The sequence below is a fragment of the Saimiri boliviensis genome, chromosome 17 (genome assembly GCF_048565385.1).
Source record: "Saimiri boliviensis isolate mSaiBol1 chromosome 17, mSaiBol1.pri, whole genome shotgun sequence".
Classification (NCBI taxonomy): Eukaryota; Metazoa; Chordata; class Mammalia; order Primates; family Cebidae; genus Saimiri; species Saimiri boliviensis.
This window is the reverse complement of record NC_133465.1, coordinates 11876425-12453140: the sequence shown is the minus strand read 5'-3', so window position 1 is coordinate 12453140 and position 576716 is coordinate 11876425. Positions and strand designations below refer to the sequence as shown.

Below are 576716 nucleotides of genomic sequence, written 5' to 3'. Positions count from 1 at the left end.
CAGGCTGAAGTTCCACTGACCAAAGGCACCCCCTTCCGTTTCCAGGCATTTTTTTTAAGGAAAAAGTAACTTCTGGTTCATGCCAGAAAACCCCCTGCCACTGATGCAGGGCAAGCGAGCTCCAAACTGGGGCTTAGCCCAGGAGAGTTCTTGGCTTCACTCAGGAAAAATTGAAGAGTGAGCCATTGGTAGAAGCATTATTGAGGTAGTGGTGTTACAGCTCCTGGAGTGCTCTTGCATAGGCAGTGTGTGGGGTTAGCAGCTCAGAGGCAGCTCTGCAGCCATTATTTTTTTCTTTTTTTGTGGCAGAGTCTCACTCTGTCACCCAAGCTGAGGTGCAATGGCGTGATCTCTGCTCACTGCAACCTCCACCTCCCGGGTTCAAGCAATCCTCCTGCCTCAGCCTCCCAAGTAGCTGGGATTACAGGCACCTGCCACCACGCCCGGCTAATTTTTGTGTTTTTAATAGAGACAGGGTTTCACCATGTTGGCCAGGCTAGTTTCAAACTCCTGACCTCAAGTGATCCACCTGCCTCAGGCTCCCAAAGTGCTGGGATTACAGGCGTGAGCCACTGCACCTGACCTGCAATCGTATTTATATTCACCTTTAGCTATATACAAATTCAAAGGTGGATTATGGAGAAATTTGTAGAAAAGGTGGTAACTTCAGGCCATCAGGTTGTTGCCCTAGAAAGGGGCAGTAACTTTCAAGCATTACCATGGCAACAGTAAACTGTCCTAGTACACTGGTGGGTGTGTCTTCTGGAAAGGTGCTTCTGCCCTGTCCCTGTTTTAGCTAGTCCTCAGTTTGATCCAGTTTCCAAGCTCCACCTCCAGAATCAGGTTCCACCTCCTGAGTTGAGCCCTGCCTCCTACCTCACTATCATCATTCACACTTGAGGAGGATGGAAGCCTCACGGTACTCTAGGGAGGAGACACTCGAGCAAAATCTTGAATGACAGTGTAGACAGACATCAACACAGGGTCAATTTCAGCAGGTGCTCCAAAAGAGCAAACACAGGCTTTCCCTTTGCCCAACTCTGCGGAACTTACAAAGGAATTAATAGAATCATTATGTGGCCCATAGCCCACCTTGACCTACCCAAAAGCTGAAGAGTTAAAGTTGGAAATTAGGGAGAAATTGTCTTTGAGATGGGGTGGTGAGGTCCCTCGTTGGAGGGATATTTTCTCCTCACCTAAGCCTAGTATGACTTCAAGGCACCCTCCAGGGTGCTTCCCTTGCATCCTGGAGTTTGGCTACCACAATGGACTGTACTCAGGAACTATTGATGCCTCTGTCTAAATAGAAGAAGCCAGAAGAGGTAGACATGTCCACCCCCATCAGCAGCACAGATGCACAACTGTTTCTAATGGATCAGGTGCGGGCCATAGCAGAGAGTGGGCATTTGTAGAAACACTCAAATACTGCCCCTGAGATCTGCCTGGGGAAGAATGAAGACCCCAACCTGGAGTGGAACGCTAGACCTGGATTCCTAAGAACAGCAGCAGAAAACAGAAATGGCATATACTATAAGAAACTTTGTCAAATATTCCCAGTGCAGACCCCAAAGAGCCCACAAATGTACTCCAACAAATGGAGTCAGCTTTGCTTCTACTAACTTGCTGTGGTCAGAAGCAGTCAACTCACAATTATGTAAATACCAATTGTGCTAGACTTCTCCTGGCCCTCACCCATCCCCCATTCCCCCACCTCCATTCTGACCTGAAAGGTCAGAAACCTCAGCTAATAAGCTGGTGGCAGGGCAGGAAAAAGAAAAGCACAAGATGGGAAACAGAAAAGAAGCTTTCCACTTGCTCCCGACTCCCCATCTGACCCAATGCAGACATGCATACACACACTCACACACCATACACACACATACATCGACACACACGTGCATGCACATTTGTACACACATGTACACATGTACACACATAGACACGTGCACATGCACACACATAGTATACACATGCATGCACACATACACACACACACACCTACACACGCACACATACGCATAAATGCACACATACATATGCACATGCATGCACACACATGCACACAGAAGCACACACATACACATGCATGCACACATATCGGCTCACAAACACACACATACACCTACACATGCACACATACACATACATATGCATACACACACATACACACCTACATATACATATCCAGGCATACACACCTACATATATACACCTATGTGCACACATATACACATAGATGCATACACATATACACACATCCACACACACTATGACTTTGACAACAGGCATAGCTGGGGTGAAAAAGGGAACAAACATTTTAACCTTGAATACAGTTGGGTGCCTTTCTTTCTTAAACATTGCCTTCGGCTGGATATATTAATTACTAAAATAAGTATTGCATGGTAAAAAAAATGACTGGAGGACTTTTTAGTTCCGAAGAATGAGCTGGCAGATTCAACCACCCACCATTTCATCAAAATATAGAGGATGCATTAACCCCAGAAAGCTGAGGAGGAAAGAATAGCACTGTTCAAATAGTCGTTTTTTTGATATGTAAGAGGCAGGGAAGGACATTCCCGGCCTTGGCAATGGGAATACACAAAGGTCTAAGGTGTGAGCGTGTGAAGGAAGAACAGGCAGGCTGACATGGCCAAAGCTGTGTGTGGAGGGGCATGGTGACAGACAGCATGGAGAAGGTGGATGGGGCCAGCTCACAGAGAAGACAGGAGATGCTTCTAAGTGACTTCTTTTGTTTTATTTTATTTTATTTCCATAGCAGGTGATATTTGGTTATACGAGTAAGTTCTTTAGTGTAATTTGTGAGATTTTGGTGCATTCATCATCCAAGCAGTATACACTATACAAATACACCAAGCAGTATTTGTAGTCTTTTATCCCTCCTTTCCTTCCCATCCTTTTCTCCCGAGTCCCCAAAGTCCATTGTGTCATTCTTATGCCTTCGCATCCTCATAGCTTAGCTCCCACTTATGAGTGAGAACATACGATGTTTGGTTTTCCATTCCAGAGTTGCTTCGGTTTGGATAACAGTCTCCAATCCCCATCCAGGCTGCTGCAAATGCCATTAATCCATTCCTTTTTACGGCTGAGTAGTATTCCTTCATATTTATACACCATGGTTTATTTAGCCATTCATTGATTGATGGGCATTTGGATTGGTTCCATATTTTTGCAATTGCAAGTTGTGCTGCTATAAACATGCGTGTGCAAGTATCTAAGCGAGTTCTTGATTCTGCCTGAGAGAGAAGGCCTCTAAGGGGGCAAGAGATGGGCTGTGTTGATGCTCTCAGAAGATAAACCAGTGATGGTGTAGACAGAGACTAACCTTTGGAGGTCATCACAATACACAATAATACAGTGAAAAACAATGGCATGGGGTTAGAACAGCTGCAGCTGACTTGGAAGATGGATCTGGGGACCTCTCTGGAAGAAGAATTAATGGGAACCAGCCACTCTTTGGATGGGAGAAGAAGCGGAATGGGGGAAGTCAAAGATAGCAATTTCTTGGAGTTTGCCCAACAGGGAACTGAGTGATGCTAATAACCTGGATATGAAATTGAGAAGATCTTGCATTGGTGCATTGCATGAAAAAAAAGATAAAATCAAGAAGAAGAAGTTTGGAAGGAAAAATAATGAGTTCAGTTTCTAATGTTGAGTTTGAGGTGCCATTGGCAGGACAGTCTTGGGAAGGTATTTGAGAAGCAGCTGGACTTTCAGGTCTTGAATGTCCATGGAGATCACAGTTGGTGACCTGAAGTTCTGTTCTCCCAGCTCAGTGTCGTCCCCACGCGGTAACTCTAGTATAAGGCATGCATCCACACTTGGAAAACTGTCTCAATTATTTTTAGCACATCTTAGAGGTAGAAGAGAAAAATGGATCTCCTTTGACATTTTCATTACATTCATTCTAAAATTATACTCTCCTGATTTCGAAGGACTTCCAGTGCCCCGTGTTGATATATAACCACATAACTTTACTCTCTGTGTATAATGCTGAATTACTTACTCCTCTTCCAGAGCTCAGTTCTGACATGGGATGTCAAACAGAAATAGAACATGCATCTCCCGCATCTGGGGGTAAAACCTTACAGAGAATTCTATGGGCTGCAATAAATAATTCCTGATCTTCCTGGAAAGGAGCTCTGTGAGCAGACAGGGTAGGGTCACTGCAGATTTATGACTCCATCCTTGAGGCAGCAGGCTACTCACAGCCTGGGGCAGAAGCCTGCAGATAGGTGGGAGGTCCAAGGAAGCCATGCTGCAAAAGGACAGCTGGCCCTAGGGCTGTGACACCTGACACCTCAAGAACCATGTGACAGATGTTTTCATCGTCTAGCTTTTGTTACTGCTACTTTCACCATCAGAAAAAGAACCTGAGGTTTATTGAAATGTGCGTGTGTTTTCTGACAGTCATTCAAGCCTGCTACCAAGGACATTGAGAAAAGCTTCTATTATGGTGAATACAACTTCTGGCTACTCAGCATGCCCGGAAGTTGGCCTCAGATGAACTACTTCCTGAGGGGAGCCTGCCTCCCCATCTCCCTTCTCACTCATTTTTCTCATTTTCCATTGCATTCATCTGCCTCTTGGCTTTGTTACTCTCCCTTTCTTTTCCTTTTCCTCTCTTCCCCTGCCTAATTTTGCTATGAAAACCTCCTTCTTCTTCATAGTCTTGGGTAAATTACCTTACTTCTGAGGCTCTTAGTTTTCTTACCTGCAAAGTAAAGGTGTTAGACCAAGTGTTTCTCAAACTTCAATGTCTAAATGATTCAGCTGAAGATGTTAAAATATAGATTCTGATGGAGTAGGCCTGGGCTAGGTCCCTATATTCTGCTCTCCTAAAAAGAAAATTCCCAGGTGATTGCAATGTGGTCCACACTTTAGGAAAAATAATTAGGGACGGCAAAGAATCCTGACCTGCAGCACCATCTCCGACAGCACTGGGAGTACCAGGATGCATTTGACCTCAGTGCGGGGAAAATGATTGTGGACAATGCATTCAAAACGAGCACATTAAATATGTGCCCTCAATGGAATAAATAATCTCTGAGCATGCTTACAATTCAGTGCTCTGAAACATCTGTGGTTTTCTTCAACCAGGGTTATATCTCAAAATTTGTCCATGTACAAAAGAGTCTGATGACCTCATTGACTGTGTGTTAATGATGGACTATAGTTGAAAACCTTAATTTTAAAAAAAAAAGGAGAACAGAAATAATAAAGGTGAAGGTCAACAAGACATATGACAAGGAAAATTACAGATAACTAACAAAACAAGAAGTTGGTTTACAGAAAAGGCTTATAAAGATAAAACTTTGGAAAGAATGGTCAAAGGACAAAAAAAAAGGTTCAAATAAACACAATAGAGAATATAAATGGAGAAATAACTATAGATATGTGATGTTTTAATAATTTAAAGGAATAATATGAACAAGCAAACACCAACAAATGCCAAAATCCAGAAGCAATGGATGAATAATTTTATAGGTACAAAATGCAAAAAAAAAATAATAATACAAAGGAATAGAAAATATATTTATACCCGTAATGCTTATGAAATTTAGAAGGTAATAAAAAGACTTCTCTCTCTAAACCTCATGCCCACACAAAGCCAGGTCCAGGTTTTACAGGTTTGCCACCAAACTTTCAAATAAAAACTGATCTTTATGTTAAACAAGTTGTGCCATGTACACACACACAAAGAAAATAAAAAAAGAAGGAAAGATGTCTTTCCTGTGTGAAAAAAAAAAGTATAACTTTGATAGCAAAACCATACAGAGGCAAATCAAAGAAAGAGGATTATAGGCCAATTTTACTTATGAATATAAATGAAAATCCTAAATAAAATATTGACTACTAAAATCCAACATATATTTTAAAATAAGCTATCATAATCAGACTTTTTCCAGATTTTAGAGGATGATTCAATATTAGAACATCTATACATCTTATTCACAAGGATAAAGTAACACAGAAAACTCAAATTATCTTAGTTGATAATGGAAATCATTTTTATAAGTCAATAAATTCTCACTTAAAACTCTTGTAAAACAGGAATATAAAGGAGATTCCTAAATTGATAAAGCTTACCTATAAAAACCCTATAGCAAACACACATAATGGAGCCACCTTGGAAGGTAGAAAACAAAGCAAATACACTGGCTGTAATCACTACTTTTGCCAAGCTTTGAAAGTCCTTGTCTAATTCATTCAAATAAAAAAAAAAGAAAAAGAAAAAGACTGAAAAAAGTAAGAAAACTTGCAATTATTTAAAGACTTTTAAAAAATTGTTTGAAAATCTCAGCTTTCAGAAGACAGAATTATTTTTTTTCATTTTTCTTTGTTGAGACAGGGTCTCTCTCTTTCGCCCAGGCTGGAGTGCAGTGGTATGATCTCGGCTCACTGCAACCTCTGCCTTCTAGGTTCATGGGATTCTAAGGCCTCAGCCTCCCAAGTAGCTGGAATTACAGGCATGTATCACCATACCTAGCTAATTTTTTATATTTTTAGTAGACATAGGTTTCTCCATGTGGGCCATGCTGGTCTTGAACTCCTGGCGTCAAGTGATCTGCCCACCCTGGCCTCCCAAAGTGCTGGGATTATAGTCATGAGCCACCGTGACTGGCCCAGAATTATTTTAAAAGTTGCAATTCTTTGAGCTCATTTACCTAGAAATCTCAAAGCAATCAAACTCATGAATGTTTGTTGAATTAATGTGAAAATGAATGAATGAATGAATGAGATAATATAGCAATATTTCCTGACATAAGATCAGCACATAAACACAATAGCACTCAAGAAGCACTCCAGAACAGCAATCTGAGAAACTCCACATGACCTCTTCCCAATGAAACAACCACAGTGGGTGAAATTTCTAAACCAACCAACTAAAGTCTCCAGAAATAATACTAAAAACAAATGAAGAAACATTTTTTTAGAAGAAATCTACTAAATATCAGTAAAACAGTGAGAATCTGTGGTATTTTAGCTGCAAGTCAACTCCTTAGAGGCCACCCTCCCTGCAACTCAGTGTGACAAAAGCTCAACTCTGGGCAGATGCCACCAGGAACAGTGCTCTTTCTCCCCCAGCTCTCAGTCCAGGGGTACAGTTCCCCACTGGGAGGAGCATATTGCCAGCAGTTCTTATCCCTCTCCCCAACCTCTATGTTTTGGAAACACAGAGGATAATACCCAGAGATCTGGGGCTCCCTTCCTCCACCCAACCCACATTTATAGGGTGAAAGCTAGGCACAGCAAGTCAAAAATGCTTGGTTCAGATCACCCTTACTCTAGTTCACTTATGGAATGAAGAGTCTATAGTGAAAGAGATAAGCCAGCTGGGCACTGTGGCTCACACCTGCAATCCCAGCACTTTGGGAGACTGAGGCAGGTGGATCACTTGGGGTCAGGAGTTCAAGACCAGCCTGACCAACATGGCAAAACCCTATCTCTACTAAAAATACAAAAATTATCTGGGCATGGTGGTGGGCGCCTGTAATCCCACCTACCCGAGAGGCTGAGGCAGGAGAATCACATTAACCTGGGAGGTGGAGGTTGCAATGAACCAAGATCGCACCACTGCACTCCAGCGTGGGCAACAGAGCAAGACTCTGTCTCAAAAAAAAAAAAAAAAAGACAGAGATTACCACCCATGCCCAGAGCTCTGCTCACAAAGCAGAGATATCTCATCAAGAGAAGTGGACCATTGCCCTGCTATGGTTTGACAGTATCCCCCAGAATTTATGTGCTAGAAACTTCATCCCCAGTGCAACAGTGTTGGGAGGTGGGCCTTATATGAGGTATTTAAGTCATGAGGACTTTGCTCCAATGAGTGGATTAATATCATATAAAAAGGGCTTGTGGGTGTAGATTCTCTCCTTTCTCTCTTCTACTCTTCTGCCATGTGAGGAACAGCAATCCTCTCCTCTAGAGGATGCAGTGATCAATGTGCCGTCTTGGAAGCAAAACCTGGATCATCATCTGACACCCAACCTGCCGGTGCCTTGATTTTGGACTTCCCAGCTTTCAGAACTGTGAAATAAATTTCTGTTCATTATAAATTGCCCAGTCTTTGGTATTCTGTTATAGCAGCACAAACAGACTAAGATGATCCTCAACCCCAGCTCCAGAGCAATGATGCAAAGGTTCTGCCCAGTGGGTAACATGAGACATAAGAACAGAGAGCTGAACTCCATACCTCTGTCAGAGGAGATTTGTTTCATCTGTAGCAGAGGGAATGAAAGTTCAGGCAGAAGGGCACTCGCATTATTAATAAGAAGGATTTTGTTGGTAAGCAATTAGAGGAAGCTGGTATCTCCAGGATAGCAATAAATAAGTTTAGCAGAGAGAACCAGGGAAGACAGAGAGGCACCTAAAATGGCCATCATGGGGGTAAAACAAGCCTCAAAGATGGGCCTCAAAAACTCATCCCTGCAGAGCTTGATCTTAATTGGATCAGACTGTAGAGCAATGTATGCCCGGGGCATTGTTGAAAACAATAGAACGATGAGCTAGCAATCAGTAGAGAGCAACAGAAGCAGACCAGCCAGAAACTTATAGGATTATCAGTAAAAGAGAAAGTCAAGGAGAGCCTAAAAATCACTGTCATCCCTAAAAATGAGAGTGCACAAGTCTGTGCCATTTGAGGAAAAACATTAAAGGTTTCACACTGCATGAAAAAGAAACTTCACTGAAACAGTTCAACAAAGTCACTAAACAAAAGAACAATTAAATAACACCACCACAAAGCCTTTCCTGAGGTGGTGGGTGGGGGTAGACAGGAAATTCAGAGTTGCTATAATATATTATCTGAAATGCCTGGTTTTCAAAAAATAAATAAATAAATAAAAAGATTTTCAAAGATGTAAGAAAGTGCAATTTATACACAGGAATAAAAGCAGACAACAAAAACTTCCTTTAAGTGGGGGTCCCAAAGTTGACTTGGTAGATGTGGATTTTAAAGGAACTACTATAAATATGTTCCGATAACTAAATGAAACAGTACTTAAATGATTAAAAGAAGATATAATAGCAATGTCACATAAAATCAAAATAGCAATTAAGGTAGAAATTATTTAATAAAAAACAAAATAGAAATTTCAGAATTGAAAACTAGAGAAACCAAAATGAAAAATTCACTAGAGACTCTCAGCTGTAGATTTCAGCTGTCACAAGAAAGAATCAAATCAACAGAGAGAAAAAGAGGCTAGGGAAAAATAAACAGAGCTTCATCAAAAATATGAGACGTTTAGTACATCAACGTATGCCTAGTGATAGTACTAGAAAGAAAGAAAACCGTAAGCGATCCAGAAAAAATATTTGAAGAAATAATAGCTGAAAACTTCCCAAATACGATCTTTTAAATTAATATATACATACAAGAAGCTTACCAAACTCCAAATGGGATAAACACAAAGATACATAATAGTCAACATGATCAAAGACAAAGAGAAAATCCTTAAAGTTGCAAGAGAAAAATAATTGTTTGCATACAAAGGAATTCCAACAAGATTATTAGCTGATTTCTATCAGAAACAACAGAGACTAGAAGGCAGTGAGCTGGCCATATTCAAAGTACTAAAAATAGAAAGTATTATATCCAGTAAAACTATGTTTCGAAAGCAAGAGAGAGATTAAGGCATTCCAAGATAAATAAATGAATGACCCAAAATAATAATTCAAATTCATGAGAGAAAACAAAAAACTCTGCTGAAGGTAATTATGCAGGCAAATGTAAAATACGGTATATGTGTATATTTATTCTTTCTTATTCTTTTAACTGGCTTAAAAACAATTGCAACATCTTGTTCACATGTCTATGTATCCATGCGTGTGCATATTTGTATCGTTGGGCCTATAACATAGAAATATAATATATCTGACAATAACAGTACAAAGGAGATGGTGATTATAAAGTTGTATTATAGTAAGGAAACAGCACTGTATAGTAAGTTGAATTCACAGGGAAAATGAAAAGAATCAGAAATTTAAATAAGAAGACTAATATAATAAACTTTGTAAACAAACACTTGCTCTTTTCTGTTCTCTCAGCCTCTCTATAATATATACTTTATTTAAAAAATCATAACTATAACAATGTATTGATAAGTTTGTAGCATATATAAACATAATATATGTAACAATAGCACCAAATAGTGAGTAGGGAATAGGGACTAGAACTTTACAGGTGTGATATTTCTATATCATGCTGGAATTAAGAGAGCAGAAATCTGAAGTAGGTTTAGATAATTTAAGATTTATATTGTAGCACTAGAGCAAGCATTAAGAAAATATCTTAAAAATATAGATACAAAATATAGAAAGTGTCTTAAAAACAGAGATTAAAAATCAGCTAAAATTAACATTGCAATAGAAGAAATTCACTCAATTAACAAAAAAAAACAGTAAAAAATAAACAAGAAAAAATACATGAGGCATATGGAACACAAAATATCAGACACAGTTAATGGGTATGAAAAATAGAGAGAAAGAATAAATAAAGCCTAGCATTTGCTAGCACAACAAGGTGACTATAGTCAAAATTAATTTACGTGTACATATTTAGTAATTAAAGGAGTATAACTGGATTGTTTATAATACAAGAAATAAATGTTTAAGGTAATGGATACCCCATTTACCCTGATGTGATTATTATGCATTGTTTGCCTGCATCAAAATGTCTCATGTAACTCCTAGATAGACCTACTATGTATCCACAAAAATAGAAAATAAAAATAAGGCCAGGTGCAGTGGCTCACAGTTCTATTTCCACCACTTCGGGAGGCCAAGGTGGGCAGATTATTTGAGTTCAGGAGTTTGAGACCAGCCTGGGCAACACAGTGCAACCCTGTCTCTACAAAACAATACAAAAATTACTCATGTGTGGTGGCATGCATCTGTAGTTCCAGCTTCGGGGGCTGAGGCAGGAGGATCACTTGAGCCTGGGAAGTCAAGGCTGCAGTAAGCCAAGACTTCACCACAGCACCCCAGCATGGGCGACAAAGTGAGACTCTGTCTCAAAAGAAATAAAAATAGGAAAAATATCAGGCATAAATTAAATTATATTAAAAAGTATATCATCATAAAATGGATTAAACAATTCAACCAAAAGACAGAGATTGCCAGACTAGATTTTTAAAAAACAAGATCTAACTACACGATCCAACTACAGGAGACATGCTTTAGATTTAAAGATACAAATAGTTTACAAAAGAATGAAAAAATATATACCACATAATAGCAACCATGAGAGAGCTGGACCAGCCACATAATAACAGATAAACTAGGTCTTTAAACAAAAATATGTTACTAGAGATAAAACAAGATATTTTACAAGATAAATGCATCCATCCAAGAGGAAAATATAACCATTATAAACATATAATGCACCTAACAGGGCACCAAAACACACAAAGGAAAACCTGTCAACTAGGCCTATTAGACATCTATAAAACTCTCCTTCATTCAGTACCAGCAGAATACATATTCTTCACAAATGCACATAGAACATTATCCAGAATAGACCATATGGTAGCCCATAAAACACGCTTCAGTAAATATAAGAAAATTGAAACCATATAAAACATGTTTTCTGAACACAATGAAATAAAATTAGACATCAATAACATAAGGAGGCAGAATCTGCATAAGTACAGGGAAAATAAACAACACTATTAAATAGCTAATGAGTCAAAGGAGAGACCATGCAAAGTAGAAAATAGTTCAGGGTGAAAAAAAAACAAAAACATGACATACCAAAACTTACGTGACATAACTAAAGCCAGGCTTAGGGGGAAATTGTAAATGTAAACGTCTATATTAATAAGGAAGAAAAATCTCGGATCAATAACCTAAGCCTCTACCTTAAAAGTAAAAAAAGATCAAACCAAACTCAAAGCAAGCAGATAGGAAGATATAATAAGTATTAGAGCCCAATCAAATAAAATGAAGATGAAAAACAGTAGAGAAAAATCAATGAGACCAAAAGTTTGCCCTTTAGAAGTTCAACAAAATTGACAAATCTGTAATTAGACTGACTTTTAAAAAGGAGAAAAGACTTGAATTAGTTGAGTCAGGAATAAAAGAAGCAACATTCCCACTGACATTATCAAAATAAAATGGATTACAGGTGAATATTATGAACAATGTATGCCAATAAATTAGATCATTTCGATAAGATAGACAAACTCCTAGAAAGATACAAGCTATAAAAACTGATACAAGAAGAAATGGTAAATATGAGTAGACCTATAACAGGTAAGAAGATAGAATCAGTAATTTTAAAAAGTTATCAAAAAGAAAAGTTCATGACAAGGTTATTTCACTGGTGACTTCAACCAAATAATTAAAGAATTAATATCAATACAGTTTTATTATCACCCATCTCCCTTGTACTGTTGTCAAATATATAATATTTCTATATGTTTTAGACCCAACAATATAAATACACACACACACATACACACTTTTCAAAAAAATAAGAGTAGAAAACACTTTCCAACGCATTCAATAAGATCAGTGTTATTCTGATACCAAAATAGGACAAAGGTGTGACAGGAAAAGAAAGCAGTCTATCAACATACCTTATAAAGAGCAATACAAAAATCTCCCTCCCAAAAAGTATTATCAAATTAAACCTAGCAATGTATAAAAATTATTATACACCATGATCAAGTGAGATTTATCCCCACAATGCAGGTTGGCATAGCATCCAATTTCAATTAGGATAATACATCGTATTAATAAAATATAGGACACAAGCACATGGTTATCTCAATAGATACATATGACATTGTGATATAAGACAGAATGCCTATTTGGTCTTCATCTCCTGTTCCTGGCACAGAGCTCCTAAAATCCTTGGAATTTTTTTAGTGACAGAAGTTAAAAAAAAAAAAAAAAAAAAAAAGTTTTGCTATTTATAAGGCCTTTTCAACTATACCTGAACTGATGTTAATGAGGAGACCCTCAGAGAAGCGGGGCTCGTTGCTAGAGGAATCAACTATGTGATTAGAGGGCTGGAACTTTTAGCCCCAACTGTAGCCTCTGTGGAGAAAAGTGGGGGTGAAAATTTGACTTACTCACCAGTGGCCAATAATTAATCAATCATGCCTACATCATGAAGCCTCCATAAAAACTTTAAACAGGCCAGGGGCCATGGCTCACACCTGTAATCCCAGCACTTTGGGAGGCTGAGGTGGATGGATCACCTGTGGTCAGGAGTTGGAGACCAGCCTGGCCAACATGTCGAAACCCCATCTCTACTAAAAATACAAAAATTAGCTGGGCGTGGTGGCACGCACCTGTAATCCCAGCTACTCAGGAGGCTGAGGCAGGAGAATCGCTTGAACCCGAGAGTAGAGGTTGCAGTGAGCCAAGATCCCACCACTGCACTCCAGCCTGGGTGACAGAGTGAGACTCTGTCTCAAAAACAAACAAACTCTAAATGATGAAGTTTGGAAAGCTTGCGGGTGAGGGAGCACAGGAAGGCAGTGGGATGGTGGCCTTCCCAAAGAGGGCGCAGCGACTCCACACTCCTTCCCACAAACCTCACTCTCTGCATGTCTTCCATCTGGCTATTCCTGAGTTGTAGCCTTTCTAGTAAACCAGTAAACATAAGTGAAGCACCCTCCCTAGTTCTGTGAGCCATTTTATCAAAATTATTAAACATGAGGATGGGATTGTGGGAACTCAATTTCTAGCTCATTGGGATGTCTGAGTGACAACCGGGGCTTGAGTCTGGCATCTGAATTGGGGACAGTCTTGTGGAGACGATCCCTTAACCTGTAGGGTCTGTGCTAACTTTGAGTAATCAGTGTCATCACTGAATTGCAGGACACCAGTTGGTATCTGGAGAGTTGGAAAATTGCTTAGTGTAGGAAAAACCACATTTAGTGTCAGAAACGTGAGTGTAGAAGAAAGTTTTTTCTTTTAACACAGAAAACACATACGACAAAATCAAACACTTTCATGATAAAAAAAAAAAAAAACACTAAATAAACTAGGTACAGAAGAAAACTTCTTCAATCTAATAAAAGGCATCTAAAAACCCACAGCTCTAGGCCGAGTGCGGTGGCTCATTCTTGTAATCTCAGCACTTTGGGAGTCCAAGTCAGGCAGATCACCTGACGTAAGGAGTTCAAGACCAGCCTGACCAACATGATGAAAGCCCGTCTCTATTTAAAAAACACAAAAATTAGCCAAGCTTGATGGCGCACACCTGTAATCTCAGCTACTGGGGAGACTAAGGCAGGGAGAACTTTTTGAACCCGGGAGGCAGAGTTGCATGAGCTGAGATTGCACCACTGCACTCCAGCCTGGGTGACAGAGCAAGACTCTATCTCAAAAAACAAAAACAAAACAAAACAAAACAAACCCCAGAGCTCTTACAGTTAGTGGTGAAAGACTAAATGCATTCCCCCCAAGAACAAGACAGGGATGCCCACTCTAGCCATTTCTACTTAATATTTTGCCAGAAGTTCTAGCCAAGGCAACTAGACAAGAAAAGAAATACACGCATCACAAGGCAATGTTTCGGTCAACACCATGTGTAAGAGGCCCACATCCTGGCTCATAGACGGTCATCGTCCTGCCGTGTCCTAACACAGCAGAAGGGGCCAGGGATCTTCCCAAGGTCTCTTTGATAAGGCCCCTGATCCTATTACGAGGGCTCCATTCTTATGACCTAATTTCCTATTAAAGCCTCTACTTAGTCATATTATCTTGGAGATGAGAATTTTAACATCTGAAGTTGGGGAAGACACAAACATTCAGACTATAGCAGCTTCCATTGCAGGCTTTTGAGCAGGAGCCTGCCTGATAACTATGAGGACTTTTAACAGCGTCACTTGGCACCACTTGGCAGGGAAGGCAAGGTTCGATGGAGGAGACCAATTAAGAGGCTGTTGGAATAACCAGCGTAAGATGGTGGCGGGGGTGACGGAGGCAGCAAGAAGTCGGTGGATCCTGGATTTATTTTGAATCTAGAGCCAGCATGTTGATGCTGAATGTAATGTGGAGTACGAGAGAAAGCAGAGGTTTGAGGGAAACGCAAAGGTTTTGGCTGAGTACATGGATAACAGAGTTGCCATTACCTGAAATGGGAAAATCTGTTGGAGGAACAAGCACGAGAGAAGAGAGGAACCTGGCTTTAAATATCGAGAACATGAGATGGTCGAAAGCTTCCAAGTGGAAATGCTGCATGAGGAGTTAGATAAATAAGCCAGAAGTTCAGGGGAGCGATCCAGGTTGACAACATAAATTTGAGAATTATCCTCTTACAACACCACTGAAAGCTTTGGAATTGAATGTGATCATTAACAGAGAGAGAGAGGGAGAGAGGGAGAGAGAGAGAGAGAGAGAGAGAGAGAGAGAGAGAGAGAGAGACCTTATTTCGGTGTTTAAGTTTCTTGAAAATAATCACTGTTTGCCTGTGTTTCAGAAGAACAGTGTATACATCAAGGCAATAAATATCATGATATGTATTACCCAGATCTCGTTAAGCACAGACCTCAACAAAGTAAAAAGCACAACACAAGTTCATCGGCAGAGAATTTGAGAACGGTAGGATTATTTTAAACTCTCACACACAGCAAAGAGACCAAGTTTCGATGTGCTTGAAACCTTACACTTGATTTTTATTAAGCAATTTGTCAATGAATTGGGAAAGGCGAACTCTAGCCTTCACACTACCAGTTACTTGTATGACTGCAAACGAATCATTTCTGCTCTCTGAACCTTTATTTCTTCGTAAGAAAAAGAAAGGGAGTGGAATTAGATGACCCTTAACTCTCTCCCTCTCTTAATAGCAACTAAAATCTTTTCTAAAATCAACCGTTCCTGAAACTTATTTGTTTTACAGCTATATGGCTCCCCCAAGTGGCCAATGAAATAAATGTAACCGGAATGAATGCCTTGTGTTTTATGCAGTGGTTATCAATGAGTTCATTTATTGATCATTCATCATATGTCAGACACTGTAGTAAGCATTTGGGGTGCATTTTCTTATTAAATTCTCGCCGAAACACTATAAGACAGTTACCGTTTATACTGTCATCTTACAGATGAGGAAATTGAGACATAGGATTCCACATAGCAGCAGGAAATGATGATCCAGGATTCAAACCCAGGCAGTCTAAATCCAGAGTCTGAACTCTTAACAACTAAGCTCTCCAGTGTAAGTCACTGTTCAGGGGTAAGAACGGATGAACAGCCAAGGCTGGAGAAGCTTTTGGGGTGTTGGCCCTTGACTTGGAGAGGTTATAAATGGCTATCTGCCTGTGGAGAGACTTGGCTGGCTCTCTTCTCACTTCCGGAGGTCAGAAAGGATTTCAGAAGCCAACCGAGGTCCCGTTGAAAAACCATTGCTATCTATGCTCTCCAGGCCCCCAGTGCTATCGGAAAGAAGGCAGGCTTCTAAGATCCATCAGGACTGCAAGAAGCATCTTGCAGAGTCTGACCCTGTCGCCAGGCTGGAGTGCAGTGGTGCGATGTCAGCTCACTGCAACGTCCACCTCCCGGGTTCAAGCGATTCCCCTGCCTCAGCTTCCTGAGCAGCTGGGACTACAGACTCTCACCACCACTCCCAGCTGATTTTTTTTTTTTTTTTTAATTTTAGTAGAGACGGGGTTTCACCATGTTGGCCAGGATGGTCTCAATCTCCTGACCTCGAGATGCGCCTACCTAGGCCTCCCAAAGTGCTGGGATTACAGGTGTGAGCCACTACACCAGGCCTTCATTTTTAATTCCTTATAACATTTAATTCCTTATAACATCCTTATATGTATATATGTCTATATATAATCATAAATTTGTTAATATTCTACAGTATCGGTAAAATTATACACTTGTATATACTTATTTAGTATATGTATAATTATACACTTGCCAAGTTATACATCCATTCCACTGTTCATAGACATTTTAGCATTTCTGGGTTTTGTTTTTATAAGCAATATAGACATTGGTTCATACTTTTTATGTACATTGGCAAGAGTTTCTCTGGCATACATACTTAGGGCAGGTCTCTGGGTCATCAAGTATTATTATTCTCAAACTTATTAGATTACAACATTTCTCCCCAAATTATTTATATCAGTTAATGCTCCCAACAGTAGGATATGAGAATTCTCACAATTCTATATCCTTCCCAACTTTGGTTTGGTCCAGCTTTTAATATATTTTCATATAGCTCAGTATAAAAATGGTATCTATAATTTGAATACCAATTAAGAACAAGTATCTTTTCATATGCTGTTAGTCTCCTGTTAAAATGCCTATAAATGGGCCTGGCACCATGGCTCATGCTTGTAATCCCAGCAAAGCCGAGGCAGGCAGATCACTCCTGAGGTCAGGAGTTTGAGGCCAGCCTGGCTAACGTGGTAAAACCCCGTCTCTCCTAAAAATACAAAAATTCGCCAGGTGTGGTGGCACATGCCTGTAATTCCAGCAGGAGAATCACTTGAACCTAGGAGGTGGAAGTTGCGGTGAGCTGAGATCATGCCACTGCACTCCAGTCTGGGTGACAGCAAGATTCTGTCTCAAAGAAAGGCAAAAAATGCCTATACACGATTTTACACATTTTTTTTTTTACTCATTTGTGCTTCACTTATTGATTCACAGGAGTTTTTAAATATATTTTAGATGCCCCAAGCCTTCAAGATATTATTTTCTATTGTATTCTGAAGTTTCAAAATGTTGCCATTCACATTTTCATTCTAAATGTATATGTAATTGATATTTGTGTATGCTATAAAATTGGTCTGTAAGATCACTTTTTTCCATTTGAAAGACATTGTCTCAGAACTGTTCATTTACCTTTCTCCACAGAGAATTTCCACTCTGCCAAAAATCAAGTTTTTTATGAATGCATGAATTTCTTTTTGTGGCTCTATTGAATTTCTTAAAAAAAAAAGAAAGAAAGAAAAAGAAAAAAGAAAAGGTCACAGAATGTCCCCTTTTATTCTATTCTCTGGAAAATTTGGGAAACTTTGAAGCTATCTGTTTCATTATATTTGGTAGAATTACTATGAAAAACAAGCATTAAGCTATGGTATTTTAAAAATATTTTTAAATTATGTTTCATTGACTAATAATTATAGAACTAATGTTTTCTATTTCTTTTTGAATACGTTTTGGCAAGCTATAGTTCTCTATTGATTTTTTTTTTAATTTCCACTAAGTTTACAAGTTTATCAGTGTACATTTTTTCCTAACATTCCAATGTTTAATCTCTGCAAGTCTAGTTACAGGCCCCTATTCAATCCTAATGTGGTTTGCATCTTTTCTTTCTTTATATAGAAATAGAAATCTTGCCAATGATTTATCCTTTTATCGCCCCTCCAGATAAATCTATTTTTGTCTTGATTGATGCTCCCTATTAAAATTTATCATTGGATTCTCCCTCATTTATTTCTGCCATTCATAATTTTCTTCTATTTTCTTTTACTTTTTATTCATTCATTTATTTTAAAATATTTATCTATTAGCTGGGCGTGGTGGTGTGTGCCTGTAATCTCAGCTACTCAGGAGGCTGAGGCAGGAAAATCGCTTGAACCTGGAAGGCAGAGGTTGCAGTGAGCCCAGATCACGCCACTGCACTCCAGCCTGGGGAACAGAGCGAGACTTCATTTCAAAAAAAAAAAAAAATTATTAAGAACCTATTCTTTCAATATAGGTCAGTGCTATGAAGAAAGTGTACACAGTGAGATGAGAGGGCCTACTTATTAACAGATGCAGTTATGTCAGGGAATCACCTTTCCTCTGAAACAGTGATGTTCCCTTGTCTCCAACAAGATCGAAACTATAATATCCTTCTTTTCAAGTCTACAAAACGAATTTCGTTGCAATGCATAAAGCATAAATTGAAGAGTGAATCTGCTTATTACAATTAATTTCTTTTCAACTTTTGTTTTAGAAGCAGGGGTACGTGTCCAGGCTTGGTACATGGGTATTTTGTGTCGTGCAAGGTTTGGGATATGACTGAAGCCTTCATCCAGGAAGTGAGCATGGTACCCATTAGAGACTTTTTCAGTCTTACTGCTACTTCTTTTCCCGTTCTAGAAGTTTCTGTGGTCTATTGGTTCCCATATTTATGTCCATATGTACCCCACATTTAGCTTCCACTTACAAGTGAGAACATGAAATATTTGATTTTGTTTCTGTGTTAGTTCACTTAGGATAATGTTGCTGCAAAAGACATAATTTTGTTCTTTTTTATGGATCTAGGACTATAAACCTACAGCAATAAAACGGATTAGAAAGGAATACCAATTAATGATTATATGCCAAAAAATGAAATAACTTGGAATACATTCCCAGGAAGACACAAAATTCCAAGATTGATTCAAGAAGCAATAAACAATCTGAATAGATCTATAACAAATAAAGGTACTGAATTAGTAGTTTAAAAATTACTCACAAAGTAAATACCAGGTCCAGAGGGCTTCACCTATAAATTCTATCAAAATAAGAATTATTACCAATTCTTTATTTCACAAACTCCTCCAAAAATTGAAGAGGAAAAAACACTTCCCAAATTATTTTAGAAGACATTAATACCCTGATGACAAAACCAGACAGATATCACAAGAAACTAAAACTACATATCTCTTAAGAATACTTACACAACTTCTTCCTGGTTTAGTCCTGGGAGGTTGTAAGTGTCCAGGAATTTATCCATTTCTTCTAGATTTACTGGTTTATATGCATAGAGGTGTTTGTAGTAATCTCTGATGGTAGTTTGTATTTCTGTGGAATCAGTGGTGATGTCCCCTTTATCATTTTTTGTTGCATATATTCAATTCTTCTCTCTTTTCTTTTTTATTAGTTTGGCTAGTGGTCTATCCGTTTTGTTCATCTTTTCAAAAAACCAGCTCCTGGATTTATTGATTTTTTTGAAGGTTTTTTTGTGTCTCTATCTTCAGTTCTGCTCTAATCTTAGTTATTTCTTGTCTTCTGCTAGCTTTTGAATTTGTTTGATCTTGCTTCTCAAGTTCTTTTAATCGTGACTTGAGGGTGTCAATTTTAGATCTTTCCTTACTTCTCGTATGGGTGTATAGTGCTATAAATTTCCCTCTAGACACTGCCTTAAATGTGTCCTAGAGATTCTGGTATGTTGCGTCTTCATTCTCATTGGTTTTAAAGAACATCTTTATTTCTGCCTCCGTTTCATTATTTATCCAGTAGTCATTCAGGAGCAGGTTGTTCAGTTTCCATGCAGTTGTGCAGTTTTGAGTGAGTTTCTTAATCCTGAGTTCTAATTTGATTGCACTGTGGTCTGAGAGATTGTCTGTTATTATTTCCACTCTTTTGCATTTGCTGAGGAGTGATTTACTTCCAATTATGTGGTCGATTTTAGAGTAAGTGCAATGTGGTGCTGAGAAGAATGTATATTCTGTGGATTTAGGGTGGAGGTTCTGAAAATGTCTATTAGGCCCACTTGGTCCAGATCTGAGTTCAAGTCCTGGTTGTCCTTTTTAATTTTTTGTCTTGTTGATCTGTCTAACACTGACAGTGGAGTGTTAAAGTCTCCCACTATTATTGCATGGAAATCTAAGTCTCTTTGTAGGTCATTAAGAACTTGCTTTATGTATCTGGGTGCTCCTGTATTGGGTGCATATATATTGAGAATGGTTAGCTCTTCTTGTTGCATTGATCCCTTTACCATTAGGTAATGTCCTTCTTTGTCTCTTCTGATCTTTGTTGGTTTAAAGTTTGTTTTATTAAAGACTAGGATTGCAACCCCTGCTCGCTCTCTCTCTCTCTCTCTCTCTCTCTCTCTCTCTCTCTCCCTCTCTCTCTCTCTCTCTCTCTCCCTCTCCATTTGCTTGGCAAATATTCCTCCCTCACTTTATTTTGAATTCCTGAATAGACCAATAACAAGATCTGAAGTTGAGGCAGCAATTAATAGCCTACCAACTCAAAAAAGCCAGGACCAGATGGGTTCACAGCTGAATTCTACCAGACATACAAAGAGGAGCTGGTACCATTCCTTCTGAAACCATTCCAAGCAATACAAAAAGAAGGAATCCTCCCTAACTCATTTTATGAGACCAACATCATCCTGATACCAAAACCTGCAGAGACACAACTAGAAAAGAAAATGTCAAGCCAACATCCATGATGAACATTGATGTGAAAATCCTCAACAACATACTGGCAAACTGAATCCAACAGCACATCAAAAAGCTTATCCATCATGATCAAGTTGGCTTCATCCCTAGGATGCAAGGCTGGTTCAACATATGCAAGTCTATAAATGTAATCCACCACATAAACAGAACCAAAGACAAAAACCACATGATCATCTCAATAGAAGCAGAGAAGGCCTTTGATAAAATTCAACAATGCTTTATGCTAAAAACTCTCAATAAACTAGGTATCCATGGAATGTATCTCAAAATAAGAAAAGCTATTTATGACAAACCCACAGCCAATATCATACTAAATGGGCAAAAACTGGAAGCATTCCCTTTGAAAACTGGCACAAGACAAGGATGCCTTCTCTCACCACTCCTATTTAACATAGCATTGGAAGTTCTGACCAGTGCAATCGGACAAGAAAAAGAGATAAAGGGTACTCAACTAGAAAAAGAGAAAGCCAAATTGTCTCTGTTTACAGATGACATGATTGTATATTTAGAAGACCACATCATCTCAGTCCCAAATCTCCTTAAGCTGATAAGCAACTTCAGCAAAGTAACAGGATACAAAATCAATGTGTGAAAATCACAAGCATTCCTATACATCAATAACAGACAGAGAGTCAAATCATGAGTGAACTCCCATTCACAAATGCTACAAAGAGAATAAAATACCTAGGAATACAACTAACAAGGGATGTGAAGGACCTCTTCAAGGAGAACTACAAACCACTGCTCAAGGAAATAAGAGAGGACACAAACAGATGGAAAAACATTCCATGCTCACGGTTAGGAAGAATCAATATTGTGAAAATGGCCATACTGCCAAAAGTAATTTATAGATTCAATGGTATCCCCATCAAGCTACCATTGACTTTCTTCACAGAATTGGAAAAAAACACCTTAAACTTCATATGGAACTGAAAGAGAGCCCACATAGCCAAGACAATCCTAAGCAAAAAATAAAAATAAAAAAATAAAAAAGTGAAGCTGGAGGCATCATGCTACCTGATTTCAAACTGTACTACAAGGCTGCAGTAATCAAAACACCATGGTACTGGTACCAAAACAGAGATATAGAACAGAACAGAGGCCTCAGAAGCAATGCCACACATCTACAACCATCTGATGGTTGACAAACCGGACAAAAACATGCAATGGGGAAAAGACTTCCTATTTAATAAATGATGTTGGGAAAACTGGCTAGCCATATGCAGAAAGCTGAAAGTGGATCCCTTCCTTACACTTCATACAAAAATTAACTCCAGGTAGATTAAAGATTTAAACACAAGACCTAAGAAAACCTAAGCAACACCATTCAGGACATAGGCATAGGCAAGGACTTCATGACTAAAACACCAAAAGCAAAGGCAACAAAAGCCAAAATACACAAATGGGATCTAATTAAACTTAAGAGTTTCTGTACAGCAAAAGAAACTATCATTAGAGTGAATCAGCAATCAACAGAATGGAAAAAATTTTTGCAATCTACCCATCTGACAAAGGGCTAATAACCAGAATCTACAAAGAACTTAAACAAATTTACAAGAAAAAAAATAAACCCATTCAAAAAGTGGGCAAAGGATATGAACAGACACTTTTCAAGAGAAGACATTCATGCAGCCAACAAACATATGAAAAAAAATGGTCATCATCACTGGTTATCAGAGAAATGCAAATCAAAACCACATTGAGATACCATCTCATACCAGTTAGAATGGTGTTTATTTAAAAATCCAGAGACGAGTTCGATCGGTAGCGGGAGCGGAGAGCGGACCCCAGAGAGCCCTGAGCAGCCCCACCGCTGCCGCCGGCCTAGTTACCATCATATCCCGGGAGGAGCCGTAGCTGCCGCAGCCGGCCCCAGTCACCATCACTGCAACCATGAGCAGCGAGGCCGAGACCCAGCAGCCGCCCCCTGCCCTCAGCGCCGCCGACACCAAGCCCGGCACTCCGGGCAGCGGCGCAGGGAGCGGTGGCCCGGGCGGCCTCACATCGGCGGCGCCTGCCGGCGGGGACAAGAAGGTCATCGCAACGAAGGTTTTGGGAACAGTAAAACGGTTCAATGTAAGGAACGGATATGGTTTCATCAACAGGAATGACACCAACGAAGATGTATTTGTACACCCGACTGCCATAAAGAAGAAGAACCCCAGGAAGTACCTTCGCAGTGTAGGAGATGGAGAGACTGTGGAGTTTGATGTTGTTTAAGGAGAAAAGGGTGCGGAGGCAGCAAATGTTACAGGTCCTGGCGGCCTTCCAGTTCCAGGCAGTCAATATGCAGCAGACCGTAACCATTATAGACGCTATCCACGTCGTAGGGGTCCTCCACGCAATTACCCGCAAAATTACCAGAGTAGTGAGAGTGGGGAAAGGAAGGAGGGATCAGAGAGCGCTCCCGAAGGCCAGGCCCAGCAACGCCGGCCCTGCCGCAGGCGCAGGTTCCCAGCTGACTGCGTGCGGAGACCCTGCGGGCGTCGACCACAATATTCCAACCCTCCTGTGCAGGGAGAAGTGATGGAGGGTGCTGACAACCAGGGTGCAGGAGAACAAGGTAGACCAGTGAGGCAGAATATGTATCGGGGATACAGACCACGATTCCGCAGGGGCCCTCCTCGCCAAAGACAGCCTAGAGAGGACGGCGGTGAAGAGGAGAAAGAACATCAAGGAGATGAGACCCAAGGTCAGCAGCCACCTCAACGTCGGTACTGCCTCAATTACCAACGCAGACGCCCAGAAAACCCTAAACCACAAGATGGCAAAGAGACAAAAGCAGCCGATCCACCAGCTGAGAACCAGCTGAGAGTTCGTTCTCTCCCGAGGCTGAGCAGGGCGGGGTTGAGTAAATGCCGGCTTACCATCTCTACCATCATCCGGTTTAGTCATCCAACAAGAAGAAATAAGACATTCCAGCAATAAGAAATGAACAAAAGATTGGAGCTGAAGACCTTAAGTGCTTGCTTTTGCCCGTTGACCAGATAAATAGAACTATCTGCATTATCTATGCAGCATGGGGTTTTTATTATTTTTACCTAAAGATGTCTCTTTTTGGTAATAACAAACATGTTGTTGTTTTTTTTTTCTTTTCTTTTCTTTTCTTTTTTTTTTTTTTTTTTTTTTTGAGACGGAGTTTCGCTCTTGTTTCCCAGGCTGGAGTGCAATGGCGTGATCTCGGCTCACCGCAACCTCCGCCTCCTGGGTTCAGGCAATTCTCCTGCCTCAGCCTCCTGAGTAGCTGGGATTACAGGCACGCGCCACCACGCCCAGCTAATTTTTTGTATTTTTAGTAGAGACGGGGTTTCACCATGTTGACCAGGATGGTCTCGATCTCTCGACCTCGTGATCCACCCGCCTCAGCCTCCCAAAGTGCTGGGATTACAGGCGTGAGCCACCGCGCCCGGCCACAAACATGTTTTTTAAAAAAGCCTGGTTTTTCTCAATACGCCTTTAAAGGTTTTTAAATTGTTTCATATCTGGTCAAGTTGAGATTTTTAAGAACTTCATTTTTAATTTGTAATAAAAGTTTACAACTTGATTTTTTCAAAAAAGTCAACAAACTGCAAGCACCTGTTTATAAAGGTCTTAAATAATTAAAAAAATAATAAAATAAAAAATAAAAAATAAATAAAAATCCAGAGACAACAGATGCTAGAGAGGATATGGAGAACAGTGTAATGTTAGGGTTTGGGGATTCAGGGGAAGCCCTCAATTCCCCTGAGAGGACATTCCTCCAGGTTCTTGGTCTATCACACCCTCAAGAATGGGAGAGGAGATCATGGCACAGTGCACAGTAAATGCCAGACTCAAAAGTTGTTTGTAGAAAGTGTTTATTTAGGTAGAGAGAAAGAAAGTAACAGCTAACTCTCACACTGAGTGAGAGAATCCAGAAAGATGGAATCCAGGAGAGGAAAGCAGCTTCCACACTGAGTAGAAGGGAACAGAGAGAGATGGAGTTTAGGAGGGGAAGACAGGCTTCCACGAGAGAGTGTGAGAGTGTGGAAGGGGACTCCAGAGGGGAAATCCAAGAGAGAAAAATGGCTTCCACAAAGGGAGTATTTGTGGAAGGGGACACAAACATGGAGTCCAAAGGAGTGTGGAAGAAGGGGACTTTTAACCTGGGAGGAACCCCCACCTTCTCCTAGACCTCTGGCCAATGAAAGGAGTTCCTTAGAACTTCTGCTGGAGTGATTGACTTTTGACCCTTCCCACATCTGTGAAAGTTAAAACAGAAACCGTTAAATCTTCCGGAAGGAGAGAGATGGGAGGAGGGCATGGTGCTGGGGAGTTCTTGCCCTTAAAACTACACCCCCTTGTGGACCCGGAAAGAGAAGATTTCCCTCAATAGGAAGGCTTTTACACTGTGGTTGGAGTGTAAATTAGTTCAACTATTGTGGAAGACAGTGTGGCAACTCCTTCAAGTATCTAGAAACAGAAATACCATTTGACCCAGCAATCCCATTACTGGTTATATGCCAAGAGGATTATAATATATTCTATTATAAAGACACATGCACACGTATGTTTATTGCAGCACTGTTTACAATAGCAAAGATTTGGAATCAACTCAAATGCCCATCAAAGATAGACTGGATAAGAAAAATGTCGCACATATACACCACAGAATACTATGCAGCCATAAAAAAGAATGAGTTCATGTCCTTTGCAGGGACATGGATGAAGCGGGAAAGCATCATTCTCAGCAAACTGACACAAGAGCAGAAAACCAAACACCGCATGTTCTCACTCATAAGTGGGAGTTGAACAATGAGAATAGATGGACACAGAGAGAGGAACATCACACACTGAGGCCTGTCAGAGCAAGGGGTAGTGGGGCTAGGGGAGTGATAGTAGGGGGTGGGGGGATTTGGGAGGGATAACATTGGAAGAAATACCTAATGTAGATGACCAGGGGGATGGAGGCAGCAAACCACCAAGGCACGTGTATACCTATGCAACAAACCTGCACATTCTGCACATGTACCCCAAAACTTAAAGTATAATAGAAAATAAAAATAAAAAATAAATAAAATACATGAAAAGTTTAAAAAAAGAATACTTACACAAAAAATGACAGAATACTAACAAATCAAATCCAGCAACACATAAGAATTATACACCATGATTAACTAGGATTTATCCCAGGAATGTAAGTTATTTCAATATCTGAAAATCAGTTAATGTCATACATATCAATAGAACTAATAAAAATCACACAATCATGCCAATGGATACACAGAAAGCATTTAACAAAATCCGGCATGCCTTTATGGTATTAAACAACACACACACACACACACACACACACACACACACACACACACACACGAGAAACTAGGAATAGTTTCTTCAACCTGAAAAAGAGAGTCTATGAAAACCCACAGCAAACATCATACTTAATGATGATATGCTGAACGTTTTATCCCTTAAACCCCCAAGAAAAGGATGGCCACTCATCATTTTTGTTCAACATTTACCAGAGATTTTATCCAGAGAAATTTGGCAAGAAAAAGATATAAAAGACATCCAAATAGGAAAGGAAGGCCAGATGCAGTGACTCATGACTATAATCCTAGCACTTTGGAAGGCCAAGGTAGGCAGATAACTTGAGGTTGGCAGTTTAAGAACAGCCTGGCTGGTATCGTGAAACCCCCTCTCTACCAAAAAATACAAAAATTAGCTGGGTGGGGCCGGGCATGTGTGTAGTCCCAGCTACTCAGGAGGCTGAGGTGGGAGAATCACTTGAACCCAGGCAGCGGAGATTGAATTAAGCCAAGATGGCACCAATGCACTACAGTCTGGGTGACAGAGCTACACTTTATCTCAAAAAAAAAAAAAAAAAAAAGGAAAGGAAGAAGTAAAACTATCTTTATTTGCAGATAATATGATCTTGTATATAGAAAATATGAAGTAATCTACTTTTTTAAAAAAGTATTAGAATTAATAAACAAACTCAGCAAGTTTGCAAGATATAGTATCTATATAAAAATCAATTTTATTTCTATACATTTGCAGTGAACATCTGAAAATGAAATTAAGAAAACAGTTCTAGGCCAGGCACATTGGCTCACACCTATAATCCCAGCACTTTGGGAGGCCAAGGAAGGAGAATCACTTGAGGCCAGGAGTTCGAGGCCAGGAGTTCAAGACCAGCCTGGGCAACATGGCAAAACCCCATCTCTACAAGAAACAAAAAAAGAAAAAAGAAAAAACTAGGTGTGGTGGTGCATGCCTATAGTCCCAGCTACTCAGGAGGCTGAGGCGGGAGGAGCTGTTGATCCCAGGTAAGTCAAGGCTGCAGTGAGCTGATTGTGCCAGGGCACTCCAGCATGGGTGACAGTGATACTGTGAGAAAGGAAGGAAGGAAAAAGAAGGAGGGAACGAAGGAAGGAAGGAAAGAAGGAAGGAAGTAAATAATTTAGTTTTGACTTTACAGGCTCATAGACAAAAGAAATTTGACTGAGTCTCAGATGAGACTTTGGACTTCGGACTTTTGAGTGAGTTGATGCTAGAATGAGTTATGATTTTGAAGAACTTTGGGGAAGGCATGATTGTATTTTCCAATGTGAAAAGGATGTGAGATTTGCGGGGAGCAGGAGAAAATGATATGGTTTGGATGTGTGCCTCCTCCAAGCTTCATGTTGAAGTGTGATCTCTAATGTTGGAGGTGGGGCCTGGTGGATGGTATTGGATCATGGGGGCGGATCCTTCATGAATGGCATGGCAACATCCTCTTTGTGGTAAGTGAGCTCTTGCTCTGAGTTCACATGAGATCTGGCTATTTTTAAAAGTCTGAGACTTTCCTTCTCCCTTTGTCCCTTGTTCTTCTCTTGCCATGGGACATGCTGGCTCCCTGTCACCTTCTGCCAAGATTATAAGCTTCTAAAAGCCTCACCAGAAGCAGATGCTGGCACTATGCTTCCTTTATGTTCAGCCTGCAGAACCTTGAGCCAATTAAACCTCTTTTCTTTATAAATTACCCAGCTTCAAGTATCTCTTTATAGCAACATAAAATGGCCTAATACACTAAATAATCCTGAAAAATAACAAAGGAGAATGACTCACACTTCCCAGTTTCAAAACCTACTGCAAAACACTGATAATCAAGAAAATGTGATACTAGTACGAGGACTAACACATCAATAAATGGAGTAAATTTGAGAGTCTAGAAATAAATTATACATCTATGGCCTACTGATTTTCAGCAAAAGTGCCAAGACTGTTCAGCAGAGAAAGAATAACTGGATAGCTATATACAAAGAATGAAGTTGGTCTCTTTTTTTTTTTTTACACCAAATACAAAGTTAACTCAAAATGAGTCAAAGATATAAGCATAAGAGTTTTGCTCTTTATACTTTTAGAATATAAAACTCTTTTAGGGAGAACAAAAAAAAAAGGAAAGAAATCAAAATTCTTTAGAATTTTGATTCTAAAGAATTCATAGACTGCTACTGAGAATGTGCAATGGTACAGCTGCTTTAGAAAACAGTCTGCCAGCCGCTCACATGGTGGCACATAGTGTTAACATATGGCCCAGAAAATCCACTTCTAGGAATATTTGTAAGAAATGAATACATATGTCCACAACCTGCACATGAATATTCATAGCAGCATTACTCATAATAGCCAAAAGGTGGAAACACCACCACAAATGTTAAGCAACAAATAAATGGATTTTAAAATGTGGTATATTCATATAATGGAATATTATTTAGTCATATTCATAGTCATACAATGGAATATTATGTAGTCATAAAAAGAAATAAAGTACTAATATATGGTACTTACATGAACTCTAAAAATCCATTAAGAAGCCAACTGTGTCGGGCGCAGTGGCTCAAGCCTGTAATCCCAGCACTTTGGGAGGCCGAGGCAGGTGGATCACAAGGTCAAGAGATCGAGACCATGGAATGCTGGGAAGATGGTCACCTAAGAACAGCTCAGGACTTCAGCTCCCAGTGAAAGTGCAGAGGGCGAGTGGACGCCGCATTTCCAGACGAATTTTTATTGCCCACAGACCAGGAGATACCCAGGCAGAGGGGTCGCCAGCGCCGCAGTCCCAGCCGGTGCGGCTGCTTTGGCCCTCGTGGGGCTGATTCCGCCCGCGCGGCTGCTGTGACCACTCCCTGGTGCTGCGGTTCTCCGAACAAAAGCCACTGGTCTGGGAGCCCTCTTAGCTGGCGAGCAGAGCCCTGAGACGGCAGAGTTGCCCATTCATCTGAAATAGCGAGTCAGGCCAGGAGATTCCTAGGCAAAAAATCCGCCAGGAGCCGGCGCCGCAGTTTGAGCCGACTCCGTGAGTCGCAGCACGGGAGATCCCGGCGCCTTTTCAACAAGCGACTGGAACATGGGGTCGTTCAACTTAAAAGCCTCTGAGTCAGGGAGCCAGGTGATCAGGCTTAGTTGGTCCCAGCCTCCCACCCCCAACAACAATGAAAACAAAAACAGTAATTGGAAACCCTCTGGGTTGAGCCCTTCAAACCAAGCACAGCTGAACCCAGGACGGTCCGGCTCAGTGGGGGAGGGGCTTCCACCATTACTGAGGCTCTCCACCGCTACGAAGGCAGGCTGCCGTTGCCGAGGCAACCCGCCATTGCCAAGGCAACCTGCCACAACAGAGAGAGTCCACCATAACAGAGGCGGGGCCACCGTTGCCGAGACAGTTCTAACTATGCCCATATAAACAGGACAGCAGAAAAGAGCACAGGGCAGCTGGGTGGAGCCCACAGCAGCCAGCAAAGCCTCTGCGGGCAGGCAGTGGGTAGGCGTGCTGCTAGCTGGGCGGGTCAGACCTGAAAGAAAAATCAAAAAAGGCAGTAGTGCAACGGAAACTCATAAAGCTCCAACTCTCTGGGACAGAGCACCTGGGAACAAAAAGTGCTTTATGAGTTCAGCTGCAGCAGACCTAAATGTACCTGCCCAGCACTCTGAACGAACAACGGAGCTCACAACTCAGGACTTAAGCCCCAATAAAAGATAGACTGTCTCCTCAAGTAGCTCCCTGACCCCCGTAGATCCAAAGACTCGCCTCATAAAGGAGAGAACGGACTGACAGTAGGCGAGCATCCTTCTGGGACAAAGCGGAAGAGGAAACTGGCAGCAATCTGCAGCTGCTGCAGGTGATTCCCAGGCAAGCAGGGCCCGGAGAGGACCTCAGCAGTCCTACAGCAGAGAGCCAGACTGTTAGAAGGAAAGCTTAAAAAAAAAAAAAAAAAAAAAAAAAGAAGAAGAAGAAGAAGAAGAAGAAGTAACTTCAGCATCCACGAACTAGAAGCTCACTCAGAGACCCAATCTGAAAGACAGTAACTACAAAGACAACAGGTGGATAAACCCACAAAAATGGGAAGAAACCAGCGCAAAAAGGATGAAAACTCCCGAAACCAGAACACCTCTCCTCCTAAAAGGGATCACAACTCCTCACCAGCAAGGGAACCAGACCAGATGGAGAAGGAGGGTGATGAAATGACAGAATCAGACTTCAGAAGGTGGGTATAAGAAACTACAGTGAGCTAAAAGAACATGTTCTAACCCAACGCAAAGAAACTAGGAACGTTGAAAAAAGATTGGACGAAATGCTAACGAGAATGGACAGCATAGAGAGGATTATAAGTGAATTGATGGAGCTGAAAAACACAACACGAGAACTTCGTGAAGCATGCACAAGTTTCAACAGCCGAATTGACCAAGCAGAAGAAAGGATATCAGAGGTCGAAGATCAACTCAATGAAATAAAAAGAGAAGGCAAGAACAGAGAAAAAAGTGCAAAAAGGAATGAACAAAATCTTCAAGAAATGTGGGACTATGTGAAAAGACCTAATCTACGTCTGATAGGTGTACCTGAATGTGATGAAGAGAATGAATCCAAGCTGGAAAAAACTCTTCAGGATATTATTCAGGAAAACTTCCCCAACCTAGCAAGGCAGACCAATATTCAAATACAGGAAATACAGAGGACACCACAAATATATTCCTCAAGAAGAGCAACCCCAAGGCACATAATCATCAGATTCACCAGGGTTGAAATGAAAGAGAAAATGCTAAGGGCAGCCAGAGAGAAAGGACAGGTTACCCACAAAGGGAAGCCCATTAGACTCACAGCAGATCTCTCAGCAGAAACCCTACAAGCCAGAAGAGATTGGGGGCCAATATTCAACATCCTTAAAGAAAAGAACTTTCAACCCAGAATTTCCTATCCAGCCAAACTAAGCTTCATAAGTGAAGGAAAAATAAAATCCTTTGTGAACAAGCAAGCACTCAGAGATTTCATCACCACCAAACCTGCTCTACAAGAACTCCTAAAAGAGGCTCTACATATATAAAGGAACAACCAGTACCAGCCACTCCAAAAACACACCAAATGGTAAAAGGGCATCAACACAATCAAGAATCTGCATCAACTAACCAACAAAACAGCCAGGTAGCATCAAAATGACAGTATCAAATTCACACATAACAAAACTATCCCTAAATGTCAATGGACTAAATGCCCCAATCAAAAGACACAGACTGGCAAATTGGATAAAAAGTCAAAATCCATCAGTGTGCTGTATCCGGGAAACCCATCTTACATGCAAGGATACACAAAGGCTCAAAATAAAGGGATGGAGGAAGATCTACCAAGCAAATGGAGAGCAAAAAAAAGCAGGAGTTGCAATTCTCATCTCTGATAAAATAGACTTTAAAGCAACAAAGATCAAAAGAGACAAAGAAGGACATTACATAATGGTAAAAGGATCACTGCAACAAGAAGAGCTAATGATCCTAAATATATACGCACCCAATACAGGAGCACCCAGATACATAAGGCAAGTTCTTAAGGACTTACAAAGAGACTTAGACTCCCACACAATAATAGTGGGGGACTTTAACACCCCATTGTCAATATTAGACAGATCAACCAGACAGAAAATCAACAAGGATATCCAGGACCTGAACTCAGACCTGGAACAAGCAAACCTAATAGGCATTTACAGAACTCTCCACCCCAAATCCACAGATTATACATTATTCTCAGCACCACATCACACCTACTCTAAAATTGACCACATAATTGGCAATAAATCACTCCTCAGCAAATGCAAAAGAATGGAAATCATAACAAAGTCTCTCAGACCACAGTGCAATCGAGTTAGAACTCAGAATGCAGAAACTAACTCAGAACCGCACAGCTTCATGGAAACTGAACAACTTGCTCTTGAATGTTGACTGGATAAACAATGAAATGAAGGCAGAAATAAAGATGTTCTTTGAAACCAATGAGAACGAAGACACAACATACCAGAATCTCTGGGACACATTTAAAGCAGTCTCTAGAGGAAAATATATAGCAATGAGTGCCCACATGAGAAGAAAGGAGAGATCTAAAATTGACACCCTATCATCAAAATTGAAAGAGCTAGAGGAGCAAGATAAAAAAAACTCAAAACCTAGCAGAAGACAGGAAATAACTAAAATCAAAGCAGAACTGAAGGAAATAGAGACACAAAAAAACTCTTCAAAAAATCAATAAATCCAGGAGCTGGTTTTTCGAAAAGATCAACAAAATAGACAGACCACTAGCCAGATTAATAAAAAAGAAAAGAGAGAATAACCAAATTGATGCAATAAAAAATGATAAAGGGGATATCACCACAGATTCCACAGAAATCCAAACCATCATCAGAAATTATTACAAACAACTCTATGCACATAAACTAGTAAACCTGTGTGGGGAACACTCTCGTGTGAGACCCCTAAAAGGCGTGAGTCTCACTATACGGTGAGTTTGATCCCAAACACAGTTTCCTACTGGAGGCAGTCGAGCTATCTGGAATATAGGAACTGAAAGATGAATGATCAGTTTCTATTATCAACCACAATATCGTTTGGGCCTAAAATTATGCGTTGCTGCTAGACCAAGTAACCCCCTACCAGCAACCGGTTCCTGCTATGACCTTTCTATGACTTTAAGAATAAGTTTTAACCTTTACTTACCTAACTGCCTTGTACCCTAGATAATGGTTTAACTGTTGATATCTGCAAAGAAAAATGCCACCATAAGGGATGGCTTGGATTCCTGACTCAGAGATTCCTGAACAATGTTTTGATATAAACAAGTCTCCTGAATAATGTTTTGATATAAACAAGTCTCCTGAATAATGTTTTGATATAAACAAACTTTGTGATTGTAGAAAATTTTGTTACTTTTTACAACCATTGATCGCATATCTGACTTCTCTATTGTATAGGCCATGTGAGGCATACATTTACATTCCTCTTACTATGACGTAGATCAAAGCCAAGAAAGTGTATTTATTCCTGGCATTTGAAAAATAAAATTTGCTGTTTAGGCACAGCCTATCAGCCCTCCAGACGCCTCGCTTTCTCTCTCTCTGTCTTTATTATTTTCTCAGGCGCATTTCCTCTTCCAGGTATTGGGACCCTCTTGCAGGTCAAGAGACCCCCGGGCAGACGTGCCTACCCGTCCAGACGGTCCACGACAAACCTGGAAGAAATGGATAAATTCCTGGACACCTGCATCCTCCCAAGCCTAAACCCGGAAGAAGCCGAAACCCTGAATAGACCAATAACATGGTCTGAAGTTGAGGCAGCAATAAAGAGCCTACCACGCAAAAAAAGCCCAGGTCCAGATGGGTTCACATCCGAATTCTACCAGAGATACAAAGAGGAGCTGATACCATTCCTTCTGAAACTATTCCAGACAATCCAAAAAGACGGAATCCTTCCCAAATCATTTTATGAGACAAACATCATCCTGATACCAAAACCCGGCAGAGACTCAACAAGAAAAGAAAATTTCAGGCCAATATCCATGATGAACATAGATGCAAAAATCTTCAATAAAATACTGGCAAACTGATTGCAGCAGCATATCAAAAAGCTCATCCACCATGATCAAGTAGGATTCATCCCAGGGATGCAAGGCTGGTTCAACATACGCAAGTCCATAAATGTAATTCACCACATAAACAGAATCAAAGACAAAAACCACATGATTATCTCAATTGATGCAGAGAAGGCTTTTTGACAAAATTCAACAGCCCTTTATGCTAAAAACCCTCAATAAACTAGGTATTGATGGAACGTATCTCAAAACAATAAAAGCTATTTACAACAAACCAACAGCCAATATCATACTGAATGGGCAAAAACTGGAAGCATTCCCTTTGAAATCTGGCACCAGACAAGGATGCCCTCTCTTACCACTCCTATTCAATATAGTACTGGAAATTCTAGCCAGAGCAATCAGGCAAGAAAAAGAAAGAAAGCGTATCCAAATTGGAAAGGAGGAAATCAAATTATCTCTATTTGCAGATGACATGATTGTATATCTAGAAGACCCCATCATCTCAGCCCAAAATCTCCTGAAACTGATAAACAACTTCAGCAAAGTCTCAGGATACAAAATCAACGTGCAAAAATCACAAGCATTCCTATACACCAGTAATAGCCTTAAAGAGAGCCAAATCAAGAATGAACTGCCATTCACAATTGCCACAAAGAGAATAAAATACCTAGGAATACAACTAACAAGGAACGTAAAGGACCTCTTCAAGGAGAACTACAAGCCATTGTTCAATGAAATAAGAGAGGACACAAACAGATGGAGAAACATTCCATGTTCATGGTTAGGAAGAATCAACATCGTGAAAATGGCCATACTGCCCAAAGTAATTTACAGATTCAACGCTATTCCCATCAAGCTACCAACGACCTTCTTCACAGAACTGGAAAAAAACACCTTAAACTTCATATGGAACCAAAAGAGAGCCCGCATAGCCAAGTCAATTCTAAGCAAAAAGAACAAAGCAGGAGGCATCACACTACTGGACTTCAAACTATACTACAAGGCTACAGTAATCAAAACAGCATGGTACTGGTACCAGAACAGAGATATAGACCAATGGAACAGAACAGAGGCCGCAGAGGAAATACAACATACCCACAACCATCTGATCTTCGACAAACCTGACAAAAACAAGCAATGGGGAAAGGATTCCCTGTTTAATAAATGGTGTTGGGAAAACTGGCTAGCCATGTGCAGAAAGCAGAAACAGGACCCCTTTCTGACACCTTACACCAAAATTAACTCCAGATGGATTAAAGACTTAAACATCAGACCTAACACTATAAAAACCCTAGAAGAAAATCTAGGCAAAACCATTCAGGACATAGGCGTAGGCAAGGACTTCATGACCAAAACGCCAAAAGCAGTGGCAACAAAAGCCAAAATAGACAAATGGGACCTAATCAAACTCCACAGCTTCTGCACGGCAAAAGAAACAGTCAGTAGAGTGAATCGGCAACCAACAGAATGGGAAAAAATTTTTGCAGTCTACCCATCTGACAAGCTGATATCCAGAATTTACAAAGAACTAAAACAGATCTACAAGAAAAAAACAAACAAACCCATTCAAAAATGGGCAAAGGATATGAACAGATATTTTACAAAAGAATACATACAGGATGCCAACAAACATATGAAAAAATGCTCATCATCACTGGTCATTAGAGAAATGCAAATCAAAACCACATTGAGATACCATCTCACACCAGTTAGAATGGCGATCATTAAAAAATCTGGAAACAACAGATGCTGGAGAGGATGTGGAGAAATAGGAACACTTTTATACTGTTGGTGGGAATGTAAATTAATTCAACCATTTTGGAAGACAGTGTGGCGATTCCTCAAGGACCTAAAAATAGAAATCCCATTTGACCCAGCAATCCCATTACTGGGTATATATCCAAAGGATTATGAATCATTCTACTATAAGGACACGTGCACACGAATGTTCATTGCACCACTGTTTACAATAGCGAAGACCTGGAACCAACCAAAATGCCCATCAATGATAGACTGGATAGGGAAAATGTGGTACATATACACCATGGAATATTACGCAGCCATCAAAAACGATGAGTTCACGTCCTTTGTAGGGACATGGATGAAACTGGAAACCATCATTCTCAGCAAACTGACACAAGAGCAGAAAATCAAACACCACATATTCTCACTCATAGGTGGGTGTTGAACAATGAGAACACATGGACACAGGGAGGGGAGCACTACACACTGGGGTCCGTTGGGGGGAAGTGGGGGAGGGATGGGGAGGTGGGGAGGTGGGAAGAGATAGCATGGGGAGAAATGACAGATACAAGTGAGGGGACAGAAGGCAGCAAACCACACTGCCATGTGTGTACCTATGCAACAATCTTGCATGTTCTTCACATGTACCCCAAAACCTAAAATGCAATTAAAAAAAAATTAAAAAAAAAAAAAGAGATCGAGACCATCTGGTCAATATGGTGAAACCGCATCTTTACTAAAAATACAAAAAATTAGCTGGGCATGGTGGTGCGTGCCTGTAATCCCAGCTACTCAGGAGGCTGAGGCAGGAGAATTGCCTGAACTCAGGAGGCGGAGGTTGCGGTGAGCTGAGATTGCGCCATTGCACTCCAGCCTGGGTAACAAGAGCAAAACTCCGTCTCAAAAAAAAAAAAGAAGCCAACCGTAAAAGTCCACATATTTCTGCGGAAGTCCAGAGCAGGGAATTCTATAGAGAGAAAGTGGATTAGTGGTTACTTAGGGTTGGGCAGGGTTAGAGTAAGAGAGTTTGTCAGGGAATGGGGTTTTTTTTTATTGTTGTTTTTGAGGTACTTAAAATTGATTGTGGCAATGGTGGCACATATTGTTGAATATACTAGAAACTATTCAATTATACACATTAAATAGCTGAATTATTTGATTAGAGTTCAATAAAGCTATTTTTAAAATACATATGAAAGAAAAGGGTGTCAAGAATAACCAAGATACCTGATAAGAAGAGCAGAGAGAGGATCAGATATTAGGATTTTATTTATTTATTTATTTATTTATTTATTTATTTATTTATTTATTTTTGAGATGGAGTTTTGCTCTTGTTGCCCAGGATGGGATGCAATGGCACAATCTCAGCTCACTGCAACCTCCGCCTCCCAGGATTTATTATGGAGCTGTAATAAAAACAGTGTAGTATTAGTTCAGGGGTAAATAAATTGGCCAATGAAATAAAACTGAGAGCCTAAAAATCCACGCACGTTAGGAATATTTTCATATGATAAATATGGACTTCATGATCAGTATGAAAAGGAGATGTTGACGGTTTAATAAATTGAGCTAGAAAATGATTATCACATGGAAAAAAATGAAATTGAATTCCTACCACAGACCATCTACAAAAATCAATTCCAAGTGGATTGAGGACTTAAACTCAGGAATAACAGTTTAAAACTCTTAGTATAAAATACAGGGTAAATAGGAAAGGATGGCTAACCCAGAAATAAAGCCATACACCTACAGCCATCTGACTTTCAAGGAAGTCAACAAAAATAAGAAATGGGGAAAGGACTCCCTATTCAATAAATGGTGCTGAGACAACTGGCTAGCCATATGCAAAAAAATAAAACTGAACGCCTACTTTTCACCATATACAAAAATTAACTCAAGGTGGATTAAAGATTTAAATATAAGACCTCAAACTAAGAATGCCAGAAGAAAACCTAGGATATACCACGCTGGACATCAGCCATGGGAAAGAATTTATAACTGAGTCCTCGAAAACAATTGAGACAAAAATAAAAATTCACAAGTGGGACCTAATTAAACTAAGAAGTTTCTGGACAGCAAAATAAACTATCAAGAGACTAAATAGACAACCTACAGAGCAGGAGAATACCTCCACATACTATGCATCTGAGAAAGGTCTAATATCCAGACTCTATAAAGAACTTAAACAATTCAACAAGTAAATAACAAATAATCCCATTTAAAAGTGGGCAAAAGACATAAACAGACACTTCTACAGAAAAGACAGACAAGTAAGTGGCCAGAAAACATGAAAAGATGCCCAACATCACTATCATCAGAGAAATGCAATCAAAATCACAATGAGATATCATTTCACATGAGTCAGCATGGTTATTATTAAAAAGTCAAAAAATAACAGATGGTGATGAAGCTGTGGAGGAAAGGAAACGTTTCTTCACTGTTGGTGGGAATTAGTTAGTTCAGCCACTTTAAAAAGCAGTTTAGGCCAGGCACGGTGGCTCACGCCTGTAATCCCAGCACTTTGGGAGGATGAGGTGGGTAGATCACTTGAGGTCAGGAGTTCGAGATCAGCCTAGCGGACATGGTGAAAGCCCATCTCTTTATTAAAAAAAAAAAAAAAAAAAAAGCAATTTGGCCAGAGGTTCTTCCCTGAGAGTCCCTGCAGTTTCCTGCTTCAACAGTGCTTGGACTTAACCGGCTCTCGTTCCCCACCCTGGCCGGCCGCCCACAGCCAGCCCTCCATCACCTGCACACTGCGCCCTCGGACTGCCCCAAGGGCCCCTCTGCACCTCCAGCGCCCGCAGCCACCGCCGCCGCCTCTCCTTAGCCGGGCCAGGACTGCTGCCTCCTGCTCGCAGGTGTGCCAGAACTACCACCGGGACTCACAGGCCGCCATCAACTGCCAGATCAACCTGGAGCTCTGTGCCTCCTGTGTTTACCTCTCCATGTCTTACTACTTTGACCCCGATGATGTGGCTTTGAAGAACTTTGCCAAGTACTTTCTTCACTATTCTCATGAGGAGAGGGAGCATGCTGAGAAACTGAGGAAGCTGCAGAACCAAGGAGATGGCCACATCTTCCTTCGGGATATCCAGAAACCAGACCATGATGACCGGGAGAGCGGGCTGAATGCCATGGAGTGTGCGTTACATTTGGAAAAAAATGTGAATCAGTCGCTACTGGAACTGCACAAACTGGCCACTGACAAAAATGACCCCCATTTGTGTGACTTCATTGAGACATATTACCTGAATGAGCAGGTGAAATCCATCAAAGAATTGGGTGACCACGTCACCAACTTGCACAAGATGGGAGCACCCCAATCTGGCTTGGCAGAATATCTCTTTGACAAGCATATCCTGGGAGACAGTGATAATGAAAGGTAAGCCTTAGGCTAATTTCCCGATTGCCCCGGGGTGACTTTCCTGGTCACCAAGGCAGTGCATGCATATTGGGGTTTCCTTTACCTTTTCTATAAGTTGTACCAAAACATCCACTTAACTTCTTTGTACTATTCCTTCAAATAAAGAAATATGGTACCCCCCCCCAAAAAAAAAAATGCAGTTTGGCAATATCTCAAAGAATTTAAAACAACTACCATTCAACACAGCAATCCCATTATTGGGTGTATACTCAAAGGAAAATAAACCTTTCTACCAAAACGACTTATGCACTTGTATGTTCATTGCAGTATTATTCACAGTAGCAAAGACATGGAATCAAACTAAGTGCCCATCAAGGGTGGATTGGAGAGAGGAAATGTGGTACAAATGACACCATGAAATACTACATAGCCATAAAAATAATAAAATCAGGTAATTTGTAAGAACATAGAAGCAGCTGGAGGACATTATCCTAAGCAAATTAATGCAGGAACGAAAGCTGAGCATTGAGTACACATGGACATAAAGATGGGGACGGTGGGCAGAGAACTAATGGTGAGGGCAAGGGCTGAAAAACTACCTATTGGGTACAGGGCTCACTACATGGGTTATAGGACCATTTGTACCCCAAATCTCAGTGTCACCCAATGTACCCATGTAACAAATGTGCACATATACCCCTTAGATCTAAAATAAAAGTTGAAATTTTAAAAATGTAAAACAAATAAATAAAATATGGGGTAAATATTTTTAAATCCTGGTATTAAATCTTATCTTTTAATAAGATACAAGATCTGTTAATTTTTAAAAGTACTATTGTCTGAATAATTGGTGTTCATAACTATTGTTCTGAAGAGGAAGACCCAGGCATCTCAGCTCAACTTCCCCTTTTCATTCCTAAGACTGTAAACCAAAGCCCTTTTCATATGTAATTCCTGAGACTGTAAACTGAAACCATTTTCATATGTAATCCCTAAGACGGTAAACTGAAACCCTTTTCATATGTAATTCCCAAGAATGTAAACTTAGATCCTTTTCATATGTTAAGCTATAAACCTAAGATTCTTCCGCGTGTAACATCTAAAGCATAAGCCTATATAAAGAAGGAACCTTCCTTTGTTAGGGGAGCTTGACTGTTAGGCAACTAAGCCACCTTGCTCCTGGCTGAATAAACTCCTTCCTCCTGTATTTGGTGTCCAAGAGATCCATTTCCCGTGGCTGCTCCTGCTACAGTTCCTCAAAACATATCTTCAAAAAAATGAAAAGATAAGTCACTATGAGAAGGTATTTTCAATAACATCCATTAATAATTTGGATTAATAATAAGTGAATGACAACAACAAACCACTAAGCGAAGGATAAGTAACCTAATGGGAAGATGAGCAGAAACCTGAGTGAGGAAACATATCTGGCCAATACCCATACATAGGCTGCTCACCATTGTTGATCAGGGAAAGTCATATCAAAATCACAATGCAATACTATTTTAAATGTTGTCAACTGGGAAGAACTTAAAAGTCTGAGATACGAAATGTTGGGGAAGATCTGGAGAATAAATTGGTGCAACCAGTTGGGAAAGAGTTTGGCATTACCTTTTAAAGTTGAACATTCACATGCTGTATGATCCAGCAATTTGACTATATAGCAGCAGAGTTCCCTATATCAAAAGAAACTCTGACACTTGTAAAACAGGACACATATACAAGAACGTTCATAGTAGTATCATTCACTAGAGAAAAATCTGGAAATAACCAAAATATTCATCAATGGGAAAGTAGATTTTTTTAAAAAGATCATGTAATGAAAGATTATGCATTTATAAAAAGCAATATGAAGCTTAGCAAAAGATTATTAAGGGGAAAAATCCCAAAATATTATAGATATGGCTTTTTCAGAAAATATAAAAATAGAACCTAAACTCAAATACATATCACTTTATAGGAATCAAAAAACAAAAACTGTATGATTATTTCATTTGATGCTGAAAAAGTGATAAAATTCAACATTCCTTCATGACAAAAATATGCAACAAACTGGGTATATAAAAGGGACATACCTCAAAACAGTAAAAGTCATATATGAAAAATCCATAGTTAATATAACACTGAATGGGGGAAAATTAAAAGGCTTTCTTTTAAGGTCTGGAACATGACAATGATGCCCACTTCCACCACTTTTACTCAACATAATATTGGAAATCCTAGACAGGGCAATTAGGCAAGTGAAAGAAATGAGGCACATCCTAATTGGAAAGGAAGAAGTCAAATCATCTTCCATTGCAGACAACGTGATCCTATATTTAGAAAAACCTAAACTAAAAAACCGTTATAGCTGACAGAGTAATTCATACAAAATCAATATACAAAAGTTAGTAGCATTTCTATATACCAACAGTGAACAATCTTAAAAAAAAAATAATGGCTGGGCACGGTGGCTGATGCCTGTAATCCCAGCACTTTGGGAAGCCAAGGCAGGCAGATTGCTTGAGGTCAGGAGTTTGAGACCAGCTTACCTTTTATTTTAACATATTAAACATTCATTTCATATTCTGCATCTGACAATTCAAGTAACTCTTACTGCTTATTTGCTCTGCTAATTTTCACTCATGGTATCTTGTGCATTTGTAATTTTTTTCAACTTTTAAGTTCATGGGTACATGTGCAGTATGTGAAGGTTTGTTACATGGTAAACATACGCCATGGTGGTCTGCTTCACAGATTATCCATCAACCTAGGTATTAATTCCAGCATCCATTAGCTATTCTTCCTCATGCTCTCCCTCCCCACATCCCACCCTTGACAGCCCCAATGTGTGTTGTTCCCCTGATACGTCCATGTGTTTTCATCATTCAGCTCCTACATATAAGTGAGAACATGTGGTGTTTGGTTTTCTGTCCCTGCATTAGTTTGCTACGGATAACAGCCTCCAGCTCCATCTATGTCCCTGCAAAGGACATGGTCTTCTTTCTTTTTAAGGCTGCATAGTATTTCATGTTGTATATGTATCACACTTTCTTTATCCAGTCTATGGTCATTTTTGCCTCTAGGTTTTTGAGGAATCACCGCACTATCTTCCACAATGGTTAATCTGCTGGGGTTTTTTTTTTTTTCTTTTTTTTTTTTTTGACTTTTTAATAATTGCCATTTTGAGTGGTGTGAGATAGTGTCTCATTATGGTTTTGATTTGCATTTCTGTAATGATCAACAATGTTGAACTTTTTTTCATGTTTGGTAGCCACATGTATGTCTTCTTTTGAAAAGTGCCTGTTCGTGTCTTTTACCCACTTTTTACGAGTTGTTTCTTTTCCTATAAATTTGTTTAAGTTACATGTAGACTCTGGATATTAAACCTTTGTCAGATGGATAGATTGCAAAAATTTTCTTCTATCCTGTAGGTTATCTTTTTAGTCTGAGGATAGTTTATTTTGCTGGGCAGCAGCTCTTTAGTTTAATAACTTGACCATAACTCAACATGATCAAATGTAACATAAATAGATGTAGAAATACATATTCTGTTCTCTTGAGCTCAAAGAAAAGAATTGGGAAAGCCTTCCTGAAGTGTCTGACATTTAACCTAGGTCTTAAAAGATGAATATGTGCTTTCAAAAGGCAAGGTTAAAAAAAAAATTCCAGACAAAAGGAACCAGTTTATGCAACAAGAAGGCATAAAAGAGCAAAACAGATCTGGTAAGCCATGAAAGATTATGCATGGTGCAACAGATGGTATGAAACAACCCAAACCACTCAAACCAGAAAACATTATTCCAGGCCCCTTTACCCCGCACTTTTGATTGGGAACTGATAAAGTATCTCGTGAAATTCTCTTTTCTCCCTTCCCAGTTCTACCATTTTACCTCTCTTAACTTTTTGCTTTTTTTTTTTTCGTTTTTGCCTGGAATATTACAAGTTTCCTAATTGGCATCCAAGTCTCCCCACTTTCATTTTAGGCTACAGGGTCACTGAAATGAATTGTCTAAAATACAAATCAGATCAAACAATCTCCTTGCTTAAAGTCCCATATGGTTCTCCAGCACTTAAAGTTCAACATTATTGGCACAATGCACAATTTCCTATATGACTCTATCTACCTTTTTCAGACTGATGCCCTATTTTCTTTTTTTCCACAATTAACGAATTTTTTTTATTTCAATAGGTTTTTGGGAAACAGGTGGTGTTTGGTTACATGAATAAGTTATTTAGTGGTGATATGTGGGATTCTGGCGCACTCATCACCAGAGCAGTGTACACTTTACCTAGTGTGTGGTTTTTTAACCCCCACCCCACTCCCATCATTTCCCCTTTCCTCTGAGTCCTCAAAGTCCATTTTATCATTCTTATGCCTTTGCATCCTCATAGCTTAGCTCCCACTTATGAGTGAGAATATATGATGTTTGGTTTTCCATTCCTAAGTAACTTCACTTAGAATAACCTCCAATTCCATCCAGGTTGCTGCAAATGCCATTACTTCATTCCTTTTTATGACTGAGTATGTAAGAAAAAAGCCTTTGCTTTTAAACCTTGTAATTCATCACCTTGTCAAACAGGAAGCACAGTTTCATAAGAACCCTATTAAGACAGGTGTGGTGGCTCACGCCTGTAATCCCATCACTTTGGGAGGACAAGGCAAGTGGATCACTTGAGGTCAGGAGTTCGAGATCAGCCTGACCAACGTGATGAAACCCCATGTCTATTAAAAACACAAAAAATTAGCCAGGTGTGCTGGTGGGTGCCTATAATCCCAGCTATTCAGGAGGCTGAGGCAGGAGAATTGCTTGAACCCGAGAGGCAGAGGCTGCAGTGAGCAGAGATCACACCACTACACTCCAGCCTGAGCAACAGAGTGAGACCCTGTCACAAAAAAGAAAAAAGAAAAAATCCTAACAAGCCATCAAGAGACCTGGGCTCTATATACCCTCTTGATGTATTAACTTAGGAAAATTATCTAATTATTTAATACTGTTACCCATGTGTAGGACTGAAGCAACAAAATGCTCTCCCTATCTACCTTAAAGAGTGGTGTTCACATTAAATCTGTATAAGTACTAGGAAACATTGGAAGTCTTAATACACGGTTCTTTAGCAAAATGCCTATGTAGATAGAAATTTCAAATGCAGACAAAAATTTGACTCATTTTGCATTACAATTACTGAATTGTGACTATGTGCTATATGGGTTAACAAGTTTTCAACAGCAGGATTACATTTTACATTTAAGATGTATAAATGCATTTTGGCATATCAGAAAAACAAAAAAAAACAGTATCAAAAGCAGATACCAAACCACATCCTTATGATTTCAAGGTTTGAGATGAGAATTTCTGGACATTTATTTATCAAAGATGGGAAGAACCAAAAAATAAAGATAACTCCATTCAGTAGTAAATTCACGGAGGACAAGCGGTTTCCCATTCTACAGGTGTTTTATATGATGTCGTCTAGTATCCATTTTCCATGACACGTGGTTCTTAAGTTCATCCTAAGAGTTATTACTGCTGATTACATTTTCCCTCAACCACTTAATGAGGTATTTAAAAGCAAGCCAGTAATTTTAAGACCAAGTCTTCAAATTCTCTGTCCCTCAAATCCCAAGCAGTAAGCCCAGGTACAATAGATGTGACTGGTGCACAGCATACAGCCCTGGACAAGAGATGGAGTCATATAATCACTACACACTACCAAGACAGGTAACCAGTGTCCCAAGGGTACTTTCAAGGCTTTATGTGTCCTTTCTCCATCCTCTTGAGCTAAGACGGTTGGATTGAATCAATAAATGAAAGGGCGGCTGGGCGTGGTGGCTCCCACCTATAATCCCAGCACTTTGGGAGGCTGAGGCGGGCAGATCACCTGAGGTCAGGAGTTTGAGACCAGCCTGCCAACATGGCAAAACCCCATTTCTGCTAAAAATACAATAATAATAATAATAATAATGGCTGGGGGTAGTGACAGGCACCTGTAATCCCAGCCACTTGAGAAGCTGAGGCAGAATTGCTTGAACCCAGGAGGCACAGGTGCAGTGAGCCCAGATCGCGCCATTGCACTCCAGCCTGGGCAACAAGAGTGAAATGCCATCTCAAAAAATAAAAATAAAATATATAAATAAACCAAGGGGCACTTTACTCATTCTCAGTGATTGCCACATAATGTTATCAAGCTAATGGTGACATTCAGTCCATGACACTGAATTCTCAGGTGTCACACTTAGGAATTACAACCTAGAGTTCCTCTAGTTAATTCTAAGGTAATTACACAGCTGCCTTTGGATCACTAAGCCCCACTGTGGCCCCCAGAACCTCTGCTTCAACTCATTTCCAAAACAACAAAGCAGGCCCTAGTCAGGTTTAGGAACAGAATATCCCCAACTATATTCATTCTACTTCTCAACTCCACAACACTTCTTTAATAGCAGTGTTTTTAAATTACTGTAACTTCTTAGGCAATGTGTTACAGCCTTGAATTTGAATGTCAGCTCTCTGCTCCCTACTGTTATTTGGGCCAGAACTTCATTTCTCTGGACCTTGGTTTTCTTATATCTAAAAGGGGATACAGCCACCTGATTTTAGTAGAATGCATTTGGGATCAAATGAAATGAACAAATACAAGGTAGTGTCCTACGAAACATGCAGTGTGTAGTCTCTCTCATGCCACTCAGTCATGAAACCCAATGGGTACCCTTTCCCTTAGCAGCTGAGGCTTAGCTGGAGAGGCCAGAATTCCTGCTTTCATGCCCCTCTCAGGGAAATGTCTGATACCACATCTGGCTCTCTAATAGTATCTGAGATTCAGTTAGGAGCAGGCACCAGAAAAGTGAAGTGCTGAATTACCATATGATCAATGAGTCTCTTATCAGTCACAGGTAGGTGGTAGACTACAGCAGATATATTTAGTGCTGGAGCTACAAAATGCTTTTCTCCAACAGTTTCCAGGTTCCCATGGCTCTTTGTTCACTTCCATTGTCCTCTCATCCGTAAACCTCCCAGGTCTGACCCCCAGAGGTCTTTTACCCACAATCCTTCCTACCCTTCTAAGGTAACAGTGATTGATTCCAAACTGCTATCTAACCTGACATCTAATGTTTACCTGGCAGCTGCAGCACCAAGAGCAGAGAGCATGGCTGGAAACCACGTGCGGGACCCAGATAGACTTAGAAGTTGTACCTCTCCAGCACGACACAGGTTGAAGAGCTGTACCCACTTCCTTCAGCATTAAGAAAGCTGGGGCAGGTCAGGACATCGAACAAAGAAACTCAGAGACTGTATTACACCTGTTAAAGCTGAGCTATGCTTCACATATACATCTGTGGTTTCAAGAAGGCTAAGCAAAAAGGGTAGCCAGGGGAAGGAAGAAAGAGAAAGCAGCCATAACACACTTTCAAAAGGAGGTAATTTTCCCCAGGGTGAAATGCAGATAATTTAATGTAATTTACTTGATTTTCCCCTCTCAGGGTCTGATTTCAGAAAATCAAATTACAAAGTCATCATCACATCCTAGATTTATTACAACTGACCTGCAGGCAAAAGGATAGAACTATTACATAAACACTTCGATTCCATGTATATATCTTAAATAGAGGAGGAATTCAAACAAGAATACAGGATAAAATATTCCAAAGCTCCAAGAAGCAGTTATGTTACTGAGCTCCATTTTTTACAGACAAATAAGGCAATATCCCTGCACATTAGCTTTTTGATAATTTTTATACATTTTTCTATGGTACAAGAGAAAAATAACCAGAGCTCACAATGTACAGTTCTTACACTATTTTCACAGTTTGTGAACACTATACACCCTTTTAATAAAGATACATTGTAATAAACTCCTTGCCCTTAAGTTTATAGTTTATAATAATCTATGATTAATACACTAAAATTGCCTTTTTATGTGGTCATCCACACAACAGAACGGTCAGATTAGCTCCTGGACAGTCAGAATTGCTTTTATCTCCATTTGCATAATGGCAAAGTGACCCTATGCTGAGCCAGACGGGAAGTTGACAGCAGAGAAACAGATTCCTCTTGAGTCCCTGGGAGCAATGGAGGATGATGGCTTGCTGTGGTCAAAGGGAGACATCAAGCAATGTCTCCTTTCAAAACAGTGGGAAGTCTAAAGTTTAGGATGCCGTGGGGGGAGAAGATAGGGAAATGAGGCAAGTAGACCAAAGAGATAATCACTTCCAAATTCTGCAATTTACAGGGATGTGACTTTAAACAGCACCATTCTCCCTTTATTGTTTTCTAGTATTTTATGACTGTCATTCTGAGAGGAGACACGGCAATACTTGCCACGATTTGGTTCTGCAATGGCGTCACCTGCATCTCAGACCATGGCTGTTTTACATTCCAGTGTGCTTGAACCACTCAGTGCTGCCTCACTGTCGTACAAAGCCTAAGGTTCAGTGCCAGGGAGGCCCGAGCAAAACCTAATGGGAACCTGGCTAATGGGGAACTGAAGAAGCACACGATACTTCAATGGCCTCTTTGAACAGTGCTGAGGGTTTTGTTTTGCTTTTTGTATTTTTTTCCAGTAGAATTCTAATGCCAAGAAATGGTGGTGAACTACGAGAGGTTCTAGCAGGTGATGAACATAAAGACTGCCATTTCAGATCCTCATCTGGTCCAATGTGTCTCTAGAAAAGATGTCTCTTTATCACCTACCGCATAGGCTGGGCCCCACTATTCTTAGCCTTTTAAACATTAGCGCATATGAGAGATTTGGGGCTAAAAATCCTTGGTAAGGAACATCCCTGGTAATTATAAAGTTTTTTGATATAGAGAAAAAAGGCAAAATATTGGATTAAGCAAAAGTCACATAGCGACAATAGACCATAGGGGAAGGGAAAGAGATTCGGAAACTGAAGACCTGGACCAGTGATGGCAAGAGGCAAACAACTGAGATTTGGTCTTTTGCTGCCTACTAGAAATCTTTATCTAATCAATCAAGGCACATTGCTACTAGCTACTTCTCCCTGTTAGTGAGTTATGATGGCTAAAGTATCAGGCTTGGGACCAAGGGGAAATATATAGCTGCTACAAGTTGTTCCAGATAAAATACTAGAATTAAAAACATCTGTAAACTTTGCCTTCTGTACTTTTTTCTTCTTTCAGTCCCGGTGGTTTGTGGCAGGTGGAACATCAAGTTGGCAGCACACCGAATTCTGAGAATGAAAAATTCTTAGGATCAGCACCTTCTTTGACAAGTGGCAGACTCCTGAGTCTTCCCAATGAAAAGTAGAAGGACTGGTAAAGGAGAAAAGAACACATTCTGCCCTGTCTCAATATTTTAATGTTCACCTCTTTGAACGCAACATGGTTTTTGGTAAAGATAAATTCATTCTAATTTAACATGATATTTCAAACAGGAAATTTGGCTGAGCACATCGATCCCCAAACATCGACTGTAACTGTAAAGCAACAGAATATCACATCAGTAAATCTATTGCACTTGGTGAAGAAAGTAAATTCCTCCTTTGTCTCCCAGCTCCAGAAGGCAATGTGTCTCGTTGGCTGTGCAAGCTCTTCTCACTCAAGCCCGAGTCTCTATATTCAGACATAGTACATCCATCACCGTGTCCTTCCAGGATTTGGAAGTCTGACAAAACACCATTCCAGTAGCTGCGTCTCCAGGTTTTGAGTCTAGAAATGAATTTAAGATGTGATCTAATCACAGTCAACAACTTGATCGTACTGACTTCCACATGTCATGAATATGTTCATCACAAAAGAGCAGGATGAGGTCTCTCTGACCAGCACTAACACTGTGTGATCAATCAGGTATTACAAGGATGCACGTTCTAGGTGACAGGAGTATACAGACATGATGGAAACGAACACCAATCTTATTGCACATGGTGTCTGAGCGAGCAATAAAAACACTGTGATACGGGATGAAAATTCTTTACGTCTTGCTTCCTCTCAGCCCTTTTTTCTAGAGTCTGATGTAGCAGCGATATCAATCGACATACATGGGAGAGCTGGGAGTAGCTGGCATTTGATCCAGGATTTTACAAACATAGCATGCGACCTCAACGGTACGTTCTTCATACATCAGAATAAAGGGATGTTTCTGCAAGAAAATTGAAAAAAAAAAAAAAAAAAAAAAAGTCAGAAGTTTGTATGACAGCCCACTCTGAACATTTTCCAATTTCTGCGGAACACAGAACTCCAGGTTCCCAATCACAAATGGCTGTGATGAAATACTGCAACACCACAAATTCAGAGAGGCAAGTACAGCCCTTATTCCACTCAGATATGCTAATGGGCATGATGAGCATGCCTAGAGAGGATACGTGGTCATGATCTGGAGATGCCACTTTGGCAGTAAGGTCTGGAGGCTTATCTGTATACCAGGGATTGTTTGTTGAGGAAGACAGCCAAGTTGTTACTCAGCACAAAACATAGCTGGAGCCTCCACCACACCATCTGGGAGCTAAGAAGAATGACGTGAATACTCTCAGTCACTATTCCTCTTGGGACACCAGTATAAATCTCAACTTCCATTTCCCCCACATGTGACAGGAGAACCTTTTTACAAAGAGGTTGTAATCGTTTTGACCTCTTCTCCAAAAGAAGCCCAAGAGAAATTTGCCCTAGAAGCCTCTTCCCTTTACTCTCCAGAACCAGGGCCCCAGTATCTGCTTCACTGAACCACCTTTTAAAACTCCATTTCTATCAACAGTTTTCTTTTACAGCCTCTCAAAGTATACTAACAGTCATTGCTGGACTATGATATCATAAGTTTGACACAATTTTTGGAGAGCTAGTTGCTAAATATGACAAATAAATGGATCTTTTCTTAAAATATTCCCACATTATTAGGTCACAATACAATCTCCACCACCCAGACCAATGCCACACCCAGTACACTGCTTAAAACACCCAGTTTCCATGAGATGAATAAGAACTTTCAAAGAAATGGGAATAGGCTGTATGATGTAAATTTTCATGCAAGTTTTTATAAAGGCAGAATAAACACAAACTTTTCACTAACTTTTTTCTTATGGATGCATCACATATACATAGACTATGCAGTGGAAAATGGCTTCTTAAAGTGAAAGAATTCTTGGGGGGTAATTTTTATTACATGTTAAGATGAAAATTTTCCATGAGAATTTAGCTAGTATTAGTAGAAAAATAACTACAAATTTGTTGTTTCCAAATCGTTGTTTAAAAACATTAACAACAACAACAAAAAAAACCATGCAATAAAGTTGAGATGTTTGTTTATGACAGAGAGGCCCACTGCTTGCTTAGTGAACCAGCATGTTAAGAGAGTTCCGGGGTGAGGATGCATCTACAATCCCCACAGTCCCACACTCACCAGAAGCTCTTTATACTTTGGCCTTTTGGATTCATCCTTCGTAAGGCTAAAATAATGTAAAAATAACATTATTAAAATGTAGATTCATTTGCCCAATTATTTTTCTTTTAGCAGATGAAATATTACAATGAATGCAATAGTTTTTCCTTCAGATCCCAAGTAACAAACAACGTAGAAAGCTTTCTAAACATAGTAAAGCACATACACAAAATTATGACAATCTATAATCTGAAGATTTATTTCTAGGATAGTCAGTGTAGGATGATTAGTTAAAAATTAGAAAAAATATTAATTGTTGAAAATTGACTAAATTATGGCATGGCTACACAGAATACTACAGTTAAATATATGAAATTGTAAGTATAAAACTGTTTGTATACATATATGCTTTTCTAAATGTGAATAAATAAGTAGACAGATATTTATGCAGTGACTACCCAAGAGAAACCAGCAATTAAATAATTCTGGGAGGTACATTATATATGTATTTTTATTAATTTATCCTTACGTTTTTAAAAAATGTATACTCTGTATCTCAATGATACCTTCTTTGGTCCAGAAGTTGAAAACAATATAACCTCACTAAAGACTATGTCAGTATATAAAAATCTCTGCCCTGCTGACGTTTTCTCCTTGAATTCTATCTTGCCTAATTAAAGTTCCCAAAAGTATTTTCATTTTGTTTATATTTACTTCATCTATCTTGGCCAATATCTTAATCACCATTCCCTTTCAACTTCAATTAATATTTTACTATCAAACATTAATATGGGTAACACAGTTCACCTCTTTCTAAACTCATTGCTGTTTTCCGTATCCCACATCTTCTGTAATGGATCCTGCAATGTGCTATTGTAGATTCCCTCTTCAAGAAGGAAGGATGTTTTCTTCCATTGTGGGGCATGCTGCCAGAGTGGCAGGCTGCCATCAGACAATGCTTTACTATTGGCCTCTTCAGGATTACCACAGCTAAAGAGAGCCACTTTAGCCCTCCTGGGGTGATCTACAAAAGTGTATAAAAATCCAAGACCTTCATTCCAAGGTGGGTCAACACTAAAGACCTCACAGATTCCCACAGAGGTGGCTGAGGACCTCATTGAGAATGCTGCAATTCAACTTCTTCTGCCCAATCTTGTTTCCTTCTTATCTCTAGTGCTGATTCCAAGATCACTATCTAGTCAACTTCCTACACACTTATCTCTGTCTCAAAAGCCTGCTTTCCAGGGATGCAATCTGTGGCATCCTTCTGGGTTAACTTTTCTTCTTAGGTAAGTGCAGCTGGCCCTTGAACAACACAGATTTGAACTGTGCAAATCCATTTATATGTGGGTTTTTCTTCAGTCTCTGCCATCCGAGACAACAAGACCAACCCCTCCTCTTCCTCAGTCTATTCAATGTGAAAATAAAAATGATGATCTTTACTATGACCCACTTCTACTTAATGAATAATATATTTTCTCTTCCTTATGATTTTCTTAATAACATTTTCTTTTCTCTAGCTTACTTCACTGTAATAATACAGTATGTAATACATATACAAAATATATGTTAATTGACTATGTTATCAGTAAGCCTTCTGGTCAACAGTAGGCTATTTGTTGGTAGTCAAATTTTGGGGGAATCAAGTTATATGCGAATTTTTCACTGCACAGGGGGTCAGCATCCCTAACCTCCACACCATTCAAGGATCAAAACAGTCTATGAATGGTAAACTCTTAGGCTTTCCATTCCTTAAAATACTTATATTTCTTCCTTATTGTAAATATTTGAGTGCCTGAGTGTAAAACTTTAAGACCAGGTTGACAGTTATTTTCCCTTAGCACTCTGGTGCTGTGTCTCCACTTTTTCCTGCAACTATTCTGGCTGGGAACAAATTTGCCGTCAGTCTAACTATCAATCCTTAACAGATAATCTGTTTTCTCTTCCTGCTGATTTTTGATATTGTTCTGTAATTTTGCTTCAATGCATAAATGATAAACAAAGGCATAAATTTACGTTTTAAATTTATACATTTACCTTTAAATTTGTACTTTTATCATTTATGCACTGAAGCAACACTGCAGAACAGCATCAATTAAAACATACCTTTTAAATTTCATTTAAATTTACCTTTAAATGTATACCTTTGTTTATTCTACATGACAGAGACTTCACTTTCAATCTAAAAACCTATCCTCGATCAGTTCTCAAATGTTTTCTTTTCCCTATGATATCTGTAAATATTGCTTCTCTACTTTCAGAGTTGCCTTCTCTATTTCCATTACATGCATCTTAGAACTTCTTACTCTGTATTATATTCTCTCTGATTCTTTACTGCTTTTCATAAATCTGTGTCATGCCGGGGGAACTTCTCAGCTCCATTTTCTATCTCCTTAATTTTGTCTTCAATTATTTCCAGTCTAGAGTACATCAAGTCTGTTGTGTCTTTTATATCAACAACTAAGATTTTTCCTTTCCAAGATTTCTATTTCCAACTGCTTCATTACTCCTTCATTTATTTTAGTTCTCCCTCAGTTTTAGTTGAATTTATACTTTATTTCCTTGAGCATCCTAAATATATTGTTTTTCTTTTATAGCATATTTCAGACTATTTAATAAATCTATTTCAACTTAAAGTAAGTGTCTGTTCCATTTTGTTAGATGCTTTCTTAGCATTACACTTCAGTATTTAGGAATTTTGATTTGCAGACTCATTCTGAAATAACATGGTTACCCTCCATGCATATCCATTCATTTGTTCAAGAAATGTCTGAGTGCCTAATCACAAATACAGAGCAGTTTTACAGATGCCTCTATTGTACAGGGCCACCAGTATAGAACAAGGTCCTATAATGGACCTTTCAAGCTCCATTCCTGTGTTGGTATTAGGACAATTACAGTTCCAGTCCTCTGGTTGCAAAACCAGCATCTAAATCCTTGTCACTGTGTAGTACCACAGCTTGCTTAAAGCTGTGGCCCAGGAAGTAACTGGTATCATTTTTTTCATTCTCCAGAATGAAAAGTGAGCTGCAATATAGCAAGCCCATGGCTTCAGATCTACACAACATTTTGTAAGTATTTTTGTTGCATTTTTCACCCACACAAATGTTTGCTTTCTTTGTAAAGCTGCTATAGCTTTCTGGTTTTGTGTTTTTCTATTTCATCTACTGGAGCAGAAAATTATGTCAGTGTATAAACTCATTATGCTATTTGGGTGGAAATCTTAAACTACTGTCTTATGTTTTTGAATTACAGCTGACATTAATAATCTGTTATCAATAATTATATTAGATCTTCTTAAGACTATCTAATAAGGTAGCCATTAGCCAAATTAATTCCAATTAAAAAAATGTACTTCCGTAGTTACATTAGTCACATTTCAAGTGCTAGTAGCTACCAAACTAAGACAGAGCAGATTATAGAATATTTCCATCATCTCAAAAAGTTCTACTGAAAGAGCTTCAGATCTATATCTGGGTTCATTAATCTCTCTTCAATTATATCTAATCTGTTTAATCCAGCTATTAAGTGTTTAAGTTTACACTTTTTATTTCTAGAAGGTCTATTTGGTTCTTTATAAATCTGTCCCGATTATATTTCCAAGCTACTTCTTTTTCTTTAAACTTTTTCTTTAAACTTTTCTTTAAATTTTTTGTTTCCTTTCATTCCAATATTTGAAGTCTTTGCAGATCTATTCCTACTATCCATTGTTTCTGATTCTCATTTGTTGAAATTTTTTTGTGGACTACATATTCCACTTAATTTTATCTTTCATTATTATTTAGTCCTAGGCTGAATGATTCGCTTTTGCTTCTGCCCATCAACTGGGGACAAGGGTATCTTTCCAACCAGGGACTTTTAAAAAACAATTTTTTTTAAAATTAAATTCTCTAAGTATTTTATACCATATACAATATAAATTTAGACAGCAAATCTACATTTGCTTGGGTTATCATTTTTTAATTTGCTTTGACTCTTCCTTCTCTCCCTGAATTTCACTCAATTTCATAGCTCCATGGATTCCTCTGTCTTGCACCAACTCTTTAACATTTTAAAAGGCACTTGAGGCAGGACACAGTGGCTCACGCCTGTAATCCCAGAACTTTGGGAGGCTGAGGGAGGTGGATCACCTGGGGTCAGGAGTTTGAGACCAGCCTGGCCAACGTGGCAAAACACTCTACTAATCATTTATCATGACCTACCTAGCTAATGTGGTCCAAATTACTCTCAAACTTTAAGGTCCATAAATACCCCTAAGGAAAAATCCACTGTGGCACTCCCAGCACCCCACTGCACTCTTCTGCAACACTCTTTCTTTCTAATAAACTTTCCTTTTTCAAACCTATACTGTTGTTGGTAAATTCTTTTTATCAACCAATGAGTCGACCATTTCCCATTGCTGGGGGCTCAGGCACCTCAGCTGGCATGATCTTCCTTTTAAACTATAAATCTTATCCTTTTTGTTCTTTTTTTTTTTTTTTGAGACGGAGTTTCGCTCTTGTTACCCAGGCTGGAGTGCAATGGCGCGATCTCGGCTCACCGCAACCTCCGCCTCCTGGGTTCAGGCAATTCTCCTGCCTCAGCCTCCTGAGTAGCTGGGATTACAGGCACGCGCCACCATGCCCAGCTAATTTTTTTTTGTATCTTTAGTAGAGACGGGGTTTCACCATGTTGACCAGGATGGTCTCGATCTCTTGACCTCGTGATCCACCCGCCTCAGCCTCCCAAAGTGTTGGGATTACAGGCTTGAGCCACCGCGCCCGGCGCTCCTTTTTGTTCTTAAGAAAACTTTTAATTGAAACAGACATACAGAAAATACAACTACATGTAGAACTACAAAAAAAGTAACAATATTCTGACTTCCAATACCTTATATTGTTTGCTTTTAATATTCATATATAAATAGAACCATACATACTGCTTTATGTCTTACTTTTTTCAGTCAATATCATTTGTGAGATTTACTGAAGTTGTTAACTGAAGCAATGGTACTATCTTCTCTGATGCTATATACGGTTGTATACATAATGCTACAATTTATTATGTTCTACTGCTGATAGATTTTCTAATTGTAGGTTATAAATGTGCTTTTCTAGACAGTCTTATATATGTCTTTTAGTGTACTTATGTCTACACTTTTGTTGGATATATGGTTAAAACTTGAATTGCTGAACCATGGTATATACATCAACCATATTAGATCAGCTATACCAGATACTGCCTGTTTTTCAAAGGAACTGTATTAATTTATACTCCTACAAGTTAAATATGAGACTTCCAGTTGCTTCGGATCCTCACCAATCCTTGTTATGTCAGTATTTTAAACCATGCTACTGCATTCCAGCCTGGGCAACAGAGCAAGACTCTGTCTCAAAAAAAAAAAAAAAAAAAAAGAAAGAAAGAAAAGAAAAGAAAAAGAAAAAAGTGGCCAGAGCAATAACTAAGTCCAGATCACAACAGGTTTTGAAAGTCTAAATTAATGACTATTATAAGGGCAAGAGGAAGTCTGTAGAATAGTATTTGTCAGTATTTTTTTCATTGTTTATCCCCTCCATCATGAACTTCAAATATCATAGCCATAGTGCATATCTGTTTAAATTCTATGGCCCTTTGGAGGACAAACCACCACAAGATCTTCATTTCTCCAAAATCAGTTTTGCCTCCTTAGGGTCACTATCACCCTGTTAAGAATGCATGCCTTAGACAGAGAAGTAATATGATCAGATATACATCATAAAAAATACAACTCTAATAAAAAAGAGAATGATGTGGAATAAGGCAATATTGGTTTACAAGAAAATCAGTATTCGATTAAGAGAAATCTAGGTTAGAGATTATATGATCTAGGTTAGAGATTATAGGCAATGTCCACAACAAAGAGTAGCAGAAAGAATGGACAAATATGGAGAGGTAATATGAGCATATTATAAACATAAATATCCTTCAATGTAGACCAGAATGATTTGCAATGACTACGAATGTACTCAGGGAAAACAATGGGACGCTAATGTCTACAACTGTTACTGTATTATGGCATCAAGGGAAACAGAAATAAAAATGCACAAGTACCACACATATACAGAACAAAACCAATAAAGAGATCAAAGAATTAAAAACAAAGCAACCCTGATGGAAGGCTCACAGGTGATCGTTTTAGATATTATACTCTATGACTTAGATACTTTTAAGCAAATACGTCATAAAAATGAAATACAGAAAATGATCACATTTATGCAATTACATAAACTATTCATTTTGTGTGGAAATTAATAAAAAAATTGATTGTTTTTTAAAAGGAGGAAGCAGCTAATGTGAGGTCCTCCTTCTGCCTAGAAAATCTGGAGGTATTCCTCTGCCCTCTGAAAAACCAACACAAAAGTAGAATTTGGTTATAGAAGATCAAAGAGATTTGAAAACTATAGCCAAACAAATATTTTTTAAAATTTCATACAGAGGAGGACAATGTTAGACCCTGATATACACTTATAAGCCACAAAAAGAGCAGAGAGAAAGAGTATTCTTGGCAGGAAAAAATTAAGAGAAACAAAGTATTTTCAGGAGTAAACAGAGATATACAAAATGCTCTGAGGTTTTTTGTTCATAACTATGTCTTACATTTAAATCATGTGGAATAGACAAAATAAATGTCAAAAATATTCAAATGACAACACAAAAAGTTCTTATTTAAAATAGAGACTAAAACAGTATGAAGCATGATTATATTACTGCCGTATCTGCATATAATTATTCTTAGGTGCCATACATACATAAACACACAAAAAACCTATTAAAAAGGTGGACAAACAACTACAGGTGTGGGGTTCACACCTTCCTTGGAATAAGATTTCAAAGTGCAAAAATATATAGTTCTACCAACTACGCTTTGGGTATGGATGTGATCCTACTACATACACCCAACTGTTTTCTATGTTAGTCAGAACAAAGACCCAACCCTGAATGTCTGATCTGGCAAGGTACTTGATTCACTAGATTGAGTAAATGCTTCCAGGTGATTCTGGTGTAACTGCATTGTGAGAACCACATTAGAGTAAGATGATCAGTCTCACCTAGAAGTTTAACCTGGTATTTCTTGTACCAGGTACTGGAAGCCTGGAGACAGCAGCTTCTCCACCACTCATGGCTGTTTTTCACCAATACCTGAGTAGCAGAATAAGAAGGTGATGCCTCTCCCAGCTAGGTGTAACCTTCCATACAGCCATAGTGATCCAGAGTCCCAGCTTGAAAAGTAGGGTGACGTGACAAAGGGTCCCCTTCCTCCATGTGAAGTATCAATGCTGCTAAGACCAAGTAAACCTTGCTATTCTCACCATGCATGTTCGAGCATTCATAAATCAGGTACTCACCACAAGTTGACAAAGTTGATGAAACTTGGGGAGAATTCCCTTTCCTCAGAATTACTCAGCTGCGGAGGATCTCCTTTCACGACTTGTGTTAGTTGATCAAATACACTATTCCACTTTGGATAAGGAAATCGGCCCGTGGCCAACTCATACTAAAGAGAACAAAGAGGAAAGAGCAAAATATGCCAGGCATTATTTACTACTCCCCAGCGGAATGGCCATTAAAAAAAAATCTAAACTACAAGCAAAACTCTTGTAAAGCCGTGAATCAAACACAGGTTAGTTTGGGGAAGAAGCTTCAGAATCATAAAGGCTAAGTAAAAGTTATATTTAAAAATCAAGATAATATAGAGAACTCTGAATCAACCAAATTCAAGGACCTGAAACAAATGGGAACACAAAACTTAAGGCTAGACAATGTCCCTACACATGCTCCAGGATAGCCTCTGATTCTGACTTCTTTATAAGAAAGTCTGGAAGACTGGTTTTAGAACTCTTTTAGTATAGAATACATACAATTTGTAGGCACCTTAGTGGAAGGCCCTGGTCCAGAACAGTGGTTACATTCCTTTTTAAGGCAAAAGAATATCCAACAAACAAAAGCCCAATCTGAGCTTGGAGGAATCAATGTGCAAATCCTCCTCTACAGCTATTCAGTAGTTACTACAGTTTCAACCACAACCAGATTTTACAAGTAGTGAATAAATCAAGTCAGGGTCAAACCCTGCACCCTGAAGCCCCAATAAAGGGCTCAGGACAGTACCTCTAAGCCACACCAGAAGACATGTGAAGAGTCTTACATACGTAGGTCCCAATCCCATTAAGGGTCAAAAATATTATCTAATAACCAGTGAATCGTGTTCTCATCTATCTCCCATTCTGTTCTGAAAAATAATGAAAACCTACAAATTTTGCTTTTTCCAAGAAACGTATCTAAATCTGCACCCAGGCATAATAAATCCCATTTTACGTGCACTGACAGGTGACGGATACGTGAGGATGAGGCTCCAAACATACTACAGAGGAAGACGGCATACAGGAAGAGAGCATGTTACTCAGAAGACTGATTCAGTTTCCTCCCTAAAAGATGCCTCTGTCAGCTCACTGTTGTTTCTAATTACAAACATATGTGCACAAAAAGTAAGCAGGCATGAATGCGTACACACACAGAAAAATGTATTCCTTTAGCTAAGGTTTCTTTTAATTAAAATTATAAATGCTTTTAAAGACATAAACCTTCCTGGTTATTCACAGAATTAGGAGTAAGTTCATTAGATTCCTCCTTGTGTTTTAATAATAGAAGGAAAAGCTGGCTGCACATCATAAAAGACTTAGAATCCCAGAAATTAATTTCATGCATTTCATAATTTTAGTAAGATTATCCCTATGAAGAATAAATTGTGAACCAATTGTAAGTACAGAATACCTTTTAAACAACAAGCAACAAGATTTAGCTAAAAGAACTTAAACTTGCTAAAAAATTTTCTTAGGTTAAAAGCTTTCACAAATCAAAATTTTCTTTCTGTAAGGAAGTACATACTTGCTTTTTAGAAAAGTAATTGTTTAGTCAGGGATAGCTATTTCTGAATCATAAATATCCCGTATATGCAAATAGTTGCCTCAGCTGGAAGCTCTAGGTCTTCCTGCAGTCTTTGGGACCAGTTGCCAAACCTAAAAGATGCCCCAAATCCGTGTTCTCTCCTGCCTAAAGAAGAAAGAATCCCTTCTTTAGCTGGTTGGCTTCACAGTGAGAAAAGATTCCAGAAGGTACTTCCTATATTTGGTCACAAAGTTAAGTAAATTAAGTCCTCTGCAGAGGTGAGCTGTTAGCCTTCAATTCTCTATACAAAAAAATCTCTAGGCCTGGCAATGTGACTCATTAAGAATGACTATCGATAAAGGGTATGTGATTCTGATCACAGAGAAGATCCTAGGAACATACAATATCAAGAAACATGAACAAAGAATGTTCATTTAATAAGCTACAAATGAACAAATAAATGAACAAATAAATTTATTTAATAAGCTACCAAAAAAGCTCATTGCTCTGAACCTATGTATTTCTGGGCTGCAGAGTGTTAGGTAGCAAAAACTGAAAATGGGAGAATATGAAAGAAGAGGATTGGCCTGCCTACCTAACAGGACAGCCTCATCTAGGTATAGAAAATTGACATTCAATGTAGAAGCAGCTAGCGAAGCTATCCCAAATCAGAAAAACCCAGGAAGTCCTGGTAGAACAGCAAGCACAAGAAAATAAACCTAAGACTTCGAAACAAAATTTGGTAAAAAGTAAATGAGCAAATAAAGATACTGCTAGAGACTGAATGTGTATCCCCACCCCACAACAAATTCGTAGGTTGAAACCTAATTCCTAATGTGATTAGGGATTGATCTTTGGGGAAGTGATGGGGTCACAAGGATGGAGACCTCATGAATCTAATTAGTGCCCTTGTAAGAAAGACCCCAGACAGCTCTCTTGCCCCTTCTGCCATGGGAGATCACAACAAGAAGATGTGTAAGAATCAGGAAGCAAGCCCTCACTAGGTACCAAATCTGTCAGCACCTAATACAGGCACTTTAAATGAAACCAAAATTCCAATACAGTCCATAGGTAAGAAAGAAGAATTTATATAGTTGTGCTTGCTTGTTGTAAATTAAGCAGCTTTCTTATTATTCTTTCTCAGTGTTATTCTAAGGTAGAACTTTCATTTAGAATTATCACCTAGATAGTTCCTGTCTGACATGGTTTGGCTCTGTGTCCATGCCCAAATTTCATGTCGAATTGTAACCCCTACGTGTTGAAGGAGCGGCCTGGTGGGAGGTGACTGGATCATGAGGGTGGTTGCTAATGTACCATCCCCCTAGTGCTGCCTCATGATAGAGTTCTCATGAGACCTGGCTGTTTAAGTGTCTGACACCTTCCCCTTTGCTCTCTCTCTCTTCTGCTCCTGTATGGCCTGCAGAACTGTGAGTCAATTAAACCTCTCTCCTTCATGAATTATCCAGTCTCAGGTAGTTCTTTATAGCAGTGTGAGAATGGACTAATATACTGTCCCTCAAAAACTGAATTCCTTTCAGCTCATTCACTTGTGATTTTTCTATTAAGTGAATAGAAAATTCTAAGAAGACTATTTTCCATATACAAAAATATGTATACTTAATATACACACTATATACAATATTACTGGACATACTACACCTTGCCTGAGATGGGAGATGCCTATATGTCCTCATCAATTAATTGATTGCAGGCAAGCTGGTTTCTCCTGTTCCCATTCTTAGTGCAGTTGCAGATAATAGTTCACTCCTATTATCTGTGGCCAAGAGATCCAACTAAAACATTAAAGGGCTCTAGATACTTCACATAATATCAAGGGAAATAAGTCTGATTTGATTTTTAAAGTATATACATACATACTTTTCTTTCAACAACTTAAAACCATTGTGTCTGTGATTATAGCTATGGCAGAAAAAAAATAAGTGAACAAAATCAAAGACTAAAAAAGTAGTTCTTAATGAGGGGGTGAAAGTATGATTTTCTTTCACTTCTAAATTTCTCATTGTTACACTACTGTGGCAAGGTTGAATCAACATAAACATACCAATGTGATCCCCAAACTCCAGACATCAGAGCGGACATCATATCCTTGTCGTGATGCACTTGGGTCTATTCTTTCAGGCTGTAACATACAGATAAGTGTAAGTTATTAATTGCCTCATTCTCAAGGAATAAGCAAATGAAAGCAACAGCTGGGTAGACAGCCAAAATGCCAGTATATTCCTAGAGGAATCCATGTCTAGGGTCAAACTGGAAGTAATAGGAAGCCATTATTACCATAAAAACAAACAACAAAAAACTTAATGGCTACTTCCATAAAGAGAACACCAAGCAACTCGTTTAACTATTCCCCGCAAAGACTCAAAAGCATTTACAAAGCTGAAGCTGACAGAGAGAAAGGAAGAAAACTGGAAAAAATAAAGGATTACAAGGTCAAATTTGTGGCCATTAGTGGCAAACAAAAAAGACTGTCTTCTGATTTTAAAAGACTTTGTTCAGTGGATAAGGCCATACCACAACATATTTGAGACACAAAAGCAAAACAAGAGCTAAATTTATTACAATTATTCCATCCATACTTCACAATAAAGCTAAATTTATCATTACACATTTGCGTAAAGATATGTTAGTGATTTGTAGCCAAATTAAAGCACTGCCAAGACAGTAATATATTATCCTATTATATGTACAGCAGAAATCATTTTTAGTAATTTCTGTGAAGGGAACATCTTTATATTTCCTTGAAATTAAGGACCACAATTTATTTATATGGTATATCAGGGAAAGAGAAGAAAGAGAGAGGGTCTTGGTGGCACAGAGTTGACAATGGATCCTTTGCTAAGTCTGAGAGTAACTGCTATTGAAAGAAATGTCCAGAGAAGCCTAATAGTTGAGTTCATACTACATTCTCTGCCTGTGAGCACTAACTACTTTGGAGACCTCTGTATCTTGCTTTGAGCATGAGTACTGCACTGCATAAAATTCACTGTAAGCTACTGTTTTGTTGTTGTTATTGTTGGAAATATATGTAGTTGTCTGATAAGGTACACATTAAAATCCCAGATATTCAACCAAGAGAAAAAATATTCTATCCAACAACATCAAGATCAACATTTTCCCCAAACCAGCATGGAACATTCATTATTCTGGGGCATAAAACACACCTTGTTTTAAAAAAATGGAAAGCATGCAAAGCATGCTCTCAGATCATAAAATAAACAAACTAGAAATCAGTAACAGGAAGATATCTGCAAAGTCCTCAAATATTTGGAGATTTAACAACACACTTCTAAATGACACATAAATCAAAAAAGTCTCAAGAAATAGTTTAAAAATTGAACTAAATGAAAATGAATTATAACTTGTCAAAATTTGTGGGACAAAGCAGAAGTTGTGCTCAGAAGGAAATTTATAGTGTAAAACACATACATTAGAAAAGAAGACACCTCAAATCAAACCACTTTATAGCTTAAAGAGATAGAAAAAAAGAACAAACAAAACCCAAAGCAAGCAGGAGGAAGAATGTAACAAAAGTGAAGACAAATAAAACAGGAATAGAAAAACAGTAGAGAAAAGTCTAGAAAACCAAAAGAATACGCTGGAAAGATCAATAAAATTGACACACCTATGGCTATTCTGACCCACAGAAAAAGAAAAGATTCAAATAACTAAAATCAGATTGAAAGAGGGGGCATTACTACTGTTCTTACAGAAACAGATAAACAGATAAATATTCTTCAAAAATGAAAACTACCAAAAGTAATACGAAAGTGTGAATAACCTTCAAATTATGTTACTCAATAAATGTTATTAAAAACCTGCCCCGAAAGAAAAGTCTAGACCCAGATGGGCTCACTGGTGAACTCTTCTCAAATATGCAAGAAAGAAGTAACACTAGTCTTACACAAATTTTTGTCTTCAAAAAAGTGAAAGAGGGTATGCTTCGCAATTCATTTCATGGGGCCAGCATAATCATTTTTGAAAACCTGACAAAGTCATTACAAGATGATTAATACCCCTTGTACACAAAGACACAAAAATTACAAAATATGAGCAAATCTTACCCAGGAACAAATGAAGAGGTGATATATAATAACCAAGTAGAGTTTATCTCCAGAATGCAATACTAGCTTAATACTTGAAAATCAATGCAATGCACCATTATTTACAGAATAATGGAAGACAATCATGTGATCATCTCAATAAATGTAGAATTAGCATCTGACAAAATTTAAAAACCACTAATAACAACAGCAATAACAACAACACACTAAGAGAAGAAAACATCGTCATTTCCATGAAGGGCACCTAAAATAACCAAGAGTTAACATCATACTTACTGGTGAAATACAGAACACTTCCTTTTTAATAAATATTGGGAATAAGGCAAACATGCCTACTATCACTATACCTATTCAGCATTATACTGGAGGATAATGCCTCCAGTATAGAAAGGCAAGTGAGAGAAACGCATTACCTTTATTCACAGACACAGAAAATTCCTACTGAAACTAAGAGTAAAACTAAACTAATAAGGTCACAGGATCCAATGTTAACATATGCAAAGGAGCTGTATTTCTATATATAATAATAGCAAGATATTTGAAAATATTTTTAATTCCATTCCTAGTAACAGTATTCTAAGACAAAAAGAAATCTGAGACAGTTCTCAATCAATTTAGAAGTTTATTTTGGCAAGGTTAAGGACATGCCTGAGACGGAAGTTTGCTCCTTTCTCCAAAGATGATTTTGAGGGCTTCAGTATTTAAAGGGAAAAAGTAGGCAGCATGGGGGAGATGGAGGGTAGCTACTCTGTTCACCTTATCTTATTTAAAGTGCTGATTTACTGAGGATGAGAGAAACACATAATCGACTATTCCCCTACCTGCTCCTTTTCTTTTCTCTTACACAAACAGATCAGTGAGGAAAAAAACAAATAATCCCATCCAAAAGTAGGGAAAAGACAGGAATAGACAATTCTCAAAAGACACAAAAATGGCCAACAAATATATAAAATGCTCAATGTCAGTAATAATTAGGCAAATGCAAATTAAAACCATGAGATACCTACCACCTTACCTCCTGCAAGAATGGTCACAATTTAAAAATCAAAAAATAATAGATGTTTGCAGGAATATGGTGAAAAGGGAACACTTTTACACTGCTGGTGGGAATGTAAATTAGTACAACCACTATGGAAAACAGTATGGAGATTTCTTAAAGAACTAAATGGAGAAATAGCATTCCATCCAGCAATTCCAATCCTGGGCATCTACCCAAAGGAAAAGAAGTCATATAAAAAATACACATGCACACGCAAGTTAACAGCAGCACAATTCACAACTGCAAAAATATGGAACCAAACTAAATGCCCATCAACCAACAAATGGAAAAAGAAAATGTGATATATATACGTCATGGAATATCACTCAGTCATAAAATGGAATAATAATGGCCTCTGCTGCAACATGGATGGTGGTGAAGGCCATTATCCTAAGCGAAGTACCTCAGGAAAGGAAAAACAAATATTATATGATCTCACCTACAAGTGGGAGCTAACCTATGAGGTAGCAAAGGGATAAGAATGATAAAATGGACTCTGGGGACTACAGGGGAAGGATGAGGAAGAGGTGAGGGATAAAAGACTACATATTGGGTATAGTGTACACTGCTCAGGTGATAGGTGCACCAAAATCTCAGAAATCACCACTAAAAAACTCATCCATGTAATCAAAAGTCACCTGTACCCCAAAAACTACTGGAATAAAATATAAATTAAAAAAATGCAAAAAAAAAAACTATAAGAAAATATTAGAGAACAGAGTACCTAACATTAACAAAAACCAGATGCTCTTACGTCAAAAGTATGCAGTTGTATAGTTTACAATACACAACCCAAATTAGTTTGTATTGAAATATATGAAATAAAAGCCAAGTAAAAGGAAAAATTGACAATCCCAATGTTTAATAAATTTTGAACAAATTTGCCTCAATATTTTTGAATTAAAAAGGAAAAAAACTGTTGAATAAATATAACTAACAACAACACAGATGTTTTCCATATTTCTTTCTTTCTTATTCTTTTTAGAGACAGGGTCTCATCTGTCACCCAGCTTAGAGTGCAGTGGTGCCATCACAGCTCACTGCTGCCTCAAACTCTCCAGCTCAAGTGAACCCCCCATCTAAGCCCCTTGAGTAGACAGACTCTAGGCACATGCCACCATGGCCTGCCAATGCTCTTTATTTTTATTTTGTAAAGACAAGATTTTGCTATGTTGCCTAGGCTGGTCTCAATTCTTGGCTTCAAGCAGTCCTCCAACCTCAGCCTTCCAAAACAATGGAATTACAGGCTGATATGGCTTGGCTGTGTCCCTACCCAAATCTCATCTTGAATTGTAACTCCCACAATTCCCACATTTCATGGGAGTAACCCAGTGGGAGATAACTGAATCACGGGGAGGGTCTTTTCCACACTGTTCTTGTGATAGTAACTAAGTATCATGAGATCTGATGTTTTTAAAAAACGGGGGTTTCCCTGCACAAGCTCTCTCTCTTTGCCTGCTGCCATCCATGTAAGACATGACTTGTTCTTCCTTGCCTTCTGCCATGATTGTGAGGCCTCCCCAGCCATATGGAACTGTAAGTCAATTAAACCTTTCTCTTGCAAATTGCCCAGTCTCAGATATGTCTTTATTAGCAATGTGAAAATGGACAAATACACAGGCATAACACACTGTGCTCAGCCAACATATATGAATTAATAAGGACTGGCCGGGCACGGTGGCTCAGGCCTGTAATCCCAGCACTTTGGGAGGCCGAGGCGGGTGGATCACGAGGTCAAGAGATCGAGACCATCCTGGTCAATATGGTGAAACCCCGTCTCTACTAAAAATACAAAAAATTAGCTGGGCATGGTGGCTCGTGCCTGTAATCCCAGCTACTCAGGAGGCTGAGGCAGGAGAACTGCCTGAACCCAGGAGGCAGAGGTTGCGGTGAGCCGAGATTGCGCCATTGCACTCCAGCCTGGGTAACAAGAGCGAAACTCCATCTCAAAAAAAAAAAAAAAAAGAAGTTTGTTCTGTTACATTTGTGGTCCACTGGTTCACTTTGCTGTGTTGATAAGTGTTACCACCAAACAATTTTTATAGCTTCTTTTACAATTTGCTTACTTCATCAATAACAAAAGCAGTCTCCTCCGAAGCCTGGTAATCTTCCTTATCTTCTCTGGCACGTCGCTTTTCTACCTCCTTTACACCATATTTATACCGTACCTTTTCTATATTTAGATACACAAATAGTTACTGCTGTGATAAAATTACCTAGAGCATTTAGTATAGTTACATGCTGTATAGGCTTGTAGCCTAGGAGCAATAGATTATACCATATATCCTATGTGTGTAGTGGGCTATACCACCTAGGTTTGTCTAAGTACATTCTATGATTTTGCACAACAACAAAATCACCTAACAACACATTTCTCAGAACATATTCCCATGGTTAAGCAATATATAACTGAATACCTATATGAGGGTGTAGAGTTGGGAAAATGTTTACAGGAAATTAGTTTATGGAAAAATTTATGTGTAAACTCTGTATTTTATATACTTTTTTGATGTTGCACAATCTAATGAGTAATCCTAAGTCCTGTAGATTAGACAATTCTAAATCTCAAATAGAATGATACACCTCTGATATGTTTTGTCAATATACAAAGAAAAGTCAAACCACTTGAATTAACATTGATTGAGTTCTTGTCTATCAAAATAGGCCTTGAAAGATGAGAATGGACAGAAGAATTTCATTTGGTTCAGTAAAGATTAGAGGCAGAGAGTTTATCAGCCTTTGTGTTCCACAGATGAAGGCCAGCAGGAAAACAGAAGTCTTACATCTCCTGGGTCTGCAAAGCATATCTCTGCACAAGAATAAGAAAGTCTGTTTTAAAGAAAGTCTGCATCTTTCTTTAAAAGCTGAATTCAAAATATTCTACTTTATCTGAGCTGCAACTGCATTTTTAAAGCCTGCTTACATCAAATATAATTCTTAGCCAGTGTCACACAACAAAAACATTTAGTAACTGTTAGTACTGGGACAAGCCTTAAAACTGCAGATAACAATTTCAGTTCATTCTCAGGATATCCTTAATAAATGTGTAAATCACATCACTTTCCAAATGTTCCATGTCTAATTATTTTTATTTCTTGCCTTTGAAACTATTGTGCCATTTATCCCTAGTTATCATGATAAACACATAACAGACACATTCAGTCTTCCAACTGAATCAAGAATCTGCCCGGCCAGTCAATATGCATAAAACCAAAAGTTTAAAAGAAGGTCGTAACACACAGGTTAGGTGTCTACAAACACACATACACCTTTTACATTTTCATCTGAATAAAAGGTGATACAGAAAGATATAACAAAACCAAAAGAGGTATTAAAAAATGCAATGTGATAAATTTTAGTAGCACTAAGCCTATCCACTCATATACAATATAGAACACCTGTACTATCTAGCCTGTGATTCTTATTTTTATATTATTTATAGCATTAGGTTTGAAAGCATATATATCAAGAGGAAACTAACAAGTAAAAAAAGAGAAAAACTGTATTCAATTCTAAGTTATCTTTAGTTTAAAAGAGTCTACAAAGACAGAAAGAAATGCTGCTGGCAGGAAGGCCTCAAGAAATAAACACAACACCTTATGTGTCACATTTAGAACGGTGTGCTGGTCCCCAAAGAACATGGTAACACTGAAGAAAGACATCAACACCTAGGGGAATGTTTAAAATACAGACACTAAATTCCCATTAAAATACAGATCAAAATCCAGGCTGCAGGAACACTGTATACAAATTTACTAGGGTAAGATGAGTGTGGTATCTATGGATAGACAGTGTACATCTGTCTCTTTGCAGGAAAAGAGGCTTCAGGTCGCAAAATACTGAAAGCCTCCACCTTTGCGTTTGTTGGTGTGCTTCATCTACCCCTGAAAAAGGGACTAACAATATTAAAACATATAGCTTCAGACTGTTACACAGTGAATTCTGCTATGAACTCAAGGCTTCCCATTTGTCTCACTAAGGGATGCTGGGAACTTTCTGAGAAGTTACCAACTGTTTGATGAGTTGAATTGAATAAAATGAAAAAACAATAATCAGAAAAGACCGCAACTACTAAATACCAAGTAAGAGAAATAAAGCAAGACCATGAAAACAGGAGCTGAGTGGGATAATGTAGCAAAGTTTCGTGGAGATGGTAGGACCCGGGCTTGGGCCTTAGAGTAAGGGAAATATTCTAGCAGTTTCATTGTAAAACCACGACTAATGGCAGATTCCTTAGGATTACAGCACGAAAGAGCACAGGCCCTCTGTGCAACGATTATCAGGCAAGAAGGCCTAGACTTAACACTTACTGCCATGTATGGCCGACAGCCAGCATCTCTTGTCTTGGCAATAGAGTCCACAAGCTGTCCACTGATGCCAAAATCACAGAGCTTAATATTTCCACTTCTGTCCAGAAGAATATTGGAAGGTTTGATATCTACAAGAGACAGATGCCATTCAGTATATAATTAATATCGTCCTAAGTTACATAAGGCTTCACTTTAAGCAAAAATATTGAAAAACCTTAGGCAACATAAGTGGCCAACTTTTTAAATTCAGATATATAAGAAGTAAAACATCTTCATTTGTCACATACAATAATTATTCATGTTTTAAACATGTAGTTTTAATAACTATAATTATGCAAATATAACAGCAAAAGTCATTTAACATCTTATTAATCCATAAGATATACATGTGGATTGATTTTTCTCTTAACATCTTCATATTTATAAAAAACAGACAAAACGATGGTTTTCTTCTACTGAAAACGAGAAAGAAAAACAATTTTCTGAATGCCAGTGCTTAAAAACTAAATATAAAAAAAAAAGTTTCACAAGAAATTTAGGCATTAAATTGTTTTCATCAAGAGGCTTACAAATTCATTTACTTAGTTCAGGTTCACTGCATAACAGTCAAAATATAAGGAATGCCAAATCCCTTTCATTCACTGACAATCAAGTCACTACCAGTACATACCAACTAATTCTCTATCCATATCTCAGTTGTTCCATCCATGTCCTTGTCACTATCCTGGCTCAATGAATAAAAAATATGGTTTTAAAATATAGGATGCAGAAAACATCTAAATGTAACTCAGAAGGTGACCCATAAAAAACTTCGGTAAAGATCTCTTACTATCATTAAAACAGCTGTCGGCCTATCAAACATCCATTCCTAACCATCTATACTTTTTTTTTTTTTTTTTTTGAGACAGAATCTCATTCTTTTTCGCTCAGGCTGGAGTACAGTTGTTCAACTTCTATTCACTGCAACCTCCGCCTTCTGGGTTCAATCAATTCTCCTGCCTCAGCCTCCCAAGTAGCTGGGATTACAGGCATGTGCCACCATGCCAGTCTAATTTTTGTATTTTTAGTAGAGATGAGGTTTCACCATGTTGGCTAGGCTGGTCTTGAACTTCTGCCCTCAAGTGATCCACCTGCCATGGCCTCTCAAAGTGCTGGGGTTACAGGCATGAGCCAGCATGCCCAGCCCCATCCATACTTTCTAATGGAACCTGTGTTTTATTGAGGTTATCTCTTCTCCTCAACATCCACACCTCCAAAACCTAGCTGTTGGCTGATATAAGTTTTATAAGGTTCGTCTCATGTTCCTTGATGGTAGCTGGTTTAAGGTTTAAGGGCACGAGACACTTCTAGTGAATGAGCCAAGAAAAGGTATTAGAGATGTGGGGAAAGTTTCCATACTCCCAATATAGCTGCACAGGTTCTGAAAAGGCAGTCACATCTAGATATGATAGTGGGAACTGCTCTAGTTATTACTACCCTGAGGACAGAGTCAACACATGAAGGACAAAAGCAAAAGGAGCGAGCTTGACTCCTAGTCATATCGTGCTTTGAACCACCCCATCTTTGGACTTACTACGACAGATAATGAATTTCCTTGAAGTTTAAAGAGAGTTATTGGGATTTTTATTACTTGTAATCAAAAATACCGACTCCAACAAAAAAGCTAACTGATCCTAACTGATAAAAGACAGCTATAAATTCATCATTTTATTTAGGAAAAGAAAAACAAAGTTACTTCTGAAGACTTTTTATTCAACCACTCCCCAGGCAGTACCCTTGGTGCTTTACTGCAATCAGTAAGTATCCCTAAGGTAACTAACAAATGCCCAAAAGGTGCCACTCTCATAATTATAAAACACAGCTAATGAAGAAGGAAAAAAAAAAAAAATCAAGACAAGAATGAGAAGAACTACAAGAGAAACAAAGAATTTTGTTTAGGAACCTAATTGTACATAATTTTAGGCCAAAAGAGAAAATGTTATTTCTAACAAGTATTAAGCCAAACAAATTAAAATATACTGATGTTCAAGATGAACTAATTTCATTGGCCTAGTGTCAACCACAAACTAAAAGAACTTAAATAAAGAGCCCAGTTACTAATTTCTTTAACCACTAGAAATTGTTTCCCAGGATTAGAAATGCTTTACTTCTCTTGATTTTGACCTTTTACTTTTCTTCCTATTTATTGTCAGGCTAAATCACACACTGCCATGTACTCTCTTAGGCTTTTCCATTACGAATTTGCTAAAGGGTAGTGAGACCTGGTGTGTTTCCTCAAAGCCAGAACCTTATTACCCTGAGTCTAACACAGGAGTAAGTAGAACAAGTACTTCATCTATTTGCTGGATTAAATTCCAGATTCCCACAGCGTTACTGCTTTTCTAGGTCTGGCCTTCAACTACATCCAATGTTTAAATTGTGTGTCTAATAAGGGCAAGATCACTGTTTACACAAATACAACATGCTTTCGAGAAATTTCAATTTATAATACTAATTAAAAGATTTCTCTCAATTTAGAAACATTTTCTAATGTGAAGAAGAAACACTAAACAGGGATAGTAGCGTGCCTTAAAAATGACTGAGGGTACTATTCCTCGGATTATTCTCTGAACATCCACGAGACCATCTCGATGCCTTACGTGTATGTAGTAAAACATTAATTATCTATCAGGCAAATGAATAATTATTTTACAACTAACAGTAATAACAACTTGCAGCAAAATCTATTTCAATTTGTAAGTCCAACTAAGTTAGAGTAAAATTTATTGAATCCCCCCAAAAATAGTAATAACAGTTTTAGAGTACATAAAGTATTTTTGCTAAAAATAGCAATATTTTAGGAAAGCTCATACAGTGACACTGTAATTTTGAATAACTGTTTTACCAATTAGGAGAAAAAGGTTCATTTCTATTTGAAAAAAAATACCAATCCATACCCACCTCTGTGAATAATTTTCAAGTTTTCTTTTAAGTGGTTTAGTGCTTTCACAGTCTAGGGAGAAAAAGAAGAGATGGGATAAACAATTTGTTTCTTTTTTTTCAAACAGCACAACAGTTTATTACAAGTAACATCCCATGTAGTCTTTTGCATACATTTTAAGCTTAATATTTCAATATTCTGTCATTTCTTGTTAACTAAAGATACTGATTAAGTTTAGATCTAAAAACTTAGTTGCCTTTGTATGATGTTCCCAGACAGCTAAAACAAACAAAAAAACCCAGTAACTTTTAGAGGTATAATTTGTTTAATAATTCACTTAAAATTTTATCTTTGTTTTGTATCTTCAACCGAAAACTTCCTGTCTTTGTTTTTCCTTTTTGTTTTGAAATTGGGTCTTGCTCCCACCTCAACCTCCCAAACACCACCATGCCTGGCTAACTTTTTTAATTTTTAGTAGAGACAAGGTTCTCGCTATGCTGCCCAGGCTGGTCTCAAATTCCTGGGTTCAAACGATCCTCCTGCCGTGGCCTCTCAATCTGTGAGGATTACAGGCATGAACCATTGTGCCTGGCCTCTGAAATGTTCAAAATGAAAAAACAGGACAACAAAGATCACTGAATTGGTTCCATTTCAACTAGGAGTACTAAAAACTTAAAGCAAAAACTATTTCAATTTCTAAGTCCAGTAGCAAATAAAAAGTTTCCTAAATTCTCAGTTCCTCACAATCATTCACCCTCACTGGGTGCTAAGTCTTCAAGGTGATTTTCGAAGAGCTAGTGTATCTCTGTTCATCATGTGGGAATTTATCCAGAATTTATCCTGTTGCTTGGTCACTGATCATGATCGGAAAATTATGCATTTCTTCAGGAAGGCAAGGAACAGAGACACACCTCAAACTAAGGTAGAACTACACAACAGACCAACCATGTGCTGTAAGGTCAAGTCTTTGCTGACATCAAGCTGCTAGGTACGATAAATGTAGAACACATAAATTTGTTGTTGAATAGCTATGCTTTTGTGTTTGCTGGTTTATTGATTACAAAGAAGAAACTAAACACAAACTGTACATGTGTGCTTAATACATATACGAGGTGATGACCAAGTCTTAACTTAGGTAAATATGGAATAAATCATTTTTTACAGTATATATTCTTTGTATTGCAATTCTAATTTCATGGCCACCATGTCATACAGTGGTTAAGAACAGGGTTCTGCCTGGATTTAAATCATTTACCACTTATAACTGCATACACTTCAAAGCAAGTTAATTATTTAATCTGTTCATGCTTCAGGTTTATCATCCATAAAAATGAGGTAACACTATTTACCACAGAGTTGCTATGAAGATTAAATGTCACCAATAGTTTGGTGCAAATAAGCATTTATAACCATTAGCTATTATCATTTTTTCTACTGTTATAATTATGAATAGTAACAAGTTTCAAGATAATACTGGTTTAATATATTGGAAGTGATGGCTAAACTAATAACTGTAAAATATCATATACCCAGCTAAATAATGAATAAGTTTCTAGTCTAAGTTAGCTACTTTTTATACAATTATTTTTATAAAATTTAAAAATAAAATGACTTGATAAAATATTTTTATGACATTATTTGAAAGAGTATATATCTTGGTGAACTACGTTGGAGGGCGAGTATGCTGTTAAGGAAGAGCTAGGAAATTACCTGCAACCGAAGTATCTATCTTACAACTTCCTATATGATTTAGTTTATATATCAACTAACCCAGAACATGCTAGCTCAGATTCTCAGGAGTTTCCAAGAATCTTATAAATTTTGCTCTATAAAAAGTAAATTATCTTTTTTCTTTAGAAAAAAAATGTATAAACATTTGCCAACTTAAAGATTCAGAGCAAGAAACAAATTGATCAACGAATTCACTTTCAAAACTATAAACACATATGTAAAAGAGTACCCTTTTTCTTTTTTGGTACTCTGGTAAAAGTGAATTAACCAAATTTAGTAGTAAGCCTGGTCCCTAAAACCGCTAGTCAGTATTTTAAATAGTTTAGACTGAATAACCAAAATCTTAAATCACAGTAAACATACTCTGTCCAAGGACTTCAATTATGGGGTTTCAAGGAGACTGCTATGATTCTGATTAATTTCAGGGTAAGTGTAGTAATATAACCAATTTAAAAATAGTTAAAGCAACAGGAAAAAATGAACAGAAAATTGCTTTTTCTAGTCTTATTTAAAGAAAAGTCTGTTACGATTCATTGAGATTCAAAGGAAAAGAGCATTGGTGGTATTTATCTAGACCATTATGATCTATTGTATTAAGTACCCCACAGAAGTGACTGTGTCTCTGGTTATCAACTATAAATTATTTTCAGGAAGGTACTGTGAGTGACACTCAGATACGTGCATTCAAAACTCCAGCAGCATCTCTATATAACTATATATACAATGAATAATTTAAAGACCAGGTACTTACTGCTAAAGTGATTTTGCCTAAAATTTCTTCTGGAATAACATCATCTAATACACTATATACATATTTGTAAAACTTATCAAACGAGGTAGACATGAGTTCCATACAGATCCAACAGTCACCCTATAAAATAACAAATATCTGTTATTCTTATATATCTTATATATCACCATGCCTTTACTTAAAATGGAAATACAATAGAAAGGAACAATTTTCTTGTTTATTTCGAATCTCAAACTAGTAATAATTTTTGTTTTCTTACTAAAGCCCTTAACGGAATATTCTACTCAGGTTTAAACACAATGTAATTAAAGCCAATTTTCCCCACTCTTTAATTGTATGGACAAGGACAGCTTTATATTGAAAACTTTTATGCTTTTACATACATTTCAAATTTTGCCAAAATTGAAAAAAACAAACAAAAAAACAGGAAATATGTGGAAAACCATTCATTCCTACTAATAAAAATAGATAACCGTAATCTTAAGAGACTATATAAACTTCTTAAATTAGCCAAAAAAAGGAAAAAGACAAAAATACATAAAGTAAATTCTATGCCTCGCCTCAAGACCCTGTTCAAATGCCACTTTCTCAGTGAGGCCCATTTTAACTGACATAAAGTGCAAGTCATCCCACCAGGCATTCCCTTACCCTGTTCTGTTCTGTTCTGTAAAGCTCTCAACATCCTCTAATATAAAGTGTAATTTACTTATTATGTTTGTCTTATATGTTCCCTATTAGAATGTAACCTCTGCCAGAGCAAGGACTCAATAAATACTTGTTAAATGACTGGATGCTGGCTATAATTAAACTGAATCATTAAAACATTACTTGCATTATAGATTGTTTTAAACCAATTTGAAAGCAATTTGGCAATAAAATAGAAATAAATGTGTTGATACCATTTTACAGAATCATCCTATGACTGGGAATGTAACTTAAGCAACTATTTCATAAATTACAAAAAGAAAAAACAAAACTAGAAACTGATAAACTATCTTATAAAAGGGAATAGTATAATATTAAAGAGATTATCTAAAATCAATTTTTTTTGGAAACAGTACAGTTCATGAGAAGTATGCGTGAGTCGTGAAAAAATAAAGACTATAAGCAAATACCATGATTATAGCTGTAAAAGTATAGAATACACAGATGAACAAGAACTACAAAGCACCTTACAAAAGCGAAAATACTATCAAAATAATTTTTTAAAAATTATCTTAAATAGTCCTGTGTTGTTACTTATAAAGACAGCTGTTATCATCAAAGATTTTCTACCCACTAATCTCCTATTCTTCAATTATATAATAATTATATAATCCATCCTATCCTTGGATTATCTAAGAGATTAATGCTTATTAAAAGTAAAATTACTTGTCCAGAAAAATACACTACCCATGAACAGAATCCAGTGTCCCTAATGCTTTTCTTCCATCAACGTTTACAATGCACTCTTACAACAGGACCACTTTCTAGAACAATCATGTAGCTAAATGGCTATACATAATATGTTTTTGTAAAGCATATCTGACATGGTGAACTTTTACATTTTCTGCATTTAATCTTTCTTCTCTCTGTAAACCTCTTTTTCTTTAGAGTGCACTGTGAAAATGGCTCTCATGGAAGATCGAGTAACACCCTCCACCCAAAACAGATACAGCTTTATTTTAGAGACACTACCTAAACAGGTAGTGTCTAAAAGTTACTAAAAATTTTCATTAGAGACGAATATTTACCTCATCCACTTATAAAAATAGCAGATAGAAACAACCTCTATAATACAGCAAATTGAAAACACAGACACACACACACACACACACACACACACACACACACACACAGAGATGTTAGCAGTCTGAAAGGCCCGATATTATCTAAGCTCTCCTACTTTCTACTTACATAAGCTTGGGCCTCCTCATGTCATCTATGAAATGAGACTGTCCCACCATCCTCAGTGGACTGTGACAAACATCAAATGAGTTAACATAGGCAAAGCACAAACTAAACTGAGTGGCAGGTGCTAAAAACTATCGTTACCAAATGGAAGGGGAAAGGAAGGGAAATATGGACAAACAAAAGAGAAAGCTGGATATGAGAGTGGGAGAATAAAGGTAAGAAGTAAACTGAGAACTGAAGATGAGAAGCGGGGAGAGAAAAGAGCAATGAGCTCCAGAGCGACAAGTCTTTGTAATTTTTAAGGAACATAACCTAATGTAACTTTCTTATCTCTCTGACAGTTCCTTTTGGTCATACAGAGAAGAAGACAATAGCAATGAGCTGCGTTTTAAAAAATGAAATTCTGGGGTCTGTCGGGGGGAAATAGGGGAGGGACAGCAGGGGGTGGGGAGTTGGGGAGAGAGAGCATGGGGAGAAATGCCAGATATAGGTGAAGGAGAGGAAGGCAGCAAATCATGCTGCCATGTGTGTACTTATGCAACAATCTTGCATGTTCTTCACATGTACCCCAAAACCTAAAATGCAATTTCAAAAAAATGAAATGCTGTGAGCTGCCTGAAAAAGTAGTGACAGCAGCATGACTGTCGTGCTCAAGGGGAAAACAATATGACCACAGGTCTGAAATACAGAAAAAGTTAATAAATGTGGGTTTATTGGGTTTAAAAAAAAAAAAAAAGGCTGGAGAATAATGAAAATCTGAACTACAAAGGTAACATAATAGTTCCTAAAGATCCACATATAACCAATAACATATACTAATAATAACCAATTTAAAAATACAGTAAAAAAGATGTCATTCTCGATAAAGATACCAACTACGTCACCAAGGAATGTATATAATAAAATAGGCAGAACCTTTATGAAAACAAATATAAAATGTTACTAAAGGACGTAACAATAACCTGAACAGAGTGGCAGACCATGATTACAAATGTGAAGCTCATAAGCATGTCAAATTCTCCCAAATTAATCTAAGAATTCAAGAACCTGAACAAGCTGACCCTAAAGCTTATATAAAGTGGAGCCAAGAATAACTTAGATAATTGTAAAGAAATACTGACCTACCATATAAAGACTTTTTATAAAACCATCACAAATAAAAGATAAAATACACCAAAGAAACAGATGCAAAAGTTCATGCAGATACAGAAGTCTGACAAATGACAGAAGTAACAAAGCAAATCGTGGCAAAAGAATGCATTATTCAATGAATGCTGCTGGGACCACTGGCCTTCCATATAGAAAAAAATTAAATTCTGGCATCAAATCATTGACAAATATATAAGCAAAAACTTCCAAATGGATTTTGTAAAAGCAAACATTTAAAACCTTTTTTGTAAGAGTTCTCCATGACTCTTATGTCAGAAAAATTTTTTTCCCAGGAACACACATAAAAACAACAAATCCCAAAAGATAAGACCTGTTAAATTTATCTCCATTATAATGAATACCTCTGTATAAACAAGGACAACGTACCAAAAGTTTAAAAATAAGACAAAAACATCTATTTAGACGTAAAGAATCAAAAGATCAATACCACTGATATAAAGTGCATTTGTACTGACATAAAGTGCAAGTCATCCCACCAGGCATTCCCTTACCCTGCTCTGTTCTGTGAAGCCCTCACCATCCTCTAATATAAAGTATAATTTACTTACTTATTATGATCGTCATATATATTCCCTACTAGAATGTAACCTGTGCCAGAGCAAGGACTCAAAGAATACTTGTTAAACAACTGGATGCTGGCTATAATTAAATGGTATTATTCAAATATTACTTGCATTATAGATTGTTTTATATTCCTGAATAATAGTTACACTAAATTAATTAGGAAAAAACAAAACAGTAGAATAACATCAAAGGCAATTTTTTTAAAAACCTAAATACGTGTCAAAAAAATCTGTATCTCACCAATCAAGGAAATGCAATTTTAAAAGTGAGATACCATTTCAAACTGTCAAAAATTAAATGTTTATTATCAAATGTTAGTACAGACCAGGAAAAAAAAGACCTGTGACAGTAAATGCTGATGGCATACTCAATAAACATTCCCCCTTTCCTCTGTACAATGTACCTAGATCAAATCTACATTTCCCAGTCTTTAAATGTAAAGCAAGGCAACCAAAGCGGTATCAACACAAAACCATTGGTTCATGACTCCAGGAAAATCCTCTTAGTTCTTCCGTTTTTTTCTTCCTTCACATGGACATGATAGCTGAACTCTTAGAGCCAATGTGGACCATGAAGTAATCTTAACAACTGAAACTATAAACTAAGCTAGCTATTACAACAGTCAGGAATGACTGACACCAAATATCTTTTCTTTTTTTTGAGACTCGCTCTGTCACCCAGGCTGCAGTGCAGTGGTGTGATCTCAGCTCACTGCAACCTCCACCTCCCGGTTTCAAGTGATTCTCCTGCCTCAGCCTCTTGAGTAGCTATTACAGGCATGCACCACCATTCCCAGCTAATTTTTGTATTTTTAGTAGAGACGGAATTTCACCATGTTGGCCAGGCTGGTATCGACATGATAGCTAAACTCTAGGAGCCAACCTCGACCATGAGGTAACCCTAACAATTGAAACTATAAACTAAGCAAACTACTAATAGTCAGGAATAACTAATATCAAATACAATTCTTGATACAGAAATTCTGGCGGAAATGTAAGTCAGTACTCAAGTTGGAGACATTTGTATCATTATATATAGCAATTATATTTCCATGGACATATGCTAAATAATCTGTAACCTAAATTGTCAAGAAGAGATGCAAAACAATTGGTCATTTTTGTACTGTTTATAATTATAAAAAATTAGAAGCAATCTACATTAGGATTTCTAAAAATAAAATAAAATAGGGTATATTTAATCATTAGAATACTACATAGTAGTTAAAATAAATTAACTAAGTCTATATATTACAAATCTGTATTTACATAAACCTTGAAAACTATGTTGAATAAAACTATGCCAAACAAAATGTACAATAGAGAATGCACATAGGATTCCATTTACTTAAACTGAAAATACAGAAAGCAATATAACGTAAAATGTAGGGGGAAATGCACGTGTGGAAAACCTAAACAAGCAAACAAATTGAAGGAAACATTCAGGGTAGTGTTTAGATCTGTAAACGGAAATGTGATCAGGGCTTTAATTGTATTTATAATATTTAAAGACAGATAAAGAATAAATATGCCAATATAAGATTTGGGTAGTTGTTTCTCTTCTGTAATTTAGTCTATGTTTAAAATGTTTCACAGTATAAAAAGAGCATGGACCACCTTAAGAAACAAAAGAAAAGCAAATTAAGCAAAAAGAAAATGTGGCACATATAATACTACACAGCCATGAAAAACGATGAGTTCATGTCCTTTGTAGGGACTTGGATGAATCTGGAAACCATCATTCTCAGCAAACTGACACAAGAACAGAAAGCCAAACACCATATCTTCTCACTCATAGGTGGGTGTTGAACAACGAGAACATGTGGACTCAGGAGAGGAGCATCACCCACTGGGGACAGTTGAGGTGGGGTAGGGGAGAGACAGCAAGAGGTGGGGAGGGAGAGGAGGGTGGGAAGGGATAGCATGGGGAGAAATGCCAAATACAGTATGCACCTAAAGTAAAATAAATAATAAATAAATAAATAAAGGAAGGAACCACAATCAGAATGACCCCCCCATCAAAAAATAATAACAGAAAAGCAACACAGATAATCATATAACTAAGGCCGGGTGCAATGGCTCATGCCTGTAATTCCAGTGATTTAGGGGGCCAAGGTGGGAGGATGGCTTGAGGCCAGGAGTTTGAGACTAGCCTAGGCAACAAAGCAAGACCCCAACTAAATACACATAAAAATAATAATTTAATTAGCCAGGTGGTGGTAGTGCATGCCTATAGTCCCAGCTACTCAGGAGTCTGATGTGGGAAGATCCCTAGAGCCCAAGAATTCAAGGTTGTGTTGAGCTAGGATGACGCCACTGTACTCCAGCCTGGGTCACAGAGCTAGACCCTAACTCTTTTAAAAAAAGAGAGAGAGAGAAAGATAAGAAAATCATTTAACTGAGAGCTAGCTGGTTCATACAGATGGTTAGTAAAATTGATAAACCTCTAGCTGGACTAATTGGGAAGAAAAAAAGACATAAATTACCAGTATCAGAAACAAGTAGGAGGGAGGGAAGGAGGGACAGGGAAGACAAAAGTAATACACTACAGACTCTACCAATATTAATAGAAAAGGAATATTATGAATAATTTTATTCCAGTAAGTTTGATAATTTAGATAAAAGGGATACATTTCTTGAAAGAAACAAATACCAAAGATCACTCAACAAGAAACACATAACTTGAACAGAACTCTATCTTTGAAAGAAATTGGATACTCAGTCAAAAATCTTCTCACAAAGAAATCTCCAAGTTCAAGTGGCTTCATTGGTAAATTCTATCAAATATTTACAGAAGAAATAATACCAATTCTATATAAATTCTTCTAGAAAATTCAGGAAGAGGAAATATTTCCCAACTCATCCTATGAAGCTAGCATTACACTGATACAAGTCAGAGAGAAATAAGAAAACCATACATCAATGCATCTTAAAGATACAAAAATTTTTAATGAATTTTAGCAAATTATCTAAATTTTAGTAATTTAGCAAACTGAATCCAATGATAGACCAAAAAAAAAAAAAAAAAAGTCATAACCAAGTGGATTGCTCCCAGAAATAAATGTTATGTTTAATATCTGTTATCAATCCATATAACTTACCATTATTAAAACAATAAACAAATCATGTATCTCAAAAACACATCAAAGATGTGGAAAAAGAATATGACAAAAATCTAACATCCATTCCTGACAAAATCTCTCAGCAAACTAGGAGTAAAAGGAAACTTTCTCAACCAATTACAAAAAAAAAAATCAAAAGCCCATAGCTAATATTATATTTAATGATGAAAACATGAATGCTTTTCTTCTAAAATCAGAAAAGAGAAAACAAGGATGCCTACTCTCACCGCATCTATTCAACAGCATACTGAAGGTTCTAGCCAGTGCAATAAGGCAAGACAAAAAGAGATAAAGGCACTAATTGAGAAAGAAGGAAGTAACTCTCTTTATTAACAGACAAAATGATTATCTATGTAGTAAATCTGAAAGAACCTGAAAAAGCTACTAGAATATATGTTTAACAAGGTTGCTGCACACAAGATCAATATAAAAAAATCAAATGATATTTCTGCATATTAGTCACAAGAGAAAATTAAATTTAAAAATATATATTATAGCATTAAAAATACTAAACACTTAAAGGCAACTCTAGTAAGAACATGAAAGAGTTACACAGTGAAACTATAAAATATTGCTGAGAAAAATTAAAGATGTAAAATAATGGAGTGAGATGCCACATTAAAGGGTCAATAGACTTATTATTGTAAGGTATCAATGTTTCCCCAGTAGACATACAAATTTAGCAAAATCCCAATCAAAAATCCCAGCAGGCTGTTTTTTGTTGTTGCTGTTTGCATCTTTTTTTTTTTTTTTTTTGAGACGGAGTTTTGCTCTTGTTACCCAGGCTGGAGTGCAATGCGCGATCTCGGCTCACCGCAACCTCCGCCTCCTGGGTTCAGGCAATTCTCCTGCCTCAGCCTCCTGAGTAGCTGGGATTACAGGCACACGCCACCATGCCCAGCTAATTTTTTGTATTTTTAGTAGAGACAGGGTTTCACCATGTTGACCAGGCTGGTCTCGATCTCTTGACCTCGTGATCCACCCGCCTCGGCCTCCCAAAGTGCTGGGATTACAGGCTTGAGCCACCGCGCCCGGCCTGTTTGCATCTTTTTTTAGTAGAAATTGACAAGTGGATTCTAAAATCCACATGAAAATGGAGGATATGAAACAGCCAAAACAACTTTTAAAAGAACAAAGTTTAAGGATCAACACTCTTAAATCTGAAGACTTTCTATTAAGCTGTAGTAGTCCAAAACCATGTGAGATTAGTGTAAAGACAGAAAACAGATGAACGGAACAGAGCAGATAGTCCAGAAATAGACCCACCTCTCTATGGACAACTGATATCTGATAAAGGGGCAAAGGATATCCATATGCAAAAAAAAAAAATCATCAATAAATAACTCTCAATATATATAAAAACTAACTCCAAATGGATGATAAGTATGTGATACCTAAAACTATAAAACTGCTAGGAGAAAACGTAAGAGAGTTAGACAAGAGCTCTTATAAACAACATCAAAAGCACAATACATGAATTTAAAAATTGGCCTATATCAACATTAAAAACTTTTGCTCTCCAAAAACACTGTTAAAAATATAACAAAATAAGCACAGATAGAAGATAGTATCTGCAAATTGTAGGTTTGATGATAAACTTGTATTCAAAACATATTTTTTAAAACTTCTCAAAACTGAGTAATAAATATCCCAATTTAAATAAAAATGTAGAACAGATATTAACTAACTTCATCAAAGAAGATATAAAGTTGGTAAAGAAGCACATGAAAAGACATTCAACACTGTAAGTCATTAAAAACTTACAGATTAAAAATACAGAGACTGCACCACACATTTACTAGAATGGCTAAAGATTAACACAAAAGATCATACTAAGTGTTAGAAAAGACATGGAAGAGGCTGGGCGTGGTGGCTCACCTGTAATCCCAGCACTTTGGGAGGCCAAGGTGGGTGGATCATCTGAGGTCGGGAGTTTGAGACCAGCCTGACCAACATGGAGAAATCCCATCTCTACTAAAAATACAAAAAATTAGCTGGGTGTGGTGGCGCATGCCTGTAATCCCAGCTACTCAGGAGGCTGAGGAAGGAGAATCACTTCAACCTGGGAGGCAGAGGTTGCAGTGAGCTGAGATCACACCATTGCACTCCAACCTGGGCAACAAGAGCGAGACTCCATCTCAAAAAAAAAAAAAAAAAGACATGGAAGAAACAGAACTCTCAAATGCTACTGGCAAAAGTATAAAATGATATAACTACCTTAGAAAAAGGCTTGCACATTTTTTAAAAAGTTAAACACACACCTACAGTATGATCTAGCTATTCCACCCCCATGTAATTACCCCAGAAAAATAAAAGCTTGTCTATACAATTAGACATAAATGCTCAAAGCAACTTTATTTGTAATAGACAAAAACGGAAAACGATCCAAATGGCCATCAACAGGTAAATGAGTAACAAACTGATATATCTGCACAATGTAACATCACAGATAGTACTTGGCAATTAAAAGAAATAAACTACTGATAAATGCAAAAACAATTATATCGAGTGAAAGACAACAAACTGAAAAGTATACACTGTAAGATTTCATTTATATAAAAATCTAGAAAATACAAATAAATCTATAGTGGCATAAAGCAGATCAGTGCTTATCTGAGGATGGGGACAACAGAGAGGTGGCAGGTATTACCTATGTGGCAGAAGGAAACTCGTGACTGATGGGTACATTCATTATCTTGATTTTGGTGATAATTCTACAGGTATATACATTTATTCAAGCATATCAAACTGTACATTTTACATATGGGAAGTTTATCAGTCAATTTTACCTCCATAAGCTGCATTTAAAACTTGCATGGAGAAATAAAAGGGACAGGAGAAGGGGGGGGACATAAGGACAGAAAAGGGGAAGTCAGGATAGAAAAGGCTCACTTCAGCCAGCATCACTGCCTCTATAGTCAGATGAATTTCTACATTTACAAGTTACTAAGAACAGTGCTTTCTCAACTAGAATTTATTTCCCAACCTCCAAAGAGGTTTAAAATAAGAGTTTACCTGCTATGAAATTCTCAAGTTTCATATATTAGAAGACATTAGTTTCATTTTTGAGGAATTTCATATATTCCATACAAATTTAATTTTGCTACTTAAAATGTATAGTGTGCTAGCAATAGTTATTTCATAAGCAAAGGATTTTTAAGTGAAAGAAAGGATTTTTAAGTGATACTAAGTTTCAGTATTGTTAAGATTAAGTGGTAGGTCTTTTTTGTAAAATATAGGCTAAAAGTTACTTCCATTATTCTACTATTATCAAGCTCTTTTCCCACCTACCTACAAACCCTGAAAAATGACTTTTAGAAACCTGTGCAATTGAGCGATCTAGTAACTTATCTAAACCAAATCCAAGCTGTACTTTGGACTTTTGAGTCCAGTTCCATCCTAGGAAGAAGTATGCATGGTTGAAGACAATGGCAATAAAGAAGTTACTAACTTCAATATTAAGTATTATTCACTGCTCTGAATAAGTTACAGAACTTTCAGATGCTCAATACTACCCAACAGCAAGATAATCTCTAAGTCAGGTGTCCCCAAACTTTTTAAACAGGGGGCCAGTTCACTGTCCCTCATACCGCTGGAGGGCTGCCACATACTGTCCTCCTCTCACTGACCACCAATGAAAGAGGTGCCCCCCTTCCTGAAGTGAGGCAGGGGGGAGGGGGGGCATGGATAAATGGCCTCAGGGGGCCGCATGCGGCCCACAGTTTGGGGACGCCTGCTCTAAGTAGTGGAACTACCATTTGATCTAGCAATCCTACTACTGGGTATCTACCCAAATAAAAATAAATCATTATATCAAAAAGATAACCTGCACTGTTATGCTTACTGCAGCACTATGTATAATAACAAAGTCATGGAATCAACCTAAATGTCCACATTTTTAAAAACATGGCATATATGCAAAACAGAATACTATTCAGCCTTTAAAAAAATTATTTTTTATAGCAACACAGATACACTGAAGGCCATTATCTTTAGTGAAACAGCTCACAAACAGAAAGATAAATAGTGCATGCTCTTGCTTATAAGTGGGAGCTAAATCATGTACACACATGGACACAGTACAGAACTGGAGATCCTGGAGACATAGAAGGGTGGGAGGAGTTGAGAAGGTGGATGATGAAAAATTGCTTGATGGGTACAATGTATATTGTTCGCGTGATGGATACACTAAAAACCCACACTGCACCACTACTCAACATATCCATGTAACAAAGTTGCACTTGTACCCCTTAAATTTAAATAACATTTAAATTTAAATAAATATATAGTAGCTGCAAGAATAAGAAAAATAACATCTCAGAAGCTCCTTGATGGATGGCTGACTGAACCAAAACATGAGCTGAAGTCTAGTGGTTGTACAAATTAGGTGAAATGAATCCCTGGAGGGTGTCTCACAATAACAGGAATTGAAAGCACTCTCTCTCATACACAATGATGGTAAGGTAAAGTAAAAAGTCCTGACTATGTACATTCATTTCTATCATTTCCTTTCATGAATTCAGATTTTGTGTTCTATTACTGGAACTGAAGGTCACGTTACCAAAAAAAGATGCATGTAAATTATCTACTGCAAAAGAAAAACGTTTCTTTAAACTCTTACTAAGTCTGTTCATTATTTTAGTATTTTTAACCCTTTGTAACTTCGGGAAATACACTTTTACTATTCACTCATTAAAGGTAAATAATAAAAGTAACACTTTCACTATTGTAAAAGTTGTACTTTCTGCTTTTTTTCTTTTTGAGACGGAGTCTTGCTCTGTTGCCCAAGCTGGAGTGCAGTGGCTCGATCTCAGCTCACTGCAACCTCCGCCTGCTGGGTTCAAGCAATTCTCCTGCCTCAACCTCCCAAGTAGCTGGGACTACAAGTACACACCACCATGCCCAGCTAATTTTTTGTATTTTCAGTAGAAACACAGTTTCACCATGCTGGCTAGGCCGCTCTCTAACTCCTCTTCTTGTGATCCGCCTGCCTTGGCCTCCCCAAGTGCTGGGATTACAGGTGTGAGTCACCATGCCCAGCCCTACTTTCTGCTTTTTTAAAATTTAATCTTTTATTATTGAGAAAGTACCTATTACAGATTCCATTCTAATTTGGGGGGAAAGCTCGTGTTTCATCTACTTAGGCATTTTGTGTTTTTCTACAACCTAACTGTGTAGTTCCTTCATCTCATCTTAGTGTGAAGTAACCTTCATCTTATCATACATCTTATATCAAAATTCTTATTTAAAAAGCATATATATCTTCATCTCTGGGCCACTTCTAATAAAACAGAAAGAACAGTGAGATTTCTGTCTCTGGAATCCCATCTCTGCCACTTGTTGGCTATGTAACTTTTGTCAAAAACACTAAATTTCATTTCCCTATCTGGAAATAGGGGATAATACCACCAAATCCCAAAGATTACAATATATGTGAAAACTATAAAGCATATATGGGAAGACAATATATGTGAAAACTGTAAAGCATTCAACAGATGTCAGTGTTTACAGCTGCATATGCCAACTCCCTTCAACTTTTCCGAGACATAAAATCAAATTTACTCAGCTGTCCATAAGAAAACCATCAGAATATTGTTCAGGTACTACTCTAAGCTTCTGTGCTTTGTTTCCACACTTTTATCAATCATGGATATGACTTACTCGGCTTTCTTTTCATACAATCAGACTAGCACACTATCTAGCCCAAGGCTAGGTATGTAAACGGTACTTAAATGAATGACTAAATAAGTGAACAAGTGAAATAAATTGGTATATTCCAGCACTATGGAGGCGATTTAGGGTTCAGATAGAGCTGGGGAAAGTCTATAGCGAAAATGAATACAGCAATGAAAAAGCTGATCAGAGAATCTGGTTAGGAGAGAAAACCTAGTTCAATCCCTAATTAACTATTGTTCTGCATACAGTGTGATGATTTAATGATTGTGAAGAAAAGTTCACAGTTTGGGAATAGGCAGAGGAGGAGATGGAAAGATTCTTGTGCAACATGAAGAAAGTCCCAAACATTTAGAATAATATTATGTAATATTTAGGTCCAAGATATAGTCATACACATGAATATATGACTGTATACTGATTTAATATAATGCTGATGTGAAATGATGGAAGAAAATTAATAAATTCAGTATATCTGGTCATAAAAATGAATAAAAAGTACCAAGACAGGAATAAAAAGAAACTACATGAGTCCAGAATTAACAATTAGTGACTCAACAAAGAAATGGGCTCTGTCATGAAGTAGAATGCATTGTTACTAGTTACCTAGTTAAGTGCACAGAAAAACAAATAAAAATTTCAGAATTAGGTTTAGAATTAACTAACCTCTAACATATTTTCCAATTATAAGATTTCATATATTTCTATTCAGTACCACATTCAACCCTGTTTAAAAATATCTATTCATGGCCGGGCACGGTGGCTCACGCCTATAATCCCAGCACTTTGGGAGGCCGAGGTGGGTGGATCACGAGGTCAAGAGATCGAGACCATCCTGGTCAACATGGTGAAACCCCGTCTCTACTAAAAATACAAAAAAAAATTAGCTGGGCATGGTGGCACGTGCCTGTAATCCCAGCTACTCAGGAGGCTGAGGCAGGAGAATTGCCTGAACCCAGGAGGCAGAGGTTGCGATGAGCCGAGATCACGCCATTGCACTCCAGCCTGGGTAACGAGAGCGAAACTCCGCCTCAAAAAAAAAAAATGTATTCATTTTAAAGCCATTAACAGCAAAAACCCCAAGGCTACACTCTATGATCCCATCCCAAAAAGAAGAGAGGAGTGGGAGGCTTTTTCTTACCAGTTTATTATAACCCAGCTATTCATCCTAACATTTTCAAAATGAGAAAGGTATTTTTTTAAAGAGTATTTGCAATGCTTAGCAGTTCAGTTCAAGTCCTACTCAACTAAGTATCACAATTTTTGATGATAGTCTAGGATACCATAATGCACTGACTCATTTACAGCTCCAGCTCTGCTCCTAGCCCAAACTCAATTCCACACTACAGGCAGCTGCATGACCGGAAATGAGTAAGTGGACTGACAGCTGGAGGCAGAAATGATAATCCAAGTTAGGATACAGAATAACCAGAGGCCAAAAGAAGAAACATGGTTATAAGACCAAGAAATTAGAGCTTTAGTTTCTACACAAAAATCTGGATAAGAGAATCAGAAAAAAATAATTTCTATTGTAACTGCTAATTTCCATGTCTGTTGGGTATACTTCAGGATTATGGGCAGAGACAGACAAAGGTTTATACTAAATGCAGACATACACTTGATGACAGATGAGTAAATTTAAAAAAGCAAAGTTGGGGGAGGCACTGCTGAAGGCCCAATGAAAATCTAAACCTACAGCAAAAGCACTGATATTTAGAAGTCAGTTGATTTGGCAGGTTCTTAAAGAAAATATTTGTAAATAAAAAAAGGAAATATGAGATTTACAAATGATAGCCACAAATACTAAAATACACACACACACACACACACACACACAAAATATATGTGATTCACCCCTTACCCACTACCTCGAAAAGAGCATCAGAAGTTACTGTGTAGATTATCATGGTTACATACTAAGATACAGAGATATTAACTTATGACTAACGTATGGCATTTAAGATTAGAATCTAATCCTGCCATCGTCATCTGAACCAATTAGATACTCATTCATCAGCTAAAACCCAGTTTATTCCTACCTCTCTGAAGAGTGCACCATAAAACTGAACAATGTATGGGCAATCGCTACTCCGCATTACTACGTCCAAATCCATAAGAAGTTGTTTTTGTTCTTTTTCATCCACTGTTGACCGAATTCTCTGGAAAAGAATGACAAAAGATGTCAAAAATAATAATAATAATAATAATTTTGTCAAAAAATAATAATAATTTTTAGTCTTGTGGTGGAGAAAAACCTCTACCACAAGACTAAAAATTACCAAGTAAACTTGACAAATATTAACTAGATATGAAAATTATCATCTTTTCTTATGCTTTACAAGAATAATTTTTACCACAGAAAGTTTAACAAACAGCACTTAGAAATCCTTTAAAGGAGACAGGGCAATTTAACCACAAGCATTTACTAATAATGTTGGGAGTTACACAACAAAGTTCTTAGGCAGGAAAAATTAACCTCCAAATGCAAATATAGAGAAAATGATAATGAGTTGTAACAGTTTCATATGAATAATTATAGGTAGCTTTATACATACTTTTAATCACCATTTCAAAATGGTATGGAGTCTAGGCATTCAATGCAAGAACATCCCTCTTCACTCACTAGCATCACCATACCACAATGTCCTCATTCACAAAGATGGGAAATAGTCCAGAACTGGATAAAGTGAATACTAGTACAGAAGCAGTGCACAGACAAGAATCCGGGTCCCCAAAATCCCAGACTGGGACTCTGTCCTTTAACTGTACTTTCTATACACTAAAAACAAAATGCAGGGCAGCATAAACCTGTGGAAGAAAACCTAAAAATGAGAAAACAGAGGACTCTTTTGTCTATTCCTAAACTAACAAAGCCCTCCTCCATATATTCCTAACCAAGCTGTACCAGGGATATATTCCTAACCAAGGTGTACAACAATTTTTTGCACATTTCTAAGAGAATGCCAGAAAACATTAAGTACCCCACCTCCCACCTCTTATTCAAGAACAGCATAGAACACAGAGGTATTTGGAGGGACAATGCCCACTGCACTGGAGACAGAGGAGAGAATCATGTTCAGAAATTATAAAACATTAATAATGAAATTATAGTTTAACATCAAAGCATGCAAACAACTTCTGTTCTCATAAAAAAAAGTTCACAGTATCACACCACGCCACTGTGTACAATACATAGTACATACCTACAAGGCAAGTTAGTATCAAAAAATACACAAGGTGGCATTTTGTCTTCCAAAGACTTCGAGGTATCTGTCAATGTTCTTGAAAGGGATGAAGGCAGTCAATTAAATTCTTGAGCCCATTTTACAGAAAAGAAGCCAGAGGCACAAAGAGATACAAAAGATGTATTTCATGTGACATGAGAAGAAGCAGTTTTTTAAGGAATAGAAGTAGGTTCTCTCAGTTTCGTTTTTGAGAAATTCCGTAGATTCCAAACAAATTTAACTTTGCTACTTAAAATGTACAGCTTGCTAGCTACAGTATTTTATAAGCAAATAAAATTTATTAACTGGCATCTATGTTATATATGCAGATTTACCTGTAACTTTTATATTAAATATCAATGCTCAGATAAACAAGGACTAAAATAAGAATGAAAAATGGAAACAAAGTAACACTAGTTCTGTTAATGTTAAGGAAAGTTTCCCTTTCTCATTTTGCTATTTTCATAGTTTACGGATTACTAATTTTACTTTTAAATCGACTTCAGCATGTTTGCTCAGAAATGATATTTTTAAAAAGCCAAAATAGCCCAGAGATGTGATGTGAATTTGTTCACAGCATGATTTGATAATTTTTGTTAATATTTTGGCTACATTTATACCTTTAAAAAAGAAAAACTCTAGAAGTGTGGCTGTGAAAATGCCAATTCAGGTAAGTATTTATAAAGGAATCTTAATAATCCTGTATATCTAAATTTAAAATAAAGAGTTATTAATTAGAGACAAGCAGGGAAGAAAAATCCAATAACCCTTTGGTTACATATCAAATAACCCTTTGGTTGGGGGAAGATTTCCACCTACTAGTTAAAGTACTTTCACTGTTACAAGGTGTTAAAAAATGTTTTTTTTTTTCCAATTTTTACTAGTATGAATATATTGGCAAATGGAAATACACTAACACATATACAATACATAAAAGGTATACTCTTTATTAGTTTATTTTTTCACAAAACTAGTTGTGTGGTATGCTAAATATACAATTGTACAAATACTAATATTTCAACTAGAAAGCATATTATAGTAAAAACCTCAAAAGTTATCATCAGCAACTGACTTTTGGGAGCCAGTGTCCAAAAACCCTACTGTAGCTACAGAAAGGATATATGGACTACATGATCTAAAGGCCTAACTGAAGTTTCAACATCTGACTGATACTTAATACTGAGACAATCTCTGACAGAACTGTTATTAACCAGACTGTAGAGAGTTCCCAGCACAGCTCTAACCTTTGAGATCATCAGCACTGGCAGCAAAATCTATTCATCTGTAAGTATTCTTTAATGTCACTTCTAGTACAAAACAGAACACCGAGCAGTTGAATGGCCTACTAGCCTAAAATAAAATTGTTTGTGCTTTTCAACAGATCAGCACCTCCCCACACTCTCCGAACATTTTGTCTAAGTATCTGGCAGTGGGTAGAAAAGTAGCTGCTGGTATCGCACCTGAATTGTTTGGAATTAAGCAAGTACAGCTAACTCTTAATTATTCTAACGTTTCAGGGTTGAACTGTAACATTTATCACATGTGAGCAATTAACAAACTATTTCAAAAGACCTAAAGGACCCCAAATGGGGATTAACTATAAGCACATGCCTACAAAAGCAGTAACTTCAAATTAGTGGTTTTAATAACTCAATAAATAATTCAAGTAGAATACTTAGTGACAATCAATGATTCAAATAAGAGAATACTTAGAGACAAAAGCTACTACCAAGAAAGTTTTTCTAACGGACCATCAAAACAATATCTATGGAAAAGACTTCTACATTTTAAACAAGTGAGTCTAGCGTCTTGTTAAAGGAGCACACCTAAAAATTTAACATATCAAAAAGAACAAACTTCTCTTCCCTTTATAAAGCTGTCCTTAAGGGCACAGAAAAATGCAAATACAAAGGTGATGCCAATTATATGACTTGAAATTCTCACAGTCACAATGTTCAGAAGTAACAGCCATTGATTAAAAAACCTTGACTAGCAGGACAATTTCATTTATTTATATAAATTTAAAAGTTATATAAGGCTGATGTTTACTTGAGCTCAGCAAACCCTTTTTCTCTATCAGTAAAGGGCAGAATCAAAACTACAGGAAACCATAACATACTTAAGAAAATCAACTCAAGAACATTAAGTTTTTTATTTTATTTTCATCTAAATATCAGAAGTCATCAAAATCATTCTTTTTTATTATGGGGTTACTGAGCTCTTTTTACTTAATACTACTTTATTAACTTAGCTTAAGTTATTACATGCCCCAGGACAAATTAAATTGTGTTTCTTGAAAAAAAAATTCCACATCTCTTTTCCCAATAATAAAGTATTTTCAGATCATTTCAAGTTTCACTTTATTTGAAATATAACATAAAGAAAAAATTTGAAATCAAAAATTAAATTGAAATATAACAGAAAAAGTTAATTTTTTTAAATTGGTGTCCAAATCTGTATTCAAGGTTGAGTATAAACCCAATAAAAAACAGCAGGTAGATACAGGTCAGAAATGCCAACCTCACTCCAATTCAGAGTCACTTAGAGACACAGGAAAAAAGATTACATTCCCAGTTCTCTGGCTTTAAGACTATTAATATAATACATGGTTCCTGTCCAACTAAAAAAAAAATCCAAAGAGTGTAATTTTTCTAAAACTATCAGTCCACCTCATGCCACTGGTTGGATCAGCCACAAGTTGAGTTGTTGGGAGTTCTGTATGGATTAGGCTGAAGTAATAGAAAGTTAACAAGTCCTACAGGACAAGCTAAAAATTTTCAGTTAAAAATCCCTTGCCCTCTGCTCCACCTCATCACAAAACACAACATTCACTTAGTGAACAGCCCCAATCATACAGAAATGGCTCAAATCCCAAGTTGTTGAAAGGGTGTTTTCCTTCTTTTTGTACAACATGGCATCAGAAGTCATTGGTAGATTTAAATGTTGACAGCTTATAACATCAATTGATAAAAACCTTGAATAATATTTAGCCTCATGTGCAACGTCTCCATTTTTGACAACTTGAATTTAAAGTATAAATAACCCTTTTACCAATACTGAAGAACTATGTAAATGTGGTGTTGTTCTAGATGTCCTCTAATTTTACACTGAGATCTCCAGGGGGGCCCTCTTTTCACACTGACACAATTCTCCAGCCTTGTATCCAAACCCTATAAAATCCATCTCTCACATACAATTTGTTGGTGTTCATCAGGGATGAATGACTAGCAATAAAACATCGGTAAGTATGAAAAACTTTCAAGCAGATTATGGCACACTGTTATAATGAAAAGGGATTAGAGGAACTAATAAAACTCAATTCACTTAAGGACTGGAGTGGAAGAGCAAAGAAAAAGCAGCAAAAAAAGAGGATGGATAGAAACAGGCAGTATATACCATGAAGGAAAACTAATTTACCCCTTCTTACTGAGATATTATGCCTTAATCCCATCATAATGGTGACTTTTTGTTTGTTTGTTTCTTTCTTTGTTTCCCTTCCTTTTCTAAATTTGTTTGCAGGGGTGAGAAGAGAGAGGGAGAAGGGGTAGTGGAAATGAGCATGATGATGAAATGATCACTATTACAGGGGTAAGGTTAGGAAGACATAAATGTGGCAGAGGAAGGCAGGCAGGCTGACAACGTAATGGCTAAGGGTGGAATTGCAGAGGAAGCAAAATAAAGGCTCACATTGTAAGTCCTAAGAAGCAGGTCACCAAATAGCATTGTGCCTAGGTGCTCAATAAATACCTGGCTGATTCTGATAGTGGTCCTTGGCAATCACCTGGATTCAGAGTTAACCCTAACAGCTCCATGTTAGGGTGCTCAAAAATACCTCAAAGCACAAGGGCCTGCCTTGAAATGACCGTTCTGTAACTGCCTGTGTACTGATGTGACAACTACTGATTATCCCAGATCAACCCAGTTTTTCTTCCTATCAAGTCAAGCTATAGAAAGAAAGTTGTCAGAAAGAAAACAAATGCTGTCTCTTAAACAATGTGTGTAAGAGGCACTCTGGGTTACCTGATCCCATTCCTGCTTGGAGAAAGGGAAAACAGGTCATCATTGGATGACAAGTCATATATGCACTTCATTAAAACAGAAGTTCCACAGAGGCCATTACAGGTGTCAATTCCTAGGATCTGAACATTCTAGGCAAAAAGGATATGAGTCATCAGCAAACATGTAAGGAATCAAGAACTCAGGAGTCCAGAAAACAAGTTTAGAAAGCAGTGGTGCCATAGACACACTTAAAAGAAGCGATACAATCAAATAAACTTACAAAATGGCTATTAATTCTAACTGATGCTATTTTTGTTTTGTTTTGAAATAGAGACAACACATGAAGGAATGAGATGCGAGGAGCCTAAGAAATGGGAAAACTGATGTGGAAGGGCATGATCATCTATCCTGACGGATCTCTAAATTCTCACATGACAAATTCTTGTCAGGTGATTGTATGGCTCAGCTGAGGGTCCAGAGGGCAGTATAAAAAGACAGTAAGAGCACAACAGGAGACACAGCTCCCTGCCACACAGGTACACGTGTAGCTACTTAGAGAAGTTAGGAATAGGCAGATGCGAGTATTCCAAAGTAAAATACAGGTGAGTTCCTGGATAAGAAAATAGAACGCAGACATAATGAAACTCAGCAAGGTGATGAATTCAATCATCATTAGAGAAAATCAGTAAAAGGGTATGGAGATTATTCCAGACACCAATTAAAACAAATTGACACAAGACAAAATAACGCAAGCTACTAGTAATCTGGCCATCAGGAAGGAAAAGCATCATTTTTGACCAGCAACCAAAATCAGAATACCAGAAGGTATTTACTCTTCAGCAATCTATACGGAATCTCCTATAACTAAGTTAGCTAAAGGCCACACTTCAGTGCAGGGGCTCATTCTGCAACATAAGTACCTACTGTCATCTAAGGTTACCAAAGAATCTGTATTCCATATTTCAAGTAATTGCCAATTGTCCTGTCAAATTAATATGACGGCTAAAACCATGACACCCAAAACAAGAACCAAACTGAAAGCTCCCTATTATGACAGCTGCCTACCTTTTGTATCAGGTAGACATTAGTAAACATTTTATCACCCATGCAGAAATCCTAGAACTAGTACATGAGCAAACACAGCATATGGGACCTCTTCTCCACAGAAAATGATGACTGATATAGCAAAGGTTCAGCATTAAAAATCAAAAGATGAAAAGAAGAAAGATTATCTTAATTAATGTAGTTATAATCATATTTTGAAAATGTATCCAGTTTCTGTGATCTACACACACCAATACTGCTATGCCATAAACATACCCTTCCTTGTTCATCAAGCAATACTTGCTAAAGATCCCTCTTAAGGCTACTGTCTACGAATAAAATGTGAAGGGGAGTCCACTGCTGGTCAATGATTGACACCAGATCAACCAAAGTCAGTGATGTAGAGGATAGGAGAGCAAGGATCACAGTCCTACAGAATCCCCACTATTCTGATCCCTACAAATATGCTGCCTTCCCAGTAGAAATGTCCAGAGTTCAGTTGTAATACAAAGTTGGAAAATCCTAGAAACCATAGCAGCACATCAATATCCTATCACCTTCCTCTGGGCTGCAGGAAATCATGAGTAATCTTATTTTCCTAGTTTGCAGTATGAGTTCCTCCTTATCAGCTAGCGTCTTCTGAAAAGATCATCACACACACAAATGGGCATGATATCTCAGAATGCCATCATTAATAAGGTAAAAGCAGATGGCGACATTAACCAAAACAAACAGTAAAAGAAGCAAACAAGTTATCTGGAATGCTGATCACAGACGTAAATTTTGCTTTCCTGTGAAAAAATAAGTGTCTGTTAAGTCAATTGTTTTAAATTATGAAAGCACATATGGTTTTCCACAGTTCTGCTACATTCCTGGAATGTGGAAGAATGCTAATTAATAATTGCAAAAACCATCCAAGTCTTTTAAAATCAACTTAAACTCCCAGTTGCATCTTACTTAGCCTCATTAATTAATTAATAGTAATACCCCATTCTTCTCACTGGGGATACTGAGATCCACTTAATTCCTTTTACATTACCTTCTGCTATGTATTATTAAAGCACTTGGGAGATCATTTCCAAAAGCACATGTTATATTATGTCGTGGGAAGCGCTGCCCTGAGGACAAAGTTAACGGAACAAATTTGACGTGCCTTGGTACAAGTGGTATCATCTTCCTCTTTACTAACTACATCATCCACATTTAAAGAAACAATGTCAATCTTAGCACTGAAAATTTAAAGGGTCTAAAGACCATAAATGACAGATCATCACTTCAGTACTTACGACATAAAGTGAGATAACAGTAGAAATCTGATATAACAACAAATTTCAGAGGTATGGCCATAAAATGACAAAGAATGATAGAAAATATGCACGAAATATATCAAATACTGGTTCAAATGACACCATGCAGAATGAACTGTGGTAAGACAGGTTTTTGGCTCGGCATGGTGGCTCACATCTGTTCCCAGCACTTTGGGAGGATGAGGCGGGCAGATAACCTGAGGTCAGGAGTTCAAGACCAGCCTAGGCAAGATAGCGAAACCCCACCTCTACTAATAACGCAAAATTTAGCCGAGCGTGGTGATGCGTGCCTTTAGTCCCAGCTACTTGGGAGGTTGAGGCAGGAGAATCACTTGAATCCAAGAAGCAGAGGTTGCAGTGAGCTGAGACAGTGCCACTGCACTCCAGCCTGGGTGATGGAGTGAAACTGTGTCTTAAAAAAAAAAAAAAAAACAAAAACAGATTTTTCTCCAAATAACTATATAAGCTGGGATTTAGTCCAAAGTCAAAATTCATTTAGGTTAACCAAGTGATGGTAAGTTTCAGAAACCAGATCTCTAGAATGTTAAAAAATACGTAATGCTTGACTAAAATTCACCTAGAGCAACCATTTCCAAACTGTCTTAATTGTGTACCCCTATTACTTCCTCAGAGCTAGTGTGCCAAGGACTTCCAAGAAGGCTGTAGGCAGAGTCTCTACTTCCCACCCTCATATGACCCCGAACAATACTAATTTTGGTTATTTCTTGGGTTGCACATACAATTCTGTTAGTGGAACAAACTCACAGTCTGAAAAACACTAACTTGGAATGACAGCAAAACAAACACACATGAATACTGGGAGTTCCAACCCCATCTACATAAGGTACCTGAGTTCAAAATCAAGGCTGACTAGAGGACAGCCCTGCCACATCCCTGGAATGTGCCCACTCCTGGAAATGCTCTGCTTACACTTTTCATATGAACATCACAGCTTTTAAGCAACATTAGGAAGCACAAAAGAACATGGCTCCGTCAGTCACAGATGCCTTAATTAAGTCACATAGTCTGACCAAACAACAGTGTAAGATATTAGACTCCAGTCTCAATTCTAAACAAAAGAGCCTTGACATCTGCATCCCACAGGTGATCTGGATAATCAAATATGATCACTTTGGCCTGCTGGAAGTGAATAAAATGGCCTAACAAAGCACTCTATGCCATTAAAAAGGAACTTTTCCAATTTGAGGCCACCCCAATATCATTCTAGTGCTTTCAGAACATGCAAAACCAACGTTTAAACACTAAAATGAACCTCCTCAAATCATTATTTATCATCATAATCTTCACTGAAATCATTCGGTAATCGAACTTTTGACAGAAGTGGCATGGTCTCTCCAGTGGCAGGAAAACAAGCCAAGCCATACTTTTCTGATACCCGACTTCCCATACTTCCATACTATCTTACACCAGCGAGGCCTATCCAACCAGCAGATTAAGGTTCCATTCTGCTCAGCAAACAGCTGAGCTGTGGGCTGCTGATACTGTCAGCGGAGGGCTCTATTCCTTCCCATCAAGCATCAGGATTAGGCTGTATCTCAATTCCAGGTCAAGGACATTAAAGTCAAAATGCAAATACCAAGGAGAGGCAGGAATGCAGGAATCAAAATCAGGTTAACAGGGCAGGATCATCAAGATTCAAATCAATAAAATAGTTGTGCTGAAAGAGTAGAGATGAGGTTTAAAAGAACAACACAAGTTAGGCAGATCACCAACAGAAAGAAAACACTTGAAATTCTTGCATACCAGGTCACATTGCTAACTCAGTCTGGTCTATACACCTACCCTCAAACAACAGATCTGTTTTTCCTGATTAACCCAGATAATTTCTCAAGCAGAAGACTGAAAAGTCATCGTAATGATCGACCATGACAAATTTAGCATGACACCTTCTTATTCCCACCTACCTGCTCAATATTATTCATTCTTCAATGAGATGACAGTTTTATTACAGCATTAACCTTTCCTACAACAATTCAGATTCCGCTTTAGTGACAGGAACTTCATTCCCTTGTGTTCCCTCTCATTTTCACTCTTAATTTTCCATATTTCTTTGGTTTCTCACACATACTGTACAAACATGAAAAGGGCATGCATACCTTCAAGAAGTCAACATGGACATGAGTCTGCTAGAAAACAGCAGGGAAGCTGGTACTCTAGGTATGCAGGATTTTTTATACTGCACGCAGGGTCAGGTGGAGAACATACTGCCAAGAATTGGAGGCTTACAGACAGTCATTCTTCCCTCTGGCAGTCATCTCAGCTTGTAAGTCCATGCTCTAAGCTGTGACATTTCATTTACTCTTTTTCTTTTCTCCTGTGTGCCTAGATTTTTTGCGGTATCATTGTGATTCTGATCAATGATGCTGGGTGTTTCTCCCAGATCTGAATTTCTCTAACCCTAGCTCAGAAACCTAATCTTAATTTCATCTTCAAACATTTGCTCTGAACTCTGGGCTTTACCCCACTACATTTAACCCTGCCAGAGAGCCGAGAAGACACCTACTTTACATAGAGGATGGTGACTATTCACGTCTAATGTTTTCATTCAGTGGTTACCCCACGACCATGCAAAACAGGACACTAAATAAATGTTATTTGTAAAGGATATTGATCACAGTCAAAAGCAAATACCCAGTAAGTATTGAAGGTTGTCCTCCCTGAGCTTTAAGAAACCCCAGAGGCAACAACGGCTTTGCCCTAGGCAGCCCTAAGACTAGTCATTCAGGCACAAGTATATAAAATTACTCTCACTCACAGGAGACCAAGACCCATTCCTCAGGCATGTGCAATTAAAACTAAAGGGTAAAAAATGTTCACATCTTAGGTCTCAACACGGAAACTCACTGACAGCTTGGGAGACTATCCTTGTTTTTAGTATAACTCTTACAATGTTACCTCACTAAATCTGATTATACTATAACTGATTTTTAGATTAAGTTTTTGTGGTAATTATTTCTAGTTACTAAGAAGTCACCTTTTTCAAATACTTCTTATATGTGGTAAAATAAATTTGGAGAAGTAGTTCTTCAAAACTAAAAATGAGGAATAATGCAAAGAAAAAAAATCAAGCTAATACCACAGTTCACTTTTCTACAATTATTGCAAATAAATCTTAAGGATTATTTCCAGCTTAACATCTAATGAAGCAATCCTTCTTTATTCCCAAAATGCATATTAAGATGCTGGCACAGTACTACTTCAACTGTGTTTCTCATTTCACCAACGGCAATGGAAAGCCCTCAGCCATGTGAACCACTGTCTCATGCTTCCTTTAACTATAAACTCTCAAATCAAACTTCTCCTTAGTCATACACTGATTCTGTGTATCTGTGCCTGTCAATCCGGTCAATGTACCTAGGTAAGGAATGAACAAACTCTCTCAAGTGTGATCAAAGACTATGCTTCTTTGAAGAAACCGACAAGAAATACATTTTTTAATTCAGAGATGGCATACATCAGTCACCAATTGGTATCAAATGTGAATGCATATTAATGCAAAAACACTTGTACTTCCAGTATTAATAAAGTCATGGAATCCAAAGGTATTCCTCAGCTATACGTTCATTGATGTGTTGTACTGCCATCTTCTCCCATCCCCAACTGCTATGCTTGTTCAAGAATTCAAGATGGTAAACAAAGATAGATAGTACCATGTGGTAGGTACAGATGTGACAGCAACCAGTTTGGAGGTCTCATGACTGCCTTGAAAGTTCTTCAAGTACAGTTGGGATTTTTAATAGCATCCCAACTGGAACTGTAGCCATTGATAAGTTCAAATTATGAATGGTGGACAACAATTTCCTATTTTCATTCTTGAATTCCTTCAAAACTTGAGTATTATACAACTGAAAATGTTATCAAATTAATCACTGAGAAAAACTTTTAAATGTCAAAATGAAGTACCTTCTTTACCTTAATGACCTTTTTAACAATGGCTAAAATCAATCCATATTACTAAAACAGTTTATAATGTTCATCAACAAAGTTGAAGCACATATAACAGCAGGAAATAATTTTTTAAAACTACTTTCCCTAATAACTGAAAGAAAAGTTTACAACTTTAACTATACAGGAAACCTTTCCCTTAAGATCTAGCCAACTAAAACTGGATGTCACACACAGATAGCACATAAGGACAACACAACACTCATCCAGGGATCTAAATAAATGACTCTTTCCACTTACACTGCAGTGGCACAAAACAGGAATACAGAAATCATTTCACATTCCAAGAGAACACTTTATGTTAACACATAATAAACAGTTCTTAACCTGTGCGTCTTTAGAGGTCTATGGTTTATATGTAAAATGTTGTGTCTATATACATCTGCCTATGAAAAGTCTGCAGTTCTCACTGCATTAAAAAATACAGCCAAAAACAATGTTAAGAACCCATGGAGAGAATCATAAAGCTTTTCCCCACCACTAATTTAACATTACTTTCATATGACCCAGCAAAAAGAAAAGCTCAACAACGGAGGAGACTAAAATAGTTACAGTAAGTTTGGCTCACAACAAACAGAAAGCACTTTATTTTAATATGATATAAATTCATTCTCAAATGTCAAGAAAAAACTAAGGACTCTCATCAAGCTACTCTGACAAACTCAAAACAGGACACTAATAGGAAGATGATTAGCTTAAACTATATGTAAACCCACTCTCAATTCCTATAAACAAACATTATTTGTTCCCATAGGAATTTTAAGCTCAGTGAGGGTGTGGCCATAGCTAGCTTTTTTTCCTTTGTTTTTATAAGTTGTTCCCCCTTTTGCTGATTTTCCCGAAATAGCTTACATACAGCAAAGATTTATTAAACATCTAAACAAACAAATGAATAAATCACAACTACGTGAAACCACTAGGAATCAGATGGAAACCACCAGTTCATAATAGGTACCAGCATAAGCTTGCCAGGTATTATCTATGGATCAAATCTCCATTTCTGGCAATTTTTTTTAATGAATATATTAAGTGGCATGACACTCACAATAAGGACAAAATGTGACAACATTATCACAAGGTATGCATTTCAGTACAACTTTAAAACCAGGGAACAGGGCAGTACTGAGTAGAGATGAAATAAACAAACAGAAGCCGAGCCGGTCAGGACCGAGTAAGGTTGAGGTTAGTGGCAACAGCATGTGCATGGTTTCCAGGAAACCTTCAGTAAGACTGCTGTTAGCCCTAGCCCCGCACCTTGCCCAACCCAGTGTGCTGCCTCTTCTTCCAGCTCCCGCCTGGCTCAGTGCAGCACTGCCCTGCTCCCAGGGGTGCGGCCGCCCAGCCTGAACTCACCTTGGCAGTAGAAGGGCCTGAAGTTTAAAACATGTTAATGCATCATGCCAAAAATGCAATAAACATGCACACTTCATACACTCATGTTTCCATAGAGAAAATGTGCCATCAATAAGACAACCTCTCCACAAAACACCCTCAAAGGAGTTGGAGAAACAATTTTTTAAACGCCCACATTTACCACAAAAGTAGGAACAGAACAATAGTGGTATTACTGCACCATGAAATTTCACCTAATGGATTAAAGTACCAAAAATAATCATGGCATCACCTACTTTAACTGCCATTATTTGCCCACTTGGTTTGTGGACCATTTTGTTGACAGAACCATAAGCTCCTCGTCCAATTTCTCCAAGGTCTTTCAAGTCCTCTGCAGTGAAATCCCAGTGTTGTTCAGGGGAGATCTTCAGTTTTCCTGATGACTCAATGCTGTGTGTTCTCAGTCTCTCTCTGTTAAAATATTGGGAAGCAATTTTTCCACATTTTAAATAGGTTTTAACTTTTTTCTTTTAGTACTGATTAATGTGTGGGAAAAATGTTTTCTAAATTACTAAAATAGTCTGACCTCCAGGTTTTTGAAGTTTTCGTTTGTGTCATCCTGGTTTTTTACACACTGGATGGAGAATGATCTAGACTTAGGGAGTCAACAGATATACCTTCAATGGGATTCATAAAAACAAATTCCCAAGAAGATTTTTTAAAATTCCCATTTATTGATTAAACTAATTCTGTAGATCAGTCTTTATTTTTAAATATAAGATCTTATTTAAACTTGGTCAAATAGCATTTGGTCAAATAGCATCAAATAGCATCAAGTGAGAATCCCAAGAGCTGCAAACCTCACTGCAAAAAAAGCTCTTATTGTGTCTTACCCAACATTCATTATTCCAGTGCCTCAATCTTCAGTTAGTACAACTATTCCCAAAGTTTACTGGACCTTACAATCACCTGGGGGAGATTTTAAACATCTCAATGCTCAGGTATCATCCCATGACAATTAAATCTGAATTATCCAGGGACAGAAGTCTGAAAACAGTACTTTTAAAGACCCCCAGATGATTCCAGTAATGTTTAGATAGTGCCTTAGTATACCGTCCTGTTCTTTATACCATGCTGAAGTGGGGGAACAGTTAAATGAATAGCCAGCTAGCTCTAAGAGAAAAACTGCCATGTGCTATTCAAAATTAAAATTTTTGGCCCTTGTTCAATAAAGCAATGGGATGAAAAATGAGTGGCTCGTAGACAAAAGAGCTCACTCATTACATATTTCCATTAAATAAAAAATCATCTCCAAAATCTCAACCTGGAGATCAAAGTATTAGCTTCTAACCATGCTTTGTAAAATAGCAAATCCAATGAAAAATGTAAAATCAATCTGTTTCTCGCTCTTGCTCTCTCTCAATCTCACACACACCAAACCCCAATATGTAGGAACAAACTCTATCAACCATACACTTAAAGAAAAAAAATTCATTAAATATTAACTATATTTTTCAGTTTCATACTAAATCATCAGTATCTCTTTTAAATTCTGATCCCATGATACAAACAAGGAAAGTTATGTGCTTGGTCATTTATTTTTCTTATTCCAAAATTTAGGAATGTTTTCTCCAATTAGAATGGTTTTCTGTAGCAACTTTTAAGGTTCCCAAAAAACTTAGCACTTTAAAATCCACCCCTACCCCGAGAATAATCATAGGTACTAAAATTAAGGTCCAAAGTTACACTTCAAAGATTCATACTTTCGGTCTAAATAACAATTTACTAAATCAGTGTTACAAACAGCAGACTTTCAAATCATACTAGGTCATAACTCCAGCTTTCATTCATACAAGTGCTTTTCAGTTCAAAATCCTTTCACCCATATTATTTGATACTCTAGCACCCAGAGTCACAAGAAGCCCAGAAATCAGTGGCATAAGTGACCATTTAGGTGAGGATGAAGCCAGAACTGATCTTTTAAGATGGAAATCAGATATAGGCAAAAATAGAAAACCTTTCTTGGTCATCATTTTCATGAAGTAGACAGAGTAAGCCTGAAAAAAAACTAACATGAAGAAAAGTTCCATGTATAATGATTATTGTTCTATAATCTTTGGCAAATACCATCTCAATGGCACAGTTTAATCACTGGTGAAACATACAGTACCAACCTATCACTGAGGGAAGCTGAAAAAAAAAGTTAAAGCTACTTATAAATCAAAAGCAAAAATTTTAAGTGTTCACTAATTTAAGGGCTGTGGCAGACAGGCTCCAGGAAGTCCTCATGATCCCCACCTTCTCAGAGTTCATATTTTTGTGTAAGCACTTTTCTCTGAGTGTGAGTGGGACCTGTGACTTACATCTAACCAAGAGAATATGGTAAACATGAGATAATATGACTCTCATGACTACATTGCTATATAATACTTATTGCTAGCATTCTTGAGTACTGAAATGAAAGATATTTCATTACTACATAGAAATTACAGAATGAAAATAGTTACAATATTATCTCTATTACTTTAAAGATCAAATTTCAGTGTTGTGGAATATCTCTACTAATAGCTTAGCTCACTATAGCTTTTTGTATAGTTTCTGGATAAAGTCCTTTTTTACTTTTTAAAAATGAATAGGTTGAAAGCTAAGTGATACAGGGTATCTATTTGGGCTAATATCCAAAAATTAAATAAGGTGTCAGATGCAAAATTCTGTAAATACACTAAAAGCAACTGAACTACACACTTTAAATGTGTATATTGCAGAATATGTGAATTATATCTCAGTAAAACTGTTAAAAGAGCAGAATGTGATTCCTGCCCAGAGTTCCAAGTTTCTCATTTAGAAAGAAAAAGTGCTGTAAAAACCACAGAAAAATATGCCACAGTTACAACATCACCAAGGCATGTTCATACAGTTGTCTTTATACTGGGCCAGCAATCTTTCCAGTAAAACTGAGTCCATTTCACAGCAATTGCTTCAATAGTTGCTACAACCACAGAAGTCAGTACTTCCACGGAAGGACTACACACAGATACAGCACTGGACTGACTAGATCCATGAACTGGGCCAGAACCTTACCATTAAACTCTGTAGTCAATCAATTTCTGTCCTAAACTACGTAAGAGGCCTAGGAAAGAAAGAACATAAACAGTAGAAAACACGCCCAATGAGAAGACTGGTGAAAAATAAAAACCAATGAAGATGCAAAGTTGCCCTTATTTGTTGATACATATTTGCCTACAATTATACTCTTAAAGAAAAAAAAAGTTCCCTGACTTTTTCTTGGAATATCACTTTCTTGAGAACGGGGATTATATTTTATCAAAAATAATTCCTAATATAATTGCATTCTTCATACCACAAAGGGTAAGTGCTTGAGGGGATGGATATCCAATTTCCCAATGTGATTATTAGGCACTGCATGCCTATGTCAAAACATCTCATGTACTCCATAAATATATATACCTATGTAACCTAAAAAATAATAATTCCTAAATATCCCTCATCTTTCCCTTCCTGATTTTCTGTGCATTATTTCATACAGATCACCCTTACCTGCCTCCAGTGAACACTCCAGAAGGTTCCAACCCCAAGGTCCTCCTTACCAACCTGGAAAACTCAGCCAACAGCCACTGTGGCAGTAACTGTTACCTGTTACCTAATATCCAATCTCCTCTTCATTCTCCCTAACAGAATCCTCTTTTACTTGAGGCAGCAATACACCCACCTAAAAGGCTACATTTCCCAACTTCTATAAACTGAACTGTGTTCCCTCTCAGAATCCACATATTAAGGCCCTAACCCCAAATGTGACTGTACTGAAGACAGGGCCTTGAAGGTTCAGTGAAGGTTAATGAAGGGTGGGGCCCTAATGCAATGGGATTAGTATCCTTATAAGAAGAGAGACTACAGCGCTCACTCTCTTCTTATATGCACAAGACATCATTTGAGCTTACAGTGAGAGACGGCCACCTGTAAACCAAGGGAGGAAGCCTCATGTTAAAACCCACTTTGCCAGCACCTTAATCTTGGACTCTCTAGCCTCTGAAATTGTGAGAAATAAATTATGTTGTTTAAGCTACCTAGTGTATGGTATTTTGCAGCCCAATCTAAGTTACCAACATTCCTTGCAGTTAGAGGTGGAAAATAGAAACATAGGTTCTATTTTCTATTAAAAAGAGCTAACTCGCCAGGCACGGTGGCTCACACCTGTAATCCTAGCACTTTGGGAGGCCGAGGCGGGTGGATCATGAGGTCAGGAGTTCGAGACCAGCCTGGCCAAGATGTTGAAACCTCATCTCTACTAAAAATACAAAAATTAGCTGGGCGCAGTGGCATAAGCCTGTAATCCCAGCTACTCAGGAGGGTGAGGCAGGAGAATTGCTTGAACCTAGGAGGTGGAGGTTGCAGTGAGCCGAGATCGCACCATTGCACTCTAGCCTGGGTGACAGAGTGAGACTCTGTCTCAAAAAAAAAAAAAAAAATTTTTTTTTGAATATAAAAAAGAGCTAACTCATTTGAAAAAAAAACACTTTCTTTTCCTCCAATCTCCTTCTTGTTGCCTGGAATGTAGGTAATGACTAGAGCTCCAGTCATCTGCAAAAATAATGAAGCCACTACACCAGCCCTAGTTTTCCTATCTCCAGACTTATCTATGGAAAAGGGAAATAAATTATCTGGTTTAAGCTACTATTTGTTCCTATCCTTGTTGTTGTTTAGATGCAAACAAACTTACTTTTAATTAATACAGCCTAGCATTATTTTATTTCCCACTAACTCTCAAAGGAGGTAATGCCCGGACACCTCCATCAGCAGCAGCAGTTTGGTCATGACAATCAAAGTGCAATTAGCATTTAGTGGCTGGGGACCAATGATGCTATCTTCAAATTCACAGAGCAGTTCCAGACAACAGGCCAAAAATATTTCCTTAAATAGTATACTTGACTCTAAGACTATACTTTCAGGGGGTCATTTCTATAGTTCATTACTAGAGAAGTTTCTCTGAATGTGAAGAGCATCTAAGATGTTCCTGTTCCTCTGTGAATTTTAACCTGAACTCATTCCTGAAGCTTGATACCCTGGTTGAAAACAATTCAGCAAAGCATCCTGCCTCAGAATGACTTTCCTATCATCCTTCATGTGTCACTCCAAGGTTTCTTCATGAATCATTCCAAGTTTTCTAGTCCATACCACAGAAACCTGCAAAAAACACCATATGAATAAAGCAATACAATTTGATTAACATACACACACAAACACAAACACACAAACACACACACACACACACACACACACACACACACAAATCCTTAACTCTGGCGTCCCTGATTTCAGAGCCTTACTATTCCACATCTAATAATTCTTGGTTCCCAGAGATCTAGCATTTCCATATTCTAGAGAAAACACACACACACCCAGAAAAACTGCCACAGATGTTACAGACATTCAAAATAAGTGAAATATGAATGGTCCCAACTTTTGCAAAACATGCAAGGTAACAGTTAATATGGGGCATGAATTCATATAATACAGGCCTTATTAAAAGTATAATGTACAGAAACTGTATTTTGGTATCAGATTTAACTTGTTAGAAAAAATTCAGTAATTTGTATGCTGTCAAATCAATAACTGCCTTTACATTCTCTTCTTTTGCTGTCATGCAGTATCATTTATATTCACAACTGCATGCAAAAGGGATTTTACTCTACCACTGCATTTTCAGGTCCCTAGCTATGTCTTTTCCTCATCTGTCACCCTTTTCTATAATCTTGTTGCCTATCCATCGAATCTGTTCTCTCCTCGAGATTTTCCAATCCATTTTTATAAATGGCAAGACTTCTTTCACTGTATTAAGAATGTCAGTCACTACTGTAAGAAAAACTATTTTGAATCTTGCAAAATATCTTATTTGGAGATGCTCTTTCTCAACGTCAAGATAGTATTCCCGAGTTCCACAATTCCTGTTCCCATCTCACATGTGGCACCTCCACTTGTCCTACTATGAAGTATCAGGAGAGAGACTTACCCTTATACCTAAAACAACGGAAAAAAACAGAATGTATGAGGCAATCTGGAAGACACTGGAAGTCCTCCGGAAACAAAAGGCAGCAGACCCTGAAAAAATGGGAAATACATAAGGTGAGCCCTACAACTGTAGGGCTTGAAGAGTTCACCAACTGTGATACAGGGAGGGGGATCCAGGCAGACCCTGGCAGTACCGTTATGTTGAGAACAAGGATCTGGGAATCTGGGGAGACCAAGCCAGCCAGAGTTCACAAGTCAGAGTGCAGGATAAGAGACAGCTACACAGAAAGAGAACCCCACAGATACGCAGAGGGCCCTCCCTGATCAGTGCTTCTTGTGAGGAACTTACAGAAGCCTGAAGAAGGAGCCACCTAAAAGGATTAAGAGGGAATGATACTCAGGCTCATTCAAGGCAGCTCCTATTCCTATTCATTGGAGTGGAAAACTTCCTAACTGGACTTCAATCAAGTACTTAGAAAGATTTTACCTTACTAGTAAGACAAAATTAGCTCTAGAGTAATCACACCTGTCAAAGCTAAAAAGCAAGACCTGAAAGAATCAAAGTACCTCCAAGTAACTTAAGAACAAAATTCAAAAACATTTATGAAAATACAAAATCAGCCATCACACCATAATCTCCAGCATGCAATCCAAAATTACTACAGTACACAAAAAAGCAGAAAAACATGACCTGTAATGAAGAGAAAAACATCAACCAATTGAAACTGACCCAGAAATACTAGAATTAGTAGACAAAGACAATGAAACACATATTTCATATCTTAAAAAAAAAAACAAAGGATGGATAAAGTATGTTAAATATAGATATGGAAAATAGAAAAAAAATAACCAAATCAAATGCCTAAACATAAAAACTACAATGAGAAGGAAGAAATTCTAGGAATGATAGCTATGTTAACTTGACTATGGTAATGGCATCACAGATGTACACATGTAAAAACCTAGCAAATCATATACACTTTAAATATGTACAGTTTATTCTATGCCAATTATACACCTCAATAAAACTGCTGAGAGAAGGAGAGAAAGAAAAAGATAGATTATCCTTGGGCCGAACTCTACTTGTCTGATAGGGATTTGCCCATTACATGCCTATGGTTCAAAGGCAGATTTGAGATCTCTAAGGCTTAGTATATTACCAATTAGAGCTCACTGCTCCCATGATAAATTCGCCTCTCTCAAATTGCCTTGGTCTCTAATACTGTATTCTGAACTGACAACAGCAATATAAAAATACAATCCTAAGTCTATACTGGGTAGCACTTTACTATTATTACAATCCTTCTCTACTTCCACCTAGAACACCTTACTCATAATGACCACACTTTCCAGATAAAATTCATCAGCCTCCATTTCTCCTCCCTCTTCCCATCCCTCCCCAGTTTTTTTCTGGTAGTTACCAGTGTGGGCAGGAAGAGGAAGGAGCATGAAAAGGGATGGGATGAAGTCTCTGCTATAAAACAAACCTTGGGTAAAAATTTTCCTTAATCTGGCTGTGTTACTATTAGTATCTATTATTAGATCCAACAGGGAGTTAAGTCACCTTAATTTTCAATGTTTCATATTTTCATCATTGTTTCTTAATAAATATTTTAGCAGGACACGGCTACTCATATATTGTTTTGTACTATAAACTTCAAATTGCTTTTATGAAGTCAGAAATTTAGTTCCTGAAGCAATTAAGAACCAAGAGTCTTAGCTACTTTTCATTTGTGATCTGTTAGCGAATTCTTTTTTTTTTTTTTTTTTTTTTTTTTTTTTGAGACGGAGTTTCGCTCTTGTTACCCAGGCTGGAGTGCAATGGCGCAATCTCGGCTCACCGCAACCTCCGCCTCCTGGGTTCAGGCAATTCTCCTGCCTCAGCCTCCTGAGTAGCTGGGATTACAGGCATGCGCCACGATGCCCAGCTAATTTTTTGTAATTTTAGTAGCAACGGGGTTTCACCATGTTGACCAGGATGGTCTCGATCTCTTGACCTCGTGATCCGCCCGCCTCAGCCTCCCAAAGTGCTGGGATTACAGGCTTGAGCCACCGCGCCCGGCTGCGAATTCTTAATACTATTACTATGTGAGTTGTGTTTTGAACACCTAATTATCAAATATTCTCAAATTTACTTTTATCGTTTTTGAGACATTTATCTAAACATGTCAATGAGAAAAGAAAAACAATTTTATAGAAATAAATTTTATGTATAGACACATTTAGGAACACATGTATTTACATCATATAAAGACTTAAAATCTAGGGTATTTATGAGTATCTTATACTCCTTACATTTTTAGCCTGTACATATGAACTATGATCAACCAGCATAATTTAATACCAATCTATGCTTTAAACCTTATTTCATTCTATTTCCTTTTGATATTTTTATCATATAGTCATGATATTAACAGAAAAACTAAAAGTTAAAGTCTAACTGTAGTTGGATTGAAGGGAATTTGAATCTTTCTATGAAGCTATTTAGGCTTAAGCATACAATTCAATTCAATGTTTTGTTAAAGGAAGAAAACAGAAAACTTTCATTCCCATGGCTTCCCAAAGTCTCAATTTGGTGTACAGAATATACATAGTCACAGACTAACAGAATTTGATTAGAAAGAAAATGCAGACTTCAGTTTTATCCTTCTACGAAACTTCTTGAAAATACTGGATTGGGCTTCATGTTCCTCCTCTGTACCCAAGAATGTTGAAATCTCTAAGATATACCTAGTCTGTTCCAAACTCCAGATCCACAGTCCTAGTAACACTTTCAAAAAGGTGTATTAGGCTAGTTTGGTACTGCTTACTTACTCTTAGTGAACCCTAATTTGGATTAACCATTTCTGTTTAATTCCTCTGATGATTATCTCCATAAAGTCTGTATCAGAAGCTTCATTTCAAAGTGCGCACATGAGATATAGGCAATATTAGGTGAGTTTTCTCTGCAGCTCCAGCTGCATCGGAATCCCTTGCCTACTATTTGATTCTTCACCATGTAAATTCATCACTTTTTAAACATTTCAGAATATACCCAAATATGCTAAATGAGATTTCTGGAGAATGCAAAGATAGATATCTATCACTGTTACTATGGTTTACAAATATGCCCATATGATAAAAAAAAAAAAAGAAAGTATCACAGACCTCTCCTACCTAGGCCACTATTTTGTACCCTGTCAAGAAAAGTCAAGTTTCAGGTTCACTGGTCTATACATTGGTGTGTACTTTCTACACTGCCACTCCTCCACTTGCTTATTAAGTCTACTTCTTTTGAATCATATACATACATACATATATAGATATATATAGATATATATAGATATATATATATATATTTCCCAGTGCCATAATTTAGCCATGAGTCTCATCCCTCAAAACTGATTTTTGGTTTTGTGCCAACTATTCTTCATTAAAATTTCAAATTCACTTTGTTGTTTTTTGGAGGTGGGAGTTATGTGGAGAAAGATATGAAGACACAAGAAGAGAATAATACAAAGCATCAGGCACTGGTCTTTGTCAGTTTCCTGTGAATTTTCTAGTACTCCCTTTACTGCTTATATTTGTATCACAGGGGCTATCTTCTATGATTTCAACTATGCTTCGATCACCTTGCCTTTGAAAAGTGAGTTTAATATCTTCTCCAGCAGGTCAAAGGAAACAATAAGAACTGGCTATCTTTAATACACAATGTGACTTAAGAAGTCATTACTCAGTTCTTCAACACCACCTGCAGTAAGATGAACTATACACCACCCATCACACACAAAAAAGAATGTCCATCCAGAATCTCAGAAAGTAACTTTATCTTCACAGATCAAATTAAATATCTCAAAAAAGAGATCCTGGATTAGGTGGGCACTAAATAAAATAACTGTCCTTATACAAGACCAAACAAACAAAAGGAGAAGACAGAGACACCAAGACAGACACAAGGAAGAAGGCTGTAGAGATTATAGTTATGCTGCCACAAGTCAAGGAAGAGCAGCAGTACCAGAAACAGGAAGAAAAGAAGGATCCTCCCTAGAACCTTAGGGAGAAGCATGGCCCTCTCAACACCTTGATCTCAGATTTCTGGCCTCTAGAACTGTGAGAGAATAAATTTCTGTTGTTTTAAGCCACTAATTTCATGGTAATCTCACAGCAGCCTTGAAAAATCCAGTACACTATCTAAATCACGAGTCACAAACTTTTTCTATAAAGAACCAGATAGCAAATATGTTAGGCTTTGTGAGCCAGGAGTCTCTCTTGCAACTATGCAGCCAGATGAGTGTAGCTATGTTCCAATAAAACTTTACTTACAAAAACAAGCACACAGGATGGATTTGGCTGATGAGCTATAGTTTATTGATTACATGATATAAATGACACCTAAATGGTATCTAGCAATCTAAACTGCATCTATCATTTAAGTAATCTAAATCATATTTTCTATATCCTTTTTCTCGTTTAAATTTATAATTATGATGTATATGATAAGCACCTTCAATTATGTGCCCAAATTCTGTAGTTTTGTTCCCAGAATTTAATCTCAAGACACATTTCAGAATTTTTCTTGAAAATCCCCCACCAATCAACAGAGAGTGGAATTACGGGCAGAAACCCTTCTAGGATTCTCTCATCACTTAGGGAAGTACATTAAGATGGCAGCAAACCTCCTTGTTTAATGTCTTGGGCATCTCTCATATCTACGTATCTTTCAGCAAGTAATAGCTAATTATCTTAACAGATTTCTTCTTCCTGGACATGAGAACTTGATTCCTCAAACTTTCCAATGTCTACTATTTTCCTTCAATAAATAAATATCTTCCTGTGCCTAGAACCCCTATCCGTAAGAACCTTCTATTATTTAAATTAGTTTGAAGTATGTTTTCTCCTCTTATTTCACTATCACATTCTTCTACCTCGATCATCTATCTGATCTTGATTTCTTCCCAATGCTATCAAACATACCTTCTTTCCCAAATCATTTTTTCCTTCTTTTTCCTAAGCAACTTTGACTCTACCAAGCCAGCATATATTAAAATGCCCCAAGCTGTTTTGCTCTCTCCTCGGCATATATATATATATATAGATAGATAGATAGATGACTAATCTTCCTTAGACAGGAAAATAAAGGTAACACATACCCTGCACACCACTGCAACTGTTCTTCTGTGTCCGTACTGTTACAATCTCTAGATGAATACTGCTTTATGCATCCTTCTGCAATGCAGCTCTGTTAATTCCGGAAATTTCCACAGTAAACTCGGTCTGTCAGTTACCATGGAAACTGCCTGCTTCCTGGCACTACTAACAAATGAGTATTTTTGCTGTGATCTAAGATGAGGCAAAAGGAAAAACTGAAAAATGAAATGTCCAGAAGAATGGCTCAAACATTCTAAACAGAAAATTTCAAATTCTGATATTGACATTTAGTGGACAGGATGTATTAGACAAATTAGATAAGTTTGCAGTATTCTGAAGCAGTACTGATTTATAAAACACACAAAAAATGTTTTTATCACCATGGAAAAGAGAAATATTAAAGAGGACAAGACAAACATTCATGTTTGCATCATGCTGCTGCTATTGACTGTTTCCTAAGACCTGATCCTGTGTCAGCTGTACTCAAAGTTTACCATTAGAATAGTTTTTCTGGGCTGTGCTTCTTCAAGAAAAGGTAAAGAAAGCTGCCCTAAACCTATAGGTTACATGTTTTCATAAGATGCTTTCCCTGTTTAGGCCCCAATTTCCAGTGGCAGCTGAAACCTCTTCCCAAGTATGTAAGAAATTAAGAGTCATTTAGAGTGTGTCTCAGGATATTTACATACTCTAAAAACGGGTTGTTTTTACCAACAAGGCTTTACTAGTATTCTCAGAACATTAGACGCAGCCAACCGTAATTCCTTCCCACCTGCACTTTGAAACAATGCTAGATTTCTATAACATCACACACTACCAGTTTGCTTTCTAATTCTCAAGTATCTTTTAGTTTATTCCTGTCCCTCCTCTTCTATCCAACCTCTAAATATTAGATTTCCTCAGGACTTAGCCCTGGACCAAATTTTCTCATCAAAATCATTCTCACTCTCTTCCTAGGCAACCCTATCATCTATACGCCAGCAATTCTCAACTTTTTACCTCTAATCTACAACTTCACCTCTGGCACTAGATTCCTATTTTCAACACCAGAGTATGCAACATATACACATAAGCACAAACACACATATAATACATATACATACATATATGTACACACACACTATATACGTTTTTATATCTCTAATAAAATACGTGACAACTCAAACGTAACATATCTAAAACTCAACTCTTGCCCTTTTATGACCCCTATCTACAGATGCTCCATACCCAGTTGCCTCCATCACAGTAATAGCAACTGAACCCATTAATTCAAGCCAGAATTCTACAAGTCACTATGCACACCTTCCTCTTTGTCACCTCCTACATTCAAATTATTACCAATATTTATTACTTATCTCCAAAATCTCTTCACAGTCTCTCTACCTCTACTGTCATCAATTTAATATTATTAAAGCCATTACAAGTGATCACTGTTTTAGCTGTATTACCATAACTTTATCAGGTCTCCCTAATTCTATTTTACCTGCTTCAACACATACTCTACATGGCAGCCAGAATAATTACTTTAGCCTGTAAATAATCAGCTGAGATTGTAAATCACTCACCTGCTTATAACCTTTCCATAGCTCCCCACTGCACTTTGGATGTCATCCAGCTCTTTATCTGCAAGGCCCTACATTACATGGCCCATCTCTCCACACCTATCTCTCCACATTAATTTAAAGCCACTTTACCTTTCCCATTCAGTCATCTTCCGTGCAAACTGTCATTCCTTCCATTCCATGGCAAGTTGAATATTTCCCACTTTGGCAATGTCAAATACATGCTATTCCTTCCACTTGGAACACTCATCAATCCCGCCCCCAAATCTAGTAAAACTCACCCAAGTTTAGAAACCTTCATTGACTACCTTTTCACCACCCTCATTCTAAATTAGGCCTGTATTTCTCTCCTATCACCCGGTTCTTTTCCTTTAATAGCATATAGGTGACTATAATGTTAAACACACACACACACGCACACCTGTGTCTACCTCTAAATCTCAATCTTCATGAAGTAATAATCACATCTCTTTTTTCAAAATGAAATACCCATGCCCACACCACAGTAACTAGCAGATGGTAGACATTCAACAAACATTTGCTAAATGTATGAAAGAACACACACGGATTGCTTTGGTTTCTGGCAACTATGAGTTGCTCCGAAAGCTCTGATGTTCTCCCAGGACTCTATGAGATATCCCTATACCCATTCCCCAAATTCCCCTTTCTGACATCCATTCAAACCCCAAGATAAGGAATACATCTCTTATATCTGACCTCTGCAGCTCCTCAGTCAGGAAAAAGATTCATCTATATAAACCTGCAGTGCTCTCTGTAACAGTGGTCCTAAGAAGGAGCAAACTTGCACCCCAAGGGTTATTCGGTAATGTCTGAAGACATTTTTGGCTGTCATAGCTAGTAGGCAGCAGGTGTTACTGACACCTAGTGGGATGCCAGTAAACATTCTACCATGCACAGGACAACAGCCTCCCATAACAAAGAATTTTCCAGTCTAGTATCTCTGTAGTAACAAGGTTGAGAAGACACAGCTACTTCCAATTTCGTTATCAATCTATGAACAATTAAACACTGGTTAATTTTTAAAAGTATGTTTCACCAGCACAAAGTTGTTCTTTAAAACATTGTTTTTAATTATACGATGAAAATAATCTAAATAGCTATTAATAAGAAACTAGTTAAATACAGAATACACCTACACAATGTAATAAATGCTATATAACCAAGAATAGAGTATGTGGGTAGGGCGCAGTGGCTCACCCCTATGCACTTTGGGAGGCCGAGGTGGGTGGATCACTTGGGACAGGAATTCAAGACCAGCCTGGCCAACAGATAAAACCCCATCTCCACCAAAAAATACAAAAATTAGCCAGGTGTGGTAGTGCACACCTGTAACCCAGTTTCTTGGGAGGCTGAAGCACAAGAATCACTTGAACCCAGGAGGCAGAGACTGTGGTAAGCTGACATCACACCACTGCACTTCAGCCTGGGCAACACAGTGAGACCATCTCCAAAAGAAAAAAGGAGGAGAAAGAAGAATGAAGAAAGGAGGAGAAGGAGGAGAAAAGAAAAGGCTATGTGTTAATTCAGAAATATTTTCAAGATGTACTAAGTTACTAAGTGAAAAAAATCAAGCTACAAAAACTACAGAACAAAACTGGTATTGTGTATAAATATTCTTTAAGGATTTATATAAATTATTATATATTCTGATCTATAATAAGCTTTTCTGCAGAGCATATTACATTTAATAGTGTTATCTCTATTAACCCTATTATAAATAGGGTTTGTAACATTTATCTATGGAGATAAATATTAAGGGCACGAAGCTTATTTTTTTTTTATAACTTTCTGCACCAACTGAATTATCTTACCAGAAGCAGGTACTACTGATTTTTTAAAGAGTAACATGAACTACCTGGATGATAAGATAATGGGCCATTTTGGCTTTCTTCTTTATACTTTTTCTGTATTAAAAAAAGAGAAAAAAACAATAGTAAATTTTTAAAGCACACCAAAAACAAGTCTCCACACACTTTTTAGGGGACTTTAACTACTTATGGGTACACCATACCTGATGTGGCGCAACAGATATTAAAAATTTAACTCTAGCGTTCTTTCACAAACATCACAAAAAGGGAAACCAAATGGGCAGAAATAAAATTTATCGCAATATTGTTCCACAGGCATAAAAGCTGAATTTAATAAAAACACAGGGTTTATATATTTATCGAGTCATCTCAATTGTTGAAATATACAGATGCTTTGAGAACAAGGAGAAAACCACAAATACTGTTCAGTCAGAGGAAAAAAAAAATCTATCAATATAATTTTTATTGTTACTGGCCAGGCACAGTGGCTCATTCCTGTAATCCTAGCAATTTGGGAGGCCAAGGCTGGTGAATCCAAGGTCAGGAGATCAAGACTATCCTGGGTAACACAGTGAAACCCTGACTCTATTAAAAATACAAAAAATTAGCCGGGTGCGGTGGCTCAAGCCTGTAATCCCAGTACTTTGGGAGGCTGAGGCGGGTGGATCATGAGGTCAAGAGATCGAGACCATCCTGGTCAACATGGTGAAACCCCGTCTCTGCTAAAAATACAAAAAATTAGCTGGGCATGGTGGCGCGTGCCTGTAATCCCAGCTACTCAGGAGGCTGAGGCAGGAGAATTGCCTGAACTCAGGAGGCGGAGGTTGCGGTGAGCCGAGATCGGGCCATTGCACTCCAGCCTGGGTAACAAGAGCGAAACTCCACGTCAAAAAAAAAAAAAAAATTAGGCGGGCGTAGCAGTGGGTACCCGTAATCTCAGCTACTCAGGACGCTGAGGCAGGAGAATCACTTGAACCCAGGAGGCAGAGGTTGCAGTGAGCTGAGATCACATCACTGCACTCCAACCTGGGTGACACAGCAAGACTCCGCCTAAAAAAATAATAATAATAATATATGTATACATAATTGTTATTGTTCTGCATTGCTTTTAAAATTGAGGTATCATTTACATATAGTGAGATACACAAATCATAAGCATACATGGTTCGATGCGCTTTGACAAAAGCCGACACCTTTCTATCTCACAAAATACAGCAAGATAGAGAACATTCCATCACCCCAGAAAATTTCCTGGTTCCTTAATGCCATTCTTGTCAATCTCCTCCAGAGGCAAGCATTGCTCTGATTTCAATCACCACAGATGCTTTCTGCCTACTCTAGATTTCATAGAGATAGAATCAGTGTGTTTGTGTCTGGCTTCTTCTGCTCAGCATTTTCAGAGATCCATCAATATGGCTGCAGTTATTAGTATTTTCTCCACTTTACTGAGGAAGAGTATTTTATTGAATAATATACCATAATTTGTTTATTCATTTTTCCATTACTGAACACTATGGGTTTCTAATTCAGAGGCTATTACAAATAAAGTTTCTATGCACATTCACTTAAAAATATTTGAGGTTATTTTCATTTTAGGTAAATAACAAAGAGTAAAACAGCTGGGTCATGAGGCAGATGCTTATTTCATTCTATAAAACACCTAGCCAACAGTTTTCTAAAGTGGTTGGACCATTTTCTACTTCCTCAACAATACAGGAGAATTCTGCTCACACCACGATTTGCCAAGATACTGCCTGGTCTTTTAAATTCTACTTCAGGTGGAGCTGTAGTGGTTATCACCTTCTGTTTTAGTCTGCATTTCTCTGATCACTAATGTTCTTATGGATGTTTCTCGCATACTTATCATCTATTCCAATACCTTCTTTGTGAAGTGTCTATCAGAGTCTTTAAACCATTTTTTAAACTGGGTCCTTTGGGCTAGCCCCAGCGGCTCAATGTCTGTAATCCCAGCACTTTGGGAGGCAGAGGCAGGAAGATCACTTAAGGAGAGTTCAAAACCCCGCTGGGCAACATAGCAAGATCCCATCTATACAAAACAAATTTTTTTAATGAGTCAGGATTGATGGAATGTGCCTGTAGTCCCAGCTACTCTGGAGGCTGAGGTGGGAGGACCGCTGGAACCCATGAGTTCAACGTTACAGTAAGCTATGATGCACTCCAGCTTTCGTGACAGAGCAAGATTCTGTCTCAAAAACAAAAAAGTAAACTGAGTTGTTTTGAGTTGTAGTTCATTACACATACAAAAGTTCTCTGTCAAAAGTATACATTGTGAATGTTTTCTTCTAATATGTAATTTGCCTTTTTTTTTTTTCCTTGTTGTTTTTTCATTCTTGTCACCCAGGCTAGAGTGCAGTGGTGCAACCTCGGCTACTGCAACCTCCGCCTCCTGGGTTCAAGTGATTCTCCCACCTCAGCCTCCCAAATTGCTAGGATTACAGGCATGCAGCACCATTCCAAGCTAAGAGATGTGGTTTCACCCTGTTGGTCAGGCTGGTCTCAAACTCCTGACGTCAAGTGACTTGCCCGCCTCAGCCTCCCAAATTACAGGCATGAGCCACCACACCTGGCCTTGCCTATTTATTTTCTTAAAAAAACTTTTGATGAACAGAAATTTTTAATTTTGATAAAATCCAATTTATTTTTTTTTTTTTAGTGGTTTGTCTTATCAAAGAAATTTCTGCCTATGTGCGATAAATATATTTTGAATATCTTCTTTTAGAAGCTTTATAGAGTTTTTGCTTTTACTTTTAGGTCTATGATCCATCTTGAGGTAATTTTTGCATGTGGTGTGAAGTAGAAATTAAGATTTATCCTTTCAAACCTTTTTCCAGTTTGTTCCATCACTATGAAAAGCCTATCCCTTTTCTCACTGAACTGTATAAGCACCATAGTCAAAAATAAATGGACTATACATGTGTATTTGTCTACTGGACTTTCTATTATATTCTATTGTTCTATTTGTTTATCCTTAATATCCTTCCACCAAGCTTTAATTACTGTAGCTTGTAGTAGTTGAAATCAGGTAGTTTAAGTCTTCCAACTTACTGTTTTACAAAATTGTTTTTGGCTATTCTAGGTAGTTTGCATTTTCACACATATTTTGGAATCAAAATGTCACATTGTATGTATTTTAAAAGTCTGATGAGATTTCACTGAATCAATACATCAACATAAAAAGAAAAGACATCCCAGATGAATAACAGAATAAAAAACTGTCTTTCCTAGAATGAAAGAGTGGTTTCTAGATTGAAAGAGTCGACTGAGAGCAAACTAGAAGGAAAAAGAAAGGTAAGGGGAGGAGGGAAAGGAGGGAAAAGACTCGGAAAAGGGAAGAGGGGAGGGGAGGGGGATGAAGAATGCAAATATAGTGAGATTTCAGACACTGGGGAAAAAGAAGAATCCCCACAATAAATCACAAAAGGAAAAAAAAAGGTCACATACCAAGGTTCAGGATCAAAATTACATCTAACCTTTTAAAGTAACCATGTAAAACAGAAAACGCTGATGAAATACAAACATAATTCCGGGAAAAAAATTTCTAACCCAGAATTCTATATCCAATAAAACTACTAATCTATTATTAGGGTTAATTATTTAAAGACATTTTCAAGGCCAGGCAGTGATTCACGCCTGTAATTCCAGCACTTTGGGAGGCCGAGGCAGGAGGATAGCTTGAGTTCAAGACCATCCTGAGCAACAAAGCAAGACCCTGTCCTCTACAAAAAAATTTAACAATGAGCCAGGCATGGTGGCATATGCCTGTAGTGCCAGCTGCTCAAAAGGGTAAGGTAGGAGAATCACTTTGAGTCCAGCTGTTCAAGACTGCAGTGAGCTATGACAGCACCATTCACTCCCAGCCAGGGCAACAGCAAAGACCCTGTCTCAAAAAAGAAAAAGGCATTTTCAGGCACAGAAAGACCCAAAAAGCTTAAGAAATAATTAAAAACTACTAAGACAGAACTCTTATCTCAGGAAGACTTAGTATACTGTACCAAAATGAGAGTATATTTTGGTAGAGTATATATTCTAAGTCTTCCTGAGATAAGAATATATCTCTACTCTCATTTTGGTAGAGTGGAAATGGAAAAAATAAAACAAAAAGATGAAATCCCAGAAACAGAGAATCAGAATCAGACCTTCACAAAACAGTGGGAACAGCAGTGTGAAGCAGGCCTCAAGTACAACCACTCCAGAAAACAGCAAGAGTATGGATGGGTAGCTAACTCAACAAAAAAAGAGGGGAAAAGGGGAGAACTGAGTGGTTAACTGAAATATTTACTTAGGTTCAGAGAAGATTCATGGTGAACCATAAATGAGGCAATTAAGGCTGGGGAAAACAAATTTGCTTAAGAATAATAATATAATCATGTTAGTTGTAGATAATTAAAAAAAAAAACAACACTGAAAAAAATGTTACCTTTATATAGTAAATTTCCCAAATAATAGATAGAAGTTTCCAGAAACATACATACTACAAAGGCAAAAGGCCTCATAATATTCTGAACAAAATCAGAACTCAAAAACACAAATGCCTGCTTAGAAGTGGTTGGAAAACTCATCAACAGCTAAGAAGTCACATGTATCTTCAAAGAGCAGCACTTGAGAGTACTGTGAGTTAAAAAACCAGGGCTATCTTCTAACGTCTGCCTCAGTCTCCGATTCAAGAATAAAGATGATTTATAACATCAAAAGCACACAACTCAACAGCATGAATCACTAATCCATGCAAATATATATTCCAGAATTAGCATTCACCACCTCAGCTATAAACATCCAGCTTCAAGGGAATGTGACTCTCAAGGGGGTAGGGGCCCAAAAAGAGAAATCAGTTCTATCACTCCTATTACCACTGCCACCTCTGCCGAGAATTACTTCTCCAATGAATTGCTGATTTAAGGAAGTGTACCACACCCTCAGGTACTCTGAGGTAGAATGTGGGACTAAAGACTGAATATCCCTGAACTGTAACTTTAAGAAGCATAATGATCTAACCTTTAAAGATTATCCCAAACACAGCATCATTATTTACTAGAGCCAAAACGTAGAAGCAACTCAAATGTCCAACAACAGATGAATGGCTAAACAAAATGCTGCATACACATAACAATAAAATAATATTTATTCTCCTTTAAAAAGAAGGGTGTAGAAAGACACATTGTACAATATGAACAAACCTTGAAGACATTATTTTGAATGAGATAAGGTAGACACAAAATAAATATTGTTATAATTCCACTTATAAGAGGTACCTAAAGTAGATTCAGAGACAGAAAGTAGAATGGTAGGTGAAACGGCTGGAAGAGTGTGAGAATAGGGAGTTATCACTTAATGGGTACAGAAGTTCAATTTGAGAAGATAAAAAAGTTCTAGAGATGGATGATGGTGACAGATGCGCAACAATGTGAACATAATGCCAATGAACTGTATACTTGAAATGGTTAAAAAATGGTTAAGATAAAAAATTTTTATGTTATGTATATTTACTACAGTAAGAAAAAAGAGATTTGCAGCAGTAGGCCCAAACCAGCCACACACACCCACACACACAGAGAGGCACACACACATGCACACTCACTATCACTCTCTTATCCCATGGTATTTAACACATTTGAGATTAAACATCATCTACTAATACATACCCATAAACACTTCTATCATTACTGCTATTTTGTAAAAGCGTTCCACCACAGAAATGTAGCAATTTCACAGTATCATGATTGCTTCAAAAAAATTCAGAGATAGAAAAAAACTTCCAAGTTCAGGTAGATTAAAGGTATCCACACTTAGAAATTCACCAGAGATGTCCTGGGACTATTCTGGGGAATGAAGGCAGATAATGCTACAAAGTCCTCTCCCACCTCACAAACACTTCAGTCAGAGCAGTTCCTTTTTTTATCTCTTTAGCCTATCAATCTTGTACATGAGACTTTATTTAAAGGAAGTAGTGCAAAGCTGGCTTAATTCTCTCCCCAACTCATTAAATAAAATAGTGAAATGTCGCTATTCTAATTCAATGCCTAAACTGAAATCAGAATTAAGTGATACAGCCAAGGTCACCGAGATTAGGACAATGCAAGAATAGAAATAAAGGCTCCTAAATTTCTACCCATTATTATTTCTTTTTAAAAACAACTTATTTTAGTTTTTAATAGAGACAGGGTCTCACTGTTACACAGGCTAGAGAGCAGTGGCCCAAACACGGCTCATTGTAGCCTCAATCTCTAGGGCTAAATTGATCCTCCCACTTCAGACTCCCAAGTAGCTGTGACCACAGGCACACGCCATCACGCAAGGCTAATTTTTTCTATTTTTGTAGAAATGGGGTTTCGCCATGTTGCCCCAGCTGGTCTCGAACTTCTGGGCTCAAGCAATCCTCCTGTCTCGGACTCCCAAAATGCTGAATTGCAGGCATGAGCAACTGTGCCCAGCCTTAACTCTAAGACAGCAAGGTTTAAAAGACAAAGTTTCCGCAATTTAACGAACAGAAGAAGAAATTCTAAGTTTTAAGATAAAGTTCTACTGAGACGGCTCATCAAGAAATATAAGGAATATTAGTGATTAACTAGGGACTTTGAAACCTCTTTAAACTACTTATATATGTTCTATAGCACAACTGAGTCTCTGTCTGTTCCAATGTAATAAACAAAGATAAGGGAGATCCTAGGGATCCTCTTGGTCTAAAAAGAGAGCCCTTTAAACTTAAAACATGTGGTTCCAAAATGCTTAAGCCCCAGAATGTTATCTGAATTTATCACTATTTATTTTCAGTGTTAACTTTTAAGCTAGTGTCTCTTCTTGCTTGACAACTGTGATATGTTATGAAGATAAAAGGGCTGTTCTCTCAGAGTAACAATTGTACCGAATACATTCGAAATGATCCAGTACACTGACAGCTCTCAACCGTAACTCACCATTATAAATACACAGAATGTTTAAGAGTAGAATATCTACTTATGTTTGTCAAATTCATATACACAACATGATTTTAACATAAACTGGCCATATTTATAAGAATATCTGTAGAGTATCAAAAAGACTTACAGTGTCTAGTATAATCCAAACCTAATGAAAATTTAAATGGTAGCCACATATTTTTCCTTTGAAATATGAGGATCTTTCTTTGTACTCTTTGGCTAACCAGTTTAATCTTTTATTTAAAAGTCAAAGGGCAAATGTTAGTGGGTACAAGAGTCTCCATTATAATATGCATTTTCTGTTACAAATATTTATAATTTTAACCAATGATAAATAAAAATCAAAGTTTCCTGTTCAGGTTGTCTACTCATCCTCCTAGAATCCTCAAAAAATCCTTAAAAAAAAAAAAAAAAAGAGCCGGGCGCGGTGGCTCAAGCCTGTAATCCCAGCACTTTGGGAGGCCGAGGCAGGTGGATCACGAGGTCGAGAGATGGAGACCATCCTGGTCAACATGGTGAAACCCCGTCTCTACTAAAAATACAAAAAACTAGCTGGGCGTGGTGGTGCGTGCCTGTAATCCCAGCTACTTAGGAGGCTGAGGCAGGAGAATTGCCTGAGCCCAGGAGGCGGAGGTTGCGGTGAGCCGAGATCGCGCCATTGCACTCCAGCCTGGGTAACAAGAGTGAAACTCCGTCTCAAAAAAAAAAAAAAAAAAAAAAAAAAAATCAAAAAGAACAAATTCAAAGAATTAAGCAAATTTCTGAATGCCTTAGAGTAGATAAAAATGTATGACAAACAAAAACTAATCAATTTCAAGAGAAGAAACTCTAGTTTAAAGACTTATCAGCTAACTGCATAGAACGTAGGACCTTGTGTAGACTTGACTTCAAACTGGAAAAAAAAAACCTAATGAGGTCATTTGATTATTTGATGATACTAAATAATTATTTATTTTACTAGATGTAGCAATAGTACTGTGATTATGTCTTTAAAAAGCAGCTCTTATCTTTTAGAAATGCATACTAAAATATTTATACATGTTATATGACATTATAAATGTCATATAACATTTGAGGTTTGGTTAAAACAGAGGGGTTGGAGGAATAGATAAAACAATATTGGCCATGGTATTAACTGCTGAAGCTGATAAAGCTGATTGACAGTAAAGAGAGATTACATCTACCACTTTACTTTTGGGTAGGTATGCAATTTTCCCTAATAAAAGTTTAAAAATAGAAAAAACTATAACCTATAACAAATGGTAGGAGTAGGGAATGCAGTAAATATGAGAGATAAATCATGGTTACAATAGAACCCTGGATCAGAGAGGATTCATGGTCAAGTCCTAGAAACCAGAGTTAATTAAACTTGTTTCTATAAGAAAGGTCTAGGCCAGGTGTTGGTAGCTCATGCCTTACAATCCCAACACTTTGGGAGGCTGAGGTGGGAGGATCCTTTGAGTCCAGGAGTTCAAGACCATCCTAGGCAATATAGTGAGACCCTGTCACTAAAAAACAAAGAAAGGTCTGTCAGTTCCACTTTTCCTCTTTACTCTTCCCCTAAAATAAAAAGGTGGCACATCTTTAAAGAAAACAAACATATCTGGAGAGAACCAGGCTTACTAAGGTAAATGTTGGCTCTACCAATTCTAGCATTTGTAATACTCCTGGCCTAAGAGAGCTAGCTCTGAAAATGCTCACAGAAATGTAAAGCCAAGCCCACCAGGTGATGATCCATAACCAAAGCTTCCATTCAAGGGACAATCAAGAACAAGAAAAAAATTATAAGAGGTGGGGAAAAAAACTAACATAAAGAAGAAAGACAGAGGTAAAAGAAAAACTGACCCTTGAGGAAATCGATAATTTGAACAACAGAAAAGAATCTTTAAATTCCCCATTTGTATTCATAAATTAAAAATAGAATATTAAGAAAGTGCCATGATCAACACTTGGAAATTAAAATTGATTGCTAAGATTCCATAGAGGGGTTGGAAAATAAAGAAAATCTCCCAGAATATAGAGTAAGAAAACAAGGAGATGGAAAACGTTTTTTTAAAGTCCAAGATAGAGGGGCTACAGGCAGTCCAACATCCTAGTAACACAAGTTTCAGGAGGAGATGATGGGAAAAACATGAAGGAGTGTATCAAAAGGAAAGCAGCAGCAATTTTCCCAGAAAAAGAGATAACATGAATCTTTAAAAGGGTTAATCTAATACATAGGAAGAGGATGCAATTTGAGGCTTATCCTCATATAATTACAGAATATCAAGAATAAAGAAAAAAAATGCTAAAAGCTTCCAATGAGAGACAGAAATAGGTAATTATAAATAACACGTCTGCTACAATTAAACAAATCTACACATGGTTCTCAAAACTTCTCTTGTACTTATGCCCACCAGAATGCCATTGTGCCTTGTCTTCACTTACCCTTCCCTGCCTGTCTTTCAAAATCCAGTTAAATCTTGTTCTTTTGGGAAACATTTCATCAGTTAGGTTATCTAAAATGATTTACCCCTCCTGCACCTCTCATTTGACATTCAATCCATTATTACCTTATGCCTAACTAAAATCACCATAGCCAACTGTCATTTCTTGGAATTTTATTTAAACTGTTGGTTTTGAGAAAAAAAGAACACTGTCTTACAATTTTTAAAAAATCTTTTAAAGGATCCTGCATCCAGGAGATCTGAAACCAGTTCCTGTGACATATCTTAACATCATTAGGTTGCATATTTCATCTTATATTTTCCTAAATCCATGAACCAGTTTTATATTCACATCCGTAAGTATTAAAATTCAAGGAAATTGTAGGAGAAAAAACATACAAATGGTAAGAGACACCTTATTTCAAAACCCCCACAGACTACAAGTTATGTTTTTCAGTTCCAAATACTCATCCTAAACAGAAACCAACAACGGTTTTTAGTCGCTGATGGCAAACAACTCGGAGGAAAAGTACAAAAGGATACCTCTTGGAAGGGGCTGGGAAGGCAGAGGAAATAATGCTGTTCTAAGTAATAAAACAATTATCTCTGACTAGTATCAATGCTAGTAGTTACCTATTCCTAATCTACAACAGTTGATCTGGACAATAATGAACTCCCAACAAAATCTGGGTCTAAAATTTTTACATACCGGAATCAAGCTCTAAAGATTCTATTATAGCCAGGCGCGGTGGCTCAAGCCTGTAATCCCAGCACTTTGGGAGGCTGAGGTGGGTGGATCACGAGGTCAAGAGATCGAGACCATCCTGGTCAACATGGTGAAACCCCGTCTCTACTAAAATTACAAAAAATTAGCTGGGCATGGTAGCGAGTGCCTGTACTCCCAGCTACTCAGGAGGCTGAGGCAGGAGAATTGCCTGAACCCAGGGGGCGGAGGTTGTGGTGAGCCGAGATCGCGCCATTGCACTCCAGCCTGGGTAACAAGAGCGAAACTCCGTCTCAAAAAATAAATAAATAAATAAATAAATAAATAAAATAAAGATTCTACTATAAGGTAAAAATACCCATTACCCATTACCATGTCCTTTCAAATTGTAAATACCTGCTGGGAAGAAACAAACCAAGAGAAACCAAGCTGCCTATAGGTTTATTACAAAGCATTAGCTAAAAACAAAACAAAAAATAAAACCAGAACTCAACCTTTGGAAGAAAGTTTTTTTCCACCCTGTGTTTACTTGTTTTTAAACAATTTTTCTCCATGAATTCCACATACATAAAGAAACTCCAGAGGGAAAACAGTACAAACAGATGAATGTTTTTCCAGTTCTATTTTAAGTCAGGTTGTCTTTCTCCTTGTCCAAAAAGGCTTTTAAAAAAGAAAGATCTGATAAGTTTGGTGATTACTGCTATATCCTTTTCTTCTTAAACTTCAAACATATGGTTCAGCTAGTAAGTAACCAAGGTAACAGAAATGGGCTACGTTAAAGAATTAGTTTTGTACTAGCTTTCACTACGAATTCTAAGAAATAAGGAAGGAGGTTCTTTTAAGAATTGTTTCCTTGCTGCTGAAATTCAGAATAATTAATAAGTACTAAGTTTCCTTCCTCAAGATAGCCCCTACTTGATATTTCAGACAAGGTAAAAAGGGTGGGACTCTAGACTGAGCTCTGACAAGAAGTCTAATTATCAACACCAGTCTAATAAAACTGATAGCATTCTCGGAAAAATAATTATAAAATGAAAATATCTTTCATTCCCTCGATTGGAAAAATTTATAAAATACAGTAACTTTAACACCTTTGCTTCAGTTGAGCCTTTTATTTGATTACCAAGAATACTCACATGTGTGGGTTTTGAACTCCTGTAGGATTGGGATTCAGAGTAAACCTTGCTGTAGATTTGAAAGGTGGATTTGCAAAATTCAACTTCAGTGCTTTGCGTTTACCTGAGAAATAACAAATAAAAAGTAAAAGTTTCAAGTACTACAAAACAGGTACTATTCTGAGGGCATAAGAAAGTCACACCAAAAGGCAGGAGAACTTGCTTTAACAGATAATATAGGACAATATTTTGAAAGGCAACAAGGAATTTCTCAGAACTAAGAAAAAATAAAATTATCTAAAATTATTACTAACTACAAATCATTCACTAGGTTATGATACTATAGATAAAAATGCTTATCACTTCCAAGTTTCCATTGTGCAGGAAAGTTAATACTTTTGCAAATGAAAATACTACTATATAAATCATTTATTTCAGTAGATATACTGAAAAATTCTAAAAATATTACCATCTATCCAGTGTATATTTAATGCCCTCAGTTTAATAAGTATCATCTTCCCTCATTTTAATTAACATAAGCAACACAGTGAAGAATTTAAAAAATTCCCCAACCATAATAAGCTAAAAACATCATGGTAGAGTAAACTTCAAGTCAGTAACACAAGTATTCTAAACCATTATTTCTGTGAAGCAGTTTCTCTAGGGTAGGAAGGAAATGGGTACCAATATTTTGTATTACCCAAGTGAAACATCCATTATAGAAGAGCAGAAAATGGAAAAAAAGATAAAACATATTAAAGATCTTATATATACATCTACATAATACCTAGGGTTAAAATTTTACATAAACTTATCAATCCAAGTACCTCAAAATAATCAGTTTACTTTCTACTGCAGACTTTTTTCTATACATAGATATGGACATGTATTTTTTTTCACTACAAATAAAATCAGACCATGAAACTGCTTTGTAAAATGCTTTACTCACTGACATTTCTTTCTATATCAATAAGTCTTATGGAATCATTTATTTAGGACTTATATGGATACTTTGTAACAGAACTGAATTTTTTAAGCATTTGCAGCAAATCTTGGTTCCACATTTACCTTAGGAACACTTTTACCTGCACTCACTCTCGAGTTTATTATACATTTATCTAACTACTCAAAAAATATCTCTGCAATCCAAACACTTCCTGACCTCAGTGGATGAGGATTTAATAGAGGGTTCAAACTGTAAACGTGAGATCTGAAATTCTGACAGAGCCACCCGATGAAGAAAATGGCAAAGAGACAAGAGCACTGAGCTCCTTGCCATGTCTCCTAGATCGGCTTTCAAAGATGACCCTCCTTCCTACCAGATCATGTGAATTCCCTCAAAGACTAGACACATCCATTTTCAGAAATAAGGATAGTACAATATGACTTTTCCATACAATGTAGAGGAAAGACATTCAAACAATATGTGCAAAGGGTACACTAGGAAAAATTGCAGATATGACTGTATTTTTTTAAAAAAACCCTCAGTATATTATCAAAAAACAAAATTATTTTTTAAAAAAATTAAAACTTGGGAAAATTCTTGCAATACCAAAATCAGTAGCTCTAAATATATAAAGACATCACACAAATCAAGAATAGAAAAAAAAATGTGGCAAGAATATGAGCAATAAAGACATATTAAGAGAAAAAATATAAAAAAACCCTACCAAAAACATTTTAAATGTTGTTCATGTGAAAGTGGCAAAGTTTGAAGGTTTTATATTATATATACATAAAGATAACATGATGATGAGAATGGCTAGGTAAAAGAATCACTAATTAAATAAATTGCTGACAGAAAAATAAATTGATACAACTTTCTATGAGAGATTCAGCAATATAGAAAAAAGTTATTTTTAGTAAATATGCTCTTTTACCTCTTGAAAATTTGTCTTAGAAAATATTTAAAGACAGAGGATTATTCCCAGTCTTGAAACCAAAAGGAATTTTCCCTGCTGGATTTTGAAATTGCTTGGGATTACTGATCCCCTCCTTCCATTTTCTCCCTTTTCAAATTGTAATGTCTATAACTGTTATCCAATGCCTATCCCACCATGGTGTTTTGGAAGCAGATAACTTGTCTTCTAGTTTCTAGGTCCATAAATAGAGGAGAATTATGTGCCAGAATGGATAATACGAGTTTCACCCATACCTGATTTAAATGATTTTGATAATAAAGGTTTGGGATTTTTGAGCTGATAATATTTAGGTGAGATTTACATTTGAGTAGATACTAAAATTAGTCAAAATTTTGGAGACGCTGGGTAGGGTAAATGTATTCTGCACATGGGAAGGATATGAATATTTGGGGGCCAGAAGGCAGACTGTAGTAGGTTGAATGGGCGGTCCCCAAAGATATTACGCTCCTAATCTCTAGAACATGAACGTACGAATTATCTTAATATGGCAAATCGTTTCCAGAAAAGATTAAGTTAAGGAACTTTGCTATCATAATTTGAACAAACTCAATCTTTACAAACTCCCCAAATCAAAAACTGAGCATATGTCATGTAGTTCGTGTTTGAAACAATCTGGCACATCATGCATTATCTCCATGTGGAGAAAAATGAATATAAGACTAAGATAAAATGCAAGACAAGGACAGAACAAAGAACTATTGTAAAAACCATTCAAAAAAAAAAAGACCAAAATTAGCCCTTTCTTCAAAAGCCCAATTTAACAGAATAGCAGCTAACTTTACCAGATAAACAATAAAATATATTACAATTAAAGCTTAAACTGTTTTCTTAAGCATAAATATTCATACACAGAGAGACTCTTTTTCAGCATGGCATTCACATTTAAATAAAAACTAAATTGAAAGCTTTAAAGGCTATTAACTTCGTAAATGTACACCATGATTAACAGAATGTAACTTAAGTTACATAAATCAGATTTTAAAACACTCTACATTTCAGAGACATCTGCAATTATCTTGAAAAAGCCCAAAAGTATATTCTGATCATTTACTAACAAAATACACTAAATAATTCTGAAAGTTTCAAAGTCTTTCCAAGCCAAGATCACTCCGAGCCTAAAACCAGTGACTAATCCAGAAGTTTAGCATATGATCAAGTTACATTGCTGGGTGTCATCTGTGTACCCCACCTCTTCAAATGATCAGTTTAAGATGAACCTGAAAGGCACTTTTGAGGAAGAAAAGGAAGGCCCCAAAATGTCAATTGAAGGTGAGATTCAAGAAAAGTAGAAAACAGCTCTTATAATACTCAAGAGAGGCTGTTTCTGCCTATCTGGAGGCATGAGCTTTTTTTAAAAAAGAAAAGAAAAAAGCATCTTCTCCTCTCCCATTCACTTTCTCTAAGTACCAGAGCCTCTACTGGGGCTGGGTCCTTCTCTCCTTTACTTCCTTCTCAAGGGTCCCTCAAAAAAAAATCAAAACTGAAAAGCAATCTGTCACCATGTATTCAGATATTTTTAATTACAAAAAATTACAAATACAATATAAATTTTTTTCAAAAGCCTAAAACAACTTTCACAAGGAGAAAGGAGGGAAGTGATACTATAATGGCCTATGAATATTTTTAGATGCTAACAAAGATTAAAGTATTCATACAAGGTTTAAAATAACTGATCAAAAAGATTATGAATTTGTGATTATAATTATCCCTTTGGTGGGCCTGTCATATAATCAGTTTCTAACCAGTCAACACAGATAAACATCGTCCCTTTAAGTATAACAGGAGAGAAATGAGGCATCAAGCATCCTAAAATATTTATACAGAAGCAGTTTCCTGTGAGAGATTATTTGTATACCTAAAATCTTAGATCTGTGCCTGATACAGAAAACACTTTCAAATGTTTATTGATTTGAGAATAAAGTTGACATGGACAGCCCCAGACAACTGAAGTCTATAGGGTTATTGGCTGGAGTAAATCTTTGTTGTTTGCAACCAAGAACTGTGACTTAGGAAAATGGTACCTGTTCTCATGACACTTCCAAAGCACTGTTCTACCCCTCAGGGCAATACTACCTACCTTTTTTCATGCCATGACTTGTTTAGAAAATGAGAATATTTTTTCAACACACTGGAAAAATTTGAAGTGCCTCTGGCCCAGGGGCTGGCCTAGGCATTGAGCAGTCCTGTCCCTAACTCAGTCACTCCAAGACTGTGGGGAACAATCTGTCAGAATCATCCTCGAAATTCTGGTTTCAAAACTCTGCCTTAACAGCCAGCACCATTCAAACCAGCTTTTCACAGCTTCTGCATACAGTGTCTTCCTCAAACTTCTCATGAGAAAAGCACTCCCAAGCATGGAATCATCAAGAATATTAAGAACTAGGCCGGGAGCAGTGGCTCACGCCTGTAATCTCAGCACTTTGGGAGGCCGAGACGGGTGGATCACGAGGTCAAGAGATCGAGACCATCCTGATGGTCAACATGGTGAAACCCTGCCTCTACTAAAAATACAAAAATTAGCTGGGCATGGTGGTGCACGCCTGTAGTCCCAGATACTCAGGAGGCTGAGGCAGGAGAACTGCTTGAATCCAGGAGACAGAGGTTGCGGTGAGCCGAGACCGTACCATTGCACTCCAGCCTGGGTAACAAGAGCGAAACTCCGTCTCAAAAAAAAAAAAAAAGAATATTAAGAACTATAATTCTGAAGACAGGGATTTGGTCAAGTGTATCCACATTCATTGAGGCCTGGGAACATCCTTTGTCTAATTGTAAGCAATTCACTGATTCACAGAATATTGAAGTTGGAGAGAAAACACCTTCCAGCTTTATTTAGCTTTAAAAACAAGATGATAAAGAGCCCTGAATACTCTCCCTCCACTAACTTATCAACTAATACAAACCTTTAACATCACTTTCCACAACCAGCTAAGCTGAGCACCTAGTTTCGTTCAATGTTAGCCAAAAACCCCAACAGGGGCAGCTGAGAGTCCACCCCTCAATACAAAATCTATGGAACTTCTGCAATCTAGGTTACCAAAAGCATCTCTCCTTCACCTTCTACAGATGAGCAAAAGGTGTCAGTTCCTCTATTAAGAGCCAGCATTACTTAGTTTCCAAAAACATCAGTCTTTCCTTCAGAAACACTGTTTACACTGGGCTCATTTTACCATCCATCCTCTCTCATCCTCAAGTCTGTTCCCATTAAACGATTTTCTGCTTTAAATTTTTAACTATCTTGATTTACCTCTGAGCTCTGCAAATCACCTATAACAACAGTACCTCAGACAAAATAGCAGTTCAACAAATATTTACTGAATTAGAATTATTAGATTGTTTTTCTTATCAATATTTCACTGCCCCCCGACCCCCGCCCAAATCTAATGGGCTTGTTTTGTTTCATTATATCATAGGAAAGCAAGATTCTGTTACCTGTGTGGTCAGAAACAGAGAACTAGAAGAACTAGAATCCTCCAACCCAGCCTGTATGAATGGAGACCATCTCTAAAACATTTTAGCCAGTCCCGGCATCTTCATCACTGATATCATCATATTCGGTAGCCCTTCTTTAACATCTGCTGTAGTAACAGCAAAGCACTTTATCGTCCATGGCAATAAAGATCAGTGAAAAATCTATACTAGCTGCCCCTAATGTATAGCTTTTTTGATATAATGCTGAGTTCACTGGTTATTTCGTACACTGTTAGAAAAATAACCACCAAGGAATCATAGCTCCCTGAGTCCATACCCAGCTGCAAAGGGACTTTGCTGCTCCTTCCTAAATAAGTGAAGTCTATTTCCCTACCTTTAGAATTTGGGCTGGCCTTCTGGCTTAATTTAAGCACAATACTATTGCAGAAGGAATATTGTACGACTTCCAAATCTAAGCCCTTTATGAGGCCTTGCAGCTTCCACTCTCAACCTCCTGGAAAGCCACCCTGAGTTTAAATGTGAAGCAGCTCAGTCTAGCCTCCCTGATGAAAGACCACACGGAACAAAAGGCCCAGCAGTCCCCGTTATCCTAACAGACCTACTAAATACACATAAGCAAGCTCAGGTGAGACAGAACTACCATACAACTAATGAAAGGAATCATGAAAATTAAATAGCTGCTCTTTTAAGCCACTACTCACCTGCGAAAGAAGCCAGGAAGAAATTATCAAAATACAATCTGAAGCAATCCCTTTTAGGGAACACCCACCCACTGACACCACAGTGTATTCCCTAGAACCAATGACACAAAAAAGAGAAAACTGGAATTCCAGTATACAAGTCATTTATAGAATACCTTTAAAGATATTGGCATTTGACCTACAAGTATTCAGAACATTCCACTGCACAGAGGGGAACTGTCATTTAAATTCTCATTTCTCCCTTGGCTCTCATTGTTAGTACCTCATTTTCAAAACAAGAGAGATTATCTAGAATAACTTTTTAATGATCTGTAATCACTAGTTGTGAAATGAGTTAACACGAAATTCCCACTGTACAACTTTATAGTCAAACAATTTCAGAAATGAGGAAATAAAGTGGTAGAAAATAACTTTCATTCTCTTTCCTCCCTAAATTACCACAGTAATGAGAGGCCTAATATTTCAGAAGCTCAAAAGAAAGAGATAATAGGCAGGACATGGTGGCTCATGCCTGTAATCCCAGCACTTTGGGAGGCCAAGGTGGGTGGATCACTTGAGGTCAGGAATTTGAGACCAGCCTGGCCAACATGGTGAAACCCCATCTCTACTAAAAATACAAAAATTAGCTGGGCATGGTGGCAGACGCCTATAATCCCAACTACTTGGGAAGCTGAGGCAGTAGAATCGCTTGAACCCAGGAGGCAGAGGTTGCAGAGAGCTGAGATCACACCACTGTACTCCAGCCTGAATGACAAGAGCGAAACCGCATCTCAAAAAAGAAATAGAGATGTTAGCCTTGCAATACCAGATGTTCCATATATCCATGTATTACATGAGATGCTATCAACTAATATTATATTGCCCCTGTCTCCTCCTGGCAACCTTTGATACGTAAGAGTGAGCAATTACTAAAAAATTCATAAAACCTCACTCAGAACGTTGAACTCTCATCAATAAAGCACTGCTATTCATCCACACAGCTAAGCATTTTAGAAACTGGATAGTTCTGCATTTAAGAAATCAAGTAAATATCCAATTAGCCAGGTGCAGTGGTGGGTGCCTATAATCCCAGCTACTCGGGAGGCTGAGGCAGGAGAATTGTTTGAATCTAGGAGACGGAGGTTGCAGTGAGCAGAGATCGCACCACTGCACTCTAGGCTAGGCGACAGAGCAAGACTCTGTCTCAAAAGATAAAAAAAAGAAATAAAGTAAATATCCCAACAGCAACTTTTAGCACATTTTACACTTTTATATGTAAAATGGATTTTTAGAAAGCCCAATGTAATACTTTACACAACCACAAGTACGGAAACACCACAATTACAAACAAGTGACTATGCCAGGCAGTGGAGACGAACGATAGATAAGGTAGCTGACCCCTCCACAAAGACTGTTTTGTTGGGCACTCTGCCAAAAAAATAAAAAGAAATGTGAGGCCAGACATGGTGACTCACACCTGTAATCCCAGCACCTTGGGAGGCTGAGGCAAAAGGATCGTTTGAGCCTAGGAGTTCGAAAACAGCCTGGGCAACATAGTGAGACAGTCTCAAAAAAAAAAGAAAGAAAGAAAAAAGAAAAACAAAGAAATGTAATTCAAGGATGTTAAAGGGTAAGGATAGGAAAAATATTCTTTTGCTAGATGGCGAATGATCACCACTGAAATACTAATAAAGATAAAAACAGGAATATTTCTGTGGTCTAGTATACTACACAGCACTGTTGTAATAAAAATTATTATATCTTAAATATGCTATAAGATTTAGCAAACAGTAGACATGAAAAGTGGTAACTACTATGATATTAGTTATAAGTACATATTAAAACCTAATTGAGAAAGTAATTAAGTTCTCTAGAGAAGTAGAGAATGTTTGCCTAATAGCATTTAAACCACCAAAATACATTAGCAACAAAGAATTCATCTTGCTTTGTAGATTTGTTTAAAACCACTTTCCCATAAAAATCCTATTCCTATCCTAAGCCAGGATCCTTCCTAATTGTACTAAATTAGAAACCGAAAAAAGCAATGTAGACTAGTAGTGCCAATCGGCCTAGTTTTGAAACTCAACTCTGCTACTTACTAGCTATAGAACATCTCTTGGGTAAATGACTTCACCTCTGTGTTTCAGTACCGTATCTGCCAAATGGGATTATTATTACCTTCCCGAGAAGTGCACTGTGAGGAGTAAAGGCATTACTATGCATAACAGAGTGAGCTAGTCACTCATTTCTTCGAAGCTTTATTAACAATTATGATAACTGTCTACATTTATGATGGCAAAGTCCTAAACTAGGATGAAAGTAGATTGCTAACAGCCATGCTTCCTAAATAGTAAACATTTTCCCCATCTGACACACTTGGGCCTCAGAGGCTCTGATGCCAAGGAAAAAACAAAATAGTTCACCCTCAGCATTTCTGACCTCTGGCAAAAGATTCATGGTCCCTTCCTTGGATAGGAAAAAAAAAATTTTAACCCAGAATACCAAGGATTGTGTTATTCCTCTTATCAGTTAGTGAAAGGGTACTGCTTTAGACAACAAAAGGCTTAACAGCTCCTATGAGATTCTTAGAATACTAAACAAAGGCAAAAGAAAACTACTTCTTACTATGAGGTCCTTGTTTCCTTAACAAGTCTTCAGGGAGAGTTTGAAGGATTAAAAGCCTCAAACTTGCTCCCAAGGTGTTCATCCAACAAGGAAAAAAAAAAATTAACTCATTTCAGTTAAAATAAGGGGTTTATGGAGTTTCACAAAACACCCTAAATTCCTTTTAAATCAATGATAATTGATTCATCATTCACTGATTCAACTAACTACCAATGCCATTGATTATAATAGCCCCTCTCTGATCTCCAGTTATTTCACATCAGTTACGCACAGTGCCATTATTACGGCACAGCCAGCCACACCTTTAAGCTATCACTTAAAGCCAGTAACAGCATCACCTTCTATCAGACTCTGAGCCAGACATCTACTACCAACAGGCAAATATGTAATTCCACAGGCTACACTGAAAATCTCTCTGGCCAAGTCATTATTAGTCCAACACCATAAAAATTACCCCAGGAAGCCGGGCGCGGTGGCTCAAGCCTGTAATCCCAGCACTTTGGGAGGCCGAGGCGGGTGGATCACGAGGTCGAGAGATCGAGACCGTCCTAGTCAATATGGTGAAACCCTGTCTCTACTAAAAATACAAAAAAAAAGTAGCTGGGCATGGTGGCACATGCCTGTAATCTGAGCTACTTAGGAGGCTGAGACAGGAGAATTGCCTGAACCCAGGAGGCGGAGGTTGCGGTGAGCCGAGATCGCAGCATTGCACTCCAGCCTGGGTAACAAGAGCGAAACTCCGTCTCAAAAAAAAAAAAAAAAAAAAAAAAATTACCCCAGGAGCCAGCTAATCCAAGAAGGCCCAACTGTAGTTTAAAATGTTGCTAAATTTTAATCGCCAACAAAATATGAGAAGCTTATCCAAAATAACACCCAACCCCCAATTCTATGTTCCATTGATTTTGCAAGTAGAGTTCATGGGAACCGAAGGGTTGGAATTCCACAATTACACACCAACCTGAGACAGTTCCAAATGGATACTCAAAAAGAAACAGCCATTACTGTTAACTCATCTCCACCTTTGGTTCAGGGCAGAAGAGAATGTGTTAATAGTTTTCTGAATCCTTAATTTGTCCCTAACTCATTTAAAGAGTTCTCTTATACCATCATCTTTCACAGTCCTTAATAAAAACAGCCTGATCTGCTATACACCTGCATTAATTCCATTCACATAGAAGCACTATTGCTATACACAGTGCTCAGAGTTCTAGCCAGGAAGAGGTAACATTTATAGCATAGCAAGAGTCAGTAAAGGTACTCAGCATTTTATCCAGGTGCTCAGACCACTTTAAATCTATGTGATGCCTAAAACTGGCATATCCACACGGCATTTGTGTTTTTAAGCCTCAAACTTGTGAACATATCAACAGAAATCCCACACAAACTCAAACTGATCAACCCCAACAAAATTTTCTATGTAGAAGAGTCAACAGTGTTCTCTTACTTCATAATATATAGGCATTTTCATAACCTCTGCCTCCTCATCAAACTCAATATTCTAATTAAGTTCCTCATGAGCACCCTAAAGTTTTAAGTCACTGTCTCACAACGTACCAAGAACAAGATAGTTGGATTTCTGGAAAACCATCCACATAACTGATGTGTTTTTTTTGGTAATGATGCAAACTTACGAAAGCTATGTCAAGAAAAGTCAAAAGGCTTGTTCTGATTTCCATGTATATCCCAGAGCCCACAGAGTGGTTTCTAGTCTGACTTCACTGTAGAGACAGAGGCACATATCAGATACTCTCTGAAGAACAGCTTGCTTGAATCCTAGCAAGGAACCAAGTGCCCACAGGTCTTACATCACATTTATTTTTCCTGCTTGGTAAATGCCACAACATCCTATCACCACACTGTTTTAACAACTTTTCACCACCCATAAGTGAAACAAAAACTCGTATTTTACAACTATAACATCAATATTTTTTCAATCACTGCTTCCAAACCTTTTTTACATATGTATGATACGATGGGAAAAAAAAGTGTACAACACAATGAAAGAAATACAAGGCTGTTCTTGACTCGAGGACAATGACACAGCCAGGTGCAGTGGCTCACACCTGTAATCCCAGCACTTTGGGAGGCTGAGGCGGGTGGATCACCGAAGGTCAGGAGTTTGAGACCAACCTGGCCAACATGGTGAAACCCCATCTCTATTAAAAATACAAAAATTACCCAGGCATGGTGGCACATGCCTGTAATCCCAGCTACTTGGGAAGCTGAAGCAGGAGAATTGCCTGAACCCAGGAGGCGGGAGGTTGCAGTAAGCCGAAGTCACACCATAGCATTCCAGCCTGGGTGACAAGAGTGAAACTGAGTCTTTAAAAAAAAAAAAAAAAAAAAAAAAGGTTGAGTTTTTTCCTTATATCAAAACAATCAGGTCTGACTTCTCCTTCTTGGCGATATTTTATATTTTAAGTAATAATGATATTAACTATGGCCAGACTGGTCATAAGTCATAAGTAATTAACTCTTCTGTACTTCAATTCTATATGAACTTCATTAGCAAGTAGATTAGAATAAAGAAAGCTATAAGACACAGACAACCTCACAGCATGAGTACAGGCATTCGTTCCCAGGGAACATACCACGTTCATCCTTTAAACAACAGAAAAGTCAGCCATCCAGTAGATAAAACATTATTGGGTTCCCACTCCTTTCCAGATAAAGCTGTGGGCCAATTGTGTGCAAGGTACTTTTGCTACAGAAGTGCCTATAGTGTAATGAAAAACATTATTGGATTTTGCCTTTGTCCCAGGTTTGGGACACAGAGATCCTAAAACCCTTAGCATTTCCCGAGTGATAGGAGTGTCTTTTGTTAACGATAATGTGGCAATTTCAACCATACCTGAGTTTGTGCAAGAGTCTGGTAACTCTCAGAAGGCCCCTATATAACTTCAGGATAGGGTCTGGTCACCAGAAAAAAAAACAAGTGATTAGAGGGTTAAACCTTTCAGCTACCACACCCCCATACACACAACTCCAGGAAGGGGAAAAGGACTAGAGACTGAGTTCAATCCACAATGGCCAATGGTACAATCAATCATGCCTACCTAATAAAACCTCCATAAAAACCCCTGAACAACAGAGTTTGAGGAGCTTCCAGACTGGCAAACGAATCAAGGACAGTGTGCCTAGAGAGGTCACAGAACCTCTGTGCTACCTCACTGTCCCCTCACTCCTAATTCCTTGCCCTATGCAAGGTCCTATCTCTTTCGTTTTGGCTGTTCATGAGCTGTGACCTTTATAATAAGCCAGTAACTGCAAGTAAAGTTCTTTCCTGAGTTCTGTAAGACATTCTAGCAAATTACCAAACTTGATGGAGGGTATGGTCAAGTTTGATAACGGGAACCCCCAAATTTGTAGTCATCCAAGCAGGAGTACGAGTATCCTGAATACTCCATTTGTGACTAGCATCTTAAGTGGGGAGAATCTTGAAGCACTGAGTCCTTTAACTTGTGGGATCTGAAGCTAACTACAGGTACATAGTGTCAGAAATGAATTCAATTGTTGAATACACAGTTGTTTTCAGAGAATTGGAGAACTGCCTGGTGTCAGAAAACACCCCAAGGTGTCAATATTGGAAATACGAAATAAAAATTTCTTTATTTCCATTAATATTTGTAATTGATTTTTGTAAGACCCAAATACATAAACAAGCCTAAGAACAATTAAAATAATTCTAAGTGAATTAGGGATAAAATAGGAAAATATGGTTTATGAATATATTTTTCTCCATCATATATCAAAGTTGATTTACAAACTGACGTGAAAATACTAGCAAGGATTATCAAGCCAGATGTCCTTCAAATACCTAGCAGACTCCTTTCAAGAACATCCTCTTAAAGCAAAGAAGGAGCATGTATGTCCATATTATCCTAGCTTAGTAAAGTCAGACAGAGAGTCTCCCTTCCTTCCTTTAGACTCCACAATGAATCACAGTTTTTTGTCTGTTTGTTTTTTGACACAAGGTCTCACTCTGTTGCCCAGGCTAGAGTGCAGTGGCATGATCACGTCTCATTGCATCTTCCACCTCCAGAGCTTAAGCGATACTCCCACCTCAGCCTCCTGGGTAACTGGGATTACCAGCCACATACATGCCTAGCTAATTTCTGTATTTTTTGTAGAGGAAAAGTTTCACCATGTTGCCCAGGTTCACAGTTAATTTTTTATTCCAAGCTGACTTCTCTTCACTCTCCAGGGCACACCTGACTACCTTATCTAACTGACCAATTACTTTATTCTCAAAGCAAACAATTCACCACTTTATACTTTACCTGTAATAACTCTGTTTTTCACTATGACATGTCCTTTGGAATCCAGAAAGACAAAATAATACTTAAGTCATACACATAATTTTGTTTATATTTTAATTAAGACCATTTAGATAGCCTTCAGATAACCTGTTACTACTACATGGTGCTTTTTTTTTTTTTTTTTTGAGACAGAGTTTTGTTCTTGTTGCCCAGGCTAGAGTGCAACGGCACAATCTCAGCTCACTGCAACCTCCACCTCCCAGGTTCAAGCAGTTCTCCTGCCTCAGTCTCCCAAGTAGCAGGGACTATAGGCGCCTGCCACCACACCTGGCTAATTTTTGAATTTTTAGTAGAGACAGGGTTTCGCCATGTTGCCCAGGCTGGTCTCAAACTCCTGACCTCAAGTGACCCGTCTGCCTCAGTCTCCCGAAGTGCTGGGATTACAGGCACGAGCCACTGTGCCCAGACTCAATCTGCATGACTTCTGACTACTGGAAATAAGATAAAACACTCCAGTGAATCTGACAACTCAGTTCTTTTCATAATAGCACCTGTCATCTAATAGGAACTCAAATATTTCTTCAATAAATAAGGAATCAAAGTTCAAGTTTTTGATTTAACATCTTTCAGACAAATAGTTTCACTAAGAGACACAATAGGGTGTTTTATCTGTATTTCCTGATGGGTCCAGTTTGGTTTTTTTTCCTTACTAATCAAAATATGTATAACTGGATGTTATGTAGGTTCTCTGAAAAAGTTACCAGAAGCTTTTAATAGAAAAATGCTCCTAAGAGCCAGGCACAGTGGTTCACACCTGTAATCCCAGCACTTTGGAAGGCCAAAGTGAGAGGATCACCTGAAGTCAGGAGTTCGAGACCAGCCTAGCCAACATGGCAAAACCCCGTCTCTACTAAAAACACAAAAAAATCAGCCAGGCATGGTGGCAGGCAGCTGTAATCCCAGCTACTCTGGAGACTGAGACAGGAGAATCGCTTGAACCCAGGAGGCAGAGGTTGCAGTGAGCCAAGATTGCACCACTGCACTCCTGTCTGGGTGACAGAGTGAGACTGTCTCAAAAAAAAAAGAAAAAAAAAAAGAAAAATGTTCCTAACAATAGAACTTCATGACACAAAAATTAGTCAGGTTATCTTCTGGCTTTGAAAAAGATATGTGGCATTTTTAACTGCCATGAGTCATAAGACATGTGGTGATCTTTTGTATACTCCACCGACTTTCCATTTCAATGCTACATTACACTATATAATCACTTTTAAGAAATGTTAGGTAACAATTCACAGTGAAATTTAAATTAAAATCCAACTATGCCACCACAAAAGCAAATAAGTGAGGTAGAAAATGAGCAGGCATCTTCCACACAAAGGTAATACTATAGTAACTAGCATTATTATACTCCTCTTCCCATCCGAATGGCTTCTTTTGACCTCATTAAATGATGACTCCCAATTTCAAAAACATTAGCCTGTGAATAACACTTTTATTCCCTAGTGGACACTATTAAAAACTACTTGCTGCCCACAAATGTATTCTACAAACTGAAAGTTTTAAAAGGTTGGACTAAATTAAAAATAATCAAGAGAGTGAATGGCATTCACAGAAGATAGGTTGTATTCTATCTACTTCACATGTATAAAGTGCATGAGAGAATCCTGACTAAAATGTTCTAATTTGTTACTTACAAAGACCCAAAAAGAAAATCAAAAGAGCAAATCAGTTGTAGAACATTATGAGAGAGAGACTTTAATTATTTAGTTAGTTAGATGATGGAATAGGAATAGGAAAAAAGGAAAGCTGGTTAAGAAATTATTACTGCTAAACCGTGAATGACACCAACTGGACAACAATATTTGGTCACTAAAAAGGTGACCATTAATTGGAACACAAGTAGGTCATCAGATTTTTATTATTAAATCTTGGATAAGAACTTTTATTCACTTCTAATCCTCACCAAACTGACTTTTGATGTATAAATCTGATTTCCAAGTACTGGGAAGGCAATGCCCTGCAGGATCTGAGCATTCTAAGCACTGAATACAAATGTTAAAAGCTGGACTCTCGTGTGGGATTGATCTTCATTTGGCAGGACTAACTTGTCTAACCACTGGCTCCTCAACTTCACCCAAGAATGTCTTATTACTTGACATGGCATTTGATTATCTGCAAAGATTAACAGGCCCTAATGAATGGGTCAACTCATGTTCCAAGGTACAAAGGACAGGTATTCAGTTTTTATTCTATCAAAATACCGAACATCCTAATAAATGTTTATATATCGTAAGTGTGTATATAAGTATAGTTTCATATCCTTCAGTACTGGCATAGTTAAGTTAAAGATGACCAAGGCTTAACTACAATTTGCTTTCAGTGGTATTCCCCAAACACAAACTTTGTTTCTTTTGGCTGGACACAACTACTATCTCCAAAGCCCACAAATGTCTGAAAATGAGAGGTAATCTATTCATAAGGAAATAATTAATGTAGACAAATTTAATGGGCCAAAACTACCACATGAAAGGCTGATGGAGAACTTTACACTACATGGATCACATTGGCAGCACCTAAGCCCACTGGTTGATCTTAACAAGAGCTACAATAAGTAATCACATGCCTCCTGATGTGATACAACAGGAAGCACACAACACCGTCTATGAAGTAAGTGTTCTCACCAAAAATCTAATCAAGTTTCTACAAACCAGTTAAAGGTAAATAACAGGGCATGAAGAAACATGTTAAACACTAAAAGGATACAATCAGCCAAATTCAAAATGTATAAAATGCTACAAAATATAAATTAATTATTTTTTTAAAAAACAATTAAATGGTAAGGGAAAGAGAGAAGAGGGAACTACCATAGAGTTAAAGAAACTTAAGAGACACATCAACCAAACACAATGTGTGCATAGACTTTGCTGAGGTCTTGACTTGAAGAAATTAACTGTAAATAAAGTATTTACAAGGCTTTTGGGGAAATGTGAACATTGAGTAGCTATCTAGTAATATTGTTTTGTTCATTTAATGGTAAGAATTGTATCGAGGTCATGTATTTAAGAGTCCTCATTACTTAGAAGACACGTAACTGACATTTATGTGGATAAAACAATGATACTCAGAATTTGCTTTAAAATATTTCAGTAAAGATAGGTGGAGGGAGGAGGAGTAAGACTGGCCAAATGTTAATAATTACTGATGCTATATAATGGGTACATGGGGGTTCATTATGCTACTCTATTTTTGAATATGCTTGAAATTTTCTACTATCAGACGTTTTCACACCTTCAGTATTTTTTCTTCTAACGCTGCCAAAAACAAAGTGGGGTAGGGATGCATAAAAACTTTGCTAAAAGCATCAGTTGGTTCTTAAGACAGTCTGTACTCACAGAGCTCATGGCTGTGCCACCTTGTCCACTAACTTCACAGTCTCCTAACCTACTAATCTTCTTCAGCTACATACAGGCACACAAGTCATCTGAGAATCCTAGAGCAATTTATTCCTTGCATCTGTCTAGGCCAGTAGAGTTTTGGGTTTTCACTAAACATGTTTTCCCTAGTGGTAAATCCCCTGTGTTCCTAGCTTCATAGCAACACAAATCTTTCTACTTTAGTATTCAGTTAAGGCTTACTGGATAACCTTGATAAGCCTTATAAATGGCTTACAAAGATATAAATGGTAGGTCCAGATCTCATAACCTAGTGCAAATGAAGACTCCTTAAAAGCCATTTCATTTAGAAAATCATTCCTGTAAGTGCCAACTACTTTCAAGAATTAGCAAAACATTACGGTTTACAACATGTAAACTGTGACCAGACCAAAGTAACACGGTTCTGCCACTCATTAGCTGTATGATTTTGGAAATTTTATTTAGCCTATGCTTCAGTTTCCTCATCTATACTCTTATACCTACTTCATAAGGTTGTTGTGAGAATTAAAGGAGTTAATATAAAGTGCTTAGAGCAGGGTTGGACACACACTAAAAGTTACTTATTATTTCTACCACATAGCTCCTATACATGCTCAATCTCTCAAGGAACATATACTTCTTCAGACTAGGCTCTAGATTTAATTCATCTTTAAGGATCCCATTGCTTATCACTGGTAATATCTTTATCTATCTAAGGTATATATACAGATACAGATTTGTTAACTGTTACATTTGTGCCTCTGTTTCCTTCTCCTTGTAAGATAAAGGGGAGTGAATATGTTTGTATGCACTTGATTTTCCTTCCTGATTAATGTTCGTTTGGCAGTTCTACCCAGAGAAAATGAACATCAAGATGAAAGTCAAAAGACTTTTTTAGTGCATCTTAATAACTGGACATTTTTGCCTAGATCTGCAACTCATGAAACCATGTAGTGACAATCCAAATATTTACTACACCTTATTAGAAAACCATCACCCTAAATGCATGAGCTAAATTGAAAACCACTTTAGTTGGTGATTCCGTTGGGAATAGTCTCTGGAAACCTTCCATATCATTTCTACTCTGTATCTGTTCAACTATGAAAGTTCTGTCAACATCCCTTTGTTGCTAGTAGTAAAGTTCAAGTGGCATGTAAATGGAAACTTTCTGCAATGTGGGAAAGTCACTATTTAATTATTTTCTTATCAAAAATGTCACACATTAAGCATCCCCAAATTATTTTAAGGCACAATGGCTGTTAGAAATCTTTTTTCTCCTAGCAACAAAAAGCACTTTCAGGACAAATTCATGTTCCCACCATTTCCAAGGTCAAAGACAATTAAGCAACATTCCCTTCGGAATGGTATAAGGTATAAGAGGAATAGGTGAATCCTCATTCTGCCAACATATCACTTTTACAATTCCTGGGCTTTAACCAGTATAAAAACTTTTTTCCAAGCAGATGGACTTCCCATTGACAATTTATCATGATCTCCACAAACAGTGATGAATATTGGATGTTAGTCTGACTTATGGGTAATCCTACAAAAGTCTCATTTTTCAACTAACTTCATTACCTATATATATATATACAAACTTATATAAACTGTATAAACCTCCAAGAGCAGTAAATGACATTTTTGTTTCTTAGAATTGCTGACAGACTCAGTTGAATTTAGTAAATTTCAAATAATATAATTTTTGTCACTGGCTGCAGACTTTTGCTCCATAAAATGGGGAATCAGAAATTTAACCAGCTGAATTTTCTAAGTTCTTAGTTTTAAATGAAGAATGACTTAACCTTCCCTCCACTCCTTACTTTCCCTGTTTTTCTATATTCCACTCCAATAGTCAAAACATCATCATTTACAGATACTTCTTGAAAAATCAGTAAACTTAGTATCTTTCCCAAATTTCTGAGAAGATTCACAAAACATCCTTCTTCCTCTTCATAGTTTCCTTTTATTATCAATTTAAAAAACAATTAGGGTTACTTATAAAAATCAGTCTCCAAGATGCCTCATTTTTTTCCTCCAAACATACTGATGTGCAGTGCCACCAAAACCCACCACCACCTGTACTCTAATCCAGCATAACAGCTCTGGAGCATCTAATCTTCTAAATAAATATCCTGTCGCTATGCAAGCATTTCCAACATGAGCAATTTTTTAGATGTGAAGAAGGTTTTTAAGGCCACCAAAAAGGTAAAAGACAAACCTACAGAAACTTACCACTACCCAAAATATTTAGAGCTCCAGAACTCTTCAGCCATGAACTGATAATATATTGTAGTTTAAAAAAAAAAAAAAAAAGTGGGGGAGCTAAAAGTGCCTTTATGTGAAAAATAAATTATTAAAAGAGTATTTGCCAAACTCCTAACTACTATCACTCTGATTAGCACACAATTCGGTTACACATTTTTTGAGGAAAAATCCTATGCCCAAGGGCCCTTAATGGGTCATGATTCTCATCTAAAAAAAAAAAAAAATTAGAATGCTGACATTAAGGTAAATTCAACTTTATAAAAACATGTTTCTTTCTTTTTTCTCTTTTTCTTTTTTCTTTAAGATGGAGTTTCGCTTCACTCTTGTTGCCCAGGCTCCTGGAGTACAATGGTGCGATCTCCGCTCACCGAAACCTCCACCTCCCAAGTTCAAGCAATTTTCCCGCCTGAGCCTCTGGAGTAGCTGGGATTACAGGCATGCGCCACCACACCCAGCTAATTTTGTATTTTTAGTAGAGACAATTTCTCTATGTTTGTCAGACTGGTCTCCAACTCCTGACCTCAGATGATCCACCCACCTCAGCCTCCCAAAGTGCTAGGATTACAGGCATAAGCCACTGCGCTCAGCCTCAAAAACTATGTTTCTAAAAAAGGGGGCTTCTGTCATGAGTGGTACATACTCAATTGCTCTTCATGAGGAATCAACATCAGGAGATTTTGGAAGAATGATTTTTGGTGGAGTTGGGCAGATCATGAAAAAAAGTTAACAGGCAAATCATCTCTCCTCAAAAAAAATGAAAAACTGGTTTTATAAAGCAGTTTTTCTAAACAACTATGTTCAAGGTTAGCTCATTAAAGCCAGTGAGATATGATCATCAACTATATAAATACCTTTACATGTACAAAAACATTATCTCCAAATGGTAACTGATAAATTAATCAACCTCCTAAAGCAGGAGCTCTACGCTTACAACTCTACATTTGCAAATGTAAAAATATTTTTTCCCTAAAGTAGCCTTACATTCAGACTTCAGAAAAATTCAGTGATGCAACAGTATTAAAAGCAGCATGACGCTATGGTCTTAAATATAACTTGAATTTTATTTTATCTAAAACATATTATTTATAAAATAAACTGAAGAGTAGATAAACGCATAAACCATAATCTATAAAAGGAAGACTGTGAGGAACAAAGTGTTATTGATTTTCTACAGAAATCTGGTTCCCAAATTAAATATGTGATCTGTTTGTGCATGTAAATACATACACACACATCTCCAATAAAATTTCACTGACTTGTAACAGGCAACCATAATAAAGTGATTAAAAGAGTGATGCAGCAATATAAAGAGCAGAAACTACGTGAAAGTCAAACAATGAAAAAAATTAATCCTTCAGAGCTTCCATTAGTCATCAGAATCACCTTACAATAAATCTTTATTTGTGATACAGAATTGGGCATCTGAAGCAGCCAGTACTCATACGTATCAGACTTGAATGATTACCTAATTGTGTGCTCTTTGCCCTATACCCTCCTACAACTACTGTATGATATATAATTTTTTAATAAATTAAGCATAAGTTTATCTGATAATTCTGAAATACCCTTAGAATAAAGGTGGAGACTCTAGAACTACAATGTGCCCCTGCAGAGAAATCAGTCCTTTGATGATTTCTAACCTTTAAAGAAATTAGTTACCACTTTAACCATAAAGTTAACGTCTGTATTCCAGAGCAAAGCAGCAGATTGTCTACAAACATTACGAATTTGCACTTCTAATTTTTTTAAGTCATGCAAATCACAGGACCGGACTTAAAAGCATTAGTGTGCCGGGCGCGGTGGCTCAAGCCTGTAATCCCAGCACTTTGGGAGGCCGAGGCGGGTGGATCACAAGGTTGAGAGATCGAGACCAACCTGGTCAACATGGTGAAACCCCGTCTCTACTAAAAATACTAAAAATTAGCTGGGCATGGTGGCGTGTGCCTGTAATCCCAGCTACTCAGGAGGCTGAGGCAGGAGAATTGCCTGAACCCAGGAGGAGGAGGTTGCGGTGAGCCGAGATCGCGCCATTGCACTCCAGCCTGGGCAACAAGAGCGAAACTCCGTCTCAAAAAAAAAAAAAAGCATTAGTGTAAGCAACTGAAACCTTGCACTAACATATAGGTACTGATAGTACAAAAATAAATACTATCAACTTACAGCTAGCCATCTCTACCATGTGTCCAGCTCCCCTCCCTGATGTGTGCACTCCTGCTCCCTGAGTCTTTCACTGAGGTCTGAGCCAGCAGGGACAGATCTGCTTAACCCCAAAGTAGGATAGGCCCATTGCTGGATCCCTAAGACATGGTGTCCAATCAAGAAAGCAGGTATTATGAGACTCACAGCACCCTTTATGCTCATTCCCTCTCTTGGGAGAACAGCAGGAGCAAAGGTGCCCAGGACAGATCAGCTACTGCACCATCCTCACCATGGTTCCAACTAAAAATCAATCATTATGTAACATCGGTGGTTTAACACTTATGTAATCAATGAAGGATCAACTCTAGTCCACCACACTATGAGCTTGCTAAGGGCAGAGGCCTATTCCATTCATTTCTGTACCAAGAATCTTGCTTACTGTATGGTTTCTAAGTGCCAATATGTGATTCATGAATGAATGTATATAAATAACTGTGTTGAATCCCAAAAGCTAGAAAATAAAGAGGAGGAGCCTCCCAACGGGAAGAGATAGAAATGAAAAGAGAGATGTGAAAAGCCAGGAGAAAATAGCCCCAGTGTAAAGAGACAGTGAGGGCAATGAAGGTAAATATCGAAGTGGGGAAAAAATATGCCCCTCCCACCACATCATTAAGTGATAATAGGTTCTGCTATCCCAAGCCTCCATTGTTAAATTCTTCCATAGGCATCAAAGCAGGTCACACTGCAAACCTATCATTCTATAAAGAGAAAAAACAGAACCATTTAAAGATTCAAAGGCATTTTTAATCCATATACAAAGCTACTTATAGACACTGTACACTGTATATACAATCTTACTATACTTAATGTTTCTCTTGTTTTATATCTTCAATAAAATTAAGTTAGATAAAAGAACAATAATGTGAATACAACTTAAAATTTTTAAAAAGTCAGGCCAGGTGTAGCGGCTCATGACTGTAAACTCAGCACTCTGGGATGCCAAAGTGCGAGTGTCGAAAGCCAGGAGTTCGAGACCAGCCTGGGCAATGCAGCGAGACCCCACCTCACCCCGATTTCTACAAAAAAAAAAATTTAATGAGCTGGGCATGGTAGTGTGCACCTGTAGTCCCAGCTACTTTAGAGGCTGGGATGGGAAGATCACTTAAGCCCAGGAATCGGAGACTGGGCTCCAACTTGGGAAACACAGTGAGACCCTGTCTCGAAAATGAAGAAAAATACAAGACAGGCTTTTTTTTTCCCCATAAATTAGATTTTAGGTCAAAATACAAATAAAAGCTAAACACTGTCATGCTAAATATTAAGGAGATGTTTTTAAAAGTGAAAGCTAAAAATTATCACAGTGAATATGTCAAAATTAAAAGTACAAAATAGAAGTTGTAACTTTATTATATATAGATATATATCATATATAAAGGTTCACTATAAGCAGGAAATCATGTATTATTTTTAGCTAGTTATTTAAGGCAAGGGAAGAGTAACAGTAATGAACCAAATAAAAAATTTTTTCCTAGGGTCTAGGTGCTTGATCTCTTATTTATATTAAATTACATCGTCGGTGAACCATTCAAGAAATAAATTTTTGCTAACTACATTTCAAAGAAGTCACAACAGTCAACCAGTGGAAATTAAGCATTCTCATCCAAAAAAAAGTTTAAACATAGCAGAAATGTTTTTTCCAGGTTAGATGTTTTTTGCCTTTGAATCAATTTACCTAAGAATGATACATATCAAAGCATCATTCTTCTCCAGTTCATGAATAAAGAAGCAAATGCTGAAACAGCCTATATCACATTCTGGGATATCTTTATGTTAACTGGAGAGTAATCTCCTTGAGATGAGATTTTTTTATACAGATGACTTTATACAGATGACATTTAAACTTAAAGGTTTTTTTTTTTTTTTTTTTTTTTTTGGCTGGGTGCAGTGTCTCACACCTGTAATCCTGGCATTTTGGGAGACCAAAAAAGGAGGATCTCTTGAGCCCAGGAGTTCAAGACTAGCCTAGGCAACAAAGCGAGACCCTGTCTCTATAAAAAAGTTTCAAGTTAGTCAGGCATGGAGGCATGCACCTGTATAGTTACTTAGGAGGCTTAGACAGGAGGATCCCTTGAGGGAGGTCAAGGCTGCAGTGAGCTATGATTGTAACACTGCACTCCAGCATGGACAACAGAGTGGGACCCTGTCTCAAAAAAATAAAATAAAATGCAAGGTTTATAACTTTGTTTTTAATATAGAAAGTCTATTCTGAAGGGCTGGGCGCGGTGGCTCAAGCCTGTAATCCCAGCACTTTGGGAGGCCGAGGCGGGTGGATCACAAGGTCGAGAGATCGAGACCAACCTGGTCAACATGGTGAAACCCCGTCTCTACTAAAAATACAAAAAATTAGCTGGGCATGGTGGCGCGTGCCTATAATCCCAGCTACTCAGGAGGCTGAGGCAGGAGAATTGCCTGAACCCAGGAGGCGGAGGTTGCGGTGAGCCGAGATCGTGCCATTGCACTCCAGCCTGGGTAACAAGAGCGAAACTCCGTCTCAAAAAAAAAAAAAAAAAAAAAAAAAAAAAAGTCTATTCTGTATTATATGAAGACTAATGTCCTAATACAGAATAAGGATGGTGAGGGAGACAGGAGAAAAACACTGTTTTGTTTAAAAGAAAAAAAGTAAAAATATATTCAATGTATGGTTTATAATAATTCAATTTTAAAGCATAAGATCTCTGAATATAATTCTATACTTTCTGCACCACAATCTTAAAAGTGAACTCTCTTTAAATTTTAATTTAAATTATGGTTAAGTCTGAATACCTATATATACTTTTCTATACCTAAATACATATTTCCATATTATATACATCTAAATATCTATATATATTTTGCCATTTCAATTTCAAGTGAGAAAAGAACAATTTACAATCAAGAATACCATTTTTTTTCATATTTGAAAGAAGAATGAAAAATGGAAGCTCTTTGAATGTAAAATTGCCATGGTCGGTTAGCTGAAACAATAGTGGACACACATTCCCAAAACCAAGATGGATATGAAAAAAAATAAATAGCATAATATCATAAAATTTGTAGCTTACTTTGTGCCTTTTCATAGAAGTTTATCTGAAACCCTAAAGTAAAAAAGATAAGTTCCAGTTCATTTACTGTAAATCAAACAAACCAAAATTGGAACATGACATTGCATTTTTATATTACGTTTTGAATAAAATGAATTCAAGAATAAACAGATCAAATCACATTACACCCCCCAGAGACAAGGATAACACATGAGCTTTCTTTAAAAACTTAGCTATTTCACAGGTAGATGTACTGTATTACATAGCACTGAAATCAAGTTTAAACTGTACTGTACTGTCTGAATCTTTATTTTTCATATTTAATAAAGAATAGCTATAAGCCCTTAGAAGTTAACAGTAACCTTTAAGATAGTTATGCCCATTTTTTCAATATTTTCAACCTACAAATACAAAATATGAGTTACTTAACTAGCTTAAATTACTGATTTAGAGTTACCCATGATTAATTACCATTTATGATTCCAAAGTTTTAGCGGTTCATAAATTGTGAAACTTACACACACATAAAACATTTCCTAGTAAATTAGCTAACTTCAAACAGTAAGACAAAGAACTGCTGAAGAGCGGCTGAAATTCTTCTAAAATAGGCATGAAAAAAGGTACTATCCCTAGGAATGAGAAAGCCAAGTACTTCAGAAGTTATAGGAAGAAAACTTGTGACTTCCCCCTAGAAACCTAAACACATTTTCCAAACCCAGTTGGATCTGGTTATACCTTACGTATACATTGTATACAGATATAAGTTTTCATAAGATGCACCCAGTAAAATAAGCCATTTAAAACAAAAGCCTTCACAAAATATTCTTTCACTCCTAGTTTAGTGAGTAGATTATCTGGTTAGCGGTCTATCTATGCTTGTGTTTATTATTGTTTTGGGGAACAAAATGGGGGAAGTAATCTTATAACTTTGTGTTTAAACAAATTCAAAACCTGCAGAAAAAAGAGCCAGGACTGAAGGAAGGATAGTTAGTCTTTCCTATCAGGTTATCAAAATTCTTAGGATTCTAAAATATCATCTATAAAGCAAAAAAAGCTGAAAAATGCTAATGTAGCTACTTTGACTTGAAAGTGTCTTTGGTGCACCACCAAAGTAATCCACTGCTGACTACCTAATCACACAAATGACAATGCAGGAAGAAGTAAGAATGGAGACTTCATGGCAAAGAAACAGCAGGGCAAACCTACAAAGTCTGGCCCTGGTCTCGCTACCACTGAAGGTCAATATGCTGCCCCACCAAACGTTCAGTGGGAACAGAACTCAGACAGAAAAACAGAGGTTTATGGGTCTTCTAAGCCTAAACAACTAAAAGCCCCCTCCTAACACGCAAAATGAGCTGAGTACATTCAGGAAGAAAAGGGTTCTCTGGAAGTAGCAGACAAGTCTTCCCCGAATCTCATGGAAAAGGGAAGGTGAAACTCACCTTTTACAACTGGAGAGGAGGCTGGAGAAACAGCTTTAAAGCAGTAATTACTCTTTTCTTTGTAGCTCTAAATACAGAGATTGATTGTAACTAGGTAGCGAAAAGGTGAGAGAAGAGGTGAACAAAATAGTAAAGGGGATGCTGAAAGGAGCAAGAAAACAAATTTGTAAGGTAGATGAAATGCGTATGTAAGGTTGTGTTAAAAAAAAGTTACAGTGTTTAATCAGTGTATACTATGTTAAAAATGTTAAGATGTATGTGACTGAGAAGGACAGAATGTCACCAATGACTGCTCTAACACATTAGAAGCTAAGCCCCAGTTTAAGTGCTAAAAAATTCTCAAAACCTGAAGTTCTGTCACAGTATAGAGTCTATATAAGTAGCTAAAAAGGAGGTGGGAAGGGGATTAAAATTTTCAAAGCATAAGTACAGACTTGCTCTTTGTATCTAATTACGGAGGAAGTGACCAGGTGAATGAATTCTGGAGTCTCATCCAAACATCCATCTCTCCGCATTATTTCTCACTAAGAAAATACTAGGTAACTAGCCCAGAGTCTACTGACAAGCAAGGGTTAAATAAACTGGAACACACTGGCTCAACTTTTCTATAGTATTCAATAACTTTCTTAACATTATCAATTAAATTAGGTAAGAAGCTTTTTTTAGCTAAACTGTCTAAACCTCTAAGACCTGCAAAAGTCAGAAAGTTAGTGCTTCTAGTAGATGAGGGAAAGTATCAAATAGCTCCACTAGCTCGTACTCAAGGAGCAAGGGTAGACATAGGGGACAACCAACAACCTTGTACAAGAAAAGATGGTGGGAAGGAAAATTGAGGAAAATTCCCAATATCCTCAACTTTACAAAATGCAAGTTCACAGTTATGCTTTAATATTCATTAATATTCACTCACTTATGTTAAATTTTTTCTTTTCCTTTTTTTTAGAATGAGGGTCTTGCCTCCCATGCTGGAGTGCGGTGGCATGATCACAGCTCACTGCAGCCTCAAACTCCTGGGCCCAAGCAATCCTCTCATCTCAGCAGGTACAAGACACTATGTCCAGCTAATTTTTGTATTTTTTTGTTGTAGAGATGAAGTCCCAACATGTTGCCCAGGCTAGTCTCAAACAATCCTCCTGCCTCGGCCTCCCAAAGTGATGGGAGTATAGGCATGAGCCATCTCACCTGGCCCATATGTTCAATTTTTGGTCTCCCATGACTCCGAAATTCTGACTTCCTATCCACCTACTTTAAGTCCTACATCTCTGGAAGTACTAGATAATCAGCTGAACCTGTTGACAGTAACTGGTTTAAAAGTCTTGTGTGCCTCAGTTTTTTTATATCTGGGTGAACTATCTGTACCCTGGGGCTTAATTTGACATGATCCTCCACTTACATTTTCCCCATTGCAAGCAAGGGTAAATTTGAGTCTTTTTCATTTTTCCTGGCCCCAGGCAAGATTAAGTAAATCTTAGAATAAATATCAAAAATAATATTTGGACTGGCGCGGTGGCTCAAGCCTGTAATCCCAGCACTTTGGAAGGCCAAGGCGGGTGGATCACGAGGTCAAGAGATCGAGACCATCCTGGTCAACATGGTGAAACCCCATCTCTACTAAAAATACAAAAAATCAGCTGGGCATGGTGGCATGTGCCTGTAATCCCAGCTACTCAGGAGGCTGAGGCAGGAGAATTGCCTGAACCCAGGAGGCGGAGGTTGCGATGAGCCGAGATCGCGCCATTGCACTCCAGTCTGGGTAACAAGAGCGAAACTCTGTCTCAAAAAAAAAAATAAAAAATAAAATAAAATAATAATATTTAAGAATTTAAATTCTTAATTCTTGGCATTGATATTTAAGAATCAATATCAAAATGCATAGGACAGAATGCTAGTAAGCCTATAAAAGAAATAAAGCTACATGGGGTTTTTTCCTCCTCCTCTTTCTCTCTGGGTCACTCCTACCCTCATTTCCACATTTGCCCCTCATTCTCACCCTCTTACCTCAATTTTAAGATCTTTCATGTGGCCATAACTTGAAACCCACAATTTACTTTCTTACCAAATACAGTGAGGTAAGAGACTGTTTAGGATGTAAGTGCTTATAAAAACACAAAGCAAATAGTATTTGATGACATAAAAAAAAAATGAAGCGTATTAGGAGACCAGAGTTCTAGTTCCAACTGTGAAACTGAAGTCATTTCACTTGAGCCCTAGTTTTGTCATTTTTAAATAAAGATTATTATCTTAAGAGTTTGGAAACAGTGTGCTTAAATCTAATTTTGCTTGTGTAGTTTTGTAGTTATCTCCATTCCCATTCCTCCAGGTTGATGATATAATCAGAGAGGGTCCGGGGCGGGGCATAAGCGGTTTCCTACCTCCTCAGTAGGACACTCTAGACTTTTCCGCTGCTGAAAGTGCATTATGAACTACAATATGAACCCACACTAATGTAAAGAAAATCAGAGCTGCCTTACTGGGTCAGGCTCATAGACCATGCCACAGTCTTTCTTCCGTCACAAGCATGAAGGGTCTAGTTGTCTGACACCTTCAAACTTCCAGCCTCAAAATTATGTCGTGTGCCTTAAACCACAGCTACCCATAGTTTATCATTACGGCTCTACTATCTAAGGTATTACCTAAACTTACCCTAAACTTGTATTTTCATTGTGCTTAGAGCAAGTTCCATAAGATTTATTTCCTGCTGGTTTATTTCTTTCAGATTTTCTTAGTTGAGCTTTCTCAAACTTTATCAAAAGGAAGCCACCCTAAATTGGCAATTCCAGGTTGTTTGCATCATGGAAAACCAGTCAGGATTTGATAAAATACTAATCAAATCCCTTCCACACTTTTAAAATTCAAGATCTTGTCCTCCTCATAATGCCAGCTCTTTTTCTTCCTTTCAGCAATGACCAACTTATTTATTTATTCTTTGACCACAAAACTAAATTTTTTGTTTTTTTTTTGCCACATTACCTTCTCAAGCCCATTCAATGAAGCACAGTATTCTGAGACAGTAACTTACAATTATGTTCCTTTGGGCAAGGATCTAACTTCTAAGAGCCTTAATTTCCTCATCTGTGAAAAAGAAAATAATATCCAAAAGAGCTTTGATGATTAAATGGGAAAATATATCTAAAATGTCCAACCAAGAGCCTGGACTAAAGCAGGTTATCATCATCACAGGCATTATTATTCCTGTTCTCTCCCTTATGGGAGCAATAATAGCACCTTCCCTATCTTTCTGTGGCTCATCAGACCAGCTTCACCTACACAAAACCAGTCTTTCTCCTTTCTTTCCCAGTCACCTTGAGAGAATTAAAGGGGAAGGACTCCAAACAGCCCTGGGGATCCCCAACCCACACTCTATACTTCTACCACAACCCTTCCTAGGCACAGCCTGGTATCCTGAGGACTCTAACAACCCCAAAAAGATGGATATTTCCCCAAGACAGGCATATAACCAGATCCCTGGAAAACTGCCGAAAGCATCAGGGGAGCCACTTAACATCACTTATTTCTTTTTCTTTTTTTTTTTTTTTTTTTTTTGAGACGGAGTTTTGCTCTTGTTACCCAGGCTGGAGTGCAATGGCGCGATCTCGGCTCACCACAACCTCCGCCTCCTGGGTTCAGGCAATTCTCCTGCCTCAGCCTCCTGAGTACCTGGGATTACAGGCACATGCCACCATGCTCAGCTAATTTTCTGTATTTTTAGTAGAGACAGGGTTTCACTATGTTGACCAGGATGGTCTCGATCTCTTGACCTCGTGATCCACCCGCCTCAGCCTCCCAAAGTGCTGGGATTACAGGTTTGAGCCACCACGCCTGGCCTACTTATTTCTTTAGTAAAGCCAGGCAATCAATAAACAGAGGCAAGTCATATATATATATATATATATATATATATATATATATACACACATTACAGTCAAAGACAAGTTATATATATAAATATATGTCTGGCAACACTTTTCTTGATTCCTCTTTTATAAATGTTTGAGCAATTTTGAGTAAGATGAAATATAATACAGCTTTAAAAAGCTGCTGTGTTAGCTGGGCATGGTGGCTCGTGCCTGTAATCCCAGCTACTCAGGAGGCTGAGGCAGGAGAATTGCCTGAACCCAGGAGGCGGAGGTTGCGGTGAGCCGAGATCGCGCCATTGCACTCCAGCCTGGGTAACAAGAGCGAAACTCCGTCTCAAAAAAAAAAAAAAAAAAAAAAAAAAAAAAAAAAAAAAAAAGCTGCTGTGATGTCCACTTTAATCTTCTTTCTCCATGAGGGGGAATAACGTGTTGCTCTTAAAGAAACAAGATGCATATGATGTAATTGTTTTCTTGATTGAAAAGGCCCACCTTGACTTGTGTAAACTACCGGCTCATCTCCCTTTCACTGTGTAGCCACAAGCTAGGACAATCTTATGACTCCTTGTACTTGAATACCTTCCATTAATATAAGCATACATTAAACTCCCAACCTTACCAAGAGTATGAAGAAGATTTTCTGGAGTTAGGAGGAAACGGCTAGAAGCTAACCCATTAGCAAAAACAGTAAGTTGCCCAGATTACAAATTTAGCCAGAACGCCAAAATTTGTTAAATTCTATGCCAAATGAGTTTCTTATATATATAGTGTTAAGAGGATTCCATTACCTTTCAAATCTGCACTGGTTTCCTGTAATTAAAGTCTTCTACTTACATGGAGATTCCCAATCAAAATGTCTCCAGATTCAAAATGACACTGTAAACCCTCCAGCAAGTTTAGAACACTGTAACATAAAGTGCACCATTCTTGGAGCACCAAGGCTCCAAAATCATCTCGAAAGGTGACTGGTTGCTTGGAGCTTCCGCCCCCTGACTGAAATCTAAAATAATCTCTCTCTTCTATTCCTGAATCTGCATCACTTCTGGCAAAGATTCTTCCTTCAGACCTGAATGGCCAAAATGACTTAAAGAGAGCTCAGAGAACCATGTAGTAAAGTACTAAGAGGAGCAAAGGCTACCAGTCACGCAGGTGGTTAAAACCCACCCTTACTGGAACAAATAAATGTCTATCTCCAAATCTATGAAAGGGACTATGCCCACCTACCCTTACAGATGGTTGTGAGCATCAAACTAGGTAAGAACAGTGAAAAAAAGAGTTGTGTTTGTTAACAGTTTCTTTTTTAAGCCTCAATTAAAGTTTCTCAGGTTGTATCATTTGCGCCCTCTCCATGTCCTAGAGACTACAAAGGAGACTGACCTGGATTATGTAGAATGGAGTTAGGATTACGATATCCAGACCCCTAAAAATAAGGAACCGGTCGGCTCACATCAATCCAGCTTCTCAAATTCATGAAAGAAGAAAAATTGCCGGGCGTGGTGGCTCAAGCCTGTAATCCCAGCACTTTGGGAGGCCGAGGCGGGTGGATCACGAGGTCAAGAGATCGAGACCATCCTGGTCAGCATGGTGAAACCCTGTCTCTACTAAAGGTGCAAAAAATTAGCTGGGCATGGCGGCGCGTGCCTGTAATCCCAGCTACTCGGGAGGCTGAGGCCGGAGAATTGCCTGAACCCAGGAGGCGGAGGTTGCGGTGAGCCGAGATCGCGCCATTGCACTCCAGCCTGGGTAACAAGAGCGAAACTCCGTCTCAAAAAAAAAAAAAAAAAAAAAAAAAAGAAAAATTTACTAAAAAAGAAAATAACTCAAAATACAGGGTTAACTAATATCCCATCTTCAGGTTTCAGCATACATTCACTCTAGTAAGGTATATTAGAGGAAATGTGAAAAAATATGTATTCTAAAAGTGAAGAAAGATGTTTTTCCATTTTTTTACTTTAATACTAGGATTGCTCTAATGTTTAAGGGAACATAAAAAGAAATGCAATCTGTGCTTTCAGGGGGTACTAACTTGCTGAGGTGAACTTGTATGAGGTTAGGTTAAACAGTAAAAGGAATGTTATGCAACACACTGGGAAGAGCAAGCAGTTCTGGGGTTTGAAACTTCACTGTCTGCACAATTTAGTTCTTTAAAATTAAGATAAAGTTCTCCCATGGTTCTCGAAAACCAGACTAATTGGTAAAAACAGATAAACAGAATCAAAAGGACATTTCATATCATTTTATATTTAAATACTACTGGGAGAAATAACTACATTTATTTTAAATCTTCTTTAACTTTTTCTTAACAGATATACCTCATTACATTCTAAAGTATTGGTGTGTTTTCTAAAGCAGAATAAACCTATCATCTTTTTACTTAAATTAATATATAGAAATGCTCAGCTAAGGGTAAATAGCTAAGGACTGGATGAGTCCCAAAGTTTTCTGTTATATACTTATATTTAAGACCTGAGAAGAAGAAAAAAAAAAAAAACTGCCTGGATTAGCACTTTAAGAAAATCACATCCCAGCACTTTGGGAGGCCCAGGCGGGTGGATCACGAGGTCAAGAGATTGAGACCAGCCTGGTCAACATGGTGAAACCCCATCTCTACTAAAAATACAAAAAATTAGCTGGGCATGGTGGCGAGTGCCTGTAATCCCAGCTACTCAGGAGGCTGAGGCAGGAGAATTGCCTGAACCCAGGAGGCGGAGGTTGCGGTGAGCCAAGATCGCGCCATTGCACTCCAGCCTGGGTAACAAGAGCGAAACTCCATCTCAAAAAAAAAAAAAAAAAAAAAAAAAAAAAAAATCACAAGTACCTACAACATATACTTTGTAACTATTACTTGTAACAAGCATTTTACAGGCTCAGTGTTTTTCCGAATCAATTACAGATTCTATTCTAACCATTTTAGGAAAACATCTATTGAAAACTGACATTTCTCAGGCAAGAGATCTTTAAAATCTATTGCATTTTAAATGACTAGTAACTATAGCAGGCAAATAATCATGTCTAATAACAATCTGTATATACTTACAAATATTTTATAATAATCAAAGCATTTTCACATGCATTAATAACATGATTCTTAAAACAGCCCTACAGGTTAAGCATTAACCCTATTTTAACAGATGAGAAATTTCTGAACAGAGAGTTCAGAAAAGTTAGGTAATTTCCCTAAAGTCACAGTGTTTGTAAAAAGCAGAGCAGTTACCTTAACCATGGTTTTCTGGGTCTAAGACCAGTGGTCTTTCCACTTCAACATCCTTTTGTTTCTTAAACATTACTGCATGCTATGGGAAAGCTAGCTGCTACAGCTACTAGTGCAGAAGGAATGATTCTGCCTATGCAAGTTCATTAGAGAAGCTGCTGAATTCCCAACTAACTGGCAAGCTCAGTTAATCAGAATACGCTATTCTCTAACATGCCAACCATGATACTATCTAATAGTATTTGCTATCCATATCTCAGATAATTACCTGGTATGACAGGATCTTCTCTATATAGGATTCACACTAACCTAGTTAAAGTCACTAGGCTTTAGATTTGTCACAAGAGAAAACTCAAGCCATGGCTAGGAAGCTTCTTGAATGTTACAAGTCAATTCCATACTTTAAGTTGACTACAATTTCTTGGGCTAAAGAATCATACTTTTCCACAGAATGAGGCCTTAGTACGCAAGAAATGTCCCTATTAAATCTATCTAAATTAACAAATTATTGATGAAACATTAGGAATAAAAACATTTCTCAGAGTAGCTCATTTGAGTATTGTTTCCTCTCTCAAACGCAAACTCATCCTAATGTCAAATATACTTTTATAAAACCATTTATCTAACTTGGCAAACAGCTTTACATTTTGTTAGTTTTAGTCACCAAGGAGCCAAAGCATAAGAACTACTCAACTTATAAAGGTTGGGTGTGTTTGTGAATGGATATGAGAAAAAAATGAGTCCGAAAGAGTGAAAACACTCAAATCTATGAGTAATAAAATTAGCGGCTATTCCCTATTATCTGAGGGACAGTGGTAAAACGGTCAGATTAGAAGCCACAACTGTTAAACATGCAACCAAAACTAGATCTGTTGACTACTGTTATAAAGTCAAATTCACTATGAATCCATTCCAACCATCTAGCCATCCCCTATGAAAAAAAAAAGAGTACAGCAAATTGATAGCTAGATTTCTTTTATCTTATTATTATTATTATTTATTCTGAGATGGAGTCTTGCTCTGTTACCCAGGCTGGAGTGAAGTGGCGCCATCTCAGCTCACTGCAACCTCTACCTCCCAGCTTCAAGCGATTCTCCTGCCTCAGCCTCCCGAGTAGCTGGGACTACAGGCATGCACCACCACACCCGGCTAATTTTTGTTTGGTTTGGTTTTTTTAATAGAGACCGGGTTTCACCATATTGGACAGGCTGGTCTCGAACTCCTGACCTCATGATCCACCCACCTCGGCCTCCCAAAGTGCTGGGATTACAGACATGAGCCACGGCGCCCGGCCTGATAGCTAGATTTCTGTTTCATATTGTTCACATTATAATTATTTTGAGAATCATCAGATCCAGAAAAAAAACAGATTTGGAGTTCGAAGCAGAATACAATCTCCTCTAGGATACTCTGAAAAGACTGCTCAATAATGAAAAGTGGGGAAATCAACAGGCTAGAGAAAAGGATGGGACCCAGTAATATGAAGCTTAAGAAATTGTATGGTAACTAGTGAGAGGTTAGGGACTCATTTACTAATAACAAAAGGGACCATTAAAGAGACTATAACAGTATCGTAGCTACTAACAATGATGGCTAATGTGTATTGCATCCTTACTACATGCCAGGTCCCAGGCTTACTTACAAGCATTCTCAAGGCCACCTGTGAGGTACCCATCATTTCTGCTTTCCAAGTGAGAAACTAAAGGTTAAGTACACTGCCCTTGGTCACAAAACGCAAACCTAAACCCTGGCCAAGGGATTCAAACCCAGAACTCCAGAGCTCTGACTCTTACGCAGCATATTAAGAAAACAACATTGCCCAGCCTGGACAACTCTTGGGCCACAAACGTCAAGCCACGAAAAAGTACCCAAGGTTATCCAGTGCCCACCACAGTCCTTATCACGTAAGAGGATGTCCAGTGTCTACTGCATGAAACACTCCTTACGTCCCACAACTGAATCTTGCTGTTTCAAAGAGCATGGTCATTAACAACTCCCAGAAAGGAAGTTTTCTGAGTGACAAGTAGAACCAGATTGGGGAAGAAGGAATGGAAGCACATCAAACATCTTCTAAGACCCACTCTGTAAAGTTTGATCTAAAGGAAAAGAAAATCCTTGGTAGATGAAGTATGGTACGGGAGGTATGACTCTTAACTGAACAAAACAAAAAGGAAGATCCTAAATTGCTGCTTAAGATCAATCTTTATAACTTAGACTGTGCTAGACAAGATTCTGAGAATTTCAAGCACTTCTCTTCATTCTGACAAATCAAGAGTTTCAAAAACAAAATATAACAAATTCCTGAATCAATTAAGACTAGACACAATATTGATACAAAAAAAATTCAGCAATAATTCAAAGAGAGGTCTTAGGTCCTTTTCCCATCTAAAATGGGTTCTGCTTATTAGAAAGTTTAGTTTACTGGGTATCAACATACAAGGGTTGAGGAGAATGGAGAGCATCAGAAAAATTCCTAACCACAGGACTTAAGAGTTCCTAGAACACTCGAGGGCTTCCCTGCTTTGGAACCTTCATACACACTGTTCCCTCTGTCTAGAATTGTCTTCCAGTAAAAGACAGTTCGCTTTCCAGACAAGCCTTCTCTGACCATCTTATCAAACGGACTGCCCTCTATTATCTTCTATCGCAAAACCCAGCTTGTTACCTTTATTACTTTCCCAACTAGGAATTTTTCATGTTTAGCTAAATAGCCTTCCCTCCCCGATCTTCACAGGAGGATTACCTCCATCAGGGAAGAAACTATCCAATTCTCTATAAACTCAGCATGAGAGTTCTTTGCAGATGTTCAATAAATATTTTTTGAACAAAAAAAAAAAAAAATTGTACCCAGTTATTTCAAACTGTCAGCTTCCCCACCAATAAAACAAACAAACCACCTTCTTTTTATAAGTTGGTTAAGTCACCCATCTGGCACAAGAAATACAATCCTAAATTGTCATTTTGCCACTTCATTTCCCCCCACTATCACCTAGATGGTAAACCTGTCCCGTCAGGAAGCCAATCGTATTCTTCATCAGTATAATGTGCTGTACAACACAGTGGGCATCCAATAACTAATTCAATTTGAATGAATTCTCTTAGGCCAGCACAGAAAGTGTCCTCTAAGCTCTGACATCATCCTGCCTATATATCTATCACTGGTTTTTATGTATATTAAAATTATCTCACGGCGAGGGTGACAGGGATGTAAAGATAAATAAAATCCTGTCTCTTCTTCCTGAATTAAGGCATGCTCTATAAACATGAAATAGTCAATAAATGTCTGTTGAATCTAACTAAATACAAGAAGCCCTTTAAGAAGAATGCCATCAAAAAGTAACCATGGTCACACTGACTACCAAAGGTACCCCGACCCTTATTCTGTTACCAATTCAACATAAGCAGTTTGCTAAAGTTGTCAAGAGATTTCTGAGATTCCCTGTCTTAAAAATAGCATCACTACTCAAAATTCCCCAGTAAATTTAAGGAAATGGTCCCCAACAGGCTCAGGCCTGATATTTTCATAACACTCCCTATCAAGAGCCATACAGGGCTAACAGGCATTCTCAGTGGGCAAAGCCATTAATTAGCAGAGCTGCCTCAGATGTCCAGACACGACAGTATCACTTTGACCCCTGTCTATTTCCTGTATCTCTTTATTTAAACCGAATTCAGTCTTCTGTTTTTTTTTCTGTTTTTGTTTTTTTTTTTTTTTCTCCCCCCTTCCTGCTAACACAGAAATCCCCGGCCTGGAACAAAATGCCTCTCCCAGGCCAACGGCAGCCTACCTACCTACCTACCTACCTTACAGGTGGCACAGGACTGAGCCGCTCGCCCCCCCACCGCCATCCCTGCCAGCGCACGGAAACCCTGCAAAAGTTTCAAAACGCAGGTTCCCAGAGGCCCGCGGAGCCCGAGGTCAACTCGGCGGTCCGGTTCCAGCTGTGCCCGGCGAGAGCCAAGATGGCCCTGAGCGGGGCCCGCCGCGGCGACCGGGCCGAGGGGCGCCGTCTCCGCCGCCTACCTGAGCGGCGCCGGGGACCGCGAGCCAGGCCCGACGCCCCTCCCGCCCCGCCGCAGCCCCGGGCCCGCACGTTCCCGGAAACCGGGGCCGGGCGGGCGCCAGGTAAGCGGCGGGCGCGATGGGGGCGGCCGCGGGGGCGGTCCCGGGCCAGGTGGGCCCCGCGGGCCGGCGGGGAGCCCGGCGGGGCCCAGGGGGGCCGAGCGCAGGCAGAGGCCGAGGCCGGGGCCTGCGCGGGCCGGAGCCCGGATCCAAGCCGGGCCGGAGGCGGCCGGGAGCCGGGCGGGAAGCCGGGGAGGGAGAGAGGGAGACGCCGGCGGCTGCCGTGGCTTCCTCAGCGGAGTCCGGGGGCGTCCGCTGGGGCAGGCCGCGCCGACGCGGGTTGCCGCGCGAGGGGGGCCGGGGTCTCGGCGCGGCCGCGTTCCTTACCCTGCATGCTGCTGACGGCCGGGTGGCCCGGCGCCGGGGACCCTACGGGGCCCGGGGTGCCGCTGCCGCTGCCGCCCCCGGAGCCGCCGCCGCCGCTCGGGCTCGGAGCCGCCATTGTTGGGAGTGAAGAGCCGAGCGGCGCCGCGGCGGCTGCAATGCAGCAAGCTCGGCCTCTCGGACGGCCGAGGGGCGCGGCCTGCCCGCGTTGGCCCCGCCTCCGACACGCCCCGGACACGCCTCTGGACACGCCCCCGCCCCGAGCCCGAGGCGCAGCCCGCGCCAGATGCTGAACTGCGTGCAGGACCCGCCCGTCTCGGGGTGCGCGACCTGGGGAGCCAGCAGCCGTCTTGGATCAGGGCTGCGGGCCCGCGGGGCCTAAAGTGGTTTGCAGAATTAAAAATCGTTCTGCATTTGTGGGGAGAGAGGGTACACAGCTTTCATCATTCTCATGGAAGTGTGGGACTCCCAAAAGTCCCCCTTCTTGGAATCGCAGAACCCAATGTCAGAATAGTAAAGCTGAAAAGGATCCCAAGGATCCCTTTCTCCTCCAGTCGCTAAGCATCGCTTCCAGAGGGAAGTTACCTGTAGCTAGGTTACAGTCTGGAGCTCCTCTTAAGCTCAATACCCCAACCCTCTACACTTCTCTGAGGGGAAGGGGGAGTTCTATGGGGTGCTAACCAGTGCTAACCATGAAGCCATCCCAAAACCACTGAATTAGAGGCTACGTTTTAACAATACCGCCAGGTAATTTACATGCTCATTAAATTTGAGAAGCATATCTTTAAGCACCCAACACTCTCCAGCCTCCTGAAATAATGCTATCTACATCACCATCTTCCGCTAAAGGCAGACTGGATTCCCGCCCTCAAATCGTTTACATCTTGTATAAGACTAGCCATAGTCATTACTGTAAGTTACATAAAATGGCAACCCCAAAAAGCAGTATGAGATTTCTTCCATTGCTTTGCACAGAGCCTTTTATTTTAGGAAGACAGTAGCTAAACGAAGAAAACTAGTTCTTTATGAGACTAGAATTTGAGAACCAACCACAATGTACTTGAAATGGTAAGACATGGGTTTCTAGCCAGACAGTCTTGCCTAAAATAGAATGACCAGCTATCCTACATCCCAAAGAATCTAAGCCATGGAGATGGACATTTTCTGCCATTTAGAAGCATTGTGTGATGTATGCCTAGACCTCCTTCCCCAAACTCCTTCCACCCAGACCTTATTTGATGCTGAGAGTTCCTCACAGATTGTTGGGAAAATGTTCTAGGTCAAAATAGTTCTGCCTTCCTGTTCCAAACCCAAGTTCATCCATCACCTTGATTGCTCAGATCCTAAAAGTGACTAGCCATAAAAGTCAAGTGGAGAGGCATTAAAGGAACTGAAGGTGAGAGCAGGCAGATGTACTTAAGTGGGGAGCCTGACAGAATTCTCCTCCTTCTGCCTAGCTGACTGCAAAATATCTCCAAGTCCAGGTCTTATAAACATCGCTGGATTCTCATCAGGAAATCAGTCACCCACCCTGCTCTTTATGCTCCTAGGGCATCCTAAATGTGAGGCCCTTGAAGGAGAAATCTTATAAGAACACAAAAGGAAACATTCCCATCCAAATTATTCAGCTCAGGCTGGGCATGGTGGCTCACCCCGTAACACTTTGGAAGGTAGAGTCAGGCAGATCACTTGAGCCCAAGAATTCAAGACCAGCCTGGCCAACATGCTAAAATCCAGTCTCTACCCAAAAAAAAATTTTTTTTTTTGGAGACGGAGTTTTTTGTTACCCAGGCTGGAGTGCAATGGCACGATCTCGGCTGACCACAACCTCTGCCTCCTGGGTTCAGGCAATTCTCCTGCCTCAACCTCCTGAGTAGCTGGGATTACAGGCACGAGCCACCATGCCCAGCTAATTTTTTGTATTTTTAGTAGAGACGGGGTTTCACCATGTTGACCAGGATGGTCTCTATCTCTTGACCTCATGATCCACCCGCCTCGGCCTCCCAAAGTGCTGGGATTACAGACTTCAGCTACCGTGCCCGGCAAAAAAAAAAAAAAAAAATTTTTTTAATGAGCCAGGCATGGTGGCAACCGCCTGTAGTTTAGCTACTCAGAAGGCTGAGGTGGATCACCTGAGCCTGAAGAGGTCAAGGTTGCAGTGAACGATGATAACACCAGCACACTCCAGCTTGGGTCACAGAAAAAAAAAGCTCAAAAAAAAAAAAAGCTCAGAATACAGGCTAAATTTTCTGTCTACATCTTCTCCATGGTGCAGATGGAAAGAAAAACAATAAATGACAAAGAAAATGAGAAGCTATAAGGGGCTTCCTAACATTCTCTTCTTTTAAGGTACAGGTTAAAAAGTGGCTTTCTTTTCTTTAGGGTTTTTATTTTAGTACCTGGAGACATAAGTATAAAAAAATCAAATCAAATACTTCTTTCAAAACATCAACACAACTTGCCAATGATTAGAAAAGATGGATGAAGAAAAACAGGGAGCCCCTTCCATACCTCAGCAGGAAAAGAGTTTTATATTATATATATATATATATACACATATATATATACATACATATATATACATATATACATACATATATATACATATATACATACATATACACATACATATATGTGTATATATATATATATTATATATATATATTTTTTTTTTGAGATGGAGTTTCGCTCTTGTTACCCAGGCTGGAGTGCAATGGCGCGATCTCGGCCCACTGCAACCTCCGCCTCCTGGGTTCAGGCAATTCTCCTGCCTCAGCCTCCTGAGTAGCTGGGATTACAGGCACGTGCCACCATGCCCAGCTGATCTTTTGTATTTTTAGTAGAGACGGGGTTTCACCATATTGACCAGGCTGGTCTCAATCTCTTGACCTCATGATCCACCTGCCTCGGCCTCCCAAAGAGCTGGGATTATAGGTGTGAGCCACCGCGCCCAGCATTACTGTCTATTCTAATCTATTCTCGACAGGCACTGCAATAAAGCTTTCATCCCTATTTTGGTCTATTAAATCCAAGCCACATGTGCCGTCAAGGAAAAGGTGATGTTCCTTTAGTCTTTTCTAAACTACCATCTTCTAATATTACAAAGATAAGCCATATTTTAGGTACTTTTTCTACCATCTTGCAAATCCGTGTACTGGAATTCTAGGAATATATGTTAATAGATCATTTGGTGTGTTTTAGTGGTTTTCAAGAAGCAAAGGTAGGGTATTTGTTGTTTCTTTTACATCTTAGGCAGGCAAGGGCAAGGAGGTATGATTTAAAGCTTAGGAATGTATGGCACAGGGATAGGTGGAATCTGATCATGGAGGACCAGAGGACCCTGTCTTCTAGAGGTCCAAATGGTACAATTTGGAATAAAAAGAACATGACTATCCTTAACCCAAGTCTGTTCTCCTGGAATTCTGAGTGGAACAGGCAGTTCTAGGAGTAACCCTGTAAGGATAAAAAGGATGGGGTGGGGGGAACATTGTCTACACCAATCCATGTCTCCTTGAATATATCTGTTTTCAGACATGTGAAGGAAAGCTAAGAATTCAGTGGATTCTTCACTGGGAAAAAGGCCAATTCCAGTTTATAACTGAGTATAACCCTGAAAACTTGCCTCCCTCTCCCAGAAAGGGCTTGAGATTCAAGTTCCTTTCTTCCCTTCCTTTATTTCCTCCAGTGAACATGGGCTGATGTCTATATAGCTTGTGCCCAAAAGTCAGGAATTTTCCAGGGATGTCACAATTGTAAATACTATGCTCCCAGGTTTGGACCATGGGATCTAAATTTTGGTTCTTGGGATACAGTTACAGTATACCTAGGCTAAATTCTTTTTTTTTTTCCTTCTTCTTTTTTTGTTGAGACACAGTCTTGCTGTGTCGCCAGGCTGGAGTGCAGTGGTGCAATCTTGGCTGACTGTAACTTCTGCCTCCGCTTCCCAGGTTCAAGTAATTCTCCTGCCTCAGCCTCTTGAGCAGCTCGGACTACAGGCACATACCACCACCCACGCTTGGCTAATTTTTGTATTTTTTAGTAGGGACGGTGCTTCATCATGTTGGCCAGGATGGTCTCGATCTCTTGACCTCGTGATCAGCCCACCTAAGCCTCCCAAAGTGCTGGGATTACAGGTGTGAGCCACTGCGCCCGTCCACCTGGGCTAAATTCTTATCTATTGACCTTGACTGGATTCCTTCCTATTTCTGTCTTGGGAGTTCCCTGAATAATAAGGATCTTGGGGGAGCAAGAGTTCCTAGATGCCTACCATCTCTTGGAGGCAACAGACTGATAAGTAAGCATCAAGTGAACTGTGGAATAAGGAATTTGGCAAGGTCAGCACCCTATCCAGTCTGCAATAGTCAGCTCCTAAATCCTCTGACCAGCAAAGCCTCAGGCATCCCCAGCAAGCTCTGTAACTCAGACTCCAAGGCGAGCATCATTAACCTTAACTCCTCTGGCTGCTGGAGAATATTTAAGTGCAATCTTGCTCAAATGCCTTCAGGGTCCGGATGGTACTTTAAGTATGTTAAAGAGACATGATCTAAAGGGATGGTCAAAGCTGGGCATGGTGGCTTGAGCCTGTAGTCCTAGCTACTTGGCAGGCTGAGTCATGAAGATCTCTTGAGTCCAGGAATTCAAGTCCAGCCTGGGCAAAATAGCTAGACCCCCATCTCTGAATAATAATAATAATAATAATAATAATGGGATGGTCAGACTTATGACCAACTGCAAATTGCATGCACCACTAAAAGGCATCCCAGTTCAGATAAATTTTTTAAATTGTGCTTGCTAAAGAAAATACATGCTGCCGGTTTCCAACTCCTGGTTGTAAGGGTCCACATCAGCCTCAGAGAAGAGAACTGATCTTGGGTAGAACTCTGTAAGCTTGAATGAATGCATTCCTTACTTAATTCTTGGTAACCAGGCTCTTCCAAGATGGGGCTTCTGTTTTGTGCCTTTGGCTACCTGCTGCTCCTTCTTCATATCTCCATGGGCAACCCGAGGCACTCTAAGTGGCTCTCCTCAAGACTTTCTACAACAGACCACTGCTGCTGATTAACTTCATTTTCTTTATGTTCTCTGAGCACCACCACATTCTGGATTTTTTTTTCAACCCTGGCGTCTGGTTAATTCCAATCGTTTTCTCTGTGTTCCCCAACGTTGAGACCCTTTGTGCTAATTAGCAGTGACAGATGACTCACCAATCTTGCTGTTTCTCCAGGGGAAGAAAAAGCTTGCTTTTTTTTTTTTACTGATCTGTGAGACCTTCAGGAGCCACCACATGCTCCTGGAAGCTTGTGTCAGAGGGAGAAATCTGAAAAACAGAGTGCAGAGAAAATCTCAATGTGGGCAGGCGTCTAGCCATCCCCAGCAGCAGGCGGCAGGGACAGATGGGGCTTCCCACTGCTCAGTGCTGATGGGATTTTCAGGAGTCCTGGCTTTCAAGGTGAGATAGATGTCACAGGCCCAGCAAGGGCAAAGTCTGACTGTCCAAAGTCAGCAAGACCATCCGTCCAGCCAGGAGTCAGGCACCTTAAAGTGAAGGAGGTCATGGGCAGCATCAAAGTGATCATACAAAAATCAGAATTCAGCTAACAAGGGGTCAAAGTGAGACATTTAGGAGGACAAAAGAAGAATTCTGGGTGGTAGAAGGTTAAAGGGCACACGAGGCCTCTTCTCCAATCACTCTAAGATTGTTACCTGTATAGAACTCCCTAAGTTTTAAAGGGTTCCTGGCTAAAGAGATAAAGAAACCTAAAGAGTTCAGAAGCTTCCCAAATCTGCATCTGAAGGCTGTAGCTTTTTCTGGCAGGAACTGAAGCTCAAAAGGGAGATCAACATAGAAAGATTCCTGACTGAACCATGATGTCTCAACATTTGGTGGTGAAACTCTGAAGCTGAAACCCTGAACCCACCCGCCTTTCTTGGTGGAGGAGGCCAGAATCTTGACATCGTACCAGAACAGAGATTAAGCTCAGAGGCACAGGCAGGACTCTAAAAAGAAACAAATAAAACAAAACAAAACAATATAAAATAAAATAAAAAACATTGGCCTAACACAGATAAGTACATTAATGGTAGTCAGGTGTCTCTATGAGGCCACATTCACAGAACTCCTTTGGGTTTTAATTTTGAGGTAAAAATATGATATTTATTTCATTGTTATAGAATGTCTTACAATTTGCATAATTAAATACATTTGGTTGAGACTTTTATCGTGTTTCTGATCATGACAACATTTTTTTTTTCTTCTGGGGTATCTGGATACTATTGAAACACTGTGGCAAACAACAGCAACAACACAGTGTGGTAATATTTTTGCTCAGTTCTTTCTCTCTTTTTTTTTTTCTTTCTTTTTTTGAGCTTTGGCATCTAGGCTGGAGTGTGGTGGTGAGATAATGGCTCACTCAACCTCTGAGGCTTAAGTGACCCTCCCGCCTCAGCCTCCCAAGTAGCAGGATCCATATGTACACACCACTGTGCCCAGCTAATTTACGCACAGTTCTAATAACTTTTTATTACTATTCTTTCCAGGAATCACCTATCCTAAAAAGATGATAGATACAAATGATGTTATCTCAATAACAGCTCGATTTTGCTGTGTGCCAGTCACTGTTCTAGGTATTTTCCATATACTATCTTATTTAATTCTCTTAACAATCCTAAGCATTAAATAGCATTGTTCTCTCTCATTTTACTAATGAAAGAATTGAGATGCATAAAGATGACTATAATATATTGTTATATTGGGGATGTCTATGTTAGGAGTTCCTGGATAAAAATCAGCCCAGAAACGTTGTTCTGTTTTAACCTCTTCCAAAAGCATCCTGATCACCAGTTAATTATATTGCTCCCTGTAATATTATCCTTTCTGCCCAAATAAGTTTTGGCAACTAACATCTGTTTGTGTCCTGAAGTTTGAGTTAATAGACAGGGGTTTTATTTATAAGCAGGGATTTTAATGCCATTCCCATATCAGTGCCAAAAGCATCACTTCAGAACTTGTTAAAAAATCGTATTTCCAGGCCGGGCGCGGTGGCTCAAGCCTGTATTCCCAGCACTTTGGGAGGCTGAGGCGGGCGGATCACGAGGTCAAGAGATCGAGACCATCCTGGTCAATATGGTGAAACCCCGTCTCTACTAAAATTACAAAAAATTAGCTGGGCATCGTGGCGCGTGCCTGTAATCCCAGCTACTCAGGAGGCTGAGGCAGGAGAATTGCCTGAACCCAGGAGGCGGAGGTTGCGGTGAGCCGAGATCGCGCCATTGCACTCCAGCCTGGGTAACAAGAGCGAAACTCCGTCTCAAAAAAAAAAAAAAAAAAAAAAAAAAAAATCATATTTCCAGGCTCTACCTTGCAGATAATCTGATTCAGGAAAGAAGTCAAAATAATGTGGATTTAGCATGCCCTCCATGTGAGTCTGATGTGCAGCCCAGTTTAAGAAGCTCCTAGATCTAGAACAGGGAGCTCTACACTCTTTTGATTAATCATTCTTTTCTAGTAAAAGTATTTTGAGGCTGTGTAGCCACTGTTTGCATATGTATTTATTCATAAATAATATATACATGTATTATCTTGCCTGCATGTTGTACATTATTGTGGGGAGTAAAAATTTCCTCTTCAAAATTTCCTTTCTTGTTTGAGAATAATTCATAAGTCTTAGAAATAGTTTGTTTTAAACACTTTCTTCAAAAGCCTTCTTGCCTTTTTGCTAAAAGCCCTATATTATGTAGCTGTTAGACATGCTTACAGGCACGTAGTACATTCTATGTTCTTGTACTTTAACCAAGATACCTGTGCTGGATGTGCTCACAGGCATGTCCCAGCTGGAAGCCTATGACCCTTCCTTATGTGGACTTCCTTTTTTTTTTGCTTTCCATTGCTTTTATCTGTTTACAAAAGTTTCAAGTTACTAGCCAATTGGGTTTTGGTTTAGATTGTGAGGTCTGGCTCCAGCCAACAGAGATCAGACCCAGCAGTGAGGACAGCCCCAAATGTGTAAGAAATAAATATGTCTGCTTTCCTTTGTTTGTTGCAAGATTGCTAGTGGGAGTATCCTTTATGCAGGAAGTAAAAAATGAATTATTTGCTGAGAGATCCTTTGTCCAAGTACTAGTTTTTCTTTGTGACACCAAAAAGAAAAATTTTATACGTAACAATTACAAAACATATTCAAAACTGAAAGTTAAAAAGGCTATGGTAAAAATGGAAAAAATAGTATTTAAAAATATATATCTTATTTATTGAATAAAGTTCTCACTAAAAATATAATATGTCTCATTTTTTGGGCAAACTTTTAATACTCTGTGATACAGAGATTTTTAAAGTTGGGTTCTAAATTCAGTTTATTTATTTATTTATTTTTATTTTTTGAGACAGTCTCACTCTGTCACCCAGGCTGGAGTGCAGTGGCACAATCTTGGCTCACTACAACCTCCACCTCTCAGGTTCAAGCAATTCTTCTGCCTCAGTCTCCTGAGTCGCTGGGATTACAGGCACATGCCATCATGCCCGGCTAATTTTTGAATTTTCAGTAGAGATGGGGTTTCACCGTGTTGGTCAGGTTGGTCTCGATCTCCTGACCTTGTAATCCTCCCACCTCGGCTTCCCAAAGTGCTAGGATTACAGGCGTGAGCCACTGCGCCCAGTCAATTCAGTTTATTTTTAACACTTAGTTATAACGGTTGTCAAAAGTGAAAAAAGAGCGCCGGGCGCGGTGGCTCAAGCCTGTAATCCCAGCACTTTGGGAGGCCGAGGCGGGTGGATCACGAGGTCGAGAGATCGAGACCATCCTGGTCAACATGGTGAAACCCCGTCTCTACTAAAAATACAAAAATTAGCTGGGCATGGTGGCGCGTGCCTGTAATCCCAGCTACTCAGGAGGCTGAGGCAGGAGAATTGCTTGAACCCAGGGGGCGGAGGTTGCGGTGAGCCGAGATCGTGCCATTGCACTCCAGCCTGGGTAACAAGAGCGAAACCCCGTCTCAAAAAAAAAAAAAAAAAAAAAAAAAAAGTGAAAAAAGAAACCTCCCCAAACCTCCAAATGGATAAAATATATCACTGGCAGCAGATACTAAAAATGATATTCATTTTTCAATGCCATCTGCTAATTAAGCAAAAAATTTTGGTGAAATGTGGCTACTATTTCTATAGTCCCTGATGTGAGTCAGTAAATCTTGCAAATTAATTGGAAGAGACATTCCATTTTCATAATTTTTACCAATGGGCTTAAAGTGAAAAGCATACAACTTTTTATCTGGAATATTTTGTGTACTGATTTTCATATATTGGAAGCTCAAAAGAGGGCATGAAACAGTCTTCATTTGATTTAATTAAGTTTCATAAAGTAGTTGATAAAGTATTATATGACTGGCCAGGCGCGGTGGCTCACTCCTGTAATCCCAGCACTTTGGGAGGCCGAGGCGGGTGGATCACGAGGTCAAGAGATCGAGACCATCCTGGTCAACAAGGTGAAACCCTGTCTCTACTAAAAATACAAAAATTAGCTTGGCATGGTGGCGCGTGCCTGTAATCCCAGCTACTCAGGAGGCTGAGGCAGGAGAATTGCCTGAACCCAGGAGGCGGAGGTTGTGATGAGCCGAGATCGCGCCATTGCACTCCAGCCTGGGTAACAAGAGCGAAACTCCGTCTCAAAAAAAAAAAAAAAGAATATTATATGACTTTAAACTTTGTTGAATTTTCTTCATGTTCTCTCTCTATATGTGCATATATTAGTAGCTGTGTATATGTATTATCTGTATATATATAAATTCTGTGTCCATAACCTGCATAAATGTACATACATCACACATACATGCATATATATAGTATATAAACATATATAGGTAAAATATATACAACACATGTATTTATGCTTAGTGTGTCTAGAAATATATATTTAAACATTTAAAATCTAATTTACACACAGTGTAAATGCATACACATAAATACACATCTTGTTAAGGTGTCATTCAGTACAGTGATAGAGATATAAACACACATTTCTAGTAGACTTCTTAATATTTGAAATTATTTTTCTTGGCTTTGGTCAGATCTGATTTGTTGGCATTATCATTACTTTCTAATGAATCTGCAAAAGGACTCAAGTTAGAAGTGCAGCTATGCTATTTTATTTGCTGTTTACATGTGCATGCATTGTTACTGTTATCTTCAAATTCAGATTATTTTGCAAGAAACATAAAACTATGGGCCCATTTTGCTAGGATTAGTTTAGTTAAAACTAGGTAATATAATCCACAAATCCATTTATTCCTGCACATATTAACATCCATATGTCTCAATATGTTGAATAAGTGAAAATGTAAGAACCTCACTTTTTTTATTTTGAGATGGAGTCTCGCTGTGTTGCCCAGGCTGGAGTGTAGTGGCATAATCTCGGCTCAGTGCAACATCCGCCTCCCAGGTTCAAGTGATTCTCCTGTCTCAGCCTCCTGAGTAGCTGGGATTACTGGTGTGTGCCACTGCGCCCAGCCAATTTTTGTAATTTTAGTAGAGACAGGGTTTCACCACGTTACCCAGGCTGGTCTCAAACTCTGAGTTAGGTACTTACACACTCTGGATCTCGATTTTCTTTTTTTCTTTTTTTTTTTCTTTTTTTTCTTTTTTTTTTTTTTGTTGTTGTTGTTGTTGTTGAGACGGAGCTTCGCTCTTGTTACCCAGGCTGGAGTGCAATGGCACAATCTCGGCTCACCGCAACCTCTGCCTCCTGGGTTCAGGCAATTCTCCTGCCTCAGCCTCCTGAGTAGCTGGGATTACAGGCACGTGCCACCATGCCCAGCTAATTTTTTGTATTTTTAGTAGAGACGAGGTTTCACCATGTTGACAAGGATGGTCTCAATCTCTTGACCTTGGGATCCACCCTCCTCGGCCTCCCAAAGTGCTGGGATTACAGGCTTGAGCCACCGCGCCTGGCCGATTTTCTTATCTCTACAATGGGAACAAAGATATTCACCATGTCTGATTCCCATGGGTGTTAGACTATTTTTTTTCTAATTAAAAAAAGTTACTATCTTGTAGTTTGTAAGAAAAAGACTTGATCCTGCAGTTTTATTTTGTTTTCTCTCTCCCACCTTTCATCTTTTCCTTCTTTCTTCTTTTTTCCCCCACAATGTTTTTTTGGTCTATGGCTTTTGCTTTTTTTTTTTTTTAAACCTCTTTGGACAACTCAGAATTTTTATTTTGAAATATCTTTCAGATTGCTCTATTATCTCTGAATTTGGGAGTGCAAGTGCTTTCATTTTTTTGGTAATTAGTGATTGTCATTTATAATAGAGTTTTTAAAATTTATTTTTATTTTAAATTGATGAATAATAATTATATATTTATGGGGTACAATGTGATGTTTTGTTATAGGTATCCATTGTAAAAGTTTAAATCAAGTTAATTAACATATTCATCACTTAACCTACTTATTTTTTGTGGTGAGAACATTTAAAATCTATTCTCTTAGTGATTTTGAAATATATATTATCATTATTATTATTGAGGTGGAGTCTTGCTCTGTTGTCAGGCTAGAGTGCAGTGGCATGATCTCAGCTCACGGCAATCTCCTCCTCCTGGCTTCAAGCAATTCTCTTGCCTCGGCCTCCCGAGTAGCTGGGACTACAGGTGCGTACCACCACATCCAGCTAATTTTTGTATGTTTTTAGTAGAGACAGGGTTTTACCATGTTGGCCAGAATGGTCTCGATCTCTTGACCTTGTGATCTGCCTGCCTCGGCCTCCCAAAGTGCTGGGATTACAGACATCAGCCCCCATGCCCAGCCACATTATTATTAACTGCAGTTACCACACTGCAATATGCTAAAACTTCTTCCTCTGGTCTAACTGGACCTTTTGTACCCTTTGATCAACACCTCTCCATTCCCCATTTTCTCTGTTTGAGGAACTGTTTTTGGTGTGGCTTTAACTTTTGACTTTAAGCTCCTTTAAAGTGGAGATTGTTTTCTGTGGGTATTCCACACAGCCTAGATTACGTGAGTACCCAGGCACTTTGTTATTCAAAAATCAATCTCTCCTCTACTCAAGAACATTTTTCAGTAATTGCCACTTTCGCACCTTCCATATACGTTTTTCCTCCTTGCTGGATCATTCTAATCAGCGTCTAAGCATGCTGTAATATCTCCTAATTGTCTCATTTTGCTATTTCTTTTTATAGCAAAACTTCTTGAATGACCAGTCTCTATTTGCTGTGGTCATTCTTCTCTTCCAGTTCCTCATTCACCTTGTTCCATTCAGGCTTTCTATACTCCCCATCACTCTTAGTCAAGGTCACCATTGATTTTACTCTCCTGTTGTTAAATAGTCAATGCTTAATCCTCATCTTACATTTGATCATGGCATTTGATTAGTCGATAATTCCCTGTTTTTTTTTTTTTTTTTTTTTTTTTTTTTTTTTTTTTTTTGAGATTGAGTCTTACTCTGTTGCCCAGGCTGGAGTGCAGTGGTGCGATCTAGGCTCACCACAACCTCCGCCTCCCAGGTTCAAGCCATTCTCTGCTCAGTCTCCCAAGTAGTTGGGATTACAGGAGCCCACCACCAGCCCCAGCTAATTTTTGTATTTTTAGTAGAGATGGGATTTCACTATCTTGGCCAGGCTGGTCTTGAACTCCTGGCCTTGTGGTCTATCCACCTCGGCCTCCCAAAGTACTGGGACTGCAGGCATGAGCCACTGTGCCTGGCTGATGATTTTCTCTTTCTTTGAACACTTTATGCCCTTGGCTTCCCAGATAGCACTCTCCGTTTTTCTTCTACCTCAGTAGCTCCTTAATCTTTTTCTCCTTTGACAGATTTTTCTTATTTCCTTGACCCTGTATGTTGGTTTGGTCCAGGGCTCAGTCTTTTTATCTCTTCGTTTTATTGTCACTCATTGTCTTAGGGTTTAAACATTGATGGGGTGGGCTCAGTGGCTCACATTTATAATCCCAGCACTTTGAGGCCAAGGCAGGCAGATCACCTGAGGTCAGGAATTTGAGACCAGTCTGGCCAACATGGTGAAACCTCATCTCTACACTAAAAGTATAAAAAGTAGCTGGACGTGGTGGCAAGTACTTGTAATCTCAGCTACTCAAGAGGCTTAGGCAGAAGAGTCACTTAAACCTGGGAGGCCGAGGTTGCAGTAAACTGAGATTCTGGCACTGCCTTGGGCACAGAGCAAGATTCTGTCTCAAACAACAACAACAAAAACAACTTTTGCAATTTCCTCTCCCTGGAGGTTCCTACAGATATATGCAAGACTTGCTTTTTAACTTCAGGTCTGCGTTCAAGGCTGTTTTGTCTGTTAGTCCTTCCCCGACATTCCCATATAACTTGCCCTCCATCTCTAACACTACCTCTCCTCTTTACCCCAGTGTAATTTTCTTCATAACACCTGTATTTACTACTTGTGTGTTTATTTATTGCCCAGTTCATGCTACAAAATATAAGTCCTGAGAGGGCTGGGACTTTGTGTGTTTAGTTCATTCTTGTTTACATAGCTATTGGAAGAGTGCTGGGCACATCATCTGGTAAATATTTATTGAATGAGTGAGTGGAATAATAGAACTAGATGACACCTTTGAATTATTTCCCAAGCTGAGGTAGGTATCTCCCTATTTTAAAAAATCTTTTGGTTGTTCAGCCTGTTCCAAAAGAAGTGTTTATGTCTTTTCCTAAGGTGCCAGTTTATAAAGAAATTATTAAACTTTAAAGTGTCATTTGCATATCGGAACCACCTACTGGGATTAGAGTTCTCCACCTGAGGTTTGTGGGTTCCAAGGATGGCTTTCGGGACTCTGTTAGCTCCCTGAATTTGAGTGCAAAGTGTTTTATGTAGATGTGTATGTGCATTTTCCTTGGGAAAAGTTTTAGCTTCCGTCAGATTCACAAAGGAGTGAAAACCCAATTAATGGTTTTGAATTATTGTTATCTTCCGTGGATGTTGATCAGCTAAAATTGAACACATTGAAGATAAAACTCATATAATCTTCCCCTCCAAACCACCTTATCTCTTGACTTTGTTGGAAGCAAAGTACATTGATGTTGGAGGCAACACCCAATGAAGGTGTCCCTCTAAATGTGCCTGGTAAATTGTTAGCCATGTTGTCCTTGGGAACTCAAGGCAGCACCATCAATCACATGAATATTAGAAACTTCCAGCGGGGTGTGGTGGCTCACACCTGTAATTCCAGCACTTTGGGAGGCCGAGGTGGAGGATCACTTGAGGTCAGGAGTTCAAGGCCAGCCTGGGTTTAGTAGAAACCTGTCTCTACTAAAATACAAAAAAATAGGGTATGGTGGCAGATCCTGTAATCTCAGCCACTTGGGACACTGAGGCAGGAGAATCACTTGAACCTCGGAGGCAGAGGTTGCAGTCAGCCCAGATTGGGCCACTGCACTACAGCCTGGGTGACAAGAGTGAAACTCCGTCTCAAAAAACAGAAAAAAAAAAAAAAAAGACTAGAAACTTCCACTAGGTCAGACTGAAACAGTAGTTTCACACATGGGATCTTGTTCAGCCCCTGGGACTTAAGAGAACATGTCAAATCCCTTTTCCGCTGGTCAGTTTTTCAGGTACATGAGGATATAATCCCTTCCCTGCACCAAGCTTTATTTCTCCAGAGGCGATGTCTTCAATTCCTCTAAACATGGGACAGGGATAGGACACATCACCATACAGACAACTCTTTTTAAAATTTTTATTATTTATTTCCGTAGGTTATGGGGGAACTTGACAGCTCTTTCTTTTCGAATACCCTCTTCTCTGCCAGTTGTGCAAGATGGAACGCCCGAACTTTGACATCATACTTCTATTAATGCAACTTAGTATCGCAAGATGACTGATGCGGCCCAGAACAGGATGGGACACCAGCAAGACTGGACGCTCGGGAAAGGGTAAGAAGGCCTTACCCTTCTCACTTAAGAAAGGTGTGGAGCTAAGCCGAGGGAGGGGTAGAGAGAAGGGAGAGAGGGTGAGGTGTCTCATTGTTGGTATGTGGGAAAGGGAAGGAGAAGAGTCACGGATGACATTTGCGGAGAGGGAGAGGAAGAGGCAGATGGAAAGAGGACGAGACCACATTGGACTAGCCCCAACGGAATGGGGAGAAGTGGGAGAGGACCCAGGGGCTGCAGAGCTTGTGAGCGCGGGAGAATCAAGACAGAGAAAGAAGCTTGGAGCAAATCAAATGCCTCAGGGAGGCCAAATGAGGAAAGAACGGAAAGGTGGAGAAAGGTGCCGGTTAAGAAGCAGGGATCCGCCGGGCGCGGTGGCTCAAGCCTATAATCCCAGCACTTTGGGAGGTCGAGGCGGGTGGATCACGAGGTCAAGAGATCGAGACCATCCTGGTCCACATGGTGAAACCCCGTCTCTATTAAAAATACAAAACATTAGCTGGGCATGGTGGCACGTGCCTGTAATCCCAGCTACTCAGGAGGCTGAGGCAGGAGAATTGCCTGAACCCAGGAGGCGGAGGTTGCAGTGAGCCGAGGTCGCGCCATTGCACTCCAGCCTGGGTAACAAGAGCGAAACTCCGTCTCAAAAAAAAAAAAAAAAAAGAAGAAGCAGGGATCCTGGCAGAGCTTTGCAGCTTTGGGTGTGGGACCGGGAGGAAGGGCTCGCGAGAGACAAATGCTCTTTGAAGGCCTCGCAGTGCTTGGCCGAGTGCCTGGCACAGAAAAGGCGGGCAGCAAATGACGGTGAGCAAGGAAGACACTCAGGGGCAGTGAGTGAGTGACGGCAGGAACGGAGGGTGACGTCGGCTCGGGACCTGCACGGCCGCGGCGGCCGAGAGGGGCGGGGCTTCCCCGACGGCCAATAGGAACCACGGATTCAGCCCCGCCCTCGCCCCTAGCTCCGCCCAGTGCCGCACGTCGCTCGCCGGTCGCCGGAGGCGCGCGCAGCCGCCCAGCTCCCGGAAGTGCGCCCGGAGCCGGCGCCGCGAGCCGAGGTGAGCGCGCGTGCGGGGCGGTCCCGGCCTCCGTCCGCTCTGGGTCAGGCCTGGCGCCATCGGCGTCCGCACCTGACTCGGCTGGGCACCCCGGAGCGGTGGAGTGTCTACGCGGGCTCCCGCGCCCGTGCGTCTGGGAGCGCGCGCGGGGGACCTGGCGAGCGCGGGGCCGGGGCAGCCATGGCTGGGAGTGAACCCTGGGTGCGGGGGGATCTGTGAACCCAGTCCCGGCCCTGCGTTCCTGCGCCTGTGCGCCCCGCGGGACCGGCCGGGTCTCTGCGCTGGGACAGAAGGCGGGGTCCTCCCCGCTGCCTTCCCCCGAGGGCATTTTTAAAGATGTTATTTGAAAATGAGCTTAGGAAAGAGGAAACTCGATGGAATGATGCTCGGAGTCTCTCCCTCTCGTCAGAGTGCTGTTGGCATTTGGGGGGCGCATGGTGGAGACGACTCCGATGAGCAGCGCTGCCCTGGCCTCGAGCACTGAATGTCGGTGACCCCAGCTGCTTGTGACAACCACAAAACGCCCCCACAAATCACCAGACGTTGGCAGTTCTTCCCAAAGCAAAGGCATTAGATCTTCCTGGGTTTTAATCTGGCTGCGCCTTGTGAGCCTCAGAGGTTCCTGAGTTGTACACCAGGACGATTGTGACAATTAGAAATACATGAGCTGGGCCTAATAATGAGCCGATGCATAGTATGTGCTTAACAAATGGTTACTTATATATGTAACCATGTGTGTAACTGTGTATATATTAAGTATACTTACCTAGGATGCACATTTAAAAATTCATTCTGTTTGTTAAAGGCTTAATAACAGGTGTAAGGGATAACTTTAATTTTTTTCATAACTAATGGGGGCAAGTCCTCATGAGGTCATTGGGATGTAAACGCTATTAAACAATTTTAATACTCTCTAAAGTAATTTAATTTAATTTTTTTTTTTTTTTTGAGACGGAGTTTCGCTCTTGTTACCCAGGCTGGAATGCAATGGCGCGATCTCGGCTCACTGAAACCTCCGCCTCCTGGGTTCAGGCAATTTTCCTGCCTCAGCCTCCCTAGTAGCTGGGACTACAGGCACGTGCCACCATGCCCAGCTAATTTTTTGTGTTTTTAGTAGAGACGGGGTTTCACCATGTTGACCAGATGTTCTCGATCTCTTGACCTCGTGATCCACCCGCCTTGGCCTCCCAAAGTGCTGGGATTACAGGCGTGAGCCACAACGCCCGGCCAGTAATTGAATTTTAAACAGCCGAGACATTTTTCTTACTATGTTACCTGGGAGCATAATATTACTAAAACAAGATTTAAATATTGTATAAAATCTGTAGTTTTCCCAAAATGTCATTTCACTTAAGTAGTATCTAAAGTGCTATCTTAATTTAGGAAACAAATTGGAATAAGTTTACAGGTTAGTATCTTTCTATCTAAAATGTTGCCACTTGTAATTTGAAACTCTTGAGCCAAGCAGGTTGGATTTACAAAGTGAAGGATTTAAAAAAATATATTCCTTTTTTAAAATGTTACTTGAAACTGCAGGTTTACCTGTGGGCAGTGCTTCAGCTGCTTTCCTGGTGGTTTGATATGCTGTTTTTATTATCACTCAGTATGAAAACATATTTTAATTTCCTTTGTGAGTTTTTTCTTTGACTATGGGTTAGTTAACAACGTTATTTAATAATTTCCATAAATTTGGATTTTCTAGTTATCTCCTTACTGATTTCTAATTTAATTGCACTGTGATCAGAGAATATATTCCAACCCAGGAACCTCTAAAGTTTTCCATTTGACCTTTCTGGTTTTTGTTTCTCTTGTGTTCCTTTTCTATCAGATTTTGCGTTTGTCAGTGGTGGGTTGTTTTTTTTTTTTTTTTTTTTTGGTATTGCTTTAATGGCTTTTTAGCAATACTACCTTGTGTAATATTTTTTAGAGCTAACTTTAAGGTATAAATCATTTGAAAATTATACACATAGTCTGTTTTGATGAATATCATTTTTGCACTTGAAATGAATATATACTTCACAGTTCTTGTAAAGTCAATTAGAGCAAGTCGGTTGATAGTGTTCAGATTTTCTGCCTTTACTGACTTTTTTTTATTTTGGAGATGGAGTCGTGCTCTGTCTCCCAGGCTGGAGTGCAGTGGTGCAATCTCAACTCACCGGAACCTCCGTCTCCCAGGTTCAAGCTATTCTCCTGCCTCAGCCTCTCAAGTAGCTGGGATACAGGTGTACACCACCATGGCCTGCTAATTTTTGTATTTTTAGTAGAGACAGGATTTTGCCATCTTGGCCAGGGTGGTCTCGAACTCCTGACCTCAGGTGATCCTCCCACTGCGACCTTCCAAAGTGCTGGGATTACAAGCGTGAGCCACCACACCTGGCCTGAGTTTCTTTTTAAGCAAAAAATAAATATAATGAGGACCACATAAAAAAATTTGGTATTGGGTTACGGTTGACCCTTAACACAGGGTTGAACTGCAGGGATCCATTTATACATGGATTTTTTAAAATTTTTTTTTTTTTTTTGAGACGGAGTTTTACTCTTGTTACCCAGGCTAGAGTGCAATGGCGCGATCTCGGCTCACCGCAACCTCCGCCTCCTGGGTTCAAGCAATTCTCCTGCCTCAGCCTCCTGAGTAGCTGGGATTACAGGCACGCGCCACTATGCCCAGCTAATTTTTTGTATTTTTAGTAGAGACGGGGTTTCACCGTGTTGACCAGGATGGTCTCGATCTCTTGACCTCGTGATCCACCCGCCTTGGCCTCCCAAAGTGCTGGGATTACAGGCTTGAGCCACCGCGCCCGGCTTAAAATTTTTTAAATTTTTTATTTTTTATTTTTTGAGACGGAGTTTCACTCGTTACCCAGGCTGGAGTGCAATGGCGCGATCTCGGCTCACCGCAACCTCCGCCTCCTGGGTTCAGGCAATTCTCCTGCCTCAGCCTCCTGGGTAGCTGGGATTACAGGCACGCGCCACCATGCCCAGCTAATGTTTTGTATTTTGAGTAGAGACGGGGTTTCACCATGTTGACCAGGATGGTCTCGATCTCTTGACCTTGTGATCCACCTGCCTCGGCCTCCCAAAGTGCTGGGATTACAGGCTTGAGCCACCGCACCCGGCCTTATACATGGATTTTTGTCTGCTTCTGTGACTCCTGAGACTGCAAGACCAACCCTTCCTTCTCCTCCTCCTGTTCCTTGTCCTCTTCAGGCCACTCAGTGTGAAGATGGTGAAGATGACGGCCTTTGTGGTGATTGACTTCCAGTTAGTGGATAGTAAATGTAGTTTCTCTTCCTTGTAATTTTCTTTCTTTTTTTTTTGAGACGGAGTTTTGCTCTTGTTACCCAGGCTGGAGTGCAATGGTGCGATCTGGGCTCACCGCAACCTCCGCCTCCTGGGTTCAGGCAATTCTCCTGCCTCAGCCTCCTGAGTAGCTGGGATTACAGGCACACGCCACCATTCCCAGCTAATTTTTTGTATTTTTAGTAGAGATGGGGTTTCACCATGTTGACCAGGATGGTCTCGATCTCTTGACCTCGTGATCCACCCGCCTCGGCCTCCCAAAGTGCTGGGATTACAGGTGTGAGCCACCGCGCCCGGCCTAATTTTCTTAATAATATTTTCTCTAACTTATTTTATCAGAAAAATACAGTAACATGCAAAATGTATGTTAACTATTTAAAGCATCAGTCAACAGGAGGCTGTTAAGCTTTTGGGGAATCAGAAGCTATATATGGATTTTCTACTATGTGGGGGTTGGCACCCCTAACTCCTACATTATGCAAAGGTCAACTATAATTCTTTTGACCTCACTGTTTCGTTTCTTGGCCCTTGGAAAAATTTGGTGTTTTGGAGGCCGGGCGCGGTGGCTCAAGCCTGTAATCCTAGCACTTTGGGAAGCTGAGGCGGGTGGATCACGAGGTCAAGAGATCAAGACCGTCCTGGTCAACACGGTGAAACCCCATCTCTACTAAAAATACAAAAAATTAGCTGGGCATGGTGGTACATGCCTGTAATCCCGGCTACTCAGGAGGCTGAGGCAGGAGAATTGCCTGAACCCGGGAGGTGGAGGTTGCGGTGAGCTGAGATCGTGCCATTGCACTCCAGCCTGGGTAACAAAAGCGAAACTCAGTCTAAAAAAAAAAATAAATAAATATGGTGTTTTGGGAGGCTGAGGTGGGTGGATCACGAGGTCAGGAGATTGAGACCATCCTGGCTAACAGGGTGAAACCCCATCTCTACTAAAAATACAAACATTAGCTGGGCATGGTGGTGGGCACCTGTAGTCCCAGCTATTCGGAGACTGAGGTAGGAGAATCCTTTGAATCCGGGAGGCAGAGGTTGCAGCTAGCTGAGATCACACCACTGCACTCCAGCCCGGGCAAAAGAGTGAGACTCTGTCTCAAAGAAAAAAAAGGAAAAATGAAAAAATTTGGTATTGTTTGTTTGTTTTAGTTTTTAAATGATTTTCCTATTAGGATAAATTATTTGGGTGAAATGGTAAGGATGAAGACATTGTTTCCTACGCCTTAAGAAATAAGCAGCTACAAAAAGCTGGAGTATTGTACTGATCTCTAAGCTGGATCCCCAAGTCAGTGGGTATTTTTTAATTTATTGTGGTGATTAGTCGTAGGGAGAAATGATGACCACCAAATTCTTCATAACATTTAAGGATTTACCCAATAATCCTGTATTATGATTACTTGCAAGAAAGTTAACTAGAAATAGTGGATGATCCGTTTAAAATAACAATATTTTGTCATTTAATATTTCTCCTTCTGTCTTAGTTGTGCTCTTCTAAATTTTGATACTGTTCACATAAAATAGTGATTATTTATATCAAGGCTATAGGAGTATTTTCAAGGTAGTTAGTCTTCTCAATTCTCTTTAACCCCGAGCTTGAAAGTGTCAGGTATGATACTTGTTTTTTTTCACAGATTCTCAAACAGACCTGTTTCAATATGGTACTCAAAAGAGGTCTCTTGGAAATTTCATTATACCTTTTTGGGAAGACTTGTTATTTTTAACTTTCTATTTATTAGGAAAGCGTCTGAATGTTTCAACATTAGCTTTTATTCCTGGGGCACTAACATCTTTTTCCAGCTTCATTTTTTAGAATGCAGATATATAGATGAAGATGTAGAAGTGTTCTGTAGAAGAGCCTTTTACCTGCAAATCTGTAATGAAAATGCTTCTTATGACGCATTTTACTCTTCATTTTGTTTGGGCATTTGAAGACCAAGAAAGAGCATTCGAAAATGGGCAGGGAGATTGTGGCTGTTTATGTATGGTATGGTATCAGTAGTTTGCTTTGTGGCTTCAAGTTTATAATCTTTCAAAATAGAATCATGTATCCATTGAGCAATTTCAAAAGCTCCATAGTTGACTCCAAGGCTTCTTGGGTAGGGCATATGAATTTGTTTTTTCTGGAAATGTGTCCCCCTCCTGTGTATACCTAACTCAATCTCATTCCTTTTAGTCTCATTCCTGGTGAGGACCTAGTTCTTTCCAGAGACAGTTCCACTTCAGAAGCACTTTACTTAAAAGGACTTGCCAGGCTGGACAATGCCCATTGACCTGGGGCAGGCCCTAGGCCTGCTGCCATCACTGGCGAAGGCCGAGGACTCCCAGTTCTCTGGATCAGATGCTGCCCTTCAAGAGGAACTCTCCAGCCCTGAGACTGCACGCCAGCTTTTCAGGCAGTTCCGCTACCAGGTGATGTCTGGGCCTCATGAGACCTTGAAGCAACTTCGGAAGCTCTGTTTCCAGTGGCTACAGCCAGAGGTTCACACCAAAGAGCAGATCCTCGAGCTCCTCATGTTGGAGCAGTTTCTGACCATCCTGCCTGGGGAGATCCAGATGTGGGTGCGGAAACAGTGTCCAGGAAGTGGAGAAGAGGCAGTGACGCTTGTGGAGAGTTTGAAGGGGGACCCCCAGAGACTGTGGCAATGGGTAAGCAGAGGGTATTATGATCTGGGAGTGAAATAGAGCTCCTCTTTGGTCCTATCAAGTGTGTTGTCTTTTTTCTGATACCACTTATGACACCAACTGGGTGGGGCTTTTCATACCAATGGCCAATTCTCTGATTCTCTTAACACCACTAGAGTGCTCAGCCATTCAGTTCTGAAGCTAACCGTCTGGAGTCAGCACAACTCCACAGGTTCAGAGCGCAATCCGAGACGGCTACTCCTGCTCTCAGATGCCAATCACAAGTGCCAGGGGCTACCTGTACTTCTGACAAACTGGCTATACATTCGGAGGTTCCCACCATCTTCTCTTCAAGTTTGATAATTACTTAGAATGACTTATAGAATTTGGGGAAGGATTTTACTTAGTATTACTGACTTACCATAAAGGATTTAACTCACTAACAGCCAGAGAGAAGAGCTTCGTACAGCAAGGTGTAGGGGAAAGGGTATGGAGCTTCCCTGCCTATCCTGGCATGCTACATTACCAGTACCTCAATGAGGTCAACCATTTGGAAGCTTCCTGAACCCCATGGTTTAGGGATTGTTATGGAGGCTTCACTACTTTGGCACACTTGATGTAATCATTTGCCATTGGTGATTGAGTATCTCCAGCTGCCCTCCCCTCCTCAGAAGATGTGGGGAGAGACTGGAAGTTCCAACCCTTTTTTTTTTTTTTTTGAGACAGAGTTTTGCTCTTGTTACCCAGGCTGGAGTGCAATGGCGCGATCTCGGCTCACCGCAACCTCCGCCTCCTGGGTTCAGGCAATTCTCCTGCCTCAGCCTCCTGAGTAGCTGGGATTACAGGCAAGCGCCACCATGCCCAGCTACTTTTTTGTGTTTTTGGTAGAGACGGGGTTTCACCATGTTGACCAGGATGGTCTCGATCTCTTGACCTCGTGATCCACCCGCCTCGGCCTCCCAAAGTGCTGGGATTACAGGCTTGAGCCACCGTGCCCGGCCAAGTTCCAACCCTTTAATCTCTTGGTTGGTTCCTCTGGCAACCAGCCCCCATACTGAAGCTGTCTAGGAGCCTAGCATAAATTCAGGTGTGGTTGAGAAGGGCTCATTATGAATAACAGAGGCTCTTCTTTCACTCCTGTCACTCAGGAAATTACCAGGGCTTTAGGAGCTCTTTGCAGGAACTGGGGACAAAGACTAAATGTATATTTCTTGTTATACCACATCTGGGTCCCCCCCATACCTCACCTAATTCTAATACTCTCTGACTCTGAACACCTTTTAGCTATTGGGGATTGAGGGTAAAGTCTCCCAGCACATTCCACTTTCAGGCTAGAATATTTGAGAAGTTATTCAAAAGATACCTGAGTTTTAACTGGTGGGGTATGTCCAGTAGAGGCACAACATTCATGGGATGTCTTGAAGGTCTCCCACTCCTGGTTCAGGCCTCAGCTTTTGGTGTCTTTGGGATATTTCTTTCCCTGGTTCCTGCTGGACTAGAAGTAAAAGCTGGTTTTCTCTTTCTCTACTCCACATCCCTAGACACTGTCTTATGTTATGTTGTAGAGGGTAAGCTTTGTATCTTTTAGAGATCCGTACTCTGGATTCTTAAGTAATTATTAATTAACATATGGTCTCTAGATCAGTATCCAGGTCCTAGGACAGGACATCTTATCAGAGAAGATGGAATCTCAAAGCAGCCAAGTGGGGGAAGTGGAGCCCCATCTTGAAGTGGTGCCTCAGGAGCTGGGAGTTGAGAATTCATCCTCGGGGCCTGGGGAGCTTCTGAGCCACATTGTGAAAGAGGAATCTGATGCAGAAGCAGAATTAGGTGAGGATGGTGCTGTATGGTATTCTCTTGGAGAGATTTTGGGACTGTGATTAGTAGGCCTAAGTGTGAGTTGAAATGGTATGATGCTCAGATTGGGGTATCCCTGAGAGGTTTGCACACAGGGTAGACCTAAATAAACCAATCTTGTTTGGAGAGGCAAAGTCTGTGTGTTAAACTGCTTTATGACTGGGCCAGACCATCTGGATTTTGGCTCAGAGGAAGGAGGTGGGAGAAAATATGGGTGAGACTGGAAGGTTGGAAGGAGTTGGAGTTTGTCAGGAAGATAAACACAAGTCTTGAAATATAGATGGCAGTACAGATATTGTTCTGATTTGTGAAGAATGTTATCTGCTGCCTCTGGGGAGTGGTTAAGGAAGACAACCAGATTCTGAAAACTTCCTCTCCTCACTTCAGCCCTGGCTGCCTCCCAGCCTGCCGGATTGGCGGAAAGGCTGATCAGAGACCAGGACCTCGGAACCTCACTGCTCCCAGCAGCACCTCAGGTGAGCTGAGGTACAAAAAAGGTGCAGGGGAAACTTTCTACTTTTCGTGATCTCTTTCTCCTGCCTCTCTTCACCCATTCCCCATCCTGAGGAAACCTCTGATCTGCTGTCACCATATGTTAGTTTGCTTTTTCTAGAGTTTTGTAAAAATAGAATCATGCCAAATGTATTCTTATCTTTGTTCTTATGCATATAATGTGTATATATATGGCTTCTTTCTCATTTTTTTAAACAGTTTGATTTTGATGTGCCTTGGAATAATTTTCACATTTCATGTAGTTGGGATTCATTGAGCTTCTTAGATCTGTGGGTATATAGTTTTCATTAAACTGGAAAAATTTTTGGCCATTATTTCTAAAGCATTTTTTTTTCTGTCTTGCTTATTTCTTCTCTCCTTTAAGGACTTGGGAAATAATATCTGTGGAATGTGTATAATGATAATGTATATATATGTATCAGAGCTCTTCAAGTTGTCCCACAGCTTACTGATTTTTTTTTGAAAAATTATATTTTTATGTCTTCAAGTTCATTTACCTTTTTTTTTTTTTTTATAGCATCTGATCTGCTATTAATCTCATCCAGTATATTTTTCATCCTGTTTTTGAAGTCTTGGTGTTTCATTTAGGACAGTTTCTATTTTTATGTCTTCAAGTTCATTAATCTTTTCTTCTTACAGCATCTAATCTGCTGTTAATCTCATCCAGTCTATTTTTCATTTTAGATAAATTTTTCACCTCTGGAAGTTTGATTTAGGGCTTTATTTTATCTTTCATGTCTATACTTAATGTGTTCAATCTTTCCTCTAGCTTCTTTAATATATGGAATATAGTTACGTTTGTATTCATATCCTTATCTATGGATTACTACCTGTATTGGTTCTGGGTCAGTTTTGATAGATTGATTATTCACATTACGAGATTGTTTTCCTGCTTGTGTGCCTGGTAATTTTTGTCTTTTTTGTTTGTTCGTTTTGAGACAGGGTCTCACTTTGTCACCCAGGCTGGAGTGCAGCAGTGTAATCAGCTCATTGCAGTCTTGACCTCCTGGGCTCAAACCATCCTCCTGCCTCAGCCTCCTGAGTAGCTAGAATTATAGGCATGTGCTACAATGCTTGGCTAATTTTTAAATTTTTATGTAGAGATAGTGTCTTACTATTGTGCCCATGCCTGGTAATCTTTGATTGGACATCAGACATTGTGAATTTTGCCTTGTGGGGTGCTAGATGTTTTTGTATTACTATAAATGTTCCTGAGCTTTTCTATAGGATGCAATTATTTGGACACAGTTTGTTATATGGCACCAGAGAAACCTTTAGTCTAGTATTATTTTTTTCCATGCCAAGGCACTTCTCTTTGGAGTATTCTGAGTAGTCTGATGCCCCTTCATATACCAGGTTTTCCACTCTGCCTGGTGGAAATATAAACTATTTCCAGCACTGTGTGAACTTAGAGGATTGTTTCCTCTGATTCTTTTGGGCGGTTATTTCCCAGACTTTGGAGGGGGCGCTCTGTCGATCTCTGGAGCTTTCTGTTTGCACAGCTTCCTCCTCTCAGATTTTTCTACCCTGTCAGCTCTAACCATCTTGGCCTTCTCAGACTCTAAGCTCCTTTTGCTCATCTCGGGAAGGATCCCTGGCTCAGCCGGGGTTCCCATTCCTGTGCCGCTGCCCGGACCCTCTGTCTAGGCAGTATGTTTGGATAACTAGAGCGCACTGAATTTGTTTTCCCACGTTCAGGGATCTTGTTCTGCTCTGCTCTGTGTAATGTGCAATGTCTGAAAACGATTGTTTCATACATTTTGTCCCGTTTTCAGTTGTTTCAGACAGAAGGTAAATCCAATAACTCCTAATACTTCATTTTTGCTGTACATAGAAGTCTCTGGGATAGATTTATCTTGGTATGTAGTTAACAATTCTGAAAAGTTGAATTTTGTAAAAATAATTTTTTTTCAGGAACCTGTATACCTAATTAAAATGTTTGAAACACTGAGGGAACTCTTGGGACTTGGCGTGCAATGTACCATAGAGTGAAGATGAAAACAGAGAAGGCAGTAGGTGGTGCTTAATGCAGTGTTTCAGACCAGGGTCTGAGCTCCAGCTCTCCATGCTCAGAGATAAAAAACTCGAATACCATTTTCATAGTTTACTCTGGGGAAAGGTGGATCGGGAGGTGGCAGCGGAGAGACATGCCTTTTTAGTGAATCAGAGGTACCCTTCTGCCTGCTTTCAAGGTCTTCAGAAACCAGATTCTTAAGCAGGACATTGCTAGGTAAAAAAGATTTGGGTATTCTGTGAAATACGTCAACCAGGCTTGGAGGATTATTGTTGTTTCTGTAGTATGTACAGAGTATCCTCACCTGTTCTGGATAACTTAAAGTCAAAAGATTCAAAATCCTCATCAGCACCAATTTGTTTTTGACAACTGTATTTAAATATACGTGTGTATCTGTATTTCCCTACATTTTAGTTAGCAACCATTCAAGCCAAACAAACAAAAGTCATTCCTACCCAATCTGAATATCCCCTCCAAACTAGCAACAGTTATTTGCATCAGAAAGACTTTGATATTTAATGGAATCCTCTGGAAGTAAAGGGAATTTTTAAATTAGTCACTCTCTCTAATCTCTTAAGTAAATGAGGAACTTCATAAATAATGCCAGAATAATGATATGGTATCACTGCCACTACACAGTAGTATTTCATTAGTAGAAACCATGGCTCAGTCGGAACCTCACATAGACTCCAGCAATGCATTTTCAAACTTAAAGGAAAGGAACACGGAAGTAACTCAGTGCAAGTCAGTTGTGGTAATACCTCATAAACCCACAAGATGGTGCTGCTTCCACACACAAAAAAGAATTTTCCCATCAAATCCCTTGCTTGTGTCTTTCAGGATGGAAAGTTAGGCTTTCCCTTCTCTTCCAAAGAAGAGGAAAAGGCAAGCTGGCTGCCACTGGTATCTTGCCTCTTCAGTAGGAGATTTTATTTGAATGTCCCCAGCTCCTCGGAGGTTCTTTTTTTTTTTTTTTTTTTTTGAGACGGAGTTTCACTCTTGTTACCCAGGCTGGAGTGCAATGGCGCGATCTCGGCTCACCGCAACCTCCGCCTCCTGGGTTCAGGCAATTCTCCTGCCTCAGCCTCCTGACTAGCTGGGATTACAGGCACATGCCACCATGCCCATCTAATTTTTCCTATTTTTAGTAGAGACGGGGTTTCACCATGTTGACCAGGATGGTCTCGATCTCTTGACCTTGTGATCCACCCACCTCGGCCTCCCAAAGTGCTGGGATTACAGGCGTGAGCCACCGCGCCCGGCCCACCTCGGAGGTTCTTTGAGTAAATTTGTGTCTAAGCTGGAGGTACCCTGTTAGTGCTCCTGAAGCAACTTTTCAGCTCCTGAGCTGATTTTGGTGGCTGTATCCTTTGCTGCCTTGTACTCTTCTTGGTAGCTACTGTTCTGCTGTTCATGGAATAGGTCCTGTGTCAGCAAGCCAGGCAGCCAGGTAGATGTTACTGTGACCAAAAAGACCGAGAACTCCTATATTCAGCAATGTTTGCTCAAGTGGTTATTTTTAGGAGCTTGTTGAAATAGCTGCATTCACAGAAGATTAAAAGAATAAACTGCTAGCTGTTTATACATTAAAAGTTAAAAAATTTAAAAGTCACATTAAAAATGTGGTTATAATTAATAGTTGACTTTGTAGGCCATGTGGGGAGGCTCATGCCTGTAATCCCAGTACTTTGGGAGGCCAAGGTGGGCAGATCACCTGAGGCTGGGAGTTTGAGACCAGCCTGACCAACATGGAGAAACCCCGTCTCTACTAAAAATACAAAAAAATTAACTGGGCGTGGTGGCAGGTGCCTGTAATCTCAGCTATTCGGGAGGCTGAGGTAGGAGAATCACTTGAACCTGAGGGTTAGAAGTTGCGGTGAGCCAAGATCGCACCATTGCACTCCAACCTGGGCAACAAGAGCAAAACTCTGTCTCAATAAGTAAATAAATAAATAGTTGACTATGTAATTAAGTATGAGGTCACTTTTCAGCTTTCTATCCCTTCCACCCAAAAACATCCAAACTCTCTTTCGCTTGTTTGTTTGGCTTAGCACCTGCTAATTAAACACTTTTTGGTGTCTCCTTTCTCCTTGAGCTATTTCTACTTCCCTTTGATGTGCTAGGGGGCAGACTTGATTAGGACTGAGAGTAGATTAGTCCGTTTTCACACTGCTGATAAAGACATATCTGAAACTGAGCAATTTACAAAAGAAAGAGGTTTAATTGGACTTACAGTCCCAATTGACTGGGGAGGCCTCACAATCATGGTGGAAGGCAAGGAGGAGCAAGTCACGTCTTACGTTGATGGGGGAAGGCAAAGAGAGAGCTTGTGCAGGCAAACTCCCGTTTTTAAAGCCATCAGATAATGTCTTACTCACTCTTACGAGACCAGCACAGGAAAGACCTGCCCACTTGATTCAGTTATCTCCCACCGGGTCCCTCTCACAACACGTGGGAATTATGGGAGCTACAAGATGAGATTTGGGTGGGGACACAAAGCCAAACCATAGCACAGAGAGCCTTCCCTGAATAGTATATTGTGTACAGTAGGAGGATGACTTAGTAATTCCTCTCCTCATTTCTGTTCTCTGAAGCCTGGCTATTCATGACTGTCAATTTTGGGGTTTCTGAAAGGGTGCAGAATCCCTTAATTCTCTCTGCAAACCCTTGGGGTGAGTTTGGGAGGCTGCATGTGATAGTAATAATATATATTACCTACTAAGGACCTGTTTGCTAAGGGCTTTATTTCACCCCAGCAACATATATCGAGTGCCTCTTCTGTCCTGGGCAGAGTCTTGGGAACTGGGAAGGTATTATACAATGGAGAGTATAACAGACAGAGTCCTTTTCTCATGGAGCTTACATTGCTAGTAGAGGCAGCAATCAATCAAATACTTACATGTGTGCATATGCACGTGTACATACACATAAATATTTAACAAGCAGATACATTCTGTGAATAAAACAAGTACAGTGTGCAGTGAACACAGGTGACACTTGCATGATTTATCCCAAACCTCCCAACGCTTGTTTGAGTTTAGTGTCATCATTAGGTGAGGCCTGAAACTCCGGAAGGTTAAGAAACTTGCTCGAGGTTACACAGCTAGAAAGTGGCAAGGTAGGGACTTAAAACTCAGTCTGCCTGACTCCAGAAAATGGGCTGCTGATCCCTCTGCTCTACAATCTGAGCATCTAGTAGTCAACTTCTTGGTGGAAGATTGAAATCTGAATTCACAAAAGCAGACCCTAGCTTTATGGTATTCCCAGTTTTATGTCTCCAGTCTGTTGTTGCATAGGAAAAGCAGGCCTTCTTTTGGAGATTGTCGGGGGACACCTTGCTCCAGAGAACCCACCAGTTTTTTACTATCTGATGTAAGACTTTAAGAGTAGAACTATAAGAGATTTCAAGTATGGCTATAACATCTCTCTCTTTTCTGAACATAGCAATGTTCAGGGTAAAGCTTACAATGCAGTTGACTTTAACTACATTTTACTGATTTGCAGTTGCTTTTCCAACAGATTCCTTTCTAACTTCTGTCTTTTGCTTTTTGAATTTCCTGATTTTAACTAAATAGTGGGACTACCAGGCTCTTCCTGTTCAAAGATCCCTAGTACAAGCACTTGAGTTTAAAAAAAAATAGTATGGAAAAGGCTCCTGTCCTCTGTATGTTCTCCATTTTTAAATAATTCAGCTGAAAAAATGCAGAACGTAAAGTCTAGGCGTTTTCTAATTAGGGAAAGAAATACTGATGCAGAGACTGTTGTTTTCCCTTTGGCCTCTTCATTCCTTGTACCACTCTCCTGGGATTTCTTAGGTCTTGCAATGGCCAGGATACTATGGCACATTTCTTTCTTCACAGCTTTCCTTTAGGCAGGGAAGGCAGGTTCAAATACCCTCATTGGATATTTGGAGTCATGGTATCTCATTGGAGTCATGGTACTGTATTTTTTTCCCCCCAGGAACAGTGGAGACACCTGGATTCTACTCAAAAGGAGCAATACTGGGATCTCATGCTGGAGACCTATGGGAAAATGGTCTCAGGAGGTGAGGGCGTGGGTTAGCCTTATGAAAGGAGAAGGAAGTACTGGAAAACAGGCATTTTCTATGCACTCTTAGAGACATCTGCTGAACTTAAAATTGCTAGATGAAGGAAATCATTAGAGGCATAATTGGGAACTGGGGCAAATTGGAGATAGAATTATAGTAAGAACTTCCTTGTATTGAAAGTATTCAGTGTGCCAGGAACTGTTTGTGGGTACGTTGCATGGAGTAACTTCTTTAATCTCTGAAATGGATGATGGTATTCTCATTTTAAGCCAGATGAAAGTGAGTATCAGATCAAATACTTAGCCACTGCCACATAGCTCGTAAGTGGGCTGAGTTATGATGGAACTCAGTTGTGGCTGGCTCTGAGTCCATGCTCTTTTGTAATAAACCACCCTTGTCAGCCAACCATTAGTGGCATGCCAGTCATGATTCTTACGCCAGCCTGCCAGGCAGTCTACAGACCTTTCTGTTCACCTGCCTAGACTCTTGTTTTTGTGGCCTTTACCATCTGTCAAGGTCATCCTGTGAGTACTGGTGTCTTACAAGCTCCACACGCGGTTCTAAGGTGAGTTTCTACAAGTGTCCAGAGACTTCATATTTTCCCTGATGCGTAAGGTGCTCCTTTGAAAGACACAGCTTGAGCTCCCAGCTTTCCCATTCATCAAGGCCCACCATACATCTTTCTTTCTACAGCAGGCATTTCCCATTCCAAACCTGACCTGACTAATTCAATAGAATATGGGGAAGAGCTGGCAGGACTGTACCTTCATGTCAATGAGAAGATCCCAAGACCCAGCTGCATAGGTGAGTAATCTTTCATTGGTCTGGAATCATTTCTGACTGCCTGTCATTACATTGGAGGTGACTGGGGAGGTGGTGAAGGAAGTGTGTGTTGGGGGAGGGAATATTCCATTATGTTTGTTATAACTAGCCATGATCTGATTGGTTCGATTTGAATATTGCGATTGAGTCTACTTATCTCTGGCTGTTGGGCTGTTGACACATACTTAACCATGGAAGGAAGACCACACGTCAGACCTGCTGCCTTTAATCTTGTCTGTTGTTTTAGCGTTCTTTCTCAGAAAGAGTTAAGATTCACACAAATTGAGACCAATACAAATAGAGTAGAATTTCACTGCAAAGGATTATGTCACAGCCATTATTACCCTTCCTAGCAAGAAATTAAAGTATCTAGACATAAAACAAACAGAAAAACATGTTTTATCTAATTCCTATGCACCTAATATTTATTAAACAGCAACATCAACAAATACTTCTTATAAATAATTTAAGACCGGAGAAGAAGAAATCTGAACTTGTGCTCTTGGAAAACAGCAGTCAACCTTTGCTTTCTACACTTTTTCCAAAACATTCAAGTTATGTGAAACCTAACTGTGAAACCTATACACACACACACACACACACACACACGCACGCACACACACTTTTATATATACAGTAAATCCCAGAACCTCAGAGGAAGAAGAGGACCAAGGATGGGTATTGTTGGGCAAGCCATTCTTTCTCCCCAGTGGGATCTAATTAATTATTTTCTTTTGCTCATATGCCACAGAGCAATTATTAGTTGAGATATATTTGATTTTAATTTTACGCAACATATTTATCATGCTTTCACAACGATTTCTTCTGGAACAGTCTTTTTCAAACTGCATTGCATAACCAATTAGTGAGTTGTGGAATCATTTGATAGAGTTACAACCAGCATTAAAAAAAAGAAGCCGGCCGGGCGCGGTGGCTCAAGCCTGTAATCCCAGCACTTTGGGAGGCCGAGGCGGGTGGATCACGAGGTCAAGAGATCGAGACCATCCCGGTCAACGTGGTGAAACCCCGTCTCTACTAAAAATACAAAAAATTAGCTGGGCATAGTGGCGCATGCCTGTAATCCCAGCTACTCAAGAGGCTGAGGCAGGAGAATTGCTTGAACCCAGGAGGCGGAGGTTGCGGTGAGCCGAGATCGTGCCATTGCACTCCAGCCTGGGTAACAAGAGCGAAACTCCGTCTCAAAAAAAAAAAAAAAAAAAAAAAAGAAGCAACAAGATTGAATAGGAAATATCAGATGCAGGGGGTAGGTCGTGTTTCAGGAAATAATTGTTTAAAATATGTATCTGTGTACTGTGTTTCTATGTAAATATATTGATTACTGCTGTAGCTTGGGCTGCTGTAACAAAATACCATAGACTAAGTTACTTAAACAACACACATTAATTTCTCACGTTTCTGGAGGTTGGGAAGTCCAAGATCAGGGTGCCAGCATGGTTTGCTGACCTCACTTTTCTTGCTGTATCTTCACATAGCAGAGAGGGGGGTTGGCGAGAAGTGGAGAAGAGAGGGGGAGAGCAAGGGAGAGATGCAGGGGGAGGTGAGAGAGACAGAGGGGGGATAGGGAACTAATCCCATCATGAGGACTCTGCTCTTAGGACCTCATCTACACCTAAGCCCTCCCAACGGTCCCAGGCCCCATCTCCACATACCATCATATTGGGGGCTAGGGCTTCAACATAAGAATTTTGGGGGATCACAATTTAGTCCATAGAACTTACCATGTAGTCAGAAAAAATACTGCTTTGGAGGTTGTTGCAATAGGATTTTTTTTTTTTTTTTTTTTTGGATAGACATATTTTTTAGAGCAGTTTTGGGTTTATAGTAGAATTGAGTGGAAGGTACAGAGATTTCCCATATCACTCCTAGTAGTCTAATCTTATTTGCAATATATAGCTCACTGTATTCCTACTCATTGTTTGTTTATTTTTCCTTTATCCCACCTGCTGACATGGTCCCAGTAGATCCTGCCTTTTACTAGATGTGAGGAGTCTACAAGGGCCATCCTGCCTATGATAGGCAAAAAAAAAAAAAAAAAGCTATTATAGGTTCCCATCTCCACTGAAAAACAAAACAAAACAAAACAAAACAAAACAAAACAAAACAAAACTTAGCTGGGTGTGATGGTTGGCACCTGTAATCCCAGCTACTCGGGAGGCTGAGGCAAGAGAATTGCTTGAACTCGGGAGGCAGAGATTGCAGCGAGCTGAGACTGCACCATTGCACTCCAGCCTGGGCAACAATAATGAAACTCTGTCTCAGAAAAAAAAAAAAAAGTGGAAAGAGGTTTAGGAAGATGAATCTGGCAGCAAAGTGTAGGACAGATAGGAAGGGAACACTTGGAGAAGAGGAGCCTGCAGATAGTCAGTGCAGGAGTCCACGTGTGCAGGGAAGAGACCTAGAATAATTGTGGAAGTCACAATAACCAGACGGGAAAGGCCTGGTTTGAAAAATTCAACAGTTTGCCACTTTACCAGATCTGGACTCAGATCGGGGCAAAAGTCCATGCAGCAAGTGAATGTGCTCTTACAGTTGACCATATGGAAGAACAGCTCCTAGTTAAAACAGGCCAGCAGGGGGCAGTCTCAAAAAGCCATATACTTAACACTTCTAATCAAAATCCAAAGGATTAAAGTTTTTAAAGTAGTTATCTGGAAGAATATAACATGCAAGAACATTAAAAAAAAAGTTTTGTAAGAAGAATGTTTCATGAGCGTTAGATCTGAAAATATTGTCTGTTATATTATAAAGGTAAACATCATTAAAATGGTGTGATGCTGATATAAAAATAAATGCACAGATCTGTGGAACAGAAAAGGGAGTCTAGAAAGAGATGGTGGTCTGTATAAGAATTTAACATGATCATGGCTGGCACAGTGGCTCACGCCTGTAATCCCAGCACTTTGGGAGGTCGAGGCAGGTAGATCACCTGAGGTTGGGAGTTCAAGACCACAGCCTGACCAACATGGAGAAATCCCATCTCTACTAAAAATACAAAATTAACCAGGTGTGGTGGCGCATGCCTGTAATCCCAGCTATTCAGGAGGCTGAGGCAGGAGAATTGCTTGAACCCAGGAGGTGGAGGTTGCAGTGAGCTGAGATCGCACCATTGCACTCCAGCCTGGGCAACAAGAGCAAAACTCTGTCTCAAAAAGAAAAAAAAAAAAAAAAAACCCCACCACCAAATTAGGGTAACTAAATTGGTAAAAAACACTTCCATCAACATGACAGATAAATGATTATTTTTGTTAATACAGAAGGAGTGAAAGCAAGTTGATAAGAAAAACGTACTTTCCCAGTAAAATATGGGCAGCAGTTTTTGAGTATGAAAAATAGTTTATAAATGTGATAAAGATTCATCCTTTTATAACTTAAAAAGTAAAATTTAAAATGATGAAAAACCATTTTTCTTCCATCTAAATGGCATATGTTTAAAAATATTCAATATTTAAGTATTGAATACCCACTTCCAGCTCTGCCCAGTTTCGCATGAGAGGATGGCAGAGTTGTTCTGGAAGTTGGGTTGTCTGTAGGTGTCAAGAGCCTTAATATTTATGCCAGTTGACACAGTAATTCTACTTTGAGAAATTCCTTTGAGATATTGATGAGAAATGTGGGCAAAAACTTATGAAGAAAAATGCTGATCACAGCATTATTTATAGTAGCAAAAACGTAATAAAACAAATTAGATTTCCATGGTAGGAGAACAAATTATGTGTTTATTGTGACATCTTCTTGATGGGCCATTGCTCAGCTTTTTAAAATGATATTTATAAAGGCTTTTTTTTAAAGACAAGAGAAAGTGCCTGTCCCATTTGAGGAATATGTTCTGAGGCTTAATTTTATTTTTAGATTCAGGGACAATTTAAGGCTTTTTGACCTAACAAGTTTGGATTTAGTTCTCTAGAAGATGCCCAGATCCCTGGCAGACAATTGAAAAGACCCTAATATATGAAAGAGAAAGGTAAATGGCATCTTTAGATCTATACAGATAAAATAATTTATAAAAGTTGAAAATCTTACCACCAAAATAAACATTTTCTATATGCATCATTAAGTAGTATAACCAAAAACCCAAGTTATGGTGAGAAAAGCAAACTTCCAGTTGTTAGTGTGATTTAATAAAGTGCATGTAAATCCTATATTCAAGCACAGGTCAAAGGGTTTACTTTTATAGTACAGCCTCACTGCATTGTGACTGTGGTAAAATGACACAATGCATCTCACAAATTTGGGGTGTCTTATGAATGGGAGAGGGAGACTCCATATTAAATTGATTAATAAATACCACCATTTACAATTAAATGCTGCCTAGCTGGATATAGAACTGTATATACAATATGGCACAAATTATGTCAGAAAATAGCATATACATGCATACGTATAGGTTAAAAACACTGAAAGGAAATGTATGCTCATAGTTGTTATCTCTGGGTAGTAAGGTTGAGGTAGATTTGGTTTTCTTTTGTATATGTTTCTATCTGTTCAGTTTTTTTTTTGATCGTATTTATCTTTTTTATATAATCAGATAAAATCATTTTAAAAGCAGTAGTATCCTTGTTTTTTTTCCAGGGCCTTAAGAGATACATGCGGCTTATTTATGGAGGGATCAGGACAGCACTCTGAGTGCCCCTCTGTTGCTTAAAAGTCCTCAGCTCCAGAGCTGAGCCAGTTAGCACTGAACCCAGGACAGGGAAAGTAAGTTCCGGCATTCAGGCCATATGGTAGTTTTCTTTTCACTTACTAATGCCCTCTTACTAATGCCTTAAAAAAAAAAAAAAAAGAATGTTTTTTGATGACCTTCTCTTTGACAGATGAGTTAGAAAACAGGGCAAAGCACCTGAACCATTTCAAATCGTCTCTCTTCTTTTAGGGGACAGACAAGAGAATGACAAGGAGAACCTAAACTTGGAAAATCACAGAGACCAGGAGCTTCTGCACGCTTCCTGTCAAGCCTCAGGAGAGGTACCTTCTCAGGTTTCCTTGAGGGGCTTCTTTAGTGAGGATGAGCCAGGGTGCTTTGAAGGAGAGAATCTCCCTGAGGCTCTGCAGAACATTCAGGATGAGGGAACAGGGGAACAGCTCTCTCAAGAAAGGATTTCTGAGAAACCACTCGGTCAGCATTTGCCTAATCCTCATTCAGGAGAAGTGTCCACCATGTGGCTTGAGGAGAAGAGAGAGACCTCCCAGAGGGGGCAGCCAAGAGCCCCCATGGCCCAGAAGCTCCCCACCTGTAGGGAGTGTGGGAAGACTTTTTATAGGAATTCTCAGCTTGTTTTTCACCAAAGAACTCACACCGGAGAGACATACTTTCAGTGTACCATCTGCAAAAAAGCCTTTCTGCGGAGTTCAGACTTTGTGAAGCATCAGAGAACTCACACAGGAGAGAAGCCCTGTAAATGTGATTACTGTGGGAAAGGCTTCAGTGACTTCTCAGGATTGCGCCACCATGAGAAAATCCACACGGGAGAGAAACCCTATAAATGTCCCATCTGTGAGAAAAGTTTCATTCAAAGATCAAACTTTAATAGACATCAGAGGGTTCACACAGGAGAGAAACCTTATAAGTGTTCCCATTGTGGGAAAAGTTTCAGCTGGAGCTCAAGTCTTGACAAACATCAAAGATCCCACCTAGGAAAGAAGCCCATTCAATAGCTGGTCACCATACTCTGTCTGCCCATTTCCATCTCCCAGCCCATTAAAAAAAAAAAAAACAACAACACTCAGCTCCGTCAAGAATAATTATGTCTCTAAGAGGATACCCCTGATAGCTCCTTTTTTCATGGATTGGAGAGGAAAGAATCTGGACATGGCTTTGGACTTGGAGGATAACTTGGATTGGATTTCACAATGGCTTAAATTCTTGATTCTGCCTCAGGAGAAAAACTCTTCATGTTTCCACTCATGCTTCCTTTGGACTTATTGGGGAAAAAGTCTAAATTGGAGATCCAGTTTTAGAAGTGCTTTCTGGGAGGCATTTAATGGGATTAGCTGTAGTCACTGCTTATGGGAAGAACCTGAGATCAGCCCCTTAAAGTGGGTTCTAGAGCAAGTCTTCTGTTCCAGGAGAGAAGGGGAGACCCAAAGAGGAGCAGTGAGCTCATGTGTGTTCTTTGTGATGGGGTGAAACACTAACTTCAAGTGTTCCTTGTTTGAAATAAACTTAGCAGAGTCTCTTCCTATCTTGTTTGAAGTATTCACTGTGTGTTTGACTGTATTTCAAAGCACATTATTTCATAGAGGACCCTAGGCAGTTGAGCTCCAAAATCAGCCCCTTTAAACCTATCAAGTTCATTGTGTAGCAGAACAGTAATAGGAAAGTGCTAGCCTAACGTTCAGAGGATGAGAGTCTGGCCAGTGCTGGCAATGCCTTTATCTCAGGTCACTTTGTTTTTGGTGGCCTCTTTGTGAACCAACCTTCCACTTGATCTCTTGCTTCAAGCCGCCCCTCTTTCTCCTGGCATCCCACATGGGCTATCATTTTTGCCAAAGTGCTCTATGCTTTAAAATTACCTTTATTATACTCTCATTTTGTCTGTGTTAGGAAGAAGTCAATAGTATTGATCTAATTTATAATACTGTCTAGAGTTTTATTAACACATGTATCTAAGCTGTCCAAATGTCCTTGTCTCCACAAGTTACATGCCTCAAAGTGTCCTGCCCGTAGAGTGAGACTTCCCCATTCCCCGCCATCTTCCACCTCCTCCTTTTTGCCTGATCTACTCTGGGTGAGGCCCAGGAAGGATAATGCCAATGTGGACAGAGTTACTTCCCTGGAAACAGATCATTACTAGTTGATGGGAGAGGAGGGACAAAACCCAAGCTGGAGTTCTTGGATTCCAGCAGTAAAATTTATTAACTCCCTTACATCATGCTGATATGAAATAAGGCCTCACTTAGGGGGTGCAGGAACCACAAGGAAGAAAGCAGGAAAATTACAGAGGAATTAGCATTAGATTCCATATTCTCGATGGCAGAGATTTATAGGATGATGGGATTTGAGGTTTTAAATCATGGGTTCTCAAACTGGTCCCGGACCAGCAGCATGGGCAATTTGTTTAAACTTACTGAATCAGAAATGCTGAAGGGCAGGTCACGGCAATCTTTGTCTTAACAAGCTCTCCAGGGGATTCTGATGCCTGTTCAAATTTAAGAACCACTGTTCTAAATAGTAATCAAAAAATTAGGTGTCTGTGGGAACAGACACATAAGGAATACTGGGTCCTCCCATACTTTTCTTACAAATAAGCTGCCTCATAGAGCTTTTTAAAACTCATCAAAACGGTGGAACCCATCAGACTTGCAGTGAAAATTTGTTCCACAGAGATAAATCTAGAAGACTTTTAGATTAAAAAACTTTAAAGGTTTCTTCTTCATTTCCTGTGAAATGATTTAAAGAATGGCAGAGATACTTCCTCTTGTTCACAGTTGTATCCACAACAAATAGTAGGTGTTAGGTTAAAACGTATTGAGTGGATGCATGAATTAATGAAGGATAAATGTCAGTATCGACCTCCCTATCCTCTGCAGCAGGGATCGGCAATATGGCCCATTGCTTGTTTTTGTAAATAAAGTTTGTTGGAATGCAGTCACACTCCTTCATTTACTCATCATTTATGGGTGTCCTACCGTGGCAAAGTTGCAAAGTTCAAACGGAGGCATTGTGGCCTGCAAATAATAAGGTACTAACTAACTCTTTATAGAAAAATTGTGGTGACCCTGCTCCAGGGTCGTGTTTCTCAAACTATAACATGCATACACATTTCTTGGAGAGATTGGTAAAATGGAGATTCCGGATCATGGCTGACGCCAATGCCACTGGTCCAAGGACTGAGTGGAGTAGCCTGGAGCAAGAGTGCCTAGGACAGTATGTGTAACAAGGTCAGGGCCCAGGTGTTTGTGGCTTCTTTCTCTTGGTCTCTACGTGATCATTTGTGACTCAGCAGCTCTCAGATCCTGGGCCAGACACAGTTGAGTAAATCATTTTATTAAGAAAGGTTTAGCATTATGAAATTCTCCTCTTCTAGTTCCTGGGTCCATATTCCTCCAGCTCAGCCTCACTTTAGGCATATCTCTCCAAGTTCCCTAGAGGAATTCTACAGAATTGTGAGTGCTCATGCTTGGTTATCTTTCTAAGTGTCTGCGGTCACCCTTCACCCACCTGTCCCTCTGGGCAGCCTCCAAGCCCAGCCCTTTTCTTTTCTCAGTGGCTCTGCAGGAAGCTAAATCTGGAGAAGCAAGGCCACACCAGCCAGAACCCACTTGGATGGGTTTTCCTTAGTCTTCAGGTTGAAAGTCCACACATAGGTGGGTCCCCGCTGACTAGTCTTGTACACAGGACAGCAATAGACACTGCGGCAGTCCTGCTTGTCTGCAGGAATGGCCTTGATGAACATCACAGGCATAGAGGGTGTCAGATCCTTCAGCTTTGCCTCTGTAATGATCCCAGCCTGAGGACAAAACATGAGAAGAGGCACCTTAGATGCAGGCTGTCTGAACATTGTCCTGCTTTACTGTTCTGTTGGCTCTTGGATAGGTTTCCTAGGGCTGGTGCAATAAAATGCCACAAACTTGATGGCTCGAAACAACAGATTCTCTCATAGTTCTGGAGGCCAGAAGTCCTAAGTCAAAGTGTGGGCAGAGTTGGTCCTCCTGGAGGTTCTGAGGCAGAAACCATGCCCATAGCTTTCCTAGCTTCTGATGGTTGCTGGCAATCCCTGGAATTCCTAGGCTTGTAGATGCATCACTGCAATCTCTGCCTCCACCTTCATAGGGCATCCTCGTCTGTGTCTCTACATGGTCTTTGTGTGTGTGTGTGTGTGTGTGTGTGTGTTTAATGTAATTTGTTTAACTGCAAGCCTGTATGGAATGAATGAATACATTTCCTACTGCTGACAGTAACTCCAAGAGACTGTTACTTGCTATATCTAACAAAATGGTAACCATTATAAAACATGTCCCAACAAAATTTTCCATCTCCTTTTTCTTTTAGATTCTTTCTTAAAAAATTTCAACTCTTAGATACAGGGGGTACATGTGCAGATTTGTTACATGGAAATGTGTGATGCTGAGGTTTGGAGTATGGATTCAATGAATCCTCATCTAGTTAGTGAGCATAGGACTGGACAGGTAGTTTTTATTAAGCCCCACTCCTCCCTCCACCCTCTAATAATCTACAGTGTCTATTTTTCCTATACCTATGCCCATCTGTGTGGTCTGTATAAGAGTACTGGTCATTGGATTTAGGGTTCATGATAATCCAGTATGACCTCATCTTAACTAATCAAATACCTTATGTCTAAATATTCATTCTGGGGTTATGCCTAAACGTGAATTTTTTGGGGTACTACTGAACCAAGTATATCTCTATGTGCATATTCACATGGCCTCCTGGGATCTTCTGGGTCTTCTAACGATTTTGCCCCATTAGCTTTATCTTGACTGCTGAGAGTAGTTTAGTGTCACCTGTCAAGTGGGATATTTGACTATGTACTCTTTCCAGATTGTGTACAACAAGGGTACACTTCTAGAGTTATCCATTCTTGTTCATTTCATTTATCCCAGACATCTGTGCTTGTTTTCCAGTTTCTTATCTGTGACAAAACGTCTTCTCCAATCTCATGGTGACTCACGTTGTTATTAGCCTTTGATGAGGAGTCCTTTCAAAATGCCACTTTAAGCGATACCTATTGGCTCCTCTTTGCCGACATACAACAACATGAAAGGCAGAAGATTCCTGCCCTTTTGAGAGCTCATGAATAAAGAAAGTGGACCAAGGAGGTGAACTAATATCCCCCAGACACACACAGCAGCAGCAGCAGAGATAGCTGACTCCAACACTTTTTGAGCACTGCCTATATGCCAGGCACCGTTCAGGTGTCTTACATAGTAACTCACTTAATTTTTATGATGACACTATTCTTCCATCCAACAGGTGAGGTCTGGAAAGGTGAAACTATATCTCAAGTCACAGAGTTAATAAATGATGGTGCTGGGACTCAGATCCAGCCAGTCTGGTTCCAAAGCCCTTGCTATTAACCTCTCCGCTCTACTCCCTCTGCAAAGCCTATGCTCTTTGTACCCCCGCTGGCTAGATAAAAATGGCTTTATGGCCTCAGAGAAAGAAAGGTTATCTAGATAAAAAGATTCAGGGGTATCTCTTTTAGTGGTCAGACTTCACAGAAGCAATGTGTATTTAATCAGCCCCCAAAAATATGCCCTTTGGTTCATCCCAGGCTTTACCTGTGTGTCCCAGCGGGCGCCTTCCATGAAGAGGCCATGGACGTAGACCCCTTCCCGAGGAGGACTCCTAAACTCTTCTCTGTTCTTCTTTGTCACATCACACTGCAGGGCCATCTGGTCCAGTGGCCACTCATTTCTGCGGGCCGTGGACTGCATGACGGCAGTCAGGAAGGACTGGGGGTTGAAGAAACCTGCCAGCCACACAGTGGAGGGCATTGTAAAGTCACTCGTCCAAGCCTCTAGCTCCTTAATTCTGTTGAAGAGGTCTAGGAGCCAGGCGGCCAGGCCTGCGGTGGAAGGGTAGGCTCGTCTAGCCCAGGACTCTGGCACCATATCGAAGTACAGGGCATTCTGTAAGTTTTCCATGTGGCTGGTCATAGTCAGCTCCCCCTGGAGATAAAAACGAGACGGGGAAAGAGTGAGAAGGTGGGAAGTCCCTGCAAACAACTGGCCTCAGAGACCCCTGGCTCATGGCACCCAGGCAGACAAGAGTTAACTCATCCTCGTTCATTTCATCTGAACATGACTCCAGGGGTGGGTGACACAATGACTGTCCTGTCTAGTACTTGCTTTGCAAGGTTTGTCTCACAGAAGCTGGTCCTTGAAAACTCTCCCTGCTCTGGTGATATCAGAGTCTCACCTGTCTACTGACAGTGTTTTTAAAAACACACAAAAGGGCCGGGCACGGTGGCTCAAGCCTGTAATCCCAGCACTTTGGGAGGCCGAGGCGGGTGGATCACGAGGTCAAGAGATCGAGACCATCCTGGTCAACATGGTGAAACCCCGTCTCTACTAAAAAATACAAAAAACTAGCTGGGCGTGGTGGCACATGCCTGTAATCCCAGCTACTCAGAGGAGGCTGAGGCAGGAGAACTGCCTGAGCCCAGGAGGCGGAGGTTGCAGTGAGCCGAGATCGCGCATTGCACTCCAGCCTGGGTAACAAGAAGCGAAACTCCGTCTCAAAAAAAAAACAACACAAAAGGCAGAAGATTCCTTCCCATTGCAGACCTTAAACAACTTGTGGGTTCTGTGCCACGTGACCTGACGCTAAAGCTTCAATTCCACGGCTCTCCTGCATGCAGCTTAGAAACGCAATTAGCCAACACCTACGAAGATCTATATTCCCCCAAATCAGGGATTTCCTTCAGAAATCAAGCGGCTAGGATATATAATCAACTTTACGGGACACTCAACTGCTAGATAGAGAAAGGTTTACACTGAACACCATTTTTACTTTTTTTTTTTTTTTTTTTTTTGAGATGGAGTGTCACTCTGTCGCCCAGGCTGGAGTGCAGTGGCGCAATCTCGGCTCACTGCAACCTTCACCTCGTGGGTTCAAGTTATTCCTGCCTCAGCCTCTTAAGTAACTGGGATTACAGGCACCTGATATCACACCTGCCTAATTTTTGTATTTTTGGTAATATGCGTTTAAGTTCCCTCTGTTTCTTTCCATGGCTTGATAGCTCATTTTCTTTTTAAAGCATTGAATAATAACCCTCCGTCTGGATGTACTGCAGTTTATCTATTTACCTGCTGAAGGACATCCTGGTTGCTTCCAAGTTTTGGCAGTTATGAATAAAGCTGTTATAAATGTCTGTGTGCAGGTTTTGTAATGATTTAAAAAATTAAATTTATAATTTTGAGATAATTACAGGTATATTTAGAGTTGTAAGAAATAATACAGACAGATCCTGTGTACCCTTTATCGGGTTTCCCTTAATGGTAACAGCTTGCAAAACTGTATTACAATAGCACAATCAAGATATTGACATTGATACAGTTGAGATACAAAACATTTCTATCATGATAGGGATTCCTGTTGTGATTTTTTTTCGTGGTGTATGGCTGAAGTAGCATGCTTATTGTCTAAAAGTTTTCTGTCTTGCTAGGCTGTCTCCTTCCTGGGTCCTCTCTCTCTGCTGAAGAGAACAGTTTTCTTGTTGTTTTGGCTGCCTCCACTGGCATTTCTGGTTTGCTGGCTTTTTTTTTTTTTTTTTTTTTTTTTTTTTTGCTCCCACTCCAAGGACTCTGAAGCATAAAGAAAATCCAAGAAACTCAATATCATGTCCTTTCTCGAGTCCTGAGGTTCCTAGATGATAGTCTTCATTCCTCTCTACATGTTTCAGAGTCTTACGTTTCTCCTATATAAAATGACCATGCTTTTTAGTTATACTTAGCAGGAGAAATAGGGAAATCGATGTCTATTCCATCTTCCTGGAAGTGAAAGAGTTTATGTAAAATTGGTATTATTTCATCCTTAAATGTCTGGAGAATTTACCAGGGATACTTTGTGGATCAGGGGTTTTCTTTGTGGGAAAATTTGCATTATGAATTCAATTTTTTTAAATAGACACGGGGCTAATTTAGATTATATATTTTACTTGAGTGAGCTTTGATGGAGTCTCAAAGGGAATTGGTTCACTTCATCTAAGTGGTTGAATTTAATTGCAGAAAATTATTCATATAATTCTCTTATAATGCTTTTAATGTCTATATAATTTATGATGATATCTTCCCTTCTATCCCGTTTTTTTTTTTGTTTTTGTTTTTTCTCTTTTTTCTTATAAATTCTGGTAAATGTTATTCCTTTGCTTAAAAAACCAGCTTTTGGTTTCATAAAGTTTTATAATTTTTTTGTTTTCATTTTCATTAATTCTGCTCTTTATTATTTCCTTCCTTTTGTTTACTTTGGGTTTGTTTTGCTGTCTTTTTCATAGTTTATTTTATTTCATTTATTTTTTTGAGATGGAGTTTTGTTCTTGTTGCCCAGACTGGAGAGCAACGGCACAATCTCGGCTCACTGCAACCTCTGTCTCCCAGGTTCAAGCAATCTTCTGCCTCAGCCTCCTGAGTAGCTGGGATTATAGGCAATTGCCACCACGTCTGGCTAATTTTTGTATTTTTAGTAAAGACGGGGTTTCTCCATTCTGGTCAGGCTGGTCTCGACCTGCTGACCTGAGGTGATTTGCCCACCTTGGCCTCCCAAAGTGCTGGGATTACAGGTGTGAGCCACCACGCCCAGCTGCCTAGTTTCTTAAGGTGCAGCTTAGATCATTGATTTGGGAACTTTTTTCATTGCTGATATTTGCATCTCATGCTATACATTTCCTTCTAAGTTCTGCTTTCGCTACATGTTATGGATTTTATATATTTTTTATTTTAATTTTTTCAAAATAGAATTATTTAGAAATGTGCTATTTAATTTCCAAATACTGTGGATTTTCTGATATCTATTATTAATGTTCAATTACACTATGGTCAGTTAATATACTGTATATGATTTTAATCCCCTCACATTGTTTATAAAATATAGTTGATTTTGGTGAGTCTTTGTGTACTCTTGAAAAGTATGTGGATTCTGCCATTGTTGGAATGTCTGTAACATTGGTTAAGTTGGTTGATAAATTTGCTAAGTCTTTCTATCCTAACTAGTTTTCTGTCTACTGGTTCTACTGATTATTGAGAGAGGAGTTTTGAAACCAACTATAATTGTGAATTTGTTTATTTCTCTTTTTGATTCTACTATTTTTTTGCTTTATGTATTTTGATGCTCTGTTATGAGGTGGCTAAACACAAGATTGTTATATCCTTCTTCACAAATTGATTTACCATTATATAATACTCCTCCTCATTCCTGGTAATATTGCTTATTTTTAAATATAGTTAGTTTGATTTTTATATAGCCTCTACAACTTTCTTTTGATTTGTGTTTACATATTATATTTTTTCTGTGTTATATATGATTGTTACATATATTGATAAATATGTAAAAATATGTTTACATATTATATTTTATAGCTTGATATGTAAAGTTTTTTTGCTCTTTGTTTTGGTGGTCAGCTGTGCTGAAAGAGTTAAGGGGCATTCTTGAGACTGCTATCCTTAGAAATGCCTACTAGCCCAGCTAATTCGGGAGGCTGAGGCAGGAGAATCACTTGAACCCAGGAGGCAGAGGTTGCAGTGAGCTTGAGATTGCATCACTGCACTCCAGCCTGGCAGCAGAGGGACCATCCTGGTCAACATGGTGAAACCCCATCTCTACTAAAAATACAAAAAATTAGCTGGGCATGGTGGTGCGTGCCTGTAATCCCAGCTACTCAGGAGGCTGAGGCAGGAGAATTGCTTGAACCCAGGAGGCGGAGGTTGCGGTGAGCCGAGATCGCGCCATTGCACTCCAGCCTGGGTAACAAGAACGAAACTCCATCTCAAAACAAAAAAAAACAAAAAACAAAAAACGAAAAACAAAGAAATGCCTGCTAGCATGCTAGCAAGATTGGCCTGCAGGTGGCATCTAGAAACTTAGCTCCTCATTAATGGTTAATAGATAAGGGTGGTTGACTATATCCAGACTGTGCAAACAATTTGGTTTACACTGAATATCTACTTCTCATTTGGAGGCATGGATTTTTGGAATGTGCTAGACAGAGGGTGCCTATGTGACCACCTACTAATAACATTTTGGGGTGCTGGGGTCTCTAATGGGATTCCCTGGGGGCAGAAATGTTAGGCAAATGTTACTCCATTTCCAGTGTTGGAGAGAGGATACCTCTATGGGATCCTTCATGAGGGGGAGGCAGCATATGGAAACCTGTAAATGGATTTCTCCTGACTGCACCTATATCTTTTTTCCTTACTATCTGGCTATGTGTGTATTCTTACCATCGCACCATAACAAATTTTAACCATATGTATTAATACGATCATATGCTGAGACTCACGAGTCCTTCCAGCAAATCTCCAAACGGAGGAGTGGTGCGGAGACAGGACTCTTGACATAACAGCATATAGCTAGGTGTTGCTTTTTAAAAATTTGATCTGGCAGTTCTAATCAGTACCCTGGGCACTTAAATCATTTATATTTAACGTAGTTACCATAACTACAATAATTGTGGATTATCAATTTATTTTATGGCTGCTCTAGGGCAAGAGTTGATAAACTTTTTTTTTCCTGTAAAGTGTCAAATAGTAAGTAAACATTGCAGGCTCTGTGAGACACATAGTCTTTGCTGACATGACTCAATTCTGCTATTGTAGCACAAAGATAGCCATAGATAACGTAGAAATGAATGATTGTGGCTGTGTTCCAAGGTTTACTTGCCAAAACGGGTTGTGGGCTGGATTTGGCCTGTTGGCCAATAGTTTGCTGAATGCTATTCTAGCATTTACAATACACAGCTCTAACTCATCACACCCTAACTTCAAAATTATACCACTCCACATATGGTGTAAAAATCATATACAATATGTTTCTATTTCTCTCCTCTCATTTTTCATGCTGTTGTTGGCATACATTTTGGTTCTACATATGCTTAAAGCCCACAGTAAATTTTTATTATTTTTGTTGTAAACTATTATTTAAAAAAAAGATTTTGGACAAGTAAAAACATCTTTTATATTACTCATATATTTACCATCTGTGGAGACCATTATTTCTTTGTTTAGATCCAAATTTCTGTATGATATCATTTTCTTTCTTTCTAAGTATATTTCTTTCTTTCTTTTTTTTTTTTTTCTGAGATGGAGTTTCACTCTGTTGCCCAGGCTGGAGTGCAGTGGTGCAATCTCGGCTTACCACAGCCTTCATCTCTTGGGTTCTAAGAAATTTCTTTAACATTTCTTGTACCATAGGCTTGTTGGCTATGAATTATCTTAGTTGTCTGAAAACATCTTTACTTAGTTTTCTTTTTTAAAAGATATTTTTTCCTGGGCAAAGAATTCTAAGTTTAAGTTTTTTGTTTTTTGTTTTTTTCCTTTTAGTACTTTAATGATAGTTTTCTACTTTCTCCTGGCTTGCACAGCTTCTGACAAGAAGTCTGCTGTCATTCTTTTCTTTAATCCTTTGAACATGATATTTATTTTTCTCCTCTTGCTGCTTTTAAGGTTTTTCTTTGGCCAAGCGAGGTGGCTCATGCCACCTCCCAGCACTTTGGGAGGCTGAGGCAGGCAGATCATCTGAGGTTGGGAATTTGAGACCAGCCTAATCAACATAGAGAGACCCTATCTCTACGAAAAACACGAAATTAGCTAAGCATGGTGGCACATGCCTGTAATCCCAGTTACTCAGAGGCTGAGGCAGGAGAATCACTTGAACCCAGGAGGTGGAGGATGCAGTGAGCCAAGACTGCGCCATTGCACTCCAGTGCAACATAGTGAGACCTGATCTCTATAAAAATAAAAATAAAAAATTCGTCAGGTGTGGTTATGTGCACTTGTAGTTCTAGCTACTCAGGAGGCTGAGGTGGGAAGCACTCTTGAGCCAGGTGGCGAGGCATGACCTCACCACCACACTCCAATCTGGTCAACAAAGACTCCATCTCTGAAAACAAAAAGAAGTTTAAAATATATGCAATACAAAGGAGTCTTAGGGCAGTGAAACTACTTTGTACGATACTCTGATGGTGGATAGAAGTCATTATTTGTCCAAACCCACAGGAAGTCTAACACTAAGAATGAACCCCAATGTAAACCATGAACTCTGGGTGATAATGATGTATGAGTATAGATTCATCAATTATAAGAAATGTACCATTCTGGTGGGAATTTCAGAGTCGGAGAGGGACAGTTTGTCTTTAGGGACAGCAGGTATATGGGAAATCTCCATTCCTTCTGTGCAGTTTTGCTGTGAATGTAAAATTACTCTAACAAATATGGTCTGATAAATTTAAAAATACATGCAATACTTAATTTTTAACACCCTTCAGAAATCTGAAATCATTTTGAAAGTAGAGGAACATAATATGTGTAACTTGGCTTTCTTAAAAATTTCTCACATCTGCTTATAATAAGATTATAATGTATTCTGACAATAATTTTACACATGCTAATTAAACGTGCAAATGATGGAACCCTAAAGAATGTTCTGTCTCTCAGCTTGTCAGTGAAGCAAGGACAGCCCTGGGGAAGAGAACCAGGAGCTATTTAGGAAAAGAAGAAAATATAAAATCATTCACTTTGTAGTTAGGTTTTTGAAATAGGGTATTTCCATGACTTTGAGCAGAAGTAGAAAGGACTCATTTGCAGAGGAGGAGCTGAGAAGAAATGAGAGAACTCCACCCCCAATTCTCTAAGTGTACCTGTGTCCTTTCTTAAGAGGACAAGAATACATCTACGAACTCCAGGCCAGTGTTTCCTGAAAGGTGTTCAGAAAATTAGTTTTCTAAGATGTTGCCAAATTGGTGGAGGCAGGGGTGGGTGGACAGGAAGATCCTGTGCCTAAACTCTGGGTACGGGGCCCCTTCTTAAAGACTCAAGCTACACTACAGCAAAGACAACTACTTAAGTTCATTCAGTCAGTTTCCTCTGGCCTGAATCCTATGTAATAGTGATTAATATTCATACTTACTTGCTCACAGGTCAAGAGTCAACCAAAAGAAAACACTGGACCCTTCATTCAATGCTGCATTTTAAGGTCTATAATGTGCTTTCTTAGTTTGGCGTTGCAGGGAAACTTGGGAGAACTACAGGCTGGTGGCACCTTTTCAGGATATGCGGGCTATCTGGCTGTGACCTTAACCTTTTAATTCATCCCTTATACATAAATGTTTTCATAATCTTTCTTTGGCATAATACAAAGTTAAAAACCTCATTTTTCCTGTACATTTTCATTCTTTTAAATCAAGGAGCTTGTTAAAAGCCTGGATTCACTGGGTGCAGTGGCTCATGCCTGTAATCCCAGCACTCTGAGAGGCTGAGGCAGGTGGATTACGATGTCAGGAGATGGAGGCCATCCTGGCTAACACAGTGAAAACCTGTCTATACTAAAAATACAAAAAATTAGCTAGGCATGGTGGCACAGTGCCTGTAATCCCAGCTACTTGGGAGGCTGAGGCAGGAGAATTGCTTGAACCCGGGAGGTGGAGGTTGCATGAGCCGAGATCACGCCACTGTGTTCCAGCCTGGAGACATAGGCTTGGATTCATAAAAAAGGCTTGGATTCATAGGGTCTAGTCCATATCTAAGGACTCATACCTCTAGGAGTGAGGCCAGGGACCTCCATTTGAAAAGGGCACTTCTGGTGTGTCTGAAGCAGCTGTTGCCCTGGGCTCACAGTCACACAGTGGGTGTTCAGTCCACAGAGGGCCAGGAGACAGGGCAGCAGCACCCAGGTCCTCCCTCCTGGGGGGACTCCATGCTGTAGCCTGTCCTGAGGCTTAGCTCCTCCCTGCTTTTTCTTCCCTATGAAGATGTTCTTTGCAAGGAGCTTTCATTTGTTTAAGACACTGGGAGCTGAGGATGTGGGAAGAAGTAAAAGTGCTAAGGATCCCACTCCTTCCAGTCTGGGTTGGCAGCAGCCTTTTTATTCAGGTATTCTGGTAGAGTACTGGAAGGCCAAAGGCATATGGGCCAGAACAGCTGCCCAGTGGGTGGAGAGTAAAGGGCCATATCATGGCCCACCCTTCCAGAATTGAACTATTAAGTCAACACACAGTGCATCAGAATAAAGAGCCAGACTAGGCTGGGCGTGGTGGCTCATGCCTGTAATCCCAGCACTGGGAGGCTGAGGCAGGTGGATCACCTGAGGGCAGGAGTTTGAGACCAGCCTGGCCAACATGGTAAAACCCCATCTCTACTAAAAAAACATAAAAATTAGTGGGGCATGGTGGCAGGCACCTGTAATCTCAGCTACTCAGGAGGTTGAGGCAGGAGAATCATTTGAACCTGGGAGGTAGAGGTTGCAGTGAGCTGAGATTATGCCACTGCACTCCAGCCTGGGTTACAGAGCAAAACTCCCATCTCAGAAAAATAGCTGAATAGGAACAGCTCCAGAGTGCAGTTCCCAGCAAGAACAGCACAGAGTGTGAGTGCCCACCACATTTCCAAACAAATTTTCACTGCTCACACACCAGGAGATTCCTGGGCCGAAAAGTACCACAAGTTTTCAGCATGGCGGTTTCAGCTGGTGCTGGATTAGCACACAGAAACTCACACAAGTCTGGGTGGCCATTTCAACTGGCACCTGGAACACCTGGGAGACAGAGCCACCCATTCAACTGAAAGGGAGGGGGCAGAGACAGGGAGCCAGGTGCTCTGGCTCAGCAGGTACCACCCTCACAAAACAAGCAATCTGAAACACTCTGGATTGAGTTTCTCAGGAAGTGCAGCTGGACCCAGGATGGTCCAGCTCAGTGAGGGGAAGGGCATCCCCCAATACTGAGGCAGTCCGCCACTACCAAGGCAGTTCACAGCAGCTGGGCAGAGACTGCAGCAGCTCAGCAACACCTCTGCTGGCAGATTGTGACTAGACTACTCCGTGTGGGGCAGGGCATCTATGAAAAAAGGCAGCAGCATGACAGGAACTTATAAATAAAGTGGACCTTCCTAGGTCAGAGCACCTGGGAAAAGAGGCGGTTATGAGTTCTGCTACAGCAGACTTAAAAGTACCTGCCCAGCAGCTCTGCAAGGGACAACGGAGCTCCCAGCACAGCACTTGAGCTCCTATAAGGGACAGACTGTCTTCTCAAGCAGCTCCCCAACCCCCATATACACAAAAAGACACCTCATAAAGGAGAGCTCAGGCTGACATCTGGCAGATTCCCTTCTGGGACTAAGATAACAGAAGAAGAAACTGGCAGCAACCCTTACTGTTCTGCAGCCCCTGTGGGTGATCCCCAGGCAAGCAGGGTCTGGAGTGGACCTCTAGCAGTTCTTCAGCAGAGGGACCTGACTATTAGAAGGAAAACTAAGAAACAGAAAGAAATAACGTCATCATCAACAAAAAGGACATTCACTCAGAGACCCCATCCACAAGTCACCAACTACAAAGACCACAGGTAGATAAAGCCACTAAGATGGGAAGGAACCAGCACAAAAAGGATGCAAACACCAAAAACCAGAACATATCTCCTCCTCAAAAGGATCACAACTCCTCACCAGCTAGGGATCAAAGATGGATGGAGAATGAATCTGATGAATTGACAGAAACAGGCTTCAGAAGGTAGGTAATAACAAACTTCTCAGCGCTAAAACAACATGTGCTAACCCAATGCAAAGAAACTAAGAACCTGGAAAAAAAGGTTAGATGAGATGCTAACTAGAATAAACAGCTTAGAGAAGAATATAAACGACTTGATGGAGCTGAAAAACACAGCACGAGAACTTCGCAAAGCGTACACAAGTTTCAATAGCCTAATCGACCAAGCAGAAGAAAGGATATCAGAGATTGAAGATCAACTCAATGAAATAAAATGAGAAGGCAAGAATAGAGAAAAAAGAATGAAAAGAAATGAACAAAGCCTCCAAGAAATATCAGATTATGTGAAAAGACCTAATCTATGTTTGATAGGTGTACCTGAATGTGACGGAGAGAATGAATCCATGCTGGAAAACACTCTTCAGGATATTATCCAGGAGAACTTCCCCAACCTAGCAAGCCAAGCCACCATTCAAGTCCAGGAAATACAGAGAACGCCATGAAGACATTCCTCAAGAAGAGCAACCCCAAGGCACATAATCGTCAGATTCACCAGGGTTGAAATGAAGGAAAAAAATGCCAAGGGCAGCCAGAGAAAAAGTTTGGGTTACCCACAAAGGGAAGCCCATCAGACTCACAGTGAATCTCTCAGCAGAAATGCTACAAGCTACAGTGGGGTCCAATATTCAACATCCTTAAAGAAAAGAACTTTCAACCTAGAATTTCATATCCAGCCAAACTAAGCTTCATAAGCGAAGGAGAAATAAAATCCTTTATGGACAAGCAATTGCTGAGAGATTTTGTCACCACCAGGCTTGCCTTATAAGAGCTCCTGAAAGAAGCACTAAACAAAGAAAGGAACAACCAGTACCAGCCACTCCAAAAACGTACCAAATGGTAAAGACCATCAACACAATGAAAAAAATGTGTCAACTAATGGACAAAACATCCAGCTAGCATCAAAATGGCAGATCAAATTCACACATAACAATATTAACCTTAAATATAAACAGGCTAAATGACCCAATCAAAAGACACAGACTGACAAATTGGATAAAAAGTCAAGACCCATTGGTGTGCTGCATTTAGGAAACCCATCTCATGTGCAAGGACACACATAGGCTCAAAATAACAGGATGGAGGGAGATTTATCAAGCAAATGGAGAGAAAAAAAAAAAAAAAAAAGCAGGAGTTGCAATCCTAGTCTGATAAAATGGACTTTAAACCAACAAAGATCAAAAGAGACAAAGAAGGGCATTACATAATGGTAAAAGGATCAATGCATCAAGAAGAGCTAATGATCCTAAATACATACACACCCAATACAGGAGCACCCAGGCACATAAAGTAAGTTCTTAACGACCTACAAAGAGACTTAGATTCCCACACGATAATAATGGGAGACTTTAACATTCCACCATCAGTATTAGACTGATCAACGAGACAGAAAATTAACAAGGATATCCAGGACTTGAACTCAGATCTGGACCAAGTGGACCTAATAGACATCTCCAGAAATCTCCACCCCAAATCCACAGAATATACATTCTTCTCAGCACTGTATTGCACCTACTCTAAAATTGACCACATAATTGGAAGTAAATCACTCCTCAGCAAATGCAAAAGAATGGAAATCATAACAAACAGTCTCTCAGACCACAGGGCAATCGAATTAGAAACATCTGTGTTTGTCCAATTAATGCGTTGGATAACATGAGTTACCCTATGTCTCCCTATGCTCAACTTGAAACAGTCCTGGAACATTTTATTTTTCTGGTTGCAAGCATATTTTTCCTTTTTCAGTTTTAAAATATTGTTATGTATTTAGCAGGTACAAGTGCAGATTTCTTACCTGCATATATTGCATAGTGGTGCAATTCGGGCTTTTAGTGCACCCTCACCTGAATAGTGAACACTGCATCCAATAGGCAATTTTTCACTCCTCACGCCCCTCCTTTCTTCCCACCTTTTGACGCCTCCAATGTTTATTATTTCACTCTCTATGTCTGTGTATTCCCATCGTTTAGCCCCAACAGTCCTAGAACTTTAAAGTGATTTTTGTTTTTTCTGAGACAGAGCCTTTCTCTGTCACCCAGGCTGGAGTGCAGTGGTGCGATATTGGCTCACTGCAACCTCTGCCTCCCAGGTTAAAGTGATTCTCCTGCCTCAGCTTCCGTAGTAGCTCGGATTATAGGTGCCTGTCCCCATTCCTGGCTTATTTTTGTATTTTTAGTACAGACAGGGTTTTACCATGTTGGCCAGGCTGGTCTCCAACTCCTGACCTCAATGATCCACCCACCTTGGCCTTCCAAAGTGTTGGGATTACAGGTGTGAGCCACGGTGCCCGGCATAAAGTGATTGTTAAACACAGAAAGTAAAGAAGGAAAACCTCAAACAGAATCTCTTCTTCCCCTGCACCCCGCCAGGTACGCTGGTCAGCAAAGCCAAGCATGCCTTCCACCAGTGTCTGGGTGGAGCTCGGAGCTGATGTTCCTTGCTGTTCCATCTGAGGGACCTGACCCAATGGGGCCCTCCACCTGTCACTCACAGGCCAGACCATCCTGTGAACCACTCCTGCCCAGTCACCTGCTTCAGCTGTTTTCCTTGCTGTTCTCATTTCTGGCCAATCTCCTTTGCACCCTCCAGCAGGCAGTGCAGAGACTTGCCCAAGGAGCTCATCAATCAACATTGCTTGAATCAGACTGAAAGAAAAGAGAACCTCCCTCCTCCATCCTTCATCTTTGCCCAGGCAAGCTCTGAGATTCACGGCACACACTGCAGCAAAGGCTCTTGGAGGAAAAATGAGTGAATGAATTGGAAGTCGAATGGGTAAAGAGGATGCATCACATTACACAAGTTCCATAAGCTTTTAACATTGCAGCAAACCTACTCAAGAGCGTTACTAATACTCACCTGTGTACCTCAGTAATGGAACTGCATTGCATGACAGGCAGTGTTCTTATTTACATGTGATATTGCTCTGTGGAATTCTGTACTTCATTTGATTACAAGCTGGTACAGAATTTGGAAACATTACCAAACATTGTCCATCTTCATCATTCCCTTCCTGTCTCCCCTTCCTTCTTTTTTATTTATTTTTATTTTTTTGAGATGGAGCATCGCTCTTTTCGCCAGGCTAGAGTACAATGGTGCCATCTCAGCTCACTGCAACCTCCGCCTCCCAGGTTCAAGAGATTCTCCTGCCTTAGCCTCCCGAGTAGCTGGGATTACAGACAAGCCCCACCACTCCTGGCTAATTTTTGTATTTTTAGTAGAGATGGAGTTTCACCATGTTGGCCAGGCTGGTCTTGAAATCCTGACCTCAGGTGATCCACCCTCCTTGGCCTCCCAAAGTGCTGGGACTACAGGCGTGAGCCACCACGCCCACCACAATCCTTCCTTCTTATTTCCTCTGCCCATGTTGAGGTGGGGTGGAGGAAGGAGAAAGAAAATTAAGAGATTAAGCAAACAAAGAAACCCTAACCTAGATTTTGCAGTCTGTTTCATCGTCTATGTGACTCTATGTGAAAAAACTCATACACGTTTTTCCTATCTGCATGTGACCCTGGTGGTTTAACCCCAAGAGCCAGACATGAAGGCAGCAGTATGTTCCACACCTGGACTTTTCAGGGCTGAGTATTCATTTACAGTTCTTTAAATAAACACGCCAATGTAAACTGACAGCAGTCATCTTCCTCAGCTCCTGAAAGGCAGCAAGAGCTCCCAGTGACCTGTCATCCAGGTGAACAGTAATAACAGGCTCTGTCCTAGGCACTTTACATCGTCACGGTGAGGAAAGTAAACTTGCCTAAGTAAGTGGTAGTAGAAATAGTAGACTCTTTTCTTGTTGAAGAGAAATGTCAAAGATTGTATAATATCTTGGTTCTTGCAGACGGCCTCATGGCCAGACTTTGGTTTCTGGGGTGTAATACCTTTTGGGCATCTAGGATGCTGCAGGACAACTGATCTCCAGCTTCCAGGTCCCCCAGTGCTCCTCCTTCCCCACGGGGGTCCAGCTATGTCCTCTGGCAATGTCGCCTCCATGCCTTACAAGACCACACTCACCTTTAAGCCGAGCTCCAGCTCCCTCAGTGAGCGCTGAATCTCTCTGGTGAGGATGTTCATCCGGCCACACTCCTGGAAGGCAACTACAATGTAGGGGGTGCGCTCCTCCACTTTGGCCATCAGTTCAGGGATGTTAAACTCATCTGTCACCCGCTCCAATATTTCTTCCAGGAGTGCCTTGACCTGCCCCACAGAAGGAAACACAGCATTAAGAAAGGGCTCTATTCTGTAGAAGGAATCCGTTTTCTTGCAGTGTGGGACTAGAGATACTAATTGTCCATCATCTGCTGCCCCTCCACCCACTGACCTGGCCAGACTCTCGCCTGCTTGCCTAGGTCAGCTAGGTCAGGGCTGAGGACTGAGTGACCACAGTAGGACCTCTTCATAGGCTGGCCAAGTTCCTGGGACTTGTGTGACTAGTGTGATAATATTAACACAGATACCTCTCTAAGAATTGGGAAATGAAAAACTTAAGAGGCTGACCCAGTTGGCTATGGGAATCAGACTAGAAAGCTGTAAGAAAGACTTGGGTCACGCTGAAGTGATGAGCAGCAATGACAAATCTATCAATCTATATCCAGATACAGTATATCTATATACAGTTATAATATCTATTATCTATCCAATCTATCAGTCATCTACCTAATCAATCAGCTATCTAATCTATCAATCATCTATCAATATATCAATCTATCTAATCTATCAATCTAATCTATCAATTACCTATCATCTAATCTATCATCTGTCTACGTATCTATCTATCTATGTATCTATCTATCTATCTATCTGTTCATCCACTCAGTTCTGAACTTCTATGAGGCAACACTGCAGTTTCTCTTTTGAGTTCTGGAAGAAACACCCTCATCTATCATGTAAACCTGCTGTTGTACCCCATAATTCCTTTTCCCATACAAACTGTCAGCTAATTAGATCAGGGGAACTGGAACAACCAGGGTCTCTCTCCTGGAAAATTGGAATTGAGGCTCAGAGATTCTGAGTTAATTTGGGGCAAGCACTTGGAGGCTGAGTCTGCCATTTTGGAATAAATGAGTGAGCCCAGGAGATCTGTCAGCAAAGAAAGAAAAATGAAGCAAGCGCGGGCACAGCAGACCACACGACCTGCAGATTGGGACACAGGAAGACAAGGAGGGAGGGACGGAGCTAGCGAGCACCAGCCCTTTCTGGAGTCCTGAGAGCTGAGCTCTAGGTGCCTGTGGTGGGTGTCTGTTATTTTTGTCTGTTCATTATCTCTCTTCCCTTCTAGGAACAATTCCCTATCTCCTATGTGAAACCAACTCTTCCCCATTGTTTTAAGGGACAGTCCCTGGGCCCAGTTTCCCCTGAACCAAGTTAAGCCAGTCAGATTCTGTTTCCCAGGAACACGATTTGAAATCTCAAGCCTGGAATCCAAGGAACCACTGGCAGGATGGAGGTGCCTGGAAACGACTGCCTGCCCTTCCTTCTACCTGGGACTCTAGAGCCATCGTGATTTTTATCTGTTCTTAGGTTGTTTCTCTTGATATAGTGAGCTATTTCTTGCCTAGTAAAGCTACATTGGTGTCTACTGCTTGTAACCAAGGAGCCATGTTAATACAGTTCTGCCATGCATTACCCATGTGAATGTAAGCAAGTTGCTTAGGCCTCAATTTTCTCCAACTGTAAACCTTCCAAGAGTGTCTTTTTCTCCACTTGTCCCCTTTCCCAACTCCCAGAGTTGATACAAAGATTAAATCAAATGAGCTGATGAGTGTGGCAGTCACCAAAAGCTATAGGGAACTATGTAAGTGTAAAGGATGATACATATTCACCTTGCTTTGTATTGTTAACATACAATGCCTTTTCTGGGAAAAGAACTGATGTTAGAAAAAAAGAAAGTAAAAACCCATCACTCTGTCATGAATGAGTCTTTGGTGCTGTCATAGCAAGAACTGGAATTGGATTTTAATGGTACCTGAGAGCTACTGCTGGGGTAGAAGACAAATGTCTAAAATTATATTTTTTCCTCTGGAGCAGAGTTTGAAAAAGCAGCTCTATATCAGCGAGCTTCCATTTGGACATTATTCACAAAGAGATGAAAAGATAGTCTAGAGGTATTGTTCCAAAATACATAGGATGTGGGGATGCAGAATTCTGTTTCATCTCTGATCAGACTGTCAAGAGTGTAGGGGCTGAGGAGGCAGAGGGCTGATAGGGAAGGGCCCAGGTCTGCAGGTATGCAGGGCCCTGTTTTTCTCAGGGAACCCAGAGACTCCTTCGGATGGAAGGAGTGAGTTCCAAAGGATGAGTTACACTTTATTTCCACAAACACTTCTACTTTCTTCCTTTTTGGAAAAGTAATAAATGCTTTTCAGAAAAATCTAAACATTTCTGATACATATGATATTAGAAGCAAAGTCCTCCCACAGTCTTAACTCTTTCCCTAATGGGAGAAAAACACTATTCAACTATTAGATTTTTGTATATATTCCTGCAGATGCCCTTCAGTATACATAACCCTATTCCTCTATCATCTATCCATCCGTCAACTATCTATCCATCACCCATCTACCCATCACTCATCCATCCATCTATCCATCCATCCATCATTATGTATCATCATCTATCTACCCATCACCCACCCATTCATCATCCTTCAATTATCTATCATCATCCATCTACCCATCACCCATCAATTATCAATCCATCATCACCAATTTACCCATCACTCATCCATTCACCCATCCATCTATCTATCATCTATCCATCCATCAACTATCCATCCATTACCCATCTACCCATCACTCATCCATCCATCCATCCATCCCTCCATCCCTCCATCATCTATCGTCATCCATCTACCTATCACCCATCCATCCATTCATCCATCAATTATCTATCCATCATCACCCATCTGCCCATCACTCATCCAGCCATCCATCCATCAATTATCTATCATCCTCCATCTACCTATCACCCATCCATCCATTCATCCATCCATCAATTATCTATCCATCATCACCCATTTACCCATTATCCATCCATCCATTATCTATCACCCATCCATCCATCCTATCCACTCACCCATCCATCCATCCCTCATCTATCCATCCCCCACCCATCCACCCATCCATCCATCCATCCATCCATTATCTATCATCCATCTACCCATCACCCATCCATCAATTATATATCCATCATCACCCATCTACCCATCACCCATACATCCATTCATCATCTATCCATCACCCATCCATCCACCCATTCATCCTCTCCATCCATCCATGCATGTGTCTATCATGCCAACCTTTCTTCCCTTTCTTTTTAGCTATATACTAAAATCTCCAACTTCCCTTCATCTAGATATGGGAGCAGATTTGAGTCAAGAGTTCATGAGTGTATGTGGAGTGTGCAACCTGTCAGTCATTTACTACTTAACAAGAAAATACTCTCTGGGCTTTGACTCTTTGCCCTTCATCTTGAGCTGAGCTACTCTGTGGACAGGAAGGAACATAGCTCATAGGAACATGTGAGCTATGTGAGAAACACCACCATGGCCAAATGCTGGGATATGGCACAATCAGATGTGCACCCAGTAACCTGCACACTTGTCCCATGCAGCATTATGCATGGCAAGTAATCACAGTTCATATCGCTTCTGAAACACACACACACACGCACACACCTGTTCTTGGGTTAGCTGGGGGAGGGGATAAGGAAATGATAAGTGTTAGAACCTTCTTTGAACCTTGACTGACGAATTCTAAGTCCATTACTTACACAGTCTTAGCCTTTTTCAGTTTTAGATCTAGGAACATTATTCATTCTGGGTGAGTTCTTCCCTTTATTTTAAAATTATACATTAAATAGTGGAATAGCCTGACTAGAACAATACAGAGCAGCTTTCTCGAAGTATGCTCACCTCATCAAAATAGCTAGATTGCCAATGCAACCTAACCCCAGGCCTCAGAATCAGAATTCCAATCTCTCTGGCACATTCTTAGACGCATTAAAATTTGGGAAATACTATTTGGATGACATGACTTCATACCTTTATATAAAAGTCAAACTCTTCTAGTATCAATCAGTTTGCTTTCCTAAAATCAGTCTCTAGAGCCTAAAAGTTGAAGAATCTTACCAAGGATGTTTAATTGTAAACCTAGCGGTATCTTTAAGTTAAAGAACCCAACCAGGCCCGGTGCGGTGGCTCATGCCTAAAATCCTAGCACTTGGGGAGGTCAAGGTGAGAGGATTGCTTGACCCCAGGAGTTCAAGATCAGCCTGGGCAACACAGTGAGACTCTGTCTCTATAAAAAGTTAAAAAATTAGCAGGGCGTGGTGGTACACGCCTGGCAGTCCCAGCTACTCAAGAGGCTGAGGTGGAAGGATTGCTTAAGGTTGGGAGTTGGAGGCTGTAGTGAGCTGTGATTATGCCACTGCACTCCAGCCTGGGTGACGGAGTGAAATCTGACTCTTAGAAAAGTTTTAAAATTAAAAAAAAATCCACGGGGTGCATGTGAGCTAGTACAAGTACATCTCTAGGAAGTTGCTTAGCTTGTCTCAGGAGAAATTTCACGGGGAAGTTTTCCTTGGGTGGCACATTCTTTCTGTATCCTCAGCTACCCCCACACCAGGATCAGAGCCCCCCTGTTGCCTTGGATTGTCCTGAAACCTACACCTCACCCTAGTCTTTCTCCTCCATAATTCCCTTCTGCCTTGCTAAAATTTCAGGAAGTCCTGTGCTTAGCAGCAGTTAACTTCTTTCTTTCTTTTTTTTTTTTTTGAGACAGAGTCTCGCTCTGTTGTCCAGGCTGGAGTGTGTTGCCGTGTTCTCGGCTCACTGCAACCTCCAACTCCCTGGTTCAAGGGATTCTCTTGCCTCAGCCTCCTGAGTAGCTGGAATTATAGGCATGCATCACCATGCCCAACTAATTTTTGTATTTTTAGTAGAGATGGGGTTTCACCATGTTGGCCAGGATGGTCTCAAACTCCTGACCTCAGGTGATCTGCCCGCGTCAGTCTCCCAAAGTGCTGGGATTATAGGCATTTTCATTTTGAAGGAGTGTGCTCCTCCCCAGGGGCATCTGGTTGGAGAACTGAGGTGGGGGTGCTTAGGAGCAGCTCCTTGCCCATCCTTGCTTGGTTCTCCAGGAAATTAAGAAGTCACGTTCAAGTTTCCCAGGTCATCACTGTTCCGCCCTGGCCTTTCTTCACTTCAGCAGAGAAGCTGAATAAAATGGACTTTGGGTGGACTGGCAAAGCAAACTGCTGAACCCAACGGCAGGGACTTCCTAGGATTTAACTGACAGGCAGCATGGTGAGGACGAGGGAGGGGAGGGTCTCTGGGCGGGGACAGGCAAGCATCTCCAGGCTGCAGACAGTGCCTTGTGTGTTGTCTATGCCGAGTACTGCCAACGTGGCCGGCAGGGGAAGGGTGTGCGTCTATGATCCTCGGGCTCCCCAGAATGATGGCAGGCGGTCCCCACCACACACCTTGTCTTCCCTCGTGGCCCCGGCTCCATCTCCAGCTTGGCTGTCCCGAGCCTGCAGCTCTAGCACAGTGCGGAAGAGCTTTTCCGAGGTCTGGGTTAGGAAGCCAATCTCTGCGTTCGGGTGGAGGCCATAGAGGTAGGGAGATTCTGGAGGCAGCTCAGCATCGATGTACTGAAAGTCAAGGGCGAGCTCACTTAAAAAGAAACCAACACGTACCTCCCATCATCCACACCAGCCTCCCGCCTGGACCTCCCAAAATTCTAGGATTGCAGGCAGGAGCCACCATGCCTGGCTCTCAATGCTTTGAGTGCTTCTTCACGACTCTGTTTACAATGGTGGGAAAACATCCCTCAAGTTCTGCTCCTGATACGATTTTGATGATTCCTTGGTGTTATTAACACCTAGTCTCACAGATTGCTCATTCTTCAAATGCCGATTTGTATGTTCAATTTTTTATTTCCTCTGGCATTCTGTGCAGGCCTGGATTCTATGCAGATGCCCTAGAACCATCTATTAACTGACAAATTAAAGAGAAGTATAAAGAAAGAAAGTGTACCTCAGTCATTTAGAAGGGTGCAAATGAAGTTATTGCTGATAAGAGAACCAGACTTCCTTGAAGGATTTTCTGCAGGTCACCCGCTCTAGCCTCCTGTCGAATTATCCCATGGACACTAGGGGACGCTCTTGCACAATTTTCCTGGGTAAAGCTTTCTAGCCTTTGGTGAAGTAGTTAAAAACATTTCCTCTTATTGTCCTTAAAAAGCTTTATTGTTTTAAATCTCTTCGCACAGGTCCAATTTTTCAGGATCAAATGACTTTTACGATTTGCTCTTAAGTTATATGAATTAAACAAAACGTCTTAAAACTTGCAGTTAATATTCCTATGATCAATATTTCCCTTATATTTTGTAATCAAGAGTTTTTCTAGGCATGTTCAAAAGTCTAGCAATACAAACTGTTAAAAAAAATATCTTTTGAAATGTTTTCCATGGTACGTGAAAATGGCAAAGATGAATACTTTAAATGTAGCTGTGGTAATAGTAATACAAAAGACTAAGGTAAGAGTAAGAAAGCCTCCAGGCCGGGCACGGTGGCTCAAGCCTGTAATCCCAGCACTTTGGGAGGCCAAGACAGGTGAATCACCTGAGGTCAGGAATTCAAAACCAGCCTGACCAACATGACGAAACGCTGTCTCTACTACAAAGTACAAAAATTAGCTGGGCATGGTGGTGGGCACCTGTAATCCCAGCTACTAGGGAGGCTAAGCCAAGGAGAATCGCTTAAACCCGGGAGGTGGCGGTTGCAGTGAGCCTAGATTATGCCACTGCACTCCAGCCTGGGTAACAGAGCAAGACGCCATCTCAAAAAGAAAAGAAGAAAAGAAAACCTTCATGAGAATGCTGAAGATGGTGGCATACATGCGTATGTGGTATGTGCCTGTGCTCATAGCCACAAACAGGGAGTGGGAGGGCTGAGTGACCTGAGTGACCTTGCCACAAGATCATGCTCCTCCAGGGATATTCAGAATCACCGACAGAAGCTTCACAAAAAGCTGGCTAAGATCTTACCTGAAATTTTGCTCCATGAAAAATGGCTTTGTCAACATCCCTAGTGAAAACCAAATAACTGTCCCAGATGTTATTTGTAGAAAATAGCAACAAATAGAATGACTGAACCAAACATCAAGAATAGAAAAATCTCCAAAGGCTCCATTTCATTATTAATGTGAGGCTAGAAATCCTGTATCTCTCACCTGAAACAGGGCAAACTTGGGGCAGAGGACCGGATTTGACATGAGTGATGGGGAAGAGAGGAAGGAAGAAAGACGTGGCTGGGCGTGGTGGCGCACACCTGTAATCCCAGCACTCTGGGAGGCTGAGGTGGGCGGATCTCGAGATCAAGAGATTGAGACCATCCTGGCCAACACGATGAAACCCCATCTGTACTAAAAATACAGATGTCAGCTCTTTTTTTTTTTTTTTTTTTTTTTTTTTTTTTTTTTTTTGAGACGGAGTTTCGCTCTTGTTACCCAAGCTGGAGTGCAATGGCGCGATCTCGGCTCACCGCAACCTCCGCCTCCCGCGTTCAGGCAATTCTCCTGCCTCAGCCTCCTGAGTAGCTGGGATTACAGGCACGCGCCACCATGCCCAGCTAATTTTTTGTATTTTTAGTAGAGACAGGGTTTCACCATGTTGATCAGGATTGTCTCGATCTTTTGACCTTGTGATCCACCCACCTCGGCCTCCCAAAGTGCTGGGATTACAGGCTTGAGCCACCGCGCCCGGCCCAGATGTCAGCTCTTTAAGCCCTTCTGCCCTGGCCCTTGCCTGCAGCCCAAGGTGATGTCCCAGCAGAAGCTTTCCTGGTGGTGCAGTTCAGTGTAGGAGGGACACCCAGGTCCCTGTGAGCGCCCTGACACCGTCAGCAGCACAGAGCAGAACCTCACCTGATGATAACCATTGTAGTCCATGTTGCCTGGGAGTGGGAACCCTGGGGCCAAAGACAGTTCTCCTTCTAACATTTCTGGTCGAATGAATTCCCCCAGGTAGGTTCTGCAGAGTCTTCTGTCCCAGTCGTCTGTGATATGGCCTCCATACATGATCTCTCCAAACAGGTAGCGCAAATCATCATAGGGGACCTGAGTGAGGTGAGGGAAGGAAAGAGAGGAAGGAAGAAAGACATGGCTGGGCGCGGTGGCTCACGCTTGTAATCCCAGCACTTTGGGAGGCTGAGGAGGGTGGATCACAAGGTCAAGAGATCGAGACCATCCTAGCCAACAGGATGAACCCTGTCTCTACTAAAAATACAAAAAATTAGCTGGGTGTGGTGGAGCGCGCCTGTAGTCCCAGCTACTCGGGAGGAGAATCCTCTTGAACCTGGGAGGTGGAGGTTGCGGTGAGCCGAGATTGCGCCACTGCACTCTAGCCTGGGGACAGAGCAAGACTCCATCTCAAAAAAAAAAAGAAAAAAAAGAAAGACCTCCACACAGGCACCAGGGCTGGCTTACCATCTGAGCAGCACAGAAAGCCACAAGAGGGGTAGGCTTCTTGAGACTGGGAGCAATGTCTTATTTACCTTCACGCCCCTAGTGCCCAGCAGGGTTAACAGTGTTTGGGGAGTTCATTAAAAGCCTGAAGAATTACATCAAAGAGTCAAGAGGGGAAAGATGCCAACCCCACGTGCCACATATATATGCCTTCCCTCTTCCATGATCATTAACTGTGACAGTGAAGTCAGGCTTTACCTAGAAGCCCTTTAAACAGGTGAATGTCAAACGGAGAAAAGTGAGGACCAGACTACTTTTCTAATTTTCTGCCTTTCATGACAAGATTAATTCACTGTCCCCTTTGAAAGTTCAAAGTGAATAAACAAAGCCCACAAGTTCCTTGGTGTGACATTTAGGGAGGGAGGTCACTGGATGAAAGCCAGCAATGAAAGAATACTGCTGAGAGAAGTGGGCTCACCAGGCCCAACAGCTGGAGGCAGAAGGATTTCTCAGGGCTTCCAGGCCTGGTTCACTGTCCCTACGAGGAAGAGATGGTGGTCCTGTCGATGCTGTGTTTGGTTCCTGAACTAGAATAACCTTGATGAGGTGAATATTCCCTTATAAGAGCACTGATTATTATCTTAAGTTTGGGAACTTGTATCAGGCGAGTGTGAAGTCACTTCCTACTGATCCACAGGCTACCTGCCATGTGGTAAGGACACAGGTATGGTCTGGTGGGCCCCAGGACCCGGGACAAGCTCTCATGGGACTGACTCTCACAGGGTGTGGGTCTCTAGTTAGACTTCCTGAGCATCCATGGTTCTGACCTCAACTTTGTACTATTCTCATCCTTTGGGCTAGTCCTGGGGCTGGCCCGGCCTCCTCCCATCTGTATGGGGTGCAGCCCTTCCAGAGTGCACATGCCCTTTCTGTGTGATGGCACTGAATCATCCTTGTGAGAGGTGGCCTTTCCTAACGTGCATACAAACTACCGGGGGACCTCGTGAAAATGCACTGATTCAGTAAGTTCGGGTGGGACCTAAGATTCTGCATTGCTTTTTTCTTTTTTTTTTTTGAGACAGAGTCTGTCTGTGTTGTGAGTTAGATCTGGAACATGACCGTGTGTTACACTCTTAAATTGTGGTCCCCGGACCAGCAGCATCTGCCTCACTGGGGAGTTTGTTAGAAATGCACATTGTCAGGCCCCATCCTAGACCCTTCTGATTCACACCTCAAAGTCAAATAATTTTAACCCTCCCCAAACCTGGCTGGTCCCTGAATGTCCATGGCCTTTACCTTTGCATTGGCCTCCAGGAAGTTGTAGAGGACGTTCACAGAGATAGTAAGGTCTCCAGTGTTAAAGGGGTAGGAGCGATTCCATCCCTGAGGCCCAAATTTTCGTCTTTCTGCCACCACCGCGTGAAAGTAACAAAGAGCGAAGAGGATGCTCTTAAACTCCGTCTCCCGGGAACACATCTCCAGAGTGTCCTGAAATGAGAGCATCACTTTTAATGTTCACACACAGCTTCTCTTATATGGGGGCTGGATAGCGTGGGGTTGCAATCAGGGTTGGTGTTGGAAAACGTTACCATAGATTTTGGTTTGAGTTACAGTGAGACTACAGCCTAGGGGAACGTATGGAGGGGCTGGACTTTAGTTGAGCATTGAATTGAGGTTTAGATTCAGGTTATAACGGGGTTTGGTTTAGGGTTCAAGTTTGTGCATACGGATGTGCTAATAAGGTTCACGAATGTAGCTGCTGGGGATCAGCGAAGCATGCAACGAGAATGTTGTGTACCAGGGTGTGTGTACACATCCCACGGCACCATCTCCAGTCTCTTCCCTTCCTACCATGCTTTTCTTGCCCGCTGTGGAACCTTAGTAGGGGTAATCACTGCCTTGGGGTTAAGTTGGGAAAAAGGGTACAGAGGGGACTGAACGCATTTTGCATCTCAAATCTTTGTGGGAGCTTCCCTGCCAGAGTTGGGCTGCTAGACTTCATACTGCAAGGGTGTCACACGGTAAAACCTTCTGAGACTCTGATTACCACATGGTCTTCATCTTGCTTTAGGCTTAAACCAGGGCTCAGGGGTTTATGTTGGTTTAGCTGGCATAGTCACCCTGTTAAAGGGTCTATCTCAAATAACCTGTATGATCCATCTGGGACGCGTGAGCTAGCGGGGCTGCTGGGAAACCAGGGACGTGCTGGGACTATTACAAGATGACTACAGAGATGACAACCTCCCCAGCAGCTGCTGGGACCTTCTCCTTGAATTCTACCAAGGGGTGGTGCAGCAGATGGACTTTAAGGTGATCCCATGGCACTCACTCTTCTAGAATTCATGCCTTTGTGTACTCCCCTGCCCAGGAAGGTGGGCAACAAGAAATGGTGCCTTTTTTTTTTTTTTTTTTTTTTTTTTTCTGGGATAGAGTCTCACACTGTCACCCGGGCTGGAGCACAGAAGCGTGATCTTGGCTCACTGCAACCTCTGCCTCCCAGGTTCAAGCAATTCTCCTGTCTCAGCCTCCCAAGTAGCTGGGATTACAGGTGCCCACCACCATGCCTGGCTAACTTTTTTGTATTTTTAGTAGAGATAGGGTTTCACTATGTTCACCAGGCTGGTCTTGAACTTCTGACCTCATGATCTGCCCACCTCGGCCTCCCAAAGTGCTGGGATTACAGGCATGAGCCACCGTGCCCAGCCAATGGTACCTTCTTGAGAAGATCAAAGAGGCCTGAGATGCAGACTTTGACAGTGCAACTTCATATACAAAGTTGGCCACCATGGGCTTTGATTTGGCTTTAAATAAATATGCTACAACATAAGCCTTGGAATTTCCAGTAATGGAAATGCAGTTGCCTGCATTTGAACACTATGCCTTGATATTCTGGGTCTCTCTGGAGCATAGTATTCTCAGATTTGACTGTATATAAGAATCTCCTGGAGGGTTCATTAAAACAGATTCCTGGGCTCCAGTCCAGAGTTTCAGATTGGGGCCTGAGAATCTGCATTTCTAACAAGTTTCCAGGTGATGCTGATGCTGCTGGTCCAGGGGTCACACTTTAAAGGTCTAACATGCAGTTACATTCCAAGTCCACATCCCCACTACCTGACACTAGGATTCTTTGAACACTTGATACTCAAGATTCATGTAGATGTCAGGTGATATCATCTGACTGAGAGTGTCATCACTTGCTTGAAGATAGCCCATCAGTATGTGACCCCGTATATCTTATCAATTAGATTTATAGCAACGTGCCCTTCTTCATCTTGGAATATTAGGTAACAGTAGACTTGCAGAAGGCTTCCCTACATTTCTTGCCAAAGAAATGTCCTGAGCTCTACTGCCCTGGTTTATCTGGTAATGGAGAGTGGGGTTGTCCTGAGTGGGCATCAGGTGGGAACATTTTATCCACATCAGCGTTGCTCCGTAGCCCAGCCAGCACCCCACTCCCTTCTGAGTCACATGCTCTCCGCACACCAGTTTGCATCAGCTGATCGCGAGGTGGGCTGCTCTTTTTGCCTCCCTCCCGGGGCTGTACCTGAGTGAAATTGTCCAGGGCCTTGTGCAGGTTGGCATGCATGCCCGTGGGGGGCTCACTGGTGATCTTGATGGAGTTCTCCAGGATGCCCTGGGGGATGATGTGGCCCTCAGGGGAGGGTGCCGGCTCCGCACTCATGAAGACCCTGAACTCTGGGTGGCTGTTCTTGCTGTGCTCCTCCAGCTTCTTCTCTAGGGTCCTGAGCCACTTGGCCACCAGGTGAATGTTCTAGTGGGAAGGAAGAAGCCCCCCCAAACAGGCATCTGCTTAGCTTTGTTAGCAGTAAACAGTTGTCAGGAAGGTAGCCAGAGCGGGGACTGGGATTAGCATCAAATAATTTTTAAAAACTGTGGTAAGACAGCTAGGTGTGGTGGCTCATGCCTATAATCCCAGCACTTTGGGAGGCTGAGGTGGGCAGATCACCTGAGGTCGGGAGTTCAAGACCAGCCTGATCTACATGGAGAAACCCCAACTCTACTAAAAACACAAAGTTAGCCGGGTGGCACATGGAGTGGCACATGCCTGTCATCCCAGCTACTCGGGAGGCTAAGGCAGGAGCATTGCTTGAACTTGGGATATGGAAGTTGCGGTGAGCCCAGATTGCACCATTGCACTCCAGCCTGGGCAACGAGAGCAAAACTCCGTCTCAAAAACAAAAAAATTATGGTAAGACATAACATGAAATTTACCATCTCAAACTCTTTTTAAGGGTACAGTTAATGGCATTACATGCACTCACACGTTGTGCAACCCAATGACTTTTAATGGCAGATGTGTCTTAAATCCCATCACAGAAAAAGAGTTCTGGGATGCCCAGTAGTGGGGACCTCCCACTATTCTGCAATTAAATTCTATCCCTTGCTATCCTAAGGATTTCCAGCATATGTTTTTAAGGTTGCCTGTGCATGAGAATAACCTGAAGGGCTTGTTAAAACAGATTCTTGTGCCTCAGCCCAGAGTTTCAGATTCAGCAGGTCCAGGATGGGGCCTAAGAACGTGCGTTTTTGTTTGTTTGTTTTTTTTTTGGACAGAGTTTCACTCTGTCACCCAGGCTGGAGTGTGCAGTGGCACGACATCGGCTCACTGCAACCTCCGCCTCCTGGGTTCAAGAGATTCTCCTGCCTCAGCCTCTTGAGTAGCTGGGATTATAGGCACACACCACCATACCCAGCTAATTTTTGTATTTTTTAGTAGAAACGGGGTTTCACCATGTTGGTCAGGCTGGTCTCAAATTCCTGACCTCGTGATCTGTCTGCCTAGGGCTCCCAAAGTGCTGGGATTACAGGCATGAGCCACTGCGCCCAGACAAGAATGTGCATTTCTAACAAGCTTCCAGGTGATGCAGATGCTGCTGGTCCTGGGACCACAATTTAAGAGTGTAACACATAGTCCTGTTCCAAGTCTAACTCCCCATTACCTGACAGCTAGACTATTTGAAGCCTTGACAGTACAAACTGGAGCCCTTAGATCAACATTGATGGCAGTACCTGGGAGCTGGTTAGAAATCAGAACCTTAGGTCCTGCCCAAATGTAATGAATCAGCACATTTTAATGAGATCCTCCAGTAATTCATATGCACGTTAACATTTCAAAGGCACTGATTTAAACTCTGTCTAGCTCACTTTCCTGAGTCTTCTCTCTCCACTCTCCAAACTGTTCTGCTAATTGTTGCCAAACTTATCTTCCTAAAACACTGAGTCATTGCTGCTCAAAGACTGAACGAGGCTCTCTACTCCAATCCCAAGCTCCTCCGTCTGGTGTTTGAGCCTGTCTCCTCCCCTCAAATTTGATTGCTATCTGTTTATCAATCAAAACGTACATTTGTTTCTTACTACTGCTTTGCAGAATGCACCTTTCACTTTAGGAAGTAGAGAGTCACCTGGCTTCACAGCAATGTGTTTCACTATAATGGGTAGATAAAAGCTCTTTGATAAATATTTGAGGAAGTAAGCATGCAAAGCCTTAAATACACAGATCCTAGCTGAGCCCAGCACTTGGACCACAGTAATTTAGTCTTTGAGTGCTGCCTTCCCTTCTGCAAAAAGAGAAATAACAATGTCTGTCATACTTATTTCACAGAGTGGCTGCAAATAACCAAAGAAATGGATTTGAAAGGGTTTTGTAGGGTTATTGCAGTGGCTCACACCTGTAATCCCAGCACTTTGGGAGGCCAAGGCAGGTGCATTGCTTCAGGAGTTCGAGACCAGCCTGGCCAACAGAGCAAAACCCCATCTCTACAAAATAAATAAAATAAAAATAAAAAAGAAAGAGTTTTGTATACCGTAAAATGCTACATAAAAGGTAGTAGTAGTTGTTGAGATGAAAATTGGTTAAATTAAAGAATTTACTTATAATCATATCAACTGGAGCAGAGAGTTTAGCTGGCTACCTGAGAGCCAGGGTTCCTCTTAGCATTACCAGCAACCAGCATGTGGGTAATTTGGCTGCTTCTTTAGAAACTCCAAGTTCTGCTACTGGGCAGATCTGGGAGAAAGAATGTCTGTTGCTTGGGTATAGAACCCTGGGGTGGATTCAGAGATCCCTGAGGCTGCCCCACTGGGTTGATGGGCTTGGGTTGGGAAACCCACCCAACAGCTCCTACAGCCAGGAAGGAAGAGCGGCAAGATTGTGAGCCTTGCTCTCTCACCCACAGCCAGAGAAGCCAGCTCTCCCAGAAGAGAATCCATCCCTAGCTCATCTGGGTCAGGGTCCTCAGGCAGCATTTCCCAAAAGTGTGCCATGGGATATTAAAAGATATAGCTACATAAAGGTCTGTGTTCCTGCACACCTATAATCATCTGATCTTTGACAAACCTGACAAAAACAAGCAATGGCGAAAGGATTCTCTGTTTAATAAGTGGTTCCAGGAGAACTGGCTAACCATATGCAAACAATTGAAACTCAGCTCCTTTTTTATGCTTTATACAAAAATTAACTCAAAATGGAACAAAGACTTAAATGTAAAACCCAAAACTGTAAAAACCCTAGAAGAAAATCTAGGTAACGTCATTCAGGGCATAGGCATGGGCAAAGATTTTATGACAAAAATGCCAAAAACAATTGCAACAAAATAAAAAATTAACAAATGAGATAATTAAATTAAAGAGCTTCTTCCCAGGAAAACAAACTATTATCATAATGAAGACAACTATGGAATGGGAGAAAATTTTTGCAATCTATTCATCTGATACAGGTATAATATCGAGTCTACAAGGAACTTAAACAAATTCACAAGAAAAAAACAAACAAACAAATAATCTCATTAAAAAAATGGGCAAAAGACATGAACTGACACTTCTCAAAAGAAGATATTCATTGTGGCCAACAAACATATGAAAAGAAGCTCAACACTGTGGTCGTTAGAGAAATGCAAATCAGAACCACAATGAGATATCGTCTCATGCCAGTCAGAATGCCGATTATTAAGAAGTCAAGAAACAACAGATGCTGGTGAGATTTCAAAGAAAAAGGAATGCTTTTATACTGTTAGTGGGAATATAAATTAGTTCAACCATTGTGGAAGACAGTGTGGCAATTCCTCAAAGATCTAGAAGCAGAAATACCATTTGACCCAGCAATCCCATTACTGGGTATAAACCCAAAGGAATATAAATCATCCTACAATAAAGACTCATGCGGCACGGTGGCTCACACCTGTGGTCCCAGCACTTTGGGAGGCCAAGGCAGGTGGATCATAAGGTCAAGAGATCGAGACCATCTTGGTCACCGTGGTGAAACCCCGTCTCTACTAAAAATACAAAAATTAGCTGGCCATGGTGGCGCACACCTGTAATCCCAGCTACTCGGGAGGCTGAGGCAGGAGAATTGCCTGAACCCAGGAGGCAGAGGTTGCGGTGAGCCGAGATAGCGCCATTGCACTCCAGCCTGGGTAACAAGAGCGAAACTCTGTCTCAAAAAAAAAAAAAACAAAAAACAAAAAACTCATGCATGTGTATGTTCATTGCTACACTACTCACAATGGCAAAGACTTGGAATCAACCTAAATGCTCATCAATGATAGACTGGATAAAGAAAATGTGGTACATATACACCATGGAATACTATGCAGCTATAAAAAGGAACCAGATCATGTCCTTTGCTGGGAAGTCAATGGAGCTGGAAGCTGCTACCCTCAGCAAAGTAACGCAGGAACAGAAAACCAAACACTGCATGTTCTCACTCATAAGTGGGAGCTAAACAATGAGAACACATGAACACATGGGCTGGGGAGCACACGGGGGCCTGTTGCTGGGGTGTGGGGATAGGGAGAGCATCAGGAAGAACAGCTAATGGATGCTGGGCTTAATACCTAGGTGACAGATTGATCTGTGCAGCAAACCGCCATGGCACACATTTACCTATGTAACAAACCAGCACACGCTGCACATGTACCCTAGAACGTATAATAAAAGTTGAAGGAAAAAAAAGAAGGTCTGTGTTCAATTGGGAAACACGGGATGGAACAAGATTTCTATATGAAAGGATTCTTAGAACCATTAACCTATTGATATCATTGAAAATATCCTTAAAAGGAATTTGTATGTAGTATTTTCCAATGTTTGAAATAGGAACTTGTTAAGTGTGTCCCCCTTTTTCATTTTTTCAGAGAATCTCTCAGGTTTACAGGCTGGAAAACATTGTTGGATATGATTCTTGTCCAGTCTAGTTCAGTACATCAGGAAATTCTTAGAGCCAGGTAGCTATGATTCACTATGATTCCTGCAAGAGATTTCACAAACCAGTAAGGATATTTCGTTTCTGTTAGCACTTTACACTTCAGACAGATTATGTCTATTCAATACTCAAATGCTTTATTCAGGGGGAAAGGCAGGCATCCAGATTGTTTGGCACAATTTTCCTTTGGAAATGTCTAATCACTAGGAATTAAAGAGGGAATACTGAGTTCAATGTTGGAGAGCTCTGACAATCACATCAGCACAAGATTTTGGTGCCCTGCATGGCCAGCAGGTGCTGGGGGAGGATGGGTGTAGCAGAGGTGCTCAGAAACAGACTCGTATGTCCATGACAAGTGCCTGGGTTCCCAGCACTGGCGTCCAGAGAGGTCTCTTGGCAAATGTGCCTGAGAGGGTGGGGAGGCCACACCTTCAAGCACTGTGCTGACTCATGAGGGAGGAAGGAGGAAACTCAGTTGTCATTATCTTTTCTCCTGAACTTCCTGAGGTTTCTGGAAAATGGGGCCCAGGGAGAGGCAGAGCTCTCAGTTGCTAGTCTCCAAGTAAACAGCAGAATAATTAAGGACAAAGACACAGCAGGAAGATGTGATGTTGCCAGTAATCAGCAGACAGACAAGGTTTATGGCAATGAAAGCCAGGATGAATGGGAGTGACTGGCTTTTACATTTATTCTTTAATTTCTTCATGGATTCTTTCACCCACCAGCATTTTGTTTCAGTGTCTACTATGTTCAAGGCAGTGGGCTGGGTGATAAAAGGTAAAGAAGGTATACCTCTTTACCTAAAAAATTTAGTGGAGAATACAATCATAAACTAAATCATGTCAACATAGCAATGGATCTCTAATAGAAGATTTCAAAATGTTCTAGGAGAAACGAGGAGCAAGCTATGTATTCTGCCACAACTCCAGCATCTGTACAAGTGGCCTACAAGAGGATTAAGAGGGCAGGCTCTGATAGCTGGATTTGAAAAGGTTTTGTGTACTGTAAAACACTATATAAGAGTTAGTAGTAGTTAGGCCGGGTGTGGTGGCTCATGCCTGTAACTGCAGTACTTTGGAAAGCCGAGGTGAGTGGATCACGCTGGAGTTTGAGACTAGCCTGGTCAACACGGTGAAATATGGTCAATATGGTCTCTAATAAAAATACAAAAATTAGCTGGGGGTGGTAGTGCGCTCCCATAATCCCACCTACTCGGGAGGCTGAGGCAGGAGAATCACTTGAACCCAGAAGGCAGAGGTTGCAGTGAGCTGAGATCATGCCGTTGCACTCCAGCCTGGGCAACAAAGCAAGACTCCATCTCAGAAAAATAAAAATAAAAAAAAAGTTAATAGTAATTGTTGAAGTGAAAATTTGAAAATTGGTTAAATGAAATAATTTAATGGGGGTTAAACAGAATTTAATAGGGACTTAATGGGGGTTAATAGAGAGGGCTAAATTATTTATTTTAACCCTCTTTTATGAAGAAGAGAGGTAGCCTTTTTTTCCTTGTAACTGTTTGGTGAAATTATTAGTAGTAGGGGTTCCAGATTTCCAAACACCAACATGAGCTCTCAGCGAAGAGGCTAAGGTTGCTCCCATATCCCAGTCATGCCCATGACGAAGAGCATATGACACACGGCGCAATACAAAGGCACAGCAGAGGAACGTGCCATGAAATTCACAGACAGAAACCAGCTGCCGAAAGCACCCAGCTGCCAGGGCCTTCAACATAAATGCTAACTTCCTGAACGCCTACCAGAGTGGGAATCCATTCCTTTTGTAAGTAGAGCTATTTAAACTAGAGAGTGGCAGAGCGGGTGACGGGGAGAAGGCTTGTTCCTGGAGCTGGTCTGCGGAAGAGAACACACGAGTGAGGAGAACTGGAAAGAGAGAAGATGAAGAATTGAAGGTGACAGGAGTGTGAAAGGGCAGGTGGGTAGAAACTAAGAGTGGGTAGAGATGCCCAGTGATTGCGGGATAAGGCAACGATGGGTCAAGACGACCCAGACTAGGGCCGAGGAACATACCTGTAAAATAACCCAGTGACCTTTCTTGGCAGCGATGTCCAGCGCAGCCTCAGCCACTACCTCCTGTCCTTGCCCCAAAGACACGTTGTGAAAGTTCCGATTGTTGAAGGTATATCCAAGTTTTTTTCCTACAAGGAGGATGCAGTCATCAGTATTATTTATTGTGCCTAATGATGAATGATGTTCATAAGGAAATGCACACCCTCAGATCACCTCTCAAATGTAGGCATGTCCAAATCTATAACCCAAGCCTCATATACCGACCCTTTTCCTTCGCAGGGGGCTACTTCTTCCTCCAGCTTTTTGTTCTCATGTAAAAGGAAGCATTTGTTCAGACCAAAACCACTTCACTCTTCCCTCTTAATTCCTAAGGCTGGGTAGGTGTGCTGATGCTATTCCTTATGGCTCTTACCTGCAGGCCAGATATTGGTCCACTACTCTAGAAGAGGGTGAAAGAGTAGCAAGCCTGTGGGTATGCTCCCTTGTGGCTTGCCTTGTCCTCTGAATAAATATTGTGTCTTCCCTGGAACTTGACTGGGAGGCGTGGCCCGAAGTGGCAGGATTCAGGTAGTTCTGGCTTTCTGTACTTTATGCCCCATTAACCTCCTCTCCTATCATTCCCAACACGTAGAAAAGTGTTCTCTCATCATTTTGCATAAATTAGAATGAAGAGGGGCCAGACACGAAACTCGTTAGTTGTATAGGTGTGAATTTTCTGTTGGATGTATACAAGGGTTGCAGCTGTGCAAATGGATTAAGGGAATGACCACACACACAAACATTGTAGCCATATAACTGAAGCAAGGTCAAGGGCTTCAGCTGCTCTCCAAGCCCCAAGGAAAACAACACAAAGAAATGACCCTAATACAGAGAACGTCAGCTCTTAGAACAATCCAATAAAGTGTGGAGAAATTACATAATACTCTTTAGATAAAAGGATCATAAAAATGTATAATACCATGAAGGAATCATTAAGCGATTTTTCTAGGAAGTTGAAGTAGACACAAGAAGAGAAGTTTAAAAAGAGAAACAATAAAAATCCATACTTAAAAAAATTTAGCTTCGGAGGAACCAAAACTGAAGATGTAGTTTGACACTTGTGCAAGAAAAATTTTGGAAACAAGTGTTGAATATTTCTTTTAAATATAAAAATGTACAGACTGTCATTCAAATGTACAGGACAAAGCAAGATAATGACTTTCTGTAGTAAGAAACAGATATTGAAGATTAAGATAAATAATTCATTCCAGAGAAAATGCCAGGATAAAAAGTGTTGGGATTTTTAGATGTCTTCTGTGACATTTCTGCTCACAAAAGAGCCTGTTTATTTTGTTTATTAGCAACAAAAGGGTATGGGCACAGAGGTATTTAATAAAGATGAGTTTGAAAACTCCAGACTGGAGGGACCATCATGGGCAAAGCTTAACACGGCAGAGTCTAGCTAGGATCAGTCTGCGTTAATCTGGGCTTGTGGCATGACAAGGAGGCAGAGAGGAAAGAAATGGATCTTGGGAACACTGAGAAGGGGAAAGACGGATGGGATTCTCAATGAATGAACACTCAGCCAAAGACGGCTGCGTCACACGTGGGCCTCATGGGGTGTGGAGGTAACCTTGCAAGGCCTTTCCCTTTGCAACTGTGAGGCTCTCAGGTGGCTTGGTGAGCTTTGAGCAAGCCCCTTCACGTTCTCATGATTTCACCTTCAGATTGTTCTAGGCTGTTGCTTCCCTGCCTCCACCCCTACTGCTTGTGACTCATCTCTCCTTTCCTGACTTTCCTTCTAGCTTCACATATGGTGGTGTCACCTGGAACTGTGCCCCACTGGAAACTCTTTTACATCTTTAGTGTGCGTCACTGACCTCTAGTCTCTTTGAGGACACTGTAACTCCTACGGTCCTCACCGTATCCCTATGGTGTTGGCAGGGGAACATTTTTCTAGTGTTTTCTTGCTACTTGGAGGTTATTTCTTCTTCGTCCTCATTAAACAAAACAATATACTTTTTTTTCCTTTTATTTCTTTTTTTTTTGGAAATGGAGTCTCTCTCTGTCACCCAGGCTGGAGTGCAATGGCACGATCTCACCTCACTGCAACCTCCACCTCCCAGATTCAAGCAATTCTCCTGCCTCAGCCTTCTGAGTAGCTGGGGTTACAGGTGCCTGCCACCACACTTGGCTGATTTTTGTATTTTTAGTAGAGTCAAGGTTTCACCATGTGGGCCAGGCCAGTCTCCTGACCTCAAGCGATCCACCCACCTTGGCCTGCATTCAGGGCGCATCTTTCCACGCTGGCTGGAGCCCCCTGTGTGTAAGCGTCACGTTGGTTCACACCTTCTCCTGCCGATGGACACTTTGTTCTCGTCCGGTTATTGGTGATGAGGAAAAGGCCTAAACACTCATGTGCAGGTTGATGTGCACGCATTTAAGTTTTCTCTTGGGAGGAATTCCAGGAATGGGATTGCTGGATGATGTCGTAAGGATGGGTTAACTTAATAAGAAACTCCTGGACCACTTTCCAGCATGGCGGGACCCCCTGCCCCGATTCCCACTGCAGCTCAGGAGGGTCCCAGGTCCTCTGTGTCATCACTAGAGCCTAGGCTGGCTGTTGGTTTCTGTCTGTTTTTAGATATTCTAATGGATTTGCAGAGGGACTGCTGATCAGCATTTCTCCAACATCTCTGTGATGCTGAGTGTCTGTCCTGAGCAATCTGCCCTCCTGATGCCTTCTCTGATGAGGCCTCCATTCAAATATTTGCCCTCTCTTTTATACTGTGGTTTTCACTTTCTTATGGTTAAGTTCTGACGGTTCTTCACATATTCCGCAGGCCAGTATGTTGTGAAATGTGTGATTCACAAATGTTTTTTTCTAGACCATAGTTTGTACTTTCATTCTCTTTATATTCTTACATTGCTATATAGAGTTACAATTTTAAATTTGTGACTAAATTTAATTGGTCAATATTTTCTTTTATGAATCATGCTTTTGGTGTCAGTTCTAAGAACTTTTCACCAAACCTGAGGCCATGCAAAATTTCCCCTGTGTTTTCATCTAAAGGTTTTATAGCATCATGTTCTATGTTTTAGGCCACTGACAAACGTTGAGTAGCGTTTTGTATCAGCCGTGGCCATTTCTTCTTTCATCTCTGACAGTATCGTGGGCGTTTGCCACTCCCTGCGCCCTGTGCTCTTCCTGTCTTCTTGGTCTGCTCTTCCTGTGAGTTTCAGGGGATGTCTTAGTGCTGGTGCTGCCCTGGTCCATTGGGGGGTCCTGTGGGCTTGTCCACGTGGGAAAGTCAGGACTGTGATGCTGACAGGATGCCCTGTGAGTCAGGAAGGTGCTGACGGGGGTTTCCATGTAGCAGAGGGAGGCGTTTGGTTTTCCAGATGGGGCAAACTTGGGAGGGGATGAACTTGAGAAATGCCACCGGTGAGAGGCCCAGGTAGAGCAGGTCTTGGGTTGCCCGCTGTGTGAGCACCAAACGTGGATGTGTCAGTGGCCACGCCAGGAGGGAACCCTCAACCACAGGCCTCTGGGTGTCCAAGGCCAAGTCTTGTTCAAGAGGTGCGTTCAGGAGAGCCAACCATGGCAGAAATACATAAGGGCAATCCTATGTTTCCTTGGTTAAATCCTCTGCTAATCCTACTTGACTCGGAGAGGGAGCCAAGTCCTCATGGCAGCCTACAAGCCCTGCCTGAGTCACATCCTCTCGGCTCTGATTCTCTGTGCCTGTCTACCCCTCACTGTCTCCTCTCCCACCAGAGAAAAGATTCTCCACATTCATACTGGTGGATTCAAACCCATCTTTGCCACACAGATAGTCTATAAAGAGTCCTGTTGAAAAAGAAAAAGGCAGACTGGCATGGTGGCTCATGCCTGTAATCCCAGACCTTTGGGAGGCTGAGGCAGGCGGATCACCTGAGGTCAGGAGTTTGCAACCAGCCTGGCAAGCATGGTAAAACTCTGTTTGTAGTAAAAATACAAAAATTAGCTGGGCATTGTGGTACACACCTGTAATTCCAGGTACCCGGGAGGCTGAGGCAGAAGAATCACTTAAACCCAGAAGGCAGAGGTTGCAGTGAGCTGAGACTGTGCCACTGTACTCCAGCCTGGGCGACAGAGCAAGACTCCATCTCAAAAACATAATCATAGTAATTATAAAAGAAAAAGGCAAAAATTTAAACAGCTAAACAGAAACATGGCAAAAGAGTTGAACCAGCCCTTCACAAAAGAAAAAATGTGGAGGAATGGCCGATAAAAACATGAAGAGGGTCTCAGCCTAACAGGGTTAGATATCAGGTGACACCCACCAGACTGGCAAAAATCACACAATCAGTGAGAGTAATGGGGAGAATGGAGAGCCACAGGAACACTCACCCAACGCTAAGAATGATGGTGAATCATTTTTGCTATGCTTGCTTATGAAAGGGTGTGTGTTGTGGGTTATGAGGAAAATTACGTTTCTTACTGATATGAAATTTTAAAATTGAAAGCTACTGACCAGAAGAAACTGCACTTATATACAAAAGAAATGTCCAAGAACCTTCACAGCAACACAGTCCTAGGGGCCGCAGCTGGCCAAACACTCATCAACAGGAAAATGAAGACATTTCCCACGGTCCCCTCACACCACGGGAGATCACGCAGCAATGAAAATGAATTGGGTCAGTGTGGGGACGGGTCTCAAAAAGAGAACAGAGGACAAAAACAGACATGGAGCAAATGCTCAGAGCCAGTGCAGCAGAGGAGCAGCCACACAGGAGACTTTCTTCACATCAAAGTTCAAAACTACAGCCGATGCAACAGAGCAAGACCCTGTCTCACAAATACAACAGAGTGTTCCAAAACCACATGCAGTATTGTTTAGAGATGCACACATACCCGCGGAAGGAAACGCGCCATGAAGAAAAGTACAGGAATGGTAAAGACTAAAGCAGAAAGTGACTCCCTCTGAAGGAGAAGGGAAGGGACTGGGATGCAGGAGGGGCCTCCAGGGAGCATGCAAAGTTTGGTTTCTTCAGATTCTATTCCCTAAACTTGGCGGAGGTCCCGTGTGTCCAATGTGTGAATATTCCTTAATCCTGACCCATATTATACAAGTGCTTTTTTTCTATACAGTATTGAGGAGACAGTTATAAACAAGATGCGTTCAAGAGCAAGATGGCAGATGAGCATCAGGAAGGAACACCAAGCACATCTAAGACGTTCCACCCATGGAACCTCGCCATGGATACCCTTGTGCTCACAGGCCTGGCCTCCCCTCAAAACACAGGCAGTTGTCGGAGATCAGAGGCCACACTCATCACAGCAGAGGGGCAGGACCAGCTGGGACAGGGTCCTTCTGTGACATCTACTGCATCCCCAGGCTGTGCGAAGCGACCCAGCTACCGGGTCTCACAGAAGGTGACTGTGCACTGAAACCACGTGGGGAAAATGGTAAGTTCTCTTTGTTCATTACTAGCAACTCTCAGATTCACCTCTATCCTTCACCCCTTCTCCATGAAACAATTTTATAGAGCTTTACTTGGACCTGTTTTTCTATTTATTTTTATTTTACTAACTACTGAAGAGATATATATTGTGTGTATGTGCGATTTTGTCTTTGTCAGTCAGGATAATCCTGGTTAAATTTCTACTATTATTATTATTATTATTGCCAACACCATTTAGTTTTTTTTTTAAGCTTTTCAATTCCTGAGGTTATTGATCAGGGTCTTTCTGTCTCGTGAGACCAAAAAATCCCAACTGTGTAGGAGGAAACAATGCACTGATACCGAGGACTGAGACTCCCAGGCTTAGTTGCTTGGGGTACGGCTACATCTACAGTTTCTGGTGCCCTCCTGTGACTCTCTCTCTCTCTCCTTCTTCAACTTTGGCTCCATGTTTAGCTCCAAGAACCTCAGACAGAACAGCATCCCTGACTCCTCCCCAGGATTCCAGCTAACCGACCCTCACTCTACAACAGCAGCACTGGATTCTCCGGGATCTCCGACTCAAACTAAAGGAACAACCGCTCCTGCCCAGGTCCGCAGCTGTGCGACCTTCAAACTAAAGAAAGAACCGCTCCTGCCCAGGTTCACAGCCGAGCGGCCCTCAAACTACAAAGAGAACTGCCCCTGCCCAGGTCCGCAGCTGTGCGACCTTCACACTAAAGAAAGAACCGCTCCTGCCCAGGTTCACAGCTGCGTGGCCCTAAAACTAAAGTAAGAACCGCTCCTGCCCAGGTTCACAGCTGCGTGGCCCTAAAACTAAAGTAAGAACCGCTCCTGCCCAGGTTCACAGCCGAGCGGCCCTCAAACTACAAAGAGAACTGCCCCTGCCCAGGTCCGCAGCAGGGCGGCCCTCAATCTAAAGTAAGAACTGCTCCTGCCCACACCCTCAGCTGTTTGACCCCAAACTAAAGCAAGGACTGTTCCTGCCAAGGTCCGTAGCTGCACGGCCCTCAAACTACAAAATGAACTGCTCCCGCCCAGGTCCACAGCTCCGTGGCCCTCAAACTAAAGTAAGAACGCCTGTCGAGGACTGCAGCTGCGCGGCCCTCAAACTAAAAAAGAATCACTCCTGCTGAGGTCCGCGCCTGTGCGGCCCTGAAACTAAAGTAAGAACTGCTCCTGCTCCTGCCCAGGTCCGCAGCTGCATGGACCTCAAAGTACAAAAGGAACTGCTGAGCCCAGGTCCCCAGCTGTGCAGCCATCAACCTAAAGGAACAACCGCTCCTGCACAGATCCCCAGCTCCACGGACTAAAGTAAGAACTGCTCCTGCCCAGGTCCGCAGCTGTGTGGCCCTCAAATTACAAAACCCTCAACTCCATTGCCCCCTTCTACTTCCGCACTCACTACTCAACTTTTTAATACCCAAGTCTGAGTTGAAGCATTAATAAAACTGATAATTAACACGTTTGGTGAAGTGGCACCATCACAAGCTTGTGATTCTCAATTTCGAAGCTATTTGGAACTCTTTCAATGTGTCCAGAAGTTGGCTATGTTACCCATTTCCCTCTGTCATTATGTCTCCTAATGGACCCCTCTTCTTATGCTCAGCAGTTTGTGCTACTGTCTAGTTTTCTGGAAAAAAAAAAAAAAAAAAAAAAAAAAAGCCCTCTGGTAGTCACTCTTTCTTATACTGCTATTTGTCTGCCTCTCTGCATACCGCTCTCTCAATGGAAAAGATGTCCTCCCTACCTGCCTGACACTTTATCTGTCCTTAAAATCCCATCTCTTTTTGTACCTTATTTTTTGAGATAGAGTTTCCCTCTTGTCACCCAGGCTGGAGTGCGGTGGCACAATCTTGGCTCATTGCAACCTCCTCCTCCTCCTAGGTTTAAGCGATTCTCCTGCCTCAGCCTCCCCAGTAGCTGGGACTAGAGACACCTGGCACCACTCCTGGCTACTTTTTGTATTTTTAGCAGAGATGTGGTTGGCCAGGCTGGTCTTGAACTCCTGATCCCAGATGATCCACCCACCTCGGCCTCCCAAAGTGCTGGGATTACAGGCGTGAGTCATTGCACCTGCCCCTCTTTTGATATCTTTAACTTTTATCTTTATTCACTCTTCTGCTCCCCAGCACATGCACAAATCAGTTTTGCTCATCACACACACACACACACACACACACACACACACACACACACAAACAATACGCCATGAATCCTGAAGCCTCTCTCTAAAGACCGTACTTGCCTCAGCTTATCTACCTTTTACTTGCTTTTTAAAGGAAAGAGGGCTGGGCATGGAGGCTCATGCCTATAATCCCAGCCCTTTGGGAAGCTGAGGTGGACAGGTTGCTTGAGCTCAGCAGTTCAAGACCAACCTGGGCAACACAGTGAGGCCCCATCACTACAAAAAATTAGCCAGACACAGTGGCACATGCCTATAGTCCCAGCTACTCAGGAGGCTGAGGCGGGGGGAACGCTCGAGCCTGGGAGTTGGAGGTTGCAATGAGCCAAGATTGGGCCACTGCAGTTCAGCCTGGGCAACACAGTGAGATCCTGTCTCAAAAACCAAACCAAACCAAACCAAAACAAAACCAACCAAAAACAAGGAAAGAGAACGGGACCAGGAACAATAAAAATGAGACTCAGGGCAAAGTTTCAATAATCTGGCTGCAAAGACACTGAATAGAAAACTGTTACTTTGAACATAGCTGGTGGCAGACCTACAGAAATCTCAGAATGATGGAAAGAGAGAAAAGGAGATAGGAGAAGGCAAAGGTGGTATACACAGCTTCTTTCTGATCAGAAAATGGAAATACACAACTCATTCTGTTAAAACCAGGTAACTGGGCAAAGAAGGAGGAAGACCAAGCAAATTCATGCTGCAGACAAGTGAAAGAAGGACCAGAGGAGATACCGGCCTCAGGGCAGGAAGGGGAGGGCCAAGGAGGAGACTGTTCTTTGAGGAGCTGTGGGAAAAAAATGTGAAGGAAGGGCAAACTGAGTTGCCTCAAAGAACAGACAAACCATCATCCACGTCGTAACACCGCACAATGCTACTGTATTCTCAGCTTTTCAAAGCCTTTTCACATCTGAGATTTTGTTTTCATCTTCACAGTAATCCAAGGAGGCAGGTATCATAGGTGACTGAGAACAAGCGGGAAGTAGATGAAGCAAAAGCAGAAATAAAAAAGCAAATAAAGAAGTGTGGCTCATTTAGGGAAAGAGATAATAAGAAAAGAGAGTACAGTGAAAGCGCTGTTAAAGGCTTAATCAGAGAAGGCAAGAAGGAAAGCAGGGAGGATGGATGGTGGTAGCTTTCACGTTTAAATAGAGGCCAAGAAGAAGGGATGGAATTTCCCACTTCCCCACTCCATCTCTGCTGCTACTCCTCTCCTCCTCCTTTCCTTTCCTTTCCTTCCCCTCCTCCTCCTTCACCATTGTTGAGAAAAGAAAATCCTGGAGGAGACGGAGTGGCACAAAAGTGCCTAAAAATTATAGATTCCTAAACAGGGGAATTATTAATTGTTCATTGGCTAATGGATAAACTTCAGGGGCTGAAGAAATGCTCAAAATTGTATACAAAATGTTGTGTGTCTTTGGGTATATGTATTTTTTTGGGATTGGAGTAAGAACCAGGGAACAAATCTTGCATCTGAATCTAGGGATTTAAAAACTCTACCCAGTATTAAGAGTTGCCTTGTTGAAGTCCAGGAATACATAAATGAAGGAGTAAAGAACTTAAATCAAATACCCAAAGATGGGAAATGATTCCAAGCTTTTTAAGAGTCTAAATGGAGGAAGACAGTGAACTGTGTGATACACAGACTCCGCATAAACAATAGAACAGTAAGTTTACTTAATAAACTGCGCCTAGGGGACATGGGGAAAGTGTTTAGATCAGCCATGTGGATTCCAGACTTGAGACAAAGAGCCCATCAGGCAAGCCGATTAGATTCAAGTTGTGGGAAATGTGGATATCACTAGAATATATGTCCTAAATGGGCGAATTAGAAAATAAATCAAAGCACCAAGAAGGCCGGGAGGAAGGAAGGGAGTAAGAGAAGCACAGGTGCCAAGTAATCTCTAGCTGATGAACAGCAATATTGCTTCTAGTAAGAAAATATCCATTAAGATTGGGCCAAGGGCAGGGCTGAGATAACGTATGCAGAGACAAACAACGAATATAGATCAGGGACGGGTCAGTTTGCCTGAGATGACAGGAAGCTGCAAAGTACATGATGGAATAGATGGAGGTCAATTGGCTAGGAACAACAGGAAATTGCTCATAAACAGGGTATATGAAAGCTTCCAAAAGGGAAGATACTGAATAAAAATAAGGAAACTAAATTTATCTGTATGAAAGGAACAAAGCCTCCAGGGGACAGAAGGAACACAAACTCTATAAAGTGTGAAAGTCAGGAATAACTTAGCTCTGATAACTGTTTGGCTACTATTCATTCATTCGTTTCTTAGTTCATTCAACAATACTTCTCTGTGCTAGTTACGATATTAGGCACTGGAAAAAAATGAACAAGATGACATGGTTCTCAAGGATGCTAAATGAGAAGCAGGTAGGCAAAAGGTAAGTTACAATGATAAAAGAGTGATTAAATTCAAATTGTATTAAATGCTCTGAAGCAAATGTATAGAGTGCTGTAAGACTCTCTAGTTGGGAATCAAATGGTCTTACAGGGAGGACAGGAATGGCAGGTGGTTTGCAGGATGAGTAGGCATTGGATGGTTGAAAATATTTCAGATAAAAGGAATCATTTGTGCCAATGTCTTAGGTTAAGAAGACTCATGGTGTTGACAGGATATAAAAGCTGGACAGAAAAGCCATGCCATGCAGGCCACACAGGTCATGTTAATGATATTGGACTATACCTTCAGAACAATGGGAATTCATAAGAAAGTTTTAAAGAGGGTCAGGCATAGTGGCTCACGCCTATAATCCCAGCACTTTGGGAGGCCGAGGTGGGAAGATCACCTGAGGTCAGGAGAATTCGCGACTAGCCTGCCCACCATGGCAAAACCCCAAATCTACTAAACGTACAAAAAATTAGCTGGGGGTGGTGGTGGGCGCCTATAATCCCAGCTACTTGGGAGGCTGAGAGAGGAGAATTGCTTGAACCTGGGAGGCAGAGCTTGCAGTGAGCTGAGATTGTGCCACTGCATTCCAGCCTGTACAAGAACGAAACTCCATCTCAAAAAACAAAACAAAACAAAACAAAAAAGAAAATAAAAGAAAGTTTTAAGTAGAAGAGTGATACAATCACATTTGAGATTTAGCAACATGACTCTGGCTACCGAATGGCAAGGGTTTGCAGAGGGAGGAGAGTGGAGATGAGCTAGGAGGCCAGTGTAATAGGCCAGGTGAAAGCCTACGGTGATTCAGACAAGGGTGGTAATCATGAAAAGAGACAATTAGATGGATTCGAAACACATTTAGGAGATAGAATCAATAGAACTAAATGTGGCGTGGGTGGTGGAAGAGGTGTTTAGGATGATTGACACCCAAGTTTCTGGCATAAGAAACTTAGTAAATGGTGGTGGCATTTACTAAATGTAATAGAGCAAAATTTCTAGAGCTCAAAAGTTTTAGTGGCTCTTCCATATGAAATGACATGCTGACTGCTCGGCAGATGAATGAAAAGGACCCACAGCTAGGCACAGCTTATGAAATTTCAGAACACAAGGGAGAAAGATTATTCTAAAGTTTTCAGGGAATAAAAATAGGTCACCAACAAAGAAACAATGAAAGAATATAATTTCACTGGCATGTGATATCTCATGAACAAAACTGGGTTCTAGAAGATAATAGAATTATGTATCCAAAGTTCTGATAAAAACCATTTTGGACCTTGAAAAACTATCAGACAACTATATAAGCAAAATTAAAGCATTTTTAGACACCCAAAGATTCTGAATTTTTACTTTTCATTATTCTTTTCTGATAATTTATGCCAGCAAAATAAGGATAAAAAATTGAAAATAAAAGACATGGTATATAAAGACAGTAGAACTAATTTACAATATAAAGAAAATAGGTTCCAAGATGATAGCTTCCTAGAAGGCTGAAATACAATTTATCTATATTAGAAGAAGATGTCAGTGAGCTCCAGGAAAAGAATCTTCAAGAATAAAGTGGAGTCTTTCAAAATATACAATGAATAAAAAGTTAGTGGCAATGATAAGTGAAGCATTTACTTCTTCTCCCAAGATAAATAAAAGGCAACTTGCAATTCCAAAAAAAACTAAAAGCTACCAAAATTATCATCATGTATAAAGTAAACTGAAATTTGACATGTTTTGAACATCTATGCTAAGAACATTATTCTTTTAGAGACCCCTAGAGAGTATGACATTTGATCAAAAAGAAGAAAATGTAATCTTAGATATCACTTGCTTTTGCAGTGAGTAATTAGGATATATGTGCTGTTTATTGGCTTTCAACTTTAAAAATTAACTCATCAACTAGGCATGCATAAATTAATGATGGTAACAAAGTAGAATGAATATGCATTCATTCTTGACTATGTAAAAATAAAGACATAGCTGACACAAGTTGAGAAATGGAAGCCGTAGCTTACCTAGAAAGAAGTCAAAAGAATTATCTAAAATTTGTGCAATAAAAATTGTTTTTCTAACAGCATTTAGTTGTAACCAAAAGACGAGCTAAACACTTTAATATTAAAATTTAGGAGGCGTTTATCAACAAGTTATATAACTTAAATGAAATGGATAAAGTCCTAAAAAGAAATAAATTACTATAACTGACTCAAAGGGGAAAAAAACTTTGAGTAAATATATAACTAATAAAGATAAATTAAACTAATAATTTAAAAACTTCCTGCTAACAAAACTCAGGCCCAGATGGTTTCATCACCGAATTATACCAAACATTCATGAGAATTAATACCAACACTTTACAAAATCTTTCAAAAAAATAGAAGCAGAGAGAATACTTCCTAATTAATTCTGGTGTATAGATTATTAGTATTATTCTGATACCAAAAACAGACAAGGATCTTGCAAAGAAAGAAAACAAAATGTTAGCAAATTGAATCCAGTAATATATAAAAAGAATTACACACTAGTACTGATTGAGATCCTAGAAATGAAAAGTTGGTTTAACTTCTAAAAATCAATAATATAATATACAATATTAATAGAATAAAGAAAGAACTATCTTATCACCACAATATATGCAGAAAAAGCACTTGACAAAACCCAGCAACTTTTCACAATAAAACAGAACTCAAAAAACCAGGAATAGAAAGCCATTTTCTCAATCCAATAAAGGACATCTACAAAAAACCCACTGGTAACATCATACTTAATGGTGAAAACTAAATTTTTTCCCCATAGATCAGAAACAAGACCAGGATGGCTGAACTTACTACTTCTACCTAACATTGTACTGGAAATTCTAGCCAGGGTAATTAGGCAAAAATAAATAAGAACATATGAGGATAAAACAAGAAGAAATATAACTATCTGAATTTGCAGATAACATGGTCTTGTATTTGGAAAATCCTAAGAAACTCACTAAAAAGAATATTAGAACTAACAAAAAAGTTCAGCAAGTTTGAAGAAGATCAATATGTAAAGATGCGCTAACAATGAAACTAAAATTAAATAAACAATTCCATTTAAAACAGAATCTAAAATAAAAAAATCTTGAGAATACATTTAATAAAAGAAGAGCAAGACTTGTACACTAAAGACAACAAAATATTGTTAAAAGAACTTAAAAAAACTAAATAAATGGCAAGACAATCCATGTTCACTGATCAGACTTATATTAAGATGTCAATAATCTCTAAATTTATCTACATATTCATTGCAGTCCTTATTGAAATTCAAGCTGCATTTATTATTTTTTGCAGAAATGTATAAGCTAATCCTAAGATGACAGCAGGAACGAGGAAAACAAACAAGAAACAACAACAAAAAAGAAAATATAAGAGACCCAGAGGAGCAAAAACAATCATGAAAAGAACAAAGCTGAAGAACTCATACTTCCTGATTTCAAAACATACTACAAAGCTACAGTCATTGAGACAGTAATTTGGCATACAGATAGATACATACGTCAATGGAATAGAAATAATAGTCCAGAAATAAGCTCTTACATTGATGGTCTATTTTTGACAAGTGTTCCAACATCATTCAGTCAGGAAAGAATTGTCTCTTCAACAAATGGAGCAGGGACAACTGGATATTTACATGTCAAGGGACAAAGTTGGACCCTTTTCTTACTTACACGAACATTAACTCAAAATGGATTATAGATCTAATTGTATTAACTAAAAATAAAAATCTTAGAAAAAAACAAATGAGAGTACATCTTTGTGACCCTAGGTTAGCAATAGTTTTTTAGATACAATATTAAAGCACAAGTAGCCAAAGGAAAAAGATAGATAAATTGGATTTTAACATAAAAACTTTTCTGCTTCAAAGAATACCATTAAAAAAGTAAACAGAAAACCCAAAGAATGGGAGAAAATATTTGGAAATCATATATCTGATAAGAAACTTGTATACAGAATTTGTAAGAAACTCTTATAACTCAACAATAAAAAGACAAGTAACCTAATTTTAAAAATGGGATTAGAATAGACATTTCTCCAAAGAAGATGGAGAAATGTCCAATAGGTCCATGAAAAGGACACTCAACATCATTTGGGAAAGGCAAATCCAAACCTCAGTGAGCTGCCACTGCATATCCACTATGGCGGCTATAATCATAAGATCGATAATAAGTGTTGGTGAAGACCTGGAGAACTGGAATTTGCATATTGCTGTTGGGATTGTGAAATGGTACACTTGTTTTCAAAAACAGTCTGGCAGTTCCTCAGAGTTAAACATAAAGTTACCACCTGACCAAGCAATTCTATTCCCAGTATATACTCAAGAGAATTGAAAACATATGTCCACACAAACACTTGTAAATGAGTGTTCATAGAAGCATCATTCATAGCAACCAAAAGATGAAATAACCCAAATGTCCATCAACAGAGGAACAGAGAGATAAAATGCGGTTTAGCTATACAATGGAATATTACCCATCCATAAAAAGGAATGTAGTTCTGACTCATGCTACGACATGGTTGAACTTTGAAAAATTATGCTAATTGAAAGAAGCTCATCACAAGAAAGCACATTGTACATGATTTCATTTATGTGAAATGTCCAGAACAGGCAAATATTTAGAGACAGAAAGTAAACTGATGGGTGACTAGGCTTGGGAGGTGGTGAGATGTCATGGAAAGTGATTGCTAGTGGATGTAGGGTTTCAAAACAGGAGTTTTGAAAATTAGCATATGGTGATGGTTGCACAGCCTTATGAATATCCTAAAATGCTTTGAATTGCACACTTTAAAAGGATGAATTGTATGGTTTGTGAATTATATCTCGGTGCAGCCGTTGAAAAATTTGGGAGAAAGAGGAGAGTCTTGGTAGGGAGTAGCGTGTCTCATTTGCACCTGTGGGGGATGTTCATTGATGGAGGAGTCTGAATGATGTTATGGAGGGGCAAATGCCACTGAAAGATTTTTATTCCTTACATTTCCTGAGAGCAGGTGATGCACCATACATGCAAAGCCATATGGGGGAGCACCAGGTTGGTCAGGAGGCAGAAAGGAGCATGGGGATAGTATAGGCCAGGGTCTTGGGGTTTTCCTGAGAAGCAAAGGCAGGGCAGGGGAAACAGTTTAGGACTGGGTAATTTGAGTAATTTTTGTGGGTTTGGGAGCATAGGGACTGTCCTTACCAGTCTGGTACCTGGCCCTGTGTTGATTTAGGCCAGCAAGGATATTGGCTTGGTGTGTGAGAGTTAGATAAAGGTCATGACTGGGAGTGTGGACTCTGGATGGTTATTTTGCATACTCCCAGACGAGCCTTTTGCGGTCTCTAAGAACTGGCTAGCTTTGGGAGCAGCAGTCTCTCTCTAGTCAGTGACGCCACAAATACCAGAGCATCAAGATTATAGTTAACAATAATATACAGTTTCAGGTAGCTAGAAGGTGGATACGGAACATTCCCAACAAACGGAAATGATTAAATGTCTGAGTTGGTGAATATGCTAATGTTTGGAGCATAATTAATTCCATCTTAGCAAAAGACTCCGTCTTACATTTTAAAAGGGATGGTACCAACAGGGACCAGATGTTTGCTTAATCAGCTGAGACTGCACCCAACCAGATAAGGACATAACCAGGCACATTCTCCCACTATTGGTCTTCACCAGAGGACTTCACCAGCTCGAAAGAGCCATCTTGACAGACGCTGTCTTGCTGTTAATTGTAGTAAGCACCTAGCATCCACAGAAGGCTCAGCCCACATCAAAGACTCTTCCTTGCAGTTCATTAAAGGACTTCCCAGACCAGGACAGGACATTCTTTTTGTCCATGTTGCTCTCTTTGGATTGGTTCGTTAACCCATTTTCCTACCCCTCCATCCCCTTTCTCTTGATGTTAGATGTGATTTTGGTGGATGCAGAATGTTTAATTTATAACATTTATATCGATTTAATCGTGTACCATTATGTATGGTTTGCAATATTGACTGACTTTGGAATGGGTTGAGCCTATGTGCCTACAGCTCTGACTACTGAGAAAATGGGAAATACTAAGAAGAATTACCTCCTTGAGAACTCCACGAAGCGTGTGGCTTTTATGACTGGAATAGCATCAGTAAAAGACTGATACTGCAGAAAGACACAAAATGTGCAGGAACCTGGTTATGTCTTTGTGCTGCTCACGATACTAGTCACCCTGATCTGACTACTGTGTATGATGTGTACAGGAACTTCACTATGTGTCTCATTAATATGTAGTTATTTGTCAATTAAAAATTTTGTTTTAAAAGAATATAGAAAAAGGGTACAGTTGACCCTTGAACAACACAGGTTTGAATGGTGTGGGTCTAATAATACATGGATTTCTTTCAACCAAACTCAGATGAAAATACAGCAGTATCTGAGCGATGTGAAGCCTGTGTATACAGATGGCAGGGCTGACGATGGGACTTGCATATGCAAGGACTGAACCAATACCTCCCAGTCCCCACGCCGTATATGTGGAGGGACGACTGCATAGTTATTGCATTGGGCTCTGTGACGCCTCAGTGCCAAACAGATACATATAGAATTTAAGATGACACAGAGAGAACACAGTGGGTGCTGAATCTTCATTTTTCATATCAGGAATAGCTACTTTATCTAAAATTGCGAAATACAAAAATGGTGATATAAGATTGTTATGAGGAAATGAGAAGTCATTCTCGAAAGAACTAAATTCAGAAATGGACAAAAGCATAGAGCCTGGGAAGGGGACCGAGTATCGGGAAGGCTGGAGCTGGGGGCTGTTGCTTCTCGTTTTTTAATTCTTCTCTATTATAGATTTTATTATATGCATCTTATTCAGTCTTTAGGGCAGGCGTCCCCAAACTTTTTACACAGGGGGCCAGTTCACTGTCCCTCAGACCGTTGGAGGGCCGCCACATACTGTGCTCCTCTCACTGACCGCCACTGAAAGAGGTGCCCCTTCCTGAAGTGCGGCGGGGGGCCGGATAAATGGCCTCAGGGGGCCACATGTGGCCCGCAGGCTGTAGTTTGGGGACGCCTGTCCAAGATGGTGCCTTTCTCACCTTGACTCTCGACATCCTTCAGTGGGTCCACCCCTGGAGACAGGATAAAAAACATGGGAGTGGCTGGTCCTGATTCTTCAAATGAGGTTGCAAAATCTAGCGCTCTTCCCACCACGTATTTGCTTCCTAACTTCTCTTCAACAAAATTTCTGCCAGAAAAAAAAGCACATATATATTTATACATACATAGCAGCCACAGAACAGTAACATTTGAGAAATGGAGGTCTATAGAAATGAAAGAACGTGCTCAAGGTCATGGGCTAGGTAGTTACAGAGCTAGGACTGGCTCCAAGTTTACTGCTTATTAAGTCCACACTTACAACCTGTGCTGCTAGCTGCCAGGCTGCTCACCTGGATCTGGGCTCCCTTGGAAGCCCCATCCAGCCAGACTATCGCTGACTCCCTCTGGGGACCCTGGTGGCTTCTCATATCACCCCACCCAGCAGGATGCTTCAGAAAGTTTGTAGGCTAAATCCTCCATATGTTCTATCCCTGCCATCTCCCATCCCTGCCCAAGATTTAAGGCCTTATGCTACTCTATTCTCTCATGTTTTATTATTCTCTCTCTCCTTTCATCTCACTCTACTTACCAGTGCTCCTGTCCAAAGTGTGACATTTTGTGCTAAACAAATCTTCCCAGCTATAACCATTTACTGAATGTCTGACCCAGCTCCTGTTTTTTTTTTTTCAATTTTTTAAATTTTTTTGAGACAGAGTCTCACTCTGCACCTAGGCTGGAGTGCGGTGGCGTGATCTTGGTTCACTGCAACCTCCGCCTCCTGGGTTCAAGTGGATCTCCTGCCTTAGCCTCTTGAGTAGCTGGGATTACAGGCATGTGCTGCCATGCCCAGCTAATTTTTGTATTTTTAGTTGAGACAGGGTTTCACCATGTTGGTCAGGCTGGTTTAGAGCTCCTGAACCTGGGATCCACCTGCCTTGGCCTACCAAAGTGCTGGGGTTACAGGTGTGAGCCACTGGGTCTGGTCCCAGCTCCTGTTCTTAACGGAGACTTGTACTCTCCCCTGGGAACACTATTCTTCCTGTAGCCTTCTTGACTGGGCTCATTCTCCTACACTTGCCTTAGGATTGGCAAGTGGAATCAAGGTCCAGCTCACTGCCCACCAGTTTTCAAGCCATTCACTCCTCACTCTTGTGGCTCCTCAGGGGTTCATTTCCCCTGGCTGTGTCACCATTGCCCCTGCACATCAATGTCATCTGTTCCCCTTCGGTCACTCTCCTTCTTCACTGACTTTCTCTCTTTCAGCCTGGGTGACATAACATCCATATGGACAATCCTGTAGATTCTTAGTGACCTCAGCTCAACTGATCTTTCTTTCTTCTCCCTTTTAGCAATCTAATTCTATGGCTACACAGTCATCGCTGTCATTACTTGGGAATTTGTTAAATGGCAGGAAACAAAAATGGGAACATCCCATTCTTTGACTCAAGCGTTTTATCATTACAGTTCCTTAGCAATGTACACCTGACTTCACTTATTCTTTGCCTGTATTGGGGGCCACTATGAATGCAGGAATTTCAGTATCTTGCCCTCCCTGGTATTTTTCCTCCTTCTTCTTCTTCTTCTTCTTTTTTTTTTTTTGAGACAGAGTCTCTCTCTGTTGCCCAGGCTGGAGTGCAGTGGTGTGATCTTGGCTCACTGCAACCTCTGCCTCCCAGGTTCAAGCAATTCTCCTGTCTCAGCCTCCTGAGTAGCTTGGATTACAGGTGTGTACCACCACACCCAGCTAATTTTCTTGTATTTTTAGTAGAGACGAGGTTTCACCATGTTGTCCAGGCTGGTCTCAAACTCCTGACCTTAAGTGATCAATTGCCTTGGTCTCCCAACGTGCTGGGATTACAGGTGTGAACCACCGCACTCAGGCCCCCCCTGGTATTTTTTCTATCATGGCCTTATTCTAATCACTCCTTTCCTAGCCAGTATAGACTCCATGGCCTATAACTTCTTTTTTCTTTTTAAAATAACTTTATTGGGGTTATAATTGACATACTATGGGGTTTTCCCATTTTAAGTGTACTATTCAATAATCTTTAATAAGTTTACTAGGTTGTACAATCTTTATCATAATCCAGTTTTAGGACATTTACATCACACCAAGGATATTCTTCATGGCTATTTAGTTAATTTCGATTCCCACCCTCTAGCTCCAGGAATCTACTATAGACATATGGCCCTGGAGCTCAGCCCTGCTAGTCCAGCTGTCCTGAGGCTGCCCTTGCCTCGTGCCTGTGCTGGGCCTTCCCCTACCCTGTTTCTTACTGCATAGCATAGGTCATCCGGTCGGGCCGCATGGCTCTCATCACGCAGAGGTGCTGCAGAGCTGTCTTGTTCTTCCACTCCTGTGGGAGCTTCTCTTTCTCAGGACACTCAGACTCCACAAACTTTTTCCAGCTCTTAGCAGATCCTTCTATGTCCCGATCCAGATTACAGAATTCTTCCATTGATGAAAGTACCTGGGAAATTTCAGAGAATCTGAAATGCAGTTTCTCCAGAGAGCTGTCATTTGCATTGTGTTGGGGGACTGAGGAGCAAGATGGTATTATATACATAGTTCTGTCTCGTTTATACTCCTGTCTAGAGCTGTGGATCGTCCCCGAGGAAAAATCAAGAAAGAGGAAGGATTTTGGTCAACTTAGCAAAGTGCCCCAATAATAGGCAAGATTTAGCACATAAAATGTTTGGGGTATTATCAGCAGCAGAGGCTGAGCCACCCTGCGTGTCGGTGTGTACATGGACAAAAGGGACAAGAAGAGGCATTATGGTTATTCTGGCCATGAAGCTTGGACACCTAAAGTTAGTGACTTCTGGATGGGCATGGGGGCTCACGCCTGTAATCCCAGAACTTTGGGAGGCCAAGGCACGTGGATCATGAGGTCAGGAGATCGAGACCATCCTGTCCCTGGTGAAACTCCATCTCTACTAAAATACAAAAAATTAGCTGGGCGTTGTGGCATGCGCCTGTAGTCCCAGCTACTCAGGAGTCTGAGGCAGGGGAATCACTTGAACCTGGGAGACAGAGGCTGCAGTGAGCCGAGATCATGCCACTGCATTCCAGCCTGGCGACAGAGCAAGACTCCATCTCAAAAAAAAAAAAAGTTAGTGACTTCTCCCTTTCCTTCTCAAACTGTCACCAAACCCTGTCAATTTTCCTCCGAAATGTCTTTACTCTGTGTTAATGACAGCTCTTAAAATTTCTATGGGTTGTCTATGTCTATAAGGATTAAGTCCAAATGCATAACTTGGAAGACAGATCTCTTCGTTCGGTGCTTCTCTTCAATCTGTCCAGTAAACCTGGGTCCTACTCTGTCCCACTCTGAGCATATCTGCCCCCAACCTTGGAAATGCACCTGACTCATTCCCAACTCAATTCCTTGTTCATACTGCTTCCACCATATGTAAACTCCTGCTTTCTTTTCTGCCACATTCCACTTCTTCCTTTCCTTGTTATATGTTAAGGCTCTACAAGTTGTTAAAGTCCAGTTCAAAACCTGCGACCTCCCTCGGGCTAGCTTTCCTAATGTAGAACATGTAGACCCTCCATCCTTTTGCAAACCACTTAGAGCGAGCTTGTCCAACCCATGGCCTTTGGCCTAGGATGGCTTTGAAGGTGGCTCAACACAAGTTCATAAATTTTCATGAAACATTATGAGTCTTGGCCATATATATATATATATACACACACACATATATATATACACACACACACATATACATACATACATATATATATATATATATATATATATTTTTTTTTTTTGAGATAGAGTCTCGCTCTGCCACCCAGGCTGGAGTGCATTGGCATGATCTTGGCTCACTGCAACCTCCACCTCCTGGGATCAAGCAATTTTCCTGCCTCAGCCTCCTGAGTAGCTGGGATTACAGGCACATGCCACCATGTCCAGCTATTTTTTGTATTTTTAGGAGAGATGGGTTTCACCATATTGGCCAGGCTGGTCTTGAAATCCTGACCTGGTGACCCACCCAGCTCAGCCTCCCAAAGTGCTGGGATTACAGGCGTGAGTCACCAGTCACCGCTCCCAGCCACAATGTATGTATACACACACACACACACACACACACACACACACACACACACATCTCGTTCATCAACTATCATTAGTGATAGTGTGTTTTATGTGTGGTCCAAGACAATTCTTCTTTAAATGTGGCCAAGGGAGACCAAAAGACTGACTTTTTTTAGATGTTTGACTGCTCATAGCTTTAATAAAAGGAGTTCGATTTTTTTTTTTTTTTTTTTTTTTTTTTTTTTTTAAGAGACGACGTTTCACCATGTTAGTCAGGCTGGTCTTAAACTCCCAACCTCAGGTGATCCACCTGCCTTGGCCTCCAAAGTGCTTGGATTACAGGTGTGAGCCACCATGCCCAGCCAAGAGTTTGGATTTTAGATGTTTGACTGCTGATAGCTTTTTTTTTTTTTTTTTTTTCCGAGATGGAGTTTCGCCCTTGTTACCCAGGCTGGAGTGCAATGGCGCGATCTCGGCTCACTGCAACCTCCGCCTCCTGGGCTCAGGCAATTCTCCTGCCTCAGCCTCCTGAGTAGCTGGGATTACAGGCACGTGCCACCATGCCCAGCTAATTTTTTGCACTTTTAGTAGAGAGGGGGTTTCACCATGTTGACCAGGATGGTCTCGATCTCTCGACCTCGTGATCCACCCGCCTCGGACTCCCAAAGTGCTGGGATTACAGGCTTGAGCCACCGCGCCCGGCCTGCTGATAGCTTTTAAACCTCATTTTTCCTCTTCCCCTTCTGCCCTGGGAACTCCCTCTTTTGGTTCTGGAGGGAAGTGGTACCAGGCAAGCCCCTGCCCATGCACAGGTACCCTCGTCCTGGCCCCACCTCCTAAGCATCATAATACTCAAGTCTGCTTGGGAGATCCTCTGCTCTTTCTAGAAAACCACATTATCTGGGTAATCAACTTTCTCATATTCTCTTAGTATGAATGTAGCATCATCCATCTTGAGGTTGGAACCATATTTTGGGTGTGTGAGTAGGAGGTCTGCTCTATTTCTTCAGCATGCCCACAACAACATCACTCACTTAGATACTTAATTACCTGCACTCTTGCCTTCATTATTCAACTGTGCCTGCATGCCTGGTTTCCCCAAGGACATTAAAAGCTAGACTAGATGGTGTGTCTAAAGTGCCTACCACAGTGCCATGAGTTTTTAGGAACCCAATATAATCTTTTTATGTGAACTAATTCATTCATTCTTTTGACATTTATTCAATTCCTACTACCTACCAGATACTTGGGAAGGCAATGGTAAACAGCAACAGCAACACAAACAACAAGCCTTCCAGGAGCCTGCAGTCCTAGGCTAGGCAGAAAGGAGATGAGGGAGGCCTTGGTAGGTATGTAGAATTCTGCTGGGCAGAGAGAGAGGTAGAGAGAAGGAAAGGAATTTTTTTTTTTTTTTTTTTTTTTTTTGGTGGGGGAAGGATCAAGAAGAGCTAAAGCCTGGAGGAGGGGGAGTATAAGGCCTGATAGGAAGCAGCGTGATTGCTACAGAGGAGTCTTTTGCTTTCCTAGCAACAGGAACAGTGAGAGAGGAACCGAGGCATGTGACATGGGCTTGCAGAGACTTTTGTCCCATGGAAATGAACACGTGTCCTGGCTTTACATATCCGTTCACACGGGCTCTGTGGACCATTTGGACCAGGGAGCGCTCCTTCACTGGTGCCGGTAAGTAGTGTGGAGTGGTGTGCACAGCGGTGTAGGTGGCACGGGGGACTGGAGATCTGGCCCCAGCACCACCACTTTTGAGTCAATGCACTTGGAGCCTGCTGTAAAACCCTTGTGAGGTTTTTGTTTTGTTTTGTTTTTCATTTGGAAGATGAGGCTGAGTAATGTGGTCCGCCATATCTCATACTCTAATGTAGACACAAGTGCTTTGAAGTCTGTATCACTCTTCCTTTTCCTTCCTTGGGGGCTCCTATGGCTACTGAATTGCAGTTGCTGATTTACTTGTCTGTTACTCCCACAAGACTGTGAGTTCCCTGCGGGCAAGAACTTTTGTAGGCCTCTTTGTATGCCTGAGGCCTAGCAGGGTGCCTGGCACTTAGGAAATACTCAGTTAATCAGATTTGACATCTGCCTGGTCAGCAGGAGGGCTCTTGACAGGCTAAGAAAGCTGCAGCTGCTGTAATTATTCCTCTCTGTGCTGAGGAGCTGACTTTCACCTTCTTCCAGGCAGCCACTCCCCACCTCTTCCCAGTATGCATCATTATTAACCCTTCTGCAGTCCTGGAACCCCCTCTGGCATCTCCACAAAACTGAGCAAATTACACTGTGATCAGTGCTCCCAGCTGCCAGGACTGGATCTGAAACACACTTTCTTGAAGCTCTAGATTGAATACAATTGCAACGTTTAATCTTCCAAATGAGGAAAAGGGATTTCTAGCCTTCTAATAAGCTAAATGGAAATGACTAATTAACCTAATTACTTTGGGCTGTGTAGCAAAATACAACTGAGCTAAATTGGCAACCAGAGTGGTAGTGAGGGGCCTTTTCAAAGGCTAACAAAGGCCTTCATCACAGATGAGATTTTCTAATGAACAACACCACGTGCCCATTACCTGCAAGTTCCATATTTGATGGGACCTAGAAAACCCTTACAAAGGATATTAATAAAAGCAGTATTTTATCACAAATATTTCATTCATTATCTGCTTATTAGTTCTTCTGGGGAAACAAGACAATCAGTTTTCCTCATGAGATAGAATGCTTAATTTTTTTTTTAAAAAAATCATGTCCTATTCAATTATACTTATTTCGTTTCTTTAGGCTAAAATCCAACCAAACACTTAAAAAGAGCATTCATCAAAGGCTTCGCCAATGAGTACTACATAATGCATTGTGTTTCACCTGCTCACATCCTGTGCTGTGCTTGAGTTTGATGGGTCTGGACTTTGCTACTCTTCCTAACAAATTCATACAAAGAGATAAGCTCTAGCTGGCAAAAGCCTTTGAACAGCCAGATGAGCTTAGCCACAAAACAAAACAAAAAAGCAAAGTGAAGCAAGGTAAAGTGAACCAAACAATCCATTTTGTGAAAAGAGGAATGAAACTAAATTGTACGAAGCTTTTGGGTTGAGCTTTGTGAAATGAAAGCACCGAAGAGTGCTTCTGAATCATTTATTCCTTATGACTTTTGCTGCAGAGGGTTTTTTGGAGTAATACAAAGAGAGGCAACTGTACTTGGTCCAATTGCAGTTCCTGAAAGTTTTTCCTTCTTTGGGAAAATTCTATGTTGTACAATCCATATCTACTACAACATGTAGACACCAGAGAGCTGGGTAATTAATAATCATCATTTTCACGGGATGAATTGTATCCCCCAAGATATATACTGAAGAACTAATCTCCTGGACTTGTGAATATGCCCTTATTTGGAAAGAGGGTCTTTGGAGATGTAATCAAGTTACAATAAGGTCATTAGTGTGGATCCTCATCTAATATGACTGGTGCCCTTGTAAGAAGTGGAAAGGCAGAGACTTACAGAGGGAAGACAGCCATGTGAAGATGTGGAGATGGAGACAGACACTGGAGTTAATGCTGCCACAAAGCAAAAGATACCAGGGGCTACCAGAAGCTGGAAGAGGCAAGGAAGCATCCTTTCCCAGAGCCTCTGGGGGGAGCACGGCCCTGCTGACACCTTAATTTTGGCTTTCAGCCTTGGCAACTGTGAGAGAACAGATTTCTGTTGTTTTAAGCCATGCAATTTGCAGTACTTTGTGAGAACAGCTCTAGGAAACAAATACAGCAACCATAACCAATCAGCTTCCATTGATTTAGCATTTACTCTGTGTCTTATGTAGCCTTGTGAGAAAGGTGTTATAATGACCATTTTGCAGATGAGGAAACCAAGACTCAGAGGAATGAGACAACATATCAGAAACCACACACAAAAGCTTGAACTTGAATCCAAGAATGTCTGACTCCAGAGCCTGCATTAATTCGTCCATCTCCATCATTGCTCCAATTCTGCAAAAGGGATTCATTCACAACTGCTTTACAGACCTAACTTATTTTCTGTAAAGGCACCAGACTGCAATAAATTATTCTCTAGCTCTGGGCCATACTATCCTACAAGATAGCCACTGGCCACGAGTGACTCCCACGTACTTGAAATGTGGCTGTGGGACTCAGAGACTGAATTTTTAATTGCATTTAATTTTTTTTTTTTTTTTTTTGAGACGGAGTTTCGCTCTTGTTACCCAGGTTGGAGTGCAATGGCGCAATCTCGGCTCACCGCAACCTCCACCTCCTGGGTTCAGGCAATTCTCCTGCCTCAGCCTCCTGAGTAGCTGGGATTACAGGCACGCGCCACCATGCCCAGCTAATTTTTTTTTTGTATTTTTAGTAGAGACGGGGTTTCACCATGTTGACCAGGATGGTCTCGATCTCTTGACCTCGTGATCCACCCGCCTCGGCCTCCCAAAGTGCTGGGATTACAGGCTTGAGCCACCGTGCCCGGCCAATTGCATTTAATTTTAATGGCCTTAAAATTCAAGTGTAGAAAATAGGATTTGTTTTATTAGTTGGAAAACTTCTAAAGATTGTTGGAACAACTTGGGTATATGAATCAACCATTTTAACTCTAAATTTTATGAAATCTCAATACAAATGTTTTGGATGAAAATTTGGCATCTGAATTGAGATGAGCTATAAGTATAAAAAACATTCACCAGATTTCAAAGCCTTAGTATGAAAACACAAAATATCTCAGTAATAATTTTATAACAACTGCATAATGAAATAATATTTTGGCTATACTGGCTTAAAGAAAATATCTTACTAAAATTAATTTTATCCTTTTTTTTTTTTGAGATGGAGTTTCACTCTTGTCACCCAGGCTAGTGTGCAATGGTGCAATCTCAGCTCGCTGCAACCTCTACCTCCCAGGTTCAAGCAATTCTCCAGCCTCGGCCTCCCAAGCAGCTGGGATTACAGGCATACGTCACCTCACCTGGCTAATTTTGTAATTTTAGTAGATATGGGTTTTCACCATGTTGGCCAGGCTGGTCTCTGACTCCTGGCCTCAGATAATCTGCCCGGCTTGGCCTTCCCAAGTGTTGGGATTACACGCATGAGCTACCAAGCCCAGTCAATTTTAACCATTTTTAAATGCAGCTATAGAAAATTTAAAATTATTTAAGTGGTTTGCATTATATTTCTTTTGAACAGTGCTACTCTAAAGTTTGTCTATTCATTTGTATCTTATGTAGCCCAGGAAAATGGATGGTTTCTACTTCTCTGCATTTACTGTAATCATTCGTAGGCATTTTGTAACTTTGTAATTTGGGTTTCTGTTGTGGATGGAGTTCCCCTTTATTTTTTCTCCAATATATTATTTCCCTTCTCATTCACCAGATTGGGTCCAGAAGGACAAATACAATGAAATAAAAATCAAATTACAACTTTATTATTTAGATCAGAGATTGGCAAACTATAGCTTACAGGCCCAATCTGGCCCACCACCTGTTTTTGTAAATAAAGTTTTATTGGAACTCAGCCATATCCATTCATTTACATACTGCGTATGGCTTTGGGCAGTGTTAAGTAGTTGCTACAGAGTCTGGCCTACAAAGTCTAAGTGGCCCTCATAATTGTTTTGGAGTAAATTGTGTCCCTCCAAAATACATACTAAAGAACTAACCTCCTGGACTTGTGACTGTGACCTTATTTGGAAACAGGGTCTTTGCAGATGTAATCAAGTTAAGATGAAGTAACTAGTGTGGGCCCTAATCCAATATAACTAGTACCCTTATAAGAAGCTGAGAGACAGAGACTCACAGAGGGAAGGCAGCCAGGTGAAGATGTAAAGATGGAGATATTTACTGAGTGGCCCTTTGCAGAAAAAGTGTGATAACCCTTGATTTAGATACAGTCCTAAAGTTGGTTAAAACAATAGAGGCCCTGAAAAAGAAGTCAGAAAATGATTTTTGAGTGATGGTAGCATTAAGGGAATGAGCCTTGAATTTCCTGAGATGACTCCTTTGAAGGGGACAGAATGCATATAAATGATTAAGTTCTAGACTTTAGTTATAAAGCAAAACTACTTGGATAGACATCAAGGGAATCACGCTGAATGAGCACACCAATCCCACATGGTTACATACTGTATAATTCCATTTATGTAACATCCTTGAGATGACAGAAGATTATACAAATGGAGAACAGATTAGTGCTTGGTAGGTATTAGGAAGTAGATGAGGAAAGATGTGGTAATAGAAGGCCAACATGAGAGTTCCTTGTATTGATGGAACTTTCTGTAAGTGTGGTGTGATTAGAGGAATCTACACCACATACACGTAAAACTGGCAAAATCAGAGTAACATCAGTGGATTGTTTCAATGTTAAATTTCCCAGATGTGTTATTGTACTATAGCAGGCATCCCCAAACTACGGCCCGCGGGCCACATGTGGCCCCCTGAGGCCATTTATCTGGCCCCCCGCCGCACTTCAGGAGGGGGCACCTCTTTCATTGGTGGTCAGTGAGAGGAGCACAGTATGTGGCAGTCCTCCAACGGTCTGAGAGACAGTGAACTGGCCCCCTGTGTAAAAAGTCTGGGGATGCCTGTACTATAGTATTGCAAGATGCTACCATTGCAGAAAACGGTACAAGGGATATCTCTGTATTATTTCTTTCCTTTTTTTTTTTTTTTTTTTTGAGACAGAGTCTTGTTGTGTCACCAGGCGCCAGGCTGGAGTGCAGTGGTGCAATCTTGACTCACTACAACCTCCGCCTCCCAGGTTCAAGCAATTCTCCTGCCTCAGCCTCCCGAAGTAGCTGGGACTACAGGTGTGAGCCACCACACCCAGCTAATTTTTGTAGTTTAGTAGAGATGGGGTTTCAACATGATGGCCAGGATGGTCTCGATCTCCTGACTTCATGATCTGCCCACCTCGGGCTCCCAAAGTGCTGGGATTATAGGCATGAGCCACCGCGCCTGGCCTATTTCTTAAAATTGGATATGAATTGTTGTCTCAAAATAAACCATTTAAAAAAATAAAGAGAAAGAAAGCCAATCATATTACTTCACTCTAATACTTCTTTGTGCTACTAAACATCTATAAAATGCAACAAACATGGCAGATCATGAACAAGATTCATCCTCTGCAGACACTATTCCTCACACGGTACTGACACCTTCCTTGGATGCTCACTGCCTGCATAGAGTGCAGGCCTGGCCTCTCTGGAGTGAGCTGGTGTTGCCTCACTCGGCATTCCCTGCCAGGCATTGTGGCAGTATTCGTGAGTACAGGCATTGCACCTACTGAAAGGACCTTATAGTTTTTTGCTTTTTTTTTTTTTGAGATGGAGTCTCACTCTGTCACCAGGCTGGAGTGCAGTGGCACCATCTCAGCTCACTGCAACCTCTGCCTCCTGGGTTCAAGCGATCATCCTGCCTCAGCCTCCTGAGTAGCTGGGACTACAGGTGTGTGCCATCATGCCTAGCTAATTTTTTTGTATTTTTAGTAGAGACGGAGTTTTACCATGTTGGCCAGGATGGTCTCCATCTCTTGACCTTGTGATCTGCCTGCCTTGGCCTCCCAAAGTGCTGGGATTACAGGCATAAGCCACTGGGCTCAGCTGGAACTTATAGTTTGTGATCTTTTCAACACTGACAGAATTCCAGCTACACTAAGCTGCATGACATGGAATGAAAATAGGCTCTGCCATCAGAGAGACCAAAATTTGTGTCCTGGGTGTCTGGTAAGCATGGGAGCTGTTTCCCCATATGTTAAATGGGAACAAATAATACCTATTGCCCAGGTGGATATGAGAATTTAATAAGGTAAGGCATTTCCAAAGGACTCGATATATAAGAACTATTATTAACTGCCGTGCATCCCAGGCTGAAATGCATTTCTGCTTTGAATCTGAGTTAGGATTCAGATGCTGAATAGAACCCTGGCACCTGCCTGTTTTATGGAAACGCTGTGGCAGCCTCTCCGCATCAACCCCAGGGACTCACCAAGGAGCCCATGTTCCAGCCTTAAGCCCTGTTAGGTAGCAGCTCAGCTAACTCAGAGGAGATTGCGGGAACCTCCTGTTTCCTCACTCCCTGGAGGCAGAGCCCTCATACACCAGCAAGCACCTGCTTCTTCTCTGCAGGCCCAGGAAAGATGAGCTTGCTGTGGGGATGCAAGGAAAGGGATGCACCCATGTTTAACACAGTTCCGTGCTTGAACCAAAAGAGAGCCCTGCTGACTTCATGGGACCAGTGTCTGGGATCAACTGTGAGAGATGAGAGCTTGGCTTTTTTCTAGGGGGTCAGTACTGACCTTGACGGCTCCCCATGCCTGATGGGAGAGGAACTCCACAGGGCTCGTGGTGCCTGTCTGCACTGGAGATCGAAGCAGGAAATCCAACTCTGCTGCGTTGACTTCTCGGTTCATGAGGAGAATCTGCAATGTGGAGAAATGACACTGCATTTCTTATAGCTTGTAGCCAGAGTCTTAGAAATCTTAGGGGTTGTCACTCAGAATAATTATTGCTGCCTCTAATACTAGAGTTTTCCCATCAATTTTGGTAGTTTAGTGAGGGTAGGATGGAAGGAGGAGTGTATTCACATACATTATTTCTACGTCCATCTATTTTCACCCCAAATATCAGAGTGACTTAACTGCACATAGTGAGTGACTGTATCTTGGTTAATAAGCATTTATTATATATCAATCATAAAGGACACAGAGTATGTTTCTGCAATCTAATTGAGCAGATGACACATACAAGTGGCATGATCTGAGGGGAACGTCAAAGTGATATATGAATACATGCCAGATAGAAATGCAGATGGGAATCACTAAGGCTAAAGGAGTTACAGAATAGAGGAGTTACCAGCAAGTGAGGGGCAGAAAGAAACTAATTTGACTAACCTTCCTATAAGTGGTTTTTTTTAAAAAAATTTTAAGTTCTGGGATACATGTGTAGAACGTGCAGGTTTGTTACATAGGTATACATGTGCCATGGTGGTTTGCTGCACCTATCAACCTGTCACCTAGGCTGTGAGCCTCGCACGTATTAGGTATTTGTCCTAATGCTATCTCTCCCTTTTCCCCTCACCCCCCAACAGGCCCTGGTATGTAACGTTCCCCTCCCTGTGTTCATGTGTTTTCATTGTTCAGCTCCGACTTATGAGTGAGAATATGCAGTGTTTGTTTTTCTGTTCCTGCGTTAGTTTACTGAGAATGATGGTTTCCAGCTTCATTTATGTCCCTGCAAAGGACATGAACTTGTTCTTTTTTATGGCTGCATAGTATTCCGTGGTGTACATGTGCCACGTTTTCTTTATCCAATCTCTCATTGATGGGCATTGGGGTTGGTTCCAAGTCTTTGCAATTGTAAACAGCACTGCAATAAACATATGTGTGCATATGTATTTCCTATAAGCAGTTTTGGACTGGGTCTTGGAGAAGCTAAGAGACAGGGATATTTTCGCGGGAAGGGAAGATGTTCCCTGGACTGGAAATGGAAAGTGCAGAGGCTTGAATGGGGAATTAGAGAGCTGTGTACAGGGAGGGAAAAACATCTGGCTTGGTTTGAGCTCGTGATTCACACTGAGAGGTGGGGTCCATGTTTTTTTTTTTTTTTTTTTTCTCTGCAAAGGCCAGGCTGTCTTCTGGGCTGGAGTGGGAAATACAGAGGATAAGAGGCATGAGGCACAGCAACACTCAGCCATGAACTCAGGCAGGACCTGACAGGTGCAAACAGAGCCAGCAGGGAAGTGTGATGAAATATCTGACTTTTGGAACTGGAAAGGGCCTTCGAGATAGTCTGTGCTCCCAATTTACATACTGGAAAAAATTCCAATTCTAAATGATTTGAGAGATATGTAAAAGGAAGTAAATTAGGCTGGATGCAGTGGCTCATGCCTGTAATCCCAGCACTTTGGTAGGGTGAGGTGGGTGGATCACCTGAGGTCAGGAGTTTGAGACCAGCCTGGGTGAAACCCTGCCTCTACTTAAAATACAAAAAAAAAAAAAAAAAAAAAATTAGCTGAGTGTGGTGGTGCACATCTATAATCCTAGCTACTTAGAAGGCTGAGGCAGGAGAATTGCTTGAACTGGGGAGGTGAAGGTTGCAGTGAGCCAGGATCATTACACCACTGCATTCCAGCCTGGACAACAGAGTGAGACTCCATCTCAAAAAAAACACACAAAAAAACAAAAAGGAAGTAAATTGTCATGTTTTTTTGACGTTGAGAGTAACTAGAAGACAAAGGTTTCTTCTTAAAGATGCAGCAAAATCAGAAATTACTGCTTCCCAAACCCTTGAGAACAAAAGTTACTGAAAACTCTCAAAGGCCAAGGCTGCTACAGCTGTGGAAAGACCTGGGCAGTTTCTTCTCCCAGGGGATGACTGCATCAGTAAACTCGCAATCTAAAGGTAAATACACAATGATGGATACTCTACCAAATTTCTCACTGTATTTCAAAAAGCATCTAGTTATTGGTATGGTTTCATCTAGTTTCATGTTCAGTGCCAGTTTTGATTGATTGGTAGTGGCTGCTGGAGGGCTGTGCTGAGGAAGATCATAGATCATCCAGGATCAGCAAGAAAAAGTACAATGATCGATTAAGTATGTCTGCCATGAGTGGGAAATGGTGGGGGCAGATGCATATACCATATTGGAACTTCTTGTCTGATGCCTCTATCCAAAGACAGATAGTCTAAACATGCTGTGGGAAGTGATGTTGAAAGAAGAAAGTCTCTTAACACCTGTTGGCTGGGCACTAAAAATAACCTGCTTTCTGGAAACTTCTTTAATCCACTTTTACCTGAAAGGTGAGCTGGGCAAGGTAGGTCAGCTTATCACACTCAAAGAGCCCACGGGCAGTATACTGGTACACAGAGAAGGTTATGCTGTCTATTAGGTTGGCCACCCGCTCCCTCAGGCTCTCGTTGGGAGCAGCCCTCTCCACAGCTTTCTGGAAGACGATACTGAAGGCCTGAGGACAGAAGGAAGGAAACTGGTAAGGTACACAACCCTCTTACTATATACTAGTGGTCTTACCTGCGAAGAATGCAATAGTGTCCCAGCTCATAGAAATCTTTTCCCAAGGCTGGGTGCGGTGGCTCATGCCTGTAATCATAGCACTTTGGGAGCCGGAGGTGGGCAGATGACCTGAGGTCAGGAGTTCAAGACCAGCCTGGCCAATGTGGTGAAATGCTGTTTCTACTAAAAGTACAAAAATTAGTGGACATGGTGGTGCATGTCTGTAATTCTAGCTACTTGGGAGGCTGAGGCAGGAGAATCGCTTGAACCTGGGATGTGGAGGTTGTGGTGAGCTGAGATGGCGCCACTGTACTCCAGGCTGGGTGACAGAGCAACTCTGTCTCAAAAAGAAAAAAAAAAAGTTTTTCCAAAATATCCTGCCAAGAAGGACAATGGTAACAAGAAAACATGCTATTATCTTTTCTTAGTTTGCTCATGTGAATTATTACTTTGCTATAAGGCATATATATCCCTGCAGTCATATGATGAGTCCTTGCAAGCAGCCTCTTCTCTCATGGACCCTCCTGCAATGCAGGGGGAGCATAGCCTGCTTTGGTTACATCTTCTGAACTACACATTACGTGTATAATGTAATATGAAAATCATGTGAATCAGTTTTCCATTGTTTTAAACTTAGATATTGACTATTTAAAAAAGTAAGCATTTGGAATGTTACATTTGAAATGTGATATGAATAGAACAAACAAAGAAAATAAAAGCCAAGGCCAGGTGCAGTGGTGCATTCCTGTAATCTCAGCACTTTGGGAGGTACTGCTGAGAGGATCACTTGAGGCCAGGAGTTCAAAACCAGCCTGGACAAGACAGTGAGACCGTGTCTCTACAAAAAATTACATTTTCTGGGCATGGTGGCACACACCTGTAGTTCTAGCTACTTGGGAAGCTGAAGTGGGAGTCTGAGGCTGCAATGAGCTATGATGGTGCCACTGCACTCCAGCCTGGGTGACAGAGTGGGACCCTGTCTCAAAATAACCTAAGAAACAAAACAACAACAACAACAACAAAAACAAAGAACAACAAAAACAGAACAAAATAAAATACAAGCCAAGATATAATTGAAACTTTTCAATTTTGCGTTACGCAGATTTCCAGTCTTTTCTCTACTTTCCTCTTGTGGCTTCAATAAGAAAAAAAATCTTAAGTCTTTCTAACACCAAGTATTTGAACTTTAATAAAAACCATATAAGATTTGAGGCTCAATATCTCTTCATTTGCAAAGCAGGAAAATGTGAATTTCTCTCTCCATTCCATGGTTCCAGGGTGTTTCTTGTTAACAAAGCCTTTGCAGCCTTCCTTCTTTATTTAGTTTTAATGATCTTTGCAAAATCTTCTGCCCATGTTCAACCCAATCCATTGTGATGGTTACCTTCACTTGATAGATTTTAGATAGAAATAATAGCTCATTAGAGGCTGATAATGTCCACCCAGCATCACAGAGAGCAATCTGGGAAGATTCCAGAACAGTTCCATAGAGGCAGAGTGGAGAGCCTTCTCCTGGCAGTCCTATGGCTTTTCCCTAAAGCTCTCTCTTTATCAAAATAACAGTGATCAGTAAAGAATCTCTAGTTATTTAAGTTTAAACAAAGTGGTTCACAATTCAGGAAAATATCTTAAAAAATGTAAAAACCTAGGTACATTTAGCATTTTCTTTATATTAAACTAATTGTGGCTCTCTTTTTCTTTTCTGTCCTAAAACAAGAAACAAAAATAAAAAAGCTTCTTCCTTTTTGATACAAAGTTTCACTCTGTCACTCAGGCTGGAGTGCAATGACACACTCTCGGCTCACTGCAATCTCTACCTCCTGAGTTCAAGCAATTCTTGTGCCTCAGCCTCCCGAGTAGCAGGATTACAGGCAGCACTACCATGCCTGACTCATTTTTTTGGTATTTTTAGTAGAGACAAGGTTTCACCATGTTGGCCAGGCTGGTCTCGAACTCCTGACTTCAAACGATCCACCTGCCTCAGCCTCCCAAGTGCTGGGATTACAGGCGTGAGCCACCATGCCTGGCCAAGCTTCTTCCTCTTACTTCTGGTGTCAGGACATCTCTAGTGCTGGGCCTGATCCCCACTTCCACAGCTTCCTCCAGAAGGTCTCATCATTCACTCAAACTACCCTCGTAGATACTCATCAACTTGTAATTTTTTTTGTAGGGCCCTTATCCATTGTCTTCTGTCTTTGGTATTTTTAATCTTTTTACCAGGTTATGAGCACACAGGGTGCATCCTGGGCCTTACTCACTGTCTTACATTTCCCATCTCTTCACATATAGCGAGCATTAAAAATTATTTGTAGGCCAGGCGCGGTGGCTCAAGCCTGTAATCCCAGCACTTTGGGAGGCCGAGGCGGGTGGATCACGAGGTCAAGAGATCGAGACCATCCTGGTAAACATGGTGAAACCCCATCTCTACTAAAAATACAAAAAAATTAGCTGGGCATGGTGGCGCGTGCCTGTAATCCCAGCTACTCAGGAGGCTGAGGCAGGAGAATTGCCTGAACCCAGGAGGCGGAGGTTGCGGTGAGCTGAGATCGCGCCATTGCACTCCAGCCTGGGTAACAAGAGCGAAACTCTGCCTCAAAAAAAAAAAAAATTATTTGTAATTTATCTTCAAGATTTAGCCAAAGGCTAGGCAAAGGTTAATAAGACATGTTCATAGGATGCCTCAGAGTGAAAGACACCTCACTGGGGTCTCCTGCATATTGATGGGAGGCCCAGCTTTCTGTATTGTGGGCGTTCTGCAGAGAGGCATGGCTGGGAGTTAGAAGGTTAGAAGCAGCAGCATCAGATAGATGGCAGGACACAGTCCTGCCAGTGCCTAAAAGAAGTTAGGCAAAGTGTGAGCAGTGCTCTAGATCAAACTCAATGCCTTCAGGAGCCAGGTGTTTAATGCCAAGTAGGGAGGCATAAGGACTGGCAACACAGGGGGCACAGGCCAATCTAGGGGGCAACATTCCTTGGTTCCAGCAAAACTGCACCACGTGGGACGTGAGCTTAGTGTTGTCAATCTTCCAGACCTTCATGAGAAGCCATAATTTGGAACTTACATAACTTCTCCTTATTTTTAAATGTTGGCAACCAATTAAAGTACTTGGAAAGTCCTCCAAGGACCAAAGAAAACAGGACAGTAGGCTCTTGGGCTTCTGGTTTGAGACCAATGCTGTGTTATTTTCGCCTCTGCCTATCCGATGCGGTTTCTTCCAACCTCTTTGAGAAGTGTTATTCCCCCAGCCGAGCCTCTCTGCAGAATGCCCACAATAGAGAAAGCTGGGCCTCCCTTCAATCTGCAGGAGACCCCAGTGAGGTGTCTTTCACTCTGAGGCACCCTGTGAATGTGTCTTATTAACTTTGCCGAGCCTTTGGCTACATCTTGAAGAAAAATTACTGCCACTTAAATTCCATCTTAACCATGTTATAAACTTCCAAGTTTAAAACCTGGCTCCTGAGTTTTTGCATGCGTAAACACACACACACATTTTAATAGATTTCTGCTAAAAATACTGTTAGAAGCTGGGATGAATGGTTCCTGCCACGTTGGCCTATCTGGGGTTTCCATATGCTGAGAATGTCTCTTCTTTCTCTGCCAGGAAGGGGAACTGTAAAACCCAACCTCAGACAAAAGCCAAGAGCATGAAAACTACAATGGCTCATTTTTCTTCAAATTAGAGAAGGCTTCTAAAACGCATTGTGGTTTTAGTATTTTTTAACACCCTTACTTCGGTTACTTATCATAAAGCAGTTAAATCTGCTTTTAATGATCAAGTTGGTCATTGAACAGCTGTTTTTGCAATTCTTAATATCAGTAAGGTGACCCAGACTCCATCTCATCTACTTTTAAAAATGGAGCTTTGAAACTTCCTATCAGGACACTATTGCTGCCAAACATCTTATTATTTTTTTTTTTTTGAGATGGAGTTTTGCTCTTGTTGCCCAGGCTGGAATGCAGTGGCACAATCTTGGCTCACAGTAACCTCCACCTCCTGGGTTCAAGCGATTCTCCTGCCTCAACTTCTCGAGTAGCTGTGATTACAGGCACATGCCACCAAGTCCAGCTAATTTTGTTTTTTTAGTAGAGATGGGGTTTCTCCAAGTTGGTCAAGCTGGTCTCAAACTCCCGACCTCAGGTGATCTGCCCACCTCAGCCTCCCAAAGTGCTGGGATAACAGGCTTGAGCCACCGCGCCCGGCCGAACATCTTGATTTTGAACACATATTATCATGGGCCTCATCTCATTTCTTGTTTCCCGAAAGAGGTACTGTGGTAGGCTTCTGATGGGTACCTATAGTCAATTTCAACTACTCTTGGAACTAGGGAGGTGATCCTGTGGTTATTAGGCTTATCATGCCAGCTTTTATGCTGTTTTAAAAGATTTTATGATTCTTTCCTATGTCGCCTTGGACTAAACATGAGGCCAAGTATCGGATTTCTTTTAAAAACATAAAATATTATAAACACAGTTTATCCAACCGGCAGAGATTCTAAGTTAAAAGAAAAAGATTGGGAAATGATAAAATGCCATCTTCAATCAAATGAGCCCCAGGAACTGGAGGCCCCCTGGTTTCTCATCTGCTCATCACCATCCCCACCATCTTGGACTCCACATGGTGGTTTAGCTGAAAACACTGGATCTGAAGTGTGCTCTTTCTCCGTGTGTGTGTGTGTGTGTGTGTGTGTGTGTGTGTGTGTGTGTGAAATCTCCATGTGTCTATATACATACATATGTTCTTTCTCTCCTATCTCTCTCTGTATATGTGTGTGCATGTCCTCTTTGTTGGTTCAAACCAAAGAAGTTTAGAAATGCTCCACTAGCTCCTACTGCCTCTTCAATTGTGGTCTTTCGATGAATGCCCTAGGGGAGAAAGATGTACTTTCAGAGATGCACTAAAAATTTATAAGTTTTTATTTTTTCATGAGTAAGATAAGTTTAGTCAGCACTTACAATTTGCTAACATCTTTGGTTTTAGGAATATTTCAACACTCATAAAGCAGGAGTTTTGGAGATATTAGGGCCATAAGAAAAGTAATTTAAAGTTGGTGTATTATTATTGCCTGCTTTAGATTTTAATCGATACAAGTGACATATTTGATTGTCCATTATATTTTAAGCTCTTGGGGGACAGGGATCACTTCTCATATTTCTTTGGTATCATCTTCCACACATTCAGTAAGCATAGTACCCACTACATCACGTGTGCCTACTGAAAGAATGAGCCAAGACTTGCTGTGGTGTCCCCTTCTGTTCCAGTCAAAGCACCCGTGAATCATGTAAGACCCAATTAAAGAGAAGAGGATGGTTAAGAGAGGTCTCAAGGTAACACAGCTGCTCTCCTGGCTTTGATCTTTCAGACCTGCCACAGCTAATGATATTACATGGATATGTTTTCACAGAGAGCTGCATTGGCAATATTACACTGCTTTATTACGATCAGGCAAGAAACTCCAGGTATAAGTCACCTTGAGAGAAAACTGGTACATCGGATGGATCTTGCTGAGGTCATTCATGATGAAGTAGAGCAGTGAGGCCCTGGCAGCTGCTGGCCGGTAGTGCTCTCGGGCCTCGTTGATTTTCACTTCAGTCACATTGGCCTCCTGGACCTGTTGGAAAAATAAATAGCAGCCCAGTGGTCCAACCAATCAGGGCTTCCTGAGAACCAACTTGGCCTCTCTGTGTGAGCAGACATGTGTCTGCTTAGGGGATGGAGTGAACAGGGATGGGGATGATGGCTAGAAAGTTGAAAAGCTACTATGGTATTCCTTCCTAGAGCTGGGATGAAAAAGGAGATGGTAAACTTCTAGTCCTTTCTGAGGGTGAGCTGTCAGCTCTCCCAGCTGGGAAGTGTGAGCTGTGCAAGTTGCCATGCTCCATCTCTAATGAGGAAGATTGCATGGAAATGCAAAAAAATATGCATGACTCAAAAATGAGCCAAGCAGTGGAAATCCAGGGAAAGAAACATAGTATAGGCTTTTTTCTTAATGTTTATGAAATAGTTCATATGTAAATTTACAAAGATCTCTTTCAGTTGGAATATTCTATTTTCAGAAAATTTTCTATCACAGGTAAAAATAAGAAAAGAGACCCTGGCACCAGGAAGAGGGATTTCTTCCTTCCTTCCTTCCTTTTTCTTTCTTTTCCTTCCTTCCTTCCTTTCTCTTTGCTTTCTTCCTCTCTCCTTCCTTCCTTCCTTCTTTCCTTCCTTTCTCTCTCTCTCTCTTTCTTTCTTTCCTTCTTTCGACGGAGTCTTGCTCTGTCACCCAGGTTGGAGTGCAGTGGCGTGATCTCAGCTCACTGCAACCTCTGCCTCCTGGGTTCAAGTGATTCCCCTGCCTCAGTCTCCTGAGTAGCTGGGATTAGAGGTGCATGCCACCATGTCCATCTAATTTTTTTGTATTTTAGTAGAGTCGGGGTTTCACCATGTTGGTCAGGATGGTCTTGATCTCCTGACCATGTGATTCGCCCGCCTTGGCCTCCCAGAGTGCTGGGATTACAGGTGTGAGCCATCGCGCCTGGCCCTAGGAATAGGGATTTCTGTTAGACTGTGCCTCTAAATGCAAACCTCAATATGCTCTGCCCGTATGCTCCAAAATAGAGGAAAGTTACTAATAATTTGTGGGAGCACCACAGGAAAAGGTAACGATCCTTACTGAAGATGTTCTCATAATAAACAATTACAAACTGCAGGAGTATTACCAAAAGGAACAATTAGAAGACCCCTTTCCAAAACAGAATTAAAACCCAAAACACCCCAGAAGGATTAGCACTCATGAACTGAGAATGACTGAACAACCTAAAACTCACCATTAACAAAGTATGTTTAGAACAGTAGGTACAAAAGAAAGCATAAAGCAAGGACCTTATGAAAAAGAACAGGCATATCTGGAAAAGAACTAACTTGAATTTCTAAAAATAAGAATATAGTTATTTAAATTTATAAAGCATACAGTTTAAATAGACTGGAGTTGAAAAGAAAATCAGCAAACTAAAAGAGAAATCTCAGGAAATTGTTATGAAAGCAAATCAGAAAGAAACAGAGATGGAGAATGTGTAAAAGAGGTTCATGATCTTTGATGCCCATCAGGACAAAGCCCAATTTCCCCAGCATGGTTTACACAGCCCTATAAGATGGAAACTCAGGGAACCTTTCCTGCCTCATCGCCAGTGACCACTTCCAGCTCCCACCCCCTCTACTTTCCAGTTACACTCAAGGGAAGCCCCTACTCCCTCTCACCCAACATGGGTTGAGTGTTCCTCTGCTGTGTGTTTACCCCTCCCTGTGCTTTCTCGACCTCAGCCACCAGCCCTGTTTTGTAACTGCCTGTTTACTTGTCTTTCTTCCTCAGAGGGCCAGGTCCTAGAAGCCTAGGATTATAGCAAATTCCTTGTTGTATCTCCAACTTTCATCATGGACCTTGGAATACAGTAGCCTTCAAGTACGTACTCATGGGGTGAATAAATGAGAAAGAGAAAGAAGACAAAAAGAAAAGGAACAACGAAAGGAAAAAGAAGGCTTCATACACCCTTGGCACACAGCAGGTATTCAGTACATGTTCACTGATTTTAAAGAAAAGGATTAAAAAAATAAGAGATGAGGGGGCAGGGAGAAGAGATCAGTGTGGCGGATCCCATCCTCTGACCTACTTCCTCTAAGTAAGTTGGGTCTGTCTCCCCATCTCTCTTATCCAGGACAGTGGCAGGTCTACCATAATTACTTTACAAACTCTCACATCCCCAACCAGAGATACGGAGGCCACAGATAACTGGTAGTGAAACCTGGTGGTCACATCACAGCTGTCGGCCCAGGGTTAGGCTGGCTTTTCCTCCTTTCAATCTCATCACTCCAACCTGAGTTGTCCATTATCCCAGGGAGTGTATGACCTGGTTTATCTGCTTACCCCATCATTGCTTTTTTTATTTCCGACCTTGTCTCTACCCAGAATGAAGTCTTTCATATTTGGAGAAATCCCAATAATCTGGCAATAAGCATCTTCCTTCAAAGTTATATTGTTCCCAGACACTGTTAGAGATATGCCCTGACCTGCTCAGAGCCAGTATGTCCAATGCTCTTCTGATCCAACCACAGGACTGAGACTGCAGAAGGCTTGTTGGAGGTTTGGTGGTCTGCTGGGATAGAGCAGGGGGTGGGTCTCTTTCCCATCACATCGTGTCTTCTAGTCCCCACAGTGGGGAACAAGGGCCTTCCAAACATTGTAAAATAAAGGAAGCTATACTCAGTATGGCACTGTATCTTTGCTTCCCAGGATGATACAGTTTTTGAGACCTGAGTTTCCTAGGAAGTCATTGATGTTTTCTCATTAAAATCAGACTTCTGAGATTGTGCAGTCAGGTGTGTTTTGGTCAGGATGCAATCATGCCCAAACCAGTTGGTTTTTCCAGCAATGCGATTCCTTAGCTTCAGGGCAATTCCGCACACTACCTGAGGTATCCATTTTGAGCTACCATTCCCTGTGCAGAATACCAGGCCCTGCAAAGGCTTAAGTGTTCATCAAACGTGGATGGAGTTGAGACATCAAAACTATTTTCCAGAAGGTGGGAACTACATAATACAGGATGTACGAGGTCACTTCAGGAATCCTGCCTAGGTAGACTTTCTAGAAGAATACAAGCTAAGACAAAAAAGCCATGTGTTACTTTGACTTCTTTCTAAAAGTCAGACTCATTGTCTAAGAGGAGGGAGAACTGTGGAGGATTCCAACCTAGGCTGCCTTCCCAGACTAGCCAGAGGAGTTTTACCTTTTTCTCAACTTCGGCAGCAGTCTGCTTGGTGATCTCTAGGTTTTCCACCAGCGCTGTTTCTCCCAGGAAGTTCCCAGAGGCAGAGGAGAGGCGAGAGAGAAGATTGTCTTCCAGTGTTTTCAGGGTAATTTTGAATCCATTCTGCTGCTTTGTGAGATCGGACTGCAAATATCAAGCAACAGAGAGTCAGGTGCAGATGCCCAGAGCATCCTACTACAGGGATAGGTCTGAATAGGGACAGAGTCCCTTTTCTTAGAGACAGTAAATTGGAGACAGAATGGCAAAGAGCTTCAGACCATGAGCAGGGGACAAGCAGAGGAGTCAACATTGGTGCCCAACTGCACAATATTCTAGGCACATGACTTTCAGCCAGTTTACTCTCTTTATTTCTCTGTAATCCCAGTCCCTGCTTGTAGAATTTCTGTGCTATGCTTAATGCACAATGTACAATGCACAACACACTGTATTGTCAGTGTTCACTAAATGGAGCTTATTCTTTTTTTATTTTTTGAGATGGAGTGTTGTTCTGTCGCCTAGCCTGGAGTGTAGTGGTGTGATCTCGGCTCACCACAACCTCCTCCTTCCAGGTTCAAGCAATTCTCTGGCCTCAGCATCCCAAGTAGCTGGGACTATAGGCACGTAACACTATGCCCAGCTAATTTTTGTATTTTTAGTAGAGATGGGGTTTCACTATGTTGACCGGGCTGGTCTCGAACTCCTGACCTCGTGATCCACCCGCCTCGGCCTCCCAAAGTGCTGGGATTATAGGCGTGAGCCACTGTGTCCGGCCAACGGAGCTTATTTCTGTGACTAGGGGGTAGGGTCCAGTTTTAGTTCTCTGGAGAGTTCTCTCTTATCACCAATTTACTTTCCCCAGATGAACAACTCTCCTATGGCTTACTTAAAAAAAAAAAATCAGCAGAATCTGTCTTACACAGTTCAGATTATGTAAACCATGGCACACTGTGTAAAACCTTCTTCAAGGCTGGAGTGGGGTGCTGGTATCTAAGCAGGTCTCATCTCATCTTCCCTTTCTGCTCCGTATTCTAAAGCACTGGCTTCAGACAGCTGTAGTGTCTTTGCCCTAGTACAGCCTTTGGATCTGTGGGAAGAACAACCTTCTTGTTGAAGGTTCCAGCTACAGCCACCCTGACCTTTCTTCTGTTTCTTAAAACCACATACCTTGATCCTGCCTTAAGACCAGGATTTGCTGTTGTCTGGGCTGGGAATGCTCTATGCCCAGAGGCTTTACAATTATTTAGGAATTAGCTCAGATGCCACCTCCTCATAGAATCTTCTTCTGACCACCACTAATCAAATTTGCTCTCTGGCTTTCCAGTATTACCCTGTTTGATTTTCTTAAAAATTATTCTTACTATCTGAATGATATTGTTTATCTGTTTACGTTGCTGTTTTCTGTGTTCCTCCACTAGAGTGCAGATTCCACGAAGGCTGGGACACGGTTTTCTTTGTTTACTGCTGAATCCTCCATACCTCGAATCCTGCCTGTTAAAGAGTTGGTGCTCCATAGGTATCTGTTCAATGACTGAATGATTGCGGAAAGCAGAATCCCAGGGAGCCCTGAACTCAATCTCTCATGTACTGGAATTCTGCCCCCTCCAAATCCCATGTTATATAATCTAATCACATTTAAAGAGAGCACAAAAAGCACATCATCTGCTATGGACTGAATTGTGTTGTCCTAAAAGTTGTATGTGGAAACCTTAACTCCCCACATGACTATATTGGAGCTGTGGCCTTTAAGAAGGTAATTAATGTTAAATGAGGTCATCAGAGTGGTGCCCAGCCATAGCAGAGACACCAGGGAGGTTTCTCTATTTCTTTATGCACAAAGAAGAGGTCACATGAGGTCACAGTGAGAAGCCTGCTGCCTCCAAGGCAGGAAAAGAGGCCTCATCAGAAACAAACACGATTTCAGACTTCCAACCCTCAGAACAACAGGCAAACAAATATCTGTTATTCAAGCCACCCTGCCTATGGTATTTTGTGATGGCAGCCCAAGCTGACTAAGACATGATCCTAAAATGGTTGGACCTAGTTCTGTTACCCTTGTAGAATTTCATTACACTTAGTTCTGGCACGTGGACATGTGTCATCAGCGGCACTCATGTTCACATCCCATGCCAGGCTCTGCTGTTGGTCATAGGAGTGTCCAGTCTCGAAGCTGTTTTTGCTTCCATCCTTCAGCTCCCCCATCCTTCTTTCCCCAGTATGTTGTTCCCAGGTTGCTACATGGGGTTGGCACTCTTCCAGGGTCTAGCAGAACCTACCCTGTTCAGTCCAGGAAAAACAGCCCCCTCCGCAACCTCTCCCAGAGTGAGGTGCATGGCAGGCTGTAGTGGCAGAGCCTTTTCTCCCTCCTGTCCTCACCTTCAGCTGCTCCAGGTCTGGCCTCTCCATGCTGACCACAGCGGCCAGCAACTGGTCCTCCAGGCCAGCCCTGGTCACGGTGAAGTTGATCAGGGTGGCCTGAGCCTGCAGCTCGGGTTGGTAGTGAGGATTAGCCAGCTTGGTGTGGAGGATGAGCCGGAACTTGGGATTGTATTCACACTCTTTGTCTCCAATTTTAATGAATCTGGAACATAAAGGCTCACGTGAAGGTGAGGTACCTTCCTGCAAAATTTGGTCAGGGTCAGAACTGGAGACTTTTTTCCAAACAATATTGCCATATTCCCAGGAGACCTCCTAAGTATGTCTCACATGAGTCCTAGGGTTCTTTTCTGCACTAATGTGGGGAACAGGTGTGGAGGGGGATAGACGTCTCCCCGTGGCCACCGTGTTTGATTCTGCACTGTGCAACTCTAGGAAGAGCTGTTCCTGTTGTGTCCATGTAAATCAGCACATTATGAGAAATCTCCAGCAGATGGCAGTGGAGTGTTTGTAGGAAGGGGAGCCACCTTACACTTTCCACAAAGGTGCTTTCTAGGCTAGCAATAGGGCTTACTTTTTCTCAAGGCTGACTTGGGAGGAGGTAATTATTAAGCAAGTAAATGAGCACAGCTTAAGGATAGTAAAGGCAACTATGGCCCCAGCAGTGGGTGAGGCTCCTGAGCCCAGCACCCCTTCCTGATAATCACTCTGCCCCTCATACGAACCGACTGCCCATCTATCTCCTTCTTCTCTTTCCCTCTCCACACTACCCCCTGCTTGGCCTTATGCTTGTTAAGCCCTCATCATGAGCCAGCACTCAAAGTAGCAGAGGCTCATCAAATTGACAAGGAACCGAGTTGTCAGAATTCAGATGACTGGCTTGTATAAGATGCTCATACTTAAAAGTCAGTCCGCTTTCTGAACAATTTCCTTCTCAAGTTTCTCCAAAATTGTGCACTGTGGCCATTTAGAAGGAAGTCAATGGGACATTGGCTGACGGAAGCAAAGTTATTCCAGGAAACTTTCTCTAGGAGGCAAAGGCCACTAAATAGACTTCTGCTGGAAGAAAGAAAGGTGGACATGCTGCAGGGAGCTATGTGACATCAACTGAAGAGATGAAATTCTAGGAAGAGCAGACCTCTCCATGATTCTAACTGGGGCCATGAACCAGCTCCTCACAAAGGGTCAGCAACACAGCTGAGTCTTACCGTCCCTTTTTAATGACTTCTCTCCCAAGCAGGGGTCCCAGAACAGGATCAATGGACTCCTCTAGGTTTTCAATCAGCACCGCATCTCCAGCCTCCAGTGCATGCTCTATGGTTTGAAGGTAGCTGGGGAAGCAAGGATGAGTTGGCAGAATGAGCTTCTGGCAAGCTATGGAGTTGGAGACCACTTAATGAGACAAGCATGACCTCTAAGATATGGTAGTATACGTGGAGGCAGAGCTATTTGGAATGTTTTCAGAGGCCACATTTTTTCCCTATGTAAAGTGATATTTATGTGATTCTATACATTTTTAGAAATAGGGAGAAATTACAAAATACAAAAAAAGATGAAAACGATAATCTTTTTTTTTTTTTTTTTTTTAAATTTGAGACAGTCTCACTCTGTTGCCAAGGCTAGAGTGCAGCGGCATGATCTCCGCTCACTACAACCTCTGCCTCCTCGGTTGAAGTGATTCTTCTGCCTCAGCCTCCTGAGCAGCTGGGGTTAGAGGTGTGCACCACCAAGCCCAGCTAATTTTTCTATTTTTAGTAAAGACTGGGTTTCACTATGTTGGTCAGGCTGGTGTTAAACTCCTGACCTCGTGATCCGCCTCACTCGGCCTCCCAAAGTTGCTGGGATTACAGGCATGAGCCACCGTGCCAGGTCATTTGTCTTTAATACATTGGTGTATACCATGTATGTTTGAATATATTATATTGTCAAGTTTAGCTTTGATAGTATGAGATTCATATGGCAGTTTTGTTTTCTTTTTTTTTTTTTTTTTTTGAGACGGAGTTTCGTTCTTGTTACCCAGGCTGTCCTGGGTTCAGGCAATTCTCCTGCCTCAGCCTCCTGAGTAGCTGGAATTACATGCACGCGCCACCATGCCCAGCTGGAATTACATGCACGCGCCACCATGCCCAGCTAATTTTTTTGTATTTTTAGTAGAGACGGGGTTTCACCATGTTGACCAGGATGGTCTCGATCTCTCGACTTCGTGATCCACCCGCCTTGGCCTCCCAAAGTGCTGGGATTACAGGCTTGAGCCACCGCGCCCGGCCGGCAGTTTTGTTTTCTAACCTGGTTTTGGTACATAAAATATATTGTAAACATTTCACCATGTCATTAAATATTCTTCCATGTAATTTTAAATGACTGGGTATTAGGCCATATTGATACCCCTTAATTTATCAATCAATTAACAAAGATCTAGGTTACTTTTACCTTTTCAGTGTTATGTAGAGTTTATAAATATGTAAGTAGGTTGATTTTCTTAAAGTCTATCTGTAAGACTGATATAATACAATTCAAATAAACGATAACAATAAAACTTTATGGAACTCACCCTTAAAGTTTATCTAAAAGAACACAATGAGGCTGGCAAGGAGAAAACCAGTAATGAAGAAGAGGAGGGACTTATATGATCTAATACTAAGTATCTTATATACTTTGACAATATAGAAAGGCTTAAAGGACAGCCTTTAATAGACCTAAATAGACCAACAAGTTAGCAATGTTTTTGAAAGATGAATTATAGAAGTTTTTACTTCTTTGCTTTTTATTATTATTCTTTTTTTGGGAACTCCTACCCCACCCCCTCACTTTTCTTTACAATGATGATACATTACCTCCATAATGAGAAACACCACAATAAATGTTACTAAATATAAAAGTAAATAAGGGCTGGCATAGTATTAGATAAATAGAAAAGAATAATGAACCTATTTAATAAAATAATTTAATATATAGTAAAATGACATCTCTATTTAATTGAGGAAAGAATGGAAATTTTAATAGATGGTACTGAAACAACAGCTAACCACTTGGAAAATTAGTCTGTACCACATATAGCTTAAAATACATTTAAATTCATTGGATTTCTATGTAAAAGGAAAACTCAGAAAAAACTCAAAAAATGGGCCAGGACTGGTGGCTCATGCCTGTAGTTCTGGAACTTTGGGAGGCCAAGATGGAATGATTGCTTGAGGCCAGGAGTTCTAGACCAGCCTGGGCAATATAGTGAGACACCCTTTCTACAAAAATACAAGAATTAGCTGGGCATGGTGTTGTGTATCTGTAGTTCCAGCTACTTGGGAGTCTAAAGTAGGAGGACTGCTTGAGCCCTGGAGGTCGAGGCTGCAGGGAGCCATGATTTCACCACTGTATTCCAGCCTGGGTGACAGAGTAAGACCCTGTCTCAAAACAAAACAAAACAAAACAAAACAAAAAAATGTAGGTGAATATTTTAAAAATTCTTGGAGAGGAAAGATTCCTCTAGGCATTATTTATAGAATAAATGGCTGACAACTCTGATCAAATAAAAACTAAAATAAAATGAACTGTAGTAGGTAAAACCTCACAAAATTAAATTGTTTAAAAAGTAATGGAGCCAGCCGGGTGTGGTGGTTCAAGCCTATAATTCTAGCACTTTGAGAGACCAAGGCGGGCAGATCACTTGAGGTCAGGAGTTTGAGATAACCTAGCCAACATGGTGAAACCCCGTCTCTACTAAAAATATAAAAATTAGCTGGGCGTGGTGGTATGTAAAACTCCACAAAATTAAATTAAAAGACAAATGAGACGCTTGAACAAATTTTCATTCATATGATGAAAGAAGACTGTACACATTATACATAATGCAACATTTCTATTCAAATAATATACAACAAATCTAGAGAACCACCCAACAGGAAAGTAGTTAACGGTCATGAACTAAGAATTGATTGAATGTATTTATTAAGGGCCTAGAGTGTGTCAGGCAGTGTTTTAGATACTAGGGACACAGCAATGAGCAAAAAGAACATACATATGCCTAAAATGCATTATTAGTCAACTGGAAAAGAATATTTTAATTAAAGTTTGGAGAGAAAGCCAGGGTTGGATTATTACGCCACTGAAGACTCGAATAAAAAATATATCATATTGACTGGGCGTGGTGGTTCATGCCTATAATCCCAGTAATTTGGAAGGCTGAGGTGGGTGGATCACCTGAGGTCAAGAGTTGGAGGCAACTGGGCAACATGGTAAAACGCTGTCTCTACTAAAAATACAAAAATTAGCCAGGCATGGTGGTGCATGCCCGTAATCCCAGCTACTTGGGAGGCTGAGATGAGAGAATTGCTTCAACCCAGAAGGTGGAGTTTGCAGTGAGCTGGGATAGCGCCACTGCACTCTAGCCTGGGCAACAGAGTGAGACTCCATCTCAAAAAGAGAAAAAAATCTATCTCTCTATGTATCTATGTATCTGTCTCTATAACATGCCTTTGCGTTCATATCTCAACAAAGTTTGCTCTATAAGATAAGTAATTCTAATATTTAATATCTGCTCTGGTTAACTATTATTTTTAACATTATATGTTTGATTTAAACAACCTCGAGTAATCTGGACCTCTGTACAAGCATTCTTGGGACATGAGGCCAGAGCAATAAAGCTTACTTCGGTGGCAGTGAGCTAGAGTGCATGAATCTTAGGTTTATAAGTTAGGATGGCCCGGTTTCAAATAGTGTCTCCATTACTTTTTATCTGAGATGGAGTTTTTGCTCTTGTCCCCCAGGCTGGAGTGCAATGGCGCAATCTTGGCTCACTGCAACCTCCACCTCCTGGGTTCAAGCGATTCTCCTGCCTCAGCTTCTCGAGTATCTGGGATTACAGGCGCGTGCCACCATGCCCAGCTAATTTTAAAATTTTTAGTAAAGACAGGGTTTCACCATGTTGGCCAGGATGGTCTTGAACTCCTGACCTCAAGTCATCTGCCAGCCTCGGCCTCCCAAAGTGCTAGGATTACAGGCTTGAGCCACTGTGCCCGGCTGCCTCCATTCCTTTTTAAACAAATTAATTAATTTATTTAAATTATGGTAAAATATACATAATATATAATGTACCATCTTTTTTTTTTTTTTTTTTTTTTTTTTGAGATGGAGTCTCATTCTGTCACCCAGGCTGGAGTGCAGTGGCGTGATCTCAGCTCACTGCAATCTCTGATTCCCGGGTTCAAGTGATTCTCCTGCTTCAGCTTCCCAAGTCGCTGGGACTAGAGACGCACAGCACCACACCCAGCTAATTTTTTATTTTTAGTAGAGACAGGGTTTTGCCATGTTGGCCAGGCTGGTCTTGAACTCCTGACCTCAGGTGATCCTCCCACCTAGGTCTCCCAAAGTGCTGGGATTACACACATGAGCCACCATGCCCAGCCTAATGTGCCATCTTAAAGTGTACAGTTCAGTGGCTTTAAGTACACTGTAGTGCATCCATCACCATCATCCATTCACAGAACTGTTCTTGGAAAACTGAAACTCTGCACCTGTGAAACACTAACTCTCCATTCCCCTCTCACTCCCAGTCCCTGGCAAACGCTATTCTACTTTCTGTCTCAGTAAATTTGACTACTCTGGGTACCTTGGATGAGAGGAATCATACCACATTTGTCTTTCTGTCACCAGCTTATTTTACTTTGCTTAACACTTTAAAGACTCATTCATGTTGTGGTATGTGTCCGAAATTTTTTCTCTTCTTTTTTTACTTCAATTTTATTTTATGTTTTTCTTGAACAAATTTTTTACTTTCAATTTTTGTGGGTACATAGGTGTATATATTTATGGGGTACATGAGCTATTTTGATACAGAAATGCCATGTATAATAATCACGTCATGGAAAATGAGATATCCATGTCCTCAAGCATTTCTCCTTTGTATCACAAACAATCTAATTATACTCTTTTAAGAACTGTTTTCCTGAAGGGCATGGTGGCTCACGCCTATAATCCTGGCACTTTGGGAGGCCAAGGCAGGTGGGTCATGAGGTTAGGAGTTCAAGACCAGCTTGACCAACATGGTGAAACCCCATCTCTATTGAAAAATAACAAAAATTAGCTGGGCATGGTGGCACATGCCTGTTAGTCCCAGGTACTCAGGAGGCTGAGGCAGGAGAATCACTTGAACTCGGGAGGTGGAGGTTGTAGTGAGCGAAGACTGAGTGACTGCACTCCAGTGTGGGTGACAGAGTGAGACTCTATCTCAAAACAAAACAACAACAACAAAAAAGAATTGTTTTCCTTTTAAGGCAATAATATTCCGCTGCATGTGTACATCACATTGTTTGTCAGTGAACACCTGGGTTCCCTTCACCATTGTCTATTTTGAACAGCACTGCTGTAAACACTAGTGCAAAATTTCCATCACTTTTAAAATGATGTACTCCTGGGGAAATTACTTAACTTCTGTGAACCTCTGCTTCCTTGGATGTGAAATGGAACCAATAACCTTACTGGTTATTACCAATGGGTTACTAATCTTATTAACTGTGTGGATTAAGGAAGGCATTTGAGATAAAATCCCTAACACCAAGACTGATGCATATCAACCTCCCAACGAATGTTGTCTGCCTCACTTCCTCTTCCACGTTGCCCCAGCCTGTTTCCCCAGGCGTCCTAATGACTCACAACATGATGAGTATGGAAACTGCAAGGCTAAAATGAAGGGATGCCTGAGGGATGCCGAGACCCAAGCCGCTGGAGCCTGGTGGGTGCTGGCCAGACATTCTCTGTGCCCTTCACATCCCTTCATGTGGTAACTCTCCCACAGGTAAGTACAAAGCCACATGGCAGGTACCAAGGGCTCTGATGGTTTCATAACTAACTCAGCTGCTCCACGAGACCTACTGAAATGTCCAATTGTGCCTCAGGAGGAGAGTTTAGGTCGTTCTATGTGGCTCCAGGGCAGAGGCAGAAATAGCAGGTAGAGGGGAGATAAAGGAGGCAGCTTTTGGCTAAAATTGAGGAAGACTTGGCCGGGCACAGTGGCTCACTCCTATAATCCCAACACTTTGGGAGGCTGAGGCAGGTGGATCACCTGAGGACAGGAGTTCAAGACCAGTCTGGCCAACATGGTGAAACCCTGTCTCTTTTAAAAATACAAAAAATTAGCCAGGCGTGGTGGCGGGCACCTGTAATCCCAGCTGCTTGAAAGGCCGAGGGAGGAAAATCGCTTGAACTCAGGAGGTGGAGGTTACAGTGAGCCGAGATCGTGCCATTGCACTGCAGCCTGGACAACAAAAGTGAAACTCCATCTCCAAAATTAAAAAAAAAAAAAGAGGAAGAGTAAGGAAGGCTTTCTAAAGTACAGAGCTGTGTGACAATGGGATGTGAGGCTTGGGGAGGAAGTGTTTGAGGGGCAGTGGTGATGAGAGGATGAGCTTCAGGGATGGTGAAGAAAGGACCCCAGAATGGGTCAGGAGGTTGCAGCACATGATTTCTGATGGGGATGAAAAGCAAAGACTTAGTACCCAGGCATCTTTCACTGAGCTGTTTACAAAAATGAGAGGAGAAACCTGAGAAGCCTCATGGAGAGAGTGTACAAACCATTGAATGGGGCTTAAAATCTGCTCAAGTTACATACATTTTCCTGCACAAATGGCTAAAGTGAGAACTTGCGTGCTCACCCACTTACCCTTTCTGACCAATCTGTGTGACCCGAAGATCTTCACCATATTTATTCTTGATCCATTTGATGCCTTGCAGCTGAGGGTCAACCATGAGTGGCCAGCGCTCACAGTTGATGAGGATGGTGGCATTCTCTATGGACATGCGGTCGGCTGGGAGGCCCTCGTTCTGCCAGGCAGCCACGTCAGCATCGTCCATCAGCATCCTCAGGAGGTCCAGGGTTGGAGTGACTGGAATAGGAGTCTGATGAGGAAGAACCACCACCCCACAATCAGAAAAGAAGAAGACATTCTCAGCTGGGGGTGAATGCACAGTTCCTCACCAAATGACACATCTCCTTTAAAAGCAAGATCAATATCCCACAAAAGAATGCTTTTCTGGCTGTGTGATTATTTCTAAAAGCAGGCTCTATTAAAGTCCTGATAGCCTTTTTTTTTCCCCCCTCTCCATGGATGGACAACTGCAGAAATTCAGCTCGTGTGGTTGATCCTTTCTTTTTTGGTATCTTTACCTAAATCAATTCTACTAGATTATCTGTATTTTAATCTACGACCTCCTGCACACTCTTACCCATGTTAACAGTGGTATTTCTCTGCTATATGTCTGTTATTTATGTGCACACTGTGAACCAGCACCAGGTCCCATGCCTAGTTGGTTTGCTCCTGTCTGTACCAGCCAGCACAAACTACACTTTCCTCTCGTCTGTTTCACCAGCTTGCAAAAGGCTGGATGGGTTTTCTTTCCCCTTTCCCCAAACACCCAACTCCCAGGCTGCATGCAGGACTCTTTGCTGCAAATCCACCTGCTGGTACCTGTGGGGAAGCTGGCAAGCATTTATCATTCTGAGAACTTGCCTGTGGTTTCTCTTGTGCCTTTTCAGGGCTCCTGTGTGTGCCTTAGACACTTTCTTTTTTTGTTAGCCTTTCTCTGCTCTGCTCACTTAATTTTTTTTTTTTTTTTTTTTTTTTTGAGATGGAGTCTTGCTCTGTCACCCAGGCTGGAGTGCAATGGCATGATCTCGGCTCACTGCAACCTCCACCTCCCAGGTTCAAGTGATTCTCCTGCCTCAGCCTCCTGAATAGCTGGGATTACAGGAGTCCACCACCACACCCAGCTAAATTTTTCTGTTTTTAGTAGAGATGAGGTTTCACCATGTTGGCCAGGCTGGTCTTGAACTTCCGACCTCTGCAATTCATGCTCCTTGGCTTCCCAAAGTACTGTGATTACAGGCGTGAGCTGCCACGCCGGGCTCACTTAAGCAATTAAGCTTTACAGGCTATCTTTTTCATTGATGACCCGTATATATACTTTTTAATTAAGGGAACATACATACAAAATAAATTAACCATTTTAAAGTGCACAATTCAGTGGTATTCAGTCCATTCACACATTATGTAGCCATCAGCTCTACTTCCAAAACACTTCATCATCCCAGATCTCATACTCATTTAACAGTCCCCCTGATTTCTGTCTACCCCCAGCTCATGGAAACTATGAATATATTTTCTTATTCTGGATATTTGCTATAAATGGAATCCTACAATATGTGACCTTTTGTGTCTGGCTACTTTCACTTAGCATAATCCTTTCAAGGTTGTTAGACAAATAACCTTTAACCCCTTCATCTCACTCCTCTCTCAAATTTGTTTTGCCCAGTTATCCCAGGGAAACCTCTCCACACCAACTTCCATCCTCTTAGTTGCATCTACCAAGGGCACAGATGGCCAGTTACAGCATCAAGCAAACCTCTGAAGGGAAATCAGCCCCTTGGGGATTATTATCTGGGACCAGAAATGTGTTCCAATATATTTTTTCCCTTTGTAATCTCATGCATTCTATTTTACATGCTCAAAACCATTACTCTGAGAAGGAATCCACAGGCCTTACCAGACCGCCAAAGAAGTCCTAAGAAGTCAAACAAAGCCAGAAAAATCCTCACTAAGCTGCTACTGAGCTCTTCATCTTCATTCACTCAGTTAACGATGGTTCCTTCAACAATTTCCTTTTTTTCCAAAAGTGTTTAGGATGAGTAAAATAGCTGCTTTATTTTTTGTTTATTTGCTAGCACTGTAACTTTTTTTTTTGAGATAGGTCTTGCTCTCTCACCAGGCTGGAGTGCAGTGGCATGATCTCAGCTCATTGCAACCTCTGCCTCCTGAGTTCAAGCAATTCTCCTGCCTCAGCCTCCCAAGCAGCTGGGACTACAGGTGCGCACCACCACGCCCAGCTAATTTTTGTATTTTTAGTCGAGACGGGGTTTCACCATGTTGGCCAGGATTGTTTCCATCTCCTGACCTTGTGATCTGCCTGCCTCAGCCTCCCAAAGTGCTGGGATTACAGACATGAGCCACTGTGCCCAGCCATTGTAACATTTTTTAAACAACTGTTCAGCTAATCATCAGTTGAGCAGGGTTTTATGAGCTGATCTGGGAAAACAACCGTCACTATGTTCTAAGGTTCCACTTACAAACGGATTTGGAATACAGTGTTTACCTTACGTTGTGACATCTGGGGCTGACTTTCACCCTAGCTGACTTTGATGAACCTAATCTCCTCCACTGGACTGTGAACTTGCCAATGGTATCCTGGTCTTGAACGTTTTGTGTGCCCTGTGTGGTGGAGTAGCAGGACATCCTCAGTACACAGGGAGTATGCGTGGGTTGCTATGAGTGATGTGAAAGCACCAGGAAAATATTAGGACTTCTTCTGATGATCGGGTCCAGGTACAACTTTGAATCCCCTTTAATGGGAAACCAGTATTTCCCCGCTTCCCAGTTCATTAACGCTGGGGTGAGTGAGGGAAGGGGGTGGGTTGGGAGTAAAATCCACCTAGCCTCATGAAGAGGACCAGCTGCACAGCCCACATAAGAAGCGTGTGAGCAGCTGTTCATGGGATCAGGCAGGATAGAAGCCGACGAAGGGTATCTGTGAGTCATGAGCACAAGCTGTGTAGCTTTGGGGCTTAGTGACAAGGTGCAATGAAGGATCTGGGAAAGGGAATTTCCCCTGACTGCTCCCACGAAGTCTGGCTCTGAAGTGGGGAGATCAGAGAGGAAACTGGTTTGTTATTTTCCTTCTTTCTCCCAGGTTTCATAGCTTTAAGGATTGCTAGGAGACAGCCTGCGGAGTAGAGGACTAGTGTCCGCATGGAAGACTGTATTCAGAGGTGAGATGCTGTTCCCAGGTGTCCTGGAAGGCAGCAGGCACCAATGCAAGGCAGTGTGGAAGGACATGGGTATGCAGATTTCACACCTGGTGCTCAGTGGGTGGTGGACGTGAGTGTGCAGGAGGACACCAGAGGATGTGAATTATGACCGTCCTGTCTTCTCATTGGTGCCCAGAGGCTGATGTGATCGGGAGAAATTCAAGCCATACATACCTTCAGCTGGCTCAGGTAGGGCCTCCAAGTCCCGTCCATGAGGCTCTGCCGGTATTTCTTTGTAAAGAAGCCAAGGTAGGAAATGAAAGCCGTTATGAGTAGAATGTCTCCACATAACATCTGTTCCTGCTGTTTGAAGTTCTGCACGGCTTCTGCCCATCTCACATTTTCAGAAGCGAGTCCTCCAACCTACCATTTCAAAAGGCAGAGAGGAGAGGAGGCGTGTTACCTAGAAGGCTGCAGAGCCGTGATTCCATCATGAACGCCCACTACATGCTTCATAGAGGGAAGATGCAGAACATCACTTACATGGCCCTTTCCATCAATGCGGACTTGCACTGCCTGCAGCAAACCTTTCAGTACAAAAGCTCCTGTTCTGTGTCATGCATCATATGAGCCACAGAAAGATGACAGGGGTTGACTCTGCTCTTTCTATGTGTGGAGACTGATACCACCCAATCAGAGGGTTGTTGAGAGGATGAAGTGTAATCATGCATGTTTATTATTTAGCACAATACCTGGTCTGTGGAACATGTTAGAAAATTAAGCACTTCTTTCTCCCTTCCAAATGCTGGGGAAACGAAAATAAACAAAATCAAGTCCATGCCCCATAGATAATACACAGCAGGCAAAGAGACAGACATGCTAATTGAGACACAGAGAAGTATGGTAAGGTCATGGGTGTGTACAAAGCCCTGCCCCCCGCCCATCCCTCTTCTGGTTGGTACAATCTCCCTGGGAGGAGAGCTATCCATTCTACAGAGGACTGTGAATGGTATGGCAGAGCTTATCTTCTGTGTTAAGACTCAGCCTTTATTTTTTCTTTGAATGATAACATCATAGAATATCAGAGCTGGGATAGACTTCAGAGATTTTCCAACCCAATCATTCCCATGCCTGTTTTCAGATTACACAAAAGGTCAGAAAGTCCAAGTATCTCACTAGAATCTCTAGGTCGGTAGAGACAGGGGGTGGCTTCAGAACCTGAACATCCTGACTCCTAAAGCAGAGTGCCACACTGCCTCCCACAAGAACTGACTCCAAAAGTGCTCCTGCCAGGCAGAGAAGGCTGTGCTATGTTCAGAAACCAAGTAGTGAGCTGAATGGAAGACAGGCCAGCTAGAAGATCTGGAGGGCTTCTTGCACACTGGCAGAGAGTTGCTGTTCAGCTAAAGTGATCATCTCAAAGCTACATGGAAGCTGGTCCAGTGATAACTGCACAGATACACATGTGGGTACGGCTGGTCTTCGTTACATCACAGCTCGGTTCAGCGATGGCTATGACTCACTGCTCCCCAGATTAAAATCTGGCTTTGTTGTATAAATCAGTGGTGGCTGGAATAAATGTCAACAGGTGTGGATTGTACTTCCTTCCCTGGTGAGGCGGGTGCTGTAAAGTCTCTAGCTTGAAGAGAAATCGCATCCATTGGACTCTGCTTTGCAGAGTCTTAGCTGATATATAGGATGAGAGATACAAGCCATGGGGGATTTAAAAAGGCCACCGATTCTTTGACATTCCTGTCATTAAGAGTTGCTGTCTGTGCTCTCTGCCCTTTAATCTGTGACAGCTTTGACCTATAGAGTACAGCGGAAGTGATGCTGTGCCAGTTTTCAGTCCCAGCCCGTAAGATATTGGGACTTTCCACTTCCTGCCTCTTGGGACACTTGCCCTTGATATGCTGAGTTACTGTGTAAGACGTCCAACTACCCTGCTAGAGAGAGAGTGCATGGAGAGGCCCTGAGGCTACAAAGAAAGGAACAGAGGCCCAGCTGCACCCTCCTTTCCAACCAGCCCTGCCAAGATGCTGAGCATGTGGAGGAAGTCATGTTGGGGCCTCCAGCCTAGCCACCAGCTGAATGTACTGAGTGACCCCAGTCATGACGACATAGAGCAGGAGACCTGGCCAGCTGAACCCTGCCCTCGACAAACTTGTGAGATAAAAGAAATGGCTATTGTGCAAAATCACTAAGTTTTGGAGTGATTTGTTATGCAGAAACAAACATTCATAACACAAGCACGGCTGCCCTGACCTTCAGATTTGTTTTCCCAGGAAGACCAGAGCGTGCGTGTGTGTGTGTGTGTGTGTGTGTGTGTGTGTGTGTGTGTTCTGAAACAGGGTCAGTTGGTCTCATTCTTTTCTGTTTCTATCTCAGTTTCTAATCTTGGCCACACCCTTATTTATTTATTTATTTTTTGAGACCGAGTTTTACTCTTGTTGCCCAGGCTGCAGTGCAATGGTGTGAAATTGGCACACTGCAACCTCCGCCTCCTGGGTTCAAGCGATTCTCCTGCCTCAGCCTCCAATGTGGCTGGGATTGCAGGACCCCGCCATCATGCCTGGCTAATTTTTTGTATTTTTAGTAGAGGTGTGGTTTCACCATGTTAGCCAGGCTGGTCTCAAACTCCTGACCTCAAGTGATGCACCTGCCTCAGCCTCTCAAAGTGCTGGGATTACAGTCATGAGCCATCATGCCCAGCTTGGTCACACCCTTATTATGAAACATTACATAGATAGGAACGTTACAGTTTGCCTATAACATGCCATCTTTGTCTCGTAATGTTTCCTCTGGTCAATACACGTGAATGTAGGCGCGTTCACATCTTGCATGGGCTGCCTGATAGATCCAGCACTCCCATCCTCCCAACCATGTCTGTAAGAAAACGCCTTTGACCAGATCGGGGTTTATGCATCCACATTTTCCTCAGGGCTCAATTCCTGCATTTCAGCACATTTTAATACTTTCCCCCTAAGTCAAAGTGCTGCTGTGCTGTGCTCATCTATCTTGCACCTCCGCAGCACTTGACAAACCTGCTAATATAATTACAGCTCGGGCTGCCGCAGCTCACACTCACCAGGCGGTTGGCAAGGGAGATGGTGCCTGCGGTCACTTCAGCTTCTTGCTGACATTTGAGTTTGTCTGCTGTTGCTTTCTCAAACTTGGCTGTGAGCTTTGCCAGATTTTCATTAAGGTGCTGTTTAGGAAAGAACGCAATGACTGTCAGTCATTTTAGCCTATGTCACTGCCAGAGCACCTTAGATGAGGGTTCGCACAGAGGTGATTCTGAAGGAAGCACTCTGTGGGGCATTCCTATGGGACCAGGGAAAGCAGAGCAGAGAAGGAAATGAAGGCATATTTGGGGATGTCTTAGGCAGCATCCTAGTGAGGATTTAATCTTGATCTGGCAGGGGCAGTGTGGCACGGACAGCCAGAGATCTCCTGCTCCCAGGTGAGAGAGCTGACTTTCCGTACCCCACCACCGTAGTCGTCAAGGTGTTGAAAGCTACAAGGTGTGAGGGATGTGGAGAGGGAGAAGGGTGCATACGTTCTGCCTCTGCTTCTGTCGGAGAAAAATAGGCTCCAATCGCCTGACAAAATGGTGCAGGTGCTGCTTTTAGAAGCAACAAATGTGATGTGTGCTATTAGAACACATTAAAACTGGGGTTAGCATGAAAATGGTCAACAGGAACCCACATGGGTCAGGGAGGACTACTGATAGGATCTGCTGCAGCTGATCTGGGGTTGGGCTGTCTGGAATCAAAGTCCTCCTCTGACTCGAAGGTCCTAGAAGTACAAGGTAATGGCTGGGTGCGGTGGTAATGCCAGCACTTTGGGAGGCCAAGGCAAGTGGATCACCTGAGGTCGGGAGTTCGAGACCAGCCTGACCAACATGGAGAAACCCTGACTCTACTAAAAATACAAAATTAGCTGGGTGTGATAGCAGATACCTGTAATCCCAGCTACTTGGGAGGCTGAGGCAGGAGAATCACTTGAACCCGGGAGGTGGAGGTTGCAGTGAGCCAAGATCATACCATTGCACTCTAGTGTGGGCAACAAGAGCACAACTCCATCTCAAAAAAAAAAAAAAAAAAAAAGGAAAGAAAAAAAAAAGATAAGAAAAAAGTACAAGGTAACTTTTACTTAACCTCATCTAACCTCTCCCATTATCACAATGTACAGGAACATAAAAAAGACATAATTTAAATTTTTAAAAAATGTATTACGAATTTAAAATTGAAGCACATAGCCTTTGTCATCCTCTGAGTACATATTTTCACACGTAAAGACATGTGGACACCTCCAAATACATCTCATGTCTGTGTAATAACTGGGGTCCAGGCTACTTTGTTGGTCATTACTAAGGCACAAGAGAAGTCAATTTAGGGCCAAGTTTAAACATCCAAGCAGTTTAAAAAGCAGGTGGTGAGCCATCCAATGAAGGATGGCAGACTGGCCATGCTCATTTACCTCCTTCACTTCCCAAGACTTTTCTAAAATGATTATGAAGCAATTAAAATAGTCATAAGCCCTTAACACCAAGCAAATGGGCGACGGCCATTTAGAGGGTGAGGGAGTCCAATGGATCTGTGGAGGACCACACTGATGAAGGAGGGGAGACTGCTGGAGCAGGACAGAGGACATGACAACTTAGAGTTGGCCGTAGTTCACCAAAGAGGAAACTGATCAGCTTACGGAGCCCTATACAAACTGGAGACCTCAGAAATGTCAGGTGTGATCGAAAGAGAAGATGAAAATAGGAGGGTTAATTGGAAACCTATTGATTCTTGCTCCCATATCTCCAACCACATGCCAAGTATGCAATGCCACCAGGCACCTGTGTCATCATGTAAGAAAGTCAATAGAGGCAGAGAATAAAGGTGCCACATACTGGCATTTAGGATGCATCCAGCACAACTCATCAGATCTTGAAAACAAATTCTACCAGTCAACCAGCTCTGCCCTTGCCTATAGACCTTGAATTAGCTTTTGATCACTACTCTTGTAAACATGAAAGGATAAGAAGAAATTTAATGAAAGCCTAGATTAAGTTAAACAAGATGAAAAAAATGACCTAGGAAGAAGAGGACGAAATTTTGGTAACAACAAAAACAGCAACTGCAACAACAAAGCTAAAACGTTTCACAGTTTCTCAGAGAGATTCAAGATGATTCATCCACAAAACAAGAACAGGATGTTATTAAAAGGAAGAGAGAAACATATATGGAAATCACTATTGTTGTTAATATAAAAAATAACAAAATCAAGGGAAAGGTTAAAAGATGAATTTGAGGGAATTTCCTTAAAAGTATAAGAAAACAAATAGCAATAAAAAGGTGGGAGAAAACACACAACTGATATAGGAGGTCCATCATCTGACCAAGAGGCATTCCAGAAAATAAGAGGAAAAAATAAACAGAAGGAAATTTACCAAATAAATAATACAAAATAATTTTCTAGAGCTGAAGAAAGTAAATGTTTACATGCCAAACACAATATAAGAAAAGAACAACAGCTATGCACATCAGTGTAAAGTTTCAGACACCAAGAACCGAAAGGAAAAAGTTGGAAGACTTCAAGGAAAGGGGGGAAACAGTGCATCTATGAAAGGAACAGGCCCTTGACCGTCCACAACACTTCTCACCAGGCAAAAGCATGGAGCATTCAGCGTTCTGGCTGGGTGCAGTGGCTCACACCTGTAATCCCAGCAATTTGGGAGGCCAAGGCAGGCAGATTACCTGAGGTCAGGAGTTTGAGACCAGCCTGTCCAACATGGTAAAACCCCGTCTTTAATAAAAATACAAAATTAGCCAGGCATGGTGGCACATACCTGTAATCCCAGCTACTTGGGAGATAGGGGCAGGAGAATTGCTCGAATCTGGGAGGCAGAGGTCGCCATGAGCCAAGATCACATCATTGCACTACAGCCTGGGCAACAAGAGCAAAACCCCGTCTCAAAACAAAACAACAAAACATTCAGTTGCTCTATGCACAAAGAATTAGCAACTCAGAATTCAATTACTTTGCAGAATTGTTAGTTCAGTTTACGAATAAACTGAAGGCATTTCCAGACTGTAACAATGCAGAAAATTTACCTCTTCCTTAACATTTCTGAAAAAGTCCTTTGAAAATGAGCCATAGCAGAATAAGAGAGAGAAAGGTTGTGGCAGCAAAGAAGGACAAAGAATACTTAATTGCATGGAAAGTTTAAAAGTAATGGATGCTATGCAAAAGGAACTAATGCAAAAGAGAGAATAAAGGAAAGTAGCAACTCCAGGGGCGGGGGTGAAGAGGTTGTGTAAAAAAAGAAAATGTAATTCTAGTGTACCACTTAGATTGGTTATGAACAATATATAGGCATGTTCACAGAATAGAAATGGAATTGTTGATTTTTTTTTTGTTAATACTTTTTTTAAAAATTTTATTTATTGCATTTTAGGTTTTGGGGTACATGTGATGTACATGCAAGATTGTTGCATAGGTACACACATGGCAGTGTGGTTTGCTGCCTTCCGTCCCCTCACCTGTATCTGTCATTCCTCCCCATGCTATCTCTTCCCACCTCCCCACCCACCCGCCCCTCCCCCATTTCCCCCCAACGGACCCCAGTGTGTAGTGCTCCCCTCCCTGTGTCCATGTGTTCTCATTGTTCAACACCCGCCTATGAGTGAGAATATACGGTGTTTGATTTTCTGCTCTTGTGTCAGTTTGCTGAGAATGATGGTTTCCAGGTTCATCCATGTCCCTACAAAGGACGTGAACTCATCGTTTTTGATGGCTGCATAATATTCCATGGTGTATATGTTACCACATTTTCCCTATCCAGTCTATCATCGTTGGGAATTGTTGATTTTTTAACTTGGCAGATCAGTGTATGGACAGAGCATGGGTCACTTAATTTTGTTTACAGAACAGAATGTAGATGTTTTCAGTTTTAGTGATTACAAAGCAAAAGTAATGATAAGCAGTGATAACAGAAGTTGGGATGTAGAAGGAAGGGAGCTAAAGGCAGGGGTAAGAGCTTCATCTTGTGATACGGTTTGGATGTTTGTCCCCTCCAAATCTCAGCTGGAAATGTGATTCCTAATGTTGGAGGTGGGGCCTGGTGGGAGGTGATTGGATCATGGAAGTGGATCTTTTCATGAATAATTTAGCATCATTCCCTTGCTGGTAAATGAGTTCTTGCTCAGTTCAGAGGAGATCTGGTTGCTTCAAAGAGTCTGGGACCACCCTCTTCTCTCTCTTGCTTCCACTCTTGCCATATGACTTGCTGGCTCTGCATTGCCTTCCACCGTGACTGTAAGCCTCCTGAGGCCAGCACGTGCTTCTTGTAAAGCCTGCAGAACTGTGAGCTGATTAAAGGTCTTTTTTTTTTTTAAATTGTACTTTAAGTTCTGGGGTACATGTGCAAATCTTGCAGGATTGTTGCATGAGTAAATACATGTCATGGTGGTTTGCTGCCTCCATCCTCCTGTCACCTATATCTGGCATTTCTCCCAATGTTATCCCTCTCCAACCTCCCCATCCCCTGCTGTCCCTTCTCTAGCCCACAACGCCCCAACAGACCTCAGTGTGTGATGTTCTCCTCCCTCCCTGTGCCAGCCATTAAAGTAATGGCAAAAACCACAATTACTTTTGCACTGACCTAATAAAACTGGTTGCCATAACTGTATTGGGAAGACATGGAAATGAACAACTTATAGCCTCAGCCATCTAGCAGAAAGTCAAGTGCCTCAACAAGATACATCAAGAAATAGGTACCAGCATAATACACAGACAGAAGTCAAAAATCCAGGTAATCAGTGGAAAGATAATGGAAACTTGTCAGATGAGTCTAGTGTTGAAAAAAATACAAGTTGGTGGGGATTATGACAAAATGCAGCAAAACCATGTGTATGGGAAGCCATTACTTAACTCCAGGGTCAATTAGTGACATATGGGTATCTTTTGTTTATTTGTAGACTGGCCTAAAATAAGATTTTTACATAAAAAAGCACCTGCTGTTTTAAATACTGGCAGTTAATAAAATCATCTGCAAATAGAATGCATGGGCCAAGTGGAACACAGTTAAACTGCTAGGTAGCAGGCTTTGATGTGATCTCCAGCGCCAGAAACAGATAAAAGAATTAAAGGGGATTATTGTTTCTCATGAGAAGTCTTTCTCTACTATTTGATATTTCACTCTGTGTGTGATTACATACTCAAGAAAAATGCCTTACTTGTTCTGTTAGTTTTATAAACGTTAACATTAATATATCTTCACTATAGAACAAAAGATAATATAGATCAAACAAAACAACCATCCAAAATTCATCATCCAGAGATAACCACCACTGTTCACATTTTTATGTATTTCTATTCTGTCTTAGGCTGTTCTTGCATTGCTACAAAGAGATATCTGAGACTGGGTAATTTATAAGAAAAGAGGTTTCATGGGCTCGTGGTTCTGCAGGCTGTAGAGGAAGAATATTGCTAGCATCCTCCTCTGGGGAGGCCTCAGGGAGCTTTTACTCATGGTAGAAGGCAAAGCAAGAGCAGGCACATCACATGGGCAGAGCAGAAGCAAAAGAGAGTTGTGGGGGCAGGTGTCACATACTTCTAAACAACCAGATATCACAAGAACACACTTACTGTCATACAGACAGCACCAAGCTATGAAGGATCCTCTTCCATGATCCAAACGCCTCCCACCAGGCGTCACCTCTGGCACTCTCATCTTGAACTGTAATCATTCAAGATGAGATTTGGGCAGGGACAAATATCTAAACTACATCACGTCCTACATACAATAATCAAATCGAAATCTATCTTGAAATATTCTTCCCCGCACCCTGACTTTCTGTATTCTGAATATAAAGTTCTTTACTTGGAATTACCCTAAAATCCTAAAAGTAAGACTTGGATATGTATGCATGAGATTGGTCCTGGCTGGGAATGGCCTTGTAGTATATAGGAAAGAATCTTCTTGCCCTGGGTGGGTCTCCAGGTTAGGGATGGGTGTTAGCCCATCTCCTGTGTTATTAGCAGGGAGTGCCCACATTCCTGAGATGTTGACTTATGTATAAGTGGAGGATGGAGTGGAGGTTGTTAAAAGCAAGAATACATTTTTTTTCCAGAAAATATTTTGGCAGAAAAGAAGCGCCTTTCAAAGGTAGCCAAGGATTTTTAAAATATTCTTATTGCTTTCACAGGTTGAGTGGGCCCATCATGTGAATGTTGGCTACTGAAAAGGTATAAACATTTTGAAAACATTCTCTTTGCACCAACTGTTCCTTTAGTTAAAATAACTTGAGTCAAGAGTCTTTGAAAATGCAGTTCTTGTTATACTTTTCTTGGAGAGACTGAAAAATACAAAAATTATTGGGAGATCTTTTCATCCCCAAATGTAGGAATATGGCCTGGACACGGTGGCTCCTGCCTGTAATGTGCCTGTAATCCTAGCTCTTTGGGAGGCCAAGGCGAGAAGTTCACTTGAGGCCAGGAGTTCAAGGCCAGCCTAGGCAACACAGCAAGACTCCTCCTCTTAAAAAAAAAAAATTCAGGAATAGGGATGTTATGGTGTTTTGCATGTGATATTCCTTGAAGGGAGCCATTTTTGTGATTATCATCTGTTTTAAGTAAAGTAGTCCAGGAACATGTACATTTATAAACAAGCATACTGAAAGGAGGGGAACTTACACTTTGTGAAAGTATCTTTTTAAATAGAGAGATTGGTCTCAAGGATCTTCGATCTAGAGTCTTGTCCCATAGATTCTAATCTAATAATCAATAAACCCATGTCACGTGAAGCATACAAAATGTCTACCATTTTATCTTTCAGGACTTGTAAAACCCTCTTTATCGTCATGACAAATTTGCAGCAAGAATCTTATTTGCCTAGAATGCACATGTAGAAATTAAAGATCCAGAAAATATTTTGGATTGAACTTGATCGCAGCTGTGATTGAGTCCATGAACGAGGTTGTATGTGCATGTGATAGATGGCACATGCTGTCAAATGGGGTAGTAGTGGCTGAGCAGTTATAGTCACACTCGCAGTAGTGATGGCAGCTCCTGCTTCTCCCTTCATCATGGGCTAGGCTCTAGTCTCACAGTTTATACACATCACATCCTTTAATCCTCACAATAGTCCCATGAAGCAGGCACTATTAATATGTCCATTCTACTTCAGGAAGCTGAGGTTTGGGCATTTTGAAAATATTTCTAAGGCCACACAACCAGTCAATATTACAGCTTGGATTGGAACTAAGGTACCTGGATGGATGGAATTTTAGCTGCTATGCTATCCTCCAGGATACTGACTTTTATCTGTTATTTTGTTAGTATACATTTTTATGGGAAATGCGAAGTTCAAGGGTGTGAAAGTAGGTAATTCAAGATGAAAGCTGTTGGAATTTTAAAATATTTTGAGCCTTAAGGTAATGTGATTATATGTCTTGAGTCATAGGACAGGCAGCTATAACCTAGGCAGTTGTAACCCTTGTTTCTTTGATTATAGACTGGTCTTTTTCCTTACCTGCATTGTCTTGTAAAACATTGTGAATAAGTAAAGGACACCAGGGAAGACCCCTTCCAGCTTCATTGCTGATCTGTGTTATAGATTAATCTTCCTCTTACCTTTCTCACACAAAGATTTCACATTATCTAAGATGGAAGGTTAAATACTCTTTTAAATTGGAAAGGAAATGAAATAAGCTGTACAGAAACCTGTAACTAAGTTGTTATAACTCATAAACCACCTATTATAGAAAACATTATAATCCTACTAAATTTCTTTGTTTTCTGTCTATATAAGTAACACTTTAACTTTTTTTTTTTTTTGAGATGGAGTCTCTGTTGCCAGGCTGGAGTTCAGCGGCACCATCTTGGTTCATTGCAATCTCCACCTCCCGGATTCCAGTGATTCTCCTGCCTTAGCCTCCCAAGTAGCTGGGACTACAGGCACTTGCCACCATGCCCAGATAATTTTTTTTTTTTAAGTAGAGACAGGTTTCACCATGTTGGCCAGGATGGCCTCGATCTCTTAACCTCATGATCCACCTGCCTCAGTCTCCCAAAGTGTTGAGATTATAGGCGTGAGCCACGGCGCCTGGCCTTAACTTTTTACTTTAGAGCACTCATTCAATCTCCTTGGAGTTCATGTTTTCGAAATGCCCATTCCCAGTTTTTCACTTAATTCTTTAAAGCTGGATTCTGGGCTAGACTCAGTGGCTCATGTCTGTAATCTCAGCACTTTGGGAGGCTGAGGCGGGAAGATCACTTGAGCCCAGGAGTTCAAGACCAACCTGGGCAACATAGGGAGACCCTGCCTCTACAGAAAAAGAAATGGATTCTGATTCTTTCAATTATTTCAGGTTGACAAAGGAAATCTCCCCAAATGAGTGTGAATCCAAGATCACCCCCATCTCCCAATCCTGGGTGAAGCAGACACAATAACAATAGCTACATGGGTTTGTAAAAACTAATGACCATCACAGTTTTATATTTATGGACAAGTGGCCACCCACTAAGCCACAGTATATAGCTTGCTTTAAAGAGCTTCCACAAAACAATGCAGATAGCTGACACATTTCCACACATCCATGCTAGTGAGAGTGAGACAGGCAGACAGCTGGCTAGAACTGAAGGAAATAGGTACAAAAGGTGAAGTAAGGTGGCTGAAACTTTCATTTCCAAGGAGAAAAAGAAAAAGTTTCAAAATTTTAAATTTTTGTTCTTTACCATCGAATGTGCAAAAATGTTAAATTCACAGGTGGCCAATAAATTCACAGCTGGCTCCCTGAATATAATTCCTCTACTATACACATCCGTCTGTCATCTTTTCTTTCCTTGGCAGAAAAGGAGAAAATCTTTTAGGACCATAGCTTGTAAGCCAGTGGTCCAGTGGAACTGTCTTGTTTGGCCTATACAGTGTCTGAGAAAGAAAGGTAAAAGGTTACCTCTACTGAAAGATTTGATTTGGCATGAAAATGCGGTTTTCCCACTTCTCTTTAAAAACCATAACGTTAGGTATCGGGTGGTGACAGAATAGTGTTGTTTGTGTTGGAGGCTGACTAGCAGGGTTGGGGGCTCTGGGGTCACTCACAGCAATCTTGGCTTTGATGGTGGCCAGCTTCTCCTGGGCAGTTGCGAGGTCCGCGGTGGCTTTGCTCAGCGCCTGGCGCTTGGGTTCCACATCACAGAACACCTCGTAAAACCTCACAATATTGATGACCCAAGAGCAGAGGCCTGCAGCCGCATAGGACTTGGTGGCCACAAACTCAGGATTGAACTCGGGGTCTTGCAGATACGGCCTGATGGCTTTGAGGCAGTTCTCGTGAATGTTCTCTTTGTTGAAGTTGATTAGAGAGTCCAGGAAGCCATCCACTTTGGCCATGGTGACCTTAGCAGCCTTCCAGCTCCGGTCCTTGGGCACCCTGCCCCCGGGGGCCATCAGCACCATCACTGCAGCACTGACATTGCTGACAGCCAGAGGCGGAGAGCCAAATGACTTCAGCTCCGTCAGGTTGGTCTGAGAAAAAGAGAAGGGGTTGTTAGGGGAAAATGAATGGGCTTTCTTTGTCCTCCGCCATTGATGGAGTTAGGTTGTGGAGTGATCAGTTTGAAAGGGCTGCTTTGAAGCCTGCAGCAGCCCTCTGAATTTTAAGTATCATGACTCATCAAAAGGAAACCAAAGCTACTCCCCAGTGGCTTCAGACTTCTCTGAATGGTTAGCCAAGACTCAGCTATGTTCTTTCAGCACTTTAACCAACTCACAGCCCATTAGAAATACACAATGATTTCACATTCAGCCGGGAAATATAAGAATGCCGACATACTCGGAAATATGCAGCATGCTATGAATAAAAGATAAGGTTATTATAAATTAATTTCCATCTCGGATTGAAGAAAATAGCACTGTAACCCAAGTAATTTTTTTTCCCCTTAATTAAACTGCTTTGTTCCATGAGCTTGTTCTGACTACACTTGACTGTCCTGATAGCAAAACAGCATTTTCCGCCAAGAAATAATTCAGACAGAAAGCAAGGCGTAGCCTATGAGTCAGCTTCTCTTCCTGGTCCTGGGTATGTCCTTTCTCTCAGAGTTTTGCTTGTTTCAGAAAGACATGCCTGAAAGACTTGATCTTGGCAAATCACTTGCACCTTCCAGATCTTGCCACCTTCATCTGTAAATTGGGGGCAGAAGAACTTGCTACTCTGTAAGGAAAAGGGTGTCATAAATGCACAGGAAGTTGATTTAAGGCCTGCTATGACAGTCAAGGAGAAGCCTACAACCATGTGTAGGGAATTTTAATTTTCTGTTGCTTGGGCATCCAGGTTGAATATAGGTTTAACTTTCTCATAACAGAAGCAGGGCTCGGTCACCCCGGACACAGTTTCCAGTTCTACAACATACCCAAATGGCTCAAGCCAGTAGCCAGAGAATTTGGATCTCTCCTGCCTAGCAGACGGGGCTCCCCGCTTTCCTGTCATTTCCTTTAAAGAGACCATTCAGGCATTTGCAGAAAACTTAAAGTGATCCATGCCATGCACTTCTCTTTCTCTCTGCCTCACTCTTCATTCCTATCTCTTGTGACCTGGGGACAGAGCACTACCTTCCCAATTCATTGTGTTCTCCCTGTCCAGGATCTGTAAGTAAAAATCTTTGAATATGTTTCCTGTTGTGGTGGTATATTGAATTTGTGCCTTCCATCTGAAGAACCAGGGGCTGCTCTGGGCTGGATTTTCTCCTGGTGCTGGCCTGAGCTCCCAGCTCAGAGCGATGATCAGGCAGGCATAAACTGGACATGGGTTGGACAAGAGCCACAAGGGCATCTGTCAGTATAAACAAGTTTCCCATGTGAGAGACCCCCCTGGTCAGACAACTAAGCATTAGGCTGTCTGACAGGTGAAAGAAATATCCATGAGGGCCAGGTGCAGTGGCTCACACCTGTAATCCCAGCACTTTGAGAGGCTGAGGCAGGTGGATCACTTGAGGTTGGGAGTTCAAGACCAGCCTGACCAAAAGGAAGAAACCTTGTCTCTTTTAAAAATACAAAAAAAATTAGCTGAGCATGGTGGCTCATGCCTGTAATCCCAGCTACTGGGGATGCTGCGGAAGGAGAATTGCTTGAACCTGGGAGACAGAGGTTGCAGTTAGCTGAGATCACACCATTGCACTCCAGCCTGGGCAACAAGAGCAAAACTCCATCTCAGAAAAAAAAAAAAAAAAGAAAGAAAGAAATACCCACAAAATGCATACTGCAGACTCCCATGCCCAGCTTGTCATCACATCCCATTAGGGCAGTGGGGCCCCAGTTTAGCTGGAGACTCTTAAAATGCTGGGAAACCACTTGCTTATGGCACTAATTTTGTCTCTGGGGGAAAAATCTTGATTTCAAAAATTAGATCCTTGTGCCAGATTAATTTGAGGTGCTCTTCATCCACAAACAAGGGGAATTATTTCCAGCTCCTAATGGAAGTACTGTGGCAGATGCTCCATTCATTCTTGCAATGGTTTTCACATTTGGTCGTGACACACCTGTGAAGGCAGGGAGGAGGGCAGCACAGGTGTGAGAGGGATGCCAGCACACCTGTCATCATGGCCCCCTGAGATGACAGACGGCAAAGTGAGAAAATATAAATGTAACCAAGGCATGCCATGATTTTAAAATAGCATAAGTTAAGCAACTGTACAGAGATGAAAATGAATTTTATAACCCAGAAATATCATTGTCCATGTTTCAATATACAGTAACTCCTTCCAAACTTTTTCATATTCTTATATATCTATAAATTAATCATGACTCTTTTGGTTTTAGTGACAGAAACCCTAGATGAAGAATAGAGGGGGATTTTCTCCTTTGAGTATCTGGCAAGGGCAGGCATGAAGCTGGCTGTATGATGAGTGGAATCCCATTCTGAATGTTGTTGGCGGGGCTCTGTGGACTTTCTCTTCCTTCCTTGTCTCCCTGTGTGTGGGTTGCTTTTCTACACCCCAGTTTCTTGATGTTGGAAGGCACATTCTGACCATGGCCCACTTTCTCCTTTTCTCACTAGGCTGTAGCCATGATCACCTTCTTTCAGTGCATTGACTTGCCAAGCTCATTGGCACCTCAGGTCCCTGCCCTGAACACTTCCTCTTAAGCCATTTGCATGGCTGATACCTCTGCATCCAACAAGATCTCAATTCTGGCAGGGCACGGTGGCTCACACCTGTCATCCCAGCACTTTGGAAAGCCAAGGCAGGCAGATCACCTGAGGTCAGGAGTTTGAGACCAGCTTGGAAAACATGGTGAAACCCCTGTCTATACTAAAAATACAAAACTCAGCTGGGTGTTGTGGCAGACGTCTATAATCCCAGCTACTCTGAAGCAGGAGGTTGAGGCAGGAGAAGTGCTTGAACCCAGGAGGCAGAGGTTGCAGGCAGCCAAGACCATGCCAGTGCACTCTGGCCTAGGAAACAAAAACAAAACTCGATCTCCAAAAAAAAAAAAAAAATCTCAATTCAAACGACCCCTACCCTGTAAGATTCTACCCACCAACCTCCCCGTCTTTTTTTTTTTTTTTTGAGATGGGGTTTCGCTCTTGTTACCCAGGCTGGAGTGCAATAATGTGATCTCGGCTCACCACAAGCTCCGCCTCCTGGGATCAGGCAATTCTCCTGCCTCAACCTCCTGAGTAGCTGAGATTACAGGCATGCGCCACCACGCCCAGCTAATTTTTTGTATTTTTAGTAGAGACGGAGTTTCACCACGTTGACCAGGATAGTCTTAATCTCTTGACTTCGTGATCCACCTGCCTCGGCCTCCCAAAGTGTTGGGATTACAGGCGTGAGCCACCGCGCCCGGCCGACCTCCCCTTCTTAGTCATTTCCCATCCTAGTGCCATGATGATTTCCTTCAGAGAACTGGAAATGATTCTCAGTTTTTCCTTGCTGACTTACTATATCCCTCTTCTTCATGACAGCAGGGGTCCCTATCTATCTTGTTAACCATGGAAGCCTCAGTGCCAAGAACAGAAGAAATTATGTAGGAGATGCTTGTGAATATAGTGTTGAGTGATTGGCTGGAAAGAGAAGGGAAAGAGACTTTCTCCAAGGCAAGTCAACATTTTAAAAAGCCCTGGGAAAAGACCTTGTTCGGTTAAGCATGGGCCTTCAAGCCAATCCCCACGGGGCAGGCAGATAGATACAGCAGTGTGGTGCAAGTAGAAACACTAGGCTGGAAGAAACATTTTTTTTTTTAGAATGAGTCTCACTCTGTCACCCAGGTTGGAGTGCAGTGGTGTGATCTCAGCTCACTGCAACCTCTGCCTCCTGGGTTCAAGCGATTCTCCTGCCTCAGCCTCCCAGGTAGCTGGAATTACAGGCACCCGCCACCATGCCTGGCTAATTTTTGCATAGTAGTAGAGATGGGATTTCACCATGTTGGTCAGGCTGATGATCTCAAATTCCTGACATCAAGTGATCCACCCACCTTAGCCTCCCTAAGTGCTGGGATTACAGGTGTGAGCCACTGGGCCTGGCCTGGACAGAAGATTTCTCAGAAGAAGGCAGAAATTGTTAGGCACAGGTGTGCTGGGTTCCACTCCATTTCTGTCTTAGGACTATTGTTTTAGCTGTGTGGCTGCTCTTCCCCAAATATCTGCCTGATGCAATTATTCTTCTCCCAGTTTTTCTCTAATGTCTTCTTCCTAAGAAGGCCTACCACCTCTGCCTCCTCCCACCCATCTTCTCCAGATGCCCGGCCTCAGTGCTTCTCCGACTCTACTCCACATTTTTCTTTTTTCCCCACAGCATCTGTCATGCTCTACTATATTATATAAGTCACTTTAAAGTTCTGCTTATTGTCTCTTGCCCCTTACTTCTGCTAGAACATAAGCTTCAGAGAGGCAGGGTTGTATCACACATACCCAGAGCAGTGCCTGGCAGGGAAAGGGCATTCAAAGTCTTTGCTGAGTGAATAAACGAATGAGTCAATATGCATGCAGTCATCATTGGACAAATATTATTTAGTACGTATTAGGCATTCAGTTTGAGTGACGGGGATACAGTGGTAAAGAAAGGCAAAGTCCTTTTGCTCATTCAGGTGAGGGAGACAGGCAGCAAAGAGATACATCTTTGATATTTTAAATACTGAGAAAAACCAGCAGAAGAAGGGCTCATGAGACAGAGAATTCTTGGAATGTGATGATGCTACGTTAGCTAGGAAGGTCTCTTTGGGAAAGCCTCTTCAAGAAGCTACATTTCACTGGGATCTAAATAATGGGAAATGGGCAGCTCTACAGACCACAGGAAGACTCTTTCAGTGCAATCATGCCATTGCACTCCAGCCTGGGCAACAAAAACAAAACTCCATATCAAAAAAAAAAAAATCTCAATTCAAATGGTCCCCGTCCTGTAAAGCAAGTATAAAGGCACGTGGCAGAAGCAAGCTTGGCTGTGATGTACAGAGGACAGACCAGAGAGTGGTGGAGAGGATGGCTGAGAGGCAGTTAGGGCCAGACCACAAGAGGTTCCGGAGGCTGTGGGGAGGACTATGGATGTTACTCCAATTTCACTGGGAAGCCATTGGAGCGTTTTCAGTAGGGAATGGAATGATGTGGCTGATGCTTTGAGATATGCTTATTGCAGTGTGGACATATTGTGGCAGGGGAGGGTGGATATGAGGAACAAGAGATTCAGGAGGCTGTTTGGTGGTCGAGGTGGAGAACTCAAGGTGGCTTGGTCCAGGTTTTTTGCAGGGGAGATGGTGAGAAATGACTGGATTTGGGACATATTTTGGAGCTAGTGTAGGCAGAACTTATGGATAGTTTTAAAAAGGGGTGTGAGAGGAGGTTACTAGTTATTCTAGAGCAAGATGTTTTAAAAGTCTGTTTATGGACAATCCATACTTTATCTAAAATTTACCTGATTTCTGAAAACGTAAGTCATTTCCCAGAATTTACCTCACAGATAATGCTTTGCTAAACATTTTTCTATATAATAAATCCCTGTGAAAATTTTAGTTACTTATGGTTATCTTCTTAGAAGTAGGTTTGCTGGGTCAAAGAGTAAAAACGTTTTTTAGTATTCTTTGTTTAGATTATCATTAATAATTAGTATATTATTTAATAATTATTCAATTTATTAAATTATTAGTAGGAATAACTATTATTTCTCAGAAATTTCAATCCCAATCATCAGTGTTTGAGAGAACCTATATGTACTCCTATCCTTTTCAACACTGGGTAATATTATTTAAATAAAAAATAGAATAGACTAAACATAAGATCACAACATTGGTTTAGTTAACATATGCATATTATGCATATATCTGTGTATTTACTAGTGATGCTAAACTTTTTTTCATGTTTATAAACTATTTGAAGTTTTTATTATGTGAGTTGTTTGTTCTTGTCCTTTGCCTACATTTCTACTGGGCTGTTTTTCTTTTTGATGACTCTATTTGTTAGGGTTCCTGCAAGCAAAATGATGATATAATACACCAGCTCTTTTGAGGAAAGTTAACTAAAGAAACTATCTCTCTCTCTCTCTTTCTCTCTCTCTCTTTATTTATTTATTTATTTGAGATGGAATCTGGCTCTGTTGCCCAGGCTGGAGTGCAGTGGCATGATCTTGGCTCACTGCAACCTCTTCTTCCTGGGTTGAAGCAATTCTCCTGCCTCAGCCTCCTGAATAGCTGGGTCTACAGGCACATACCACCACACCCAGCTAATTTTTGTATTTTTAGTAGAGATGGGGTTTCACCATGTTGGTCAGGCTGGTCTCAAACTCCTGACCTCATGATCTGCCTGCCTCGGCCTCCCAAAGTGCTGGGATTACAGGCGTGAGCCACCATGCCAGTGAGGAAAGCTAACTAAAGACGATGAAAGTGGAGATTGAAGAGACCTATGAGACAGTACATTACTCTGGGGTAGTAATGTTAGGGTGAGTGGAGCTGGGGTGGTTCCATTTCCACTCGGGGCTTGAGGAGACAAAGGAGAGGAGGGGTTAGCACAACCTGGAGAGACAGAGTGAGCCCTCTGGAGAAGCAGCCCTATCAGAGCTGTAACCATTAACAGAGGGCAGGTGGAGGCTGAAGAAATGACTACCTGGATCTTACACTCTTTCTCCTTCCTATTACCTTCTGGTATGCAGCACGGCCAAAGGTCACCAAAAGATAGAGGGCAAAGGCAGTCCATTGATATAATTCATGCAAATCAAGTCTCCTAGGTTACAGAATGAATAGAGTTGGGAAGAGCAAAGTGTAACTGGGTTGGGGCAATAAGAGGAGGGGAACAGAATAAATGGGAGATTCCCAGAACAATTCACAAGAGCTTTACAGATATAGAGAATATTTACTCTTTTCACATATGTGTTGCAAATTTTTTTAAAAATTTTGTTTATGGCACTGGTACAAAAACAGACACATAAACCAGACCAGTGAAAAAGAATAGAGAAGACAGAAATATAAGGCCACACACCCACAACCGTTTGATCTTCAACAAACCTGACAAAAACAAGTAATGGGGAAAGGACTCCCTATTCAATAAATGGTGTTGAGATAACTGGCTAGCCATATGTAGGAGATTGAAACTGAACCCCTTCCTCACACCATATACAAAATTAACTCAAAATGGATTAAACACTTAAATGTAAAACCAAAACTATACAAACCCAAGAAGACAACCTAGGTGATAGCATTCTGGACATAGGAATGAGCAAGGATTTCATGACAAAGACACAAAAAGCAATTGCAACAAAAGCAAAAACTGACAAATTAGATCTAATTAAACTAAAGAGCTTCTGTACAGCAAAGAAAACTATCAACAGAGTGAACAGAGAACCTATACAATGGGAGAAAAGTTTTGCAAGCTTGGATCTGACAAAGGTCTAATATCCAGCAACTGTAAGGAACTAAAACAAATTTCTAAGAAAGAAAGAACCTCATTAAAAAGTGGACAAAGGACATGAACAGACACTTCTCAAAAGAAGACATTCATGTGGCCAATGAACATATGGAAGAAAGCTCAACACAGCTGACAATTAGAGAAAAGCAAATCAAAACCACAACGAGATACAATCTCACGTCAGTGTTGGGTACTAGGCTTAGTACCTGGGTGATGAAATAATCTGTACAACAAACCCCCATGACACAAGTTTACCTATATCACAAACTTGCACATGTACCCTGAACTTAAATAATAAAAAAAGGTGTTACCCCACATGTTCTCACTCATAGGCAGGTGCTGAACAATGAGAACACATGGACACAGGGAGGGGAGCACTACACACTGGGGTCCATTGGGGGGAAATAAGGGAGGGACAGGGGGATGGGGAGGTGGGGAGAGATAGCATGGGGAGAAATGACAGATATAGGTGATGGGGAGGAAGGCAGCAAATCACACTACCATGTGTGTACCTATGCAACAATCTTGCATGTTCTTCACATGTACCCCAAAACCTAAAATGCAATAAAAAAATTAAAAAAAAGGTGTTACCATGATGTGACTTCAAATGAAATGACTAAAACAAAATTTCACAAAAATCTTTCTTTATGTTGTAATAATATATTAATCCACAAAATATTGAAAATACAATGTGGACTTTTCAAGATTATAGTAAATTATCAAACTTCTGTTTAATGCAAAAAAATTTGCTTATGGTATTTTGTGATCTACAGAAATTTAAAGCTTTCATGAAATAATATGATTCTTTGTTTCTGCATTTAGAAAGACCTTTCACATACATAAAAACTGATCTGAAAACTTATGAGAAATTTTCTAGTTCTTTTACAGTTTTATTTCTTGATTATTCTTAGCTGTTCTATAAAATAATACTGTTTTGTCCATTTATTAAGAGTATATACTTACTGTAGAATGTTAAGCAAAGATAAAGATAAAAACAAGAATTGTAATTTTACCAACCAGGGATAAAACATTATGTCATGGTGTGATTCATTTAGTAGCTTCTTTTTATGTCTCTCTATTATTCTCTCTCTTTCTCTCTCTCTCCCTTTTTCTCTCTATACACACACACATACATACACACAAACAGATATACATGTATATATACAAATACACATGTCAATCACTATATTTTGAACTTACTTTTTTTTTTTTTTGAGACAAATTTTTGCTCTTGTCACCTAGGCTGGAGTGCAATGGCATGATCTTGGCTCACCACAACCTCTGCCTCTTGGCTTCAAGCCATTCTCCTGCCTCAGCCTCCCAAGTAGCTGGGATTACAGGCATGCTCCACCACGCCCAGCTAATTTTTTGTATTTTTAGTAGAGACAAGGTTTCTCCATGTTGGTTAGGCTGTTCTCGAACTCCCAATCTCAGATGACCCACCTGCCTTGGCCTCCCAAAGTGCTGGGATTACAGGCATGAGCCCCTGCACTTAGCCTGAACCTACTTTTTTACTGAAAATAAAATCTTAAAGTTTTTCATGTTAATTATTCTGCAAATATGATTTAAAATAAACATCTATAATCCCAGCACTTTGGGAGGCCAAGGCGGGCAGATCATGAGGTCAGGAGATTGAGATCAACTTGTCCAATGTGGTGAAACCCTATCTCTACTAAAAATACAAAAATTAGTTGGCATGATGGCACGCACCTGTAGTCCCAGCTACTCAAGAGGCTGAGGCAGGAGAATTGCTTGAACCTGGGAGGCAGAGGTTGCAGTGAGCAGAGATCATGCCACTGCTTTCCAGCCTGGGTGAAAGAGAGAGACTCCATCTCAAAAAATAAACAATAAATAAGTAAATAAATAAATGATGCACAGTTTTCTTCCATCTGGATATACATAATTTATTTAGCTAATTTTATATTGTTGAACACATAGGTTATTAGATCTTTAATAGCTGGTTGAATTATAAGAACTTTTAATAACACTGGAGACAAATATGCCAGAAATAAAATTGGAGTGCAATTAGAGTAGTATTTTACTTTTAAGTAAATTTGAGAAACAGTGATATCTTTGTAAAATTCAATCTCCCAGTATACAAACTTGGTATATATTCACATCTTTTAAACTATCCTTCAGTAAGGATGTGTAGTTTGCTTCACAGTTTCAACAAATTTCTTTGCACTTATTTGTACCATATGTTTTGGTTGTTATTTTGAAAATATATTTTCTAACTGGCTATTGCGGATATTAGGAAAGCTATTGCATTTAAAAAATTATTTTTCAATGAGTCCTTAACTTTCCCTTTTGTTTTATTTTTTACATCATCCACCATGAATAATATTATGTTTGATATTTCACAACATTTATGTGATTAAGACTTTTAAAATTTATTATTGCATTGGGTAGAAATCTAGGGCAAATATTTGAATTACAGTAGTGAAGGGGGCTGTCACTGTGCTTTCTCTAGGTTAACGGCAGTGCTTCTTGGGTTCTATCATTAGATGGAATGTTTTGCTCCTAGATTGGGATTGGTTTCCATCTGCTAGCAAAATATCCAAATATTATTTTATTCCTACTTTACTGAGAGTTTTAACAAGAAATTTAATTGTGTTAAATATCATTTGACATTTCTCAAGGTGACTGTGATGGTAATATGGAGTGTCAACTTGATTGGATTGAAGGATGCAAGGTATTGTTCCTGGGTGTGTCTATGACGGTGTTGCCAAAGGAGATTAACATTTGAGTCAGTGGACTGGGAGAGGCATACATACCCTCAATGTAGGTGGGCACCATCTAATCAGCTACCAGCACTGCTAGAATAAAGCAGTCAGAAGAAGGCGGTAGAAGCCGACTTGCTGAGTCTTCCGGCCTTCATCTTTTGTGCTGGATCCTTCCTGCCCTCTAACATCAGACTCCAAGTTCTTCAGCTTTTGGACTCTTGGACCTACACTGGTGGTTTGCCAGGGGCTCTCAGGCCTTTTGCTGCAGACTGAAGGCTGTACTGTCAGCTTCCCTACTTTTGTGGTTTTGGGACCCAGACTGGATTCCTTGTTTCTCAGCTTGCAGATAGCCTATTGTGGAGCTTTACCTTGCAGTGGTAGGAGTCAATACTTCTTAATAAACTTCTTGATAAACTCCACTTCACCTATCTATCTATCTATCTATCTATCTATCTATCTATCTATCTATCTATCTATCTATTAGTTCTGTCCCTATTGAGAACCTGGAATAACACAGTGACTATAAAGCTTTTCTTTTTAATGTATGGTTGGGTATGCATACATAAATAGCATTATATACAAAATTAACTTTACCAGTTGGTGGCATATTGTTTGAATAAATTGCTAAAGTCAACTTACCAGTATTTCATGTTGATATTTTACAGCAATATTAATAAGTTAGATTAATCTGAGGTTTTATTTTCTTGCGCTATGTCTATCACTTTTAGTATTCAGCTTATAATGAAGACCCTGATTTCTCCTAGAATTTCCCAAATTATTTAATCATAAAATCTAGTTTTTATTACTTGTTAATATTAAGTCAGAGGACAAGTAACAGACTGGGAACAATATTACAACATATATACCAAAGGACTCACAGCAAAAGTTTGTAAGGAGAAACTGCATAAAAAGAAGGAAATGAAGGAAATAAAAAGAAGGAAAACTACCTTGTGAGAAAACAGGCAAATGATCTGAACAGGTAATGAACAGAAAAAGAAATGTAAAGATCTGAAAAGATGCCCATGTGAAAGGAAAATAAATCTCAGGACCCCAAACTCACTAAGCCAAAGGGAAAAGTCAAGCTGTAAAGTGGGTCACACAAACTTGCCTCCCACTTGGTTCCTAAATAAAATAGCTACAGAGATTTTAAAAAAGCTACATGCTTCCCTCACAATTTGTCCACAAGGAAATTCCTTGTGGGCCCCAAGATCTTCATCCTAAAACAGTACTGTTGAATTTCACCCAGACAATGTAAATTGATAGCTTATCTTCAGAGGTACAGGACAAAGGATAGAACTCAAAATCATCCCTCTGTTCACCCAAGACAAATGATGTCTGATTGCTTCCTCTGCCCTATGTTTATGTTATCTTATGTAAAAATGTAGATTCACTGAGCTAGATGGATACGTCAGTGACCACTCCCCTACCCTCCATTCACATGTGCACGGCTGAACGAAGACTAGAAAAGGATGCAACCACTTGCCTCTTAACTTACCCACACCCTTTGAAAACTTTTTTTCTCTTTCCGCAATACCTGCTCCTTTCCTTTTAAACATTGAGGCTCCCAGATCCTCTTTGGGAAAAGCACCGACCACATTTTTTCCTGTGGCTCTGTGTTCTTTCCTGGGCATATCCTTAACCTTGGCAATTGAACCACCTACAATGATTGAGACTTGCCTTGATCATTTTCTTTGATTAACACCCAGTCTCATTAGAATGAAACCCACTTAAAGGTAAAATAAAAGTGAGAATTTAAAAAGTCATTTCATTGAGTAAAACTGAAGTGACTAAAAATATCTAAGGTTGGCAAGGATGTGGGAAAAGCTGTGTTCAGAACTGTAAGAACAACTATTTTGGATAGAAATGTGGCCGAATGTATTTTAAAAAAGAGCATATTATTTTAAGGGGTTTCAATTGTTTCCATAACAAATTACAACAAACTTCCTGACTCAAACAACATGGATTTACTCCCTTTAGGTCACAAGCCCTAAAATCAAGGTTGGCAGGGCTGATGCCTTCTGGAAGCTTTAGTGGAGAATCTGATGCAAGCCTTTTCCACTTCCAGAGGTTGTCCTAGTCTGTGGCTCAGCCCCATATCACACAACATTTTCATGTCACTTCCTTCTGATTTTTTTCCTCCCTCTTCCATGGATCCCTATGATTACTTTTAGGGCCCACCTGGATACTCCCAGATAATCTCCCTGTCTCAAGATCCTTAACGTGATGATATCTGCAAAGTCACTTTTGTTATATGAGGTGACATTCACATGCTTCAGAGATTAGGATGTGGATCTCTTTGGGGAACGGCATTATTTAGCCTACTATGTTGTTCTGTCAAGCAATTGTACTTCTTGTTTGCCCAGAGAAATTCCTTACAGGTAAACAATGAAGATACATGTACAAGAAAAACTGGATTGGAAATAATAAAATAAGTGTTCAAAAATAGATGAATAATTAAATAGAATGCAATACTATTAGAAGACAGAATACTACAAAGCATTAAGTAAAGGAGGTTTCAATACATGTACTGGCATGAAATGAAATAATCTTGTATCAAGAGAGAAAGTGAGATTCCACATGTGAGACCAGACAATGTCCTTCTTTTACATCTGACTCATTTCACTTAGCATAAAGTCTTCTAGGCTCATCAGTGTTGTTGTAAATGCAGGATGTCTTTCTTGTATAATGTTGATGGACATTTATTTATTTTTCCATATTTTGGCTTCTGGGAATGATGCTGCAATGAACAAAGGAGTGCAGATATCTCTATGAGGTGTTGATTTCATTTCCCTTGGGCATCTACTCAAAAGAGGGATTGCTGGGTCATATGTGATTTCTATTTTTAATGTTTTGAGAAGCCTCTATATACTGTTTTCCATAGCAGCTATACTAATTTGCAACCTCACGAACAGTGCACAAATATTCCCTTTTCTTCACACTTTCACCAATACATACTATCGTATATGGGAAATTTGCTAAGAAAGCAGATTTTCACCGGGTGCAGTGGCTCATGCCTGTAATCCCAGCACTTTGGGAGGCCAAGGCAGGTGGATCACCTGAGGTCAGGAGTTTGAGACCAGCCTGGCCAACATGGTGAAACCTTGTCTCTACTAAAAATACAAAAATTAGCTGGGCGTGGTGGCACATGCCTGTAATCCCAGCTACTCAGGAGGCTGAGACAGGAGAATCACTTGAACCCAGGAGGCAGAGGTTACAGTGAGCTGAGATCGCACTCCAGCCTGGGCGACAGAGTGACACTCCATCTTAAAAACAAGAAAAAAAAAGCAGATTTTAGGTGCTCTTACCATACATACATAAATGTATGTGAGGTGATGATGAATATGTTAATTTGCTTGACTGTGGCAATCATTTTACAATGTATATGCATACCAAAAGTATAATACCTTAAATACATACAATGAAACAGGAGGGAAAGTAATTTGGTAATATCCATTTGTATTAAAGATTTGTTTTATATGAGCATTAACTCAAATATAAATGTGTAGAAAAACTGCAGAAATAAGACACATCCCAAATTATTATAGGAGCTAGCATTTAGGAGAGATCGGGGCTGAAGTGGAAAGTAAGGGTGACTTTATATTGAGCCTATATATTCTATACTATTTGAGTTTTTTTTTTTTTTTTTTGAGACGGAGTTTCGCTCTTGTTACCCAGGCTGGAGTGCAATGGCGCGATCTCGGCTCACCGCAACCTCCGCCTCCTGGGTTCAGGCAATTCTCCTGCCTCAGCCTCCTGAGTAGCTGGGATTACAGGCATGTGCCACATGCCCAGCTAATATTTTGTATTTTTAGTAGAGACGGGGTTTCACCATGTTGACCAGGATGGTCTTGATCTCTTGACCTCGTGATCCACCCGCCTCGGCCTCCCAAAGTGCTGGGATTACAGGCTTGAGCCACCGCGCCCGGCCTATTTGAGTTATTTTTAACAACAAAAATTGTGTTACCTGTTATTTGTATAAGAATAAATAAGTTCACTGTAAAAAATGCATGCAAAATAAACAGAACATTCCAATTATTCCTCTGTTGTGAGGGTGTGAGAGAGACCATGAAATTGCAAGATAAACCATTCCTAAATGAAGGCAGAAAAAGTTATACTGGATTTATGTTAGTTCCTCTATAAAAACAAAACAAAACTGCACAAAATAGAGACTAAAAATGTGCAGAGACTTACTATCCACCTCTGGTTTATAGGTATTCTTTATGTATTAACTAAAGATTTATTGTTAACTTTGAAAATAACGAGAAAGCCGGGCGCGGTGGCTCAAGCCTGTAATCCCAGCACTTTGGGAGGCCGAGGCGGGTGGATCACAAGGTCGAGAGATCGAGACCAACCTGGTCGACATGGTGAAACCCCGTCTCTACTAAAAATACAAAAAATTAGCTGGGCATGGTGGCACGTGCCTGTAATCCCAGCTACTCAGGAGGCTGAGGCAGGAGAATTGCCTGAACCCGGGAGGCGGAGGTTGCGGTGAGCCGAGATCGTGCCATTGCACTCCAGCCTGGGTAACAAGAGCGAAACTCCGTCTCAAAAAAAAAAAAAAAAAAAAAAAGAAAATAACGAGAAAACAGAGAAACGGTCCTTAAATACCAGAGTCCTGAGAGTCCGGAAGGATTTAAGGATAGCCCAGGAGTCCTCGGGTTCAGGAAGCAATATTTGTCCTTATACAGGTGGTGTACTATGGGCCATTCTATCTCATAAAAAGTGCTGTTGCAACCCATTAATGAATTTCCACCTGTAGATTGTAGACTGGTCTACAGTTAAACTTCTTAGTGATGCATAGACTGTTAATTGTCTTGTTCAACTCAACTTTAGGGCCTCCCCTGTCACATCACCTTCTGCGGCACCTAACTCTGTACCCACAGCTCAGATATTACACAGCTTTTATTCATCTGGGTCTTTGCAAATGCTGTCCCTTCTTGGGATGTTCTTTTCTACCACCTTCTCCATCTAGTAAAATGCCCATCTTTATACTATCTGCTGAATGGGGTTTCTCTTCCGTATTTCCTACCTGGCCAGGCAGTTGGCTATGCCTTCTTCTGTGATCTCGAGTCACTGAAAATTTTTATTTCTGCTAACGTAACACATGCATATAGTTTACAAACTGCAATACCTCTACAAGGCTGGGAACAAATCACACACCCATTTCACACCAATTCTGTCTCTCCAGAAGTCACCACTTACAATTTCTTCCACCACTGCTTCTCAATTGTATTCTCTATTGATAAAGAACACGTTTATGCTGCTATTTTTTCATTTAAGACATTATCAAATGACTTCCTACTGTAGAGTGTGAATATTTAGTTATTGTTACTGACTTCCTTTCCCTCCTCCCATTATGGTTATATCAAACTTTTAGTTAAATTAAAATTCAGTATGCACATCAATAGGACTATAAATATTGTTCACTTTGAATTAATTTTCTTTCTTGTATATTTTATTTTTTTCTGAAATAAATACCTTTATTATTTGCTTGCTGATAAGGTGACTTTTGGGCAAACACCTGAAAGAAGAGTGGGGGACCATGGAGAGCCTTGGAAGATGAGCCTTCCATGCAGAGGCAAGCACTAGTTCAAAGGTCCTGGGGTAGGACTGTCCTTGGAGCATTTGAGACACAGTAGGAGAGCTGGTGTGAGTGGAGTAGAATGGCAAAAGGAAGAGTAGTAACTGAGGCAGAAGAGGTGACACAGGCAAAATGATGGAGGGCCTTTTAGGCCATGGTGACGTCTTGGGGTTTTATTCTGAATGTGATGGGAAACCAGGGAAGATTCTGAACACAGAGATGACATGATCAAATGTCTGTTTTACAAAAAGATTACTCAGACTGCTGTAATGGGCAAAGACAGTGTTGGAGTATGCCTGGAAGCAGAGACAGCAACTTAGAGACTGCTGCCACAGTTCAAGGCAGAGACGATGCTGGCTTGGACCTGAGTGGTAGCAGAAGACAGGATCCAAAACATTTGAATTTGGGATTTATCTTTAAAGTAGTTAGATTGGATGGGAGTGTAAAGTGACATAAAGAATCTGTTAATTCCTGTTTGCCCCTCTCTAGCAATAGGGAAAAGAAACTGAGGAATCAAGGACTTCAGTGACTTGTACCAAGCTATATACCAGTTTGAGGACAGCATCTATCATATTGCCTGGCACATAGCAGGCACTCATTAAAAATGAGTTTTACTTCTGTTGTCTAGATTTCAAATCTAGTGTGATTTTTCAGTATCCTATTCCATCACTTCTCAAGTTACATACCTATGACTTATATCAATCAATCAATTAATGAAATTAACCAACCAACAAGTTAACCAAAAGTATTTATGAATATTCATTTTGCTTCCAGTTTTGTAGAAACAGAAGTGATAACTCTGATTATGGCAACATCACCACCACCACCACCAACAACAACAAATATTTACCAAGTGGCTATCATCTGTTAGCTACTTTTCACACACTGATCTCATTTAATCCTTGTAACAACATAATGGGAAGGGTATTACCATTGCTTCCATTTCACAGACAAAAAAATGGAAGCTCAGAGAAGATAACATTATTCTCAGAGCTGCAGAGTTAGTAAGTAGTGTAGCCAGTATTTGAACTCAGGTCATCTTAGGAAATATAAAGCCTATGTCAAAAGAACTTATGAAAGACACTTGTCTTCTTGGCAGGAAATGATCAGTGAACAAGACATGAAGGTGTATAAATAAAGTGGTTCCATCTTTTGTGTTCTGGGAATCAGAAACCAAAGAGATAGATCTGGAATGTAAGGTTGATTTTGAAACACTGGTAAGATTTAGATGGAATGAAAGGAGAGGGAACCCTAAATGAGGAAGGGGATAGATACAGTCTAATCAAAGGCCTCCAGGTGAGCAGAGTGTTGCTGAGAGGGGCCAGAGAGAAGCCTGTCTGGCTGTAGGAAAGCTTCAAGCTCAGAAGTAGTGGCACAGCCAGGTCACATCTCTGATCCTGGCCTACCCAACGATATAGCAAATTCCTAACGGAGAAATCTTTTGTTTTTCATTGCAGTAGAAACCCATTTAAGAACTTTATTGGCCTTGAACGCCCTTACTTTTAGGGTTTCCTTAGACCACATCATAAAAAACACAAAAACACACTCATATCTCACATTAAATACAATTTCATTATAACCGTATGTAATAGGATTTTACAATGTGTTTAGTTGAGGCCCTAAGCCAATAGATGCTACATTTCAAAGTGAGGTATGAGGTGACTATGCAGAATTAAAGAAGGTTTCAGAAGATTAGCTTTTTTGACTTTTCAACGCTTTACTCTAATTGAGGATTTAAGAGGGTCAGGAAGTTAAAGATTAAGAGGAATCTTTCATGAGGATTACTGGTGCATCCCACCCACTGTGGCTTAAAGGGAGGATGTGGGGCAGGTACCCTTTTTCACATAAAATATGGAAGGAGGGGCTTCAAAAAGACTACTCAGTGAGCTTAATATGTTTCTCCTGCAGTTTGAGTAGCACAGTAGACTGGGGTCTAAGCTACATCCCAGAAATCTAGAGTGCATACAAATAGCAGGCTAGCCCCGAGACATGTGGGCAGAGTATTCAGCATTGGGGGCCTCGTAGAGCTTGTTTAGGGAAAGGTGGTATAGGAATCTCCAGTGGACCAGAAGTGAGCAACCTGCATGGCTGAGTTGCCACAGGTTGTTTTAGATCTTGTCCAAGTGTTTCATCTGAAGGAAGAAAGGGAATTGCCAGACTCTCGGGAGAAGGAAGAGAAAGCAATCTGTAGGCATGAGGTACTGAGGGACTGGCAGAGGATCTCCAAAAAACACATGTGAGCATCTCAACAGAAAAGGAGGCAGCTTTCTGTCCATCTCTGGTGCCAACTCATAATGGCTTGAGTCTGACTGCCCCTTTTTTCCTTCCACCTTTGCCTCTCAACCATAGTTATCCAAGTGAGAAAAAAGGTTAATTGTGAAAAATCAGAAAAGAAATGAGTGGCTAAGCTTCATGCCCTCTTCACCTTCCTTCCAGAGTAAATTTAAACGAAACCAAAATAAAATTGCTTCATGAAGACATCTTACAAGTCATGCTTCTTCTATCACACGGTTATGGATATGAGTTTGATTTAGTTGACACACAGTTATGTGGTTGCTTCTTAATTAAATACTAATTTTGATTTTATAGATTAAAAAATATATTTTGAAGTTAACATCTTATTTTGTTCTCTTATCTTAAACATTTAACGTAAGAACCTTAAAGGGCTCATGCGTCCCAAAGAACCTCATGGGCAAAATGGTCCTGGGTTACCAGAGCAGGAAGATCTCTGGGACTGAATTTTGAAGATGTAAGTTCAAGTCTCTGCAAGTCTATGGCTCTGGGCTAGTCTGCCCTCCACTCTGGGCCTTAGTTTTCTCATATGAAGTGAGGAGTTTGGATCAGCTGCCTTTTCACATTCTGGCTGGTCCTAAGATTCCCATCTCTGGGATCATTGGTAGCTCATGGAACCGAACAGATAGTCCTAAGAAATGTTTGCTTGCTTAATGAGTAAGTTAGTGACAGCTGGAACCCACAACTAAACCCTCACAACTTTGTCCTTGCATCTCTTGGGAATGCCAAGATGGTCTCTGGGTTTACCAGCCCCCGAAGGGGTATGGCAAACAGTCGTCCTACCTTGTTGAGGGTGTTGAGAGCTGCCTGTGCTGCCGTGAGTGCTGGCTCAGCCTTTGCCAGGTCTTCCTCACAGTCCTTCTGCTTCTGTTTCACCTCTAGCATGATGAGGGCCACCTTCTGCTCCTCCCCATCTGCCATGGCTTTCTCTCTGCTCACTTTGTCAGTCTCCACACCCACCACCTGAATCAGTTTGTCTGCATCTTCATTTTTCTGCTTCAACTCCAATTCCTGGGCAGCCAGCTTGGCTTTCAGATCATCCACCTGCATTGGAGAAGCATGGGATTTATCAGGAGTCGTGACCAGGAGGACTCTGCACACTGAACTAGTCATTGGCCTCTTGGGCATGACCTGAGGACCCAACTCTGTGGAGATGACAGATGACAGCTCCTGATACAAAGGTACAAAGCTATGCTCTCAGATGGGAACAGGCTTGCCCCATCTGGGTTTCTTTCCCAGGAACTCTGGATATCCTCTCTCATAGTAAATGTGTTGAAATATCCTAAATAACATGTGCCCTGGCCTTTTTTCTTCTTTTTTTCCTTTTTTGAGACAGAGTCTCACTCTGTTGCACAGGCTGGAATGCAGTGGTGTGATCTCGGCTCACTGAAACCTCCGCCTCCTGGGTTCAAGCGATTCTCCTGTCTCAGCCTCCCAAATAGCTGGAACTACAGGCATGTGCCACCAAGCTCATCTAATTTTTATATTTTTAGTAGAGCCAGAGTTTCACCATGTTGGCCAGGCTGATCTCGAACTCTTGACCTCAGGTGATCCATCAGCCGCAGCCTCCCAAAGTGCTAAAATTACAGGCATGAGTCATTTCTCTTGGTGACTTGACATTTCTCCTTGGTGCCTTGATGCCCAAATGGCCTAGGTTGCTTCTTACTGACATTGGTAGCTATGTCTTATAAAGCTTCACATACTTAACATAATACATTTCACATACTAGGCCCTTAATAAAGATCCGTCATACTTTAATTAAAAGTGGCCAATGTGGAGTGTGCCAACGATTTAACAAGATATAAAAAAAGAATGTCTACTGTGAATGCTGAGAGACTGAATGTCCAAGTGGACAATGACAGAACATATATAAAAACTGACCTTTGATTCACAACTTGAAGCAATCTGCTTAGGAACCAACCCCTTTACTACAATAACCAGTCTAGGAAGCCAGCTTGCTTAGTCAGACTTGTAGGAAGTCAGACTGCTATCTCTAGTAATATTCCAGGAAGACAAACAAAAACCCCTACAGCAACTGGCCCCCAAATGGCTAAGACTTAATAATAAACAACTTCCTTAATTCTTATCCCTGCCTTCTACTGTGAACCAACCAGAGAAAGGCAAACATGCTCCCCTAACCAATCACATAGAACACCTGACTTCCAGTGAGCCCACCTACTGCTGCTTCCAACTGTGGACCAACCAGAGAAAGCCAACATGCTCCCCTAACCAATCACGTAGAACACCTGACATCCTGTGAACCCGCCTACTGCTGCTTCCAACTGTGGACCAACCAGAGAAAGCCAAACATGCTCCCCTAAGCAATCACATAGAACACCTGACTTCCAGTGAGCCTGCCTACTGCTGCTTCCAACCATGGACCAATCAGAGAGAGCCAAACATGTTCCCCTAACCAATCACATAGAACACTTGACTTCCAGTGAGCCTGCCTACTGCAGAGCACACTGGAAGCCTTCCCCCTTTTTACTATAAAGCTTTTCCACTTTTCTGCCTGCCTTTGAGTGGCTAAACACAAGTGATGATGGCTGACTTTTTGTAGGGCAAGCTCTGAATAAATAGCCTTTGACTGTTCTCATTTGATTGGTCTTCACTTATTTACACAATCCTTACTAGAAATAGATGACCAGATTAAAGTGGAACAGTAAGAATCCCAATGGGCCAGGCCAACTGAATTTCCCATCTAGCCCAGCCTCTGAAATCATGTCACCTGGAGGCAGTAATAATGTGATGGGAAAATCAGCACCTGAGAAAATGTCTATTCGCTCATGAGCTGGGAAGAGAAGAATAGTTTTCTGTCTACATTCGGATCAGCAGAGTGATGTGATCCTTGGACCAGCAGCATCAGCATTACCTAGGAACTTGTTAGAACTGCAAACTCTCAAGCCTTAATTCAGATGTACTGAATCAGAAGTTCTGGGGGTGGCAATCTGCTTTAGCAGTGACTCTGATGCCTGTCTACATTTGAGAGTCACTGGCCTAGTGTAGTGGCCTTTTCAGATGCAAAGGAAAGACGCAGAACTATTTATTTCTAGAAAGTAAAGCAGCTATTTGTATTGGCAATATGGCCCATAAACTTTACATTCCAGAATGGCCTCCCGCCTCTCATTTCTCTGCAGTCTATTTCATGCAACAACCAAAGGTTACTTCAGAGCTCCTGGAACATGTCAAACAGATTCAAATGCTTTATGATGCAAAATGCACACGGGGAAAAATACAACTGAGGCTTAGACGCTGCTGCTAATTCCCTTTTCATGGCAGATCAAAAGAAAAGAAAAGGAAAGGGAAAAAAGAGAATGCTCTTTAATTTGGTGTATTCATAGAAATGGGAGACTTTGTGTTAACCTCAAACGGAGGCCTACTCCCTAGAACTTGTCTTATATTCACAAGTGGGAAGGTTAATCTGTCTCCATCTCCCGTTGTTCAGCTGCACAGAGTTATTTCTACAGGGACAAAGATGCAATTGTAAATCAGAATGACTGAGCAGCGTAATCACTCCAGTCAGCAAACACACCAGTAACTTTTTGTTCCTTTTTAAATCTTGGGAGATTTGAGAAAATTGAAGTGGCTTTTTTTTTTTTTTTTTTTTTTTGGTTGTTGTTTTGTTTTGTTGATTGCAGATATGGCTTATGACCTCAGGCCCAAGGTAAATAACTACCAGCACTGTGTATAAGAGTTTTGCAGGTTTTAAACCATGACATGGTGTGACGGGAAGGTCCCATCAGTTAGAACTAGGGCTCCCCCAACCAAGTTTCAGAGGAGATATAACTCAGGTTCATTGTATGGTTCTTCTGCAACAGAATGGGAAGTTGAAATGGTTACTTTAAATCTTTTTCTTCTCCCTTATTGAAAACACATCCCAGCTATACTCTGTAGGTCTCCTTATTTAGACACACCCACACTTGGATGGGAAGGTTAAAAGGGAGCATGCCATCAATAAAAAAGAGACCCTTTTCTGCAGCCCTGCTGGTCCCCTGAATCGGTATCATGGTGGTAAATGGTGCTGCCTGAGTTAGGTGACAATGAAGTGGTGGCGGGTGGCCCTCCCTTCTTCAAGAACCAGGCTCATGATGCTAAAGGGAGCAGTCAGGCTTCCCATGATGTTTCCGCAGAGCACCAGTCAGCTTGGGCATAAAACTGAGAAGGAACTAGACAAACTGAAAAGGAGTGTTTTCTCCGCATTGCCTATGGCGGTGAACTCTCTTTCCTCTGGCAGCTCTAGGATTTGGGGAAAGATGGGATAGCATCACTGGCTGCCAGAGAAGGAGAAAAAGCCCAGGGCAATCGGCAGCAGTAAAGTCTCCAATAAGGGCTGGAGACTCTTACAGTTTGCATATTTGACCATCCAAACCTCATGTTGAAATCTGATCCCCTATGTTGGAGGTGGGGACAAGTAGAATATATTTGGGTAATGGGGGTGGATTTGTCATAGAGATGAATGCCCTTCCTGTGAGGGTGGGTGAGTGAGCTCTCACTTTATTAGTTCCCTTGAGAGCTGGTTATTTTAAACAGCCTGGTGTCTCCCTCCCCTCTCTCTCTTGCCTCCTCTCTTGCCATGTGATATCTGCACACACCACCTCCACTTTTCCTTCCACCATGAAAAGCAGCAGCTTGAGGCCTTCACCAGATGCAGATGTTGGTGCCATGCTTTGTGTACAGCCTGCAGAACCATGAGCCAAATAAATCTCTTTTCTTTAAAAACTGCCCAGCCTTAGGTATTCCTTTATAGCATCATAAACTGGACTAAAACAGAAATGTAGAGATATTTTCCTGCTTTCTCTGTGTTCATGTAGTCATCCAACACTTTCTGATATGAGTTTCAATTTCAAAGAAGCTTTCCTTTTAGATACAGATGTGTCCTATCTATGCCTGTAAGGTTTGCCTGCCTAATAAATGTTCACCATTATTCTGGTAACACAGTCTAAGTTTCCTTTGGAGAACTCCCCCTTCCAAATTCTTACAGCTTGGGTGGGGCTCATTCTGGCTGTCATTTGATCATGACTTGGCCAATGAGAGTATCTAAGTCACAGAGAGTCTTCAACTATGAGAAAATCAAGATGTAAAGAATCTCATGCAAGTCTCTAGCTCCAACCCTGTTCAAATTAAGCTCTATCTCTGACTTTTAAGTTATACAAACCAATTCTTTTTTTTTTTTTTTTTTTTTTTTTTTTTTTTTTGAGATGGAGTCTCACTCTATTGCCAGGCTGGAGTTCAGTTGTGCGATCTTGGCTCACTGCAACCTCTGCCTCCCGGATGAACCGATTCATTTATTTTGTTTTGTTGTTTTTCCTAAACCAACTTCAGTTGGATTTTCATTGGTTGACATCAAAAAGGTTTTGATAACTACATCATGTAAACTCAAGATTTTCTCTTTCCTCTCTCTACCTTCCTTCCCATCCCTTCCCATCTTCCCTTCCTTTCTTTCATTTTTAGTTTTTTCCCACTAAATGAATTTGAGTTAGAACTTTTCACTTACAATCAAAAGAATTCTAAATACGTCATCATGAATTATTAAACTGTCAACTTCAGGTAAGTTTGATGACCTGAGACTATTTGAAAACCCCAAGAGAAACTGAATTTAAGTTTCCAGATTGACAGATTGTGGATTAAGTCCTATATGCAGGCAACTGGCAATGGCCTTTAGGTCTTTTATAAACATTTCTTCAATTCTACAACCCTCTCTTCCCTCATGCCCTGAGTTAGCTGTAGGAGCTGGGAGGACACTGGCCTCTGAGCAGTGCCAGTGAGGGACAAGTGAATCCTAAGTCATGAAAGGGGAACCTGATAATACTAAGAGAAAGGATGCAGTGACACCAGCTGTGAGGCTTCAGTTGACACTGATACAAAAATAGAAGATGCCACCTAAAGATCCAGTAGGACCAGCACTTGTCACCAGAGCCAATGAGAACTGGAGGAGTCCACCAGGACAGGATGTTTCATCACAAGCTGCCTTTGGAAACCCAAGCCCATCACGGAGAGAAGAAGGAAGAAAAGACCCTTCAGAGGGAAAAGGCCTGTGGGAGTTTTCACTCTGAAATGACTGCCCTCAAAGGCTGTTTTTAACTTGATGTGACTAAGTCGCAATGCAGTGCAAGATTAATATTAAGAACTTTCTACTCTTAAATGAATAAGATGGATCCAGAGCTATGTTGAATTCAGCTATAGAAAAATAAAGCTACATTTATGAACAGCTCTAAGAATGAAATTATAAGTCTGAAGTTTATGAACTTTGACCAGGCATGGTGGCTTATGCCTATAATCCAGGTACTTTGGGAGGCCCAGGCAGGAGGATCACCTGAGGCTAGGAGTTTGGGACCAGCCTGGCCAACATGGCAAGACCCCATCTCTACTAAAAACACAAAAATTAGCTGGGCGTGGTGGCATGGGCCTGTAGTCCTAGCTACTTTGGAGGATGAGGTATGAGAATTGTTTGAACATGGGAGGCAGAGGTTGCAATGAGCCATCCTGGGCGACAGAGCAAGACTCTGTCTCAAATATAAATAAATAAGTAAGTAAGTAAGAACATGAATAAATAAGTTTACTGACTTTATCAAATAATTGTTAATTTTGTCACTATTGCAATTAACATTACTATTTGTAACATAATTATCATTGCTAAATAGATCTGTATTCTCTCTTAGCTAAGGCTCTAACATTCATTTAGCCTACTCCCACCAGATTATGAGCATCAAAACCTCTCATAATCAAGTAGTAGGATACCAACACAAAATAACTCAAGTCCTTCGCCTTATACCAATATTTTAGTGGTATACTTCGGTCTTTTTATACCAAAAAAAAAAAAAAAAAAGCAACTGCAGATTAAGAGTTTATTATAGAGTTAGGAACCATGTATTCCATTTTTTTTTAACAGAAGAAGAATTACTATAACCATCACTAAGTGTTTATGGAACGAATACCATGTGCACAATATTGCCAAGAGTTATCCTCCACCCCCACTCTGAGCTCGCAGGTGATGTTGGGACTGTTCGGTGTTTATTTGCCTCTCCACCCGTCATCTATTTACTTATCCATTTATTCACCCATTTGTAGAGTGCTTGCTACGTGTTAGTTCCTGATGATAAAAGATAAATGAATCCTGGTCTCTGCCCTTGAAGGACTAATAGCAGTATAGCCTGATATATGCAGCAGGAGAAACATAATTCAAGGAGGGAACCAGAAAGAAGGGAATGCAGAACTGCTCAGAGTTTAGAAAGGGCTTCTGGAGCAGAGGATGCAAAATGTTCAGCTCTTGGAAGTGATGACAAGGTGAAGGGCACACGTAAAGATCAGAGATGTGAACTAGTTGCAGAGTTTTGGGGGCCCTGCAAGAGTACTGTTGGACTCTAGGGTACAGTGTGGTAGAACCGACGAAGAAGACGGAGAAATAGGCAAGTGGTGCTGGTCTAGGGTGCTATCAGCATGCTGTCTGGGAAACTAAACAGAACATTATTCATTCGGTAATTTATTCATTCAACAAACATTTAATGAGTTTCCACTCTGTTCAGGCACTGCTTTTTTTTTCTCTTGTTGCCTAGGCTGGAGTGCAATGGCATAATCTTGGCTCGTTGTAACCTCTGCCTCCAAGGTTTAAGCGATTCTCCTGCCTCAGCCTCCTGAGTATACATAGACAAGTATATATATATATATATATACTTGCTGGTTATGTGTGTGTGTATATATATGTATATGTATGTATGTATATATATATATATACATATATATACCCCGAGCTGGGATTATAGGCACCTGCCACCACACCCAGCTAATTTTTGTATTTTTAGTAGAGACAGGTTTTCACCATGTTGGCCAGGCTGGTCTGGAACTCCTGACCTCAGGTGATCCACCCGCCTTGGCCTCTCAAAGTGTTGGGATTCCAGGCGTGAGCCACCGTGCCTGGCCTGGGCACTGTTTTAGGCACTTGGGATACATCAGTGGACAAAACTAACAAGAGTCCCTGCTCTTGTAGACCTTGTATCCAACAGCTGGAGCTAGAGAACAGACAATAAATTTAACAAATAAGTAAACTACAAGATATGCTAGCTGGGGGTAAGTGCTATGGGAAAATAGTAAAATAGAGCAGAATCAGGGAACAAGAAGTGGTAAGGGGTTGTGCTTTAATATGGAATCATCAGGATAGGAGTCACTGAGAAGGTGGCATTTGAGCAAAGAACTCAGCCATGAGGGTATTAGAGGGAAGACATTGCAGGCAGAGGGAATAGCGGATGCAAAGACCTGGCATGTCTGAGGAGGGAGGAGGTATCCTGGCTGGAGAGGGATGTCACAGATATGGGGTAGGCAGACTGGGGAGGAGCCATGGAGGTTACTGGAATAAGAGCAACGGGGCACACGTTTTGAGCGGAAGAGTGATATGGTCTGATTTATGCTCTTTTCTTTTCTTTTTGAGATGGAGTCTCAATCTGTCACCCAGGCTGGAGTGTAATGGCATGGTCTCAGTTCACTATAATCTTCACCTCCTGGTTCAAGCAATTCTCCTGCCTCAGCCTCCTGAGTAGCTGGGATTACAGGTGCATGTCACCACATCTGGCTTATGTTTGTATTTTTGTGGAGACAAGGTTTCACCATATTGTCCAGACTGGTCTTGAACTCCTGAACTTAGGTGATCCACCTGCCTCGGACTCCCAAAGTGCTGGGATTACAGGTGTGAGCTGCTGTGCCTGGCCTCTGATTTATGTTCTAAGTTGGCCACTCTGGCTGCTCAGCTGAAAACAGACTACAGAGGGGCAAGAGTAGAAGCAGATAAACTAGTGAGAAGGGTCTTGTGGCTCTGAAGGTAAATGATACCCGTGACTCAGCAGTAGTGCATTGAAGAGGGTGAGATGTGGTGGGATTCTGGGGATGTTTGGAAGTCAGAGCCAAGAGTGATGTTCTGATGGTTTGGGTGACAGTGTGAGAGTAAGAGGAGAGTAAGAAGAACTAAGGACGATCCCAAGGACTCTGACCTGCATGGGCAATATAGTTTGAATATATGTCCCTGAGAAATTTCATGTCAAATTGTAAAATGTTGGAGGTGGGACCTGGTGGGAGGTGAGTGGAACACAGGGGCCTATTTCTCATGAATAGTTTAGCACCATCCCCTTGGTACTGTCCTTGTGATAGTGAGTGAGTTCTTGTGAGGTGTGGTCATTTAAAAGTGTGTGGCACCTCCTCCCCAACTCTTGCTTTTACTCTCATTCTCACCATGTGAGATGCTTGGTCCCCCTTCACCTTCCTCCATCAGCAAAAGCTCCTTGAGACTTTCCCAGAAGCTGAGCAGATGCCAGTGCCATGCATCCTGTATAGCCAACAGAACTGAGAGCCAATTAAACCTCTTTTCTTTATAAGTTACCTAGCCTCAGGTATTTCATAGCAATGCCAGAAGGGCCTAACATAATAGATGATGTGAGAGGCAGTGGATGAGTCTGGATTGAGAGTTTGGTTTGTTGAAATCATCCAGGTAAGCAGTGTCTAAATAAAGATGTTGAAAGTAGGGATCTGGCCGGGCATGGTGGCTCATACATGTAATCCTAGCACTTTGGGAGACTGGGGCGGATGGATCATGAGGTCAAGAGATTGAAAGCACCATGGCCAACATGGTGAAATTCTGTCTCTATTAAAAATACAAAAATTACTTGGGCATGATGGCATGTGCCTGTAGTCCCAGCTACGTGGGAGGCTGAGGCAGGAGAATCGCTTGAACCCAGGAGGCAGAGGTTGCAGTGAGCTGAGATTGCGCCACTGTACTCCAGCCTAGGTGAGAGAGGAGGAAAAAAAAAAAAACAGTAGGGACTCAACAAGAAGAAAGAATTGAGGTATTAGAAAATACAGAACTTACTAAATTTTTATTTCATATTTAAATATATATATAAATATTTTATTACAGTTTAGATTCTGGGGTACATGTCAAGAACATGCAGGATTGTTGCATGGGTACCTACATGGCAATGTGGTTTGCTGCCTCCATTCCCGTCACCTATATCTGGCATTTCTCCCCATGTTATCCCATCCCAACTCCCTACCCCTCACTGTCCTTCCCCCTAGTCCCCCACCACAGACCCTAGTGTGTGATGCTCCCCTCCCTGTGTCCCTGTGTTCTCATTGTTCAACAGAACTTACTAAATTTCAAATGTGGAAACTGAGGAAAAGGAAGAGTCTAAAATTACCCCCCAGTTTCTGGCCTAGGGAACTGGGTAGATAGAAGCATCATTCACTGAAGTAGAGACTATGAAATAAGAAGGTCATTTTTGGTGGTCTCAGATCCTGAATCTGATGCCAATGAGGCAGGCAGTTAGCAGGGAATGAGCATGATTACTTGCAGGTGGCTAAAAGCAATGCAGACAAAGCCAAACAGGTTACTACCAGAACCCATCTCCTAGTAGAAAGGAACTGTTACAACAGGCTTAACAACACAAACAGATTGCAGACATCCTACTTCAGGCACAGACAGGAATGTAACAAAGAAGAAACCGGCTGAAACTGATTAAATCCAAGGTGGCCAAAAACCTGACCAGCTGTCAATCCTTGGCTTCATTACACCCTTATGACCATAAAATTTGCATGGGGAAACCTCCCCCCTTCCGTCATGGAACTGACACCATGATAGTTCCAGATTAATCATATTTAGTCAAGAAAAGTGCTGATTCTGGGAATCACCTGCCTATTTCCCAGAAAACCTCTCCCCTGATTATACAGAATACTTTGTGCCTTCATTATGCTTATCCATATAGTATGTGAGCCCTGACCATGCTGGGCGTGGCTTGTTCTTTTTCGCATTGCCTCCGTTCCTCTCTTGAGTGTGTGCATAAAGCTTCTGTACTATCACTTTGGTCTTGCTTTCAAATTCTTTTGTTTGGCAAAGACAAGAACCTGTACTGGCTCCGGGCAAGACCAGGACTTAAGAGGATTCTCCACTATGTGCAGCTAGAGCTGGAGTCACCTAATGGGATAGCCAGGCATCTTCTTGTTAAATAGAGATCACCTAAAACAGTAACACAGAAATTTGCTTTCTACAGTGTCTGCTGAAAGACCCAGGCTCTATACAAAATAGAATGCTGGGTTCTGCTCTACAAGAGGATCAGAGTATTTTTCCTATCCCTTATTCTCTGGCAACCATTCTTCACACAGATGGGCCAGCAACTCCCAGAGGATAAATAGGAGGGAGAATAGCACTGGTGGAGAATGTTGTAAGGGCATGGCAGGTGGGGGGAGAGGAAGGATAATGGGGAGGTGGAAGATGTTTTAAAAAATCTGGTTTGGCCAGGCACGGTGGCTCAAGCCTGTAATCCCAGCACTTTGGGAGGCCGAGGCGGGTGGATCACGAGGTCGAGAGATCGAGACCATCCTGGTCAACATGGTGAAACCCCGTCTCTACTAAAAATACAAAAAACTAGCTGGGCATGGTGGCACATGCCTGTAATCCCAGCTACTCAGGAGGCTGAGGCAGGAGAATTGCCTGAGCCCAGGAGGCGGAGGTTGCGGTGAGCTGAGACCGCGCCATTGCACTCCAGCCTGGGTAACAAGAGCGAAACTCCGTCTCAAAAAAAAAAAAAAAAAAAAATCTGGTAGTACAGCCTTCTGAGATTGTAGCCTATGCTGTTTGCTACAGATTCAGAGATTGAAACAAAGTGATGAGGAAAAAAGAAGTTACCTTTCTACAGCAAAGGTAAACTCCTAGGACCTAAATTGGGATCTGTATAGCTTACCCTGACCTGAACTGGAATCCTAGGAAGGGGTTTTTGTCATCACACAAAGGGAAGGATGGGGAGTCACAGATAATTTGCACATGCCATTTATTGGCAAACATTGAGTTTGAATTAATCTCATGTTGCCTGAAGGTAAATAAAGAAAAAAAAAGTCTTATATAACACTACAGAGCAAAGAATGGAATAGCATTGAGAAGAAGGAGGAGAAGAGGAAGAAGAAGAGGAAGAAGAAGAAGAGGAAGAGAAAAAAGTGAGGAGGAGGAGGTGGAGGAGGAGGAGAGGAAGAAGATGAGGAGGAGGAAGAAGAAGAAGAATAGGAGGAGGTGGAGAAGGAGGAGGAGGAGGAGGAGGAGGAAGAAGGAAGTTCCGAAAATGATCTGTTACCAGACCTAGAGAAAACATGGAAGAACCTGTTCGGCATTATCAATTGTCAATAGGATGGTTTCTATGAAACTGTACCAGAAAAACAGGCTGAAATAAAAAAGCAATAGGATGCATTGAAAAAAGAAAAGGATAAAATATGACAGGGTTGTTAGGAAATTAAAAATTCAATGGCATAATTAAAGTCTTCATTGCAAGCCTAAGAAGCAGAAGCAATATTACACACTATTAAATTAGTACTGGTGAGGATAAACTTGAAAAGCTCTCCCACAATGTAGAGAAAAAAGTCAACAGGATGAAAACAACACATGAGAACAACACATGAGAACATAATAAAGGGTACTGGGACCCCATCCAACTGACTATTGCTCCAGGAGGAGAGACCAGATCTGACGAGTGAAACCATGTAACAGAAGGAACATTTCCTGAGCAGAAGAAAGACTGTGTGTACAAATTGTGAGGGCTCACTGCGTCCCACTAAATGAACTTAAATCCTTTAGGTACATTTAATAATTCTGAATCAAGAAACTGAAGTGGGGCAAACAAGCCAAAAGGAGAAAGTTCAATAGAACAATTCCAAAGGCAAAATGAAAGGCTCAGATAACTACAGAAACATGTGATGTCCAAGAATTAGACGGATCCCAATTTTAGTTTAATTGTGCAAATTCATGAAATTTCATCACCTTAATGAGAAGCTGGCTCTGCTGCTGGGGAAAAGCAAATAGAAAGGGGTCATCAAGGAGGCAGTATTTGATGGGCGTGAGCAGAGGCGACGCAGGTGCAAGAGTTGGCCCCAACTCCCAAGGGAAGATGAACAAATTGACTGAAATGAACTTGTTCCATTTGGAGGAGTAAACAGAAAACAACAACAAGGACAGGATGACAGGGGCCTTCTTTCAATGGCCAACTACTTAGATAGAGATAGGCCACTACTTAGAGATGCATGAAATGAGACAGGATTTTTTGAAAAACTGAGGTTCCAATGGCTCTTTGACAAATGATAGAGTAAGACCAAACAAACAAAATTGGTTGAACCATACAGCCATTTCCCATTTCCTTTTACCATTGATTTCTTTTGGTTTTGAGGATGGAAGGGAAGTGAACTGGAAAGGAAAAGGAAGAAGCTACAAAGAGGGGCTGCGCACAGTGGCTCACGCCCGTCATCCCAGCACTTTGGGAGGCCAAGGAGTGTGGATCATGAGGTCAGGAGTTCGAGACTAGCCTGTCCAACATGATAAAACCCTGTCTCTACTAAAAATACAACAATTATCTGGGTGTGGTGGTAGGCACCTGTTATCCTAGCTACTCAGGAAGCTGAGGCAGGAGAATCGCTTGAACCCGGGAGGCAGAGCTTGCAGTGAGGTGAGACTGCCCTATTGCACTCCAGCCTGGGTGACAGAGGGAGACTTTGTCTCAAAAAAAAAAAAAAAAAAAAAAAAAAAGGAGGAAGAGGGAAGAGGTGCTTCAGGGGATTCCAGTATCAATGAGAGGGGGTGGATCAAACCTAAGTGGCACATATGTCCTTCTGCTGGGGAACTCAGCCTGAACTTTTGGTACTGTTTCTGATGGTGAGGATACTGTTACTATGGATGAAGATAAACTTGAGAAGCTCTCCTACAATGCAGAGAAAAATGCCAAAGAGATGAAAGCAACAAATGAAAACATAATAGATACTATGACATGCGAGTCCCTGGAAAACAATAAATATTTTTCAGATCTTGTGATCCCTCCAGTTCACTGGAAAGGGCTGCTTCTGCCCCCTCCAAGTCCCCTGCGAAGTCCCCATTCCTCACCTGGGTGGAGGTGCTATGCAGCTTCAGGAGCCCATTCTCCAGCCGCTCTGTCTTGCACTTGAGCTCTTTTCTGTGCCTATGCAACAAGCTCTGGTAGAGTCTGATGAACTCCAGAAAGGACTTGGGAGTTGTGTAGTTGTAGCGCTGCTCATTGCTCAGATAAGACTGGGATATCTGGTTGACACTTGTGTGCACAAAGGCCATGAACTTGCTAATCGACTGCTTTACTGTGGGCTAAAACCACAGAGCAAGAAATAAAAAGATTATCTCGTGTTGAAGATTGGAGGCAACTGCTCACCCCCGACCCATTCCTCCACCATATGGAAACTTACACTTCAAGCTTCATCTTTAACCCTGACATCTGGACATGGAATTCGTTGTACCCCCAGCTGGGAAGGACCTTTGGGAGAATCTCCTTTTCCCTCTCACCTCGATGCCCTCTGTGTTCTGCAAGAAGCGGAGGCTGACAGACTCCAATGCTTGCTGAGGCCACTCGTGGAACCAGTCAATGGCTGTGCAGTTCACAATGGCTGGGAATTTCCTGCTGCGGACTCTTAGCTTGTTTCCCACGGGGGAGAAACAGAGAGTCACCTGAGAAGTCAGAAGGGTGGGGAAAACCAGGAAGGCTTCAGAGAAATACAGAGAGGCAGATATAGCTTTGGGTTCTCTAGCTCTCAGAAGATTGGGAAGTAGATCCAATAGAGACAAAATTCTGTAAATGCTAGCTGGCTTCGCTAGCCAAGAGATCAAAAATGCTGGGACTGCATGATCCACAAGGGATGCTGTTGCCCTTAAAACAGATGAGAAGAGCGTCTTTGCAACTGTGCTCAGGTTGAGAAGGATGCTGCCCACTCACCATCCACTCTAGACAATCAACAGGGACAGTTGTGCCTGAAGTATCAATGGAAACTCCCCATGAATTATCTCTGGTCTCTGCCTGCCCATCAGTAATTGCTCTTTACCTTCAGCTGTTGCCGGACGCGATCTATGAAGAACTTCCAACAGTTCTCTCTGTTGTCAACCAGACCCTGGCTCTTGACTTCATTCCTCACATTGCTTATGATGTTTTCGACTTCATCATCGGAGTAGAGATCTGGGATCTCTGCTGGGAAAAAAAATGGAGCACAGATAGGGCAGCCTTGGCATCTTGCTAAATGATGCAATCAGACATGGAAGGTTATCCTTCCTTGGGACACAGGACAACGGTTTTTAGGTCATATTCCAGCTCTCTTGCTGGTGAAACTGGACAGACACCATGTCTACTCCAAAACCAGGGCAGAAGAATGAGTATTTTAGTGACTAGAACAGAGTGTAGGGTACCCTCTTGTCCTGGGGTAGACAGTTGGTAGTACAAGAGCCTTCAACTGTCTTTTCTTGTTTTGCTCAAAGCATTTGGGTCCTAACTACTGTATTTTTTGCTCCTTTTGAATTGTGCCCCCCTAGAAGCTTAATATTTAGCAGAAAACATGGCTAATGGGATCAAAAACAGCCATAAGACCCCCAGTGAAAAGGGTCGTAACAAACATACAGATAAGTCCATATATTTAACAAGAGCAAGCTATCACTGTTTATGAGGGAAAAAGCAGAATGGCTTCATGGAATTTAGTACATGGTAAGCATGATGCCTTAAATCAATGGGGAGAAGATGAACTATTCAATATATGGCACTGCATTAGGAAAACTGGGATCTGAAAAAAATTATGGTTAGGTCTTGATCTTGTACAGTATACTCGGGTAAATGCCAATGGGATCGATGATTTAACTGCAAAAAAAGGCAGAAAAATGACAGAAAAAATAGGATAAATAATCTCTGAGTGGGGAAGGATTTTTCTAACTCTAACTGAATCAACCTATGTTAAAAGAAAAAATGAATCTCACGCATTCATAAAAATGGATAAATCTGACTGCATACAAATAAAAATATTTCATAATGAAAATATAGGCAAAGCATAGCAATGATTGCAAAACACAAATAACAAATTAAGAAAATATGTTAACTCAGATTAAAGTGGCTAATCTTAATATGCAAAGAAATGCTCTACAAATAAAGAAAAAATCAATAATTCAATAGATAGATGGGGTGAAGGATATGAAAGGAAAGTTCATGGTGAAGGAAATAAAAATTTCTGTTGAACATGTAGATGCTTTACCTTACTTATAATAACAGAACTCTGTATCAAAACTATGCTTAGTTACTTTTTGTTTGTACAAACGAGGTTAACAAACATGGACAGTCGATGTCACTCATAATAAAAATGTATGTTAAAACTACACCTTATTATCACTTTTTTTTTTTTACCAGATTGGCGAAAATCTGAAAGTTAGATGAAGACACTGTATTAATGAGGCAAAATGTGAAAGTAAAATTATATGCTAATTCTTCCTGATGAATAACAATTTAAAAATCCCAATTAAATATGTATAAATTAGTATATGATGACCAAGTGTAAACCCTATCCTGGAAATGCGAGGATAAATACTAGATAAAAACTATGAAAATAATTTACTACATTAATAGATTAACAAAGTAAAACAATATGACATTGAAATAGATGCAAAAGGTTTCTGAAAACCGTTAGCAAACTGAGAATAAATGAGATTTCTCTTTAATAATAGATATCACTCCCAAACACAAAGCAAACATACCTAATAGTAAAATACTGAAATATTATCTTTCAAATCAAGAATAAGACAAACATGACTGCTATTGTATTTTTCTATTCATCATTATATAGGAGGCCCTAAACTGTGCAAAAATTAAAAATAAAATAAAATGTATCGGGATAGTTAAGGATGTAATAAAACTACTATTGTTCAAAATCTAATTTTCTACATAGAAAATCTAAGAGAATTCAATGGTCACATGTCAGCTCAAAGCCACTTTTCATATCAAAAACTGAGCATCTAGGAGTCAATAGAGTATTTAACCTGACTTGAATATTTGAATGCAATAGATGGCTACACATATTATAAGTGTTACTTTGAACCATGAGAAATTTTTGTCTTTAAAAGTAATAAAAATGGTCAAATATTTGCAATTTTATATATTTTTACATAGTATTTGATGAACCTTCCTTTCATAATACACTGGAGTGTAATCCAGAGATGAGAAGAAACATAATTTGAAGAAAAGTTAGGAGGTGTCTGTTACATTTTATATGTTATCTTGTGAAAGATGAAATTGACTTATTTTAATGAAATTGAAAAGTAATTTATTAAGATCAATAAGCACAGGTTACCTAGAGATATATTTTGGCAAATAAAATAAAGTTTAAAAATATTTTGAAATAATACATATTTTTAAATATATGATGTATATTATATATAATAAATATCCAAAATAAATATAGAAACATAAATATTATATATATAGAGAATACCTCAAATAAAATTAACAAAATATCTAAAAATACAAAAACAAACAAACAAACAGAAAAAAGACAAAAAAAAAAAGAAAAGAAAATCTAAGAGAATATTCACATAAACAACCAGAACTCATAAGAGCATTTAACAACAAGCTTGCTAGCTACAAAATTAATACTGGAAATTAAATCACATTTTTGTATCCTGCAAAAACAAATTGTTATTTGAAATGTTATCAACTAAAATACCAAAAAAAAACCCCTCATAAAGCAAGTAAGTAATAAATATATAAAGGGATGTGCCAGATCTTCATGCGCAAACTATAGCATACTATTGAAGGGAATAAATGAGATCATAAATAAATGGAGAGAAATATTGAGTTCATGGAGGGATGATGAGGTCACCACTTTCCCCAAATATGCAATTTCAATAAGAAATCAAATGGGTTTCTTTCTTATTCTGACAAATATTTCACAAAATTTATATGGAAGAGCAAAGGATTAAAAATGGCATTGTTGAGAAAGAACCAGAAAGAGTGATTTGTTCCACCAGAAATCAAGTCTCCTTATGAAGCTGTCTCAGTTAAAAACCTGTGAAATTGATACTGGGGTGAATAAATAGAACAAGTAAAACACCTAGAAATAGATCCAGATATAAACAGGAAAATGATATTAAAAAGCAGGGGGCAGACAAGGGATGGGCTAATTAATAAGTTATGTTAAGATAATTCGATATTGATATAAAATTATAATTAGATTGCTATATAAAAATAACTTTCAGGTGAAAAAATACATACATAGGAAAAGTAAAACAGTGATAATTAAAAAATAAAATACAGGCAATTATTTTTATGGCACTGGGATAAAACAACATTTGTGAAACAGAGCACAAAAAGCACAGAAAGACTACTAAAATATTAAATCTAAATTGGCACAATAAAAGTCAGATATAGACTTCAAAAAGATATTTACAGTCCATATAATGAACAAAAAATCTAAATATCCAAAATACATAAAGAACATCTGAAATTCATAAGAAAAATACAAAAAGCACAAGATCCAAAGAACAAACTCTGTAAATAGACGACTTATGGAAGAGAAGCAGTAAGAGCCAATAAACACTTAAAAAGATTCTCAGTGTTAGCAGTGAAAAGGGAAAGGAAAATAATAGGATTTAATTTCATTCTCACTGGCAAAAATGAATATGTCAGATAAGCCAAGTGTCGGTGAGGTTAGACAGAAACAGGTGGTCATGCACTACTGGTCAGAGACAAACGATATGACTTCTATGGAAACAATTGCACTTTTTGGTAAGGCTGAAATGGACACATCAGATGAACTAGTAATCTAGTTTTTGGGCACCTGTTGGAAAGAAACCCTTGCAGACACCGAACAAAAGTTTCTATTTTGCATCAGTATTCATAATTACACGGGTGTTTATCGCTTTCAGTAATGTCCAAGTTATTTTGTAAGGAAATATAGAAAAACGCAAAGGGAACATGTGAAAATCGTATATTTTACTCTTTTAAAAATTTTGTCTGGGAAAAGTTCTAGGATTATTGTTTGGTTGCCACTTCAAGTCAAAGAAAGTTAATTAAAAAATGTTCAGGATGGAGATAATGGGTTATGTTTGAAAGCAGAAAAGAGGGAGAGTCAGAAATCGAAAGAAAAGATGGAATAGAGTAAAATTCTGAGTTAGGAACTAGGGGTGGGCTACTAGCCCAGACGAAAAGTTGGCTTTGGAAAGGAGGAATGATAATATTGGAGGAAAAGAGAAAATTGCATAATAATAATAATAATAATAATAATAATAATAATGGAGACAGACTGTGATGTATAAAGTAGCTATGAGGCCCAAACTAAAGGACATCAGTTTTCTCAATGAAAAATATGAGATTGAGGGAGATAAGAATGAAGGAAACATTATAGCTAAAACGTTAAAAACACTGGATATGATATGAAGGTGAATGTTCACTCCGGAAAAGCAATGGGTATCAGAAAAGAAAAAAATTTCCCATTTCTAGAACAAGTCTTTAGGTAGCTGTTGAAGTTATCTGGAAGTGGAGTCATATACAAGCTCTTCTTTAAAGTTGTCTATTTTTCACCAACATGGTGCTTTTGTAAAAATTTTTTAAAGAGCTGTTCACACTCACATGCTTTTTCCTTCTGTAACTGACAGAAATGTTACCATTATAGGAATGTTAGAGATGAAAGAAGTCATGGGGACCATCTTATATCCCACTTTTTTATAAACATCGGTGAGGTGCTCAGAGTAAGTAGTCTAGCAAATGATCAGTAACAATCAGACCGTGAGTAACTGTGATTGTATCAGCATTGAAGCTGCTGCACTTTCTTGAACTATTGTTGGAGGAAACCCATGCCAACTTTCCAACAAATTATGGCCTTCGTGGTTTGACAGCACTAACCCAGTTGGGAGTTTACTAAGAGTTTCATGCTAATTAGCTTTAGTCATTTAAAAGGTTGAAATAAAAAAATGAATTATCATGGAAGTGATCATTTACTGTTTTCTCTTAATTGTACCAACTTATTTAATTTCTATTCTTTGAGATAGTTAATAGCATGCATATAAAAATTCTTGTACTATAATTTGTCAAAATCAAGATCTTACTAATAGAATGACTCATTTCGGCCTTTTCTGATAAAAATACGGGTGAAAGAAAACTGCTAAAAAAATAAAATGATATTTAGCATGTGTTGAAAGTTTAAATAATATTTAACAGAATGTGAAAACTATGTGACATTTAAATTTTATTGTTCTTTAAGCTTTAATTGACCACAGCCACGATCATTAGGTATTATCTGTGGCTATTTTTGCACTACAAGGACAGAACTTAGTACTTGTGGCAGAGATTGTATGATCTGCAAAGCCTAAAATATTTACTTCCTGATGCTTTATAAAAAAATTTCACTGACCCTGGTTTATTAATACTCTGAATTCCAAGATGTTGAAAGCACCTGGGTCACTTAGAGACATTTTTCATGCTCATGGTGGTCAAATTTGTCACAAGATCCCTAGAACCTTTAAGAAGAACATCAGATGGAGTATCTGGGGATAAACACCTCTGAATTGGGAACAAAATTTGCATTTTCGGATGTGTTCCTCTAATTCCTCTTGACACTTGCTTTGTGATGTAGGTAGTCATGCTGAAAGCAGGAAACAGCTGCCAGAGGAGATTCTGTGATGTGAACAGGGGCAGCGGCTATTTAAATATTTGAGAAGTTTCCTCCTGAGATCTAAAGTTAGGAAACACTGTTTCTAACTCCAAGTACTCTCAGGCTTCATGCAGTACTTGGAGTTAGAAACAGTATTAAAATATTCTCATATTTTGGAAGCCAGACTAATCACTACCTTCTGTATGTTAGTATGGGACTCCTTAAAGGCCACAACTGCTTTTCGGGAAGAGATCCCGATAATTTAACACGGTTTAGTTAGTTGGACCTTGGTGATAAAAAGGGTGAAGCTAAGGGTTAGAGTCTCCACTTCACACTGGGGTAAGGAGTGTGATTTTTATCACAAGAAGTTGAAATGAGTCATTCTATTAGTAAGATCTTGATTTTGACAAATTATAATATGGGAATTTTATATGCATGCTATTAACTATCTCAAAGAATAGAAATTAAATAAGTTGATACAATTAAGAGAAAACAGTTGACCCTATCTAGGCCCGATAGCTTAAAAAAACATTTCCCTAGTCTTAAGGGAGAAAAAGCTAAGGAGTGTGGTGGCTATTTCAGTTCCCCATCCCTTTCTCTTCATTGCTGGAAAACTTTCCAAAGCACATGTCCAATAGTAATATTTAACATGTGAGATGGCACACTGTTCTCATGCTTTCCTTAAAGAAGTATCTCCTGAATGTCAATCATGGCCTGGGAGATGTATTACCAGCTGACAACATAAATGATGAAAAACCAGTCTCTGCACAGAGTAGTTATATCAGTATTGCTTTATTTCCTAAACTGGGAAGTAGGCATTTAATCCTTCTTTTTTGTATTTCTGGAATGTTTAATAATGCAAATTAATCAACAACAAACACAGTGGTCTCTGCCTTTCATAAATGTACAATCTTGTGCCAATACAGTGGTGGTATGTGTAGCCCTTGAATGCCATAGGAACATGGTGGGGACTCATTCCTAAGAGTGACGGTGGATCTGTCTCTAGATTTTCTAGAGAGGAAACACCCAAGGTAAGTCTTCTACTGTGGGTAGAAGTTAATCCAGACAAAGAAGGGCATGAGGTTCAAAACGAACAGCATAAGTAATTAAGGCTGTCAGGAAATAACACAATGTATTACCTTAAGGAATCAGGAATTGCTAGATCGCAGTGTGGGGAATGAGACTATCAAGGAAGGAAGGACACTGGTCCAAGAAGCTTGGGGTTCATTCTGCAAACAGTTGGGAACCAAAAAAAAATTGCTGTGGTTTTTTTTTTTTTTTTTTTTTTTCTGTTTTGGAGACATGCTCTTGCTCTGTCACCGAGGCTGGAGTGCAATAGCATGATCACAACTCAACCTCCTGGGCACAAGCAATCTTCCCACCTCATACTCCCGAGTTGCTGGGACCCAAGGTGTGCAACATCAAGCCCCGATAGTCTTTGTACTTTTCATAGGGATGGGGTTTTGCCAAGTTGCCCAGGCTGGCCTGGAACTCGGGGGCTTAAGTGATCTACCTATCTTGGCCTCCCAAAGTGCTGGGATTACAGTGTAAGCTTCTGGTCGGAAATCATAGTTGAGATAGACCCTTTTGAAAGCAGTGAGGGAAATGGACTGGAGTGAGGATACCATGGAAGGTAGGGAGCTAAGTTAAGGCGTGTTTGTATTTGTCAAGGCAAAAGAAGGCAAAACCACTGGTAGTGAGGATAGAGAAGATATGGATTCAGAACTAGTTAAGGGGAAAATTGGTGGCAACAGCTGATCTCTTGGATATACGTGGTAAGGGAGAGCTTGGCAATGTAGGGAATCCACAGAACACAAAGTCTTTTGAGTAACATGTATAGCACTTCAGTTCCACAGGAGAAAAAAAAAAGTTTATTACTACAAAGGGAAAAGAAAAGTCTGGTTACTTGAGCTTCTTTTGCATTGCTCTTTGGGAGTTTCTGTTTTGCAGATGGAGAACCAAACCGGTCCTGCTTTAAAGTTCCACTGCCTGTAGTTTGAGGACACATCTGATGAGCAGATCTAATAAGTCCACTAAGCACGTCTTAGAGGATCAGTACATAATTGATGGTTGCTCTTTTGCCCCAACTTTATTGTTGTTGTTTTTTTTCTTTCTAGGGAAACTGAGCCAGAATTCAATTTATTTAACAGCATAGCTGATTCCTCAGGAAGTCCACTTCCAGAGGGCTACAGAGGAGAACAATCCAATGCCAAGTCTGTTATGAACATTTCCAGGCTCTGCATTCTCATAGGATGTGTGTTGAACACTAACACATCAACACTGGCTCTGATCCTAAAGCACCAAGGTGCTAGATCCTAAGAGGAGATCTGGCCCACAAATATATAAAAAGAACAGTCTGGTTCAGCGATAAGAATATGCCATTAGAAGAGAGGGACCCTGTTGGTTATAAACTCTTCCACTAGACCCTACAGAGGCTACATGTTATTTATCTTTAAGCACAGTACCCAGTGACTGAGCACGAGCACTTAATAAATGATTATTGAATGAATGAATACATGCAAAGTCATCTAGCCTGGGACAGGAAAAAAAATATTATAATTTTGAGTAAAACAATTAAGCCTTTTTGTAAAGCTAAAGGAAAATCCTAACATGGGATTTCAAAGTAAAATAAATACAAAATCTGTCATAGCTAGGAGCAGAAGAAATGACATACTTGGAGCTGACTAGGTTTTCTTAGCTGGTTAGGGCTAACTGGCAGGGACATCATAGTAGAATGGGCCTTCTGGAAGGCTGGAAAGCCGGAGGAAGAGGTGTTTTCCTGGAAAGCCAGGGAATAATTCTGATTGTTTTTCCTTTAGAGTGGGGCCTTGATGATGCTGAGTTTGAGTCAAGGTCAAAAAGAGAACAAATTTTGTAAGAATTCCTTAAATACTTGGGTTTGATGATCAGCACACATTCTTCAGGAATTATTATAACAGGTCAATAAGGACATAGCAAGTAATGAACCTTTCAGATCCAGCAAGGACCAGCACAGCATCACCAGCAGTTACATGACCCCCATCAGGGACCCCAGCAGCCAAGGGAAGTGACTCAAATATGTGTTTCATCTGTTCTTACCCTGGGTAGCCATTCTACTTCTTATACAGTTACATATCTTTTGCTAATCAAACCAGGAAGCTAACCCAATATTTTTGCTTTGTGTATAAGATTTCTTCATGTTCATCTAAAACCCATCTGAGATACGACTGGCATGAAGATGGGTTTTGAAATGCTATGGTTGGTGTCAGAAGTGGGATTCATAAGCCAAATTACTATCATGCTTTAATTTTAGAAATGGTGTCAGGAAAGCAAGGGATGAAACGATGAGGTAAAGAAGTATGAGAGAAAGCAGCCCAGGGCGTGAGATCATTGGTTTTCTGAGAGAGACGTTTTTAAGAGAGAACTGATCTGTGGAGCTCATTCACTATACCTTTATATTCAGCCTCGTAGGACTTATACATAACTACAGAGGAATGAGTCAATTGCAAGGTAGTCTAAGTTATAGTTTCCTAGTGTTTTCCAAGGGTGGAGTCATTGCATAACCCCACAAAATTGAAAAAGTTGGGAGATAATGAGGTTCTGAGTAATCCCTTCAGCTTTGGCTGAACTGGCAGTCAGTTAATTTCTAGCCAGAAATTACTTATTTGATTGGGACAGTTAGAACCAAGATGCACTCTAATTGTCCCTGTTGAAATGGTTAAGAAAAAAATGGAGTGGTTTAGCAGACAAAAGTGTTCATCTTAACTGTATCTCCACTTGAATATGTATATACAAATCTGGCCCTTTTTTTTTTTTTTTTTTTTTTTTTTTTTTTTTAAGAAAGAAAGAATATATAGAAGCCTTAAAATGGGGCCTAAAACTCCATAACTTTGGAGCTGGCTGATTGTATTTTCACTGGGAGAGCTTCAGAAATTAATTTGCACTTGAAAAAAAGCTGTCTTCTAAATGAAAAATTATCAATCCTTAATTGAGGAATGAAATTTAAATTGGTAAAAATGTAACAACTCTGTGTCTCAGACATTATTTTAGGAAAAGGTGACCTGGCTGGATTTGAGCCAACTGAAACATAATGATGCGAGGCTTGCAACACGCCTGACATCTCTAAAGCTATATTTTCTTACACTGATTTAGAAATTAGGCTTTACGTTAGCTTCAGGGTAGGAGGGAAACTGGATCCCTCTCGCATTATTTGGTGGAATAATAAAAGATGAGACTATGTTGTACATTGAATACTATTGTAGAAGGTGATGTTAAAGAGATCGTGTTTAAGGAAGGAAAAAAATGGTTGCATTGGAGAAAAGGTGTTAGGAGTTAGTAGGCAAACTCTCGTAGGTAAAGCTAATTTGAACAGGGTAGGGAGGGAAAGGAATGAGTGTGGTGTTATTGCAATGCCAGCAGCCAGCACAGCAAGGAAACCTGGGACACGGATCTCAACTGAAAGAAGCCAAAAGTTGCTCATAATGCCTGCTAGTGCATGCACTGAACCAGGGACCAGTGGCTCTTCATGAAAATTACAGCATGACAACATGGGGTGCAATATCACAAAATATGAAGCAGACAATGATTCCAAAGCCAGGACATTCCTGGAGATTATCAGGAACTATCCTAAAATATATGACTTACAATATAGATAGAGTATATACTACTATATCTATTTATAGTAGATAAACTACAGAGAAAGGTAGTTGAGACCATGGTCCTTGGACTTTATAAATTAAACAGTATTTAATCAGAGCCAGGGAGTAGAGTGTGGAGAGAGACAGGCTTTTGAGATGCTGGAAGTCTGGAGGCAGAAGTTTTGTTAAGCAACATTTGTACACTGACTTTCCTCAATCCAGATGAAGAGTTAGTTTTGTGGATGCTGCATTTGGTTTAAAAGCCAGGAAAGCATATTCTCTCTTTAATATAAACACACACACATTTATATAAATGTATAATTTATGCATTATACTGTCATATTTTTGAATGTATATATAATTGTTTTTTTGAAATGGAGTCTTGCTCTGTCACCAAGGTTGGAGTGCAGTGGCAGGATCTCAGCTCACTACAACATCCACCTCCTGGGTTCAAGTGATTCTCCTGCCTCAGCCTCTTGAGTAGCTGGGATTACAGGCATGCACCACCATGCCAAGCTAATTTTTGTATTTTTAGTAGAGACAGGGTTTTGCCATGATGGTCAGGCTACTCTTGAACTACTGACCTCGGGTGATCTGCCCATCTCGGCCTCCCAAAGTGCTGGGACTACAGGCATGAGTTTTCTTTGTGTGTGTGTGTGTGGGGGGGATTGTTGGTATAAATACTGAATTCCTAAATAAAGGACACTAAAATACCAAGCACTGAACTTTCCACTGAAGTCCTATCTTGCGCAGATAGCATCACAGGGTACTTTACACCCCCTGTTAAGCTTTTTTGGGACCAAGGAAAACTGTGTGGAGCTTCCACTTTGCTCCCATGAGATTCTAAATCACCAGTTAATTACATTGGTAACCTCATCTTGCCCTACTGTGTAAGTTTTATGTGTGCATGCTTTCTTTTTGTGTATCTTCCTGCCAATGCCTGAGCTTCCTCAAGTACTACACACATTCTAGTCTCTTCGTCTTGGATACAGATACAGAATAGCACCTCCTCTCTGCACTCGGCACATCACCAGATCCTTAACCTTCTGTTTTTCCCGTAGTCAGATCGAGTCCCACTAAGAGAGCCCCATGATTACTGTCTGTTTTGCAATGAAATAAGAATGAAAGAGCCAGGAGAGCAGGCCCAGCATCAATGCTGAGAAGGGCCTCAGTGAACCAGTCCTTTGTGTGTTAGTTTTCTTCCTCATTCCTATGACCTTGCTCTTCTGACCCTGGACCAAGTCTCCACGTTTGAATAGCTCTGATTCTAGGGGGAAATTATTAGTGACACCAAGTGCAAGGAATCTCTTACCAGATGCCAAAAGATCATTGATGAGCACAAGGAACCTCTCATCAGCCACTTGGGCATCAGTCATGAGAAACACTGTCTTGAGATTCTTCACTCCAGCTTTCAGACACAGGCTGGCCAGGTCCATCTGTAGGAACAGTCAGTATCAGAAATTTCTGAAAACAAGGTCTCCTTGAAAGAGAACTCCAACCCATTCTTTACAAATGGAACCATTTTCTTCTCTGCTTGAACTGGAATTAAAGTAAGGTGACAGTGGGAAGCTGGGGGAGTGCTATCTTGCACTGACAGGCAAGAAACTATGCCTCATCCCCAGGCTTCAGTGGCAGCAAAGGTGGGCAAGAGAAACTACATAGAGATGGTCTCTAATTCATACAACCATGGTAGCTCCTGCACATCTCTTAGGTTGATTTAGAAATTAGGCTTTAGGGTAAAGCTTCTGGAGATCCTGCTTTGTACAAAGAGGTTACAGCTTTTCAAATCCCAGAGGTGGTCTCCTATTTATCTGTCTTACCTATATCCTCATACAAGTGAATGACCTGCTCTCGAGTGCAAGCAGGTCTTGACTGAGAATAATGTACTTGGGGCTACTGGCATGGGGGATGGATAGATCTTATGCTAGCAGGGTATTGTGTTCTTATGACGAGCTCTAGCAAAACACTTCTGTTGAAAAAAAAAATACAGGGCAACACACACACACACACACACACACTCACACACAAATGCAATCACCTGTAGGAAATTATACCCATTGAAAACTGCAGATGGACGACATTTAGGGCTCGTATGCCAAGTTCTGAACTTATCAGCTTGTTCAATCTCAGTTCCTTAGCTGTATCATCCTCCCCAGGCTCAGCCATCAGTTCCTGATGTTGCCTTTCTCTCACATTACTCACAGCTATTTCCTAACAACCCCACACATTTCTTTACCACAGAGCTACCTTGATGTCCAAATAGCTCTCCTTTAAAGATACTGATTTTCCTTTTAGATCAATGGTTCTCGCTATATGCTCTAAGTGATCTAAGTCAGTGTCTCTCAATTCTCATTGGAATCATCTTGGGGATACTTAGAAAAATCATGATACCCAGGCCATTTCCCAGACTAGTTAAGCCAGAATATTGGGAGATGGGACAGAGGCATCAGAATTATTTCCAGATCCCCAGCAATTCCCATATAAAGTAAAAGTTGAGACCTACAATCTCAGCTCATTCTGTAAATGTGTGATTCCTATCACACTATCATGTCTTTTTTGGAAGCACTAAAGAAAGACCTAATGTGAACACGATGTATGACCTTAGATTCAGCCGGTCATCAAGAGGCTGAGCTGTGGTTTTAGAGCAAAAGTGAGTGCCTCCCTCTTCTTTCACTGGCTGATTATGAGGGCAAGTGGGTAGAACTGGCTCAGTCCTGGCTGGAGTTCTTCCAGGAACATCAAGAGCAGCAGCATCCTGAAAGAAGTTACCCTGTGACTTCCTACTGAGACTGTTGTGGCCATGGATAGAAGGAAGGGGACTGGATAAAATGACCTTTGAAGGTTGAATATGGTGTCTTTACTTTCCAGAGCACACATCAGGCCTCCAAGTGCTGACTGTCTGAAACCTGGATACGTCACTGAAGGTCCCAGATGCCAGTGGTTACTGACCCACCTTAAAATCTGAATTTCTTAGGAAACGGGCAGACCTTCAGAATTCTACCTGTCAGCTCCCACTGCTGGTGAGCTGTGTGGTGAATTTGCTATAGATGTGCTTCTGATTTGAGCAAGAGTAGAGGCCCCAGAGATGTAACTAGGGCACCTAAGGTCTCTCAAAGGCAGACTTTGGAAAGGCAACTGTTCTCAAGCTGTGTCTGATGAGAAAAGTTGTTCACATCACCAGCTCAGAATCTAAGACAGAAATGGACAGATACTGAAGGGGAGGCTCCAGAGGGAAGAACTGGAGAATGAGTAAAGGATGACAGGGAGTTGTGGCTGCTTCAAGACAGGCTGAGTCTCCTCTCTGCAACCATCTGACCTTTTACCTTGAAGTCCTGGATCTGGTAGCCTTTGCGCAGGGTGATCTGGAAGACATCCATGGAGCTGATGAAAGCTGCCAGCCTTGTCAGGCTCTGCTTGCCACTCCCACCTACACCAACCAGCAGAGCGTTTCCCCGTGGGGACTCCAAGATGCGATTGATATGGCAGCTACAGAGAAGGAAGCAGGCACATGGTGCTTTGATCAGACTTTCTGCAGTGAGAAGCAAGTATAATGGCTTGAGTGGGAGCAGGGGCCTTCCTTGGAGGCATGTCACAGGCTCAGCTGTGGGAAACGTTAATTAGATTATCCCCAAACCCAGCCTCACCTTCTTGCCATAGTTGACTGAAGCCGCCATTGCTTTGCCTTAAGCCACAGCCTCTAGTGAATCAGGGACAGCTTGGGGGAGCCCACGGAAGGCAGCAGGATTGTAGGGGATGACTGATGTGATTGGGAGGGGACTTAGGATTGCTCTTGCTCTTCTTCCCCACCATACCTGACCCCACCAAACCTCCCACTTCAGTTCTTTTGGGCAGGAAGAGGGGATGGAAAAAGAGAAACAGTGGAAAACATACAATTAAAAAAATTCAGGAAAGCCTGGAGGACAAGGCAGGAGCAGAAGTTGGTTCCTCTTCGGAAAGAAGAGAAGGCAAAACCAGTCAGCAGGAGAAGAGCAGGGAGCCCAGACACAGCCCTTATGTCTCCCTCCTTCAATCCTTCCTGGGCGTCGATGCCCTTGTCATGAAGGTTGTGGGTTCTTATTAACGACAGGTAAGACACCTGCATCCCTGGCTTCTGGATTCCTCCCTTCACAGCCTTACTGCTCACCACTCTCAGTGCCCATATTCCTCTCTCCTTGCCCCCAGCAATGGAAGACAATTCCAGGCCTCAGCCCCTTCAGAGGAAATGTAGAAAGTAAAAAAAGTTCTTCTTCAAAGTTTCTCTTCTTGTTAAAGAATACTAATAATAAATGTTAGAAATAATAGTTTGTTTTGAAGACTTTCTTCAAAGCCTTCTTGCTTTTTGCTAATAACTCTTTGTTAAGCCCTATGCTGTGTAGCTTTTAGACATGCTCCCCGGCACGCAGTACATTCGATGTCTTTGTACTTTAATCAAGGTATCTGTGCTAGATGTGCTCACAGGCATGTCCCAGCTCGCAGCCTATGCTCTTTTGGCTTCCTCTTTTCCTTTGTTCTCCATTGCCTTTATCTATTTAGAAAAGTTTTAAATTGTTAACCAATCAAGTTCAGTTTAGATTGTGAAGTCTAGCTCCAACCAACAGAGATCAGACAGCAGTAAAGACCTAATGCGTAGAGAATAAATATGCCTGCCTTTCCTTTGTTCATTGTACTCTCATAGTAAGATGGCTAACGGGAGCACCTTTCTGCAGAAAGTAAAATTGCCTTGCTAAGAAAACAGTTTGTCTGAATGCTAATTTTTCCTTGCGGTACCTAAGAACATTCTGTCTCTAAGAGGAAACCACTCTTTCTGCCCTCCAGCCCTTCTTCAAAGGCCAACCTCCATCAGCCTCTCCTCCAGGATCCACTTCCAATCAAGTCTAATCCCTCTCAGCAGTATCCATATACCTTATACAAAGTGCTACACCCTTTATGAAAATAACCCTGATTTCCTCTTCTTTTCTCATCTTAAAAACATTTAAAAACAATGACTTTGCATTGTACAAAAACATTTAAAAACAATGGCTTTGCATACAATACAGAACAAAAACCACAATTCTACTATTTAGCAATAAACACTACTGACATGAATTATAGGTTCTTCCAGCCTTTTTTTCCTAGTATCCGTCTGCATTTTTATCAATACATATCTGTTTGTATATACATTGATTATACCTGAAAAGTCAATATATTTCATGATACCCAGGCCATTCCCCAGACTAGTTAAGCCAGAATATTGGGGGATGGGACACAGGCATCCTCCAATATAGCAGATCCACCTTTTGATTAACTCTACTTAGGAAAAGTACAAATTGGTGCCATCATTCTGTGCAGCAGTCTCTAAAGATTGTCTTACTGTTCGGCTTAATAGTGTTACTTCTAGAACTTATCCTGAGAATGTAATTAGAGACACAAACTTTTTGAAAATACAGCATTATTTATAACTGTAAAATGTTGGAAATAACATACATATCCAAGAGTAGGCTATTACATATAGGCAACTTATTCTATCCTTATTACCAATATAATGTTGTTATTCTATACAATATCGTTTCACCCTCAAAGGTCTGGTTTAGCTGAATTTTTAATGGCTTAGTGAAACAATCACAGTATATTGCTAAGTGAAAAAAAAATTCAAAACACTGTGTTCAGTATACAAGATGAACTCAATTTTTCACAATTAACATAAATGAACTAAATGTTTGTGAGTCCTCATTGCCCCATCTCTCCTGTGGGGTGTGTTTGCTGCTTGTTGGTGATGGATCTTACACCTAATTTAGTTTTTTGAGATGGAGTCTCACTCTCTCACCCAGGCTGGAGTGCAATGGTGCCATCTCACCTCACTGCAATCTCTGCCTCCCAGGTTCAAGTGATTCTCCTGCCTTAGCCTCCAGAGTAGCTGGGATTACAGTTGCCCACCACCACGCCTGGCTAATTTTTATATTTTTAGTAGAGATAGGGTTTCACCATGTTGGCCAGGATGGTCTCAAACTCCTGACCTCAGGTGATCCACCTGTCTTGGCCTCCCAAATTGCTGGGATTACAGGTGTGAGCCACCATGCCCAGCCTTACATCTAATTTTTTATCTTTCCCAATTTAATGGTAGAAAAATTACCGTTTTTATTTATTTGGTTTCTAGGGATTGAACGTTTTTAAATGTTTATGAAGCATTTTATTATTTTTATTTTGTAAACTTTTTGTTCATGCCCATTGTCTGCTTTCAGTTGAAGTGTTCCTCTCAATTTGTGGAGTCCCCGTTATGTGTGTTTTCAGTTATCGTCCAATTTCTTACCTTTATCTTTTTAAGGTGCTTTAGAAATACAAATATTTTTAGGTTTTAAAATTGGATGTAGTTAAAATGTTTTGACTTAAATATTCAGGACTTATTTATTGACCTATATTCAGTAGTTTTAAGATTTTACTTTTCCACTTTAATTATTTAACTGTGATACTTACACTCTGTCTTATATGTTAGATTTATACTTCCCTTGCTTTCCTATGAAACTAATTTCTAGATGTCTGAGGAGTGCATATACTCATTTTGTATTCTCGGCAGTGATAGCACATTAAAGGTATCTAATACATCTTTGTTAAATTTAAACAGAGCAACCCATGCCTTCTCCTAGCCCCACAAGTGGGGTGATCTACACAATGATTCACTATGCTGGGTGCAAGGGGTTATCTGCTTTGTGTCTGCATGAGATGGTGCCTGATGAAGGGAGAAGCCATGGTGCTAAGGCACCCAGGTCCTCTCCTGATTCAGAAAAGGCGGGGCAGGAAAGGCTTCGTGGAGGAAGGAGAGAGGCAGGCAAAGAGGAGGAGTCGGAGTCCAGCTGGGTTCTCTGGGTCACCCAAACCCCAGCCCTATTCTGAAGGCCTGAACTCAGCTTAGCATGGCCCATGTCGTTCAATATCTCAATGGAAAATGTATCATTAGTGATGAAGTTTCCAGAGAAGTGTGGTTAAGTCTGCAACTGTCAGCACTGGAGTCCAGCTGGGGATTCATTACCAACCTCTGATGAGGGCAAAGAACTCTGCATTTAAATTACAAAATTTAAAAAGAAGATCAATATTCTAAAGGGCTCCTGAGCCAGAAAACCAACGCAGTCTAAGTTAAGTCCATTACTGAATTTCTGGGAGATTAAAAACAATAGCGGAAAATGCATCACAGCACAGCTGGAGGAAGCTGATTTATTGGACTAGACACACATGCACGTGTACACACACACGCATACCCCCTCCACTGCCAGAGAATGGATAAGATTCTCAGGGCACAAAAGAAGTACATTTGAGGGTTTGGCGTCGTCGTTAATGATTGCTAAGTGATTCTAAGAGAAGAAAATATATGTGGGAGTGAAAAAATAGAGAGTCAGAAAAAGATGAATGGAGATTATGCCAAAAGCATGGGGAAAGATCTGGTTTAAAGCTTGGAGAAAAAGCAGAACACAAATCTGCTGAAGTGGTGAAGAAAGTCAGTAGAAAAGTGGTACTACTAAGGAAATAAGGCAATAGCACAAAGAAAAAGACTTTAATATTTACTGACTGCAAAGCGCTTTGCATAGATAGCACCAACCCCACGGTGCAGGCATTCTTACTATCCTAATTTCCCAGGTAAGAAATTTAGGCTTGGGGAAGTTAAGTATTCTTCCCAAAGCAACCCAATCAATTTGTGGCAGAACGAGGATTTGAACTTTGGTTTGGTTTTATCTTCAGAACCTGTGTCCATAACCACTACACAGTGCTCCGTTACTGAGTTTGGCATCCAAGCTGCAGAAAGAGAGAGCAGCAAAGCTGGAGAAGGGTGTAGCAGACTGTAACTAAAGAGATGATGAGAGCTTTGGCTGTGAGAACAAACAACAGGACGGAGTTATCATAAAAATAGGTTCTCATCTTGGTTCCCTGGACCTGTGGGTTCCTGGGAGGGCACACACAACCTCCTTCCTCCTCTGCCCTGTCCTACTCCCACTGCACTCCAGTCTGGGTGACAAAGTGAGACTCCAACTCTAAATAAGCAAATAAATAAATAAAAAGAGAAAGTTGGCCGGCCAGCCACGGTGGCTCACACCTGTAATCCCAGCACTTTGGGAAGCCGAGGTGGGCGCATCACGAGGTCAGGAGATGAGACCATCCTGGCCAGCATGGTGAAACCCCGTCTCTACTAAAATACAAAAAATTAGCTGGGTGTGGTGGCACGCGCCTGTAGTCCCAGCTGCTCAGGAGGCTGAGGCAGGGGAATCACTTGAACCTGGGTGGCTGAGGATGCCGTGGGCCAAGATCGTGCCACAGCACTGCAACCTGGGCAACAGAACAAGACTCTGTCTCAAAAAAAAAAAAAAAAGGAAAGGAAAGACATGGTAGGAGGAGAGATAAAGGAGTCTGGGGAACTGCTGGTCCAGTGAATGAAGTCTTGATGAATTTGAATGAAAGACTAGAGCAGATGAGTTGGAGGGTGGCATGTACGGGTCAGAGAGAGAGATGTCTGAAGTTGGGATTCTGGAGGTGGGTTCCTAGGATAGGAACATGAGAGTGAGGGCTGAGGTGGGCTAGAAGAAAAGACCATGGGAGCCAAGCAGTCCAAGGAACAGAAATAATTGTTAGCTAGATAACAAGAGTGAGTCGAGACATAGGTGAGGAGGAAGGGTGCCAGGCACTAAGGCCACTGGCCGATGATGGAGAGTAATTGGCTTGCTCTCCATCCAAGTGACAAGGAGAAAGTGAGTCAGAAAGGCAGATGACTTGTGCTCAAAAGAACTGGGGTTTGTGAAGGATAAGAGAAGAAAGGACTTAAATGTGCCACTGGGGTGGGGGCTGGGGGTAAGGAGGTTACTTACTCCTCTCTAGGCCCTGGGGCACATAGAATGGGGAAGGAAAAACAGCTTTCCTCAACTCAGGGGTCAGTCAGGTATCAGTAAGAATTCAGCAGTGAAGGGAAGGTTCAGAGAAGCTGAAATGAAGCAGATGTGGCTGCTGAGACAGTGACTGCCTGGTGGGAAGGTGGAAGGATACTGGAGGGCAGTGAGGGCTGGTAATGGGTCAGACTAGGAAATGTAAGAAGCAGGGTAGAGATGGTGTTGGTGTGAGGCTAGACTGTATTGCAGGCCTGGTCATCACTTTCAGTGATTCACTCGATAGCAAAAACACTAAAAGGATACTTAATGTTTGAAATATGTATGTGCTTGAACAAAAACTCTGTATCTCATTTTTTTCAAATGGCCCTTGGACTGAGTGGGGTGGTAATGGAGGTCGTGAGCTGTTCTGGGTCCTGTTTTATGACCTCAAGTGTTTCCTTGGTGTCACTGTGATCGTGTCCTTGGATAGCAAATGGCGGACCTGGAAATGAACCCATTCCTCCCTGAGCTTGACACTGTGCTGCCCCTTAGGGCTAGTGGCAGGAGCTGCAGCTGCTATGCTAGCAGCCATCTTGACCTGAGCTCCTTTCCTGGCTGTATGGAAGTGACTTCAAACAGCCAAAAGAGACCCCTGTCATTGGGAATAGGAAAGAACCGGCGAAGAGGAAGAGGAGAAGCACACTTACACATGGCGCATGGCATCCTCAAAGAGAACTAGGTCCATCACTGTGTTGACTTCATTGTGGTTCTCCAAGGCCTCGACCAGAGTCTGGGTCAAAAGTTCCCAGGACGGTACAGGCATGTACTTGGGCTCACCAATACCATTTGCAAAGTGGCAATACAGGTTTGGGCTTCGGGTCTGCTCCACTGGGTCTTCAATATCCTGGTGATGAGACACAGGAATAAAGGCCCTCCTCATTGACTCCTAGTGCTGGTTCCACAGAGCAGAGACACCTGATTTGCTCTGCACATTCCCTGGAAATTAAACATCAGTGCTATTTCTGACACATCCCCCTCTTGAGAAGCCCTTGCAAGTGGATGTTTCATATCCATCCACCAGCTCCATGAAGTCTCAGGTGATGTTTGTTATTCCTTACAGCCTGAGGATGGGAAGTGGGAGGTGGGATGGGGTCTCCTCACAAGTACAGTAAGAAAGTGCTTCTGTGAGAAGAGTGGATGGGAATGGAAGGGTGGATTTCTCTAAATGGGGGCTCTTTCACCAGTATTGAATGAAGGGGATCATGGCCCAATCACCTCACTTTCTACATGTACATTTCAACAGATCTAGGTCCTCAATCCACAGCAAAGCCATACAATGTCTTTTCCTGAGACATTACACAAGTATGTTGCCAGCCCTGACTTCATAGGTTCAGTCCAGAGGGTTTGGTTTCTGAAGAATGCACTATTAGCCACCCTCAGGTGACTGGTTTATTTATGGTAATCTTAAAGCATTTATGGTAGAACTCCCTACTTATAAAACTTCAGGGCTGTGTGTCAGCTCTCACCCATGGAACAAATGTTACCACGTTGAATAAATACCTAGTATAACTCAATTAATTTGAAAGATAAGGAGTCTATGTCTCTTCACCAGTTTATCCTCTAAGCACTGAAGAGAAAACCATTTTTCTTTCTTTCTTTTTTCTTTTCTTTTTTTTTTTCTTTTTTGAGACTTGAGTCTTGTTCTATTACCCAGGCTGGAGTGCAGTGGCTCTATCTCGGCTCAGTGCAACCTCTACCTCCCAAGTTGAACCGACTCCCCTGCCTCAGCCTCCTGAGTAGCTGGGACTATAGACATCCACCACCACTCCTGGCTAATTTTTGTATTTTTAGTAGAGATGGGGTTTTACCATATTGGCTGGGCTGGTCTTGAACTCCTGACTTTGTGATCTGCCCAGCTTGGTCTCCCAATGTGCTGGGATTACAGGTGTGAGCTACTGCACCCAGCCGAGAAAACGAATTTTTAACTTTCATGTTAGAGAAGACAAAAAGGAACTCCTGGCCTGTCAAAACCCAACTACCTGAGACTGGAGGTAGGAGGGGAAAAATCCGAGAAATAATAGGTTTTCTAAGACAAAAGTAGGAAGTTATGTCAGCCTGAGCAGTGGTCCCTGCCTGTCATTTTTCCCTCCTAAAGTTCAGACTGGAAGACCTACCTGGGAAAGAGGTAACCAGTGTGTTTATTTACTAGCAGGGACATGCCCCAGAGCAGAAGTCACTGCAGGGTTAGCCTTCTAAGCCTACAGGGCAAAAGTCACCAAACCTAACATAGGGAGAGTGAGATGACAGTAACGTCTATAAAGAAACCAGGGCTGCTGCCTGGGTGTAAGAAGAAAGGACTAGAAAGAGTTGAAAATCAAAAAGTTATTACATTTTGAAGGTGGTCTCAAAAATTATAGAAAACTGCAAAACTATTCTGACTTTGCCAGACAGTAACAATAAATGCTCAGACGTTTGGATAAGATGTAAACTCAGTGCAGGAGGGCTATGCTTGCTATTAAGAAAACACATGAAGACTGAGGACTCAATGTGGGAAGGCATTCAACCAGTTTGAGAATGGGGTAACATCCTGGGAATCAGTTCTCATAGCAGTCAATTGACACCAACCATCTAGCGGACGAGGAATCAAAGTGCAGTTTTGAAAAGCCTGGTTTACAAAGACTCTTTGATGAACAAAACAAGTCTTCGATTTTATGATCACAGCCATGCTGTGTAGAAGGCAGAGAGGAAATCAACCAAGTCAGCGAATCAGACATTCCTTAATAGTGATGCCAAATCACACAGGGCCGTGAATCAGAGAAGCTGAAGCTTTGAATAGTGGAAACAGGATTGTATCACTTCGTTGGTGGAAATCTGGCAACTTTTACTTGATACCAATACCAAGATTTGGTGTGACCAAGGGTCACATTTCAAACGTTGGCTGGCATTTCAAACGTTGGCTGGCATTTCAAACGTTGTTGGGGAAGGATAATGGCAATATCTGGGTCTGTGATCAAAAGGCAGTGCCCTTAGTGTACAGACCCACACGTTGAACTCTGTTTGAAAGTCCAAGTGTTATTACTCTGAAGTGCTTGCTCAGACCAAAGTATAAGACAATGAAGATGAATCTGCAGTTCCAACAATGACTACTTGAATTGGCTAACTTTACAATGCTCAGAGAAGGGCATCTGATATGAGGGTCTCAAACATCAGGTCCCAATAACAATGCTGAGAGAAATGGGAGAATTTAGGATGGTTGGCTTAGTAAAAAGCAGACTAAAATAAGTGACTTAAAATGCTGTCTAAACATTCAAAAGGCTGTCACATAGGTTGGGATGGACTGTAAATATCTTCAGAGATAGAGTCAGGATCTCATCAGGAAAAAAAATATGGAGCAAAACCAAACAAGGTGTGAGTATAAGGACAGCATAGCACACCTAAATACAAAATTTGAATATTTCTAATTTCCAGAGGGGACAGACAAGCAGTATGTGTGGAGAAGATGGGGCTTTGGGTATAGAAGGCTCAGTGTTAACTAAGAAATATAATATGATCTTAGGCTGTGCTAATATGTCAGTGCCTCCCAAGTCATAATCCATGGGCCATTCATTATGTAAATTATTAATAGGTTTATAATTAGGTTATAAAAGGAAAGAGTTTTAGGATCCAATACATTTGGGAAATGATATGTGAATTAGAGTAATTCAAGATTTCAGGACTTGAATGTCTTAAATCCACTGTGAATTTCCAAGACAGTCACATACAGTGAAGCATATTCTCAACTCATTTCATGACAGACACTCTTTTTCAAGAAGTATCTTGTAGTAAAACTGTTTAGCAGGACACATTTTGGGAAACACAGGAACAAAACTATAATCTTTAAGAAAAGGGGGAATGACAGGTGAGGGGACGGAAGGCAGCAAACCACACTGCCATGTGTGTACCTATGCAACAATCTTGCATGTTCTTCACATGTACCCCCAAACCTAAAATGCAATAAATAAATAAATAAATATAAAATCTGATTAAAAAAAAAAAAAAAAAGAAAAGGGGGAATGATGATCTTACTTTTGGTCAGATGCTGGCCAGACTATGCAACAAAAAGTCGGGCACCAGGATTTCAGAGGGAGAACTGGTGTGAGAGCAATCAGGAGGACATCAGAGTTCTTTAGGTCTGAGCTAGCACTTAACACAACCCATGTCAGAAGTCGTTAAAAGGATTCAGGCTGTTTGGTCTAGAGAAGAAAGGACTCAGGAAGAGTGAGATAAATGGTATCAAAATATTTGAGAGTTTGGCATGTAGACGTAGGTAGTAGACAGAGAAATAGCTTCTAGATTATTACACCAAATTTTCAGTCTCTAAAATTATTCTAAATGTTCCAAGTTTCAAAATTGCTCCAAATTTCCAGTTATTAACAGCCCCAAAATGGTGACCTTGAGAACAATGGGATCATGCATTTTCAAGGATGCCGGAGTATCATTGGGGTAACCAATCTGAGAAATGCTGCTAGGGGACAAAGTATAATGTGGGGACTTGGATTTGATGATCTCTATGGACCTTTCAACACTGGGATTTTAGGATTAATCTGCATCTATTCTTGCCTCAGCATTTTTTACTGGGCAAAATCATGGCAGAATTTCCTTCCTCACCTGGATTCTGCCCTTTCTTCATTAAAGAGCTAGATTGCATCATTTGTGTGATTATCTGCATCATTATCTTTTTTTTTTTAATACAAAAAAATCCATAGGGCAATACTCACATCAAAAATTTTCTTGAGCACTTCGGTCTGGATTTTATCAAAAAGATCCAAGTCCTTTTCTTCTACCATCTTATCCCGATAAACTCGATTTGATTCATGTAGATAGAGCCTCACGAGATCCTGTGTGGATTTCACACATTCCACAGAGGAGAAGAGAATGCCCTTCAAAGAGAACAGATAAAAAAATAACATTAGTAACCATCCAGAGGTACAATACCTAGGAAAACTTTCTGGAGCATTTTGTCTAACCTGAGATGATGCCTAGGGCTTGTCTTGCTAAAGAGGAGATCGTTCTAGTGGAGGGAACATTTGAAAAGCTGAAAGGGAGTTTGTAAAGAAAGACCCAAGGGTTGCAGTTAGACAGACCTTTCCTCAGATGCTGTCACAACCACTGTGTGACTTGTGACTTTGGGTAACCACTAAGCAACTGTGTGACTTTGGGCAAGGCATGTGACATCTCTGAGCCTGAGTTTGCTCACTTTTCAAAGTGGAATAAAAATACTGACTTCCTAAAGTTGTCTAAATAATCCAAATTAATATGCCTAAGGAAACTAGTATTGCTCATTGTACATACTCGATGCATTGGAATTATTCTTTTGTGTTCATCATAAAAATAACAACTATAGGCCGGGCGCGGTGGCTCAAGCCTATAATCCCAGCACTTTGGGAGGCTGAGGCAGGTGGATCACGAGGTCAAGAGATCGAGACCATCCTGGTCAACATGGTGAAACCCTGTCTCTACTAAAGATACAAAAAATTAGCTGGGCATGGTGGCACGTGCCTGTAATCCCAGCTACTCAGGAGGCTGAGGCAGGAGAATTGCTTGAACCCAGGAGGCGGAGGTTGCGGTGAGCCGAGATCGCGCCATTGCACTCTAGCCTGGGTAACAAGAGTGAAACTCCGTCTCAAAAAAAAAAAAAAAAAAAAAAAAACAACTATAACAGCTATAATTTATTGAAATCAGTTATGTGGACTAGATGCTATCAAAGCCAGCATTGTAGATGCTTTGCCAGATGAAGCTCATTTAATACTCACAATGATCCCATGAAATAATTATTACTAAATTCATTTTGTATAATGTGAAATTGGGACTCAGAAAGAAAACATGCCCCATGTCATAGAGTAAGTTGCCTTCCCTTCAAAATCACACATTTTTGAAACCAGGTCTTCCAGACTATAATGCCCGGAATTCTAACCACTACTTTTTGAATTACCCACAAAGAAAGAAAAAGTGATTTCTCTGCTATATGTCAATTCTACAAGTGCCATTTTGAAAATGGATTCAGGTAACAATTGACGATGTAAAATCAGAACTATAACTCAGGGCTAGAATGGATACAGCTAATCTTGGCGGGTCAGCAATCTATTTATTTATCTCTTGTCAGTTCCCCTTCCTATGTGCCAAAGGGATGGTTTCAGATATTTACCATTCCTTTCAAATTTCTCTGTCATCTTTTTCTGTTACTATTAGCCCAAGTCCTAACCATGTTTTATTTTACTGAAAAGTGGAGGTCACTGATGTTAGAGCCCCTCAGTAACATCCACAGCTTCTCTAAGTTCAATCTCATCTAGGTCTGTGCTTGTTTTCATGGCTTGATTTCGTGTCTTAGAGAGAAAGGGATCATTTAATGCATCTTTACTTAAATTTGCAGAATGATGTGCACATCCATTAGCATAGAATACAGGTCTGATGACAATGTTACTACAGTCTGCTTCCTCATGATCACTCTTATCACTACTTCCCATAAAACCTAGATTCCAGTTTTATAAAATTCCAGTTATGTTCTGAATCTGCACACTTTTCTGTGCCTTCATGCCTTTTAGTTTGCTTGGCATGCTCATATTTGAAGATCCAGTTCATTAGAAACCTCTTGTTGAAGTTGCCCAAGACACTTCCTCCTGTCCAGTGGCATTCCCTCCCATGTGCCTCACATAGCCTTTATGTATACATCTCTATTATAGAAGAAGTTTTAGTGTCTCAAATTGTTTTTAATATTATTTTTGAGACAGAGTCACTTTTTATCACCCAGACTGGAATGCAGTGGTGCAATCTTGGCTTATGGCAGCCTCCACACCCCCAGGTTCAAGCAGTTCTCGTGTCTCAGCCTCCTGAACAGCTGGGATTACAGGCATGCACCACCACACCCAGCTAATTGTATTTTTAGTAGAGATGAGGTTTCACCATGTTGGCTAGGCTGGTCTTGAACTCCTGGCCTCAAGTGATCCACCACCTTGGCTTTCCAAAAGTGCTGGATTACAGGCATGAGCCACTTTACCCATCGTCAAATTATTATTTTTTCTTTGCACAGGTTTGCTACTTTCAGGTGACAGTAAGTGTCTCAAAGGTAGGGAAGTTGACAGACTTTATTTAGGTTGTGGCTCATTCTTATAATTCTATTATTAGTACTTAGTAAATGATAAGACTAAAGGTAATTTCTCAACAGAAACAACAAAGAAAAGAAAACAGCTACCAATCTAGAAATCCAAGCCACCCCTAAAAATTTTTTAAAATATGAAATATATTTTTGGTCCAATTTAAATTGAGAGAGAGTTCTCCAACAGCTATGAACTAAAGTAAATACTATAAAGTAAATACTAAAAGGAGTTCTTCAACCAGAATAAAAATGATTCCAGATGAAAGAACAGAAATGTACAGGTTTAAAGAGCAATGGAAAAGGTAATGTATGTGTAACTCTAAAGGAATGCTGACTTACTAAAATACAGATATTAGTGGGTTTTCAAAATGCAGAGAATTAAAATAAATGATAGCACAAAAGTCAAAGGGAGGTAAATTGTTCCAAGATCCTTGCATTGTATGGCAATTAATAAATATGCTAATTTATAAAAGACAAAAAAATAAAATGATGCCTTTGGTCATCATTAGATGAATAGCAAAAGGATATATACTATGCTAAAAGAGGGAGAAAAATAATAAAAACATGAAATTAGTTTGATAGAATATAAGAAGTGAGAAGAAAGAAGATAGAATAGATAGGATATATTAAACAAATAGCATAGGAGGGAGTCAAGATGGTTGAATAGAGACAACTCTGGTGTACAACACCCAGTGAGAGAGACACAGAAATCGAGAGATCTCCCAGCTTCAACCAAGGTACCAGGTGCATTTGAATGGGTCTGGTCTGATGGTGAGCAAAGCCTAGGCAGGGCAGACTGAGGCAGAGAGGGGTGCTGCTTCACCCAGAAAGTGCATCTGATCAGTGAGTCGGAGGCTCCCTCTCTGGCGCTCTGGTCCAGATACAACACTTCCCCCAAAGCCTCAGCAATACACAGAACAGGGGATCTTTGCCAGTCAAGCCCTGGGAATTACATGAGTAGAGTTGAATAATAATCCAGGACAGTGTCCCAGATTGGCACACAGATCTAAGCAAACGCCTAAGCCCATAAGCCAGTTAGAGATCCTGCGGACTAAGCTATCGCCCCTTCTCCAAGCCTGGAGGGAGAGGGAGCTGAAAGCAGGAAGACAGATGGAGCAGTAGGGTGGGCCTCTCCCCATGACTGGAGTGAGTGAGTTAAAAGAGGGGAAACGGGCGGAGCGGCTGAGTGGGTCCCTCCTCTCCCCCACAAATCCCAAAGGGCTGAAGCACTAACTCTAGTGGGTTATGCAGCCAGTGCCACAGTCTGAGCTGACCCCTGAATGATCCAGCCCTGTGGAGGAAAGACATAACCCTCCATTAAAGGGGTGAGACTAAGCTTCATATAACAAAACACACAGGTAGCAACGGACAGTGTTCTTGACCACCCAGCAGTGCCCCCAGGTCAGCGGAAGAGGTGGGCCTAACCTCCCAGTGTAAACAAAAAAGACACAAGAAGCTTACCTAGTAACCTGAAGGAGTCCCTAGAAACCCAACAGCACCTCAACAGGCAGACAGGCAACCTCATCAAGCAGCTCCCTGACACCACAGCCAAGTCAATCCATGAAGATGGGAAAAAAACCAGTGCAAAAAAGAGGAAATCATCAAAAACCAGAACACCTCTTCTCCTTCAAGGGATCATAACTCCTCAACAACACAGGGACCACAGCCCGAGAAAGAGCACAATGAATTGACAGAAATAGGCTTCAGAAGGTGGATAATAACAAACTTTTCTGAGCTAACAGAACACATTCTAACTCAATGCAAAGAAACAAAAAACCTTGAAAAAAGATTAGATGAAGTGCTAACTAGAATAACCAGCTTAGAGAAGAACATAAACCACTTGATGGAGTAGAAAAACCCAGCATGAGAACTATGTAAAGCAAACACAAATTTTAATAGCTGATTCAATCAAGCAGAAGAAAGGATATCAGAGATTGAAGATCAACTCAATGAAATAAAAAGAGAAGGCAAGATGAGAAAAAAGAGTGAAAAGAAATGAACAAAGCCTCCAGGAAATATGGGATTATGTGAAAAGACCTATCTACGCTTGGTAAGTGTACCTGAATATGATGGGGAGAATGAATCCAAGCTGGAAAACATGCTCCAGGATATCATCCAGGAGAACTTTCTGAACCTAGCAAGGCAGTCCAACATTCAAATCCAAGAAATACAGAGAACTCCACAAAGATATTCCTCAAGAAGAGCAACCCCAAGGCACATAATCATCAGATTCACCAGGTTGAAACAAAGGAAAAAATGTTAAGAGCAGCCAAAGAGAAAGGTCAGGTCACCCACAGAGGGAAGCCAGTCAGGCTCACGGTGGATCTCTTGGCAGAAACCCTACAAGCCAGAAGAGAGTGGGGCCAATATTCAACATCCTTAAAGAAAAGAACTTTCAATCCAGAATCTCATATCCAGCCACACTAAGCTTCATAACTGAAGGAGAAATAAAATCTTTATGGACAGGCAATTACTGAGAGATTTCATCATCACGAGACCTGCCCTATATATAAGAGCTCCTGAAAGAAACACTAAGCATGGAAAGGAATAAGTACCAGCCACTGCAAAAGCACACAAAATAGCAAAGACCAAAAATGCAATGAGTCAACTAACGGACAAGAAAACCAGCCAGTAACAAAATGGCAGGATCAAATTCACACATAACAATGCTAACATTGAATGTAAATGGCCTAAACGCCCCAATCAAAAGACACAGACTGGCAAACTGGATAAAAAGTCAGAACCCATTGGTGTGCTGTATTCAGGAAACCCATCTCACATACAAAGACACACACAGACTCAAAATAAAGGGATGGAAGAAAATTTACCAAGCAAATGGAGAACAAAAAAAAGCAGGAGATTGAAATCCTAGTCTCTGATAAAACGGACTTCAAACCAACAAAGATCAAAAGAGACAAAGAAGGGCATTATGTAATGGTAAAAGGATCAATCCAACAAGAAGAGCTAACTATCTTAAATATATATGCACCCAACACAGAAACACCCAGATACCTAAAGCAAGTTCTTAATGACCTAAAACGAGATTTAGACTCCTATGCAATAATAGTGGGAGACTTCAACACTCCACTGTCAATATTAGATGGATCAATGAGAGAGAATTAACAAGGACATCCAGGACTTGAATGCAGAGCTGGACCAAGCGGACCTAATAGACATATATAGAATGCTCCACCCCAAATCCACAAAATATACATTTTTCTCAGCACCACATCACACTTACTCTAAAACTGACCACATCGTTGGCAGCAAATCATTCCTCAGCAAATGCAAAAGAATGGAAATTATAACAAACAGTCTATCAGACCACAGTTCATCAGATTAGAACTCACAATTAAGAAACACACTCAAACCTGCACAACCACTTGGAAACTGAACAACTTGCTTCTGAGTGTCTACTGGATAAACAATGAAATGAAGGCAGAAATAAAGATGTTTTCTGAAACCAATCAGAATGAAGAGGCAACTTACCAGAATCTCTGGGACACCTTTAAAGCAGTTTCAAGAGGGAAATTTAGAGCAATAGATGCCCACATGAGAAAAAAGGAAAGATCTAAAATTGACACCCACTCATCAAAATGGAAAGAGATAGAGGAGTAAGATAAAAAAACAACTCAAAAGCTAGCTGAAAACAAGAAACAACTAAGATCAGAGCAGAACTGAAGGAGATTGAGACACAAAAATCCTTCAAAAAAATCAAGAAATCCAGGAGCTGGTTTTTTGAAAAGATCAACAAAATAGACTGCTAGCAAACTTTCAGACTAATAAAAAAGAAAAGAGAGAAGAATCAAATAGATGCAATAAAACAAGATAAAGGGGATATCATCACTGATCCCACAGAAATACAAACTACCATCAGAGGTTACTACAAACAGCTCTATGCACATACACCAGTAAACCAGGAAGAAATGGATAAATTCTTGGACACTTGTACTCTACCAAGACTAAACCAGGAGGAAGTTGAAACCCTGAATAGACCAATAACAAGAGCTAAAGTTGAGGCAGGAATCAATAGCCTAACAACGAAAAAAAGTCCAGGCCCAGATGAGTTCACAGCCAAATTCCACCAGACGTACAAAGAGGAGCTGGTTCCATTCCTTCTGAAACTATTCCAAACAACACAAAAAGAGGGAATCCTCCTTAACTCATTTTATGAGACCAACATCATCCTGATACCAAAACCAGGCAGAGACACAACTAAAAAAGAAAACTTCAGGCCAATATCCATGATGAACATCGATGCAAAAATCTTCAATAAAATACTGGCTAACTGAATGCAACAGCACATCAAAAGCTTATTTATCACGATCAAGTAGGCTTCATCCCTGGGATGCAAGGCTGGTTTAACATACACAAGTCCATAAACGTAATCCATCACATAAACGGAACCAAAGACAAAAACCACATAATTATCTCAATAGATGCAGAGAAGGCCTTCAACAAAATTCAACAGCACTTCACGCTAAAAACTCTCAATAAACTAGGTATCAATGGAATTTATCATAAAATGATAAAAGCTACAGCCAATAACATACTGAATGGGCAAAAGCTGGAGTAACTCCCTTTGAAATCAGGTACTAGTCAAGGATGCCCTCTCTCACCACTCCTATTCAATATAGTATTGGAAGTTCTAGCCAGAGCAATCAGGCAAGAAAAAGAAATAAAGGGTATTCAATTAGGAAAGGAGGAAGTCAAATTGTCTCTATTTGCAGATGACATGATTGCATATTTAGAAGACCCCATCATCTTAGTCCTAAATCTTCTCAAACTGATAAGCAACTTCAGCAAAGTCTCAGGATACAAAATCAATCTGCAGAAATCACAAGCTTTCCTGTATACCAATAACAGACAATCAGAGAGCCAAATCAAGAGTGAACTCCCATTCACAACTGCTCCAAAGAAAATAAAATACCTAGGAATACAATTAACCAAGGATGTAAAGGACCTCTTCAAGGAGAATTACAAACCACTGCTCAACGAAATAAGAGAGGACACAAACAGATGGAAAAACATTCCTTGCTCATGGTTAGGAAGGATCAATATCGTGAAAACGGCCATACTGCCCAAAGTAATTTATACATTCAATGCTATCTCCATCAAGCTATCAATGACCTTCTTCACAGAACTGGAAAAAATCACTTTAAACTTCATATGGAATCACAAGAGAGCCCACATAGCCAAGACAATCCTAAGCAAAAAGAACAAAGCTAGAGGCATCACACTGCCAGACTTCAAACTATACTACAAGGCTACAATAATCAAAACAGCATAGTACTGGTACCAAAACAGAGACATAGACCAATGGAACAGAACAGAGGCCTCAGAAGCAACACTGCACATCTACAACCATCAGATCTTTGATAAACCTGACAAAAACAAGCAATAGGGAAAGGACTCCATGTTTAATAAATGGTGTTGGGAAAACTGGCTAGCAATGTACAGAGAGCAGAAGCTGGACCGCTTCCTGTCACCTTACACTAAAATTAACTCCAGATGGATTAAAGATTTAAACATAAAACCTAATACGAACATTGTTCCAGGCAGAAGCTAAGGTTAGGTTGCTTCTGGTAAATGGAGCATAACTGATACTTCTCCCTTCAGTTCTGTCACTTATGAGCAGTGTAGATTTGATCAAACAACTTAAACTCCTTTTTTTATTTGAAAAATCCACCTAGTAACACTCTCACTTCATAGTGCTGCAGTAATTTTTTTTTACATATGAATGTATATGTGTGTGTGTGTGTGTGTGTGTGTGTGTGTGTGTGTGTGTATTTTAAGGAATAAAATACGTATACATACAAAGTATATATGTCTACATAATATACGCATACATTTATTACTATAATATAGATATATATATACACATAAATATATATGTATTTTAAGGAATTGGCTCACATATTTATGGAGGCTGGTAAGCCCGAAACCTGCAGGATAGGTCTGCAGGCTGGAGACCAAGGATAGAGTTATGTAGCAGCTCCAGTTTGCAGACAGTCTGGAGGCAGAATTCCCTCTCCTGTGGGGACCTCAGTCTTTTGTCTCTTAAGACCTTTAACTGAGCAGTAATATTTAAGAGAGAGATTACGTGGTGAAAAAGTCTTTCTCAATGAATGCTCAATAAATGGGTGCTGGTTGTGGGTAAGCACAAACTTTGCTGCTGTCCAGTCCTGAGGGCTGCAGAGAGGCAGGCTTTACAGACTCAGAGTCAAGTCCCTCTTGCTGCCTTCACCATCACATGCTTAGTTTCCCCATTGGAAATTCAGATGAGTATAGAATGGTGTGGTAGAAAGTCATCCAGGCCAGGGCCCTAAAGACCTAGATTCCAGTTCCTTTACTGGCTTCCTTGTGCTCCTGGGAAAATATATATGATTTATATGGGTCTCTGTTTTTACTTTTTAAAATGAGTTAATGTTTGGGAGCTACATCTGATCCAGGAGTGGTATCCTGAACTAGCCTAGATGTGTCCTCAGAGACTTATCCTTCTGAGGGGCTCAGTGATTCCACCTGCAGATGAAGTGTTCCTGGTACACAGCTCTTGAGTCTCTGAACCAGGGTTTAGTAGGTTTCTGCTCCTTACAATCAGGAGTTCTGGCTGGAACAAGCTGGCCCTATGTCGTCAGCGTCTGGATCTTTGCTGGTTTGGGTCAAAGTTCTACCTGCACAATTGGTCTGGGAAATTAATTCCAATTACATGGCTCTCATTGGATGGTGATGTCACTCCCTGATCTCTTCACGTTGACATTTCTCTATGGGTATGGCCTCTGCTTGGTGTAAAAGGCATGCTTCCCTCAATAGTAACCCAATGCTATCTTGGGGGAAGGTCTCTCTGTAAATGAGCTTCTGCAGATTCTTGTCCAGAATGGGAGAGTTACGGACTTGGCTACGTTAGGATGCCATATCTGATCAGAAGGAAGAAAGGGGCTGGGTTTGCTAGATGGCCCTCTAGAGACTTTGATAGTGATGGGTCAAGCAATTAGAAGCAGTGGGCAGAGATATGCCATCACCATTTGGATGAGTAGTTGGAAGGATCTGAAACAGCTTTGGCCTAGAAACGAAACTGGGAATTTTAGGACTGAGGCCCTCTCAGGGGTTGGCCTATGGCATCTTAGGAGTATGATGATGTGGCTTTTGAGGAAGCAGAGCTATCTTGCATGGTTTGGGGAACATTCGTTTTCATCCCAAGATCAGTAGGTGTACCAATGGGAGATCCAAAATAGTTCTCTCTTTCTTTCTTTTGAGTCATTTTTCTTCTCAGGCATACTGGACTCACTATGATGTTGAGCCTTCTGCAGCCCCCAGGAAGCAACTCAGAGATGCATGCTGCTTACTGAGAAATAATTTAATTGGCAAAAGAAACTCTATTTTGTTGAGGGCCTTCCTGATGGAGCTCATGACACTGTGTGTACCTGCTTATGTTCATGATTGCATATGAACAGTGGCTTTGCCTGTGCCTAAGAGCTGGGCATTAACTACTTATTTTTATTAAGAATCGAAGTTTCTGGATAATCACGAAGTCACTAGGGTGTCTTGGAGCTGAAGAACTCACCTGGAAAATGTTGGCAAAATCTCTGAGGTTGAAGATGTAGTGGAATTTGATTGCTGTCGGTAGGAATGTGGTAGCAATTTTCTGGTGGAAGGTGAGGGCCAGATTGATCAGTGGGGGGATGGATTTCTGCAGGGATGCTGGGAAGTTTCTGAGCTTTAGATGCCGAGTGAGGATGATGCTGTAGATAGAGGACAGGGCATCTGCCCCCGGGAAGGAGAGGACAAACACGCTGAAGTGACGCTGCACAGGAAACAAAGGCATGAGATCAACATCCTTCACCCTGGCGTAGAAAATACCTCTTCTGAATTTGGAGATAACAAAAAATTCTTTCTTTCTTTCTTTTTTTTTTGAAATGGAGTTTTGCTCTTGTTGCCCAGGCTGGAGTGCAATGGCGTGATCTCAGCTCACCACAACCTCTGCCTCCCTGGTTCAAGTGATTCTCCTGCCTCAGCCTCCCAAGTAACTGGGACTACAGGAGTGTGCCACCACACCCAGTTAATTTTTGTATTTTTAGTAGAGACAGGGTTTCACCATGTTGGCCAGGATGGTCTCAATCTCTTGACCTCGTGATCTGCCTGCCTCGGCCTCCCAAAGTGCTGGGATTACAGGCGTGAGCCACCGCGCCCAGCCGAAGAATTCTTTTATGGCCTTTGAATCGATACTTTGGTCTATCTCTCATGCTATGCCCAAATTTAGGTTTAACCTAAAATGACTGCGAGAATAACAGGCAAAGCATCTTCAGTCAAAGATGGTAGCTTGGGGCAGTAGGAAGAGAACTAACCTTGGGACTCAAGATTCTCTGAGTCCAAATCTGAATTTGAAACTGTGAAACTATATGGCCTTGGGAAAGTCATTTATCTCTCTGAAGTTCCCTCATCTGAAGAATGAAGGATCAAATCAGATGAACACTATGACTCCTTCTAGCTCTTGAGACTCTGGGTCTAGGAGTTTCTCTTTTCCCCTAGAGATGCAATTTGGCATTCTATCTGATTTACCATTTTGAGAGGCTACATTGGGAAAAATGCCAATTATTACTTATAATAATCAAGGGGCATCAGCCTTAGTAAGGTAGGATTAGGACCCGGGTCCCATGGCTCCTCCTGTACCTGAAGCCGTGGGTTGATGGTGAAGCTGCCTGCTGTGGGGTTCATACAGGACACATACTGTACATTTGTGATCTCCTTTAGGGACAGCTTGCTCCGATCATACCTGGAACAGTCAGAAACTATAGGTGAAAGGTGTCTGAGAACCGATGCAGGTGAGTACTTTGTCTGGGCTGAGGTAGGATGTGCCCTACTGGTATGCGTTTGGGTGATAAAAAAAAAAAATGTCTAAATCCACTGGGCAGAGACTGAGAAGAGATAAGAGCCTAGGACAAATTCTCAAGGGACCTCAGTATTTAAGGAAATAGCATAGGAGGAAGAGTCCAAAAGACAGACAAAATGGTAGGAGAAAAATCAGGAGTATGTGCCATACGAAAAGGCAAATGAAGCCAGTATTTCCAAAAGAAGAGAGCGGTCAACCACATCAAGGGCTGCAGAGAGAATAAGAAAGGTAGTGACACTAGCAGGGGAGTCTAAGGGAGATAACGCAGTCATGGATTCTTAGTTTCTATTTTTGGTTGGACCAGTAATGCCCCTTTCTCATCCCTCTTTTCTGCGTATCACTATAGACAGAAACTGAAAACCATGGCTTCAGGCTGCTAGAAACCTAAAACAAAAGAAAACAGAGCAACGACAACAAAATGAGGTGGCTGGGCAAGCTTGCAAAGAATGTCTTGGATTTTGCAATAATGATTAGCAAGAACAGTTCAGTAAAGTGGAGGGAACAGAAATCAAATAATAGTGAGTTGAGGAGTGAGTGGGAGATAAGGGAGTAGGGACGGAAGAGTAATTAGAAAGTAATTTTTTAACCCTCTAAGAGAGGAAATTTAGAAAGTAATTTTTTAACCCTTTAATAGAGGAAATTTATGCAAGTTTATTTATATTTATTTATTTATTGTTTTGAGACGGATTCTTGCTCTGTTACCCAGGCTGGAGTGGAATGGCACAATCTCTGCTCACTGCAACCTCTACCTTCTGAGTTCAAGCCATTCTCCTGCCTCAGCCTCCCAAGTAGCTGGGACTACAGGCATGCGCCACCATACCTGGCTAATTTTTGTATTTTTAGATGGAATTTTACCATATTGGCCAGGCTGGTCTTTAACGCCTGATCTCAAGTGATTGGCCACCTTGGCCTCCCAAAATGCTGGAATTATAGGCACGAGCCTCCGCACCTGGCCTGTTTATGCAAGTTTAAATGATGTGAAGCAGCTAATGAGGAGATGGGGCCTGATCCATAAAGTGAGCACTTCAGGAGTGGAAGACAGTGGAATGAAGAGGCTGGTGGATGATTTGGCCTTAGGTAAGATGTAACAGGGGGGTGGAGGAGGGATGCATGGGGACACAGTAAGATGTATAGATGTGGAAGCAAGAAATGGAGGCTGTGTCTGTGTTCTTTCAGAAGGCAAGGCCATCAGCTGAGGTGTGGTGGGAAGATGAAAGGGAGGGAAGATGGAATGAAACAGACATTTCTGAGAGTGGACATACTAAGGCCATGTGGTAGAACTTCCAGGAGCTTTCTACTTCCCATTTAAGGTTTGTGACCACGACTGTAAAGTAAAACCAGTTAGCTTGACTGTAATTACTGCCCGTGAAATTAAGCTGCTCAAATGTCAGTGTGGAGAGTGTGGACGGATGCATATGCCAGGCATCCAATAAAGATTTTGGGAAGAAAGGAAAGGCAACTCAAGTTGCCATCATAACTATCATTCTTCTCTATGAATTATCTCTTCTCACTCTTTTTCAGCAGCAGATTCAGTGTGAGGTAGAAAGGTGAGTCAAAGTTCTCTCAAATCAGTGACTTGCTTTTTTTCCCCTAGTATGTTCAGACCTTTTGTCATTAAAAATTATGCTGTTGAAAAGAGATTCTATCTAGCCCTCTGAGTTGCCCTGAGGGACTGAGGCTGGAAGGTCTGCAGATACCTGTGCATGGTACCGGATGTGAGGTGTTACCATTGAAGTGCAAGCCCAGTGCTGTGGGGCCATTGTGTAGGGGGACTGGTTAATTCCACTTCGGGCACTTGAAGAAGGCAACTTCAGAGATGAGACTTGAAGCAAAAAGTAGGCTTTTTACCTTAGATGAGAGCTCAGTGTTTTCTCTGACTAAACTTTTCATGTGAATATAAATGCCCCTATTTGATGGAACCAGTCTGGGAAATAGAGAATTGTACAGAAATGTAGTTTCCCACAAAGATTCTCATCTGGGACCTGAGCTACACTGAGGTTTGCCATTCAGGCCAAATAGAGACTGGCCTTCAGCCCTGCCTTAGGTTCTGCCCACTTGTGCCAGTCCCCCCCCGTAGGTGCTCTTACCAGTGGCCATAGTCCAGATGCTGCCGGATGATGGTGTGGGGCTGCACCGTCCCGTAGGCATCCACCTCAGGCATGTTCATGTCATCAATGAAATAGATGAGCTTCTTGTTGCCTGGAGGGCCATAGTTTCTGCCACCCTTCTTTTCTAGAGGCTTCTCCAGGACAGCTGGGGAGAGAGAGCCAGTCAGTGAGAAAAGGAAGGTCACCCTTCAGATGCCAGTACTAAGACAGCAAAGATATCAAAGACAAGCCATGGTGTTGCCTGTGTGTGTGTAAAAGACAGGAACAAAAAAGACAACAATAGTAGCAGCCACCACTGCTCCTAAACAGGCATTCTGCAGGACCAGAAAGTGAAACTGAAATTTCTAGGCAGTAATAGGGACTGAACACCTCACCGTGTATGTGCATGGTGCTAAGTTTTTACAAATTTAATGATCTCATTTAATCCTTGTAACAAAGCTATGAGATTACTATCATCCCGTTTTACAGATGAGAAAACTGAGGCCTAAAAGAATTCAGAAACTTTACAAAGGCAGGATACAAATCACAGCGGTTAAAGCTCAAAGACCATGCTGCTTCTGTCATACTTGTGGTCTCCAGTTTTCTTTGTTTATAAACTAAAAATGGAAAATATCTTTACAGTTCCAAGGTCAGGTACTTCACTCCAAGAAAGCTTACAAATAGCAGAATCCTGGTTAGAACTGTCCTCTCTACCGAAGGTGGCAAAAATGTATAAAGTCTGCTGCTCTCCTTCCAGGGTTGGGTAGATGCCCTTTCCTCTCCCAGGCTGTAAGAGAGGCAGCAATAGGTGTTTTGCCAACAGTGTTCACAGAGAATTCATCTCATGGGGTTGTCCATAGCAGGTTGTAGAAAAAACAGCCTCAGAGAATTTCCCAGGTGTTTCCAGTGTCATGAATGGTGCTCTTAGGTTTCCTGGCTCTCTGTCTGAGCACCTTGGTGCCTTTCCAGAGACAGATTCTCTCTTCTGGAGTGCTTTCTTCAATTATTAAGCCAATGGAAGGAATCTAACAGCAGTTTTCCAGCATGACAGGACTTGCTTAGAACAAACTTAATAGGGTGGAGATACATGTGTTTTTTTCCAGTAAAGCAATGAAATATTTATGAATTGCAAGAACCAACACTTCCTGTTACAGCTGGAAGCTCTAAGAACCATCTGATTCCTTCTCTTGAAAAACAAGTTTGTAAACAAGGAGAAAGTGTCAATAGACATATGAAGGTGACAGATAGAAAGAAGTTCTTTCAAGAAGCTTGAATATTCTAATTTTCTGGTCCTGAGTTAAATTAAGTGTTTCAAATATGAATGAAATTTAAATTTAATTAGCATCCAATTAACATACACTATCAACCAATTAATCACACAACACCTTCTTCCCCCACAAAGATATAACAACTATATGTGAGATCTGTCAAAATGAAATATAATTAATGGGTTGACAAGGACATGCTTTTGAGAACAGTTCTAATAGGAAATTCTCTCCTTAGAAAGATTTGTTTCTCCTCCTCGAAAGGCAATGATACTCAAATCAACCCCTGGAATTAAGCAGACCCTGTAATTTGGGTTGATTAAGCTCTTTATGCTTTTAAAGGATCATTGAGGAGAAAACCATGTCAGTTCGTAAGAAGTGGTCATGAAGCGCATGGGATTATCTCAGGCGGATGGTATTAAGTTCTCCAGAGAAAGGAAGTGTCTGCCAGGAAAGACAGGCACATTTTTTATCTCTTCTTGGCCACGCTCTGCTCCATGTCACACGCCATCTCCACTGCTACCCTCCTTGTCCATCTGCTCTCACCTGGTAACTACGCATCTTCCTAAATGATCTTCCAGCATTTGTCCTAGCCTCTCTACACTATATTCTCAAAACAGCAGACAGGGATACCTTTGTGAAACATGAACTGGATATGTCCGTCCTGTTTCAAGCCCTCCAAGTGGCATCCCATATCATTTGGGGCGAAAGCCAGTTTGTTGACTTCCACTAAACTTGCATCTTTGTTTTGCTTTCCTGTTCTCCTCCCCACACTCTGCTCCAGCCACACTGTTTCTGATTCATTAGTCACTCACTGCCTCAAGGCCTTTTCTCTGGCTGTTTCCCCTGCCTCCAATCCTCTTCTTCCAAATGCCAACAGGTGTTTATTTACCCAGGTGCTCTTTTTTCCAGTAAGGTCTTCCCTGGTATGCTCCCTAAAGTTCAAAGCCCCACCTGCTATCTTCTGCCCCAGCTCTACATCTCCTTCCAGTGCTTGTTACCACTTAATATCCTATATCTTTACTTACTTACCTCATGTATTACCCCATCCATCCCCTCAACACTAGAGGCTAAACCCCATGAGGACAGGGATTTTACTGTTTTTCTCACTGTCGTAACCCCTGGACCTAGGGCATTATCTAGCATATAGTACGGTGTTCAAAAATCATTTATTAAATTAAGGAAGGAATGAATGTATTTTATTATTATTACAAACCCAATGAAAGTAAAGAAACTATAGATAGGTTAAAAAAAAGTCTTTACCTATATCATTGGGTTGTAAAAATAATAAAATACATTCATTCCCCATTTGCAATTAAGGACATAGAAGCTAAGGCAGATTAAATACCTCGCTGGAATGAGAATCCAGGTTTTTAGATATTCTCTCCTTAGAAAGACTAATTCCAAAGCTTCTCCATGTACCCAGCAAAAGAGCCCTTGTAAGCCTCCATTCCCACCCTCCCTGACAATTCTAGTTCCAGTGATTCCTCCAGTCCCTGAACCTTGGAGGATTCATTAATTTATCATGAAGCATTACTAGTGACTGAGTGCTTGACATGCATTATAGCACTGACCCTCACAGAGCCCTATCACGTCTTATCATTACCTCTTAAAAGTCTTTGAACACATGATAAAACTGAGGCTTAGAGAAATTTAGCGATTTTATCCAAGGTCAAACAACTACTAAGTGTCAAAGCCAGGATTTTAACCCAGGTCTGCCTGGCTATGGAACCTCACATAACCATTACTGCAATATTTACTTCTTAAACATTATAATAACATGGCTTCTGCCCTTGAAAATACTCAGTTTAGTCAACTCAACTGCCAGCACCATATTTTTGACAGAGATCACATATGCATTGATATGATTTGTGTATCTGTTTGAACTCTTTTCCTTTCTTATTATTTAATTTTCATGTGTTAAGACTTTTCAGTGATCTTGTAAGGGCTTTGCATTTATTCTTTCAGAAATAACATACTTTGCATGATTATAAAAGTAATACATATTCATTTTCGATTAAAAAGCATAGAAAATTATAATAATAAAAGTGAAAATCACTCATAATTCTATCAACTAATTGTAAGTACTCTCAGTATTTTGGTATGTTTTATTCTGAGGGTTTTTTTTTTTTGCTTAGTTTTTTTTTCTACACAATCAAAATTATACTAAATATACTGCTTGTATTTATAAATTTAATATATTGTAAACCTCTTTATATGGTAATAAACATCCTCCTAAAATGTGATTTTAGTTGCTCTCCTGTGTTCCATAATTTGGATGTACCAAAATTAATGGAATTATTTTTCTATTGCCTGAAATACGTGCTTTCATTGCTGCACTATATTTGAACTTTCCGCAATTCCAAGTAGAGTGTTTTGCTCACTAGATAAATCTTTGATTTAACTTTGATTTGTGTCATTAACTGAAAGGTATTAGGTGGAAGAGAGCTGTCCATCTGTAATAATTGTAAGCACAGTGCTCCTTTGAGATTGAACAATTGATTAGATCTTTTAAGGTCCTGTCCAACCTTGAGGTTTATAATAAACAGGTTACAGAGATTCATTGTAAACAAAGTTTCAGACACCTAAGCTCCTATATAATTAGTGTAATTAAGCACTCAAATATTTGTTGAGCTAATAATGCAAATCACAGCTGGATGGCAAGATAATTCAGAATTATGATGAGCTTGATCTTTGGTCTTCTCTGTGTACACTAAAACTATAAGCCCATTGATGCCATAACCAAGGTCTTTGCTCCTACTTTCTAAACGATCCTGTTTCTAAACTATCACATCTGTGGGTCTTTATAAATTTTTTGTTTAAAAAATTATTTATATTTTCAAAAAGAATAAGAAGAGACTTAAAGTCTTTAGAGACATAAAACAGACCATAAAGACTAAATAGGGATTGCTAAACAATACAGAATGAGAAGAAACTTAATTGTATCAGTAATGTAGGATGACATAGCTACTGTAAACATATAAAAATTTATCAGACATTTTCCTTTATGAACTGCTTGCCTGAAAGCTCAGAACTAAATCTGTGTTTAATTACAATAACCATGTCATCTCATCTCAGATTGCTGGTACAGAGCCATCTCTTCTTTCCTCTAAAAAATTTTGCAGGCACCAAATTTCAGGAGGCATATATCACAGATACTTATAAAACAAGTATCAGACTACAGAACAGTCTTGAACTGAAATTTTGTAGAAGGCATAAAATAACTTAAAATTATATTTTATTATAGTAACCCACAACAAAACCCAAGTGTGGACCATTATATTGTAATTTAATGCAGGGAATGAAAGCAGTACAGTTAGGTTTGTGGAGTTCAGAGAAACTGCTGGAATGGAGAATAAACACAGATCTCTGTCCCTCTCAGCTTGAGATGTCAATGTTATGAACCTGTGGTTTATGCATGCATTACATAGTAGTCAATTAAATGCTGAGTTTTTCAATGACTGACCATAGGGCCCATTATATTGACTGTCACCAAAAAAGATATCCATACGCTCTAGATATCAGATGAATGGAAGGAAAGTTGGCATTCTATTGTGAAAATTAAGATGTATGACTTAAAGTCTTATCAAAGTCAAAGGTCTTCATAGCTTCATGAAATAAGACAGCTTTGCTGTTAACTGATAAGGTGACTTTGAGATAAGTCTTTAACACCTTTAAGCTTCATTTGTTTAACTTGTAAAAATGGGGACTATCATCAGATCTGTGTTACACACCATTTCCAGCCTCCTTCTCTTTAGGCAGTCTTCAGCTGGGGTGGTCATGTGGAATAGTTTTGAACATTAAGACATAGGCATAAGTTTATGAAGTTCCTGGAGAGCTATCACGTCATGACATGGGCACTATCTCCTCCACCACTTTTTTTTTTTTTTTTTAAATGCAGACGTGATGGCTGGTGCAGCAGCTATTCTGCCACTTTGAAGGAACAGCCAAGAGAACAGCAAATATTTTAGCATTGATATCACTGTCATTAACCTGGTATTAGCAACTGCTTGCCTTCAGAATTCCTGTCATGTGAAAGACAGAATCTCTATTTATGCCACTAATGTCAGATTTTCTGCGACTTGCAGTCCAAGCAATACTGAAATAGTCTCATAGGCTGGGGAGGATTAAACAAACTAAGGTGAGGAAAGCCCTTTGCACAAGAGTTGACCCACTGTAAATGTTAACTGTGTGCTTTCCACACTGTGAGCCTGAATCATAGCCTCCATTGGTATCAAGGAGTTCTGAATCCCTGTTTAGAGAAGTACAGTGGAGACTCCAGAACTGGATGTAGTGAAAGAGAGGAGAGATGAAGGTATTATCAACCAGCTGCCTCCTCTATAAAAGAACGTCTGATTTTGAGAAAAACAGCATCTGATGGGCTTGCAGGGTATGTGAGCTGCAAAATGTCCCCCTGAGATCCTTGGAATTAACCTGCAGGGTGGAGTTACTATTTGAAAGCTGGAATATTTCTTCCAAAAACATTATTTGTGTTTTAGCATCGTTTATGTTAAACTTACTTTTCAAGCAAAAAAAAAGGTTTGCTTTTGTTATTTTTTGTTTTTGGCAGTTGGGGCTTGGAAATTATTGTTCAAAATAGATTCTTAAATTTGAGAAGTATGGTGTTAATATTATTATAATAACAGCTTCCATTTACAAAGTACTTACTGTATGCTGAGAATCATTTTGAGTGTTTTGCATACTTTATCTTACTATTCAAGAATGAAAAGAATGAACCATTAATTCGCTCAACAATGTGGATAAATATCAAAATCATGCTGAGTGAAAGAAGTCAGGCAAAAAGAGAGTGCATATTTTGTGACCCCATTATACAAATTTCCAGAAAATGCAAACTAATTATAGCGATATAAAGCAGATCAGTGGTTGTCTGAAACGGAGCAGGCGGGGAGGCTTGGGAGGAAAGGATTACAAAGGAATGTGAGGAACATTTGAAGGTGACAGATAAGTTCATTATTTCAATTATGATGATGGTTTCATGATTTATAAATATTTCAAAATGTATTATATTGTACACCTTAAATATGTACAGTTTATTGTACCTCAATTATAACTCAATGTAGCCTTTTTTAGAAAAGGAAAAAAACATAAAAAGTATTATGCTGCCTTTCAGTAGGAAAAAGGATAAATGAACTGTGATTTATTCACACAATGGAATTCTATGCAGCAGTGAAAACGAATGAAATAGATCTGCATGTATTAAGACGATAATTTAAAAAGTAATGATATGGTTTGGCTGTGTCCCTGCCCTAATCTCCTCTTGAATTGCAGCTTCCGTAATTCTTACATGTCATGGGAGGGACCTGCTGGGAGGTAACTGAATCGTGGGGGTGGGTTTTCCTGTGCTGTTCCCATGGTAGTGAATAAGTCTCACAAGACCTGATGGTTTTATAAAGGGTAGTTCCCCTGCACATGCTCTCTTGCCTGTCGCCATGTGGGATGTGCCTTTGCTCCTCCTTTGCCTTCCACCATGATTGTGAGGCTTCCCCAGTCATGCGGAACTGTGAGTCCGTTAAACTTCTTTCCTTTATAAATTACCTGGTGTCGGGTATGTCCTTATAGCAGTGTGAGAACAGACTAATACAAGTAAGTTGCCAAAGAAAGGTAGATAATGATTGATTTAAAGTTTAAATATATAACACTATATATTTTATGACTACATATTTGTTTCAAAAGTGTAAACCTGGAATGATACACATTGACTTTAGAACTCTAGCTAATAAAGGGCAGGAGGTGAAATGGGTGACAGGGGTAGTGTATTAGCTGTACTTATTTTTATTTTATTTTATTTTGTGTCAGGGGACTCACTCTGTCAGCCAAGCTAGAGTACAGTGGTACAATCTCAGTTCACTGCAACCTCAACCTCCCAGGTTCAAGCGATTCTCCTGCCTCCGCCTCTTGAGTAGCTGAGATTACAGGCATGCACTACCACAGTGGGCTAATTCTTTTTGTAGTTTTGGTAGAGATGGGGTTTCATCATGTTGGTCAGGCGGGTCTCAAACTCCTGACCTCAGGTAATCTGCCTGCCTCGGTCTCCCAAAGTGCTGGGATTACAGGCGTGAGCCTCCACACCCCGCCTATTAGCTGTACTTACAATGCTAAGTTCCATTTAGCATAATGGTAACACTTTAGCATCTGTTAAATCTGGATAGTGCTACACCGGCATCTGTTATATTATTTTCTGTACTTTTGTACATGTTTAAAATATTTTACAATTAAACATAAAAGGTTCAAATAATTCTCTATTCCACCCTCAGCATCCAGTCAGTTTCCCTTGCCAGGGACAACTGCTGTCTATATTTCTTTTGTGTCCTTCTGGAGATTGTCTATGTTTTTATATAAGTATAAATAATGTGTGTGTGCATATATTATATATATGTACATTTTATATATTTTTAAAAGTCATATCGCTAAGTAAATTTTTACATATTTCTTTTTAAACAAGATACAATTTGGAGCATACTATATATACTGTTCTATATCTTCCTTTTCTCACTCAACAAAATTTTGGAAATAGTTCCAACTCAGTACCTACCAAATTTTCTCATTCTTTTGAATGCGGCTTAGTATTGTATTATACAAACAATTAGGCTGTTTCTCCCCTTTTATCACTACAGACACATCATAAACATAAATTTGTACATCTGTCTGGGTGCGCTAACTGTCCTTTAAAGCTATGCTACCTCACATCCAACTTTTTCTTAAATACACAGGGTCTCAAATGCAAATAATGATAAAAACACTGAGCTGCAAAAAGAGTCATGGGTTCACAAAGGAGGTGCAACAGCTTGCCTCTTCATTGAATGATACCAGAGCAGCTGTCTTTCGAGTTTATGCATCTCTGTTACATTCAGCTCATTCTCCAATTCCCTGTCTGATACCTGGTTTCTGGCTGTCACTTTTTAAATCGTTGGTAGCACCCTTTCTCCTGCCGTTTTGTTGCTCCTAAAACGTTTTAGGCTAAGGAGCCCAAATAATCAAGATTGTTTGCACTGTGAATGAGAAAAGAGGAAGGAAGTTCCTATAAGGGAATAAAAGGTAACACAGCATTTTTCAGAATTAAGGGTGCGAGCTTTATCACATGAATGTTGTTACATGTATGCTGCTACTCCGGACTTCGGCTGACTCCCCAATTCCTGGTTGTCTCTGGATAGTGAGGTTATAAAACAGTAGCTTTCTCCATCCCTTAGAGTGCGAGGAGGGATGGCTTCAAGGTCTAATGTTACGGAGAGGCCATTAGGGAATTAACAAGAAACAGAAAGTGTTGTGTTTTGGTGAATGCTCAACTACAGTGAGAGGCAGTTTTCATTCTGGCTCTATTTAACAGCATTTTGAGATTGATTTGTAGTCACAGCTACCAGGGAGGCTGAGGCAGGAAAATTGTTTGAATCCAGGAGGCAGATGATACAATGAACCAAGATTGCACCACTGCACTCCAGCCTGAGTGACAGAATGAGATTCTGTCTCAAGAAAGAAAAAAAGAATTCTCTGTGTTCTAACAGAGGGAAGGAGAAAGCCCTCTAGGTGAGAGCTCCAGAGTGAGAATGACAGGTCAGGACAGTGTGAGAAACCCATCTCCTCCTTGGTTCTGTACGTTTACCCTCTATTTAAAGGATCTTTTTAAATTTTATAAAGCCACTTTAATATAATTAAATCATTTTTCCCATTTAATAAAATTAAATTAAACATCATTCTTCTGGAATACTTGAATAGTTCTACTAATGATAACAGTAATAATGTTGAATATTTATTGCAGTTTTCAAAGTATTTTCTTAGCAGGGCGGCAGTATAGCCTAGTGGTTAAGCGCACAGGCTCCGAAGTCAGACTCTCTGGGGTCAAACCCTGGCTCCTCCACTTACTGTGTGTCATGGCATAGCTTGTTTAACGTCTCTGTGCCTTGGTTTTCTCATGTATAAAATGAAGGTAATATCAATACTTATTCACAGGACTCTACAAGATTCAAGAAGTAAAAAAAAAAAAAAAAAGTGTAAAAGTCTAAGTCAGATTCACACTCCTAATAAGTCTTTGATAAATGTCAGTTGTTGTTAGCAGTAGCAGCAGCAGCGGCAGTAGCAGCAGTAGTGTGTACTTGTAGCAATAGTAAGAACTGAGGTAAATGGGTAGAGCTGGTAATCTGATCAGTTGTTGGACTCAAGGCTTGCAAATAAGGGTAGGTATTTGAACAAGAAAGAGGGATTCCATGAAGCAGACAGCAGAGTGCTCGGATTTAAATTAGGCAGACAGGTCTAACGTCTGCCTAATTTAAATTAGGCAGACAGTGAAATGTGCTGCAGGCCACTGCTAAGTGCTGATGTGATGGCTTCGGACTTGATGGAAGGTTTTGATGTGATGGTGTCAAGGCCTCATGTAGTAAAAACTAAGTCAGTGGTTTACTGGAGCTGATTACTGAAACCAAGGGGATTGTGCAAACTGGTTGTTAAACATGACCGTTACTAAAAAATAAATTTGACAAACTTATAATTAAGTAAATTACGTTGAAAATAAACATTCAAAACTCATCACATCTTAATTATTTGATGACATTTACTGTCATGTGTGTACTGGAGGTTTTTCAGGAGGTTTTTCATTCACTGTATCTGTAGAGTGGAAATGCCTTCTAACGGTGTGCTACTGTGTATGTCTTCCTGACCCCATGTTCACCGACAATGCATTGGTAGCTTACAATTAGCTACTGTGGGAGTATTTACACCACAGAAATTGGCAAACACTACAAACCAGGGCTTCATTTGTTTTGTAGACTTGTGAACATAATAGGGAAAATGTTAATAATACACATTATACTTAAAAGTGTGTCATGCTTGTTGCTGTGACATTGTGAAGAGCACAAAAAAATGGAAGAACGATTCCTTCAGTATTTGAATAGAAGATGTTTACATCTTTGACAAACTAGTAAAGTTCTGATGTAAATCTTCATCATTTTATTTTTTCTTACTTGTTAATATTCATGTCTGAACTACAGTCAATTGCTGGATTGGGACTGGCTCAGCAGTGGAGGAAGGAGAGGTTAGTTTGAAACAGGTGAAGAAGTTTCTGCCACCAAAGGGCAAGTAGGGGAAGCCTGAGCCTCTGTCCACATGCTCCAGGCACCTAGCTGCTCTGAGGGGCAAAAGAGCAGAGGCGGCACTCCCCTCATCAGTGTTTTGAGTTAGCTGGACCCTAATCCTATACCAGCTGGCAAAATGGTGCAGAAAGAGTTCCCCCAGGGGCACTGGGGAAAGTAGAATACTAGCAGAGGCAAAACCGTGGGCTGACTCGGGTTCACAGCAGGCAGGGATGGCAGAAGGACTGGGTAAAATGATCAAGGCAGAGCAAATGCTGGTGTACACAAAGCCTGCTTTGCTAAGGCCTGGGTGATGCAGCAGATAACAAGAGTGCCACGTTCACTTTTCACATTATAAGCTATGGCTCGTAACTTATCCATCTGCAAACAGCTCGTATATAGGTGTGGGAGGCACTGCAATGTCCCCTCACACATCAAGTAACAGAGTGGGACAAGGCTGTCGGTGTTTGGGAAGTAAGAACAGGGTTTCTCCCCAGCCCTGCCTCTCCCCTCATTTTGTTGCAAGAATGGCTTGGAAGCTTCTCCAAAACAAAGCTGTTTTTAATGAATGTGTCCTTCCCATAAAAAATGAGACTCTGTTATAAATGACTTAAAATTAAGAGGAGAGAGACTGTGCCAAGGGGAAAACATTGGTGGGGGGGTCCATGTCTATTTGGGAGCTCTGTGTATAAACACCGGGTTAAAGCAGCCCCAGGTGGAGTCAGAAGAACAGATGTGTCATGCCTGCCTTGCCGCTTGGAGGTGACTTTAGGAAATCACATCCTTTTTTATCTGAGCTTCAGTTTCCCCATCCATAATACAAGAGAGATGAATGAAATGATCTCGAGAGATACTTTCAGTGCCAGAAGTCTGCAAGTTCTTGCAAATCTCTCCATGGCTCACAGCTCTCTTTGTCATCAAGGTGCTGAGCTGCTCTGTGTTAAAACACCTTGCTCTTGAGGAATTTAACAGGCCAGGGAGGAAGGTAGAAAGAAAGACTGGAAGCAGTGCTAAGGGTTGCTGGAGGACCCAGAAAGAGGTGTGTGGGGAGAGGCGAGAAGGGGCCTGTGGGAGGAAGTACTTGGGTCTGCAGAAGTCAAGCCAGACAGGCACCTGATGCTCTGCTTCAGCTCAGGGGACACGGTTACCCAGACACCGCCTCCCCCAGCCCAGGTGCCCTGGGCCGCTTACCCTGCAGCATTGCCGACGTGGTGTAATAGTTGAATGGCACGTTTTTCACCAGGTATGCCTCGGGGTCAAGGCTGGCCAGGGTAGCACCCACCAGTACCGACTTGCCAGTGCCAGCTGTGCCCACCAGCATGACAGGCCGCCGCCATGCCATCAGCCGCTCCATGAAGTAGCACACACGGACAGTCTCACTTGTGTGCACCAAACATGCCTGGAAGAGGAGTACAATAAGCCTGTCAAGGGTGGGCTCCAGCGAGAAACAGATGCTCCACCAATGTTCCAAAGCATTTCACAAGATGGGCTTCTGTCATGGTGAAGCTCCCCAAATAAGCATAGGTCAGGAGTATTTTCTTTGATATCCACAGAGGGACCATCCTACAGACTCACTCTCTGGCCTCCCTGCAGTTGGGTTGAGGCTTCCCCACTCTCCTCTACCACCTGGCCTCTTTCCCTGTGGCCTCTCTAATGCATTTTAAAATCCTCTTCCCGGCCGGGTGCAGTGGCTCACGGGAATTGCTTGAATCTGGGAGGCAGAGGTTGCAGTCAGCTGAGATCGCGCCACTGCGCTCCAACCTGGTGACAAAGTGAGACTCGGTCTTGGGAAAAACAAAAAAACAAAAAAGCAAAAAAACAAAAAAAATAACTACTTCTCCTGACATTTCCTCCTCTCCGGAGGAAATGTCCTGGCCTTTAGGGGAATCTATCACTTTATTACACCTACCATCTCCTCTGCAAAGTCATGAAGCTGGGAATGACTAGCTCTTAGCAAGGACAAATGCTCAGATAGCCATGTGGGGCTGCTACTGGAGCCACTGCAGATCCTTGAGGGCAACTGCATGCATGTCCTGGGCCACTCAGCCGCACTCACCTGCAAGGGCATCTCAGGGTCAAATTCAAACTGGGGGATGAGCTTGGACCAGGGCTCGAATTTCTTGGTCTCTGGGTCTATGTAATAGTCAAAGACGGTTCCTTGGGAAGGAAACTTGACTGTCTTGAACTCAGTCAGCCACCATTTGCTGAACTCTGCCCGGTAGTCCATAAGCTGCAAAAACAAAGTCAGTCAGGGGTCAAGGTCCTCCAGACCTCAAGGAGCCCAGACAGGAGGCCACGGTGTCCGATGGAAGGTCAGGGCAGGACAACGTGCTCCTCCCTGTGCAGGCCTGAAGGATAGACCAGCTCCTCCAGGAAGGCAGTGCTGCCCCCGTGGGTCACCAGCCCTGACCAGGCCTGACGATGCAGGGAGCACATGCAGGCATTCTTGCTTGACCATGCGGCTGAGCCAGCCTGGCACTGCCATGTCCTACAGCCACTGAAGGGTGGAGAGGGTTAAGGGAGGCAGGCAGAAGGACATGGGGGAGAATGGGAGCCCATGGCCCAGGGATGGGCGTGTGTGGCCAAGAACTCCTGAGGAGATAGATAGAACTCCATTCCTTGATGCCTGAGATTCTCTGCAGTTCCCAGGATGGCAGCCTGGGGTGGATGGAGTGGAATGGTGACTCTTGACACCTGGGGCCTAGAGCTCTGCAGTGAGAAGGGCCTCAGAAGGGGTGTGGGCGTCAGGTAGGTAACCACAGGCAAATCCTTCTTTCTATGCCTCAGTCTCTTCATCTGTAAAATGAGGTTTCTAGAAAGATTCCCAAGGTTTTGGCAAGAGCTAAAATCCTAGAATTCAGGAGTAGCAGGGGAAATAATGTAATTCACATGCATACCTATTAGAAAAAGGCTCCTTAGACATGGGGCTATATGCCCAGTCCAGGAACCAACTTATTGATCTTATTGTGTCCAAACAAACACACACACACACTCTCTCACTCTCTCTCTTTTTCTCTTTCTCTTTCTCTCTCTCACTCACTCACTCTCTCAGACCCAAAGCATACCCATTGCTACTAGCACCTCTCTGGGAAGGCAAACTCACACTTTGAACACATAGAACTAAGAAAAACCCTAAAAGAAAAAAAAAAGTCCCATACTGGACGTTTTAGAAAATATTCATGGAGGGCAGGATGCAGACAGAGTTCAAAGGCTGAACAGACCCGGGAGCTGGGCGCCTGGTAACAAATAGAAACCCAGAAAAAAGGGGACTCCTCATTTTGCTGTCTATTAAGTAAAGAGGATTGAATTCGTTTGCTTTAAAATGAGAGTGGAAATGGGTGCTAAGATAAGAAACGATTTGCTTGATGTTCTCATTCTAATTTGAATTTAGATCAAGGGGACATTATAATTTCCCAATATCGTTCTCTGGAACCAGAAGCCTAGAGGAAACCGCCATTTTTAACTACCTGATAATATGCTTCAAGACTTTCAACTTTCTATGAAAACCAGATTTTAGCTTTCTGTGGAAACTCTGAGATGAGGGCCACCTCCAGAATGAAGGAAGTGTGAGGCTTCACCTTTCTTCACCTCCAATGCTGCCTTGAACTGCCTGGCAATTTCTCAGCTAAGCCGTTGGCTCGGCCACACCAACCCTGTCTCACCTTCCTGTAAGCTGGTGCTTCACTGCACCTTGTACTATAACTGGACACTGTAAAGTTCAGGTGACCTCTGATGGACCAGTCCAATGATTCTTTCTTTTTCTTTTTCTTTTCTTTTTTTTTTGCAATGGAGTCTTGCTCTGTCACCAGGCTGGAGTGCAGTGGTGTGATCTCAGCTTACTGCAATCTCCATCTCCTGGGTTCAAGTGATTCTCCTGCCTCAGCCTCCAGAGTAGCTGGGGCTACAGGTGTGCACCACCATGCCCAGCTAATTTTTGTGTTTTTAGTAGAGATGGGGTTTCACCATGTTGGACAGGATGGTCTTGACCTCTTAGCCTTGTGATCCACCCACCTCGGCCTCCCAAAGTGCTGGGATTGCAGGCGTGAGCCACCGCGCCTAGCCAATGGCCATTTCTTAATTCTACTCGATGGTATCTCTTCAACATGGTTCCTTCTGAAATCCCCATATCCCCTGGGCTCTGACAGTTCACTGTTTTCTCTCTACCTTTTAACCAGGGGGACCTAAGGACTTTACCACCATACTGTAGCAGAGCTGGGAACCCAATTTTACTTCACTTCATCTTTATCATGCTATAGATTATCCTGGCCACTTAAAATGATTCCTATTTTATAAAGTGGGGATTTCATGAAAAGGCAGAATTGAAAGTTGAACTCACGTTGTCAGTCTTACAATCTGGTGTTTTCTCTACGTTATGTTTCCGAGAGATCGTTCTCTCTAAGGACTGCAAAGTATTCAGTCAGGACCATTTTTTGTTTTTTAATGGGAACGTCTACTCAGATGCAGACGTTCATTTTGTATTTCTGTTTTGCTTTTATGCCAGGTTTTTCAATGTAAGCACCACAGGTGTTCCTGATGTGAATATTTTGGCCAAATTCCTACCTTCCTATTTACAGCACTGCTTTTGGTGTTTAGCTTTAATGCAGGCTGTGTAGGGGTCTGGGATGTGCCCTGCTGCTAAAAGCTTTCTCCCTCGTCCCCTCACCAGGTTGCCAGCAGGGCTGTGGATGGCTTCAACTGCTCCAGTGCCCCGGACGCCTGGAGGGATGCTTTCTCCGAGGCTTTTAAAAGGGTTGAGGGGATTTAAATTTTTATACCCAGAATTAGAAAAATCGATCAAGTATTTTCATCTTGATACCCCACTGCCTGCTCAGCACCAATATGAGAGAGAAGCCCTGCAGTTCCTGTCTGACATTTCACCAGCCCACAGGTCAGAGACTGCATTTGATGGGAAGCAGTAACCTAAGCATTTGGGGTCTCTGTGCAGTTCAGCTAGGTCTCATCCATCCTGCTGAAAGCTCTGCCTCCTTGCCTCAAAGGGGAAATGTAAAGCTGTCAAAGTAGTTCACAGAGAAGCTCCAAAGATGGCAGAACCGACAGCAGAAAACTCTCAGATGTCAAACTCCTGGTACGTGGTATCCACCTGTCCTTGGAGCTTTCCCTTTCTGCCCCCAAAGCAGCTGGCTGTGGGGAGGGCAGCAGAGAAAGGCATGCTTCCCAAGAGCCTGCGAAGGCTGCTTTCTGAATTTTGAGCACCCAAGAACACATCAGGGAGTGATGGTTGGTGGGATGGATGTTACAGCCAGGGCCATTGAAAATGAACCAGAAATGAATTGCTGATTCTTTGTGTCCAAGTTCACTTTCGTTTTGGATTTCTAGAACATGGTTTCACCTTGGGAGGCTGAAACTTTCTGCCTTTCTTTGAAGAAGGCTCACAGTCAATCCAGACTGAAGAGTAAATCATCACTTTCCAACAATTACAGCTTGGACTGATCCCCTGTTGCAAGAGAGGCACCAGATACTTGCTATAGAATTGAAGATTTATACTGGGAGAATATTAATGATAAGCACACATGGGTTGTGCTAAGTGCCTTGCATGTATTCATGATGGGTGATTAGAACACTCATTTAATCCTTGCCACCCTTCTAGGAGCTGGGTACTCCATCAACATCCTTTGTGTACATGGGGAGTGGGAGGTAGAGAGAGGTTAAGTTACTTACTTGCTCAAAGTTCCCCAGGTAATAGTGGCAGAGTTATAATTCAAATCCACAGTTCATGCTCTTTTTTATTTTTGGCTTTCCTCAGCTATTTTTACAAAATCACTTTATCGTGGTATGACTGATAGACAAAAAAGCTGTACATATTTAATGCATGCGATGTGATGAGTTTAGAGAAAAGTATACACTTGTGAAACCATCACCACAACCTATGCATAAACCTACATATGGCCTTCAAAGTTCCCTTCCATGCTCTTACTGATCATGGTTATTATTATTGTTTTGTGCTAAGAACATCTAATGTAAGATTTCCCTTCTTTCTTAGCATTTTTTTTTAAAGAAAAAGGAAATCTTTCCATTTGCAACAACATGATGAAGCTGGAGGATGTTATGTGAGGTGAAATAAGCCAAGCATGGAAGAACAAATAGGCCATGATACCACTTACGTGATGAGTCTAAAATAGTCAATTCACAGCAGCAGAGAGAGGAATTGAGGTTGCCAGTGGCTGGGGGAGGAGGCAATGGAAGGTGGTATAGGTCAAAGGGTACAGAGTTTTGGTCATACAAATGATTAAGTCCAAGATGAATGAATATTCTGCACAGGAAAGTTCCTGTAGTAACAATACTGTATTGTATACTTAGAATTTGTTAACAGAATCCATGTTCTTAACTGCCATATAATATTGCCTAATAGGTAGAGTCAGTTATAAGAGACTGGTTTGCATAACACTGAATGTTTTTCTTTCCAGATAAAGTATCTCTTATTTGGAGGAAAATAAGTAAAGAAAAAGGCTGGGAATACCAGCAGGGTGAGGGGATAGGATGTAAAGATTTTTCAACCCACATCTCCCTTCTTCCAATCAACCTGAGACTATAACAGTCAACACCAGGAGATAAATTCTACTTTGGTTTTCCACTCCTAGATACTAATTGGACTTTGGTTCAGCCTTCTCTGGACAGCTGTGCACTTCGTGGGTATGGAGACATGTTGGCTAACTCTGGCCTGGCAAGGAGTGGTGCATCGTTGTTCTGGAAGTTCGTAAGAAAACAGAAGAGTTTCCTTCCACTCCAGCTTCCTTCCACCCTTTTCTCTACAAACACACCACCCGGCAAAGAGGGTATATATACCAGCAGTTGCTCAAACTCAAACACCGTATAAGTTCCCAAGAAATCAAAGATATGTTCACTAGCTCAAAAAGGAAAAGCTCTGAACACACCACAATCTCATCTATCTCACCCCATAAGGGGTTTCTAGCGGGACTGATGTCTTTAGCAGAATAATAGGTAAATGACTAAATAGTTCACTGATTTCAAGTCCAGCCTGACATCTAGCTGTCCTGTCTTCCAGATCTTTGCTAAAGGATCCATTTTTGCTGCTACAGACTTCAACGTAGGTGCTGAACTCAACGTATCTCCTTACCTGATCTTGGACCATTGCTCCGCCAAAAGCCCAGATGGCAGCAAACACAAAATAATGCTCATAAATTTCCTTAGGGCAGTCTTCAGGGATATCCTCCTTGGTCAGGAGACATTCCAGAAGGTGACACACCATCTGAACCATGCTCTGCTCTGGGATGGGAATGATTTTCTTAAACCTGCAAAGAGAGAGCCGAGGTGATCTCAAACACAATGGATATTCCCTTCCGGTGGTGCTGATGGACAGCTATGGAACCACATGGTTTCAGCGAACCCATGACCTGTCAAGTCCTTTGGGATTACAGAGGACCACAGCACCACTTACACCTTTAGTCTCATCAGCTGTTCTCATGCCAGCTTCCTTTGTAAGGAAGTAAGGGCCCAGAGCTCTCCTGAGGACTTTCGTATCTTCTTTCCTCTGACACCCTCCCTCTCCATGCTTCTCTTTCTGTTGATGAGCCCCTCTCAGTCCCTGGGGAGCACAGGTGGCAGCAACGAGTAAAAACTTCATGTTTTCACTCGCCTCCCAATTTCTACAATTGTCAAAAAGCACCAAAAGAGGCAATGTGGGTGCAATTCTGAGGCCTGTCCTTTGACCTCTTCACCTCAGAGGTTTTCTTCCACTGAAAACACTTTCTCTGGGGCCAGAATCTTATTTGGGGAGTAGAGTGGACCAGGACAGATGGTTATTTTATGCAATCATGATTCACTGAAGGGAGTTCTTCATCTGAAAGTACAAATACACTTCTGTAACTGTCCTGGCCTGGCATTTGCACTTTTAATCTTAGCTTTAGAGGCCTTAACTGAAAGGCAGATTATCAAGAGATACGCAAAAGACATCAATGCCCCATGGAGCAGGGGCGTGCACAAGCTCACACACACACACTCTTCTTTCCATGGGTACCCTCATGACACCACATGTATATGCACAGTACACCACGTACACACACACACTCAGCCTACACTGCCACCTCCCACAGGATGCTGTGCTCAAAGGCTGCACAGAGGCAAAGTCCGTTTTCATAACACATGCAGCACTGTCAGTGGACACCTTAGCAGTCATTTCCCAGCACCGAATCTCAGAGTTTTACAACACACCATTCACTTTTTAGCGTTTGTGCTTGTTTTTAATCTAGTTGCAATTCTTACAGCAAACGCTATGATGGTGTTAGAGTCTACTAGTCTAGGTATTACTTCCATGAGCGACAAGAAGTCTGACTCCTTAATGGGCATTCTCTCATTTGTTTCATGTGTATCTGTAACGGACTGATACGATGCAACTATCTCAGGCTCAGTGCTGGATAAGTCACCAAGAGGAGAAGTGCCACCTGCCCTTCCATTCCAAAAAGAGATTCCAAACAACTTAGGGGGGACTTGAAGAGGGTTTTGCAACCCTGGCTTCTCACCCTCTCAAGACCACAGAGGACAAAGTGGGAGACACTGAAGGGCCTGGAAATTAGCATTGAGAATACTAGAGAGAGCTCTTGGTAGGTAATGAGTATCTCTTCCCCCACAGAGAAGGCAGGTGTTTCCCCCTAATAGTCATAAAAGGGGGCTTCAATAGGGCTACTCTGAGTCGGTGAAGGATCTTTGCCTGCAATACCCCAGAGAGTTGCTGATCTCTCAGTGGGGAGTGGGGAGGTACCTTGCGGGGAAAGCCTGTGCTCCAGTTTGGCAAAGCAGAGAAGGGGCAAGTATCTCCTGGAATCCAGATGTGGGCTCTGTGCAGGAGGCACTGTCTGAGTGCTGGCTAAGGGACAAGGTGAGGCAGATGGGGTTTGTGGAGCGGTAACTGACTGGCTGGAGAGGAAGTTACTTTCTTCCAGAACAGATGAAAGATTTCCAGTGACGGGGAGAAGCCAAGGAGCTCCCAAAGAGAAGGAGTCGGATTTCAAGATCTGCCGCAATTGGAGCAACTAAGGCCACACCAGTTGCAGTCAGCTAAGACCTCTCCTGCCCCTCCCCTCTTCTCTCCACCCTTCTTTTACACTGAGGGGTCAGAAGCCATAGCCAGGGAGGAGGTCACTGGCAGAGAAAGGAGAGAAGTCAAAAACACACCCCTTTCCCACTGCACTCTTGAGCTGAGGAGTGGGGCAGAAGCCTCCATTATGAATGGAGTTTGTTTCTTTACATTTTCACTAGGCTAACACACACATATATGTATGACTGTGTGACTAGAAGTGATCAGATGCCTTTTAATTACAGAAAAGTCACAGACCTTGACCTAGATCTCATGCAGGGGGAGGAGGAGAAGCAATCACATATAATGGTTTTAAAGGAACACTAGAAAACAAAACAAAGCTGTTTTATAATCACCCCTTATGGGCCTGCTTATTTAATAAAAAATTGTTTTTATTTTTATTTGTTGATTTTTTTTTGAGGTCAAGTTTTGCTCTTGTTGCCCAAGCTGGAGTGCAATGGTGTGATCTTGGCTCACCACAACCTCTGCCTCCTGGGTTTAAGTGATTCTCCTGCCTCAGTCTCCCAAGTAGCTGGGATTACAGGTGCCTGCTACCATGCCCGGCTCATTTTTTTTTTTTTTTTTTTTTTTTTTTTTTAAGTAGAGATGAGATTTCTCCATGTTGGTCAGGCTGGTCTCGAACTCCCAATCTCATGTAATCTGCCATCCTCAGCCTCCCAAAGTGCTGGGATTACAGGCATGAGCCACTGCCCCAGGCCCCTTCTCTGGTTTGTTAACTCTTTGCTGCCCTAGTCTCTCTGTGATATTAACCACTGTTTCTCACTTTCAGACTTTGTTAGCTACAAGGGCTGCTTTAGCCCATGACATCCCAAGGACACAGAGCCCATGGGCCACCAGGGACTGAAAGCTTTTCAAAGGCTTATACAAACATTGAGTTGGAAGAATAATTATTAACTGTGAAATAGAAAAACTATGAAATCAAAAGAAATGTTTTATCAAACAACTAAAATACGCCACAATGTCACCTATTTGATTGCAACTCAATTTTTAGTTATCCAAAGCTCACTTTGAATATGAGCGGAGTTTCAGGGTGAGGGGCGGGGCAGATGGGATGGGAGTGCCTGGCACCCTCTTGCAGTGTTGTTTCCTGCAGTCTGAAGTGCTCCCTTCCCCTTGGCCTCCATGCTTGCAAGCCACTGGAGGCACAATCATATCCCATGCTTGACAAGCCAAGGAAGAAAGAGGCAGGGATCAACTTCAATGCTGGACTTTAACTTCTGGGAGACATAAGCCTGACCCTAAATTGTGGCATCTTCATGGAGCTCTGAGTCACACTGCCTTCACAGCACCAGCCTCAGGGGCCTATTCTTGGTTCCACTATGGGGATGGGTGTCAGATTCTGCTTTTGTTGTTTTACACTATATATACGTATATCATATACATATACATGCATATACGATATACATATGTACATCATATACATATACTGCATATACGATATACATGTGTACACCATACAGACATACATGCATATACACACATGCATGCGTACATCATACACACATACATGTGCACACCATACACACATACATGCATATATGCACATACATGTGCACATCATACATGCATATACACACATACATGCATGCATCAAACACACATACATATGCATACACACATGCATGTGCAGATCATACACACACATGCACATACGCACATACATGCGTACACCATACACACATACATGCCTACACACATACACATATACATCACATACACATACATGCATGTATGCACATACATGTGCACATCATATACATGTACATGTGTATGTGCACATACATGTGTACATCATATACATGCATATATGCATACACGTGTATATATGTATATATACATGTATATACATATGCATCTATATATACATGTATATACATATGCATCTATATATACATATATGTATATGCATATGTATATGCATATGTATGTTTATACATATATGTATATATAGATGCATATGTATATGTAATAAATATATGTATATACATGTATATATGCATATACATATATGTATATATACATGTATATACATATATTCATTATTTTGTTATATACATACATATGTATATACATATATAAATAGTGTAAAACAAAAAAACCAGAATGATGCAAAACAAAAGCAGGCTCTAAACATGGGCAGCTCCCTGTGCTGACACAGATAGTATTCTTGCTGTAATATGTATCCTCTTGGTCAAGAGTGGTTAATCTCTTGTTAGTGATAAGTGGTCAGGGCTTGTTGCTCTTATTTTTACAAACTTATAAAAGGAAAAGTAAACTCACAATATCCGGCAGGGCAGGACTGTCAGATGGTGCATTATATCTAATCCCACATTATCTGGGCCCTGAACACACATGGCCAGGGACAGGGAGTGGGCCCACAGGTCACCAACAAGTGCCATCTTCACCCCAGGTGTTGATCTGGCCTGTGGATCATTTATTACAAATGCAGAGCGGCTTGCCCTGTAAACAGAAGGATCTGAGTCTCTGGATTTTAATCTGATACTACAACCCACAGCCTCCTTCAGAGACAGCCATGTGACACTCACGAAAGGGACTTTCAACCTTCCTTATCTTCACTCACCCCACTTCCTGCCTGAGCTGACAGCAGGCATCCCATGGCCATCCTAATGTGTGTTCCCCTCTGCCATCTGCCATGCCTGGAGGGGACTGCTCTGGGAACATCTGACTTTGGGGCCAGGACAGAACATCAGCGGGACACCAGGTGTGAACCAATGGGCTTTGAATTGCTGCTTTAACTCTCTATCTCCCTTATTTCTTGGCCTACCTGGTCCTGAGTGTGTCTAAGCAGGTTGGAAGATACTTGTCAAACAGAATGGTTAAATTGGCTCTCTCTGTCTGGATTTCCCTCTTGTCAATCCAGCTGCTCACCGGAGGGTTCCAACCCAAGTCTTCCGGGTTGATGTACAAGATCCCTGTGAGCACAAGGAATACTGTTTAGTGAATATTCCATACACACCAGTATATTTTTCACCCCAGGGAGTTATTTTCTCTGTTTGGAAAATGTATGCAAGACTGGACTGAAAAGAAACAGAGATTTGGCCGAGATGTGAGAGGGTAAATGGGTTTGTTATTGAGGACCAACTCCAATAGACTGGTGATAGATGGATGGAGAGCAGCTTTGAGAAGGATCCTGAGGCCAAGTCCAGGCTCAGGAGAAAAGAAGGCTGTGACAGATTAGCAATACTTGTCATGGGAATGAGGCAGTATACAGTGGGTTGATTGGTAGTCCCCTAAAATTCAAGGTCATATCCTGATCCCTGGAACTTGCCAGTGTAATCTTATTTAGAAAAAGGCTCTTTGAAGATGTAATTAAGTTAAAGATGTTAAGCTGAGATTGGGTTATCCGGGTGGAATATTTACAAGCATCCTAATAAGAGACAGAGGGGAGAGACATGCACAGAATAGAAGGCCATGGGAAGAAGCCAGAGAAGCCAAGGAACACCTAAGCTGGGAGATTCAAGGAAAGATTCTCCCCTAGAGCCTTTGGAGGAAGCGCAGCCCTGCTGGCCTTGATTTCAGATGTCTGACTTCCAGAAATGTGAGGAAATACATTTCTGTTGCTTTAAAAGCCCCAAGTTCGTGGAAATTCGTTACTCTTGTTAGAGTACCCCTAGGACGAGAGACACAACTCTTCTGGCCTGGGTCCACCAATCGTAGCAGAGGTTCTTGAAAGGGAACCTGATATTATGGTAGAGGCCAAACAAGATCTCTTTTTAAATTATTGATTTTATTTTTACTATTTATTTCTTTTTATTAGATTATTATTTTTACAGCTATATTGGAGTATAATTGATACATAAAAAGCTGTCCATATTTAATGTATACTATTTGGTGAATTTGGACATATGCATACACCAGCGAAACCATTACTGCAATCAAGTTAATAAACATCCATCACCTCCAAAAGCGTGTGTGTGGTTAAGAACACTTAATATGAGATCCACCCTCTTAACAAATTTTTGTATTTCTTTTTTTGGTAGTGATGGGGTTTTGATATGTTGCCTAGGCTTGTCTCAATCTCCTGGGCTCAAGCTCTGTGCCCACCCCAGCCTCCTAAAGTGCTGGGATGACAGGTGTGAGCCACTGAGCCCAGCCCAACAATTTTTTTAAGTGCACACTACAGTATTGTTAACTATAGGCATTGTTTTGTACGGCAGATCTCTAGAACTTATTCATCCTGCAGAACCAATTTTTTTTGAGACAGAGTTTTGCTCTTACTGCCCAGGCTGGAGTACAATGATATGATCTTGGCTCACCACAACCTCCACTTTCTGGGTTCAAGTGATTCTCCTGCCTCAGCCTCCAGAGTAGCTGGGATTACAGGCATGTGCCACCACACCCAGCTAATTTTGTATTTTTAGTAGAGACGGGGTTTCTCCATGTTGGTCTGGAGACCTCCCGACCTCAGGTGATCCACTTGAACTCCCGACCTCAGGTGATCCTCCTGCCTCAGCCTCCCAAAGTGCTGGGATTACAGGTGTGAGCTACTGCGCCTGGCCTAGAACTGAAATTTTGTACCCATTTACCAGCATCTGCCCCTTCCCCCAACCCTCACCCTTTGGCAACTGACATTCTACTCCCTGCTTCTTCACATTTGATTTTGCCAAACAATTTTTTAAAAATCTTATAGTCTCTGTTAATAAATTTGTTCAGTGGAGACAGAGGAAAGTTAAGGGTATATGAGTTGCAATTGTGCACCAGGAGTTAGTGAGAAACAGTGATAGTTGGTCCTCTCCATTGACATGGAGGCTAGAACCAGCCTAAAAGTAGCCTAAGTTGGACACTTCTGTGCAGAGGGTAGTTGTGCAGCTCAAAAGCTATCTCCCTCCTTATTACCACATCATTTCCAAATTCACAAAACTGCACAGCCCTGGCCTTGGAGTGCTTGCTTGCTTATCCTTGTGGTTGTGGATTAAGGCTGAGAACTAGGTCAGAGTTTTGGATGATCAGGTTTCTGACTCCCATGTGGAGAGTCCTTCTGAGCCAGCAAAACTATGTGTGAAGTGAGAGGCACCTCCCTAAATGGAGTAGCTTTGTGATTCTTCCTTTCCTGGGCCATACCTGCTCTGGAGACAGTTGCTGGAGTGGCTGTGCACAGGTGGCTGATCTCAAAGAGAAGCTTCATGGTGGGGTTCAGAGGAATCCTCTCATTGCTGGCCAATGTCAGTACCTGGAGACAACAGGGAAGGGCATGCCAGTGAGGAAGAAGGTAGGTGCCTTGCCAGCCTGTGGGAATTTGGCTGATCATTATTGGTCAGAATTATGGATAATTATTTCCTTTATATGGTTTGGCTGTGTCCCCATCCAAATTTCATCTTGAATTGTAGCTCTCGTAACTCCCACGTGTTGTGGGAGGAAGCTGGTGGGAGACAATTGGATCATGGGGGTAGTTTCTCCCATTCTGATCTCGTGGTTGTGAGTCTCAGAAGATCAGATGGTTTTATAAGGGGAAACCCTTTTCACTTGGCTCTCATTCTCTCTTGTCTGCTGCCATGTAAGATGTGCCTTTCGCCTTCTGCCATGGTTGTGAGGCCTCCCCAGTTACGTGGAACTGTGAGTACATTAAACCTCGTTTTCTTTATAAATTACCCAGTTTCAGGTATGTCTTTATCAGCAGCATTAAAACGAACTAGTACATTACTTCTTTGTGATTTGGATTTTCTAAATTTTCTACAATAATCCTCTCTCCTCCTATGCAGTTTCCACCACCTCTACCGTGTGTGTATGTGCTTGTGTATGTGTGTTGAATCAGAAAAAAAAAGTTATTCAAACACTTTAAATTGATGTCAATGATTTGAATGAACTAGACCATATTGGAACAATAGAACTCTTAAAGGAAAATAACTTACATTTCATATGAATACTGTTTCTTTTAAAGTACTTCCTCATGGAAGATCCCTACAAAAAGAATTTTAAAATCCTGCTTAAAGAAATCAGAGATTACACAAAGAGAAAAATATCCCATGTTCATGGATAGAAAGAATCAAAATCATTAAAATGACCATACTGCCAAAAGCAATTTATAGAATCAATGCTATTCCTATGAAACTACCAATGACATTCTTCACAGAACTAGAAAAAAGTCTATTTTAAAATTCAGATGGAACCAAAAAGGAGTGGAGATGGTTAAGGCAATCCTAAGCAAAAAGAACAAAGCTGGAGGCATCATGTTACCTGACTTCAAATTATACTACAGGGCTACAGTAACCAAAACAGCATGGTACTGGTACAAAAACAGACACATAGACCAATGGAATAGAATAGAGAGCCCAGAAATAAGGCCACACACCTATGACCATCTGATCTTCAACAAAGCTGACAAAAACAAGCAATGGGAAAAAGACTCCCTATTTAATACATGGTGCTGGGATAACTCGCTAGCCATAGGCAGAAGACTGAAACTGGCCCCCTTCTTTACACAATATACCAAAATTGACTCAAGAGGATTACAGACTTAAGTGTAAAACCCAAAACTGTAAAAGCCCTGGAAGACAACCTAGGAAATACCATCTTGGCCATAATAATGAACAAAGATTTGATGACAAATGACAAAAATGCCAAAAGCCAGGGCAACAAAAGCAAAATTGACACATGGGATAATTCAACTAAAGAGCCCCTGCACAGCAAAGGAAACTATTAACAGAGTGAACAAGCGACCTAAAGAAATGGGAGAAAATATATGTAAACTATGCATCTGACAAAGGACTAATATCCAGCATCTAAAATGAACTTAAACAAATTTATGAGGAAAAAACAAACGACACCATTAAAAAGTGGGCAAAGAACATGAACAGATAGATACTTTTCTAAAGAAGATATACATGTGGCCAAAAAGCATATGGAAAAAAAGCTCAACATCACTGATTATTAGAGAAATGCAAATCAAAACCACAATGAGATACCATCTCACATCAGTCAGAATTGTTATTATTAAAAAGTCAATAAAGAACAGATGCTGGTGAGGTTGTGAGAAAAGGGAACACTTATACACTGCTGGTGGGAGTGTAAATTAGTTTAACTATTGTGGAAAGTGGTATGGTAACTCCTCAAAGAGCTAAAAACAGAACTACTGTTTGATCCAACTATTTCATTACTGGTCATATATCTAAAGGAATATAAATTATTCTGCTATAAAGACACATGCTCACAATTGTTTACTGCAACACTCTTCACAGTGGCAAAGACATGAAACCAACCTAAATGCCATCAATGACAGATTGGATAAAAAACATATGGTACATATACACCATGGAATACTGTGCAGTCATAAAAAGAATAAGATCATGTTTTTCATGGGAACATGAATGGAGGTGGACTCCAGCCTGGGTGATAGAGTGAGACTCTGACTCAAAAATAAAAAAAAGGTGACGTGTATATATATCTATGTCTACCACATGGAATACTACTTAGTCATAAAATAGAATTCTTTTGCAGCAATGTGCATGGAATAGGAGTCTGTTATCTTTGGCAAAATGGTACATACACACCATGGAATACTATGCAGCCATAAAAAGAATGAGATCAACTTCATACCTTGTTGTCATCCATGACAGTATTCAGGGACTCAATCCACATTGGATCTATGTCACCATCCAGTAAAATCCACTTGGGCCCATCATGGGTAATGTTGGCAAGCTCCCGCATGATGGAAGAGAACAATCCTAAAAGGAACCACTGATACTTTATTTTCCATTTAATCATCCATATTCTTTCGCTTAAACATAGCATTCCCCCTCTAGCTACAACACACAGAAGGAGGTGTACATAGAACACGCAAAGGCAGATCAGACCTGGTTTTTGTATCTTGCTTTGCAAAAACCTGGCAGTGCCCAAGGTGCATTCTCCCTGTGCTTTAGACTTTTCATAACATCAACAAGAACAAGAACAATGCCTGATAGTACTAGCTTTTTAAGTGACAAAGTGAATCATTTCAGCAAGTAACTGTAACTTGATGAAATTACATTAAACATTTTAAGTTAGAGTTTTCATGCTTTGTAACTGCAGTCTTGCCGAATCTTGCCAAACACAGGCTTTGGAAGGAGACTCATACGATATTCATTGTCATTAGCCAAAATTTATATATTAATTTGGGCAGAATTGGTTTTTATGATATTAAAACTTCCCCAGTTAACAGCATGGCATGTCTGTTCATTTATTTGCATATGGTTTTATGGTTTTAATACATTTTTATAGCTTTTAAATGTATGTCTTTGGTTAAATGTGTTCCTAAATATCTCATGGCTTTTACTGCTACTGTGAAAGGAATTTTCTTTCTCCCCCTGTACTTCTATTTTTGGCTGACTCTTGTCATTATTGAGAAGAGTTACCTTATTTTGTGTATTTGCTTTATGTTAATTACCCTTAATAAACTTTCTTATTAATTCTAGTAATTCTTCAGTAACGTCTCATAAATATTCTAGGTACAAAATTGCATAATAAATTGAACAATAATTTCTCTCCTTTCCTCTAGCTTATTTTTTTCTCTCCTCCAATTTATACCATTTATTTCATTTTCTTGTCCTATTGCATTTTCTAGAACCCAAATAAGCAATAATGTCAACAATAGGCATCACTGACTTGTTCCTCATTTTTCATAGAGATTTACTGTATCATTATCCAGAATGACTTTGTTTTCATTTCAGCTTAAGATACAGAGCATTTATTATATTTTAGGAGTTTTCTTTTTTTCCTACTTTACTTAGAACTTCCATTAGGTATGAATTGCATTTGAAGTATCTATTTAGTGATCAAATGATTTCCCTCTTTAATTTGTCAATGTTTTATGTTAATACTGTGAAAAATAATTGTTCCGTCCTTAAATTCCTGGAATAGACTTTACATGGTCAAAGTGTATTATTTTTGAGATACTGTTTGATTCTACTTACTGATATTTTATTTAGGATTTTTGTATCTATATTAACGAGTAACATTGTTTTTTTTTGGCTCCACGTAAAAGTTGATATCAATATTATTATTGTTCTGTAAAATAATTTGAGTTATCTCTTCATAATTCTGAAATTATCTGTTTTTTGTTTTATTCTCTTTAAATTTTCCTTTTCACTAGTTTACTCAAGTTTTCTACTTTTTTTTGTTGTTGTTGTTGAGATGGAGTCTTGCTCTGTCGCCAGGCTGGAGTGCAGTGGCATAATTTCGGCTCATTGCAACCTCTGCCTCCTGGGTTCAAGCGATTCTTCCGCCTCAGCCTCCTGAATACCTGGGACTACAGGCACATGCCACCACACCCGGCTAATTTTTGTATTTTTAGTAGAGACAGGGTTTCATCATCGCTAGGATGGTCTCGATCTCTTGACCCCATGATCCGCCTGCCTCGGCCTCCCAAAGTGCTGGGATTACAGGCATGAGCCACCGCACCTGGCCCAAGTTTTCTACTTCTTTTTTTTTTTTTTTTGAGACGGAGTGTCGCTCTTGTTACCCAGGCTGGAGTGCAATGGCGCGATCTCGGCTCACCGCAACCTCCGCCTCCTGTGTTCAGGCAATTCTCCTGCCTCAGCCTCCTGAGTAGCTGGGATTACAGGCACGTGCCACCATGCCCAGCTAATTTTTTGTATTTTTAGTAGAGACGGGGTTTCACCATGTTGACCAGGATGGTCTCGATCTCTCGACCTCGTGATCCACCCACCTCGGCATCCCAAAGTGCTGAGATTACAGGCTTGAGCCACCGCGCCCGGCCAGTTTTCTACTTCTTAATGAGGAAACTGTATTAATTTATATTTTTCTAGGGGTTCATCTATTTCTTTTAGTTTTTCAAGTATGTGTCATTAATTAAATATCTTCTGCTGCTTTAGTCTTGTCTGTTAATTTCTTTTTTTTTTTTTTTTTTGAGACGGAGTTTCGCTCTTGTTACCCAGGCTGGAGTGCAATGGCGTGATCTCCGCTCATCGCAACCTCCGCCTCCCGGGTTCAGGCAATTCTCCTGCCTCAGCCTCCTGAGTAGCTGGGATTACAGGCACATGCCACCATGCCCAGCTAATTTTTTGTGTTTTTAGTAGAGACGGGGTTTCACCATGTTGACCAGGATGATCTCGATCTCTTGACCTCGTGATCCACCCACCTCGGCCTCCCAAAGTGCTGGGATTACAGGCTTGAGCCACCGCGCCCGGCCTGTTAATTTCAAATTATATGTATATTTACCCTTTTCCCGCATTAATTACTCACACAATAGATGTATCTTATTGCTCTTTACAGAACCATTATTTACATTTATTTATCTTTTACATCTTTTTGTGTTCCTCCTAGTGACTAATTTCAGCTTTTATCAATTCATTTTCCTTCATTTTCATTGTGTTTAGTTTGAATAATTTCTTATGACAAATATTAACTTCCTTTACTTCTAGCCTACCTTTTATAATAAAGTGAGTTGAAAAAGTTTTCCCTTACAGGTTTTAGATGAATCCCATAGGTTTTCTTGTATGAAGTTTTTTTTATTGTGTCCTAGACAGGTTGCAATTAAATTTTCTTTTTGATACAGGAATTAAGAGCATTTCTTGATTTGCAAGTAGTAAAATCATTTTTGGTGACTTTCTTGCTATTTTTTTTAAATTGTGTTCTATTGTTATCAGAGAATGTGAACTGTAAATTGATGCTGTTGAATTCATTATAGTTTTCTTTGTAGCCAATTATATTTTTAATTTTTGGAAATGTTACATGAACCAACCAGGAAAGAATTACTTTCTATTTATGTGATGAAAAGTTCTGTAACTTTGTATTATGTTGAGTTTAGTGATATAATTGCCAATTCCTTTATGTGCTTATTTTTCTGTTCACTGGAATTTTGAAAATAAAAAACAAATAACAAATAAATAACATTAAAATAACTTTTATATTTGTACTCTTTTAAAGTCCTCCTAATATATATATATTTTAAGACATGGCAGTCTCACTATGTTGCCTAGGCTGGTCTCAAACTCCTGGCCTCAAGTAATCTTCCCGTGTTGGCCTCCCAAAGCCCTGGGATTACAGTATAGGAATGAGCCACTGTACCTGGCCCCTAAACATTTTTAAGGGCTACATTCCATTTACTTTGAAGTTATCTTGGTTAGTGAATACAGACTTGTGATTATTATATCTTCCTTGTCAATTTCCCCAAATTTAATGTATAAATCGAATAAAATTTTAACTAGAATTCAGAGTTAAAATTTTTAAATTACGTTATTGAGCATACATTTAATATAAAAAAAGAAGTGCTTGAAACAAGACAATTAAAAAGATTATTGAGGAGGGACTTACCTCATTGGATATTAAAATATGTTATAAAATGATTATAACTGAAATAAAATGATATTAGTATAGGATTAAATAAAGAGGTGAGTCAAACAGAATAGAAAGCCCAGAATCAGATCTCAATATACATATGGAATTTAATAAATGACAAGCTGGTATTTAAATTCAGAGGAAAATGATAGTTCAGTAACTGGTGTGGTTATAATCAATTATCCATCTGGAAGAAAATAAAGTCGATTTTGTACCCTACCTCATACTAAGCCCTAACATAAATTCCAGATGGATAAAAAATGTTAATGTAAAAGAATCTTTTTTGACTAAATTTATGATAGTTTATCAGCAGCTGAAGAGTTATAAACTAATAGAAGTTCCATATGCTAAAAAGACTAGACAGACATAATTTCCTTTGCTAAAAAGAGCATGGCAAAATAAAGTATATATAGACAAAGAATAGGTTGGAAAAACATTAGCAATGCATGTGACAGATAAAGGGTTAATATCTTTGATATACACAAACTCTTACAAACTGACAAAAAACAACATGAAATAACATGAGCAAATTACTAAGATTAATAATAAGAAAAGATACTAAGTCTCCCTAACAGCAAAATAAAAATTAGACGCTGGTTGCTAAATCTCTGTGTTCTACACCTCAGATGAAAGTTCCTAAATGAGAGAAATCCAGAGTTTGACCCCATGTGGTCATTGAAACATCAGAAGGGAGCTGAAATTTCCTCATTTCAGAAGCCACATAGGTTTTAGAAAGAGGTCCTTATCAGCTCAGGGATCTCTCTTTTTTTCTGCTCTCTTCCAGTGCCAAATGACCCTTTACAATGTCTACTGGTGATGTTTAGTTCTTCGAAGGTAAGGCTGAGATCAGCACCCAGCAAACACAGGATTGGGGTCCTCTGAATCACTGTAGAGGGGAATATGGTACTAGGGGCCCTCCTGGGATTTAACAGAAAATCATCAGGGACCTGGTGTGGCCACAAGGTTCTGTAGCATGCGGCTTCCCTATCACGGCTGGGGCAACACTGAATAGGGGAGTGGTGTCCTTTGCAGGAAGTCAGACAGTACCACTTCTTTGGTAATGAGCCATGGGCTTCCCTACCCAACACATGCTTTGAGTCTACTGCCAGGCAGTGTTTTTTTTTTTGTTTGTTTGTTTGTTTGTTTTTGAGATGGAGTCTCACTCTGTTTCCAGGCTGGGTGCAGTGGCATGATCTCAGCTCACTGCAATCTCTGCCTCCTGGGTTCAAGTGATTCTCCTGCCTCAGCCTCCCAAGTAGCTGGGACTATAGGTGCATGCCACCACGCCCAGCTAATTTTTGTATTTTTAATAGGGACAGGGTTTCACCATGTTGGCCAGAATGGTCTCGATCTCCTGACCTTGTGATCCACCCATCTCGGCCACCCAAAGTGCTGGGATTACAGGCGTGAGCCACTGCACCTGGCCGGCAGTGTGAACACTGTGCCATGGCTCATGCTCCAGAATCAGTGACTACAGCTGAATGCCTGCACTGCTTTATCCTCTTTAAAGGCACTCTCCAGAAGGAGGAAGTCCCCAAAGAGAAAGAACATCTGAAAAACTAAAGTTCCTCTCCAAGCCAAAATTGGGTTTCTTCCTTTCTACTGGCCTTTTCATCGCCTTCTGCAGTCCCAAACAGATCAGTCCAATGTTCTCTTCTGCAATTCACCCAACTGCATCCAAGTGCACCACAGGGACAACAAAGACTTTCTCCTGGGAGAATCCCACTCTTACCATCTTTCCATTCTCGCGTGGCTGGATTGATGATGCCAAAGAGCTCATCATTTGTGACTGCTTTGGGATTGAGGTCAGTCCAGACAGGGCGCCGTTTCATGATCTGATAGGTCTTGTGCAAGGACCTCAGAACCTGTGACTTGCCTGTACCAGCGCCACCCACCACGAATACAGAGTGCCGCACAGCCAGGAGCTCCTCCAGCTGGACCACCTGGGGAGGCAGGAAATTCAGCCAGCGGGACCAGCCTGTGACTCACCTCTATCCCAACTGCTCTCCCGTGAGCCCAGCTGGTATCTGAAGTGAGACCTGAAGTCAACAGAGGAAGAAGTATCCACCCCAAGAATGTGAGGAGGTCTGAAATATATGGGCAACATGATACATTTGTTCACATATTCATCATTCAGTGATATAATTATTAGTTACCAACCAAGTGCTACAGAGTGTGCCAGGTGGAGGATTCAGATGCGATCCTGCCCTCCGTGATCTTATAGTATGGTGGAGAAGAAAGTCACGTTGACAAATTATTCTAAGGTAAGATGGCAAATAAATACTATCTTAGAGGTATTTATAAGGTGCTGTGGAAATAGAGAGAGAAGGGAACAACTGATTTTGTACAGTTGTAGTACAGATAAAGCAAACAAGAAAGGCTTCATAAAGGCGGGATATTTGAACAAGGGCTCCAGGGATGAATAGGAGTTTACCCAGAAGATGAGCAGGAAGGAAATTCCGGGCAGAGGCAGCAGTACAGACAAAGGCTTGCAGTGTGACAGAGTATGATGTGGTTGGTTGGCCAGGTAGTTTGGTGAGGCTGGAGTCAGGAGTCCCGTGAGGACAATCAAGGCACTGAAGGTCTCATCACTCTTGCACTGGCTTGCCTCTAGGTGTAGCTTTCCACACGGTTGCAGGAGCACACTTACTGGAATAAAAATCTGACCAGCCACTGCCTTCACTCTGTCCCATTCATTGTTCTCCATGGCTTTGGCGGTGAAATACAAATCCTTAGATTGGTTCTTAAGGTCCTTTTGCAGTCCGGCCAACATCAGACTCCACTCTTATTTCTTATCCTGCAACACACAGAGTCCAGCCGGAGAACTACTTGAGCTCTTAATTTGTGCTTTTTCCTGTAACTCTTCCGTCTGTTCAGAAGTAACTTTCAGCCGGGTGAGGAGAGAGTTGGGAAGAGCCTCCAAGGAGGCTTCAGCTCAGATATGCATGAAAAAGAGTCAACCATGTGAAGGGCAGCAGGGAAAGCCATCCCAGGTACAATAACCATGAGTGCAAAAGCCTTAAGTTCAGCATTAAGCTTAGAGGGCTGAAAGACCAGGGGCAAAAATGGGTGAGTGGCATGAGATGAGATAAAAGAGGCAAGCAAGGGCCAGAGAGAGAGAGAGAGAGATGCAGAAACTGGTAGTTGGAATTTCATCCTAAGTATGATGGGAAGCATTTGGAGGGTTTTTTTTTTTTTACATTGTTGAGTGGCTTTTAATTTTTATTTTATTTATTTAACATTTTAAAATTATACTTTAAGTTCTGGGGTACATGTACAGATTGTGCAGGTTTGTTACATAGGTACACATGTGCTACAGTGGTTTGATGCACCCATCCCCCTCACCTACATTAGGTATTTCTCCTAATGTTATCCCTCCCCAATCCACCCAACCCCTACTATCCCTCTCCTAGGCCCCCAACCCCATGGCAGGCCCTGGTGCATGATGTTCCCCTCCCTGTGTCCATGTGTTCTCATTGTTCAACACCAACTTATGAGTGAGAACATGTGGTGTTTGGTTTTCTGTTCTTGTGGCAGTTTGCTGAGAATGATGGTTCCCAGCTTCATCCATGTCCCTGCAAAGGACATGAACTCATCCTTTATGGCTGCATAGTATTCCATGGTTTATATGTGCCACATTTTCTTTATCCAGTCTGTCATTGATGGGTATTTGGGTTGGTTCCAAGTTTCTGCTATTGTGAAGAGTGCCACAATAAACACACATGTGCATGTCTTTATAACAGAATGATTTCTAATCCTTTGGGTATATTCCCAGTAATGGGATTGCTGAGTCAAATGTTATTTCTATTTCTAGATCCTGGAAGAATTGCCACACTGTATTCCACAATGGTTGAACCAATTTATACTTCCACCAACAATGGAAAAGCATTCCTATTTCTCCACATCCTTTCCAGCATCTGTTGTCTCCTGATTTTTAATGATTGCCATTCTAACTGGCCTGAAAGGGTATCTCAATGTGGTTTTGATTTGCATTTCTCTAATGACCAGTGATGATGAGCTTTTATAAGTGTGTTTGTGGCCGCATACATGTCTTTTGAGAAGTGTTTGTTCATATCTTTCGCCCACTTTTTGATGGGATTTTTTTTTCTTGTAAATTTGTTTAAGTTCTTTGTAGATTCTGGATATTTGTCAGATGGATAGATTATAAATTTTTTTCCCCATTTTGTTGGTTGCCAGTTTGTTCTAATGAATTTCTTTTGCTATTAAGTTTAATTAATAGCAAAAGAAGCCTTCTAACAGGTCTCCTCATCTGAAAGGGTGTGCCTTCCAGTTTTATCCTTCAATATCATGAGCCAGCTCAGCTGTAGAGACCCCCACTCAGGTGGCACTGAAGGAACTGAGAGGCAGATTCCCAGATAGAACAGTAAAGTGGGTCTATCCTGGGAGCCAACAGCCTACTGAGCTGAGAGCCTCAGGGGCTGACAGCATTCCAGGCTGAAGGCTGAAGCTCTTTGGTTTAATTTGAAAGCTCTTAAGTTTAATTAGATTCCATTTGTCTATTTTGGTTTTTGTTTCCATTGCTTTTGGTATTTAGTCATAAAGTCCTTGCCTATGCTTATGTCCTGAATGGCATTGCTTAGGTTTTCTAGAGTTTTTATGGTGTTAGGTCTTATATTTTAATCTTTAATCTTTAATCTTTAATCTGGAGTTAATTTTTGTCTAAGGTATAAGGAAGGGATCCAGTTTCAGCTTTCTGCTATGGCTAGCCAGTTTTCCCAACACCATTTAATAAATAGAAAATCCTTTCCCCATTGCTTGTTTTTGTCAGGGTTGTCAAAGAGCAGATGGCTGTAGATGCATAGTGTTATTTCTGAGGACTCTGTTCCATTCCATGGGTCTATATGTCTGTTTTGGTACCAAAACCATGCTGTTTTGATGACTGTAGCTTTGTAGTATAGTTTGAAGTCAGGTAGTGTGATGCCTCCAGTTTTGTTTTTTTTTTTTGGCTTAGGATTGTCTTCGTTATGCAGGCTGTCTTTTGGTGCACTTGGAGGTTTTAAGCATGAAATTGACCTGAGGTCACTGCATTAGGAAGGAAGGAAGGAGCAAGAAAAAAGAAAGACAAAAGGAAGGAAAGAGGAGGAAGAGGGAGAGAAAGAGAGAGATGGTACTCTGGCTCCTGAATGGAGATTGTATTATATTTCTAGACTTTTGTTTGTTTGCATAAACAGGGGATGTAACAGAGATGCCATACTCAATACAGGAAAGATTTTAAATTGCTTTCTAGATCCATTATCTTTTCTTTTTTTACTTCAACAACTTTAGTGAGACATATTTTGTGTACCATAAAATTCACCCTTTAAAGTGTACAACGGAATAACTTTTAGTATCTTCACATAGTTGTGGAACTATCAGTACTACTCCAATTTTAGAACATTTTCATCACCCCTAATAGAAAACCCCATACCCATTAGCAGTCAATCCCCACTCCCACCTTACCTCTGTTCTATGCATCCCCTGGTCTACTACTTTCTGCCTCTAAAGAGTTGTCTGTTCTGTACATTTTATATAAATAGAATCATATAATGATGTGGTATTCTGTGACTGGTTCATTTTGACTTAGAATGATGTTTTCAGTTATGTTGTAGAATGTATAAACATTGTATTTCTCTTCTTCCCCAAGCTTTATTAAGGTATAATTCACAAATAACTATTGTATATATTTATGGTGTATAATATAATGTTTTGATATATGTATACATTGTGACATGATTAAATCAAAGTAATTAACATACATATCACCTTACATACCTACCACTTTCTTGTGCTAAGAACATTTAAGGTCTACTCTCATTGCAATTTTCAAGTATGTAATAATCTTTTTAATTATTGTCATCATGCTGTACAGTGGATCTCCAGAACTTATTCACGTGTTTAACTTGAACTTTATACAATCCTTACAGACAAACCCAAAGTAATGTTTGACCAAACATCTGGGCACTCTGTGGCCCAGATAAATTTACATGTAAAATGAAGCATCATAGTCCCCACAACCTAGAAGTTTGATAAAACACATAAGAGCTTTCAGCTCATTACTTTGAATAAGTATTCTTGCTTTGAATAAGTTTACTTTTCTTAAAGTTCTCTGTTCTCTGAGACTACTGACTTCCTGCCCTAATCTGAACTGATTGCTTTCTAGGCCTGCTAACAGCTGTCATTTCAGGTTTTTTTTTTTCTCAATTCTTGAATTTTTTGAATCTCACAATATTTTTCTTGTTTTTCATTCTTGTTTTGCTGTAGTATGTCCTTAAGTAACTTACTCAAAGAGGGTGTATAAGAAGTAACATTTATAAATCTGTAAATAGCATGAATGATAATTTGGTTGTACAGAATTCTAGTCTTGAAATCATTTCCCTTAAGTTGAAGGAATGGTTTTCTTGTTCTCTAGTATCCGGTTTAGCTGATAAGAGATTCTGAGTTCCTCCTGAATTTCATTCCTTTCCTGGAGCACTTGTTGATATGGTTTAGCTTTCTTCGTATCTCCACTCAAATCTTGAACTGTAATCCCCATGTGTCCGAGGGAGGTGATTGGATCATGGGGGCGGTCTCCCCTATGCTGTTCTTGTGATAGTGAGTTCTCATGAGAGCTGATGGTTTTATAACCGGCATGGTGCAGGGAGGAGGTGTAGTGTGCAGAACAGAGCGTGGCGTCTGAACTTAGACTTCATTTCAAGCCCAGACCCCTCCACCTGATTTGTAGTAGAACATTATTTAAATAGAGCTGTGATAAATGTTACAAAGGAGTAATGCACGGTACAAGGAACACAAAGAGTGTCTGCAGCTCTTTTTTCCCCCTGTACTCTTTCTCTCTCTTTTCCTGCTGCCTTGTGAGGAAGGTACTTGCTTCTCCTTTGCCTTCTGCCATGACTCTAAGTTTCCTGAGGTCTCCCCAGCACTGCAGAACTGTGAGTCAATTAAAATTCTTTCCTAACTACCCAGTCTCTGGTATTTCTTTACAGCAATGTGAGACTGGACTAATACACTTGTACTACTTCCTCACTCAACTAGGAGACTTAAGTCTTGTCTCTTGACTCTTGACCTCTGAAATTCCATGATGATATGTCAATGCACAGATCCATTCAAAGTCATTCTGCTCAGTTCTGTCTTTCCAATGTTGATACATGTCTTTCCAGCTCTAGTTAGCTTTCTGATCCTTTTCTAGAATTCTTACTGGTAACATGTTAGATAACCTAAATTGATCCTCTATATATCATCTAGCTTCTCACATTTTTTGTCTCTGCGTGTGTGTGCATGTGTGACTATTTTACCATATGAAGACACATAATACATAATACTGTTGATAGCTTTATCCTGGGAGGGTGCCTTTGACTTTATCTTTCCATCCTTTCACTGAATTTTGAATGCCATCAATGACACAATTTTACATTTAAAAGAGGTCTTTATAATTCTCTGATAGTGCTTTTTGTTTTTACAATGGCATCTAATTCTTGTTTGATGGATATCATTTTCATTATTTCCTTCAAAGATGTTAATTAGAAGTTTAAAAATGTTCTCTTTGTTATTTTCACTGGTTGTTTTTGGTGTGTGTTTGTGTCTGTGTCTGTGTCTATCTGTCTTTCTGTCTGTTCATCTGTCTTTATCTCACATGTTGTTGGGTTTCTCCAGTATCTGTTAAGCCTCAAGGTTAAATAGATTGCTGCGCTGTGTTGTCTAGGAGACAGAGAGGGGTGTTCTCCTCTGCTAGTCTCTATCCAGGGTAGTAGGATTGAGTGGAGGCTCTGTAGATGTGGCCACACCTTGGCCTCTGTCTTTGTCCTTCCATTCGTGAATGAATGAGCAGAGAGTTTGCACTCGGGCTGAGGTACCCCAAACAGAATGGAAGGGCTATAAAGTAAAGATCCTCCAACTTTTCCTATATTCCCGCCATGCGTTCCACATTGTGGGTCTTTAGCGAAGAGCTATTGAAATGAATTGAGTTATTATTACTAACTAGAAACATATTTGTACATCTGAAACAACCCTTTGGATTTTGGATGAAGGTTAACTCATTGTCCAGGAAAATAAGTAAGAGAGAAATCCTGGGAGGAAAACCACATGTACCTTGAGCACAAAGTTGTCCTCAGCCTGGAGCTTCAGATCCACTATCGCTTTCCTAACCAGAGCTTCGAAGTTGAGGTCTCTCCTCCGGGGGACATCCAGGGCAGGAAAGAGGTCCCCAATCAGGCCCATGAATATGGGCATGTCATCTGTGACAATCTTGGGGATGTTGAAGTCCCGCAAGGAGCGCATCAGGACTTGGTCCTCAGGCCGGTCAGGGTCTCCTCGCTTCAGGGATCCTGCCACCACCAGCACAGACTTGATGGCTCGCAGGCCCCAGTCGTAGTGATCCTGTGGGCAGTGTTAGACCAAAGTGGCAGAGAGACAGGACACCATGTGCTGCAGTGACTGTCTGCAGAATCACAGATAACCTATCAACATTAGGTCATTTCTGAAGCCTGGGCAGAGACGTGGGAAGTGATGAATGACTTAGAAAATCATGTTCCCAGAATTCTAGTTCTTGGTCTAACACCGGCTACATTTCCAGTTGGGATGACGGCAGGGCAGACACAGAACATACAAGTGATTTGGGGGGGCAGAAGGATCAAACAGAACCATTCTCAAACCTCTCTGGCTACTCTCTGCACACTCAGCAGGTAGAATTGGAAGGGCTGTCAAGGAGGAGGCCATGTTAGCTCTTAGAGATGGTGGAAGCTGAGCTTACATGTGCCATCTTGGAGGTCTTCACATTCTGTGGGAAAAGAGGTTTAAAAAATAGCTCCTTAAAGTGGGTTTTATGAGAGACGAACCCCCTGGTCACAGTGCTGTACGTAGGGTCTGTGGGAGAGTGGACCACACTGCTGATGCCAGGCTTCAGGCAGCATGGCATGGAAAGGAGCTGTAGCATGCAGAACACAGTATGGAGTATAAACTCAGAAAGACTTCTGTTCAAGCCCCAGCTCCTCCACTTGATTCGTAGCAGATTGTTATTTAATTAGAGCTGTGGTAAATCTTACCAAGGAAAAATGCAATGTGCAATGACAAAGAACATAGTGGCTGTACTGAGGATATGGATCAGACTTCCTTAGGAAATGGCATTAAAGAAGACCCTGAAGGAGTAGAATTCAGTCAGGCACAGATGAGAAAGAACTGCAGTCAAGGCAAGTGAGAACAGGATGTCCACAGGCTCAGGTGACAAGACAATCAGTTTCAAAGAACTCTAAAAAGATCAATGGCCGGGTGCGGTGGCTTATGCTTGTAATCCCAGCACTATGGGAGGCTAAGCTGGGTGGATCACCTGAGGTCAAGAGTTTGAGACCAGCCTGGACAACATGGTGAAACTCCGTCACTATTAAAAATACAAAAATCAGCCTGTGTGGTGGCGCACGCCTGGAATCCCAGCTATTTGGGAGCCTGAGACAGGAGAATTGGCTTGAACGCAGGAGGCAGTTGTTGCAGTGAGTCGAGATCACGTCACTGCACTCCAACCTGGGTGACAGAGTAAGACTCTGTCTCAAAAAAAGAGAAAAAATCAATGGAGATGGAGCACCACATGACAAGGAGAGAGTCGTGAGCTGCTGCTGTCAAGGTAAGAGGAGACAGAATACCCTGCAGTCTAGCAAAGAGTGATAAGGACATTGGTCTCTATCCTGGGACCAGTGAGGAGCATTTTTAAATAATCACTCTAGCAAGTGGCTAAAGCACAGATCCAAGGAATTAGAATAAAGGTGGAAAAGCTAGTAGAAAGGTAGTTGCAATAGTTTAAGCAAAAGATATGAGTGTTTGGAACACAAGTGGTAGCAATGAGTAGGGGGGAAGGAAATGAGACTTATTTGAGAAATATCCAGAACATAGAATTATTAAGGGCTCATTTAAAATTATATCTAGGACCACGAAAGAGGAAACGGTTCAGGGTAATTCCCAGGGTCCTAGAGTTAGCAAATGAGTGAATGAGGGGTCAATACTGAAGCTGAAAACAGGAGAAAGAAGCTTGGGCTGAGAGCTAACAGAGATCAGCTTTAGACGTGCTGAGCTGGAGGAGCTTTTTAAACACTCGGGGGAGCTGTGGTACAGATCATTGAATGCACAGGTTTAGAGCTCAAGAGAGAGGTTTGGGATGAAGCCATAAAAGCGGGAGTCCCTGGCCTAGAAGTCAATGTTGGGGAAGAACCTAGAGAGAGGATACAATGAGAAAAGAAGTATGAGGAAAATAGGATTTTCTGCATCTTGGACTGACTTCACAGGCCTGAGAGAGCCTGTGCTATGGCAGTAAAGGTGATCAAAACAAGATAATCCCAACGCTCATGGAGGACAGCACAGGGAAGCTTGGACATTGACCCTTGAAGAAAAGAAATTCTCCATTCAAGGCGGAAACCTTGCAGGTACTTGGTCATGTTTTGCTAAGGTGCAATTTTCTGTGAATTTCCTCGTCTTAGTGGGAAGCTACAGGTAACAATGAGAAGCTCAAAGCTGGTTAACACCTAACCTGCTTCCCTCCCCCTCCCTATCTATGTCCCTTCAGGTACAGACCATTTACTCCAGGGTTTTTTCTTAGCCACTGTAAGGTCCCTCATAGGATACTGGTGTCTGTGAGGTGTTGCTAAGTATTCTATTAAAAAATGGAGTTTTGAGGTTAATTTTGAAAAATGCAGTGCTAAAAATTGAATATAAATCTTTACTGTTAAAGTGTTCACAGCTTTTGATATGCTTATGGGCACAGTGACTCTCTAAGAGAAAGCATGTGTTCCTAATACATTTGTTCCAGAACCTTTCCAGAGCTGGGGCTATTGCACGGTGCTTGGTCATCCAACCTACCTGTTTGGAGAGAAGCTCTTTGCACAACTGATAAAGAGTGATGAACTTTCTGGCTAATGACCGGGCTTCGAGGAATCCTTCTGCCACCAGCATGATTTCGCAGATCAACTCAAAGTCTGGAACCACCATTGCACAAGGCCTAAGTATAGGGAGACAGAAAGCCTAGTCAGTTTCCCAAGTACAGCGTTGAAGAGGAGACTGCAAGAAAATAGATACTGGCCGAGATCACACATGGAGGCATCTGTGAGTGCAAAAACTCATAGAAGGACATGAGCCATTATTTCATCTAAGACATTCAATTTATTCTACATGCTGCTGCAGTTAGCATGAAGACTTTCAACTTAGAGATGAGTTCACTAAGGATAAAGAGAATGAAGTCTCTTCCCCAAGGTGATGGATACTGTTAGCAGGCAGGTGCAGACTTGGAGCTCCCACTCAAGTCTTGTGACTCGAATTCAGTGTGTCTTACACAAGGGATAGATTAGTCAAGCAGGTTGTCTACAATAGATTTGAGGCTTAGAAAAAGGAATTGAGTTTCTCTACATATCTATGAGAAACTGAGAGTCCCCCTATTTGTTTTCAAAATGTGTGTCTCCTCTAAGCTTGGACACCCAGGGCTTATCCTGTATTTACTTGAATATGAATGTAAATTTCTCATGATGAGGTGTAAAGTATGTATTAAGTTGGTACAAAAGTAATTGTGGGGTTTTTTTTGTTTGTTTGTTTTTGTTTTTTGCCATTACTTTCAAGAAACTGAGAATTCCCCTACTCTTTACCCTCAGAATGTGTGTCTCCTCTAAGCTTAGACACCCAGGGCTTATCCTGTACTTGTCTGAATACAAATGTAAATTTCTCACGATGAGGTCTAAAGTATGTATTATGTTGCTGCAAAAGTGATTGCAGTTTTTGGCATTACTTTCAATGGCAAAAAATCCAATTACAATTGCACCAAGCTAATACTTATTAACCCTACTTTGACACAGAATATACAATAATACAGAAAGGGATTTATAGAAGGCTTTGTTGTGATTTTGCTTTCCTCTGGCACTAAAAACATTTGATTTTAAAAGTACATTTTATTAATTTGTTAGATATGTCATAGGAGCCTAAGGTTGCTACATATCTTCAATTGCATTTTCCCTACACTGATATAACATTTTCAAAAACATTTCATTCAAGCATATTTTTTTCTTGAAATAGTTTACATTCTATTCAAATTCAAAGGAGCAACCAAATACTGAAATTCTCAAAATTATTTTGCAACCTGAACATAAGGGTAAATATACATTTGTACAACAGCACATTATGTGGTCATGAAAAATAGTGGTGTGAAAGAAAAATTATACAATGACACAAGGAAACATTAGTTAATGAAGTAGGATACTAGAGTAACTAGGATACTATATAGAGTCTGATCCCAATTTTGAAAAAGAAATACTCTACTCATAGAGTATTGAAAAGAAAAATGCCAAATGGTTACACTGGTGGTCCCTGGATAACAGGACTGGGGACAGGAGGAACAGAGGCTCTGGGTTCAAACTCTGCATTCTGCCACTTACTAGCTGGTTCACTAGCTAATCCTAGTAACTAGGGTTACTACCCTGAGGAGTTTGCTGAACGCATCTGTTTTCTCACTGGATACTGGAGAAACTAGTACTATCCACCTCGTACGGTCTTTGAAAAAATCAAATGTAAAAGTAGATGTCTGTACTTACTGTTTTGAAAAATGTTTGTTTATTTCCAGATTTCCGTTTCTGGATATATGGTATGGACTGAATCTTGTGTGCCCCCCAAATGCAATGTAATGCTATTTGGAGATGGGGCCTTTGGGAGGTCATTAGGTCATGAGGGTAGAGCACTCATGAATGGGATTAATGCCCTTTTAAGAAGAGGCCAGAGCTAGGATACAGCAAGAAGGTGGCCGCCTGCAACCTGGAAGAGCACCCTCACCAGAGCCTGACCATGCTGGCACCGTGCTCTTGAACTTTCAGTCTCTAGAACTGTGGGAAATGTCTGCTGTTCAGGCCACCCAGACTGTGGTGTTTTTATTATAGCAGCTTGAACTAGCAAAGACAATTCCAGCAAGCAAAAAATTTCAGGAAAAATAAAAAAGGTAAAGAATTCTTATCTGGGTGATAACCTACTTCTATAATCATTTGTAACACAAGGCTGATTTAATAAATACTTTGTAAAAACAAACTGCCAACAGTGCAGTATTCTGTAGCACCCGTTTAGACAGCTTGCTGGCATTCCAACAGCTCTTGGTTAACACAGGGACCCGGCTGAAGAAGAAGCAGCCCACATCACTCAAGCGACACAGAATTTGCTACGACTGAGAGAGTGAAGTACTCAGGGAGCTGCCCAGTGACCTCCTACACCTCGGGAAATCCAATGAAGTGTTGACAGCCTCCCCGGGTAGACAGTACTGTATTTCTCAGTCCAAAAATGAGACAAAACAGCTCTATCATAGTTCCCCACAGTCTCTTTCTCTTAGCTAAAAGTTCCGTAAGCAGGCTGAGCACAGTGGCTCACACTTGTAATCCCAGCATACTGAGGTCAGGAGTTCGAGACCAGCCTGACCAAAATGGAGAAAACCTGTCTCTAATAAAAATACAAAAAATTAGCTGGGTGTGGTGGCATATGCCTATAATCCCAGCTACTCAGGAGGCTGAGTAGGAGGATTAGTTGAACCTGGGAGGTGGAGGTTGCAGTGAGCTGAGATCGCACCATTGCACTCCAGCCTGGGCAACAAGAGGGAAACTCTGTCTCAAAAAAAAAAAAAAAAAAAAGTTCAATAAGCAGAAAATCAGAAGCCTTGAAGCATTCTTGTCTTCTCTTTGTTGGGCCAACTTATCTTTTCTGGAAAAAGAACACAGCCTCCAGCTCCTGCTGGAAAATATATTTGTGTTTTCTTATCAAAATAAAGAAGATTTTAAAATATGGCAATGTCCGCCGGTGGCAAGGGTGAAATAAAAGAGGTGTTCTCATGCGTCACTACGAGGAGGGTAATTTGGTACTACTCTTTTTAGAAAGCAATTTGGCAATGTGTATCAAGAGCCTTAAATATGTTTCTACCCATTAACACAGTAATTCCACTTCTGGGAAGCTAGCCAAGGAAAATAATCACACATACAGAAAAAAAAGATTTATATACAAAGATGTACATTACAGCATTATGCATAAATTTATTTTAAATGTTAGAAAGTCTTAATATTTAACCATGAGGGACTAGTTAATTACATTGAAAGCCATGCACTTGATAGAAAAATATGCAGCTATGAAGTGAGATTTATCAAATATATCTAATAGAAGACAATATTTATGATATGATTATGATAGACTACGAAATGAAAAAACAAAAACTATGTAGACCGCAAATATAGACCACATATGGATTTAAAATATGTATAAAGAACACAATTAAGCAGAAAGCAATTTTACTGCATTAAAGACATTAAAGATGGTTGTTCAGAATCTACTTTTCTGGCCAGGCATGGTGGCTCGCGCCTGTAATCCCAGAAATTTGGGAGACTGAGATAGGTGGATCACGAGGTCAGGAGATCAAGAACATTCTTGTTAACATGGTGAAAACCTGTGTCTACTAAAAAATACAAAAAATTAACCAGTTGTGGTGGCATGAGCCTGTAGTCCCAGCTACTCAGAACGCTGAGGCAGGAGAATCACTTGAACCTGGGAGGTAGAGGTTGCAGTGAGCCGAGATTGCGCCACTGCACTCCAGCCTGGGCAACAGAGCTAGACTCCATCTCAAAAAGAAAACAAAACAAAATCTACTTTTGTAAATATTCCAAATTTTCTGTAAAATATATGTCACACATTTTAAGTGGAAACAATGAAAAAAACTTCTCTTTTGGGGCTTTTCCATGGGGCAGAGCTGAAACTCACCTGAAGAGAGCCTTGAGGTTCTCTGGCAGCTCCGTGCGGCCGGCATAGCCTGGATTCATGGTGATAAAGATACCGACAGAAGGATTCAGGTTGATCTCCTCCCCAAGAAAGCTGAACCGCTGCTTCTTATCTCTAATCGCATCTTGAATGCTTTTTACCTGGTGAACCAATCAATCAGTGAGAAATTCGGTGGAGGAATCATAACTAAAGCTGGGAACCCATAGTCCCACACAACATGAAGAGTGTTCTGTGACCCCTTTCACTCAAACACAGGCATGATGACCACACCCCAGACCCTTTACTGATGGGCCCTGGGTACATGTCTAAAATAAATCTGACCACTGAAGGGCACAGTGGCTCATGCCTATAATCCCAGCACTTTGGGTGGCTGAGGTGGGCAGCTCAGTGGAGGTCAAGAGTTCAAGACCAGCCTGGTCAACATGGTGAAATCCTGTCTCTACTAAAAATACAAAAATTAGCCAGTCATGGTGGTGTGCATCTGTAATCCCAGCTACTCAGGAGGCTGAGGCAGGATAACTGTTTGAACCACGGAGATAGAGGTTGCAGTGAACTGAGATAGCACTACTGCACTCCAGCCTGGGTGATAGAGCAAGACTCCATCTCAAAACAAAAACGAAAACAAAAACACCCCAACATACACACACACACACACACACACACACACACACACACACACACACACAAAATCTGGCTGCCCACATCCATATTTATGACATGGTGGGTAAGAAAATAAGAGTGGGTAGCAAACAGGTATTTAACTCCTTGAATGTGGGTTCTCTCTGTAGCAATAGATGAAGTGTATTAGGGCTGACCACTAGCTGGATACAGTTCTGACCACTTCTTATGTGTTACCTCATTTGAGCTTCACCATGCTTTGAGGGGGGCACTTTAATTACGTCATCTCCATCTCTGATAAAACAGAAGCATGGTGAGATGGAAACATTTGCCCAAAATCACACAGCTACTAACTGGGGCATCAGGATTTGAATCCAGGCAAATGAATCCCAGAGCCTGTGCTTTCAAATATTGCAAGACAGTGAGGATGCTATAGCTACCTGCTGAGCTTGTTCTAAGTAAATAAAGTCCATGAAGTTACATAGCCTACAGAAAATGCTTAGAAATGCCAGCTGACATGAGGGATAGCCATATGCCATCCTGATCGCAACTGTGGTCCCTGTCTTGGTTTAACTCCTCAAAGCCACACCCCAGACTATACCCCCAGAACAGGTGGCCCTTTACAGATGGAGCAAAGGTAGGCTGGGTAAGACCCAGGGGGCTGTTAGTGTTTTTTCTAAAAAGAGCAGACTTTTTCTTAAACGTAGTCTGGAGTCTGAGAAGGATTCATCTTGATGCTTGACCCAGTCAGATCTATCTTCTAAATGACTCTCTAGCAGTGGGAGGAGAGGCAGAAGTGAAATTCAATGATTTATTGTCACACCTGGTGCTTGGAAACACATATACAAAAATGATCAGCAACAGAGCAAAGATAAAAGGGACACACTTTCAGGCTAGCCCATAGCCTTGTCCAGCCTGGCCTCAGAAGGTCTTTGGAAATTTCCAGCCTCTCAAGGTTCTCAGAAGCAAAACCCAAAAGCTGGGGCTGGTACGAGGTTTTGAATAAGCCCCAGCAGGCTGGCTAAGTCCAGGGTGCTAGAAGACCCAAGGGTAGTCTAGTGCTATGGAGATGGGGTTGCAGGGGTGTGTGTGTGACATGGTAGGAGGGGTGGGGGAGGGCAGCTGGCCCATCTACCACTGGGCATGGCTGTCTCCAGAGTACACGGTTTGCCTAGATGCATGACAGTTCTACAATTAGGATTCAGCTCCCTTCCCAGAGTAAAACACTAATGACTGAATGCGTTTGAGCTCACAGCAATTAGTTTGAAACTGAGACTTCTTTTCTACGTGCAGAATATCAATGCCATCCTGGCAGAGGCAGGCTTCAGCAGCCAGGACTCTGGCCAAACAGATCAAGCTCTGCTGGTTTGCTTGGGGCTCACAGCCCAGCCCAGCTCGGCCGTGGAGCCTCTTGAGGCCTTCATCAACCTCCAGGTTACGTGACTGGCAAAGGCTGGCTCTCTCCTTTGTCCCTGGTCTTCCTGCCCACAAAATATAGACAGCACTCACTTTATTAGGGAGTGGGAAAGCAAGTTTAATCAGCGTTTATAAGTTGCTCTGCTACCTTTGGGCGAAGACTAAGGCATGAGCCTGGGACCTTTTCTGCTGTTCATTCTGACTCAGCATTCTCTCTCGAAACACCGAAGCCCAGAAACCTCACGCTCAGCAAGAATTTATGATGCACTTTCGGATTGGAGGCATCTGTGCTTTTGTGTAAAATTCTGTAGAGGGGCTCTTGAGGGAGACTGTTGAACAGACTCAAAGATGCAGTTAATGTTGGAGCATCAGTGCTCATAGAAATTTTGGTTAGGCTGGCTTGTACAAGACAGGCTTTAGCAGCCACTGAGGTCTGCAGAGCGAATCACTGGAACAAAGCAACCATCAGGGTCGAGGAGGCCTTGATGAAGTCCAGGTCCTGGAAAAGGCCAGAGGTTCTTTCAGGATGCCTGGGGGCAGGGAGCAGAGAGTGGAGAAGCAGGCCGACTAGGGACGTATGGATTAAATGCAAGCCCAGCCAGATGGAGGTACACACACAGGTAGTTTGGCAACTGATAGCTAAGGCTGCCAGGCACATCTCACCCACTGTGATCTGTTTCTCTATCAAAAATGCATTGTTTTCTGAGGATCTTAAAGCCACAGTGAAAAACAAAAAATAATAACTGACAGTTCTGAGCACTTAATATGTACCAGGCACGGTTCTGAGTACTTTCTGTGAATTATTCCCTTCCAAGCCTTTTTTTCTTTCTTTTTTTTTTTTTTTGAGACGGAGTTTCGCTCTTGTTACCCAGGCTGGAGTGCAATGGCGCGATCTCGGCTCACTGCAACCTCCGCCTCCTGGGTTCAGGCAATTCTCCTGCCTCAGCCTCCTGAGTAGCTGGGATTACAGGCAAGTGCCACCATGCCCAGCTGATTTTTTTGTATTTTTAGTAGAGACGAGGTTTTACCATGTTGACCAGGATGGTCTCGATCCCTTGACCTCATGATCCACCCGCCTTGGCCTCCCAAAGTGCTGGGATTACAGGCTTGAGCCACCGTGCCCGGCCTCCCTTCCAAGCTTTTAACAGTTGTTTGAGACGGGTAGTCTTAGATCCTTACTTTGCAGATGAAGAAACTGAGGCAGAAGGCAGTTAAGAAACTGTCCTATGTTTATGTAAGATGTTAGCATTCAGGGGAGGCTGAGGGAGAGATATGTAGAAATTCTATGCTATTTTTACAACTTTCCTATAAATCTAAAATTGGTTCAAAATAAAAAGTTAAAAGAAAAAAAAGAGAAACTTGCCTGAAACCCCACAGTTGGTAAGTGGAGCAGCTCAGGTTTAAAATCCAGGCAATCTGGTGCTGAGCACATGCTTTTGGCTACTTTCCCCCAAACGCTCTTGTGCCAGAAGGAGCACTGTGCCAGCCACAGACCACTTTCTCATCAAACACATACATTGTCAGAGCAATTTGTTTTACTCTGAAAACTATTATGTTTGTTATAATTTAGAGGTGTTGTTTCCGCAAAGTCAGATGTTGTCACCCTTTAAAAAGACAAATAAAAAAAAAATGGAAAGCTATGTAGGAACCAGTGTTCTCAAATGGGGATGAGTTTGCAATCTCTCTCTCCTAAGGGTCGTGTGGGAATGTCTGGAGACACTTTTGCTGTCACAGCAAGGAGCGGGGGTTGCTGCCGCCATGCCAGTAGGTAGAGGCCAGGGATGCTACTCAACATCTCACAATGCAGAGGCTAGATCTTCACAAAATAGAATGATCAGCCCAAAGCATCAGGGGTGCTGAGGCTGACAAACCCTGATCTAGACCAAACATTTTACCAGTGAGGACTCTGAGGCTGAGAAGACATAAGATACTTAACCTCCATCCCACAGCATGTGTTTTTGGGTCCAAACCAATTCCCATGCCAATTCTTAGTTCCACTCAAGATAAATCAAATCAGAAATTCTGGGAGTGGGGTCCAACAAGATGTGACGTAACAGGCCCTCCAGGTGATTCTGATGGAGGCTGAAATTTGAAAAGTACTGCAGTCCAGTCAATTCTTACATTTCTACTCAACCCTAATTTGGCCCAGGTGGCCCCATTCACAGCTGCATACTGACCTCCCTCTCTCAGACGGGAGAGTGTTGAACAGACTCAAAGATGCAGTTAATGTGGGTGCATCAGTGCTCATAGAAATTTTGGTTAGCCTGACTTGTACAGGACAGGCTTTAGCAGCAACTGTGGTCTGCAGAGCAAATCACTGGCACACAACAATGATCAGGGTCCAGAAGGCCTTGATAAAGTCCAGGTCTTGGAAAAGGCCAGAGGTCCCTCTCTCCCTCTCTCAGATGAGCCTGGGTCCTCCACTGCCTTCTCCCCTACCTAGCTGGCCTGGAGAGGTTTCGTCCCTGCAGAGTACTGACCAGGACGAACGGGGCTCAGTCTTGGAGGTCTTGATTAAAATCCAAACTCTACAGTCCTCAGCAGTGTTTCTCCTCATTTGTTATCCTCTCTCTCAGCTCTGGTTCTCTAAATTTGCTGAACATGTGAACCATGTGGAAGGTTTTTAGAAAGTACCAGTACACTGGTCCTATTCCACAGCAACTAAATCAAAATCTTTTGGGGTGGAGACTGTGCATTACTACTTTATAGAATTACCCAGGCCATTCTGATGTGCAGCCAGGGTTGAGATTACTGTGTCAGAGTGGCACAGTCCTTGATTTGATTGTGCGTAGAGATCACTGCAGGATGTGTTGACATGAACATTTTGTTTCAGCAGGTTTCGGGTGGGGCCTGAGACTCTGCATTTCTAACAGGGGATGCGGGTGCTGTTGGCTCAGAGTTTGAGTAGCATGGGGCTAGATGACACCAGCCATGCCCGGCACCCTCCGCTGTCACTCTCAGAACACCTAACTGAAAGTCAATGCACTGATCTTGCCCATGGACCATGCTGCCCCATACCAATCTCGTGGCCCACAATTGTCCCTCACCCAGATGGTTTTACTGTATCTTTCCAGCCTCTATGGCCCTTAAAATTGCACATCTTTCATGGAACTTATTTTCTGCCTTATAATTTTGATAATTTGCCTAGGTTTTACTTCTATATATTGCAGGCCAGCCCTGATGTCCAGCAGTCAACCTTGTTATCTGCACAAGCCTTGTGTGCTCATCTGACCATAGGAGCTGCATTTCTCACATGAGGGTGACATCTTTCCTCTCATGACTGGAAGCTACTGATCACAGAGGGTTCTGTCCCTGTATCCTCCCACTCAGGCTAGGGCCTTGCCTCTGACTCACTCCGTGAAGTATTAAGGCCATGCTGTCGCTGTGCAGGTGACATACTTTAAGGAGGTCATGGGCTAGCCCTATGCTACAGGGATCTTGGCTTTTTCTCCTCACTCCTCTACCTTGGTCCTTCTATTCTAGGAGAGTGCCTCATTTTGTGGTCCCCTGTGGTCATTCTCTTTTCAAGTCTCTGCCCCAAATGCCATGTGCTATTTAACATTCTGCCTGGCCCACTCCACGCTTCCCACTGCAATGGCAGATTGGAGTCTGTTGCCTTAAGGAAGTGCAACCCACTCACCACTTTTTAAATATTTTAACATTTTGGCGTTTTTTCCATTAGATTTTAAGCCTCTCTATAAAGGGTGTTACATGGGAAGCTCCCTCGGCTCTGAGACTGGAACATTTGTTTGGTGCTTGGAGTACTCTAAGCCTCACTGTGGTGGGTTCCCAAGTCCTTGCTGACTGATCTTCTGCTTCTACCCGCTTCCTGCCTCTGCCCAACCCATTATCAGGGCTTGTGCTGCAGGCAAGAGAAGAAAGCGCCAGGGATGCCTGGCCAGAGGGCATGGAGGGAGACAGGGCAATGGGGTGTGTCCTGGTGGCATATGTCCCCAGGCACAGAGAACCCAAAGCATAGACAGCTGATTGCAATAGTAAAGAAGAGATTCTGGAAAAAAGTAAGTACTCTTGCAGATATTTTAAAAATAGCAGAGTAATTTTTTTTTTTTTTTTTTTTGGAATTGCCACACTGGTGTTTTTCCCAAGTGGTTATGTGACTTTGCTTGACCAGTCTGATGGAGACATGAGAATATCCACTGACAAAGACGCTGCAGACCAGCAACAAAGTCACTTTTGTACAAGTTACTGGGAAGAGGAGCACAGACGGGCGAGGAGTGGAGAGGAGGAGAGGGGAGGGTGGCGGAGAACTGTCAGCAGCTGGTGTGGCTTCTGAACCAATATGCCAGCCTGGATTGCCATGTGAATAATTAAGTGCAATTTTCTCCTTGGATGGGTATACGATTTCAAATGTAACCAGCTCAGATTTTGCCTGGGCTGTTGTCAGACCACTTTCTTCAGAAATGTCTCCAATGGGTGTGTTCCTAGATCAGTGTGTGACAGCGTCAGGGACTCCCAAGTTGAACTTATTTCATTTGATTCCAGAAACAAATGGGAACTAAGTGATCTTAGAGAATGCATTGCTGGCTTTGTGTTGAGCTGCTTCAAAATAAAGCAAATTCAGTGTCTAACTACTACCCAGGGGGAACAACGGCTGTTGGGCACTGCCTCATTGATTAGTACATTGTTAAGCTTGATAAGGTAGCTCCAGGTTGGTCCAGCTGAGGAGTGAAGGGCATAGAGAATATCTGTGAGACCAGGGTTTGAACCCTTTTTCCCTGCCCTGTATATCTAAGCCTCTAGTTCTCTTCAACCCATTTCTTGTAGTGTTCAGATTATTATGACAGTAATCATCTTCATCACCGTCACTACCACCATCATCATCATTGCCACCATCATCACCACCACGATCGCCATCATCACTAACATTATCATCACTGTCCCCACCATCATCATCACTGCCACCACCATTATCATCACCCCCATAATCAGGACCACCACCATCACCATCATCGTTAACATTATCATCACTGCCACCACTATCATCATCACCATCATCACTGCCACTACCATCACCCCCACCATCATCACCACCATCACCATCATTGTTAACATTATCAACACTGTTGCCACCATCATCATCGTTAACATTACCATCACTGCTACCACCATCATCATCATCACCATCACCCCATCATCATCATCACCACCATCATCACTATCACCACCATCATCACCACGACCATCACCATTACCATCATTACTGCCACCACCACCCACCAACATCACCACCACCACACCATCATCATTAGCACCATCACCATCATCTCTGTCATCATCACCATTAGAATAATCATCACCACCATGATCACTGCCAACATCATCACCGCTATCATTAGCATAATTATTATCACCATCATCATCATCACCATCATTACCATCATCATCATCATCATCATCATCATCACTAACATCACTGCCACCATTATCATCACTATCATAGCATTTATTGAGTGACTATTATCTGTAGGGCTTTCTTTTAAAAAAGGGCTTTAGGTATATTAACCCATTTAAAAATTATTACAACTGCCTCAAGGAGGTGCTATTATTAACTCCCTTTACAGATGTGGATCTGGAGACATGGATATGCTCAAGATCACACAGCTTGTAGGTGGCCAAGCCAGAATAGAACACTGGTATTATTCTTTATTTCAGCTTGTGAAATGACCATTGAAAGGTGAAAGCAGTCAGAAAACATGTTTGATTTCTTACAAAAATCTGGATGTCCAGTCTCTCTTCAAAATGTAAAAGATCTGGCAACACTAAGCTTACATCCTTATGAGGCAGAGGCATGCTGGTAAATTTTTAACAACCAGCTCTCCAGGAAAGCAAAAATGCCCTTGATTTGTAGAATTTGGCAGTTTTCATGATCGAAGTACTCTCACCATAGTCCATTTCAAGCTACACTAATGTGATGCCAACGAGATGCACAGAATCAGCTCTTTCCAGCCAAGCTGGTAAAGGGTTTCAGTCCAAGAGGATGTCCAGGCTAGCCATTTGTCTTCCTTCCTCTACTAACTGCTGTTGAACAGAACAAACCCAACGCAAGGGAAAACCATATTTCACCACTGGAAATCAGAGAAGAGCCTCACGTTTTGGCAGCTTTCAGAGCTTCTCCAAGGAACAGTTTGGACAAGAGTCAGTGGCTGTCAAACACGAGGGATGGAAAGACAGACCACCTTGGAGCAGTGGTGAGTGAAGGGACCCAACAGAGCCCCTTGACTACCTATGGCTTCTGGGGCAGCTGGAGATGAAGGTGACCATGGATTTGCTGATGGTGTGAGTCCCACTGCTGTTTAGCTTGTGGTTGCTTCAGCACCCTGCCCACAACCCCACGTCCTGCCTACCTGTGAAAAGGACAGTCTGTGGGATGAGAGGTGACTACATGTGGGAGCTATGTGGATGGAACCTGGCTCCTGCCAGGGCAGAGGGGGGACAGGGATGACGCTGCTTCAGCCAGCTTTCCCTGCCAGGGATGACCTTTTGCTTGATCTTTCCTTCCACCCCACTTCTGCCATCTGCCCCTCAATCCCACGCTCTTGCCCAAGAAAAATGTCAGCCATGCTAAACGCTTTCCTTATTCCTTTGTCTGGACCTGAAAGGATTACAGAAACCTGTAGGGACCAAAGAGTCTGTCATAGCTACATTTTTCTTTTTCTGTACTCTTTGCACACTGCTTTGGAAATAAAAGCAAACACAAGCAAAATTAAACTGCTTTCGATTGTATAGTGTGCAGCACACAGTAGGAGCACCAGGCACAGCTTTGATCATCACATGGTGCCCTTGTGATGGCTTTGCTCTGTTTAGATAAAGGCAGGATGGGGGTTCTGAAACCAGCCACCTGTAACAGGAAATGGGGGCACTCAGCCTACAGGGAGGAGTGTGGAATAGGTACTGACAAAGGGCGTGCTTCATCTTGAAGATGGGGTTCCTGAGGGGACTGGAGCCTGAGCAGCTGCAGTAAGAATCCCTGGGAGAGACCCTTGATTTGCCCTCAGACACCAGCTTTCCTACTGCTCAGCCCCTCCTTCACACTGTTGCCAAATCGAGGGGCAGTCTCCTTCCCAGGTGTCCCTGGGGATTCCCTGCTGTCTGCTGAGGAAAGCATTTCAGCCTGCTACTATTGGGATCGAGCTTGCCTCTCCAGTCTTATTTTCTCCTCTGGTATTTTACTCACTAGACACCAGATCAGTGCGTATATCTGCATCCCAACAACGTTGGGGACACAGGGTACACATACGAACCTTATCACTTTCCAAAAGTCTACTTATGGACAAGACACAGTTCCCCTCTGATACTCAGTTTTTCCACATATTTAATGGGAAGAATAGTGGCTTGCAGGGCCACAGTGGAAAGGTGTGAAAGATCTTTCATGATGTGAAAGATGACATATGAAAAGTACCTGGTGCAGAATTTCAACAAAAGTTTATTCACGTTCCCCTCCCCCCTTCTACTGCTCCTATTGTTCATGGGATCCTGACCCAAATCCAAATCCTCTCCATCTTTTCAAGGTAATGCATTTGGAAATCTCAGGCTCAGTCAGAATTTAAGTCACCTCAAGCTTTTTTTTTTTTTTTTTTTAAGTTGGAGATCATATTCTACTCAACTGGGAAACTTCACCTGTCTTTAGTATAGCAATTACGATGTTGCAGGTGTTTAATAAATGGTTTCCGAATGACTTGAAAGACAAGTGGCATGCTTACTTAAAATCTCACCCCAAAAGTGACTTTATTCAAAAAACATTAATGTGGTATTCCTCACTTTATTAAGCCGAGAGTGGTAGAACAACTTGCCCAAATAGTCCAATAGGAAATAAAAGAACTGAAATTTAAGCCTTGATTTATAACCAAAGAACATGCCCTTTCCAAGGAGCTGAGCTCTGCTATCTTCAGGTTTCTGCACCCAGATGAAGCAGGTAGGATGCATGTTCTTTCTCCCTATTTTAGAGAGGATAAAACAGAGTCCCAAAGCCAGTAAATGGATCTACTTTGGTGGGTAACTGCAGTAAACCCATTTAGTAGGAGAGCCGCCCTAAAGTCTGATTTTAGAGGGTGGAGAAAGGAGCATGAAATGACAAGGGAAAAAGGGACATAGATGCCAAGGAGAGGTTGAAAACAAGAGGGCACAGACTTCCACAGTGCTCGACATGAAGACCACAAGGCTCCCACCTACTTCTGTCCCTTACCTGCACTGCCACCACCGACAAGACCTCCACGGAGATTCGATTAAACTCATCAAAGCAGCCCCAGGCACCAGTCTGAGCGAGGCCTTTGTAGATGTTGCCGCAAGACTGCAAGAAAATATACAAAGATTAAATTACCAACAGGTCGGCTTATCAATACATGCTGAAGTCATTTTCCAGCCCCTTTATTATAGATACTTCTAGTCCCCCTAAAGACCACTGGTCAGAAGCTTGCATTAAAATTTCAAGAACAATTAAATTTTGGATGGTTATGGGGTGTCAACAGAAGTCACAGGATTAAACAGAACCTTTTCAAGGTACTTGGATGAAAATCCCTTTAAAATGTCATCAGGGTTGCATTATTGTTAATTCTGTAGCTTTCGAAATCCCAGGAAATGAATAAAAGATGATTTTTCTTATGCTATACAGACAAAAAGTCGTCCACTCAGCCTTTGTCATGCACTGATGGAAAAATTTATGTCTGTATTTTTAAATCTATGTCCAACCACATAGGTTTTCCAGAGTGGTGAGGGAGCTGGAGACAAAGACAGGAGGTGATAACATCTGTTAAAACAAAACTAAACTAAACTAAAGGTAAACCTTTTCAAATGAGAGCAAAGAAAGAACTTAGAAGGGAATAATGCATTTCTGTCCTAAAAATAAAAATCATCCTGGGCATTCAATATTAGCCGGTAAACCAAGGGGCAACCTAAAGGGATAGGCTTCTCAGAGACACAAGGTTATTGGCAAGGAGACATCATGAAAATGCTGAGAAAATGCAAGTAATGGAAAAGTCCCATTCATTGATTCAGCAGGCATTTTTTGACTATTAGCTCTGTGCACAGATCATGTGCTGGACACAGGGGAGCTCAGTCTCTCTAAGAACTTTTGGTCAGGTTGAGGAGATAAGGTATATAAATAAAAACAGGAAAATTACGGCATCAATCGTGGTTCCATTGAATAATACAGACCACAAATGTTAAGGAGTTCATAGAAGAGTGGGTCAGAGTGCTTCCGAGTGATCAGTTTTGCCAAAGAGGTGAAAGTCAGATAGCAGTACAACAGCACTTCCCAAAGTTTATTCTGCGGAACCACAGGCCTAAAAGATGCTCTTTGAAAAAAGGGCTTTTAGGTCAAGCAAATTTGGGAAACACATTCTTCAACCCACTTTGGCCAAGTAACAATTTGTATTAGCATTTAAGGTCCCTGAGAGGTCCTGTAACAAACATATTAGTTTTACTTCATTACATGGCTAGGATTATTTTTCCCTCATGTAACCCCTGATTTTCTCAGAATGCACTCTGGCAAATACTGGGATAGTGGAAAAATCAAAAGATTAGAGTCAGAAGATATGGGAATCTCTCAGAAAACTATGTGTTTTAGGACACACATGGGAAATGATGGCTTTATAGGACAGGAGTATCTGTGTAGACAGAATGGAGGAGAAAGCTTTCCAGGAGGGGGAAGATTATGGAAGAAATATAATCAGAATAATGAAATGTGCAGAGAAAAATGACAGAGCCATTTTGATTGGAAAGTTGGATTACTAACGAAAGTCATGGTTGTAAAAAGCCTCGAGTTATGATAAGGGAACTTTGGAGGTTTGCAGCAGACAGCAAGAGCAGAGCAATATTATGAGAGGATCAGTCTCACTGCCACGTAGGCTAGGCTGGATGTAGCGCAGGCTTTAATTGTTTTTATTTTTTAATTTTTATTTTTTTGAGGTGGAGTCTTGTTTTGTTTCCTGGACTGGAGTGCAGTGGCACAATCTCAGTTCACTGCAACCTCCGCCTGCCAGGTTCAAACAATTCTCCTGCCTCAGCCTCCCAAGTAGCTGAGATTACAGGCATGCACCACCCTACCCAGCTAATTTTTGTATGTTTAGTGGAGAAAGGGTTTCACCATGTCGGCCAATCGGGTCTCAAACTCCCGGCCTCAAATGAGCTGCTGGTCTTGGCCTCCCAAAGTGCTTGGATTACAGGAGTGAGCCACTGTGCTCAGCTGTAGGGAAGACTTTAAAGAGGAAGAGAAAAATAAAACCCGCCTTTCATTAAGATCCTGGAATTAAGATATTTCTCTTTTCATTCATTTCAACAAATATCTATTGAGCATGTACTGTGTGCCAGAGATTATTCTAGGTCATGAAGAATCAGCAGTGAACAAGATAGACCATGCCTCTAATCTCATGGGCCTCACATTCCAGTGAAGAAAACAGATAATGAGCAATAATGACAAATCAGACAGTGATAAAGTCCCACTGGAGTCTTAAAATGAGGGTGATGTGGAGACTTCAGATTGAGCAGTCAGGGACATTCTGCCTAAGGAGGTGATGGATGTTCCAGGCGCTGTGTTTATGTGCCTTAAATCAGGGGTCCCCAACCTGTGGGACACTGTCCGTGGTCTGTTAAGGAACCAGGATGCACGTTAGGTGAGCGGCAGGTGAGTGAGCAAAGCTTCATTCGTATTGACAGCTGTTTCCCATCACTTGCATTACTGGCTGAGCTCCATCTCCTGTCAGATCAGTGGCAGCACTGGATTCTCATGAGGGTGTGAACCCTATTGTGAACTGCACATGTAAGGGATCTAGGCTGTGTGCTCCTTATGAGAATCTAATGCCTGATGATCTGTCACTGTCTCCTATCACCCCCAGATGGCACCATCTGGTTGCAAAAAGAGAAGACCAGGGCCCCCACTGATTCTACATGATGGTGAATTGTAGAATTATTTCATTATATATTACAATGCAATAATAATAGAAATAAAATACACAATAAATGTAATGTGCTTGAATCATCCCAAAACCATCCCCGACTACCCCAGTGCATGGAAAAATAGTCTTCTATGAAACTGGTTCCTTGTGCCAAAAAGGTTGGGGACCACTGCCTTAAATTATTCCATTTCACTTTCAAAACAATTCAAGTGTCACAAATACTAAGTGGAAATTCAGAAATCAACGCCCATGTTCAACTACTCACAATAGGTAAGGTATGGAATCAACCTAAGTGCCCATCCATGTATGAATGCATAAAGAAAATGCAGTGTATTCACACAATGGAATATTATTCAGCCATTAAAAAGAACAAAATGCTGTCATTTTCAGCAACAGGGGTGGAACTGGAGGATGTTATCTTAAGTGAAAGAAGCCAGGCACAGAAAGACAAATATCACATGTTCTCACTCATATGTGAGAGCAAAAAAAATTGACCTCATGGAGTTAGGGAGTAGAATGATAGTTACCAGAGGCTGGGAAGAGCAGGGAGAAGGAGAAGATGAAGAGGAGTTGGTTAATGGGTACAAACATACAGCTAGAGCTAAGGAATAAGTTATAGTGCTCAATATTTATTTTATTGAACACTAATGATTAACACAATAATTTATGTTTAAAAATAGCTAGTAGAGAAGATTTGGAATGTTCCCAACACAAAGATACAATAAATGTTTGGGATGATGGTTATCCTATTACCCTGATTTGATCTTTATTATACATTATATATATATGTATCAAAATACAACACGTTCCCCATTAATATGCACAATTATGATGTATTGACAAAAAAGATGTTTTAAAAATTCAACTTTTAACAGTGGTTTTGAAAGCTTTTAAAACTGTGGAACCTTTTTTATAAAATGAAAACCCAAAATACAAAATAAAGGAAGAGGAGTTTCCATAGGTGGATGCTTGTCACCCCCACATTTCTCCTACCACCTCAGGGCCTGCAGCTGAACCCCAGGACCCTAAAGCATCCCATGTGTTTAGCTCACCATGCATCTCCTGTTCCTACCAGCTAGGCTGGGGCATTATCTTGCTGTGGGAGGGTGAGCTTTGGGCCTAGGAGAATGGCAAGAATAGGGCAAAGGCCTGGAAGTGAGAAGGGTGCTAAAGGCAGAATTGACGTTGTGAGTGATTAGAGGTAGGGAAGGAAAGAAGGAAGGACATGACATAACCAGGGTGCCTTAAGCTTTCCATCAGATCTCAGGGACAATTAGATGATCCTTTCTGATGGTGAGGAGTCTGGCAGGGAGAAAGAAAGAGTGGTAACCACAGTGCAAGAGAAGGACATTTGAGAGACGTCCACTCCCCTGTTAGAGAGCAACAGGACCAGGACTTGGGTGAAGCTGGAGAATAGATATGGCTCCATAAAGGAGCCATAGGTATACACATCACACTGGAAATTATAAGAGTATCAGCAAATGAGACCGAGAAGCCAAAAGACCAGAGAGTCATGAGGAGGATTGTAGAAGTCTAGCATTTCAGAAATGAAGCAAGTAGGGTCTGAAGAAAGAGTGTAGTATCCACAATACGGCTGCTACAGAGAGGGCTGGAAATAATTCCAAACATTTTCAGGTTTGGAACCATTTGATGTTTCTGCAATAGCATCTCCAAATTGAGGTCAAGAGGGGATGGTATTGCAGCTGTAATGTAAAGGATGTTTTAGCATGAAAACGGCAGTCATTTTCAGAGAAAGTGGCCGATTTTATAGGTTTTCCAACCAGCATATGAGAGTAAAGCAATAACTTTCCCTTTGCTCCAAGTCTTTGCACTGTTCTCCTGTCCTCTCCACTGCATACCCAGTCCTCGTGAGCAAACAGCAGTGATGCTACTTATAGGATTCCTAAGGCAGAGGGGACTGGAGGGTCCTTGACCATGGCCTAGACTCTTCCTCTGCTGCCCCTCCCTTTGCTTCACCACTCGCTGCCTCCCCATGTTCCCAAGGTATCTTTACCTTGTTACATTTTAAGCCTCTTATTCTTTTCCATGTCTGCTACTGCATCAGCTGGTTCCTCATTCCTTCTGGTTTGAATGACTGAGATGTTCTCACCAAAACCTTTTTCTGCTTCCTCTTCCTTTCTCACTTCATCTGACTGCCAATCTCTATGCTTTTGCTCCGGTTCGGAAGACTGCAGGGTCTTTCCACAGCCCACACTTTAAGGTGAGATGTTTTCAGTGGCTTTCAGGCCTTTCCCTCCTTATCTCCTGTTTTTTGATCCTCTCTAAGGCAGCTTAGTCCTTGTTCCACATTTATTTCTAGCTTTCACTATAGACAGACCTGAACAGAGTGTATTTGCTGTGAGTGTCACGAATAACACATCAAAATCTCCCCTGGAGAAGTGCACAGCAGCTCTTCCTAAGCTCAAACCCTTTCTTTCCTTCTGCCAGCCTGGTCCCATGAGGAAGGCTCATGGGGTGAAGTCAGAATGAGGGGTGGGGACAGACACTGGCTGCACACAGAACTTGGTCATGGCTTTAAAGCTGACATTCTAATGGGTTAGCATGTGTTAAAATGCCACAAGCTCTGTCACCAACCCCAAAACTGAGCCTTGGTTGGTCTCACGTCTTCCACATGCCTTTCCTGATCAGCCCACTCTGTGGCTCTCCCCCTACTCTGGAATATTCCAGGGCCCAGAGTTTGTAGGGCACATGATCACCCAGGATTATGCTATCTGGGTGCTAACTAGCTCCCCAATGATATAATATATCCCTTGTCCCTTCAAATGGAAGTGGGTTATACTCTATCCATCTATCTCAATCAATCAATCAATCAATCAATCATCCATCTATCGTTTACCTACCTGAAATCCATCTACCATCTATCCTCCAATTGACTGTCTCTCTCTTTTTCTCTTTCTCTTTCTTCATATGATCTGTTTTTGGCACGCTTCCACAATGTCCCGAACATGCTAAGCAATGGCAATAATCAATAAATTAATTTGGCTGGGCATGGTGGCTCTCGTCTGTAATCCCAGTACTTTGGGAGGCCAAGGTGGGCAGATCACAAAGTCAGGAGTTCGAGACCAGCCTGACCAACATGGTAAAACCCCGTCTCTACCAGAAAAAAAATACAAAAATTAGTCGGGTGTGGTGGCCTGTGCCTATAGTCCCAGCTACTTGGGAGGCTGAGGCAGGAGAATCACTTGAACCTGGGAGGTTGCAGGGAGCTGAGATCATGCCGTTGCACTCTAGCCTGGGCAAGAGAGCAACTCCAACTCAAAATTAATTAATTAATTAATTTGATTGCAGGCGTTTTACCATAAAAAATAATCCTGAACAGTCAGACAAGGGCAGAGGAAGTCTGCAAATAGCTTAGTGTGGCTGTCTGGTTACATGGGATATTTGATGCCCAGGAAGGGGCACCTTCCTTCTGGTGTGTTTCACTGTGGCCGTGCCTATTTAGGATGTTCTAACTTCTGTCTAGCCTCTACTCCATGGAAGCTTAGCCTACAGTTGAAAAAAACAAAACCAGAAACAAAACAAAGACAGACTCCCCCTTTCACCCTGTACTTTTAAAGGAATTAGTGGGTTAGGATTCAGTGATTGGTTTTGAGAGAGCTGAGTAAGATGGTCATAGTGACCCCTGGCCATGGAGCCAACTTATCATTTCCGGCTTGCTATTCTGGGTATGACTTGAAGAAATCTGGCTGATCTTCTTCAAACAATACACTACATCTTCTACATTCAAATGAGTGTATCTTTCAGAATGTTCCTTTTGGGAGACTCTACTTACTTCAGCAGTGTTGTTGCCATTGCTCAACTACAGAAGAATCCAGAAACATAAAATAATCTCTAAGGCTGAGGTCATTTCTTTAAAGAGGGGGAAAAAGCTCCACCTTTCTCTTCCAGCCTGACTTAAAGAGAAACATTACCTTAATGTGTTCATCAATACAAGCAACTGTGCTAAAATTCAGGGGATGAAGACCACGTGGAAGACAAGTCTTTTGGGTCTAGATCCTTGCTGTGTTTACTTCACATGAGGAAACATGGTACCACAGGATGCTTCCACTCTACACAACAAAATTATGCTACAGAAATGGTTAAAGTTAGAAAGGATGAATCTCATTTAAAGAGTGCTATACGTGGTAACTGCAAGTGTTATTTCTAAAATTATAGCATTACATTTATTTTAGTCATGATATCACATGACTTATATATATAAATGTTTAATCTACTTAATGTAACTTATTTTTTTTTCACTCCAAATATATATGCATGTCATCCTGTTGACAAAAGAGACTTAAAGCAGTTCATGAAAACACATACAATATAACAAAAATGAGAGAGGGAAATAATCTGCTTATTACATGTTTTATTTGTTTTTTAGAAAAAAAGAATCTACATAAGGTTCAGTTGTGAGCAGAATGTTTCTAGTTGAAGATGTGACCTCATGGGTCTTTCGTTTCTCTGGCTTTTCTCCATGACTCAGAACCTAGAATATGTTGGTTCTTAAAAAATGGTGAGTGCCTGAATGAATATTAGCTTTGCACTTGTCTTCTGTGGGCGTCTATGCGCTGAGTTGGGGTTGATGAGCCTGCTTTCAGAAATCACACCTGCCCTTGCAGAATATCCTGCCCTGCTGATATTCTGGTGACTGTCTACTTCTACAGAAGAACACAAATATGTTGAGCTTTTATGTGAAGACAAGTACCTTCATTTGGCTACTCGTGAGCCTTTCTGTGTTTCTAGGTCAAATAGGGAAATTAGGACTTTGGATATATGTTCAGTTTCTTCATTTGACAGACGATAAAAGAAAGAGCCAAAAAGACGAAGTAAGCCATCTGTGGTCAGAGCTCATTGGTCGAATTAGAATACAAGAGGCTGTGCTTTCTCATCAAATGAAAGGCTTATAGAGAGGCCAACAAACTCCAGGGTTCAAAGGTCCACCTTTACCACAAAGGAGCAAGCAGAGACATCCTGGTCTAGGCTCTGAGACCTGGGGAAGCTGGGTCAGGGTGGCACGGATGCATCTCAGCCCTGGTTTGGCTGCCCTCGGTTCCTATCCACCCCCACGAGCTCCCCAGGAAGCTGGGCGAATCTGTACCTTGTAGTCCATCTGCTCCGAGCAGTTGAACACATAGACGAGGATGCCCAGTGCACGGCCCAGGTCCTTGGTGGTTTCTGTCTTGCCTGTGCCTGCAGGTCCTGCTGGAGCCCCGCTCATGGTCAGGTGCAGGGACTGGGTGAGGGTGATGTAGCACCTGCCGAACATAGGAGGACACAGGTCATCATCTTTGGAGGCCCAGCATGATAGGACTAAGGCCCAAGGTTATGTGAGGCCTGACGCAGCTTCTGAAAAGGAAAGCCAAGAGCCCTGTTCCTTTGGCCTGCTCCCCACAGCACTGTGGGGAGGACTCTATCTAGAGGGCAAGCTCATCACAGTGCTCCCTCCACACAAGGTACCAGAGGCTCCATGCCAGGTTCTTCTTGTTCTGGTCCTGCTTGCTCCTCCAGCTCCATTTCTCACCATTCTCCTCCTCTGAGCTGCAGCACTCTGCAGTTCAGCCATATAGAGCTACGTTCATCTACACTAGGACTGAGCTTGTCCCCACTGCTCCCCCAACCCATCTTCCAACTCTGTGAGTCAACCTGGATGACGTTCTTCTGCAATCTTTGCCTGGCTAATGGCCGTTAATTCCTCAAGACGCACATTTGACTTCACCCACTAAGTGCTCCTGGATCCCCCAACACTGGGGTGGCTGAGCAGAGGCTCCCTCAGCTGAGCTAGTCCTCCACTTTAACTTATATATGTTAAGTATTTATCTCCATAGGGTACATGAAGGCAGGGCGATATCTTATTCATTGTTTCATCTCCACAACTTAGCACACTCTAGGCACAAATAGGTCCTCGAAAACTATTTATAAAACATAAATGAATCTGTGAACAAATGGATCACATTCAATCCATTTAATCCTTTTGGGACTCTTTTTACCAGTAACAATAAAATAAAGTCAGCTTAAGCCTACTTCTAGTACTATTAGAAAGGACTTATGTTCCTTAAAAAGTAATAAAGCATCCGTATGATTCAGCAACTCCCCTCCTAGGAATTTACACAGTATAAATAAGAATACATGTTTACAGGCCGGGCGTGGTGGTTCAAGCCTGTAGTCCCAGCACTTTGGGAGGCAAAGGTGGGTGGATCACAAGGTCAAGAGATCAAGACCATCCTGGTCAACATGGTGAAACGCCGTCTCTACTAAAAATACAAAAAATTAGCTGGGCATGGTGGTGGGTGCCTGTAATCCCAGCTACTCGGGAGGCTGAGGCAGGAGAATTGTCTGAACCCAGGAGGCGGAGGTTGTGGTGAGCCGAGATCGTGCCACTGCACCCCAGCATGGGTAACAAGAGCGAAACTCCACCTAAAAAAAAAACCCAACCATATTTACACAAAGACTTGTGCATAACACAGTGCCCACCTGTTGACAGTCCTTGTTCACAGTAGCAATCTTTGAATGGATCAGCAAAATGTGGTGATTCATAGAGTGTAATAAATACACTTCAGCAATATAAAGGAATGAAGTACTGAACATGATACAGAATAGATAAACTTCAAAAACATTACGCTAAGTGAAAGAAGCCACATACAGGAGATTTTATGCTGTCAGGCTGGGTGCAGCGGCCCATGCCTGTAATCTCAGCACTTTGGGAGGCCAAGGTGGATGGATAGCTTGAGCCCAGGAGTTTCAGACCAGCCTAGGCAACATAGCAAAACCCCATCTCTACAAAAAACTTAAAAAAGTAGGTGGGTATGGTGCAGTGTGCCTGTAATTTCAGCCACTTGGTAGGCTGAGGTGGAATAATCGCTTGAGCCTGGGAAGAGGAGGTTGCAGTCAACTGAGATTGCATCATTTCACTCCAGCCTGGGTGACAGAGTGAAACCCTGTCTCAAAAAAGAGATTATATGCTGTCATTCAATTTATATGAAACATCCAGAAAAGACAAATAGAGATAGCCAGCATATCAGTGGCTGCCTGAGGTTTGGAGTGAGAGAAGGGATTTATTGCAAATAGAGGGAAGGAAACGTTCTACAACTGGATTATGATGATGGTTACACAACTCTGTCCATTTACTAAAAATCATTCAGTTGTGCATTGTACACCTGCAATGTGTGAACTGTAAGGCATGTAATTTATGCCTCAATACCTCAATAAAGCTGTTAAGATAGTGCCGCTTTTCTAACTTTCTTAATATCTAGCAAATCAATACATAGACTCTCAACTTACATACTGTACCATGTGAGGGGGTGTCCAAAATTAATTCTATTTCTGAATCTGATGTCATGAGATGAACAGAAACTCTGAGACTCTGAAGACACCACCTTTATGTCAGATGGTGGCTGGTTTTCTACAGACTTGACTAAACCTTGAACCAAAATGGGTTTTTTCTTTTCCTTTGAAGAAATAGAGACAGCGTCTCGCTATGTTGCTTGGGCTAGCTCAAATTCCTGGTCTCAAGTGATCTGTCCAGCTCAGCCTCCCAAAGTGCTGAGATGATAGGTGTGAGCCATTGTGCTCAGCCCCCAAATGAAAGTCTTCAAGTTCCCTTTTTCTCTTTTAATTAAGTGCAAAATTCCCTGATCTGTTTTAGCCTTTGAAAGGCCGCAAGTTGACCTTCAGACCTGCCACAAGGCACGATGAGGTGAGTCAGGGTTCGAGTGAAAAGCTGGGTCTCCTCCTGTCCTTCCTGGCCACTGTTACCACTCGTTAACACTTCTCTTCTCTCTCAAGCATTCCTAGCTAGATTTTCACAGAGCCCTGCGTGAGGCCTCACCTGCACCTGCCCTCCTGGTCTCTAAGTTTCTGGCTCCAGATTGGTCTGATGTCTTCTACCTCTCCCAGCCTCAGGCTTCCTCTACAACAGCTCAGGGCCTGCCACAGCCCCATACCTCCCAGGAAGACAGGCTGCCTGAACTAGCAGAGTCAACCCCCGACAACTCACCTCCCTACCTTCCTTCCCTCTCACTGACTTTCTGTCTCACAGCTGTCCCCTCTGCCAGCTGAGAGCGAATCATGGGCCTCTTTTCTCTGGAGCTGCAGGGCTCTCAGGGAACTTGGGAGTCCAGAAATGGCAGGTTTCGCAAAAATAGAAGTTGCATAGAAAAAGTTAAGAATTCCTTAAAATAAATACGTGGGACTGGGTCCATCTCTTTTTGAGCATCTACTGAGCTTCTGATTATCTTTTGGGAAGAGTTTCAAAATATCATTATCTTCCCCTCATAGTAAAAGAACTCCAGAGGTGGAAGGGATTTCTAACCACCATTTTATATATGGGGAGACTGGGGTTCAGGGAGAAAAAGTGGGCTGTCTAGTGAGTTTGAAGGCAGGATCAGTGGGCCTTTCACTCAGGCCATGAGAAAAACACATAAAAAAGAAAGAGGGGGCCGGGCATGGTGGCTCATGCCTGTAATCCCAACACTTTGGGAGGCTGAGGCAGGTGGATCACCTGAGGTCAGTAGTTCAAGACCAGCCTGGCCAACATGATAAAACCTTATCTCTACTACAAATACAAAATTAGCTGGGCATGGTGGCATGAGTCTGTAATCCCAGCTACTCAGGAGGCTGAGGCTGAAGGATTGCTTAAACCCAGGAGGCAGAGGTTGCAGTGAGCTGAGATCATGCCACTGCACTCCAGCCTGGGCAATAAGGTGAGACTCTCTGTCTCAAAAAAGAAAAGAAAAGAAAAAAGAAAGAGTCAGTATTTCTGTTTGTCACAAGGGAGGCTGCCATGATGCCTGGGCCACTGAGCCAGCAGCAAGTCCTTTCGGACCTGTGCCTGCTCTAGGATTCTCTCTGAGGTCCTGTTAGAGGGCTCATCTCTTTGAACACCCAAGCCAGCTCTTTCAATGAGCTCCCGCTTAAGCCTACTTCTGGTACTATTAGAAAGGACTTAGTATGGGTCAGTAGACCATGCTATAGCTGTTTCAGGCATGGACTCTGATGTGCAACAGAATGAGTTCAAACCTTGCCTCACTATAAAGTGTCTGTGAGACTCAGCCAAGTCATTTAAACTTCTTTGTGCCTTAAACACAAAAGCATCCTTAAGATATATGACATCGCATTTTCTTTGTACAGAGAAACTGAGATAAATTTGTTCCTTCTAAAGCAGTGGCAATTGTTGCAATGGCAAAAGATTCTTAAGGAAGAGAGATCCTGACCAACGAGTCCCAGCACGGATATAGATTGATTTAGTTTGGTTCTAGTGGGAACACAAAAGCTTTAGTGTTGAGAGAGATTTTAAAGGTGAGGCAGTTTGACTCTTTCACCATGCCAAGTGGTCTCCCTTTAAATCCTTCAAATATGACCATTATAGCCTTTTCTTCCAGTGAGGCACAGTTTATTATTCTAGAAGGCACCCCATTCCACAGTGGGCTGGTTCTAATTGTTCTAACATCGAACTAAAATTAGTCTTGTTTTCTCTGAGCAAATAACTTCTACAGGTTTTGTTCTTATCTGCCCCACCAGGGTCTTACGAGGATATGATGATACACGAGATCTGAAAGTACCTTGAAAAGAAGGAAACCAATCGACTTTGAAGGTATTATTTTTGAGGCAATAAATTCTTTTCTTGATACAGATATTCAACTGGAAGATAATGAAAGTATCAAAGCTGCTATATCTTGATTTCAGCTATGAATAGCCTGTGCTTATCATAGAAAAGTGGTTCAGATAATCTTAGAGCAGAGTAGGTGGAGTCATAGTTGGTTTGTATTAATTTTCGATTGCTGTGTAACAAATTACTGCACACTCAGTGACTTAAAACAACAGCCCCTTGTTATCTCACAGTTCCGTGGGCCAGGAGTCCAGGTGGATTCTCTGCTGAGGGTCTCACAAGGCCAAAGTCAAGGTGTTGTCCGGGCTGGATTCTTATCTGGAGACTTTGGAGAAGATTCAGCTTCCAAGCTCATTCAGGTTCCCGGTAGAATTCACTTCTGAGGTCCCTGTTGTCCAGGGGATCTCTTACGTCCTGGAAGCCATTCTACCACATTACATACGGCCCCTACTACCTTCAAAAACAGCTATGGCATGTCAAATTCTTTTCATGCCTCAAATCTGACTTCCCCTTTCTGCTGGCTGAGGAGCCAGGAAAAAGCTCTGCTTTTAAGGGCTCATATGATTATATTAGATCTACCTGAATAATTTCCCTTTTGCCATATAACAAAACACAAACATGGGAATAATATCATCACAGTCACAGTTATTACTCACACTCAAAAGGGCAGGGGTTATACAAGGGTGAGGGTCATCAGAGAGCATTTGTAGAATTCTGTCTACCACATGGTTCAATAACCAGAACTGAGAAGTGACCATGAATGCAACGATATCTACCTTCAGGGAGGCCTCAAGGCATACTCAGCTCACTGATGTTGAATGTCTTTACTCATAGCTTGAATTAAGATATAATTACTAGATAGAAGATAGGACAAATTTCTAAAGAATGTTAACCCTTAAAAATGATGGGGGTGGGCACAGTGGCTCATGCCTGTAATCCCAGCGCTTTGGGAGGCACTCCAGCCTACCCACAGATCAAGGCTCTGTCGCAAAACAAAACAAAACAAAACAAAAGACAAACAAAACAAACAAAAAACAAAAAACCAACAAATCGAAAATGATGGGACAGACTCAACAAAATCAAATTAAAGAGAGGTAAATGCAAAGTAATCTTCCAATCACTTGCACACTTTCATACATGCAGATTGGGGGCATGAGATAGATGAAAATTCACATGAAAAAGACCCACAGCTTTCAATAGGTTTCAAGTTCAACGTGAGAAATCACATTAATAGAAATTTCCTTTGCACTGACCTAAAACAAATCTGTTCCTTTTATCACTTTAATATTTAAACTTTGAAAATTTTTTTGTTCTTAACATAAATGCCCTTAATTCTAGGATCTACTCCTTATACCAACTGGTTACGAGATTCTTCGTCATCCACTGCTCCTCTTTTTCTTTGTCTATGCTAATTGGTAAACGTCTTTCTCAAAATGTAACAGAAAGAACTGAGAGCAATGCTAGACATATCAACTTTCTGGCAAAAATCGCAGCACGCCTAGTAACTAAACTTGAGTAGTTATAATTACGCTTCTCATTATTTGTCTGTCTCACATATGATTAGAAATTCTAGGAGTGATTTAGAAAACCCAAGAAAATCTAGAGTAAAACTTTCAGAATTTGTAAGACAGGGTAGTAAATGAGTAGAATGGAAGATAAATATACAAAAATCATTTTTTTCCTGTACACAAGTGAAAAGGAAGTTAAAGATAAAATGAAGTTAGCCCAAAATTTCTTAAATAAAACACCAAAAGCATGATCCATAAAATAAAAATTAATAAACTGAACCTCATCAAAATTCAAAACTTCAAAAGACACCATTAAGCTGGTGAAGTTGAGGAGAAAAGGGAATACTTATGCACTGTTGGTGGGAGTGTAAATTAGTTCAACCATTGTGGAAAACAGTATAGCGATTCCCCAAAGAGCTAAAAGCAAGACTACCATTTGACCCAGCAATCCCATTGCTGGGTGTATACCCAGAGGAACATAAGTCATTCTACCATAGAGACACATGCATGCATATGTTCATTACAGCACTATTCACAATAGCAAAGCCATGAAATCAACCTAAATGCACATTAATGACAGATTTGATAAAGACAATGTGGTACATATATACCACAGAATACTACACAGCCATAAAGAAGAATGAGATCATGTCTTTTGCAGGAACATGGATGGAGCTGGAGGTTAATTATCCTTAGCAAACTAACGCAGGAACAGAAAACCAAATACGACATGTTTGCACTTAAAAGTGGGGGCTAAATAATAAGAACTTATGAGTACAAAGAAGGAGGCAATAGATACTAGGGTCTACTTGAGGGTAGAGGGTGGGGAAGGGAAAGGAGCAGAAAAGATAACTATTGGGTACTGGGCTTAATACCTGGGTGTTGAAATAATCTTTACCACAAACCCTTGTGACATGAATTTACCTATGTAACAAACCTTCACATGTACCCCAAAACCTAAAATATAAGTTTTTTTAAAACATTTTCTTCTTAAAGTTTTTTTTTTTAAGAAAAAAAAGGATAGCAACAGACTGGTATGAAATATCTGCAAACACATATGAAACATATCCACAATATACAAAGAATTCTTAAACTCAATAATAAGAAGACAGACAGACCAAACAACTGGCAAAAAATATGGGCAGATACTACACCAAAGATGCATGAATGACTGATAAGCAGGTGAAAAGTTACTCAACATCAATAATCATTAGAAAAATGCAAATTAAAATCCAAATAGCATATTACTTAACAGCCACCAGAATGGCTATAAAGAAATAAAATGAACAACAGTAAATATTATCAAGGATGTAGAGAAATGGGAACTCTCACATGCTGTTGGAGTAAATGTAAAATGGTGCAGCTACTTTAGAAAACAGTTTATCAGTTTCTCAAAAAGTTAAACATAAAGTACCATAATACCGAATAATTTTCCTCCTAGTATTCACCGAAGAGCAGTAAAAACATGTCCACACAAAGATTTGTACGCAAACGTTCACAGAGGTATTGTTTATAACAGCCTCAACTGAAAATAAGTGTCTTATCAGTTAAATGGATAGATAGCATGTGGTACACCTATAAAATGGAATATTGTTCAGAAATTTAAAAATAACCAGCTACAGACACATGCTCTGCCATAAGTGAACCTCAAAAATATTATGTGAAGTGAAAAAAGCTTCACACAAGCAACTATCTATTGTTAAGATTCCATTTATATGAAACGCCCAGAATAAGCAATGTTAAATAGACAGAAAGTAGGCTGGTGGCTTCTGGGGCTAGAGGTGTTTCCCTGGTGGATGAGAACTAACTGCAACAGATCAAAAGGGATTTTATTGTGGGGGACTGAAATATTCTAAAGCTGATTTACGGTAATGGTCGCACTGAGTAAAGTCACTAGAAATCATTGAATTGTACATACACTTAATATGAATAATTTTTTTGATATGTGAAATATACCCCTATAAAGTTGTTTTTATTTTAAATTTTTTCATAAGTTGTTGGGGTACAGGGGGTATTTGGTTACATGGGTAAGTTCTTTTGTGGTTATCTGTGAGATCCTGGTGCACCCATCACCTGAGCAGTATACACTGCACCATCCCACTTTTTCCTGCCAGTCCCCGAAGTCCATGTATTATTCTTATGCCTTTGTGTCCTCATGGCTTAGCTACCACATATCAGTGAGAACATGCACTGTTTGGTTTTCCATTCCTGAATTACTTCATTTTGAATAATAAGTCTCCAGTCTCATCCAGGTCATTGCAAATGTTGTTAATTCTTTCCTTTTTACAGCTGAGTACTATTCTATCATATGTATATACCACAGTTTCTTTATCCACCCATTGATTGATGGGCATATTTGGGTTGGTTCCACGATTTTGCAGTTGTTAATTGTGCTGCTATAAACATGCATGTGCAAGTATCTTTTTTGAATAATGGCTTCTTTTCTTCTTGGTAGATAAGCAGAAGATTACTGTATCAAATGGTAGTCTACTTTAAGATCTTTAAAGAATTCTCACAGTTTAAGATCTTTAAAGAATTTTCCATAAAGGCTATACTAGTTTACATTCCCACCAGCAGTGCAGAAGTGTTCCCTGTTCACCACATTCATGCCAACATCTACCGTTTTTTAATTTTTCCATTATGGCCATTCTTGCAGGAGTAAGGTAGTATCTCATTGTAGATAAAATATTTTGTTTTTATTATATATATATTTAAAACAACTTTATTTCCCTGTTGTTTTAAATATATATATGATAAAAATCTTCAATAGCAACAACTTTAAAAAGACCCAAAGACAACATTAAGAAATAACCAAAATATAAACTTTTCCAAGAAACATGACTGCACGCAAATAAACAGAAATATACCAAATATTATAAAGATGGCTGTTTCTTCCAAATGAAGTTAAAAGTATTTAGGTACACCAATAAAAAACCCCAGTGATTTATATTTTGGAATTTGTCATTTGAAGGAAGAAACAGAAGTGCTAAAAAGAAAAGTGGAAATGAAGGTAGATGATGCAGAGCCTTACTCTACAAATATTACAACTCAGGATAAAGCAAACATCTTTAAATACTGTGGCACAGAGAGGAACTGACAGACTGATGGAACAGAATATATAGTTTTAAGGTAGATTGATGAACTTAGAACTTCAAATATGGTAGAGCAAACATCATAAGTCATTAAGAAGAACTGATTACTCACCAAAAAACATTAACCCACTAGTCACTTTGAAAACAAAAGAAATAACATTATATGCTCCCCACTGTCATTCCTGTGGGATTTTTTTTTGCCCAGAATTTCACACTTCGGAGTCACTTCTCCTCCACAGCTTGTATTCTGATGGGCTATCAATCATATCTTTCCTATCCTTGGGGATGGGAGACAAGGCTCAGGATGAGCAAAGTATTCAACCTCATTGGCTGCAGTGACTGGCTCAGAAATGGGCACATGATCTAAAGAGGACCAATCAGAAACCTCCCTCAAGGAATTTGTTATATATACAAGATCTCTGGGTAAGGGAGGGTCTCTCTTCCTCCTGGGTCAGGGGTTATAAAGGCATAGGTATAGAGACCATCTTTCCAGCCTGTGCAAGAAAGAAGTCAACATTCATAAGAAATAAAGTCATGGTATATGAGAGAGTTCAAACGCTGATATCTCCTAGTTTAGGTCCCAGAGCTGGTTATACTGCAGCAAGCTGGACTCACTTTCCAGATGTGTGAGGTAAGTCTTTTTTTGGGTCACATTTATCACTGGTAACTAAAAATGTTTTCACAAAAGTGTTTTGACTCACTTTACTCAGTAATCAGAAGATTTACTAAATAATTTAAAAAGGTTAAAGGAAAAATTAAACTAGACTAGAATGAAATATAGAGGAATATTAAATTGATCTTCAAATGAATGGATTTTCTAACCATAGAAGTAATAAAAGAATATCCTAGAGAAAAACGCACAATGATAGTAATAAATAATTAACAGGAGAATAAAATCTAATAGCTAATAAATATATAAAATGTTCAACCTATGAGTAATTAATGACATCCAAATCCAAACTTGATACACTTTTAAATAATAAAAGTAATAAAAAATGTAACAGCAATACTTAATGCTGGTCAGGGTGTTGTGCAATTACACTTCAATAAACTGCTAGTGAGAGTAGGAGTAATGTTTTTTTCAAGAACGATTTGAAAGTATGTATCATCTAATTATTCTGCTTCTTGGAATCTATCCTAAGGAGATAATACAAAATTTCTGCTTAAAAATTTACATACAAGTGAGTTCATACAGCTTTACTTTTACTAGTGAAAGCTTAGATGTAACTTAAATAATCCATAATGTGGTTATGTTACATAAATTATGGAATACTTATAAATAGACTATAATTCAGCCACTAATGTGTTTTAGAAAAATATTTAGAGAATATGCATAGTATAATGTTAAATAAAACAAGCAATTTATGATGCTTTATATATATATCGCATATGATCTCAGTTTCATTTTTCAACATTCTACAATGAAACAAACTACACATTAACAGTGGCTATTTCTGGGTGACTTTTATTTTCTTTGGCATAGAATACTAAGCTTTCCACATTTTCTCTGAAAAAAAAAAAAATCAGAGAAAAACTTAAAGAGAAAGCGTATGACTTTTGCTAGCTGTGTCCTTGCCCAGAAAATCACCTTGAAAGACTCTTGCATCAATTATATTTCACCTACTTGCAGGAGTTCCTGAAAAATTAAGGGGTACTCAACACTGATAAGCAGTTGATTAAAACAGTACTTAACACTACACAGGGCAGAAAGGGGCATTTGTGTGTGAAGGTGAAGGAAGGGGAGCAGAGCAGGAGGAGATCATCCAAAGGTCGAGAAATGACTTACGAGAATTGCTTTGTTCAGCCTGAAAAAATATTTCCATTTAGTTCTTCAACTTAGTGTGGTGTCGAAGTCCTGCAACAAAGGCTGAAACACTGCATCTATTTACATATTCAACTCCCATCCAGGCAGTGGGAAATTCCAAAGAAACAGGCATAATCATTTGGATGTACCGTAAGACGGGTGTGCTTTTAATGAATGTGCAAAGGTTGTATGGATCAATTGTCCATTTGATTAATTCTTCCGGCAGGACAGAATTAAATGTACTTAGGCTACACACCAGTAAAAGCTGAATGCCTTTTAAAATGTGATTTTCTGTGTGGAGGCCAAATTTTTTTCTGTGCAAAACATTTCTTGAGATAATAATGGAAGTCCATGAGAAAGTGGAATTTGCCATATAAATACTCAACTACATACCACTTTGTCAGAAAAGTAAATAATGCGTAAATGAGGTGAAGGTCTATATAGTATTCACCACTATTTTGGCTAACCTTCCTTTCAAGTTCTTATTAGCATCATTTCACAGAAGAGGCGATCAATCCCCATTTTAGATATAACGCATTGTCAAAACTTTACCCTTTCCTTCTATAAGGTATTGAGCACTAGTGTACTGGAGACCTCTAAATCTGAAAGAGATAATTATCTTCAATTCCTGGGCAAGTGCGAAGGCCCAGTGAAAAGAAAACTCTTGTACTTTTTATCACTTTAAATGATAATGTCTGGTATGTCAGTGGAAAGGATGGAAATATTCTGAATGGAAATATTCTGAAGCTGAAGCCTGGCACATATCTAGAGGTTCAGGAATCATTTCATCACATTCACCCAAGGAGTATTTCTTGAATGCCCAACATGTGCTAGACACAGTGCTAGGTCCTGGGAGTAGAGAACAGGTCAATGTTATGTTGGAACATGTAAGTCTAGAATGGGGGACAGATTTACCAAATTGCTCAAATACATAATGCCTTCATTATTCTGTCCCAAGTGATATAAACTCCCAAACTATTAGCTCATATTCCAAGACAGGCAGAAAAAGTCATTGCAGTAAGGAAGATTGTATAGGACCTCCTTCCTGCAAATGACTGAGAATGGCTCTAAAGACAGATACTAGAGGGGGTCCAGTCTGAATGCAAAGGTGGGAACCATTTTTCTTTTTAACTCACACGGGATGAGCTCCTCCAACTAATCAGACCAAGTAAAGCCCAAGTAAGACCCATAAGACTCCACCCTATCCCACCCGCCAACCCCAGTTGCTGCTTCCTTTACCATCTAGCTACAGAGAGACTGACATCTCCCTCTGGTGAGGTGCTATTTGCACTTGTCTTAAGCTGAGGTAGGTAGGAAGATGGATTCCCAGCTAAGAGCAAAACACAGAGTAGCTGCTGCTTCTTCATTGGGAACCAAGACACACAGCCTTGGACAGACCTTGCCCCTAAGTCACCTTCCCTTGCTTCTCTATTCTTATGATCTATCTTCTAATCATAAGTCTATTCTTATGATCTGGGCGCTCAATATTTAAACACCATTCATTCCTTTGATGAATATTAATTCAACACCTACTAGGTGCTGGGAACATAACAGCAAATGTGATAGACAAAGGTTCTTGATTGCTGGAGGTTTACATTCCAAAGGGGAACGCCAACAACAAGGAGGCAAGCCAGGTGATTTCAGAATGGGGGAAACATTGGGAAGACCAACAAGGGCTCTGTCAGGGTTATCTGCTCATGCGCTCTCTCTCGCTCTCTCTCTCGCTCTCTCTCTCTCTCTCTCTCTCTCTCTCTCTGTGTGTGTGTGTGTGTGTGTGTGTGCGTGTGTGGTAGGAGAGGTTGACTTTTAGAAAGAGTGGTCAGGGAAGGCCTCTCAGAACTGCGAGTAGAACAAAAGCATGAGAAGGTGCCAGTGGAACAGACGGCCTTGAGAAGGGCATTCCAGGCAGAGGGAAGCCCATGTGTGCAGGCTTTCAGGTGGAATGAACTCCAGATGATCGAGGAACAGAAAGGAGGTCATGTGGTTGGAGTGTAGGGAGTGAGGCATCAGGGTGGCTGAGGGAAACTACCAAGTTCCATGCAGAGTTCACGTTTTAGTCCATGCACAGTGAGGAGCTGCTGGAGACAGTGATGTGCCCTCTATGGGCTACCACAAAAAAGAGAGACACAAAGTAAGAGGGAAGCAGTTTGAGTGGGACTCTCCTCTCCCCTTCCAGACTGGAGAGAAAAAAGGAATTAAAGACCTGAAAAACATAGGAGCAGAGGAACCACCTTGGCCTTAAGCTGAGATGTTGATCTATGAATCACGTTGGGATTTTCAAGTACTTTGGATTTTTCATGACCTATTCATTCCATGAGCACAGTGACTACAGTTGAACCGAACCAGAAATACTTATGAAATCCTTGGAAATATATCTGAGGATCTGACTAAAATAAAAGTGGTATCACTGAGAACAGGAAGAGAGAAAAGTTAAAAAATGGCAGATTCTATCTGGCCATTTTAACTTTAACTCACAATTTATGACAATCTCTTCATTACCTACAAGACATTTATTTCAGTGAACCAATTATTCAGATATAAAATTCCTTTTGGAGAAGAGGAGATTTAATGTTCAATGGAATTTTGAGCAAAGGGTATGAACTTCCAGCAGAATTTACAGAAATCTCTGTGGAATTAAAATATCATTTCTTGCACGCACCACGACTTACTATTCTGCCCTCTCTCTCCTTTACCTGTGCTCTGCTGTCAGATGAATCTTCATAAAGTACAGATTTCATACTCTGACGAAAATTTTCAATAGTGTAACACTACTTACTGGGTAAAGAATATATTCTTCGCACTCTACATTCTGACTCCTTTATGGCTGACTACCTCCCCCAAAGTCTAAACTCTGTCTTCCAGAAACATATCTTGAGTTTTCCCATGTCTCTGACTTTGCCCACGGTATGCTATTTTCCAGCAATGTTTATCAGTAGCTCTTTAGCTTTTGGGGAGGCCTAGCATTTTAACAATTAATGAATGTTGTGTATCGCTCTTAATAGGAAAAGTGACTTGTGAACAGATTTTTATACAATTTCATGGACGCTCTGACAGTAATCTCATCACCTATTGAAATCCTCCAGGAACCCAGTATATCCTTCAAGGTTCAGATCAAATACCATCTCTTCCCTGAAGCCTTTCCAGTCCTTTTCCTCCTGCTCTGAGTGGGGCCTTCTGTGCTCTGAGGGCTTTCTGCTGAGTCACCTGCTTGGAAATGTGTTGCATTTGGCCTTGTACCCTATTTTATACTATGGCCTTGAACATTTCCCCTTGGTGTTATTTAAATTTTCAATCTACATATGTCTTATTTCCCTCATTAAAACTGGAGTTTAAGGGCAGAAAATGTTTTAGTCATCTTAGTATTACCAGTGACTTGTTCGGTTGACTGCAGTGAATTCATTCATGTGTGAATATAAGTGACAGAAATTATGTCTTTCTAAAAAAAATAAAATGCACGCTCCTTAATGGTTGGAACTACTTTGCTTATTTTTTTTTTCCCAAAGTAAGAGATACCAAATCAATTTGCCAGTTGATTGATCAATTGATTGACAAGAAAATAATAATAGGCATCGGTTACTGAGCACTTATATACTAACCTCTTTAGGAGTATTACTGTCTTTTTTATGTGCTTGTTTTAATGAACCATATTTATTTTTATAAATATGCCTGGAAAGCAAAATACATTATTCACTTACTTAGAGTTCTTCATTAAATTACACTATGACATTTTCAAGAGAATAGTTTTAGAAAGTTATTATAATCTTTGTGCAGTATAACATTCTATGGCATATTTCTTAGCTTTAATGAATATATAGAGAAATATCTCTGCGTTTTGTAAATGGAGGTGAGGGGGTTATCAGTATGCTTTTTAAATCAATACATATTTTACATATTCATGGGGTATATGTAATATTTGATTACATGCATGGAATGTAATGATCAAGTCAGGGTATTTGAGTTATCCATCATCTTGGATATTTATCATTTTTATGTATTGGGAATAACTAAAGTCCTCTCTTTTAGCTACTTTGAAATATACGATACACTGCTGTTCACTATAGTCATGCTATTCTGCTGTTGAATGACGGAACTTGTATCTTTTATCTAATTGTATATTTGCATCTGTTAACCTACCTCTCTTCATCTCCCTCCTCCCCTCCCTGCCAGCATTACTGTCTTTAATCCTTACAATAATCATGAAGGTATGAGTTACTACCTCCGTTTCACAGATGAGGAAACCAAAAATTAGGTCAGTTTTTTTTCATAATCAAACAGCTGGTATGTGTTAGGGCTCGTGTTAGAACTCAGGTATGTATGAACGCTAAGTAATTCCTCAAAAAGTCATGGCTCATTGATTTGCTCTGGGATTTGTTCCAAGAAAGGCTCTGCCCTACATCCTTTCAGTTTCACTTTAAACCTGCTGTGTTGAGTCAGGTCCTTTCCCTGTTGCTTTATGGACAAATAGCAAGTGACAGGGACTTTGACCCTAGATGCCCACTGGCTGGGCTGAACCAAACAGCAGTAAGGCTGTCAGTGATTGACACCAGTGCTCACCTGTCAGTCAAAGGTGTGATCACCAGGCGAGGTGTGTTTCCCAGATACTCATAGGAATACAAAAACTGGGCATCACAGATGTTGGCAAAGCAGTGTTTGACCTCGTCATCCCAACGATGGCGCAGCTGAGACAGCCAGAGGAAAGCCTGGGCATTGTCTACCTAAAGAGAGAGTAATAGAGTAGGTGGGTGAATCACAGGAAGCAAGTGGTTCCTTGGCCACAGGATACATAGGGGTCTGATGTCTTGGCTGTTTACTGCTGCTAAGTGTGCAGCACGCTGTGGCCACCACAGCACAGAAAGCATAAGCTGCTCTGATTACAGGGTTCTGTTGGAGGTTTTAAAAGGTAAGAGTGGCCAGTGTGATCCTCCCTCTGCTGTCCAGCCAGTGCTGTACAGACCCTGGGGCCCCCATGTTTTGGCCGTATGCGAGCTATTCTCATGGTGTAGCTGTACACAAAACTGGGCAACGCTGGACATTTGGGACCCACCTTCTGAGCAATCATCTTGGCTACCACATCCCGGGCATGCACATCAATGGTGCATATGGTCATAATCTTCTGCCGGTCTCCCTTGGAGAGCTGGCCAATCAGCATGGTGATGAGGGTTTTGAGCTGGGCCACTTGTTTCTTGTAATAGTCCTTCATGGCATTCTCATAGCCTTCCTCCAGCCTGGCAAATGCCATGCCCACTTCTGTTGTCCACCAGATCTGAGTACAGGTCAGGGCCACCTGTGGCAGCAAGAGTTGCCTGGTAAAGCTGTTGTTACCGTGGCTGTTTCCAACCAGCCCACTCATCACATAGCGAGTGCCCAGGATGTAACAGCATGGGTGACATGAGCTCCATCCCTCCCTCTTCCACCAGCATTGACTAAGTGAACCATATGCTCTAAGGCCTTAGAGGTGTGAAGTCATAATAACACAGGTGGGAAAAGCACTTTCTGCTCTTGAAAAATAAATCATTTGGTTGAGAATAACCCAAGATTGATTCTGATCAAGGCTGGTCGCTTCTAGAAACTGTGACGTGGATGATTCAGTCTTTACCTCCCAGAGACAGCAACTTTCCCAAGCTTGGGAGGATGACAGTATGTTGCCCAAGCATCTCAATAACACCCAGTCTTTGCTCTGCTCCTCTGTGGTCTGATAATCTAATTCAGTGAGCCTCTGCTGATCATCTACGGCACATATTTGCTCTTCTACCATACTTTTGCTAGATTTTAAAGACATTTTAAAGCCTTAAAATGCCTATTTTTGAATGCCACAATGAAAGATATTGAAATTCAGTGTGGTTAATACAACTTGCATTTTCAGAGATTAAAAATAAATAAATAGAAAAAGCAATTCAAATACGTATTTCTGCTTTCTGGGAAACTCTGTGTGGAACAGGCATAACTTTGATTATTCATGGTGGAGAATTTAGGTCCATTGCTCCTCTGTAGTATCATTTGGTTTGGGAGACACCACTCTAGATGACATTTATTACAATAGGGGGAGGCAACACATTCTCTTTTCTCAAAATTCTGAATCAGGTAAGCAAGGAAGCCTGATGGGAATTATTTCCTTTGTGGAATAGAGAACTTGGTTGTAGTAAACAGCACCATTCCTCTTTGTCCATTTTTCCCTTTGAATGTATGTTCCATTAGGTTTTGTTAAAGAAGTTCCTCCTCATTGTCAGCCTTACTGGGATAATTTGAGAGTATGTATGAACCCCACTGTTAATAAATACCTTTTCTTCTCTGCAGTGTGGACTCCTTTCTCCTCTCTTCTTCATAGCCAAGTTTCTCCCGCTATTCACATTCACGGTGAATACTTTCTACCTCTTCCACTCCTCAGCCCCTGCAATACTGCCTCTTCCTTACCACTCCCCTGATAGGGCCTTGCCAAGCTTATCCATGAACCTTCTTCATCCTCTTTATTTGGCTTGATCTCTTAGAAGTGTTTCACATTTTTTATTTCTAACCTGCTACTAACATTTTCTTGCTTAGTTTCCATAATTACTACTTCCCGGTTTTCCTTCTGCCCCCAAACACCATTTCTCATTCTGCTTTACTGGCTCCTCCGTGCTCCTCCTCAGGCTCTGAATGATGCTCAAGAATTTGTTCTCCACTCTCTTCTCATTCTATATACTTTCCAAGGGCAATCTTATCTACTGTACCAAATGGCTTTGATTACTACCAAACATCTGCAACCCCCAAACACGGCAACACTGCTACCATACCGTTAACCGAGGGAAGGAGGAGTGGTATACTGTAGTCAGAGTTACTTTAAACATTTCTTGTTACATCTGCCTTCTCTGTTATCACACTCCTGAGAAACCTATAAGGAATTCAGGTGTATCTCAGAAGCAAGTCAGATTCTCTCACATGGTCCGTAGGAACTGGCTTCCAGAATCCACCTGCAGCCTTTGCTCCTCCCCTGCTTACTCTGGCTGAGACATGGTCTGGCTTCTGAGCCTGGGCTTGCTCTTCTGCTTGGTTGCTCCTTGCTCCCACTTTTAGCTTGCTAACTCCTGCTTCAAATTGCAGCTTTCATATCATATGCTCATGGGGGTGTCCCTCAACCTCACTAACTAGCTGTATGCGCCCAGAGTGTCCTAAGCCTTCCCTATGAAAATGCCAGTCACATGTGACAGTGGTTCAGTTCCATATGAGCCTGTGAACTCCAGCAGGACAGGTCTTATTGTCTTGTTCCCTGCTGGTGTGTCCTGTGCTCAGCACAGGGCTTGGCACATAGAAAGTGGGCTGGCTCGAAGAGTTGAACTGTTGACACTTTCTCCCTTCTGTAGCCGATAAGGGCAAAAATAGATCACCGTTGATTTCCCAAGGTCAGGACTGACTTAGGCCATGGTTGTCAATCTCCCTGCTCCTATCTGCTGACCCCTCACAGAGGTCTGGGATTCAGGTCCCCCTATTGTGAAGCATGCAGCCAGCCTGATGTCTGTCAGCTGCTGAAGTCTGGAGGAGGCTGCGAAGGAAAACAGCCCAGTGGAGGATGGCAGGATCTGGTTACAATACCTGAGCTGGGTAGTCAAAGAGCCACCGCTCCCTTGGCTTTTCTTCATAGGCAGCTACACCTTCTGTCATCTCATGCCTCACGGTGGCCTTCATGTGACCAAGGACATGGTTCAGCCATATTTCCACCTGAAAGAACAACTCGGGGTTAGACAGTTGCCTAAAAAGTTTTGATTAGTACTACACATTTTGTTCCACTCAGCCTGAGGGAGCGAAGGAAGTGGAGCCCAGATGTGGTACACAGCCCCAAGTGGCTGCCAGAAGGTGAAGAGAGATGTGTTTACATAATTGGGATGGTGATGGGTGAGACCCAAACATAATTAACAGCAGGCTGATGTGTGCATTTGTAATATGGAGGACAGAGTATCATGTTAAGGGTTTGGGGGCTGTCACCCAGAGTTTGTACAAGGAAATAGAAATCTGTGTTGAGCTGGTGTAAATAAGTCAGTGGCTTGTCATGACCTTGTCTACCCTGAGTACGAAGTGCAAACCAGGATTGCATTCCCCAACTAAACGCTTTCTGGGTCTACAAAAAGAACACATTCGGAATGAAACCCCAGGGCCACCCTCATATAACTGAGAAGTGATTATTTTCCAGCACTAGAATTGCTTTCTTAGATTCATGTGATAAAGGTAGAACCCTGTAAAATATTCTTACTCCAGGTGTTATTTGGCACTAGATGAGAATCCCCAGGGGCAATGCTTTGCTGCATCATTTAGGACGACAAACAAAGAAAGGTCTATACTTCAGTGGTGGTGCTAAAGGATGGGAAGGAGGCTTAAGGGGAAAACGGTCCCATGGTTTGTGTCCTTGCATTGGACGTGGAGATTTGGAGGAAGCAGTTCCTGGAGCAGGATGGTAGTTTGTTCTCCAAGCGGAAGGCTGTGGGAAGAAGTGACGCTGAGGCATATTTGTGCAGAGAGGGGACATCTCAGGAAAGCAGCCGGTTTCACAAAAGGACATTTTTCTCCCCGGGAGGGTGTCAGTGTCCCAGATTCCCCTGCAGGGTGCCCCAGGGGCTGCCATGTTGATGTCTCCTGGTGTCCCTAATCATTTTAACATCCTTTTCTCATTGACTTGGCTAGTTGTTTATGTGCATTTTATTTCCCTCTGCACAGGTCTTTGGTTAAGGAAAAGAGATGAATCTTGACATGTGTCCTTCCCTGAAAGAGGAAAGCAGGGCGCCAGCTGCTGCTCCACCATCAGTTCAAGTCAAAGAAGCTGGCTGTCGGAGGACACGGACAGCAGCTCTGGACCAAGCCCAGAAAGGACCTCCTAGAGTTGATGCTGATCAGGTTTGAATGAAGGCATTTGAGACAGAAAAGCACCAGGAGGGGAAAGGACTATAATGTTACCTGCCCGCTGCAGTCACAGGGCTCACTGAAAGCCACGTACTCCTCTTCTCTGCTGTACATGCCGAGGCTTGTCTTGGTTGGTCTTCCACTGGCATCTAGCTGGAATCGCATCTTGGCCATGTTGTCAAAGAGTTTGGAAAGGTGACGTTGAACCTACGAAGGGAAACCAGGTCAAAGGGTCATAGAATGTGTTCAGGAAGCTGTTTATTAGAATTGTTTAGAGGCCTACCTGTGACAATCGCTGTGAAAGGCAGAGTGGTGGACACCAAAATTTAGAACTAAGTTTATGGAAACAATGCTAATGTAAGGACAGCAATAAAATGAATCTGCAGAAGTGGCCAAAGGAAGACTGAATAAAACTAGTGAGAGTTGTGCATTAGCTACAAACCAACTAAGCCACAATGGTTTGACTAAATTCTGCTTGGTCTACTATAAATAGGACTAAATTCGCGAAAAATATGATGGTCAGTTTGTAAACCTTCTTCCTAAGAAAACACTACCGTGGCACAGGAAATGAGCAGAGGACCATCTGGCAAAAGAATGCTAATACACACCGAATCTGGAGAGTCAAGAGTGGTGGTGACAGTGGCCTGTGGAAGAAGCCACCCCATTCTTAAAACCTCTTCAATTCAACAAACACACCTCAGAAGGGTTCCAAGCAGGGCAGGCACGCTCATGCTAAGCATACAGTCTGGCTGTGCCGGGCTGCTCCCAGGCATGACATCTCAGGAGCAGAGGTCCTCTGCAGTGAATGCCTTGGGCCGCAGTGCTAGCAGGGATGCTGGACAGAGCTATGTTGTGGTCCTGAGGTGAAGAAAATGGCAGGCTGGAGGAAAAAGAAGGAATAGAACCTGCCCCCTGGTAGAGCGTCTTGAAAAATTACCGAGGGCCCTCCAGCTGCTGGTACCCTGACTTTTAATGCTCAATTTAGAACAACCAGCTCTCCAGCTTATAAAATGAGAGGGCAAATCGAAGAGTATTTAGGTAAACTGTGAGGGTACCCATGGAGACACCACCCACACCGATTTGGGACAAAAACCAAGATGGACTTTTCTTTATTGAAAAACAAATAGCAAATTAAAAACAATTACAACAACAACAACAGCAACAACAACAATATAGAACCTATGAAAATATTCCAAAATTTAAAAGAAGAAAACAGGACTCAAAAGGGCAAATAAGAGCACATATATTTTAAAGCTTTAATATAGCAATGGAAACAAATCAATTTGAAAACCATCACCTTGTTTTACTTTCAATTAAATTAAACATGAAGTTTATAAAATACGCGGTGAAAGATGCATTGGCAGAGGTAGAGAAATAAAGTAAGGAAACTAAGAGTGACAGAGCACAGTTTATAGTAGTATCAGCAACACTGAAGTGCTGAATTGATACAAAAAGTTAAATATGGTGGAAGAACTTGAGCAACTTACTGATAAATGCCAAGGAAGAGGACTAAGAAATAAAAATATGATTAAAGAGAAGGTAATGTATATAACATGTGTAAAGTGGAATCTCAGCTTATGGGAGTATAATAAACCCAAATGAAAAAACATACAGATAAATGGAATAGATACATTATTTTAAAACACACAAGAAGAAGACTTTTTCAAGATCATAAAAGCTCTGGTTTTCAGATAGGACACCTCATCATGTTTTAGGCATAAATTAACAAAATAAAGCAAGTATATAAGCATACAAATGTTTAGAAATTAATTTTAATTTTTTTCTCTATAGGGACCTAGATAGAAAGAAATTAGCCTAGCTGGAATTTTTTTTTTTTTTTAAAGCAGGCAGGCCTCAGATGACTTCTTTGGAACAACAAACAGCAGTGTGATATCTGCATGGATTGAGAGGAAATTGCTCTGACTCATAAATTCTAACCCTAACCATTTGCTTCCTCACATGTGAAATGACAGAGTCACAAGATACAGAAGGAAATAGAATGTATTCCACCATGCTTCATCTCTTAGAGTGTGGGGACTACTCAAAAATGTACTCAAATCAAATAAGAAACAAATCAAAATAAATATTGAAGAATGAGACCTATTCTGGTGGCTCATGCCTATTATCCCAACACTTTCAGAGGCCAAAGCAGAAGGATCACTTGAAGCCAGGAGTTCAAAACCAGCCCAGGCAGGGCAACAAAGTAAGACCCCATCTCTACAAAGAATTTTTTTTTATGGGACTTTAGGTTCTACGAAGAATTTTTAAAAGTTAGCTGGGTGTAGTGGCTCATGCCTGTAGTTCCAGCTACTCTGGAGACTGGTGTGGCAGGATCGCTTGAGCCCAAAAGTTTGAGGCTGCAGTGAGCCATGATCATGCCACTGCACTCCAGCCTGGGTGACAGAGTAAGATTCCACCTCCAAAAAAAAAAAAAAAAAAAAAAATCAATTAATTTTTAAAAAGAATGAGGTATAAAAATCTGGTAGTGAACTGACCCCTTCTATACATAGAATGAATAAAAATACACTTATAATACAGAATGCTAATACATTAATAATAAATATATACATTTTGAGATGGAGTCTTGCTCTGTTACCAGAATAGAGTGCAGTGGCACGATCTCAGCTCTCTGCAACCTCTGCCTCCCAGGTTCAACTGCTATGCCTGGCTAATTTTTTTTTTTTTTTTTTTTTTTGTATTTTTAGTAGAGATGGGGTTCATGGTGTTAGCCAAGATGGTCTCGATCTCCTGACCTTGTGATCTTCCCACCTTGGCCTCCCAAAGTGCTGGGATTACAGGTGTGAGCCACAGTGCCCAACAATAATAAATATTTCAACCCCATCACACCTGGGCTACTTTGGAAATATTTCCATCTATATGAAAAAAAGAAGCTCTATAACTATCAGGGATAATCTCTCTTTAGTACTTGCTTCTTTTTTTTTTTTGAGATGGAGTTTTGCTCGTATTACACAGGCTGGAGTGCAATGGTGTGATCTTGGCTCACCGCAACCTCTGTCTCCTGGGTTCAAGCAATTCTCCTGCCTCAGCCTCCCAAGTAGCTGGGACTACAGGCACGCACCACCATGCCCAGCTAATTTTTGTATTTTTAGTAGAGACGGAGTTTCACCATGTTGACCAGGATGGTCTCGATCTCTTGACCTCGTGATCCACCCGTCTCGGCCTCCCAAAGTGCTGGGATTACAGGCGTGAGCCACTGCGCCTGGCCAGTACTTGCTTCTTATTAACAAATCAAAACATAATTTCACTAAGTCAGTAAGGGTAGGTCAAAGACAGAAACCTTATGCATGGTTCCATCCTTTGGCTCTGAGAAGCTCTCATCTGTTGCTTGTGGTGAAACAAAAGGGTAGAAACTTGGCAATATCTAATAAGACTACATATGTATCTACCCCTTGAGCCAGCAATCTCACTTCTGGGAATTTATCTGGAAGACAGATGACCAACAATACAAAGTCCAAAGTTATTCAATGCCACATTATTTGTAATTACAAAAATATTATTAATAACCTATGTCCAAACTATGGTATATCAATCCATGGAGTATGGTGCAAATATTAAAAAATGAGGGAGATATCTTTGACTTGATATGGAGTGATTTCCATGCTACGTAGCTAAGCAGAAGAAAGAAAAGTGCAGACAAGAAGGCACAGCATGCTACCTTTTGTGTAGGAAAGAAGGCAAAATTAGACAGTGTACCATATATGAATGTAAATATGCAGTTGCTTACTTTTGTAAAGATAGACATAGGAGAGCTAACCCAGAAGCTAATGAAATTGGTTACCTAAACGGGGTGGAGCAGAAGTGGTGATGAGATGAAAAAGATAGAGAAGGGAAGGATACATCTCTGAGTATATATATATCTTTTTGCTTAGTTTGACTTTTGGAATCCTAGCAGCATCATACATATTCAAAAAAAAAAAATCAAATAAACAAGGATGGGAAAAACCCTTAACACTGAAAGCAAAAAACAGCAAATGAGCCCAACTATACTTTAAATGAGTAACAAAATCATATGAGGAAAAAGAACTCATCCAAGAATTTTGAGACCGAGACGATGGCTGTTAGCAGAAGTTCTCTAGCGTAGTCCTTAGACCAGCAGCATGTTGGGAAAATTCTTAGAAATGCAAATTCTCCAGCCCCACCCAGACATAGTGAATCAGAAACAGTGGGAGTGAGAATCTGTACTTTGACAAGCCTTCCAAGGGATTCTGATGCACTCCCAAATTTCAAAACCAATGTCTGTAGCTCCAAATACCAACACTGCTTCAATTAGTTACTTTAATACTCAAAAAACCTTCAAACACAGCAGGTTTCTTTATTTTATGGATGAGGAAAGTTTGCTGCAAAAAAGCAATATTCCCAAGATGATATGGCTAATGAAATTTTGGGCTTCTCACATATGCTTCTGCCAATAAGCCTGACCTCAATATTCAGTTAATACAACTTCCAATTATATCTCCCTATCAAAATTTTAGCTATCACTTTTGGCCAGTATTTCCTGGATCTCTCTTCAGAACCAGATCAAAGGCATTCTCTGCCAAGCTTTAACCCCATGCACCTTTGCAATCCTCAAAGTTTTTCAGTTCTACGTTAGGGATTAGCCTCTGATGGACCAGAGGGCATGCTGAGCAGCAATACTGATGGGGATTAAGAAAGCTCTGAGTAGACTAAGCATGGTGGCTCATGCCTGTAATTCCAGCACTTTGGGAGGCCAAAGCGGATGAATCACAAGGTCAGGAGTTCAAGACCAGCCTGGCCAACATGGTGAAACCCCATCTCTACTGAAAATACAAAAAATTAGCTGGGTGTGGTGGCAGGTGCCTGTAATCCCAGCTATTCGCCAGGCTAAGGCAGGAGAATTGCTTGAACCCGGGAGGCGGGGGTTGCAGTGAGCAGAGATTTCACCATTGCACTCCAGACTGGGCAACAGTGCAAGACTCCATCTAAAAATAAAAAAAAATAAAATAAGAAAGCTCTGAGGTATGTGATGATTCTGGGGGCAACACAGGTCTGAAGTATACACCTTGCCAGAGAGAAAAGGCATGATGGGGAGCCTGAATCCGCCTCCTGCTGGGCACCCCTCACTCCTTCCTCCTAGACCTTTCTGTGGATGCTCCTCCAGCTTACCTGTTGCGGAGCTGTGCCATTGGAAAGGATGTCTAACAGATCGGAGGAGGAGAGGAAGTAAAACCGAGGGAAGGCAAGCCTCTTAGTGTCAAGGTACTCTGCTAGGGCCTTCTCACACAGGCACAATCTGAGGGCACAGAACACAGAATTTCCCAATTAAGGATGACTAGACCCATAGATACACATACATTACCTAAATGTACATATATGCAATAGATGGAATATATGCAGAAATTAGCACAAGAAACACTTACAGATATTTGCAAACATATACATGAATGTGTCCACACTGGCATCAACACCTCTAATTCCTCATGTTACCCAAACAGGTAAAGCAAGGGACATGCACGGGCACACATATTCATTCCCCCACCACAGGTCTCAGAGACAGATGGGGAAAATGAAATGATGCCTTCTTATTACAGAAGGGTAACAGTTGGACCCTCACCTGCTCTGAATATCCTCCAACTTTTCATACAGGCCTGGCTTGTTGGTGGCTTCCACTACATTTGGAGTTTTCTGGGTATCATAAGCTAGCTCTTTGAAGTCAATGTCAATGCCTTCAAACCTTTTAGAATCCTGCAAATAAAAATATGGAAACAATTAAACATCACCTTACTCAGTTCCTAAAAGCTCCCTCCATGGAACCAGTTAGAAGCAGAAACTTGTTACTGGGTTGACGAATACAGAAAATAGACTCAAAGAAGGAAACACCCTTAGTTTAAGCTGCAGTTCGCAAACATTTTCATCTTAGAACCCATGTACATTTTCAAAAATTATTTAGGAGTCCAAAGAGCTTTTGTTTATGCAGGTAATATCTATCATATCTCTATTTTCTGTACTAGAAGCTAAGGGTTTTTTTTTTTCAAATAAATTAAAAAAATATTCATTAACACATTAGGCTGGGTGCAGTGGCTCACATCTATAATCCCAGTACTTTGGGAGGCTGCTGTGGGCGGATCATTTGAGGCCAGGAGTTTGAAACCAGCTTGGCCAGGATGGTGAAACCGTGTCTCAACTAAAAACACAAAAATTAGCTGGGCTTGGTGGCATGCCTATAATCTCAGCTACTACTCAGGAGGCTGAGGCATGACAATCGCTTGAACCTGGGAGGCAGAGGTTGCAAAAAGCCAATATCCCGCCACTGTACTCCAGTCTGAATGACAGAGGGTGACTTTGTCTCAAAAAAAAAAAAAAAAAAAAAAAAAAAGCATTTAAAAAGTGACAATAATAAACCACTATGTTAGGGTAAATAAAATACGTAAATATATTTTCCAAAACAAAAAGTAACAGTTGAAAAGAGGGCATCATTTCACTTTTCTTTTTTCCAAATATTTGCAACGTCTTACTTAACAGAAAACTGCTTCTGTATCAATTTATTGTGATATCACATGTCATCTAACTTCTGGAGAACCCCACTGCACCCTCATGGAAGAACCAGAGGAAAAAAAGGGGGATGACATCTTAATATTATTATTAAGATAATTTTGACCTTGAGGACTTCCTGAAAAGGTTGCAGAGACCACCCCCAAGCCCCAGGCATCCAACACTTGATTCGTAAGTAGATGGTGGATCTAACGTTCTTTCTGGACCCATGCAAAAGTTTTTATAATCAAAATGAATTTTCCCTCAGCAAATATACCCCTTTGATGTCAAAACTGATCAGTTGTCGTCATTTCTCCCAAACATACACACTCACAGTTATCACTGAAATGACTGACAGATTAATATATGCAATATGCTTCAGCCAAATACTTGGCACCTGGTGAGGTGGTAGAGCTTGGGGTATTATTATTATATAACAACAATCATAATGGTATGTGCTATATGTATTGTTTTAATGAAGACTCCAGAATAGATACCAGTACTAGTCTTAATTTACACATGGGGAAACCAAGACATTGAGTGGTTAAGTACCCTGGCCAAGGTCCCACAGCTGCTAGTGAATGAGGACTCAAGCCCAGGCGTGCCATTCCCTCCCTCTGTGATCCTCCCCTCCTCCCAAGAAGACTTAAAAACAAGAGGGTAAAGTAAATTATGATTCCTACAGGAGATGTTTTGCTCCAATTAAAAATGAAACAGTATCAGGCCGTAGAAGTATCTGAAACATCTGGCATAAAGGTTCACACGAAAAAAGTTGAATAGGAAATTGTAATTACACTGAGAGCAATTATGTAAAAATAGATATATACATGAGCAAAAGTTGGGAAAAATTCATAATGAATGAAAATAGTTACCAGTTAGGGTGTTAAGAGTCTGGCTGATTTTATTACGTTTTGAAATTGTTTCTGTTTCATTGTTATTACAGAGAAAATAAATGTGTTTATATATTTTGTACACAAACCTGGGGCACTGTTTAGAGTTAACGATACTGAATCTTCCATTTTTTAATTAAAAGTCCTCAGACATATCCCTTAAAGTTTCTACAAGAATCTCCACCTCTATCTCTGCCCCCTCTCATTAAGCCTGGCCTGCTTCAATCGCTGGCATTTGAGATAAATAAAATCTGGTTTATTCAATTTGACTTAATTACAACTGCCATACAGAATTGTTTTCTATTATTTTTCACTGCAAACATACAACCTTTAATCTACAGTATTGCACTAAATACGCTTTTTGAGATTAGCAGGAAAACTATGTTTTGGCAGACTGTGCTTTAATTTCTAACCAAAGCCTGGACAGCGCGTGACGTTTTGGAATCAGGCTAATTTGTAAGCAAAGAACTTGCTGTACTGAAATAATACAGAGGGATTCTGAAGAAAAAAAATTTAAAAATGAACCAGAGGCCACTGAGAGAGGGGTAAGTTAATGGCACATTAATTAGGACTAATTAGAAGGAGCAAACACAGGGAAGGTAATAACCACAGAAGGACACATATTTTAGGGAAATCCATTGTTTGGTATTTAGCTGACAATGGGTAGTTGGAATGCTAGCACAGGCCAGAGGTTTATAGAATGGCATGCTGCTGAGAAGGATCCTGAATTTGCCTGGAAACAAGACTCATTTTCAGTGGATACCTGAATTTTAATGATCCAAGAAGCAAGAAGCAACCCATGCAGACCTCAACCCAAACTGCAATAGCCAGTATTTTTAAATCTCCTTTCTTACATATACACGTTTTTTTTTTTTTTTTTTTTCCTGAGGGAGGTTGTCCTTTCTTTTTCCCACCCATCTAAGGACAAACTGATTGATGTGCATTTCGCCATCTCTCTTTTCCTCTGCCTGCTTTTTGGTGGCACGTAAGGTGAACATTTGTGGGAGGTCCCTTTAAGTAAAGTCAAAGCAAGGAGGCAGAAAAGGAAAGAGCCTAGACAATGCAGGAGTGAGGTGACCTTCCCTCCACCTGGATCAGAGAAGAGAGAGATTCTAGATTTCCTTAGCAGGTACCTGGGGTAGCTGTGCCCGAATATCTTCAGACCCAATGAATATGCTTTCCAGATGAGTCCATGTTCGTTGTACTTCCAACCAGAGAGACATGACAGCATCTGCTGTGGACAGCTTCTTCTGCCAGCCCAACACCTCCTCCAGGAAGAAAGCAACATACTTGGACATCACTAGGTTCTGAAGTTGAACCTGATTATCCTCCAGAACCTCTATGAGGTCCTCATCAGAGCGCAAGAGAGGGATGTTGGTCCGTGGGTGGGGCTCATACTGGAATTCCATGCCAGCCCAGGTGGTCTGCAGCTCCTTTAAGGTTTTCTCCATACCCATCTCTTTCATAGCTTTGTCCACAATGCCCCTGACCTCGTCCTCATAGTGGTGTAGCTGGAGCTGCAGGAGGCATGCTAGGGTGGTGTCCTTGTCCATAGTGAAGCTCACACCAGTGGCTTGCATCAGCTGCCTCCAGTGCCGCTCCCGGATGGCTGGATTCTGCAGCTCGGCTACTGCCCTCAGGGAGCTCAGTGTGGTCCACACAGTGCTTTCCAGGCCTGTGAATGCATCCCAGGCTCTGACCTCCCTGTCCAGGTTTCGGATATGCCGGGCAAACTGTTTGCACTCAAAGTCCATGGCCTCCACATTGATATCTCTCCAAGGTGTGGTCTCCCAGGCATGGATGCTGGAGGTCACCATCCCAATGGTGTCCCAGAGCTCCTTCAGCTGGCAGACCTCCTTCCTGCACTGCCTCAGCTGCTTGTAGTCAGGAACACTGACTTCAAATAAGTTGGCGGACTCAGAAATAGAGGCCATGGTGGATTCCATCTGCTGGATCTCAACGTGCCTGGCATCCAGCATTTGATGAGGGTGGACGCTATCAAACCTACAAAACACAGTGTGTTCCTTTGTAAGTACAGCATGCAGGGACCCACCTCCTAGCATCTCTAAGGTAACAACCAGCTAAAATCTTTACAGGCTTGGTGGTTTAGGAAAGAGCAGAGGCTTTCACCAAAAACATTCTTTTCACCAAAGCAAAGAATGTCTTTTTTTTCTCCAGGATTTTCTTTTGGGGAAAAAAAAGACATTCAGGATAGTCTGGGGTGGAGTGGGCATTGGAAAAAGGGTAATACAAGAACAACATTGTGCTTGGATGTCCTCTACCCAGGTCTAGAAGGGAACACCCCCTTATCCAAGCCCCTTTAGACTCTGTCCTTCATTTAGTTGTTGGTTCTGAAGACCACTTGACACAAAAGAGCTGCCATATTACAGCAGAAGCAGGAAACCCAAGGGCCCTGCCAGGAACCTAGTGGTAGGCAATCTTTAAGTGGGAGGGCTGGCACTCAGGAGTCTGACCCTGACCTCCCTCCATTGATCACTCTGAGGCAGTGGCTATCAGCCCCGGCTGCATGTTAGGATCTTCTGAAAGCTTTGAAAGATCCCCATGCCCAGACTGCTCTATAGACCATCTAAATCAGAATCCCTGGGGGCAGGACACAGGAAAACTCCACAGCTGATTTCCATTTGCCAGGGTGATGTCCTCATTCATGGTGAAGCTTGCCCCAGTGCCTGCATCAGCTTCAGGCAACAGAACTCCATGCTGGAGAACCATTGTGAGTGGTCATGAAGATGGGCTGCAAAGTCTTTGATATATAATTGTGGTCACTTTCCTTCACCGTGTGCCTCAAGTCTGGCTCCTCATCTTCATGGGTCCTCCTCCAAGCTGTCCCTGATCTCCCTTTTCTGCCTTTACCCTTCCCTGGTTCACTCCCTTCTGCATCCTGGGGCAGCCTCTGGGTCTGCCCTTGACATCTAGGAGCACCATTTCTAGCTTTTTAAAAAAATACACTTTAAGTTCTGGGGTACAAGTGCAGAATGTGCAGGCTTGTTACACAGTTATACACATGCCATAGTGGTTTGCTGCATCCATTATCCCATCATCTACATTAGGTATTTCTCCTAATGCTATTCCTCCCCTAGCCCTCCAACCCCCGACAGGCTCCAGTGTGTGATGTTCCCCTCCCTGTGTCCGTGTGTTCTCACTCCTCAAATCCCACTTATGAGTGATAACATGCAGTGTTTGGTTTTCTGTTCTTGTGTTAGTCTGCTGCGAATGATGGTTTCCAGCTTCATCCATGTCCCTGCAAAGGACATGAACTCATCCTTTTTTATGGCTACATAGTATTCCATGGTGTATATGTGCCACATTTTCTTTATCCAGTCTATCATTGATGGGCATTTGGGTTGATTCCAAGTCTTTGCTATTGTGAATAGTGCTACATTAAACATATGTGTGCATGTGTCTTTATGAACGAATGATTTCGAATCCTTTGGGTATATACCCAGTAATGGGATTGCTGGGTCAAATGGTATTTCTAGTTCTAGATCCTTGAGGAATTGCCACACTGTCTTCCACAATGGTTAAACCCATTTACACTCCCACCAAGAGTGTAAAACCATTCCTATTTCTCCACATCCTCTTCAGCATCTGTTGTCTCCTTATTTTTTAATGATCACCATACTAATTGGCATGAGATGGTATCTCATGGAGACATTTATGCAGCCAACAAACATATGAAAAAAAGCTCATCACCATTGGTCATTAGAGAAATGTAAGTCATTTCTAGTTTTTTAGTCTGGTTTCCTCATCCTCTTCTCTCCAGTGTTTATGGGATGCATGCCCCTGAAACTGCTTCTCATCCTCGTGTGGACAAACCGTATGCTGCCACCCCGCAAAGCATGCGTTCCTGCATAGTGTTTTCCCCAATGTAAGACCCTACATGCAAAGGTACCCACATAGGCAGATAGCTTTTTTTATGGTCAAGGGCACTTATAACCCTAGTGCTCAAGGATCCTCTCATTTTTCTCCTCTAACCCCATTTTATACTCACTCTCATCCCTAGGCTCAAGTTTTCTGTGTGTGATTGGAGGGCTACCTACCAGACACACCACGGGGTAAGGGAGAATGGTATGTTCTGCTAAAATCAAACAGGGCATCATGGGGTTCACCATCAAAGGGAAGGTTGCGAGGAAATGAGTGACTAGAGAATTGGCCGTTTCCTCCCGTCTACAGTGTGTGTTTGTGTGTGTGCATGTGTGTGTTTGCGTGTTGGTAGGTAGAATACGAAAGGAGGGAAAAAGGAAGAGCATGACATACAAACTCCTTTTTTTCAACTGCCCTTTCTCTGCTGACTTTAGAAATATTTCACTTGACAGATGGAAAGCAATCCTAATTGAAGTCATTTACCTGAACGTTTACCACTTAAGCCTAATTGCCATGCAACAGAATAACAGTTATGCATACCATTAAATTAGTGTCAGATTAACTTCGACACTCGTTATGTTTGGATCCTGCTCGTTCCATCTAAATCATTTTTGGCTCAGGTGCTATGGTTGTAGATTTACATCTTAAGAGAATGGGACTATCACTTGCATGCCTTCCCCATTCTTTAGCTCCCACATATTTCAGAACACAAGGTTGGAGTGCTCAGAGTCGAAAAGGGCCATACATATATATATATATATATATATATATATATATAGAGAGAGAGAGAGAGAGAGAGAGAGAGAGAGAGAGAGAGAGGGAGGGAGGGAGGGAGAGGGAGAGGGGGAGGGAAGGAGGAAGAGAGAGAGAGGGAGGGAGGGAGGGGGAGAGAGAGAGAGAGACAGAGAGAGAGAGAGAGAGAGAGAGAGAGAGAGAGAGAGAGAGAGAGAGACAAGGAGCTTTCTCCTTTATGAGGAAGAAAGAACTAGGAGGAAAGAAACGGAATGTGCTCACGGCAAGGGGCCCAGCAAAAAGATGACCAAGGGTGAGGAGTTCTTGTGTTTTTTCTTCATTTCCAAAGGCTAATTGTTGGTGTGTGCAGGTTCTACTTTTTAAAAAAAATTATTTATTTTTATTTATTTTTTTAATTGTACTTTAGGTTCTACTTTTTATCTTGACCAGAGTGAACTTAGAATGTGAACTTAACTTCTCAGTATTAGTTCAAATTCAAACAAATTCTAAAAGGCCACATCCTGTTTAATTTGTTAATGGAAGACCATTCAGGAATAACTTACTAGGTAACCTGTGAGCTATTTTGGGGGTACACATAGGAGATTAGACATTATCTTGTTAAACATTCTTTCTTTGGCACCAATAAATATTCTTAAATCAATGTTGGGTCCTTAAATATTTATAAGGGATGAACATTGATCAAACCTATTCCAAACTTCATCTACCCTGGGGCAATTTTTGTTTATAGTTTAGATTTGTGGGTGGTCATATTCTGTAGCTAAGCACACATAAAAACCAACTTGGCCTAAGCTGTGAAGGGAACTCATAGACAGGAGGAAGGTAGCCCTCTTACAATTTCTAAACTTTAGATCAAATTGTCAGGATAGTCATAGACTTGGTTCATGTGCCCAATAAACTGGAAGCCATCCTCTAAACCCTGGGGAAATGATACAGTATAAGAACAAGAAAGTAATAAGAGGGAAAAGGTTGGGCTGAGCCTTTGAAATTGAAATAATAAGGCAAAAAGTATTTTATTCTAAATGCCTGGAAAGTTTGGATGAATGAAACTATAATTAAAAGGAATGAAAATACAATGTTCATTTCTTTGATCCTAGAAAAATAACTGATTCAGGCTTGACCCAGACATGACCCTAGAGAGAGAGGAATAAGTGAGTTAAGTTGATTCCTGCAAAACTGGCTGTTGGTAAATGTTAACCTCAGTACCGTCCATATCTGTGTATAGCATGAACGGTGTCACACCTCTCCTTGATACCCACCAGGTAGCGTAAAACTCAATGTGTCTAACGCTGACCTTGTGACGGCCACTCCTCCCATTCGGTGCTCCTTTCAGTGAATAATGAGAGAGAACCTCTTCCCACCACTTGTCCAAGCTAAAAGATGAAAAATCACCTTCCACTCTCCTTCTCCCCCATCTCCCGTGTTCAATCAATCTTGCAGATATTTTCCTAAAGTTCTCTGCAACACATTTTCCCCTCTCCCTTATCTCTGCCACTGCTTCAGATCAGGCCTCACTGCTGCTCACCTGGGCTGTTAGAACCACTCTCCCATTGAGCATCTGGTCTTGAGCCTACCTTGCTCCATTCTGTTCTCGATGGCCACAAGAAGGTGGTCTTTATATGTTTTTGTCATGCTTAGATTCTCAGTGGTTGATTATTGTAGGAAATGATAACAAATAAAAGGTTCCTCTCTAAAGCTTTCCTCTTAGTTCATTACGAATAAATAACAGTTTCTTCAAAGGTTAATTTACTTTAAAGCTTTTGCTAATAATCTTAAAGTAGCTGTAAGTCTTAATTAATAAAGAAATAAGTGCATTCCATATTCTTAGGTACTTTAACCTAGATATCTGTCCTGACACACCTGGACAAGGCCAGGCAAGTCTTGGGTCAAAGCTTATTACCCTTCCTTATTTGAAAATGTTATCGCTTCCCTAAGCATTCCTCAAGTTACTTCCTCTTTTCCTTTGTTCTCCTCTACCTTTACTTCTTTAGAAAATTTCCAAGTTTTTAGCCAATCAGGTCAAGCATAGAATGTGAGGTCCTGTTCCAGCCAATGGAAACTGGACCCAACAGTGGGGCGATTGTGTCAGGTTATAAAAGTTATAAATGTCCCTGTCTCCTTTGTTTAGGTGTGCTGTTGTGGCAAAACTGCCAGCAAGTTGCACCCTTCCCATAAGAAGTAAAACTGGTTTTGCGGAGAGATCCATTGTCTCGGTGTGGATTTTTCCCAATGTTATAAATCCATTTCCAACAATTATGGTCAAAACATGGCCTCCTCCATTCTTTTCTCCTACTTCCTGCATCCCAGCCATGCACACAGGCAGTTTTCCAGCTGTTTCTTACATTTTCATCCTTTTGCATCTTCATATATGCTATTTCCTTTGCCCAGAATATCCTCATTTTCTACTCTTTTTTTTCCCTCTGAAACAGCTCCTACTTGCCAATGGCTCTGGCTCACCATTACAAGCACCATGTTCCACAGGAGGTGTGAACTGCCTCCCCAGGTGGGGTTAAAGCTGGTCCCAGTGTGCATGCCTTATTGCTCATTTTTCAAGTTGTCCCTGAGGTTATAAGTCCTTGAGGTCAGGAAAGGTGTATCATCTCAAAATCCTAACAGCTTTTTCTGAACTCCACTGCTGAGACCACACCTCATCTACTCCATGAAAGCCTAAATCATCTGAATGAGTCAGATTAACTGGAAGAACAGGATTGAGCTGAATGAATGACATATCTTAGGATATCTATATGTCCCTTGGAGGTTTAATGATGAATACCAGCCTTTTCTGCAGCTACTAAAGAAACAACAGACATTGTGCGAGCAGGAAAAAACCCTTTCTTTCCTTAGGACTGTTGCCTTGGGCTATTTGGAAAGCTGTTTTCTCCAGTTGTCATGTAGGACAGCACCCCACTGAAGGTAACTTCAAGAAAGCCCTCCCAGCCATTCATAGAACCTGGTTGCCTGCTGGAAACACGAATGGTCTTCATTGAGCTGGAGCTCACACAGAGATAGATTATTTTGGCTCAGCAGTCCCTCGATTAACTTGGTCTTGATGTGGGTAAGAAGACTGTATGTCATGGTGCTGTTTCTTAAGGTCAGGAAGACTGTGCTTAAGGTCAGGAAGACCAAATGGTAAAATGCCCTAGAGCATGTGGGCATTCCTTTCATTTAAGAGGGAGAATTTGTCACCAGCTTTAAAAGTTGCACACAGCCCTGGAATCTGTGCAGGACGATTCAGCCTATTACTGTGGTGAGAGCTCAGCTAGAAATATGGCATTATAACTTAGAGTTAAGAACTAATGGGGGACCTGAAATTTGACTTGGACATGAAGAACCTTAACCCATGCAACTTGACTTCACATAGCACCTGTCAGACTGCAAGGGCTTAATAAGACAATTGGGTTCTTTTTTTTCTCCCTCTACTTAAAGATGAGAACATCCAAAACTGAGCTTAATCCATGTAACCTAATCAGGAGCAGAAACGAATCCACAGAGAAATGTACCAGGGTCTGCACTTCAGAAATTCATAAATGATCTAAAAGTGAAGAAACCAGAATTAAACTCCAACTTGAATTCACGGAAAAATGTTCCAGGGTCTGCAACTTAGAACTTCACAAATAACAGTAGAGAAACCAGATTTAAACTTACATGTTACACACAATACCTACAAATTTTGAACACTCACACACACCAAACTAAGAAAGAAAACAAAACACATAAGTTGACATCCACTAAGATTCGCTTTAACAATAAATCTACAATTCCATTTTAGCTCTGATGTTTTTCTTGACAAGAAGAGAAATACATCAAAATTGCAGAAATGTTTGGTTTCCCAGCAGTTCTTTTCAAAGCATCCTCTTCTAGGGATTCATCTGCATGTCAAATTAACAGATGTGAATTTGGAACACCCAGCTAAGAGTAGCAACATCCTCACAGCCAGCAGATACAAGTGCAAAGAAAGAAAAATGAACACAACTCTCAAATAAAAATAAAATGAAAAAACAAACAGGAGCTGATCAATACACAAAACATACCCATGAAGGAGGAATACCGAATTTCTTTTCTTTTTTTAATGGAGTCTCATTTTGTTACCAGGCTGGAGTGCAATGGTGTGATCTTGGTTCAGTGCAACTTCTGTCTCCCAGGTTCAAGCAATTCTCCTGCCTCAGCCTCCCAAGTAGCTGGAATAACAGGCTTGTGCCACCACGCTCAGCTAATTTTTGTATTTTTAGTAGCGACAGGGTTTCACCTATTGGCCAGGCTGGTCTTGAACTCCTGGCCTCGTGATCCACCCTCGCTGGCCTCTCAAAGTGCTGGAACTACAGGTGTGAGTCACCGTGCCCAGCCAGAATACTGAATTTCCAACAGACACAAAGGCACATCAGTGTTGTTTCCCTTTCAAGCAGTTTTAGAATTCTCTTTGAGAAGACATTTTCCTCAACATCTTTGAATTTTTTTTCTTTTTTGAAATTATTTTAAGAGACTGTTGGTGCAAAGACATTAGTGTCTTTATTTTTATGGCTGTTGTCTTTGGTGTAAGTAGTATTACCCAGCTGGAGAACTTACCTCCCTCAGCAGTTTTGGCTCTGAATTGGTGTTCAATTTCAAAAATTCAATTGCATGCCCAAAAAAGAGTCAAAAGAAGAAGCCTTGGACTCTGAAAGACAGTCCCCCAAGGAGTCCATAAGGGTTTTGAGTAACAGATGCTTCGTTGGAACAAGGGTGTGGCTCTTAAGTCAGTTATTCTAAGGGGATACAGACTTAGGAGTTATATTAGGAGTCATATTCCCCCGCATGATTGCTTGAAAGGAAACCAATTACTTTCCTTTAGGGTAGTGGTTTTCAAACTGGGCTGCACATTGGAATTACTGGAGTTTACAACATACTGATGCACAGGTCTCACCTCCAGAAAGTCTAACTTCATTGGTACACAGGACAGACTGGACATTGGGAGTTTTAAAAATCTCTCCGGGTGATTCTGATGGGCAGCCCACATGGCAGCACATTGCTTTAGAGTCATATGTTTTATATATTTATATCTTATGTCTGTTTTACACACTTGTCCTTCCCTACCTCTTTACATACTCATCTTATTCTCTATGACTCCAAGCATAATGCTTCGGAGAGAACAGCTGCTTAAGAAATGTTTGAAGAATGAATGATAAGAATAGGCATGCCAGGTTGGATGAGCAACCAGCCAGTTTGCCCAGAACAGAGGTGCTTCCCAAGACACAAGGATGCCTGTAGTCCCAGCTACTCAGGAGGCTGAGGTGAGAGGAACGTTTGAACCCAAAAAGTTCAAGGTTACAGTAGGTTATGATCATGATGCTGGACTCCAGCCTGGGTGAGAGAGCAAGACGCTATGTCAAAAATAATCAAACAGACAAACAAATAACAATCAGAAAAGTCCTGGGCAAACCAGTATGGTTTTGCAACATAGTACCAGGCACAATGCTAGACACTTTCAAGAATGATCTCTTTAATTCAACCAATAACTATATGTGGTGGGCACTATTATTATCTGCTTTTTATGGATGAGGAATCTGAAGCACAAAGGTATTACGTAACTTGTCATAACATAAGCAGTACGTAGACAATCTGAAATTGGACTCCAAGCAATATGAATCTAGCATCCATGCACTTAATTTTTATTGGACTTCGCTGCTATGAAGTTGTATTTTTTTTTGTTTGGTTTGTTGCTATAATATTTCTGTGGGCAAATAACCTTTGAAAATGAAAACATTCCTCACTGTGAGCATAGAGAATTTTCCAGTTTGGAGATTTCTAAGTCTGTCTACCCGAAACTATAGAGGAGACTCAGCAAGAAATGAAGCTCAAAGAAACAGGAAACAAATCACAGAGCAGGAGTGTTGGGGCAGGGGGGACCCAATCTAGATGGCACATCAGCAGATGTAGGATCATTCAGCACCAGTTTGGCCTCCTGGTTGGAGACCTTGATGCTGAGCAGTGGACGAGGACCAGACCGCTTCTCCACCATGGGAGGAAACCCCTGAGAAAGGAGCCCCAATGTGTGCAGTGTGGGCACAGGTGAATGGTGCTGCCCATCCCAGAGTTGCTTTGTTTGTGCAAAGACCCATCATAACAAGCAGGCAGGCATCTGAACCAAGCAGAGAGAACACTCCTGAAGAAAACCTCCGGCTAAATCCTTCCTTTATGCTGTCAAAATGAAATGCACTGCAAAATTCTAAAAATCCAACAGCCACTTTTTAAAACCAAAAGAACAGTCTGTGAGAACTTAGAATGCTAAAGGTTTAGTAAAATCCTAGTAATTATACCACCTATAATCCCTTTATAAACGTGGAGGCACCAAGATGCTTCTAGATTTATATGAATTTTTTTAAGGCAAGATGTTTCTACAATCCTTGACCATTTCTTATAGGTCATGATAGGATTTGGACCACGTTAGTACCACGTTTCAACCAAAAGTCTTAAATGGGAGGGAAGACTACTAACTGGTCTGCAGGTGCTGGAAAATACACACGCTCAACAGAAAGATTACCCATGACTCAAAGACTGCAATGTTCAGAGAAAGAGAGGCAGCAGTATTTGACCCATACCTGAAGGGGGCTTCTTTGTGGAATCGCTCCCAGAATTGCTGCTGTTCTGCATCAAAGGCTGTGCACCTCTGGCGGAGGAGTGTCACTTCATTTGCCTGCAGTGGGGCCACCTGCTGCTTCACAATAAGGGCCACCTTTTTTATGCTGTTCCATTTCTCAGGCAGCTCCTGCAAAGGAGACCTCAGTGTGATCAGATTCCCATGGTGCTCTTTCCTTTCCCATAGTCCTGAGCTGGCAGAGCCCAGATGGCTTCCATTTGTGCTACAAGATGGTATGATAATGTGATGGTGTCATCTTCCCGTTCCTTACAATCTGCCCTCTACCCACTATTCCTTGACTTCCTTCTGTAGCTGCTCTCAACACTAATCTTCTTGCTCTCAGCCACTGGCCCTCTAAGCCCTCTAAATTTGTGAAAACTTAGAATGCTAAAGAAACTTTTAGATATTTTTTTAAGGGAAGATGTTTCTACAATCTTTGGTTTCTATTGCTTTTAATCTATTTTTACTGAAACTACATTAACCCCTTGCCTTTTCTCTATTCTTCAGGATTCAGGATTGCCTGGTTATTTTCTTTTATGTCCCACACTTCCTCCTGGACCATCTTAACATCTTTCAGATCTGCTTTCTTTTCCTCTCTCAGTCGAAACACTTGTTCATTTCTATGGGAAAAAAATTATCCATGTTAATTGTCCCATATATCTCCAGCACTGCATTCTCCCACAGGTACTGAGTTCTCAGAATTTTCTAGACCTTACAAATATGCCGCATATTACAGTTCCAAAACATGGATCTTGAGTCAGCTCTAAGCTCTATTTTTAACTTGCTGGACTCCACTTTACCCCTTCTGAAATCCTAAAATGCTTCCTCTGTTTCTTTTATAAAGAAGACATATATGCACTGACCTCCAGCTGCTTAAACACAGTTTCCGGCAATTCTTGCTCATAGGTCTTCAGCAATTCAATAGTCTGCTTTAAGGGCTCGAACATCTCATCAGTGTTACTCTGCCGTTCTTTAACAGCCATAAGGTGTCCCATGATCTCAACCAAGCCTTGGAAATCTCCTTTTTCAACTTTCTTGAGTAAGCCGCTCTCACTGTTCCTTATAAATGCTTCAAGGTCAGCCAAGCTAATCAACACAAACAGAATGTAAGGAGCCATGCTTGTTCTACTCCTCAAAAGGAAGATGTATTGATTTCCCCAACAAAAATATCTATCATTACGAAAGTCCTACCACATGCTAAGCACTCTGCATAGACTATGCTCTGATTTTAAGAATATGGCCTCCTGCACAAGTGTCAAGGTTATGAAAGACAAAGACTGAGGTCTGTCCTGCAATGGAGGAAACTCAGGAGGAGACATGACATTTAAACGTAATGTGTGATCTGGATAGAATCCTGGGCCAGAAAAAAGAATATTAGTGGGACAATTGGCGAAATTTGAATAAGATCAATAGATCATTTACTACTTCTATACTAATATTAAATTCCTGGTTTTGATAACTGTACTATGCTTATATGAGATGTTACCATTGGGGGAAGCTTGGTGAAGAGCAAAAGAAAACTTTGTAAAGTTTCCTTTTTGTTAAGTCTGAAATTATTTCAAAGCAGAAAGTTAGAAGATAAATTAAGAAATAATAAAATACTATGGCCTATAACGTCACACATGTTTGAGTTAGATTTTCACATTTATTAGACATGTGACCATGGCCAAGCCATTTGTCACCTCTGAGCCTAGGTTTCCTTGTCTATAAGATTGGAAAAGTCATTTATCTCACTGATTATTCTGAAAGTTTAAATAGGTTCATTAAAAAAAAATTCAACAGAATGATTGTCTATTACAAATGACAATAGAATAACAAATAAGAGAAATGAAGACCCTGCCCTCATGAAGCTTATATTCTAGTGGAAAAAGTAAAAAGAAAAAAATGATGAAATAAATTGTACAGTTTCACATAGTAATGAGTGCTAATGAAAAAATAAGTCAGGATAAGAGGGTAGACACTAGAGATGGGGTAGATTATTTTCTCTGAGGTATATTTATATGCAGATGCTATTGAGCAATCACGGAAAGGAATGAGCCACAGAAATAATCGGAGAAGAGCATTCCAGACAGAGGGAACATCATGAGCAAAGGCACTGGGGTTAGATAAAGTTTGGTTTGAGGAAAATGGAAAAAGTCATGGTGGCAAAAGCCTAAGGGGAATAAGAGAAGGCATAGAGGAAGGAAAGGTCAGAGGATTTGTGAGGGGCAAGACCATGTAGGGCATTATTGGTTGTGGCAAGAAGTCCAGATTTTATTCTAAGAGTGAGGATTCTGAGTAGGAGAATGCATGATCTGATTTGTTTCATCAAAAAGATCTGGGGATGGAGAAGAGATTTTAGCTGGAAGTGGTGGTGCTGGTGACGGTGGTATTGGTGGTGGGGGGACAAGAATGGAAGCTAGGAGGGCAGTTAGGGACCAGTGTGCTTGTCCAGGTGATAGACACTGGCTTTGACCTGGATGGTGAATGTGAGTAGTAGGCAGAGTCAAGATAATTTTGCATGTAGAGCCAACAGTACTCTGATGGATTGGAAGAGAAATGTAAGGGAATGAGAGAAATTGATGATGACTCCTGGCAATGATGTCAATGGTGATGACCTTTAAAGGTATGAGGATGAATTGGGGAAGGTTAATGTTTTTGGTGGGGGAAGGGAGAGGAATAGATCTTAAACATTTTAGGTTTGTGATGCCTCTCAGACACTAGACAGGTAAAGGAGCTATTTATTAGGTAGCAAAATATAAATCTGGAGTTCCTGAGACAAGGGGCTTGAAAGACACATTTAGTAACTATTAGCACAGAGATGTTTTTAAAGCATGGGGCTGGGTGTCACCTGAAAAATGAATGCAGATAAAGAAGAAAGTCCAAGATAAAGCTTCAGAAAATTCAGTATTTTGAGGCCTAAATGATGAGATGAGTCCAGTAAATGAGACCAAGAAGAAATAGACAGTGAGATGAAAGGCATGCAAGAAAAGTGAGGAACTGGGAAGGAGGGAGGATCAGCTGTGCCCAGTACTGCTGAGAGGTAAAAGTAAGATGAAGCCTGATAACTACCATTGAATTTGACCATACAAAATTCAATGGCGAGTGTGACAAGAATAACTTCAATGGGGGTGATATGGCAAAAGCCTGAATTAGAAAATGGTGGACTTGTATTTCTAACTGTTTAGTTTACATAATCATATGGGTAGCCTTTCTGATAAAACAATGAAATGTTTAAGCAACTATTTCCAAATCATTTAAAAATGCATCACTAAGGTAGCATGAAATTAAGGAATCTCTGGAGGCTGAAAATGTAGTCAAAGCAAGAACCTGGGAGGTAAAAAGGATCTGGTGCTGGCTTCCAAATGAGAGCTTCTACTGAAGCTTGGAGACCCTGAGTTTCTATTTAATTGTTTGTGGGACCTGAAGGACTAGTAATTAAGTCTAGGGCCCACATGAAGTGAGAAGGGTAATAGGAGGCTGCACACAAAGTTGGGACACTGTAAGGGTGAGCAAAAATAAATACGCAGCACAGAAAGGGATGTTGAGAAAATCTGCCTGTCTTGACCTTGGCACTGATGGACCACTGTAGGGCACAGTCCCCATGGCCCAGGGTTGGTAGAGTTCCTTGATAGCTGGCAGAGGAAATGCAAATCTTTTGGAGGAAGGCAACTACAGTCTAGTTCTCCAAAGATTCACCAAGGCTTAAATTCTAAATGATATGATTTTACAATCCAAGATTACAAAATACACAAGAAAAAAGTCACCATGAGTGGGAGTTAGCAGAAACAGTGAAACTAAACCTGTGAAGACTTCAGACAGTAGGATTGAGATGCAGAATATAAAGTTGCAATATGTGATCTGTTTAAAAGACAAAAGGGTCCTTTATTTGGTGCATTGCTTTATCGTTTCTGTCCCACAGAGCAGGAGAAAGTGACTCCTCTATAGTTTGGTAGACATCAATGTAAGACTGACTCCGAAAAACAACCTGTTCCTGTTAAGCAGGACATACCAGTTTATACAGAAATGCTTTCTTTAGGAACCAGCTTTCAGAAGCCTTGATCTGTTCTTATAGTCCTTACAGGTTATTGGCCCTGGTCCTGGCCCTGGCCCAGCTTGACCTGTATGTTCAAGCATAAATCCAGCATTGTAACAGAGTCAGGAATGGAGGCCATTTCAGAGGTTCTCTGAGCACTCTAGAAATCTGTGATAGCGTGTTGTTGACCTTTATATTGAATGCTGGATTCAGAGAAGTGGCAAAATTTATGAAGTAGATTACATGAGAATTATGGCTTGTGATAGCATTGCTTTGTGAAAAGAAGCATAAAAAAAGCTTCTAACAGGTGTTTGCTGGCAATGCAAAAATGGTCATATGTTGATGGACAATTCCAGGAGAAAGAAGCAAATAATTTTCAGTAGGCCTTTATATCACTTTACTATATGGCAGGAAGAATCGAACATTTTTAAGTTGACAAATCAAAAATTATCTTAAGATTATACTCTAATAAACATATTCCAAAACTTAAAAAATAAATAAAAGAAAAAGCTTAAAATGTGAAAAATAACAAGGAATAAAAACAAGCAAGCAAAATTATAAAATAACTGATTAGAAGATCTAAAAATGGAAAATATAATTGTAATTTAAATTTCAGTGAGTGGATTACACTGAAGACTTTGATGAAGCTGAGAGGGGATTAGACTGCCATATGATATATGTGGAGAAGTTTCCAAACTGCAGGGTAGAAAGAGAAAAAAGGAAAAATATGCAAGTCACTAAAAGACAGGAGATAATGAAAACATCACATGTAAGTATAACAAAAGCACCAGAAGAACAAAATAGAACAAGCAAGAAGCAACATTTGTGAAGAGTCTGGCTAAGCATTTTCTTGAATTGCTGAAAGACACTCTATGTAAAGTCAAGAAAGCTCAACGAATCCCAGGCAGAATAAATATTTAAAAAACTATCATATAAATAAATACTTCACTATGAAACTATAGATTACCAAAAAGAAAAAATAATCTTAAAATTAGCTTAAGAGCAAAGACAAGTTTCTTAAAACAACAACATGCGTATCAAAAACAAAAACAAAAACAAACAAAAAAATCTAGACTGATAACTGATGACTCAGCAACAAAAAATGGAAGCCAGGACACAGTAGAATAATATTTTCAATAATCAAAGAGAATTCATGTTATCTTGAATTCTCTCCTCCACAAAACTATTTTTAAAGAACAAGGGCAAAATAAATACATTTCAGATATGGAAAGAATGAGAGCACTTCATCAATGGACTTTTACTAAAGGAACTTCTAATGGATATACCTCAGTGGCATGTCGGACTATAGAACAATAATGGTAAGTACATTGGTAAATCTAAATAAACATTTGGTATATATGTATAATTCATGAGGCTTAAATAAATAATAGAGCACAGTCTAAATTACTTGAAAAGATAGAATATAATTTGATGGATGAACAGGAGACATCAAACTATTCTAAAGTCTTTTAATCATTATGAAGAGATTAAAAATAGAAATAAATTTATTTTAATGATATGCTTATTAAAATAGCAGTGGTAACCATTAGAACAGTAGAACTATATGGGATTACATTCAAAGTAGCAGAGGGAAAAATGGAATAAAGAAAAAAAAAGAAAGTATAAAAAATTATATCCCAAAGCAGACAAAAAAGAAAACAAATGAAAAAGAATAGCAAACTAAAAGAACATAATAAAATGGTAGATTTAAATTAAAATATACCATGATTAATGTTAATGATCAAAACCCTCCAGTTAAAAAAATATGTATTGCTAACGTGGATTTTAAAAATCAGTTCTATGTTGATTGTAAAAATGTCTTCTAATGTAAGGGCACAGCAAGGTTGAAAGCCAAAATATAAAAAGAGATACACCAAGCAAATACCACCAAAGAAAAATTGGTTTAGCTACATTAATATAAGACAAAACATACTTCAGTACAAGAAATACTGCTAGTGATAAAGAAGATATTTAATGTTTGATTAAAAGGTCCAATGTTCCAAGAAGATATAAAAAGTCAAAATCTGCATGCCTATATAACATAACCTTAAAATATATGAAGCAAAAATTTACAGAATTACAGGAGAAATTGACAATATATCATCAAAATGGAAGATTTTTAAAACAATTATCTTTGTAAGTGATGATAAATTAAGCAGATTAAAAAAAGGCAGTGAGGATACAGTAGATTTGAATAGAATAATTAACAAACTTAAACCAATAGGCATACAGAGAACATTCCACTCAGTACTTACAGAATATACATTATTTTCAAATATGCCCAGAAATTTATAATATCTGAATATATATAGTGAATAAAGCAAACTTTAACAAATTTCAGAAGCTTGTTATTACATATAACATTCTGTAACCACAGTGCAATTAAGTTGGAAATTAGTAACAAGATTCTAACTAGAAAAGTCCCACATTTGAAAAATTAAAAAATCTGAACCCATTATAATGAATATTAAAGGTATTTAGAGCTGAATTAAATGAGAATATTACATACTAAAGTGCAAGATGGAGGTAAAACTGTACTTAGAAGAGAATTTAACTTTCGATGTTAGCATTCAAAGAGACAAAAGACTCAAAATTAACAAGCAAACATTAGCCAAAGAACAAAAAATAAATCCAAGGTAGTAAAGAAAATAATAGAATAAAAAAATTATTGAAATAATAAAACTATAAGAAATAAAATCAATGAATTTATTATTTTTTTGTGTGTCTGGCAAGACTAAGAAAGGAAACCAGAAAGCACAAATAAAAATAGATAGAAATGGAAAGAAGGAGACAACATTGATCGTGCTGAGATTAAACAGTTGAGAGGATATTATCCATTTTATAACAATAATTTGAAGATTTACATGAGACGGATACATTCCTAGAAAATATGACTTACTAAAAGTGACTTACTAAGGAATAGAAAACTTCAGTATCTTTATAATCACTAAAGAAATTATAGGCTAAAATCTTCTTACAAAGAACATCCCAAGCCCAGATGGCTCAGTAAGAAATTTAAAACAAACTTTCACAGATCAGAGAATTTCAAGATTACACCAAGTCTACTGGAGAATAAATACGAAGGATTACTTCTTGTTTTATGAAGCTAGCAAAGTTACATAACCAAAAATCAGATACAGACAGTAAAATAAAAAAAGAAAGAAAGAAAATTGAAGGCCAAATTCAATCACAAGCAGGTGCAGCAATGCTAAACAAAATATTTGCAAACAAAATAAACCAGAAAGTTCATTGAAAAAGATAATATTTTATATTTTGTGTATATATCAGATGCTGGGTTGTTTTAATATTAGAAGCCAAATAATATGTTCACCACTTTAACAGCTTGAGGGAAAAACCAGAATTATCTTAATGGGCATAGATAAAACACTTGATAAAATTTTACATCCATTTATGCTAAATACTCCTAACAAATTAGAAATAGAAGGGAAGTTTTAAAATCAGATAAAGCAAATCCACGGAAAATTCACAGCAAATATTATACTCAGCAGTGAAATGTTGAAAGCACTCCTTTTCAGATCAGAGACAAGACAAAGATGTATGTTATCCCCACTTTCATTCAACATTCTACTGGAAGTCCTAGCCAGGATAGTAAGATAAGAGACAGAGATATAAAGCATAAAGTCTGAGAAGGAAGAAGAAATAAAACTATCATAAATGTGTAGATGATGACCATGAACACAGCAAACACCAAAGAGTGTACAGATGAATTATCAAAATTATTAAATTAATTTAGCAGGGCTGCTTGATACAAAGTCAAATACAAAAATCAATTCCATTTCTACAGAAAATACAATTTAAAAATATTATTTATGCTAGGAATCGAAAAAAAAAAATACCGAGGAATATATCTGAATTATTTTAAAGATGACAATTACAAAATTTCACTGAAAGTCATAAAAAGGATGCAAGTAAGTGGAGAGAGAACATGTTCTTGGACAAGAATACTCAATATCGTCAATTCTACTCAGATTGATCTATAGTCACTACAAACAAAATTAAAATCTCAACAGACTTTTTTCCTTTACAAACTGATAATTACAATTTATATGAAATGGTAAGGACCAAAAACTGTCAAGACATTCTTGATGAAAATGATTCAGGTGGAGACCTGCCTTGCCAGATATTGAGATTTGTCACTAAGCTACAGTAATTAGGTTTTCTTCATATTCATGCAGTGCTAGATAAGGAACTACTAATTGTGAAAGATAGAATTTTAAAACTTTCAGAGGAGGATACAGGAGAGGATCATTAGGATATTAGGGCAAAAAAGGATTTATTTAATAAGATGAAAGAACAATGTAAGGGAAAAGTTGAATACATTTGGGCCACACTGAAAGTAAGAATCTGTTTATCAGAATATACTATAAGTGGAGTGAAAAGACAGTTCACAAAATGGTAGACTCCATTTGCAAGACATACAATAGCAAAGGACTAGATACAGCATATATAAGTAATTCCTAATCATAATATCAAAAGGGAAAAAAACAAACTCCACTAGAAAAATGAATAATGGATATGAATAGGCACAGAAAAGGAAACATAATGACTTGCCAAAAACATAAATACTCAGAGTAGTGCTAAATATTTAACACAGTGAGATACCACTACACTCCCACCAGAGTGGCCAGCATTAAACAATTTATCAATACTAAAAGGTGGGGAGGATGCTAGGCTGTAAGACCTTTCACCCATGGCTGTCTCTATTATGGAGGGAGCTTGGCATGATATGCATACTCTTTGACTTAGCAATTCCACACCCTAGAGGAATGCTCACCTACTCCATGATCACATGTAATACTACTTGAAGCAACACTGTTAAAAGGGAAGCAGTATCCTTAGGGGACAGCAGAAGGAGCCAGGATTCAGTAGGAGCAAAAAGGTGATGAGAAAAGATGAAGGGGACAGTGGGTATTTGCTGCTGTAAGATCCTGAGGTCTGGTGCAAGGGCACGGGAAAGCTTTGCAAGTGCAGGGGAAGGGGTTGAGTCAGATTAAGACAGGAAGAGCTGAATGAGGATGAGAATTTAAGTAATAAAAAGGGTTGGGCTTCTGGCATTGAATGAAGTATCTAAGATGCAACAAAAGGTGAGATTCATCCTGACCTATTAAGGAAAGGTAGAAATCACATAATTATATGGCACAAAGAGACAATAATAATTTTTTGTATTATTTCTATTTTATCTAAAAGTCCTCTAAAACCTTCTCCTAAAGTGTAACACAGTAGCCAGTTTCTAGAATCACCAACTGTTAAAGGTGGAAGACGGAAGCCACCTTAGAAGAATCCAGTTGGGCTGTCTTCTTTCAGAGATGAGGAAACAGGGATTCAAGGACACAAGTTCAGGCCTCCTAATTACTCTACTGTGTGTCCATCCTGTTAAACCAACTGTGTTAGATCCTTTGAATGAAGCCTACCTGGTTGATGCCCATAACAGCTGCTATTACCATGTCCTGTATCAACCATGTGTTTTTGATCCTTTCACATCTGGGGTCTTAGAAACTCTGCAGGGACTTCCCCACGCAGGGCTGAGCAATTCCTTGAGACAGCAGTGGCTGGCCTGTGAGCACATCTTCCATATGCAAACCAACCATTCCAGAGTCCAGCCGGCTCTCATGCTCTAGGCCATTATCCTGCTGCCCTAATCAGCCCAAGGTCAGGTCCCAGACAATTAGGAATAGTCTTTATGCCCCAGAGCTGCTGAAATGTTCAAACTCACCAATCCTAAACCTGCTTGCCATGCTCACCTATTCCTTCCCATGGAAATCACAATGAAGGCCCCTGCCTATATTCTCCACTCCCCTCTGCCTCCTGACAGACCCTGGAGCTTCCCCCTGTGGCCCTGTATGGCATGCTATACTCCATCCTCCTAGGAACTGTGAGTAACAATCTACCTTTTTATGGCAGTTGTCCCCTGCTCTGTGGCCTTGCCATGCCTGAATAATAAAATAGGCATTTTGAAACATGCTGCCTTGTCCTTGGATCACTAGACCTAGCAATGGCGAGGGACCACAAAGCATCTGTCCCCTCCAACAGTGCTCCACTCTGGGGCTCTGTCACAGTCCTACCACCCACCAGCATTTCTTCTTCTTGCCTCTGAGTTCCTCGGGGAACAAAAGCTTTCATGAATGTGGAAGAATACCCAGGAAGCCACATTTAAGACATCCCAACAAAGCGTTCTTGGGGTTTCCTAGGGTGGTCGAACATTACCCTTGGAAAGTCTCTCAAAGTTTATCTGTAGATAGAAAAAATTCTCGATGTTGCCATTTTCTTTCTGCCTATGGCTCCAGATCATGGAGCAAGGCAGTGGCAGCATTAAGCAAAATCAGCACAAAACTAAGGACAGGGTCAGGCTGGCCTCCCCACAGTGTTGTCCAGCACTCCAAAGGGTGATCGCTGTGCAGAGGGACGGGTGCTGCCCCATTGGATTCTGAGATGGGGGTCGAGATTCTAATTGTGTTGGGTCTCTGGGGACCAGGCCAAGGTAAAGTGACCAGGGGACTGTTGACCTCATGGATTATTCATGCAGAGGATGATACTCTGGTTTAGAGAGACTACTGCTGGGCTGCGTAGTCTAGGTCTCAGTAGGACAGACCAGAGTTTCATATCCAGCCTATCGCACAGTGAATGGCACAGACAGGCGGTCAGGAGCATGGGGTTTTGATGACGTCCACATTGCCCAGTTGGATAATCTGAGACAAGGAATATGTGGTAGAAGTAAATTTTAAGAGGATCATTAGAACCCCTCTGCTTCCCAAGCTTAAAGGGATCACATGGGGCTGTGAAGGGAGCTTGATCTGCTATTATTGTCTCTAACATTACCACTCAACCACATATCTTTCACACACTGGATGTCAAATGGAAAACAAAACAAAGAGGCTTTATCTGGTGAACAAAGAAAAGGGCAGGATGTAAGTTACTAGGGTGTCCAAAAGCCTAGAACCTCTGACCAGCTCTCTTAATTGTTTTTTTTTTTTTTGAGATGATATCTCATTCTGTCGCCCAGGCTGGAGTGTAGTGGTATGATCTTGCCTCACTGCAACCTCTGCCTCCCAGAGGTTCAAGTGATTCTCCTGCCTCTGCCTCCTCAGTAGCTGGGACCACAGGTGCCCACCATCACACCTGGCTAATTTTTGCATTTTTAGTAGAGGCAGGGTTTCACCATATTGGCTAGGCTGGTCTTGAACTCCTGATCTCAAGATCCACCTGCCTTGGCCTCCCAAAGTGCTGGGATTATAGGTGTAAGTCACAGTGCCCAGCTGCTGTCTAAATTTTTAATTTAACCAATATATCCGTGGAGAAAAATATGAAAAACATTAAAACACAGTGTTCCTCGCAGCCTAGCATGCCAGAAGAAAGTGAAAACAACTGTAGTACCTGTGAGTGACGTGGTCCACAAGATGCTGTTTGAACAGGAGGCTCCACCTCTTAATAATATTCAGCAGAGATGCCTTAAAGGGTCGAATATCAATTTTCATCCAGCTGTCAAACACCTTGATGGGCTCCAGCCTGCACACCTCTTCATAGAGCATTTCATAGGAGTCAATTTGCACTTTAAACTGAGAAAGGAGGGGAGGGTTCTCTGGGATGCCGTCTTCTACATGGTCTTCAATTTCCTCTGCAGTGAGGATGTGCCCGTACAGCAGAAACTGACCCAGAACCTCCTTCCGGTCCTCCACATAGAGGTAGGAATACTGGCTGAAGGTGCTCCGATAGCCACAGCAGAGGCCCATCATCCTCTGGACTCTCTCCATGAGTGTGTGCCGCATGTTTGCCAAAACTGGCATGTTGTCCAGGTCTACCTGGGGAAGCGAGACAACAGCAGGCAGGTTACACCAGTGCGCAGCCCGAAGTTCAAGATTCGGCTGGAGGGGACACAGGTGGAGGGCAGGTGGCTGCAGCTCCAGTACCTGATAGTGAGGAGAGCCGTTTCGTGGGGAAAGCCGTGGCACCAGAGATGAGATCCCAAAAATGCTGGTGACGAGACCCTCAACGATGTCATAGAAACCCCCCTTCACTCCAGGCTCCAGAGATGGATAGAAAACTAGCTCTGGGATGGCTAGCGTCAGCTGTGCTTCAAATACTGGGGTAAGTTCTGCCTTACACTCTGAAAAACACAGAAAACAAACAAAACAGAGTGGATCAAAGTACAGGAGTGTTTTAAAAGCACCTAGATGAATGCTTTCCTTTAGATAAGCTGCTAGACTGTAGGGAAATGGAAATGTAAAATCTGTTTACATCCCATACAATGTGAGGGTGATAGTCTTGCAGGGCTTCTCAACTGGGGAACCACTGACATTTGAATAGGCCAATTCTGGTGCAAAGCTCTCCTGAGCACTGCAGGATATTTACTTTCCTTGTCTTCGTGGAGCACATTCTAGTGCTGGATCAGCCCAAGCCAGACTCCCCTTCCACATTCTCAGATGCCTCTTGGGGACAGTCCAGCCTCTGGTTGAGAAGAGGTTGATTTTTCTTTTCTTTTTTTTCCCTCCAACAGAGTGGAGTCTCGCTCTGTCGCCCAGGCTGGAGAGCAGGGGCATAATCTCGGCTCACTGCAACCTCCACCTCCTGAGGTTCAAGTGATTCTCCTGCCTCAGTCTCCTAAGAAGCTGGGATTACAGGTGCCTGCCACCATGCCCAGCTAATTTTTGTATTTTTAGTAGAGACAGGGTGTCACCATATTGGCCAGGCTGGTCTCAAACTCCTGACCTTGTGATCTGTCTGCCTCAGCCTCCCAAAGCACTGGGATTATAGGTGTAAGCCACCACGCCCAGATGAGAAGAGGTTGATTTTTCAAGGCCCATTTCTTGGAAGCAAGTTATTTCTCCCTAGGCACAATTTATCCACAGTGGTCGTCGCTAGGCAAATGCGGCTGAGCTTGTCAATGATGTACAGACACCAACTACAAAGAGAAATTACAATTCTGCCTATTCTGCTCCTTTTCCTTTTCTAAGAAACAACTTAATTTATTGCTGTGGTCCTGCAGTGATAAAAATTTTAAAAACAGTATGAATAATTAACAAATCCCTGATTACTTACTAGGTCAACTTGCCTTGCTAAATTTAAATCAAAACACAACACAGAGCAAGATGTTCCAGGTATAAGATATATGCTTAAACTTTTATCAATAACCACTTATTTTTATATGACTTTTTGATTGTAGACATATTTAGGAGCCTGTTAAGGGCTGAATACTATGGGTAGCAAGAGAATGTTCACTGAAATCCATTGTTGTCGTCTTCCCTAGAAATAAGTGATAACTGGGATTTGACCAGATTTCCCAGCCCTGCTTGCCAACAGGTGTGGCAGTGAAATTTCCTCACCAGTGGAGGTTAGGAAGATGTGATGATGCCACTTGCGGGCTGGGACTCCTGAGATTATAGGTGACCTTTCTCTATACTAACTCTCTTTCTCCTCTACCAGATTAGAACTGGATGTGGCAGTGAGTCAACTCAACCCCGGAAATGAAGACAAGGCCCTGAAAAATGGAGCCACACGATGGAAGGAATCTGCCCACCAAACTGGAACACCCACCTTGGACTCCTGCTTTCAAGGGTAGACTTCTTTGTCTTTTAAACCATATTGTTGATAGAGTTTTTGTTACCACAACTTAGCCATTCACCCTAACTAAAATACTGCAGGATCCTCGAAATATGTAAGACTAGGGCCTTGCCTTCAGAACTGGAGGGATGACAAATTTGCATTATTGGACTCAGGAGAGTCCCAATATTTAACTGACAGGAACATAAATTTACCTATAACAAAGTAATTATATAAATTTATAAAACAGTATAGTTTATAAAAACTATTATGTTTATAAAACAGTACAGTTTATAAAATTACCCATAATTTATTTTATATATATACTCATGACATATTCTGCATTAATATACATATTATGTACTTATAAATTAATAGATAAGGTTGCGTATAGTATGCAGAATTCAAAAGACTTGAAAGAATGTTTTGACTGTATGAGATTTTTGCCCTGTATGTTGACATGGGACTGTAATCTCTACATTGTATGTAATGCCAATGTAATTATCATTCAAAGCAGATTGTCCTGGTTCCAATCTTGGCACACATTAATCATTTTACTAGGTAAAGGGACAAAGAACATTTCTCTATGGAGTGGGAAGCATAAAACATATGTAGGGTTTGGGTTGACAGATGACAGGGAGATCAACCCAAGTCTTGGGAATGCTTTCAACAATGTCATAGAAGTACCCCCCCACTGTAGGCTCCCCTCCAAGTAACAGTCCAAGGTGAGTGTTTCAGTTTGGTGGACAGGTTCCTTCCGTCCTGTGCCTCTACCATTTTCCAGGGCCTCATCCTCATTTACTGTGGACCTGACCAGATACAAGAAAACAAAATGGTAAGGTAGACCTAGGATGAAAAAGCCATCCAACTGAGCCACTATAAAGAGTCACCATGATTTTCTTCTCAGAGGCCCCTTTAGGCTCCTTTACTTCCCCCTAGATAACCATTGCCTTTAAATTTTATCTATAGTGCTTCAGCTCAGGCAGCTGCTAAATTTAGCTCCTGTCCATCCAAAGGAGAATGTGAAGGGCTTCTATATTGAAGAAAATGTGTTCCCTGCTCTCCTTTTTCCACAAAGGGACGGACACTTTGGCAATCTTGGAGAAAGACTGCCATCTCTTCTCTCCATCCCTTGGTCCCACTCTGTCCTTCCCACAACTGGACACATGACACATCAGACAGCCCAGATCAGGAGAACCAGATAGCCACTGGTCAAGGATGGAGCCATTAAGGCATCATTTCTAGTACCTTACCTGCACCCAAGTATGGCTGGGGTGTCTTTCTAGATTCTCTATGGAAGGATGAGTGATGAGGTCCCCTGAACCTCCAGCATAAGAAGAGGTTTGGTCAGTTCACTAAGGTGAACACCACCGGTGTTGGTCTGGAAGAGTCAGTTGTCCAGACATGGTGCCCGTGTTCCATGCCCCATTGGCTTGTTGCTCCCAGGCTCTGGAAGATGATCTCCCACCTTGCTGACTATGCTGCATTTCCTGAGTCCTGCTGTTGATCTCCTTAGTTTGGAGCACCCCTGTATCCTGCAAGCAAAGACCATGCCTCACACCTCAGCCATTCTATCTACCAAGACCATGGGGATGGCCACTGGGGCTACACTCGGTGCTGGGCCTTGCTTCTCTCTGTATTCTCAACCTAGGTATCTGCACGTAGTCTCTTTCATGGGCTGGATATCTGGACATTGTCCTTGGACTATTTTTTTTAACTTTATATCAGTATTTCATTTTGATCCTTGAGTTCTTAAAAGCTCTCATCTTACTTCCATCCTCTAGCTTCAAAATATTTACCTCTGCCTTTTCATTTTGACAAATCTTTCTATAAGTTCCTTGCTAAGCCACACAGAATTTGCTAGAATGTGAAAGTTTAATTCAACTTTTACTCCTAAACTCTTCTGCCCTGTCCATCTCATCATTTCCTAGCCAAGGTTAGCCCTTTCTGTATCTCTAACTCTATGTACCTTATCCCAGTTTATCCACTAAAAATTCAAAGCCCTTAACTATTTTTTAAAAGCTACAAAGAATGCCCATTATGTTCTAAACATTTATTTTTCTTCTGAAAATTACCTCCTCTTCTGCTTCTTACGTGACTCTTTCACTCAGAAAAACTTCTGTTTCTTCCATTTAACCTGGCTGCCACAATCTCCTTGTGTTCTCAAAAGGCCACAGAAATCAAGCACATGAAGCCTGAAGGCACAGAATTCCCCCTACCCATTGCCCCATCCAAGTCAAGCCTGGATGAAGCTTTCTGCCTTCATTACCAGCAGTGCTTCCTGCTGCTTAACTTGGTCACTCCTCTTTATTGAAGCTTGATTTAGAGGGAATTCGCTTTTATGCTTTTGCTTTTGCTATGTGTGTCACTATCTTAGAGCTTGGTTTATTATCTAATTTTAAGCATCAGAAATCTTTTGTTTTTGAACAATTTAGAAGTTCAAAACCTTTACTACTATACTGTGTATCATTCACAAAATGTCTACAACGTTTTGGGAAAAGTCTCAGAGCACTCAATTGCTCTTCAATATAATTCCACAAATGTTACTGTTGTTATCTTTCCAATAATAACCCGCATCCATAAACCAGTAAGTACCAGTATTTTCCAGGAGATACTTGAGGGAGCACTCAATGGCAAGAAAGAATCCATTCAGCAACATATTGTCAATAGAGTTAACATAAGTCTTCCAGATATTGGAGTTTGGGTCTGCTGAAAATAAATGCAGGTTTTCCTATAAAAGAAAGAAGAAAGGATAAAAATCTTGTTCAATAGCAGGAAAGAACTGGCATAATCAACAGTCAAAATAAAAACAACACAGAGAAAAAACCCTCTTGTGAAAAATTTGTTATTGGATGTGTATCGAATCCACTCTGCCTAACAAGTATTACCATTGATTGAAAGGACAGCAAAGTTGGTCCATGACGGGAATACAGGGGCCAGCCTGTTCCTCAGGAAGGAGGATGGGGTTGGTCCAGCTTCTCAGAAGCAATGCTGATGGATACAATGTGTGTGTTTCTTAAGTGTTGGTTGATACACTGTGGAGGACGCTGAATCAGGGCAGAAGTTAGGGTAGGCAGAGGAAGGAATTTTAAGGGTAGACAGTATTAAGGTTCACATTTTAATAAAAACTTGAGCTTCAAAGAAGCAAAGCATTTTCTGGTTAATTATCAGAAATGAGCTCAAGTGTTTTGCAGTTGGCATTCAATCATTCTGAGTGATTTAGAAAATGAATACAAATAAAAAATGTTTCTCTCTCTCTCTCCCCTCCTCCCTCCCCACCTTCTCTTTTACATGATACACTCACTCTTGACCTATTGGTGGCCAAGCATCACCATGGTAACAACGTTTGGGCTTCAAGGAAAGGAAGCCTAAATGCTTAGCAATGCCAAGTACAGACATCCCATTTACTTTTCATTATTTGCATTATTAACACTTCTTAACAGCAGTTTTCCAGTTATCTAATATCTTCAGAGAAAGCAGGAACTAACTTGCAGAGGGTAACATTTCTAGATGACTCACATTTACCCGTTTAGGATGTATTGCCATGTTATAAATCCCCCTGGATTTAAATAATCTCATGATCTTGCTTTTAGATAAAACAACTCTACAATTTCTAAGATGTGATACCCACACCTTTCTTTCCTAAGTAGATTTAAGATGAATGTTCTTCATGACTTAAAGTCCATCATCATGCAAATCACAACATGGTGACAATACAGAGTTGCTCTCAGGTGTTACAATGTGTATACTTGTTTGCTTCCACATTAAATAACTTCTAGCATTTATGACTGCTTTGTATAATTGTTCTACCTTCTCTGATTGTCAAGCTATCAATGTCATATCTATATCTTTCACCTTTGTTTACTGCTTCAAATCTACTGCAGTCTAAGAAACAAACGTGTTGGAATTTTCTATGAAGTAGGAAGAAATACTCTGAGTTTCTGATTTTAACCATAACAGAAAAGAGTCAGATTGTACTTGCTCTTCTTCTGCAAACAAACATAAAACTGATAATAATAAAAGAAATAATTAGTTTCGGTAACTGAATAACAGACAGAACGAGGATATGATCCTCGAAAGAAGGGACATACTCAAGGTGAGCCTCACCACCACCTGGCTTTCTATCCAAAGATCCCTTCCAAACTATGGCATAGGTTAGTGGAGCTCAGTTAAAGCATTCACGCTGATGGGCAGAGAAGACAGAATCCGGAGTTTGGTGCTGCTGTGATGGCCGGGTCCTCTTGAGTCTGACTGAGGAATCAGCTGTGTATGTTTAGAGCTAGGCTCTGTAAGACCTGGTGAAGAATAGTTGCAGAGGGCTCTAAGCTGAATGGAAATTATGTAGGTGATAGAGTGTTGGAGAATGTTAGAGTTATATCAGAAGTAATGAAGCCACCTTGCAGATAACCCAGGAATTCAGTTGAGACCCTGGAAACACCATGAATTAGAATTAGAGTAGCTCAATTCCAGAGTAAGTCCTCATTAGATCCTTAAAAATTGAGGCTCAATAGGAACAAGGTGATCCATCAGTAGATTAGTAGCCGCCAAAACAAAACTCAAACTCTGTAAAGGAAAAAAATCCAGATTCTCAAGTGGCATTTAAGGGGCATTCAACAAGTCAAGCACATAATAAAACAAATTACTAGACATACAAAGAAGCAGATAAATGTGATATTTAACCTGGAGAGAAAACAGTCACTAAGAACAAATTGAGAAAATAACCAGGGTAGGTCTCTGATTTCATAATTGTCATACTAACCCTGGAAAGCCTACTCATTTAACTTATTTTATGTGAGAGAAGTTAAACTTCTGTCTCATTAAAAAGGAAAAAAAGAAAAGAAATAGACTCAGAAAATAAGATAGATGTTGAAATTTTCGCAGACAAGAACATCATAATTTCACAAAATTTAGTGAAAAGAGTTTCAAGAAACTTACTAACTCCAAGCATGAAGAACACAATGAAAATCAACTTAGAAACATTATCGTCAACACTGAAAAAATATCAAAGATGAAAAAAAGAATCTATTAACAGCAGCCCAAGATAAATAATAGATTATCTACAGAGAAACAAAGATACAAATTATGACTGGCTTCTTATTAAAAAACATTGGAAGGTAGAAGATAATGAAATAACTTCATAAAGAAAAAGAAAAACGATCTATACACAATGTTTCCCCAATGAAACTGTCTTTTAAAAGCAAAGATGAAATAAGGACATTTTTAGATAAACAAAGACTGAGGGAATATCTCATAAGCAGACCTGAACTTGAAGAACTACTAAATAAATTTCTTCAGGCTGAAGAGAAATTGGCAGGCTGAACCTAAAATTTATGTGGATATACAAAGAACTATACTAGTCAAAGTGATCTTGAAAAGGAAAGACTAATTGGAGGACATATACTACCTCATTTTAGGATTTATTAATAATTGATTCTCTTGATCAATAATCAAGAACGAGTGGCATTGGTATTTTCTACCATATATATTTTGTAGTTACATTTGATACAATGAATCAATTTTCAACAAAGGTGCCAAAAATTCAATAGGAAAAGTTATTTTTGTAACGGTATGGGAACAATCAGATGTTAATATGGAGAACAATGAACTCAACTTCCGTAACTTCCTAAATAAAAATTAATTCAAGGGCCAGGCGCAGTGGCTCACGCCTGTAATCCCAGCACTTTGGGAGTCTGAGGTGGGTGGATCACTTGAGGTCAGAAGTTAAGAAAAGCCTGGCTAACATGGTGAAACCCAGGCTCTACTAAAAATACAAAAATTAGCTGGGCACAGTGGTGTGCACCTGTAATCCCAGCTACTCAGGAGGCTGAGGTAGGTTAATCGCTTGAGCCTGGGAGGCAGAGGTTGCAGTGAGCCGAGATCACGCCATTGCACTCCAGCTGGGGTGACAGAGCAAGAGTCTGTCTCAAAAAAAAAAAAAAAAAAAAAAAAAAGATTAAAGACAGACGATCCTCCTAAATAAAAAAGTTAAAACAGAAAAAAAAAAAAAAACTCTTTTCAATATTTGGGGTCGTTTCCTTAGGACTCAGAAGTACTAACTACAAGAGGAGAAAAGGGAAATCACACTACATGAAAATTTAAAACTGTTTCTCATCAAAATATATCAATAAGGAAATAGGTAAACCACCAGTTTGGGGAAGATATTCACAATACACATATCTGTCAAAAGATGTGTATCCAGAAGCTATAAAGGATTCCTAAAACTACAAACAATCCAATTTAAAATTAGAAAATGACTTAAATAGACACTTCATAGAAGAATTCATATAATTGGCCAATCAGCATATGCAAAAATATTCAAAAGTGTAAATCTTCAGAGAAAGACAAATTAAAATTTCAGTGAGATACCAGCATACACTGACTAAAATATTAAAAATTTAAAGACCCACAACACAAACCCACAATTTAGTGAAGAGGCAGAGTAACTGAACTTTATTACACTGCCATTGGGAGTATAAATTACACAATCACTTTTGAAAACTGCTGGGCTATTACTTACAAACATTAAACATATGCCTACTGATGACCTGGCAATTCTCAAGAGAAGTGAAAACATATGTCCATGAAATAACTTATATCAAACTTTACATAGGAGCTTTATTTATCATAGAAACTAGAAATAACTCAAAGACCATCATTAGGGGACTGGATGAAGAAATTCTGTTATATTCATACAATGGAATTCCAGCAAAACAAAGAATTAGACTCATAATAAATGCAACAATATGGATAAAACTTAACAACACTGGGCTAAGTTTTTAAAAAGGCAGACACAAAAGAGAACATGATAGATCATTCCATTCATAGGAAAAGATAAATCTAATCTATATTGACAAAAAGCTGATCAATGATTGAGGCTGGTAGGAGAATGGGGATATACTGGTTGGAAAGAAGGACAGGCAAACTTTCTAGGGTCATCACAAATGTTCTGTATTGTGATAGCTACCTGAGTGTATACATTTGTAAAAAACTCACTGAACTCTATGTAAACTTGTTTGTACATTGTACTAGATGTACATTATACTACAACTGTAATAAATGAATAACCAACTCTACACAAATATCCAACAGTGGGATGAGTTAGTCAAATCATGGTGCATCCATACAATTAAACATTATGCATGATACTGTAGAAAAATAGTGACCTAGACAGTTATCGAGTACACTGTTTTAAAAATCAAGTTATAGCAAATCAGCAAGAAAAAAAACAAACAATCCCATCAAAAAGTGGGCTAAAGACGTGAACAGACAATTCTTAAAAGGAGATATACAAATAGGCAACAAACATATAAAAAAAATTCTCAACATCACTAATGATCAGGGAAATGCAAGTCAAAAACCACAATACAATATCACTTTACTCCTGTAAGAATGGCCATAATCAAACAAATAAATAATAGATGTTGGAGTGGATGTGGTAAAAAGGGAACACTTTTACACTGCTGATGGGACTGTAAACTAGCACAACCATTATAAAAAACAGTGTGGAGATTCATTAAAGAACTAAAAGTAGAACTACCATTTGATCCAGCAATCCCACTATTGGGTTATCTACCCAGAGGAAAAGAAATCATTATATGAAAAAGATACTCATACATGCATGTTTATAGCAGCACAATTTATAAAACCAGCCCAAATGCTCATCAGTCAATGAGTGAATAAAGAGATTGCGGCATACATATATCATGGAATGCTACTCAGCCATAAAAAGGAATGAAATAATGGCATTTGCAGCAACCTGGATGGAAATGGAGACCATTATTCGAAGTGAAGCAACCAAGACATGATAAACCAAATACTGTATGCTCTCACTCATAAGTGGGAACTGAGCTCTGAGGAGGCAAAGGCATAAAAACGCTACAGTTGACTTTGGGGACTGGGGGAAAGGGTGGGAGGGGGGTCAGGGTAAGACTACAAATTGAGTGCAGTCTACACTGCTCGGGTGATGGGTGCACCAAAATCTCAGAAATCACCAATAAAGAAATTACTCTTGTAACCAAAAACCAACTATTCCCTAAAACCGATTGAAATTAAAAATCACATGACAGAACTATAATGCATGATTACATTTTTGTAAAATTATATATAAGATAGATAGAATATGATTTTTAAAATGTATTTCTTTTGGCCATGTGCAGTGGCTCATGCTTGTAATCCCAGCATTTTGGGAGGCCAAGGTGGGAGAATTGCTTGAGCTCAGGAGTTCAAGACCAGTCTGGGTAACATAGTGGGAGCCCCATTGCTACAAAAAAATTTAAAAATTATCCAGGGCTCATGGTACATGCCTGCAGTTCCAGCTGTGTAGGAGGCTGAGGTAGGAGGATTGCTTGAGACCAGGGATGTGAGCTCAGGATTGCCTGATCCCTGGAGCTCAGCAAGTCAGGGTATAGTGAGCCAAGATCATGCCACTGCACTCCAGCCTGCGCAACAAAGTCAGACACTGTCTCAAAAAAAATATATTTTTTCATTTAGCATACATTTTATTGAGCACCAACTATGCACCAACTAGCAGAAAAATTGCTTTTGTTTGTGGAGCTTCTGTTCAGTGATTTTTATTTAATAATATTTAAGTTATCAAAGGCAAATATTATTTAAGGCCTAATTACTAAGTTTTATATTTGACCTAAGGGACCTCTGTGACTAAGCTGGAGATTGTGTAATATACTGGATAAGTGCAGAGCTACAGTTAGACAGCTCTGCCTTCTATTAGCTGGGCAGCTATAGACAATTTAACCTCTCTGTGCCTTGGTTTTCTCATCAATAAAATAATAATGGAAGTATCTGATTTTATTGAGAATTAAATGAAATGGACAGTGCTTAGGACAGTGCTTGGCACTGTATGTAGTATATGGTAGATACTAGATAACTATCAACTACTATTATTGTGTTGTAGTAAGAGATATTATTAAAGTGTCTGAACTTTTAGAGACTTTTGTGGTAAGTATTTTGGCTTGTGGTCATTTTTGGTTATTTTCTGGTTGACCCCTGCATAATTAAAATGTTAATAATACATACTTTTTTCTAGGTCACTGTATGTGTTTCACTGATTTGGTAATTTAGTTGCCTAAATTTTTTCTCATTCTGACTTTCAAGAGCATGGATTTGAGCATATGCCAACCCATAGATAGATACACAGATTATAGATGGATCATAGATAGATTTCAAACTTTTAAAATCTTAACGTAGTTTCTTGTTTTTGCCTGATGGTTTTCTTCTACTTCAAAGCAGGGACTATATCTTACATTTTCTTGATATTCAATATAGGGCCCAGGACAACTATGGAAATACAGCTGATGGATGGATGGGTGAATGAGTGGATAAATGAATGGTTCGATGAAAGAAAGATGAATGAAAAGTGGATGCCTGGGTTCTACAACAGCTACTGATATGGGGACAGAAGGCGTTAAAAATTAAATCAAATTGAGGGACCTTATTTCTCAAAGACAAAATTGGGGTAATTATCTTCTTTTAATTCTGGTGGCACTAGACCTAAGGCTCAACATTTTGACTGTGCTTTAAACCACAGATAATCCACAGATAACAACTGCGATTCACTCATGACTTCCCACAGGAGTCAGCTTTTCAGACACTGCCCTATGGCTACTTGCGTAGGGGTTCAAGCTGGCGGCCATTTATAACCCTTTCCCATTGTTCACAAGGAAGCTTCAGTCTTGGATGATGGGACATAAAGTTTCCCTGACCACAGTGCAGGGCAGAACTTTCCTGCATAAAATGCAGTACTCTTCATTTTTTTCTTATCACACACAGTTAGGGATACCATGATAATCTTTCATTTTTTTAGGCTCTACGGAGCTGGCTTATAAAGATGATGCTGGACAAGCACACTAGGTTGTGTGGGTAAGTTGGGATGGGGATGATTAGTGCAGTGGATAATTTAGGATTCTGCCCTGGTCATCTTCTTCTGTTTCCTTGGAGGTAGGTATGAGACTGAAGTCATGTGACAATTAAGTGTTGTCACCATGAAGATAGTAACAATTTCAACACATTGATACCAAAATGTAACTTTTCATTTGCCCCATATATTAGCTTTAGTCTTTTGCAATCAGCCTAAACCTCTATCCTTAACTCCAGAAGATACCACATTTATTGACTGTCCTAATTTTCAAATCACTTATTGTGCCCAAACACACTTTTTGATGCTTTCCCTAAACTCATAGTATGTGTGCCTGTGTGGCTGGGTTATTACCTGAACAAGGGCATGGATCTTAAGGCCAGATTCTTTGATGAGATTGTAATATTTTTCCATTCGATCATGCTGATCATCCAGAGAAAGAAGGGATTCCCTTTTTCCATCTTTTCTCTTAAATACTGGAGCCACCCAAGTTTTCATGATGTTTTGAATCTCTTCCACATTGTCTTTAGTTTTCTGAATTCTTTGTTCAAGATCATGAATACTACTGGTGATTTGAGTGACATAATCCCAAATGCCTGCTCCCCAAAAGAAACAGAATTAATTGAAATAGGCTGCAGTGACATAGCTAAAGTTAGTTGCTATGAAAGATAAGGATTTAATACTTGCAAGTTTTATAAGACTTTTCTATGCAGGTAACTTCATTATCATCAGAATATTTTCCCTCCTAGTTGTATTAAAAAGCCAACCCTTACCATGATCCTGATTATGGAAGAAGAGAAAGAGGTAACACTTACTTACCATGCACACAAAAGTTGATACATCTGCTAGGAAGTACAGTTTTATATCCAAATACCACTGAGACTTGATGACCTTATTTGAGTTAATCATTCTTTTAATGTTTTAAGCACTTTCATTGTGTTAAATTTTGAAAATGTCTTTTCCTTGTGTATATGAAATAAAGTTCTAACTTGCTTAATACGGCATTTGAAGACTTTCATAAATCAATTGTGATCTTTTCTTTTTTCAAACTTTAGGGTCCTCTTCTGAGGACCCTAATTTGAATTAATCTCCTTCTCCTGTGATTCATCACACTTTATCTTTAACTCTACGATGGCTCCCTATAACTTAGGTTGCATATCTGACTGTGGTTCCCCACTAAATGTGAGCTCTTTGAGGGTAGAGACCATGTCCCATACACCTCATAATCTCTCTAGCTTGTCACACAGTACCCTGCCCATGCTAATGAACCAACGAATGTTCACTGAATTGAGGGATACTAGAGAAGTCAATGCATGCTGCTTTAAGATGCTTACAATCTAGTTAAGAAAATTAAATAGCAAAGCTAATATAGTAAGAGCTCTCACTCATGCATTACCCAATATACGCTGGAGACTGTAGGAGATCTTACGCCACCTCTGAGCTTCCAACGTGCATGGCAGCAAGGTTTTCTAAATTTACCAACTATATCCATAGAGAAGGAAGAAAAGGAATACCAACCCTTCTTGCCTTCTCTGCTTGGATAGGTGTCAAAGGAGAAGACAGACTTTCATTTCAAACCCAAATGAAATTACCAGGGAATAATTTGAGGTTCTACGAACTTTATTAGATCCCTGGATGCCCATGCTTTTGTCAGACTTCAGGTGGTGCCCTGTTACCTTCTGTTTTCCAGTTGAAAGTCTCCTCTGCTGCTCTGAGGCGGAGATCAATATTTTGCAGCTCTTCTTCCACTAATGGAAATTCCACCTCCAGCAGAGTTTTCATAACCTTGTTGTACCAATTTGCCATCAACTCCAAATTGGCCACAAGCTGCCGGTAGAAATCCCTGGAGGAGAACATGGCCACTGCTGTCTCTGGGATGTGTTTCATCTCTCTGGGTCCAAGATAGCTCATTTCTTTCAGCACTGATATCAGCTGGAGAAAAGAAGCAACACAATTGCCTGTCATTCAGTGATAATGAGTAATCTGCAGCACTGCTCAAGGACTGAACAATCCCAGGAGGCCCAAAAATCTTCTGGGTCTCTTCTTAAGTTCTGCTTCTATCAGTTTCTTAAATCTAGTTCAGAAAGGGAAAATCAAATATCAGGCAGAAGGAAGATGTCTCAGAAAGCAGCAAGGTTTCCTAAATCTGTAAATGATAAAGAAGAGGAAAGACTAAGAACAGAGACAAGAGTGATGGCAGGGGAGGGCTCTGCCTTCTGTGCTTTGGGCAATGCGACTGTGGAAATGATGGGCTCATGCTGGCCCAGCCAGTCGGGCTGGGTGGTCTAAAGGAGGAGAATTGTCTGGCCTGGGCTACCAACATTCATGAGAAGCCTCAAATTCAGACCTCTGTCATTCTTTCTAAATGAAACAGTCATAGCGAGTCCCTGACAGGATTGAGAGGAGGTGCACATAATACAACTTTAATTATTCAATGTATTCATTTGGAATATCCCACAACTTCTGTAACCCTCTGCTGCATTTCCTTGTCATAACATGCTAGGAGGTCAGGAAATGGAGCTCATCCAGGCAGCTCTGAACTTCTGTGGAGTCCCAAATTTAGCAGCAACTGAAGAAATAAGAAGCCAAGCAGAAAGAGTCCAGTGAAACAACAGGGTGGTTTAGTAAGACAGTCTAGTAAGACAACAGGGTTTCCAGGCACCCTCTTCTTCATCCTTCCTTATTTATTGATGTTTCTACCTGGACCCATGAGGACTGATGGGCATAGGTACAGGTGATGAAACAGATGGCCCCCGGTTCTTTCTGTCTCTACCTCACATAAAGACACCTGGCTCCTAGCTGTCCTTCCAGTGCTCTGGGCCAATTCTTCAACGCCAGTGGGCAAACCCTGCTCAGCATGCAGAGGAATGGTAACCATTTTGTGGGGAAATGGACTCAGTCTCTAGTTTTCTTGGAACTAAGCTCAAGATAGGTATTAAAAATTTAACTGCATAAAGTGAAAATTATGAAAAAAAGATGTGTGGCTATTGACGTAGTAGGGAAGTAGAGAAAGTCATGCCAAACATAAAACCACAAAATAAAACATAAATGTTTTTGTGCATAAAATATCAACATAAAATGGCCAACCTATTTGGCCATTTAAATTGGCAAAAATATTTGGAGAAGATTTCTTGGTTTCTGTCACATATTTCCTAAATATCCTAGCAAATTCACAGGAAGAGAGGGTACTTCCACTAGGAAACGGGCAAAGAACATGATGAACAAGCAGTTCATACAACAATCAATATACATGAGTAATGAACACATGATAAACAGTCAAATTTACCAGTAATCAAATAAATGCAAACTGAACTACATTGAGTTTTTTTTTTTTTTTTTAGTTCAACAGTCTAGAAACTATTTGAAGAAATGAACAGTATCTTCTCGGCAGGAAAATGACTGAGTTTCATCTTTCTAAAGAACAAGTTGATAATATTCATGAAAAGTCTCAAAATGTGAATACCCTTGGGCCCAGAAATGCCACTTCTGGGCTTTTATCCTATAGAAATAATCAAGAATGCATACAATAAAAACTAGGGATATTTGTTGTAGCATTATTTATACCATGCTTTATCCAATTTAAGATGTCATCAATTGTAAGATTCACTGTTATTTTATGTGTAACAAAAGAAAGAAGGAAAAAATGGCATTCTATTACACTATAAACATTCCCATTTCAGAGACATAAATATGTAAAAAGATGCCTCCTAGAATCAATGAAATGCAGACTGGTGAAACCGTAAAATAATGCAAATGCCCAACAATAAGACATTTAAAATAATTTAAGTGATTTACATAAATTTGAAAAAATTAACTTACACAATTCTTACCCTGTCCCCAAAGGGGCAAATTTCTGATCATGTCCCTCTCTACTGATAAGCGTGTTACTGTTCATTCTTAATAGCCCAGCTTTGGCCACACTGCTTAAAGCTGTGTGTCGAGGGGTTTTGTGCTCTTCTTGGACGTCTTAAGCTTGTAGTTGTCCCCCATCAATTCACATTATAGATTAGGTATTAATTTTACTCCTCCCTCCACCACCTTTTTCTTCCTGTCTCCCTCTTTTCCCTTCTATCACCTGCCAACATCTACAAAGTATGTCCTACGTGCTACACATGAAGACAGATAAGGTCCTTGCCCTTGGAGTATATACAGGCGGGTCCATCTTCAATACAGGACCAAGTACGGTCATATGCCAAAGACTTAATTACTATATAGTAATATATCTTATACCAAGGACTTATATCAAGGACTTAATTACTATATTTCAACATGGAGACTGTGGCCTGCTTGGTAATCAAGATATTCATCTCTTTAGGCATTTATTACTCAATATTGCTCACAGTGAATGCCAATAAAATTGATCCAAGGAGTTCAGCAAGTTAAACAGACTCATGTCTTGCCAAAGTGAAGAAATTAATTCTCCATATTCCCTGTTGACTTTGATTGCAGAGGAGGAAGTGACGTTTGCAATTTTCTTGAAAGACACCAGTATGCCATCAGGTTGGTTTTCAGCTCAATCTATAGTGCATTCCTGTAGCACAGGCAATCAGGGGAGATGTAGGTGACTGCTTTTAGCTCAGTGTGGCCAATACAGTTTTTTTGACCTGAGTAATGTCATTCTTAATACAAACTAACCTGTAGTTATCATTTTTCTCCAGCATTAAACTTTCTGTGGCTGCTATAGTCCTCACTGGTCTTCCACTCTTCTGATCATCTAAAATACTTTCTCAACCTCAGCACTTTGACATTTTTGGACAAGTAACTCTGTTCTGGTACACTGTCCTGTGCAATGCAGGAAGTTTAGCAGAATCCCTGGTGTCTATCCACTAAATGCCATTGGCACTCCTGCCTAGTTTGACAAAACAAAAATGTTTCCAGGAAGACAAAATCACCACCAGTTGAGAACCACTAATCTAGAGTCTTATTTCCAAAGCCACTCCTGGGATTTACCATATGCCATCTAGTGAAGATAAAATTTTGCATGCTAAGGTTCTGACCCCCAATTAGACCATGGGTTCCTTGAGGGCAGGAGCCAAGTCTTACATGCATTTGGTTGGCCCTCCAGTGAGCAGTCAATGGCCTTCAGACATGGTAAGTATTCAAGGTAGGTTCAGTGGGCTATGTTTGCTGCTAAATGAGTGGTGACCTTTTGCAATATTTCCTGTTGTGCAAAATCAAAGCAAAATATTGAGCAACCCCAGTGAAAAATGTGAACATAGACAACTTAATAAAACACCATACCCAAGGATTCACCCCACAAAAGAAATCCAGGGTACAAATTATTTTGAGCAGCCTTTTGCATATTCTTATAAAAAGTCTTTATGCTGGGAGGCTGAGGCAGGAGAATATCTTGAACTTGGTAGGCGGAGGTTGCAGTGAGCTGAGATCGCACTACCATACTCCAGCCTGGGTGACAAGAGTAAAACTCTGTGTCAAAAAAAAAAAAATCTTTATGCCTTTGAAATCAACAGAGTCCAAAGAAGTTCTTCAGGTACCCAAAGGAGAGCTACTATTAGCCGACTGACCTGTGGATTAAAGTTGACAGTGATCTCCTTCGTCTCTGGGTCACGTTTCAGAAGTGGCTGAGAAAGATTGCAATGTGACTTCTCTGACACCGTCTGACACCAGTCCTCATAAAGTCTTGTCTCATACCTGCAAGGGTCAGAGACAACAGCCACCTCATAAGGCCCCTCTCCACTCCCCAGTACCTGGTCATGATCTGCAACATGAATTGAAGATGCTACTAGTCAGTGACCCAGCCAGGCTGAATCAGCTTCTGTGGGTAACCACAAATTTCTAAAGGGAGCATTGCTTCAATCAGAGAAGAGAAAGACTCCATGAGACCACCTTTCAGGGAGATAAGGAAGTTGTGATTAGTCTCAGTAAATTTGGAAGAAATTACAGGGGAAGAATTGTTCTCACACTAATTTTTTTCTTTTTTGAGATGGAGTCTCACTCTGTCACCCAGGCTGGAGGGCAGTGGTGTGATCTTGGCTTACTGCAACCTCTGCCTTTTGAGTTAAAGCGATTCTCCTGCCTCAGCCTTGTAAGTAGTTGGGATTATAGGCACATGCCACCACGGCCAGGTAATTTTTTGTATTTTTAGTAGAGACGGGGTTTAACTGTCTTAGCCAGGATGATCTCGATCTCTTGACCTTGTGATCTGCCCACTTTGGCTGCCCTAAGTGATAGGATTACAGGCATGAGCCATCTCACATTAATCTTTATGTAGCTTATGGACGTTCATCATTCAGTCATTACACACTGACTGAGTACCTACTGTGTTCTGGGATTGGGGGATAAAAATGATGGATGAGTACCTAACAGTAAAGGCAGTTAATGGTGAGGATCACAGGTAAACAGATCACCTTGACACAGTGCAGCAGGTGCAATCCTAAAGAAATGTACAGGGCATCAGGCACCTAATGGCAGAGATGGAGGGCTGGGGATGATAAGAAGAATGTCAGGGAAGGTTTCATAGGAGAAGTGATGAAGGGATGCTTGCCTGAGTCTTAGAGGATGGGCAGAGGTTGGGTGGCGAAGGGAGACTGAGCATTCCTGGCATGGCCAATGGGTAGAGGGGAGAAGCAGCATGGCTGAGTACTTGAAACAAGAACTACAGAGCATGGCAGAGGCTGGAGATGATGGTGCAGTGGGGGGGCGGGGAGGGGAAGCATGGACCACCTCAAGGAGGACTTTTCATGTCATGTTAAGGAGGCTAGGAGAACCACTGCAAGGCCTCCCAGCTGGTGGTGGCTGTGATGACATTACTGGATTTGGTAACAATGTGGGTACTGAGGGGAACGGATCTGAAGGCAGCAAGGACTGTTAGGAAGCCGCTGCAGCAGTTTAGCCTGGAGAAGTTCCAGCCTCTTGTGAAGATGCTGGTGGTGGAGACAAAGAGAAGTGGATGGACTTGAAGTTATTTTGGAGGTAAAAAGGGGTGGAATGTGTGTTACTTGGCAGGTAGAGGTGCTATGAGCTAATTTGTCTGGAACAATGCTAAGCGTAATCACAATCATAATCGGAACCGCTACAACTACGAGAACCATCCCCTGGTTCTGCCTTCTGAATCAGGAGAAAGAGCAAATGGCAGAAGGAGAAGAAATGGCTGTTTTCAGACCCCGAGCTCCCGAAAGACTCATTCAGCTTCAAAGCAGGAACAACTCTGAAGTCATATAAAACTTTCACTCTTATGCTTTCTTCATAAAATGATGCAGGATGTATTTTTAAACTTATTTCCTCTCTGTGCAGCATGCACTGTTGCTTTCTGCTTAGTAAGCAGCTGTGGCAATGTTCCGTGACGCCAATCTTGGGAGTATCGCGAGTAGCGCCCCAATCCTAGAGCTAGTTCACACTCCCAGCAAAACTACAACGGAAAAGTATTTGTTTCCAGAATAGAGCTGAATTCCACCAGAGACCCTACGCCTGCAACCCGGAAATACCGTACTCACAAATATTGTGGTTATAACATAAAACACACAGTGATACTTCAAAGCCACTGAGGAACCTGCACAAACTAGGAGCTGCAAAAGGCATCGTGGAGGCTGTGTGATTTGCGGACCAACGCAATCCCGGAAGTTGCTTACTTTTCTAGCAATGAGAGCGTATCTTCATATTTTTGTTTCATTCGCTTTCCTTCTGCAGATTCCATGCAACTATTCGTACCAAAGAGAAAAAGGGACACAGAATGAGAAGTCAAAACAATAATCCAAAGAACAAACTGCATTTTTTTTTTTTTGAGATAGGGTTTTGCTCTTGTTGCCCAGGCTGGAGTGCAATGCAGTCTTTAAAAGAGCGTGAATAGCTCCTTGGCTGGTTTCCAAATAGCCCTAACAGAGCCCTTCTTCTTCCCGAACATCCTACTCTGGCCACTAGAGGGCATCTGCACTTCCTGAAATGCAAACAGCTCTGCAAGTGACAGAGTTCTCATAACCTTTTGGGCCTGGAGCTCCAACACCCTCACCTACCTAAGCCAGTCACACACAAGGTAAATGAGGTCCTTCAAAAATTTCAATAAAAGGGAAATCGAAAATATGAAAAAAATTATAGGTGCTATAGTTCTCTGTATTTAAGACCATCAATTGTTATATACAATCATGCACCACATGGCATTTTGGTCAACATATATGCGCATGTAAGACACCAGTCCCATAAGACTTTAATGAAGCTGGAAAATTCCTGTTGCCTAGTGCCACAGTGCAAGACATTGCTCATACGCTTGTGGTAAAGCTGGTGTCAACAAACCTACTGTGCTGCCAATCGTATAAAAGTGTAGAGTAACGCCCTGGGCCTTCGCATTCACTCACCATCCGCTCATGGACTCACTTACAGCAACTTCCCATCCTGCGAGCTCCATTCATCGTAAGTGTCCTACACAAGTGTACCATTTTTTATCTTGTATGCCATATTTTTTGCTGTACTTTTTATTTTATTTATTTGTTTTTTGAGATGGAGTCTCATTCTGTTGCCAGGCTGGAGTGCAATGGCATGATCTCAGCTCACCACAACAACTGACTCCCAGGTTCAAGCGATTCTCCTGCCTCAGCCTCTCGAGTAGTTGGGATTACAGGCACGCACCACCACACCAAGCTAATTTTTGTATTTTTTAGTAGGGGTGGGGTTTCGCCATGTTGGCCAGGCTGGTCTCAAACTCCTGACCTCATGATCCACCTGTATTGGCCTCCCAAAGTGCTGGGATTATAGGCATGAGCCACTGCGTCCAGCCTGCTGTACTTTTTCTATGTTCAGATATGTTTAGATACACAAACACTTATCACAGTGCTACAATTGCCTGCAATACTGAGGACAGTCACACACTGCACAGATTTGTAGCCTAGGAGCAATGCACTAGACCATAGAGCATATTGATCATACAGTGTTTTGCTCCTAGGCTACGCTAGACCATAGCACATTTGTAGCCTAGCAGCAATATGCTAGACCATAGATGTAAATTTGTGTAAATACACTCTCTGACATTCACATCATGATGAAATTGCCTAGGAATATACTTCTCAGAACATAACCCCATTGGTAAGTGATGCATGATTGTTTATAACACTATATGCCAGGTAAATATCTAGGTAGGTACATGCATATTAAAAAAATATATATATATGTTTACATTTACATATATATATATATATATGGAGAGAGAGAGAGAGAGAGAGACAGACAGACAGAGTCTTGCTCTGTCACTCAGGCTACAGTACAGTAGCATGATCTTGGTTCACTGCAACCTCCACCTCCTGAGGTTCAAGCGATTCTCTTGCCTCAGCCTCCTGAATAGCTGGGATTACAGATGTGTGCCACCATGTCCGGCTAATTTTTGTATTTTTAGTAGAGATGGGGTTTCTCCATGTTGGCCAGACTGGTCTCAAACTCCTGACCTTGTGATCTGACCGCCTTGGCCTCCCAAAGTGCTGGGATTACAGGCGTGAGCCACTGCACCTGGCCTTTTATATATATTTAAATATGTCTGTTTCCCCTTTTCTGAAATCCATCTAGAAGATGTGATCAGAAACACTACCACTTCTTCATGTTTTTACATGAGGGCCCCTCCCAGCTTTTACCACTGAAACATGTGTATATGTAATGCATACATGTGTGTACACATGTACACATAACACACATAAACACAAGTGCCTTTGTGTGTGCATGCACACACACACACACACACACACACACACGGAGGCTTCTGCAGAAATGCTAAAGACCACAGAGGAGCACGTGGCTCGAGGCACAACGGGTTTTGGCACTTGCTGCAACACTAATGAAAGTCATCTCCTGGGAAAAAAAAATCGGTAAAGTCTCTTTAATTCTTCTAAACTTTCACACTAACTATGTGGAGGATTATTTCTGTTTGTCCTGGTGGCAAAATGAGGCAGCTTACTGCAGAGATTCCTTAAAATCCGCTTGCTCTTTAAACTAACATAGGATTTCTTCACTAGATCCCTTGAGCTTTCCACAGAAGCCCTCACGCCTGCAGAAAAAGCACTGAATTTGCTGGCATTTTTTTCCCGCAGTTACTCATTCCACTTTCGTGGTGAATGAGCAGATGCATCTGCCAGACAGCAAGGAGAGGTGGAACATGTTCCAGCCCGAATGGGTGCTCTCCCCTCCCAGGCTGTGTGATTTCCACCAGCCCCACAGGCCCCAACCCAGGTCTCAGTTTTGTATCTAGAAAAGAATGAGGCCAGGGCAGAGTGAGGCTTCTCCCGTGGGCATGTCACCGAGTGGGTCTGGGGAGTCACAGGAATAAGCACAGTGAAATTCCCTGAAGCCTCCATGTCACCTCATGGTGAGAAATCTAAAACATTTTAAATAACCAGTCACTTCCTATTATAGAGCACAATATACCTTTGAATTCATTTGTAAAACAAGGGATCACACTTATAATCCCAACACTTTGGGAGGCTGAGGTGGGCGGATCACGAGGTCAAGAGATCAAGATCATCCTGGCCAACATGGTGAAACCTCATCTCTACCAAAAATACAAAAATTAGTTGGGCATGGTGGTGCGCCTGTAGTCCCAGCTACTCGGGAGGCCGAGGCAGGAAAATCGCTTAAACCGGGGAGGCAGAGGTTGCACTGAGCTGAGATCGCACCACTGCTCTCCAGCCTGGGCGACAGGGCAAGACTCCATCTCAAAAAAAAAAAAAAAAAAAAAAAAAAAAAAAAAGCAAGGGGGAGTTTTCACAGGAATTACAGAGGTCTCTGTTGTGTGCCTTCCAGATCCCCTCGTGGGACCAGGCTCTAGTGTGCCTTCAAACCTCCCCACTTCCACCCCTGCCTCACCCTGTCCCCTCCAGCCAGGAGTGTTGGCTGCTGCAGAAGCAATGCTGCCTCCCTCTTTGGGAACAGCCTTGGCCAAAGCGAGCTGCCTGGTCCAAAGGTCACACCCCTCCTCCGGAAAGCCCACATCCAACCAGCTGATGTTGGGGTACAGAGGCAGGACAGCTCTGAAGGGCCCAAGCTCCCTTGAGCACTGGCTGAGGCCTCCATTGCAACTCTCTTGCAGCTCAGCAGCTCAGCTTCTTTCTCTGCCCAATCCATTGCCCCTCCCTCATGGGTGCTGTTCCTGAAAGGCTCTCTGTAAATTCCTGCACACACATCATAGATCTGCTCCCTGGGAACCAGACCTGTGACAGCTACTGCAGTCCACATTTTAGAGGCAGCCCTGGCATCCCCCTGCCCCCCCCGTCACATTCACATATCTTCACCCTTCCACTGCATAACTGGCACGCATGAGGGCTCAGTCCTACTCCCTCCCAAACTTCCCAGGGTTGGAGGTCCCTGGGAAGTGTTCTGGATTAGGAGCCTGGAGAACCAGGCATTTTTTCCCCAGTTCTTTCTTTGCCTGTCTCTAGGATCTTGGACAAGTTATCTCTCTTCAATTCTTCCGTTTCTTCATCTGAAAATAAAGAGCCTGCCCAGACCCAAGCAGATGCTACAAATGGATCACCCACAGGGCAGACCTGCCTCACAGGCGTGCTTTGTTAGATCTGCGCAGTTTGAGAAAAAATTGAATCCTTGATCATTGGAAAATTGGATGTTCACCTTCAAAATCCAGTTTCCAGCTTACCTCCAACAGTCAGGATATTGCCCACATTGGGTCTGCCCTTCGGCTTGGCAACGCTGGAGTGGGGTGTTGGTGGCTCCCTGCAGACCCCATCCTGGCTGTCCTACAGCACCTGCCTCACTAACTCATTTGCATTTGTCTGGCCTCTGATGGTGTTGAGTCTTCCTACTTGGACCAGGCCAGAGGGTCTCTAAGACTTTCCCTAACTCCAAAAAGCCTGTGAGTCCAAAGGCCAGACTTTCATTCCTTTCCTTCTGTTATGTTTTCCAAAACCTGTGTGCTCTTAGCAAGATTCAGTCTTTTAGAAACAGAGAACCAAGAAAGACTGCCTTTCCTCAGGCAGCATCTTAAACACCACAGCACAATTGGCAGCTGAGATGCTTCTAGCTCAGCTTCTAACCTTAGCTGTGAGGCAAGCTGATGGTTTCCAAACCTGGTCACCATCAGAATCACAGGAGGAGCTTGCTGAAGGGGCAGATTCACAGCCCACAGCTGATTCAGATTCAGCCAGTGACAGGTGAGGCCCTGGAACCCACATCTTTAACAGGTTTCTTAGGGTTGTTCTGATTTACAAGGACCTCATACTGCACCCGAGGAAACACTGGGCTTCATTATTTTCCAGTGGCCTCAGCAGCAAGGAGACATGTGGGAGAACTCCCCAGACCTTGAAATCCCTGGCTCATTGCCCACTAGAAATGAATCCCATGGAGCAAAAGGAGTCAGCCAGTTACACCTCACTTAACACTAAGGGGCCTGCTTGTCAGTCCAAATGCGTCAATATCATGACTGCTTGGCCAACAGGTATCTAATCCCTTGCTGGAAATGGAAAGAAAGGAAGATGACTTTCCTGTCTTTGTGAAGGGGGTTTCATTTCTACAGCACTCGGATTCCAAGGCAGGAAGAGCAGCCCAGGACAAACCCAGCTTTCAGGAACACAATACTCACGAGTGTGTAATGCGTCCAAAGTTTCTGAAAGGACCCTGGATGCGTTGCCTCAGCTCCTGTGCCCAGCGGAGGCCCCCAGCCACGGCAGGCATGTTCTTGTGCACGGGGGAGAACCCTGGGGACACGGCACAGACAGACGGAAATGGGTCCAGAGCACTGCAGCCCTCTCCACCCTGCAAACGCCTCCCGCCAGATACTTCTTTTACCTAATCTACCTCCAGACTAAAGTCACCTGGGAGCACAATGGAGTTCCTGTAGGGAGGGGAGCTTCTGTTAAAGAGAAAGCAAGCCTGACTGAGACAACACTCACAGCCTCAAGGGACTTGGGTCCCCAGCCCAAGCTATTCTGATTTAATTGCTCTTTGGAGGGGCCCAGCCATGAGTGTTTCAAGGAGTCTCACTCTGTTGCCCAGGCTGGAGTACAGTGGCGAAATCTCAGCTCACTGCAACCTCTGCCTCCCAGGTTCAGGCGATTCTCCTGTCTCAGCCTCCTGAGTAGGTGGGATTACAGGTGTCCACCACCGCGCCTGGCTAATTCTTATATTCTTAGTAGGGATGGGGTTTTACCATATTGGTCAGGCTGGTCTTGAACTCCTGACCTCGGGTGATCCACTCACCTCAACCTCCCAAAGTGCTGGGATTACAGGTGTGAGCCACTGCACCCAGCCGCCATTGAGTGTTTTTTTAAAAGCTCTCAACATGACTCTAAATGAACAGTCACGGGTGAAACAATCCCTTAAACAGACAACTCAATCACTCTGGGTCTCAATTTTCTCTTCTGTAAAATGGGAATAATATCTTCCCTGCTTAATTAATGTCCAGGGTTCCCGTGAGAATTTAGTAAGATGATAAATGAGGCAGGCCATGTGGATTATGGAGCCCTGGACTCGAGTTAGCACAGACGAGATATGCTTATGTTGGCCCAGGCATTGGGTGTGTTTGCTTATATTTAGTAGTCAGGATTTAACGAATGTGAGATTTCACTTTTTAAAGAACCTCACTTTCCAGCTTCTCTCTTAAAATGAGAAGATTAGCAAGAATCAGCTGGCATTTCTAACCAGCAACTAGAGAAGTAGTCACTTCCTTTATTTCACCACGGATGCCACCCTTCCCTGGCGTCACCACACTCAGTCCAGATCCATGATTGTCATTTCCCGCTTGTGCTCCTTGACAGGCAAAATTCTAAGATGACCCCCAATTACTCTCACCCTCAAATAATCCTCTCCCCTTTAAGCGTGGGCACAAACTGTGGCTATGATGTGAGCTCACTCCTGTGGTCATGTTATGTTATACAGCAGGAGGAGAAGGAGGACCCTGGGTGGGCCTGACCTAAGGAGGTGAGCCCTTAAAAGCAGAATGCTGGCCAGGCACGGTGGCTCACACCTGTAATCCCAGCACTTTGGAAGTCCAAGGAGGACAGGAGATAGAGACGAGCCTTGCCAACACAGTGAAACCCCATCTCTACTAAATACGAAAATCAGCCTGGCATGGTGGCACATACCTATAGTCCCAGCTACTTGGGAGACTGAGGCAGGAGAATCGCTTGAACCTGGGAGGTGGAGGTTGCAGTGAGCTGAGATCGTGCCACTGCACTCCAGCCTGGCTACAGGGTGAGACTCCGTCTCAAAAAAAGAAACAAAACAGGCAGAATGTTTCCTCTGGCTGGTAGCAGGAGAGGAAGGCAGAGATTTGGTGCATAAGAGGATTTAACGTCCTGTTGCTGGCTTGAAGATGGAGGTGGCTTCTAGTTGCTAAGAATGGCCCTTGGCTGACAGCCAACAGGAAGTGGAGACTTCACTCCCACAGTCATGAAGAACTGGATTTTACCAACAGAAAGGAGGCTGGCAGTGGATTTTTCCTCCAGAGCCTCCAGATGCAAGCTCAGCCTGGCTGACGCCTTAATTTCAGTTTTGGGATTCTCTCAGTAGAGAACCCAGATGCACCATGCTGGACTCCTGACCTACAGAAGGGTGAGCTGAAAGATGGGTGGTGGTGTTTTAAGGTACCAAGGTCATGGTCATTTGTGACCGATATAGCTTCTGAAGACATTAGAGTTTTCAGACTCTGTATTGGACCCTAAGAAGTCATTAGGATGATCCCACATAATGCTTGGCCAACAGATTTTCCCAAAATGACTTCTACGTGGAGGCAATTCTTGATGATCTCACCGTGAAACCTACTTGCAAGCAGAGCGATCCTGTTACTCAGCTACTTAAAAGTCTTTGATAATTTCCCATAGCCTCGATGACGAATTCCAAATTCCTTAACGTGGCACTCTGAGCACTTCCCAAGCTGACCCTAATGTTGTGGCCGACTGGGTGTCTTCTGCACACCTTGTGTGGCTATAGGCAGTCCCAGCCGATCACCTCCCGCATCCTCCCATGTCTACTCTGAAGGCCTCTGCCTCTTCTCCTTTACTGTTGATCTCCCAACTTTTAGGGCTCAGCTCAACTCCCTGTTCCATAAGCCTACCTTCGAATCTCAAGGTGCCATGATGCATCTTATCTTGTTAGTGTTTTCTTTTCATAAAGAGATCACTGCAGAAATTCTTTCGTAAGGAGTTAATAATTTGTTTCATCCAAATGGCATCATTTTTCAGATGCCATAAGCTATTCAGTCCAATAACCACTTACTGAGCATCCACAATGTGCAAGCACTGTGTGACTGACTGTAGAAATGTATTTTATTTATTATTTATTTTATTTTTAGAGACAGGTTCTGGCTCTGTCACCCAGGCTGGAGTGCAGTGGTAGGGTCACAGTTCCTACAGCCTCTCACTCTTGAACTCAGGCAATCCTCCGCTCAGCCTCCTGAGGAACCAGGACTATGTTCACACCATCCCTCCCAGCTTGTTACCATTCTTTGTAACTCAAGTTGAGCAGTGCTCACATTCTATAAACAACCACCTTTTTGTACTAATTTATTTTATCCCTTACCTTGACCTGCCACATTATACCATACCCATAGGCTTGCCTGGCATGTAGCAAGGGCTCAATAAATGTATGTAAAACTGAAAGGCACTTGTTTCAACTCTAAGCATTGTAATAAAAATGGAGACGTCACACCTTGGCACAGTACTGCCATTTGGAGGGCTAGTGCTGGTTCCTCCCACCAGACCATGGTTGCTATGGCATTGGAAGGCGAAAGAAACGTCTCTCAGGCATGTGAACATTTATTTTGGAATGGAGGTATGTTGCAGATTAGTCAGTGTAGCAACACAGATCAAGGGTCAACTCATATATTATGCCAAGGTCTCAGCTGAACAGAGGCAGTCAAGACTGTACCACGCTGGGTCAGCCTGCCAATTTCAGTCCCAGAAACAGGGAAAGCCACAGTTCAGAGAGCTCCACAGTCACCCACGGGGGTCTGGAATTTCAAGCTAGAAGACTGTGCTTGCTCTTCTTTGAGAATTTATGGATTCATATAGGGACATTCAACAAATACAAGAGGAATGTGTTGTTTCTTCCGAGTAACAGAACATCCCCACCAAAATCCCCCGCAACAAGCCTACCAAGTTCTGCTTCCTCCTGGACATGCTGACTATAGATCATCCTCACTGCATCCAGATCTTTGTTGAACATTTGGATGAGGACCAGATATTTATCAGACGCATCCCTTGCTACCAGTGGTCTTTCAAGGAGGTTTCCTGCTATGTCTAGCAGCTGTAGAGAAGGCAGAAGAAAAAGAAAAAAAAAAAAATCATAGACCCAACCTTTCCATGCTTACATACATCCAGGGTCCTGGTTTTTCCTCCATATGCCTACCAATGTGAGAAGGATGAACAGTGTTATTGTGGAATTGGACCAGTAATTATTCATATATGGATATTCATAGTCTTTCTCCTCTCCTTTGCTTCTAACAGAGAATTCCTGTCTGCTGAGTTACCTACCCCCAGCTCTACTTGGTGTGAGGATCTGGATAAAGCATTAAATAAAGGGAGACTAAAGATGCCAGAAAGGTTAAGTTGAGCTACATAATTAAAACCTATAACAGGCCAGGCACGGTGGCTCACGCCTATAATCCCAGCGCTTTGGGAGGCTGAGGCAGGTGGATCACAAGGTCAGGGGTTCAAGACCAGCCTAGCCAAGATAGTGAAACTCCATCTCTACTAAAAATACAAAAATTAGCTGGGCGTGGTGGCAGGCACCTATAATCCCAGCTACTCAGGAGGCTGAGGCTGCAGTGAGCTGAGATTGCACCATTGTACTCCAGCCTGGGCGACAGAGCAAGGCTCCATCACACACACACACACACACACACACACACAAAACCAAAAAACCAAAAACAAAAACCTAGAACAGAAGGAAAGTGATTATGGAAATGGGAACAACAAAAAAACAAGTTTCTGAGAGCAGGTGCCCTGAGAATGGCAGTGATGCTGAGCTTGTGCTGAAGATGTGTTCCTGGGATTAAAATGGCTACAACCCCTCAGTGTTTCCTAGAGCAGCAAAATCAAGATGTGAAATGCTTTTAATTACTTTCTGGCTCCTGCGTGTTTCGATTGTGATGCTTTTCTGAGATGAGGCCATGTAGGACTCCAGTTAGACTTAGGTTATAGTAATCCAGTGCTTCTAAACATGCCTTCCATGATAACCTCTCATCTCCACCTGGTGAGTCAAGTCAGGAGGTCACAAAGTACAGCAGTGGGCAGCCAAACTCGCCCAAGCCTGGACTGTGGCCTCAGTGCATGGTTGTTGGATTTAAAAAAAGATTTAAAAAATTAAAAAGAGGACTTGACGCGTGGCTTGTGCCCATAATCTCTGCACTTTGGGAAACTAAGGCAGGCAGATCACTTGAGGCCAGGAGTTCAAGATCAGCCTGGCCAAGTGGCAAAACCCCCATCTTTACTAAAAATACAAAAAGTTAGCCAGGCATGGTGATTCATGCCTGTAATCCCAGCTACTTGGCAGGCTGAGGCAGGAGAATCGCTTGAACCCAGGGGCGGAGGTTGCAATGAGCCGAGATCACACCACTGTGCTCAGCCTAGGCAACAAAGCAAGAATCTGTCTCAAAAATAAATAAATAAAAATAATAAATAAAAAAACGAAAAAAGAGTATGTGACAGAAAACACATGTACCCACAGTCTAAAATATTTATTCTCTGTCCTTTTGTAGAAAAAATTTTGAAACCTTTGCTTTAAGTCAATGAACATGAGAAACATGATGTAAAATTACACCCACATGTCCTAAAACTGGAAGCTGAGTAGTATGCACTTGTCTAAGAACTTATGCTCTTTATTCTACCTCCTTCCTTCAGGTTGAGCCACTTTGCTTCACAGACATTCAAAGCCTGGAGGGATTGCAAGCTCTAGTAGCCGTCTGGCATCAGCTCACAATCTTAGATGGCTCCCAGGAGTCTGAGGTCTCTAGGCCATGTTATGCGGAATGGCCAAGTACAGAGAAAAGCCAAATATGGGGTCCTTGGTCAGATGTTTTCCGGGTCTGACAGTTTGACTGGATTTCTGTAACGATTCCAAGGCACTCTAAGAACACTCTAAAGGTGCTAAAAAGCCTTCCAGTGGGAAGGCTCTAGGGTCACACTTTCTTCCACCAAACAATCACCCAGATCTCTGGAGACAGTAAAAAGTAGCTCTGCCTCAATGGAAGCATAAGAGAGCAGGACCCCACCGAGTTCTGTAGTTCCAATCTTCTGTTGGGGAAGTACAGATGTGTGCACTGAGGGACGACCATGGCCAGCCTGCACCCTCTATTCACAGTCTTGACTTGGACGTACTTGGGGATTCGTGTCCCCGCCATTTTTTTTTTTTTTTTTTTTTTTGTGAGACAGAGTCTTGCTCTGTTGCCCAGGCTGGAGTACAGTGGCAAGATCTCGGCTCACTGCAACCTCCACCTCCCGGGTTCAAGCAATTCCCCTGTCTCAGCCTCCCTAGTAGTAGTAGCTGGGACTACAGGTGCGTGCCACCACGTCCAGCTAATTTTTTTGTATTTTTAGTAGAGACGGGGTTTCACCATATTGGCCAGGCTGGTCTTGATCTCCTGACCTCGTGATTCACCTGCCTCGGACTCCTAAAGTGCTGGAGTTACAGGCATGAGCCACCTGCCTGGCTGGTTAGATAATCTTACAGCAGCAACAGGGGATCCAGTCAGGTATTCTCTCTGGTCCCTACTCCCCAACTTTGAAAAAGCTCTTCTCTGCATGAGCTTATATCCATTGGAGCTTTTGCTGTTGCTTGGGGAGGAAGGCAGTTTTAGTTTCTTATTGGTGAGATCACTAAAAAGGGAGAAACAAAGAAGGCAGAAGGGATCAGAGGGTTGTGGTTTTCCTACCAGTTCCCATAGGCTGGGTTGGAAGCTCTGCTGAGAAGAGGAGTCAAGGTCAGAAGATAAATAATCTACTTTTATAAACCCTTTGAAGCTCTGGATATGGCAGTGCTGCTTCGGTAGGGGGAAGGTCTCCCTCTAGTTCTACCCAGAACCTTACTCTACCATAACATTTTAAGGACTGGAATTTTGCAACCCAAAGAGGTATGGGTTAGCAAACACAGAGATGTTTTCATGGTGCGGACCATCAGAAGAAAAAAATGGCAAGACTCCTCCAAGCACTTTTCTTGGCAGATAAAATTTAAAGGGGATCTGTAGACATGTAACAGATGCCATGATTTCAAAGACTTTAAAGTGACTTGAGAATACTTGCTGAGGGCATCCCTTGAAGACTCCTGAACATCTGTGGTAGAGAAGGATCTATATGATGGGTAGGGCTGGGCATCCTTAGTGCATGAATGGAGTTTCAGACCCACAAGTTACCCGAGCAACAGAGTTTCAATTAGCCCTGACAGTTAATGCCATACATGATCATTTTGTAGATGCATGCAAGCCTTTTCCTTGGAATTGGTTCAAATGCTTGGAGGGGAATCTCTCTCTATATGTAGTCAATGGCTAATGGGGCCTGCCACATTTGGTTACCAAATATTCTAAAATAGCACAGATCCATCCATCCAGGATTTAAACCTCTTCTACAATTGTCCCACCCATCACAGATACTGTGTCTTAACATTTTCAGTGCCCAGAAACTTAACTACTTGCTAAGGAAGTCCATTACATCTTAAACAGCTTTGACAGAAATCTCTTTCCTCTACTGAACCAAAATCTGACTTCTTGTAACTTCCACCAACTAGTGGAACCCTTAAGACTTTATCAAGTAAGCCTCTTGATTGCTTGTGGAAGACCTAGTGTGTTCCACTGAGTCTTCATGTCTCACGAGGCAGTGTTTCCAGTTGTGCAGCCATTTACCTACTCATCATCTATGACTTGTCCTAAATTACCTCCTCCATACACTTTGTACTACCTGATCTAAGCGTGATATGGTAAGAGCACAAATCTTATTCCAGTTATCGATGCTTGAAACCTATCGCTCATTACCTGGGAGGTGGTTTGCTCCAGATTGAATCAACCTAGTAGCCATGGTTAAATAGCCATGGTATTGCATGGTCATGCTTTTTCTACTGATAAAGGTATGGCACCTAAAGGGATCACTGCAGGAGTGCTTTTTAAAAGTATTTTTACATTGTCACATTTTCAGGAAAGCGTGAGTAATCAGCCTGTGAATCCTAATTCTACACACTTTCTTGGCATGAGAAGGATTCCCATATCCTTCTCTACTATATTAACAAGAATAATTAATATTTGCAGGAACAGACAGTTGGAAAGGTATCTGTATCATCCTCTGATGAGGGCTAGGGGAGTATCCAGGACAGAGTGGCTCCTGCCCCATTTACACAAACCTTAAAGGCATGCTCCAAATCAGATGCATCATCAAAAGCTTGAATCATGATAGTTCCCAGTCTTCGGTCAAGATCTTCTACTTTCTGGTTAAATTCAGAGACACCATTTTCGAAGTCCTGAAGAGACACCATATATTCACATAAGGAAAACATAATTTTCTGAAAGCCAACCCCACTATGCTCCTTACAGCTAACTTTTGTGTTTGAACTGGTTATACCAAAGAATTTATTTTAATTTTCTGAAATTCACCTTGGCATGACTTAGTTTTTAGCCATGTAGAGTTACCCTATGATTGCAGCATTTTCACCTAGAGTCTCCAGGCAAAATGGCGAGGTGAATTAGATGCGAGTTTAGTGTTCTTCTGCCCTTTCCATGGTCCTCCTTTCTTCTTCCTGAAGCAGCCCCTTCTCTCTCACTTAACATCAGTTTTTTTTTGTTTGTTTTTTTTTTTAGATGGAATCTCACTGTGTGTGTGTGTGAAAGAAAAAAAAGTAGGAAAACATAGTCTAGTCCTACTTTCTAAACATGATGACACTGTGGTATGTTTCTTTTTAATTGTTCGTTTTTCCCTTGGGCATAGGATTTTTTTTTTTATTTTTTATTATGGGAGCAAATACATCGTATACAGGCTGCTTTGCAGTCTACCTTTTTTCGGTCTACTTTTGACTAATGGAATTCTTAAAAGGCAGTATCTTCCTGAGTCTGGCCAACTGAGATTCCCCTGGATGTCTGAAGGTGCTCGGAGCAGATTCCTGCCCTAATTTCTTTCTCCTTTTCATGCGTACACTCTTAACATTCCTTTCTCCAGCCATCCTGCCATTCCTTTTTCTGGGAATTCCATTCTCTGTTTTCATACTGGTCCTTTCTCTTCTTTTTTTCTCCTGTGGGTGTGGACTCACAGCTCCCGGCTTTCCTGGTCTACAAGTGAGACTTGGGCTCTTTGTTCCTGCCCTGGAAAATGCTTTCCTGGCCCTATTCTTACCCTGTGTGTTCTGTTGGGAACCAGGTTCAGATCAGAAACCCCAGGCTATGGCTTCACTTACACCTCTCCAAGCCACTAATAAAATTCTGTCTGGCTGTGCCTGTCCTTTCCTTAGCAGTTTTTGCCCAAAGCTTAAAACTGTTTTCCCCGTCAGTTTTATTACGTTATAAATGACAAATAAAAATTGTATATATGTAAGGTATGCAACTTGACTTTTTTATACATGTATACACTATGAAATGATCACCATCATCAAGCTAATTAACATATTCTTCACCTCACACAGTTACCATTGGCTTTTCGTGTGTGTGGTGAGAACACTTAGGATCTACCCTTTTAGTGAATTTTAAGTACTGTATGTAATACAGTTTTTAAAATTATTATTTTACTATAAATTCTGGGATACATGTGCAGAACATGCAGGCTTGTTATATAGGTATGCATGTGCCATGTTGGTTTGCTCCACCTATCAACCTGTCATCTAGGTTTTAAGCCTCTCCTACATTAGGTATTTGTCCTAATGCTCTCCCTCCCCTTGCCCCCCCACCGCCTGACAGGCCCTGGTGTGTGAGGTATGTGATGTCCCCCTTCCTGTATCTATGTGTTCTCATTGTTCAACTCCCACTTACGAGTGAGAACAATGTAATACAGTATTGTTAACCATCTTTATCATGTTGTACCTTAGAGCTCCAGAAATTCTTCCTTATGCATAACTGAATATACTCTTGACCACCAACTCCCATTTCCCTCTCCCCCAGCCCCTGGCATCCACCATTCTACTCTGCTTCTATGAGTTTGACTATTTCAGATGCCTTGTATAGGTGAGACCATGCAACATTTGTCTTTCTGGGTCTGGCTTCTTTCACTGAGCTTATAGCTTTTGAAGCTTTTAACTTTTGAAGTTTTTAACTTTTGAAATTTTGAAGCTTATAAATTTTGAAGCTTATAACTTTTGAAGTTTTTAGCCTCCACTGTCACCTCATACCCACCTCAGCATCTCTGAAACCCTGTTGTCAGTAGTCTGGAGCAGTTAACCATTGGGAGAGGCCTCCTTGATCTTTTTCTCAACACAAAGAACAATTTGAAATCTTTCTCTTGGCACAAGGAATAATAATTTCTCCTGACACAAAGAATAATTAGCAAAACCGCTGGGACCACAGAGCCAAAGAAATACACAGGGAAAATGCAAGTCAATACTTAGACCCTACAGGTGAGAGGCATCTGGAACAGAGATGGAGCTGGTGATTTAGCCCTTCGAAGCCCTACCATGCTTTGGAGGTACAGGCAGTCACAGGAGGACCCGGAGAAAAGCCTGTACATATCTTGAAATTCCTCATGCATTTGCTGGACCTGCTGGCTCAGGGCATTTCCTCTGATGCCACTAAACTCCACCTTGCCCAGTTTTTGGAAATCCAAGGCCGTCTTCAGAACACTCTATGGGGACAATTCACAAAAGAGTTAAAATCATCATCATCATCATAACAACAGTGGATGAGAAGAGTTGGAAACCACGGGGGTGGTGGTTGCTTAGGAAATTGTGAAGTCTGATTAGTTTTGTAACCTTATTATTAGATTGGGTTGGTAAAAATAACTCTTGGTTAAACTCAGTAACAAAGCAAAGAGAAAGAACAGTCAAGTAAAATTCACACAAACCCAAATAAATATATACATACATAAATAAATGAAATGTATTCTTCCGCCTCGCTATGCCTTTGTAGTCTTTAGTAAATAATAAAATGTAATAATAATAAAACGATTTATGTAATTGGTAGCTTTACTGCTTTCTCTAAAATAGCTCATTTCAAATGGACCATGTTATCTGGTTCTAGAATGACAGCAATCCTAAAGGATGTGGATGAGAAAGCAGAGCCTCCAAATAGTCCTGAGGACGTGCCCAGAGGGTGACATTGGCCTTCTTGGCAACTTCTCTGCCAAGCAAAGACATCTCCTGCAGGGCGCCCTTGCTGGGTGTGCACAGAATGTTACGCTCTGTTGCCAGCTGGATGGCAGTGAGTAGTTATTTACCAGCTTTGTGCTGGGCTTCTTCATTTGCTGCAGAATAATAATAACACCTGTAGCATGATCCTGAGTGCTAAGTCAGTTAACTCAAGCTTGGGATTTAGGCCACGTCTGCACACACAGTAAATACACAGTACCAAGACACTACCACTGTTGCTGTTATTGATGTGGTAATGTCCCAGGTATACTTGGGATCCAATGACAGGTGGATGGCACATCCCAGAAGCCTTGGGGAGGAACCCCTCCTGAGTCCACGGAAGCTACTTCACCACTGATAGGATGGGAGCTTCCTCCTGAGCATGTCTAGCAGGACAGATTGAATTTATCTCTCGTGATTACCTAAAATCACAAAACCTGCAAACCAAGATATGCTTCCTGTGATGACTTCCAATCTGCATGCATGCCCCTTAGGCAGGAAAGAGGAAGGTCAAAGTTCCCTTTGTGTCATCTGGGCTAACATTTGGTGTGGACTGAGGGAGGGGTCCTCTCCTCTGGAGGTTTAAGAGGTGCACCATGACACCGATGCTGTAAAATCCAGCAGGTCCTGGTACCACTGCAGGGAATCTCACTGTCCATGGCTGCTGGTATGGGTGACCCATCAGGCAAGCACAGGTTTCCTGGTTCCTTTCTCCTGCTGGGACGCCAACTCCAGCCGCAGTGACAGAGATACTGGGAAGTGGGGACAATGGCTGGCTTTCCCTGCTTGGCCAGGAGGGTACCCATGCAGATTTAGGCACCCATCTAACAAGCCTGTTTTTGCTCAGCTATGTTTGTGCCTGGCTGGCAGCAAGCAGTTGAAGTGGGTGAGGAGAGAAGAGGCAAGACACCAGCCAAGGCAGGGGAAGACATGTGCCAAAACCAGTGAGGGACTTTTGCCACTAATGGTGGAAAAAGTGGCAGTCTTTCTTTAAAAATATGTTCAACTTGATGTATTGGGAAGAAAACCGAAACGAATTTTATGGAAATGAAATTGACTTCAATAGTAATTCAAGTATCTCGTAAAGGGCTTAGCTATAATCGGTTTTATAGGGAGAGTCATACTTGTGCTGTGAAATGCAACCTTGGTACTCATTCTTCGTAATTCTGTGAATGTCAATTTCAATTTTTAGGAAATACTTCCTAACCATTTTAAAAGGTAGATGCATTTTGATATGTTTGATTACATCAGAAACCCAGATGATAATTTTGTTAGACTGTGTTATTTTTCAAGGATACTTAAAGCATGGTTGGGGGCAGGGGATGTGACAGGAAGGTGTTTCATCGTCAATTTAAATATCCTAGGTATCAGGGCATTTATTTAACGATTCTATTTATATTTGTTTATTTTATATTTATTTAAGTATTCTATTTTTGGAGAAAGTCTGGTCACTTAAAAAGATGGGAGCCGGGCGCGGTGGCTCAAGCCTGTAATCCCAGCACTTTGGGAGGCTGAGGCGGGTGGATCACAAGGTCGAGAGATCGAGACCATCCTGGTCAACATGGTGAAACCCCGTCTCTACTAAAAATACAAAAAATTAGCTGGACATGTTGGCGCGTGCCTGTAATCCCAGCTACTCAGGAGGCTGAGGCAGGAGAATTGCTTGAACCCAGGAGGCGGAGGTTGCAGTGAGCCGAGATCGCGCCATTGCACTCCAGCCTGGGTAACAAGAGTGAAACTCCGTCTCAAAAAAAAAAAAAAAAAAAAAAAAAAGATGGATACTTACATTGTTTTATGTGACTTAATACATACATGGTGGATGCCACTTTATTTGGGGCTCGATTCAAGGTTTTAGACCTTTCCTCACCCTCCTTTAGAAAGAGATGTACCCATCCAGCTTTCCCCCAAACTCTCCATCCCTTCTTCTGCTTATTTGGAGCTCTTATCACACTCTGCAATGATATTATTTGGTGTTATGTTATACTAATTGCTTTTATCTGTCTAATAAGTTGTAAATGCTCCAAAGACACCTCGGTATTTCCAGTACCTGTAAGGGTCCCTGACCCTGAATACATATTTGTTAAGTGAAGGAATATGTGCTCTTTGTTCTTTGACTTAGCTATAGTACTTCCAGGAAAAAAAAAAAGGCAACAAGGTGATAGAGGAGCTAGGAACCCTAACCTTTGAAGAGCAGTTGGTAAAAAAAAAAAAAAAAAAATAGACAAGAGAAGAGAATTATAAAGACGGGCATTTTGGTGTTCACAGGACCGACATGCAAGGGGGAACCTTTCCTGGTGCTATACTGAAGGCAGAATGACGGCAAATGAGTGGGGCAAAGAAGCAGATGCGACCTCACCGTATAGATTGAACTTATTACATTGCTGATATGGATCATCTTGACCTAAAAAATGGCCATTTCCTGTGATTTCACTTAATAAAACACAACTATCTAATGCTGTAGATTGGGCTATGAAGAGAGGGAGTGAGCTCTCCATCACTGAACGGGTTTCAGTAAGTTTGAATTGGAGGCATAGTAGAAAAGGTTCCTGAAGCAGGTGGGAAATTGTCTTATAACTACAGACACCAGATCTATTGCACTGACCATGGCTATATCTTTGATTGGCCTTTAAATCTTTGATTTAAGAATGAAAATAATTTTAAGCTCTTTTCATTGTTTATTTAAAAGTTCTCACAAAACAGATAAAAGGCAATTTAAACTAGTAAGAGGTTTAAAAGATATTTTTAAAATATCTATTTGTATTAATCACAGTAGTAAACCTGAAATTCATCATGTTATACATAGGCCAAAATATCCACTTCAGAGATACGACATATGGTACTGTGGAAAGCCCCTAGGATCTAGAGTCAAAAAAACTCCTGAGTTGACACAGTCCTGGTTCTATCATTTACTAGCTATGTGGCTTAAATAGCAAGACACTTAACTTTTCTTATTCTCCCTTTTTTTTTTTTTTGAGATCAAGTCTTGCTTTGTCACCAGACTGGAGTGCAGTAGCAGGATCTCAGCTCACCGCAACATCCATCTCCCAGGTTCAAGTGATTCTCCTGCCTCAGCCTCCCAAGTAGCTGGGACTACAGGCATGCACCACCATGCCCAGCTGATTTTTATATTTTGTATAGAGATGGGATGGTTGGCCAGGATGGTCTCGATCTCTTGACCTTGTGATCCGCCCACCTCAGCCTCCCAAAGTGCTGGGATTACAGAGGTGAGCCATCACACCTGGCCAAGACACCTAACTTTTCTAAGCCTCACTTTCCTAACCTGTAGATAGGAACAGTAACACTTAAGTTGCCATCGGGTTACCAAGTTTATGGGAAGTTCCCTGTAGGACTTCAGTAAAAGGCAGCCACTATAATTAACCATGATCAGGCTGAAGTCATTAGATCAGGTTAATGGATATTATATGTGTAACGGTGTATCTAGGGGAGACTTGCGTGCTTCTTTCAAGACAGAACAAGGAGCACTGGGGTCCCAGGCCACTTCCTGGGCTGATCAGATTCTATTCTTACGAAAAAACAGTGCAACACTTAATGGTGGTGGTGGGTGGGAAGATGTAGGGAGGATTCAATCTGTGTCAATATGTGCTGTGGCCCCTGAGATGAAGAATCAAAATCAGGAGTAAAAGCAAGAGCTTTCAATGACAACCCCATTCTTGAAGAAGAAGCCATACTTCCCATCTTAAACGGAAAACCTTGGGAATTCATTAAGGGAGAGCGCAAAGCAGACATTCATAGATAAAAATCTCAAAAGGTCATTTGGAAAAAGACTGTTTTCTTTACCTTCCAACTGCCACCGACCTGATGCTGCTAATGGTCCTCTATGTGACCACATATTCAAGCCGGGCTAAAAGGGAAGCCGCCCAATTAGGCTCAGAATGAAAGGAGGCTGGAGAGTGCCTGGAGATGGTAGAAAGAGCAAAAGGAAGCACGGTGTGGATATCAGGTCAGCTTATTACCTATCTACCTGCTAATCACTTCGCATAAAGCCTCAGCAGGAAATCATTTTGTCTCCAAGTGAATCACAGCTTTACTGCAGTTTTATAATAAAGGAAATGAGAGATCTCTCTAAGGTGCTTACTGCATTGTTCGGAGGAAAAAGGCTGCAGGCAGAAACTCAAACAGGGATCTGTAGAATCTACATACAACTCTATGACACAAAATTGAACTTGGTGTGTGTGTGAGCACTGAGACATCGAGCAGGAAGGCAGAATGAAAGAAGGAATCAAGAGGCAACCCAACAACTCTTTTTCTCTTCGATTTATGATGGTTCATTCAAATTGCAAAGATTTTATTTACTTCTGGGGTTTTCTTAGTAAGTCGTAAAGTCAAATAAGATCCTTTCATGGGATGGGAACTATAATTTTACCCGAGTACCTTATTTACATATAAAGTCCTAGAAATCATATGGTAAAAATTGAGCATACAAAAGCAGACCAGAGTGTATAAGGGCAGAATAAAACCACAAAACCAGTTTGGGACCCTCAAACCAGGACAGTGGGAGGAAAGAAAGAGGAAAGGAATGGAGAAAAGGATCAAAGGAGGGAAACAGACATTTACAACTCCCTGGAAGATATCAGAGTTTGGTGCAAAGACAGTACTTTGAACCACCCAACCCCCTGGGTACAAATCTCAGCTAAACCTCTCCAACCTATATAACTGTGAGTGAGTTCATTTACGTATCAGTTTTAGTTATGCTCATTTGTTAAAGAAAAGATACTGATACCTGGTTCTTAAGATGATTGCAAGGACACAGGTTCTGGCATGGGACAGGTTCTTGAAACATGTTAGTTTTTTATTTTCCTATTCCTCATTCTTCACCCCACAAGGGTTAGATCTCTAAGAGACTAGCTGTATCACGGGTGTGATAAGAAGGCAGAGGAAGATGGTGGTATCCTGAAAATGCAATTACTCCACTTACTGCAGACACTGAAAACTACTCAGCAATGTATACCCCTTCTTCCAAGCCACCTCCACTTCTGGCATTTAGCAGGCACCCACACAGGAAGACTGGATCTGCACAACGATATGCTTTTGTGCAAAGAGAGTGAAAGAATAAAAGGCAACTCACATCAGAGGAATGAAATTTAGGACAATTGTGGGGACTAAAAACCAGCCCTTCACACTATAACCCTTGATGTGAGCATGCAGAGAGATAAACACATTGGTGTCACTTCATTAACCTGCTTTCGTGTATTTTTTAATTACAGCTACCATCAGCTCAGTGGCCATAGACTGTATTAGAATAGAAGATGAATAAGGCTGAGTTCATGCTAAGTTTTACTGGAGAGAAGCAGATTAATCCCATTTCAAACAGCATCTATCACAGAGATACACGGAATGTTAACTAAAGGGCTACATGAAATATGCCAGAGGACAGTCCATAGTCCTGTGTTCCACCGCACAGACAGGAGGGAAGAGCTGGGGGAGGAGGAAGACAGCAAAGGGCAAGGGCGCTGCATCTAAGCAGATGTTTGGGAGATGAAAAATAAAAGGGGAGGAAATAGGAGGAACGGGGGCAAGGGGCAGCTGTGGCAAGAAGAAAAAGTATGGAAATTCAGGAACAACAACAAAGAGGTCAGGGAAGTTAGAAAACAGAGAAAGAGAAAAAAGTGAAAGGGGGACCAAGTAAAAAGAGGAGGAAGAATTAGAGACAGGGAAGGAGCAGGAAACACAGTCAAGAAAAGAGATGGAGCAGCTGGGCACAGGAGCAAAGAAGCTGACCAGAGCAAAGGACAGAACAAGACTCAAGAGAAGCGGCAGCGAGGCGGGGAGCTTGGTGACATTCACGTCATCCTCTAATTAAATGGGGGCAACTGCTTTTTATGCATCTGTGCCCTTGATTCAGAAAGCAGCAGCAGCAGCCTGATAAAGGACTTATTGTGAGGGTAATGGCTCTAGGGAGGCTGGTGGCCATCACTGCTTATATTTATTGAATATACCCTGCAGATCAGGCGCCCTGATGTTAGAATAGCTGTCTATATGCAAAATCAAATCATTAGCATGTGTGCACAGGGCCTGAGGGCCCTGTCCGGGGAGTCATTTCAGAGCCATGCTCTGCTGCCATTCCCAGGGCCATCTGCAGGGCTGGAGCACCTGCAAGCGTGGCCGCTGCAAAGCAGTGATGGCGATTCGGTCTTTGCGGCCGGCCCAGGCCAGGCATGGGTTTGGGCTGGAGTGTCCCTCACCTCTCACTAAACAGCAGCAAATGAATCGATGATGGATATGAGAGGAATACAGAGTGCAGGAGGAGGAGTGGACAGGCTGTGCGTCCACTGTGATGGAAACAGCAGAGGGAAAAAGAGGCATTTAGGATAAAGCTAGATAATCAATTATTTATAGTGTCTGTGATCCTGATGAAGGGTTTAAGGTGTGCCTTTCATAAGATCTGTCTTCTGGCTTTCTCTCTCACACATTTTTCTCTGTCTTTATTCTCTTCTCATCTTTGTTTTCCCTGGGAAATCCCTACTCCAGTTTCACAACTGATTTCCTCTTGTGCTCCCCACTTTTTGTCAAAGTCCTGCTGGGTTAGAGACTCCACTTTCTTACTTGTAGTAACACGTCAATCTCACTTTTATGATGGCATTTGGTATCTCCCACTTTCCTGATTCCGTGTCTTTCCCCTGATCTCCTCCTTTAGCCTGTCTTCCTTCTGCAGTGGCTGCAGGTCCACCAGCTTCTTACAGGCAAACTGGATTTGGGACCTTTGTATCTCAGTCCCTAGCTCTGTGCCTGGCACATGGTTATGCTGAGTCAATACTTTTTGAACCGGTAACAGATCCAATCTTATGTTCTCCTGTCTTTGTCCTCCCATGGTTTGCTCTGTTCATCACGGCTTCTTCCCAGCATCTCTCTTTTCCCTCCAAACCTGCTCAAGATAGCTGGGAATGGCCGGGCACAGTGGTTTATGTGTGTAATCCCAGCACTTTGGGGGGTCTAGGTGGGTGGATCATAAGGTCAGGAGATTGAAACCATCCTGGCCAACATGGTGAAACCCTATCTCTACTAAAAATACAACAACAAAAAAATTCCAGCCATGGTGGTGTGTGCCTGTAGTCCTAGCTACTCAGAGGCTGAGCCAGGAGAATTGCTTGAACCCAGGAGGTAGAGATTGCAGTGAGCTGAGATTGGGCCACTGCACTCCAGCCTGGGCAACAGAGTGAGTCTCTGCTTCAAAAAAAAAAAAAAAAAAAAAGTTATATGGGAATATGATTCTCATTCCTTCTCTGTCCCTCTGGCTCTTGTCTTAATCTTGAACTCAACCCTGAATTTCTCAAATCAATTTTAAGTTTGTATTTCATTAGGCCCATTACCCTCTCTTTCAAGTCCAATCAGTAAACAGATAGCTGTAAAATGTTGAGAGACATGTTAAACATATTAAGTTTTGAGAATTCAAACAAAAGAAAAAGTATGTCTTCTCATTCTAATATTTCAACTAACATCCATATTTATTTTGAAATAATTGAGAGAAAGACATAACTTTGAGCAAAATTCACATTTCTTTTGCACAGGGACTCATTTGATTTGGACTTTTGGGAGCTGCCTTGAAGACAGGAGAGTGGAGGAGAGGAAGTTAAAAGCACTAGCTTTGTGGGAATGGCCAGCCTAATAAAGATTTGCTCAGTGTCATTCTGCATACTGTACTTTCTTTTCTTTTCTTTTGTGTGTGTGTGCATGTGTGCGTGCGTGTGTGTGTGTGTGTCTGTGTGTGTGTATGTGATGGAGTCTTGCTCTGTTGCCCAGGCTGGAGTGCAGTGGCACGATCTCACTGCAACATTTACCTCCTGGGTTCAAGTGATTCTCCTGCCTCAGCCTCTTGAGTAGCTGGGATTACAGGTGCACACCACCGTGCCTAGCAAATTTTTGTATTTTTAGGAGAGAACTGGTTTCACCATGTTGGTCAGGCTGGTCTCGAACTCCTGACCTTGTGATCCTCCCCCTTCAGCTTCCCAAAGTGCTGCGATTACAGGTATGAGCCACTGTGCCTGGCCCTGCATACTGTACTTTCTAGGCAGATTTTATTTGAAACTTAGTTCAAAGGCTATGGGCAATTTCCAAACCTCTTGAATTATTTCATTGATTCCTCGGGCCTTCTTCCTAAATGGGTCTGTGATCAGAATTTTCTAAACTTCTACTAGAACCACCATTATGTGATGTGATCATCAATCCAAATAACAACTATTTATTAAAACTTCTTTTGTTTTTTTGAGATAAGGTCTGGCTTTGTCACCCAGACTGGAGTGCAGTGGCACAATTTCGGCTCACTGTGACCTCTGCCTCCCAGGCTGAAGCCATCCTCCCATCCACAGTCTCCCAAGTAGCTGGGACTACAGGTGCACACAACCACATACCTATTTTTTTTTTAAATTTCTGGTATAGAAGGGGTTTTGCCATGATGGCCTGGCTGATTTTAAACTCCTGGGCTCAAGTAATCCACCAGCCTCAGCTTCCCAAAGTGCTCCATCATACAGGTGTGAGACACTGCTGGCCAACTGAACCTTTATTATGGATTATTCCAGCTGATGGAGGGTTGGCTATCAGGTTGTGTTGTGCATTTTCCTATTCTACTTTTTGGACCCCTGGACTGCTTCTTTCTGTTGGGGCTGAGAGCCTAGAGTGAGGAACACACTCACCTCCACCATGTGTAGTCGTCCCAGGAAGCCGTCTAATCGCACAAAGACCAAAGAAGACTGGAAATCCCACTCCTTGACTTCCTGGTTCTCTTTGAAGTAAGTATGGAGATTTTCCCTTCTGTCCTGAAACACCTGCTTGAAGAAGCTCAAAGTATCCAAGACCACTTGCAGTTTTCTCTGATTTTCTTCTACCTCACTTCTCAGGAGGTCTTCTGGGCTGAGATAATTAGAGGCCTGGTATACAAACAGATGATTATCATGGAGCAGGTGCAGACATCCTATAACTTTGCAACACCAACTCTGAACTGAATCATTGTCCAAGTAATATTTTTCATGGGGATAATAGAGGAAACATCTGACCTCACACTCAGTTCCACATGTGGACTAAGACCTGGGTCTTAGTGACTGAAGCTACAGTGATTGGCTCAGGAATGGGCAAGTAACCAGAGGCAAAGAAACACAGTGAGACTTTGTTGGGCTAGCTGGGGCTGGAGCAGGCGCTCTTCTTTCCCAGGTGTTCTTTTGTGACTTATTGGCTTTCAATAGCAAAGTAATTTGACTGCAAGAATTATTTGGACCATAATTATTTTTGTGCCTCAGAGAGGCTTACTCCTGGAAAACTGGGAAGCTGGAGCTGCAGGGACAGCCACCTTCACCACCACAGGGTGGGTCCTTGGGTCTGGCTGACATCATCTAAGGCCACATTGCCAGTTGGGGCTGAGACCAGTCTTACCTTGGACTTTCAAGGTACATGAGCCAGTATGTTTTCTTTTTGTGTCCCCTACTTTTGGTTTGAGTTTTCTTACATTGGTTTGGGTGTTCTTACACTTTCAATCAAAAGAGTTCTGGCTGATAAACATGATGTAATGGAAGGGCACTAGTCCAGGAGTTCAACAGCCTGGGTTTGGGTCCTGGTTTGGGTGTCTTTGGGCTAGTCAGTTAAGCTCCCTCAACCGCAGCCCACATCTTTAAATAATATAATAAATAAGACCTTCCCTGCCCGCCTTGCAGGGTTTATCTGATGATTGATGGAAATCATGAATGTAACAGGAGTTTGCAGCCTGCAATGTACCCTACAGATGTTAGTTATTCTTACTCATTAAGCTTGTTCATTATTTTCTGAGACACAGCTGCTAAGAAGAAAAACCAGTTTGAAGAAATCACCCAAACCCCCTTAAGCCCTCTAGTTCTTTTTGAAGATATACTCCTTGAGGTTTACACTGCCCTGGTTGGTGCTACAAGGGTTCCTAAGAAGGAGGAGCATGAAGTGTATCTAAAAAGCTGCTTCTCAATTGCTTACGGGTACCAGGTTCTTACCCTGTGGAGGACATATGTGTTACCACATTGAAGCCTCAAATCACCCAGCAACCCAAAAAGAGATACAACATTTTATTTCCACTATTGTACAGAGGAGGAGAGTGAGGCACAGCACAGGAAGTGACTTGTCCTGGCACACAAGTGGCATACTGGCTGACAAGTGGTGAAGCCAGGAATTGGTACAGCATCGCCTGACATTACCTGACGTCAGAGGCTGTGCTCTTAACTGCTTACGCTTTGCTGCTAACACATTACCAGCCCTTCTTCATAGATCATTAAGGAGGTTAAAATTCACCACCCCTATCTACTTATTCCCTCTTAGGCATAGGGGAAAGGAAGACAGGACGGCTCAGGTGTCCCAATATTACTGAAAATGCCTTTGTAAATTATTGGCTGATGAGAGTAAAATACTGTAATCCAAATGTAAGAACTCTTTGGAACGTAATTATTTCCCTGCCCAGAAAAAAGGACACTTGTCTCTTTCCTTTGACTCGATGCCAACCAGCCCCCAGGGAGCAGTTGCTGGGAATCCTGAAACAGCCCACCTGCTGTATGAGAAGGTTGCAAATTTCCTGGAGCAGCACAGTCAGCCTCCCTGGGGAGCGGTAGCACTTGCACGTGGCCCAAATCAGACAGACCACATGAAGCAGGGGCTGCAGCCTGGACTTCACCTCCAGAAATTCTGCATTCTCCAGAGTTTCCACGTGGCGCTGGAGTGGCATCAGATGCACATGGATGTCCTGCGCCTCTGCTAGAGCTGGAAGGAATTGGAGATGGTCACCATTCTCATCTGGAGCCTAATGCTCACCTGGTGGAGCCCTAGTCCCTGGGAAGTAAAAGATCTGCAAAGCAAAGAATACAATTTCTACCTGAACTGAGAAGGCAGAGAGAAGGCTGGTTCCAGAAAACTTCCTAGCTCTTGTGAGGAAATATGGAAACCAGAGAGCCTCGAACAACTTGGATAAAGTTCTGAAGAGTTCTGTCTTGTAACATTCCTCTAAATGGACTTCTCCCTGGCCCGCCCAGCCTCCATCTGGTGCTTGGTGAGTAGAAAATATTTGCAAATTACTTTGATGCTATCTCTGAGACAATACAAAATAGATGACAGAGGGCAAGTTTTAGAATCAGAAAGACTTTCCTTCAAATGCTGGCCTAGACGCTTAGCATTGCATGACTTTGGGCACATTTACCCTCTCTGAGCCTCAAAAACTGATTACAGGCAGAGCTGTAATCAGTTTAAAGGGTCCTTGTGAAGGCTGAAGGTAGTTCAGCAGGAATCTTTATGAACAACTAGCACAGCGCCTGGGCCAATGCAGGTGCTTGATAAATAGTAGTGATTCTGAGGAATATTCATTTATAATAAAGAATCTTGCTGAGCACTTATAAAGAAGTCACAAGGCATAGAGACATAACATAGATGGGTTATGGCAAGGTCCTTCTGGTTTTCAAAGCCAGAAAAACCTCTTATCTCTTCTGAATACAACCAAGGAAAAAAGCGAGCCTTTAACCAGTCATCTTGTGGTGATTGACAGGGGAAACTAGGAAACTCGGCAGCACTGGATGCTAATATCTGCATAGCAACTTAGAGGGAATTTAAGAGCCCACTCGACAAACTAAACTGGAAGAGTGGGTTTATAAAGGCAGGTGGTATCACAGGAGAGCAAGTGGTCTCAGGTAATAGTATGTGGATGAAGCTGTGCCTTCATCCTCAAGGGAACTTGAAATATACATTATTTAGGAAACAGTTTCAATATGCTGGGAATTGTTCTACTTACTATCTATGAGATATTTACCATCTCATAGTAAACTCTGCAAGCCAGCTTTAGTACTCCCACTTTATAAGTGAAGAAATTAAGGCCCAAATAACTTTCCTAGGACCCTGCCGTGAATCAACCAATTCTGTCCAGCTGAGCAAAAGGAAGACGACCCAGAGTTGATTACACTGAACCTTGGCTTCATGGAGGCTCACCATACACAAAAATAGGTTGATGTATGTTTGTACTTTATATCCCAAATCAGGTTGTGGAAAGCAGTATGTGAACTGAATTTTTGCAAAGTCAAATGTCACAGTAAATTGATTGTGGCAGGGATTCTCAAGTGGAGGAGCTGATGGTGAGTATTAGAACCCCTGTGTTGGGGTGGGGGATTTCAGAATCCAACAGTCATTCTTATCAGCATATGCTCTTGCTTCCATAAGTGCTGAGAGAAAAAAGGCTGAGAATATCATGCTACAGAAGCTTTCTCTTTATGATGCCCTGTTTTGAAACCTTTTTAAAAAATCACAATCTCCTTTAGTTATACCAATTAGCACTGCCTTGATTTTTAAGAGCACAATATTTTAGAAAAGGTTGGCCAACCAACCCAGGATGTAACACCCTTGGATGGCAAGGTGTAAGAAAAGAGAGAGAGAGAGAGAGAGAGAGAGAGAGCGAGAGCGAGAGCGCGAGAGAGCGAGCGCGAGCGCTGGGCTCAAACCTTTTTTTTTTTTTTTCTTTTGTGATGGAGTCTCACTCTGCCACCCATGCTGAAGTGCACTGGCGTGATCTCGGCTCACTGCAACCTCCACCTCCTCGGTTCAAGCAATTCTCCTGCCTCTCTGACACCCTAGTAGTTGGGATTACAGGCATGCACAACCATGCCCAGCTAATTTTTGTATTTTGAGTAGAGACAGTTTCACCCTGTTGGCCAGGCTGGTCTTGAACTCCTGACCTCAGTGATCCACCCGCCTTGGTCTCCCAAAGTGCTGAGATTGCAGGCATAAGCCATCATGCCTGGCCTTGCTCATACCTTTTTAAAGAATGTAAATGTAACAGCAAGGTGCATAATGATCTCCAGTGGTTTGCTGGAAAGTCTTTAACAATAGGTTCTTTAAGGACAGAAACTTTTATTTGTAGTATTTGCCAATTTTTATGGGGTAAATATTCCCAGAATTCCTACCATGTCCATTTCTAGGCTACCAAGTTGACTTTGCTGAGTGCTGCTTGGGAGAATGGGTGTGCAAGTGTTAAAAAAAAATGCATACAGCAGCCCCTCATGAGCCACTGAAACCAGTGCGCACTGGCTCCAGCACAGCTCTTCTTTGTGTGCCTTCCTTCACACACATATCCACCTACACACATCCTTAATTGCTGCTTTGTGAATGTGTCCCCTCCAAAATTCAGGTGTTGAAATTTAATGGCCAATGTGATGGTGTTAAGAGGTGGTGCCTTTAAGACGCAATTAGGCCATGAGAACTCCTCCGTCATGAATGGGATTAAGGCCCTTATAAAAGAGACTTCACATAGAGTTTGGCTGCCTTGCCCTTCCATCATCTGTCAAGTGAGGACACAGAGGTCCTCTTCTCTGGAGGATGCAGCAACAAAGTGCCATCTTGGAAGCAGAGACCAAACCCTCACCAGACACCCAACCTGCCAGTGCCTTGATCTTGAACTTCAGCCTCAAGAATTGTGGAAAATAAATTTCTGCTCTTTATAAATTACCCAGGCTGTGGTATTCTGTTAGAGCAGCACAAATAGACTCAGAAAATTGGCAACCAGGCTGTACTATGCCAATCCTGTGCAAGAAAAGAAAACTCCCTTATTAGTCTTCATTGCCCTTGTTCTTCCTTCTCAAGGGGTCTGTTGCTTCCTGTTTTCCAAGGTTATTTACTGCTCAGTCAATACTACTTCATACCACCTTGTTCCCACATATTTGACTCCAAACTTTAACCTCCTTTTTTCTTCTGTTTTCTAATTCATGCCCACTAATCCAGAAATGTTTCTTTTCCTCTCCCTCATTTCAGTTCATCAGTGAGCCAATGAACAACTCTGACCATGGCTAATAAGAATAATGCACATAGTATATCTATTTAGGATTTTTTTAAAGCCAGATGCTCTGAAATTCAGTTAGAAATGAGAAAATCAGTCACCAGCTTAGAAGATCCTGCTAAATTTTCTCACCAAGTCTCTACCTAACACTCCTAATCAAATTTTCTTCCATCATCAACACTGAATTTCATATTCAAATAATTTCTATTTTTATAGTACTGTTTATCTGGCACTATTGTAACGGTATCTTTTTTCAAAAAATTCATTGCCAGCATATTCTCTACTGCAAATAACTTTTTGAAACTGGCCTGGGGAAGTGAATCTTATAAATAATAATTCATGTGAATAATTACAGACTATTGATCTATTAATGTGAAAAGTATATTTGGGGCATTACATAACAAATTCATAACATTTTTACTATACCTTTTTCAGAGCCCCACATTTCAGGCACTCACAAATCTCCTTTATATGTGTTGTACAATCTGTAGCACTATATGACTTACTTAATATTTATCTCTACATTGACTTCCAGTTTAACCTAACTAAATTACACAACATGAAAACATTTAATCCCTACCATAAATGGAAAGCTGGTATTACTTGTCAAAACCAGGGCTATTACCCTTTAACTCATTTTTTAAAAAACCTTTCCCCTAGTCATTTCTGACATCAACAGGGATACGCATACCACTTTTGGGGACACCTGTCCACTGGAAGTGTAAACTGGGAACAAAAGTTGACTCCTTGGGGACACAGAATCTCTCAGCAAAGCAGCAAACTGGAGCCTCAAGAGACACCTGGTCCCAAGCCAGCCAAATGTGCTGGCAGGGCCATCTCTGCAATGAGGTTTCAGGGCCCAGGAGGACCTCAGAGACTAACAACTCATGCCAGTCTGCTCTGTGATATTGCTGATGTTGGAAACTAACACCTGCACCTTTCTTCCTTTAGCTAAGTTGTTTGCCATGAGGAGGGGAAGGTGGGACGCAGGAGTAGCCAATGGGCTCTGGACACAGGACACTGCCCTCTTTACCAGACTAAACATACCTGGATTCATTTTATATAGTGGACTTACATGGAAGATTGTATTTAAAGAAAGAGTTCTGGGCGAGGTAAAATGTTTGAAAATCACTGCTTAGATTAAGCTTAGACCATGTGAAATTGCAAAGACCTTTAAAAGCACATTTTGACCTATGGCACTGAAGAGCAAAGAGGAGATTTTATAAGAAAAAGGGTGAAGAAACACAGTACACCAAGGAAGGGAGACGGAGTCTTGAAAAAATTTACCTACTTCTAACCATAGACTTTGCTGGCTTTGCAATTTTGATAAGAGTGGATCTTGTCTCGTGCTCAGATGGCCAGGAAATTGCAGTCCCATCTGACAGTAGGAACAGAAAATGCAGAATGAAGCTAGAAATAGAACAGAGATTTCTGAACAAGCCAAAGGTGGAGGGACCTGAGTTCCAGAGGTGAAAGATAACGACATGCATTGTACGGTGCAAAGCAGCAGCAGGTGGCAGAGCTGATGGAAGAACTTTCTCCCAGTAGTTTCCAGACCCTGAAGACAGGGCCCATTAGGATCTTTGACCAGACCCAGAAGTGCCCGTGTGCTAGGGAGGTACAAGCACTTAGTTAATGAGGGGTCCTAGCCAATAGTCCCAGGTCCTGGAAGGCAGGATAAGGCTGTCTTGCGAGAATGGCAGGCCTTGATTAGGACAGAGGGACTCATCTGACCACACAAGTTCCATAATGGCCATCCCAGAACTGCATGTCCTGGTCCCAGTGTTTAAAAGACACAAAGGGGCAGCTCCAGGAATACTGCTGTGTTCAGTCAGTAAGCTCTTTCACCTGCATAATTTCCCACAAGCCTAGAAAAGTAGGCAGAAGTGTATGCCTCATAACTACCATATGTACTAAAGCTCAGAACAGGTAGGTGAATTTGCCCAAGGACATACAGCAGTGGATCTGCAAACAGCATAGCTCTGTTTATCTGCTCTCCTGTATTGAGATTTGATATTCTTGCCACCATGCTGGTTTGTGTCGGGCTGGAAAGTTACAAGGACTTCAAGTTGCTAAATTCAGACAAAGAGAAGTGAACGCATCGTTCAATGATAAATTTGAGTCAAACATATTTGTGAAAACTTTTGCTGGTCCTCACCTGTAACAACCTCTCTGTACATGGCTTTGAAAGCTGGAAAGTAGCTACTCTGAAGCTTGTCCAGGAGCCTGGCCATGCCCCTCACCTTTATTGTTCTCAGTTGATGATAAATGAATTTCAGATCTTCATACCTGCAATAACATGAAGGAGAGTGAATCCAGGTAAGCATCAGGAAATGCAAGTCACACTGTGATGACCCATCCTCACAGACACAGAGAGGAGCCCTGCCTCAGGGTGCTTCCACAGACACTGTGCTCCAGCCCAAAGAGCCTGGACATCTGTTCTCAGCACAATGAGGGCAAAAGCCTGAGTCGGGAACACAGGTTCAAAGGGGCAGCTCCAGGAAACACTGCTGTGACCATCTGGTGGCTCAAAGAGCTTGGCAGCTGGAGGTCATTAGCTCTTGCAGTAAGGTTGAGTCGGGGTGAGAGAGGCGTTATTGGAGCAAGGGTGCTAAGAGAAGTGTCTTGCAGTAGGTGAGCAGAATGGTCAGAAGCCAGGCAAGAGCATGAGGCATCTCAGCAGGGTGGTACAGACAGGGCTGGAGCCCTACAGGCATGCCTGGTCCTGTGACACTGATAATCTCGATTCTATGCGAGGAGAGGCATGTCTGCCTCTAACATCTGTCTGTCTCCTTGTGAGTAAAGGATTTATCAGCACAATAATAAATAGGAATCAGGAAATGGGGAGGAGGAGGGCGAATCAGCAGGAGCAGGAGCAATAATGAAGGCTTTCTGGACAAACACCCTGGATGATGAACTTTCCAGCCCTGCTGCTGATGAGCCAGGGCACAGGAAAGGCTGTTTTACAGCCGAATCTCCAAATCCCCTCTGTCTTCAGAGCTTTGCAAAAGGTGTGCGCATGTGGCCTCAATTGTTCGAGAAGAGAGCAGACAAGTTAGAAGAAAAATGTTAAAGAGAGTTGATTAATTTTACATGTAGTCCAAAGAGCCTTTGAAAAAAATGAGAGAAGACATACTGATGGTAGCCCAGGAAAGGAAAAAAATGACTACTGAATCTGGGGGAAAGTGTGCCTCTCCCAGTCTATCAAAAAACTGTATTGATCCAATGACACAGGGCTGTCTACCCCAGGGATGATGTGAAATACCTATAGGGAGGAACCATGGCTTAACACAGGAAAGCTCCAGCTTTATTCTCTGTAAGACATCTTTGCCTGAGTCCGAGCATGTGCCTTCCTGCCTACCTGCTCTTCCAGAACTCCAACTCCACCTTCGGGGTGGGATTCTCCCCTTGTAAGAGTGGCTGGGAAGACTCTCTCTTGAGTACCACCTGGACTTGGTAGCTCCATTTGATCACTGCAGACTCAATGGCATAGATGACTGACTTATCTATAGAATCTAAGCTGTGAAAGACAAAAGAACAGCAGCAATAGCAACAAAAACCAAAACCCTGAAACATGAAAATAACCCTGGGTGCACCCCCAAAAGAGAATCCCAAATTTTAAAAAATAGGCGAGAAATTTCATCTAGCCCATGCATTCTTTACTTTGAGAATAGTCTCTGTTGAGTAGTCAATGAAAATTATAGATCCCCTCCCCAGAAAAAAATGCTTAGGTGTACATGTACATTTTTCATACAGATTCAGGGATCATCAATATTCTGATGACTAGTTTAAGAACTTTGAATGCTAGTATGTTGTCCTGTCAATGCAGAAATATTCTGGACAGAAAACATTCAGATAACCATCCAGTGCTTGCTTAAATCCTACCAGTGACATCAAGCTCTCTGTCACAAAGCAGCACATTTCTCAGTAGGTTGGCTCTCTCAAGGAGAAAGCTTGTCTCATATCTACATCCCTCTGATTTCCTCATCTAGGTCTTAGCTGTGACCTCTGCAGCAAGAGGAAGTGGGTTATTTCCTCCTTCACAAGGCTAACAATCAGCCATATGAATACCACCATCATGATTTCACTTTGTTCTCATCTGTCCAGTGAAGAATAGAATTCCCAAACTTTCCTCCTCATACAACTTTTAAAGAAAGTAACTTAGCTATATTTGGAAGAGGTTAAATTTTTAAAAATACATTTTGGTCATTTTTTTCACAGTCTTAATGGAAAACTATACATGCAAAGAACCAAAGACACAATGACAAGGAGGACACACAATTCCCATTTTTATGTCAGAAACCCACTTTGACTTAATTAAATTTATATTTGCTGAGAAATGATACGGCATAAGTGATTGTGGAAGGTATTAAAGGAAGAAGACACCCACTTCCCCCAAAATGATCCAGCCTTTTGGGAAATTATCAAACTGGAACAAAGAGATGAATTCAGCAATGATTATAAACACACATTGAATATTATTAAGTTAAAATATAAAGGGACTAGGAAAGGGGTAATTTGAATTTATTTTGAAAATTAGATCTCTTTATTAAACCACAATAAGTTTTCTAGTTAACCAGGAAATTACTTCAAATTGTATGTGTAGGAAATTACTTCCAATAGAAAAAACTCATTATAAAGTATATTGTTGTATTTTATAATGCATTGCATGCATATAATCAGTTGAATGCATTACTTATTCTTCAGATCAAATCATGGATCCTGAATATACAATGTTGACAGTAATACATTGGGAAATTCCTGACAACGTGGCAGACTGAGTTCATGTACGAAGGCTTTCTGTTGCCCCAAGCACATAGAAATGCTGGATAAAATATAACAAAATATACTATTAATATTTATATTCGTAGCCTGGCTTAAAAGGGTAAAATAATTCCCAAGGGATAGAAATAAAGACAATTCGAAAGTCAGCATGGTCAACAGAAGCTGATGGTGGATTTAACTTCTAAAAGGAGACGAGGCTGGGATTTTAATACCCACTCAGGGGCAGGAGGCATGAACTCCCAACAAAGCCAGATCCCAACAAAGCCAGACTTGTTACTATTTGAAAAAAGAAAAAAGTCCCCAGGACCTGTAAAGAGTGTTCAGCTGCTGGGGGAGGAGAGTCTGGAACTGTAACAAGAGCTGCCAGAGTTAGTTCTGTGACATTATGTACCGAGTAAATGCTGGGAAGAGGCATGTCTGCCTCCCGGACTGGACCTGGGTCTTTGCCAATGATGAGACACTATCCTGATAAGCAAAATACTGAAAGCTAGTATGGCTGTGCTCAGCCCTGAAATGATTCTGAAAAGAAAAAAGACCACGTTGCTGTAATAGCCTTGAAAGACTTCATGCAGTGGATGGGGCGGGGAGTAATCAGGGTAAACACACAGTCCACAGTCTGAGGTTGTTGGCAAACAGAGCAGACAGTAGGCTTGTGTGCAGAACGGGGAGATGTGGAGAGTCAGGAACAGAAAAGTCGTAAGAAAAACATTCTGATAACCAGCATCTCCCATATCTCCGAGGCCCATATGGCCAGGCTGGCGGGACTTACACTGTCTCACTTTTGGAATCTGCAAACTCCATTTCTTCTGAGCCTGCTGGAAGAGGCAGCAAAGTTTTTCCCTTCACTTGCTCAAGGATAACCAAGAAGTCGCAATGGAGACTGTGGGCTTGCTGCCTGACATCCTGATATACCATGTGGGGCCAGTCTAGGCGATTCTTCTCATTGGCCAGGACAGGTAGGACAACCTGGAACAGAGGTGCACAGCAAAGAAAGGCTGCAGTTCCACTTCCAAGGACTTAAAGACTAACCAGAAAGAAGCTTATAAAGCTATATACAACCTTTTTCAGGTCACTGTGTTGGAAGACCTAATAGTAGGGTCAAACATTATATACCACCTTGACATCTGGTTAATTGGGGAAGTCCTTGAATAGCCTACCTACAAGTTTTCCTTCTCATTCTGCTCCTGGGGATAAAGTCCTCTAGCCAAAATACTCTTTATCGGCCAGGCGTAGTGGCTCATGCCTGTAATCTAACACTTTGGGAAGCTGAGGCGGGTGGATCACCTGGGGTCAGGAGTTCGCGACCAGCCTGGCCAACATGGTCAAACTCCATCTCTATTAAAAATACAAAAATTAGCCAGGTGTGATAGTGGGTACCTTGTAATCCCAGCTACTCAGGAGGCTGAGGCAGGAGAACTGCTTGAACCCAGGAGGCAGAGGTTGCAGTGAGCCAAGATTATACCACTGCACTCCAGCCTAGGCAACAGAGCGAGATTCTGTCAATCAATCAATCAATCAATCAGTCAATGGAGCCCATTGGTTTTTCCCTGGCCTCTTTTAACTTAATGCATACAGGTATGAAGTATGTAGAGCTGGGTTTTACCAGGATTGTGGCTGCACCAATTGAGTATGACACAGTGAGGTAGAGGCCAGTACATCAGGAGTTTGATGCAAGGAAATGATGATCATGAAGGAGCATGGCACTCAAGTTGGGTAAGAGAAGAGACCATGGTCAAGGGCCAGGGCCAGTGGGAAGGAGCCAAGGCCAAGAGATTGGCGCTCCCAGCAGGACCAAGGGACCGTTGTAGCTGCACCGATTGAGTATGAGAAGGTGTGAGCTGGAAAGATGGGAGTAGTGGTCAGAAAGGAGGTGCATAAAATTGGACAATGACATTGATGGTTATTGGGAATGCAAGATCTGGAAATGGCCGTGTAAGGGGCTGCTTATGATGGGGAGGAGGACAAAGATACAGGGAACCCAGAGGCCAAGTTATCGGAAGGATCACTCATATGTCTTTGGAAATAACCACATATTAGAATTAATGTTAGGGAGAGTCACAGCGAGTTGGGAGGCAAAATCATACACACACAAAGGCAGCACCATCTGTACAGGATGCAGCAGTGAGAGTAGGTAATGTTCTCTGATGACAAGAGATTTGAACTGGAGGCTTCCTGATGTGGATCTAGAGCAGCAAGGAGGACCAAGGAGGCCACCTACCCCAGCTCCAGACTCAAGAGAAAGGCTGTGGGGGAAACATAGCTGAGTCCTCCATGAATAGCCAGGATGGGTTAGAACAAGGTAACAAGGATCCATCAGATGGGTAAGGAGGATTTTAAATGAGATGAAGAGTGACAAGAATTATCCTTTATGAAACACCTGCAATGTGACACTCTATTCCAGGTGTTCTAATATACGATGTCTAAATTTCATAGCAACCCTGCAAGACAGTTTAGACCTGGCAGAGTGAGCACATCTGCTCATATCGCACTGCTGAATTTAACCAAAATTTTACAGGTCTGTGAGATTCCAAATCTTATGCTCACACTCCAAAACACAAAAGTTAAAAAAAAAAAATCCAAGTTTCAGAACGAGGAAAAATAAGTCGGCAGTCGTGAATGAAGTGGTAGGAGGAGGAAGTAAGGAAGTAGGAGAATAAGTTACTAAATTCTGTTCATTCTTCAAACGTTTCTTAGGTGCATTTTCCTTTTTTACCTTGTACTAGTATAATGGGACAAAAATAATATTAAAATTATAGCTTTCTCTCAGTCAACACCCTTAATCCCACACCCACCCCCAACCACACGCAAGGCAGGAAGACATCTCTCAGCCAGGTAAGTTCTGGCTTTAGCAATGCTGCATGCTGCGTGGGAAAGTGGAAGGAAAAGGGGAGCAGGTAATCAGAGACGACTAAGCTGAGTACAAGGTGCTGAGAGAGGAGAGGGGGTGGACAGGAGGGCTGGGCCGCAAGGAGAGGGCTTAGCAGACGGGAGGGCAGCAAGGCTTGAAAAAGACTCGATCAGCATCAGGCTAGGGAATAAAAGTAGAAGGATGGACAGAAAATAGAATAAAGTCACTGGTACAAGCTTTGAGAAATTAAAGAACTTGAGGTATTTTTAAAATAAATTGTTTATTTAGGTTTTAAATTAGGTAAGACATTTACATGGTGCAAAATGTTAAAAGTACAAAAGCTTTTACAGTAGGAAGTAAATCTTCCACCTACCCCTGTACTTCAGTTACTGTTTATTCTTCTTGTGGATTGCTGTTAAAAAAAAAATGCCCTCCTTTTCTCCCTCCCTTCCTTCCCTCTTTCCTTTCTCTCTTCTTCCCCTCCTTTCTTTTTGACACATAATTAGTGGCATACCATCCATACAATTCTGCACTTCTTTAAAAAAATTGTATTAAATTACAGCATTATTCACAACAGCCAAGAGACAGAAACAACCTAAATGTCTATGAAGGATACATTTTTTAGAAATGTGGTATATACATACAATAGAATATTGTTAAAATATTGTTTAAAAAGAAAGAAATACCACATAGGATGATAGATGGCAATATGGATGAACCTTGAAGACACTATGCTAAGTGACATAAACCAGTCACAAGGAACAAATACTGCATGATTCCACTTACATGATGAGTCAGATTTGCAGGAACAGAATGTAGAATGGTGCTTGCCAGGGACTGAAGGGAGCAGTTTGTGGAGTTGTGGGGTGTGTGTGGAGTTTCAGTGATCCTGGACAGGGCAGTTCTGAGGATCCATTGCACGATAATGCATATATGGTTGACGATATTGTACTCTACACTTGGAAATTGTTGGGTGAATTCTATGTGTGTCTTTATTTGCCACAAGGAAAAAAATTACCCTAAGGAATACTCTGGCTGGGCGTAGTGGCTCACACCTGTAATCCCAGAACCTTGAGAGGTCAAGGCAGGAGGATCACTTGAGCCTCAGAGGTTGAAACAAGCCTGGACAACATAGCAAAACCCTACCTCAAAAAAATGGAATATTCCATATCATTCTGTTTAATAGTTGCAAAGTATTTCACTGGCCCATAATTCATTCATCCAGTCCCCTGCTGGTGAACACTGTTTGTCTCCAATCTCTTTCAATGCACCAATTAAAATTCTTATTGAGAATTTTTATTATTTTAAAATTATTTTTGCTTGCTAGACTACCTTGCTTAGCCATGGCACAACTCTGCGACAGGCCTGCTATGTCCCACATACATTAGGTTAAATTCTGTTTCTGAATCTCTGTTCAGTCTGCTCTCAGTACCTTGAAAGTTACCTTGCTCTCTACTTATCCCACTTCTTCTCCTTGTTCAGGGGACAATTCAACACTTAAGGTTAAGCACGCTTCTCAGACCGCAGACCTGTCTCTCTCCTCTGAAAAGCCAAAAATACTTTCTATCATCAACATTCATGAGAGAAGTTGATCCAAGTTCAGGCTTCAGCGGGATGGCTTTCAGACAATGCAGTGGCAAGACCATTCCGTTTGTTAAAATATTGAAATACCTCCACGTCTACTGATAGAGCTAGCTTCCCTGGGCCCTCGGTACCCTCCTCTATCTATCCAACCCTTTACCTGGATTTCCCACCTCCCCACAGCCTCCTGATGCAGCATCTAAAGGGCTAACACCTGACACAGCAGGGGGCCTCCAAGACTTGAAACAGCAGTGGGGCCGACTTTTAGGCAAGCTTTACCTCCAGCCCAGTCGTATAAGGTTTAAATATTTTGAATAGATAATTTATTACATATGTTTCAGCTCCTCGGAGTAAGCATTTCATGAGCAGGAACAGTTCTTTGGCATTCTCTATAGCGCCTATCACCTGAAATATCATACAGCCAGTACTCTGTCCACCCTTATTTCACAACCTGCAGGGTCCAGGGCATCAAGCCTCAGAAGCACATAGGCCTGAACTGCAGGGCACTTTACTCCCATTCCAGAAAGGTCTAAGGGGCACAGGAATCTCTCCGGAGCACTTCCCTGAAATCTCCTGCATTCTCGCGGCTTCTCCTGCGGTGTCACTAAGCACTCATGAACCACAGCTCCACCTTCCTCCCTGAGCACCAGGTAGATTCCTCCAAAGGCCTGCTGGGCATTTCAAAATGGGTGCCCAACTTTTTATGATGGCACAGGGCTGACCTTTGCTAGATGGTTGGTAATGAATGAATGAGACGAAAATCAAAAGCAAATCACTCCCCCAACCCACCTTTAACTGCTCTCCAGAAGTATGCATTGTTTACAGCCATTCATCTCCTTCCCACCCCACTGATCCATCAGAAACGCCTCCATGGTCACCACTTCCCATCTTCCTCAGACCTTTCCCACGTACAGGAGGGATTAAGAGATGCTGATTTTGAAAGTAGTCAGGACCTAGGCACGCTCCAGACTATGGTCTCCCCTGACTTTGGCTGGAACCCAGACCCGGGCTGACCCAAGTTTTAGCCCCTTCCGGTTCTCATTCTGGCCTGTCCCCGCTCTCTGACTCCGCCCCTCGCCCCATCCCATTTTCTTTCTGATTTCAGGAACTTCCCTCCTGGTCGCGCTCCCTCCACAGCCTCGCCCCTCTGCCAATCACCCGCGTCTCGGACCTCCCCTGCAGCTTCGCCACGCCCCCTCCGGCCCCGCCCCCTCCGGCCGCCCCTCCCCTCCCCCACCCAGCTTTAACGGCGCCGGGTTACCAACCCACCGTCACCTCTGAGAACAGCGCGGCCAGGTGCTCCAGAGGCGCCGCGGGCAGGTCCCCGCAGACCACTGCGCCGCGGAAACTGTCGGGCTCTGGAGGCTCGGGCCCGGTGCGCAGGAAAAAAAGCCCCTTAGCGCCAGCCGGGCCCGACTCAGGTCCCGCCTCCAGCCGGGGTAGCACCGCCAGGCCCCCGGGCGCGGGCCGCACCACCAGCAGCGGCCACAGGCCCTCGGTAGCAGCGCGGCGCAGGAAGGCCTGGAGCAGCTGCTCCGCCTCGGCAGTCCCTGCGCAGCGCTCCCAGGCGCCCGCAGCCGGCCGCAGGCTCTGGGCCACGAAGGTCCCCAGGAGTCGCAGTCGTGGGTCGGCGCCGGCTTCCTCGTCAGCGTTCGCCGCCGCCAGCGCGGCCCGCTCCTCAGCGTCCGGCATAGCGCGCGGCCTCCAGCTGCGTCGGTTTCCCTAGCGACGAAGACGCGGCCAGGAGGCCCTCCTCTGCTCTCTTCCTATTGGACACATGCTCCCCGGTCCCGCCCCTTCCGGGCTAATAAGGTATGGGGGTGTGGCGAAAAGGGGCGGGGTCGCGTCGCTGTTGCTAGGACACCAGCCAAGGCTCCCTCCCAGTCCGCTTGCCTCGTGCATTGGAAGTGCTCAGGTGTGACCGTGGAGCGCAATGGCTTATTGATGAGCTGAGTGGAGAGGAGATCAAGCATATAAATGCTGTTAAGGATCGTTTTGGCCAAGGTCGAGTTAGAGTTTTTAGAAGTCTCCAGACGCTGAAAATGCTATGGTTCTCTCACCTCCATCCTAAATGCTCAATTCAAACTTAAACACAATGCCAAATCATAAAACAGATTTAAGGACATTCAATGAATTTTTAATTTCTTTTCCATGATGGCAAATTAAACACTTCAGAACAGCGCTGTCCAATAGAACTTTCTGCGATGATGGAAATGTTCTCCATCTGTGCTAGCCACTCATGGCCTATAAAGGAGGCGAAATGCGCTGGTGCCATCAAGGAACTGAATTTTTAATTTTATCTAATTTTAATTGAAATAGTCACATGTGATTAGTAGTTACTGTGATTAGTAGTTACTGCTCTGTGATTAGTAACAGCTCAGCTTCAAATTTTTGATATAATTTTTTAAAAAGGTTTTTCAGTGCCTTTCTTTGCCCATGTTTTTTAAGGCATGTGTTTAATCTGTCAAAAATGTAGCCGAACTGTGAGAGGCTTGTTTTTGTTTTTGTTGTTTTTGAGACAGGGTCTTACTCTCCTGCCCAGGCTGGAGTGCAGTGGCCAGATCATAGCTCACTGGAGACACAAATCCCTGGGCTCAAGCGATCCTCTGGTCTCAGCTTCCCTAGGAGCTGGGAATACAGGTGCCACCACACCCAGCTAACTAAAAAAAATTTTTGTAGAGATGGAGTTTGACCATGTTGTCCAAATTGCTCTTGAAGTCCTGGCCTCACTTAATCCTTCTGGCTCAGCCTCTCAGAGTGCTGGGATTACATAGATGAGCCACCAGGCTAGAGTTTCTGACTTCCATGGATATGACCTCTAATCAGTTCTTTCTAAATGTAGCAAAGCACCTGTCTATAAGTAGGATACTCAGAGCCTCCCTATCCTGCCCTATACCTGGATATTGGCTTCAAAAAGGGATAAGGTAAAGTGCCTTGCCTGACCTCAGAAATTAGCATTTGTTACCCGCTTAGTCCTTTTCCATGGTTAGGTTAAATAGCTTGGCCCTTTGTAAGCGTGTAAGGTGACATGCTTGAGTGCTCAAAAAATGGGCAAACAACTTGAGCAGCATAAGTTCTACAGGAATGAGCTCCCTTCCGTCCTGCCATCCTGACTTTAGTCATCTCCCAGGGACTGGGGAATTTCTGGGTAAAAGGAATGTTTATAATGGGCTTCAAAGGAATGTTAACAGAATAAGCACTTACCAATGGCAGTTTGGCTAACAAGAGCCGCTCAGGAAAATAGCAATGGTTGGCAGGTAAAATGATTGATTTTACAATAGCTGGAGCACAGGAGTTTCGGTCATGGAAAATGTTCAGTTAGAAATGAATCTTTATGTTTTTAAAGGGTGTTTTATCATTGCTGGATTAAACAATAATCGACCAACTCTGAGGAAAGGGAAAAAGTGGGAAACTAAAACAATTTTTAGGATGAATTTGGTAGTTGACATTTCAAGAAAAAGCATCAGGGAAATATAGTAGCATCAGGGGCTTCTTACACGTACACTTTTTGGTTTGTTTTTGCACATAGGAAGGCATCATTATTGGTTTTATGCTTAGGGACTTCAAATGTGTCAACCATGCTCATGTTTCATATACAGAGGGAGTTTAGGACCATTAACTTTGGGTAAACCCTTCAAATAAGATTTCTGCCACCCCACTGTGGCTCCATTATGCCCTTAATCTCCTATGTCTCCTTGCCCCAACATACATGAAAATGAAACAAAGGAGTCTGTGAAGATGGCTTAAAGATATCTGTCTAAGGTGAAAGTTCCCGAACACTAACAATCCCAGTTGTTTTTCTTTTTTATTATACTTTACATTCTGGGGTACATGTGCAGATAGTGCAGGATTGTTATGTAGGTATACACATGCCACTGTGGTTTGCTGTATCCTTCCCCCCATCACCTACACTAGGTATTTCTCCTATTGTTATCCCTCCCCAATACCCCCACCGCCTGCTATCCCTCTGCTAGCCCCCCCACCCCCCACCTCCCAACAGGCCCCAGTGTGTGATGTTCCCCTCCCGGTGTCCATGTGTTCTCATTGTTCAACTCCCACTTATGAGTGAGAACATGTGGTATTTGGTTTTCCGTTCTTGTGTCAGTTTGCGAGAACGATGGTTTCCAGCTTTCTCCATGTCCCTGCAAAAGACATGAACTCATCCTCTTTTATGGCTGCATAGTATTCCAGGGTGTATATGTGCCATATTTTCTTTATACAGTCTACCATTGATGGGCATTTGGGTTGGTTCCAAGTCTTTGCTATTGTAAACAGTGCCACAGTGAACATACGTGTGCATGTGTCTTTTGAATAGAATGATTTATAATCCTTTGGGTATGTACCCAGTAATGGTAGCAATCCCAGTTTTTAATTTTCTCTCCAAAAAGATACCTTATCTGCATTTTAGAATGCGATTGGTGGGAGGCATTGATATGGGATTATTGAAAACAATTGACATTTTAAAATATTGTATAATCATGACAAAAAATTCCCAAAATGTGTTAGTTATCTATTATAACAAATTACCCCCAAACTTATCAGCTTAAAATAGCAATAAACGTTTATTGCCTTATACAGTTTATGGTGGGTCAGGAATTTAGGAGCAGCTTAGCTCATAGTTATTACTCAAGGTTTTTCAAGATGTTGCCAGAAAGATGACATCAGGGGCTACATTATCTGAAGGCTTGACTGGGGCTGGAGGAGACATTTCCAAGATGGCTTACTCACCTGGCTAGTGGATTGGTGCTGGCTCTTGGCAGTAGGCTTCAGCTTCTCAGCATGTGGAGCTCCCATTGAGTATTTGAGTGTCTTTGTAACACTGTGACTGGCTTCCCCCAGAAGAAGTGATCTAAGAAAGAGCAAGGCAGAAGCCACAATGTCTCTTATGACTAGCCTTGGAAGTCACACACTGTCATTTCTGCAATTATCTTATTAGTTATAGAAGTCTGCCCTGTTTGATATGAGAGGAAATTACACAAGTATGTAAATACTAGGACACAAGATCACTGGGTACCATTTTGGAGGCAGGCTACCTCAAAAAGTAAGGGAAGTAATGAATTTGTATAAGATGTTCAGATGAAATAATTTCAATTTTTAAAATTTGAAACTTGAACTCAGTTCCATGAGCATAATATTTGTAGTAATCATATTTTTTTGTCTTAAATGACTGTACGCACAATTCCTGTTCAAGTCTTCTGGTCATGATCTCTTTAAATTCTGGATAGTCGTTTGTGATGAGAAATTTGTTCCCACAAGCAAGTAATACAAAAGTTAAAGCCTTTCACAACCGTTCATGAATTAGCAGTTGACATTTTATTTACAGAATCTAACAGCTCTTTCTTTTCTTCCTTGACGAATGTTACATTGAAATTCTTGTGATGCTGCTAATAGATACTGAATCTAACCCAACCTTTCCATATCAAATATTTCAAAATAATGATGAAATTCTAATTCAAATACTGTGTCTGAATTATTAGGATAACTTCCTTGCAGCCATCTTGGATACAATTAATGTGAACATCAGACACAAATAGGGAGGTCTATGGGATCCATGAATAGAAGGACAGTGTAGGCTGCCTGTGACTACATCCAGGAGACATGCATAAGAATATCAGTGGTTGCATCGTAGTAACAGCATAATTATGGGAAGCAAAGCAAGTGTCCATCAATAGTAGAACGGATGAGTAAATTGTGTTGTATGCTATTCATGATGTATAATACTGTACAGCAGTAAAAATGAATGCATCAACATGGATAAATCCTAAAAGCATAATGTCGAATAAAAATAGGAAAGTTACAGAATAATTTAGTGTTATATTTGTTAGAAGTTTTAAACTAGACAATGTGTTGTAAGAGACACACACATACGTAGTAATCTAATGAAAAGTAAAGGAATGATTATCACAAAATTCAGATTTTGATCACCTCTTGGGGGACTAAAGAGGCATGGGATGAGTAAGGGAAACACAGGACCCCTTTAAGTCCCTGGTAATGTTTTATTTCTTAACTTGGCTGTGAGTTTTCATTTTGTCATTCCTCTTAAACCATGCATGTATATTATGTACTTACAAAACAGCTATGTTTTCTGGGGTATATACCCTGGGATTTGTCATCACATGCCAGGAAAATTTAGGAGATGGACACACAGGAGGAGTTAGGAGTGGAGGTTTAATAGGCAGAAGAGAAAGAGAAACAGCTCTCTTTATAGAGAGAGGAGGGTCTCCAGGTGGAAAGGACCAACTGGTGGCCAATATGCCAGATTTTATAGTCAGGTTTGAGGAGGTTGTGTCTGGTTTACATAGGGCTCGTAGATTGGTTTGATCAGGTATGATGTTTACATAGTGCAAACGGAAGGCTGGTTGCCCCACCCTAGTCTTATTATGCAAATGGACTTTCCAGCTGATTGATGCCTCAGAAGGGATGATAAAGCTACCGTCTTGAACATGTCTAGTCCCTAGTTCCTGCTGGCAAGCTCCCAGCTTTCTTGTCTATGTCTGCGGCTGGACTTTACAGGTTGCTCTTTGTTAGAAAATGACTTGGCTCTGCTTTTCATTAAAAAGAAAAGCCTTACTGAGGACTCCCATACACTTACTATCTACCTAAGTAATTTCTTCATAACTCCTGTGTCATGTGACTATACGATATACCTCATGATAAAATAAAACAGATGTGCCATTTCATGTACTTGAATGCTGTGGGGAAATTCATTCCAGTTACTGAGAATCAATGTATAGATGTTCATTTAAATGCTAATAACTTAATAGATTTATAAAATTACACATCAGATATCCTAAAAATCATATTTTATGGTTAAGTCTATTACTGGTGACTTTTTTTCATAAAATCCAATTGGCACTGTTCAGTTTTTATTTTTCTTATTGATTCTGTTAAACTCAGTCGATTCCTGATTCAATGTGTGGTAGCAAACTCCATCTCCTGGGCTTAAGGAATTCTCTTCTTGTGCCTCAGGCCCTGAGTATCTGGGATTATAGGCACACAACACTATGCCTGGCTAATTTTTGTATATATATATATATATATATATATATATATATATATATATTTTTTTTTTTTTTTTGTAGGGAGGGGTTTTCACCATGTTGGCCAGCCTGGTTTCAAACTCCTGGCCTCAAGTGATCCATCTGCCTCAGTCTCCCAAAGTGCTGGGATTACAGGCGTGAGCCAGTGTACCCAGCCAGGAATTTACTGTTGAAGAGAAGTCTGAAGCCAGCTTCATTTTATTCTTTTGCAGGTAGCATGTTGGAACTACATGAACATTTAGGGGATTTAAAAAATATCTCTCTTTAAATTTTTATGATTCAGAAAAGTGTTTTAGGATAGAACTAAAACCTCATTTAATTGATCTTTGCCTGAAATTGTAAAAGCCCATTCGGTTCTCATAACAAACTGTTTCTTCACAGCAGGAAAGATTATTCTATGGTATCTTGGATTATGACTTATTTTCCATATGCCCTTTCTTGTCTGATTTTCTGGAGAGGTAAACTGATACAGTGTGCTAACAATTCCAAGTGGGGGATACAATTTGAGATGTTAATTGAGTTTTTTCATTCCTATATGTTCTGATGCTATCCCGCGGCTCCCCACCCAGTGAGTTAACAACATTTAATGCCTCAGGGGTGTGTGACTACAGCCTAAAACAGTCCATTCTGAATAGTTTTTAAACACATAGCAGAGATAATAGCTATGAAAGCTATGCTGTTCCTTTTCTTGTGTTGTAATAGGCGAGCTTACAGGGAGAACAGATTTGTATTTTATTATTCGTTGTAATTCTAAGAGCTTGGCTTTGAATGTACAGGGCATAATCTGGAAGACTGAGAGGTTAGAGCATATTTGCTAAACTATGGATGGATAAGGATACATAGCAATATGATAAGCAGATTTCCTTACATAAAAGAGATAAGGACTCTTTCTGGGGTTGGGGAGGGTGGCTAGGGAAGCAGAGTAGAGGAGCAGAAGACACTATGGATATGGCTGCAGAATTCTTGAACTTTTCAGGTAGTTCCAGGGAAGGAGATGAGATGACAGCTACTATAGAAATTCTGAGTATTCAGGCAAGGGGAACACTTGAGCCTTGCTTCCCTGGGAAGCTGTAGGAAACAGTGTGCAAGTGGAGCAGCTCTTGGTGTTAGTGTAGCAGTGACAGAGAAGCTGGCCCCTGGTGTTAGTGTAGCAGTGACAGAGGGCAGGATTTGATAACAGGAAACAGGAGGCAGAATTTCAATGCTCCCCTGCCCTAGCATGGTCCAGGTACAGGAGCTGACAGTTTCTATATTTGCGGAATGATTAGGAGGAGGAAAACCAAAATGCTTAGAGGGCTTGCTGGGGGTCAGGCTGGGAAGAACGTAGTACAGGTATTACCTAGAGGCCTTAATGGGTGACAACGCATGGTTGTAAGGATGATACACGATGTTTTATATCACATCAGGGACAAAGGCAGGTGTAGACTGGATGCCCCTCTCCTGAAGAAACCACCTTTGCAAAAATTATGTCAGTGAGAGTTGTAACAGAGAGGTGAGTTAACCCATCCCTCATGTTGCCTTTCCCTTAATTTGCCTTTCCCTTGGGCTTTTGGACCAAGCTAGCTTTGGAAGACATTTAGACTACAGTTTTAATTATAACAGGACTTCCACAAAACTCAACAGCCTTTGTAAAGCTAATGAAAGAACATCAGGCTAAAGGAAGAGAGGAACCTGATTCTGCTAAGGTGCAGACATAGATTGCCAGCCATTCCTGCAGATAACATTGCCATAGTAGAATGGCTTTTTGAGATATCTTTTCATGTATGTTGCATGTCTGACTCCACCTGGACCTGCCAACCCCACTCCTCCCATGGTCCATACCCAGAAGTGGTTGAGCACACAGGAGGACAGCTTCAGCCCCCTGGGATTTCATCTCTGCCCCAACCAATCAGCAGTAAGCCCAGCCATCCCCACCCCTTTCCCCAGACTGCCTTTGAAAAACCCCTAACCTGCCAGCTTTGGATGAGAATGATTTGAGTACTAATTCCATCTCCCACGTACTATGGTTGGCCTTGTGTCTATTAAACTCTTTCTATACTGCAATGCTGAGGTCTTTCTTTGTGCAGTAGGCAGGAAGAACCCCTCTGGTTATGCTGATTGGTGGAAGATATATAAGCCCTCCGGGTAATTACAACCTTCCAGAGGAGAGAGTAAAAGAAAAGAATCCTAAATAGTATGGAGACTGATATGGTTTGGCTGCATCCTCACCCAAATCTCTTCTTGAATTGGAGCTCCCATAATTCCCATGTGTTGTGGGAGGGACCTGGTGGGAGATAATTGAATCATGGGGGTGGTTCCTCCCATACTGTTCTTATGGTAGTGAATAAATCTCATGAGATCTGATGATTTTATAAGGCAAACCCCTTTCACTTGGTTCTCATTCTTTCTTGCCTGCTACCATGTAAGATGTGCCTTTTGCCTTCCAGACTGTGATTATGAAAGGCATCCCCAGCCACATGGAACTGTGAGTCCATTAAAGTTTGTTTGTTTGTTTTATTTTAATAAATTACACAGCCTCAAGTATGTTTTTATCAGCAGTGTGAAAAATGGACTAACACAGAAACATCAGAAGTGATTAAATTACCCTGAAATGGCAAGACTGTGTTTTCTACTGCCTGGTGGATATAAGGGTGGATCCGTCTGCATTTGGTTAGAGCCACTCCAAGTGTTAAACCAATAAAAGGCTTAATGTAGAAATTAGAGCTTACATGACTGTGTTAAGAACTGGGAAGTGAAAGTCAGAAGGTTATAGCTGAACATCAGCTTTGTCACAGTGAAGTGAGTGTCACAACCACAAAGCATGAGACCCTGGTCAGATACTTCGAAAGTATAAGCTTGCCAGAACCACAGAGGGGAAGTTCTTGGAGGTGGTCTGCAACGTTACTAAGACTGGCCACCACATCCTCAAGGATAAATTAGCAGTATGTTCCTTAAATTTGAATTTTAGATACGTAATGAATAAATATTTAGTGTAAGTATGCCCAAATATTTCATATAAAAATGCATGGCAAAACGGGACTTACTTATACCAATCTGAAATTCAAGTTTTATTGGGTATCCTGTATTTTTATTTGTGAAGTCTGGGAGTCCTACCCATGAAAAATGGCATCCTTTTCATCCCTCCCTTTAAAATCTCATGTGAATTCTACTCTGTGGCAAGCTCTAGCAAAAGAAGGGAGCTTTGCAATGAGGGAGATCCTGAATGTAGCTCCCTGCCTTAGAAGGGAGTGATGGTGGTGCTGGATTGGTAAACAATTTAGAATAGGAGATTATATTAGTTTCCTAGGGCTGCCAAGACAAAATATCACAGATGGGTGGCTTAGACAACAGAAATTTATGTTCTTATGTTCTGGAGCCTAGAAGTTCATGATTGAGTGTGGGAAGTAAAAAAAGTTCTTTAAAGTTTCCTTTCTTGTTAAAGAATAAATGTGCTAATAACTTTGTTAAGCCCTATCCTATGTAGCTGTTAGAGAAGCCATGCTTACAGGCATGTAGTATATTCTGTGTCCTTGTACTTTAACCAAGATGTCTGTGCTTGATGTGCTCCCAGACATGTCCCAGCTCTCCATTGCTTTTACTTGTTTAGAAAAGTTCTAAGTTATTAGCCAATAGGGTTTTAGTTTAGATTGTGAGGCCTGGCTCTAGCCGACAGAGATAAGACACAGCAGTAAGGACAACTCCAAATGCGTAAGGGATAAATATGTTTGTTTTCCTTTGTTCATTGTACTCTCGTGGCAAGATGGCTAGTGAGAGTACCCTTCCTGCAGTCCAGGAAGTAAAAATTGCGTTGCTGAAAGATCCGTTGTCTCAGTGCTGATTTTTCTTTGTAGCACTGAGCATCTGTTTCCAACACTGAGGTATCACGGAGCTTAGTTTCTTCCAAGGTTTGCAGATGAGTATTTTCTTGCCATATCCTCTCATGGTTTTTCTTTTTTTTTTTTTTGAGACGGAGTTTCACTCTTGTTACCCAGGCTGGAGTGCAATGGTGTGATCTCGGTTCACTGCAACCTCCGCCTCCTGGGTTCAGGTGATTCTCCTGCCTCAGCCTCCTGAGTAGCTGGGATTACAGGCACGCACCACCATGTCCAGCTAATTTTTTGTATTTTTAGTAGAGATGGGGTTTCACCATGTTGACCAGGATGGTCTCGATCTCTTGACCTTGTGATACACCTGCTTCGGACTCCCAAAGTGCTGGGATTACAGGCTTGAGCCACCGCGCCTGGCCTCATGGTCTTTCTTATGTGCCATGCACCACTGGTGTCTCTCCATGTGTCCAAATTTCTCCCTCTTATAAAAACAACAGTCAAATCGGATGAGGGCCCACCAAAAGGCTTCATTTTAACTTAATCAGTTCTTTAAACACTCTGTTTCTATAATATAATCATATTTTGAGGTACTAGATGTTAGTGTTACCAAGCTAACTTGGATCTGCCTGCCCGAAGCAGCAGAGTCAAACTCTGACATCAAGATTTGCAATGTGAGAAAAGTGAGACATTTGTTGCAGGGTGCCAAGCAAGCAGAACTTGGTAGCTTATGCTTAAGACCCAAACTCATAGATAGCTTATGCATAAGAGTTTTTAAAGTCAGGGAGGCAGTGGTTACAGACAAAGTTGTAAATTAATACATGGGGACTGTACATTGGCTTAGTTCAAATAGGTGAGCTGTTTTGAATTGGCTTACAGGTCACAGGTGGATTTAGAGGTTCTTAGATTTGCAATTGGTTAAGGAAGTAAGACTTTGTGTAAAACTTGGAGTCAGCAGACAGGAACATTAAGGCTTTGCCTGTGAGCATGACTTTCTTTAAGGCTCTCAGGAAGAAACTTAGAACAAAGAACAGTGGTCATAGTTCAGTCTTCAGTTCCCTTTTATCTCAGGTCTGTGTGCCATAGATGGACAGCATTTTTCATCTGGTGAGCATCTTGGTTTTGAAAAGTAATTCAGGAACAGGCGTGAAGATATTATCTTTAGTGTCTCTAGAGAATCAAATATCATGTGGCTCTAACTTTTTTTGGCTGTTGTTCCACACTGCTATTACCTTCTTGCTTTTTAAGGCTAGCTAGGTGCCTGGAATTTTCCTCGAAGGAGCTCAGATTTTTCCTCTATTTCTCTGTTTTGGGGGTCCCTAAGAGAAGCCCCTAAAAGGAGGTCCCTGCTCTGTCTTGCTAGGGCTTTAATGTATGGATTTTGTAGGGACAGAATTCATCCCTTAAGAGAGTGAAGCAACTTTAGTGTAGATGTAGGATAATAACAACATACTATGCAAATAAGCAAAGGCTACCCAAAGGAGAACAAGCAAAAGACAGCTGTCAAAAGAGTCAGCTGCCATAACTTACATTTTGATATAAATTCAAAGGCAAGCAGAGGAGTGGGAAAGATTTGTAGCAGAAAGAAGGGAAGTCTTCATGTGTGCCCTGATTGGAGGCCTCTGGCCTGTGGAAGCTGGAGGTGGTTCAGTAGAAGCAGAACATCCTATGTGATTGGTTAGGGGAACTTGTTTGGCTTTCTTCAGTTGAGCTTAAGAAATTTTTTGACAAAAATTAGAGAATATATCAATTTTTTAAAATATAATATTTTTTACTTGAATCCCCCCCAACCCCACCTCTTCCAGAAGCTATCAATTATTAATCAAATCCTGACTATTTGGGACAATAATTACCGGGGTTTGTGTTTGACATCCTGGGCTGGCTACTGCAGATTGTGAGTCTGAGTTCTATTTTTCATATATGGCTTAGCCATTGTTCATTTGTCTATTTTGTCTCTCAATCCTTTTTTGTTTTTAAATCTGAGTTTTGTGACAGTATTAATATGACTGTCTGCTGCCTTCTAGTATGTGCTTCCCATAATTTGATCAATGTTCAGTCCCAGTGTTTTATGGGAGTTTCTGTTTCTGATTATAGAAAGGTGATGAGGACGGAGAATGTGGGGTACAGTTAAGCTGGAGGAGAGGAGGAGAAAATATTATTTGGACTCATTCTCATATGTAGGACTGATGATTAATAATCAGGGGTTAGAAAACCATAGCCCATGGGCCAAATTCAACCCACCAGCCAATATTGAAAATACAGTTTTATTGGAATGCAGCCATGGCTATTCTTGTATACGTTATCTATGACTTTTTTCACACTTAAAGTGCAGAGCTGAATAGTTGCAATTATGCAGGTAATATATGGCTTACAAGGCCTAAAAAATTAATTATATGAGTCTATAGAATAAGTCTGCTAACCTCTAATTTGGATTAGCAACTACAAAATCTCACAGTTGAGACTCAAGATGGAAAGGATATAAAACAGCCTCAGTTTCGTTGACTAAAACTCAGAATGTACTTTGCTGTAACAAATCCATACACTCTCCTTCTAGTAACTACTCACTACTTTTTGTGGTGGAAACTACCTCCACCTTCTTGACAGCCTCCTTCACCACCCTAGTCTGGGTACTTCTGGTAGGGTTCAACCCCCGGTGCTATGGCTGAAGCATGTGGCTTGGCCTAAACTTGGATCATTCTTTCTCCTGGTCACAGCCATCAATGTGGTGATGGGCATATGATCCTATCAGGACAGTAGAGGCAGACCCAAGCTTTGGTTTGACGGTTGGAATAGATGAGGGTTTTCTATTTTCCACTGGACTTGAACCTAGGAGTGTGTAGGACAGAGCCAGTGTGTCCGCCTTGACTCCATGAGGGAAGGGCTCTCTGAAAATGGAGCCAAGACAAGGGAAGTAGAGGTGAGAGAAGGAGAAGAAGCAGTTTCTGATGACCTTTTTGAGCTCTACATGCAGCCGGCAAGACCGGACTTTTCATTTGCATATGCCAAGACATTCTCTCCCTAGTTAGCCAGTTTGAGGTGTTTCTGTCCCTGTTAAACAAGAATTACAATGGATGCAGGTGACATGCAAAGAAGAATTTCTTCAAGAAAGAGGAGAGATGATGTTTATTTATGACGGAGAAGGAGTCCATCAAGGAGGTATTTGAGAGTGAGAACATAAAGAAGATATTTCCTGAAATAATTGCCACTGGAGAGGTAAAGGGTGAACTTCCAGTTGCTTTGCTTAACACATAACGACTCCAGATTACAGACTTAGCTCTTGATTTTTACCCTGTTTTTGAATTAAGACAATAAGCCAGAAATTAATATGGGCAGATTTCCCTCTGTTTGTTCACTGTTCAACATTTAATTCCCAGAAGGATAAAAGAAATATTTACTTAATTGAATGTGCTAAACAATAATAATCCTCGCTTGCTTTTCACATGTACGTGTCTTACAGATATATGCTACGAAGAGTAGATGAAGCTATTTTTAAAATGAATTCCACACACTACTTAATTATAATAATCTATAGAGTGTAACTGTACATTTCCCACCCTAGGATACGGGTGGGCAGAACAAGAAACACTGCAGAAAACACACCTTCTTAGTCTTTTCTTCTTGTGATTGCCGGAATTCTTGGGGGTTGATGTGAACTTTCCTTCTTAAATGTAATCCCTTTGATTTGGGAGAAAATGGCACATCTTATAGGTCAAGGGAGTCAACTCTTCTAGTGGTACTGGGATTATGCATGTGTGAAATATATGAAATATTCATTTGTAAGTACATGAGTAAATTAATAGGTGCATTATGAAAAGTATGAAAAATTATGTTCACCTCTGAGGTGGCCAGGTGAGTGGGTGAGCCCAAGTATTTCCGGGATGAAATAGACCATAGTCTAAAACACCTGAGAGGAGTTTTCCGGGGGTAACAGATGAATGCCCTTTGGGTGTGCTGCTCTATATTCTGGTGGTTCTCAATTGCAGCCACACACTAAAATCATTTGGAGATTTTTGTTTTTGGAGACAGAGTCCTGCTCTGTCATCCAGGCTGGAGTGTATTTGCATGATCTCAGCTCACTGCAACCTCTGCCTCCTGGGTTCCAGCTATTCTCCTGCCTCAGCCTCCAGAGTAGCTGGGACTACAGGCCTGTGCCATCACGCCCAGCTGATTTTTGTATTTTTAGTAGAGACAGGGTTTCACCATGTTGGCCAGGCTGGTCTTGAACTCTTGACCTCTTGATCCACCTGCCTTAACCTCTTAAAGTGCTGGGATTACAGGCGTGAGCTACTGTGCCTGGCCAGAGATATTTTCATAGTATCAATAGGCTAGGCCCCATTCCAGAGCAACTGAAGCAGTATATGGGTATGGGAGCCAAGCCTTAATACGTGTTAGAAGACCTCCAGGGGATTTCAACGTATGACCAGGGCAGACAATTACTCTTCTACCGGGAAGCCCTTCCGTCTACATGGCCAAGGTAATGTGATATGACTCATCCTCTTTTAATTCTACTACTTTCTATGCTTACATCTGTTTCTCTTTCTGCTGGGCCTCTTTCTCTTTGACATAATGTATCTTTGTCTGTTCTCTGCCCCCACCCCTCTCTCTCTCTCTCTCTCTCTCTCTCTCTCTCTCTCTATTTCTCTCTCTCTGTCTCCCTACCTCTCTCTCTCTCTCTCTCTCTCTGTTCCTTCAGACATTTTATTTACATGAGTCTGAAGAGGTGACAGAGACCCTAAGAAAAGACTGAGCCGCCACTCCCTTTTGTTCCTTTGGGATATCTTCAGATACAGAGACTGTGATTTACAGTACAGTGACTTACAACAGTTCTTTAGTGAGGAGCTGATCTGAGTCCTATATAGCCCAGGGATAGGATGTTTTGGTATGTTTGTTTTCTTGTTTTGCTGAAGGGTTGAGCCAGTGGTTCTCAAAGTGTGGTCCCAGGAAGGCAGCATCAGCAACCCGGGAACTTATTAGAAACCCAAATGCTTGGTCCTCAACTCAGCCCTGCTAAAGGGAAAATTGGGAGTGGGTCTCATCAAAGGTATTTTCAGAAGACCTCCAAGAAATTTTGATGCATGCCAAAGTTTGAGAACCAGGCTCTATGGGAGAAATGCTCCTTAACTTATTCTTCACAGGCATCTACCTTGGATGAAGAATGTCCTCCAAATCTCTTAGCTCACAATGGGCTTGGGAGCTGTATTTATTCAAGGAAATAATGCTATCTGATGAAAGAAATGACCTCAAGTCTTAGTGACTTGTGTGGAAATAAATGAAGAATGCCCAAATGGAAAACAGAGACCATATATTGAGAGCTTACCAGTCCTTAACAACAGTCAGCTACAATCATTTGTATTTGGCGGTGCCTCAAAGGCAGGTGCAGTGGGAAAGATTTACAGTGGGGCAAAAAGGGAAAGCTTCAGGTGTCCCCTGAGTGGAGGCTGCTGGTATGGGGAAGCTGAAGACAAGCTAATTAGAAGTCTGGCATCTTATGTGATTGGTTTGGAAGTATATTTGGCTTTCTCTGGCTGGTCCTGAGTTAGAAGTGGTAGCAAAAATTAGAGAAGCTGCAGTTACTGACTGTGATGTTTAATTTTATATGTCAATATCATTGGGTTAAGGGATATCCAAATTGCTGGTAAAACATTATTTCTGAGTGTGTCTGTGGGAGTGTTTTTGGGACAGATTATCATTTGAATCAGAATACTGAATAAAGAATATTGCCCTCATCAGTGCATCTGGCATCATTCAATCCACTGAGAGCTTGGATAGAACAAGAATGCAGAGAGAGAGAGAGAGAGAGAGAGCTGATTTTCTCTCTCTCTTCTTGAGCTGGTGGGCCAAGAAGGTGATGGCAGTGGTGGGCCATCTGGAGTGGCCGCTGCTATCAGCTGCTGCTGCAGGGAAGGCGTGAGGAGGACACGGACAGCCCCCACCCCACCCCCAGCCTGCCACTCTGAGGGCTGCCACAATGGGGCTGGGCTGGATCACCTGCCAGTGGGGAACAGTGCAGTTGGGCAGAGAAGGGCCCTGAGGCAGAGCTGGGCACGGGACAGTGCTGTGCTTGTACGTGGGGCACATGGCCAGGCCCAGGGTATGGAGCTGGGGTCATGCTTTGGGTGTCCAGGGTGGGAAGTGGGAATGGTGCTCGCTTCAGGGACCTGGCCAGTGGTGTAGCCACTACACTCACCCCACTTAGGAGACCAGGTTCTTGCACCTTGGGAGGAGGCTCTGTGTGGGGCTCCCCGAGGCCATGTCCTTAGGGTTTGCCCCACATTGGGATGAGCACCAGGCCTGACCCTCCAGACAGCTAGACCTGCAGTCTGGAGCCCATGCTCGGCTCCTGGAGGTGCACCCCCAGGCAGGGTCACAAGCCAGGTGAGGGGGAGCACTGGGCTGCCCTGAGCACTGGGGCCATGTGGGGAGCTTGTGGCGACATTGCCCCAGCCCCGGACACCAGCTTGGGCCCAGCAAGGACCTGGAGCCCCCATCCCAAGCTGCAAGGGGACAAAGCCAGGGCTGCACACTCCATGGAGCTGGTGGCAGCTGGGAGCAGGCAGCAGCCCTGACCCTCTGGGATGCAGCTGCAGCCACCCAGGTTGGGGCTGTAGATGTGGGCCTTTCTGCACTCTTGGGGGCTTGGGAAGGACTTTGGGTGCCAACAAGCATGGGAGGGTGACTGAGGGGGTGCTGAGCACAGCCTGGCACTGGCCTGCAGGTGCATCTTGGTGTGAGCAGCCTGGATGCTATGGATAGCAGCAGGAGGCAGACAGGTTCTTGGGTGGAAGGAGGGTGGGTTCCTGGTGAGGCCCCACCTTCAGGCCATGAGGGCCTGAAGGATGACGGCTGGGATGCCAGTCCTGTGGACCAGAATGGGAATGTGTAGTGCATTTTCTGGGCCTGCCCACGGCCACATGGACTAATGGGCACACATTTCCTACCCTCTGAGGCCCATAACAGCCTGGGACTCAGCCAGAGCAGATCAGTCGAGGGGATGACCAGCTACAGAGAGGAGATACCCTCTCTGCTAAGAGCAGAACACTTATCAGGATGACCAGCTACAGAGAGGAGCTACCCTCTCTGCTGGTAGCTGAACACTCTGATGGGACACCTTTGTTGCAGAAAGGAGCTACCCCCCTGTGAGAGACTGAGCTGTTTTATCACTCAACAAAGCTCTGCTTCATCTTGCTCACCCTCCACTTGTCTGTATAATTCATTCTTCCTGGTTGCAGGACAAGAACTTGGTACCCAACAAATGGCCAGGCAAAAGGAGCTGTACCAGAAACAAGGCTAAAACCTGCCCCTTGCTCACTACATTATGGACAAGGAGAAGGGGAGAAGAGCGACCTGGAAGCTCCCTGAGCCAGGGCTGTGACTCCCTCCTTGGGGTCCTGCAGTGCCTGGCATCTCCAAGCTTCTAGATACCACCACATTCCTTGGTGCCAGTCGGGGAAGCTGCTTGCAGTGTGCTTAGTCCAGCCACTGCCTTGCAGAAAGCTGGCACCCATGCTGGGACTTGGAGTTGCTCACCCTGTGACAGCAGCTGGCATGTCTGAGGGTACAGACCCCACGCTCACTTACATATCCCTCACTACTGCATGCCTGACTTGCAACCTCCCTTGGAGGCATAGGATCCAGGCCCATAGCATAAGCCAAGTGCAGCCTGCCAGGGTAGGTAGACAGAATGAGCCCAGTGGGCCTTGGCAAAACTTCGGAGAAGCTGCCATTGGACACAGGTTTCCAGCCAGAAGAGCAACACTCCAAAGGTCCTGTAATACTGGGACATCCATCTTCTCTTGCCTTTGGACATTAGACCTCCTGGGTTTCAGGCCCGTGGACTCTGGAGCTTATACCAAGAGCCTTGCTAGTTCTCAGGTCTTCAATATTGGACTGAGAGTTACATCATTCCTTCCTCAGACCTCTGGGCCAGCACAGCATGAAGTCACAGGAATGGAAAGCAAAATTTGTATCAGTGGGTCACTAGTGGTAATGATGAGTGGTGCCACGCCAACTTCTATCTCTTAATTCTAAGACCCATGAATTCTGGCTATTGGAGAATTAGTACCATATATTGGATACTGATTTAGAGTATATACAGCTTTCTGGAGGACCCTGAGCCAGCCCTACAAGGTATTGCCACCTAGCTGGTGCTGTAACTGAGTCTTCAAAAATCTATTTGACTTTTTTATGAACCAGGAAAGAGCTCCTCACCAGACACTGAATCTGCGGGCACCTCAGCCTTGGACTTCCCAGTCTCTGGAACAGTAAGAAATAAATTTTTATTGTTTATGTTGTAACTCTCAGTCCAAGGCCAAAGGACCATGGGAACCTCTGGTATAAGTTTCTGAGTCAGAAAGTCTGAAAACCAGGAGCTTTGAAGTCTGAAGGCAGGAGGAGATGGCTGTCCCAGCTCAAGAAGAGAACGTGAACTTGCCTCTGCTTTTTGGTTCTATTCAGGCCCTCAGTGGATTAGATGGTGCTAGCTCACATTGGTGAAATGAGATCTTCTGTCTTAGTCTACTGATTCAAGTGCTCATCTCTCCTGGAAACACCCTCACAGACAGACCCAGAAAAAATGTTTTATCAGCTACCTGGGCATCTTTTAACCCAGTTATATTGACTTACACAATTAGACCTAACAGTGACCAAGTCTTGACCTTTTGAGGCCTATTGCTACAAGGGTTGTGATTTTGCTTCCTGGGCTGGTTGCTGCAGAGACCATGGGTTGAGATTCTGTTTTTAGATATGGTCTGGCCATTGTCTGTTTTTCTCACTTGGAACTTTCAGATCTTTGATCTCAGACTGGATGAGCTGTCTAGAATTAGCTTCCCCAGATTCTCTACTTTGTTTCAAATGCCTTATTTCAGTGTCAGTAGGGTTGAAGGACCCTGACTGCATTTGCCCACACATTCCTCACCATGTGCCCTTGGGCTGGCTCCATTGTGTGCCCCAGAAACCACAATCTCAGAGAGATAGTGGGCCTGGGAGAATAGCAGCACTGATAAGCAAAGAGGTCATCCCTATGTGATCTTTGTGGTTTGGCTGGAAGATGCCAGTGGGGGTCCCCTACCAGTTTCTTTCTTGATTAGGTGTCATGGAAAGATATTAGATAATTCCTAATCATGTTTGTGGTTTTCAGAGCCCCAGTGGGAGGAGTTCATCAGTGGAAAGAGAAGGGAAAAGCAGGGGCATTTACTAGGTGGGGAATACAATTCTTTCTTGATCTGAGATGGAGAGAAACCAAATGAAAATATTATAAAGTTGGCAATCTAAGAAAATGCCATTACATAGTTCCTGCAATTAAAATCACTGGACTGGAAAGACCAGCGATATCTTAGTTGTTCTTTGGTTATAGAGGATGATGGTACCAGAAAAACTAAATAGAAAAGGAAAGACATTTCCCTCAGAGGGAAGATCCACCCCTTTCCTCTAGAGAAAGCCTGAATCTAAGAAACCAAAGAAGGTATTCTTCTAAACTCTGCATATAGGAAATGTGATGATTAATTTTGTACATCAACTTAACTGGGCCATGAAATACTCAGCCAGTTAAACAGTATTTCAGGGTGTGGCTTGAGGGTGTGGAAGAGATTAGCATTCAGACTGGTGGACTGATTCCTTAAGATGACCCTCCTCAGTGTGTGTCAACCCCATCCAATCCACTGAGGGCCTGAACAGAACCATGAGGAGAAGGAAGGTTGAATTAACTCTGCCTGCTTGAGCTGGAACATTGAACCTTCCCTGTCCTTAGCACTCCTGGAGGTCAGGCCTTCAGATCCAGACAGGAACTGACATCATGGGCTCCACAGATCTCGGGCCTTTGGATAACACCATCAGTTTTTCCAGATCTTCAGCTTGCAGAGGGTGGATTGTGGGATTTCTACAGGAAGGTAAGCTTCTATGGGGAATTCTGTCTCCTCTCTTTTCCTCTGTGACCTATGATAACAATGCAGTAGAGGGAAATCTGTAGAGATTTGAGCAAGAAGTCCAGGAATATCAGTAGAGGGAACTACAGGGAAAGGTTTGCTGAGTTGCAGCATTCACAGAGCTGTGAATGGAAAGATTGAACCCCATGCTCTGAGAGAACATACCTCAAAGATAGATGGCGTCAACTTTTTGGGCAAAAGCTGGTGGCAGATGAGATATACCAAGGGCAGCATTGGGTTGTGTGTGGGTGAAATGGGCAGGCAGGGCTTGGATTTTCCCTGGGTGGAATTACCCTCCTCAGGGAGGTAGGTTGGGATCAATGGGCTTTGTTAAAACAGTCAATATTTTTGTAGACAACTCTTAAAACAACATTGCGATGATTTGTGTGTGTGTGTGGGATAATAAGCAGAAAAAGAATAAGAATATTTCTATGCCCTATATTTAAAAAAATAATTTCTATAGTTTCTTTGTGGGCAGAATTTACTGAATTCTTACTATGTGCTTGGCATGGCTCTCAGCATTATTAAAACTATTTCCTCTTCAGTGACCTTATAAGAGGGATATTATTAGTATGCCCAATTTACAGATGAAGACAAGCCCAGAGGTTAAGTTACTGCTCAATATAATTCAGCTGGTGAATGATGCTGCAGTCAGGCTGATTCCCAAGTCTACTTTTCAAACACTTCATTATAATGTCGCCTTTGGGAAGAAATATGAGTATAACAAGGCAAATTCATAGGCCTTAGGAGGACGTGTCTGCCTGGCCACTGTAATGTAAATACAGCACAAGGCTGAGAAAGCCCGAGGGAGGGAGTTGGAATTGTAGAAGATGGGAATTCCACATGGATGACCAGGGGTTGCAGATGTGGCTGGAGAGATGCCTGTCATATATATGAGAATTCTTGCTCCATAGGATACAGTGTATTTATGTCCTTAGACCTCACCAAAGGAATTAAAAGGCAAATGTATTTTTAACTACTTTATTTAGGTGTCACTAACATAGAACAAGCAGCCCATGTTTAAAGTGTACAATTTGATAATTTTTGACATGTTTGTACACCCACGAAACTATCAACATGGTCAAGATGGTGAATATCACTGTCAAACGTTTATCACCAACAAAGTTTCCATATGTGAATCTCTCCGTTTCTCCTCTCCTTGCCCCATCTCCCAACCCCCAGGCAAACACTAACCTATTATCTGTCTCTCTAGATTGCTTGCATTTTCTATAAATCATGTACTGTGTACTAAGTACTGACTTCTTTCACTCAGCCTAATTATTTGAGATTTGTTCATGTTACTGCATGTATCAAAAGTCCATTTCTTTCTCTCTCTCTCTCTCTTTTTTTTTTTTTTGCTAAGTATTGTGCTATTGTATGGATTTACCATAGCTTATTTATACATAAATCTGTTGAACATTTGGGTTGTTTCTAGTTTTTGCCTATTACATGTTTTTGTATGGTCATATACTTCCATTTTTTTTAACGTAAATACTAAGAAATACAATGGCCAGATTACATGATAGATGTATATTTCACTTGAAAAAAAAAACTCTGTCAAACTATATTTCAAAGTGGTTATACCATTTTGCATTCCAACCATCAGCGAATGAGAGTTTTCCTTCCTCTACATCCTTGCCAACTCTTGTGTGGTTAGTCTTTAAAATTTTATTCATTTTAGTAGTTTGGAGTATTATCTAACGTGCTTGTAATTTGCATTTTCTGAATAACTGATGTTGGGCATATTTTCACATTTTTTGACATGTATACATCTTTTGTGAAGAGTCTGTTCAAGTATTTTGCCTCCTTTTTTTGTTTTTTGTTGTGCTGTTTGGCTTATTTCCTTTTTTTCTTTGTTTGTTTTATTTTTTTTGAAGCAAGGTCTCACTTTGTTGCCCAGGTTGGAGTGCAGTACCGTGAACATGGCTCACTGCAGCCGTGACCTCCCGGGCTCAAATGGACCTCCTACCTCAGCCTCCCAAGTAGCTGGGGCTACAGGCATGTACCACCATGCCTGGCTAAATGTTAATTTTTTTTGTAGAGATGGAGTCTCTCTATATTGCCCAGGCTGATCTTGAACTCCTGGGCTTAAGCAGTCCTCCCACTTCAGCCCCCTAAAGTCCTGATATTATAGGCATGCACCACTGGGCCTGGCCAGTTTGTTTACTTTTGAGAATTGTTTACATATTCTGGATAAAAGTCCTTTCTCAGATATATGATTTTCAAATATTTTCTTCCCCAGGTTGTGCCGTTTCTTTTCATTTTTAAACTCTTTCTAGGCAATGAGCGGAGACAATCATATGGCTTACCTTATCTGTTTCTTGTCTTGCAGATGTCATTGTCACTGATACTCAATTTCTTCATGCCTTTTGTTTCATACACATATATATGAAACAATATATGTATATATCAAACTTTCTAGATCTTTCCAGAGCCTCCTTCATATATTTAAAACTTCAAATGTGTTGCTTTCAGGGACTTCCAAAATGGATTAACTAGGACTGGATGTACCCTCTCACTTAAAGTAACTAATATACATATATGTTTTAAATATATGAGGGAGCCTCTAGAAAGTTCTTCTGATTGACAGGAGGTGTAACCATTACAAATGTCTAGGTTTTACAAGAATGTAGTATTGTTTAGAATGGCCACTCTTTGAGACAGGGGGAAATTTATATAGCTTACCCCCGACCTCCCTGCCATATACAACCATTATATGGGAAATAAGTCATAACTTCTTCTAAGATTTATTGAGTTACTCTATGCTAAGTGCTGTTTTGAGTGCTTTACACATAGTAACTTATTTCATCCTCACAAAAACCCTATGACTGAGTACGGTTCTAATCCCCTTTTACAGATGAATTGACTAAAGCATGAAAAGTTTAAGTATATGGTCTCTAGATAGTAAGTGGCCTGGCCCTGGAGCCAAAGCCCTTACCACTCTCTGGTGCTACCTCCTGCCCTTTGGGGGGAGATTTCCCCCAAGTGAGTTTTATGTTCACCAATCATAGACGGCACAGATAACCTGCATGTGTTGGCCAGCGCCCTGACAAATACAAAGACAGGAAGATTTAATCTTTTTCAGTGGGAGCAACAAGGGCCATCACATGAAAACTTACAGAATGGCAGCAAGTTTGCACATTTAAAATGGAAGATGCTGCTGTATCTGGGCTAGTCAGATTGTACACACTTGTTTGGTGAGCTGATTTGGAGTTGGAGCTGATTGTAATTTCTGTGGCGAAACAGAAGAGACAGTTATGCTTGGCTTAACATGGCCTGGAGGCAAAGCTAATTTTCACTGTTTTGAGTTTAACCTTTTTCATCAAATTCTGAGAACAAAATCAAAGAGACAAGCATAGTAGTAGAGAGAGGTAAGTTGCTCTCTTTATTGATCCTCATGGGGTCAGAGGAGATCTGCACAGCTGGGAAGCCAGTCCCTGAAGGTATTGCCAGAACTGTGGAATTTTTCTAGACTCCGCTGATTTTCCAGTAAAAGCACAGAGTACCCAATAGCTGATCCTAAGCTCAAGTTGAGCCAGTAAGTTAATAGGAAAACATGAGAATGTGGGGCCTCCTAGAGAGGGGAAGCTCACAGCTCCTCTCTAGATAGTCTCTCTTTCTCTTGTGCCCCATGGAAAATAGAAGGACCTCTGATCTTGGACACAGTCCCAGTCCTAGGGGGTTGGAACTTTTAAAGACATTCAACTTTGAGTAAACCACAAAAGACACTCTTCCTTCACATGTCCAGAGGAGAAGAGAGGGTAAGGATTGCTCTCTGGGGGAAGAGGGGCCAACCAACTCCATTTTGTTACTGGAAAGGGGCCCCAATCCAAGAACCCAAGAGAGGGTTCTTGGATTTCGTGCAGAAAAAAATTAAAGGCAAGTCCATACAGTAAAGCGAAAACAAGTTTATTAAGAAAATAAAGGAATAAGATAATGGCTACTTTATTGGCAGAGCAGCCCCAAGGACTGCTGGTTGTCTACTTTTATGGTTATTTCTTCATTATGTGCTCAAGAAGGGGTGGGTTATTCATGTCTTCCCTTTTTAGACCATATAGGGTAACTTCCTGACATTGTCATGGTATTTGAAAACTGTCATGGTGCTGGTGGGAGTGTAGCAGTGTGCATTACCAGAGGTCACTCTTGATGCCATCTTGGTTTTGGTGGGTTTTAGCCGGCTTTTTTACTACAACCTGTTTTACCAGCAAGGTCTCTATGACCTTTATCTTACGCTGACCTCCTGTGTCATCCTGCGACTTAGAATGCCTTAATTTCCTGATAATGTAGCCCAGAAGGTTTCAGCCTTGTCTTACCCAGCCCTTACTCAAGATGGAGTTGCTCTGATTCAAACGCCTCTGACAGTTTCACTTGGGCTGTCTGCACTGCACTCTCCCATCTTCTCTCCAGCCCCACTGTCCCCAACACAAATACTTGTCAAGCATGCTTGCTGGCCAGAATGGGATAAATGAGACTGGGCTGGAGCTATTCTTTTTCTAGAAGAAAGGCAGGCCTTTTTTTTCCCCTGCTCGTTTGGCCTTTCTTCCTTTGAGATCTTTCTTTCTCGCTGCTGGTTAGCATAAGCTCACCTGGGACCTGCCTTGAAATGGAGTTGCCTAGGTCTATTAAGGCCTGGGTGCTCTGATTAAATTTAGTTCACTCAAATTCTATATTGCCCTAGATATTCATAAATGCGTCTTTACTTTGTTCTCTTCTGGTTGCATATATTTCCCTCTAAGATTTTACAGTTAGAGGTGGCAGTTTGAGGAGAGATTTAGGTGTTTGGGATTTGCTATTTCATCTTTCCCTTTCTGCTATATTTGACATGATTTCAATTTACTGCTACAATGACTTTTTCTTGGTGACATAGCTTCCCAGGGGTCTCAGAGCTACACAGTGGAAACAAAGACTGGTCCAGCTCAGAATCTTCTAAAGCTTTACTGGTCTGTTAAAAAGGCATCCTGGAAGTTAGCAAAATGTCTCAAGGTCAGCTCAAAGCTCTGTCAAAGGCTCACATAGATTATGCTTTGCTCAGTATTGTATAATGACACTTTATGTAGCCAAGATTTTATACTGTGAAAACCTAAATCTCATGACCTACCAGGAAGCATGATTGCATCCATAATTTTCAATATCCAAAGAAGATGTTTATATCTAACAATTCTGGTCCATGATCTTGTGTGGGTTTTCGAAATGCCCTGATCATTCTCTTTGGGTCAAGGTATTACTCATTTATGGGTGCCAGACCTATTTTTCAGAATAATAGATGCTATGCATAGTATTCAGTATCAGTAGTTAAGAGCTGCTATAGATACGGGAAAATAAGGAATCCTAGGACTATTTGACTTGGAAGTCATGTACTTTTTAGTTGAATAGTCAAATCATGGCTTACAGAGCTATTGTATTTAGCCAGAACTCATTGGCCCAGAAAGGGTTTTCTTTTCAAATGTATTAACATCATTTAAAAATCAGTGTATTTTAATCCTTTAAAAATATAAAATGGAGGCTATTCTGATCTGGCGTTTCTGTATTATATTAATTGGCTGCAGGTGAGAAATACAGCTCTTTTTAGATGGGAGTTATGTTCTCTAATTTGAGATAGTACTCACCACCTTCTAAAGGCCTAACAAATGTAATAGTAGGCTAAGATTAGTGATAGCCTAGGAATTCTTTTTAAAGGCAGTAGTAATTGACTTATAAGGGATCCAGTAGGGGGTGAAGGGGATTGGACAGACTAGAGAGGGCATGGCATTCACCCAGCCCACCTAGCCCTGTTGCAACCCTAATCCACCAATTTCTCAATCACAGCTAGAATTACTTCATAAAAAAGGAAGAGCTGATTATCCAATGATAAAAGCACTGCCCTGAAAAATAAAGAAAAAGAGGGCAAAGATCAGCCCTTAAGGTGGATGCTCAGTAGAGTTGCTCCCAGTTCCACTGAGTTATCTTAATTTAAGCCAACCTTCATATGAATATTGTGGCTCCTTTATGGAGAAGGCACTGCTGGAGAATGGTCAGAACATTTGCTGCTCCATTTTCAGGAAGGTGTAGCATCTTTGTTCAAAATGGGCCCTCCAGCCTCACTTCTTTTGAATATTAAAACAATGAATTTTACTTTTTCCGTTGAAAAAGTAACTCATGCTTATTATGGAAAACTAGGAAATACATAAAAGTAAAAAATTTAAAAATTACCAAGATTCATAACATCGTTAGTAATTTGGGGTAGTTTTCTTCCAGTCATTGTGTTACCCATGTGTGTGCGCACACGCACACACACACACACACACGACATGCACGCTCAGATGCTCCTCAACTTTTTTTTTTTTGACAGAAAGAGAAAGTGAAAGGGGGAGAGAGAACAGGAGTCTTGCTCTATTGCCCAGTCTGGAATGCAATCTAAAAGTAGGTATTAAAAACCTCTTTTATGCCAATAATTGTGCTTAACAGTGGAGACAGGAAGGAATAAGGGAAGAAAATAACAAACAGCCAATGAATATTTCATTTAAGTCTGTGAAATGCTATGCAAATGCTGAAGAGTGATTTACTTCCAATTATGTGGTGACTTTCAAAATAGGTGTAATATGATACTGAGAAAAATTCATGTTCTGTGGACCTGGGGTGAAGAATTCTATAAATATTCACTGAGTTTACTTGTTCCAGGTCTGAGTTCAAATCATAGATGTCCCTGTTAATTTTCTATCTCATTGATCCATCAAATATTAACAATGTGGTGTCAAAGTCTCCCGCTATTATTGTGCGGGAGTCCAAGTCTCTTCATAAGTCATTAAGAACTTGTCTTACCTATCTGGGTGTTCCTATATTGGGTGCATATATATTTATGATCATTGACTCCTGTTGTTGCATTGATCCTTTTACCATTATGTAATGTCCTTCTTTGTTTCTTTTAGTCTTTGTTACTGTTAAAGTCTATTTTGTCAGAGATGAAAGTTACAACTCCTGTTTTCTTTTCCTTTTTTTTTTTCTTTGCTCTCCATTTGATTGATAAGTCTTCCACCAACCCTTTGTTTTGGGTCTTTGTGTGTCCTTGCTTATGAGATGGATCTGGATACAGCGAACCAATGGGTTTTGACTTTTTATTCAATTTGCCTGTCTGTGTCTTTGATTGGGGCATTTAATCCATTTAAATTAGGATTAATATGGATATTTGTGAGTTTAATATTGTCATTTAATGATAGCTGGCTATTTTGCCCATTAGTTGATATAAATTCTTCATTATGGAGATACTTTACCTTTTGGTAAGTTTTTGGAATGACCAATACTGGTTGTTCCTTTCTGTGTATAGTGCTTCTTTCAGAAGCTCTTGTAAAGCAGGCTTGGTGGTGATGAAATCTCTGAGTGCTTGCTTATTCACGAAAAATTTTATTTTTCCTTCATTTATGAAGCTTAATTTGGCTGGATATGAGATTCTGGATTGAAAATTCTTTTCTTTGAGGATATTGAATATATTGACCTCCACTCTCTTCTGGTTCGTAGGGTTTCAGCTGAGAGATCTGCTGTGAGTCTGATAGGCTTCCCTTTATGGGTAACCTGACCTTTCTCTCTAGCTGCCCTTAGAATTTTCTCCTTTATTTCAACCCTGGTGAATCTAGCGATTATGTGTCTTGGGGTTGCTCTACTTGAGGAATATCTTTGTGATGTTCTCTGTATTACCTGAAGTTGAGTATTTTCCTGCTTTACTAGGTGAGTAAAGTTTTCCTAAATAATATCCTGAAGAATATTTTCCAGCTTGGATTCATTCTCTTCATGACATTCAGGTATACCTACCAAATGTAAATTAGGTCATTTCATATAGTCCCATATTTCTTGGAGACTTTGCTCATTCTTTTTACTCTTTCTTCTCTAATCTTGTTTTCTTGTTTCGTTTCATTAAGTTGGCCTTCGACCTCTGATATCCTTTCTTCTGCTTGATCAATTCGACTGTTAAAACCTGTGCATACTTTGTGGCGTTCTCATATTGTATTCTTCAGTTCCATTAATTCACTTATATTCCTCTCTAGATTGTCTATTCTTGTTAGGATTTCGTCAAACCTTTTCTCAAGGTTCTTAGTTTCTTTACATTGGGCTAGAACAGGTTCTTTTAACTCACAGAAGTTTCTTATTATCCACCTTCTGAAGCCTAAATCTGTTAATGGAAAACACTCATTCTCCTTCAGGCCTTGTTCCCTCATTGATGAGGAACTGTGATCCCCTGTAGAGGGAGAGGCATTCTGATTTTGGGTATTCTCAGCCTTTTTACGCTGGTTTCTTCCCATCATTGTAAGTTTATCCACCTGTCGTCTTTGTAATTACCAACTTTCAAATTAGATCTCTGAGTGGATGTCCAACTTGTTGATTCCCAGTGCTGGAATCTGCGCCAGCCAAAACAGTGGCATTAAGATTCATGGTGCTTTTCTGCCTGGGAATCTCCGGTCTGGCTTCCTTCTTGAGTCCCTTTTTCAATCAGCTGAATAGGTGACTCTGCCTTCCCAGAGCTCCAAATGTCAACCAAAAGGGGACCCAGTCCCGTTTACTCTGCACCAAGAACCGCTGCTCTGGGGGTGCCGGCAAAACCGCCATGCCAGCCACAGGAGTCATGATGGCAACCCGTGGGGCTCCTCTGCTGGGAATCTCCTGGTCCGTGAGGAACAAAAATTAGTCTCAAAGTGTGACGTCCTGTTGTTCTCTGTGCTTTCACTGGGAGCTACAATCCTCAGCTGCTAGTAATCAGCCATGTTGGATCTCTCCCCAACTCCTCACCTTTTGATGGGTATTTGTCCTGATAAACTCATTATACATTGAGAATATGGAAAGTTAAAAATGCGTTGAATACACCTGGCCTACAGAGCATCAGCTTAGCCCAGCCTACCTTAAATGTGCTCAGAACACTTATATTAACCTATAGCTGGGCAAAATTACCTATCACAAAGCAGTATTTTCTAATAAAGTGTTGAGTGTCTTATGTGATTTATTGAAAACAGTATACTGTAGAGAATAGAATTGGTTGTTTTCCCTTGAACTATTGGTTGTTCTTGTGATGAGGGGCTGACTGGGAGCTTTGGCCCCCGGCCACTGCCCAGTTCAAGAGAGCGTTGTACCACAGATGGCTAGTTCGGGAAAAAGTCAAAATCCGAAGTACAGTTACTACTGAACATGTATTGCTTTCATACCGTTGTAAAGTCAAAAAGTCGGAAATCAAACCATCATAAGTGAGGGACTATCTCTACACACACATTTTATACATATATACATTTATTATAATTTATATATAAGAAGACTGTGATATTGGTAATATGACAAATACTGATTATTTTCTGAACATAGGCATAATATATGCTTAGAAATTTTAGAAAATATAAATAAATGTAAAGAAATCACTATAAGTCAAATAGAATCCACCACCTAATGCTAACATAATTTACTTATTGATATATTTACTTATTCTTTTATCGACACATTATACACACACACAATCCCGACTTTTAAGCATAGTATACGCCCGAATAATCAGTCCTAGAAGGAAGATAAATGGAAAGAGGGATTTGTGACAAATACAAGCAACTGCTAAGTAGTTTATTAGTCTACATTTTAAAAAAATCAATATTTCAGATCATTCAGTGTGTGTGTGTGTGTATGTGTATGTGTGTGTGTATATATATATATATATATATATATATATATATATATATTACCCAGGCTGGAGTGCAGTGGCATGATCTCGGCTCATTGCAACCTCCACCTCCCAGGTTCAAGCAATTCTCCTGCCTCAGCCTCTCGAGAAGCTGGGATTACAGGCATGTACCACCACCCTGGCTAATTTTTGTATTTCTAGTAGAGATGAAGTTTCATCATCTTGGCTGGGCTGATCTT

At 41.0% G+C, this 576716-nt stretch overlaps 4 protein-coding genes, 1 long non-coding RNA gene and 2 pseudogenes across 18 annotated transcripts; 5 read left to right on the top strand and 2 right to left on the bottom strand.

Moving 5' to 3' along the window:
- Positions 1–23042: 23042 nt before the first annotated feature.
- LOC120366872 (Y-box-binding protein 1 pseudogene) lies at positions 23043–24004 on the top strand (annotated as a pseudogene).
- A 2372-nt stretch (positions 24005–26376) lies between these two features.
- Positions 26377–48355, top strand: LOC101037261 (ferritin heavy chain-like). Its single transcript, XM_074389100.1, has 4 exons — positions 26377–26427; positions 38427–39127; positions 46105–46299; positions 48229–48355. Exons 1-4 carry the CDS (start codon positions 26377–26379, stop codon positions 48353–48355), a joined length of 1074 nt encoding a protein of 357 aa, XP_074245201.1.
- On the bottom strand, positions 46507–164133 carry MAP2K4 (mitogen-activated protein kinase kinase 4). Of its 2 annotated transcripts, XM_039476441.2 has the most exons (12): positions 163958–164133; positions 151022–151054; positions 127207–127309; positions 101740–101914; positions 88611–88730; positions 74154–74273; positions 71692–71743; positions 68752–68879; positions 61383–61460; positions 57784–57932; positions 50441–50486; positions 46507–49186 (listed from the first exon to the last, which is right to left on the bottom strand). In XM_039476441.2, exons 1-12 carry the CDS (start codon positions 164070–164072, stop codon positions 49073–49075), a joined length of 1233 nt encoding a protein of 410 aa, XP_039332375.1. In that variant the 5' UTR covers positions 164073–164133; the 3' UTR covers positions 46507–49072. The 2 variants fall into 2 exon arrangements, with proteins under 2 accessions (XP_039332375.1, XP_039332376.1); XM_039476442.2 differs by lacking the exon at positions 151022–151054 and having other exon boundaries at positions 46599–49186; positions 163958–164132.
- Positions 106395–106470, top strand: LOC120366928 (small nucleolar RNA U3; annotated as a pseudogene).
- Positions 164134–179838: 15705 nt separating the features above from the next.
- Positions 179839–200818, top strand: ZNF18 (zinc finger protein 18). Of its 3 annotated transcripts, none has more exons than XM_039476350.2 (7): positions 179839–179901; positions 185378–185850; positions 187467–187656; positions 188071–188159; positions 194171–194255; positions 194955–195062; positions 199972–200818. In XM_039476350.2, exons 2-7 carry the CDS (start codon positions 185464–185466, stop codon positions 200751–200753), a joined length of 1641 nt encoding a protein of 546 aa, XP_039332284.2. In that variant the 5' UTR covers positions 179839–179901; positions 185378–185463; the 3' UTR covers positions 200754–200818. The 3 variants fall into 3 exon arrangements, with proteins under 3 accessions (XP_039332284.2, XP_039332281.2, XP_039332282.2); XM_039476347.2 differs by having other exon boundaries at positions 194952–195062; XM_039476348.2 differs by lacking the exon at positions 179839–179901 and having other exon boundaries at positions 183477–185850; positions 194952–195062.
- Positions 200819–200884: 66 nt separating this feature from the next.
- Positions 200885–547833, bottom strand: DNAH9 (dynein axonemal heavy chain 9). Of its 11 annotated transcripts, none has more exons than XM_039476345.2 (69): positions 547365–547833; positions 542430–542626; positions 540237–540395; positions 539034–539164; positions 533615–533826; positions 531753–531986; positions 522435–522602; positions 520186–520302; positions 515955–516105; positions 512444–512558; positions 507507–507575; positions 505443–505569; positions 501594–501849; positions 500272–500513; positions 492642–492777; positions 488417–488613; positions 487884–488308; positions 477340–477562; positions 476439–476605; positions 466365–467235; positions 463425–463555; positions 462977–463103; positions 457886–458038; positions 456533–456658; positions 454011–454250; positions 453521–453681; positions 438057–438213; positions 430246–430350; positions 419991–420148; positions 416088–416226; positions 413337–413624; positions 406987–407197; positions 401517–401644; positions 399045–399153; positions 396748–396895; positions 391986–392160; positions 386946–387119; positions 386081–386288; positions 374545–374710; positions 372238–372340; positions 371132–371371; positions 361193–361354; positions 357143–357339; positions 350937–351099; positions 348926–349049; positions 337424–337566; positions 336891–337052; positions 336462–336695; positions 323354–323614; positions 304189–304614; positions 295180–295299; positions 292326–292514; positions 288954–289189; positions 282511–282633; positions 281303–281507; positions 278909–279073; positions 275614–275754; positions 269927–270097; positions 267431–267553; positions 257376–257569; positions 255098–255246; positions 238016–238143; positions 231315–231542; positions 229067–229258; positions 227231–227422; positions 224785–224955; positions 219316–219498; positions 205341–205730; positions 200885–203548 (listed from the first exon to the last, which is right to left on the bottom strand). In XM_039476345.2, the coding sequence occupies exons 1-69, from the start codon at positions 547779–547781 to the stop codon at positions 203321–203323; spliced, it is 13461 nt and encodes a 4486-aa protein (XP_039332279.2). In that variant the 5' UTR covers positions 547782–547833; the 3' UTR covers positions 200885–203320. The 11 variants fall into 11 exon arrangements, with proteins under 11 accessions (XP_039332279.2, XP_010338164.3, XP_074244286.1 ...); XM_010339862.3 differs by having other exon boundaries at positions 337424–337563; XM_074388185.1 differs by lacking the exon at positions 295180–295299.
- LOC141581801 (uncharacterized) lies at positions 277467–289419 on the top strand. The gene is made up of 3 exons (XR_012514546.1): positions 277467–277690; positions 287931–288089; positions 289025–289419. It is a non-coding gene; the product is annotated as an uncharacterized LOC141581801 (long non-coding RNA).
- Positions 547834–576716: the final 28883 nt, after the last annotated feature.

Coding starts and splice junctions, on each gene's coding strand:
- LOC101037261 (XM_074389100.1), top strand. CDS start 26,377: ATGCCAATGGATACACAGAAAGCATTTAACAAAATCCGGCATGCCTTT. Junction 26,428..38,426: donor AAATCCGGCATGCCTTTATG/GTATTAAACAAC, acceptor CTGCTTCAACAG/TGCTTGGACTTAACCGGCTC. Junction 39,128..46,104: donor GGAGACAGTGATAATGAAAG/GTAAGCCTTAGG, acceptor TAAACCTCCCAG/GTCTGACCCCCAGAGGTCTT.
- MAP2K4 (XM_039476441.2), bottom strand. CDS start 164,072: ATGGCGGCTCCGAGCCCGAGCGGCGGCGGCGGCTCCGGGGGCGGCAGC. Junction 101,915..127,206: donor GGAGTTCAAAACCCACACAT/GTGAGTATTCTT, acceptor ATATTTTAACAG/AGAGAGACTGAGAACACACA. Junction 88,731..101,739: donor GGCAAATAATGGCAGTTAAA/GTAGGTGATGCC, acceptor ATTCTTTTCCAG/AGAATTCGGTCAACAGTGGA.
- ZNF18 (XM_039476347.2), top strand. CDS start 185,464: ATGCCCATTGACCTGGGGCAGGCCCTAGGCCTGCTGCCATCACTGGCG. Junction 188,160..194,170: donor TGCTCCCAGCAGCACCTCAG/GTGAGCTGAGGT, acceptor TTTTCCCCCCAG/GAACAGTGGAGACACCTGGA. Junction 195,063..199,971: donor CCCAAGACCCAGCTGCATAG/GTGAGTAATCTT, acceptor CTCTTCTTTTAG/GGGACAGACAAGAGAATGAC.
- DNAH9 (XM_039476345.2), bottom strand. CDS start 547,781: ATGCCGGACGCTGAGGAGCGGGCCGCGCTGGCGGCGGCGAACGCTGAC. Junction 500,514..501,593: donor TTTCAACTGGAAAACAGAAG/GTAACAGGGCAC, acceptor TTTGGGGAGCAG/GCATTTGGGATTATGTCACT. Junction 282,634..288,953: donor ACACAGATTGGTCAGAAAGG/GTAAGTGGGTGA, acceptor TTGCTTCCCCAG/CTACCTTCAAACCATAGAGC.